The 576,716-nt window shown below is 43.7% G+C and overlaps 11 protein-coding genes and 2 long non-coding RNA genes across 32 annotated transcripts in view; 8 read left to right on the top strand and 5 right to left on the bottom strand.

Annotated features, from left to right (window-relative positions):
• SPO11 (SPO11 initiator of meiotic double stranded breaks) overlaps positions 1-3,546 on the top strand; it is a 12,335-nt gene extending 8,789 nt beyond the window's left edge. Inside the window, exons 10-14 of the mRNA XM_053958567.1 lie at positions 882-981; positions 1,483-1,520; positions 2,190-2,266; positions 2,463-2,574; positions 2,825-3,546. Of these exons, the coding sequence (XP_053814542.1) occupies positions 882-981; positions 1,483-1,520; positions 2,190-2,266; positions 2,463-2,574; positions 2,825-2,944 (447 nt within the window). The 3' untranslated portion in view covers positions 2,945-3,546. The remainder of the gene's footprint in view (positions 1-881; positions 982-1,482; positions 1,521-2,189; positions 2,267-2,462; positions 2,575-2,824) is intronic.
• Positions 3,547-4,417: 871 nt separating this feature from the next.
• On the top strand, positions 4,418-13,208 carry RAE1 (ribonucleic acid export 1). 4 transcript variants are annotated; one of them, XR_008433906.1, is made up of 13 exons: positions 4,418-4,695; positions 4,828-4,932; positions 5,499-5,591; positions 5,997-6,083; positions 6,512-6,598; positions 6,839-6,910; positions 7,424-7,531; positions 7,828-7,934; positions 8,046-8,121; positions 8,658-8,852; positions 10,337-10,422; positions 11,741-11,960; positions 13,137-13,208. XR_008433906.1 is itself a non-coding variant. In XM_053958846.1 (11 exons), exons 1-11 carry the CDS (start codon positions 4,606-4,608, stop codon positions 10,421-10,423), a joined length of 1,107 nt encoding a protein of 368 aa, XP_053814821.1. In that variant the 5' UTR covers positions 4,421-4,605; the 3' UTR covers positions 10,424-11,682. The 4 variants fall into 4 exon arrangements, 1 of the variants encoding a protein (XP_053814821.1); XR_008433907.1 differs by lacking the exon at positions 13,137-13,208 and adding an exon at positions 12,314-12,412 and having other exon boundaries at positions 4,419-4,695; positions 11,757-11,960; XR_008433908.1 differs by lacking the exon at positions 13,137-13,208 and adding an exon at positions 12,314-12,412 and having other exon boundaries at positions 4,420-4,695; positions 11,802-11,960.
• An 11,301-nt stretch (positions 13,209-24,509) lies between these two features.
• On the top strand, positions 24,510-39,069 carry RBM38 (RNA binding motif protein 38). The gene is made up of 4 exons (XM_053958847.1): positions 24,510-24,816; positions 25,522-25,645; positions 26,261-26,315; positions 37,580-39,069. The coding sequence occupies exons 1-4, from the start codon at positions 24,649-24,651 to the stop codon at positions 37,878-37,880; spliced, it is 648 nt and encodes a 215-aa protein (XP_053814822.1). The 5' UTR covers positions 24,510-24,648; the 3' UTR covers positions 37,881-39,069.
• A 55,872-nt stretch (positions 39,070-94,941) lies between these two features.
• CTCFL (CCCTC-binding factor like) lies at positions 94,942-106,022 on the bottom strand. Of its 4 annotated transcripts, none has more exons than XM_053958762.1 (9): positions 105,075-106,018; positions 103,833-104,085; positions 102,054-102,179; positions 101,251-101,384; positions 99,498-99,618; positions 97,988-98,137; positions 97,170-97,330; positions 96,277-96,397; positions 94,942-95,135 (listed from the first exon to the last, which is right to left on the bottom strand). In XM_053958762.1, the coding sequence occupies exons 1-9, from the start codon at positions 105,090-105,092 to the stop codon at positions 95,029-95,031; spliced, it is 1,191 nt and encodes a 396-aa protein (XP_053814737.1). In that variant the 5' UTR covers positions 105,093-106,018; the 3' UTR covers positions 94,942-95,028. The 4 variants fall into 4 exon arrangements, with proteins under 4 accessions (XP_053814737.1, XP_053814739.1, XP_053814736.1 ...); XM_053958764.1 differs by having other exon boundaries at positions 94,942-95,081; XM_053958761.1 differs by having other exon boundaries at positions 94,942-95,156; positions 105,075-106,010.
• A 303-nt stretch (positions 106,023-106,325) lies between these two features.
• Positions 106,326-114,647, bottom strand: LOC128796788 (uncharacterized). Of its 3 annotated transcripts, XR_008433897.1 has the most exons (6): positions 114,437-114,647; positions 113,465-113,530; positions 111,521-111,654; positions 111,301-111,438; positions 111,004-111,194; positions 106,326-109,369 (listed from the first exon to the last, which is right to left on the bottom strand). It is a non-coding gene; the product is annotated as an uncharacterized LOC128796788 (long non-coding RNA). The 3 variants fall into 3 exon arrangements; XR_008433898.1 differs by lacking the exons at positions 113,465-113,530; positions 114,437-114,647 and adding an exon at positions 111,831-113,044; XR_008433896.1 differs by lacking the exons at positions 113,465-113,530; positions 114,437-114,647 and having other exon boundaries at positions 111,521-113,043.
• Positions 114,648-118,299: 3,652 nt separating this feature from the next.
• On the top strand, positions 118,300-125,989 carry PCK1 (phosphoenolpyruvate carboxykinase 1). Its single transcript, XM_053958877.1, has 10 exons — positions 118,300-118,408; positions 118,694-118,968; positions 120,338-120,519; positions 121,130-121,333; positions 121,667-121,854; positions 122,743-122,905; positions 123,025-123,249; positions 123,356-123,487; positions 124,238-124,333; positions 124,903-125,989. Exons 2-10 carry the CDS (start codon positions 118,745-118,747, stop codon positions 125,355-125,357), a joined length of 1,869 nt encoding a protein of 622 aa, XP_053814852.1. The 5' UTR covers positions 118,300-118,408; positions 118,694-118,744; the 3' UTR covers positions 125,358-125,989.
• Positions 125,990-161,380: 35,391 nt separating this feature from the next.
• Positions 161,381-435,199, bottom strand: PMEPA1 (prostate transmembrane protein, androgen induced 1). 9 transcript variants are annotated; one of them, XM_053958672.1, is made up of 6 exons: positions 435,106-435,199; positions 418,282-418,389; positions 393,902-393,968; positions 172,661-172,815; positions 166,806-166,859; positions 161,381-166,710 (listed from the first exon to the last, which is right to left on the bottom strand). In XM_053958672.1, the coding sequence occupies exons 4-6, from the start codon at positions 172,772-172,774 to the stop codon at positions 166,138-166,140; spliced, it is 741 nt and encodes a 246-aa protein (XP_053814647.1). In that variant the 5' UTR covers positions 172,775-172,815; positions 393,902-393,968; positions 418,282-418,389; positions 435,106-435,199; the 3' UTR covers positions 161,381-166,137. The 9 variants fall into 9 exon arrangements, 4 of the variants coding, with proteins under 4 accessions (XP_053814647.1, XP_053814643.1, XP_053814644.1 ...); XM_053958668.1 differs by lacking the exons at positions 393,902-393,968; positions 418,282-418,389; positions 435,106-435,199 and adding exons at positions 190,095-190,133; positions 205,194-205,604; XM_053958669.1 differs by lacking the exons at positions 393,902-393,968; positions 418,282-418,389; positions 435,106-435,199 and adding exons at positions 190,095-190,133; positions 205,194-205,600 and having other exon boundaries at positions 161,381-166,707.
• A 184-nt stretch (positions 435,200-435,383) lies between these two features.
• Positions 435,384-439,207, top strand: C17H20orf85 (chromosome 17 C20orf85 homolog). The gene is made up of 4 exons (XM_053958674.1): positions 435,384-435,521; positions 436,079-436,160; positions 436,879-436,977; positions 438,819-439,207. Exons 1-4 carry the CDS (start codon positions 435,484-435,486, stop codon positions 438,948-438,950), a joined length of 351 nt encoding a protein of 116 aa, XP_053814649.1. The 5' UTR covers positions 435,384-435,483; the 3' UTR covers positions 438,951-439,207.
• A 3,974-nt stretch (positions 439,208-443,181) lies between these two features.
• Positions 443,182-472,586, bottom strand: LOC128796743 (serine/threonine-protein phosphatase 4 regulatory subunit 1-like). 4 transcript variants are annotated; one of them, XR_008433880.1, is made up of 22 exons: positions 472,430-472,586; positions 472,290-472,334; positions 467,670-467,802; positions 467,247-467,353; positions 466,503-466,645; positions 465,804-465,950; positions 464,112-464,219; positions 462,914-462,979; positions 462,157-462,315; positions 461,508-461,701; positions 460,743-461,176; positions 459,825-460,057; positions 459,157-459,249; positions 458,478-458,663; positions 458,039-458,200; positions 457,346-457,446; positions 456,150-456,270; positions 455,523-455,657; positions 454,706-454,847; positions 453,767-453,981; positions 444,594-444,709; positions 443,182-443,568 (listed from the first exon to the last, which is right to left on the bottom strand). XR_008433880.1 is itself a non-coding variant. In XM_053958666.1 (21 exons), exons 3-21 carry the CDS (start codon positions 468,498-468,500, stop codon positions 453,827-453,829), a joined length of 2,838 nt encoding a protein of 945 aa, XP_053814641.1. In that variant the 5' UTR covers positions 468,501-468,525; positions 472,290-472,334; positions 472,430-472,461; the 3' UTR covers positions 450,932-453,826. The 4 variants fall into 4 exon arrangements, 3 of the variants coding, with proteins under 3 accessions (XP_053814641.1, XP_053814640.1, XP_053814642.1); XM_053958666.1 differs by lacking the exons at positions 443,182-443,568; positions 444,594-444,709 and adding an exon at positions 468,482-468,525 and having other exon boundaries at positions 450,932-453,981; positions 472,430-472,461; XM_053958665.1 differs by lacking the exons at positions 443,182-443,568; positions 444,594-444,709 and having other exon boundaries at positions 450,932-453,981.
• A 63-nt stretch (positions 472,587-472,649) lies between these two features.
• On the top strand, positions 472,650-491,905 carry RAB22A (RAB22A, member RAS oncogene family). Its single transcript, XM_053958673.1, has 7 exons — positions 472,650-472,808; positions 474,622-474,701; positions 478,156-478,237; positions 482,168-482,239; positions 482,367-482,473; positions 484,264-484,373; positions 485,714-491,905. Exons 1-7 carry the CDS (start codon positions 472,773-472,775, stop codon positions 485,809-485,811), a joined length of 585 nt encoding a protein of 194 aa, XP_053814648.1. The 5' UTR covers positions 472,650-472,772; the 3' UTR covers positions 485,812-491,905.
• A 3,551-nt stretch (positions 491,906-495,456) lies between these two features.
• On the top strand, positions 495,457-533,148 carry VAPB (VAMP associated protein B and C). The gene is made up of 6 exons (XM_053958170.1): positions 495,457-495,876; positions 511,452-511,604; positions 518,967-519,070; positions 521,281-521,361; positions 522,551-522,727; positions 524,866-533,148. Exons 1-6 carry the CDS (start codon positions 495,819-495,821, stop codon positions 525,022-525,024), a joined length of 732 nt encoding a protein of 243 aa, XP_053814145.1. The 5' UTR covers positions 495,457-495,818; the 3' UTR covers positions 525,025-533,148.
• An 857-nt stretch (positions 533,149-534,005) lies between these two features.
• Positions 534,006-551,549, bottom strand: APCDD1L (APC down-regulated 1 like). Its single transcript, XM_053958169.1, has 4 exons — positions 551,227-551,549; positions 539,677-539,788; positions 538,419-538,977; positions 534,006-536,091 (listed from the first exon to the last, which is right to left on the bottom strand). Exons 1-4 carry the CDS (start codon positions 551,261-551,263, stop codon positions 535,327-535,329), a joined length of 1,473 nt encoding a protein of 490 aa, XP_053814144.1. The 5' UTR covers positions 551,264-551,549; the 3' UTR covers positions 534,006-535,326.
• Positions 551,550-551,644: 95 nt separating this feature from the next.
• LOC128796489 (uncharacterized) lies at positions 551,645-566,775 on the top strand. Its single transcript, XR_008433825.1, has 4 exons — positions 551,645-551,714; positions 552,373-552,475; positions 557,221-557,363; positions 566,613-566,775. It is a non-coding gene; the product is annotated as an uncharacterized LOC128796489 (long non-coding RNA).
• Positions 566,776-576,716: the final 9,941 nt, after the last annotated feature.

The following is a 576,716-nucleotide window of genomic DNA, read 5'->3' as shown; positions in this document are numbered from 1 at the left end:
GCACCTTGTATTTCATATCCTCCAGCTACACCTAATTTAAGGAATACTTTAGCATTGTAGAGCGGCTCAAACTTGGGCAAAAGGCCATCATAAAATTAATAGGAAACATATTTAACAATATTTTTAAAAATTTAATTATCCTCATAGAACTATGAAATACATGTTCTAAATACTTATTTCCTCCAAACATCTCCTTAGAGCTTGGTAGCTTATCAGCTTCCTGTGCTGCTGCAAAGTTGCTGCTCAGTCTCAGAAAGGCTCAGCTGTTCCATGACCTTTTGTCCTTCAAGACCTGAGGTTTTACAAACCCAAATGAAAGAGAATTGGTTGATTTTGGACAGTACTGAAAGAGCTGTGGAGCCAGGGGAATTAACAGGAATGTGTAAATGAAATATGCGTACAAGGAGGAAAAAACATTTTGCCATTCCTAAGAGAGATAAGCACTTCTACTATGCTATGCCACAAATAGTCCAGCTTCAGTCAGCCATAGCAAGAACTTGTTTTATATTGTTCCATTAGTGCCATAAATATTAGGTTAAGATAAAAAAGTGGCCTTCTTACACCAGCCTATGCAGACACCAGGCTACATCTATGTATCAACTCCCAGACCTTACAAATTTACTCCTTGAACAGAGGAATGCCTGATGCTCCTGCAGTGCCCATACTCCAGAACACCTGCCCAGCTGCTCCCAGCCTGGCCCTCCTTCTGCACAAAGCCAAAATAGGAGCATAGGACTTTCCCTGCAAAACAGCTGCTGGAGAAATGTTTCTGCCAGCATTTTGTTTATTTGTTTGCTTTTAAATGGCAAATGTAAACACATATGTAGCCAGATGTTGTTTCAGTTAATATAAAACTGTCTGCTTTTCTTTTATTTCTTTAGGGAAGAGGCATACCAGATCTTAATACCCGACTTTTGGTCAGGAAGCTGTGGGATTCTTTTCAAATTCCTATTTTCACCCTTATGGATGCAGATCCACATGGTAAATCTGTAGAGGCTCAAAGGCACAAAAGGAAAGCAAAATTTGTTTAGAATGTCTTTTCTCACTCTTATGGGAAGGTTCTGAGAGCTCAGAAATCTGACACAATCAGAAGGTGATCTATCTACATCAATCCCATCTGAAATGGGGGAGATTACTGCAAAGTGAGAAGCAGCTGCTTAAAGAAATAGTATTAAGAGATATGAATAACACAGGATAAAGACAGACACTTTCAATAAGAGATATTGGGCAATGTGTAAAAGAGCTGATTATCCTTGGGTTTGAATGGACTGCACACAGACAGTGTAAAACATTTAACTACATGAAGGTGACATGCTGAGATTCTGATTGTTTTGACATAATCTAAAAATATAAGTAAACCATAAAAACCTCACTAATCATAAAGCCATAACTGTTGTGCCATGAAACTGATTTTTTAAACAGTCTCCTTAAGCATGCCCTTTGTGCAGACAGACACTTGACTTTTGCTATTCTGCAACCCAGGTGTAGAAATAATGTGCGTCTACAAATATGGATCTGTGGTGAGTATATTTTTTCCTCTTCAAACACATTGTTTTGTAGCCCATCCTGGAAGCTGGAATGCATGAAATGCTACAGCCTCTGTCAGAATGGGTGCTGCCTTTTACCATTTTGTTTCAACACAAAGAGGTGATTTTTAGGCCTCGTGTGTCTGCAGAAACAGTTTCTTCCTGCAACGAAAAGAAACTGGATAGTAATGCCAGGTGTTTCATTTAACCATATTTCACAGTTTTTCTCTGCTGCACAGGCAGTTTTCAGACAGTCCAAATAGAAAAGGGTTCACCATTTGGATTTTTTTTCTGCCTTAGAAGAGGAACAAAGGCTGGAGGGGCCTTGGGAGGAGGAGAACCTAAATGTGAGATGGGTGATTCTCCACAAAATAATGTTGTGTTGGTAAAGATTTTATTCTGGACTGAGAATTTGCTTAGGGATACTTGTGTTAGTGTGCAACATTATGGAAGAAGTAAAGAGGAACAAGAGGAACAAGGAAGTATTATCATGTTACATGGCTACAGACAAGGTATGGAAGCACATCATGGAAGGTGGGAGGATATAGGTGAAGGCAGAGGGCAGGAGCAGATGGGTGAACTGTTCAGGAGAGAAATGGAAAAAGAACATCCCAAGTTAAACCACAGATCACTGAATGTTATAGCTGACCTTTCCTATTTTAGTCAATGTCCTTTGAGGCCCATCATCTCACCGTTCCCTCTGTCAAGTGGCTTGGTCTCCTTCCATCTGATCTCGAGAGGTGAGTTATTTCCTCAGAAGAAACAGAAGTATCCTTCTGCTTCACAGACAGGAAATGCAGGCTGACTTACTGCACAAAAATCTATTTAAATCCATTACTCTTTCCTTGCATTATTTTGGCTTAATATAAGGAAACAAGATGGACAAATATATTTTTAAGTGTGTGAGAAAATGTAAGAATTTTATTTTCTTTACAGATTAAACATATGCAAAGATGCCTTGATTCCATTTACAAAGCAAGATGAAAATAAGTTAGCAAGTATTCAAAAGAGACCTTACATTGCTTGTCAGCCACTGTGGAAAAAAGAGGTTTGTATAAACCTACTGTTTTCAATTTCTTACTCCCCACAGGACAGATCCTGTATCTGACAAGCTTTTAGGATAGCAGAACCAGCCAGGTTTTGTAGCCCTAAAAGAAGGCAAGATTGAGAAAGCTTGGAATGTCTCTCTGAACCACTTTACAGCTCTACACGCACATGCAATGAGTGGATGGAATTTTCTTATTAACTTCCTACACACATTAATTTTTCCTCTTTTTTTTTTTTTTTCCCTCTTTTAGCTGGAAATTATGGCAGCATCTAAACTGAAGGCTGAAATTCAAGTTTTAACTTCTGTGTCGTCAGATTACCTGTCCAGAGTCTATTTACCAAACAAACTGCAGTTTGGTGGATGGTTATGAGTGCTGCTCTGCAAATGAAATGTTTTTCTATATATTGACTTAATTTAACTACACTTAAGATAAAGAAGTACACAGGCAAAGGAGTATCTGTCAGTTTCTTGTTCAATTTCTTTATCTCGGTACCTAGAGTATAATCTTCTCTTTTTCTTTGTTCAAACTATAAGAGTAATTATGATTTTTGTGGTCTAATTCTACTTCCATTCTGTGGTTTCTGTTGTGAAACAGTGCTATATGCAATAGTGCACATAGAAAAGATAATGAAATATGTCCTTTCTGGCCAGAAAAATGTGAAGTTCAAAAACATATCCAAGAATTGTTTTGCCTTCTGTCTTAAAGCACTGCTTGATGCTGTACCAAGGTTTTGTATTTGAAGGGAGGGAAAGACTTGCTTAAGAATTTATTATATGTACCTCTTTTTGGAAATTATTTTAGGCACAGCATGTGGGGTTTTGTGTTCACTGTAAATTTGGACCTAAAAGCCAGAAATAATTTCCTGATTACTGTGTATCTCAAGCAGCTACAAATGTTTCAGCAATCAAACTATTATTTGTCTTCAATGAACAAATAAGAAAGTGGATGTTACTGATTAAGAATTTAATAAATAATCCTGTTAATAATACACATCATAACAGAAACGCTTGTTCATTTTATTTATTTTGTTGGCTGTAAAACAGTAAAGACAAGCAGAAAGCTGTGGTGATTAAAGTGTACATTAATTTTTATGTGAGGGAGTCAGACTGACTGCATAGAAAATGCCTCCAAAATTGATCTCCACAGCCATCAGCATGGTATTTTCAGTAGATTTATTTAGTTGGGTTTTTTTTACAGCTGTTCCATCAGTATCAAACTTGAATGAAACGCTCTATTTATTTACAGTACAGCGGCACAGTCACAATGTGACTCTGTAATCCCAGGGAATACAGGGCTGGTGCAGCAGCCGCTGTACCTCAGAAGGGTCAGGTCACCTGCGGCTCGGGGACATCCCCAAAATCCCAAAATTTCCCCAAAATCCCCAACTCGCGACTCCTCCCGCGGCTCTGGAAGGAAACCGGGATTCACCTCTGGCTGGGCCGGCCCCGCCCCCGGCCCCGCCCCCGCCCCGCCCCCGGCCCCGCCCCGCCCGCGCAGGGCGCAGCCGCGGCGCCTGCGCAGGAGGCGCGGCCCGTCCCGCGCTCGCCGCCGGCCGCGTCGCAGGTCCCGGGCCGGAGCGGGCCCGCAGCGGTGCGTGAGGGCGGCCCCGGCCCGCGCCCCCGCCCGGCACCGCGGCAGCGCCCGGGGGCCGTCCCGGGTGCCGCCGGCCGGGCAGAGGGAGCCCCGCGGAGCGGCGGCCTCGGGGGTGGGCGGGGAGCCCCGGCCGGGGTGTGCGCCAGAGGGGCAGCACGCCCGGCCGGGCTCGCGTTTGGGCTCCGGGATTCGCCTTTGGCTGGGGCACGGCCCGAGAGGGATCCGCGGCAGGGTGGGCAGCCGGGAGCTGTGGGGGTCCAACAGCAACGAGGAGTGTTTTTTATTTCTTTATTTTATTTTACTGTGTTTGGTTTGGTATATCTGTATATCCCTGGGTGCCTCCCAGGGCCGTGCTGCTCTGGTGGCTGTGCTGAGACGCCCCGAGCACGCTCGAGGGCCTTGCGGGGCTCAACGTTTCGCTCGTTCGCAGGGCAAGGATGAGTCTGTTCGGATCGACGTCGGGGTTCGGTACCGGCGGTACCAGCATGTTCGGCAGCACGACAGCAGATAACCACAACCCGATGAAGGTACGTGTGTCAGCCCCCTGTGCTGCTGGGTGTGCTAATTTGTCACAGCAGGACCTACTGACTCATTCTGTAGAAGTAATAAGAGCTCGGTTTACAGTTTTCAAATGCTGTTTTGTCTCCTGTCCTTCCTAGGATATTGAAGTAACATCTCCACCTGATGACAGCATATCTTGTTTAGCATTTAGTCCACCGACGCTGCCGGGTAACTTCCTCATTGCAGGATCGTGGGCAAATGATGTAAGTATTCTCACTTAGACATGCAGATTGAATAAAGTGCCTAAACTGCAAAATGGGATCCCAAAAGCTTGCACAGGGCCCCTGAAAACCTAACTTGTTGAAGAACTGCAACATTTAGGTCTGGTACCAGGGCATTAAGTTTAATATGACTGATAAATCATTGCAAACCCAAAAAGATTAAGTTATCATAACAGGTTTTTTTTTTTGGTTTGAAGGATGAGATCCCAGCTGGCTCAGGCAGGGAGGGAAGACAGATGTGGGCATGTTTTCTAACTGTTGTGTTCTGCCCAGTTGAGGGTTCAGGGTTCTCCAGGACAGTGTGGTGAGGGGTTACAGGTTTGCAAGGCACTCTTGAGGTGGAATTGAGGTTGTGGGGTTGAGTTTTGGTTCTACAGGTGAATGGAACATAAGCAAAAAGAAAAAGGTTTCACTAGTTCTGAAAAAAAACAGACTTTGGCATTTATAACCATACTTTTTGTTGGATAAACTAGGGCTGGAGTCTTCAAGACAAGTCTTTTCAAGCTCCTGTTAATATGGTTTATCTGCATTTGTTTCTCCTGTTACAGGTTCGCTGCTGGGAAGTTCAGGATAACGGACAGACAATTCCAAAGGCTCAGCAGATGCACACAGGGCCTGTACTAGATGCCTGCTGGAGTGATGTATGTTGTTATTTAAAAACAAATGCACATTTTTACCAGAAGTCCAGATAAATTGGTGTGTGGTCTGCAGGCAGATGAGTGCCATATGAAGCTGCCACCCATGGTTATTGCACAGACTGAAATTGCTGTAAATGTGTGCTGAGTGTGTCCTAGTGGGATGGGCTGGCATGGATGTAAGAAGGTTAAAAGTGAGTTTAAAAGTTAGGAGTGTGTTAAAAGCTAGATAAAACTAGGACCGTTTGTTCTTTTGTAACATAGTAATAAATAAATTTGAATTTATGTTTCTTCTTTGTCTTGCAATCCCTGTATATGTTACATTGGTGTTACACTGTTTCTAGAAGAGAATAACACTTGACAGTTTTCCCCTAGAGCCTGCTAATATCTTGGTTTTATTTTTATTTTTAGGATGGGAGTAAAGTATTTACTGCTTCCTGTGATAAAACTGCCAAAATGTGGGATCTCAACAGTAATCAGGCAATTCAGATTGCACAAGTAAGTAAAGCCCAAAGTACTAAATGTTTTTTCTTTTTCTGTTTTTATTAAAAACTACCTTTCTAATTTTTATACTTTTGTGATAGCAAAGTGCACCTGAACAGGTGATCAAAGTGATTTAAAAACCCTGTGCATCTGTTTCCTCTGTTTTACTTAAGAGAGCTCTTTCCACTGCTGCAGTGATCTCACTAAGTCACCCATTAGAGGGGAAAAATATTTTTAAGAAGTCATTCAATTCACTTCCCAAATACCAGCTTTCTACTGCAACAATAACAGAATTACAATTTACATTCTCAAATTAGAAGTTAATGTCTGTTTGTAGAATATGTAATTATGGTGACTAAAATTAGTTACCAGTTGTAATTTAAAAAGAGTTGTTCTCTTTAATGATTGCTTCTTGCATGTGTGTTTGTCCTTTCTTTCTTCAGCATGATGCTCCTGTGAAGACCATCCATTGGATTAAAGCACCAAATTACAGCTGTGTGATGACAGGAAGCTGGGATAAAACTTTGAAGGTATGATTTTTACCTGAATAAATAGACACAAAGTGTGCTAGTAATTTGTGTATAAAAATACTTACATGAAGTGAAAATATTTTATTAAGCTCTAATAATTAATGGAATAGCCTCACTTCACAGAGAGTTGCACTATTCTGACTGTAACAAGAATGAAACAGTTACATTCTCTGTCCTGTAGTAATTTTAGGTGTATCCTGAGCTCCAGGTGTAAGTTTGTTTGTTCTCTGTCCCCATCAGTTCTGGGATACTCGTTCACCAACACCTATGATGACACTGCAGCTCCCTGAAAGATGTTACTGTGCAGATGTGGTAAGTTAGGATATGTGGCAAACTGGTGCCAGCTGGATAACTGGGAGTAGGAAGAAGTTTTGGGGGCTCCTGTAGGACAGGATTTGAATACTGTTAGTGTTTGATGTCTGTGTGATTGTAGTGCTAGAACATTATCTGATATTCTTGATCAGGCCCTGGAAAATAGGGATGGAAATAGGGATTTTCTTCATACAGGACACACATGGTGTCCTTTTAACATCACAAAAATCAGCCTAAGAATTGACCTACCTTTAGTTCTGGACAAGTTTGTAAGCCACCATTGCACTTCACACTGGAAGAATCAGCTCATAATTAGAAGATTTTTGGTGTGTTTAATTTCTCAGTGGCAGGGAAAAATCGACTGGTTGTGTTTGAAGATATGTGAATAAATGAACTTTTTTCTTTATCTGCTTCCTATTTCCCTCCCTCTCATTCCTTTAAGTTCTTCAGGTTGTTCTGCCATGCAATTAACACAAGTGTCTCTCTTCCAACCTGTTTTACAACCTTATCCAGGTTCATCCTATGGCAGCTGTGGCCACTGCAGAAAGGGGTTTGATAGTTTATCAGTTAGAAAACCAACCTTCTGAATTTAGAAGAATAGAATCTCCCCTGAAACACCAGGTAAATAATAATATTTGTATTTATACAGATCATTGACGTTTTTTGTAAAAACATGCAGTGTTTCAAAACCAAGTTACCTTAGCATGGCAGTGACCTGGTTTGCCAGTGATGTGGTGCTGATCTTCACAAGGATTTAGAAATTTAAATACTGTTGCCCAAATTCTCAACAGAATTTGAGCTATCTTTTGACCTTGCTAGTGGTTTTGCTTTACCTCGCATTGATGACTTTGAAGTTTTGTGTCCCTGTGGAAAAGATGTCTCTCTGTAAAACTCCTTTGTATTTTTCTCAAATTCAGCATCGCTGTGTTGCTATTTTCAAAGACAAAGTGAACAAACCAACTGGGTTTGCCCTTGGAAGCATTGAAGGCCGAGTAGCTATTCATTATATCAACCCCCCTAACCCGTAAGTATTCAATAAAACATCCTCTCTCTATTGCTCACTTCACAGTGATGGAAATAAAAAGCTTTTTTTAAAAAAAAAAAAAAAATTTAAACTTTTAAATTTCCTTTCCAGCGCAAAAGATAATTTCACTTTTAAATGCCATCGCTCCAATGGAACAAACACATCAGCACCTCAGGACATCTATGCTGTGAGTATCCAACATGTTTCATGTATACACTGTACACTCCTAATGTGAAATTGGCTCTGAATTGTTCTCCTTCACCTTTTCTCTTGCCTAAGGCTGTCTTAGACACATTTAAAGACCTGTCATAGTCATTCTTTAAGAAGAAAAATATTTTTTAAATTGTTATTTATGTATTAAAAAAATTTTATTCTCCCATAAAACCAGCATTAGATCAGCCTTTCATTGAATCTGCTTGTCAACAAGTGAGTTGACACTTGTTGATTTTGCAGATATTGAAACAATAGTTGTGTAATGGCATTATGCATTGAATTATTAGGTACTAAGCCAAAAAGATGGTGTTTTGCTTGTTGCCTTGGTGGTTTTTCTTTGGTTGTTTTTTGAGGTTTTTTTCCCTCAAAAAAAAATTAAAGAATTAAGAGCTGTATCTAGTTGAAATTTAATGTATTTACTCTCACAGACTTCAGCACATCTTCTGTGAGTGTTCCCATTACCTGTCACTAAGTGTGGTGTTTTACCTGGTGTTCTGTATGGTTCTGCAGGTTAATGGGATTGCATTCCACCCTGTCCATGGTACTCTGGCCACAGTAGGGTCTGATGGGAGGTTCAGCTTTTGGGATAAAGATGCACGGACAAAGCTAAAAACCTCAGAGCAGCTGGACCAGCCAATATCTGCTTGTTGTTTCAACCACAATGGCAATATATTTGCTTATGCTTCCAGCTATGATTGGTCAAAGGTAAGAAGGCTTTAGACTCATGTTCATACTTTCAGTTGGCCACTAAGACTCTTCTTCTTGTGAGGTTTCTGCTGTTTTTTATAAGTAGTAGATGAATCTTTCTGATTTCTAAGAGAACTTAAAATGGCTGTTGGCCACCTGATGAAGTTTAAGATTGAAGCTTTGAATTCATGTTGGTTCAGCTCCAGCTGGACAGGATTGCTAAATGATGCTGGTTTGCAAATGTGGATGAGCAAAATGTAAATTCCCTGATTCAGAGGTTGCTATGGTTGCTCACACACATTGTGCCGTGGGCAGTGTCACAGGGCAGTGTGGCACCCTGACAGCTTCCCACAGAGCTTGTGAAATGCACATCTCTGCTGCTTGTGCAGGGAAAAAAGCTGTGACTGTGATTATAAACACAGTTTATTCAGTGTTTGAATGCTCTCTATTAAATTTTCACTGCCACTCAGTGAGGCTTTTGATGGTGCTTATTTATTTATTTCTCTTCTACACTTAACAATACAGATGCAGCAGAACCACACCTAAACCATGACCTGTGGAAAATCGATACTTCCTAATAGTTTAAGGAGGGAGAGCAGCAAGCTTGGAATGTAACTAATTTTCATGGTGCTTGGAGGATAATGTTCCTTCTGGTTATGAGTCAAATGAATGCAGAGTCACACAGATTAACTCAATTGCATGCCACAGAGAGCTAAATTTTAATTCACTGCATTGTATTTAGTCCTCTGCCCACATCAAAATATTTGTTGGTGTCAAGGCAGATGAGTTCTTCAGTTCTGCTGCTTGGGTAGACTGCAGTGGTACCTTTCAGATCTGCAAACCTGTATTAAGTTGTAAAATCAGTTGGTGCCAAGTACAAACCTTCCTTCCCAGAGCCATTTCTTGTCCATAGCGTTGGTAATTTCCAACTTGCATGTTGGACTTCAGTAGCTTTATTAGTGTTTACTCTCCCTGATTTGAATACTTGGGTATTAATTTGGTAAGGTGTATGAAAATGATATGCAAAACAGGACGTTTGCATCTGCAGCTGGGGAACAGAAAACTCTGCAGTTGCCTGTAGAACTTGGGCTTCACTTTGAAAAAAATGTAACCTTATGTTATTTAAAAGATAGAAAATATAAAGTGAAGCTGGGTGGCCATTAAAGGTTTCGTTTTTTCTCTGCCTTGAATGACATTTAAAATAAATCATATTGAGTTCTTAGGCTGCATCTGTAAAGGAGAACTTAGAGGTATGTGGTTATTTTTTAAATGAAAATATTTTATACTTTAAAAATGAATAAAAGTCTCTTAAATTTCACTTTATATGTACAGTTCTTGTAATTGCTTGTTCAAGTAAACTGTTCCTAATCCACCAGTGTGGTCCAATATCTGGTCTTAAATCTTAATAAACCAAACTAATGGAATATTCATATTCTTACATTTTAAGTAATGCTGATATTTTTTCTTTGAAGAGACTCAATGTAGATTATTTTTGTCTTTAGGGTCATGAATTCTATAATCCACAGAAGAAAAACTACATTTTCCTGCGAAATGCAGCAGAAGAGCTGAAGCCCAGGAATAAGAAGTAGTGAGTCTGACTTGAACTCCTCTACTTGTTCTGCCCTTCCTGCCTCTGCTCTTCTGCCATTTGTGCCCTGTTGCACCATGGTTCAGTCAATTTTGGATCACAAACATTTAGCAGGAACTGTAAAAATGACAGTAAATGTATTCTGACTTGCTGGAGAACAGTTTCCAAATTAGATACTCTGACATGTATAAGAAAGAGAGGCTCATATTGACAAGACTTAACCACTCTCTGTTCCACAGCAATAATGAAATTGCAGCAAAATCAACATGTGGGGTGGATATTCCTGCTTTGAAGTGCAACCATTTGTATCTCTGGATTTATTTTGTTAGTATTACATTAAAATATGTTAATTATAATTGTTCTGGAGAAGCTGTATAAATACTGTATTTTTTGTAAGTACTTGGAGAATCACCAGTAATTCTTCTCAAAGGAGGTTTGGGTTTTTTTTTTTTTTTTCCTTATTAATAATTCAGGGATTCTTTCATTGCTTTCTGGTTTTTGAAATGGAAGCATTATCTGCTGTATGCCAGGAAGAAATGCTTTGAAAATAGTTTTTCCTCCTTTTTTAGATGACTAGGAAGGTATGTAGGGGGCCAAGAGCAGCAACAGAAACTCAAGACAGAAAATGGGCCCAATGCAAACTTTAGATTCTTCTGACACTCCTGCAGTGGACATGACTTGTGAGCAAACTGCTTTTTCTAGTTCGAAGGAGAAGTTGCAGTGGTGCCAAGTGGTGAAATAGCTCAGAGTTCAGGAACATGAGCAAACCTTTAAAGGTTTTATTCATGACCAAACCAATGTGTGCAAAATCCCTTTGACCTAAGCTTCTTTGAAGCTGACACCTTTTAGAGTTGTAAGTTGAGCATTTTAACATGGTTTTGTCCTGTAAGAGGGTGTTCAGGACTGAAAATATACTCATTTTTGTATTAACTAGAAAGTAGTGCTGGGAAGTTTCATCCTGATCAAAAATGCTGTGAAACAAAATGAGTGGGTCTCTTTCTGACTTGAATCTACCACTGTTTACTTTTAACTAGCTATTTGTATACATGCCAAAGTTTTCTTTTTGGAAGTGAATGCTTATTATTCCTGTCTAACTATTGTTTGTTTGATAATGACTGAATAAAAAGGGGATGGGGGGAGCATGTATAGAATTACATGGCATATTGTACAAATTCTCTGTAAAACTGTTATGGTTTAATGCCGGTGGTTACGGATTCATGCTGAGTTTCAAATAAAATTTTTACTAAATGCTTTTTTATATTCAGAAGTTCTGTTATAATAATGTGGGCAAGGCAATGTGCTTCATGTTTCAAAGCAGCTTCTTGGCCTTTCAGTGTAATTCACAGACATTTGCTGAAAGTCAGCTCCTTTTCCTCCAGCTGCTTAAGCTGAGAATCCAACACATTTTCCAACTTCTGTTCCACTATGAATGATTCCTGTGGGTTTGCCTCAAAGAATTGGGAGGACTGCTGTGAAAGGCCTTTTGTTTTGAGATGAATCAAGTTCATTGCTATTTCAGCAGCCAAACACCTGACATGGTGAGTACAAATAAATCACAGACTCTTCAGATTCCCTCCAGCCCACTGTCTTTTCACTCCAGACTCTCCCCTGGGTTCATCAGTTTTTGCTGGATGGGTATTCCTTGTTTGGTATAGAGGAAAATCTTTCAAATACACCCAGCTCTGCTTTGTTAAGGGATTATCTTTTTCTTTTTTATTTCTCGAGACAATTTGGATTTTTTCCTGCTACCTCTATGTTTTACATAGTTTTAGATTTCACATTCATGCACAATTTGTTTTCTTTAAGGTAGGAAAGAGTTCCCAGCACTTAAATCAGTAGCTGATCATTTGCTCAAACATTTCTTTGGTTTCTGTTGATTTTTTCCCCTAAGGTTGTGATTGTTATGCAGCAATCTCTGGTTGTTATCACATTTTTCCAGACTTCCCAGTCAACTGAATGCCACCAAGCAGCTGCAGGCTCAAGATCAGGTGTAAGTGATCATTGAAGTGTGCAGAACTCCCACTGGAGTAAAGAGGGAAGAATGGAATGTGTCATTGCTTTAAAAAAAATCTCATTTTGTTTAAATACCTAACAATGTGAATGAGTGAGAGAAAAGAGATGAGTTCAGCAGGTACATTTCTCTGGGATCCAGTGGAGCTGCACCTGCTCCAGTGGCCACTGAGGCCAGCACTGGTGAGTCTGGTTTCATAACACATCATGTGTTAATATGTTGAGTACTTAACTCTGCTGGACTGAATTTCTTTGTCAGTGGAGCTTCAGAATTATTTAATCATCACTTGCTACTTGTTCAGACTAATTTTAGAATGACATAGTTTCCATTATGTTGCTGTGCACATTAGATGTGTTCAGCTGGGAGGAGAGTCAGGCTTTGAACTGAATTGTTTTCCATTACCCAAGTTAACAGAACACATTGGCAATCTGCTCTTCCCTGGAACTATTGTGAGGTTCTGTTGTAAAGTACACACAGCTGTATCCCTTCAAGTATCAAAAATGAGAGTTTATTCACACCCTTTAAAGTGTTAGTGCGTTTCTGGAAATGTATTAATTTGCTATTCCATGGCAGTTTACCTGTCCCAAAAAACTGAGTGAAGAATGCAAGATTCTAACATGTACCAAAGCTAACAGGAATGCGTGATTTATAAAATAACTTCTTTAGTTTTCTGAACGTTTGCTGTCAATGTGTTTTATTGCAGGCAAATAATCTTTGGCATAAAGAGCAGCCCAGTTAAACCCCTCAAAATGGGAACATTTTACCACATTTTCAGGTGAGTTTCCTGCTGCTGCTCTCACATGTTAGTGGTTTTGCACATTGGTTTAATGAAATGTATTTCAGAAAACTAAATAATTGTCAAAGTTTGTCTCCTAAAGCCTTTCACAGATGAAACAAAACATGTTTGCACAATGGCAGGCAGGCAGAGTATTGATTAAGCATCTGCCACAGGAAATGCAATCCTGAATTGGGGAGTACTCCAGTTTAGCTCCTAGGCCAGAAAAACTGGTCACTGAGTTGTTCTGCAGAGAGGTGTGGATTTGAGATCCAGGTGGGATTAGGTGTACGTGGGATATTTCAATGAAACTATTGCTGTGGCCTGGCTCAGTTTAATGGTGAAGCACTGTTTGCAGATGAGGTGTCTGGAACTGTGTCAGATCACTATCAAGAGGTTTTACACTCTCCAGCCTTTGAAATGACAGAAACCACTGATTTCCAATTTGTTTGCTTTTTGCAGAGATGAACCTGAGTAAAATGAAATGACTGTTAATTTTTAAGCCTCCAGACTGGCTAATTAAGTGCCATTTGCAGTCATTTGGTAAGATTGATTTATTTCACAAAACTCTGGTGCAGATTCACTGTGTAAAGCATTTCCCCTGGGTTACTGAGCTTTACCAGCCAGGTGATGATCAGCATCTGGAGCTGCAGCACACAGTAATGACCGGAACAAATTCAGGACAGGAACAATTCCCCAGTAACTTTCTCCACCGCGGCAGTTGCAGGATGCACAGAACGCAGCAGTTTGAAGCCGTTGCTGCAGCTCTGCTGTGGTGCCAGGCGATGGCAGTGCTGATGGCTCCTGAGCAGAGCTTTCCCTGCAGCCGGGGCTGCAGCACGCCTGGGGCTCTGCACGGAGCTGGAGTGCTGCTGGACTACAAGGTACAGTTATTTCTAAAAGCAACTCATCCCAAAATACTCAGAAGAAGATGGAAATATTTTCCATTTTTGAGCTTTTCAGGAGTCTACCTGGTATCCATACACATAAACCAAATCTTTAGAGCTATGCAATGCTCTTTCAGCTGCTCAGTGAGACATCTGACCAAGCAGGTAATGCCTTTGTTCCCCTTCTGTCACTATCAGGCCCTGAAGGTCCCCTGAACCAAGTCAACCAAACAAGTTTCTTCTTCCCCTGGCTGCTGGCCTCACGATTCCTGGGCTCCAGGCCCATTCCTCCCTTCCTTGCTGGCCTTGAAGGTCCCAGGCTCCCGGCCAGCCCGGTGCTGCTGCTGTAAAATGATGGAGTTAGAAATCCTCAGGGGAGAGCTGAGACCCAAACTGCTGCTGGGCAGTGACCTGTGACCCCTCATGGCCACCGGTGCCTCCACTGTCCTCTGCTTCCTCAGGACTGAGTGGCTCATTCTGTGACAGGATTTCCAAGTCTATGTGATTGTTACATTGATTTACTAAACCATGCATTAGGATCCTCAGACTTGCAGAGGATTCAGGCTATAAAAAAATTATAAATTCTTTATTGTGCTATTTACAGATTGTACCATATTGGTGCTACATGTAGAAATCCTGTGCCATACTAATCATAAATTCTGTGCTATGCTAATCAGAATATCCTGCTGAGAAAACCTTGATTGTAACTACAATTTAGTGCTGTCTTTATTCTGCCAAAGACCCCTAAAAGAACCCATCTGTCCCCTTAGTGTCAGGTGTAACAGGTGTAATTCAAAGGGGAAAAACCCAGGAATATTTCCACTGACAGAATGTTGTCTTTGCAAACCTTGGGCTGTGGGTTGGAGTTAGTAGAACTGCATTTCATCCTGCAGCTGGTGTTCAAACAGCTGGAAGCCATCTCTTTGCATTTCCAGGTAAGCTTAGCTTTATATACAGCAGTGCAGGACCCATCCTTCTCTCAGCAACAGCACAGCCATTCCATGAGAGGAATCTGCTGCTGTTCTTCCCTTGCCAGGGCAGAATAAACGGAGCAACACCAGCTGGCTGTGCTGCTCCCAGCAGATGTGCTGGGACTGCCACTGTGTTGTGTGTGCACGTGGAGCAGCAGTGCTCCCAGGAATCAGCAGCAGGGGACAAGCCCAGGAGAGCAGAGCCTCTGGAGTGGCATCAGCTGCAAGCAGTGTGAGCTGAGAGTGGCACTGATGCACAGCCCCAGGGAGGTCCCACTTGATGCAGAGTGGGACCTGAATGGCCAAATTGATCTCACTCCTTCCTCAGGGGCAAAGCAAACTTCCAGGTGTTTGCGCCATTTACCTGCTTCTGAAATGGGGATGGTGCTACACCTGGTAAAATAATTCACATTTTTAGGTCTTGGTTGCAAAGTAACATGAGACTGAGGCAGCACCACAAAGGGGAGCATGTGCCTTAGGAACACTCGTGCATGGATAGAGTAATTCCAAATGTTTGTGTTGCATCAGTTCTGCAAATGTTTTTTGTTACAGTGCATAAAAGATACAATACCTGCCAGCATTAGCTGTGTAAAGAGAGACCGTTTTCTTCTGTTGACTAATTATGCAGTGAATATATTCAGTTTGAAGGGACACTTCAATAATTCAGCAGGCATGTGCCAGGTAATACAGGAGCTTTTGTCTTACTGGTGGCACAGATCTGGAATCGTGTGTAACCCAATCCCCGGCTTTATGTTTTCAAGGAAGTGTTTGGTATAGCTCCTGTATCAAGTGCCACTGAAAAGCAGGCCTAGATAAGAGATTAAGGTAATGCTCTTCCCTGGGCATAGGGAAAGTTTACCCTTTGCTGCCCAGGGTGTCTTTTGCAGGCAGTAAGTGCTTTATAGTGTGAGGTGTGGATGTGCTGACATCCAACAATGAGTTTGTTGCAGGAATGGGAAAATGCTGCAAACTGCATGTTAAACACCCAGGTCAGCTAAGCCTGTCCTCAGGGGTGCATTAACAAATGCTTTGTAGTTTTACAGGGAATGCTTTCTGTCACTCATGTTTATTAAATGCAGGTTGTTCATTTGCTGGACCAGACAAGGAGAGGGGTAATGTTCAGTTCCTGGGAACACTGTGAAATAAAACTCAAGTAATGGATTTTCTTCAACCCTTCCCAAGGTACTTCCTCACAGTTGTGCCATCTCCCAGAAAGTTGTAAGCTCAAATGTCCTTTTCTGACCCACTGCCAACTGGTTCGATCACCTTCCTTCCCTTGCCTATAAAATGCAGCTCACTACTGATCTACAGCAAAGGGAGATCCACTGTGTTTAGAATATGCCATGATTATTGCAGTCAGTAAAGGGCAGAGATAATGCAGTAGCTCAAACTATTCTCAAATGACTAAAGTGGAGTTCAAATACAATCTTTACAACCTTTCTTTCCTTTGGAAGGACAGCTGTCTGCCATGCTCCTGCTGTAACAGTGGGATTTATATGGAGTCAGGTATCACTTACTGACAGGTAATTGCTTTCTGCAGATACCTGACTCTTTTCCTTGGAGGTCTCCCTTTCCTAAGTAATGTTCATTCTTGCTCTGTAGCAGCAGGGTTGCAGACAGCAGTTGGTTGTTCAGCCATTAATGTTTAATTTACAGAGCAGTATCTATATAATTGTAAAGAAGAACATGTACATTTGTGGAACATTGTCAGCCCGCAAACACAGTATGTAGCATTTCAGAAACACTTTAACTGGGCTGAAACAGCTTTTCAAAAAACCACAGAAAGACAGTCTATTTAAAGAGTACAGCTTAGCAAAACCTTGTCATTGAACCCTTGTAGCTTTTGTTCAGCCATTGGCTGCGTGATGCAGTGGGAGCCATTCTGCAGTGCTGACCTGTGTCTGTCACAATGGCTGAGCTCATCCAGTTCATCATCTGGGCACCTTTCTTTGGTGGTCCTGCAAACAGCAGCAGGGGGATGAGAGAGAGGATGATTAAACTCCCCAGACTGTTCTGAATGTGGCTTGGCCCAGGGTAACATTTCCCACTAGTGACCTTCTTGCTCCTTAACAGGGATGGTGCTGCCACAGCCACACTACTGGTAAGGAAACAGAGGAGTGGTTTTTCTCCCTGTAGGCTGATGAAAATCTCCTTTGAGATAAGACTGGCCCTGGCACCCCAGGGCTGACAAAAGGAAAACCATACTCCAAGCAGCAGAATGGATTTCCTCATTTAGTACTGATCCACATGCTTCATTCAGGAGCTTGACTTCAGAATACAATCAGCCCATCTGCCAGCCTTTTTGTCTTCCTGAGAATGCAAAACCTGCCCTCTTTATTACCTTGCAACTTTCTCTATGTGCTTCCTCACTAACTAAAGGCATGATGGGCACTAAGTGGGCCGTGTGATTTAGCAGTGGCCTACCTTTGTTTGTCATGTTCAGCTGATGTCATTGTCCTGTTGCAGTGTTGGGGACATCGTGTTGCTGCCTGTTGAGCTGTTGATGGCTTTTCCCCAGCAGGAATCACTGCTCCAGCAGACTGGATGTGGATGTTGAACTGTCAGGAGCCAATGGCATTGCCCAAGTGAGTTTTGACCCTGCCAGTCAGTGATTGTGCTGCCCTGCTGTGGCACCATCATAAATGATTCTCTTTGTAAAAGGCCTATTTTGGACTTTCTGAGATCATGCAGAAGCTGGAATCATCCTGCCCAGATTTCAGTGCAGGTAACTCTGTTTTTCTTTTTAAATACCTTTCCAGGCTCCATGGAAAAAGCTTCTGTATCCAGTGTTGATATGTTGGTTTGTTGTCTTGACATTCCAATTGTGTTTATATCCTGTTCAGAGCCACTGCAACCAACCTTTGCTGCCTTGTGTTTAAATAGAGTAGACATGGTAACTAGAAGGCTCTAAGAGTTTCAAACAAAACCTTTAAGGAAGGTCAATTGCCATGCTAGTATTTTTTCATTTTGTGTATGTTGTTCTGCACCTGGCCAGGTTCATCGTGGCCATTAAATACTTTCTAGAAGTATCACAACTGGAAAAGTGATATCAGAGTAGATGGATTATTTATCTCATTGGATGTGATGTGACAGAAGAGCCTGGATTAGTGAGGACTAAAATACAGCAACCTGGGGAAAAGGAGCATGAGGTTAAGGAGGGGATCCATGGGTGAGACCTGCCTGTGCTCACCTGTGGGAAGGGGGATAGAAATTGGGTCTGCCCCAATGCTATGGATGTGTTCCAGCTCTGGAGCCACTTGTCTTTTGCTTTTAAGAGTATCTGTTGTGTCCATACAGCTGTGCTCTACATCCCAGAGCTGAGACATCTTATTTAATGCTCTTCTGTGTCCTGAGTGTTCCCTGGTTGGAGTGGGTGGACAGTTCCTGCTCAGTTTGTGCTACCAGTGTCACATGCACTCCCATGAAAAGGTCATGAGATGTGGCCCTGGCAGCTTTGGCAGAGATTGTTAGAAGCCTTCTGGCATTTTCTTTTTTTAAATCAGAAAATACCACTTAGTTTTAACATAACTCCACAAATATTTGAAAAAAAGATAATTATTAATGCTGTTTCAAAGGGCCTTACTTTGTCTGCTTCCTTCCTTTAAAGAATATTAAATTATTTCTTCTTCATTTTAAAACGTAGTTTATTGGTTTTCAAACTTCAAAAGTATGAAGTTACAATTAATATTTTCCCAAAGTACAGCATAAAATTGAAATAGCAAAAATATTTGTTTAACTATTTTGAGATGTAGTTTGGATGTTTGACTCAAATGGAATGTTTTTTTCTAAAAAAATTTTTGAGGGAGGAAAACCCTTCTGATGATTAAATCACAGCCTGAGAGAGATGGGATGATATTTCCATTAAAGAGAGACAGAGTTTCTGTGCAGGAACTCGGGAAGAAACAGTATCTTTATTGGAGGTTGTGTTTAGCAGGTGATAACAAATGGTTTCATGTCCTTATCCTTCTCTCCCTTCTCCCAGTGCCCTGCCTCGCAGATTTGGGGATACCTGAGCCAGTTCCTGAAGAGACTTTTCCCCCATGACATCACCAAAGGCAAACGTGGAGAAATAGGCAGTGTTTTGGCCTACAAATTTATTGTTCTGCTGAGATGTAGATGCTGTCATAGCAGGAAAATGTTTTCTGGATCTGTGTCACAGCTCCTGCTCCCCAGTGCTTACTGCCAATGGAGGAGTTGTAGAAAATCTGGAGGGAAACTTCTGTCCCCGAAACCACCATCAGTTGTTTGCTTTGCCCTGTTCCTTTTCTGCTTCTAACCCTTTATCATCCCTTTCCTGCCCTCTACAAAGTAAAAAAGAAACTAAGGTCAGCTAGTGAAGGATTTCCTGGATTGGTTGCATAATTTAGCTGCAATATGAACATCTGCCCTTTTCATTAGTCATTCTCTAAGAGGTCAAAGAGAGACCATCCCCAAGGTCACAGGAAAGGCAAGGGTTACCATTGCTCTAGGCCAAGACATTACAATACTGATGATGACAGAACTATTTGGCAGAGATGCCAGCAATGCCAGAAAACAAGCCACCATCCTATCAAGGGCAGATTTTGATTGCTCAGAAAGCCAGCCCAGCTCCCTGCTGTCACACTGTGACAATCCCCAGCTGGCAGGCCCAGGCTGCAGCCCCAGCCCAGTGTCATTCCAGCTCCCCAGAGTGTTTTGCCAGGGCTGGGGAGAGTCTGTACACACAGCTCCCAGGAGCTGTACCTGGATAAACAGTGAACTGGAGATGGTGGAGGAGAAATTCCCCAAGGGCACAGTAAAAAGCACCAAGAAATGCAGGTGTGACCACTCAGGGTGCTGCAGCACATCTTCACCACTGAAGGGACACCACCACAGGGTCCACTGAAGCACCTTTCCTTGCTGACTCGTCCTTCCTGGTCCCAAACAGGTGCTTCATCCTTCCCCTGACACACATGGCTGGCACAAGGGCCTGTGGAAGGAAAAGTGCCAAGCTGTGCTCTGAGAAACTCCTGGGAAACAGTGATGGTGGCACAAAGAGCACAGCACATGATTCCTGAATATTAGACATTCTTCCTGCTGGCAGTTGCAGAGGTATGAGCAATGTGATGGCACAGCCTCCTAATTTCCTTGGCCATTCTTTATGCCTTTATTTTCATCTAGACTTTTATCCAAGGCTTGCAGAGCACTTCCTGTGGCAAGATCCTCCAAGCAGTTATGAGGTCTGCTATGTCTCCTCCAAGCCTCTTCTTTTTCAGAAATCTTATTTGCAATTGCCATGATTCTATTTGTCCTTTGTCATGACACAATTTTCATTTTGTGAAGGGACATCAAATGGGAGGGTAGGAAGGTTTGGGTAAGTAGAATTAGATTTTTAATGACATTTCTTTTAGCCACGCTCTAACCTATGCTTGTGGTCCAGCAGAATTGAGTGAGGTGTCCCATTTGTTGTTCTCTCAGTCCCAGAGCTACCAGCATCCATATCTATGTTTTTTTTTAATGCAGGTTAGTGGAACATTAAGCCTGATCACTCTAGATGCCCACTAGAGCTGGTGGTCTGCTTGTGTGTAACCAGTGTAGCCAGCAAAAGGAAACAGAGTTCACTCAGCATGCCCAGCTCTGGAATACTCAGAAGAGGAAATAGTCCTATTGGAGGAGTCCTACAGAAACCAAAGCCAAAAAGCAGCCCTGACTGGGAACCTCCTCTGCTCAACTATTTTGTTACAAGTGGCCCAAAGAAGAATGATTTTCATTTTTCAATTCTTGTTGCAGCAGCAGCTCTGGGTTAAGCAATTGTTATGGTGTGCTCAGGGCATCAAACCAAAAAATCTGAGAGAGAGGGCCCAGATGCAGAATTCCCTGCGATAACCTAAACCAAATGGCACTGAATGCAGCTCCCTCAAGATCTCCCTGTTCACAGCCTCGCTGGTGGCCAGCATCCAGACTGAGCATTAGTAAAACCAACAAACCAAACAGTTCCCACAGTAAGTCCCTTGCTCTCCAGTTAACTTATTTAACTGTGGAGCTTCTAAGGGGGATGTTTCATCTGCTGTTGTTGCAATAAGCGGGTATCCATGGCAAAACCCAAGGGCACTGCCCTACAGCAATGAAGTCTTGGCTAAGCAGCAGCAGGAACTGGAAAAGGTCAGAGCTCCACTGTAGCCCTGCTCCATTTTAAAAATAAAGCCCATCAGTTTGTTAAGAAATGAGGCAGGTTCTTCAATGGCTTGCAGATCAGACCTGGGGTGTCTCACATCAATTTTCCCAAAGACACTGGGGGAAGAAAGGAAAATGCTCAAAGTCTACAAGGAGAGCACCACAGAGCTTCAGTGCCAAGGGAGGGACAAGAACAGAAGGGACTTTGGTGCTTTGCAGAGGCCAAGGAACAAGGAACGTTTTCCCTGCTGCTCTTTCCCCACCTCTGTCCTGTTCTTGCTCCCAAAGGTACAACTTCCTGCTATAATCTGTTTTTCATCCTTTAGGCAGGGACCATTTCTATATGGTTCTGTACCTGGATAGTCTTACAGTGCCGCCTTCTCTAGGATTGTCAGTGGAATCCAGCACATTGGTTTGGTGATCTGCAGCTGTTCCATTCCACCTCTTGGATAACGCTGCTGAAGTCCACCAGAAGGAGCCTTTGTGTATCAATTTTGCATAAGCCTCGAGGAATGTATTAACATGTAAGTAAAAACCCAGTGACTCCTCTTAACTGTGTTGAATTATCATAAAATTAATCTTCCCAATCTGAATGAGAATAGGATGCTCTGGATTTGCAATACAAATCCTGTACATTAAGGATAGGGATGGTTGTACACCCACTGGAAAAGATGACTTTTCTCCCAGCCTCCTCCGTGTAGTTTTATTTCTTAATAACAACAAAGGACAAAATGCACCCCTACAATGGCTTATATCAGGTCTGTGTTCTCCTTCTTGCTTGCAGTCTGCTCTTAGATTTGTGCTAAGCAATGTTCTGGCTTCCCCAAGGCAGCTTCATACTTTGAGATGTGCTTGCCTTTACAGGATAAAGAAAGTTGAAATACATTCTTCTCTTCTCAGGTACTCCTATTGTTGCAGTAAAAGCATGGGGAGGTGTCAGCAAACTGGCTCTGCCAAGCTCCTGCAGCTTTGATCTGATGGCTGGATTTTATCTGTAGGTGTTTTGAGGAGGATGAGTGCTTTCTGCAAGAAGGAGGCGGAAAAAATAAAAGCAAACTAATTAACTTCCATAAAGTTATCCTTACTCACTTTCTCTTCCCTTTCCTGCTGTGTTTGTGGTAACAGCTCATTAGAGCCTGTGTTTGCAATAGCTGCACCATGAGACAGGAGATTTCATTTCCCCTCCTGCTTTCCAGGATGTGGCAGAACCGAGGCCGCCTCCCCCGGCCACACCAGCGCTACCGGGGGGTTTGTGCTGCTCACCGAGCGCAGGTTTAGCCTTAACTCCTTTCTTGTTCTGTTCTGCCTGTAAGAAACTCCTGTTCCTGCCTCGAGGGAAGAAGAGGAGCTGGGATTTATGTGGGGCTCATGTTTGAAGAACAAAAACGCCTGTGCTGTTTTTCCCCCCAGAGAAGCATAAGCATGGAGAGCAGAGCTGCTGCTGGTCTCTCTGGAGAACTTTGCCAGCCTTGCCTGCCCTGCAGAGGAGCCAGAGTCTGCTTGGATGATTTGAATCTTTGCCATCATTTGGAGCAGAATGAAGCTCTGTAAAAGGACGGTGACTGGATGCCAACTGGATTGTCATTAGCTCGGGCAGCCCAGGAAGCAGCTGATGTGCAGTTTGTGGTGGAAGTCATGCAGACAGAAGGGGTGACTCGGGGGTGGAGAGGCCCCAGCCCCTGGCTGCAGTCCGACCCCAAAGGTGTGTTCCAGGCTTGCTGTTTGGATGGACCAGCCACAGCTGGTGGCTTCACAAGACACAAAAGCTCCATGGACCATCCATTTGCTGTCAATTTTTCAGTGATGTTGGGTGCTGCTGGCCCAGCTCCATCCTTCTTCCACAGTAATCAAAGGAAATGCACCCTCATCTTGAAGTCTGGTGGTTCAGGACTGAAAAGCTTAATGGCTTTCCTTGGCTTTTTTTTTTTCCCTTTCTCCTTTATGAAGCATAGGGTGTTTAGAACTATGGAAGTGGTGCAAGAAAAATATTAATGAATAACTATGGAGTGCAGACATTAATGCATTCCTTTCTCTTGAAATAACTGGCTTTTCTCTGTGGGGTCTGTAACAAAAAAAAAGTGTCTGCAGAGTCTGAACCTGCTGTATAGAAGCCAAAGTAGATGATGATTTAGAACTTCACTGGCTTTTTTTTTTTTTTCTAAAATGTTATCTCTGCATTTATCATGTTGCAAAAAATCTCTTTTTCTGAGAAATGATAAACCTAAGGCACAGGGGCAGTTCTTGAGATTCTGGGTGATGGAAAGTATGAACGAATAATGATTTTTGGGATCCTTTCCCACACCCCAAACTCCAACTGATGCTTGAGAGGAGCAATTAAAGCATTACAAGCACCCCACCACACTGGAGTTCCCCAGTGGTGGGTTCTGAAGTACCAAGTAGCTTTTGTTTTCCTGCAGTTATGGACCAATGGGTACACACAGCAAATATGGGGCTGTGCTATAGTAACAACTCTCCCAGGGTTCAGCCGCAGGTCTGGGCAGAAACCTGCAGGTCAGGTCAAAGGCAGTGGCACTTCACAGCAGGAGCTGCCTCTCCTTTCATGGAACAAAATGCAGAAGGAGGACAGTGGAGAACCCCACTGCTGACTACCAGTGGCAATGGGAGCGGTGCATCCCTGTCCCCAGAGGCTGCACAGGTACATATCCAGCTGCCCAGTGGAGAAGCAGGAGGCTTAAGAACCTGCTTGAGAAAGATAGTTCTGAACCTTTGTTCACTCCTTGACCCCCTCCCTGGCTGTTTCTCCTTTGCGATTCGGTTCAACACCGCCCCTTCCTCCTGCCCGGTCTTCGACCGCGCCTTTGCCACCCTGCGTGCCACAAAGGCTGCCAGCTGCCGCACGGCTTTGTCCCCGTGCCCGAGCCTGCCAGCGACCAAGCCCTCGCCGTTGCGATGGTTGTGCAACAGCGGCGGGCTGGGGGCGCGGGACACCCGCTGCCCAGGCGGGATCTTTGGCGGGCTCCCGCCGGAGCGCTGCCCTCGCCCGCCCGGCCCCGCTCCCCGGGAGCCGCCGGGGCTTGCGGCGCGTGCGGGGCCCGCTCCGAGGGCCGGCCGCAGGGCCCCGCGGTGCGTGCGGCGCTGCCGGGGGCTCGGAGCGGGCCGGGGGCTCGGAGCGGGCCGGGGGCCCGGTGCGGGGCGGGCCGCGGGGACCCCCGGGCGGGGCCGGACTACGCGCCCCGAGCGCCCCTGCGCGGCGGCGGGGCGGGGCCGCGCGGCCCTACAAAGGCGGCGGCGGCGGCGGGGCGGCCGCTACTCACCGGCACCGGCGGGCGGGCGCGGGGCCGCGCTCCGGCTCCAGGCGCGGCCATGAGGCGGCTGTAGGGCCCCGGGACCCGCCGCCGCTCCGCTGCCTTCGGCCGCCGCGGGGGGGGCTCGGCGGGGCGCGGCTCTGCTCGGCGTGGATGCCGGCCGCGGCCGGCCGCTCCCGGCACCATGCACACCGTGCAGAAGGACACCACCTTCACCAAGATCTTCGTCGGGGGGCTGCCCTACCACACCACCGACTCCTCCCTCAGGAAGTACTTCGAGGTCTTCGGGGACATCGAGGAGGCGGTGGTGATCACCGACCGGCAGACCGGCAAATCCCGAGGATACGGCTTTGTAAGTGCCGCTCCGCTCCGCGGCGGGACGGGCGCTGCCCTCGCTGCCCCCCGTGCGCCGGGGAAGGCGCCGGCAGCGGAGCCCCGCGCTGGCGAGCCCGCCGGCGTGGCCGGACAAAGCCCCGGCGTGGCCGGACAAACTCCCGGCGTGGCCGGACAAACTCCCGGCGTGGCCGGGCGGACCCCCCGGTGCCGGGCGCTGCGGAGCCGGCGCCCGTCCCGTGGCTGCCGCGGAGCTTGTGCCCGCTGCGGGAACGAGGGGCTCGGTCAGGACAAAAGCTGGGCTGGGGGCCCGGGAGGAGCCCCCCCCCGTGTTAGCCGAGGCAGTGCCGTTCGTTTCAGCACCTGCTTCCCCCTCCCGATGTCCGTGCGGATCCCCGCATCCCGCCCGCAGCTGCCCTGAGCTCCTCTGCGCCGGGGGTTTTGGGAAGGGCTCCGCCAGCTTCTTGAAAAAGGCACGGGGAGGAGGTGGAAGGGCAGGGGAGAGCAGCTGGCACCGGCCCAGCGGGGAAACCGGGCGCGGGGGGAGCGCCCGCTTTTCCATCGAGTCCCAGCAGCCCTTCCCATCTCGCCGTGCAAGCGGGGCTGCACGAAGGGAGTTCAGCTCCCGATTCAAAATAGAACAATAAATAAACTCCACTTAGTGCCTGTTGCTGGAGTGTTTACAAAGCACTGTTGCTACAAACAAGGCTGTGCTCGATTCCAGGTGACAATGGCAGACAGAGCAGCTGCTGAAAGAGCCTGCAAAGACCCAAACCCCATCATTGACGGCAGGAAAGCAAATGTGAACCTGGCGTATTTGGGAGCAAAACCAAGGAGTATTCAAACTGGTGAGGCATCCAGGAGATCCCATCTCTCTGTATTAGAATAACTTGTGAGACAAGGAAACAAGTTCCTCGGGCTGGAATCATCTGATCTGACGATGCACATTTATCTGTCCCCCATAGTTCTGATTATTGGCTGAGGGCACTGTGTAGTCCAGTTACTTCTCTGCTGTATCTTCTTCCTCAGCCCTGCTGCACTAATATTACTCACCAAAGTTCATATAACTGTGTTAAAGCTGTTTCCTTCCACGGCAGATCTGTTTGCCCGTTAACCTCTTTGTTACATGAGAATGAAGAGTAAGATCCACTTTGTCATTTCTCCCTTTGGTTTAATGACCACAGTACCCAGTGTGTAAAATAAGGCTTTACACCCCATTGTGTGTTCCATAACAGCACGTTCACACTGGGCTTTCATCATGAATTCCCATCTGCTCCTCGTGCATATCACATATGCATGTTAAATTTAACTTGTTTCTAAATGGGGCTCTGAATTTGCTCACATGCATAGCAGATCAAATGCAAAGACGTGTGGTGTAATTCTGCCTGTGTGTTAGGAATTGAATGGTACAATGGATGCCATTCATTAATATTTCTTTTTTTTTCTGAACCATTTTTTTTCAGGTTTTACCATAGGTGTGCAGCAGCTACATCCAGCCTTCATTCAGAGACCCTTTGGGTAAGTGGAAATGATTCCTAACGGTCTGTTTGAAATCAGATTCACAAATCAACTTCCTCATTATTTAAAATGTGTGAAAAAAGCCTTCGCCGTCAAGAGTGGACAGTTTCAACAGCTGTTGTTAATGTTCAGAGTACTTTATTTCTGGTGATTTCAGAAGTTTTGTGCATTTGTCAGCTTTAGTGTAATTCCCAAAGATCCTTCTTTATCCTTAGTAAATCTTAGTCATAATAAACCTAGTGCATTGCTCACTGCTTTGCCAGCTTCAAGAATTCACAGGAATTCAAATAAATGGAAAATAGTTTCTCTATTATAGTACTTAAGGTGTCAAAACAATTAAGCAAATTCTGTTCTCATGTTTCTCAAATAAGATCCTCTGCTTCCTCTGTGCCATTTCCCACGTAATAACGCTTAGGATACAGTTTTATCCTAGAAAACAAATTGCATTGGAAACAAAGTCTGTTACTTAATGAAAGTAACATTAGGTCAAAAATTGATTTTGGACAGATGTTATACAAGGCTTGAATAGTCTGCAAAAGTGGGCTTTTGTCTGCTGTTTTCAATAGCTTATACCATCCCTACTCGGTTAGAAAAGTCCTCTTTTTATACATCTAATAGGATCTGGCAGCTGCTCTGCAAAAGACAAGTGTGCTTCACGAGAACAATAGTGACTGTCATACTGCCCTCATTTAACTGTTTAATGATTGATGCAGCTCTTTTTTTGCACCATCTCAGAAAGTGAATATTGATAAGGTTTTTTATTATTATTTTCTAAGAGCATTAAGAAAGTAGGTGCATTTTTTAAAGCTTTTGAGCACTGCCCTGGTGTGGTTTTTGTGTGACTCTAATATAAATAGATGGGATTTTGGCCTTTGTCAACAGCAATACTTCATCCCTTCCCTGCTCTCTGCTCGTTTTTTTGGGGGTGTTTTGTTTCTTTTTTTTAAGGAAAAAAAAAATCTGCTAACAATAAAACTTTCATTCCTCTGCCCTTATGGCCGCAGTTGCCAACTGCCTGGATAATCTCATTCCGATGAGTTTATGGATGTAAGAGGCTGTGTTGCCACAATAGTGCACACCCAGTGTACGTGTGCTGTGTGTGGTTCAAACACGCCGCTAATCGCCAGCGGTTACAGCTCTGCTGGAAAGCCCTGACAAACATCTGCCACGAAAGGAAGGGTCTCCCCTTCTTTGGGGCAAGAGCCACAGTAGTCTGCATAGACCAAATGCTGCTTTTTAATAGCTCTCCTTGCACGGGGGCTGCAAGAGCTTTCACAGCCCCCAGAGCAGCAGCACCTTGAGATGTGAACGCAGAGACTTTTGCATGGGAGTGCAGGAGAGAAGTTGCCAATAAAAGCAGCCTCTGGCGAGTCCTGCCACGCATGGGAGCAGAGAAGAGCAGAGTGGTGAAGCCCGTTAAAACCCCTCTTGTTGGCAGGAGCACCTTGCAGATTATCTGCAGTTTTCTGGGTGCCCTTCCTACCCCACAGCCGCAACTCTTGAAAACATTTCTTTTTTCCAACAGTTTGCTTTTGGTTTCACATCCAGAGGAGTGTGGGATCGACTGATTACATGTTCCTTGTGATCTAGACAGTTCCTGTTGCAGTTCTTAGGCATTGGTTTCATCATTAAACCAGCAGAGCTGCAGTTGGCACATACAGTGGAGAACATTATAAATTATTTATCAGTTGCCAAGAGACAGGAACCAGGAGAATGGAAGGCTGGAGGCAGGGGATTATATATCATTATTTGCAAGCATCAGTAAACAAGAATTTAATTGAATTCAGTCATTGCTGCAGCAGAATCACTGGAAATGTGGGTTTTGCAGAATGTGTTTACCTGAGCACCACCTTTACCTGAGCACCACAACTGGGGCTGCTCTCTGGCTTCTGAGCAAAGCCTCAGGTGCTCAGTTGAGCAGCAGAGCTTGGCTGCCAGTTCCCTCTTTGTCTCCTCAGTAGACCAACAAAATTAAGAGCCTGCCAAGCCCCACTCCTGCATTCCCTTGAGCCCACAACTTCCTTGGCCCTCAGTGGGATATGAGGGTAGATGAGGAGTTTATCAGGGTCTGTCACTGAATTGCTGGTGTCTGTTTGCACCACGCTGGGTGGATCCTGGCCTTTCCCAAAGGAAGCTCAGTGGCTCGGCTGCTTTGCCCCTGGTGTGAGATGTTGCCTGGCTCTCCCTCCTGCAGTTCCTGTCTCTGCAAAGTGTTTGTGCCCAGGGGTTGGCATTGTGGTTTCCAAAGGATGATTGTCATGGGGCACAGGGTGCTTGGTGAGCAAGCTGGGCTTGGCAGGGCAGGAATGAATGAACAGCCGTTAACTCCCGAAGAGCAAGCAGCCAGTCATGTCCTGGCTATCAAGCCACAAAACGCAGGTTTTGGTGAAATCTGAAATGAATGGAAACTATGAAAATCACCCAAACACCAGAGAGGATTATTTATAAACTGAAGGCTTCTCCCCCCCCAGCCCCAGACACCTAAATGCAGCTGTAAATATTGCCAGGGCTATGCGGAACAGAAAGAGAAACCACGAGGAGCCTCTCTCCTTCCTCCTGCTGTCCTGGCAGGGGAGGCACTTGCACAGCAGACAGCACGGAGTCAGTAGTAAATCCTGTTTGGAAAAGAAGTTTCTAGCTTGTTGTAACCAGAGATCTTAACAGTAATGCAAGGCAAAGGATGTGTCTGGTTCAGGGTGACTCGGAGATCCGGCTGCTGGGTTTAGGGAAGCAGCATTGGGCCTGGGGCTCAGCCTGGGGCTTGCAGACTGTGCTTTGCTTGGAGGCACCTGGCAGTGCCAGAGTGTCCCTGCAGCTGCCGTGCTTCATGTGGTCAGGTGATGTGGCAGAGCTACTTGGTCCCACCTTGTGGTTCCCTCCTCTGGGACTCTGGAGGTGGAGGCAGGTTTGAGTCTGTGCAGGGAGTGGGGATTCCCTGGTTCTCCTCTGTGCTTGCTGCTCTGGACACAGCATATGGCAGATGCATTCCTGTGGCTGTGCCTCAGCGAAGGAGCTATCTGTGTGGGAGATCTACCAGTGACTGAGTAAGTGACTGAGCTCTTGCAAGCATAAAACTGTCTCTTGTGGCAGGATCCAGCTCTCTCCATAGCTGCACATTGGATGTCATTGCTCCAGAGACCCCATCCATGTGTGGTTACTTGTTTTGGTGGCCCCCTGCCTTTGACCCACATTTGGTCTTTGGCAACGTCAGAAAGAGTTAAAACTCTTTGAGTTTAAAATTTCATGCGTTGACACTGCTGCAGTTAGAAGTGAAGAAAGTCTCTCTTTGTGTCAGCCCAGCCTTCCTTGCAGCTGTTTATCCTTAAAATTTCTCTATTGGGTTAAAAATAAAAGGCAACAAACTTTCATCTTTTCTGTGGTTATGCTTATAAAAGGGCGCGTGCTGTGCCCAGCCTCTGTCAGCTGGCAGCCCCCTGCTCCAGCTTCCCACTGCCCACTTACCCGGAGCTGGAGGCTGCAGGCTCCCATCCCACTCTGCCAGGCTCATGTGGATGGAGCACCAGGCACCTGGTGTCATCCTGTGCCAGGAACATGAAAGCCTGGGGGGGAAAGGGGGCATTTCCTAAGAAATGTCCAAATCCATTTTCCAAACGGCTTCAGCTGCTGGTTCTCATGCATGGTGACCGCTGTTCAGACCAAATGCTTGCCAGTCGGAAAGAAATCACTTTCTTATTATTTTATTATTTTGTGTTTTTTAAGTGTAAACATTTATTTATAAGCAGCTCAGACAGCTTTGAGAATTTTCTTGGACATCTACTTCAAGACGGCAAATGCTGGTGTCAGACCCAAGGGTTTGGTGTGCCTATTTTTTGAGGTTGGGGCAGAATTCGCTCATTTTCTGCCTGTAAAACAATAGAAAAACGTGGTCTGATACAGTGACCTCACACTTGGCTATGTGAATGATGTGCGAGCTCAGACCTGTTGCAAGGGACAGGCTCTGGGTGAAGGATCTGAGCCATTCCTGGGCAGTCAGGACACAGGCTTGTGTGTGTTGGAGAGACAGCCTGAGCTGGCTCTAGCTTTGTCTTTACAGCACGTGGCTTGAGTTGTGCCATCTTCTCTGTGTGATCCCATTGCCTCTGGTGGATTTCCTCTTCATCCTCCTCAGCAGCAGAGACCTGAGTCCTTTCCTGTTGGTGCAGGAGCTGGGGAGTGGCAGATCCAAAATTCACCTGTGTTGCTCTGGCTGGTGCCACAGAGGCCCAAAGTGGCAGATTGATGCACACGGCTGAATTTCCAGAGCAGCTCAGCTTGTGCTTGATCTCATGTTTCCTTTGAGCAGCTGTTGGCATATGGGCCCCAACTCACAGTATTAAGCACATGCCCAGTAATTCGAATGATGAATGCAGCCCTGGGCATCCTGCCCTGGCGCTGAGGGCACCAGCCAGGGAACCAGACAGTTGTTGTGCTGATAATTTGGTAGCAAGGACACCGGGTCACTTCTAAATACAACTTTTATGAAGAACTCGTTCCCCACGGATGGGAGCAAGCTACATACCAGAGCTAAATATACTCCATGATCACAAAAGATGAAAAGTCCTGGACCTCAGAGTTAAAACTCAGTCTCCTGTTTCTCAGTCTCCAAGTGCTGTAAACAGGGTTGTGCTGTCCCCTGCAATTTCCCTGTCACCAGCTTTGAGCATTTTAGCTCTCCTCTGTCAGAGTTGAGCTGCCCTGGCCAAAAGCAGCAGAGGCTGGAAAAACCATGCTGGATCCAGGCATCCCCCATGATTCCAGCTTGCAGGAAGGTGTGGAGGGATTAGACTGAGATGTCTTAAACTTTCTACTACCACAAAGGCACAACTGGTAGCAGAGATCACAAAACTCTTTAAATGGAATTTCTTTCTTGACTGAGAAATTACTTAATTACTTGTTTTACCAAGTGTAGTCCTTCTTTTATCAAAAAGAGATATTTCATTGCTTCTTCCATAGCTGAAGCATTCTACTTCAAAATACGTCATCTCTCCAAGAAAGGGGTTTAGATAAATCAAATGAGTGGATGGTTTTAATGAAAGGTCGGTGGAAGGGATCATGTGTAAAGAAAGAAATCCATTAAAAATTGAACCAGTTGAAAGTAGTCACTGATGTGTATTATTCCAAAACTTGTCAGGTACTTCAGAAGACTTTAGAGATGTTTCTGCCATTGGTTTTCTCTAAATTGCAGAAGAAAATTGGAGAGCTCAGTCAAAGGCAGAATTCTGGGGCTTCCTGGGTTAATCTGTTGGAGACCCTGGTTTTCCCTACCATCCTACCAGGTTCCTCACAGGGATGTTGAAGGACTCAGGTTCCTGTCATGCACTGGTGTGAAACAGTCCCTGTTTATTCTGTCAGTTAATTTCTGGTTTGGCTGTGCTGATAACTGGAAAGGGGAGGAGTTTTTCCTTCTCTGGAGAGCTGACTAGTTGTGGATAAACTTCCATGTGGCTTTTTCCTTGGTGCCAGATGGCTCTTGTTTCAGGCAGATGTTATCTCCTGCTACCTGAGTGTTTTTCAGCCTGCTTCTCTCCAAAACTATTTTTGGTCTGGCCCAGCATGCCTTTGTTTGGGATCATGGTTTTTTTTTTTTTCCTTCTTCCTTTGGGTGTGGGGGAAGCAAGATGCAGAGGATAAAGCTTTTGAGCCTGGCTATAACTCCTGGTGGAGCTCAGCGTGTTGATCTCAGACTCTTGGTTGAGCTGAGAAAAAGTATTAGATCTTTGTGAGATGTACTCCCATCTTTGGTCTGCAGCCTTGTTTTTTACTTCTTTCTGCTTTTTTTTCCCCCCACTGGCTGCAGTCTGGGACAGTCTGTTGTGGCATGTCATGCCTCGGTGATTGCCGCTGGTGCGGTGACATCTGCTCCCAGCAGGGATGCAGGGAACCCAGTCCTGTACCTGTTTGCACAGGCTGCTGTGTAAATCTTCTCAGAGGGACAGAGGAGGATGAGGAGAAGGCAGACAGGCAAATCAGTTACTAGAGGAGCAGAAATTGTCTTGACTGCTTTGCTATTTTGTGTTTGTGTCGTATTGCAGCAGGTGATGATAAATCCCACGGAGCTGCGGAGTTCATCCTTGTGTGACTTTGAGCTGGCTGGGATAGCTGGCTGATGAGGCAAAAGCTGTTGACATTTCAGTGCATTTTAAAATCAGCTTTAGTAGGGACATTTCAGGAGTTGGAGGTTTGTCATGTTGTGGTTAGAGCCCAGCCCTGTCAGTGAATGGTGAGGGATGGTGGAGTGATCAGGGCACAACCAATGTCCTGACCTGCACCCAAGTGTTAGTAGATAAACTGTGATCCCCTCCTGGAGTGAGAGTCCTGCTGGGCAGGCAGGGACATCCTGCAGCCTCCTCCTCATGTCTGGACCGAGAACAGCACCTGAATTTCTCACATTTCCACAGCCTGTCATCGTGGCTGGGGCCCGTATGATACCTGTGGCCAGCCCTGCCTGCACTCCACACACGTTCACTGAGTGTCTCCTCCAGGTGAGTGCTTGCTGGCTTGGGAGTGTCCCTCAGGAACGATTCCTTGGAGTGTGAGTTACACCAGGACGTGTGCCTGCATCTCCAGCTCTGCCGTGGTGCCGTGGCACTGCCAGTGCAAGTGTGGGGTGTGCTTCCCAGAGCACCTTTAAAGTCAGGAGCCCACTTCAAAATACACCTTTGGATCAGCCGTGCAGGCAGTGCCTGGAGGTGTCACATCACCAGGGGCTGTGCTCAGCTGGTCCTGCAGCACCCCCAGCACCCCCTGCCATCACGTGCTGTGGCAGTGTGGGTGTCCCTGTGGCAGCCAATGGGTCAGCTCTAGTGGAAATGGAGGCCAAATTCCTGGGGTCAAATGCCAGAATTTGTGCCTTCACTGGCAGACACAAAGGGCTCTGTTTCTTTTATTCTTCAAGGAATAAAAGGCTGGTCGTGGTGGTGGCATTTGTGTGCTGATCTCTGGGAGGCTGCCAAGAGCCCTGTGCCCCTCCTTGTTTCCCAAATGTTTGTGTGATGCCGTGTCCCTCCTGACAGCGGGGTGCAGCTGTCTCCACCTCTTCAGAACTGACAAAACCAGCTCCCAGCAGGGCTGGCAGAGATCGAGGGGGTCAGGAACTCCCACCTTGTTGCTCTCCCAAACTCGTGCAGCATGCAGGAGCAGCTTGCAGGAGCAGCTCGTGGCTCATGTGTAGGAAGTCCTGCAGGATGGCAGAGAGCTGAGAAGGTGCAGCTAAAGCACGCTTTAGGTGTAAATCTGATACAAAATAGTCAAATATATCAAGTGTCTCTGAGATGAGCTCTGCTGATGAGAGCTCGTTCCTCTTCCCAAGTGCTTGGGGAGAGAAGTGGGACACATTTCCTCCTGACTTGTCCCTTTTTTTCTTGCTGCCCCCAAGCCAGCCCTGCCCTGCTGCTGTGGTGGGGAGACCTGGGTGATGGCAGGTTTTGAAAGGGACATTTTCATCTGCCTGGAGCCACAGATGCCTCCCCTGATGTGTTTGAACATCTCCACCCAGACCTGCACCAAAACGGGGCCCCTTTTGTTCTGTCCCCCACCAAAGCAGGACCTGTGTCCCTCTGCCAGTGGCTCTGTCACCATCTCTGTTCTGGTTCAATTCTGGCTGCCAGGGCAGTGTGGCGTGGTGCCACGTGGTCAGGAGTGTGGGCTGGCACCACGAGGGCCCTGCCAAGTCCCTGCTGTCCCTCCTGCTGTCCCTCCCGTGCCACTGCTGCCTCTGGGCTTAGGTTTGACCATGCTCCTTGTGTTGGGTGCCCTTTGCCCGTGGCTCGTTGTCGTGCCAGCAGCATCTCGTCCATCTGCTGCTCACGGGGTGACTTTGGTGTGTGGTGGCCACGGCTGATCACTTGGTTGGTGTTTTATAATCACACCGTGTGTGTTTCTGATGAAGTTCTCTTCTGGCTGGCAGGGCCCATCGTGGGGGATGGAGGAGAGCTGCAGGGAGGGGGGAAGGGAAAGGCATCTTGAACCACAGATGTGACTCATCCTGTAGAAATTCAGATTAGAGTTTGCTGTTTTCTAGAAAGAGAACTCCAGAACAGCTTGCTTTTTGATAATTTATCTCCTGAAAGATCATGTTAAGGAATAATGGAAGAGGGGGAAATATTTTAAGATTTTCTGTGGATGCTAAATGTAGCCAGCAGAGAACTTCATCCTACTGCACTGGTTTGTTTTGTTTGTAGCTGCAAGTCATCAAAGTGACCTTACTTTGGGTTGTGTGTTTGTTTTGATTGATGAATTGCCATCTGTCCACCTAATTCAGAAGACCAAACTGCATAATATCCTGATTGAAATTTCTAGCTGAATTATTGAAATCCTACAGACCAAAAGAACCTTCCCTTTTGCATTGACATTCCCTTTAGAAGCAGATCTTGGAGTTGCTGAGTGTGATATTTTAGTGCAGTACCAGTACTATTGTGAGTGATGTGTGCTTGTGTATGCACTGGGCTGGTGGGATGGATTTCTGAGAGCGAGGTCCAGGAGTACATTCTGCCTTCCAAGCTAATGGTGCTTTTTATTCCAAGTAGCACTGAAAAGCTGGAGTTTTTTTTTCCTTGCTGAAGGAAAAATGTAGTGTAGGATGTTGCAGATTTGCTGTCTCCAAGCCCACTGAGGAGCTCCGTGCGTGCAAGCAAAGCCAACAATGCGGAGATTCTTGGGATGAGCTGGGAATGTCCGCTCACCCTGATGGCACCACGTCCCCCACATGGGCTGTGCCAGCTCAGGAGAGCAGTTGGGGGGTAGCAAGGGACATGGAGGAGCTGCTCAGAGAGGGTGATGCTCAGGCTGGATTGTCCAGATGGAACTCCTGTGGGCAGGAAAAGTGCAGGCCCCTCCTCTGCTCCTGCCACCGGGTGGTTTTCGGTGAGCTGAGCATTTTTTGTTGCATTTGTGGCGTGGTTTTAACTTTGTTGGGCCCTGGAGTACCAGGAAGCCTGGTGGCAGGGTGTGACAGGCAGGGAGAAGTGAGGAGCAGCCAGAGCATCCATCCCCAGTCTGGCATGCAGGATGTTGGCTGAGCTGCTGATCTACCAGGGGTAGATGGACAGAGCCTGCTCGTGTCATTCCCAAGGGCCAGTGCCTGGGGGTGCCTCTGCAGAGCCTCTCCCCAGACTCTGGCAGGCCCAGAGAGCAGCATTGCACCTCTGAGTTATTTAAAACAAAATGAAAGAGAAAACCCCCCAGTGACAGGCGTGAGGAACCTCTGGGTGGGACTCAGCCCTGCTCCTCCAAGAGGGGGCTGCCACTGTGTGAGTGTGTGGCATGAAGTGCCCTTGGGCTGAGCTGGTGCCTAAGCTCCAGCTCTGATTCAGCTGTGCTGGCCTCAGTTTAGAGCAGAGCTGAACAAAAAGGGATTCTGTGCATTTCTGCTGCCTCATCTCATTCCTGTTACCCACAGGGTGATGCTGGGTATGGTGTGCTTATGGGCTGAAGGACTGTGAGGTCCCTCTTGCTGTCCAGGAGTGTCTGGTGGCCTCAGAAGAAGATCTTGCACTGAATCAAAGGTTGAGGTGCTGCTCACCACCATCCATCTTCCCTGGCCATATGGAAGGACCCTGATTTCAGAGGCAGTGTTGCTGTGTGGGGAGAGGAGAACAGTCATTCTCTTGTCATGCCAATTGTCTCAAGCAAAAACAAACTGCATATGGGAGTGGGAAAAGGAGAGGAAACTCGGTTCAGATGAGCCCTTGTTTGTGAGAAGACTTTCTCCTGTCTGAAGAGCAGACTAAACCACCCAGTGCTGGTTGTGAAGCAAGAGGGAGCAGCCCCAGGTGGACCCCAGCATGCTGCAGGTGGTGGCTGAGATTTAGGATGCTCCCATGGACTGAGGGTAACCACGTACAGCCCTGTGCCTTGTGAAGAGCCTGTGGGAGGCTTTTAAAAGTGGTTGTGTTTGAAAATGTGCTGTCACACACATCCACACAAAAATCCCCAAAATATTTGAATCTGCATAATCTCTCTGCAGAATTTTGCCTTGGGGATTTTTTATTGGCCAAAAATGAGCTGGGTTTGGAGACAGGGTGGCACAAGCTTTTTGGCTTTGCTTCCTTCTGTGGCCTTATGTGGTTCAGCAGGCAGTGGCCAAAGGGACCTTCTCCCCAGGGTGTGTGTGGCTCTGATCTTCCACTGGTACTGTGCCATTTGCTGGTGATAGCCTGCACCCCCTATTTCTTAAACAAGCCCCAGATGTGTCACCCTGCAGCACTCCTCAGGCCACATAAATTCCCCATTTTTGCCTGGCCCGTGGCAGTTTGTGTGGATGTACCTAAACCTTCAGTTTTGCACAGTTTTTGCCCAACTGTTTGAGACCTGACTTGACCTGGGCCCTTTGGAAAATACAGCCCTTTCATTTTGATGCTTTTTTCCCCCCTCCCCTTTCCTCCTCATTAGCAGTTTCTAACAAATTAGGAGGCACTCCTGCATTAATCACCTCCAGGATCTTTCCATCTATGGACTTTAATTGACTGTGACGTTGTTAAGTTCCCCTCAGCAGCACAGCTCCTCAGGGCAGGGCCAAGCCTGGGAGAAGCTGCACTTTTGTGCTCTCCTGGAAAGGGCAGCAGAGGTGCCAGGGGCAGATGTGACAGCTCATGGACACAGGAGTGTCACTGCCCTGCCAGCTACTGGGGAGTGCTACAAGGGGATGAAAGCAGCATTAATATCTCATGTTTTACAACAAACACCCTGTAGCATTCCCTAAACATGCAGTGTTGTGGAAACATGGTGTAAGAGTGTAGTAACTGATAACACCTGGCAGGATGGAGGGCCTGGGGCTGCACCCGGGGTCAGTGGTCATTCCTGGTGGGACACGTGGAGGGTGACACGTTGTCCCTGCTGCCAGGAGCTGTCCCACAGGGGCTGTGGGTCCTCAGGACCCTCCTCCACCCAAGTCTGGATGGAGAATACAGGAGGCAGGAAGGCTGGCAGGGACCCGCAGAGTGTGGCGAGGCTGAGGAAACGAGGTGAGCCAGAGGCTGTGTCACGGCCTTCCAGGGAGCTTATTTTGGATTTCAGCAGCCTGGATAGTGGGAGATACAAGCCATGGGGACCAGGATGTGTGTATTAGTAGCAGCCCATGCTTCACCTTGCACTACTCCCACCCTCAGTCTAGGAGTGTTTGCTTCTCCTCCCCACCCCGGGGAGCACCCCTCGCTCCGGGGCAGCACCGTTTCCGTGGCTGACTCACACGAATCTGGGGGGAAGAGGGGCTGTGCAGGCCAGGGGGACCCCAGCCCCTCACTGACTCTCTCCCTTTCCCTCCACAGACTCACGCCTCACTATGTTTACCCCCAAGCTATCATCCAGCCCAGCGTGGTGATCCCTACCCCCGTGCAGTCCATCACGTCTCCCTACATCGACTACACGGCCGCCAGCCAAGCCTATTCCCAGTACACCACAGCTGCCTACGACCAGTACCCCTACGCTGCCTCCCCCGCCGCCGGCTTCGTGGGCTACGGCTACACGGGCACGGTGCAGCCGCCCATCACCGCCAGCACCCCCGCGGCGCCCGCCGCCGCCTTCGTGCAGTACCAGCCCCAGCAGCTGCAGCCCGACCGCATGCAGTGAGGGCCACCCCGGACAATCTCTCACCCTGCGAGGACGCGACTAGGGACAGCAAAACGGCAAAAAAAAAAAAAAAAACAAAAACAAAAAAAAAAAACAATAAAAGAAACAAAACCAACAACAGCAACAAAAAAAAAAAAATCACCCCCTGCCGCCCCGCCCCTGTATCTCCCGTATGTAGGTGCATATCGATACCTAAGCTATTTATAGTGTTGAGGGCGAACCCAAATCCTTGCAGTCTGACTGTGCTTATGAAAGTGGACTTCTGGTAAGTTTTTTTGTCCCTTTTTTTTTTTTTTTTTTTTTTCCCCCACCTTTCAATCTGGACAGATACTGTCTTGAAGATGTCCTGAAAGCGGCTGAAATGTTTCACAGGGAAACGACAGATTCTTGCACACATCGCAGTCTGCTTCCATCACCTGTGGTCTTCTTTCTGCCCCCTTCCCCGTCAGCCCTTCCTTCCTCATCCAGCCTACAATCCTCTTATTTACTGGTGAGGTACAGAGGTACTCGGAGAACATGGAAAAAAAGCAATCTTATTTTTTGGTTGTACAAAAACTTTGTAATACTCAGAGATGCCTTACAGAAAAAAAAAAAAAAAAAAAGCAAAAGAAAAACTATTTTTTAATATTTATTGCGATTTTATTCGCATGAGCTGTGAATTGCAGACAGAAGAATAGTAGTAAGTATCTGCCTTGTTTAATTCTCATTTTACTAAATTATTGTACGTAGGTAAAAGTTCTTAAGTAATTGCTGAATCACTTCAACATGCAAAAGGGAATATTGGCTTGAAGGAGAGCAGAATATTCCTTTAGTCAACGCACTGTACTATTTTCTTATTGTAATTGTTACTCTGTTAAGATTATCTCAAATTTAGGTATATTTTTAAATGCAAAAAACCAACCAAGAATACCGAACATTTTGTCTACTTTGGTAGATCTTTTGTTATAATGCTGCAACCTATGGAGACATTTACAGTATTTATGTAAAAGAGATTTGGGGCTGTTGGCCAGCAAGGTTTAGGTGAATATCACGAGTGGAGCAATAGAGAAGAAGGTGTTATGTCACTGAACAAATGGGTAAATGTAACCTTTTTATGCCTGTAATCCAACAGCCAAATAAAGGAAGAGAACAGGCGATGTAAGTGCATTTCTACAAAGACAGCAATAAACTATTTTAACTTTTAAGATTATTCGATGCAGTATGGTACGATGTTTGCGTGGCTGCAGTGCCTTAGGGAGTATTTCCCAGCCCACCTGGTCTGGCCACGCTGGGCTTCACCCTCGAGTGTGCCAGGGTGGGCCGGGGGGTGTCCTGTGGCAGGAGCCCCTGCTGCCATCCTGGCAGGCATCAGGTGCTGCCACCATCCTGCAGCGTGTCCCACGCTGCCCTTGCTCTGCGTGTCCCGAGGCACCTCAGGGTTTCTGAGCTCACAGAACCTCGTGGGCTGGTGCCAAGTGCTTCCTCACACTGCGTGGAGCAGAGGGTGGGAGGTACTGCCATCCTGGTGCAGCTCCAGAGGCAGTAGGGGCAGATGGGATCTCATCCCAGAGTTTTCAGGCCATCGCTTTCCTTCTGTTATTTGCTTAAAATAAGTTGGGGGTTATTTTTCTAAAACTGAATTTTTCTGTAAGAGAGTAGTCTGCCAGAGCTCTGTCCTGGTTAAGGGGATTTGCTGAGGGTGTCTCAGGTCCAGCAGAACCAGGCAGGTGCCAGCAGCAGAGAGACTTTCACCCTTGAGCCTCATTCGCTGCTCTGGTGCTGCATTTGACTTCCCCCAACCAACTTGCTTTAGAAGTTTGGTGTTCAGATTTTGACAATTACAAACTTCAAGAATTAATCTGTAAAAGTAAATAAAATTACTCTGTTTGATCATGCCAGTGATCTGGTTCATCTCCCTAAAGGCCACAGCGGGCCCGGTGCCAGGAAGGGCCGTGTTTTTGGCACCAGCATCTGCTGCTGGTTCGGGTGGTGATGCCTAAAGTCATCCTGGGGGAAGAGGATGCCGCAGGATGAAAGCAGAGGCATTCAGCACTGTGGCTGCCCTGGGGAGCTTAAATGCTCACGGTGGGCTTGTCTAATGTCATCAGTAGTCCTCAGAGTAAGGAGCCCATCCATCTCGATGAATGGAAACAACTCGCTCCTGCCTTGCTTGTGTTGCGTGAGAATGCAGATCCTGGTGGGGCTCTGCTCATCCTGCCCGGGGTTTTGCTTACAACCATGTGGGTGACATTTATTTCCTTTTTAAGTAATTACTTTCTGGATAGGCTGTGGGGCTGCCAAAGGAGTAAGAGCCGAGCGCCGCATCCAGCCCGGCGCTGGCGGAGCGCAGCCTGGCCCGGGCCCTGCCTTTGAAGTGCTATCGGGGCTGGAGATTATGCAGCAATTCTTCTTTCTCCCTGTCAGGAGTCCTCCTGAGGAGAAGGGAGGGGAGGATTTTTGGATGGGGGTGCTGGGAGCTGCTGGGGAGCCCTTGGCCCCAGCCAAGCAGCATTGAGGTGCCCGGCCCCAGGCAGTGGTGCCTGGCACTGCTGAACTGGGCTTTTGTCTTCGCCGGGGACACACATCTCCCCCGCTCGATGGGGACAACAAGGCTGCTGAACATGGATTTGTTGTTGAAAAAACCCACGTGTGCGGTGCGCTCTGAAGTGAAAAGAGTGATGATTTTCCATTTAGCTGTCTGATTTCCTGAAGGGTGGCCAAACTGCCAGGAAGCGAGGGCGCAGGCGGCGCTCCCGGCACCCGGCGCTGCCGAGTGCCATTCCTGGATCCCGCTCAGTTTTGCTCCGGGCTCATTTCAAGAAACAGCCACATCAAAACAGCAGCCCAACCTGCCTCCTTCCTGTTTGCGAAAACCCGGCTGTGAAATTGCAGAATTGTGAGCTCTGCCATTCCCCTTCCCGGTGGGAGCGGGGCTGCGCTGCCAGGTGGTGCTGGGAGCCTCTGGAAAGGAGCCCAAGCACTTCCCTGTCCTGTGCTGGGCTGGGAACGTGGGAAGAGCTCAAAGGGTTGCTGTGTTAGAAGGACAAGAGCTAAACTGCAGAGTATGAGCAGTGGGGTGTGGGTGAGAGGCAGAGGCTGCCTGGCTCCTGACTGATCAGGGGTGGCACAGGGCAAGGGCTTAAATAATTTCGAAATTGCTCAAAAGTATATATTTTTTTTTTTTAAGTGCATTGCTTGATGGAGCATCCTCTTCCACCTCCTTATGTTGTCCCACCACAAAAAAAGTTCATTCTGGGCAGCTGAGCTCTGCTGCAGCCAGACAGAAGCCAAAGGAGGGGACAAGCAGGGAGGTCACAATGCTGGTTTTAAAAGCTTCAGTGAGCCACAGGGACCAGGAGGAGTGGCAAGGGCTGGGTGGTTTTGGCAGCACAGCCCTGGCAGCACCATCTGCTTGGCAGGTTCCAGGGGTGGGACCAGCTTTGGGGGCCAGACCTTGTCCTGGGCACATCCCTGTGGCCATGCTGGCAGCTGACCCAGCCCAGGCCAGTTCTCAGCAGCTGTGCCCACATGCCCAGTGATTTGCAGGACAAATTCAAATCTTTTTTATAGGAAACCATCACACTGGGGCAGTCAGGAGGAGGTTTGACTTGTGTGGGCTGGGGCACGTGCAGCCCCTCTGCTGTCATGGGGAAGTGTCACCATAAATACCAGTGCTGGGGTGCTGGTCATCATCAGGATGAACCCAGCCACAGTCTGGCATCGTGTCCTGGCATCACCTCCCTTTCCACCTGGCAGCAGCGAGAGACAGCCCCGTAGCCCAGGGTGGCTACTGCCAGACCTTCCCCACTTGCCTGCCATGAAATGGGATGTCTTGGGTGAGATTTCTGCCCTTTCCAGGCACTCCTCTCGCTGGGGTGTCCCCTGTAACAGAGGCACAGCCAAGGGCTTTGCTGCCTGAATCTGCTTTTGACGAGGAGCAGGGCGTACCCAGCCCACACCTCTGCAGTGCTCCCCACGCTGTCCCACCCCGTCTGGGGGACACTTGGGCACCCCCACGGGCTCCTGTCAAGGTCCAGAGCTTTGCAGTGGCACCCCCAGCCAGTGACTATCCCCAGGATGGGATGGGAGCACTGGGGACATGGGGGCACTGCCAGCCCCCACAGCCCAGCTCCCCTGGCTGACAAGCCCCAAAACTTTGCACTGAGAGGGAAAGGCTGAGCACACTATTTATTTGCATAGTAACTGGGATGTTGTTGGCACTTACCCTTTAAAACAGAGTTGACAGCAAAATGTTTTACCCCCTCAAATACAGGGAATGCTAACAGCATCTTTTTTTTTTTTTTCTCTCTCTCTCTTCTGGCTGAAACTTGTTTTTCCCTCCTTTGTGCCTCTCTGAATCCTGCCAGCATAGAGATTCCCTTGTTCAGAGAGTAAAAAAAGATGAGGGAGAAAAAAAAAAATAGAAAAAGAAAAACTTAAGCCTGGGATTAAAAACCATCACTAAAATAGTCTGAATAACAAAGTCAACTGACTGGCCGGGAACCCGGTGAATGCCTGTCACGTATCACCCTTCGGCCGGGCACGGTCACGTGTGTCACTAGATAATTCCTGGAAAAGCTTCTGCTCAGCCTGATAGACCTGTGCCTGCTGATACTGCTGTACCCACTCCTGGAGGGCTGTGGGAAACTTCCTGACAGGGGGATAAATTGGGGAGGGGGAATAAATAAATCTCCCTTGGGTACCAGAGGTGTTGGGTGTTCTTGAGGCTTTTCCACCCCAGTGGTCCTGGCACCACTGGGCCAGCAGGACCTTCTACCCTTACTGATGTATTTAGCAAGGGACTTTATGGTGGGTTTGTGGTTTTTTTGCCCCTACACATTTTTTTCTCAGTTTCAGCTGCATAAAGAACCAAAAAATGGGACCTTGCATGAGATAAAAGCAGAGGGTTTGTACCTCCCCCAGGCAGAGCCAACTCAGCCATGTCAGGCACATCGTGTGGGGCCATGCAGCCATGGAGTGTCTTACTGCAGGGATTTGTACCTAAAGCCAAGCCTAAATAACAGTTTTATCCTCTTGCTGACTCCAGCAGCACAAACCTGGAAGCAGAGAGATGTGACAAGGTACAGCAACAGGAATGATGGCTCAGATAAAGCCACACTGTGTGGGAGGGCAGTTAAAGACTCAGATTTATTAGCTGTGTGCCCATGCTCAGGAGGATGATGAAGCAGTTGGAGATGGAAAAGTTGGTAATGGAAAGGTCAGAGATGGAGGCTTCTGAGAGAATCAATCAATGAGCACCCGAAATCCCAGGAGCCAATTTTTAAAAGCATTTGCCCACATAAAAGTGGAGACTGTGGCCTTTTATAAATCAGCCAGGAACACGTCTTGCTTTGAAAACAGCACTGAGCATCTTATTACATGTTTAACACGCAAAAGATCTTTTAAAATCAGACTCAGCTCATTGGAGTGGCTCCTGTTCATGGATAGACGGCGGGGGTCAGTGTGTGCAGACACCCACAGACATTTGTGGCCTCCTGTAGCACCCACTGGTGCGTTTGCATGAGCTGCTGACGTGTGAGCACCTTAAACAAACCCTGAACACTGCAAAATGAAAGTGAAACGAAATAAATGAGTCATGCCATTAGTCTCCTGTGAGCTGGCTTTAAAATTAGCAGGTTTTAGACATAAACATGGTAGAACGAGCCCTGAGGGGAAGAAAAGTTCTCCAAAAACCACATCCTACCTTCTTTTCAACAGTGCACGCTGCTCTTTATTTCATGCCACTTTAGTAAGGTAAACTAATTTGGTTTCCTGTTTCCAATTAATTTTATATGTAGAAAAACATTTATATTATATACATTATAAATCTGATTAGAAACATGTATGTATGAACAAGCACGTGGTTTTTATCAGTAGCTGTGTGCATTTGTGTGTGTATATCAAAGAATACACATAAATGCCTTATTTAAACTGTCATTTTAACTTTCATTTCACAGATCCTGGCTCCTGAAGATGCCAGGTGAACCACAGTTTAGAAGAGAATTTAAAATGAGAAGCATAACATAGCAGCAGTGCAACCACATTTAATGGCTGGTAGCACAAGCTAATCTGGGGCAAAACCATGTCCTGGACTGAGCTCAGGCTTCAGCAGACTGGGAAAAACAGTAAAAATATCTATCCCATGCTGGTGTGAGAGCCATGCCTGGAGATGGGGCAGACCCCAGGGGCATCCCCCATCCTTTTGCCCACTGCTGCCATACCTGCTCAGGCACTTTTCCTCTGTCTGTCTGTCTGTCTTCCATCCCCTATGTTTCTGCATCCCCTATGTCCTCCTCAATCAGCCAACCATGAGCACTTCAGCCTCAGTCTGCTCAGCCCAGAATACAGATATTTTGGGCATCTGCAGTCTGGACGAAGCTCCAGTCCTCCCAGGAATTCTGCACAGGCTTGAATGGAAAAAAAAAAAAAAATATCCCATGGAGCTGGGTAAAGGCTGCCAGGCTGCCCTGGGCCCTGTCCTGCAGGCAGGGTGCAGCCCCGGCCCCTCTGCAGCCGCCAGCCGAGACAGAGCCTGCAGGAAAGATAATAAATTAAATCCAAATGTTTATTCCATTGGCACTGTCTGGGTCATGTGCCTCGTGGAGCTGGAGAGTGCAGGAATATTTTCTTGTAGCTGTCGAATAAACTACTGGAAATGGTCGCTGTGTAGAGATTCTGGAGGGGGCAGGGGCTGAGACCTGCTTGGATGGATGGATGGATGGATGGATGGATGGATGATGGATGATGGATGGATGGATGGATGGATGGATGATGAATGGATGGATGGATGGATGGATGGATGGATGGATGGATGATGAATGGATGGATGATGGATGGATGATGGATGGATGGATGATGGATGGATGATGGATGGATGATGGATGGATGGATGGATGGATGGATGGATGGATGGATGGATGATGGATGGATGGATGGATGGATGATGGATGGATGATGGATGGATGGATGATGGATGGATGGATGGATGGAGGACGGATGGATGGATGGATGGATGGATGGATGATGGATGGATGATGGATGGATGGATGGATGGATGATGGATGGATGATGGATGGATGGATGGATGGATGGATGGATGGATGGATGGATGGATGGAGGACAGATGGATGGATGGATGGATGATGGATGGATGGATGATGGATGGATGATGGATGGATGATGGATGGATGGATGGATGATGGATGGATGATGGATGATGGATGGATGGATGATGGATGGATGGATGGATGGATGGATGGATGGATGGATGATGGATGGATGATGGATGGATGGATGGATGGATGGATGGATGGATGGATGGATGGATGATGGATGGATGATGGATGGATGGATAATGGATGGATGATGGATGGATGGATGATGGATGGATGGATGGATGGATGGATGGATGGATGGATGGATGGATGATGATGATGGATGGATGGATGATGGATGGATGGATGGATGGATGGATGGATGGATGGGTGGATGGATGGATGGATGGATGGATGGATGGATGGATGGATGATGGATGGATGATGGATGGATGGATGGATGATGAATGGATGGATACACACACACACAGGAGTTGGGCCCAAGCTCAGGGGCTGGGCCAAGAGCTTTGTGCACAGGCAATGGTTTTGGGGGCAGGTGTGGGGGTCTGTGTGCAAGTGAGACACTGGAGATTGTGATGGGCATGTGGGCATGTGAAGACCTTGGATTTCCCCTCCCTCCTTTGCACACACACAGAATTAACCCTTCCCATCCCCATCAGACACAGTGAGCTCTGGATGTGCAGGGCCCTGAGCTCCAGCACAGCCCCAGCTCTGCTGGGTGTCTGCAGCATGTCCTGCAGGCTGCAGGTCACTGTGCAGAGATGCTTTAAGAACCCCCACCCCAACCCATCGAGCACAGCCCGCTGCCCCACAGGTCCCAGCACGGTGGTTACAACAGGCTTACTCATTTCTCCAGTGAGTAAGACCGAAAGGGGAGCCCCACAGGGGCAGGACTGGGTGCTGATAAGGAGCAGCTCCCTAATCTCCAGCCGCAGCAGCCGAAAGGCTGAGGGTGATAACTCCCAGAGCCCCTGGCTCCCAGCAGTGCAGGGTGCTGCTGTGGGTTTGAGTGTTTGCAGAGCTGCAGCTCCTCACCTCGCAGGGTTTGTCTGCCCAGCCCAGCCCAGCCCAGCACCCCCTCGCCCTCTCCGGGGGAGCCAGCAGGAGCTGGTGGTGGTGGCAACCCCAGGGCTCTCACCCTGGCCCGCTCACCTCCTCTGCTCTTCATGCCTTGAGCTCCTGGGGCACAGCCATGGGGAAATGGGGCTACAGGAGGCAGCATCATTCACCTGACCAATCAACCCTGTTTAGGAAGATCCAAAGTTTAGAAACTGGACGTAGGGAAGGTCCCAGCTTCTTGCTCCATGCTCATGCTCTGGGTGACACCAGGAAGCCAGGAGCACAGCAAAGCTGGCACTCCCCTGATTCAGACCTGGGCTGGGATTTAGGCTCAGATACCTGGTTTCTGCTGGCTGGGTCAGACCCTGTCCATGCCCATCCCCTGTGGCACACACTCTCGTCTGCACCAGCAGCACCCACCACTCTGCTGGCCCCGTGTCACCTGCCCCAGCTCCAGGGATCAGCTCCACTGTCCCCTCACTGGCCCCATGTGCCAAATTGCACATGATAAGCTCTGCTCCATAGCACATTTTTGTCAGAGGCTAGCGAGATAAAGCCTTAAAATAGCTCACCATGACATCCGTCAGGGTCTGTGCCGCTGCATTTCCCACGTGCTGCCGTCCTCCCTGCCTGGCTTCAGCCGGGACCATCCCTGCAGGAAGGTTCCTGAAAGGCAAAGCAGGACATGCAGAGCTGCTCCTGTCCTGGAGCACCGTGCTCTCCAGGCAGCATGGCACTGGGCATGACATGGCACTGAGTGTGACGTGGCACTGTGGGGCAAGACTCTGCCTTTTTGGGGTGCCCTGCTCGCACAGGCCCCGCTGCAGGGCCCCCATCCCATCCTTGGCTCGCTGCAGGGAGCACTGTGCCCTCTCGGCCTCTCGCAGCCTTTGGCTCTGGCTGAACACAACTTGGCCAAGTCCCCAGCACGGGAACAAAAGCAGAGAGCCCCAGGACAGGCCAGGGAGCTGGGGGAGGGAGCAGCTCCCTGCACAGCTCCTCTCCAGCGCTGGAAACAGGCGGGGCATGGAAGTGAAGCATCCCCTCGCTGCCTTTGTCACTCCTGGTGCTGCCCTGCGTCCTTCAGGGGTGCTCTGGTGGCTCTCTCAGCCTGGGTGCCAAAGGGAAGAGTGGGGTGCCAGCACCTCCTCCTGGAAAGGCCACTTCCAGCTCTTTCCTTGCAGGGTGAACCCGCTTCTTTAACCCCTCAGGTGCCAGCTGGCCAGCACCGTGCCCTGGCCATGCTTCCTGGGCTCTGCTCTCGCAGTGCTGCCAAGCGAGTGGCATTCAAAGCTTTAGCCTTTCTCAGCTTTTAGGCACATGCTCCAGCTCTCCCTTATTTTGTGTTTAGCTTTGGGCAGCCAATATCACGTCATATTTAAAGGTGCAGTTTCAATTCATATCTATGTTTTTTTGGTTTGTTTTTTTTTTTAATGGAAAACAAGATTAAAAATAGTCATCAGAGAAAACAAACACTGTAATGCCAACACAGATTTTTCAAACAATTTCAAAAATGCCCATGAGAGCAACTGCTTTTAAATGTTGAAGAATGACAGTGGAGACTTTGCAGTGCAGATATGGCTCTAAGGAAACAAAGCATTTTATACAGAGGGGAAAACATAGTCTAGGTGTTACTGCACCACAAGCCACAGCTCCTTCCACTGCACCTGGCTCACACCTGGCTGGGGGCAGGTGGCCCTGCAGAGACATGTTGGGGTTACTGGGAAAGCCATGCCAGCATCTCCTGGCCATGCCAAGGAAAATAATTCCATTTGCTCTGCCCTGTGGCGGGGAGGGGCTCATGAGCCTCCCCAGTTCAGTGTCAGCCCCAGCCAGTCACAGCACAGGCTGCTGAGGCACACAGGTGAGTCCTGAGCTCACAGGGATGTCACCTGTGCCGACAGGGTCCTGGGGTGCTGAGGAGCCAGCAGAGCCCACAATGGGTTGAACTCGACCCTGCAGGCTGGATGGGGCTTTTGGGGGGTTGTTGAGGCTTGTTAAGGGTTTTCCCCAGCCTCCACGGCCTCGTTGCCCTCCCTCAGAGACAGCGGCAAAGCCCCAGGGACCCACGTGCTCTGGGGAGCAGCGATGCAGCACAGCTCACAGGCTGATGTGTCTGGGACAGGGCTGTGAGGAAACCCCAGCAGGAATCATTGGAAGTGACCCCGTGTGACACGTGCTGCATGGAAAAAGGGAGGTTCCCCCAGCAGAGCCCAGACTGTGCCAGCGCCCAGTGAGGCAGAAAGGCTGACCCCCACCCAGTTTTACCACAGGGCTGCAGAACCAGTGGGAATCTTTCTGGTGCAGATCAAGAGCTTGTCTCAGCTCAGGGGAAAACCACTCTGGAGAGATGCAACCTGTCTGGAAAACAGGGTTTTACCACAGCTGTCTGTGGGCAGAGTACAGGCAGCAGCACTGCCTGACACAGCCCGTGCTGCCGGAGCACATGGCACAGGTTTGGCTCTTCCCATGGAAATGGGAGCATGGCATCACTGCCCACGTGGGAAAGGCTCAGCTTTGTCCCCTTGGTGCCCCTGGACGCTATGTAAATACTGACAGGATTTTCTTAGCAGCACGAAATGCACATCTGCTCATGCAAAGCTGGGGGCGGGTGGCCAGGGAGCTGCAGCTGCCGGCCGGCGCAGGAAGGTCGCTGCCATGCACGGGTGCCTCCCTGCATGGGCCAGCCTCCCAGCACGAACTCTGAGCCTGAAAGGGCCTCCTGCATCCAAAACAGCCACCCTTGCTCCTCTCCTTGCGCAGAGAGCCCCGGCTGAGCCACAGCCCTCAACAAGCAGGCAGCAAGGAAGCTCCTCAGTGCTTCCAGGGAGAACCCCCCCAGCCCTGCAGCTCTGCTGTCCCTGGCAGGCTTCGAGAGATAAGGCTGGAGGATGATCACTTTGTGCTGTCATCAAGACAACACAAAGCCTGGCTGCTTCCAATACCGTTTTTCCCCCTTAATTGTTCTATTTCCACGCGCCTGTGCGCACCCAGCTCTTGCCAGAAAAGCCAAGTGCTGATCATTGTCAGATGGTTCACACAGAGGTTTCTGTTTTGTTTTGTTTTTAGAAGGATCCAAGATGATAGGGGGATGGAGAGAACTTTGGTCCTCTGCTTAAAATAATTCAAGCTTTCCACTGTCTACGCCAGGCTCAAGCAGAATTTGCATAACAAATGAGTTTCTCCCCACACTTCAACCCCGGGTTACCCCTGCAGCTCTTGCATGAGGTGGCTCCATCTCCTTTATCTACAGCTCCACCATCTCCATCATCTCCATCTCCCATGTCAGCCCTGGATCTGGGGAGGGGGAGGGCATGGGGAGGGTTGTAAATTTTTGGCACTTTTGTCAATCAAGACTCTAAACAGCCTCTGGAACATTTCACCAGTAAAAACATTCACTTGATGACCATCAAATAATTCCAGGCGTCTTTTATCTTGCTGTAAAAATGCCACAAAGCAGCTGATTAGTGGAGGTTTCTCTCCAAGCTAAAACCTGTTGACAGCAGGACCAAACACTGACTTTCCTGTTATCAGCAGAAATAGCCTCTCTGTGCTGGGCATTCTCCAGGCAGTGATGGACAAGCACAAGGCTCAGCTCCGAGAGCCTTTTTGGGTGCAGAAAAACCAAGCAAAGCCCTGAAAGTTTCACAGAGTTTTTGTTTCACCCCTGAGACAGATTAACACTTCGCTAGTTCAGATGGATAAATTATGCTGTTGCTATTTAAACCAATTTCCTTGCAGAGTGTTCCAGAGAACACCTGCTGCAATGGCTGAGATCACGATTTCCAGCCCAGCAAGAAGATAAAACTGCTGCCAGAGTCCATGGCCAGACCTGCTTTGTGCAGAACCACATCACCTCAGCCTCTCTGCCAAGAAACTGGGTGAATTTTCCAGTTCCCGTTCTCCTTCTGGGAGGCAGAAAGTGGGGGAGTAAAGCTTACATACCTTCATGAAGATCTGAGAGGCATCAGGAGGGTTTTCATGAGAAACTGGATGGAAGCAAATGCTATCAGAGTCCAAATGGCCCATTAATTATACCAGAATATCATTCTGGAGAAAAGGGAAGTCCCAGCAGTCCTGCAACAGCCTTCTCAGACAATTATTGAAAAAAATGTTGCAGTTACTCATTTTGAAATGAGTTTTTGTAAGGGTTAGATTTTTCTTGCATGACAACACATTGTGGGTACATAATTAAAAAATGAATCCATGACCAGTCAGAAACAATCATTCCTCCCTTTTTCATTTAGAGTAAACTTTGAAATCTGCCTCCTTTTTTTACATAACTGCAATTATAGAGCAAACCTCCAGAAGTCTTTGCAACGTAAACATCCACAGGTCCTTTCTGGGCATCCCCCTGATATCAGTGAGTCACTGCAGCCCCCACAGCTCCAGGTGGAGGGCACACATCCCTCCTCCAGCCTTTTTCCCAGCATGGGAAATGCTGCTCACAGCTCCTGGAAACCAGGCAGCAAATGCTTAATATAAGTTTGGAGATTCAACCAACCTGGGCTGTGTCTTTCCACAGACTCAGAGCATCACAAAGTGAGGTGCAAGGGTAAATCCCAGAGAAATTCTCCTGAGTCGTTTTTCTTGCCTGTGTGGGTGTGGGACTTGTTTGGGTGGACTCTATCAGGCTAGAGCCACGTGTACCCCTCCTCCTGGGTGCTGCAGCACTGTTGATCCCCCAGAAGGAGCAGAGCTCAGGGCAGGCCTCTCCAGCAATCCACGGTGGCTTGGCTGTGCTGCCCTCAGCCCTGAGAACAGGTTTGGGTCGTGGCTTTCCTGGCACAGGCTCAGAGCAAACACCACATGTCCCCAAGCTCCCCTGGCCCACCCGCTGCCTGCTTGGTGCTTGGGATGCTGCTCTGAGATGCTGCTCCCTCCAATGTATCACTTGACCACAAAACCATCCTCCTTTACTCCAAACCCCCCAGTCCCAGCAGCTCCCCCAGGCACTGGCAGGAGACACCAACACACTCCTGAACCCCCGGGGTTGGCAGCCCCGAGCAGGGCAGGACAGGTCCCCCGGGCTCACCGTGGCTCACAGCCCAACCTGCTGGGCTGCTCTGGGTTTTGTTCAACTCCATCAAAGCCTCAGAGACACCATATGGCTCCCGGGGACGCTCCTCTGCAGGATTTGGTTTGCAGCACAGGAGTTATGCCTGGTAGAGGCAGCAGAGCAGCTCCCCCCACCCTGTTCCAGAGTGGCCTGGGGTGACAAATGGCTCTGATGGCACCAGGGTGTCCCCAGCCCACACCAATGCCCAAAGCATGGAAAATGCATCCCTGTGCTGTCCCAGGGACTGCTGTGTCCCAGTGGAACGGGGAAGGAGAAGCTCTGCCTGGGGTTTTAGAGAGCCTTCTTGTGGGTTGGAGGGACAGGTCGGGGGGCAGTGGGAGCCAGGATGCTTCTCTTGGTGTCTGCTAAGAAGAGACCAGCCTGGAGCTGCCTGAGCTGCTGCACAGGCCCCAGAGATGGAGAAGCCAGGAGAAGTTTGCCCTCAGGCTAAAAGAGCCTCCAGCTTCCTTCTCTCACCTCATCCCTCCCTGCCTTCCTTCTTCCAAGTGTTTTGAGAAGCTCATCCCCAAGAACTGGTCTCATCCTGGCTCAGCCAGGTGTAAGCACCACCAGACCTCTCATCTTGGGGCACTACCTTGAAACAGTGCACTGAGAACTGGGGAAACTGAGGCACGTGCAACCACCAGGAAAATGCTGCAGGCTGTTCTCATATGGTTTGAGAGAGACAGAAAGGACTGCTGTGCCCTGGACCTTTGGTTTGACCTGGTACCTTCCCCCAGCAGCTCCTTGTCCTCACTGTCCCCTCCCCGAGCCAGTGCCAGCAGGTGACAAACCCTGCAGCTCCAGTACCGTGCTCCCCACAGGTACCAGTAGCTGCTTCAACGGTCACTGGTTAAAAAGAGAACAAAAACACCAACAAAAGACCAACAAATAGTTGACTCTGTTCCCAGGCAAATAAAAAAGAATGGGTTTGGATGGTCACTGCTGTCCTTTTGTTTACCAAATGCAGTAACAAAACAGCCAGGAAAGAAAAAAAAATATTCCCTGATAGCGACAATTTATTGTGGGTGAAGCAGGCTGGGACATGCCCCAGGGAAGGAGAGCCAGGCTCTGTGTGGATCTGCTGGGAACGGGAAATAAACGTGCTCAAAAGCACTTAAAAAAACCTGAAAGGACCAGCCCTGATTGCAGCAGTTAGAAGTGATATATTCTTGGCGTGGAAACAAAAAGCAAATTCATAGCAGGTTTGGAGCTGATCTTACTGGCTCACATGGGATTTTATACTTAGGTAAATCTATTGTTGGCTGGAGCTACCTGATTTATGCCTGAATAAGGTCCTGATCCTGCTAACGTTTACTGATGTACTTTAGTTTTACCTTTGCCCCAAGACATCCTACTAATTTCCCTGCAGTGAGGGTAGTGCCTGTCTGCAGAGCTGGGGCCTTTGCGAGAGGAAAATCTGTGTTGCAGTGCCTGAAACAGAGAGGAGATTTGGCAGTGAGTCATTAACTCCCCCAGGCCGTGGTTGTCCCCCAGCCTGAGACACTGCCAGCCCCAGGCAGGACACCCAAGGCTGCCAGCGCAGCCCCACAAAATTCGGGAAGCAGTGGGGGAACATCCTTGGCACAAACCTGCAGCTGCATCGAGCTCTGAGTCTCTGCAACACAAACCATCAGTTGAACACCGAGTTTACTCTCATGACACCTCTCTCCCCAGGGCAGACCCTCCAAACAGGCTGCTAAACCCAGCAGAAGCCATTTGGACTGGTTTGTTTCTGTTCAAGAAAATGGCATTTATTGTCAAAAACACCCTGTTTACCCTGTTAGGTAAAAGAGATGGATTCATCCAAACATTGTCCTTTGACAGTGAAACCACTGGGTTTGCTTCAAAGGGAGCGGGAGGATAAAAACCTGTCTGAGGTGAGAGGAGGATGTCCAGGAGGAGAAGCTGTGAGCTCACCCACGGCAGCCTCAGCATTCCGGCCAGCGAGATGTCCCCGTGGCTCACGTGTCCCTCACATGCTGCTAAAATCAGACAGATGAAATCAAAAGGGGCTGTGAGGCCCGGAGCAGCTGCTTTCCTCCCTGCCGCTGCCAAGCCTCCCCGAGAGCACGGCTATTCCTCGGCGCGGGGAGAATTAATTTGCTTTACAATGGGCTGCGCGGGCAGCCGGGTGTCTGCCGCACCACCTGGAGCCAGCCCTGAGGGTGCTGGGGAGCCTGGGGGGGACCCCCAGAGCGAACCCCCTCCTGTACCAAGCCCTGCTGGCTCCTGGGGACACCGGGCGAGCCCGCAGTGCCAGTGCCCAGCGATCTCCAGCAGCAGAGCCCAGGTGCCGCTCGTACACCTCGGGGCACTGCGGCTGCCGCACACGGGCTCTGGGACCTCCGTCCCCCAAAACACACCTGGCAAGGGCTGCCAGCAGCAGTGGCAGGGCTGGGAGTGGGGGCAGAGGTGCGTCCAGAGCTTGTTTTCATCCCGCGGCCCCCAGTGCTGCTGTGCACCCGGGAGCCATGGGGTTTATGTCCAGTGAGCTCCAGGACGCTGCCACGACCACGCGGAGGTTCTGCAGCGTGTCTGATGAGACTGCAGGACTGCAGACAGCACCCAAAGGCACTTCCAGAGCAGCTCCTCTGAAATGGGCTTTGTTTATGCTGTAGCAGCAGCCTGGAGAAATGAATATTGCCTGCCCAGAAAGATTTAAATATACATAAAATTAGAAGGAGGAAGTGTTAGCTAAAATTTCATACTTCTGGAAGGCAGACGGTTCGTTAGCAGTACTTTAATGAGGCTCTAACCTCACTGTAATGCTTTTATTAATGCTCGTTGCTTACTGAGTGCCAACTGCTTGGCTCCTCTCCGACAGCCCGGCTGGTCCACAAAGAGAGGGGTTGAGGGGTCCTTTGATACAAAACGTGAGCACATTTCCCCCACAGCCAGGACAAACGACAGTTGGTGAGATGAGACAGCCCCAAACTCAGCAGATGGTGCCCAGAGCAGGCGAGGCAGCGAGAGCAGGGTGGGCAGGAGGTGACACAGGAGGGGACAAGAGAAGGGAGAAGACGAGGTGCCAGTTATGCCAGTGATCCTGTTGGCTGCAGCTGGGCCAGCGTGAGGGCCAGGCAATGAGCAATGGCAGGACATCAAGGATGGATGTGCTGGAGATTTGGTGACAAGGGCAGACACGGGGAGGTGCAGGATCCAGGAGCTCAGCACTCATCCTGCTCTCCCTGCTCTACTGCTGCAGGTATCTCGTGTGCTTTGAGCCCAAAGCTGCATCCAGATCTCACCTGCTTTGGTCAAACGTGAGTCTAATCCAACAAACTCCCAAACACCCAAGGCACCCATGCCTCAAGAGCCCCACTGCGGCCGTGAAAGGAGAGCCTGTGCTTCTGAGGTGCTCCCAGCCCTGCTGTGGAGCTGATCCAGCTGAAGGAGAACCAGGAGAGGATGGAGTCCCTCCTCCAGTCCCTCTTGTCCATGCTGTTGGCTGCAGAGGGGAGGAAGGGACACTGCCTGCTCGTGGAGCTCACCTGCTCGTGGGGTGATGCCCAGGCACCCTGAGCACACCTTCGGATGTGGCTGTGGAAGGACAGAAGGACAAGGATCACCCCAGCAGCTGCTGGGACACTCCCCCACCCCTCCTGGGAGCCGAGGTGAGCATATGCCGTACGCTTCTCCTCCTGTTCCTGGAAACATTCTGAATAGAGGGATTAAAAATCACCCCTCGCAGCCTGAAACAAGCGAGCCAAGGCTCCGGCTGATATTCCAGCACAGCAGAGAACAGGTGGGCTGCTGCAGGAATGGGAACAGCTTGTGGGAGCCTCACCCTGGCTCTGCCTGCCCGGCCACCCCTCCCAGGAACGTGCCAAGTGGAATCCTACGCTGGTCCTGGAGTCACAGCACTGAGCCAAGTGCAACAGGGAGCAGGGTCTGGTGTGCCACCACTGTCTGATGGCTTCAGAGGCAACCAGTGAGTCCTGGGAAAGGAAAGTTCAGCATCGTGTCTTAATCAGCTGAAACAGACTTTCATGTCAGTTTAGTCAAAAAAAAAAAAAAGAGGGAAGAAGATTATCCAGAGAAAGGAGGAAGCCAGCAGGCTGCCAGGGCACAGAGTGAGGGGTGAAACACAGGGTGGAGGCAGGAATGACCAGGGAGAAAAGCTCCTGTCCTCAGTGCATTCTGCCCAAACCACCAAACAACAAAGTCTCTGAACTAGAAAATTCACAACGTATTTTTTTTCTCCACGTAAAACTGACAGATTCAAAGCCAAACATGGAAATATCTCAGGGTGCTGATGTGCATTTTTCCTGTTAAAGTTTCTCTGAAATCTGGCCTGCTTCTTGTGAAGGAAAAAAAACAGAGAGAAAAAAAAGAAACAGGATATGTTCAAGTAAAATTAGTTAGATGCAGCCATTTTTCTAAAGTGACTGCTATAGGCAATTGGGAAATTGGTAAAAGAAAAATGTTTACCCAAGTATTTTTTTTGCCAAAATGTGGTGTGGTTGTTTGTTTTTGAAAATAAGACCTTCTAAATATATCAGAATTCAGAATGAAGCAGAATCTAGAAATGAAAATGAAACATGGAAAATATTATAGGGCAAAATGGAATGCCAAATGCTGTGAAATTTTCATCTGGAATTTACAGCAGCGTCTAAAGCCCACTCATACCAAACAGTAAATTCTTGTTCCTAGCACAATAAAATAGTCCCATAATAAATCTTTTTAGTTTCTACTGGCCCCATCCAAAGTTTCCCTGCACTGACAGTGAGACCTTGCAGGTCTCCGGGGGCCTGGGCATCACTTTGCACATGACAGCAACTGTGCCAGCCTGAAACACAACGTTCTGAATCCCACAGCTCCTGCGGCAAAACATGAGAAACTTGGTATTTAAAATGGATTTTATCCATGGCATAAAGCAGAAGAGTGTTGTCCTAGTGCAAAATGGGAAAACAAGGTAAAAAAGATGAGCACAGCTGTAAACAAGATGCACATTGGCAGCCCTCATCACCCCGGCAAGGGTAATTGCCCACGAGTTTAATCAAGGTAGAAGGAGGGGATTTGGAAGCACCACATCCATGGCACACTTCCCTGCTTTGTCACATCACTGAACACTCGATAAAAGATCCCTTTGAAGAGGAGCCAAGCCCATCCTCACTTGAGTACAGTGATACTGCACCGGGTTAGCTGAGCTGGGCTTCCACTTGTGCAAAGAATTTGTAAGAGGCAGAAAAAAGAGTAGGAGTGAGCAGACAGTGTTGCAGCTCAAAGAAAACTACCAAAGACAATAATTAATTATTGAGGTTTGCCTCTATTTTTTTGCTGGCAGTGGGACAAACAGACTCCTGTATTAGTAAAATGTATCCTCCTCTATAGATTTCAATATGTATCAATGAAGATTCAAAAATCACTGGCCATCTCCCCAAAATCATGAGATGGGTAAGAAAATAAATAGAATAAAAAACCTAATAGTAACAAAGGGTTTTCTTTTGTGTCTTTGTTTCTGAGCTGTTGCCCTGCCAAGCTAATTTCAATAGAACCTTGGTTAAAGGAATACTAAGGAAGGAAAGGTGAGACTTTCCCATCATTACACCAGAAGAGTTTCGTCTCCCAGAAAAGCAAATCTGTAATGCGATGAGATCACTTCCAGCTGACAAATCTGAAGTTTGTTTTTAGAAGGCTAAAAACAACAAAAAAATAAGATAAAGAAAAAAAAAAAAAAACTGGCACCCAAATGCAGATCACTTGGGCATTGGGTATTTGGGCCCAGCCAGAGTGGGTAATGTGCCATCCTCCTGCTTCCCAGTGAAGGCAAAATTCCCTGGTTTCCTTAGGGAATTCAGCTTGTGCAGAGGTGAGAGTGGTGGTGGATCTGCTGCCTCTGCCAGACAAGTGATTTCCCAGTGCCATTTGTGCTGTGGTGTGACCCCAGCCCAGCCAGAGCAGGAGGGGCTGGGGGCAGTTCCACTCGAGGGCTTTGCTCCTGGCAGGCACAGAGGAGCTGCACCCACCCACCAGGGGCTGATGGAGGCATCCTCCTCCTCGTGCCCATGCCAGAGCCCCACCCAGAGCACAAACAGCCTCTGCCCCCCATCCCTGCCCCCTTCCAGCCCATGCCCAGCTCTTCCAGGTGTTGTTTGCTCTCCCAGCACAGCTCTTGTTCAGAGAGAACGCACCACAAAGGCTCAGTGTCGTTGCTATTGATTCTCAGCCCCAGCCTGGCTTTGTTGAGGTGACCAAGTGAGTGGCAGGTGGTTGGTTCTTCTGCTTATTTTCTGCTGGATGGGGACACCAAATATTTGCTTTCTGAAATATTTGCAGCAGCTCCACTACAATTAACAACATCAGCTGAAAAGGGTGCTCAAAAAGGGTGGGGGAGTGCTCCTGTGCCTTCGCTCTGCCCTGGGCTTTGCTGAGATGACACAGAAACTCCTGGGCTTTGTTGCTTTGCCACGGAGTGCATCTCACAGGCAGCACATGTGATGGATTAACCTTTGGTTTCACGGGAAGATGCCCACAGGAGTGGATCTGGACTCCTGGTTTCTGATCCGTACCAGACCACTCTTCGGGAACAGCTTTCACTAACACAAGTACAAATGCAGAGCAGTTAAAGCACTCACCAAACCAACCCTATGGCAGCAGAACAATTTAGGCCTTGCATTTCAGGAACAACGAAACTGCCTGAGGGTATGTGCTAATTACAGACTACTCCTATCATCCCAGTTTACATTGCAAGACACCATCCAAACAACCAACCAGAGGAAGAGTGACTTACCTTTGATGAGAGGAAGCTCCAGCTATGATCAAGCATGGATGTTGCATTCAGGGCAAATTTAGGGAAGGCTGAGCCAAGTCCTCCTCTGTAGGGGCTGCACAGACTGTCCAGCAGCTGTTGTCTGTAGTAGAATCGTTGAGTGACGTGTCCTCATCTGAGACCTCCAGAAGTGCTGAGTTCTGGATAAGTTTTCCCTCCCTCAAATCACACTCACATCATGGCCTTATTTCAAAAATAGATCAGGAATTTTGGAGACAAAATTCTCCATTGCTGAGATGTCCAAAGGCCTTCGTGCTCCAAGGTCCTCACAAGGTCTCCAGATACAGCAGAGGCAGAGGGAGAAGGGTTTCCTCCAGGCAGGGACTGCTACTGCAACAGGGACTCAAAGCCACAACTCAGCACAAGTTTTGCAAAAAGGAGACACCTACACAGACCACAGGATTGCTCGGGCCTGAGTGCTGCATCCAGAGATCTGCTGGTGAAATGCCACTGCCTGCAGGGTGGAACACTGGGTGCCAGAGGATGGATCCATCCAACCTGGCAAGTCTGGGATAGAGGCTCTGGCCAGTGGGTTCAAGCCATGGCAGCCTCTTCCCCAGCTCTCACTGTTCTTCCTAACCTCTCTTGGATAAGAGAGGCAATCATTTAGGAGTGGATTTTTAACTCAGTGCCATGGATCACTGATAGGATCAGGCCCACAGAACATTCAGGGTATGACTCAGTGCTAAGCACCTTTTATTCTGCAATCTTCCTAGGCAGACAATATGCTATTGGCTTCATGCAGTCTGCAGTTTCTCTCTTTTCCTTTTCATTCTTCTTTTTCTTTTTTTCTTCTTTTTTTTTTTTTTTTTTTTTTTTTTTCCTCTTGTAAAGACTTTGCTATGTCAGAATCTGTCAAACAACTCCTTGTGCCATGTTTTCACAAGAATCCTACTTGCTGGCCGGTGCCAAGCTCCCTTTTAAACAATACTCAGTGAAGCATTGCACTGCCTGTGCTCTGCTCTCGCATGCCATATTTAGACAAAAGCCAGGGAATTCCCTGCCCTAGATGAGGGCTTGAATGAGTGTGCTCTTCTCCCACCTCAACTAAAAAAGCCTGTGTTCACATCAGCCAGGCCTTCCACCCAGCTTTATTTTTAATTCATTCTGCACTTGGATTTATTTACCTAGAAATCTGAAGGGGGGGGAGGGGGAAGGAAAATTTAAAGAAAACAAAATGAAACAAGTGAATGCGACCACAGACACATGCTTAGTCCCACTGGGTCCATTCCCAAAGAAACCAAAACCAGTGGAATAAAACCACCCAAACCCGACACTGACAAACATGAGAAAAACATGCAAACCCCACCCCACCGCACAGCTGGCAACAGCTGGATCATGGCCACAGGTGGCTTTTAGTACATTAGCCCAGGGCAACCAAACAGCTGACACTGCTGCAGACTGCCAAGGGGGTTCTGGCAGCGCACCTGGTGTACACCTGACTGCTGTGGAGAAAAGGAAGCGGCCCGGGCAGGGCGGGGAGCGGGGCGGGAGCTCCGCGGTGGCGGCACGGACGGTCCCGCACGTTCCCTGCCCCGCACGTTCGCTGCCCCGCACGTTCCCTGCCCCGCACGTTCGCTGCCCCGCACGTTCGCTGCCCCGCACGTTCCCTGCCCCGCACGTTCCCTGCCCCGCACGTTCCCTGCCCCGCACGTTCGCTGTCCCGCACGTTCGCTGCCCCGCACGTTCGCACTCGCTGTCCCGCACGTTCCCTGCCCCGCACGTTCGCTGTCCCGCACGTTCCCTGCCCCGCACGTTCCCTGCCCCGCACGTTCGCTGTCCCGCACGTTCCCTGCCCCGCACGTTCCCGGCCCCGCACGTTCGCTGTCCCGCACGTTCCCGGCCCCGCACGTTCCCTGCCCCGCACGTTCGCTGTCCCGCACGTTCCCGGCCCCGCACGTTCCCTGCCCCGCACGTTCGCTGCCCCGCACGTTCCCTGCCCCGCACGTTCGCTGTCCCGCACGTTCCCTGCCCCGCACGTTCCCTGCCCCGCACGTTCGCTGTCCCGCACGTTCCCTGCCCCGCACGTTCCCTGCCCCGCACGTTCGCTGCCCCGCACGTTCCCTGCCCCGCACGTTCGCTGTCCCGCACGTTCCCTGCCCCGCACGTTCCCTGCCCCGCACGTTCGCTGTCCCGCACGTTCCCTGCCCCGCACGTTCGCTGCCCCGCACGTTCGCTGCCCCGCACGTTCCCTGCCCCGCACGTTCGCTGTCCCGCACGTTCCCTGCCCCACATGTTCGCTGCCCCGCACGTTCCCTGCCCCGCACGTTCCCTGCCCCGCACGTTCCCTGCCCCACCCGCACAAGCCCCGGCGCGGGGGCTCCTCCTGACGCTGCAGAAGTCAATGGGGCTGCAGAGCCTTCTGGAGCGCTATTGAAACGCCACATTCCAGAGCACTGCGCTAATCGCTCCCCGCCAGCCCTCCAGCATCACTCCACTCACTGATGTTTAAATTCTTTGCCGTACTTTTTGTCCGCAGCGTTTGGGCCCCCCCAGATTTTTTGACATGTGGTCCTTCCGCTCGCTGCCAAGTCTGCTGGAGAGGATGTCAGCCTCGCAGCGCCAAAACAGATGCTGTCCATGCACTGACTCTGCTGGAAAAGCTTCAGAAAAAGGCCTGTCTGCCCTCCTCATCTGCCCCATGAACACTGCAAAATATTCATTACATCTGCCCCAAGAATCTCCTTAGGAGAAAATCTGAATCCTGAAATTGAGAGTCAGAGCATTGTCAAGTACAGTGTACATGGCTTGAAACGTGGAATGAAATACTCTGAAAAACAAGGCAGAATTTGCACTAGATTATTGTTTTCATGTACATACATAAAACCCATTAGAGCTATCTCAAATATATCCATACTGCTGGTAGTGATGATGGGGACCTCACTGCACACAGGATGCAGACAGGCACCTTTTAACTGCTGTCACTTAATTCTGCTCAGTGTGGCTTGAGCTGACATCTTAACGAGACATCACTCAAGCCTTGACTAGCCTGGTGCTCCTGGTGTTATTGCTGCTGCCAGGAGCATTTTGGGGACAGGGAGAGAGGAAAGAAATGATATGGACAGACCCGTAGAGTTATGAAATGCACCCGTAGGATCATATGTTCAAAAGCACTCAGTTCCTGTTTAGGGACCTAAATGAAGTTGGCAGGATTTCAGAAGTGCTTAGCATCTATCAGCTCCTACTGAGAACATGCTGAGCTCTTCTTAAAATTGTCAGAGAAAAACAATTTGAAGATAAGAGCCAGCTTGTGGCTTACAATTAACATCATTGTATGGGTCTTCAGAGCAGCCTGGCAGGAGCAAGAATAGCTGCTTTCACAGAAGATATTGTACATGAACCCACATCTCCAAGCACAGGGCCAGGTCCGTAAGCAGCCACTGGCTGCTTCCTGAAAGAGCTCTGCACCCCAAGGAGAATATTCCACTTTGTGTCAGTGATGCCTTATAGCATTCAGTAAGTGGGAGTTTGCACCTGGCCATGCCAGGACCAGCCACATCAGTGGAGTGAGAAGGACTCAAATGAGTGCTTAAAAACTCAGAACATAACCCACAGGGCTGCAGGCAGGGCAACTGTGAAAACATCTGGAGAAATGCACTAATGTGGGCCTAACTTACATTAGGTTTTGACATATAATTAGTAGCAAAACTAAGTGCCAGTTGGTACCTTCTGTCTTTGAACCCCAAAGTGCTCTTTGTTCTGAGATGATGTGAAAGATGTTTTCTCCCAGTGGTGACAAACAGCTAACACCATGGGAACCTTCAACAGACAGAAAGATTTGTCAAATCTCTCCAAACACTTCCAGAGGCATCAATCCAGCAAAGAACTGAGTCAGCAGCAGTCCCACTTGCCCTCCTGGAACCACTGATGTATTTAAAAGGAAAGCTGTGAATTCAAATCCTCCCACTGCTCACAGCTCCTCCAGCCCTGAACCAGCTGAACCTTGGTACCACACCAAAAAAAAAAAAAACAACACCCCAAATCAAGCACAGCAGCTTGTGCCAGGCTTCAACTCACCCAGGGACATATTATAATGCTTGAAGGGGACTAAGAATGAATTCTTCTCATCAAGATCCTCTTTTTCACAGTGTCCTTCATCTTACACTGAGATTCCAGCAGCTATCTTTCAGGTAGGAGCAGCTTGCTTATACTTACTTTCCATGTATTTCAGGGGTTACAGTGTCTGTCTGCTCCTTGGCTGGCTATGTTGCTTGGTCTAATTCCATAGAAAAACGCCAGAGATTCTTCTGGGGGCAGCAGGAGCTGAAGGATCTCATGAATCTTGCTTCCAAGAGGTGGAGCTATAATTTAATATACTTCCCTAGATGAGGGTGCTACACCTCAATCAGAGCTGCCAGAGGACACTACCCCTCATGGTATTAGGACATCACAATTTTTTTTTCTCTTTTTAAGCTTAGGAGAAGCTTCATATCTTCTCAGTAACAGATCAAAATACCTCTTGTTGAAGGTAGAAGCAAAAGTATTGATTCCAGAGGAGCTCCTGCTCCTAGCCCAGCTCAAGGACCCAGGAGAGAGATTAAACATCATGCAATCAAGCACTGCCAGACTTTACAAGTTCTGGCCATGTTGATTTATCTCCTGACATCTTGACACGAAAGCAGAACAGCAGGAGAAAGCATAGCACTATTTTCCATTCTGACTAAAACAAGTAGTCCAAAACATGCATGAATTTAATTTGTCACTCCTCAAATATAATGACTCATTATGATTCATTACTCCCAAGTACTCTAGCTCATTTTCTACAGCTAATTAACCTTGTAAGCAGCAATTCACCCAACAGAGGATCACTCTATTGCCATGGGGAGGCTGCACTCTGCCTTCTCCTGTAGGAGAACAGAAGTGCTTGCCATGGTCTGGCCAAGGGGCACCGCTGCCCTTTCTCTCCTGAATTTGCTGAATGGGGACAGCCTGAGAAAACTCATTTAGGAAAAAATGGAGAATTCCCCATTCCAGTGAGCAACATATGCTCAATCCAAACACAGTCTCCTTGGGAGCAGGGAAGGGCTGGTTGGCCATTGCTGCAGCCACTGAAGGGTAACAAATACTTGTCCTTTGCACAGCTGAGCTGAGCTCAACTAGGCAGGAGAGGGGAGGGTGACAAGAAAGGTAAAGATATTAATGCTCATCCTGGAGCAGCGAGAGAATGGTGACTGGTGCAGCTCCCTGGGATGATGCCCTGTCCTAGGGAAGCCATGGGCTCACACAACTGGCTGGAGCTTGGACAAGACCTTTCAGTCTTTCTCTTGGTTCCTTTTATACCCTGCTCAGATTTAAACATCCTCTCAACTTCTCATATATATATTTAGACCAAAGAAAAACACCATTAAAATGCCAAGGAGGCTTTCAAGACAATTGTTATATTAAACTAGCTTCAATCCTAAACTCTGCTCCTGTGAAATTACTCACTGGACAGCCCACTTTAATCCTGAATTACTATTAATTCAGGATTATATTAATCCTGAATTACTAATTGAGTGCTGCTCTCACTGTCAGATGATTGCTGTTTTCACAGGTCAACCACAGCAGGAAAGGGAATTGTAACAAAACACTGCCTGACCCCAGGGATTTACAGGCAGCAACTTTTGCATTAGGCACCACGGTATAAAGTCACAAAATCTTCACTGCAAAAGTCCTCCTCATAAAGCAGCAGTGGCAAGAGCTGAGCAGTGCTGCTGGTTTTGGAGCCCCAAATGCCATTTCCCTGCGTGCCCTCGCGCTGCTCCCACGGAGGCTGCACCAGAGGCGGCCGGGCAGCCCCAGCGTCACCCGTGAAACCCAAGAGCTGTGTCCATTTTTAGAACCAGCCTGCCCAAAGATCTGCTGCATTATCTGGGCAGCACGTAAGGGAACAAGATGAACTGCAGCTCCCCCAGCTACTTATTTACCTTCTGTTTAAACAGAGCCTCTGCAGCTCCCTGCCCGTGCTCCCACTTGCTCGGCACCTCGCGCAGGGCTGCTGCTCTATTTTTAAAGGCATGCTGCTGGCTTTCATCTGAAGCTGCCTGGTTTTTTTGGGGTTTTTTTTCTAGGTTTTTTTTTAGCTCACATAGTCTTTAAACTAATTTAAAACATGCTGGCAGATAAAGGTGATGAGGGGAGATACACCATGGTTGGTATTGCAAATTGAGGCAAGAGGTACAACCCAAACAACATAAAAATGAATGTCTAAACTCAGTGATTACAGCCAGGGTCCTTGCTAAGGGGACCATCTCCCATGTATTTGGACTGGGAATCACTCCAAATTTGAACCAACCTATTTGAACCAAGACTTTAGGATTTGTTCTGGCAGCAAACACACTGGGTCCTCACGGCAGGGAGGAACAGCGAGTGGCAGCTGTGAGGAGTCCTGTGAGGGAATGCGGTCCTTGAAACACAGTTTGAAGTAGTCTGGGGAGTTAAAGGCTCTGCTGGTTCCAGTCCTGAGCCCACATGAGCAGCACTGCCTTCAGTGGCCTTGCACAATCCCACAGGTGGAGGAGGCACTGAGAGTCTCCAGCACTGCAGGAAGGTGGAAGGGTGCCAGAAACACGTGCCATGAAAATCCAGTGTCCCTACCCATGGCTGTGACCCCAAACAAGGGTGAACTAAACACCCTTGAGCAGGAAGGCTGTTCAAGCTTGACCCAAAACCCTCAGCAGCTCTCAGCAGTAATTAGAATAAAAGTGTTGAGGCCATGAACACTGACAGGTTGTAAATAGGGAAGATAGTTGACTACAACAAAATGAGACACCACTTCCAAAACTTCAGATTTTGAGAGCTTGGAGATTTCCTAGCCCACACCTTTGCTCTAGAATTTTCTCAGCTGATGTTCAGGTGCCAGGCTCTGTCAGCACTGCAGAGCTGCCCCGAGCATCCTGCTAATGCTCCTGGTGTTGCAGGCACACCTGGCTCTGCTGCACCGGGCAGGCTGAGCTGGGCTCCATTTCAGATTCAGGACATCTCTGAGAACTGGTTGAAACGAGGACTCACTAACGCTCCCGTCAGATGCTGATGGGCCTTTTTGTGCCAGGAAAACGGATGTGTGCAACTACAGCAAAAGTGCCTGGAAGCCTCCCAAAGCCTGAGTGAAATGGGGGAATGTTGAGTGGCACCAGACAAAAGGAGCAGTGATTTAATCCCCACAGATGGGGAGGAGGGAGCGGTGTCAGGAAAAGCAGGAGGATGAGATTAGCTAGGCAATAAAATGAAAATGAGCAAGAGGTGGAGAGAACTGCACTGAGATAAGAGGAGGTGGATTACAGGGCTGGCAGATGGAAGGGGAGCAGGCAGCCAAACAGTGAACAAAAAACAGGTAATAAATCTGTAAAAATTGTCATCAACAATCTTAAATACCATTTTCAGCCCATTTTCTCCAAGGAAGTAAGTAGTTATGGCAGAGGGATGTGCTGTGCCATCCCCTCAGGGTGCAGTGATGCTGCCTCCAGCCCCAGCCACTGCAAATGGCCAGCAAGGTGTGTTTGCTTGGACCCTCAACTCCTGCAAGACAGCCAGAATCCTTTCTGACACATGGATAAGCAGCCCTTTACACAAAAGGTGAAAGAAATTGCCTCTTTCTGGAGGGCCTGACCATCCATTTGACTCAGCCTAATTCAGGAAAGCGACACCTCGGCTCCTTTGCTGCTGAAAAGAGAATTTCCTCCAGCCTTGCTGGAGCACATTAGGCCGGGTATCTCAGTTCCGGGTGATAAGGCAGCTTTTATCAAGAGACTTTCATTAATGCAGTTTAACTGGCAATAGACAACTGATAACAAGCAGACATTTGACCACAATTTAAGTCATTAAGCCCTTGACCACCATGTTTTCGGAAGATAATCTCTAAAACATCTTAATCTGTGTCACTTTAGCAAAGCTTTCCAAATCTTTGAATCCCCCAGCCTTCCATTACCCAAGGCAGGTCAGTGCCTGCTGGCAGCGCATCCATCTCAAGAGGTCACTTAAAATAATTTATTTGTCATCCTCACTTTAAATCAATAATTTATTTGTCATCTCACTTTAAATCTGGGAGAGGAAATTAATGGACAAAGAGAAGTAATTACCTAGTGAGTCTGAGACCTCTTCAGGACAAGGACACCTTGTTGCTCTGTGCCTGGCCCAACAGGGTTTGGGCAAAAGAGCAGCAGTGGTGGCTCATATGTCATTGCAAACATCTGTGTGGAATAATAAATACCTGTTTTGAGCTGAAAATTTCCCACCCAAAAACGGGGCAAGGTCAGATTAACCCTATGCCTGCCCCTTCTGTATTCCCAAATGGAAACCTCTTCCCCCTCTGCCCCTTTAGCTCATTTAATGTCTCTCCAAATTGCAGCACAACCAGGAGAGGACACAAACAGATCACAGGGTGCTGTCTGGGGAGAGGGATGAGGTCAGGGGGAAGGCATGGAGAGCCTAGGTCAGAAGTTCCTCACCCCAGACCCTTCTGGAAAATCCCATTCCTCCCTATCAGGGATAAGAAACATTTCTACCATGCTGAAATGGGTGCATTTAAGAGCATTTTTTTTCCCCTAGGAAAGCACTGTGGTTAGGCAGTTCTTGGATAGACTGTGGGAGTGAAGTGCAGGAAATTCAATACTCTCTGTTATACACCAGAGGTCAGGCTAAGGGTCCCTTCAGATCTAAACCATAAATTTTTCAAACCATTACAAAAAAGCCCCTCCAAAACCCCCTTCAGCTTTCCACTCGGCTTCTAGAAAACTTTTCAATAACAAGATTTGATTGCCAAATGTTAACAAAGAGGCCAAAACCATCAGGATCCACGTTTGACTCCAGTTTTTCTGGCGGCCTGGCAGCCCAGCCAGGAAGGCTCTGGAAGCAGCATTCCCTAAAGAAGCCCAGAGCTGCAGCCTGAGGGCCTGGGGCTCCCAGCTCCACAGGCACCTGCTCCTCATCTGACTCCAGAAGCTGCTGTATTTCACAGGCTGTTCCAGGCTGGGATGTGGGCTAGCTCATCCTGCTGCAAACCATAACTGAAAACATTGTCTGAACACAAACCTCTGCTGTGCCCAGAGAGGAGGAGCAGCCCCTGCCCGGGCTTCAAGGAATGGTTGGGCTGAAGGGGACCCAGGAGGGCAGCACAGAATGGTGGCTCTGAGGGAGGTTTTACAGGAGGACATCAGGCAAAGAAAGTGCCCAGCACTGACTTACCCAGCTGGGACATGCCCAAATCCAAAATCCAGCCCAGGAGGCTGCAAATGCTGCAGCTGAAATCAGTTGTGTCAGGTCCTGGCAGCAGGTGTTAGGAGGAGCTGATTTCCACCCCAGGATTAGCAGCAGGATATACAGCACATTCTCTCTGCAAAAGTGTGATCATATCAAAGCTCCATCTGTACTCAGGCTGGAGCTCAGAGCTATTAATGACTACTGGGGGAAAACTAACATTTTTTTCTTATTACCAGTTAAATAAACTTCCCACACCTTGAGAACTAACCATTCCTTTTTCTTTAGAGATATGTCCATACATACCTTCTTCTTTCAATACAGATAATCTACACATATCCAGGGAGAGGGACAGTTACACAGATTTTAAAACCCAGAATATTTAAAAGGCTGTGCTTATCCTATTTTTTTAGAGGACCTCAACTGTTCTCAGCTTGGATGCAAAGACACATACTTCCACTCTAGGTATTTTTGGTCAAGAGGAAAAGATAAATAGATAGTGCATTTCAGCTGGCTTTATCTAACTTTGGTCAAGAATTTAAAGCTTTGCACTGAACACCAGCATATTTCAAGCTTCAGCTGTAATTCTCTTCTCCTGACAAGAATTTGCTGCTAACAGAGCTGTCTGTGACATGGGAACCAACAGGCTGAAGCTGAAACCAAGGCTGTCAAGCTCACTTCACTTATTAGTTATGAAATGGGAAAAACCAGCGAGCAGTGGTGTCACATGGAAACATGAGTGCAGCAGTGACACCGCCTTTCAAACCGTGTCAGCACTAGAACCAGGCTATAGATTATTTGGAAAGTAATAAACACTGATCTCGTGATCCTATTCTGGGCTGGTCCTGTGACAAAAAAGGGAAAAAAAAAACCAAAACAACCTAAATCATCAAAACAAAAGCAGAAGCTGAGAGCCCCGAGCAGTTGGCAGCGAGGGTGAGGCAGTGCCCGGCTGCGAGCGGCGACCCCGCTGCCCAGTGCCAGCCCCTGGCTGGGGACAGGGTGATTTACACGGGGACAGCTGCTGCAGTCACCCCAGCTGCCTGCTGCAGGGAGAGGGGCTGCTCCCAGCCCCAGGGCACACAGCAGCTTCGAGCTGCCTCTTCCTCATTTTTTTTTAAATTTTAAGGCAAATATCCAGTGCCAGGCTGCCCTGCTGGTTTGCCCTCACAGCTCAGAGATGGTTTCACAAAGAGGTGAGCTGCTGTTGTCCCACCACCCATCCTGAGGGCTTCCATCCCCAGGATAACACATGACTCCTCTGAGCCTCCCACCCCTGAGGTCAGTTCAGATGCTCGGAATGACTTTTCCTAATCTTCAGCACGTCAAACCTTATTAGCTGATTTTATTACATCTTTCTCCAAACATTTCTGAAGTAACACTTGGTGTTGCTGTATCCCAAAATAGCCACTCAGTCTGAGCTTTTGGCAGCCAGCACAGAGGCTGGATGAGACCCTGGAGAATCGGATTAAGAAGGAAACTCGCACCCAACCCACTTGTCCTTTTGACTTGCACAGCCCCTTCCCAGCCCCACACAACCTCCAAACTTCTTTTACCTTAGGAACTCTGCAAGCATCGCTGCTTCTCCAGCTGCCTTGAGCTCCAAACTGGGCCCAGGACAAAATCCTGCTGGCAAACAACTCCAGTGTAGAAGATCTGCACTGATGGTGCAGCTGCAGGAACCTTCCACCAGCATCCAGATCATTACCCTTCCTGTTACAACAGGCTTTTATTTCTGCTGTCTGAGAGGTGAGATACCCATGGGACAGAGGTACGAAGCCCCTGCCACTGTTAATTATTAAAAACATTTATCACTGAATCTCAAGTGATGGGTGGGTGGCAAATCTTGGGTGAGCCATAACATTTCCATGAGAGGACTTTCAAGGGGAAGGAGTTGGAGGAAATCATAGTGCATTTAAAATGTAATATGAATTCATGTCAGTGACTGTTTTGACACAGCTTTAACCTCTGACTAGAGGGGTTTACAATTTAAAAGACATCTGGTAACGGACAATTTTGCAAGGTAGACAATTTAAAAGACATCTGGTAACTGATGATTTTTCAAAGCCAGAAGTCCATTACATACATTCAAATGAACTTGAAAAAAAGCACAGGCACATCTGGCGTCATGAACAAGAGCTCGGAAAAATCCCCATTCTCAGTTGCACTGTTGCTGGTTTGGCCAACAGTGAAAAGCAGCACAGACCTGACCCCAGAGGCTGCAGGGACAGGATGGGCAGGTGCCCTCCTGGGCTGAGCAGTCTGGAGCTGGAGTTTTGATACAGCAGGTATATGGCTTGGTCCTCATCCTTCCTCTTAGAGCCAGCTCAGCAGTCTTGGCCACCTTTCCTCATCCTGAATATCACCTTTCTTCTCCCACCTATAGAATTATTTACATCCTTCCTGCAGAAGAAAAATGCTCAGATTCAGCCCTGAGCCAAAAGATCCTCATTTGGCCCTGGATGTGTTGAAAGCATGGGTCACACAGCAGAGCTGGAGCACAGAAAACCTGGCTGTGTAAGTACCAGGGAATTCTGCCAAAAAGACCCGGGATTTTGACTGTAGTCAGCCTTGGAGAATGCTTTCTTTGACCAAAAAAAAAAAAAAAAAAACAACACCAAAAACTATATAGAAAAACTCCATCTCTTGCAAGCTTATGAAAACATGGCCATGTGCCACAGGGGTTAATGGGCTCCCCAGCAATGTCCCCCACCATAATTCAAATGGCAGGAGCAGACTCTGAGTTCCCCGCTCTCTCTTCTCTCTCTTTTTTTTTGTTTTGTTTGTTTTAAATAAAGCCATTAGACCCTTGAAAAAGCAGTCATTACAAACTGTGGGAAGAGTTTGCCAAACAGCTGCTGAGGGTGCTGAGCAGCCCCCCACAGAACCAGAAGGAGGGTTTTCCACGTTCTCCCCTGCACAGAAGAAAACACTGAGAGGGAAAAACGCTGCCTTTGGAAAGGGAAAAAGTTCTGTTCCAGTCTCAACTGAGCAAGGTGTGAGCTCCATCTTCCTCCCCAGAGGGGATAAACTGAAGATGCCACTTCCCTCAAACTTGACCAGATGTTTTGCACATCCCACGCTGGCACAGATGCCCCCAGGACCAGCTCAGCTGCTCTGAGCTCTCTGCACTACAAAAGCAACCTCAGTCTTTCCTCCTTCACAGGGACAAACCTTTCAGGCTGAAAATCCCCTTGCCCTCTCACAGCCCATTCCATCAGCTGACCAAAAACTCCACCAACATCAAGGCACTGTGAGTTGCCTCCTGAGCAGGCTTCACCAGGAGAATGACCTGAAGTCCCATTCACCAGCGTCTGCTTTTCTTCTGCTGCATTTAATAGGAATTCTCTGTCTTGAGTAAGGGGAGGCTCAGCCCTGAGTTTCTCATCTGTCACTATTCTCCAGGGTTCATCCTATCTGGACATTTTCCTGAAGCCAGGCTGGCTTAATTCCAACAAGTGGGAACGAGCTTCCATTGCCCCTGTTATCACTCCCTGCCTTAAACAAGTTTGACCTTTTGATTGATTTGAACTTTGGGCAGCATTAAAACACTTGTTCTTGCAGTGAGGTCAGTCCCTGAGCTTTCTGCCGTGTGTAACGGGGCAGTTAATGCCCCACTGGTTTTAAATCATGGCATATTCCCAGCTGTGAGGACAGGGAAAGAAAACAAGCTCACAGAGGTTGTCCCCTGACATCAAGCTGGGCCAGGCTTGTGAGCAGTTGCAGCTCCTGCCTCATGGTTACTTCTGGTTGCAAAGAAAAAGAAACCTTTTAAATAGTACAGAAAAAGGTCCTATCTCTATCTTCTTCTCCTCTCCATCACCCTCTCCTGACTTCCTGAAGCCATCCATGCAAAATCCCTGAACGTGCCTCCTGCAAAGGATTGTTGTGTCACTGCTGACCTTGGGCAGAGGTTTTTAATAACCAACAATGACAAACAAAACCTCGGGAGTAAAACGTTTCCACGGCATTTAAAATTGACTTGGAAGGGAAGATATTTTGTCCAAACACATAAATATTCCTCAAGCTGTCACAGGCCAGAATTTGTAACGTCACACTATATATCCAATTGGAAAGGGAAAAGAAAAAAAAAAACAACAAAAAAACAAACAAACAAACAAAAAAAAAACTGGAAATGGATTACAAAGAGTAAGTTGAAAGAAATGCAAAAACCAACCACACGGGGAAAACCACACTGGAGCAAGCCCAAATCTTTTCATCACTGCAGAAGCATTTTATGTTAACGTGAAGAGGAATTTATTCTTTTATTAATGCAGGATTTTTTTTCTCTGCCATCTCTGCAGGACTTGACATAGACAAATAAAAGCCCTGTCAGTGACTTCATTGCTCTCAGTGTTATATAAAGGGGCTGGACACACTCTAATGGGCACTTTTTTGTGGCAAACAGGAGTTAATAATGGGCATTTTTTTTCCCTGCTTGGAGAATAATGCTGGTGAATTTAACAGATTTTATAATGTTAGCTTATTTACAGTTATGGCTGTAAAAATTACAAGAGGAAATCTTAGTTGCAAGAGGGAAATTTATAGAAAAACCTAAGCATTGAGAAAGTTTTTCTTCAGAGGGTTGTCTCACAAGCCTCCCCCATGTTCACTGCTGTGAGAGGCCATGGCTGTGATGTCTCAGATTATCAGGACACACCCAGAGGGAAGGACCCTGTATATCATCACTTCTGAGATGGGTAGCTGCATCCTCTAAGTCTATAGATTGATTTTTAAGTGCAATAAATTCCAGATAAAATGCATGGAAATCTGGAATCTGCTCATCACAGCATTCCACTTCAGAAGTACAACCCTGGGGCTAATTTCCTAATCACTAATTTCCTGTATTGCCCCAAAGCTCTGCAACTGCCATATTCCTTTACTTCCTGCCAGCTCTAGTGAAGAATCTGGTGTTACTTACCCAAAACATAATTTGTCCAGGGAAATAAGGCTGAACCTCAGGTCTGAGGGGTCTGATGGTCAGGGAGCACCAGTGGGGTCACAGCAGCTGCTCGCAGCTCAGGGTATCCCAAAGCACTTCCAGGAAGGACACAGCCCTGCCACACTGACTGCATGGGAATACAAAGGGAGGCAGGAGAGCAAGAACATCACTTTTCAGAGCCCATCATTTGACACTCACACTCAGAAAATCCCCTGGAGCCCTGCAAGGGCCTGAACATCCGCCAGCAGGGAGAGGAGAAAACAAACAATACTTTTTAAATTTAATTTTTAAAACAAGCACACAAATATGAGTGCCCATAAATTATACATAGCAACATTCTGTCCTTCCCAACCCACTCACGTTTGAAAAGTTAAATAAAGCAAGTTATCTTGTAAAATATTAATTAAAGTAAGCATTATATTGGGTCCCATGAATCACTTTGTGTTCAATATTTGCAGTGTCACCATGGTGAGGAGCTGCACCTAACGACAGTGCTTTAGTTATAAAGACCAGTGAGCTCAGCCATGGCTACTGGCTTCCCAAACTATAAAGCTGTCATCTGGACTAGGACAGCTCAGAGAACATAAAATGAGACTTCAAAATCAGCATCACTGTTTGAAGTTAATCCACAGCTCGTGCCAGCTGTAAAAGTGAAGGTTACAAACACTGGAATATCTGCAATAGGGAAGTATTGACTGCTAAACACACACGGACTGAGATAAAATCCAAGTGAAGATGGGGCCTTTCACTGAAACCCCAGCCAATGAATTAATGGGATAGAATATGAAGTGTGAAAGCTTTAATGATCACAAGAACAAGAAAATAAAGTCATTTGAAAACTCGCTACTCTGCTGTCTCCAGAGATTTTATACAGCCCAGTTGCAAGGCTCTAGGTCACTGGGGAAAGTCTCACAGATGGTATTTCTTGGGCGGGGCTCTGCAGAATGTGCTCCTACATCCCCCCAGACCCAGGGGCTGCTCACAAATACTCGGTGTCCTATGAAAAGCTGTGCCTCATGCCTAGCAAAACTGCAATAATAGTTGTAATTCTAGATCCAAGTAGAAGGTAGGCGTAGGTTCCCAAAAGAGAGTGAACATGGGGAGATGACCCATTCACACACAGTCTCTGCCTCCAGATAGCCAAAGCATTTTGCACAAAGTGCCTCATGTGGCCACTCAGACACTGTGTATTTCTATATTAAATCAAATCAGTCACAAAAAGAACAATTTAGAATTGTTAAGCACGACATCTGGATCAGACACTGCCAAGGCTGTTGTTTTATCAGGCTGGCTCTCCGTTGGGGTTTTTGGTCCCTCCCCTGCTCTGTGAGGAGATCCAGCCCTCCCCTGGCACTCTGTGCCTGCCCAGCCGAACCACAGGGCAAAGCAAACCTCATCCCTCCTCCTCCTCCCCTGCTCCCAGCCCCTGATTATCTCAGATCATCAGTGCTTTGGATGACCGAATAAACAGGATTATGCTCTCCCAGTGCCTGTTAAGTCACAGCTGTATGGCGATCCTATTAGTGGATGGCAACGGTGTGGGTATAGCCAGGCAGGAGATTAGCTTTTGCTTGCTCTGTGGAGCTGAAAACAGCACCGGGAAATTTTTAATCTCCATGAAGGGGACACTAGAGCTCACAGAAAGAAAATCAAATTCATCTTTATTATCCTTCTCAATCAGCTGCCTTGCTAAAAAAAAAAAAAAAATCCCAATTGACAAAGTCATAACCTCCTTTCACTGGTACAGCAGTGGATTTGGGATGCCAGTGAAAAACATCTTACATGCACTGCCTTTTTTCATCCCAACTGATCCCAGGATGCTTTACAAGTGCTGCATGCAAATGGCACGTGGGATTAGCAGCACTTTGCAGTGGTCTGCCTCTGTTCCCACTGGGGTTACAGGGAATAGAAGTGGGACTTGCTGTTGAGTAAAATGTGAACCAGGCTGGAAAACAGCCAGGACACTGAGATCAAGACTTGCATTCATTTGGAAGCTGCTGGCACAATGGCCCTATTGATCAGGACTTCGGGTTTAGGTCTTGTCCAAAACAATGTAGCAACCTACAGTGGGGCATGAAATGATGCTATTTTAAACCTGTTGGTAATTCATCATTATTTATTTTTCAAGTGCTCAAAGATAAAAATATTGAAAGAACAAGCAACGGGGGAAATACCCATATCTAAATTAAAATCTTCTTACATAAACTATCCAGATTTTAATACAGCAGCATGCAAGCCAAGCCAGCCAGCTCCCAACCCTCTCATATACATGCACACAGAAAAATAAATTCCTTCAAAAGAAACTTTGAAGATCATAATTAAGCATGAAAGCTACCATATATTAAATTATACATCTAGTAAAAAAGAGTCATTAGCCCAACAAATGGGCTGTTAATGATTTCAGGTTTGCCTAAGGCCACGAGCTAATAAACTAGTGATTAACCAGCATTTCTGGGCTGCTGCTGCTGCTGAAAGCTGCAGCCTGGTGTCACAGCACTCGCCCAGGGCTTGGGAACTGCAGAAAAACCAAAACCAAAGAAAAAACCGCACTGGATCTGGGCCATAGAAACTGCCAGAGTTCCAGGGCCTGCTCTGAGGCACCGTCAGCTCCATCTCTCATCCAGATTCCTCACTTCCACCACCCACTGGGATGGCAAAACCTGGGACTTCCCAAGTCCAAGTGGAACCAGGTGGGGTAGCCAGGGGAGCCCCTTCCAAGGGACATTCTCCACGATGTGTCCCAGCACAGACCATGCCCAGGAGAGGCTCCCTGTCACTGCCAGTGACACCTCCCTGCTGCTCCTCACCTTCTCCACCTCTCTCCTCTGAGGCCACACTTGGGTGACCCTGGCAGTCATTTATATGGAAAGAAACCCCACAAGAGTGTGCTTGGCAGCTTCCTGCAGACATTTCTTAGCAACTGGTAATAAAAAAAAAAAAAAAAAAGCCCAGCCAGCTCTCCCTAAAGCACCTGTACTTACTTTCCTCCTCACAGTTTGAAGGGTTGAGGATGTGGGAACCAAAACTTGCACAAAATTGTCCTTTCCATGGCTGGGAACAGCAGGAGCAGGGAGGATGGTGCCCACTCACTGTGCTCAGGATGACACCAGAGCTTACAGAGGTGTTACTTGCACAGGGCAATTGCTTTGAAATGAAGACCTCCATGCAAGCAAGGGGACATTTGTCAACAAAATTTCAGACAAATAAAACTCTTTTTCACCAACACACAGTGCAGAGGGTAACATCGTAAGTCCAAAGAACTAAATAAATGAAACACTTTTCAAAGGATGGAATTACTCAGCACTTTGAAGCAGAGAAAGGAAGCACTATCCATAAACTGAAGAAAGAAGTTGTTCATCCCTCAACCATCATCCTCAGCAGGCTCAAAGCCCCTCTGTTTGGAGTTACTGTGGCTAAGGAACCACCTGCACGAGCTCCCAAACCTTTGCAAGAGGAAATGCCCATCCATGTACATAACCCAACCCACAGAACAATCCAGACCTGGAGATTTGGATCTGCAGGGGCTGAGCCAGCCTGGGCTGCTGGTGCAGAATTCCCATCACACGTGGGGAGGTCAGGGATGCTCCCAGAGCCCAGCACAGCATCCCCAGCCCTGCCCAAGAGCCACCCTGGCAGGCCCAGCTGCTCCTCTCAGTGCTAGGGCAGTTCCTCTCTCCCCTCTGGCTGATTTCTGCTCACCCCTCACCTCCTCTGGGGAAATGTGAAAATGTGGAAGCTGCATTTCTCCAGAGCAGCACCGAGCTGTGCTTTGCTGTTTGCTGCCCCAGGAGCTGCCAGTGGCTTCATCTGACAACGTTCTCACACTCCAAAAAAATGGGATAAACACAGCACCCCCAGGAAGGTCTAAGAGCAAAATGAGACATTTGTTTGATTTAAGGAAGCCTTTCCTCAAGTATTTTTTAATGTTTTTAATGAACTAGCTGTTAGATTACTTTTTTTTTTTTTAATAAAAAGAGAAAATGTTTTCTTCCTTAAGTGTTCTTGCAATTAAGGTCCAAAATTTATACCTCCACATAAGAAATAAAGAAATAAATTGGATCCTGTTTCAATAGAGACCATGGCAAAAACTGGCTGCAGTTACCAACGGAACAAGGCCCATGTACAAACTCTGGATATAAGATTTCCTGAAACTATTTACCAAATACTGCAAAGAGGTCACAAATATCTTCTCATTTTTGACTTTCCTTTCAGTGACATTTACAGCACAACCTCAGACATGTTGTTGAACTGGTTTTTTTTGAAATCTACATTGCTATGTCATGTAAGTCATGAGCATTTTACCTGATTTTTCATATACATGCTGTATTTTTTTCCTTATTATTTCTAGTAAAAGAATATAGCTGGATTTCAGCAGCAGTTGCGGCGACTTCAGATTAAATATAGCAGTTATTGACTTTCCCTGAAATTCAGACACTTCTGAAAATAAACTTTTTGGCACCCGCTAAGGAACACACTGAACATCTCCTTTAGTTACAAGCCCTCAAAATAAAAAATACTTATGAAGTTCTTACATTTATTTCTAAGAATTTGATCTGAGGTGTTATTTAACTCTCCTTGTAAATATTCAGGGCTTGTCCAGTTCTTGCTGAAGTGAAGATTTTCAGTGCAATCTGCATGAGCATCACAATGCACAACTGGACAAGGTAATAATTAAAATTAAGAAATTAATTATTCCTTTTAACAGCCTCACTTTTCCTTGCAGGGTTGTACAACTGAGGTCATTTACAGAGCACCTCCTCAAGACTCAACCTCTAAACCTCTCCAGCACACACGGCCCTGCCCTTCAGCCACAGTCCTTAGTATTTAAAATGACCTTTCCAAATTTGTTTTGTTTTTAATATATTAAAAAGCCTTTCCCACTGAAGTGGGTGGATTTTCCAGTAAACTCCAGCACTTAACCCTGCAGCATTTTGCTATTTCAAGATTAGAGCACGGGTTTCAAAATTTGTCCTGAACAACAAATATCTGCATGAAGTTATGATGACGTTGTACTGAGACTCAGAGTCATCCTGGAATAGAAAACAATCCAAGCAACAATATTTGGCTGTGGATAGACATTTTCCCAGAAGTTCAGGAGTAATTGCCTCCTTTCTGTTCAAGTTCCAAATAATTCTGCCTGGGCTCCTGTGCATAGCTCCTGAGGCCAACATGCTGTATAATGTGTCAAAATTAAATATTCCATCATGAATCATTTCTATCTTTCCCAAGTATTTTAATTCTAAAGATGAAGGGGCATAGTCCTGAAACAGTTTAACCTTCTGTACAAACAGACTTTGTGAGGTCTCCAGCATTTACCTTCACAAGGAGCTACAACAGATTTGCATTATTTCTTATTGAAACCAGTTTGGTTTGCTATGAAAAAAAGTCCATCTGGAGTGTTTTATTACCACAGCTGACCACAAGATGGAAATCCTTTTCCATAAGATGTCTCCTGATTAGGAAAAGTACTAATGAGAAAAAAAAAAAAAATACAGCCTCTTTCCAGGAAAATGTTTTAGAGAAAGCAAAGGAGGATGCTCATCCCACCAACAACCTCTTTTGGAGGCTCCATCAATTTTAATTTGATCAAACCCAAGCCTTTTCCTGGGAAGTTTTTCCTTTCCTAGGAGGGCAGTTCCACTCAGAAATCATTCTGGTGGAAACCCCTGTCTAATCTGGGCCAGCAGCTCAGACACAGCAGGCACAGGAAAGCACCATGGCAGTGCTCACTGTCACATTTGGAAACGTGAAGGATAAAGTAAACTCTTCCCTCATACCATTGCAGGTTATTTTTAGAGTTAAAAAGCCCTCTGAGGAACAGCTCCAGCCACCTAAAGCCTGGGATGGCAGAACTCAGGGAGCTCAGTGGGGTTTTACCCAACCTGCTGCACTGCTCCCTGCACAGCCAGAACCACCGGCCCGGGACCTAAATGCTAAATGTCATTTATTTATTTTTGCGATTGCTTATTTACAGAAAAAGAAGTGCAGAGGCTTGCACTGGGATGGCACTGGGCATAAACAGAACTAAAAGGCCATTCCTGTCTCCAGGGCCAGGGGAAGGGTTAGGGAAGGGGGCAGAGGGGGGAGATGTGTCCCTTTCCCACCTCCAAAGCTCTGCGGGATCTTCTGCAGCTCAGGAGGGTGGGGATGCTGCAGGGACCCTCACGTGCTCCCAGCCAGGCTCACCCCAGCTGCTTCTGAGCAAACCATTGCAGCCAAGAGATGAAAGAGGAGCTCCCATGACTTTCATTATCTGATCGTGTTTTCCACTCTAAAGCTAATTGAGGCAGCAAGCAGGGAGCTGCACTTGGAGGCAGACAGGACATTTGCATCTGTTCTGCTGATTACAGGAGTTGCACACTTTACTTTAAACATCAATGGGTTGCAACTGCTATTCAAATGATATGGAAATTGCTACTTTATACTGAAATGTCCCTTAAGCAACAAAGCAAAACATTAGCACAGAGCTTTGGTTTTTATCTTTTCTCTTCTTTTCATTTTAATAAAACACTGAGGTGGCAGTGGAAAACTCTTTGATGGCTCAGGAACAACACCTGTATCTTTGAACATTTTATTTGTACCAACCTGCAGAATATTTGAATCCTTTTGTGCAACTATTATGACAACAATTTCCAACTAAAATATCATTCTTTATCTGAGACACTGAATTAACTTAATTTTCACAAGACTTCTTCCACAGAAAAATAAACACACCCAGGCTATATGGATAAAAGTTCAAGACAATGACGGTACCACCACCAATTAATGATTCTTTTCAGATTCAGATGGAGCTTAATTAGCTGGGTACCTTCATGGAGCCTGTCCTGTTCCCACATACCCAAGAAATATTCCTCATATGGTCAAACCCACTCAAGATTGAATCCTATCTGTTTCTAGCTGTATTTAGTAGAGTCATTGCATACAAAACCAGACCACAGTGGGATTTTTTCCCACTGAAGCTCTCATAAGTAAAATCAGTTCAACAGTTTTCAGGACTGACCTTTTCATCCCTGCCCAGCTCTGCACCTTTTTATGCAATCCTAAAAGAGCAGCCTTTCAGTGAATTCTACTGGTAAACTTCACTCTGGGCAGAAGAGGTAAGGGATGTATAAAGACACATTATTAGACTCCCCAGAATGAACAGATTTTGAAAGTCAGTGCAAGTTATTGATACGGCAGAGAAACATGAGCAAATAGGTATCACTGGCTTCTGAGGTACCTTAAGGGGATCTTCCAACAAAGGCTTTCAAAGGTCATCCTTGTCCCCTCTCAGCAGGGCTATCCTGAAAAAAGTAAAAGAACATTACAAACAAAATTATTTTTTAAAATACCCAATGCGGACACATTGACAGAATTAATTTGTAAAGCACTCTGCCTAAAGAGACTGAAACACATTTGTATTCTGATGTCAAAGATTTGACCAAATCAGATACATTGCTATTCTTGACATTAATTACTTTAGAAAACAAAATACTGAACTCAGTCTGTGGGATTTGTGTTCCATAAGCATCTAGCACAGATCTTGAGAGAAACTTTCAACTCTTCATGAGCAGGTTCAGAGCAGAGATGCAAAGAGAATGAGCAAACACAGCAACTCCTTTCTTTCAGGAGCAAGTTTCAGTGCATCACCCACAAGAGACAGCACTGGCCAATTCCAAAACTGCCTACATCATCCAGGGCCACAAATCCTACTCTTACCCACATGCCCCTGCAATCCTACTACCTTTAGTAGTTTTTTTTTCTCACAGCTGCAAAAATAACAGCATTATTCCAAAACATTCACTCTGCATTCATCACTCTAAACCCATCACAACATATCCACACAGGAGCTCTGATAACCACACTCACACTTTTGCTGTTGTTAGTGCCATTATGAATAGTTATGAATATTTATGCCCATCTCCATGCTGTGCCCCCTGGTTTGCACAGGGCACAGGTTGTTTCAGCAGCTGAAGCATTTCATTAGCATCTGACAGCTGCTGAAAGAGCTCGTTGGGAAGAAATAGGTGGTGCCAGGCATTGTGGAGCTGGCAGGTGATCACAGCATCATTACGAGGGGCAAGGAGGGCTCTTCCTGCACTGCCCAGACCTGCCTGGTGCAGGGGAGATTTAATTATCACCACCAAATGGGCAGTTTGTGGAACGTGAAGACCTGACAGGAGCAGGGAGTGGGCAAGCACAGGGCACAGCTGGCAGTCATCACCCTCCAAATCGGGGCACACACTCTGGCTGGAGCAGCAGGAGCTGCTGCTCCACACAGAGCAAGTGTTCAGGTGGAACTCCAAAACAAGGCAGCAGAACGTTGTTCACAGAGGATGCTTGGGATGGGGTGAGGGGCTGGGGGGGGGTGCTCAGGGAGGAAACTAGGATTTTCACTGGGAAAATCTGGGAGCACAGAGGAGATGCCCAGCACACAGGGCATGGACAGATGGTGAGAGGGGCCAGGGAGGAAAATATTCCTTGGCCTTCAACCTACCAACATCCTCTGGTCCAGGACCTGCCTCGTGGATTTGATTCTCAGGGAGGGAGAGTGGGATGGGCCAACAAATTGTAATTGTGCTCAGAGGAAGAGGGAGATGAAGCTGGTGCCCTGGGGGGGCAAGCTCCATGATTTTCCACCCCAAGTGGGCAGCCATGGGAATCTGAGCAAAGCCCTACTCACGTTTAACCCCTCCAGGTGCAACAAGTTGCACACACGGCAAGAAAAAGATGCTGCTCGATTTTTGTTCAAGTCATGGCACATTGCTTTGTCAAAACCAAAATAAATGCATGTGTTGGGCTGGTGAAATGCAACAGAATAGAGGTACAGCACAAGACAGCCCTTCTGAGATGCTGGAAATGCTTGTCTTTATACCCCACTAATGAACACAATGATTCCACTCAAGGCAATTACATAAGTTATTTAAAAAATAATTATGTAAAAGCAGGAAATGTCAATGTGCACATTACTTCCTTTCAAACCATTTTCTTGGCAACCAACCCATCTGTTCTATCTCAATCTTTCTTCCAAAAGAGAATTAATGTTCATCTTCATCAGCCTAACATTTGAGGAAGTTCTGAAATGACTTTACCTAGACAGCATCACCTTCCTTGTGTTGCTTTCACCACACTTGCACTCTCTTTTTGCTTCTCTGTGTGAACAATTACCATTGTAAACACACTTATACACCAGTTTTCAATAGAAAAAAAAAAGGCCATACTCAATAGCAACATAAATTTAGGTTGCAAATTGCCACACAGCACAGTCACATTATAAGCAACACTGTCCATGTACAGCTCCACTGCCTTTGATGCCCAGCCAGAATTGGATCTTTTCAACATTTTCTTATTAAGGATAAATTACAAAACAAACCCAGCGTGCTCGAGTGAGAGGGCCTTGATGGGAGCAGTGTCCAGGTGCCAGGGTTTCTTTGTTAGATGTTGACAGAGCCTTTCAAACACTGCAGCCTTTGCTCTGGAGACATGCAAAGACTCAGAATCCGTGGTTTTAGTAAAAACATCGTTCCTGGATAATGTCCACCTGAGGAGAGAATCCCACCTTTTGATTTTGCCTGGGCTCAGAAGGAGGGATGGCAGAAAAGGTGACTGTGTGTGTATTGTGTGCAGGGAGCTGCTTTGCAGTGTCACATCAGCAGCTGGGAGGAAGAAGATGCCCCTGGGGACAATCCCCTGGGTGGATCCTATGCTCAGCCCATGGAGCAGCTGCCAGCACTGCCTTTGGAGGAACATTTCCAGGAAAGAGCGAGGCATCCCTGGGCCAGGAGCTGGGAGAAGGCAGCTGGGCTCTGTGGGAGCAGCAGGACCCTGTGGAGGCTCTGATCCACCTCCCCAGAGCAGCTCAGCTTCTCCTGAGCTCGGAGGGAATCTGGCCTTGCTCTCCCAGCACAGCTTTTCCCATGTTCTCTGTACACACTTACTATTATAAGCACAATCATGGTGAATGTTTGTGCAACTCAACTGCTCTGATATACATCTTTGCTGCTATTCTGAATTTCGCTTGTATTTTTGGAAATACAGCCCACTTTCCTGGAAGCAGATGCACAATTCACAAACCTGGAAGCCAATAAGAGCAGCAAACACTCATGTCTAAAATCACCAGTGAAGAGCTGACCCCCGTTATCCAGTCCCAGGGCTCACAAATCGCTCCTTGCTGCCTGTTTGTGCCATGGATTTTTAAAGCAGGCACTGTTTAAAATATGCACAATTAATATTAACAAAGACCTGTCGTTCCCAGTGCGAGTGGCTGGAACAAGTGCTGCCTCCTGTCTGCTGTGCAGTGACCTTTGGATGTATTTTTAGGCACTGTCCTATAAGTAATGTGTCTTGCACAAATTACTTCTGCCCAGATATAAAGCAACATTACCCAGGGGAGGGAGTGGGCAACATGGAGGGGGGGGTGGGGTGGAATTTGTGTTTTCTAAAATTGGGAAAACCAGAAATATACCAGGTTTTATAAGAGGATTTTTAAAGTGAATTTTACAGGATCATGGGCCGTGGATAAAGGCATTCACAATGGACTGAAGCGTAGTGTGATTCTCCCATTTTTGAGTAAAGAAGACTGCAGCAATCAGTCCCTTGCAAGAAAACCAGAATTAATAGAATCAATTATATATTTAATTAGAAGTGCTTGTGTCTCCCAGGGAGGACAAAGATTAATTTAGGTAACTACTCAAAATTTTCAGTCTTCGTAACTTTAAGCTAAAAACTAAAGTAGAAATCTGTGTGGAAAAATACTGTTGGGAGTGATTGCTCTCCTAGCTACAGGAAAAATCAAAATGTACCATGTTCTGTTGTATATAAGTGGCTCACACAGTTATGCAGCAATATATATCAATAATGGAGAGGTCTAGGAAATTACATGAAAGATTAGGACAATATAAGATTGAAGAAAACAAAATAAGCTGTATTTAGCCGCCAACTAAAAAAAAAATGTGTTTGTCTGTGTGGTTAACCCACAGACAAAAAACTAATGTACCTGTTTCTACCCACTTAAAATTAGAAAAATCAAGTTTAAAGATTAATCCTCAGCTTCTGAAGGATGAAACAATCTAATCTGGCTTTTAAATTAATTTAGTCAAAATTTCTGAAAGAAAAAAAAAGGAGGGGGAAATAAAACTCAATATGGAACTGCCTCTGATGCAGAGAAAAGAAACAGGGTGTGATTGCATAAAGGATCACTCACTTTAGGTGACAATGTCAGACAATTTTCTTCCCTGGTACATCACCATTAGGCTCCTTATGAAGCTCATTTCTTTAAAACTCACCCACAAAGAGCCCATGGCAACAAAATGACTTGGTTTAAGTGACACCAAACTATGAAGAAATAATAATAATAAAAAAAAAGCCATTAAATCAGATGGAGAGATGTAGTCCGTAGCAGTTTTTCATTTAAGACTTGGATAATAAATTCCTCTGGTGTAATGGTGCCACCAGCAGATAACAGTTAGAACTGGGTTTAGTTGTAAAACCTACATGGATACAAATTTCTCTGTGGAGGTTATTTAAGCTTCCAAGAACGTTCCCTTTAATTTTTAAAAATAATATTTTGATAAGAACACGGAGCTAAAAATTTGTTCTAAATGTGAACTATCAGTAGATAAAACTTTGAATTCATAATCCTCAGTGTAAGTTGTTCTATGATTTATAAAGATGGGGAAGTGTTTGGGACAGCATGGGGGGTTTTTCTTTCCCACAGCAAAATGTGGTGATTTTTCATGCCCAAACAACTGACAAATGTTGGAGCAGTAACACAACATTAAACTGTGAGAACTGATTGACTGGAACTCCTCAGTTTTGTCTGTATGAACACTGACCTGATAAATTCTGAATATCTGAGTGGAACAACTCCTTTTGTCCACAGAGATCCAGGATCCATCACTTGTGTTGCAGAGGGAGAATTGAGAGGGCTTGTTCCTCCAGCCACTGCAGAGTTGACATTCCCAACATTACTGTCACCTTTTTATCTACAGCACCTTCATTATCACTTCTCATTCGTATTTACTTAGAGGGTTTAGGAATTTGGAATACAATTACAATGGGAGGAAATCCCTGCCGTGCAGGTATGGATTTCCTTTCAGCCAAGGAGTTAGAGCATGGTGCAGCAATGTCACCAAACTAAACTCAACTGCTCCAAGAGTTGCTCCAGACTGAAATATAAACAGGGCAATATGAGAAGCAGATCAGTTCTCAGCAAGATCATTTTACAGATTTGGAGTACAAGGATATTTGCAGGAAACACACAATTTGTAGGAAACACAAAGGATTTCTGCAATCCTTTACAGCCACAGCCTCTCCCTGTGTTGCTCTCAGGTTTAATGGAGCTGATCTGGAGCACTCCTGGCTGCCCTGAAGGGCCCCCAGTGCTCAAACCCACAGCTGAAAGTCACTGTCCCCCGTTGTGCACTCCCACTATTGCACCTGCATATTTTATTTCTCGCACAAAAGGTCAAAAGCTTGCCAGCAGGCTGCCTGCCTCCTCAGACACACAATGCATGCAGAAAAAGAACTCCAAGGAGCTGCTTGCTGTAATTTCCTGCAATTTAAGACTATTTATTTTTAAAACTTTTGCTGCCAACCTCCCCATCTGACTGTCACCCTCTTGCTGAATTTCACCATCAGAACATGGTAATTTATTAGAGATCAAATCCAACCAGTTATTTGACTGTCTTGGTTTTAAATACTACTCAGGCTTTTTAGCTCTGATTCCTTCGGGCTCTGTATAATTAATGTTCCTTCAGCACAGGCAGTGAGGGCTGGCTGTGCACAGCCCCTGTTAACCCTTTGCTGAGACCACCACAACCCCACAGCCCCCAGTGATCCTCTCCATTATTTCTACTTCTGGCATTTGGGATTGAATCTTTCCTAGAAGTGGGATGAGTACAGCCACCCTCTTAGCCACATGATCAGGAGCTGGTCTGCACTTGCAAATGTTAATTAACAGATGGGGGTTGCACCCACACATATGGCATTTGGGGAGGGACTGGAACTTCCACAAAGCTTTTGTGGCAGCTGAAGGGAGTTGAGATGAGAGAAGGGGATGATCAGTGAAAGGCTGGCTGTGTGCAGTGCCAGGTGTGCATCTGGTGCTGCAGCACCAAAGGTGTATGTGAGCCAGCAATTGAGCCATTTCCTGCAGAAAGGGGACCAAAAGCTCAGTATGAGTGACCAGGGAGCTGCTGTGGCAGAGAGCCAACAGGATGCTGGGCTGCTCCAGCAAGGGCATCACCAGCAGAGATAAAATCATCATCCCACTCAATCCGGCACTTGTCAGGCCTCACCTGGAGTGCTGGGGTCAGTTTTGGAATGCTGAGGTCAGTTTTGGTCCCTGCTATGCATAAAAAAAAGATGTGGAAAGGCAGGAGATAGTCCAGAGAAGGACCACAAAGATGAGCAAAGAACTGGCAAGATGCCCCGTGAGGAAAGGTTGAGAGAACTGGGGTTGTTCAACCTTGAGAAAAGAAGGGAGACCTCCTCACCATGTTCCAGGCTACAAAGAAAATGGAAATTCCCTTTTACAGGGAATATCTTTTACAGAAAAATCTCCCCAGGGGACTCCCCAGTGCTGGACACCTTTAAGAATCAGCTGGACTGGATGCTGGGCCATCCTATCAAGGCTGTGATTTTGCCTAGAAAGGTTCAGTCATATGATCCCTGAGGTCCTTTCCAGCCTGGTATTCTATGGCTCTCTGAAAAATATTTATGAGTAAATATTGAATTTATTCCTACATTGAAAGATAATCTCCTGTGCTCTTTAGGTCAATATTAGCATAGCCCAGAGAGGTCAAATAGCAGATATTTGGCAAGAAGTAAAAACCACTGCACAGTAAAAGGAGGTTGACAGTGAACACATTTTCCTTTAAATTTTAGCATCTTGTTACCATACTTTTTTTCCTCCAGCTCTCTGACCTATAGCCATGAATGGCAAAAAAAAAAAAAAAAAAAGCCAAGAATAGGAAAACAACAATATTAATCAAGGTCTACTCTCAGATATATATTTTTTCCTAGTGAGTATTTCATAGTTAGGAGGGCTGAATTTGACCTCGAAACATTCCAATAATCCCTCCTAAAACAAGTTCACAGAAAAATTACTATATTTGATATTTACTTATTAGAAATTGCAACTGCCATTGGAATTCTGAAGGGGCTGCCCTCATAAAGCCTTTCTGGGTGAACTATTTAAGGCAGTATCCTTGACTGAACTTCCAGCATTTTAGCTAATTTGACCATGTTTGTCTTCCACCCAAAGCACTCCCAGCAAAAATAGCTGAGAGAGCTCCTGTGCAGCAGTTGACTCAAGAACTTTGGTTTTTGCAGTTCTCTTCTGCTGTATTTTAAGGAGATTTTTTCCCAAGTCTCTTATCAAATAGCTTTTAGTAGTGACAGATATGTTTGGTGTAAGCCTGTTGGTTTCCCACGAGCAAGAACTTCAGGGGAAATTCAAGAGTATTTTTGAATTATAGACACTGAATGAATCATAGATAAATACCAAGATCTCTGCGAGGCACAAAATACTGTTTTCTGTTTTGATGAATAAGTGGCAAAAGGCATAAACCACAAGACCATAGTATCAGACTATAGCTGTTATTGAACCAATGTAAAACATGTAAAATTCTATTCTGAGCCACACATTTGTTATTTCCAAGGAATTTCCACCAAAGAAAGCAATTTTTCAAACTCCATGCATATTCTTCTGGGCTAAGAGGAGTCTGAAACCTATAAACAATTTGTACTAATCTAATTATAAACACACTAATTTGTGTTGGCACAAGACCATGTTACTTACTACCTGCTTATTTCATAATAGTAAAGATAAGTTTAAATTAACACTCGCAGGAGAGGTATATGATGTAAAACCATTCTGTCTCTGACAGCAGGGCTTTCATCAGCGTGGAAAATCCCAGCAATTTCACGGAATAAAAAAGAAACCTGAGTGGATAAATTGTAACAGGAGAGCAAAGCTTCGTTGCTATCCCTACACTGGGGGGTAGTTTAGAGACAGCTCTTCCCTATCACGCTTGCTTGGAGTCGTTACAGAAAAATCCAGGAAGGAGGAAATAACAGCAGATTAAAAACCACTAAAGCAGCTTCCAGAAAATGTTCCTCTGCCCCTGCCTTTGTGTCAGTGTGGGTCTGAGGGAACATGCCTGAACCTGCAAAGCGGCATCAGAGAGGAACCAGCCTTTGTTCAGAGCAGCGCCGGGCTACCCCTGCACTTCTTCATTCTGTCAGCTTCTGGAACCACAGAAAGCCGAGACAGGGCACACACAGCCCGAGAGGGGAGTGAAATGCTGCTCTCAAACAGGCTCCTCTAATGCTGGGCGCTCGCTCACCTTCCCCAGCAGTGGTTGGGTAATCGCGATCCTTTGTGGAGCTTTGACAGAAAACAAACTCCGCAGCTTCTTGCAAAAACAAATATTTTGCTTCCCATCCCTTGGGCCTCTCTGGTAAAAGAAAAATTCCCCTATGGGCAAAGAAACAGTCTATTAAAATAGGAAGTGCTTTGTGTTATACACAACATTCAAACAGTTTGAGGTAAAAAACACAATTTGAGGTAGTTCCTGCCTTTTCAATTCCTTCTTACTGAGCACAACCTCTATTGAATATTTCTTATTCTTCACATAATGAAGTCCTAAGTGCTAAGGGCTGACTGATTGATCATGGTGTTATTTCCCTGGTTTCATTCAGCAATGCAACCACAAAGCTTTTGGATTTCTGGGCCTTGTGAAGGGGTATGAAAAAAGCTAATTTTGTGGCAGGGTTGTTGCTTGGGTCCTGTTACTGTTCACTCTCCAACAAAAAAGCTTTTTGTATTAAATTGTGATAAAGTCACTGGACAAACTCTAAAAAAAATAATAAAATTAATAAGAAAAATACGCACTTTCAAGTTAAATATTATGAATTATGTATACTCATTCATGCTGCTTATTGATATTTGTTGTGAAGTAACAACAGCTTGTGTATTCATCAAAGGGTTTAACACTAAATGGTAATTTTATGTTTAAATCACAATTACTTCCCTGTTTCAGAATGCAACAATTCCCTAATCACCTGCCAACAGGAGAAAACATGGTTGGATTGAGGAAAAAAAAAATCAAAATAGCTTTCTCCATTTCTATCTCGTGAAGGAACTTTTTTGATTTAAGGCATAGGATGAAGTTCACTGCCAAGTACAGATTTACCAGCAGTCACTGCCTGATACTCCATGAGAGGAGCTGCATCCTCAGGGTGCAATTACAGCAATTATCTGGATGGATCTTCTCATCAGCGACCTTTGACTCATCCCCTACGAACTGTCAGTCTTCATCACAGATGGGGAAAGCAGTTTTATTGTTTCCACCATCAGCTGCTTCTGCAACCCCCGAGGCACAGCCCGGCTGCCCGCGGTGCCCTCCTCAGCCCAAGTGCAGAGGGGCAGCCCCGGCAGGAGCTGCAGCTCCCTCCTGGCAGGGTGAACCACAGCACCCTGCACACTCCTGCATCCCTCACAGCATTGCGAGGAAAACAGAAAAATGGCACTCTGTGTCCAAAGCACAGGTGCACTGCCTAAGGTTAAAAGGTGGCGTTTGTTGGCTGTGCAACACTTCTTGGAAGTTTGTCCCAAAAGAACACACAGCTGTCTCGCTTTGCACTTAACTAGAATGAATTTACTATCTATCTGAATTTACTATAAACTTACACCTCTGCAAAAATGGAGCACAGTCTTACCCTAACACTATTATGACATTTATTACCCCACAGATTTTACTGGAGCAAAACTGCAAAAGTTTTGTCAGAGGACATGGCCTGGAGGGTACAGCTCATGTAAAATTAAACTATTTCAATTCACAGTCACTAAAGCTAAATGATGAAAGGATAAACAACTCCCTTCAAGCAGCAGGACATTTAAAATGGGATTGGCAAATGCCAACCATAAACAGCTTCACAACTTTCACTTTGCAGTGAAACAGCCGATCAGTTCCTATAGCAGAACAAAAAATCACCTTTGCCATAAAGGGACTTTAGTTGTCTCAGCTTACACCTCTTCCAGAAAAAGGATGTCAGTTCCAGGCTTAATTATAATCACCATTAGCTACTACCTACCATTTAATTAGTTGGTAATAAAAGCAAGTCTCTTTCTTATCAAAGCAATCAGCAGTGTCACTCCTTTGCATTCCTCCCATTAGCTGCAAATGTTGTTATGTGGACAGGGCAGGGATAGAACAAATAATAGTTCAATCTGGGGAAAAAAAAAACAACCCCAAAAGTTAAAAATAAAATAATTTAGAGAGGCAACTCAAACAGTCAGCTACCAAAGGAGATAGAAATGAAATTCTTCATTGTCAAGTGCCAATTCAAAGTGAAAACAGATTGAACCAAAACTGTCTAAAAATGCTTTCCCATTTTGTAATGCTCACACCCCTAACGCCAGACAGAGCCCAGCTGTTTCTGCGACTGACTTCAAACAATAGCTGGGCTGTTTAAAAGTTTAAAAGCTGTTTAAAACAGGGAATGATGTTTGCCTGAAGACATACTTTATTAATGCAAATTGCTTTCAAATGCACATCCAGTTTCTTAAGCAAAACAAAACCGAGATTTTAAACTGAGTGGAAGTTACTGCTGGAGCCATACACAACCTGTCAGCCATAATTCAGTCACCCATTGGGAGAGAGCTTGCATTCAGGAGAAACACAGCAAAAGGGGCCTCTAAGGTTTGTATCAAAGGAAAATGTTTTTCATTTCCTCTTCCTACTTTAGAAAGGCCTTGAGATTAGAGTCTGTGTCTCCTTTTTGGACCTTCCAATTACCACCAGATTGCTCGTCCAGGATGCTGCACACTACTCGTGCCCATGGCTGTTAGTCATGCTGCCACAGTGCCTTCCTACCAGCTTAAGCACTGACCTTTAAGAAGTTATAAATGTTATTTCAGCTTTAATATTCTGATTTTAATGTCTCTGGAAGTGATTAACAGCACTAGCTTTATGTCTTTAGGTCCTTGCCTATTTGCTCACCACCTTCTGCTAATGTAACTTAATCAGCACATGCTGCAGCACCCCAGGTTTCTATTTCTGGTTCAGTGAGACTGAAGGAGTAATAAGCAGAGCACACTGTGGGTTTCATTGCTCCTGAAAGCAAGAGGATTAAATCAGAGATTCATTTTGTTCTGTGTGTCATCTTTCTCACCTGTACAATGGAGACAACAGCTACGGCTGAGAGACAGAGAGGCTTCCTCACAACAACGATCACACTCCCATCTGCTAATTTTTTTGTCAGTTATCTTTGCAGTATAGTTGTGTTAAATAACCAAATTCGTGTAACTAACAAAAAAAGTAATCATGGCAAAGATCTCCAGGAACGTGCCAGCAGACAGCAGACATGTTTCCCTGATCTAGACTCGGCAGTCAGCAAAAAGATTTGAAAGACAGGAAAGAGGATGGAGGATGGCAGGAACGTTAAGATGACAATTCAAGAAAATTTCTTGGAACAGTCACAAAAATGAAAATCAGCTGGAAATCCATAATTTCCTTGTATACTGTACAAGAGTAATGCTTAGACAGTGAGTAAAGACCATCTCATGGTAAAATGTTACATCACAGCATGAGAAGTCCCAGTCCTGGTGGTGATGCTGACTGCACCATTTCCACGTTGTGTCAACACTTACCTTGGAGAAGGTTTAAAAGAAATCTACTGGACTTGACAAGCTCGTTCCTTATCAAAGAGCCAGGTCACTCCTCATGGCCTGTGCCCACTTCCCCTCACCTTAAAGGACTTTTTAAAATTCACCTGACAAATGTGCTGCTTGTTAAAAGCCCTAACATCTCTTTAAGTAAAGATTTCTTAGATAAGCTGCTTAAATTATCAACAAACAGTAACTTTCTTGGTATGTTAAAAAGATTTATCAGCAACAGAAAATATATTAACATGCCCTAGTGCAGGCTCCCTGCACCTGCCTTGCACTGGCGCCACTGACCTGAGCTCCCATGGAGCCAACTCAGCCAAAGGGAAACACAAACTCAGCGAAGGCACGAGCAGGGCTGAAGAGCTGTCACAGTCCATGAATGTGCGGGGACCAGCTGAGCCTCTGTCAGTCCCACCGGGAGAAAATTCCCATTCCAGGCATGACAAGGCAGCCCCATCCCATCCCATCCCATCCCATCCCATCCCATCCCATCCCATCCCATCCCATCCCATCCCATCCCATCCCATCCCAGCTGGGCTTCAGCTGAAGACAAGGCAGCAGCGCACTCCCCATCCTCTCTCCTGGCTGGGGTGACAACACTTTGTAGCGACATTAGGACTCAGGAACCTGCTAAGGGAAAGAAAGAGTTCTTTTTGTATCGCCTGGACATGGCCAAAGCGAGGGAGGGACGGGCCGAGGGAAACTGAGGCAGCAATTCCAGCACCTTGCAGCGGCTTCCCTGGAGCTCCCACGGCGGCGGCCCCGTGCTGCCACCTGCGGGCAGCGCCGGGAATGACCACGGCCAGGAATGACCGATCCTGGATCCAACACCGGGAATGACCACGGCCAGGAATGAACAATCCCAGATCCAACACCAGGAATGACCACGGCCAGGAATGACCAATCCAGGATCCAACACCAGGAATGACCATGGCCAGGAATGACCAATCCCAGATCCAACACCAGGAATGACCACGGCCAGGAATGACTGATCCTGGATCCAACACCGGGAATGACCACGGCCAGGAATGACCATGGCCAGGAATGACTGATCCTGGATCCAACACCAGGAATGACCACGGCCAGGAATGACCACGGCCAGGAATGACTGATCCTGGATCCAACACCAGGAATGACCACGGCCAGGAATGACCGATCCCGGATCCAACACCAGGAATGACCACGGCCAGGAATGACCAATCCCAGATCCAACACCGGGAATGACCACGGCCAGGAATGACCGCTCCTGGACCAGCTCTGCCCCTGAACTCCTGCAGGAGCTCCTGCAGGAACACCAGAGCCAATTTCCAGTCTTGGCTCCTTCTTCTCATGCCCTTGGCAGAGTCCAGGATTCTTTTGAGGTCAATTCTTCCTAATTTCAGCATGCAATTAATTCTAACTGACCCATCACTTCCACAAGGTCACATCACATTTCAGCATCATTCAAGCTACTCCTGTGTCAAGTATGTTTTATTACAGAGCCTAAATAGTAAAAAAAATTGCATCCAAAGGCCTGGTTTTATTCTTTCTCTGCATTTCATCAGCTGGGTCTGTGCAAAACTGTATTTCCTCACACATTAACTATTTAAAGCATAGACAAGTTCAGCCTGCAGAGGAAGCTCGGAATGCAAGTTTCCTCTTCTTTCCCAAATAACTGAATTATCTCAGAACATTGTTACATAATACTACAGAACACTCCAGTATTATCTGTTTCAGACATGAATAATTCCTGTGCATTTAACAAGTCCTCCACAATTAGTAAATTAAAATATTTTAAATTTGGCATCTGTTCAGAATATGTATTGCTCTAAAAGATATTAATACATATCTACTGGTCTAAAATATGTGAGATATATAATGAAATTAAATTATCTTTGTAAAATATAAATCAGAATAGTGATGCAAATATTTGCATTTGCATAGTTATGCAAACTCTTAATCATGAAGAAAAATCACTGGTGTTAAAAAGCATAAAGCCACTAGGAATGGCTTCTGAGGAGGTCAAATCATTCTTTCTTGATTTCCAAAATGACACATTTATAGCTTCTAACTACTGAAATAATAATTTGAAAGTTCAGAGATAAAAATATCTTTTATTACTACATTCATATTCCACTCTATGTAGTCTGATTTTTAGATGTCAGCACAGAATGAGTCAGCTTTGTTATTAACAATTCAAATGCACAATATATATTCAGCAAATTGATCAAGGAATGTAAACAACTTCCAAAATTAATTTTAACCAAGCAATCTGCTGCTTAGAATTTGTAACACAAATGGAAACAGCTCAACAAGAACAAAGTTAACAATATTATTTAAGCAATTATAATGAACAAAAGTATTCTTAAGTCCTGTCACTTGTAAGAACAAATGAACTTCCTAAAATTTTACCAGCATGAAAACAGACACAGAGCAATCAATATGAAACTTTATAAACACTGAAGTAACAGATCTGTAATGGAGGGACAAAATCAATAATGAATCTAAATGAATTCAAGCCCTCTGACTTCTCAGGGTTTGCTACAAAACTGAAGGAGGTTTCTGTTACCCAAGTGGTAATTCCTGTTCATGTGTTTCATGAGATGATTGATGAAGGGCTTGGTGAGGCCTTTGCTGTGGTCTCTATAAATGGGATTATTTACTGTAAAACTGCAATTATCTCCTGCTAATCCCAACATCCTCCCTTATCTGCTCACCGTGAGCAGGGAGATACTGGGGACACTGCGTGGCACAAAGCTCCTGGCACTGCTTTGGGTCACAGAACAGCTGCTGAATTAAAGGAGTTACCCTAGAACAGGCATGTAGACACATTACCAAGTACAGGATAAAGATGCTATGTTAATAAACTAACTGGCAAAACCTTAAAAGTTTCATTTTTTTCATTTTTCAAAGTAAAAAGAGTTAAAAGTTACAGTTGCTGTGAGCCTGCAGCTCACCTGGGGTGCACAGTACAGGTATTTTCTGTCCCTGACCACATCAGCAGAACTTGCAACCACAGCCTGCCCAACCTACAAACCCAAACCATTTAATACTGGTCAAATCCCACACCATAATGAAGATAAACACAGATGTTAATCTTGAAATTGGGATGAGGGTTTGGCATTTCAAATAATAATATTAGGTCATGTAACAACTGAATTTAATATTTGTTAGTTAAGCCCAGTACTTATTTATAATGAAATGTAACAAAAGAATAGCAGCATTAAAGATGAATATTTAAAAAGTATTTAAGATTTTATGAGGCTTCCAAGTATTAATTATAAATGACCAAAAAAAAGTGTGAACAGTGCATAAATGGCAATTGTGATCATTGTAATGAATCATAAAAATTAATAGTACTTACTGTAATGACTCTAGTAATTATTAAGAGTTAAACCCAATAGTTCTTATAACCTAAGGAAAGTTAAGAGAATTGTATTTGAGAGTTATAACCTAAGGAAAGTTAAGAGAATTGTATTTGACAGTTAAATTTTTTCTGATTTTTAAGTGTTCTATGAACATGAACTTTCCTAAGTAACACAGTTGTGTTTTATTGAAGATTTAATTAAAATCAAAGTCGTGGGTGTGGCTTGGATCTGGTGCTAAATGGAGGATCACAAACTTCCATGGGAACACCTGCAAGAAAGAGAACAGAACCTGTTAAAGAAAACAGATCCCACCTGCATTCAAAAAAGAATCAGTTTAAGGTCACAGAAGGTTTTACACTGCCAGAATGTGGGGTCCTCTACACTTCTCTGCCACCCTGCTCCTCCTGCATTTTTGTCATGCAGTTCTCTCTGCCCAGCTAACTGAGCTGAGAAAAACTCAGACAAAAGATAAGTTTCTAATTACCAGTAGTAATTAGAAATGTGTGCTTTTCCACAAAATTGTGTCATGCATTCTATTGCATCATGAATTGGATTAGAAACGAAAGTGTTTGCAGAAAGGAGGTTTAGTCAATGTACCTTGTACTAAAAAATCATTGCCTTTCATCTGCTCACCTCAGCAAATGATAAACACTGAAATTCAGGCAGCTCTCAGTGATACTGAGGGATAAACTTGCCTCAGATAAATCTGCAATTCTATGAGTAAAGCTGGAAAAAACAAATGCAAGGGGAGACAACACATCCATTCTTTAATAAATAACTCTGAAATTAGCTGATTTTTGCCACTGTTATTACCTGCATGTAATAAACCAGGTGGAAGTTGCCTCTAACTTTCACCCTTTGCAATGGTATTTAGGTTACACAGTAGAAACTGCAGCAAGAAGAAACATGAGCACAGAAGGGCTCCAACAGCTTCCAACCAGCAGCTTTTCCACCTTTCTAACTGGAGGTAGTTCCACACTTTGAACTGCCCAATTACAAGGAAGTCTGTTTGTGCATTTTTGTCCATCATGTTGAGGATCCATTTAATGAGTTGCTTCTGTTCTGTGTTCTCTCGGCGTTGCTGTTTCTGTCCCATCTAAAACAGGAACAATCTCACTGGCATAACGTTCATTTTCCACAGTAGAGTCACCTGGGAATAATTTCAGGGCAACTTTGAAAAAAAAAATTAAATATTGGGATGATTAACCAGAAAGACAAGTAAATATTTCAATAAATTTAACAAGTTTGCAATTTAATTTAGTGGAGAAGATGCTGCCAATATGTAACTACAGCACATCTTTTATCTTGAACTTTACTTGGGGAATGAATGTATCTTCTGTTCAATATTACATTACAAGCCATGTTACTGAGTTTGGTATCCTCATCAGTGGAAAATGAAGCATTTTTTAACTGGAAATTTAATTATCATATGCATACTTTTTATTTTTTAATTATTAGCAACAGCAAATCACTGACAGCCCCAGTCTCACAAGTCATCATCTGCAAAGCCACACTGAGGATCCCACAGGCCTCTTCAAGTTGTGCAACATGTAGACAGTGATATATTAATACTTGCAAGTTTTGGGGAAAAAGTTTTGGAACAACACAGAAACTTTTAGGTTTTGTGTGAGTCAATTAATGAACTGAATATTTGCATGAACAACATCTGAAGATACATTATCACAGCTCTAGAAAATCAAGCTTTCAGATGAAGGTATTTACAAGATACCAAAAAGAAATTGTTTGCATGTAGGAAAACATTAATAAGCAGCAAAATCTAATTACTGCAAGAACATAAACACTGCAGCTGTGACACTTCTCTCTAACCATACCATTACAGCCTCACCAGTGAAAACAGAAGTGTCAATGCTAATGTAAACTCAGCTGCTGATATATATTCATTAGATTCAGAAAAGCTCCAACATTTCTTCCTCTCACCACGTCAAATTTTCTCAGTGCAGATACAATCTAATACAAAGGCTGAGGTTTAGGGACACCTAGGCCTAAGTGTGTCTCCATTCTTGTCTCTTACTGCACAAAAATCATCCCAAAGCATTGCTAAAAAGGGGGTTTAGGAACTCGAGCAGGGAACAGCCCAGGATGGTACCTGTGCAGAGACCCAACTCACATGACAAGAATTTCTGACACACATTAAAGCCTATTCTCAAGTATTCTTCCATTATTAGCTTCACTGTGAAACAGCAATGAAGCAGCAGGGAAGACTCAATGCCTTAGCCTTTTAGTCTTGATTCTAATTTACATGATTAAATTCTAACTTAGTCACTGATTACCTTCTGGCTTAGCACACTTCGGGTTCTCATGGATTTTATTTTTGCCTTTGCTTCCTTTTCTGGGTGTAGCAGTTTTTGCCCTCACCAATCCACGATTTTCAGCACGCTTACACATATTACTCTGTTAGCATAATGAAGAACAAATATATCAATCAAATATTAATCTGTGTAAGCAATTTAACAGACACAAAGCAAATATGGCTCTGACAGACAAATTCTGGAACACTTAGTGGAAGACTGACTTAGTTAACAACTTCCATAAAACTCCTGAAGATTTTCCAGAATATATATTAAAATTCTGCTTTAAAAGAACATTGCCATTTGGTGAGTATAAAATAAACTTTATCATCTTCTGGTTCCTGGATAAGCAATAAAGTTTCACATGTAAAATCTCTATGTGGAAAAAGGGTCACATTTACTTTAAAGTGTGCACAGTTAACCCAAAAAGAGAATATTTTCTCATTGCATATGGTTTTCAAGTGAGTAATAATTTCTTACTTTCCTTGCTGAATGGGTCCTAGCTGTCCTAAAAGTACTCTTTAAAATAAATTTTTCACTTCAGACTGAATTTATTCTGCATCACCACTGAAAATCACATTCCAGGCTCAAATGCTACATTTTGTTCTTTATCACAACATCCCTGAAAGTGACTGCTCTTACTTCACACTTCTAAGCAGTCCACGTAGAAAAGATTTATCAAGAAGATAGACTCATCCTTCCAGCGTATCCATTTCAATTTGTGAAAGATTTACCCTGGAAATAAGCACCACTACGCTATTTTAGTTGGACTGCAGTCACAAAAGTTTTTATTTTCTAAATGTAAATATAACCCCCAACTCTGTCTCACAACACCCCTACCAGAGCGAGCAGCATTTTCCCAGGAACTGAAATACCTGGTTACACGTGCAGCTGCACTGAGCACACCTGAAGCTCCTCTCCCTCCTGTGAGTCTTCCTGTGCTGAAGGAAAGCGTAGCGCTCGTGGAAAGCTGCCTCACAGTCCCTGCACTTCACTGCCTCTTCCATGTAGGAATGCAGATTCCTCAGGTGCACACCTGGACAGGTATTCAAAACAACTCGTTTCAATGGCAAGGGTTTTATTTTCAGAGTTTTGAACAATAGCCCTGAGTAATGCAAATCTTGTAGAGGAAAGCAAAAAAGAGCTCTCCATGCGCTCTGCAGTGGGGTGAAATAGACAAATCAGTTTAAGATTAAACAAAAGCTGCAGCAAGATGTTGTAACTTCCCAAAGAAATCAAGCAGTTATGAGCCTGAATCTTACTGATTTCAGTGGAAAGCGTTTAACAAATCAAATACTTAAAAAAAAAAACAGTTTTAACACAGAATTTTCATGTATTTCTGGAAACTTAAAATTCTATGTAGGTTTTTTTGTTACTGATCAGCTCTATTGCTACCAACACTACTTCTGAAAAAACAGGTCACAGTGCCACAGGTATCAAGCAAATAACAAAAAAGAAAAAGCTAAATACTTGCTACTTTGCATTTTAAACAAATTAAAACATCAACCACAAGATGTCACCACATCTCCTTGCAGGAGGAATTTACCTGTAAAACTACAAAGACATTTTACTTAAAATATTCTGTGATAATATCAAGTCAGCTATAACATATTTGGTGAAATTTTCTGAAAATTAGAGATGTCACCTCTCCTTATCTCTACATTTTGTTTTCAGTGTTTTCCTTTAAACTCACCCAAATCACTTTTTCGGGAAAGGAAAGTACTACAATGTGGACATTGATGTTTTGGCACATTTTCTCCATGCTTCTGTAACACATGGATTTTCATGGTACCACTTTGAGTGAATCTGGCTTGGCAAACGTAACATTCATAGCGTTTTTCACCTATTGAAAAGAAATTAAAACAACATATGCTTAGAAACTCTACTTATTTGATATAAATTCAAATTCCCACTAAATCCAACATCCATGTTCTAACAGCAACAGTCTCTAGGTCAACCAAAAGTTAATATTAGCTGACGGTGCACAAAAGGCCAAACAAGACTCCAGAAGTTTACATAACTGATTGCAACACAAAATCTTGGATTTCTGAGTCCACAAGTCAAACTGCTGAAGCATAAAGCCATTTATAATTCTAAACTAGGAATCAGGGATTATTTTAAATTATCATCTATTCTTCCTTGAATACTTCATGTACAAAAATGCAGAATTATCTTCAAATATACAAGGAGAGAAAGTCAACGCAGTAAAACATCATGATAAGAGTGACACACCATCAGCCATTGATAATGGTGGGAATGGAAATTAGGAAGTTATTTTCTTGCCTTTTTTCCCCAAAAAAGCCACATCAGGTGTGACTATCATTGAAAATTACATCAACACTGGCAACTGGCACAGCTTTGAACCAACTCCAGACTGGTTCTGTGGAAGAAGTCCTTGCCAAGAGTTGAACTCTTGTGGTTGGACTCTTGTGGTTGACTCTCATAAAAAATAATTCAGTTTAATTGCACCAAACTGTCTCAAGATATGAACCAATGCGTGACAAGTGGGGATATTTGGAAAATTTGATTCAAACCACGCTGTCATACTCTGATTCAACCCAAAGCATTAATCAGAGCACAAATTACATATCATAATTGAGCCAAGTTAAACCCTGAAATATAGGATTGATACCACTGCCCCTGAGATGACTTGCTCGTTATGGAGTTATGACAAGAACACACTGCTTTCAATATTCAAGCAATTTAATTCTTTGTTGACCAAATTACTTGCTGGCAATCTGGGGTCACAACAATATCCATGTTCTGAACAAATATTTAAAAATCCCTCATAGATACCTCTCCATGTAAAATCAACTAATTGAGAAATAGAAGTGACAACTTGACCCACAGAAAATGAAATCTTTTTCTAATGTAAAAGAAGGTTAGAAGGAACAGCAAGACTAACTACTGTGATTCCAACTGCCAAATCCAGAACACTGAAAGAGAACATGTTTTTACTCCAAATCACAATTTCATTTTCAGAAAATGAAATCTTTTTCTAACATAAAAGAAGTTTAGGAGGAACAGCAAGACTAACTACTGTGATTCCAACTGCCAAATCCAGAACACTGAAAGAGAACATGTTTTTACTCCAAATCACAAATTTAAAAAGGGCTAATTTTGAGGCTGAAATGAGATTGGTCTAACCCTATGAATATTAAGGAGCTGAGGCCCTGGACCTGATCATTAGCCCAGAATCCCACCTGTGTGAGTTACCATGTGCCTTTTCAGTTTGTAGGCATCTTTGCTGGCATAGCTGCACAGGTGACAGGGGTAGGGCCTCTCTCCCGTGTGCGAGCGAACGTGGCGCCTCATCTTGCTGGCCTCAGACAAAAAAGAGAGATTTTCTAAAGTAACATCTACATTAGAGATATATTTAATTAAAATGCAAGAAATTTTACATATTGTACCTACTGCAATTGAAAACACTGCATTAATCCCAGAATTAGCACTCTCACATCCGTGCAGCCTGTTGTGGTTTTAGGACACTTCTGCACCCTTTCCCCATATTAACTTACTTTCATATTTAGGGTCCACATCAGCAAAATGGGAAATTTTATAATAAAAACTAAAAAGATAAAATGTAAAAAAGAGGATACCTAGTAATGTCAGACTACTTGGATATACCAAACATAAAATTATTTGAAAATACTCAGGAAAATAAATGGAAGACCAAACTCATTATCCAGAGTCTATTCACCTTCAATTACCAATGAGACACCTTAGTTACAAAGTTTAATTCAATTCTACTTTTTTAATGCTGTTTTTCTGATACACTCTACATAAATATTGTAGGTATGTGATTAGGAGTTATCAAATGTTCAGTTCCTCCATTTATGAACACAATTAATGAATTCACTGCTAGATTCCTTTAAATCTACACTATTATTCACTTAAATAAAATTAAACATGACTGCCAACCTTTGATACACAAAAGTCAAGTAATTTGCATGGCAGCACTGGAGAGCTCTTTCAGCTGTCTTCATTCAGGTAAAGCTTACAGGAATGTGAGTTCTGTAAGAGCAGTGAATGCTGAATAACTCCTTATTGAAACAAGGGAAACAATAGGGTGATTTAGTATCAGCTGTCAGGCTTTTTAAAGATGCAAGCTATCAAAAATCTAATTATTAAGATAAGGTGCATGGAATAAAGTTCAGGATTGCTTACAGCTTTAGATCTGGACACAGCACAAATTCAGATACTGAACACCCACTAAACTGTGACAGTGATTCAATCTCAGATGCATTTCTGAAAGCCTGTGCACCCAATTCAATTGCAATTTCCAAGTGCACCCTTAAGCAGGCTCTAAGGTATTTTATTCTTGATGAAGAAAATTCTAGTCCTGGAAAAAACCCATACAACATCAACAATACATGAACTTCTTTTTAAACATTAGCTAGTATTGTCCTACAGTACATGAACTCAGTGTAAATGAGGACCAAATATGCTTTTGTAGGACCAAAATCACACAAACACATTGTCTAGCAGCAATTTTAGAACAACAAAAGAGAAAAACCTCTTATAATGCAACTAGTTAAAAAAGCCCTAAATAATTGTATGAATATTAATTTGGAGCAACACATTTGCAAATAGTATATGGACAAAGTAAGGGTTCCAGGAATTCAGGTTGCTTGTTCCTTTTTTGCAGGATTATGGGGATGAAATGCACACAAATGAAATGTAATGCAATGTAATGTAATGTAATGAAATTAAATGAAATGTAACGTAATGAAATTAAATAAATGCATGGCACTACAAAGTTGTAGCCATCAGCCACCTTGCAGTAACACTGAAGCACCATAACAGATAAACACAATCCATCAGTGTGTCCAAGGCCATCAGCAGAGCCTGGACTTCTCATGGTTAAAAATCTGGGCAAAAATTGTATGTACATCAAAATCTTGGCACATGAAAACCTTCACACCCTCCCAAAAGTTTCAGTAAGGCTGTACTTACTTCTACACTAGAGTATTCACATATTGTGCACTTGAAAGGCCTCTCCAAAGTGTGTTTGTACCTCCTGTGTCTTGAAAGCTCCCCTCGGGTCACAAAGGCTGTGTCACACTCACTGCATTTATGGGGCTTGTTCCCTGCAACAATACACATGAGACTTTTATTCAACACCACAGCAATGTGATTTGTCTGCCTTACATCAACATGCTGAATTTTTTAATAGAACCTTTTCTGATATTCTGATTTTTTACATACAATAAATCATAGAATGATTTGGGTTGGAAGGGACCTTAAAGCTCATTTTGTTCCACTCCCTGCCATGGGCAGGGACACCTTCCACTCTGCCAGGCTGCTCCAAGCCCGGGTCAACCTGGCCCTGGACACTTCCAGGGATGGGGCAACCACAGATTCTCTGGGCAACTTGTGCCAGTGCCTCACCACCCTCCCCGTAAAGAATTTCTTCCATATATATGTACACAGTAAGTTTATTATAAACACAATTTATCACTTTGCTTCATATGTTTATATAGCAAAATGAAAACATCACAGAAAATTCTATTCTGCATGCAGGAATGAAGCACAGCTGACAAGAATTGTAAGAATGGTACTTAACAAAATAAACAAACACACACACACAGAGTTCCTAACTACAGACCATGTCTTTTCAGTGCGGAACGCCACAGAAAATCAGAGGAATTTCTGAGCATAAAATGATCACAGAACACAGCTCTAAGGCAAAGCCACTTGCCTGCTAATTCAGTTTTGAAGACAGTATGTAACACAAAGGATTTTCAAGCCTTAGGTACCTGTATGTGTGTTCACATGGTTATGCAGCAGAGCTGCTGTACGGAAGGCCTTCGGGCAGAGGTGACACACGTGACGTTTCTCATCCAAATGGGTTTTCAAATGACACCTAAGACTTGGTAACTTGGCTGAGGTGAATGTGCAGAAAAAACAGTTGAAACATTCTGTTTCTCCAGGGTAAATCTTTCACAAAGACACATTTACACTGTACATGTCACAAAATAATGACTTTACTTTTTCAAAAAATGGTACCGATTTCTAAAGAGTCCCTTTAGTCTGGGTAAAACTACTTCGAAATTCTACATCAAAGGATTCATTAAGACTTAAGTGATTTGCCCCCAAAATTGTGTTAATTGTTAGTGATACAGTTTAGAATCTAATCCCAGGAAAACTAACTCCTACCCTTGCCCTCACTACCAAGACAGGAATGAGATTTCCTCTCTCGGTACCATCTGTAAGACTTACAACCCGTGCAACAAATTTCTTGATAACAACTACTTAGCACTAAGTAAGTTTATGCAAAGATTTGGAAATGGCAGGTTAAGCTATTCCCAGCTTTCTGGTGCTCCTGGATCTATATAGTGCATGTAAAAAAATAATGATGTGAAAGCCTCTTTAAAATTACTGGTTGAATTTGAGGGGAAAAAAATCAGTTCTTTGGTGAAGTCATAGAATAAAGTTTGGGGCACAAGAGTAATGAACTTCTTTTGAGACTACCAAGTTAAGATTAAATGTGCAACACTTCCAGTTATGAAGAAGATTTGAAACTGTGAAATGGCAAATACGTCATATTTGAAGAGTCTTTCCAGAACAGTTGTCTCAGCTCCCAAGTGTGCTCTCTGTAATGATTTTCATGCTGAGACCAAAATCCATTTTATACAATGCTTTATACCACACAGAGATGTGCAGATAACACTTCATTTCAGTAAAAGCAAACAAAACCACTTTATTGTCATTTATTCATTATGGATTCATGCCCACACAAAGGAACATTGTTAGCTTTGTTAAAACTGCTCAAATGTGCTTCCTATAAAGGCTGTAACTGAAACAGGGGACATTAGCAATTTGTACAGTATCCATAGAGAACCCCAGCCAAGATACCTTAACTTCCAGATACAACACACACATTTACAGACTCAACATCATTGATGTCATCCAATTTTTACAGTACACACACAGTTTCTAGGGAAACAGATGCTCATCTGTTCTCTTCTGAATCAGTCCTTAACTTCTGTAACATACTTTCAGATTTCTAACATCTTAAATCAGCCATTTTCTGTTACTCTTATTTAGGTTCTGGGAAAGGCTTTGCTGACAGGTATTGATTGATTGGTAAGTGCCCACCACCCTCTGCTAGCAATGTGGAATCACTCTAAGCTCAACCATAAACCCTCAAACAAGCACATTTTGAAGCTGAATGAGTGGATCAAGACACTAAATAAATTACTAGGTTTATTCAAAGGCACTTATACAACATTAACTTTGAAATCTCCCTGGAGGTTTCAAATACCACACACTGTTCAAAAGACCATTTATTTCTAAATGCCATCCAAAATGTCTCTCCTGAACACAAAGCAGATGACATCAGCCTGAACAAGATCTTCGAGCACTTAGGGATGAAGGTATTACTTCTTCTTCCAAATTTCCACAGAATGTTAAGACTTAACCTAATCTAAACAATTACCACTGTGAGTATTTAATGCAAAACTTCAACCTCAGCTCAAAATCTTACTTAACATGGCTTATCTAAAAATTAACTACAAAGATTATTAACTTTTTACCTTTTTCCTGATGTGGAGCACAAGCCTCAAATTTTAGATTCTTGAGATTTCTTACAACTGTTTGTTCTGATGCAGTTGGATATTCCTGCTCTTTACTTTTATTGAGTAAGTCTGACAAATCATCACCCCCTTTGCAGCTCTGACTCTCTGTTTCCTCAACAGTGGAAAAAACTTCCTTTCCCTCCTCCTCTTCACATGGGCTCAGTTGCTGGATGTTATTTTCAAATGCAATGGCATCATTATCTCTGTCAATCTATTTTAAAAAGGAATATGTTTTACAACTTTCTCAATTAAAGGCAATTGCTAGTGGCAAATCAACTGAGCAGTCAACAAAATGCAAGCCACCAATTCCTTCTGATTTTCAGTCTTACATGTGATGGACAAAATTTGCATTTAGCATACAGCAGCCTAACTGGCAAGTTACACTTAAGTAAGAATAATTACTAAAATTATGCTCTCCCTCTTCAAAATTTTATATAAAATTTCAGAGCATCATTTTAAGATTGCAGCATTGAGAACACAGGAACACGTATCTTTAAAGAAAAGATTTAAAACTTCATTTCAGTACTTTTAAAAGGAAATAAGAACTATACCCCACTTTTTAACAAATTTAGGACTTCTGCAGGCTAATTGTAATGCCTTCTTTGTCATATAGCAATTAACCAGGTTGTGATACTTCTTGCATTAGCTAGACTCAAATATGGCAATATGACCTACCTTAGAAATTATCTAGTGATGCATGAATTTTATAAGAAAAAAATGTAGTATTTAATTGTAAAACCATTATGATAACTAGCACAGAACAAAACAATAGTGTTGCATGTTCTTTTTAATAAATTCATTTCAAATGGGACTGTATTACATAACCAGCTTTAACAATGACTGAAGGATTGAACTAACTGAATTAAGGAGAAAAAGGGAAATTCTGTAATGCCACGTAAGAGATGGAGGCTGTCAAACAAATAGTACCAAACTGATGAACTAAATTAAAAACTTGTCTGAATTTCAACAGTTAAATATCATCTCGGTATCTTCTTGATAATCTGGGTCTTCTAACTCAGAATATTCTCTGAATCTAGAAAGTCTAAACTTCTAGTTTGTCCTTTTAAAAATGAGACAAAATTATAAAAATATGTACAGGGGACTGGATACTTAAGCCCAAGAAATAACGCTTAAGTCAGAACCAAACTGGTGTGATAGCAGAAGCTAACAGGGAACAACATATCTCTAATTCCACCTCACCAGAACTTGTACCTCCATCAGGAGCGTGTCTGGTGGTTTCCCTGCCGCCTTGCTTCCTGCACTCTTTTCTTGCCCTTCTTTGTGCAATACACGGATCTGCGCCAGCTCCCAGTCATGGAACACGCAGGGCCAGGCCCATGGGGGGCACCGGGCTCAGCCCGGGCAGCGCCCCCGGCCCGGGCAGGGCCCTGCGGGCTCCCCGCACACACCGGCGGTGGGCTCGGCGTTCTTCGCCTCCTCGGGACACGGATCAGGGCCCTGCGGGCTCCCCACACACACACACCGGCGGTGGGCTCGGCGTTCTTCACCTCCTCGGGACACGGATCAGGGCCCTGCGGGATCCCCGCACACACACACCGGCGGTGGGCTCGGCGTTCTTCGCCTCCTCGGGACACGGATCAGCCCCTGCGGGCTCCCCACACACACACACCGGCGGTGGGCTCGGCGTTCTTCGCCTCCTCGGGACACGGATCAGGGCCCTGCGGGATCCCCGCACACACACACCGGCGGTGGGCTCGGCGTTCTTCGCCTCCTCGGGACACGGATCAGGGCCCTGCGGGATCCCCGCACACACACACCGGCGGTGGGCTCGGCGTTCTTCGCCTCCTCGGGACACGGATCAGGGCCCTGCGGGATCCCCGCACACACACACCGGCGGTGGGCTCGGCGTTCTTCGCCTCCTCGGGACACAGGCCCGGCGGACGCGTGTCCCGTCCGCAGTGCGCTCCCGGCCCCGCTCCTCGCCTCCGCTGGGGTCAGCCTGGCCTCGCCACCCTTTCGGGCCTGGTTTCTCCTGCAGCCCTACGGCCCCGCACGCTGCGGAGCGATGCTGTTCGAGGTTAAACACGAGGGCACGCCACGGGCGTTCAGGAGCAGCCCCAGCCCTGCTCCTCGCCCGGGGCTCCCCCGGCCCAAGGCCCCTCTCGGCCGCTGCGGGCGGTTCCCCCGCAGAGAGCTGGGTCCCCCCGGGCTGCCCCTCGAGGGGAGGCGGCAGGGAAGGGGCTCCGCGCCTGCCGTGCACCTCGGCATGGCCGCCCTCTGCCCCCCTGTGCCGCTCCCTCAGCAGCGGCTGGTGCGGGAGCCCACTCGTGGGTAGCAGCTTTTGGGGAACAGCTGCTTCTCACCTGTTAATTCCTTACAAAACGCAAAGCCCCGAACCTGCGCGGGTTTCCCTCCCAATGCACCAGGTGCCCGGTGCTCCTCGGTCCCCACGCACGGCAAGTCCTGTCAGAGCCGCTGCCCTTTTCTCACCCTCTGAGCGAAGACGAAGATCTCTCGGCCTTAATTGTACGCTCTTAACCTTCTGCTCCCACTTGGCTGAGCTCAATTGGTTTCTCCACTTGGGAAATATCTGAAGCACTTGCTGTGTGTCTGCGACGGAAAGCCTCCAGCCGGGAGCCCTGTGCTGGAGTGCCGCTGAAGGGCCGCCTGATGCTGCCGCCACAGAAGTGTTGTACAAAATTGGCTCAAGTGGCTTTGCAGAGGCAGTGGAGCGATGTATAAGCATCACTACACTGTACCTTAGGCCAGGATTGGTTATTCAGTGAGAACGAGTTGAAATAGTTCTTTCTCCAAAGGCATTGTGGAAATGTCTTTGAGGTAAACTTGCACTTTTTGAGTGACTTAACATTTAATCTTGTGTACCCTTCTAGACTAGTAATTTCCAGCCATCAAACATTTTATAAAACCCACTTACTTTGAATACTCTATTATATGCCAGTGCAGACGTTAGATTTGGAGCTTTACCTCTAAATATTAGCTCGGTGCATTGCAGGGTACAGCACATTGCACAGGGACTGCAGCCCAGTGTGGTCTGGATCCTGTTAAACTGAATTATCAAACACTAATCAAAGCCCCAAACCAAGTGGTGGCTTTCCTTGTCTGTGGAAGTAACCACAGTACAACTGGCATTTATGAAATATCTGTAGCACAAACAGCAGCCCACTCCACTGGCCTTTGAGCAGTACCCTCAGATGAGGTGGCGTTATTAGACCTCATCCTCAGAGACATCAACTGAAAATCCCATAAACACCCTTGACAACAACCACTCCTATCCACAGTTCTATAAAATCTTAAATGCAAAAATAATACAACATGTTTACATTTAACAACTGCAAGTTTAGTCATAACTATTCTACTGCTTGAAATCAACAAAAATCCAAAGCAATTATTTAAGGCTGAATATCTATTCCAGCAATTTAGTGCTGATATTTTGGTTAGACACCACATTATTCATCATCCACAAATCCACGGGCTCTCAAAACTAAAGATCAGGATGCAGAGTACACAATATATTCACATAATTAGGCTGCCAGTGACTGTGGCCAGAGATTTTACTTCTTACACATTTCTAAATCTTTTCAAGTTGCTCCATATACTGTGCAATTATGATAGTTGAAGGGCACTGTAGAAAAAAAGTTGTTATAATAATACACCATCCTTTAGGTTGTTTTAATGAGGTTTTCTGCACTTCAGCAGTCATCAACTTCTAAGAGCTGTCCTGCCTTGCACTTCTGCATTATTAATACCAGCACCATCCATGCAGCTACAGTAAAGGTCTGTCATTATTTCCATTATTAACGGATATTTCCAAGGATTTATAGCTCAAATGCAGAATAGCCCTTCAGTTCATTTTTTTGCTGAATTTAAAGGAACCACTTGGATCAGCAATCTACGAATTCAACCAGTTTCTGAGTAGGTTTTGACACACTAGAGGTTAACAGCTCCATAATGGCCATTATGGTGTGTTGTGTGAACAGTCTCCAGTTACTGCTGCTGCTGCATTGTCTATCTCTAGCTGCAATCAAGCTTCTACCCATTCCTCTGGGAGTCTGGTTCTTTCTAACACATCAACAGCCTGCATGAAAAGTCCATCACGAAAGAATAGAGATGTATTTTATATTTTAAGTAATAATTATACTTTGGGGGGTAAACGTTCAGAATGAATTATTGTTTGTTAGGAGTATTTCATCAGGAGCATAAGGAATTTAATGTAGGCACATTTTCTTGTGCTTAAGTAACATTGCATAAAGAAGCAAAATTCAGCCACAAAATTGCAGATAAATTGCTGATAAGAATCTACCAGTGCATGAAAGTGAATACATGGACAAGTAAAATCCTCAATCAGCAGAATAAATTTCCTTGGCTGCACTAAGGAAATACAGCAAACTTTGTTCTGATCTGCGGTTTTACACCCAAGTATAAACAGTGCAGCTGATTTTTTAAAGTAAAATACTGGGTTATCTGTTCAGATTGTCAGTCTTAAATCTGAATAATGTCTTTTATAATATTTAAGATGTTTAATGGATGCTAGGTGGAGCTGTCTTTTTTAAAAGTTCTATTGCCATATACATAAAGCATATTTGACCTTGAATGTCGTTCAAGGTTTGCTTCCCTTACTGTGTTTCAGAAACTCACTTTGGATGACTGCAGAGGCTGTTTATCCATCCTCTCTAGTGATGATGCTTTGCACCTCCATCACAGGTTCTAAACTGCAGTCCTCTGATGCCAATGGAAGGATTGCCATCAATTTAACAGGGCTTGGAATTAGGCCCAGAATAGATAACTATGTGAAGCAGTGACAGTAGGATTTATTTACACATTTTTGACCTGTCCACAAACTGTAGAGTAAATCAGGAATGCTGCAGTGCACTTGAAAGAGAAAAAGGAAAAATAAAGAGACTAAAGATAAAACCCCAAAACAAATAGGTTCATATTTAACCTCCAATGCTCATAATTGTTTCATTTATGACACTCCACCTTGTAGTTGAAACCTCTATTCTTCTCCAGAACATGACTCCTGTTAGTCTAGAAGAAAACCCAGTATTTGTTGTGACTTATTTTGACAGCTTTAATATCATTTTCCACCTGGCATCTGGAATGTTTTCCATTTTCACTTTCCACCAATGTCTCACTTTTGTTTCCAAGTAAGTGTCGCGTTCACGCCGCACCTGTCAGCGGTGTGTGTGCCTTAGCAGGGAGCTGCAAACACGCACGCCTTTCCTTTCCTCCTGCCCCAGGGACAATCACTACCTTCAGCACCTCTTTTGCAGTGAGATATTGCCCCTCTTAATAATGACAGCACCAGATAACCTCCTTCACACCATCACCTGCTTCAGAGAGAGCGGAGATACTTTTACAATCTTCTAATTCATCTGGCTTCTTTAAATGTTGCTCAGGTCTTGAAGCTGTCACTAAATGGTTGAAGTCTTTTTGCTGTATTTTCTGGTGCTCCTTGTTCCTTTGGTGTCCCACTTTCATAAATAGGAAGCATTTCTTCAGAGACCACCAAAAACCTTAATTAAAAAAAAAAAAAAAAAAAAGAAAGCACATCAGCTAATGAGTGAGATAAAAAGTTATGTTCTTTTTGATGATGTTCTAAGCAGCTGAATCTTGCAGATTCAGAATTAAGACAGTGCTTCAGTACTGGCCTTGAATATTCTCAGGAGAAAATATACAGTTTCATCACTTGGAAAGAAGAATATTACTTATTTTTTATTTCCCCCCCCCCAGACCTCTGGTTTGGAGATGGAAGCTACAGTTTATTTTAGCAGACATCACTTAGGATTTAGATCTGACTTGGATTTCTTGCCTGCCCCAAAGAACACAATTCTCCCCTCCCTATTGCTACAGTCTTATAAAAAACTAGTCAGACCTCATACCCAGGAACATCAGAACATACAGTCCTACTTGTTTCCTTGCTGAATCCCTGAAACAGAGAGAAGATGGGAGCACAGCAAAGCAAAGCCAGATGGAAATCATGCTGGAGGGTACTGATTGACTAGTGTCTAGGCAGGCTATAAATTACCACTTCTCATGCAAAGATGAGGGTGAGCAGAGCTGCAGAGCTGTCTCTGGGCACAGTGCTTGGACTGTGCTGTTCATGCAGGATCAGCTAAATTCGGGTTGTGCCTAAGGCGTGGGGAAAGCCAGGCTTTGCTCTCTCTCCAATGCTCATCTTGACTTACAGGAGACAAATCATTTCTGTAAATATGAGTGATTCTTGCAGCAGAACAAAAGCAACTCCTATTAAATTAAAAGACTTAATGCTTTTAAGTATCGTCTATGCTCTTAAAATCCTGCTCCATACTGTAAATTATTATAATTATATAGCATGACAAAAAACCAAGACCTAATAGAGTAGAAATGTGGGATATATAAAAGGGGAAGTATTTAACATAAGCTTATTGGACCTGAAAGTACCAGGGATGATTGATTGCTTAGACACAAGTCAGGGAAGTGGTCTAAAAATTATTAACCATAATTCCAATTTGTCTATTAACTGTTTCATCTAACATTATGATATATTTAGAAACAATCCTGCCATCCACTAATACACAATTTGCTCCTTGTGGCAAACAGCAGAGCTGCGTGCCTGGATCTGTTTGGAAGAAAGATGTTTATTGGGAAGCATGTCACTTATTCCATTTCAAAAGACATTAGTGTGGTTATACAGTTAACTACACCTCAGTGGTTTCTACTGTTTTTACAGAATACTCTTTAATCCAACAGATAGCAAAGAAAGTTTTTAATACAACTTGCCTTAGTTAGTTATTACAGGTTTCTGTTGCTGTTTGTGCAAGGGTGGAAGAGTTAAAAGTTTAAAAGGCAGAAAGTTTTCCTCTTGTTTTGACTAAACTGGGGGAAACGTGCTGGAGCTGTGCAGAATTTGATTGCCAAACACAGATAGAAGATACACAGTGAGAAAAGATAGTAAAGGTTTAACCCAGCTGATGTAAGAAACAAACTCCAAGGATGCCCATGTTTCCTTCTTTTATCGCACTGTTAATCTTTAATCAGGAAAACAGTTCTGAGAACAGCTCTTTGTGCACAGCTGAACAGACACCAAAATTTGGAAGTTAATAGGATCACTGAAGAATGAGACTATTAAATGATTGTCCTAATAAATCTGTGAGTGAGATGTACAAACCCAGAGGAGTTCAAATTCTGCTTCCACGTGCAGCAAGTACACATTAAACCTTGCAAAATCAGCAGTAAGGAGGCGGTTGGTGGGTTCAGAAGAGCAGTGGGTTCCTGTGCACTTTTTTTCCAGCTCAGATAACAAATCCTTTTGGGCATTAAACTTCTTGAGGACTCCAATCAACTTCTTAATTCAAAAATCTAAAGAAATCAAGAAAATTTAAGGGAGAATTTAACAACTTGCTTATTAGTGTCACTTCACTGAACAGCAGGTGGTGTAGTCCATGATATTTATCGGCAGAAATACCTTAAATCTTAGTTTTCTGCACTGCTACAATGTTGAACCATCACTTAAAGTCCACAACCAGATAGCCCCAGGCCTCTCCATCAGGAACTGGTAATGGAAATACAGTATAGCAGGCTTAGTTGTACATCTTTTCTGCTCCTGTAAGAAACAAAGTCAGTCTTATAGTCCTTGTAACTTAAACATCAAGATGAGGCAGTGTCTAGAAAGCAGATGAGAATACCTGGGTGACACGTTTTGTGAATCACGGTTATTACTCCATTCAGAGCTGCCTCTACAAACTGAAACTCTCTTGATCTGTCATTCATATCCATCTCTTGTTTAAGGTTTTCTGGGCAGAGAACATCTATGCTTCACCTAAAATAAAAAGGTACTTAGTGCTATTTAGAGCAAATAACTGAACTCTACAAGGTTAGCAAGTTAGCCTGGGGTTTTTAATTTTATTTGTAGAATGCAAGTTGATTGCCATCCATTTGTACATAGTGGTTTGGTCACACACGTAAGAAACTTCTCTTTACAGAAACAGCACATACATCATCCTGAATCAGTAAATTTGGAAACAGCACATATATCATCCTGAATCAGTAAATTTGGAGACAGATGGTCAGTCAAAGATGCATGTATAGCAGTCAGAATTCTGTCTTCCTAAAAGCATAAGGAAAAAAAAACATTATTTCCAGGGTCCCGTTGAACTCCTGGTCTCTTAACTGAGTGTTGTTTGTAGAAATAATCATAATTGTGGCATTTGTCTGGTAGGAACCATTTACACTGACCAAACAAAAGTGCCTTTACATTGAAAAAATCCCATTGTTGTCCACTGATGTTGTCTTATGCTTCTTAGAATGGTGCTAAGCAGAAGTGTACAGTATGTAGGATTTCACCTGACCTGTTAACACTTACATAAGAATTTTCCAGTAAACAGAGGATTTGTTACAAGGATTATTGGTTTTTGTGCAATGTTGATTTTCCTCCAGCTGCCAGGTTCAAGAACCAAAAGGTATGTAGTGCTTGACATAGGCACATTTGCCTTCTGACCTTTAGATGTAGTCTGGCTTTCATTTCTGCGTAATCAGCTTTTCTATCCTGTTGTTTGGCTTTTAGTGTTATAAAATGCTTGAAATATTAATCAAAGCTGTTTTCCTGGGGAAAAAGTATGGAACAAATCTCACTTGAAACAGAAAACACAGGTTGCTACTTTTGGGTTGCTAATAAAGGAGAAAACAGTTTATAGTAAATGCTTTTAGTTTCAAGTAAGAACTTACAATTTGCATTACAGTAACCTAGAGAGAACCCAGCAAGGACTGTCTGTGGCACAGACAAAAATGAGAAGAGATAATGATCATGTTTAATTAGGTTTTAAACTTCTCTAGCTGGGAACTATCAACCAAACTAGCAGACTTCATAACAGGGAGAAATTGGAATTGTCACCTCCCAGCCCCCTTCCTAGGAGATAATAAAGGCTTGGGGATGTAGTTACATGTCCAAAGTCAAATGGGAAGTCCATAGCAGAGGAAGAAACAGAACCTAAACCTTCAAAATCTGCCTCACTCTTAATGGTTAAAGCCATCCTTCTTCAAAGGAGTCGACTCAAGAAGGACGTACAAAACTGTGACCAGTGGGTCAGACTGCATGTAAAACTGGACTGAAGCATTGAGGGGAGAGCAAAGGTACATGGGAGAATTTAAAGAAAAGAGAAAAAGCCCATTGCACAGGTAGAGCTGGGTAACCCTGAAAGGACAACTGCCAGCACAGTGCTGCTAGCAGACAAAGCATCACAGAGAAATAATGAACGGCATGCAAGAGGAAGGAGCCAGGGTTGTCCCATCCTAGAGAAAATAAACAAATTTAGAATATAAAAAGGTGCTTCCATGTCATTGCTTTAGGCCTGAGGAGGTGAAGTCTCTGTAAGAGGGCACAGTTAGCAGAACACCAGTCATCCACAGTAACTCTTGAACAAGAGGTGCTTGAACTCATGTACAAGGATTTGTCTGTTCCCTACCCAAGTAGGAAGCAGGAAGTCCTTGACAGCTGCAAACACACACCTCTGTGGTAAAGAGATTTCCCTCCAGCAAGGGTAACCATTTTTATTTGCAAACTGGATTTGGAGCCATCTGAGCTTTGTGGGACTGAACAGAGCAGATGCTGAAAGGTAAAGGGAAGCACTAACCTTTTGCTGACTGGTTTTCACGCTGGGTAGTATGGTTTGTCCCCTTCTCTCCTGGCTGTGGTTCTGCTGTTCATCCAGCAAAAAAAACCAACAGTAACCATGCAAAAATCATAATTCTGTTGTGGCTAAGGTAAAATCAGTCAAAGTCTTGGTGGGCCTAAACTCTCCAAATGACTAAGACCTTCTGCAGCAGATGAGAAGAGCTCCTAAGGTAACAGAATTACACATACCTGGCCACTGGTCAGGTACCAGTGCCTACAGAGCCCATTACTCACATAGTCACACTGAGGGTGTGACAGGGTTTTTTTAAAAAAATGACAGTATTCCTTTAGGGAAGAGTCCCCAGATTAGATTCACACCTCAAGAAATGGCCCTAGAGGGGTGACTGCTTATCAAAGTTAAAATTACATGTCTCAATCCCATCTCCAGAGCTGAGCCTGTAAAAGTAAGCTAGAAAATAAAGTAATAATAACAATAATAACTATTTCATCTGTCAAAGCAGAACAACAAGCAAGAAACCAGTGTGCCCATGGTGTAATGTCAGCCTTGGCATGTACTGTGGCACAACCAGAACTTTCCCTAAAATATAGCTCAGGATTGAGCACTTGAGCTGATACTAAATGAAGCATCAAAGGTTAGTGACTTTGTTTAGAGACTTTAAACAAGCACCAGTGCATCTTCCTGGCTGCTGAAATTTGCTTCTATTTGTTTTGAGAAATATCTGTTGTCAAGCTGAAAATGCTGGACAGGTTAATGGAAGTACAGTCTAATCGTGATAAATCTGGGTATTTTTTCCCACTCCTCTGCCATCGGAACAAGCCACCTCATTTTGAACGCGGGCCAAAAAAACTACATTGCCTTTTGTAGGGATCCACAAACAGCATATCTTACAATCTGCCCAATCCTGTATGGGTTAGGGCTGGAAAGGAGGTGAGCAGGAGGTGAAGCGCTGTGTCCCCAGTTTGCTGCTACCTGTTGTGGCCGGTGGCAGAGGCTCAGTCTCACGGTTCACGCAGCACACGTGGAGGGGAGTGCACAGCACACGTGGCAGGGCCCCCTGCCCTCCTGCAGATGGGTCAGTGCCGAAGAGCTGCCTGCAAGAGAGGGGCTGTGAGGCGGAAATATCGCCCGGCGCTGCGCAGGGTCTGGAACAAGCACTTGGCTCGCTCACGGACTCTTTTGCAACTGCAGGCAATTTGCACGGTTCACGTTTTCTTTTGGAAATTGAGAGAACGATCCCTGCCCTGCTCTCTCTCAGATTGCAAGGGCTGCCCTTGGGTCTGGACTCCGTGGCATCCAGTCCAGCAGCTGTCAGAGTGTGCTCAGTGTCAGCTGAGCAAAACACCACGGAAATAGCAATCCAGAGGCAGTGCTCTTCCGTTAGTAGAGCAGCTCAGAGAATCTTTAAAAACCTACAATTTTATAGCAAAATACCCAAGTGACAAACTCCTTGGAGGTGACAATATGTAGGAGAATTAGCAATGGGAGGGAAGTAGAATTTCTGAGTATTATATGCCATTAACAACTTTCAGATCTCACTGAGTGCTTTGTTGCACCTTGGTTTGTAGTGATGAGTTAAGCTTCCTAATGACACTTTTTCTGAGCATCTAAAAACCTTTACATTTATTGAGTTCTAGTAAGTCTGTAAAACCTGAAGTGCTCAAAAACTTCCGTTTTGAGCAACCTGAATAGTGTCCATCAAAGCAAACATCCTAAACCCCCTCCTTTCAAGGCACTTGTTGAACACTGTCATCTTGAAATGTCAGATTCACACACATTTAAATGATTTGACAGCTTCCAAGAAGGCACCTGATAAGCATCACATTCAAGTGTCAAGAAGCGCAGAGAAAAAGTGCCAAAAAAAGTTCAATCAGAAGAAATAATATCAGCTATTAGATGAGCATTATAATGCAGTTACTACTAAAAAAAGGCTTCTCATTTAAATGGAAAATAAACTTTACATTCAAGACAACTCTTTTTTTAAAGGCTTTACATTTCCCCATACCACCTGCCATTCGTGAAATCTTCCAGAAACTGAATCCAGACAGCAGCACCCACTGGTACTGGGTGACACCTCAAGACCACTGTAACTGAGCCATTGGAAGTGCTACATCTGGGTTTTTGTGTGGGAAACAGTGGGTGTTATGAGAATTCACTATCTTCACATAAAACCTTTAATGCCTTCTGTTGGCTTTCTAAAAGCTGAATCGCTAAATGAGAAGATTCTTGAAAAAAATCTTGGCCTTGATTTGCATATGCTCCAGTTATTTCATTGCACCAAATACTATGTGTGTTTTATATAGGGGCTTGAGGCTTACTGTGTGTTTGTGATATGCTTTGAGATCCTCTGATGGGAGGTGTTACCTAAATACAAGTAATTTGATGCTGAAATGTCTAGAATTCCCAGTGGACATCTGTACTCGAGCCCTGCTGCCATCACAAATGAAAAACATTTGGAATCCTTAATGTGATTTTTAATGGACATATGTTCATAACACAGTGCCACCAATTTGGCATATTTAGTGTCTTCTCAAGAGAAGCCCACAGTTTGTATAGCAAGATTGTGGGAGGTTAGGATTGCAGTGTTAGAAAATTTGCACAACACCTGCCTGACTGTAATTTAATTGGCAGATATTAATGCTCTGGGTTTGGGAATTTTTTTCCTCCTCTCAAAACCTAGAGACACTAGGGCTGATTCTGCTGTATTACACTGTTGTATGTAAGCTTTTATTCTGATTTTATTTGTGCTGCAATATGATAATCTCCTGGTCTACTGTCTTCCTGACAACTGAGCATTGCTGGCTTACTCGCAGTTATTTCTATGTACACTGACTTACCTAGCAAGCAAAAAGCACTCAGGTTTTTTTTTGTACTTCTCTGAAAAAGTGCTCTGCTTAGTATTATTAAAGATTATGCTCCATTTTATTTTTAATGAAGGTACTTTATGACATGTTGTAAAAGGAAAATATTTCTCATCAGCTCCACCAGCAACACAGTATGTGGACTCTGAAGACAAACACCAGCTTTGCCATTATTAAATTGGTTTTGGATTTTATCTTTGCTTATATCGCAGCCCTATCTGGAGCAGTCTTTAGCACCTCTTATCCCACCAGATTTTTGTTTTCCTTTTCAGGAATATTTGGCCTTGCCATGCATCAAGGACAGCCCCTCTTACCTCACTGTTTTCTTCCCTTATTTACAAAACATAATAAAAGGCTTTGCAGGGGAGATAGAGGGAACAGTCCCAGGGGGTGTCCCTGCAGTGGGAGAGTCAGATCTGCAGTATTTTAGACTTGCAGCTGGGAAGGTGAGCTACAATCCTGATCCCTGCTGCTCTGCCAGCCTGGCTTTTTGGGGGTTACAAGTCACTGCTGGCTGCCTCAGCAAGAACCTTGCTGGGAACATCCAACTGCCTCACAAACCTGACCAACAGCAGGGTTGTGAACACCCTTTATACAAGATAAGTCAATTTTGTTGCTTTTCAGAACTCCCTGAAACTTAGCTGGGAATCCCAGATTTCCCTGTTCTGCAAACTACCAATGACAAGCACGGTAAAAGCCCCATCAATACAAAAAAGTCACAACTTGGCACAAAAGCATCACCTTATCCAGGCTCCAGATGCTTTGCTAAGACTGGGTATAAACAGAGGGAGAGGAAATGGCAGCAGGGTTATTTCTACAGTTCTGTTTTTCTGAAATACTTCAAGGCTTCACACCCCCAGACTGCATGGACAAATAGACATGAAGATCACCTTTCTCTATGGTCACAATTGTCTAAAATGGAACAGGGGAAGCTAAAGACAGGCCTGCAGAAACAGAGACAAGAGCTCAAAGTGCCTGAGATCACACTCAAGTGTCTGATATCACATTGAGATAACTCTCAGAATTTTGAGTAGTAGTGGCTGTTGATATCAGATACTGCCACAACTGACACAGACACAGACTCAGGTCTGTGTATGTATGTGCACATGCACACAGTGCACTTCACCCACAGAACAACAGTGTGCAGCCCCAGTCCTGAGCAGGTCTGTGCTTTTGCTCTGAGTTCTAATTTAGGGATGGGTTAATATTTTATGACACTTCCTCCCATAGAACTCCCAGTAAAATAAAACATAATATTTGAAAGAGGAGTTTAATTATTGCTGCTCTGCCTCTTCTGAGGCTGTAGCAATAGGCAATAACTGTTTAGTTTGCAAGAGCCTAAAACAAGCCATAAGCAAAAACTTCCTTGCCTGCACTGAAGGAACCCCAACACTTAGATTTATATTGCTAGGGATTTTTTAAGAACTGCATAGACAAAAATAAGAGCTGTGGGCCTTATGTAGTGGTTATTCAGGCCTGTCAGTGCTCACTGTTGAACTTTATACCCAGATCAGGCAATGTTCCCAAGGTGAGTAAACACTCCTTGGACGAGCCTCCACTTCACAGCCAGCTAGTGACCATCTGCCTGCAAAATGTGCCAGCTGCACTTTGCCTCTGTGCATGACCTCCGTGTTCCTGGTTCCAGAAACTCTTTGTACTCAACCTTTCCCACACGCCGAGAAGTTATGACGTTTTTGATTTCAAAGCCAAAATGGATCAAAGTTTGGTTAAACTGCTAAATTTTGTAACTGCTTCAAAACAGCAAATCCAGGGGCTAAGAACCTCCGCTTTCAGCATTCATTAATCAAGCCTGTTAAATGATTACCCCGCCAGGGCTGCTTTGTTGACAACTCTGCATGATGACAATGTCAGTGGCACTGTCCCAAGACACATGCAGTGGTGATGTAAAGGACAAGCCTCCTTCACCTCAACCGGTGGGATGGACACCACCATGAAGAATATTTAAGCGAGGAGGTGCATCCTTGGAAAGCAGCAATTGCAAGAGAGCTCCAAGGCAAGTGAAACGGGCTCAACTGAAAGGTACAGCAAAATCCTCTCTGGCATCCAGCTCCAGCTTCCATAAGTAAGTAGAATGGCCTCTATTTTTTTCCATGTTAAATTAGTAGAATGACCTCTATTTTTTCAACGTTAAATTACTAGAATGGCCTCTATTTTTTCCATGTTAAATTAGTAGAATGACCTCTATTTTTTCCACCTTGAAATTAGCAATGATCCAAATTCCCTACCTTGATTTTAAAGCAGCACGTAATCAAGTCCATTGCAAATTCTTTGTGTTATATGTTGTTAGGCTTTGTGACGCTGGTTGGAACGTACTGTAAACTAACACACCTAATCTATTTGATTTTAGATTGTGATCAGTATTTTACAGCCATCAACGAGATCCACAACAGCTTCAATAATGCCCCCACAGTTGAAAACTGACATGAACGTCATGCCCAAGGTTGTCCAGGGGGATTGGGAGAGTCTGTCTCCAGAAGCAAGAGATTTCATCGAGACCAGTGCCAAGCTGTGCCAGCCTGAGTGCATTCACATCTGTGATGGCTCAGAAGAAGAGAACAGAAAAATTCTGGACATCATGGTAGAACAAGGCATGATCAAGAAGCTGAACAAGTATGAGAACTGGTGAGTAGCCTAAATGAAGTCAAGTATCATCTCAGAATTGGAAAATTCATTTTCTATTTACTTTAAAAACTTCTTATAACTCTCCAATATTTGCTTTCCATGAACATTTTGGAACTTTAGCTTACATAGGTGAAATACTCAGGAAAAGCAAACTTTTTCCTCTAAAAATTAGCATAAAGCATATTGTTCAGTTGGACTATCAACTGTACATTTTCTCTATTGATTAGTTACATCAGGGAACTGAAATAATGTCATGAGACTTACGCAACTTAACATTAGCAATGGCTAAATATTATTGAGCAAATCTTCTTTTGAAGAATTCTACTATTTTAGCCAATTAGTTTATTCATCACATACTTTTTTGTGGCATTCAAATAGGTCTGTGGGTGTTCAAATATTATTCAGTACAGGCATTATTCATATCGTGCCGATGAGCTTTGACTCTAATGTATTCTGCAAATACTTTTTTCAAATATTTCATAATTTCTCCCAACTAACTGAACATGAAAGGAGAATATTAACAACAAGTGCATACTCGAGAATTACGTGCCAACCACGAGATCTTCATGGGAGAAATCTGCAAAGACTTTTGAATAACTAAGTGCAGGAATTTGGCAATCTGTTTGCAGACTATTTGGGAGAGAAAAGGGCAAGATTCACCAGATAAATTATTCATTGTTAATTATATGCCTAGCTGTAGTGATGACGGTTATGACAGCCCAACTAGAACATTTTTATACTCGTGGAAAATTTCGATGCACAGAGGTGAAAATGTAAAACAATCCCCTCTATCGTAAATAGATGGCAAAAAATTCCTTAGAGGGGAAAAAGAATCCCCTTTAATGAACTCCTTCACTTTTAATGATCGTGCTTATACTCAGTATTTTCTTTGTGATGCCTCTAATTTAAGGGACTATGCCAATCCACTAAGCTGGGTTCTGATCCCTCTGGCACTTATACCAACACTTAAACTACTTTCCTTGGCATCCACTTAGCTAGAAGCATCATTTTGTGGTCCCCATACAAAACAACTTCACACTGATGAGAATGAGAATTAAACAAGATTAACTTTTCCCTGAAAGTTAACAACAGAGAATAAGGCTGAGATAAGAGGCAAAGGAGTATTAACATGTAACAAGACTTTCCTAGGTCATATAATTTTTTATTATTACTGGAAAGTCTTAAAGCAATTTTTTGAGAGAATATATCCGACTGATTTTTGAGATTGTCTGTTATACGGCTTTGTCGCTAATTTTTGTCTTACAAAGCATTGTTTTAGCAGCCTTTTGTGCTAAAGTGGACCCACAGAAGGGTCAAAATTCTATATTGATCATTAAAGTCTAATTTCCTGATTTTTGTTGAAATGCAGCTGGTTGGCTCTCACTGATCCAAGAGATGTGGCGAGAATTGAGAGCAAAACTGTCATCATCACTCAAGAGCAGAGAGATACCATTCCAATCCCTAAAACTGGAACAAGCCAACTGGGGCGCTGGATGTCTGAGGAAGATTTTGAGAAAGCCTTCAACACCAGGTTCCCAGGCTGCATGCAAGGTAGGCAAGAAGAAGATAATTGACACTGAACTTTCAGCAATGCTGAGACACTTACTACTGTTGCAAGTTACTGTAATCTTTAAAGAACAATTTGAGCTGAAGATTCAGCTTTATACCCCCGATAGTCACTTCACTGGTTTCATGCAGATCTTTACCATAGACCCAAATACCTGGGCAAGGACAGTCCTCAGTTTCTTTCCAGCACTCTTGTTTTCCTAAAGAGTGGCAAAGTACAAAAATTCGTGTGACTTGGTTCAGGAAGTCACGCAGCAACTGAGGAGCTGATAGGAAGCAAGATGAGAATGCAGGGCCTCCCATCCATAGCAGTAATTTCAGATTCAGGGATTTACACTAACAGAGAACTTGGCCTTCACCTCCCCTTACTCCTGGCTAGACAATCTGTCTGAACTGCTGCTTTCAGCATTTAAGATAAAACTTCTTGCTACACAATTAGACAAACAGAAAGCTGCAGCTCTTTAAACATCATCAGAAGTTCTCACAAGACAAACAGCTTTTAAAGGACTGAGTAACAATGTCCATGTTTATAAAGGCTACTTCAAATGTTCCTTGTTTTGCTCTTGGCCACATCTTGCTACTCCCTGTTTTCCAGGACGTACGATGTATGTCATCCCCTTCAGCATGGGACCTATTGGGTCGCCTTTGTCCAAGATTGGGATCGAGCTGACGGATTCACCCTACGTAGTGGCCAGCATGAGGATCATGACACGGATAGGAACAGATGTTTTGAAAGCCCTGGGCAATGGGGAGTTTGTAAAATGCCTTCACTCAGTTGGATGCCCTCTGCCACTAAAAGGTAAGAGCCATTAAAAACCCCAGGAACCATTAAAAACACCTGGAAATTCCCAGGGCTGGGTTTTGGAGCCGAGTGCTTGTCCTCAGCACGTGGGACGCCCTCACCACAGAAGACCAGGGTGGTTCTGTAACAGCACTAGGTTCAAAACTCCGTTAAAGGAATCAAAGCTCAGCGAGAGTTTGATGGGAAGGAGATCATTATCCCTAGTACTTACCAGGGATTTCCTTGAAGCATATGCTCTGGGTTGCTGTCAGAGGCTCGATGCTGATGAAACAACAGCGTGATCAAGCATGGAAATTGCTGCATTCATGACTACAACATTCTGTTCTGCAGAGCCATTAATCAACAACTGGCCGTGCAACCCGGAGCTGACGCTGATTGCTCATCTCCCAGATCGCAGGGAGATCATTTCCTTTGGCAGCGGCTACGGAGGAAACTCCTTGCTGGGGAAGAAATGCTTTGCTCTCCGGATTGCCAGCAGACTGGCCAAGGAGGAGGGCTGGCTCGCAGAGCACATGCTGGTAAAAATCTATGCTGTTAAATCTTGTGTGTTTGAACAGCCTTTAAAACCTCAAATTAGAGCCACATAAATCCATCACCCATCTCGCCATCAGTGGAATTAGTCTCATGTGGATGGTCCTGTAACTTTAGATAGGAATCTGTCACGTGCCAGGCTCATGAGGAACAGAAAACTGCTTGCAAGGCCAAGTACTAAACATTTAAAACAGGACCTGTCGTGACATAGAACAAGCAAGGTTTGGAACTTCTGAGAGCGACTTCTTGTAGGCAGATCCCGTCTACTTGAGCAGAGCTTGAACATCATCACTGGGCCAAATTATAAAGAGGTCTGTGCACTCAAAAACCTGCAAATATCAGATTTTAAGGGAGTTCTGCTGTGTAACCTTCCTGGCTTTAATTTCTGCAGTCCTTTAAACATTCTACCAACATAAAATACCACTGAAACAAAGAATTTCAAAGTGCATAGGAGAACAGCCTTAGAAAAAAATATCTGTGGTCCTTGAGAAGAGCAGAAGTATCCATGCACAAAATGCTTTCCTTTCACTCCACTCATACAGCCAAAAGAATATTGCCAGGTTTTCTTCTGTCTCTAGAGAGAAACATAGGAAAATAAATCAGCAAAATAAAAATAAATGCTTATTATATGTAGACCTAACATTTAAAAAACCAGAATATTTTCTTACAGATATTCTAATGGCAAGAAGAGTTGACTCTGATTTTAAAAATACAGCTTGAGTTATTTGTCAACAATATTATGTGATGCTTCTTCTGTAGGAACAAATGTGCATAATTAAATATTTTATCATTTCCACTTGCTGGGAGACAATCTTCTAAACGAAAAGTGCAAGGAAAAAAGACTGTGTTTAACAGTTGCATTAATTTTTCAATAGATCCTGGGAATTACCAATCCAGAAGGTAAAAAGAAGTACTTTGCTGCAGCATTCCCTAGTGCATGTGGAAAAACTAACTTGGCTATGATGAATCCAAGCCTGCCAGGATGGAAAATTGAGTGTGTGGGTGACGATATTGCCTGGATGAAATTTGATGAACAAGGTATGGAAATTAAATTGGAATGTTTTACAGGTTGCTGTAGGTGCAGTAAGACGTGCTACAAACTTGTGGATATAATTAAATCAATATGGTTTACTTATATTTTATCATTTAACTTCCAGGCAACTTAAGGGCAATCAATCCTGAAAATGGCTTTTTTGGTGTTGCCCCTGGGACCTCAGTCAAAACAAACCCCAATGCTATTAAAACCATATTCAAGAACACCATCTTTACCAACGTGGCAGAAACCAGTGATGGAGGGGTTTACTGGGAAGGCATTGATGAGCCCCTGCCAGCTGGAGTGACAGTGACCTCGTGGAAAAACAAGGATTGGACCCCAGACAACGGTACCTGGCCCACCAACCCATGGCCCTCTCTTTGCCTTTCTTTGAAATTAACGAATAAATTCAAGTTAATTCTGCCATCATGACCTTTTTATTGTGTCCTGTGCAGGAGAACCCTGTGCTCACCCCAACTCCAGGTTCTGCTCCCCAGCCAGGCAGTGCCCCATCATGGATCCTGCGTGGGAATCACCCGAGGGCGTTCCCATCGAAGGGATCATTTTTGGAGGCCGCAGACCAGCTGGTAAGAGATGCAGCAGCCACCTTCCCAGGCTCAAGTGCTGGCCACAGAAGGGTTGACACACAGCTGGGCTTAGCCACAGGTTTTGCTTTCACAGCTGCAAAAGCAAGGAAATAACCACGTTAGTGCAATGTCTCTGTGTTAGCCTTTGGCACACACGCTTCCAGCCGCCGGTGTTTCAGTGTCTGAGTAGTTTGATGTTAACACAAAACAGGTAATAACAATAAAGGGCTGGAGGGAGATCAGGACCCTCTAACATGGGTAGCAGACACATAGAAAATTGCTGCATTGGTCTCAATTTGCCTGTAGTTTAAGTAGTTCAGTCAGCAAATGGTTAGAGAAATGAATCAGATAGTTTAAAGAAAAGGAAGTAAAATTAATTAGTCTGCTAAAGGTCACCTAAAGTTGGAAAAGAAATAGAAGTAATGCTAGGTCTGAATCTAATATGACCACAGAACCAGATTCTATTTCCATTAAAATCTGCTGGAGATTCTCATGTCCCAGATATCTCCCACTGGATGTGTTCAGTAATCAGGAGCCAGTTTTGAAAACATTAATTTAAACCTTTTTGCTGTAAGAGAGCAGGAAATGAACTGATTAAAAAAAAAAAAAAAAAAAAAAAGAAAAAAAAAAAACAGAAAAAATTAGAATACATTATCCAGTAACATGCTTTCAGCACTATCTCAGATAGCAAAACCTGTCATAAAAATGTTTCTGGACCTCTAATTACTGAAGTGATTTTATTATTTATAGGTGTCCCTCTTGTTTATGAGGCCTTTAACTGGAAGCATGGAGTATTTGTAGGAGCAGCCATGAGATCTGAAGCAACAGCAGCTGCTGAGCACAAAGGTAAATCAAAATTTAATCTGCCTACCTGTATTAAAAGCAGGCCCCTCTGGACTGCCTGCCCTCTCCTTCCCCCTGCTCTTTCACATTTCAGTCTTGGCAGCTAATTTTGCAACCTGTGCATTTTCACAATAGAAAATATTTGTACTGGAATTAACAGCCAAATTCTCTGTAAAAGTCAAATTAAGAAAAATAATCCCTTAGGTGGCAAGCATACAGAACAGGATGCAGGCACAGGGTTGCCAGAAGCCTTGACAGGGAGTTCTTGTTACAGTCTGGGATAAACAAATTTAAATTCTCTCTTCTGCTAGAGCTCAACAAAAATGTTTGAATGATAGCCATCTCTTGAGAATCTTCATTTAAGCTGCTTGACCTGAAATTTAATAAATTTAATAACAAAAATTAATTTCATTTGTACCTTTTGTGCATCAAGGATAATGCTTGTGCAGTTTCTTAAAGCTCACAAGGGTGGTGAAGGGATCATGGGCAAACCCTGGGAGGATCTGAATCTTTGTGCTTTAGAATAAATGTGCTATTTATTCCCTTACCTTCTCCATCTGTATTTCAAACAGGCAAAATCATTATGCACGATCCATTTGCCATGAGGCCTTTCTTTGGCTACAACTTTGGCAAATACTTGGCCCACTGGCTGAGCATGGCCCATCGTCCAGCTGCAAAACTACCCAGGATCTTTCACGTTAATTGGTTCCGGAAAGACAGCCAAGGGAAATTCCTGTGGCCTGGCTTCGGAGAGAATTCCCGTGTGCTGGAGTGGATGTTCAACAGAATTGAAGGGAAAGCCTCTGCCAAACCAACTGCCATAGGTTACATCCCCACTGATGCTGCTTTGAACTTGAAGGGTTTAGAAGATGTCAACCTGACCGAACTGTTTGATATCTCAAAAGAGTTCTGGGAAAAGGAGGTAGAAGAAATCAAGCAGTACTTTGAAGTGCAAATTAATGCTGACCTTCCCTATGAAATAGAAAGGGAATTGCTTGCCTTAGAGATGAGGATAAAACAGCTGTAAGCTGATCAAACCCACAATTATTTATCAATTCGCACATAGTAAGACAAGGCAAACTCATTTTACCAAATCACCACTGGAAGCATAACAGCACACTGATGAGCAGGGGGTTATAATGAAAGTAGGTCATAGCTTAGTTAGGATATAGATACAGAGACATTCTAGAAATAACTCCAGACCTAATGATTTATAACTACATCGGTTGTTGTGAATAGGTGAGCAGCTGTGGGAGTGCATGTGCACGGGGTCTGAAACCCCTGGTCTGTCACTTACATGCACACAGAGCCATGATGGGTGTAAATTATTTGCCTAGTTCTGCATATACAATCCAAACCAATCCAGCCTTCAAGTTGTAGCACATTGTTTCCATCACAGAAACCTCTGGAGTCTGAGACTCCACTCGAAAGAGGAGAGAAAATTAGATGCTGTATATATGTATTACCTAAACATATTTCATGTCTTAAATACTTTTTAGAAAAATGAAGTTGTAACTTCTATCAGAGTGAAAGATGACTTTATATTACTAATGCATATTTAAGATATTGCTATTATATATTACTCATGTTCCTGTGATTTCCAGATGTTTTGAATGGCTTGTTCTTAAACTATAAAATAAATGTTTATACAAAATATTACCTCATTTCCAGTATTCTTGCTGTTTATAAACTGCATGCACATAAATTGAGGCTCCTGTCAATACCACAGCACAGGCAGAGATGCACATGTGGAAGTTAGATCTTGACTGGAGTTGATCTGCTACTCCTGAGCCAACTAGTTTAAGCCACATACTGTCTTTGCAACTTCGATTCAAGCCAAAGGAATGATCCAAAAATTATGATACCAGCTGTGAGCAGTCATCCAGATGGTGACACACTCTCCATAACTGGGCATTGTTAGTTACTGCAGGCATTTATAAAATAAACTACCCTCTAGGAAAGCCCCATGCTAGGACCTTGCTCATTTGTTAAAGTCATAGGATTTGTCCCTGTTCCACAGCATCTTGGCTTTTGCATGAGTTATGAGCGAAGCTGTTGAAGTAAAGACAATTTGGGAAAAAGTTTTCCAGATTTGTCGGGATGCCTAAAGCCTTAGAGCTCAATGAAAATCAGGGCAGGAACCTGTGTTGGGTTCCTTGTAGAGCCAAGACACTAAAACCGGCCCATGTTCTCCCAATTAGAGGTGTCATTTATGTGCTTCCCACATCCCTGGCAGGTATCCTGCTTTTTCACTTTGAATGCTTGATCTCCCAAAACATATTGCAAATATTTGCTTAGCAAAAAGAAAATCACTTACATTGTGTAATAAGCCTTTTTACAGACTTGCTTCCTTGCAGAGCAAACAGTGCCAGGGCTGGTCAACAACTGCCCTTCAAAGTTTGCTAGGAGAGGTCACATAATCTGAAGAGGCTCTAAATTACCCCCTGACCCCATGGTTAAGACTTAACACAAACATTATCCATTCTGAAGTGAAACATAGAGCCCAAGTCAATGCATAGGTCACACAAAGAACAGGCAATGGAAAGCTGTGATGGAAGTGGAGAAGAGTGGAGGTGATCAGTGGAGGTGATCAAAATCACATCTGCATCTCCTATAGGGTCACCTCTGTGTGTCCTATAAGTGGGCTTCAGATTAACAGAAAAATCAAGGTGGAAGTCAGTAAATAAGTCAGAGGAAGTGAGCCAAAGAAAACTGGAATACACACTCCTCAGATTCAAACATTACTATCAAGTGTATAAAATAAAGTTGTTAATAAAGTAATTCTATAAATAGCTGATGAACAGCTTGGGCTATTCACAACTGGTGTGACAGTACTGGGCTGGTATTTGGAGACGTCTAAGGAAGAGCAAGGAAAGCTGAGAAAATCTGCCATGGTGATCTCAGAGAGTTATGGCCAGTTACAGCCTCAGGGTTTCTTATGGGCCTAGGGAGAGGATCCCAGCCCTGAGCAATGCAAATGTGTTCCAGGCACAGCTTGAAATGCTGCCCAGGAGATGTACAGAAGCTTGGGGCTTTCCAGAGCTCTCTGAGCACTCCAGTGTGCTGCTCTGCCTTCCCAAACACAACCAGGCTCAAAGGAGTGTTCCAAAGAAATGGCTCCTTCTTCCTGCCAGAGGAATCCGTGCCAGGGGCCCAAGCCCAGCAGGCATATGGGCATGGGAAAACCGAGTGACACTTCTCCCATAAAATGCTGCTCCGTGAGGAGACACAGACCCCATCGCTGAGGTCCTACAGCACACGCCCAGCTCTAGCAACGCTGGTGCTATAAGGTGCTAACTGTCTTGAGAACATCTTACCCAGCCCAAAACACTGGCTCTCATACTCTGACTAAACCCCTGCTTTCTCCTCCTCACCCCAAGAAATCAGGGAATTTTCCTTTCTTTGACCACCACTGCCCTCAGGTTCTGCTCTGAATGTTTTTGTCCACTTAACAAAACCCATGGATAATGCCTATCACGAGCTCCTCTGGAAAAAAAAAAAAAAAAAAAAAAAAACAAGTTTAAACCATTTGTGGTTCTCCCACTGCACACATTTTAACCAAATGCACCTTTTCAAACACTGCTCAGAGACACAGATCATTCCAGAAACCAGAAAATGGTGGAAAAACCTGCTGTACTGTTAAGAATGAGAACAAGAAAATTAGTTTTTGCGTGAGTCATTCAACAGCTCCTTTGTATGTAAATATATCCTCAATCCATCAGCATCTATGGGGAGTACAATTTACATTTTGAATGATCAAAATGTTTAGTATTGGCAGAGAAAATGTTTAAAAAGGGAGAAGGTGGTGGTTTAAAATTTAGAAACTTAGTCAACTGTGCCAGATTATGATCTCAACTCTTCTCCCTCCAACAAATACTATGCTCCATAAAAACAAAATGCTTTTAAATTGAAATTTGGAAGTTCCCCTGATTTTCAAAAGAAAGAGGGGAAGGCAACAAATGCAATAAATTTCAACAAATTAGTAGAGAAATATAAAACGCAGCCTATTAAAAGTGATTCAGAGAAGGGAAGCACAGGCAAGACTAACACATGAAGTGTACAGAGCCATAACATTTGCAACAGCTGTGTTATGAAATGCACTTGGTATTCTGGGAAGTGAGAAACAAAATACTTTGTTAAAACACTTGTGGATGTACCGGTGGCTTAGAAGAAGAGAGACAAAATTTAAATCACAGTTTAACCATTACTGGTTGTGAGGATAAGATCTCTGGTACCTTGTTTGTGCCCTGATTCACTGGACAACATTGAGATGGATGCACGACGTCTAGGAAGGCTCTGCTCAACTACCTTAAATTTAGCACAGTCCCTCAGGTAAAAAGTCTGGCCTCAGTGCCAAGTGCTCCTGTTAGCACAGATAAATCCAGAGCTCAGACCTAGACCTTGGCCCAAGCCTTGCACAGGTTGAGAAGCCTCCAAGCCCGATGCCATCCTTTGGACTCATTTCTCATGCTTCAAGGTCAAGTTTTGACTGTGTTTTGTCTTGTTCCTTCAAATCCCCTTCTCAGATGTCAGTCTCAGCAGTAATTAGCTTAAGTATATAAGATATCCACACACCTGGATTCTGTCAACATCATGAAGGTTAAACCAAATAAATAAATAAAAGGATAAATAAATGGAAAAGCAGCGTCCAGCTTGCTGCAGAACTCGTGTTGGAAAACAGTGAAACCCAGCTTCAAACCTCTCACAATTCTGGGATGATATTTTCAGGAAAAGAAGCAAAATTCAGAGAAATGGCATTTGTGCTCTGGGAAATGCTGTTTTCCAAAATCCTTGGCTACCATAGTAACATGATTTATTCCATACTTGCGGCAGTATAGTCAGTCAGCTCCCCAACAGAAAGACAATTATTGTAACTAGAGATGTACCTGGCTGGAAGACTGTAGGAATGCTGCTATGGATGGCAGAGCAGAGCACTCTAAACTCCAAATTAGTAATTGTTAGTGTTGATCGTGGAGGACATTTCTGGCAGAGGTTTAACCTCAGCAGTACAAAAGGGCACGTTGGTCAAATGAGTGTTGGCAAATCCCCCTCGCCGAGATTCCAAACCACATCCTGCCCCATCTGTGTGTCCTTATGCAAAACAGCTAGGTGGGGAGAATGAGAAAGAAAAAACCCTAATTGCTGTTGTATTCCTTTGCTGCATTCTGCAGCCGCCACAGATATGTTGGCTGCAAAACTTTACCAGAGAAGGATTTTGTGAGCAAATTGTAGAAATCCACATATATTAATATGCAAAATTCAGGCTGTGTCTGATCCTTGCAAACAAAAACATGGTTATGGTGCCTTTGCTGTAAGAGGCCAGACAGAAGACCTCTGAGTTGTCCCTTCCCAGTGTGGAGAGCTTTGTTCTGCCTTTGATGCCATCAGTGATAATCACCTTGAAATTTGTTTTGCTCCTCCTCACACTGGTGCTTCTTGCCATGCCTTTTCTCCAGTGTAAATGTGACCAGACATAGGTTCTGAGATGATTCTGCCTTCAGCTTTCCTTCAAGCCGATAAGCTGCAAGCAGAACTTTTTCTAATACACATCCCAGAAATGTTCTTTGTGTCTTCTTTGGAAATGTCAGATGCTGGCCATTGGAAAAGGGAAAACATCTGGTTTAATCCTCCCGAAGGAACATATCAAAGTTTTTGTGCTGTTTTTTTATGCAGCCTCAATGCCTTTTATTCATCTAAAAAATCCCTTTGTAAACTGTTGCATTTCAATTTTTGTTGGTTCTGTTCTTTTTTTGAACCAAGAATGTAGATTTTCTTCCTTTTCTTGTAAAGCATCACAAGGCCATTTCCCAGGTTGAGATGGCCAAGGAACAGTCCCTCCCAGAAACTTGATCCTGATAAACAGCTGTTCTCCAGCACAAACTAAGCTCATCCTCCATGGAAAATAGCTCCTAGGCTCACAATAAATAGATCTTACCCCTGCTGTGTATAGATTTGTGGGCTTTAAACTAAACTGATAGCCTGAACTTGTCATCCTTCCCGTCTCATCAGAAATCCTAGAAAGGGCCTGTCACCATGGTGGAGGCTGGCACAGCAACAGCACAAATGCCAGCTCTGAACGTGAATAGAACAACAAAACCTCATTTTACTCATTGGAAACCATCACTATATTTATCTGTGTCTTCCTGAACAGATGAGAAACTTCCCATGGTGTTCTGGAGCTCCAGATCCTGAGAGCAGCTATGAATAGCGGCTTTAAATTTATCCAAGGTTGGAAAGAGGCCGAAACCTAAAGCTTCAAGATGATGGCAGTTCAGCTGGCTAGGAAGCCAGCAGAGCCTTGCAAGGGGCATGGAGATAAATTCCCATCTACAGGGTGAACAACATCACCATCCACGTCCAGTAATGCTGTGGAAATGGGGTGACTTAGAATGACATGGGATCATGAGAGGTACAACTCTGCCAGGAGTTATTCCTGCTGGCAGGAGCCAGAAGGGTGGTGAGACCCATGGGGAGCTTCTGCCTTGACCCTCACTGAGCACCCTGACTCCCCTGTTTCTTTTCCTGCAGCTCATTTGGGTCTACCCAGGCTAAGTTAAGTGTGCCTGGACTTTTGTTCCACTTCAATCCCTGGACTGACTTAAATAACAACTTCATAGACAGCCCCGTGGCCAGGACAGTGGAGCTGGACAGCAGAGCTCCTGCTGGCTTTGGTGGTGACCAAAAGAACCTGCACAAAAACAAACCCCAGCAAAAACCCCACATTCAGCCTGGTTTTGCCTATCAAAGTGATACTACCAACAGTTCTGTCAAGCTCCAGAGGTAACCAACAGGGGGAAAAAAGAAACCCTATAAATTAGCTATAAATTTAAACTAGGACAAGAGTTGGGAAAGGGAGGGGAAGGCTGTTTGAGAGCTGTGGGTTGAGTGGTGGTCTTAGAGTACAAAAACAATAGCCTTCTGACACTAATAAGTAGAAGCAAGCCTTGGATTCTGTGGCGTTTTCTTGGTCTTTATTCTATAAAGACAGAAATCTGGCTCTATTTCATCATAGTTATCTACACTCAGGCACCCCTCCACCCTTGAAGGAGATTAGTAGTGATAATGCATCTGGTACCTGCCCCAGCAATAACAGATCTATGTGGAGAAGATTACAAGAAATTGTTTGGACTTCTGCCCAGTCCTAGAAGTCCCACCAAGCATTTCCAAAAGTCCCATCAGTTTTTACGGCTTGTCTCTCAAGAAGGCTGCAGAAACCTACATGAGGGAGAGACTTTAAAAAGATTTCTGCAGACGTTTATTTCTGGCCAAATTATGATTGCTTGGAGGAAAAAGAAGCCACCATACAAATCTTGTTAGAGACTTCAGCAGGAACTCACAAACCCATGCAGAACCAAGATAAGCTAAAAAAAGCAATTGCATCCAGGAAGGAAAGACAGACCAGCCAGCCAAATGCAACTCTTAATTCCAACCCGTGACAGACCCCTGGGGCAGCTCCAAAGCCACTTAGCACAAGTGTGGAGCTGGGCCAGGAGAAGTCGCTGGCACCAGAAGAGCAGCTCTGGCAAGTCCCCGCTGCAATTTGGTGATTTGCTGAGGGGGACAGACTCAGACAGGCTCAGTACCATCAGGACCACTCCCCACCCCCAAACCCCCTCCCAAGCTGACAGCTCCAGGGACACTGTGATCCCTGAGCTCCCTGCACATGTAGGAAAGCAGAGTAACAGCACATCTGTCAGCAGCACAGAAACACGCGGCAGTGCTCGCTGCGGCTTGGCAGGAGCCTGGATCAGCCGTCTGCAGCCCAAGGTCTAAAGGGCAATCTGCCTCCCAAGACTCCTGCAGCTCCAGGGACCCGTGTCCTGGGGCAAATATCTGTGACTGGGCAGCCCAAAGGCCCCCTGCACATGCCCTGCAGGTACCGTGCCCACTTTGTGCTACACAGGAGGCGAATTTCCCAGGGAACCCAGGGGATAAAACAACAACAGAGGCTAAAGGTTAATCCCTGTGCCCCTCAGAGCCTCCAGTGGACCTCACCAGATGGGCTGCTCAGCCAGCAGAGGTGGAGCACATGGCACACCAGCACAGCGTTAGCAGGCACTGAGAATGTTCTCGACTGCAAGGTGCTTTCTTTTCAGGGACACTGTGCACAGAGCTGCCAGGAAGGTGACTGGACTGATTAGCCTTGTGCAGGGCTGTGGGACTGCTGGCAACTGCCTGGCCTGGGGGTCCCCAGGCTGCACTGCTCAGTAGGAGGAAGGTAAAGGAGGGGGACCAGATGGTTTCTAGCAATGACAGCTACAAACCTCCCTGCAGGCTGTGTCACATCGCTGCTCCATCTCCAAACAAGCAGCTCTCACATACAGCTGCACCCTTAGACAGTGGAAGCTGGGAGTTTCTTCTGTTCCAGTTGCTGGAGAGCATCTCCCAGTCTCCTGGTCCAGGTGAGGGGGTTTGCTGGATGCTGTCCCTGCTGCAGGCACAGCAGGAGGGCCCTGCTCCCAAGACATTTATGATGGTGCCAGGTTTCTTTAACTATGAATTTGAACAGAAATCATGCTGCACCCTAAATGTCACTGCCAGGCAGAAGGGAAGTAATGAGTCTCCAGCAATATTCCCAAGATCATGATTTTAAAGCAAGAACCCCTACAGCTGTGGCTGCCTTGGTGAAGCCATTAACAAATGCAGTTTAACACATCCAAGTGCAGCCAGTCCTGACTGGGGGCTGCTCCCATCCTTCTCCCCCCATTGCTCTGCTTATTGTTTGCTTCATTGTTAATCCCACCTAATTTAAAAATAGGAAATTGATTTCTTATGTATCCATTACAAACCAAATCATTTCTTTATTACAGAGAGGATCATATTTCATAAGCAAGTCATGGAAAATTAAAACCATGCCTGTTGCTTTGATGAAATAATGGAGAAAAGTGCTGGAGGGGAAGGCACAGACAGCTGGGGGCTGTCATGCAACCAGTGGTGCAAGTTAACTCTTTGCTCTCATCCAGAGCTCCCAGCACTGCCTGTTCTCCTCCCCAAAGCTTCTGGTTGTAGTGCTAAGTACTCCCTTATCCCTGAGCCTCCAAAGCACCTCAGAGAAAGAATACAACCCCTCTGAACAAAGTGGGTCAGTGATTGTGGAGGTTTTGTTGTTAACTGAAGGTTTGCAGATTCCTCCCAGTATTGACACTCCTGAAATTCCGGGTTTGTTGCTGTTGCACAGAGTGCAAAACACAGGGACAAACACCAGCCACACTCAGCCCAGGAGTCCTTGTAGCATAAATATTTCCAGTCCTTGGGCATATTAGACCGTTGTGCTGTGCTGCTGGGAAGGGGGCTCAGGCTGAAGGGGAGCCACAATTGCCTGGGGAGATCCCAGTGTCCATTGCCCTCAGGTTATGTCAGTACAGCAGGCACCACAGCAACAACAAGTTAGCAGTGTACTGTGGCTTGGGGTGGATAATAAATTAAAACAAAATCCCTTGTGTGCATTGCAGAGGATTTATGGACTGTTCTGTGAACCTCCTGTGGAGCAGACAGGACACAGGTCCTCTGAAGAGTAATCCAGATAAGTGCTACAGCCCGAGGACATTGCAACATCCAGCCCAAAGTTCATTGGCTACTTCATTAACGTGTTGATCTCCAGGAATTACAGCCAAAAACACCCTCTGCAATTTCCCCGTCAGAAGCAGAAAGAACACTGAGCTATCACTGCAGAATTCTTTTCATCATGTATCATCTGTGGATGTATCCATATAAAAATGCCATTTTTGAGGACAAAGAATAAGCAAAACTGTCACAACAGACCACAGTCAGGCTCCATGAGAGCAAAGGGTAGCAGAAGAGATTTGTTTTAGAGCAGTAATTCATGTCTAGCCTGTTCAACTCTGAGCATACCTTTTTGAGCAAGTAGCTATTTGGTTTCATTCCTTTGGGGTAAGAGTCTCCCATTTGGGAAAAAAAAAAACCAAACATTTTACAGTATCTTGTAAGTCTGTGTTGCTCCCAAAGCCTGCCATAGAATCACTGAGGTTGGAAAAGATCCTTAAGATCACTAAGTCCCCATGGACTTGTTCTTCCTGGAAGTCAGGACCAGGGAGATTACCACCCTAAAGTAATTCTTACACCAGGTAAGAGGCCTGGAAACCTTCACCTGATCCTGCTCCAGTCCTGGGAGGAGCCCAGCCAGCCACCAGCAGGTATTTGCCAGTTCACCACAAAAAGCTTCCTTCCAAGTGAGCCAAGGGAAGTCCTTTAAAACTCTTTATGGTCCCTTTGTGCTGATGGTTCTCAGAATAGAAAAACAAGTTTTGTAACTCGGTGGAAGTGAAGGAAACGAGCTCTTTCCAGGAACATCCTGCGGTGACCCTGCAGCCCCCAAGCTCCCTCCAAAGGGCTTCTTGGAAGCTCTGTCACTGGGATATACCATGCTCCTTTCTACCAGTTTCTGTACTGGCTGCTACCATGTTCAGCCAACTTATTTATGCAATAAACAGCTCAAGAAATATCTGTATAAAATACTGTAAGTTATGTCCAAGCAGCTCCAAGATCAACTAAAAGGGCCAAAACTCTCAGCCTCTCTAAAGTTCTACATGAGAGGCATTTCAGTTTCCTCGTAGGGGGTATTGAGTTTTAATAATAATCAAATGCATGATAGAGTTATTTTCAAGAAGTTTCTTCTTTGGTCTTACCATGAATCACCCAAACAAAATACTCATTAGAACTCTTGGAGGAAAATGTCAAAGTGATGTGATAAGTCACCAAAAAAAAATGCAGAAATTCAGAAACATCCATTTGCACTTGCACAGCAGAGCCGGCTCACCAGGCTGATATTTTAATGGAACCACTGGATGTTTTCATTAGCTGCATTTGCCACAATGACAGCAACAATAACTCCCAGACAGAAGTCGAGACAAGACGCAGTAATTAGGTCAAACCTTCAGGATAGAGCTGTCATCACAGACATAAATGTAAGTTACTCTCTCACTGCCCAAGCTCTGCAAGATGTGCTGTTCACTGGGTTGTCTAAGCATGATAAAGAAGGGGAAGAAATGAGGGTCATTCTGCCTTTTGCTGTTGTTCACAATTACCCCGTGTTTAATTGATCTTGATTAATTATTTAAGGTAAACTGAGCTTCCCTGACCTAATGGCAACATGTAAACTGATTAACTTTACAAAGCCAGCAAAATGATCTGCACAGTGAGATCAGCTCTTGTAATCCATTATTTAGGCCAGGTTATCCTCTGTCAGGGCCAAGGATGTGCTGCCAGCCACAAGGCAAGATTGTGGAGGTGTGATGGGGGTCCCCTTGGGATGGGGGTCAGACTCCCCCAGCCCCTTGGCACCAGTGGGAAGGGAGGAGGAACAGGAATATGGGGAAGAGGAGGAACCGTCCTGAGCTCTGGTGGCTCCTGGGGCTGCACCCATATGGGCTTGGGGAGAGGAGAAGATGGAAACAACCCCTTTCCAGGTGGGCTGAGGGTGGTGGCAGGGCAGTGACAGGGGAGGAGGCACCGTGGAAGGCAGGTTTGAGCAGCCCAGCAGGACCCAGCTGCTGTTGGGCTCACAGACCCAGCACTGCAGCCTGCACAGCCCAGCCCCAGAGGCAAATGCAGTCTGGCCCTCTGCCTGGCCTTATTTTGGCTGCCCTGTCTAGAACATCACCATGGGTTACAGGGCAAAACCCATTTATTTGGTGCAGATAATGCCTATCTTAGCTGAAAATCAATCCCAGATAAAAGCTTTCCAAGAGATCCTGCTTAGATTTGCGTGTGAACATTGCAACGGGAGCAGCAGTGCCCTATCCAGGCTGATAAGCAATCTGGTAGCACTGATTCCCTGTATAACCTAGTAAATTACACATATTGGAAGAAAGTGATTTGTTTGGAGACCTACAGTATCCCCCATCCCTGCTGGCCAATCACTAAGGCAGGTACACAGATAAATGAGAAGAAAACACTCGTCACCACTTTGGCTTCAGGGCAGAAGCAGATAGGGCTGATAAGGCAGCAAGTGAAATTCCCCTCCAGGCTCCCAAACAAATAAATACCTACTTGGGCAGAGGCTGCTCAGCTGCAGCAAATTCTGCTCTGGTTGTTTGAAATAGCAGCACCCCCAGGCACAAATAGAGCCATAACCTCCCTCCTTCATCAAAAACTCCCTGTCCAGAGACCTTGTGCTCAAAACAGGTGAGACAGGGCAACTGGGAAGAAAAACAGGCACCCAGAGTCCTGCTTGGAGGCACGGGGACAGGTGGGAGAGCCAGTCCAGCACCACCATCCCAGGGAAGCAGCCTCCCCCCAGGCTGGCTCTGTGTAAGGGTGAGGATGCTGTTAGGTCACAAAATACAGAGGCAAGAGAGATGTGGGCACCACAAGCCAGTCCCACCACTGAGGTCCCCATCACTGCAAGGTGAAGGTGACAACCCCCATCAAAACTGTCCCTGCCACTAGCCAGGAGGAAAAGCACAGAAGTCAGGAACATCCCCAGCCTTCAGGATGGACTAATCCCTGTCAGCTGTGCACAGAATCCCCCAAATCCTTCAGTCAGTGAGAACTTCCTTCATGATCTGGCTGTGCCACCAAAGGCTTTGATACCATCTCCCTCCTTTTTAAACAGAGATTCATGAAGTCTCATAAGTCATATTAAAAAAAAAAAAAAAAGGCTTTCAGCCAAATTGCTGATACATCACATTTATGGGTTTTTTTCCTCCCATCCCAGTTTCTTTTCCATCTCATCAGTTCCTTCCCTGTATTTATTTCTATTTGGTTTTCTACCTCTGGGAGCAGAGCAAGCCATCAAACCTGGATTAAACATGCCACAAAAGAATTCATGCCTTGACATGGCCAAAATATTGGTTTCCAATGAAACAAAACAAAAGACCAGGGTGAAGTAACTATTTCAGCAGCTTGTGCAGCCATGTAAATAGATGTTGCCAAGGGAGACTGAAGAGAGATAAAGATCCACCACTCCTCCAGAGCTCACAGGGGAAATGTTCAGATCCAAACTCCATTTCCCAGCAGCATTCACCAGTCCAGCTCCAGCCAAAATGGTGAATAAGCCACATTTAAAAAATAAATGCTTCAAAAAAGGACAGCAAAGTTCAGGCTTCCCAGCTGGGCACCAGGAAGGCATTTCCTCTCGAGGCAGGTTTCATTTCCCAGCCGTGGGACATCTGCAGCCTCCTACCTGTGAGGAAGGGGCTCAGCAGACCTCAGGGCTGACCCAAGACAGCAGTGTTTGTTTTTTATGGAAATATGTATTTCTTTGAAAGAATATGTGTCTCACTGGCAACCCCCAGACCTACCAGGATGCCTCAGTGCAGCTGCTCCCGAGGTGGGAGCAGGCAGAGGGGACTGGCAAGGCTGGAGAGCAGAGCCCCACGCCCTGTGGTGCCAGGGATGTGCCAAGGCCGTGCCTGGGTGAACATCAGGAAAGTTTCCCCTGGAGGGTTGGTGCACGGCAGTGAGACTGCCTGAGAGGCTGAGGAGGCTCTGTCCTTGGCCATGTCCAGGACAAGGCACAGCTGACCCAAAACAGCCCTGGCAGCAGCTCAGAGAACAGACCAGAGCCCTCCCAAGGTCCCTCTCATCCAACACTTCATCAAGAGGATGGCAAATCAGTGCAAAAAGAGGCGAATACAAGACTGACCACAAAAATTCAACCAGCAGCTCCAGGAAAGAGGCAGCTCTAAAACAAGTGACTTTATCCCTGAGGGTTAATTAACGCTGAACCCAATAAAGCCTAACTATTTTGTTTTAATTAAGAGAAGGGGCCCCTTGGCAGCTCCCCCTCCATCCCAGGGACACCCACACCAAGCACAAACACTGAGGAATGCAGCTCCAGCTCACTCGCTGGCGTAACGTGTTTGTTGTCCCGGTGCTGGATTCCTGCTGCCCAGGCTGCACTTTGCTCCAGGAACATTTCACCTGTGAGCACGGAGCCAGCCCTGCAAGCAGGGTAAACACTGCTCTCGGAGGGCAACACACGCCATTTGCTAAGCAAACCCACGGACACGTTGACTTTGTTTGTGTTCAGCCTTTCCTGCAAATTGCCAGGGCAGGCTGCGCCAGTTTTGCAGAAATCAGAGGGGTTGTGCTGGCCTGGGGGGGCTTTGCTGTGTGAGGAGGGGCTGCAGAGCAATCCTGGCAAGGCTGGAGGTGCAAAGCATCCAGCAGCACCCCAGGCTCATGAGCTCCCTCTGCCCCAGGAGCAAAACCAGTCGATTTTAGTGGTGGTCTGGGTTTGGAGGGGGCCGGGGAGGAGGGAAGGGGCAGGGCTGGCTCAGGCTGTGGTGAGCAGGGACAGAGAGCCCAGCTGAAAGCTTCTTGGGAGGAAAGAAATGCAAGCAGAGCCTGCAAGCACTTGTTAGTCCACACACTGGAGACACAGTGGGAAATGCTTCCTAATACATCAGCTCTCTCCCAGGATTGCTGCCTGTGTGCTGAGAGCTTGGGGAGTGCAGCCCCAAAGACTGCACACACTGCCCCACGTGTGTTTGGTGGTGAAATGATGCCCCAGGTGTTGGCTTTTCTATTTTTCACATTCTGAGCTGCTTTAGTGTGCAGTTCTGAGCTTCACATTATGGGATGGTGAGCTCTCTTCACAGAGCAGGGAGACAAAACAATTCCTGCTCCAGCTGGGCACCAAGGACAAATGATCCAAAGCTCAGGCCCAGGAGCACAAACAGCGTGGGCTGGAGAGAGAAAAACAAGCAGGATGGGAGTGCCTGGGCTAAAGCTGGAATGGGACAATGAACTGCAAGGTGCAAATGGAGCAGAGCTGATCCCAGTGAGAGCCCCCGGGAGCGCTCGTGCATTTTGGGACCATTTTGGTTCCTCTTGGGTGCAGCCCTGGCTGGGCTCTGGTGCTGCCCAAGGTGGATCCATGGAGGAGATCCTTGGAATAAATCCCTGCTTTATTCTGTAGCTGTGCCCAGCTTCTGCTCCAGCTCAGCCTGCACAAGGCACCAACAGGTCCATGCAGGATTTCAAAAGGCTGCAAGGAGACCTGTGCCTCCAGCAGGGAATAAAACACCCTCCAGGCCAGCAACTGAGGCACAAAGCAGCACAAGGTCCCTTCACAGGAGCTGGGTGCCCACCCAGCCAGGACAGACACTGCATTGGCACAGGGCAGGCTGGCTTGGGTCACTTATCTCAACTCTGCTGAAAGCAAGCAGGATCCGGGGGCTTTGTTTGTTTTACAGGTACATCTTGCTTCACAGGGTATTTCAGGTAACCACTGAAGACAAGTTCAAGGTGTGCCAGAAGTCCCCCTGTGAACACACGAGTGTGCAGCCGTTCAGGAGGGAGCACACTGCTGGGACTTCAGTGTCCCAGGCCACAAACCTGCTCTTGGCAGAGGCTGCATAAGCCTAAACCTCCTTCACAGGAGGCTGAACTCCCCCAGCACACCAACAGAGCTGTTTCTGTGGCTCAGCTGCCATGAGCACTGCTGTGCCTTGCCCGTGCATTGGAGCCCTTCCCAAATCCATGTCTAACCCCAGCAACCTCACGGGACGTGGCAGAGAGGTGCCTCACCTCTGGATTCCTGCCCAAGAGTTTGATGCAAGCCTGAAAAGACTTCATCTCCGAGGTGAAATTGGCATCATCTGCACTCATTCCAGCCAGGGCTCTCCTCCCACCAGGCACCCTCCCAAGATAAAGCTGTCCCAGTTAGTACCAACAGATCCAGTTCAGCACAAATTGTCTGATTGTTTACATAATATGGGACTTATCTCTTACTGTACAAACAGAGAAAGCAGGGCAAAATAACACGTCTCTCTACTCCTCTCCTGTCTTAAAAGGACAAATCAACCAGAAATCCTAAAATACAAAAAAAAAAAACCAAAAAAAAAAAAAAAAAAAAACAAAAAAAAAAAAAAAAAAAAAAAAAAAAAAAAAAAAAAAAAAAAAAACCCCCACCCTGCTGGTCAGGGTGCCCTGGCCTGGAGGGGCACTGGCTGTGTGTTTTGGGGCACTAATCCCCTCTACAAAGTGGCTCTCATAACCACCCTCATTGTCTCAATAGAGCAGTAAAGTAAGTGCTGTGCTCCTGCAGGGTAAGGGGACTCTGCTGCCCACTCAGCTGCCCCAGGCTTGGCTCTGGAGGTCACAGAGCAGCCAGACCCTGCTGAATGGCAGCTGTGCCAGTGCCACACGTCCCCAGCACTGGGGAGGTGCTCCCAGAGCTCACATACAATTTCTGTGTGCACAATTTCTGTATTTAACAAGAAACCCTTTTAGTTCCTGCAGACATCTCTCCCCGTGGAGCTCTGAGCTGGCTTCCACAGGAAACTTTTCCAGCAGAAATATCCAGGGGAAGTAGCTTTGCTGACCCTTTTGCAGACTGGGGCAGATGGGAACCGCTCTCAGGGATGGCCCAAACCCTCCTGCCAGGTCAAATCCAGGCAGGAGCAGGAGCCCCACAGCCCAAAGGTTGGGACCTGTGTGCATGCACAGGAGCAGAGGGCAGGAAGGAGCCACAGAAAATAATCAGATGAGCAAGACTTCAGCCCTGCTGGTCTCCATCATCCCTCTCATCATCCCCACCTCCCTGCAACCTCCATACAGCACCACTCTCCATCAGGGCCAGGAAAATCCCTTCCTCCTGCTCCCCATGCAGCTTCCAGCCAGGACTCCTGCCCCTGCTCCTCATCTCAGGGCCTGCCCACCCTCCAAGTGCCCCTCGTTTGCCATGCACCCCTCCTGCCTGGCTCTGCCCCACTCCCCCCAGCTGCAGGGGGTTATCCTGACAGCAGAGGGGATGGAGAGGGGACCAGGCAGTCACCCTTCCCTTGGAGATCCAGCATGTCAGAAAATGGGGGTAGTCAGGGGGTAGAACAGCCGCGGGACGTGTTGCCACGCTCTCACGAATCCTGCTTGGAAAACTTCAAGCATCCTTGTTGTCGCCCAGCCTGCCTGTCGATGTCCCCATACAAGCTTTCCGCCCTCCTCTCATCCCTGGCTACGGGAAGCCGGGCTGAGCCGTCCCGTGCCTCCGAGAGCCGAGCCCCTTTCCCTGGGACAGCCCTGCCAAGAGGCTCCTTCGCTCGCCATCTCGTGGTGGCAGTAGGCAGCCTGCCACGGCCCGCGGCCCGCATCCCGCATCCCATATCCTGCATCCCATATCCCACATCCCACATCCTACATCCCATATCCTATATCCTACATCCCATATCCTGCATCCCGCATCCCACATCCCGCATCCCATATCCTGCATCCCATATCCCACATCCCACATCCCATATCCTACATCCCATATCCCATATCCTACATCCCATATCCCACATCCCGCATCCCACATCCCGCATCCCATATCCCACATCCTACATCCCACATCCCACATCCCACATCCCACATCCCGCATCCCATATCCCACATCCTGCATCCCACATCCCGCATCCCATATCCCACATCCCGCATCCCATATCCTACATCCTGCATCCCATATCCCATATCCTGCATCCCATATCCCACATCCCGCATCCCACATCCCGCATCCCATATCCCACATCCTACATCCCACATCCTGCATCCCACATCCCGCATCCCATATCCCACATCCTGCATCCCACATCCCGCATCCCATATCCCACATCCTGCATCCCACATCCCGCATCCCATATCCCACATCCCGCATCCCACATCCTGAATGCCGCATCCCAAATCTCACATTCTGGCCCGTGGGGGCCCAGAGTGCGTTGGGGGTGGGTAGGGGCTGGGCCACCACCGTGTCACCACCGTGTCACCACCGTGTCACCACCAGCACTGGGTGCTGCTCTACCCCCCAGACTCGACCTGAAGCCAGTCGGACCCAGCCCCGTGGTGTCAGTGAGTTACACCTGTGTTACCCAGGCACAGATTTGGCCCTGCAGAGTCACTCACTCACAGGGCTCAGTCCTGCCCCGGGAATTTCCCCCGACTCCCATGGGAGGTGCAGCAGGAGGTTAACACACACACACACACACACACACACACACACACACACACACACACACGGGGCGATGATGTGTTGGATATGCAGATATTCCATGTTCCCAGACATGTGACAGACTGTAAAGGTTTGGCTCCTCACACCCCCAGCACACCAGGACTGGGCTGCCCACCCTCAGGCACCCCAACATTGCTGTAGGTGTCACGGCCCAGGCACTCTGTGAGCACCAGGGGGTGGGAAGGAAATGCCCTGTTTGTGACAGGGACACCAGGGCAGCTTGGCACTGGCACAGCTTCGCAGGATCCAGCAGCATGGCTGAAGAGCTCCAAAGGCAAAGGTCCTGTCTCCAACCCTTTTTAACACTTTTTGCCATGGAGCCGCTGCAGGACCCAGAATTGTCCCTCCACCCTGTGCAGCTCCAGGCTGCAGGCTGAACTCTGCCATGGTGTCACCCTGCACCACTGCTGTGCACACACTCAAATTTCACCCTCAGCCAAATGGTTTTCTTTAAACTGACCCAGGGAAATACGTCCCAGGAAGAGCAGATGCCTGGAAGCCCTTCCAGACCTGGATACCAAAGCAATGGCTCCTGCAAAGTGCCCTCATGCAGATTCCTCCAGGATCTGCGGTGCCACCCCAGCCCCCCCTCCAGCACTCCCAGTCCCCCACCAGGCTTCCCTTTTTCTGGTTTCCCCCTCTAATTTGGGTAGAACAGCACAAAAGGAGCAATTTTGCTCCCCACCCCCTTTCCATCCTCCCTCCTCCCCTGTCTGGCAGGTCTGTGTTATTATTAAGACACTTGAGATTATGGTTGTCTGGAAGTCGAAGAATGACAGGAAAGAACCAGATGCCATCCACTGATAAATTACCAGGGCATTATGTAGAGGCAGCTGTACCATATAAAAGCTGGGTTTTTATACCAGGCCATGATTTTCCATGTGGCATCGTATGGTTCCAGCATCTGGGCGTCACCGTCAATGCCTCCCATATATTTTGCTGAGCACTGTCATTATGATAATGAAGAAATTGCAGCAGACGTTAATTGTGGCTCCTGCTGGCTACTGAGAGAACTTGAAGGTATCAGAGTGGGCTGGCAGGGCCTCTCTCACCTCACAGGGGGTTCCTCCACTCTGTTGGCAGTGGACAAGAGGAATTTGGATGGGTCTGAGTGCTGTGAGCAGCATCCAAGTCCTCCTGTCCCAGTGGCTGGACCTGATCAGGACTGGCTGGTGCTGGTCACCATGATGAGATGAAGTTTTATGTCTTTGTATTGTTCCCCCTGCAGAGATTTGTAAATTCACTTCCCCTGCTTGGTTTTCTCATTATTAGCACGGAGCAGCCATGGGCTGTGCTAAAGGATGGATGTCCTAAAGGACAGGAGCAGGAAGATTTGAGCCTCTGGTTTGTTGCCCCATTGCTCAATTCTCAGCTGGCAGAGCTGTCCTACAGGTGGTCCAGCCCTGGGCGTGGGGACAGGGACACTCAGACAACCCCTCATGCTCTGGGGTGATTCACAGTGATACCTCACAATGCTCTCTCTGGGGGATGGTTTTGGTGCCTCAGGAATCCACCACAGGTATGTCCTGGAAGTGGGATGAGGATGGGCAGAATTGCTGCCCTGTGAGTCACTCTGGGAAACCTCTGTCAGACAGGAACCTTCCTGCTCCAACCTTCCTGCGATCTTACTCGACTGCCAGTGGCAACAAAAGCCTGGTACTCACCAAAGAGAAGCAGCCCCTGCATCTCAGAGCCAGGGGTTTGGATCAGAACAGCCTAAAAGCCTTCCCCCAGAACTCCACCAAAGCTTTTATGAGTTCCCAAAGCCCACAAAAGCAGGTACCCCCACTTTCCCCTTCTTGACCCCCGCCAGACAAGTGTTTCTTTAAAGAAATAGAGAAACAGCTTTAAAAGCTCTGTAAAGACACAGGTGGGACTGATGCTGTGCCCGGGCATTGACAGTCAGACCAGCAGGAGCAAAGCTCAGGAAACCCTCACGTTTCCTTTCCAGCTCTCTGCTGAGGAGCAGGAGCTGGCAGCAGTGTGTGCCTGTCCCTGTGCCTCCTGCTTGAGCCCCAGAGTGTCCCAGGGCTCCTCTGGCACCCCTGGGATGTCACTGCCAGCTGGGAGAGCTGGCCTGTCCTAGGCAGCTGCACAGCTGACTTGGGAAAAGAGCTCATTCCACCCTCACCACTCACCCTAGCCTGTGGCTTCACAAACCAGCCCTCAAGGAGCCCTGCAGTTACTTGAGCCCTTTGTGGGGGGGCTCCTCACTGAACACTCCTCACAGAACCCTTGTGCCAGGGAAGACTTTGCCTGAAGGCAACACCAGACACACCAACACAGCACCGAGCCTCTCCCTCCCCGAGGGCACCACTGGCAGCACTAACATGGCTTTTTCCCAATGGGCAGTGGAAAACAGGAGGAGTAAATGTAGATGGCTGCAGCTTCAATGGAAAACTCCTTTGGGAGCCCGTGCCTGGTCATCGAGCTGTCCCACGAGATGCTGTGTGCCAGACTTCAACAGAAACACAGAATTAAATGTGATCCAAGAGGTGCAGTGAGATTCCCAGGAAAGGGACAGAGGATTGTCCTGTGCTGATGCTGCTGACACTGCCAGGCAACGAGGAGGAGCTCCAGAGAGAGGGTGCTTTGTTCACTAGGCTCAAAAGCATTTGGTATCACACAGAAACAAAAAAGTATTTGTTGGGATCAAACAGCATTCATGCCAGTTCTTGTCCAGCCTCTGTCTCCCGGGAAAGAAAAGAACTAAGATGATCCCTGGGCATTAAAGCCACGGAGAGCTGGAGCAGGACCCGTGGGGACCCTCGCACAGGGGTGGCACAGTCCCAGCACTGCTGGGGCATTATGTCACTGCTCAGGTATGGCTCAGCCCGGGACCTGCCCTGGCCACAGCCACAATTAGCACCCGTGCCCTGGCAGCTGCACTGGGAGGGTCCCTGGCTGGGATTGGGATGGTGACAGCAGGGTCTGAGCCTCCAGTCCTGCCCTGCCCCACACGGGGGTCTCCAGTGACAGCTCCTCCTTCTGGGCTGGATACAGCCCCGTCCCAGGGAGGGTTCCCACGGAACTCTCTCTGAAGTTTCCTCTTTGCTTTAGGTGTCAGTGGGCTCCTGCCAGAAAGCCACCAGTCAGCAGCACTGCGGGGTTAGAAATGGGTAACTCTATGGATGTTCAGCTTAAAAATGTCCCCTACCCATATGAAAATAAAAGAGGCAGCTTCTCGCTTGGGTGTGCCTGTCCCCAGGGAGGAACCCCGGCAGGGAGAGGGGCAATGTGCCACCCTTGGAGCACCAGAGCAGCAGCTGTGGGGTGACCCATGATGTCCAAAACTGCTTGTGTGCCCTGCATGGTTTGAGATGCACAGCAGCCCCAGGCTCCCACACAAGCCATGGGCACAGAGCAGTGCCATGGGCAGCCCCTCGTGGGCTGGCTCTGCTGGGTGTGGGAGCTCAAGCCGTGCCAGGCCAGCATCCCTACAGAGAGGCTCCATTCTGGCAGTGCCAGGAGCTGCCCCCATTGCCCATCGTGTGGGGCAGGCACATCCAGCAGCCCCCCATGGAGACCCCACCTTGGAAGCGTGTTGGCACTGGCTCCTTCTCGTTCCTGGCAGATGTCCTCAGCGGAAAGAAAAACCCTGGGGAGCCAGGAGAATTTCCTACAGAGGGAGGGGAAAAAAAAAAATTAAAAGATAAAGAAAAAAAGAAAAAGAAGAAAGAGGGAGGCTGCCCATCTCAGCTCACTGCTGCCTGGCACCTGTGTCCCAGGGCAGGCGTCCAAGCGCCGGAGCAGGCGCGGTGCCACGGCAGCAGATGGGCACGAAGGCAGAGCCCCGGGCCTCAATCCTGCCACACCAGGGAGGGGACGGCTGTTTAGGGCAAATTTCCCAGCTGAGAATGTCAAAACAGCTGCCAGTCTGGAGTTTATACACCTATAATTAAGGGGGTATGTGATCTCTAATCCAGCTCAAACGGAGCTGGATTAATTGTCGGGCCTAAAAATAGCATCGGTGACCATGTAAGGCAAGCTTTTGTGTGCAGTTTAAATTAGGAAAGTGGGCTCTGGGGTTTGCCGTGAGCTGGGAGAGACGGAGGCATCCAGACAGCCTGCGAGAGGGCCTGATCCTGCTGAGGGACAGGGGGAGGCTGCAGCACACTGAGCTCCCCAAAGGAACAGCCCGAGCCAGGGGAAGGAGCCAGGGCAGCACCTGAATCCCAGGGATGTGTGTCCTGGGCTCTGCTCAGAGTGACACCTTGACAGCCTCAGGCAGAGCTCCTCTGTTCTCCTCCCCACACACCCAAGACCCACTTGGTCCCCACTTTACCCTGTCACATCATTCATAAGAGTCTGCAGCAAGTTTGCTCATTCTGTTTGTGATGCCCAGAGGCTTTACCTGGTGGAAAGGGACTTTCCAAATTACTGGAGCCTCCAGGAGACACCTCCACTTTCCCACACTGCTCCTGGCCAGCTTTGCGCCACCACGATGGCAGAAGAACCCCTTTGACTTGTGCTCTGTGATCTGCTCCCCTTCTCAAACACTCCTCTACCCACAGCCAGACTGCAGGGTGAAATTGCTGTTAATTTTTGTTTAATTATCTGCAGTGGCACAAATAACTAACAGCATTGATTTGAACTTGGCACACAAAGGAAGGTTCCAAATGGCAAAGCGTAATATGAGATCGAATTATTAAATGTAGCTAATGAGAAAAATAATGATGTGATGCCAAGCTATAAAAGGTTAGACTTTAAAGTTGTCACAGTTCATGAGCAAGAAAGATTTAATCACATTCTTAATCAAATATTTATATGATAATGTTTTTTAATCAGAATAATAGCAATTCATTTGGAAAGGAATATATTGTACACTTCCTGTTCGTGCTTTACAGAGGTTTTTTGCGGTGAGCTTACAGAGCACATATTTCCTTACTCAACAACAATTCCATCCCAGCTGGAAAGTATTCCAGCTGTCTGTGATGGGGACAGGCTTGTGGAGCAAAGATCAGGAGCTGTGGGTGCCCTGCTGGGGGCTGGGCCCTGCTCCATCCCTCCCTGGGACTGGGCAGAGCGGGACCAGGCTGAGCCGGGCCCCTCGCTCTGCCTTTGGAGCATTTACTCTTCACAAATCATTTAACTGTTACCTCTTTCCCTCTGAACCCTGCCAATCTCCCAGCTCCCCTCGGCAGCTGATGCTGTTGCCATGATTTCCAGCTGTGCAAGAAGCATCTTAAGAAGGCTGCTGTGCTGGAGCAAGGATCTTCTCCTTCCTCTCCTTCCCTTCTGGGCAGAACTGTGCCACTCCTGTCCCTCCTCCAGGGCCCTGCTGCCCCTCCTGCCCTGCCTGGCAGAGCTCAGGGCTGCAGCTGGGTGCTGAGCAGTGAGTTCTGCTCTGGGCTTGTGGTGTAAAAGTGATAAAAACGGGCAGTCTAAAGCAGCAACAGCCCCCACCATCAGGGTTTGATTCTGAGTGCTGCAGAGAGGGGAGGTGGCTGTCCTGCTCACCCCTGCTGAGATACCATGCCTGAACACCACAGGAAGGGCCACGGGGGCTGAAGAGGGTTGGACAGGATGTTTAAATCTGCCAGCTTGATGAAAAAGAAATCTCTAAAACCTTGCCCAAAAGCTCAGAATGAAGTTGGTTTGCAATTGAAAGCAGCCTGGATGACTATTTCCAGCGGGCACTTGGCAGCCAGAACAGAATGAGAACACATCAGCTCTGAGGGAGCTCACTGAAGTCCTTCCAGCTGGGTGAGGAGCACCCACAGAATCCTGGGATTTATTTTAATGGAGCCTCCAAACCACCAGCACTCACTTAATGTGGGAAAAGCACTTCAAAACAGAGTGAAAACTGAACGGGAGCATCCCTCACCCCAAATCCCCAGTGAGGACATTTCACCACTCTGTGCACGGCTCCCACGGAGCTTTGGAGAGGGAGGGATGAGACAAGGGACAGCAGTGACCCTCAGCCACTCACACAGACCCAGTGGCACGAACCTCACCTGTCCTGGGTGTCCTGTGAACCTCCCCAGCCTCTCCTGTCCTGGGTGCCCGCAGGAAGGGGCACACGGTGCTGCAGGAACAGCAGAACATCCAGGAGCCAGCATCCACAGGGACACAGCAGCCCCGGAGCCACCTGGGAATTCCATCCAGAGCACCTGGGAATTCCATCCAGCCTCACCTAGGAATTCCATCCAGCCTCACCTGGGAATTCCATCCAGAGCACCGTGCCACTGTCCCAGTGCCAGACCTGCCTCCCGGCCCCTGGCACACACCTCATCCTGCCACAGCCAGGGCTCTCCCTCCTCCTCCTCCTCTTCCTCCTCACAGCCCTGGGTCGGGTGGATGTCTCTGCACTTCTCACTCACTCATTTTTTAACACTTCATCAGAAGCTGGAATTTTATATATTTTTTTAAGTGCTAAATTTGCTGTTTCTGTTGGAGTCGAGATGAAAAGCTTTCACTGAACCACCTCTGATTGGAATCACTTCTGTTGCCTTCAGTTTGGCCAAATGTTTCCTAATTACTTATCTGTCAAAACTTTTTTTTTTTTTTTTTTTTTTTTTAATGCACAGACATTTCCTCTAAGTGAGAAAAAGTGTAAGGCTCTTGTTTAGTGTCGTTGTCCGAGTGAAATAAGCCAGGCTAAGCTTCATCATCAAGGCTGGATTTTATGCTTGAACATGCAATTTAACATCAAAAGCTTGATCTTTTTTATTATTCAGTGCTGCCTTTTTAGACCAACTTCAGCAGGAGCCAAATGGCAGATCCTAACTTGGGATTTAAAACTTTTATTTTTTAAAGCTAGGTCTGAGTCATGCAGCTTTCTCCTGAGCCTGAGATGGTTTCATGTAATAACTCAGGGCCAGAATCTGCCACGATTACTCACGTCAATGAAAGCTTCCTTACATGAGCAATCTGATTGAACAGGTGCTCCTTGGGGTGAGGAATGATTACAGAATCAGGCCTCATCCTTTTCCCATCACACAAATATTTTTTGCTGCTTTGAGTCAGTTGCTGGGTCCTGCAAGGACGTCCTGTCACTGTGCAGAAATTTGGGGGTAGAAAGACAAAGGAGGAAACCTTGAAGACTTTAATTCCTCGCACTGACCATGGCTGGCCCAGCAGGGATCCTGATCCAGTCTAGGGAGGCAGAGTCTGTACATTCAAGACATTCCAGCATTGATTTGCTATTGGGCTGCTGTCAGAAATCTTTTATTTTGGGTAAAGGTGCAGAGGATCCTGAATTAGTGCAGGAAGGAAGGGGAAACCAGCAGAACTGAGCCTGAATGGCTCCATGGGTGCTTTAAAGGCTTTGTTGTGTCCCTCTCCATGAAGAGAAAACAAATAGCCAATGCCTCTCAAAGTGAATAATGCACCAATACACCAGAAGGGGACCAAGCAACCCAAAAATAAATCCATATAACAATTTTTCAAAAGCTTTAAATGTCTTCAAAGCCAAGTGGCATTCTTTAATGAAAGCAGGATCAAGCCAGAAAAGCTTTAGGAGTTTAAAGTTATTTGATAGCTAGTTATTTTCCTTCAAAAGAGACTAAGTAAACCTCTGCCTGTAGCCTTCATCACTCCACCAGAAATGCTTTGTCAGGGTATTTGTGACAAATTAATTATAGCGATAGAAAATCTCAGTAGAAATGAATATTCAAAAAGAATTTTTTTTTTTATTCTGTTGACTTCAGGGAATGCTCTCCTGTTTCTAAAGCTGTGTGTTTTCCTCATTAGCTCTTCCCCTCCCCCAGTTCTTTTCAGAAACTTTCAGAAGTGATTAGAAATGGTTTTATTTTCAGCTCGCCTGGGGAATGGCATTTGCAGTGGAACAAACCACTGATACTGGAGTCTCGCTGGCAACAAGAAATGGCACATCAGCAAACTTCCCAGAGAAAACATCCTGAAATTACCGCCCCAGTTCTGACCACCTGGCACTAATACACAGCAAGATGCTGTGTGGGGCTGTCCCACAAAGCCTCAGTGCTGCAGGAGTTTGTCCTCACAGCAGCTCCATCCTCAGTGCATCCTGGCCTGATCCTGCCAACCAAAGAGCGGGGCTGGGGCAGACCCAAGGTAATTCCAGTGTGGCTCTCACTCCCTGCAAAGGCTCTGGCAAAGCAGAGAGCTCCTCATCTCTTGCTCTTGTTGTCTGTAAGCTGCAGAGCTTTCTTGTCTTAGGCTAAAGGCATTTCAAGGAGTAAAATTCCCATTTGTGCATCTCATTAAGAGCGAGGAAAGCAGGCGGCCACTGCTATCCATCATCCCCCACAGCTCCAGGCCATCTCCATGCCTCTGTCCCCTGGGTGCACTGGTCCTGTCCCCATGCTTACCCTGCTTGGTCCTGCCCATAGCACTGAAATACTGGCCTGCAAGTCCTGGAGTCTCTTCTTGAAAGGTTGTTTTGGGCTGACAATAAAAAGGAATAAATGTAAATAAAGCTCTCCCGAGCTGTGACTGCCTGACCCCACTCAGGAAGCTCCCGTGACCAATGTCCCCACATGGAGCCACATTTCTGGCTCTGCTACAGGAACTGGGCAGAAAAAAAATCTTCCCTCCCATCCTCACTTCCCCCTGACAACTCAATTAACAAGCTGCCTCATTAGCATCCTATACTTAATTAACAAGTTGAATTAATAAGTAGCCTGGGTTGCTTAATTAATAATTAATCAATCCTTGGTTAATAAGGACAACAGAAACTAGTTCATAAGGGAATGATTCAATAGCTTCCAGTGAAATGAGGATCCAAGGAGAATGGGTGCATGGAGCTGGTGCTGGACCCCACCCTGACACCCCGTGTCCCCCCCCTGAGTGCAGCTGTGGGCTGTCACCTTCAAAGCTCTTCCTGCCTCCTCCTGCCCCAAATCCAAGCTGGAAGGGTCCAAAATTCTCATTTGGTTCTTGCTTGCACCAGTGATGCTCTGCAGAGATGCTGCTCTGTGGCTCCCCTGTCCAGCTGGAGCAGGGATGGGTGTCTCACCTGGCAATGCCAATGTGGGGGTATTACTTGAAACCAGCAATAAAAAAGGGAATGTGTACAAAACACAGCCTAAAGCATCCCTGCCCTGGAACGGTATTTTCCAGGGAAGGACTCTGAATGTATTTTAATACTCAAATTTAAGCCTGCTCCAACCAAAATTTGCTGGGGCTGGGTGAGACCGGTCTGAGCCCCTGCCCAGGGTGCTGGAGCCCAGCACAGGTGGGAGCAGAGCCCAGGGCTCTGATCCCAGGAGGAACTGCTCTTCTTTGGGCTCAGGCAGTGCTCAGCTCGTACCCAGCCCAATATGTTGCCCACATTTGACAACATATATTTGGCAATTTTCACTAGGAAAGCATGAAGAATTATGTTGATGTTTCTTTCTCATCTTGATACAGCAGGTGTCTTGTTTCCATATGAATGATCTCAAGGTGTACATACATATAGATCCATATATTAAAAACATTCATATTACCATATAACATTTCAAATTCAGCTAAATAGAAGCAGTTGATTTTTCCTGATGGTATTGATTTGAAATTCTCCATCCACAGACCATTTTGGAATCCCAAACAAAAGAAAAAGGAGAGTTATTTCCCACACAACAGATGCAGTGCACCAGTCTCTAAGAAAATAACTTTTTAGTTTATTGTTGCTTATGGTGAATTCTGTTCATGACTGGTTTCAAAGAAGATATTGAGCGAAGCAACAAAACAGGTTTGCAGACAGATAATTACCATTATTTTCAATTATAATGCTGTCATCTCCAATCCAAGTGTTTCAAGACTGGGAAATACAAACATTACTGTTATTGCCACATTGATAAATTATGTTGTTGGTTTATTCCAAGAATGACAATTAATGGTGCTCAGTTTTGTTGGACAACCTGAAATGAAACACAACATAAATTGGTTGCTAACAATCACAATAAGAAGGGAGCTGGGGAGGGAAGGTATTTATTGATGAAACACTCCAGACACAGAATATATAAGCAAAATTGAACTGGAAATTCAGTTTCCTTGTAGAAAGATGTGAGACAGTATTGCACTGGTTGTACAGTGAAAATCAGTGCTTCTCATACCTCTTATTTGAATTTTTTGTATCTGGTGTCTCAGTTATTTTCCCCAGTGGACTTCATGCAACCAGGACGTGGTGCCTGAATGCCCCTCATCACTTTTAAGACGAGTAAGAGACAGGTGAAGCTTCTTGCTCAAGGTTTCCAGCAGGCCAGTGGCAAAGCTGATGTGCAGCACATCCAGCAGGACATTTCTCGTGGGGGATCCCTCTCTGTGTCTGCACAGCCCACAGGGTTCCTCCACCTTTCCTGCAGATCCCCCAGGGCAAAACCCAGCAAGGGCTGGATGGGATTTGTGCCTTGGCCAAGCTTCAGCTCCTTCATGCACCAAGCAAGAAAGGATGGGAAGAAAGAAGAGAAGGAAAGCACAGTTGACTTCATTCCCCTTGGGCTCCAAGTAACGAACTGAACTAACTGAGGTCAAGGACTCAGCATGGTCACAGCCTGGGAACAAAAGCCTGCTCCCAAATGCTTCCCACAGTCAGTGCTGCAGGAACAATTTGGAAAGGTTTTCAAAGTATTCACCAGTTGCTGAGTCTGCTTCCTGGCATGGCAGTTCCCACTCTGTTGTCTGCACAATCCACTTGCTTTCCTCCACTTGCTTTACCTGCTTTTTGTTACATTCCAGCTGTGGGCTGCTGGCTTTGCCTTGCAAACAGCAGTAGCCACCTGGATGGCATTTGGGGAGGTTTTGGCTTATCTCAGATGGTCCAAACTCCAGTAGTGATGACCCTCAAAGCAACTTAATATTTTCTGTATTGCAGCAGAGATTCCCATTTCCTACCATCCTCACCCTGAATTTTGCCTCTATGTAGTTATGTGGCAATGATTACAGATTTGGGAAAGAGCTGCAGTCAGAGAAGGCACAAACTAGAGAAACACACCACTCCCATCCCCCTGAGCAGCTGGGAGCTGCAGACGTAACTATAAATTCCCATCCAGTGAAAACTGTATTTACTCATCCCAAACAAACCCACATGCATCACCATGCCGAGGGCTCTGGGTCCTGGTTTGGAGCACAATGGACCTCACTGATTCACACATCTCTGAGATGCCTCTCCAGCAGCCTGGGCTTGCTGGGTGACTGATTCTGGCCTTACAGACACAAACTTAGTTCCAAAGAACAAGCAGGAAACTTTGCATGGAGCCCCGAGCCTCCTGACTGGTGGTGTCCCATGAGAATGATCACAGCATCATCCCCTGTGAGGCTGCAGTTGCTGATTCCAAGCTGCTGATTTTGGATCAGACATGGTGTGTTTTACCCAAACTTAACCTCCCACAGGTGCAGCAGGGCATGTGATAAAGCCTGTGACTGATTTTTAACCTTCTTGTTCTGTCTTGACACATTTTCCCCTTCCCCCACACCTATTTTTCATTAAATCCAGGCCAGCAAGGAGGAAGGGAGAGTTCAGTGCATCTGTTCATCACTAACATTGACAAACAACACGTAAAAGCTTTGCTAACCTGAAAAGTATTGGCATATCTAACCAAAACCCACTTGATTTCCCCTGGAAAGCAAAAACTGTGAGAGGCCATTACTAGCAGGTTGCCCTTGCATGGGAAGTAATTGAATCTGGAAATGGGAAATATGAGGCAGGAGAGGTTGGCTGTCATTTTACAAAAACAATTAAATGCATGAAATGTGTCTTAATGATATAATTAAGGCAAAATTCCAATCCTCCATTAGTGGTGGCATTAATTATTGCAGGCACATTACATTTAATATCACTGGAATGATGAAATCCTTTGTTATACAGCTTTATTAACAAACAAATAAATAAATAAAACCTGATTATCTACTCCTCAACAGACGTTGTGATGCAAAATTACTTTTGAACAGACCTTGATTAGTTTTGCCTGTTCAGGCTGATGGTAACAGAGGTTAAAGCACCCCAGGGAAACTCCTGTAAAGCACTGCTGGGACCCATTGAGGGTGTTACTGGAGCAGGCAAAATTGATTAATACCATCACACTGACCCCACAGCTCCCCTAAAACACACCCATTTACACACCAGCTGCGTGCAGGACTTGCTCCTCACCCTCCTAAAGTGACTGAAATCTGCTGTCACCCTCAGGACCTGGTTTGCAGCAGGGCAAGATCTCACCTGCCTCTTACAAGAAGCAGTGAATCACAGCCTTTCGGTTTCACAACTGATTTTACACTTACTTCTCTCCTCTGCTCCCTCTCCCTCGGGCTGTCAGTTCTCTGGGAGGGTCCTGGGGCTTTGAGGCAGCTTTGGTTTGGCACAGCAGAGCCAAGGGCTTCAGAGCCAAGTCCCTTCTGCCTCCACTGCAGAGGAGCTGTGCCTCAGCTGCTGAAAGGCTCCTGGAAGTTGCTCAAAACTGTTTTATATATTGGGACAAATGGCATTACTGATCTCAGAGGTGTGAAGGCATAAAGGACACCTTTCCAAAGGAGGAAGCCATCAATAACATTCCCTCATTGTACATGTTTGGGAGCAAATTTATTAGATATGGAAGCCTGTTTATAGCAATTTTCAATGTTCAATCCAGCACAAGGAACAAAAATTGGAGAAATTAGCCCCCTCCAGCCAGCCATGTGACTCCTAGGTGATATCTGCCAGAGGACAAGCAAACACATCAGTTGAGTGATTATGTGGATACCTGCAGAAAGAGGGGGATTTTCAATTATGCATGGTTGAATTTCTACGTGTACAATTCCCGTTATACAGGGGAAAATCAATTAGTGAGAGTCATTTGCTTCTGAACACACTGGTTGGAGAGAAACATTAGTTCAGAAACATTAATTTCTGGACAAATGTTTACAATTAAAATGCAATTTTGATTCCACTCGAGTTCTAGCCTGTCACCCTGCATCTCAGCCAGATCTGGAGAAGAAATGACAATATCCAGGAAAGGCAGGTCGGGGATCACAGTGGTGGGAAGTGTCAGCCCCGGGTTTGCCATGAAACCCTGGGACAGGGCTGGGGCACTGGGCTGTTTGTGCAGCTGAACCCTGGCCCTCAAGCCATGGACAAGTCCTGGGCTAACAGGGACCCAGGAGCAGAGAGACAGCACAGAGAGAGCCCGTGGGGATGGAGAACAGCAGGATGTGGGGCCTCAGGTTCAGGCAGGAATTTTTCTGTGTGAGGCTGATAATGCAGCATTTCTTTAAAAGCAACATGTACCTGTGCTGGATGACATTTGTCCCATTTCCCAAGGCCTAAAGCCAGTGCAGAAGCTGAGGACCAGGGCAGAAAGCAGCAATGAGCAGTGTCCTGGCTGCCAAACTCCCACACGCAGGCAGCGCACGCAGAAGCAGCGACTCGTGGCTGTGCTTTTACCCACACAGGGAACTGAAAGCCAGAGCATGAAAGGAAAACCACTGCCTTTTCCCATAAACCAGAACTTTTAGAGAAGAGATAAAGCCCATTTTCCAAGCTGACATTTGGTTCCAGCAATTACTCACAAGCAGTTACATTTGCTCATGACTCAGTCCAGGATCTTGGTTCCGAGCTGAAACCTCACGGAGGACTTGGGCATGTTCTGACGAATGGGAAGAGCTGAGTAAACTTGAACACATTTTTTCGAGTTAGTCTGCTTCCTTAAAGCCTTAACTCACACCAGCCTTTTCTACAGCATGAGGAATCTCAGTTACATTCCTCGGTGCTGCCCGTTTGTTCTCTGACACAGCTACTCAAATACCATGCACCCCAAAATGGGTTTCCTTTGAAGCATTGCCAGGCTATGGGCACCACAGCCTTCTGCAGAGGTAAGGAACAAACGTGCTGGCGGTGCCTCACCTTCCTTGAGATCCACTGCACCTAAAGCACCTGCCTGCATCATCTTCCAGAGGGGATTTCTGCAATCAAAGTTGCTCTTCTGCCACAGGTTACTCATCAGCAGGGTGGAAGTGCATCCAGGTGCTGAGAAAATACATAGAAATTGTTTATATAAATAGCTTATTTAGGAATTTACAGTAAAACCTGGCCTGGAGAAAGTAAATAGAGTTCCAGTTTAATGCCACTCATACAACATTACTGTAAATAGTTGGTATTTTTTCCTTCAAGTGCAGGAATTATGCACCCAACTGACCTTGCACTGGCACAGGAGGGAAGGAAGTGTTCCAGACCTCCTGTTTGTAAAGCAATAAAATATAACAGGGCTCAGAGATCAGAGGGAAAATAAACAGATCCTCTCACTCAACCTCCTCCAACTCCCCCTGTTTTCCCCTCCACAGCTTATATTTAGCTCAGGCTCCTCCATGCCCACAGAAGGGCTGCCCTGGGAGCAGGGAGGCAGAGCACCATGGCCAGGCTCTTGGAGAACCTCAGGCTTTCCTCCTCAGAAAGGAAAATCAACAGACCTGCTCAGCAGAGCAGAGAGAAACAGCAGCTTTCAAGAGAAAAATGGAAATGAGATAGGCAGTGGGGTCTACCAGGGTCATTCAACATTTGTTTGCTAACCTGGTTCTGCTCATCTGAACCTTGCAGAGCCTGGGTTTGAGATTCAAGGGGAAAAAAAAAGTCTCTGTGTGCACATTAATAAATTGTATGGAACAAAGCTGTGCTTGAAGCTCATCATCTTCCCTAGGAAAGCCCCTGGTGTGCACTGATGCCAAGTTAAACCTAACCCAGCTCCCTCCTCACACTCACACCAGCTCTGCTGGTCCCTCCAGACCTGCAGAGACCCTCCCCAAAACACCACCAAGCACCCAGAAGGGGTTGCTCTTGCAGGGCTGTGTGCTTGCATGACTATTTTAGAGCTGGAGTGTTTTGGATGCTTAATTCCCACCTTAATGGGAATAGTAGAATAGTAGAGATCTGTGAAGTAGATTCTGAAGTACTATTCTACCTGAACAGTATAAATCTGAATAGTAGAAACAGAGAATTATAGAAATCTGTGAAGACCTCGTGCAGAAAGGCAGCAGGCTGCTCTGCTCCTGGAGATGTGGATTCAGTGGTGCTGTCTTGGAGCAGGAGCTGTGGCCAAGCCCATCCCTTGCTGGGAGCACAGAGTGGCAAACTGGGAATTCCCACCTGTGGCACTGCAGGGACTGCCCGGGACACACAGCCACTGCCCCAAGCCTTGCCACAGACTCAGGGTCAGGTGTACCCATCTTACAGGTCTTTATTTTGCACAGTAGCTCCTGTGGTATGAGAAAACAAGACAGGACATCCGTGCCACACTTCCAGTGCAGCAAAGGCCACCTCTTCTCTCCGTTCTATGCCTGAACAGCAGCGAGGCCACAGCAGGAGGGACAGGGTGGGACCCTGCTGCTGCTTGGAGAGCCATGCACAGAGGTGTTTTATGCTCCCATCTCCAGCCTCTCTGTTTTTAAAGCCAGGCTGCTTATTAGCAATGCACAGCAATAACTTTGTACTGCAGTTACTCTCTTAATCAAATGCAGCTTCACAGAGCCACGCTGATCTAATTGTTCAGTGTCCAGGTTCCCTGCCTTCTCAGAGATAAATACTGCTGAGGAGCTGCATTTTGACTGGCATCCAAAACTCACCACTGGCTTGTGATTGTGATTTATTGCTGCTGATAACAATCAATCCCAAGGCAACTGCGAGCATGTGAAGTGATTCAGGACTGAGCAAGGGGGGAATGAACACCCACAGGGAGCTCACAACTGATGAATCCTGCACTGAATGCTCTCCCCCATTTCTGCATTGCAAACCCCACTCCAAGCTCACTGCATGGAGGGCTTCATGTCACCTCTCCTCTGCCAAGTGCAGAGCCACCAGTCTGCTCAGCCAAAGCTCTAAATTTCACTTATGCACCTTTCAGACTTGCCTGACAACAGGCTTTCCATGGGCAGAAGACAAGGAGAAAACTCCAAAGGGGTGCAGCCACCAGCCTGACCTGCTGGGTAGCATGGGGATAATCTCCAGCAGACTGCAAGCCCAGGACAGGTTCCCCAGGGGAGAAGCAGACAAGCAGGAGGCCCTGGAGCTGCCACCATCAATGGGCTTTCAGCCACAGAGGAAGAAAAAGTACACCTACAGCTCGGGCAGTGTGGTTCCAGGACAACCTGAAACCCACTTTTGAGTACCCTAAAAAAATGCCTTAAATCCCAGTCTCAACTCAAAAAAAGGTGGCTGCTGTTTCCGAGGGTTTATCTTTTCTTCACATCATCCAGGCAGCTTCAGAAACCTGGTCAGGAAAGACTCTCTGCAAAACCTCCTGTAGCTCTGACTCAGCAGAAGAGCAGAGAACCCCAGAGCAAACCTCCACCGTCCCTGGAGCTGTTTAAATTTGCCTTCCTGGGCCATGGCAAAATCGTGCCCACCTGGGCCACATCCCCCACCTGGGCCAGCTGCCCTCCTGCCTGTCCCTGCCCATTCCTGCCTGTCCCTGCCTGCTCCCCGAGCAAAGCCCCTGAGTTTTCCTGCACGGTGTTCCAAGGAGAGGGGAGAGCTGCCTGCAGGGCTCTTGAGCAGGGAAAGAGGGAGAGGGAATCAGTTTTGACCCCATCAGACCTTAAAGGAAGGGACCCTTGGGCAGTAGGGCAGTAATTATTTCCTCTTCTCTCCTGTCTGCTCTTTTGCTTTTGCAACTAATACTGTTACACAGCCCTGTTGTATGCCAAAGCAGTGGGAAATTCTTCACTTTTTTTTTTTTTTTAAGGGATAGCAACAAGTGTTTGGAGTAAATTCCCATTACAGTTGGGAGAGTCAACAGCAGGATTCCTGTGAGAGCACGTTGCTTTCTTAACAAATCTCAGTGAAACCCATCAGTGCAGGGAGAATCTGTTTCCAGCCACTTTACTCAGGGTTTCTATCCCTGGTCAAGGCTTCCCTCCCCCAGCGGTGAGACAGGACTCTGCCTGCACAGCATGGAGAAAAAAACCTCCAATAAATCAGCCCAGGGAAATGCAGCTTGAGCAGGCTAAAAAGCAAGAGGCTCACGCCAGGTTTCACACCTTCCCCACCCCAAAGCACCCCAAGCCATCCCTGTTCTTCCTGAGAGGGAATCACTGGTGGGACCATCCTGAGCACCAGGACTAGATCCGGACAAGCCCCAGAGGGGTTTTGCTTCGTGCCCTGAAGGCACAAACCAGATTAAACACAGGCATGAGCCTGAGCAATGAATCATCTGCCAGGATAGAAGAAAAAAAAAAAAGAAAAAAAAAAAAAAAAAAAAAAAAAAAAAAAAAAAAAAAAAAAAAAAGTGCTCTATGAGGTTTAAATTCTCTGCAGTTGGAATTTGAATTTGCACACTTCCAGCCAGTGCACCATGGAGGCCCACAAGAGCTGCAAGAAGGGCTTTGATGCTGGAAGCACAGGGAAAATCTGAACCTGATTTCTTAATTCCCATTCCACTTGCAGCACAGGAATCTGTTTAAAATCAAAGGCTTTGCCACCTTTGGTTTCCAAAAGTCACAAAATTGTTTCCTCCAGTGAGGTGAAAAAAACCCTCAACCAAAACCCAAAAATTTAAAAATAATCTTTTGCCAATCAGTGGTGCTGCAGTGTCCCCAGATCTCCTCAACAGACATGGAAAGGTAGCTAAGTAACAGCTACCTCTGCCCATTCCCACGCACTGCTCTGGTTGAACTTAATTCTTTTTTTTTTTTTTTTTTTTGTCATTTAAAAAAAAATTCCCTTTTGGAAAATGTGGTTTTAGCTGAGTTCTCTTTTTCTGTGGGAAGATGTTGGTTTCAGCTGTGATTCCAAAAATGTAATTTCGAAACAGCGATTCAAACCAAACCCTGCCCTTTCCCTGCCTCACCATGCCTGGGGCAAGGTGGATGTATTCCACTTGGATATTTGTGATCCTGGGGTTGGGGCAGGAGCATTGCCTGCTCTCAGAAATTTTGTGTTTTGGCATTTCTTTGGGCACGAGATGGGAAAGAGGGTTTGGAGCTGCTCACGCCAGCGTTGGGGTCACAGCATTGGCACAGCCTTAAAATCATCTGATTTCCTACCACAGGGAAAAGCTTTCCAACCAAGGCCAGCTGCTTTCCAGCACTGGGCTGTATTTCCAGCAGCAATGCACAGAGGACACCAGGAACCCCACGAAACCAACCGGGAGGCGAGTGGCACAGTTCCAGAATCGGAGCTGGAGGGGTGGGCTCGGGGTTCTCCTCCCTGGGCTGCAGTTAAGCTGCTTTCATTCCTTACCAGAGATATTCTCCCAACTGACCATCAGCCTGGGGCTGTGTTGCAAATAACTGGGCAGGCAGAGCACCCCAGCATCCTGCTGAAGCCCACAGGAGCTCCTCGAGCCCAAATCAAAGCCAACTGTCCACCACTTGCCCATCCAAAGCAGCTGGAGGAGCTACTTGGCAAAGCCAAGGGCTACTTTTAACTTTTTTAACACTTTTTTTTTTAACATTTTTACACTTTTAACTTTTTAAACAAGTGCTGCCACCTGAAATAGAGGCTTGTGACCAGCCAGAGAGAAGGGCTGGGGAGACCAGGGGCTTGGGCAGAGCTGGCAGCAAACCCCAGGGATTAATGACTACACATCCCTTAGCCTCAGGGGGAAACCCGAGGTCTGGGTGAATCTACAGGACATCCATCCTTCAGACACACAAAAGAAAACCCCCTGCAAACAGTCAAGTTTTCAATCGCTTTAATGTGATCACTGCAATTTGACCACAGTTTCAGAAAGGAAAAAAAAAAAAAAAAGAAGTGTCACACAAATTCTCTGTGCTTAGGATTTGAGTCAATCTGTGCAGTTCTTGTTGATTGACGTTATTCAAGTTAAGACCTTCTGAGCATCAGTGACGTTCTCTCGGCTGAAAGGCAGGACCGCGAGTGTTGGGCGGAGCGGTGCAAACCAGGAATGCTTCTTCTGGGGCTGGAGCTGTGCCACCTGATCTACTCCAAAGGAAACAGCTGTACGTGCACACACACACACACGGAGCATGCAAATGCACCAGGAACCAGCTACAGCTCCACGGGGACAACACGGGCGGCAATACAGAGGTGGGGCCGTGGTTCAGAACGAGGAAGGGGGAACCCACACAAATATCCACAACTGAGCAGATTCATTTTCCAACATTCCAGAAGAAAATAGGAAAATTGAAATTACATTGTGTTGACAAACCCTGATTTTTTTTTTTTTTTTTTTTTTTTTTTTTTTTTTTTTTGGGGCAACAAAGCAAAAGGTGAAGGCAAATTTTCCAAAGTATTGTAAAATTTATTGTATAAGTATTGCAGCTTTTAGAATGACATATAATTGCCACTATTGGTTACTGGTACACAAGAAGCGTTTACAACAGATTTTTGTAAATTGGCATCAGAGTACATATTCATACTAAAACAGCAAAATATAGATAAGTACTGCATTGCATGTGCTGTCAATAGTTTACATAAGTTTAAATTGAACAGAACTCAAGATACAGGACTGCCTATAACAAACTCCAAAGCCAACACAATGCAACTGGAAGTTTAAGAAAATATTAATACAATGAAATGTGTCTATAAGGCAGGCAAATTAGGACTTTAATGTTGTCCTTCATGAGCTTCTATAGTACAGCAAAAATTTGAAGCGCAGTTTCTGGAAAACTTTTTTTTTTTTTTTTTTTTTTTAGCTTTGTGTTGTACACAGAAAATCTCTGAGCAGTTCAGAGACAGAAGAGATTAAAATTCATTCTGTTCTGGCCTAGCACTGTTAATGCTACACATCTGATTCTTTTCCCAATCCTTAGGAAAAACATTGGGCTTTGATTTCTTTATTTTTTTAATATAGCAGTTAGTGCAATTTTATAATTCAATACGCATACAAAATGGTGATTCTCCAGAAAGCAATTGGATTTCCTTAGACCCCACTTGAGACAGAATGAATTTTGTAACACTTATGGAAACAACACGCCGGATTAGTAAAGCTGAGTCTTCAAACCGGTGTAACCAAGGGTTGTGAAGGGAACACGTGTTTGACCAGTGTCAGCCCCAAAGGAAACCCATCCTTCCACCCCACCAGAATCAACAAAGCCACGTTCCCATTGCAGGCCAGTGAGGTCTGGGGGCACTTTAAGGATGCTGGTTGCCGTACTGTAAGCTAAGAAACTCTGTAAGAGCAACAACCCCTTTTAAAGCTAACGCGACTTAAAACTCCGAGCAAAAAGGCAGGCTAGGACATGAGGTTGCTAAGCATTAGCAATGCTTTGATTCTTCTGCATTTCTTTAAAAATAAATCACTTTTAAGGGGCCTGAATCTCTGTGCTGGCAGCTGCAGGACACGCTAGCACCGCTCTCCGCTGAGCTGCACCAAGGCCAGAGGGAACGGGGCATCAGCAAGGGTGTGCAAAGCAAATTCCCTGCCTTGGTGGCAATCTGGGACGTGGGAATGGGGAGGAAATGGACCCCGAGGCAAAAAGTAACATTAAATAGTAGTAATAATAATAATAACAACAACAACAACAATAATAATAATAATAAAAAAAAAAGGAACAGACCATTATTTCTAAACACCCATTCAGAACTTGGAGCGGATCTGGGCCCCAGATCTGGTATCTGCACTTGAAATACACAGTTCTCAGGACTGCAAAGAGAGGGATGGACAGAAGAAAGACAAAAGGTAACAACTGAGCTCTGCTGAGGAGCTGCACCCACTGCCTGGGACCTGGGGCTCTCCTCACTGGAGCTGCAGCAGACCAGGGGAAGGTGGCAGCTTGGGGTTTGCGCATGGATGGGCTGAAAGGCATCATTTGCAACAGAAATTTGGTGTTGATGAGCCACCCCATTTCACACTCATTAAGCTCCCCAAACTAGAGAAAGAGGTAAATGAAACTGGACCCAGGAACTCAACAAACTGATCACTCAGCCGCAGAGCCGGGTGTGATGCTAGACAAATAAAAGCTCACACTGGGAGAGGATTGGGGAGGGAGGAAAAAAAAATAGGGGGGAAAGAGAATAGGTTGAAATTTTGAGGACTTTCAAGCATGAGAGCTGGGTTCAATTGCACTGCATCTTCAGACCCTCTCCCACTACCCCTCTGTGCCTATCCAGCCCCTGCCCACTTCCCTGACTTTTCCGTGGGGTTTGGTGGCCAGGTGACACCCTGTGACAGGACAATCTTAACAACCTCTGGTCCCCACACCACCTCTTTACTCACTGCTCAGTTTTAAACATGTGATGCATATTCCACCCAAAATCTGCTGAGGTAACCATATTTTTTTAATAGCAAACAAAACTAGTTCAGAACACTGAACAACCCCCCCGCCCCAAAAAAAAACAAAACAAAACAAAAAACCACCCAACCCCAACAACACTATTCACACATTTTGGCTCAAGAGGGCAGTAGATATTATATTTCGCTTTCTCTTTTGGTTGGTATCTCATTTACAATATCCACCACAGATTCCTACCTCCCTGGGTAGGATAATGTGCATAAAACGTGTTCAAGTTCCCTAAGAACAGTCGGAGCAGAGCAGCGGCCAAGGGAGCAGCAGGTGTGGCCAGGCACAGGGAGCTGCTCCGGGAAAAAGGGACTGGAAAAGTGAATGCAAGGTCCAAAGGAGCAAGAGACCAGACGCTGGTTACTTGTAATGCTAACGATGATTTTGTGTCCCCCTCTCTAATAAGGGAGGGTTACTGTTTGTTTAATAAGGCACTAAATAGACATGTTACATAAAGGAAAGATACATTTTAAAAACTCGTACAAATTCACCAGTATTGTACCTTTCATGACAAACTAGATTTATTCCTTTGCATTATTTTATTTTTTGTGGCTTTTTTTTTTTTTTTTTTTTCTTTTTTTTTTCTTTTTAGGTCATCAAAATTTAGGTTATGTGACTGTAAAACTATGAAGATTTCAAGAACTGTGGAAAAGCAGTCTGAAGTACTGAGAAGGTACAGGACTATTTCTAGGCAGAAATAAAAACAAAAAGCAAAAAAATAATGATCAAACTTCAAGTTCAGCTATTCATCATCTTCTTTAAAATATATATAAATATTGTTCAAATGGTCAGAACTTCAAAACCGTTCTCATGGTTATGGTTTTTTTTTTCTTTTTCAAGTAATAAAAAAGTTGCTTAAAAACAATAGTTATTGCCTTTATATCTTTCATTTATGTCACTCTACTAGATAGCATCCTGCAGGAAAACAAATCACACCCCCTTGTAAAATCCTCGCTCTCTGTGGCTCCCTGCCGACCCTTCCTCGCGCTCGGAGAGACGGGACCCACAACGGGATTTTTCCCTTTTGCCTTCTCCCCCTCGCTCTCTCAGGTTTCCCACTCACTCACTCAGTCACCTACAGATTCACCACGAGGGTGAGGCCCCTACCAGACACCGAGGTGACAGAAAATGTAAACAAGAGCAGAGCAAGACAAAGCGCTTCCGAAACCAAGATAAATTAACCACGCACGACGGCGGGAGGGCAGCGGGACCTGGGGGGGAGGATGTCCCAGAAGAGGTAAGGGGGGTTGCTTCTAAAGCCTTAAGCGTTATTTTTGTAGCCTTTAATTAATACAACACAGGAGTAGATTCATTTCCATCTACTGTACCTGGTGCCTCTTTAGCTGGATAACAAACGTAAAAAATAGCGACAACCAGGGACAGCGGCGCCGCGGGACACGGCTGTGCCCGTTTATCCCAAATTGAGGTTTGGGAGGTTGAAACAAAATGAAAATGATGTTCACCACCACCACACTTTCCACCTTGTCCTTTCAATGAGACATTTAAACCCAGCTGAAGGGCAGCCAGTGGGTTACCAGTTCCTCACATCGACTTCCACAACCACCGCTTTGGCTCCAACAGGGCCCTTCAGTTGAACATGGAAAGAAATAAACCAAAATACACTTTTGTTCCTTCAGACACAGAAGTTTATTCTCAACCCCCACCACCCTCCCCTCCAAAAAGTTAGAGGTTGTCAAAAAAAAAAAAAAAAAAAAAAAAAAAATCAAGTAATTTTTGCCTGCTTCAGTCACTCCTGACCGAGGGAAGCAGGGAATTTTCATTTTACCTTGTTACTCCAATAATCCTACCGGATGACAGACAGACACACACCAACTCCTCTTGCTTTGTAGGGAATGTATAAAAGCCGTGGCTGTCGGCGGCCACGCGCTGGGACTCTGGAAATTAAGGATTTGCATAAGCTGCAGTCTCGCTCACCGCTCCTCCCAGGGCTGGCATCTCCACTCCAGCGATCCTCCTCCCCTTCCAGCTACTTTGTTCTTCACTTCCACATAGATCCCTTAACAGGTTCATGGTAGACAAGATAGAGGCTTTGACCAACACAAGCACTGACATATTTATATTAAAAAATAGTGCAAAATTTCAACATTTATATAAATAACTCTAAACCCCTGCTTTTGATTTTTTTTTTGTTTTTTGTTTTTTTACAATGTAATACATGCTTTTTGAGTTGGCACTCAAAAAATTGCCATTTTTCTTCTAGTTCAGAAAACAACTTTTTTTTTTGAATAGGCCTCTTCTAATACAAAAATACTCCTGCTCCTTACACATACACTTTCTCTTATTTTTAATATATATTTATATATTTATATTGCAGATCTTTAAACAAAATGGTTTTTGTGCAAATATTTTGTTTTTAAAGATAAGTGAAATAATCAAACAAAAAAAAAAAAGCATTCACACACAGCCCAACTAGAAACAAACAAACAAAAAAAAGACTACAGTTGAATTTTTTTTCCTTTTTAAACGTCTAGACACAGCTCAATAAAGAAATGTTTTTGCAAGCTTGGTAGGCTTGTGCATTCAGACCAGACATAACAAGTAAATATTTATACACGGAGAGATGGGGAAGGGCTTCTTTTTTTTTTTTTTTTCTTTGCTCATCTTCCTCAACTCTCTCTCCTTTTTCTTTTAATGAGAAGTGCAGAGTGTTTCATTTACTTTCTTGCCTCTTTTTTTTTTTTCCATTTTTCCTTTTTTTTTTTTTTCCTTTTTTTTTTTTCTTTTTTTTTTTTTTTTAAAAGGGATGCCCTTTTTGTTTCTCTTTCTCTTTGTTCCACGCCGTCGTCGTCGTCGTCGTCGTGGTCGTTGTGCTCTCAAGGCCATTGATCTGTGAGGGATGGAGTCTGCTGCCCTCCAAGATGGGGGGCATCCCGTTGTTGTTCTGCTGGTGCTGGTAGAAGGTGGAGCCGGGGTAGTGGCCGATCACCTCGCTGTAGGTCGGTGGCGGCCCCTCCATCCTGCCACTGCTGCCATAGCAGGTGGCACTGATGCCAGAGTTACTGCTGGGGGGGCACGGCCCCCCGAACACGGAGTTATCTATCAAGTCACTGTCGAAGATGGTTCTGTTTGGGGGGGCCCGCACGGACTCCCTGTTGAGCTCCATCTGCTGCTCGGGGTCGCGCAGCTGCAGCGTGCAGGGTCCCTGGTAGGGCGGGGGCTCCTCGCCGTCCGACAGCGAGATGGTGGGCGGCAGGTCGATCTCGTGCTGCAGGTACGGGTACGTGGGCTGGAACCGGTTGAAGCGGTCCCTCTGCAGGAAGGAGGGCACTGCCAGGCGCTCGCTGGGCCGCGGGGTGTAGATCTGCTGCTGGAAGGGAGAGGAGAGGAGAGAGGGTGAGAGGCGTCAGGTGCCGCGGCACAGCGCGACGGCGGGACAGGCGGCGGCACCCGCGGCGCCCTCACCTCGGTTATGCCGGTCCCCGACACGGTGCTTTCCGAGGGCCACAGGCTTCCCTCCTGCATGGGAAAGGAGAAGAGAGGCCAGGTGAGTGATGCCGGGGCTGTAAGCTCTTTCTGCAAACAGCTTGTGCCGGGTGTCACCTAGAGAAGACACTGCCACCGACGTGCTCCTGCCCCGTCTGCACCACGTCCAACCAGCATCTCTCCAGCTACGATCATGTGTGCTGGGCATACACACTCAAGTGTTACCACACTGCCACTGAAAACAGCCCTTCTGAGCAAAACTTCCCTCCCCTTGCACCTCGGTCTCCATTTAATGGAGAATGAATGATGAGAACGACACCACCCAACAGCCCTCTCCCGTTTGCAGACTTCCCCCCCTCCCACCCCCAGCAGGGTTCTTTCCCTGGTTCAAACATGCCAGAGGAGTATTTTTCCATTTGTGATCCATGAGCCGTGGGTGATTCACAAGACATCAAAAAATGCTCCATGAAATAATGACAAGATTAAAAAAAAAAAAAAAAAAGAAAAAGAAAAAACCCAACAAAAACCAAACAAAAAAAAAAAAACCCTCACACCCACATTCTGATGCTCACAACCACGGACATCATGGGAAAATAAAGATAATAAGTGAAAAACCAAATGTTAAGCCTAATTTTGATTTGGTTTAAAAAAAAAAACGAAAAAAAACTCTGTAGCAACAGGATGGTTTCAGAGTATTTTTTCCCCAAAGACTCAGTGGTCCTTGGCTTAAATAGACTGAGGGACTGAAGTGTAGAGGCTTTCTTACATTGCATGCATCACCCTGGTCCTGAGATCCAAACCTCAGTGCCAACAACCCCAGGCATGGTGAAGCCACAATTTCCCCCAAACCCTGAGACTAGTTTACAATTCGTGATCAAAACAAACAAACAAAGGTTCTTCCCATCTGCTGGTGATACTCTGAGCACGCACAGTTCACCCCAGACTTTTTTTGCCTTAGGAATTGCAATATTTAAATATTGCTAATATTCACATATAGCAACATCCCTCTGGCAGGCAGAGCTGGAGGAAAACAGCCAGAAGGCTTGCAATTATAACTTGGAACTTCCCAGTTCCTTGCAGGTGAATCTCCAGTCCTGGCACTAGTCAGCCAGGCACAGGCAGAAGTCTTTAGCACCAATGGGAGAAAAAAAAAAAAAAAAAGCCAAGGGAAAAACCAATCCCTTTTTCCCTTCAAGTGTTGCACTGAGAGGCTGGTCTGAGGAAACCACACACCTTCCTCCTATGAGAACTCCTATTTCTCTACCTGCCCCAAACACAGCACACCAGCACCACATTAAAATCTCCAGAGAAACAACTCATTATATCCCCCACCCTCCTGTTTTCTCATTTTTCTCCAATGCTGGGATGTATTTTCTCCTTTGGCATAGGACCTGGTATCAGGTACAGAGAGAATCCATCAGGTTCTGGGTTTTGAAGCTCAGCTCTGCACACAAACCTCAAGGCAGGGCTGGTGCCAGTGCAAGGAAAACAGCGATTTAAATGGAAATGAGACCACCCAGAGTCTTCCCCCTTCTCCATGGCTTTTTCAGGAGCAAATCCTTGGAGCAGAGGTGAAGTGACACCATGCCAACATGTTCCCTGGCCACAGCTGAGGAACGTGCTGGCTGAGCTGCAGCCCCATGGCCCTTCCCGAGCAAGACAACCCTGCTTCATTCCAGACCTCGAGACTCCAACATGCAATTGTTTACACAGGCATCGACTGTTTAGTCTGGTCCATTTTACATGGATTTCTTGCCTGCAGGGAGAGTCTGCAGTCAAACTCCCCCAGTAGCCAGAAGATCCAAGAGGAACTGCATCTGCCACAGGACAAATCCAACTCTCTGCTCAGGCACTAACACCAAAGGGCCCAGGGAGGATTTCCAGTGCCACCACAGGTGCTGCCAGCCTGTCACCTCGTCCCAAAGGACGCTGAAGCAGTGGGCAGGAGCGGGAAGCACTCCCAAAATTGTGTTTACTTTGCCGTGCCCCCGTGGCAGACTTCCTGAGCAGCGAGTACCCCGCTGCCTTCTGCTAGATGTTTTATATTTAACTTGGCAGTGGGCAGTGCCATGGCAATATCCCATCTGCTCCCCCCTTTCCCGGGAGTGATGTCAGCCAGCTCCCACGAGGGTGGCTGGTGAGATTCCTGGTGCTTCCCAGCCCTGCCAGGCTCAGCTGGGACATTCTGCTGTGGCAGGTGATGGGCAGGGCTGCTCCACCCCAAACGTGCCCTACCCCTAAGTGCCCACGCACCCAGAGCCTCACCAAGACCCTGCCCATGTGTTTGGAATCAAAGCTCTGGCTCACACACCATTCATCTGTTTGTACAGATGAGGTCCAGGAATGATGCCCTGGGCAACACGTGGATGCAAGAGTAGCAAACCAGCAGAAACAGCATTAAAATGGGATGTGCAGAGAGAGGAGGAGCAGACAGGAGACCCATTTTCTGTAGGAGCTGGATCTCTGCAGCCCTTATTGACCACCTCTCCCAGGACTCCAGGGCCTGGCCGTGCTCCTGTGCTGATGGACCACAGGCACCCAGTGCTCCCCAGCACCAACCCTGCCTCGCACACTACCACGAAACCCATCTGGGGAGCAGCTCAGCTCCCCTAAAAACTCCATAGCAAGATTAAAAGAGCTGGAAATCAGTAGTCAGACGAGGGCAAAGCCTAAGGGGCAGGATACATCCCTGCTTTTAGCCTTTACTTTGGTCCTGGGATGGCTCCACGGCCCCACTGAGCCAAGCAAAACTGCAGGAGCAACATCACTGCAGATCCTCAGCCTCTCCTCACCCACCTCTGATTTTCAGAATATTTAGGACTTGAATCCATCTCGACAATGAACAGCCTAGAAAGCCAAAGGTTTCTGAAATGGAAGGTGAGATTCTGCTGTCTGGTGAGCCACACAGCTGTAAAAGCCTCCGCAAGTATTGCAGGACTTGCTGCAGAACCTAAAATTACTTTTAAATGTCTTTTTAGACATCAATCTTCAACTTTTTTTAGAACTACTTGTTTTAGTGATGTCAGAGAATTTTCTCTGTAAGGCTGCATGGTGCAGATTAAGTCTCTGAGCCTTCAGGAAGACTCATTTTCTATTTTGGGGGACACAAAGGTACTTTTTCTTGGGGGAGTGGGATACCACTGTTACAAAGGTGCAGAGAAAGTGCCATTCTAAAAGGAAAAAAAGTTATCAGTAGCATTTCTTAAATATTCTTAGTTCTGGAAAATAAAAGGTACTTGTCATGAGGAGACAAGAGTTTAAGTACAGCAAGAATGGTGATGGAGAAACGCATGAAGTAATACAAAAACTGCTTGCCAGTGAGAGCCGCATTAAAAAACCCTTTAGGGAAATTAATTTCTCCTTCAGCTGTAATTTTTGAGCTGCAGCAACAAAAAAGGACGACTCCAGCAGACCCAGCAGCATCCTGACCATGGGATGAACTGCTTTAATATTTCAGCAGATGAAAAGCGCGAATGCAGCTCCGGTGCCCGTCTGCGGTCACGACACCAAAATGAAGTTTGGGATTTAAAAAGTTCAGTGCAAGTTTAATGGATTGCATGGACCAGCATCCAGCCCAGTGTGGCCTCTGCCTGCCAGGCTCCTCCAGCCCTCCTTCAGACTGTTTTCCACTGACAGACACGAAAGGTGCTGCCTTTTAGGTCTTTATTATGCTGGATCCCCCTGTAACGAGCTTCCCGCTCGTTAGCACACGAGGGGCTTCTCTGTCCCATCAGGAAGGTGCTGGGACCACAGGGAATCTCTGCTGCCACTCCATCAGTGCTGCATGCACAGCATGTACAGGGCAGGAGATGGGGAACAACCATAAAGAGGGGGAAAAAAAATCCCCAAAATTATACATTCCTATTTCTCTCCTTTGCTCCAAAAAAGGTTTTGAAGACTCCACATCCTCACTGGGGTCGAGCAGAGGCACAGAGGTCAAACACTGCTGAAAAGCCATTTAATCACTGATGTGTCTGAAGGCTGAATAAGTAACAGAGCTGAGCCAAAAATTGGCTGGAAATTTTGGCTTGGTAAAATTTAAAATAGAAAAAAACAATAAAGGGGAAAAAGGAATTGTTTTTTAAAGAGTCCATTTTTCATTCAACCTGAAATTGTTGGTCAATCTCCATGTGATTTTTCTCTTTTCTTTCCATATTAGCCTTCTGAACTCTTTTTAAAGAAAATAAAAAGCAGGCCACTTCAGAAAACAGAAATTACTGTATTAAAATAAAGAGGGCTCGAGCTGAACTTTGCTTTGAAAATGTAAAACGACACATTTGGCATGGTGCAGGTAATGATAATACAGTGAAAGAATCCGAAAATGGGAAAACAATGTTTCTGCTATTTTTAATAACTCATGTGCTCAGATGCCCACACTCTGCTGCTGCTGCAAGTGTGTGCATGGGACCGTAAGAGGAACGTAAGATTTCCGGGTGGAGCTGGGATATGTGTGGGGAGCTGGGCTCTGAGCCCCAAAGCAGGAGGTGTCTGAGCCATCTCCACCCTCACACCAGCTGGTTTAACGTGGGATTAGGCATCCCATGGGATCAGGCATCCCGTGGGATCAGGCATTCCCAGCACTCCGATCCCACTGCAGCAAGGACAGACCCTGAGCTGGGATCACAGCCCAGTGCTCCACAGAACACGAGGGGTTGATTGGGCTGGGGTTGGCACAGCTCTCCTTCCTAAGGGGCATCCGCCTCACAAAGCTGCCAAGAAGGGACCAAGAAGGGATCTCTGTCTGCTGTGTGTGGTGTGTGACAAAAACAGCAGCTACGAGGGACAGCCCTGGGCAGCCTGCAACTGCACTGAAGGCTGGCTTAGTGAAAGATCTTAGATATCCCTCTCAAAAAAAAAAAAAAAATAGAGGAAAGAAAATGGAAAAATAGAAGAAAAAAAAAAAAAACAAGTAATCTCCTTATTTGATCTTTTTTCCTGCAGCAAGTACAGATTTGATTCAGGGGAGCACAGCCCCACACAGAGCAGCACACAGCACCAGTGGTGTGTCCAGCCTGCCCTGGCAGCCTGCAGAGGAGGGGGCATGCAGCAGTGACCTTGAGGGAGCCCTATTTAAAGGGCTCTGAGACCCTTCAGGGTGAATGCTAAAAAAGAGAAGTATCTGTACAAGACATCCCTGCACTGAAGACAAAGCCACAGAGGCAGCAGTGAACAGTATATGCTCACCCTCCAAGAAAATGTGATGCCTTTTCTCTATACAACCTTCTAAGTCTCTCTGAGCCACTACATTTGAGGAAACTGCGTGAACCAACATCTGCCTTGAGGCTGGCAAGACTTCCCCTCAAATCCCTGTCAGAGGTACAATTCACACATTTCTCCTCGGGCTTTTATGAAGCTGGGAGCCTACAGAGAGCCTCTCGCACATCCCCTTGGAGAGATCTCTGCTTGTCTGGCTGACAAGTGATTTCTGCCCCTTCCACCACAGTAATGGCAGCAGCACTGGTGAAAACTGGAGCAAGTTACTCAGGATTTCCTGCTCTCTGCAGGGCAGGCAGGAAGGTTTTGTATAGTCACTTGAGAATCTAACTGGATAGTTTGGGACTGCTAAACCAAGGCATATGAACCCCAATGAGCTGGGGGTGGTGGTTTCAGGAACAGGACATGCCAAGAACAGCCTTGTGCAGTCACTTTACTAATGTAAAATCCAAATTGCAAAGCTCAGGGTGAAGTCAGAGGCTATGGCTGTCCATACATACAGCATCCTAAAGAGCCAGAGGCACCCCTAAAATGTCCCCTCACCCCCAAAACAGAGACAGATGATGCCAAGGCCAAACATAGCCTGGCATGTATGGCTGGAAGAGCAGGGTGTGACTTACTGAGGAGAGGTTCTCGTCTCGCCGCCTGCCCTGGCTGTGCCGGCTGATGAAGGATCGCGCAGAGAGTTTGTAGTGGTTCAGCAGACACGTGATCACCACCACCATCACCATCATCACCACCACGATTATGATTATCTGTACAAACTCCAACTCCGCTGCAAGAGATACAGACAGATTTTGAGCCATCAGGAACAGCAGCAGGTAACTGAGCACAAGAACAACTGAAGCGGCTGAGACACCACTGACAACACTGCACCCTTCCTGTTACAGCTCTCACACGTGGGCTCTGTGTGCCCTGAGCCCACAAAAACCTCATTCATTCACTTTTTCAGTGTCACAGAAGAAGAGTCTCCAGGAGAGATCTTTGCAGACAATCTATACTGCAGAGTGTTTCCTGGCTACAGCACAGACAGGACTTCCCAAAGACCTCTTGGGTGTCCCCAGTACTGTGCACAAAACCAGGAGCATCCCAGTGCCTCACGTGCCTCTCTTGGGGCTGCAGAGCCACAAACCAACATAATTCATCCTAATGAAACAGTTCAGCTAAATGTAAGCTAAATTTCTGCAGTTCTCTTCCCATCACCGCTACTCCTTCCTCCGGGGAGGACAGGACTGAGCCCTCCTCAGCACAACCCTGCACAAGCACACATCCCCTGTGTCCCAGGGGCCAGACAGCAGTGGTGGCCCAGGGGACAGCACAGCACAGCAGGCAGTGGCAGCCCCCGTTTCCAAGGCTGCCCACCCACCACAGGAAGCAGGCGGGGAGAGCTGCTGCTTTTGGGTGAGACGCCAGATGGGTGCGATGCGTCTGCCACGGGGCCACATCCCGCAGCTCCAGACAGCCCCCGGCTCGGGGCTCGGCCAGCTGACAGCGGCAGCTTGAGTGGCTTGAACTGGCAGAAAGGAAAACTGCCAAAACCCCTCCAAACAAACAAGAACAAGCAAACAACAGACTATCCGGTTAACTCTGCAGACACTTGGCAGCGAGAAGTCGCTCCTAAAATTTCCTAAGGAAATAATTCCTCACACCTCTCTGAGGCTAAGGAAAATTGAGTACTGGAGGCAAACATTGTGCTGGGTCATTATTTCCATGAATTTGCTGCCCAGGGAGTACATGCCATTCCCAAACTGCTCAGTCACTCCCCCCAGCCCCCAGGACTGGGCAGCAGCAACTCCAGTGCCCAGCATAAAGGAGGGGCCAGACAGCAAAATTCAATCATTCTGGGGATTTACAGCTTGTTTGCTTCTCGGCAGCGACAGCTATAAAATGGGAAAGCCATGCCCTAAGCTATCATGGATGCTGCCATCTATATTTAATCTATACAGACACACACATATATCTCTGCAGACACACAGCAAGGCCCATCAGACCTCAAAGGGCACCACTCATACCAGCTGGGGTGGCTTCTGCTGAGTCAGGCAAATTTATTGGGTTTTTAGTTGTTTCTTTTTTGTTGGTTTTTTTTTTTAATGGAATGTTTTCTCCTGACAGGTGGCATTTGAGTGCCAGTAAAAGCAAATAAATGTCAAGAAAACAGTCCAGGTGGTGAGTGCTGCCAGTTACCTTGGAGCTCTTTCTGCTAAACAGCAGCTATTTCTGCCACTGCCCAAAATGCTCCACCAGTTCTGCCCACTGCCTGCAGAAAGCAGAATTATGCCTTGAAAGCAGGAGCCTTACCTGGCACTTTGAGCTGGATGGATGAGGGACTTTGAGCCCAGATCCTTCCAGCACCCCTAAAACACAGCTGCCTCTACTCTGAAAGGTCGCACATGGAGCGGGAAGAAAGGGATTAAAAGCCAAATATTGTACAGGAGTTTTGCCTTAAAAACGCTTTTTAGCTAGAATAAAAGGCAAGCTCTGGGTCCTTCACAGCAACCCCAAGAAGTTGCCCAGTGCCACTGCGAGAGCATAGAAGAAAACCACATTCCCATAAATCTGATCCAGCCCCAAAGCAGCACAGCTCATCTGTGGGACCCAAAAGCTGCCCCTGTGCCCTGTGCCGGAGGAACTGGCTGGAACAGGAGCTCATTGCTTCTGACAGAACCCAGACTGACCACAGGCACAAACACACCAAAACCTAAAGGGCTGGGAAAGGGGACGATGCAAAACCATTGAAAAGAAGGCACAAGGACTCTTCCCATGTCACCCCCACTATGTAGGGATGTCCCTACACATCCCAAAGACGTGTCCTGGTGCCAGCTGTAACTGAGCACTGACAGCATCCTCCCCCAGCCTCCAGCACCCAGCCAGGCACAGGACACCCCACGGCTCCCCTGGGTGCTCCCCTGGTCACCCATGAAGAGCCAGATCCCAGAGCCCCTGTGCCTGCCCTCCCTGTGGGCAGCAGAGCAGCCACCCAGCCTGGGTGCAGAGCCCATCTCTTGTACAAATCATTATGGAAAAGAAAAAAACTAAGCAAAAAAAACCCAAATGTTTTTAAGAAGATGAGTCACTTCAGCCTCAATATGCAGCATGCGCTTCAGCCATGGTAAGAAAACACAAAAAAAAATTATAAATGAAGCCGGTGATGGAAAACTTCCTTTTCTGTTAAAAGGGGTTATATTTCTGAAGAAAAACAAGGCCAAAGTAGTAATAAAGGAAAGTTCCTTTCCTAGGACAAGAGATGCCTTAAATGAACCAAACCTTGCTAAATTGGTCCTGATGCTTCAGTGACACAGGTGAAGTTTTGGCCCAGGAAACTCCTTCCCAGGTAAGGACACACAAGATGTGTCACTTACAAATGACCTAAACCAGGCTTCCTGCACACACAGACACAGAACCAACAGAGCCTGAAGAAAGAGTGGGAATTCCATCAGCATCTGGGACAACAGACCAGTGTCTCACCCATCCCTCAGTGCTCTGGGACTGCTGTAACTGGGGATTACACCAAGAGGTGCAACAGAAAGGCACAGGATGATCACCAGAACAAAGGGGATGCTGCTTTCCAGCTGGGGTGCTCCTCCTGCCCCATCTCTACCCCAAACCCAGGCTCTGAGGAGCAGCCCAGCCTTACCATGCCCAGGAGCAAACCCATCCTGCTTTAATCCCAAGAACACTCAGGTTGCCCAATCTGGCCTTTGGAAAAAATAAAATAAAAGTCAAACAAACAAAAAAAAAAAAAAACCAAAACAACAAAACAAAAAACCCCACACACTCAATTTGTGCTTTTCATGTTTCAAGAGACTCATACCCACTCGAGGCACCAAAGTTTCTGCCAACTCCCTCTGTTTTAACTTGTCTTCATGGGCTTCTTTTCTGCAGAAGGGAAAACAAACCCAACACACTGGAAAGCTGGATATGCTCAGTAAGATTTTTATCCAAGCAGCTCAGTCAAACTAATGAAGAAAGATCATTAAAAACCCAAAGTTTGAGTTAATATGCTATTATACAAGTGCAATTCAGCTGCTATGCTAATAAAAAGCCTTTGGGGAATGAAAAACAAGCCAAACTGCAAAGCACATAATTTATAATTCTACTGGTATTCTTAAAAACACACACACAACAAAACAAGAAAAAAAATACTCAACACATTTTGTATTTGGCTTCCTAATCATTGTCACTTTTCAATTAGAAGAGACCTCATTCCATTTCTCTCTGTAATTTTCCCCAAGGGAAGTGTTATAAATGCACTAGGCTTTACAAGATGGGCATATTCCGCCTCCAAATGCAAAGCAAGGTCACACTAATTTAATTTTGCATAATTTTTATTCCAGAATACGTTTCAAACTAACAGGTTCAGACATCACATTTAAGTGACACAACCTGCTTTTCCGTATTTTCTGTCTAGACGCGGCAGCTCCGGGAGCCGGGCACTGTGCGTGCAACTGTTTTGCAACTCAGCATTTTCTCCCCCCCCAGATTCTCACCACCCTAAAACGGGGTATTCGTGACCAAGGAGAAGCACTTGTCACGTCCCATTCTTCATGTTCACTGCTCGCTTGCCACTTCAAACCACGCGTGGCCTTGAACAAGGGCTTCGCAGTGGATTATGGAGATGTATCAATGAGTGACGGGGACTCTGCTGCTTCCAAAGCCTGTGGACTCCACTCTCCTGTCTTTATAAGAAGCTCATGCCCTTGCTGCCCACCCTGCTGCCCAGTCACCAAGACCATAAAGCTCTGAAGTGTCTCAAATTTATGGATTCATGTGTGGGTCCCGCACTGAGGCGCCAGCCACACTGCACACCACGCTCACAGCTCCACAGGAGATGCTGCAGGAAGGTGCATCTGGGAGCATCCTCGAGTCCTTATAAACAGAATACTGGCACCCACAAAATACTGGCACCCACAGGTTCAAATTAATTAATGTATTTACAAGGAGGAAGAGTGATTTGAGTCAATGGTGATGCTGGGAGCACCCTCACAGCTGTAGGGGAGGTGAGGCTGGGTTACACTTTAAATGCATTGCCTTGCCTTTTACAGCTACATTTCAGTTCATAAAATGCTTCCTATAAACTTTATTAATGCTCCTCCTTCCACACAGAGTATCTCTGCAGAAGACAAACTCTCCAAACCACCACAAGTATAAAGGAGGAAAAAAAAAAAAGCCAAACCAAAACCTGTATTTTGCTGCAATCATCCCAGACACTCCAGCTATTATTTATAGCTGGACAGAACAGCTTACAGGCAGGGTCTCAGCCAAGATGACCTGTGCTTTCAGCCAGGTATAACACACATCTGCAGGTCAGACCAGTCATCCCAGAGCTTCAATTACAATTTCTGTATGTACTGGAATTGTGTATCATGTGAGAAGTGACGAGAAGAAGTGAAATTACTCAAGAGATAATGGCTAAGATGAAGAAATGTAGCTGCACTAGCCGTAACTCCTAAAGAAAGAAGTTAAAAAAAAACCCTCACACTCTTAACACAATCACACAGTTACACATTCTTAACATGCTCACACGCTCTCTTCCACACACTCTCTTACAAACTCACACACACACTCTTACACACACACATACTCTTACTCTCCTTAAAGAGCTTTCTCCCTCTCAGAGGCTGCGGACAGCAAAGAAGTGATGAAAGAACAAAGACCTTCAGATGGCAGATTACTCACCCTCACTCATCTGCTAGGTCATCTCAGAAACAATCAGAACAGACAAAGTCATTACTGCACTATTTTTGTATTAGCATCTGCTACATTTGTCTTCTAATACCTCCATAAAACCAGATATGAAGGGCCCATCAGATTGTCAACAATTGTGTTTGTTTACAAGAGAGCAGGGGAAGATACAGAATATGATCTCAGTATTGATAGTGCTGCTGCTGGCACTGACTGGCAGCACCTTGAAGCTGCAGCAACACCGAGGCACCAAAGGAACCAGGATCAGGCCTATGACAACAGGCAGGACCGCTGGGAGGAGATCATTTTGGGCCTGCTTCACGCATCATCAGCACAGTTAACAGCTAAACTTCATTTCTGGATTCAGCACAGTAAATTCTGATGCAGCGAGCAGAACTGATGCCATGCAAGCCAGTGATGACAGGCTGAGATGGGGCAGGATGGGGCAGGAGGGCAGAGAGCAAGTGAGACCCAGAAAAGGAGCCAGTTGAAAAAAAAACATTGCTGGAAAACAGGGAATAGGGCCTCAAGAAGTCCTGTTCATAGTGCCAAGCCTTGGGCCGTAACTGTTTTTAATATAGTTATTTTTCTTCAGATGTCACCCCAGGTAATCAAGCATCACATCCTCTGAGTCACTGGCAAATGATGGCTTCATCCCCCTACCCCCAGTTTTGTTTGTTTTAAAGGAAACAGCCCCATTTCATGCTTAATAGTCACAGAAATATCAGACTGCTTGGGCCTCAGAACATTTTTTAGTGTTTAAAAACCACAGCAAGTGTCCTGGCCGCACCACTGGGCCTGTTTTCAGAAGGTGACCTTCCCGAGCTCACCCAGCTGGGTGGCAGCTGCAGGGAGTGGGACACGCATCCAAGGGCCACAGAGGCAGGATCAGCACGGCAGAACTCAGCTTTTACAGGGAAATGGCAAATGTGAGAGCTGGGGTCAGCAGCTCTGTCAGCCAGGACGCTTTGGGCTCCGAGCAGAGACCTGTCAGCCAGACACTTGTTTAGAGAAACTCCTGAAGACATGAAACAGCTCCCTCAGAGCAATGAGAACTAACAAGGTTCTTTGGGACACGCTGACTCTCTGAAATCCTGCATATGCCAACCCCCTCTCTCTTTTCTGTGCCTACTTCTCTCACCCTCCCCTTTTCCAGGATTTTTAGACAAGGTATTTCACACACAGTCAGGCTGATCCCAGCCTACCGAGATGACTGGAAGGAGTACATGGCTTTTGAAGTTACTCCCAAGGGTGAGAACAGCTGAACTGGATTAAAAGAATAAAGTCATTTTGATTTTGCACTTAAAAGACAGGTAAATTTGCTTGCTCACTAGAAAATGTTGAGCAGGGCTCATGGCCCCCACTAACATGAGAACATCCAAAACACCTCCTGCTTCCCAAGAGGAAGCACAATAGCATCAGGCCTGGATGATGTTTGGCAGAACATCACCCACCCGTTTGAACAAGGGCATGAAGAGAGAGGAACACAAGAACTAGAGTTTACCATCTGCAGTCATAAATAGCCTGAGCCAGAAAAAAAAAAAATCTACTAAATAATGAGTGAAAAAACACAGCACACAATATCCGGATCAAACCCCACCAGCTGACCCTGAAAGACCAAACAGGTTTTGTTTGTCAGGGGTATTTCTAACAGCCAGTAAAAATAAACACATTAATAAATAAGTATTTTTGTATACCCTGGAAACACTCCTGATCAATATGTGGCTTGCTACTGTAGAGGTTTTTTTTTTTCCTTCCACCCAGCAGAAACTCATGACAAAGGAAAGCACATCTCATTTATGAACTTAGCTATAAATACTTTTGCTAACTGCCATTTAGGAATTTCATTTCCTGCTTGAGCAAGTCCTGTTGAAAGAGGCAATTACCAAATTTGTTTCTAGTTATAGAAATAGATGTTTGTCGCTGCCCACATCTGTTTCGACAGACAAATTGCCAGACGCGGACGCTCCAAGGAGAGCAAGTGCTCCATGCAGGGAGGGCTTTGCCCCCTCTCCAGAAAGCAAATGGCAATTACAGGGATTGGGTTTCTGATTCCAGTTTCCTCCCAGCCCTGTCTCCCACTGCAACGGAGCTGCCTCACACTGACAGGGCACCTGCAGCCTCCCTCAGCTGCATCCACCTGCACCGCATCACCCAGCGGTGCCGGAGCCTGCTCCCTCCTCCTGCTGCCACGGGGACACCGGGGAATACGGGATGCATTTGTCACCCAGCCCAGCACAACAAGGCGCCTTCAACGCTGGAGGTCACGAGGACCCAGCAGGCTGCCCTTGCTGTGCACACAGAAAGGCAGGGAGAAGGCACAGGCTGTCCCACTCCCTGTGGGACACCCCAGCACATAGCAGGGATGACACGGGGGTGTGCAGATGGGGGTTTGAGGATGCCATTGGCATCAACCACGGCCTCTCCCAGCTGAACAAATGCTGGACACGCCATGTTTCACCAGGTGTCTCTCCTCCCTGGCTGTCCCATAGAAAGTTTCCATTTCCACTTATTCTTGGGGAAACCATCCACTGGTCAATTCCCAGTGTGTTCAGCCATGACACTGTCAAGAGACCAAAGCAGCTCCAGGTGCCCCAGTGCCAGCACCCAACCCCTGTCACGGTGCCCAGCAACTCCTGTGGGACCAGTGCTCACGCAGGGGCACCTCAAGTGAGACACAGGACAGCAGCAGTGCCTGTGCCTCCCTGCCACAAGCATGACACCCATTAACTCACACCCAGCACGCGGCTCAGGGACACGAGTGAGATGCAGAAAAGTCAAACACCCCGAATTGTGGCTGGGTCACCTGTGCTCCTCCAGCATTTCTACTCCATACCAGCATGGCTCCCTCACACCACCTCACTTATCAACCAGCACAGCCCCGAGGAGCCCCTTGACATTTGGGAACAGAGCTGGGACCCTGCCGTGCCCCTGTCCTGAGGCTGCAGCTCCCCCAGGGGCTCCAGGACACGCAGCCCCGGGCAGCAGTGCCACAGGGGCTGCCCTGGCTCGTAGACGGGTGTTGAAACCCAGATTGAGCAAGCTGGCCAAAGCCACACAGGTCATGACAGGGCTGGAATTGCGACCGGATTTCCTCAGCACGGTCCAGGGCCAAAAAACGGGAAATGCTCCCTGCTCTGCCTCTTCCCAAGCGCCGTTATCATCTGTGCCACTCTGCAGCTCCCGCTCGCCAGAGGAGTGACCTTTCACAAGGCAAGTTACTCCCAGAGAACGAGGACAATCTTAAGTTACAGGCAAAATTATGCATTGCAGGGAAAAAATATGCAAAAGGCATGCAAATGCCCAGACAAGGCACACTGTGTCTGGTCACTGAAGGATTCAAGTTCAGTTCTTGAACTGGTCTGAACTGGTCGCTACCACCAGATGGGAGCGAATGCATGTGCACAGTCTCACAGAGATGTGAAAAAAAATTGTATTTCTATATATATATATATACACACATACACCAGAGTGAATGGGGGAGGTGAGTACAACCGCCCCAAATCTGACAAAATTAAAGGTAATAAATTTACTTCCACCTCAGCTGCAGCAACAGCCTGAGAAAGATTTTAACTCCCACAGCAGATCTGCTGGGAAGTCTGTTTCGTTGGGGGATTCTGTGTGTGCAGGTTTCAGGGCGTAAACACAGAGAAGGCCAGGCACAGATGGGGCTTGGGGCCAAGAACAGGGCTGGGGTCACCTGCCCTCCCTGAACATCTCCATCCTGGAGTTCCCTGCCCTCCCCAAGAAACCCAATCCCCATCCCCATCCTGGGGTGCTCCGTCCGCTCCCTTGAGCATCCCCATCCCCATCCCGGGGTGCTCTCTCCACCCCCCTGAGCATCCCCATCCCGGGGATTCCTGCCCTCTCCAAGCATCCCCATCCCCGGGATGGGGTGCTCTCTCCACCCCCCTGAGCATCCCCATCCCGGGGATTCCTGCCCTCTCCGAGCATCCCCATCCCCGGGATGGGGTGCTCTCTCCACCCCCCTGAGCATCCCCATCCCGGGGATTCCTGCCCTCTCCGAGCATCCCCATCCCCATCCCGGGGTGCTCTCTCCACCCCCCTGAGCATCCCCATCCCGGGGATTCCTGCCCTCTCCGAGCATCCCCATCCCCATCCCGGGGTGCTCTCTCCACCCCCCTGAGCATCCCCATCCCGGGGATTCCTGCCCTCTCCGAGCATCCCCATGCCCATCCCGGCCCATCTGCGTCCCTCCTGCCGCCCCATTGTCCCGCTCCCCCGTCCCATCCCCAGATACACGGGGCAGGGGGGGCTGCGGGGAGCCGACCCCCGGGTCAGCCCCCACAATGGGCTCGGGGGGAGGCGGTGGAGCCCCGGCTGGCCCATCCCGGCCGCTGTGGGGCCGGCCCTGCCCCGCCACCTGCCCGCCGGGATGCGGGATGCGGGCGGCAGCTGCCCCGCACCGGGCGCGGGGCGCTCGGCGGGGCGGGAGAGGGCACAGCACCGACGGGAGGATTATCCGTGGACACAGCCTGTCCCCTTTTCACTGCATTTAACAATAAAGCAGTAGCTATAGCAACGGGGTTAATTAATGCATCGATTTGCATAACTAAAACTCCGCACCCATTGAAAGCCCGCCGATGTGTTCGCTCGGACCCGCACCCACGGCGGGGACAGGGCTGCGGGGACACCCGAGAGCCATCCCCTCCTCACACCTCCATCCCCGCGAAGCGCTTGCACACCAGCATGTGGAAAAGAGAAGGAAAACGGGGGCCGAAGTGTCCTTCAAAAAAATAAAACTGAGGGAAAAAGTGATTTTCAGGGATGGAGGGAGTGAAGCGCATTCCAAGGCAGAGGGGGTAAGGAGATAGGGAATGTAAAGGTTTCAGACTATCGTATAACCAGAGGGGGAAATGTCTTCTCACCACAAACATGCATCTGCATGATGTCTAGACAGTCATAAAAAGGGCAATTAAAGTACTGCAGGCTGCAGTAAGCCAATGTCTCCTCTCCCAGTCTAAACAGTTGAAACATACTGCACGAACTTGGAAAAAAAAATATATATAGGATAGAGAGAGAAAAAAACAAGTTTGTAAGGAAAAATGTTTTGAAATTCAGCTTTAAATAAGCCAGTAAATTAATTCAACCTTGTCACATCTCTGCCTTATAACATATCAAATATTCCGCCTGCGTCCTGTCTAGACTGCGATAACAAAGGGCATTTAAAGCCCTGCAAGATGCGCTGACAGAGTAGCCATTTAAAGACGCAGTATTGCTTTCTCCATCTAAAACGATTTGTCAGATGGAGTTAAAATGAAAATGATAAGTAATCACTCTGGTTCACAACCATTTCAAAAGGGGAAAAAAACCCACGAAACGCCCACAGCTCATAGATATAAATCCCACTAAAATCATTCCAATGTATCATTCCAGTGGGATTTGTCTGGCCTATTTTTTTATGGCATTTGCTTTTTTTTTTTTTTTTAATTTATTTTATTAATCTGAGATGTCAGTAGCTTTCTGCAGCACATGCATTTCTAAATAGGAATGTATTTAGTTCAAAAAAGCCAGCTCCAAGTTTTAACTGATTTATTGGCATAAAATGATGACTCCTGGACAAACAGTATTATTAACCCCAAGGGTTAACAACACCGAAAAGGAATTTTTTGTTTTTATTTACTTAGAAACAAAAGAATAAACTGTATCACATGAGAAGAACTGGCCAGTCCTCATCACTGACACAGCTGAGCCCGCTCAGTCCCAGTCCTCAGGAATGCAAAAAAGAAAAAAAAGTTAAAGCAAACTATGTGGGTGTGCAGTGTTTTACTGAGAAAGGATGGTTTTCTGGAAAAAAAAAAAATATATAATCCTGTCTAACACAAGAAACACTCTCCTTCCTCTCTGAGCTTTATCAATTGTTGAAGAACCAGAAAACTTCAAAGTAAAATACACAGGCAAAATCACCAATCTGCTGAACAGGAGCACAAACGCTGCCCGTGACGGGGCCAGGCCACAGCCACCCCTGGCCAACACTGCCACGCCAGTGCAAGCCTGGCCTGAGAGCCTGCTGTGCTGTGACATGGCATGACCACGTGCCCCTGGCACGACCCTGTGCCCAGCCCCGGGTCCAACCTCGCCAGTCCCTTCTACAGGGGAGGGTCACGGTGGGAGTCACCCCTGGAAGTCCAGAACCAGCCTGAATTCAGTTCTTCTCTGCTCCTCACCCTATAACATCCCACCACCACCACCTCATCTGCACCTCCCTCTGTCTCCCAACCCTTGTTTCTTAATTATTATTTTAATAAGACTGTTTCCAACTTCATTGTTCATTCCGCAATAGCCCAAGGGCTACAACTGTTCATTAGACAGAATTTCTGCTTTAATTGCACTGACACAGATGTGTAGGTTATCTGGAAGAAATTACTAAAATGAGCAGTAAAGAATGGGGCTGGATGCTTTTCTTCCCTTATGGAGAGTTTAATTTAACGTTATTTCCCCCCACGCCCCGTACAAGCAGCATCATTCGCTGCACTGCGGGTTTGCAGAGGAATTAACCCCAAACTGTTCCCACTGCACGCAGGTGCATGAGGATTCCCACAGGGGCAACAGGGGCAGGTTTGGGGGCTCTGTGGTCTCCAACACTGCCAGTGGGATGGTCTGTGTCCCCCCATGTCCCCCAGGCAGCACAAATCAGTGACATTCCCCTGAGAGTGGAAGCCTCTGGGCCGCGGATAAAGCTTTGGGGAAGAAGTTGGGCCACCACTGCTCAACATGCCCGTCCCTGCCTGTGCCAGGACTGGGGTGGGAAACAGGTTCCCTTGGTCCATCCTCACCCTCTGAAAAGAAGAAACACCAAAAAATGTCATCACTTCTGCTCAACAGTGCCTGGGCTTCAAACTCTCCATGGTTGTGCAGCTGTCAAATCAGCCAGGGAGTTCACATGAATTTCCTCTGCAATTCATGTTGGCAAGAGCCAGACACACAATAGCCCTGGATTCAGGGAGAAAGAGCTGCCAGCATTATTTCTATTTAAAACCTCTATCTGAGCCTCATAGACTCATTCTTCACACATGATACAAACACACACACACATAAAATGCAGAAGTGAGCCAGATCCAGAAGCATTTCACTTCACCAAGAGTACTGCCTAACAGCAATTTCAGGTTTTGGCTCTCTGTGGCTATTTAATCAATTTTAATTCAATATTAAAAAGCATGAACCTGCCAATTTTTTGTTATGTCTTCTTTCCAGGAAGAAGAAAAAAGTTGTTCCCAACTTCTTTATCAAACCATTTCCTCTCCTGCACCTCCCTCCTCCAGACAAGGGGCTGCAGCCCCGAGGCACCTCCTGGGCAGGGCAAGGCTGACAGGGGTGAGCTGGGGCAGGGGCAACATCACAGCTTCAAGTCCCATCTCTAAATATGTCTAAAAGCCAATAAAAATGTCTCCTTCAGCCAAACTTGTCTTTAAGGGGGAAGGAAAATTTCACAAATGCTTCATGTTAAAAAAGCCCGCACTAAGGGAAAAACCTTCCCTTTGTTGCTAGGGGACTTACTTGCTTTGTATCTGCCAAAAACCTTTAAAATGCCACCATTGTTATTTAGGAAAAAAAAACAACCCCGAGACTGAAGCACCTCGTGCTAAAAATCAAGACACATCAGTTCCATCCTTCGTTTGCAAGTACTTTGCTCAGGCCTGACTTCGTTTTGTGTCTTGGTCCTCGACGCTTTTTGGCAGTTTGCTCCAGACTTACTGGCAAGAGCTAAAAGGTTTCTATTTAGCTGGTGTCAGCTGAGCATCTGTGCCGGCAAGAACTGGAGTGGGGGTGATCCCGACTGCCTTTCAAAAGCACATTTCTCTCCGGGAGCTGCCACGATAATTTTAAGTCTGAGTGTGTTTGGGTAGCGGGGTGACTCCCTCCGGAGGGGCGCCCCGGCGCAGCACTCCACGCGGGGAGCGATCCCTGAGCAGCGGAGGGAAAAGGAGCTGGGAACGCTCCCTAACCTGTGACCCTGACAACAAAAGGCAGGGAGAGCGTCTAGACCTCCAGTCTGACGGGGAGTGAAGGGAGCATTGTGCTCCGGCACACTGGGGCTGCTCACACAAGGCGGGCACACAGGCGCTGCGGGGCAGGAGCGGCGAGGCAGCCCCAGCTGCAGCCGCAGCATCGCCCGCACCGCTGCCGGGGGAGGGGGCACGCACAGCCCACCCTTCCTCCCCTGCACACGGTCTGCAGGGCAGCTTCCACCTCCCAGCGCTGCCGGAACCCGTGGAGGTGAAGGATTTCCAGCCCCGGGTTTCCCTTTGCCTCCCTGTGTACTTTGCACGCAGCATCCTCACGCTCCTGGAGCACAGAGATCCTGCGATTCCAGCCCTGCGTGGATTGCCAACAGGAAAGAGCAAAAATTAAATATATGGTTCTTTCCACAGAGCCTTTATTTTCTGCTTTCCCTGTCTGGCTCAGTTAAAAGGGGACAAACCAAGATGTTCCCTCTCTGCCAAGCCTAGAGGTCAGCTCAACATTCAGAAAAAGCCGAAGTCCCAGCTTTAACACGTATTTCTTGTGTGACCCTGATCAAACCCCTTGGCTTCCCAGTGTTGAAGTCCCCATATATAAAAATATAAGTACCCTAAATAAATGCTGGAGCTAATGGCAAGTTACTGCCAGGGAACTGCACAAAGAGAAAATAAAAGACCTATTAAAATCCCTTGTTCATCTCTGCCAGAAAGAAAACACTTACCCAGTACTTAAAAAGATGCATTAAAGGAGAGAGAACATCCGGGGGGGTTAAGGACACCCCTGGCAGAGCAGTGAGGGGAAGCACTCCCAGCCAACCACTCCCATGTGCCCTCAGGACAAGGTTTTGGGGTGATCCCACACCCTGGCCATGCCCTGACCATGCCAGCACAGACAGCAGGAGCAGCAGCTGCCCCGAGCACACCCAGCACAGAGTGGGGCTGCAGGCAAACCTGGGAACCCAGAGATCAGAACTCTGGGCAAAACAAAACCCTTTCATTTCACTATTCCTGAAGGAAAAGTAAATACCTGGAAGATGTGCTCCAGCCCAGCTGTACAGATGTAAAACCAGTGTGACCCACGGTGGCAGTGGTGTGGTGCCACCCTGGGCATCAGTGACACTCACTGGCCCAGTGGCACCGCTCCACATGGAACCCGCAACCTCGGGCACAGCCAGCAGCCACCTCAGGCAGCTGCAGGGAACCCCCCCCTCCTTCTGCCAACTCCAGGCTGGAGCTCTGGAGTTGCAGCCTGAGACCAAGCAAAACCAGACCCAGCAACTGAGATTGTTTAAAACAGCTATTAAATCCCCACCTCCTTCTGATGAGAGGTGATTTACAAACAGCTGATGGTGAATACAGTGAATTCAGAGCACGAGAGGAGTTTCAGTATCCTGGTAGCCACCAGATGCCAATCCTTCACCAGCACACCTCATCCATACCTTACACAACAAAAAGGTGAGGGACGAGGACTTTCTTCTCCCTTTCCCTCTGTTTCTACCCCATCCTTCCGACCCCATCTCCAAAACATCACCAGTCTAGTGGCAACTCCTTCCCCAGGGTGCTCCAGGTCCCTGGGACTACTGAGGCACCAACAGAGGCAGGAGCTGTGGCAGGACAGTGGATGGTGGCACCGTGGCAAGATGCCACACACCTGCAGCCTCAGCAGGGCCCAGCCAGACCTTCCTCACAGCCTGGCACCTGCCATGGCAGCAGCTCATCTCCTGACAACTGCCTGGGATTTATTTTTGGTGCACATGCACAGGGAGACTGAGAGATCCCACACTGGGATTTTTATCAGCAGTGCGCAGCTATGGAAACAAACGCATTTAAGACTAATATAACAAAATGCCCAAACCCACAACAATAAAATAAAGAATGGTGCACATTGGCATTTTCACAGGGGAGCATCGCAGTGAATGCAGAGCATGACCCAGCTTCTCCCAGAATTCACCCAAACTTTTAAGAAATCACACATTCTCATGTACTTACATGTTTAGCTACGTGAATTTTGCTTGGTGCAAACCCTCCACCCTGCCCTTTGATTTTAGAGAGTTCAAGGAATGCACCTCCTCCTAAATAAGATGAATAGCCATTTGTTGAGGGCATTCTCTCCTTCCCCCTCTGTACCCATTTCCCTCCATCAGAAGCAGGAGAGCTAACACAAAATCCACCAGAAACTGCAGCACCTCTTCGTTTACTCCCCATGGAGGGGACACGGTGGTGCCTGACCATGCCCAGTGCACAGATCTGGGCAGAGACTGCAGCTCAGCCAAACTGTTCCCTCTCAGCAGGCATAAGAGGGATCCACAAGTTATTTAGAGGAATCCAAGAGCCTGAAATCCACACCACAGACACCCAGGAGTTATCAAGGAGATGGTAGAACACCTTAAAAACCCAGGAAAAAAAGCCCAGTGAAAACCAAACCTCCCTTGCGGGAGGTAGTGCTGCTCCCTGCCCAGGTTTGGTGTTCTGACCCACCACGTGCAGGGCTTTATCCCGGGTGGCACAGGGATGAGCATCTCTCTGGGATGGGCAGGGGCATCTCCCCCTGGGGCTCTGGCTCTGCAGGCAGCACCAGGACACTCCGGGAGGGCGCGGGTGGTGGAGGTGGCGATGTCTGGGAATGCCGGCCCAGGCTGGAGCTGCAGACAAGGACCCAGACAACAAAGGCGAGGCAAAAAGCCGTCTGATAGAGGCAGCCCCGTCTGGCAGGCCGGGCTTTCAGAAGCCTGGGCATGCACTGATGTCTGCAAGCACAGCTCTTCGCTGGGTGCACAATTAACCCCGCAGCAAGATCGCTGAAGTGTCCTGCAGCACACTCCAAATAGTATCCATCTGGTAAGATGAAAAAAACCCAAAGAGTACAGGAGTGAAGCAAAGGAGCAAACAACTGGAGACTGCAGGGAATGACTCTACAACAAACAAAAATTATACTTAATTTTCTGTTATTTATATTCTAAGAAAACCACATGTTTTCACTTGCATCTCTGCCTCCCTCCCCGAGGCACAAACACACACACAAAAAATGGGAAGACCAGGGAAAGCAGGAAGAGCAGCACAGTTTGAACACATCCCCGCTCACACGCTTTTCCAAATCACAGCACAAGAAAACGGGTGTGAGTTTTACAACCATGGAGCAACAGCCAAACACCTTTTGCTGGAGCAAAAACGCCCCGAGCAGCTGCTCAGAGCACTGGGACACCACGGCTACCCCTGCCCGCCTGATCTGCTGAGATCTTAAGGCATTAATATAATATAAATGTAAATAAACCACTGACTGCTGCAGGACAGTTTCCCTACGGGCTGGTGTGAGTGTCCCAGCTCCAGGGCTGATCCCAGCCTCAGGATCCTGCGTTTCCCCTGCCTGATGTCTGCACCACGATAACGCTGCTGGGGGACCGGTGGTGTCTCACGGCTTTTTTGCATAAGCAAGGGCTATCCTGCTGTGCAACCAAATTGTGCCACCAGGCTGGAAATAAAGGAACTGAAATAATTTTTTTTTTCCCTCTTATTTTAGATTATGACTTTTACTAATTGATGCTTGATAAAAGCCTAATGAATGATTTGTAGGCATTATAAGCATGTTAAGGATCCGAGTGTGGTTATAAGCCGAGGTCATAAGTTCTATTGACTTTCCAGGCTCTATAGCAATTGATTTGCCATTTATTAAAATCATTCATTCACCACTTGTTAACAATTTATTTAGCTGGTTCTTCCTCTGGAGGCTTGGGACACCACATTTGAGCAAAGAGACCTTAGTTTTGAGGAACTGTTAAAAACGCGATTCCAAACTGAGAGACAGACTCATAAACATTACAGCAGTGTCTTTTAAAAGGCTCTTTTGCAAACAGGTTCAGCTCAAATCCAGGAGCCTGGTTTAACAGGGCTTCCAATGCCCTGCTTTGTCTGTGCTGAACACGAGCATCTCTGGCCACACTCAGCAGAAGTCCCACATCTCATGACTTAAAAAGGTGCGGGATGTCAACTACTGTCATAAAATAGAGAGAAAGTCTCTTTCCTCAATGTAACACTGCTCATCAGTTTGCCAGAGTAGCAGCAAATGAAAGAGTACTGGTGCTTAAAATGACACTCAGCTTCTGAACTTGTTTCTACATTGAACAGCAGAAGAAAAAAAAAAATCCCATCCAGGATTACCAAAGTGCAGCCAGATACGGATAGACAAAGAACAGCAGGTTTGCACAGTCAGCCTCTGAAGACACCACTGCATCCCCCTCTGCACCAGAGGAGCAGGTACCTGCTGCTCTCGGGGCCAGGCAATGTCCCACCCGTTCCGTGGAGCAGTAACCGGGGTGTTTACGGTACAGCAGCTGCAATCATGCAATCAGCCTTCGTAATTAGATCTTGGCAACTCTTGAAATACTTCACTTACCCAGTTTACCTGGAAAGGTGCGACCTAAACATTCAGTGCCTGGAGACATTTGAAAGAAAAACAGAAAGGATCCGTCAGTGATGGGAGCCACCTCTGAGCGGCTGCACACACACCCCAGCTCCCCTCCTGGGGACTCGTCCTGGCAGAGCTCCCCTGGCCAGCAGACACCTGCTCCCACCATCTCCACAGGGCCAGCAGTACCAGAGGTGCCACTACTCCTGGCTAATGACCCCAGGTGCTTTTCCCACACCAGACATTGCCACACAAGGTCCCGTTCCTCTCTCCCCTGCTTCCCCAGGACGCTCTCCTGATCTCACCTGATGGCAATGCCAAAGCTTCACAGAGGTTTGTAAAGTTTCTGGGATCACTCAGCCCACCCCAGAGACCTCCCCGCCACATCCAACAGTGCCAGACTGCCTGTCCAGGGCAGCACTCTGCACTTCAAGGCACTGGCAGACTGCTTATCACATTCTGTATCCTCTGCAAACACAGAGCTGAGCCCCACATGCCTCTGAGCCTGCTGAAAGCTTAGGGTCTCCTGACACCCCATGACCGCAGCGGGGGCTGTGGAGCGCTGAAGAGGAAGAGCCACAGCAAAATCTTGCACAACACCCCAGGAGCAATGCCCAGCAGATGTATTTTCAAGCGAGGAGAACAAAGCAGCAAAAAGTTTGCAACAGAAGACAACTCATGACTTCTCTCTCGCCCATCAGTGTGTGGCTGCCTGCAACACTGAAGGGATTACGGGACATGGATCCTCCCCAGTGCCTGGCAAGCTGACACACTCTGGGCTGGGTGGGAGCTCTGCATCCCGCAGGAGGTTCGCCAGAGAAACACGTGTACACAGGACCCTTTGATGAAGCCTGTAAGAACTGTCTGTCACTGATAATGGTTAATTGGTACTAATTAGTACAGTCTGAGCAGAAGGAGTCCTACTGGCCTATAAAAGTGGCCTTTAACCCAAGAGCAAGGGAGGCAGTCGCTGCCAGACACAGCACTGGGGCCACGGACACACGGCCCGCTCCCCACACTGCGCCTGCCTCTGCAGCAACACAGCAGGCTGGCAGGCTCAAGGGGATACATCAGCACATCACTGCTCTCAAATAAAGCTCTAAAAAGTTACTTTCCATGCACCTGGGAGGACAGAGAAAACCAACTTTTTAATCCCAGGAAAAGATTAAGGATCAGAGAGTCGCTGTAAATTACTGCAGCAGCTAAATAACGAGGGGTCGCAGGCTGGGCTCACTGATGGGAGGTCAGGCTGATTTAGATGCTTCACATGCAGGTGTTCAAAAGTGGGCCTGCAAACATGAATGCACATGGGCAGCCTCGAGCCTCCAGGCCCATGGGCAGCACCATCACCACCACACTGGAACGGGCACCGACACCGAGCGTGACAGGAAAGGAAAGAAAGGAATTCTGCCGAGCCAAACACCAACGTGTGGCAACAAGCTCGGACCTCCTCCTCCTCCTGCTCAGCCAGCTCACTGCACAAAGCCTGAAAAGGGGTGGGAGGCTGGAAAGGAGTGAAAGGCCAAAAGAAGTCTGGAGGCCAAAATGGGTGGGAGTCCCAAAAGTAAAATGTAGAGTCTGAGAAAAAGTGGATGCCAAAATGGCTTTGGAGACCCAAAAGGGTGGGAGTCCAAAGGAAATTTAAAGGTTGAGAAAAAGAGACTCTGTGCATGCAGCTGGCTGGATCAGGATCAGCTTTTCTCTGGCTAAATTTCCAAAAGGGTAGAAAGCAATGTCTCTCCCCTCCCTGTTCCACAGACCAGGTGATGCAGCGTGATGCCCTGTGCACATGTGGGCATGTGTTCCCCATCATGTCTCATCCAAGATGTTTGGCCATGGTCTAGGATGTGTGGGAGAAGCCAGCCTGAACCCTCTGAAGTCATGCAAAATTTTGGGATGTTGTTTCTCCCCTCTCTCTTGGCAGCCTGCCTCTCCCATCCTCACATCTGCCCTTTAGGTTCAGCCATGCATTTGCCAACTTTTTAAATGCAAATGAGAATTGGCACATAAAGTCGGTGCTTTAAACCTGACCAGAGACACCCTCAGCTCTCCTCCCTCCCTCCTTATATGCATAAACTTTTTTTATGCAATCGGCAGCCGGGAAGAGATCCAGGGAGTGGCTGAGCCGTGCCTGGAGCCCTTCTGCAGCCGCAGCGCTGCCAGACAGCTCCATGGGAAGGGTGGCTCAGGCTCTCTGCCTACCAGCAGCAGCACAGAACCAGTAATTACCCTGGCTGGACCAACACCTGCTCGTGGTTTTGTCTTACACTGTTTGTGCAACCCAACAGGCTGCCAACAAAGCAGGGATGTGCTTTGCCTAAACAGGTGAAAACATGAAACAGGGAATGGAGCTGCCGTGTTGGTCCCACAACGCCTCTGTGCAACACATGCTGGAAAATCACTGCTGCTTCAGCCTGCAAGGGTGCAGAGCAGGGACGAGCATGGCATGCACTGAAAAGGCAAGAAAGGAGGGAAAAGAGCTGCCCATCTGCAGAGCCCAGCTTCTGGATCCAGCCCCACACTGGTGAGGGGCACACGGATGTTCTTTGCTGGGCTGAAACACCAGCACCAAAAAAGCCTGGCTTGCCAGGAAAGTCCTGCTAAACCAAGCATCCCATGTGGGACAGCACAAAGGACGTGACAGCCCTCACCCAGCCAGGGCTGCCTGCAGAGCAGAGCTGCTCCCAAAGATGCCCTGTGCCAGTTTAGAGCAGAAGTGCCCATTCCCATGCCAGGGACCCCCCCGTGCCCATTCCCATGCCAGGGACCCCCCCGTGCCCACAGAGCAGGAGCTCAGCAGTGGTGTGGGAAGGGCAGCATGAAGACCATGAGTGACCAAGGGCAAAGACCCCAAAGGAGCACCTGGGCCAGCCTCAGTCTCTGGCAGAATCAGCCCTAACCTCACCAGGTCACACCCAAGAGACGCTCTTCCCCCCATTAGCAGATGGGATTGTAGATTATTTGTCCTGGAATAAAAACACCAACCCCACCTCTTGCTGCATATTTACTGAAAGCCACTAGACATTAAACAGAGGCAAAAAGTGTATCCCAGCAACATCTGGAATTTATCCCTTCTCCCTTCTGAAAAAAAAAAAAAAAATCATGCTCTATTCTTTTAGAGAAAGAAAAGTGATTATATAGAATTATAATGCTGGAAGAACATAGAGAAGAGCAGAGATTTTCTTTGAAATGCTGTTTAGACAATTAAAAAGGGATCGTTTCAAAGAAGCAGCAAATACTATCTCAGCTTTTTCCACCCTGTCTCACAGTACCAGGCTTTCCTCCATGCCTTGGCTAAGAGATTCCAAGGAAAGCAACGTATTTTTTTCATCCTTGCAAGACCTTAGTAAGCTTCCTTAGAAAGGAAACCAGCTCTCAGGCCTAACTGGTTGAAGATAGACCGAACAAAAAAAAAAACATTCTTCCAATTCCTGCCAACAGGATTTGAAGGCACCTTGATTTCTTTGAAGAAAACCTGCTTTGGGACGAGCTTTCCAAAAGAGGATGTGTCAATCTTTACCCAGGAGAGCCAATACTCTGTCTCCCCAGACAGAAGAACGGAAAGGCTTTAAATATTAAAACAGGAAAAACCATTGGGATTAATATGAGGATGCAAAGGCCAGAATGTGATATCCTCCACTTCCTCAGGCTCCTGATCCCAGAACGGCTGGACCACGACCCCACAGCATCACCTGTGCCCGGATGCAGCTGGGGAAGCCTGGGTTCAGAGGGAAACCCTTCCCAGCCTTCCCGAGGGGGGAAGTGAAGCAGTCGCTCTCACGCCAAGCCCACAGAAGTGCCTCCAGCTACTAAATTACCCAACGACTTCAACGAACTGCATTGATCTGGCTGGAAAACAAAGCTGCAGCTCTTGGCATGTGCCCAGTTAGGAGGGCACAGCTGCATTTTTCACCTGCAAGCAGTTACAACCAGGGTCGGAGATGCCCCTTCCCCCGACACGGGGTGGCTGAGAGGAGGAACAGAAGAGCAAACACAGGTGAGAGGGAACCACCTCACTCCAGACACCTCTCAGACACAGCAGAGCCGCAGCAAACTACAGGTATGTCCAGTTTTGCAATCGAGGGCAAGGCTGTTCCTAGAACAAGCCCCATTACTCAGGCTGCTCAACCCCCATCTCCTCGGCTGCGCGTGGACTGGATGCAGGATTTCATCAGGACATTAAACTCAGAAGCTGTAAAATCACTGTGCAAAAACCCAATTATACCTATTTTCGTAACAGCCAATTTAAGCTTGTATTTAGGTCCCCTCACATACCCCTACGTTACATAAAGCATTTCTTCCACTTGAAACGTAGCTTTCTAAAGGCCATTTTGCTTAATTTAATGGATGCTTTATGTGGGTCTGCAAATCTCTAGAAACACAACCGAGGGAGACACATGGCAACAAGATACAGCGTGATCCCTTCCCGGGCATGCAGCAAGAGCAGGAGAGATGAAAGGCATCTCCAAACCCATGAACCTGCTGCGACTGGAGTGCACTTGTGCTCTGAAGAGCAGCAAAACCCCACGGTCAAGTCAAAAGAGGAATTCCTGAACATCTGCACGCACTGTTAACCCATTCCAGACCGGCCAGCGCTCTGCAGGCTGCACAGCAGGATGAATCCTTCCCTCATTCCAGAGCCACCAGCTGAACTGAGCCCACTCGGGCACGCTTCCCTTGGATTTCAAAGAGCTGCTTTCTACACTTCAAGTAAATAAATGCAGTCATCTCTTTTTCATTCATTTTTTTTTTTTTAAAGCCGCACTAATAAAAAGCTCATAGCGAAATCTATTAGATTGAGTCTGTCCATTATGTTTATTGTTCCTTACAATTCAGGCCTGGATGGCAACTCAGTGGAGGTTGAAAAGTGTATTTATCAAGAAAACCCATGAGAACGAAGAGGATTAAAAGCTATCAGCAGGACAGAACGTGTTTGTAACCCCGCAGTTTGTTCTGCACCTCGCACAGGACCCCCACCAGAGACCTCTGCCCCCTCTCCTTGTTTCTTGAGCCCACCTCTGGCTCATCAGCTGACAGGACAGCCAGCACCTGCATTCCCAGAAAAAGCTGAGGAAGGTGCAGTGTGTATATACTGCTATGAATAAGTCACACTAGAGAAACATAAACCCTGATTGCATTACACACCAGTGATCAGTATCATTAAATGTTACACACCTTGAGTGTGTCTGAGCAGTTGGAAACACTGAATTTGAAAACACATCTTCCCATTCAAGCGAAGTCCCATTACAGTAATGCAAGTGTAACAACAAAAATGAGATTCCTGCTTATTACGTGGGAAATAATTGCAATTTAAGATAAATTTTCCCTGAATTGTGTGAAGCAAGTGCCCATCAATCATGTTGTTTCTTCAGTGTCCTAAAGAGAGCACCTAGCAGGGCAAGGTACTTTCAGAGCTCAGTGACGAACAGCCTAATCTGTATATGCTACTTGGAGGTATTGAAGCCAAGGAGACCACCCTTGGTAAAATGGAATAGTGGTGGAAATAATGAAAACAACACAGAAAGAGCAGGACTTGCCCCTCCAGGAAAGACATCTGCCCTCAGTGAGCCCTTGCAGCCAAGGGAACACCGACAGCCACTGACTGTGGAGATCTCATTGCACAAATACCTGTGAAGAGCACAAGGAAATCCAGCCTGGTTTCAGGCCAGGAACAGGCACCAAGGACAAGCCCAACCATGGGTCATTTCAGCTGCTGAGCTGTGGGTTTCACCCCGTGCAGAGAGTGCAGGGCTCCAAGGGTGAGCCCCATGTACCCTCAGCACCGTGGGAAACGGCATGGGAGGGTGTGGGAGGCGCTCTGCTTTGGGGGGATCTTTAGTTTTTCTAAGGAATAACGACGTTAATCATAACATTAAACAGAAACCACTAAGGGGGAGAATTTCCAAGCTTGCTCAGCACAGAGCCCAGCCCGCAGGGGAGCTGCCAGCCAGCGGCCACAGCCGGCAAATTCCCTGGGACTCGTCCTCGGCAGGCAAAGCCACAGATGGAAGAGTGGAAGGGGCGACGAGCAGACTCAGGACTGTTGTAGGACTCGGCTCAGAAATGTGAGTCTGAACGCTCAGCGGTTAGATGTCTCTTGGGAATTCATCCAAATGGCACTGCTTCTCTCCCACTTGCCCTGCAGGTAAATCTCGCATGTGGCTTACACAATCTGTTGACTTAAGTAAAGCAAGGGCAGGGGAAGAAAGCTGCTCAGACATCAGGAGAGGCTCATCAGTCCTTTGGGCAAAAGTCTGGGTCACTTCCCCCTCCACAGAGAACTCAGGGTGTCAGCCAGGCCTTGTCTCCCTTCACGGGAGCACGTGCAGGGAGGGTGCAGCAGAGCCCAGTGCTCAAAACATCAGTGAAAGGACAACAACAATGTATTGCCAAATTCTCCCATATTTTTGGCCAGTGGTGATGCTTAAATTCAGTTTACAGAAATTGGAGTCCATGAGCTCTGTGTTCTAGCCAAGTCCTCTGAAATCAAACTGAGCAGTGACTGTCCAGGTCTCCCAGAGCTCAGGGAGAGGAGGACATGGCCACTTCCAAACCTCATCATGAGTAACACTCATCCATCCTGCCGACATGGGACAGTCCTAACACACTGTGAGACCACTCCATGCTCTGCAAGGGCAGGATCTTGCTGGATGCACCTATCTCAGGTGCAAAGGCAGCTGCAGTGTGCAAGGCTGACGAGCAGGCAGGCTCTGGCTGTCAGGAGTCCAGAGGGAGCCCACCAGAGACCCTCAACCATGGCCTTCTGCAGTGCTCCTTGCCCTCCTGTTTCCTACTGCTGATATCAAACTCTCTTCCTCACATCCAACTCCAGCCCTGGGCCCAGCTCCTCCACCCCTGAGCAGGGCAGGAGCCTAAAAGCAAAAGCCTAAAACCTGACGAGAGAAATTCTGACACAGCTGAAGCCAGGGATGTTTTGTTATCAGAGTTACGAAGGGAGAATTAATTCTCACAATTAGTGAAAAGGGACAGAAGTACAGAAAGGCCGCCTTGTAAGATGCTGGTCATCTTCCCTCAAGATTTCAAACCACTGAAGATGCATCTGGAAGGAAAACTGACCACCTGACCAGCACTGTGAGATGTTGCACAGCCGTTTTGCCTGGTGTTACAATGATAAACCCTACCCTGACCATCAACACAAGTTAAGTATAAGGCCAAATTCTGTGTGTAAAGCTTACAATGACCACGGTCTGCAACAGCAGAGACGGACTTTGCCACTACAAATACTCCCAGTGCAAGTTCCTGATCCCTGTCTGAATCTCAATGAAGGCAGAAGAGCTGTGAGGATGGCGAGCTCCTCAGGAGGCAGGCTAGACACTCAATCCATCTCTTCTATCAGACCTGTGTTAACATTTAAACAGGGCCTGCTGTTGTGATCTTCAGCAAGGAGCAGATGTGGTTTTGAGTAATGGTGAGCGTTACTTAACCAGTTATAGTCACTAATGTAATTGACACCTATTCCATCATCCTTAATACACCCACTTCTTTCTCCGATACCATAAATAGATTAGAAAAGTTTCTGCAGATGGCCATGACCCCATTTGTTTGTGCACTTAGCCATGTATGAATCACTCTTGGCTTGTAGCAGCACTCTGGAATTACTGAAAGATAACTAGTCGGCACAGACACCAATAAATGAATCATGCTTTCCACAAGACCAAACCTTTGGGCTTTTACAGACTCCAATTACAAAGTAAGAAGAAAAGAACAAAGAAATTACTCAGTCTATTTGCACAAAGTCATGCAGAGTTGATTCACAGTTTTACAGAATTATTACTGACAATCATTTGTAGGGGGTTAGTGTAACAAACCAGCTACTTTACATATCGGACAGAATGAAGAGATGGAAAAAAATCCCCAAGCCATGTCTTGCACATATTCTTTGAAAAGTAGCCTTGATTTTTGTGCCAGTAACTTTTTTCATCCTTGGTACGCTCCAAGCCTGGGGGTTAATCAGTTTTCATTTGCCAAGGCTAAATTCTGCTTTGCTGGGTTGCTTGGGCCAGGTTTGCAAATGTGGGAAATCCTGTTGCACCTGCTGAAGAGCACAAACCATCACAGGCACAAAACATCACAATCCCTCAGCTCTGCAGGCCTCAGCAGGGTCTCAGGAATGGTTCAGAGAACTGCCATGTGCAAAAGCACTTGCCTTTCTAACTGCACGCTTTTGAATGTATACTGCAAGTGAAAAATTACCCAGTCTGAGGCATTTTATTAAAGAGATGTGCGAGACTGAATACACCAAGCCCAAATGTGTGAACCACTTGAAAGCACTGTGGACATCCACCAACACTGACAACTTGTGAGGCAAGTTTCCAAAGATGTGCAAGGTGTCTTTACGTAACACCACAGTCTGGGACAAGCTAACACACACCACACACAGCGAAAAACACACCCCCTTCTAAGTGGAGCATTAGCCTACTCCTGCACCAGTGAGAAATAGCAAGTCTGACTACCTGGAGAAAAAGGGGACACTGATGGATTACAGCCTCTAGCAGTGCTGCCTCGCTGTACACCTTGAAAAAGCAGCATTTAGCTAAAAAAAAAAAACCTAAAAATGAAGGTGGAGTGGATGCCAACCCAAGCCTGAACACAGACAGTGCCCTGGTTGTACCATCCCTGAGTGGGATGGTGACTGACATGTCTCAGGGCTACATGCTTCAAATCAGCACCCTGTACCAGAGAGATCCAAAAACAGGGATAATGCCTCACTGAGCACAGTCACTGACAGTCTGGGAGGGATGCAAGTCAAATGTACACACAGCTCTATTTATCTAAGGCCTACCAGTACCCTTTGCATGTACTGAAGACCCAACTTCCTGGGCGAATTTACCTTGCAAATGAAATGTGTGCCCTGTTTTACACACCTGCTCCACAAGCAGAGAACTGCCAGCCTGGTGCAGCTCATCAGAGCCAGGAGAGGCCAAAACCAGCACCAGGAGAGCTGCCACACAGCTCTACACCAATTTGGGAAAACCTGTTTATTTGTTCTCATGCTTGAGGCTGCTGATTTCCAATGAGAGGTATAAACCTCTCTCCAAACTGGATTCAAGATGCTATGGAAAATTTAAATTAAAACCTTAATAAACATTCCCAATTCCTACTCCTCTCCATAACACATAAATTAATGCAACAAGATCTCTTGTGTAAGAACATGTAGGCACCAACAACCTTCTCCCTCCAACAACAGTTTATCTGAGGAGGTGCTGTGCGTAGAAGGGAAGGAAAAAGGTTCCCAGTAGAGTTGTCTTTAGAAAGCTCAAGTCATTAGAGCCAAGCTTTCTGGTGCAATGCAAAACTAAAAGGATGCATGTGCTAAACAGTAGTGTGTCCTTCGGAAGGAAAAAAAAAAAAAAAGCTAAATCAGGATCCTGCAGTATTGGGTGGATGCTGGGATAAACACTGTTCAACACACCGCAGCAGAAATGCTAATGCAAGTTTAGTTTTCACACCGGAGAGATTTCAAAAGATTTGCAAAGCTTTGATAATATTTAACATCTTTACTAATTTCCTTTTTGGTGCAATCATAAATTTACCACGGTAGCCAAAAGATCTGGGATGAACTACAAGTTCTAGCTGGCTCCAAAGCCAACAAGAATAATGTGTGCTGTTACTATTTTCTCTCAAAACATACCTCTGCAAAACTGACTCAAAATGAGAAAAGAAATTGTGAAACTGTCATTACAAAGAAGCATTTAAAATGCAGATCAAAGTGCTGCCTTAGAAGCTGTATTCCTTGCCAAATCATCAAAGCTCTCTTTACTCTCAATAGCTCCCCAAATCCTCTGATTTGAACGATAAATTCTTACAGCTGAAATTTATCTGCTCTAAAAAACAAAACAACAATCTAAAAAAGCCCAAATCCCACAAGTCCTTTCTCTGCTTACCAACTTCTTCATTAACCAGTTCATTTGGAGCCACTTTCCTGTATTACTAAATTAAGTTTCACAGACGCGTTTATGCCTGCGTGCACACACATAGAGTACCCTGAGACCTCCTCAAGTACTGGAAACTTGTCAGCCCTTGGTGGTGCACGTGTGCAGGGTCTCTCCAGCTCCCAGAGGGGTGTGTGTGCAGGGTTTCTCCAGCTCTCAGCACTGTGTCCAGGTTCCAGGCGCTGGCACTCAGGGAGCTGCTCCCATGCTCCGTGCCAGGATCGCCCTTGCCCGGCTCCCCTACACTCCACACGCACCCATCGCTCCTGGAGGAGCTCCCAGACCACCACTGCATTCCCTGCAGCAAGGAAGCAGCAGCGCAGCAGCCACTGATCAGTTGTGGACGATGGAAGTGAGGGGTCAGATCCCGCTGCCACAGAATTCCTCCCTGTTCCTCCCCGTGCCGGACTCGGCCGTGCCGCTCGCAGAGGGAGCGGGTCTGGGATGCATTTCCTCACCTGGGACCTGCCCGAGTGACCTACCTCCTGCCACCCAAAACAGTTATAAAATAATCACCCAGCAATTCAGCCACACAGACAGGAAGAACACTGCATTAAAACATCCCTGTCGACAGCAGTGATTCCTGAGCTTCATGGACGTCTGGGAGTGTGCTCATGGCGTGAACCAAGATTCCACTCAACTGCAGCGAAGTGGCCCTTGTACCTCTCTTCTCCCCAGCTCTCCAGCCTGGCTCTGTCACTTTGATGCAACCTGCCAGGAGCAGACACACCGTGTGTCAGAGAACAGGAGGGATCTGATAAGACAAACCACACACCAGTATGGGATCTCCCTCCAGGAAGCAAACTGGTTGGCAGTTTTCACATGAGACGCCGCTGCAAATAAATTACCTTTTTTTTCACTAATTAGGCTTAGCAAATTCTGACAGCTGCTGCTACCTGAATGAAACATCGACAGACATGACTGTACACTGAGTTACTCAGGAAAGGAGCAGGATTGTAATTACCCTTTATTAGTGACACCATGTAGTTTGGTACTTCCCTTAGAAAGGTCTCCTCATGTCTCTCCATTTATAATTTATGTTTACAAATTCATTCTAAAACTGGATTAATCAAACCACCAACTTCAGCCTGGGAAATATAAAATTATTTGTTTTTTTTGATGAGCAACAGCAAATAAAAGTAAGAACATCTGTTTGTGGGTGGTCTCCATCCGCAAAGGAAGCAGTGGTAGCAACTAATTCAATATCCCAAAAATTTAGAGGTAATCCCAGACCCTACCTTGGGAATTCCTGGCTTTAAGGAAAAGAATATGGTTGCTGCTCCCCACACATCCTTCAGTTCTGGTGTTCTCACAACCAGGATCTGAAAACTCACTACAGAGGCAAACATTCAGGGGGTGGAGGATGCCTCCATGCCAGAAGGTAACAGGACTTACTGCAGCAAACACCCTGACACTGACTGAAAAGGAAGAATGAACCACGTCTTGCCTCCACTTGGCATTATAAATGATCATCTCTGATTATACAGGATCATCTCTGGTGCCATGTGCTGGTCCTGCTGGGCAGCACAGCACAATCCAGGTGTTCACCCACAGGAAAAAAACAAAGTTTGACTATTTTCCCTGCATTTCCACCTCTGTGTCTTTTCATTCTCCCATTCGACATCCATTATAAGACACTAAGATCAAAATCACTACCTGAGGGCACAAACAAACTATAATTTTAAAAAAGCCCCCTGTGCTTTCCAGGCTCAGGGAATCAGGCCTTTCCTTGGGTATGAAAGGTGGGGCCCACAGAGCTGGCACTGCAGAGTGTCTGGGTCCCCTGGGATGGCCAAGGGCACACACAGACAGCTCTTGGGCCACCATAAGTAAAGCCACCCATGCTCTGCTCCTCCAGGATCACACCTTGGGATGCTGATCTCAGCAAAAAGCAGAGCTCGTCACAGACACAACCAGAGCCAGACACAATGAACTCCCTGCTTTGGCTGAGGTCACACTAAGATGCCACAAACTGAACATCCTCTGGGCAAGCACTTTTGGGCTTGCTGAAACACTGGGAGCAGCTCTGGCTTCCCTCCATGAGGAAAACTTTGGTGGGGAATAAAGAAGCACGTGGTTCACATCCACTCTGCCCTGGAATAAGCCATAAGTGCCGATGACAGAGCGTCAGGAAAGAAATGCATTTGTCAGAAAAGCAGTGTGAAAGTGGAAAGAAGGTGTGATCCCTGGTTGAGCCGTATGCATTTGGTTTGTTATTAAACCAAAGAATGTGAAAACCTAGAAGTCTTGGGATGGACAGGAACCTGCTCTCAGCCCAGCCGGACACGGCGCTGCAGCTGGGGGGGCTCGGCCTCGACCCAGGGAGATGCAACGACGCCTCCCAAAAATCCCAAACGCCTCGGATAACACTCCTACACGATCAAACTGACTGCAAAGCCTCTGCCGAGAGCTGCCCTGACAGCTCCCGCAGGGATGCCCAGGTGCCCGCGGGATGGCCGGGGCGGGCAGGTGCCGGTGCCGGTGCCGGTGCCGGGCGGGGAGGCAGGCACGGCGCCTCGCTCCGCTCCCCGCGCCAAACAATTAGTTATTTACAGCCTCTTCCGCCACGCCGGTCACCCCTGACCTCCTTCACCCAGCCGAGGCGATTAGAGCCCACTGCTGCAGACGTCTGGCTGCTCAGCGCCGCCCGGCATATTGGCACTGCAGCCCGGCGGCGGGCGAGACTCGCGCCCCCGCCCCCAAAAAAACCCTTTTATAATCCTAATCTGGGAGCGCCACACACAGAAACCAGCTGCTTCCTCCGCCGCAGCGCCGCGGCCGCCATACGGAACGAAGCCTGCGAGGAAAAGGGGTTTGGGCATCGGTTGGACAGTTAACCTATTTAGAGGGTTGTAAATCGGAGGAGTTGGCGTGTTCCATCCCCGTGCCGCTTTCCTGAAGCGTTCCTGCCTGGCAACTGAAAATTTTGGCTGAAAAATTTAAGGAGCATCTGGTGGTAGCTGCTCTGAGGTTCCCTCAAAGTCGTATCAGAAAGCTACACAAAATCAAGCGACCGGAGGAGGAAAAACGCTGCAGAATGAATTTATCTCAGGGAGGCTCAGCTCTGCCCTCTCCACTGGAGCCAGGTGCAGGAAGCGATCAGGTAACAGCCCCTGTAGTGCCACCAGAGCTCTCCTGTAGTGCAGAGGTGAGCCAGTGCTGCCCGCCATCAGCAGGAAATAAATAATAACATTGGTGATAAGAAGCCTACCCCAACATGAAATAAGGAAGGGCAGCAGTAAGGGCTCGCTCTAAGGCTCCCAGGAGCTCATGCGAACTCAGCACCTGAGTGTCAGGACCCCAGAGCTGACAGAGGGCAGGGGACAAGTCAGGGAAGGACCTCGGCAGCATCAGGCACGAGGCTCCCACAACACCCATCCCAACCCAGGCAAGGTCTCCTCCGGTGTCATTCACTGTTCCCTGCCTCTCACCCCCCCATCCATAAGCAGCACCTGCCTCTTACCAAGCTTTTCACATGCTGACAAAAACGGGGGGAAAAATTATAAACTATGCTATTTCTGAAAAGTCAAAGAGTGAAATTAAAAGCCTGAGTTGTTCCAACAAAACCTCATGCCAAGAGTTAGACTGGAATAGAAGCTTTTTCTTCAAAAGACATTACACGTTTTAATTCACAACTTTTATCACAACCATGAGCCTTGATCAGACACAACGTCTCATCCTCGGGATTCTGTGGCACACAGTTTATGTTCGGCAACTGGCTGACACAAAAAAGAACTATATCTTCATTATTTATACACTGCTATTGGTATGCACATCTAGCCCGGCCTGTTAAAGTCAGGGAAGAATAATGGTCTATTCAGTACCGGTAGTGTTAATAAAATCAGGCAAATCCAGCTTAGTTTTGTCTGAACACGAATGAGATTAAATCAAGATTAAAAGTGCATACAGTACAAAGGGTATGGTTATGCTAAAATTCAGAATGAACACATTTTCGTACCCAGTATACAAATGCCTGCAGACCTTCTCTGGGATTCAGAGACCTGAATTAAACAAGGATGAAGCAGGAGAAGGAGAAGGCAGACGACACTGGACAAAAGCCATGCAAAATACCAAGGGACAGATGTTCTGCAGCCCCGCTGGAGGTAACGGGGCAGATCCTGTGCTAGCAGAAACAGGCACAGCTCAGCTGGCTCTCCCTGCACGCACCGAGCGCCAGCCTGCCCCGTCGCAGTGCCAGGCATATATGCAAAATCCAGACTCTTTCCCAAGTTTTCCTTTTGGGCCATTTTGCATTAGTCTGTGCAGGGTTTGGATCTCAAAGCACTGAACAATGTGCTAAGCACGGTACAATCCTGACAACCCTCCCGCTCTGGGACGCCTTGAAAACCTTCCCTTTACAGAAAATACCCTTTGCTTAAAACTGCCAAAGAGCCCAACTCATTCCTCTGCCCTCAGCAGTAATATTCCTTCTCTCTCACCTCCGTGCACTTCATTTCCAAGAGGGAAAGAGCACACAGAGAAGTGGTGAATATTTAGGTCAGACACTGCCCTCACTGCTGCTCTGCGAGGGTTGAAAAATATTAATGAAAAAACCCAAATCGCCCTTCGGAACAAAAAGCCCCGAGAGGCTGGAGATGGGGGCGGGGGGGAACAGGTTCCCAAACACAAACCCTACTCGAGCGTCCGGACCGCGGTGCCCTCCCGGTACCGAGGCGAGGGTGGTTTACACGGGGGTAGCGCAGACCCCCGGGGGAGGCTCGGGAGCGCCCGAGCATCACCCCCGCAGGAGGGGAAGGCGCGGGGCAGGGGCACCGGGGCACCGCGGGGAAAGGGCGAGACGCGGGCGGTGATGGAGCCGCGATGGGGAAGAGCGGGGATCTCAGCCGCGGTGCCGGCGGGGAGCGGCCGGGGGCGGCTGATCCCGGGCAGCTCCGGCAGCCCGGCCCGCGCCGTGTCACACCCGCACCGACATCCCAGCGGCAACAGATGAGAGAGCGGGGCTCGCACGGAGGGGCGAGGAAAACCGCTCCGGGAAAGCGCATCGCAGCCAGGGGTCCCGGGCGCCGCCGGGAGCCCCCGCGGGAACTTCCCCGCCCGCGGCGGGGCCGCCGGGCACTCCCGCACCCCGGGCACCTCCCGCACCCTCCCCGGGAGCAGCAGGACTGGTACTTACTGATCTCCATGCTCTGGAACAAAGACCTTTTGCAGTTGCATGTGCAGGACACATTGGGCTGAATAGCTACGGCCGTGCTGTTCAGCCCCATGAAGTTATACATTTAAACACACACACAAAAAAAAAAAAAAAAAAAAAAAGAAAAAAAAAAAAAAAAAAAAAAAAAAAAGGAGGGCGACGGCGACACAAAGAACTTCCCGGCCGCCGAGCGCTCCCCGGGCAGCACCACATAAAGCCGGGGCTCCTCCTCGGCGCGGGGGGGCGGAGGGAGGGAAATGCAGCTGCGATCAGAAATTGGAAATAAAAAACCCGGCGCGGCGCGGCGCCCCCGGCAGCGGCTCCGCTCGGCCCCGCGGCTGCTCCGCGCCCCTCCGGCCCGGGAAGCGGCAGCGCTGGGCCCGGCCGCGGCAGCCCCGCACTTTTGTGGGGCGCGGCGCGGTGGGAGCGCGGTGGGAGCGCGGCCCGCCCGCTCCCGCTCCGCTCCCGCCCCCCGCGCTCATTCACGGCCACGGGGACGCGGCCGCGCCGCCGCGGGCGGGACCGTGACGTCAGCGCCAGACGGGGACTGCCCTTCCCTTCCCTTCCCTTCCCTTCCCTTCCCTTCCCTTCCCTTCCCTTCCCTTCCCTTCCCTTCCCTTCCCTTCCCTTCCCTTCCCTTCCCTTCCCTTCCCTTCCCTTCCCTTCCCTTCCCTTCCCTTCCCTTCCCTTCCCTTCCCTTCCCTTCCCCGCGCTGCCGCCGGGAGCGGGTCGGGGGCAGCGCCCGGTGCGGCCCCGCCGGGACGCGCCCAGGCGGGGCGGCGGCAGCTGCCGGGGGGCGCGGGAGCCCCGGAGCCGCAGAGCGGGTCAGGCTGGAAGGGACCACCCGGTGTCCCACCTCCCGGCTCAGGCAGGGTCATCCCCGAGCACAGGGCACAGGATTGTGTCCAGACGGCTTCTGGAATATCTCCAGCGAGGGAGACTCCACACCGCACCCCCGGGCAATCTGTTCAGTGTTCGTTCACCTGCACAGAAAAAAAGTTCTTCCTCATGTTCTGGTGGAAATTCCTGGCCATCGGTTTTGTAGCCTCTTGTCCTATTGCTCAGCACCACGGAGCAGAGCCTGGTCCATCTTCTTGGCATCCTTCCCTTAGATATTTACACATATTGATGAGGTCCCTTCTCAGTCATCCCTTAGGTCTAAACAGGCCCTGCTCTCTCCTTGTCAGAAATGCTCCAGTCATTACTGCACCCACCCACCCACAGTGGGTTTTTAAAGTACCACCTGCACTCAGCCCACCCAGGTGGGTCCAGTGGCACCCCCAGCTCCCCGCCCCCAGCAGGACCTGGCAGAGCTTTGCAGATCAGCTCCAAAAGCATCTGGATTTGGGTATCCTGCTGAAAAAGCACCCAAAAGTCAGGCTCACCCCACAACACCCACCCAGCTGTGGGGGCCCCACACAGCCAGTCTCCAGTGCAGCATTTCAGACAGAAAAATAGGAAAGATTAGAAAAGAGATGTGGGGGATAAACCTGTAAGGGCCAGTCTGGCCATGGCTGAGCTCAGTGAAAAGTCTCATTAGCTCCCATGGTAGTGCCAGTGGTGCTGCTTAGAGCTCAGGAACTATTCCCAACATATTCCCACTTTAGTTTCAAACTACACACTGTAAAATGGAGTGACCCCGTTCACTGCAAGACAGGTAAAAGGAAAAAACATCATCTCTTCCCTAAGGGCTCATTGTGCCAAGCTTTAGTCAAGACAGATTTTTTTTTTTTCTGGGAAATAAACCTGTGAAAACAAAGGTTTATAATGAAAATGCTGAAACAAGCTTAACTACAGTGGTGCGAAGTAGCTGCTATAATACTTGGTGAATGCTGTTACTGGGAGATAAAGGCAGCTTCAGTTATCTTCTAAGAAAGCACATTTCCCCATAACTGTTGATAGCTCTGATTTAGGATTTGGGAGTATCTGAGGCATCCCCAGCTGGGCCTGCATTCCCCAGAGGTGCTGTTGGGAAGATGCACCGAGGTGGGGACAGGCGACCAACCAGCAGAAATCCTATTCCCACAAAGCTGAAGCAATCACAGAAGATGGATGGTCTCAAAATTTGGGGCAGGGACAGTGGCACTCATTGGTAAGGTTTAATCTTTATTTCCCTGCCCAGAAAATGAATTTATTTCGACATGACTACTACAAACTAATGTTAAACACCCACCCGTACTTTACTCCTGCAGCCCCATCCAGTCCTGTGAAAATGGCTGGAGAGGAGGAACAAGGAATTGCCGGGTTGTTTAATCTTTTACTCTTTGCCACTCCACAGATGGTAACTCCCAACAATTACTAATCCAAAGGAAACACGGAAGAGGATCCTGTGGCTCGGATAGAAACAAGCTTTGAGAAGTTTGTGCTCCCAAGCACTGAGAACATGTGAATTATCCAACAAGTGCCATTCCCAAAGGCAGGGGAACGGTGTTAGGGTGGCAGCAGAGGTGGGAATTGGTGTGCTGGGAGATTAGGGACAGTTACGTGAAAAAAATCTGTGCTAGAGCTGGAGATAAAGCATTTCCAATCCTATTTTATATTTTGTTTCCTGCCTCAGTTTCCTCATCAGTAACACAGGAGGGGTAATAATCGTGAGTCCTTCAGGTTATTTCTGGGGGCTCAATTTATTTTGTGGCAGTGACATTTTTAGAAATGCTTTGTGAAAATGTGAAGGAAAGAAACATGACCCCTGTTACAGGGACACTGGGCCCACTAGCCCCAGAAAGGACATCAAGAAAGTTAAAGCCAGGCACACACATGGTCAAAATTCTGAAGGCAAATTCCAGTTCAGATATGCTTTATCAATCAACCTACTTTTATTATTTATCTGGAAATATAACTTTATATTATGTTTAAAACACTTGGTGGTTGAACATTAGCGACACTTTTCCAAGGGACCTTCCTTGACTGGCCAGAAAAGGTGGCTGGAAGCTTATCTGAGCCTACCAGCTTGCAACTGACATCCTTTGCACTTAAAACACATAGCACTGCCATAAACAAGTCAAGGTGAGGACTACACGTGTCCCTGTGCCATGTGAGGTCCCAGCCGGCAGCACCAGCCCTGCCACTGCTGCCGAGCCCTCTGAGCTCCTCAGCCATGTGGATGCGGCCACAGTTCACGTTTGATTCACAATTCTTGGATTTTAAGACAGTTGGGACACCCTTAAACAGTCTCAAGAGAGTGAATGCAGCCCCAAGCAATTGTTCTTCTCAGGCAGGTCAGTTCCTTGAGTCCTTTTCTGCAATCCCTGCTGCAAGAGGCACAGCTTTGCCTTCCAAGAGGCTTTGCTTTCCAAAAGGCATCGTCCCTGGGCACAGGGACAGGAGATGGGGTGCCCTGAGCAGTGGCACTGCCAGCACCCCGTGCCCAGGCTGCCCTGGAGCTGTGGCAGAGGCAGCTCCAGCAGGGGGAGGCTCCTGCCCTCACCCCATGAATCAGCTTGTTCTAGGGGGAGTTTTTACAAGTTCACAAAAGCTCTGGTGGATAAAGGCTCCCGTTTCAGGTGCAGGCTGCTGCAAGTTCACACATCTTCCCAACCTTCTTTAAAAATAAAGAAAAAATAACTGTTTGCAAGTTGATGCTGGTTTTAAAATGCTGTTGACCGCCATCTCCATTTCATCTGAACGACTCATGTGGCTTTAAGAATAATCGGCATTTTTCCTCCATGATCTAAGAACAAATAATTAAAGTCATCCCAGATGGGCTTGTAAAAATTAAAAGTACATCAGCTAACTTAAACGTTTCACCCTGTTCTTTGTAGTGACACCATCCAGCCTGCAGCCCAAAGCATTTGTCAGAGCTTCTGTCCCAGCAGCGAGTGCTGCTCATCTGTGGGACATTTCCAGAACACACTGTTGTTGATTTTGGCTGCTGTGTTGTCACTGATCAGCTTTTTTCCACTTCTCTTTATGTTTTCCCTGGAGACACCTCAGACGGCTCCGGGATGAGTCTGGAACTGCGAGATCTCCCTTCGCTTCCTGGGTTTGCTGTAAAATTTCAGAGAAAGCCAAGGCTGCTCCCTGGGCCTTGGGCTCTGCAGCCATGGAAAGGGACACACAGGAGCTCTGAGATCATCTGGGATCCTTGGACAAACTGAAGGACATGGGCACATCAGTCTGCCATGGCTAGTCAGGGATTGTAACGTAATTTCGCTCAGTGCCAGACCAAAAGTCAAGCATTTGCCAGTGCAGTCACATTTAAATCTTTCCTTTTATTCCTCACTGCAACACTCCAGCATCACTTAGATCATTACAGTGCAGCGCTATGGATAAATTCATAAAATGTAATGGAAAAGCAAGATCTGAGAAATAAGTAACCTTAAGAGTCAAACGGTGTTCAAGACAACCTAAGGAAAAACAAAACAAAAAGAACTCCACAACTCCCAAAAGCTTTGTTAACTAAACAGTTGTCCATTAAAGAGTCCAAATATTTCACGGCATTAGTCTTTGGATTAATGTTAAATCGATACGCACTAACGCAATAGGGCAATAGTTACCATGGTGAATAATTCTATATTTATTTTCAAGCAAGCCTTATTTCTAACAATTCCAGACATGGTTTCCACTTTCTGGTGACTAACCTCTCAATTTAAGTTTATTTTTCTAACTGCTTGGTTCCAGAAACTCAGGTTTTCTCCCCAGCAATTAGAACAGGATCTCTGCTGCCACAGAGGAGAACAATGCCACGGGGACGTGGATGCTCAGCAGCTTTAGTTAAGGGTCACATATAGGAGGTTTTATTCCCAACCAGGAGGGATAAAAAGTCAGTGAGTATTTGTTTGTAATGAAAATTTTTCACTGAAGCCACCAAAATGTAATTCCAACCCATTCTATCTTATTTTGGGCCTGATATAACTCTGGGTGACATCACTGGAAAGACTCCGCCCTACCTTTACATTTTGTTGAGGCACTGGTGGGAAATACATCACCCTCTGAATTCACAGCTCCCTTCCTGAGCACACTTCATTTCCTCGTGCTAGAGAAGCCAGGATGGCACAGGTAAAATAAAACAGCGCCGAGGGAAGAGTTCTGACTGCATAAACACAAAACAATCCCTGACTTTTCTTAAGGGAACAACAGGCATTTTGGAGAGGGGAATGGCGCTCTGGGAAGCAAACAAAGGTGACCCTGAGCTCTGCCACAGCCAAGTGAAGACTTCAGGCTCATCCGAGGAAGCACCTGAGCGATGCTGGAGGGCAGCTCGGAACCACTCTCAGCGGAGCTTTGGGAGCGGAGCAGCTGCGAGCAGCTCATGGGTTGAACTGCCCTTGTTTGTCGCCCATCTACGCCCACCCCGTGCATTCACTGCAAAAATCCTGCACACGCTCGTGTTCGTCAAAACACATTTGCTGCGCTTTGGTGCTTTTGTTTCCTGCGTGAAAGGTGAGCTCAGACAAAGCCCGGCTCTGCCCCGCCGGGACACACACGGCTGGGCTGGGCCAGCGCAGGCCCCGCTCGCTGCCCGGCCCAACGCCGGAGCAGCCCGGGAGCCATCCCGGGAGCTCCTCCGCGCCTGCCACGGGGACACTCCGGGGGAGGACGAGGAGGCTCCGAAGATGCCTCAAGTCGCCATTCAGCGGCAGCACAGGGCGAGCCCGAGCCCTCCTCCCGCCATCACCATCGCTCGCGGGGTACCATAAGGGTATCCCCAGGAACGCGCCCTCGGTCTCGCGTGGAAAACCCAGCGGGACCGGCTCCCAGAACCGAGCTCGCCTCGCCCGGCGGGGCGCGGCCCCTTTAAATCGCGCGGAGGCCGCGGGGCAGCCCCAGATGGCCCCGGAGTCACGGGCAGGCGCTGCCCCGCCCCCGCCGGCAAAGGCCGCGCGGCCTCAGCCAATCAGAAGTGGCGGCGGCGGCCGCGGGGCGTGAGGCAGCCAATCAGCGCAGGGGGCGTGGCGCGCGGCCGTGCGGGCGGCGGCGCCACGTGGGGCGGGGCCGTGACCGCGCCGTGACCCGGGGCCGTGACAAAGGCGCAGCGCGCGCCTTCCCGCGCCGCCGCCTTAAAGGGACAGCGCGGGCCCCGCGCCCCGACCCCCGGCGCTGCAGGCCGTGTGCGCCTCGGGTGTGTCGCGGCACCCGCGGCGCTGCCAGCGCTTCCTGCCCCGGTCGTGAACCGGCTCAGCCGCCCGCACGCACAGCAGGCAGGGACATATGGCATCGCCTCTGCGGGGTGTCGAGCGGTGACCGTGCCCTGCCCTGAGCTGGGCACAGCCGGACGGACGGACGGACAGCCGGGGCTCTGCCTGCACCGGCCGGGCTGGACAGACAGCCAGGGCTCAGGCCAGGCAGGACAGACGGACAGGCAGGGTTTGTCTGCATCCACCGGGCAGGACGGACGGACAGGCAGGGTTTGCATCCAGCGGGCAGGACAGACGGACAGGCAGGGTTTGTCTGCATCCGCCGGGCAGGACAGACGGACAGGCAGGGTTTGTCTGCATAAACCGGGCAGGACAGACGGACAGGCAGGGTTTGTCTGCATCCACCGGGCAGGACAGACGGACAGGCAGGGTTTGTCTGCATCCACCGGGCAGGACAGACGGACAGGCAGGGTTTGTCTGCATCCAGCGGGCAGGACAGACGGACAGGCAGGGTTTGTCTGCATAAACCGGGCAGGACAGACGGACAAGCAGGGCTGGGCTGTGAAGTCCCCCACTCCCTGCGCAGGCCGAGCCTGCCTGGCCCGTGCCCTTAAACTCCGCTTTCCTTTAGGCTTGACTCATTTCGCACCGTCCCGGTGCCTCTCCGTGACAGCCCCGGTGTGGCAGCCGGGGCTGCCCGAGCCGGGAGCGCTGCTGGCAGTGCCCCCGATCGCTGTGTGCCCTGGGTGGCCCGGAGCCGAGCTGGCCAGCGGGCCCTGTCCCTGGGCAGCTGCGAGCCCCTGTGCCCGCACCGGGCACGGCTGACACCGGCACATCGTAAACCTGCGACAGGGGAGGAGGCTTCGACACCAACGAGACAGAAAAGCAAACAAACGGCGGGGATAGGAAAGAGGGAGGATCCTGGAACACAAATGCTCCCATAAATGTCTTTTCCATAAGTCTATTTACTCAGCTGCTGAAATGATTTCAACTGAGTGATTAGTCTTACACGCTAAAACCCAGCCATCCATTCTCTTCTCTGATGGTCCAAAATACTACATCTGGTACTTTATCTGCAGTCTATTTCCCCCCCGTTTTGTTCCAAAGAGAGCTTTTCTGCAGTATTTGATCCCCAGATGCTCTGTATCATCGCAGTTTGGGCTCAGAGGTGAATCACAGATATTAAAAGTGGTTGTTTCAGTCCCACTTGGCTGCAGAGAGCTGAAGCCTCCCTCACAAAAAGACAAAATGGATAATTTTGAGTGCCTGCTTTTCAAAGAGAACGAAGAGAAAGTGTTTTAATTTCAGATGAGAAGACCCTTAAAATGTTCATTTGATCTCCTGTACTGCCTTGGAGTGTTGTAGCCCCAAACCCGACATGCTGTTTCTGGGGATGAGGCTCTCTGGGGGCTCCTCTGGTTCCTAAAATACAAACCAGGAAAAATAAAGGCCTTGAAGACTTTGTGTGAGGGCAGATCATCATCATCAGCCTCAGTGATTCCCTGAGCTTAAAACTGTCTGTACATTGTATATTGTACCTCCAGGTGTTGTACAATAAAACAACTGAACACAGGATGTATATAAAACATCACCCCTTGTCCATTACCAATAATGTCTAGTTTTATTGGAACATTTAAAAAAAGCCAAATTTTTTGCCCTTCTTTCTCAAATCACATGGAGTCTTGCCTGAGCCTGGTACTGTTTGGCACAAAGAGAACTTACAGGCACATCTAATTAAATCGTATGAATCAGGGATATTGAATTGTTGAAGGTTTATTTTTTTCTTCTTGTTTTTGCAGTTTTGGATTTCTAATGATTCTGATAATCTACGAAATTATATATTCTAAGATTTAAGAGAAAACACAAAAAAGACACCATTTTGGGGCTCCAGGGAGCATGTGTGAATCTGATTTTCCAAATGAAAAGAGTTATAACATCAGTTAAAACCTAAAGGCTTCACTTTCTCAAATCTTTTATGCTAGATTTTATACAGCTAATACATCGCCAATGTTTCCAAGGAAACCAGTATGCCCTGTTCTCTCTGAAACAAATCTCACTATTAAAACAATTAAAAACTTAATCTGCGTTCTCCTCCCTCCCTCTCCCTCTCTGCTTTTAGTATTATCGCATGCATTTTAATTAAAAACATGAGTGCAATAAATTTTTTACACATACGTAGGCTACAGCGTAAATTACCTAAAGGAACCTTGGCTCCAGAGCGTAATAATCGGGAACAAAATATATCACAAGAATTGAGCAAAGCCCAATTAACAGGAACCCTGACGAATCAATTACAGCCCCTGCTCATCTCTGAAGGCCACCAGCTGTAGCTGATGGAGAGGAGTTAAAAACTCAGCCTGGCTGTGGGGAAACACAGCTTCAGGTGTTGGATGTGGGCTGCACAAAGCCCTGAATCTCAGCTGGTGGCACAGTCCTGGCTGGAGGAAGCTCTGGCCAGCCTGGGAGGAAAAGCAGCTCCCACAGGGCACCACACGGGGCTCTTGGGAAGGAATGCTCCCGATTTTTTGGGCTCAGAGGGGAGTCCTGTGAAAGATGTGTAAATGTGGTGCTTGGGGACAGGGTTTAGTGGTGGCCTTGGCAGCACTGGGGGAATGGTCGGACTTGATGACCTTAGAGGGCTTTTCCAACATAAACCATTCTGTGATTCTATGAAATTAATCCAGTGAGAGCCCCAACACCTCCACCTGCACCCATTCACTGCAATGTGAGAGTGCCTGGAGAAAGAGGGGGCTTGAAAATCCATCACTGATAGCGAGCTTTGACAACCTGACGGGGCTTTAGAGCAGCTGTCAGAGCACCTCCCTCCCAAGCTGAGTGGCTTGGCATGGATGGGTCAATTGGCCCCTTCTTTTGAGGATGTTCTGTGTTCTGCCAGGTTCCTTTGTGTGAGATTTGGGGCACGCAGGCCTGAGCTGACAGCCTGATGCTGGAGGCACCTTCCATCAGCAGGAGCACAGCCCAGTCCCAGGGACAGCAGCCCTTGGATAAGCTCTGCTGCACTGCCTGAAGCCTCTCCTGGTTTGTTTGTGTTCGAGAGCACCATGGCTGTCCCCAGGAGTTGGAAAACAAACAGGAACCCCTGGTGCCAGCGCCAAGGAGCTTAGAGCCTGGCTGCAAACACACAGCTCGGGCTCTGTGCGCCGAGTGTTTTGCTGGTTTGATCTGAAGAGGCATTAGGATCCGACCGCGGGGCTTTGGGGTCTGTCTGCCGAGGAGAGGGAGCTGCAGGTCAAGAGGCTCCTGAAAAGAGGAAACGGGCTCCAAGCAGGAGAAGTGAATGGCCCCGGGAAGGCAGCGAGCACGGCCCCGCTCTTTGTTTCCCCCGCATTGTGTTCCCGGCCCTGCTGCTGCACTTGGGCTCGGCCCCTCTGTTCCCCTTGTGTGCACCACTTCCACTCCCGTGACGAGAGCCCCAGCACGGAGGAAGGGAGCAGTCGGCACAGGGATGTTTCATGTGCATCCAAGAGCTAAATCTGGCCCTGCCTTGTGTGCTGCCCCAGCTCCCCAGGGAGCAGAAGGGAAATGCAGCCAGAGCTGCTTCCTCCACCATTGTCTGAGCACTGCGACATCCTTCTGCCCGAGCGGCCGAGGGCAGGCAATGGGGATGGGGTGTCTGAGAAGCTTCCAGTTTGCCTCACGCCTCTGCACAGGGCTGGACTGGGAAACTGGAGTGGGGCCCAGGCTCTGTCCTCCCTCCCTGGGATTCCCTCAGGCATTGGGTTGCCCAGATGATTTAGGGAAATGAATCCTGCTCACTCCTTCACACACATCTTTTAGGGTACTGCGTGTTGCTGTGTGCTCTTTGCAAATGCAGTTTCCTGTGAAAAAAAATCCCAGCCTTGCTAACATCCCACATGTAATGTGATACATTCCCATTCATACACACTTCCCACCACTCCGACATGCTGCACTGTACAACCAGAGAGACAGAGAGTGTACGGCATGTCTGCACTCAGAAATACCAAATTCTTCTGGCGTGCAGGGGGTGACTTGGGGTTATTTGGGTGTGTTTCCCCCCCCCCCCCCCCCGCCCCATCCTTTTCCAGAAGAGTTTGGAAAATTACTTTCCACCATCTGCCCTGCCAGAGCTAGGAAATATTTGGAATACGTTCCATTCTCCTAATGAACACGCAGCAGCAGGGGTGCTGCAAATGAGAGAGACAAAATCTTTCTAATGAACAACAAATGAACTAGAAATCACATCTACATAGCTTCAGCTTTTGTTGCCTATAGCTTTAGGGTGATTCATGGAGACAAAAATCAATGAATGTGCTGTAGACCCAGGTCTAGCACGGCGTGCAGAAGTCTTGTCGTGACCCAAGCCATATTTGTTTTGGATACAAATACAGACTCGCACTAGCTTCCTTTTCCTTTAATTGACAAAAAAGTAGGAAAAGAATTTAAGTATGGTTCCTACAACTCTTGTTAACGCTCTTCTGAACATGTTGAATTTATAGGACACCATCAAATGCATATTAGTATTCATGACACAAATCACATTGCTTCCAACTGGTGTATAGAGCTGTATCATGCTCTTTTGTTAAAAAAATAATGTGCTCCAACTGAAGAAATTAGTGGTTCTTTCTCAGAGGAAAAAGGGCCAAAAAGCTCTGTTTGATCCACATTCTTCAGAGACTGGGGGTGGTTGTTGCTGAGCATGGACAGGGGTGAATTTCCACATCCACCACAGCAGAAATTAAGGGATTTTCTCCAGTATGTGCCATTATGAATATGCAATTAGCTGCTCTTCCTTTAAGAGTTTTGCCTGCTGCCAACCAGCCAGACATAAGCAAGTTTCCACCCAAGGCTTGTGGTGTCAGAAACTTGGACATATCAAGTGGAAACCTCAGTTCAAGGCTCAGATGCTGCACAAGGGACAGTGTGACCCATCCCAGCTGTCCTGAGCACAGGAGAAGTGTGAGGAATAAGGCATTCCTAGAGCTGCAACTGATCCCATCCTTAACAGCAAAACCTCTGATCACATACTGGGACTTTTCTTCAAGCCTCCTCAGAGGCGGATTTATTTTCTTTCACCAGACCACAAGCTCTAGCCCAGAATACTCAAGGAGTGACAAGTGCCAGCAGAAAACTCAGCTCCAAAGCTGAGGCATCTCTCAGCTCCTCCCTTAAAGGAAAAGCCATGGGAGCCCAGGGAATGCTTCCAGCCTGCACTGAAAGTCATCCCACTGGCCCTGGCAGGGCAGAAGCAGCATTGCCAAGCCAGCAGATGTGAGTGCTGGAAGAGCTTTCTCAAAGGCTGGGCGGAGCTGCACAGAGCAACCCCATCCCAGGGGATAAATTGGTGGCCAGGTAGGTGTTGCTGTACAGGGACAGCAAGAGCTGCTCCTCTCTGCAATCTCTGCATCCTTCCCGGGGTGCAGGAAGGATTGGGATAGAAGGCATTGCACTGGCTTTCCTCTCTGCAACCTGATCCTCTCACCTGGTTGTGTGCTGAGGTGCTGATTTTTTGGTGTGTGCCCTCATTTTCTAGGAGCCTGACTCTGCAATTCCTTCAAGCATTTAACCTGCAAGAAAGTCAGCAGTTTCCCCAACAAGACCTTACATGACCAGGCCTCCTTATTTAATACTATCTTCCACACACCCCTTCACCTTCCTTGTCTCCCATTCCTTGCAGTTTCACCCTCTGAAAGAGCACTTGGATTCAGCACCTCAGAATCATTAAATAGCCACTTGCTTTCCCCTTGTTCCTGGTCTCTCACACTAAAGCATGTATTAAAAGGGGAAAAAAAAATAGGAAAAAGAGAGAAACAGAACGTTCCTACAAAAAAGCAATTTCTTGGCTGGCCATTTTTTTTTTTTTAACTCCCCTCAATATGGCAGGAGATATTTATGTCTGAACAAATCTTTCTCCCTCCCAGTCAATCCAGCTTCCCTTGCTTCTGCAGTGCAGTCACACTGTTTCTATCAGTCTGTTACTGTGAAAATTAATGTGACAACACAAAACGCAGCATAATGACTAAAGGTGTGTGAAATAGTCCTGGAGAAATACGAAGTGACTTCAAATGCAAGGTATTTCCTCCTTCCCCTTTCTCCCATCCTACAAGCTGCTGCAGTTCTGAAAATGGGACAGTTTTCAAAGAGACTATATTTGCAGAGCAAAGATGGATGCTATTTTTATTGCAAATTAGCAGATTTTTTAGCAGATCCAACCTCATTTGCAAGTGAAAGTGACTCTACTTACCATGCAGATATAGGTCTTATGTTGGAAACTCATGGAAATTCATGTTTTGAACATACTTAGGGAAGAAAAAAATAGCCCCTGCCTTTATTTCTAGCTGTGATTTGCTCCAGTGAAGCAACACCAGTGGGGCAGCACGTCTTGGCTGAGCTACTACAGTCTGTGAGCAAGTGGGAATGAACCTGAAACAGTTTTTAACTGTGCTCTGTGAACTTCTGGGGGCTGGGGACTTCGAGGAGTCCACAGAGAAATGAGAAAACATATTCAGCTATTAGAGAAATTTTCTATCCAGGGATCCACAATTCCCTTGGAAAGTTTTGAATAGTCTGCATATATATGTGTGTATATATATATATATATATATATATATATATATATATATATATATGCCCAGCTGGGGTTGTCCATGGTCTGCACTGATGTGAAAAACTAAAATTACAATGTAGTAAACAGTAACAGGAAAAAACAATCAGTTAACAGTTAGTTCTGCAAAATATGCCCTTTCAGAATGCCAAAACTTTTCATTAAATTGGAAAAAAAAATAAAAATCTGGTGAGTCATTTAAGTCAAGGAAAACAGTTGAAACAAAATAGGGAAATAAAGCACTGCATTTAAGTGCACTGAATCCAAAGATTTTCAGTGGGTTTTGATTCTAAATGGGATTTTTCAATTAGAAGTTAACCTACAGCTTAAGGAAGGTAAGCAAAAGGTTAAACAACTCCCAAATAAACCAGGAGAAAAAGTCATTGCATCCCAAATGATGCCAGTTGTGTCAGGTCCAAATCCACATCACAAAAATTACCAAGAAATGGGGGAGTGGGAGAAAAAACTGTGCACACCTTTAAAACCCTCATACAACACTGGGGCTGGATTCCTAGAAGTGCCAGTTTGGATTTGGTTACAGCCCCACCATGAAAATGAATCAAGATTAAATAAAAAGTTATAAAAATCTTCATTTTAATATGGGCATTGCAAGAAGAAAGTGAAAAATAGAACAGCAGGCAGGAAAAGCTGAGAGCTCCTATTTCAAGAAGTGATTTGAAGGGAGCAATTCCTACCTGCCAAATTTGCACATGCATTCCTTCAACCCCGAGCTATGCAGCAGGTGTGAACCTGTTTGTACCTCTCCTGACAGCAGCACGGGGGGAACCAGCGGTGCAGGTATTCAGGGATGGAACAAATCCTTCTGGCAGCTGCCAGCTTTGCAGTGCTCTGCTGTACATGGAAAAGCAGAAGGTGAGTGTCAGCCCTGCTGCTGTGTTGCAGCCTGATGGGCTCAGCTCTTTTTCCTCACGTCCCTGGGTGTTTTTAGGGGATACAGCTCCCTTTTCCATCGTGTCCATTAAATCAGACACACCACATTCCTGAGCACGGTTACTGTGGACTTCACTGAGGTTATTTTCACCACAAGCGAGTTCAAAGGCAGAGGTAAAACATGTTAAAACCACCTAAATTCATCTTAAAAAAAAAAAAGACACAAATATTTAAAGCTGAAGTTGTGAAAAGGAAACAAAGAAAAAAGTCTCAGGGACAGCATCCCACAGCTCCTCTGTGAATACACATTTCACATAGGTATTTTAATGCTCCATATACCTGCCCCAGACACCAACTCATTCCCTTGGACTGAGGACACCCTTGGACTGGAATCATGCTGGTGGCACTTCTGCCAACACAGGCTGTGCTGCTACAACAGAAATTACATTTTGAAAACTGAAAAACACATTTCACAGTTCTTACAGTCCTTACTTTCCTTAAGATAGGTACAGGGGATATATTTCCTTATTCCTGACAAAAAGATCAGAGTATTTTTTTTGTGAGCACAAGGCAGCTGATCATTTGTAGCAGGCATGAATTATTGCAGTGTCTCCATCCAAACAAGTGAACATCTGTATCCCATTTTCACTGGCACCACGAGATACCTGGCGCAGCCCCAAAAGGGAATGTTTAGCTACAAGGGTTTAAAATATGCATTAATTTGCTGCTGTGTTATCTTCTGGTATTCTCAGCTTTTGAAAAAAAACCCAAAGAACTTTATCAGTGAAGTCCTCCCACTGTCTATTTGCCTTGCTTGGCCCAGAATGAAATGAATTAAGTAAAACAGTTTTGAAAGCCTCATTTGTTTTCCCTCCTGAGGAGCAATGCTTATGGAAGCCAGTTGGAGCAGGACTCTGGGGAGGATGGGACATTTCATGTCCCTCCCTCAGCTGCTGCTTCTCTGCCAAGGGGGACTGTTAGTTTACTCAACCCTCCCAAGGACAGTATCACTGGGAGAGTGATTTTCAACAATCCAAGGGTGGGAGGTCTATGGAAAGGAAGTCTGGAAGCTCTTTTAGTCCAGTGTTGCATCCTTGGCTTTTGAAAATATGTTTTTGATGAAAGCAAGGTGTGTTTTCCCAGCAGATCATTATCTACAGCCATCAACCAACTCGTGCAAATCTCCAGGGCAGCAAAGCTCCTTCCTATGGCTTTCAGCTCAGCCATGAGCTTATATCCAGAATCTGCTTGGGATGAAAAAACCTTCTGTTAATGAAATTATCTTTTTCTTAGTTGCCTAAATTTACCTGGTCCCTTCTCTCTGCAATCCCAGCTGGGTGTCCCTCACCTCAGACAGAAGCTCTTTTGGGGTGATCCCTATTTCACCATGACTGGCACTGGAGGCAAGTGGAGTGGGGGTCACCCCAGCAGTGTCCTCAGCTGCTGGTTCCAGTCTGTCCAGATCAGAAACCACCCTTCACCTTCCACCCTACCCCAAGCTTCAAAGGAATCACAGATATCTCCTTTAAATCCTTCCTTAGCACTCCCCATTGCTAATGATTTCTATTTAAAAGGGAAAAACACAGCCTCAGCTGTGTGCTGTGACTGCTGCCTGTGCAATATTCCTCACGTTTAATCTCATATTCCTTGGCTGTTTACACCCATTTGTAGTTTCCCATCAGGGCTATGGGAAGGGGATTCCCATTTTCCCTGCATTTGTACAAGCACTGAATTTGGGGCTTTACTCTGAACTGCTGGGGCTCTTAGATGGTTACTACCAGTTGTACTACTGCTGCTTTGGTCAGTCAGTGACTGCAGTACTGTGATGCCTCAGGTTTGAGCTTTTCTATTTTTCACATTCTGAGCTGCTTTAGTGTGCAGTTCTGAGCTTCACATGAGGGGATGGTGAGCTCTGTGCACAGAGCAGGGAGACAAAACAATTCCTGCTCCAGCTGGGCACCAAGGACAAATGATCCAAAGCTCAGGCCCAGGAGCACAAACAGCGTGGGCTGGAGAGAGAAAAACAAGCAGGATGGGAGTGCCTGGGCTAAAGCTGGAATGGGACAATGAACTGCAAGGTGCAAATGGAGCAGAGCTGATCCCAGTGAGAGCCCCCGGGAGCGCTCGTGCATTTTGGGACCATTTTGGTTCCTCTTGGGTGCAGCCCTGGCTGGGCTCTGGTGCTGCCCAAGGTGGATCCATGGAAGAGATCCTTGGAATAAATCCCTGCTTTATTCTGTAGCTCTGCCCAGCTTCTGCTCCAGCTCAGCCTGCACAAGGCAGCACTGACTGCCTTTCTACAGTAGCCAGCAAGTGCTCAGTCACCACCCCATTTGCAAGAGGGACTCCTGAAATGGAAGCCACTGTCACCAGTGACAGTTTCATTAACATCTTCTCATTATGTGACTCCTCTCCAGTTTAACTCCCTGGGACAGGTGAGTTAGGCAGACGGGGACATTTCCCCAGGTAAATTAAAAATATTCTGGGTCACTTCTCTAATATTTTGCTGCACATGGATGTCACTCAATCCTTCAGCTACATTGAAAGTGACAAAATGTGCTCGACGTGGGCTGCAGAGCCAGGGAGCAGGGTCCCTGCTGAGGCAGCTGTTCCTGCACATTCCTGCTGGGCACCCCCTGTGCTGGCCACACAGGAGGAGTCTGCAGCAAACTCCTCCAAATGGGAAGATGAGAAAAGTCCTTGAGTAACAACTTGGCCTTTCTCCATAGGTGGGAAACTGAGGCACCCGAGGCAGATGACTGCATCTAAGCCACAGATGGCCAGAGGGTTTCAGGCAAAGCTGGGCACTGAGTTTTGATCCAAGCTATTTAGACCACACATCATGTCTGAATGACTAAAATGATGGTATTAATACACTGCTTCAAACTCTGCTTGGCTCTGGAATAAGAGACAATTAAAATGCTAGGAAAATCCTGTTATTAAATGTCCACGGCGAAGCTGAACTGACAAATAAGAAACAAATTCACAAATATCAGTAAACAGCATGTTGAGCTATAGAAATAAAGAGGAAAGAAGTAAACAAGGCCGTGTCTCCATAGAGAAATAGAGTTACACCAGTACAGCTATAGCTGCCCTGGAAACCTCTCATCTCAGGCCAAGGAGGCCTTTTGGGCCATGGCTTCAGAAATTAGGTAGTCTGCAAATAGTCTTGCTTCCAAGTGTCTTCAATCAGGAGAATATTTAAAAAAAAAAAAAAAAAAAAAGAAGTCTGTATAATTTAGAGTCACCCCTCACCTAGTACTGAGTATTTTCATAGACGAAGTGGAAGCCTTGTCACAGCCCCTGTGCAAATAAACTCTCTGCACTTTTTGGAGGATTCTCCATGCAGGATCCTCTCCAGTGCTGCTCGCCGAGTGTTTACTGGTTGTTAACTGTGCTCCCTCACAGCCTCCAATCTCGGAGAGCATCAAAGGGGAAGGAATGCCACTTGCCTAAACGTGATAGACTATTGCTGCAGGCAGGAGTAACTTGTGCTGTCAGTGTTCAATTAGCACCAAGTTAAACTAAATGTCTTGTGAATATTTCATAACGATCTGCCAGCATCGTATCTGAACTCTCTGGCTTTTACCAAGCCATTTCCCTTCCAAAGTGACATGATGTGGAATTAAAGAGGAATGATGAGCCAATCTCGGCTTGCTTGAGTATCTGCTCAAGAATTACGCTGTATAACTAAAAAGTAGTAATAATTTTTAAAAAGCACAAAATACCCCAGCAACAACTGTCACCTAAAATTATCCTTTGATAATAAACTGTCTTTGAACAAAGAGGGAGTTTACACACAGTTCTTTTTCTGACTCTAAATTTATTGCAGCTTTCCCATTCACTTTGCGAGTTGCAGGAGCTGATGTAAGCTTTTATATTTCCCATTTGTTTTTCACACAAAGCCGAGGAGTTAAATGGGTTGGAATAGACCTTAAAAGCCAGGGCTAACTGTGACTTGAAGTGCTGAATCTGTGGCAAGCACCAGGTGAGCTGCAGGAGTGAGGCAGCCTGGGCAGTGCTGCGTGCGAGAGGCAGCAGCTCTGAGCAGAGCTCGCTGTGGGATCTGGGGCAGAAAAAAAAAAAAACCCACACAAATGCAAATAACTCGGTGCTGCAAACCAGCCACTATGCAGACACGCAAATCCCAGGCTGCAAAGTAGCTGTGGGATCTGCCTCACCTGCCTGGGGGTCCTGGGCACTGTCCCCAGGGAGCTGACTCAGCCTCACAGCAGGAATTGGAGTATCCACTGAGCCCTGGCACAGTAGGAAAGCTCCGGAGGCAGCAAAATCTCAGAGGTCACTGCTGATTGCTCACAGTCCCCTCTGAAGGACAGAGGACTTCTCCAAAGAGGAAAGGTGCCACAGGGCACCAAGAGTCTTTCCAGCTGGAGCTGCCAGCAAGGAGATCAGTTGGTTCCAACGCTAATGGAGCAAAGCCACCAACTCACATCACCTCATCCATCACAGCCCCAGATGATAAATGATCCTGGGTTTGCACCAGCCTGGGCTGATGATGCTCTGCAAAACAGCCAAATTGTCCAGCTCTGCTTGCTGAGGAGATGGTCCCCTCAACCGAGGAAGGGCAGGCTGAACTAGAAACTTCTGCTGGCCTGGCTGCACAGGCTGGGATGAATGTTCCAGGGAAGTTCCTAGGTATGAGCAGAACAAGTGCTGAGACAGGTTTTTAAGTTAACTTAGCAGTAAAGAGCAATGGTGAGTCTGAAATAACCTCAGGGACCGAACCATTTCCATTGGCCAATGCCAAGTGACCCATGGCTACTCTCACCCAGCAATGCTGCCTTTGGGTCTGGAGTCTCATCACCCCCGGATTTTACAAGAAAATTGTTACCACCCCTCACTTAGTACTGAGTATTTTCATAGATGAAGTGGAAGCCTTGTCACAGCCCCTGTGCAAATAAACTGTCTCCACTTTTTGGAGGATTCTCCATGCAGGATCCTCTCCAGTGCTGCTCCCCGAGTGTCTACATGGGCTATCTGCTCATGAAGGAAAAAAAAATAAAAGTCACACCTCTTTTGGTAGTGAAGGCTTGGTAAGAAAAGCCACAAGGGAGCTATTCTACAGCACTTAATGCAATAGTTACCTGTTGCTGCAGCTGTATTGATGTAACAGATAAAACTCACTCCTATAGGCAGGATCTGGGCTTTGCCATTTTCAGAAGAGAATAATATATAAAAGTATAGCAGCTCTTCCCCTCGGTGCCCCGTCCTTGCCCAGTTTGATCACCCACTTTGCTGGCACAGGAGCATGGAACCCACACTGCCCGTGGCCAGGGGAGCTGCTGCTGGCCCTGCAGAGCCATTCCTGTCCCAGACAGCCCAGCTGGCAGCAGCAGCTGGGGCAGAGACCTCAGACACACAGCCAGCCACAGCCTCCCTTCTCCCCAGGGCCCTGCAGGGTGCCCCCCGTGGCCCAGGTCCCAAGGACATGGCCTGGCTCCATCACCATGGCACAGCTCCTAGTGAAGGGTGCTGCAGACAAACACACAAAAATACCCTGGAAAAGAGTGGGGGAGATGGAGGGAGGAGGGCCAGGGAGCTTCAGAGATACCAGAGACACCTGGAGAGACAGACCCAGACCTGGGGGAGAAAACCAGACACAGCTCTATCCTCAGGGCCAGGGCACTGCTGTTTAACCCTACACCAAGACATGCCAATTAACCCCCCTCCTTCCCAGATAATGAGGGAGTTGGCTCTGCTGGAGAGGGGGATTGGCAGGAAGCCCCATTCCCTCCTCCCCACTCACACCTGAGCGATCTGCAGGCTGGCTGTGGGGGATGAAGCCCAGTGCAATGATGTTTAAAGGCTCCCATAATTTGTTTAACAGACCCGAAGACCTACCAGCATTTAACTGCTGCAGACATCGATGTATTACAAACAGCAAACCAAACCCAAGCGTGGCTGGGCTGGAATATTAATCCATCCCTTCAAGGGCAGTGGAAAGAGGGAGGATCCCAGAGATCCCTGGGAAGGGGGGATTGGGCTGTGGACAGGCAGCCTCCTTAACACCGAATGCCCCAGCCCTTCCCAGCTACAAACACTGACATTTACCCTCCCCAAAAGGCTGAACTAATATCCTGATATTGCTGCTGGCACCCTTCCAGCAGATGGTTTTGTACATAAACCTGTTGGGGTTTTTGACATAGTCACTTGTCTGAGTGCCAACATCTGAAAAATAACTCAGGAGGCCTTTTATGGCTGTAAATTTGAGGCTTTGGGGACTTTTCCCATTTTTTTCCTTGTTAGACCATCACAAAGAATGCAAATACTACTAAAGTAATGGAATAGATTTCCCTGATTGTGTGTTCAGCTGTACAGCAGTTGCCAGGGTAAATTCAAGGATGTGCTTTAAAATGCCAAAATATATTAGTAACACTTGTCTATGAAAATAATGATTATAAGAAAGGGATTTATTTGTAAACTTTACAGAGAAAACACAATTCATCCCATATTTTGCTGTGGAAAAGTCCCACATGAATTGAACTTTCAGCTGGTGAGCTGAAAATTGCAGGAGCTGGAAAAACTCCAGGGGCTGGAACACTCCCAGTGTCACCGGAGCATTTCCGACCCACCCAGTCCCACTGGCTTTTAGCAGGTTGTTAGAAATAATCAGAAGGCTGTAAAAATAATATTTCTGCCTTGATTAACGTGATGTTCCAGTTTACTGTTGGGTTTTGTCCTTGATAATCAGAGGGCAGAGGCAGATGCTGAGTGTACAATCTCCAACCACCAGTCTGTGTGTCAGCCCCCCAGCGCAGACAGAGGGGAAAAAAGAAAGGAAAGGGATCCAAGGGGAGAGTCACAGGACAAAAAATTATACCACTTTAAGAAGGAACAGCACACGTGTAACTCCTGTGAAGAAGGGGCTCTGGCAGGACAGGGAGTGAAGAAGGGCTTTGCTGTTCCCTCACCTGTCAGAGGTGCTCATTCATCACCAGGCACAGGGAGGAGTGTGACAGTCACTGAATTAAGGGCCCTCAAAGCCTGAGCAGGGACACAGCAAAGGTGCCACAGCAGCCACGGGGGCACAGAAAGATTCCCAGGACTCCCATTGCCCAGGCAAGACCCCTGACCTTTGGCTGCCCTTGGACTCCAGAGAGAACTGGCCACGGATCAGCTCCTGCTCCCCTGCACGGGGAGGTCTCAGTGTCCCTCGTGTCCCTCACCTGCTGCAGAGGGTCCTACAGCAAACCCAGCTTTTCCTGCCAAACACATTCCCCTGGCTCCCTCTGGCACTGCCAGCAGGGTGAGGTGGGCACTCCCTGCTTCTCCTTGCAGATATCTATGGTTGGAACCCATGAAAAATCCCTTTTTTTTTTTTTTTTAATAGTTCACCTGGTGCCTCCAGGTTTCTGTGAGATATTTTATTGCATTAGTGTTGTCAAATGGTGACATTTCTGAGTGTAAGTCATAGGGTTGTTGTTAATGCCAATTTAATGGTGCTAAAATGATTAAATATGGCAGGCTTTTAAATAATGAGGTACATAAAAGGTGTTAATAACCTCTTAAGTGCTTTAATAATATTCTGTGCTATCATAAAATGTTAGTAATTGGACCTCTTAACTTTCATCTGCCATAAAGTAATGAAAGAAAAAAATCTCAACAGAGGCACTGAATGGCTGAAGATTTTGCTTAAATAAAAGAAAAAAAATTGAACAATGGTAAAACTGAGCTCTATTTGTTAGAAAAAAGAAAAAAAAAAGGAAAAAAAAGAGAAAGAATTAACTGGAAAGCCCAGTGGAACATGCATTTTAATATCATGCAAATTCTTAGCATTTCCAAAAAATGTGTTTGGTGTAAGGTACTGCAAGAACAAAGGTTCCCAATGAAGGCATGACGGCTCAGTGCTAAACCCAGCATCCAAGGAGCTGCTGAGTCTGACGTGAGACAAACCTGTGTGTCACTTGTGGAGTTAGAAACAGCAGTTTTCTTGTACAGAGGATCACAGAATCTCCTGGTAACAGAGCTAAGCTCAGCCTGGGCTGCTCTCGCAGCTGAGCAGAGCTTCTTACACAGGTTGAAACCAGCAGATCTGCTCCTGGGAAAGCTCCTCTGGGATAGGCAGGGCTGCAAAGCCCAGAATTTCAGAGGAAATGGAAGTGATAAAGGCTGAAGGATCCCTCAGTGCCCCCAGAGGTAATGAATTCTCAGTGCTGAGCAGCACCCACTGAAGCACGAAACTGGATTGACCGCATGCGGAACAGCCAAATGTAATTAAAATTCTAAACAGGGAGGCCAAATAGGAATATCTAAATAAAATTTGGACAGGATCCTGGGTAAGCAGCAGCTTCAACAGAAAAGGCCAGAGGTCTGTAAAATCCCCTCCAGGCTACTGCTTGAATCCCATCCAGCGAGTAGCTAGAGGAGCTGCAGCAGTGTCCGTGAAATGTGCTGACACTGGGCTGGTGTTGCCTTAAAAGGCTCCCCAGGATAATGTCCAGGGATGTTCCTCAGGTCCCCTCCTCCCAAACAGCAATCCAACCCAATCAAATTATTGTGAGAAACTTGCATCAGCAAAATAACTTTCATTAATGGATATTTGCAGGTTCCTGGCTCAATGGCTCTCAGGGAAGCCTTTTAAGGTCTCTTTAGCTGCTGCCTGATGTGCCTTGCTTTTCTTTATTGCCTGTTAACATGTGCACCCAGTTCCTTTAAAGAACAGGTGCTTTGAACTGACTCGAAAATAAAGGGAATCAGAATTTTGGGGCTAACTATGTAAGAGTGGTGTAATTTTGAGGCATGAACCCCACCCCTGTGAAACATGCACTGTGATTTTCCCCAGCCTCTATTTATAACATTTCGTCACAGAGCAGGGAGGGGGCACAGGCCCACGTGAGCCAGGCAGCCAATGCTCAGGAGGAACAACAATAGTGAACAACAGAAGCCAAGAGTTTGCCCATAGGCATTGAAAAATTATAATGAGCAAATCGATTTTGAGTAGTCTAAATTTGCTTGGAGATAAATCAGGAGCCGAACAAATGCTCTATCTAACAGAGAAATGATTCACCAAGTGCAGTGTTCCTGGAGCCACAGAGAATGCTCTTGGCTGCTCTGAATGTTGGCTTTTTAGCTATTTATTTATTTCTTTCTCAGACAAGACCATTATTATTTTCTTGTTACAGGTCTAGTGCTGATCCCACTGCAGTCAGTGACAAATTCTCCATTGGTTTCAATGAAGGACTTGGTCTCCTAAAAGCAATTTTTCATCAATACCTAAAGTACTTCCTTGACTCTCATATTTAAGGGTTACACTCTTCTCCTCAGCCAGCTCAATTTGCTCCTCTCCCCAGCACAGCTACAATTTGCAAAGTCCCTCCATGTCCCACTGCAGGCCCCAGCATCCCAGAATAGGATCGTATTTCTTCTTAGAGAGATGCTCTCTGCTTCATTTGATGTGCCCATTACTTGAAAACTGTCTCTCCTTTTGTCCATTAGCTAAATTCAGGATGGGCTTATTATTCTGCTTTGGTTTGTAACAATCCCACTGGATGCATCTCTATGCTTATTAGGATTTTAGAAATGCAGTCTAATTTGTGCTAAAGCATACAAATTCAGCTCCCCTATGATCTGTGCTGTTCAACACCCCATTCCTCTGTCTGCAGCACAGCTCTGATCTCTGCACATCAGTGGAAGGAGCAGTGATGGGGTACAGGCCAAGCAGGGACCCCCACTGAGAGAAATACCTGAGCTCTGGTGAGCCCCGGGACCAGGAGTGAAACCAATCGGTTTTTAGGTAGCTCTATTAGATTCCTTTCCAACTCCCCATGAAATACTCATTTCCAGCTTGACTGGAAATCATCAAGCTCCTTTGGGTGGCCCTGAGAGCAATCTATTTTGAACAAAGTTCCTGGAATCAAAACATGGGCAAAGCCAAAGAGATGCTCATGTGCTTTTTACGCTCATTCTCTTGTGGTTTTTTGTCTCTCACCAGTTCAGACTGCAGCCAGTGCGAGTCCCAGCCCTGCTCTGAGCACATCTTCGCCAGCACAGAGAAACACAGCCAAACAGCTGGCAGGGCCTGGCTGATGGTGTTGATTGGGTAAGTTAATTAAGAGCAGAAGTTATTTTGAGCTAGGATAGGTTAAAAGAAAAAACACAGAGCAAGTGTTTCATTTTGTGTTTTGATAGCTTTGGTTTCTGGAGAAACATCACTGAGCTTCAGTGTGGCTGCAGCACAGCACAGGCATGGCAAAGACACTTCCAGTTTCTTCCTGATTTCCCCTGACAAGTCCCTCAGGCCATCTCAATACCTGAAAACAAGTCACCTCCTCTGGTTCCCCACCTGAGCTTTGTCCCATTTGACCAGGGATCATTCTGGCCCCACAGAGAAGAGCCAGGACATGGTGATGCCACCACAAGGAAAAATATTTTTCTCCTTTCATTAAGTCAAAGTCCAGAGTGGGCTCTGCAGTGGGCAAGGAGAGCAGAGGGATGGCTTCCAGCAGCTCCTGGGAGCTCCTGGAGCCATAAGAGCCACCATGGCAGGTCAGTGGCACTGCCACAATGACTGGGCCACCCTGGCCACCAACTTGGGCAGCCTGGGCTCTTCTCGTCAAGGCTGAGTAACAAACACTTGGCTTCTCCAAACTCCCTACTAACTCCAACAAGCCTTGTCCTCCTAAAGACTCTCTGAGTACCATTTAGTGCTTAATAAATGTTCTGCCTCATGAAAAAGAAGGAGATAAAATCAATAAAGTGCCTGAAAGTTGCTTTGTACTGTCTCGCATGCATATTTAGAAACCCTCTCTTCCCTGCCACTCACCTCATGGATCTATTCTTGGAGGATAAAAACTGGGATATACTTTGCAGCCAAAAGTAAAGTCATAAAGAAGTTTGCTCACGTTCCTCGACACATGAGATATAGAGTTAATTAAAAATTGTTCTCTGTACAACAGGTTTGTTTCACTGGAAAATGTCACTGATGTAAGGCTGTTCTACTCTTGTTGCCAACTACATTGAATTGACTCCATTATAAGCTTACTCCTCCCCCTCCCCATTACTTTTCTTCCAATAATAAACCAGAGAGGTCTTAGAGCCCACTTTTTTATTGGGAAAAGTGCATTAGGATTAGCTGGGTTGAAGCAGTCATTTTATGCCCCTCCAGACCCTGTTTATCTGTGGCTCTACAGAAGCAGCAAATACTTGCTCCAGTCCTGCACAGTATAAATGAGATTTTTGATCCTACAGGCATGGTGCTGTTAAAAGATTTTTAATTAGATAAATACATTTTATAAAAAGATTTTGCAGAATAGTTGCCTCTAGCAACTGTAACAATCTTGAAGCTTCATCTTCTAAAAGGAAAGAAAACTCTTGCAGGAGGTTGGTTGTGTTATATAAAAATGAAATATGGTACTACAGAATTAATAGGAAGAGGCCAGTGGAAATGCAGTCCCACTCCTGGAAATGGGAGTTTGCTTCATTACTGACTTCAAACAGCACATGGATTTGTGCTCCAATTTTTCCAGCCACATTGCCAAGTGTCAGCCCTGGGCTGGAGGAGTAGCTGGACCAGGCTGGAGGGAGATGTTTCCACAGCTGCCGAGCCCCGGGGCGGAGCGCTGGGCTCTCCCTGCGCCGCCCTGGCTGTGCCCTGCTGCTTCCCCAGCTCTGGGCATCCTCACCCAGAGGATGTCACCATAACACCCTTTGCAGCACAGAGCTTGCTTTCCTTGCCTGCCAGCCATGCTGGAGGTGTCCTTCAGCTCAGGGAACGCTCTGGTGGCTGTCCCTCCCGGCCTGAGGATGGAGAACAAGCAGCATCTGCATTGCCAGGGCGCCCTGCCTGGCAGGCACAGAGGAGGGGATCCCAGCCCTCCCGATCCCAGCAGCTCTCAGGCCTCAGAAAGAGCAAGGTGAAGGGTAGACATGTGCCCAGTTCATGCCAAGGTGACAAGAACTGCTCCCTTTTCCATCCAGCTCCGGGATGCCACGGCCCCAAAGGCCTCACTGCTGTGGGGCAGGAATTCCACAGGACTTTCCCTCTTCCCCTTTCACATCCCAGTGAGTGAAGCCTCACAATATGCTGTCAAGGTAGGGAGTTTTATCCCTGCAGACTCAGTGCAGGATAGCAGCTGGAGTGGGAACTTTTCCATGCTCACCCCCATAGTCAGTATATTTAGCCCTGACCTAGAAAGACCATCCTTTCTAGGGCTGAGTTGTGATTCAGACAGTCTGCTTGCTGAGCAGAGACTGCCAACTGTGCCGAATCATAGCTGATTAGAGGTGGGAGAGAGCCTGAAAAACAATACACCCAGGCAAATGCAGTGGGTTTGGAGCACTTCATGGAGATTATATTTAACACCATTCTGGTGACTTAAAGAAAAGTTAAAACAAACAACCCTCGCACCTTCCAAAATAACCCTACCTGTCTCTGGTGGGAGAGGAGAGACTGGCAAAGGGTTGCTGTTTTAAATCACAGTGGAACGGGGTAAAGAAAGAATATACATGTAGGTAGATCCATACATAGGTATAGATACATGCACACACATCTCCAGATGAAGCAGAGGACTCATTGTCTGAGAAAGGAAGGGTGGACAGAGAAGCAGATTTTTTTTTTTTTTTTTGCATTTTAGGGGAAATTCTACAAATTCAATTGTGTCTAAAGGGAAACAAGAACAAAAGAAAAAAAAAAAAACAACATGAGAAGATGTCTGGAGACATCGTGCTCATACAGAAATGTCTGCTGGCAGGTCAAAAAGTGTCCCATCAGCCCAGCGTGGGACTGGAGCTTGTATCCCACAGGCAATTATCCTCTGCCTGCAGACACTCTCAGGCCATCCCCGGGATTTGAAGGAGAAATCTTCTCTGCAGGCCTGCGAGAAAGCAGAAGGAGGCACATATTGTCCTTAAACATCAGTAAAACAACCAGGGAGTTAAACTGGAAAACACTCCACAGCCCAGCCTGGAGACAGCAGAACAGGAGACTAAACACAACAGTTTAACAAATAATTACAGGTTCTTTATACAGCCTAGAATTTGTAATCCACCTTCATCCACTTCTCTTTGCACAGTTTAGAATTACAATGCCAAAGGGATCACAGGGAATCATGAAATAATGTCCTGCATTTGAGTGCAGAGCAGACAGTCTCGGATGGTTTTAGATACTCTTTTCATGAAACATTTACCATGTGGCACCCAAGTGTTCCCTCCATTGTACCTTGGCAAACACAGCGGACACGCTGGTACAGGCACTCACACAGACAGGATGTTTGCAGACATTAAAAGTGATGAGGGAGAAAAAAACTCCCTGACCTGGATAAGTTCTCCTCGATTTAAATTCAGTAAAGTGTGGGCATTGAATATTATCTCCATAATAAATTTGCCACGCCATAAAACAGAGAGGGGAATCAAGAAGCGATATCTTGCATTTCAACAAACGCTCGGTCTCTGAGGACCCCCACCATCCCTTGGTATGTAGGAATACAATTTATCATCTGTATTTTTCATCTTAACTGCATGAAGAAGAGGGTGTTATGGCAGTGGTGCTGGGCTGATATTTGGGGAACTGTGAATCCATTACCTGCAACAGACTCCCTGACTCCTCAGTAAGCCCCAGCTGCTTGGTTTCCCATCTGCATTTCCATTTCAGAGAAACTTTAAATGATTGTCAAAAATATTTGAGGAGTCCAAAAGGAAACAGAAAATACCTAAGGTCAAATAAAATATACTGTTTTACTATAAATAAAAAGGGGATTTTATATTTTAAGTGTGTTTTAAACACTTATAAATAATTCTGGTAGAAATTGCAAACTGGCAGCTTACTTAAAAACACCTTCAAAACCACTGCACCTTTTTAATATTTCTTTTCCTTACAAACTATTTTGTTAAATTAACACTGCTTTGGGAATATACTGCAGGATTGCCTACGCTGTATTTTTTGCCCCCATAAATGACCAACAGCATAGACTCAGATCTAATAATGAAGATTCTTTTAACAAAGTATATAACAATGGCTTTACTTTAGGCACAAGATCAAATAGTTTGGTTTTAGCGAGTTAAGCACAATTAAGGAACTGCCAAGTGCTTTTGCTGGGGGAGTCTGGAGTCAAGCACCGAGTGAGCACTCGGGCTGAGTGGGGTGAACGTGGTGAAAAGTGAAAATAAAGCATGAATAAACAGAAAATAAGCATGGCACTTGGAGATTGTGCGCTTTGCTGGTAGAGTATTTCTAAGGTGTGTTTTGTATGTTTGAAAAAACCCTGTTATTCAGGAGCCTGGAATTGCTCTTCCATCCCCATTGCTGATGAATAGCAGAGGCACAGCATGCAGCCCTTTATTCCGAGGGAACCTTAATCACTCCCCTCCCAAACTGCTGCTCCATTTGACTGACAGAATTAGAAGCAATCCACATATTGGAGCGGAGAAAAAAGAAAGGCAGACCCATTTGGTTGTCAGACTGTGGGTACATACACAAAGCTTTTAGAAAAAAAAAAAAAGAAAAAAAAAAAAGAAAGAAGAAAAAAGAAGAGAAAGTTGTTGCCCTCCTAAATGACATCTATATTAATGGCATGAATGACAGGCTTAAGGGGAAAATTATAAATCTTTCTTTCCAGCTTTTCTTTTATTGCCCAACCATATATTTCATCTTTCCAGGGAGCAGGGCCATTAAGCCCAGAGCTGACAGACGTGAGAGCTGTTGGGAAGCTGCAGCCAGGCCCCTCTGGGGGTCTCTCAGCCCCAGGTGAGACCATGGAGCACCAACAGCACCAATCTAACCCCGGGCAGCATCCCTGCATGGCAAAGGAGAGCACCAGGCACTCGAGGGGGCTGTGCACTTGGCCATGGATCCTGGCAGCCCTGGAACTCCCATTGCTTGGGGCTCCCCACTCCTCCATACCCTGCTTCACAGGGAATAAGCAGAGGGGATGTTCTGCCCCTGTTTTTATGGCAGAACAACTCTCTGGGGCTGCAACCTGCCAGCAGCAGCACCCAGCGTGACCCCAAAGCCTCCAAAGGATGTTCTCTGGGTTGGCAGCAGTAGCTTTTCTGTCTCTGTGAAGGAGCTTTGGACTCCTGATGGAGAGAAGAATGTTGGCTCTCCTTTCCCATGCCATACACGAGGCTGCCTCTGTTTCCAGAGTAGCCACAGATTTCTGCATTTCTGCTTTGTTCATTTTCCTATGCAGTCTCTAGGGAAAAGAAGAGGAAGACAAAGAAACCCCAGTGTCTTGTGGGATCACAGACACAGATGTAATCATCTTCAGTTAAAAATAATTCCTTTAAATATCCCTAGAGCAAGTTCCATTTTCCCTGGAGGTGATACATAACTAATAAAACTGATAAACCCCCTCTGCAGTTGGGTGTTTGTGTGTATATTCATTTATACATACACACATTAATTTTTCTTTTTCCATAGGAGCCTCCTGTGAAAGATCATTATGGTCATGTGGAACTGCCTGGGCTCAGACACTCTGCAAAGATGCTTCCTTGGGTTTTATTGTCTGTGACCACTGTACTTATATTTTATAGCAGCCTAATTACTGAAAATCCCCTTTAAATGCTGACATGCAATGCTAAGTTATTCTGCAGGTGAATGAGTAGGTGTAACATTTCTCTGTGTTCTCTAAAATTGTGTAGTAGTATTAACTGGATTTGTCAACAGCGGGACTGTCTGGAGAAATTATTCCATTTTAAAAAGGTCCTTGATTTCCCATCAACAGTAGCACCAAATCCACAGTGTTTGGGGAATGGTTATGTCATGGAGGAAGTGGAGGATTAAAAAATTAAATGGGTTTGTTTGAAACCTCCTGCACTGCTTAGCTTATAACAATAAAGGCAATGATGGTTCCTTAAAAATCAATAGAGGGGATAGAATTAAGAAAAAAAAAAAATAATCCAGGTGAAAGCTAAGTATGGCTCTCTGGCTCTACCTGTGCTACACAGCCCTAACAGATACAGTCACAATCTTTTTCCTAGCACTGCTACCATAGATAATAAAACTAATTTAATTTTCTGTCACTCTTTTCATTTTAATGGACACCCAGAGATTTCACAGCCGTAGGAGAACAATGCACAAAACCACATCTTTTCTGGGACGAAGAGACACGGAAAAAGAAAAATCTTGTGTGGAAATGCCAGAAGAAACATCGTCATGAAAACCAGGCTTTAAATATTGAAAACATATAAAGGACAACATACAGCACAGGAGAAACAGGCTGAATAAAACATGCTGCTATTAAAGCCCTGGAGCTCAGTCCTGGAGGGATTTGCAATTTCCCGGCGCAGGCTGTGATTTTTCAGGGATTCTGAGTGCCACTGGAAGGGCTGCAGAGCAGTCCCCGTGCTGTGACAGGTAGCGGCTCCCTCCCAGGCTCAGTCTGGCACATTAAAACCCAACAGGATCTTTCTTTTTTCAGCTCAGTGCCTCGGAGGCTCTCACACGTTTCGTTACCCCCTGCTCATCCCATAGGCGCAGTATAAATAGCTACCAGTAGATGACAGATAGAACATGGACATGACAACAGTGTCCTCCCCCTGCTCCCACAGTCGGCACAGCAATTTCTGTCGTGATCCACTCCTTCCTGGGACTGTGGGAGCACAGTGGTGCTGGCAGGAGTCGAGCTGACTCCAGGCAAACTCCTCAAGCTGTCCCCGAAACCCCATCCGAGGTGAACGTGCAGGTGAATATTTAGCTGAGCAAAGTAATAACCTCAGGGTTAATGAGGACTTGGCATAATTTAAGAGATGGTCATAACTAGGAATCTATGTCATTTGTTCAGTGCTTCAGTGAGCTCCTACTTTGGCTCTTTTTTTCCCTAAACCCCTGCAGCACTGTTATCCAGCTCAGGGATAATGGAGGGGATTAAAAATCAGCTCCTCATCTCTTGCTAATTCTGCTTGCTTCACTGTCCTATATCCAAAGCAACAAAATAGGGGCAGGATGTCCAGCTTTGGGAACCATCATTTGGTTTGACTGGCAAGAGGCCAGGGAAGAGCAGAAAGGAGTGATAAGAGATGTGGAAAATATGACCCGTAAGGAAAGGTTGTAGGAATTGGGTTTGTTTAGTCTAGAGGAGAAAAGAACGAGGAAAGATTTGATAAGAGGAAAGATATGACAAAAGTCTTCCAACATTCAGAAGTTTGTTATAAAGAGAACAATACTCTTCTTGTTCCTTCAGAAATCACCTTGTTTGCAAAAAAGACTGGGGTTAAGGCATTAGGAAAATGTCCTTCCTACATGCAGGAGCAGGGAAATCCTGGACAGGCAGTTCTGCACTGGGGGCTTTCAGAACAGGTTATTGAGGCAGATTCCTCTGACAGGCTCCTCCTTGGACACTCAGTCCAGGCTGTGCCTTTGGGGATGTGACCGTGTGCAGGTGCCACATTTTGGCAACTGCCTTCACATCCCCACGGACACCCAGAGCAATGGCAGCGTCCTGGTTAGGAGATGAGCCCTGGCCCGAGGTCAGAAGAGAACTGGCCTGCAGAAGTCATTCCCCAGTCCTGCAAAGCTGCAAATATTTCACGAGGTTCACACGGCCTCAGACTCCAGAGCCTTGGCAAAGCCTGCCCAGCCACTCTCCTCACGAGCTGTGAAGAGTCTGGATTCAGCTCTGAGCTGGCAATGTGTTGAAGACACATGGGGCAGAAAAGAAACCAAACTTGCTCTGTTTAGACTGACATTGGCTCCCCACTGTTGACAGCAGTCCAGACTGGGGGTCTGGTCTTTCTTCCATTGAATTCCACAGGGAATTTTTCTGTTGGCATCAGTGGGGGCAGTAATAAGCCATTGTATCTGTCAGTGCAGACTGCCAGTGGAAGACAAACTGGAACTGCTAAGTGCTGTCTGTAATGAGAGATCATTTTTCCCTTCCCTCCTCCTCTCTCTCCAGTCCATTTTCAGACCATAACCACATTTTAATGAATAAAAAGTTGTTGTTTCAAATCCTTGCAGAACTGCAGTCTCTGCCAAGCCTGTTTTTCTTCTGGAAAGACAGATGCATGTGCTCACATTATGGTAGTAGTTTTTTGCATGCCATATATTTTCAGTGATGTTCATGAAACTAGAATTAGTGACACTAATAATGACAAATCAGAGGGCTAATATTGTTTAACCCTGTTAAAGAGTGTTATTACATTTACATGTTCCCACAGAGTAAATGCTGTTCAACTCAGACATATGTCTTGCTATCTGTTTATTTTTATGAATCAGAAATGAATCAGCAGTCAAAGAGTGTCCTGTAGATTTACTTGTCTCATATACCATTTTAGAAGGGGGGAAAAGCCCCTCTAGTAGGGCTCACAGAATCATTTTGTATTCAGTAGGGGCATAATAGTACTATCAAATTAATTCTAATCAATAAGAGAGAATGTTGCACATCTGCACAGACCAACCCCAAAATGCTGGGCCATTGAGGGGGCAGCCTGTGCTCCTGCTGGTGTAACACTCATCCCTATTCTGAGAGTGAAGGCAAAACTGTACCTTCAAATCTGATCTCCTGTGCAGCTGGCTGGTTTTTGCTGTTCATGAGCAGATACAGAACTGCCTTTCCCTCAAGCCAAAGAGTCTTTCAGGATGCAAAAAGCAAAGGCACAGTGTAGTCTGCACTTAGGTTCTATTTGTGGACAAGTCCTACAGTAATTTCAGAGCTGAAAAGTGATTCTCTCTCTGCACTGCACTCAGCAGATAAATAAAATAAAATGACAGTCATTAATGTGATGTTTCTATCTGTATCTTTCTTCGATACTCAGGGACTTTTGAGGAAAGGGTTAGGATCATTGGATAAGACTTTGAGAAGAGTCCCCTGTTCTTTGAATTGTTAGTTCTCTAACATGTCCAGGCCTTATTTGTTAGAAACTGGTAACAGGCTTGATAATCTCTGCCTTAAAAAAAAAAAAATAAAATCAATACACTGCTTCAGAAATTTGACCAAAAAAAGTTATGTAAGAGGTAAGAAAAACATCACACTTTCTTAAAGCATTAGATATTCCAAGAATTACAGAAGGTAATTTAAATTCAACTCAGCCACTACTGTTGCAATATTGAGGTTTTAAAGTCAGTTTATTTATATTTTAACTTTGCAGTTTCCCATAAGGCATGGTCAAAGTCTTTAACAGAATCACTGACATTAGGAATTCTCATCCTCCTTTTCCCTTGCTCCTTATCAAGTGTACTTTGTTTCCTGCAATGGTTTATTGGGACCATCTGCATCTCCTCCTGTTTTCTCTCAGGCATGGAGATAAGATTTCACCTTTGGATGTCTGGTTGAAGTCCAGCTGGCAGTGGGGATGTGTTTGGTGGCGGTGGCTCCGTGCCTGTTGCATGCACGCGCCAGTCTCACATGGTGGCGACAGAAAATCCCACGTGAGAACCACCCTCCGTGTTCAGCACCAGCTCCATTTCCCTCCTCAAGGCCAGGGCCAAGAGCTTTGAATCCAACTACCTGAAAAATAAACTGCCCCAAGTCCTTATCCCAGTGGTTAAACAAATGGTTCTTTACAGTCTCTTTACAGAGACTGAGCCCTCACTGATGTGATGGCAAGGCCTGGTGGGATGACCAGGGCACCCTTTGCCAAATCAACACCCAAACTGCTCTCCACACTTTTAAAACTGATTTTGGGACCAATTATGTCCTTGCAGCTGCCTCCCACTCCTGTCATTGTTTTCCTCCTTTCTGATCCCACTGCCCAGCCTGAGAGCAGCCAGTGGTCTCTGCATCCCCTCAGGGTTTCCAGAGCACAAACCCACAGCAGCCCTCAGCAGGTAACAGCAAAAGCAACAGGGCACTTCCACCCAAAGCTGCCCAAGGAGAGGAAATTGCCACAGGAAGAGGTTCCATCTATCCCACACAGCTCAGAGAGCTTTTGGATGTCTGGCAATCCTATCCTTCTCCCCTGTTATTGCCTTCTGCCCTATTCTGTACTTGAACATGAAGTGAAAAACCTTGATTTCAGCTTTTGGCAGGGGTGGTTCTCTCACCAAGGCCAGCCCAGCTGGGAAATCTGGTTTCTTTGCAGCCAAGGCCTGGTAAAACACACCACAGCAAATGGTTGGAAAGTGAAATCAGCCTCCAGCAGAAGGGGTGGAAGACAGGATGTCCTGGAGAGCTCTCCTTCACCATTTATCTAGAAACCCTGCAGAAATGTTACAGTCTTTGAAGATAATAGAAGCAAGGACAGTTCCTTTCTTCTTCCTTGCCTCCTCCTTTCCTCCCTTCAGTTTGGAGACATATCCACACAGAGGGTCAAGTACCCAGCAAATGAAATGTTTTTCAAAAGCTCATTGTGAGCGTTTGCAAAGCAGACAATCTCGAGCCTCATTGCACATTCTCCCAAGAAACCAAAGGAACACCTTGTGCACTGGATCTTTTGTTTCTTTCTTTTGTTATTCTATAAATATTTTTATTCTTTTTTATTTAGTATTTCACAAAGTAGAAGAAGCTCCTAATCTTTGTTCTGCCTATTTGATGTTTAGAGAAGCCAAGGAGACAAATCTGTAAACAAGCATTCTCTGTTTGTTAGATATTTTTTTTCCTTCTTAAATACAGGCTGCAAGTCTCAGAAAAAGTCAAGGACTCGAGTTTCTCTTTGTTTTGAGTGTCTGGCTGCATCTACTGTGCTAAAGTGTCAGCTCCAGATAAATAAGGGAATGAAAACAGAGAAGGTCTATTTAAGAAAAAACGTCTGTCCTTCAAAGTCTGGAGAGATAGAAGTGGATTTATTGTCCCCTGGGCAACATCCAGGGAATGTTTTGGAACCTTGAGGCAAATTGTGGACACTGGAGCCACAGTCTTTAGTGGTTTTGTGTGTCTTTAATATTGCACTGAGATCTGAACTGCTTCAGATCCAGAAAAGTGAAATAGTGGATTAAAACCATAAAGGAAGGGGGCACAAGGAGGTCCTTGCACTGTGGTACACCCCATCACTTTCCTGGGATATCCTGAGGAATGGATGTACAATTTTGGGACCTTGGGCAAAAGTGGGCTTTTCTAAAGCACCTCTGCAGAAGTATCACAGCTTATATAACCATTTCAATTAGTGCAGTGCAGTCTTGCTTATTTGGACTCATGTGATTACCTGAGAACCCAGGCTGAATTAATTTAAAGGGAAAAATAAAAAGCAAAGTAGATGTCTGTCTTAGAGCTGTGGAGAAAACTTCAAGGGAAATGTGGACTCCTCCACTGATTTCCCACAGAAATAGTTCTGATGTGTTCTCTTCCTTACCAGCTCTTTATTTGAACAACGTATGGTGAAGCAGCTCTGCCTCAGTGGGGATGTGCAGGTCTCACTGAGCTGTGCTGGCTCCCTGGGCTGGAGACAGCTCAGAGTATTTTAAAACAACATCATTCATAACTGCACTACATGAGGAATCAGACTAATACAGAAGAGTTACCATAACGACAACACCTCGACGTGGTGCAAGCACAAATACCTTTCACATCCCAGGGAATGATTCAGTACCATGTTGGGTGAAAAACATTCATCCTTTGAAGAACAGACCACTGAAAATGGTGGTGCCTGCGTCATATATTTGTAGCAGGAAATCTGTCTATGAGAAAAGGCTTCAGCAAATGAATTATTAGAATTTTATTGCTATTTTGCCTACCAGTGGCTTGTTAGCTACTGTAGAAACTGTCATCCACTTGCTGGCTGATGAGTCCTACAACTCAGCACATGTAGAGGTGTTTCATCATACAATGCATGGTAACAGAATTGAGCTTTGAGGGGCTCAGCACTGCACAAGCAGAAAAAGCAGCAGGAAACTTTTTAAAAACCCCATCTTCTAGAGCTAAAGTTAAAGATGACCCTAACATGAGTAGGAAGGGAAAGAAAACACAAGTCATAGTGGCAAATTACAGATAATTTTCATAAATATGGCCTTTCTTTGAGGGAAAAGTGTAGCTATCAAAAATGATCCAACTGGAGAGAGATATAGTGGGAGCAAAGATTAGGGGGAATAGGGCAGGGAGGAGAGGGCAGCAGGGATTTATGGAAAATGATGAGGGTGGACAAAGGGAGGTGACTCCACCAGATGATCTAAGACAGACCTGTTCTTCCATTCTCACACCCAGCAGTGGCAGCTGCCTTCACAAACCCCTTCCTGACTTCCATGCTCCAGTGTCGTTGCAGTGCTCAGATAAAAAACCACATTTCAAAAGACCATTTGGCCTTTTGAGGTGTTTGGGGGGTAGGAGTTCTTCCTTTTTTTTTTTTTTATGTGAGACCTTTTGTTGGTGTTCAACATTCTGCTGTCTTTAGAAAGCAGGTAGTCAAACACCACAAAGTTCCTTCCCCTTTCAAGTTTATCCTTCCACCTCCTGGGCTGTAACAAGGTGTGCTGCTCATCACACTGAGCTGCACCAAATATTGGCTTCCACTAAAGAATGACCCAACAGGGCAAACTCCCCTGTCCAGCCTCTGCAGATTCATCATTCCTCTTCACTTTGCAAAGTATCAGGCCTTAGGTTTTCTCTCAGTTGCCATAAGTGTTGTTTTAATGCAGATCCTGCTTTTTTTATTTATCCCCAGAAGAACAGTGCTTCGTTTTGCTTACAGTCCTCCACTGCTCTCACAAAAAAGAGCTCCAGTGATTTCTGCTGTGCTTGCTTTGATAGTGATATACAGCAACGAGATTCTTTGTGTGAAAGAAACCCAGGAAAAGCAGTTTTTCCTAGCATTATAATTTGTTATAGTTAGGTGTTAAAGTTTTCAGCTGAGCTGCTGGTGATAAACACTGCATATGCTCCAGGCTGCGTAGGTTCCCACCAGATTTTCTTTGTCCGGGTTAGAAACACAGTAGTTTTAGGTTCCCACTGCAGCTAATGGAGAGGATAAGGGTTTTTAGGAGCTGTTATTTATCCCACTTAAGCTCTGAATCATTGTGAGGTGTCTCTCTTCACCACCAGTGCAAAGGGTTCACAGGCAGGGGCTTTGCCAGCTGACACAGGTACATTTTAGGTGGGGTGGTGCCTGCCCTAAGCTGCTCAACACCTCGACAGAGGAGAAAATAATTGAATAGGAAAGAAAAGCAAGAGCAGGCAAGGAGGCTTGGAGAGACGAGGCACTTCCTGGAAACCACACAAGGCGCTGGGATGGAAAGAGAACCCAGATCTCTTTATGGAACCCCCTTTTTGTGCACTCCCTACCATGGGGCTTTTCACTCTGTCAGACAAAAAGAACGTGACCCTGTATTTCCTTTCTCTCTTCCCTTCCAGTAGTTGCATGTTAATTAAGCACTTACATTTTTCCAGAGTAACTGTAAGACTAGAAACCTCTTAAGTCAGATGGAAAGAACTAAACATTTCAGCCACTGTGAAGCAGCCAGAAAAACAAGCATGTGGGAGAAAAAAAAACATTGTGCAAATAAAATTGCTGAGGGGAATACAAAAATCACATGAGAAGGGCAGATAGGGGCATTGTGTGAAGGATAAGGAAGGGGAGTTAGGAACAAGGGAAGGCTTCTAATTTTGCTTTGTAAGCACGGTTGGTGAACCATTATCATTACCCTGCTCCCCAAGGTTTGTGACACAAACACTTTGTTTTGCACTCTGTGTGAGGGTCCCACGACCTGGGCAGCCAGGCAAGGGGACAGGAGGGAAGATGGGACTCAGGGGTGGGAGTCTTGCCAAATGGATGCACCACAGACAAAGAAATGAGATCTCCTGCCCACGGCTGACCTACCTCAAGAGTTTCTTGCCTCTGTGCTCCTTTTGCTCTGGAGCTGGAAATTTCTGCCTAATTCATCGTGCCAAAGGCCAGATTAGCTCTTTGTGTGGCTATGGAGGCAGAAACCTCTACAAATTATAATCAAGGGCTACACTGATTATTTTATATGACCTGATCTGATTTTGAAAATAACCTTTTCCTAAGCAGATAGTCAGACTAGATGACCCCCACATGTTCCTTCCAGCCTAGTTAAAGCTGCAAAGATTCAGGAAAACAACTCTTTTGTCCTGTGGACTACAAAAATAGCATTTCCAACAATTTTTCTTTCATTATGAAAAAAAGACCTAGACAACTCTCAGGGGCCCAACAACCCTGAAACAAAGAGGGTCTCTACAGACACACCACCAAGCTCTTCAGAGCCAGCTCAGCCTTTCATTCTCTGCCCTTGCTGTGGGATGGCATCCCAGCTTCTCCTCTGAGGAAAAAAGCCAAAGCCAAGTGAAAGATGAGCTGTGAAGGTGCAGACCTTGCTGCTGCTGCTCTCCCATTGCAGTCAAGGAGTGCTGATTGCAACACCAGACCAGTGGAGTTTCTTCACTTGTTTTGAAACTGTCTCAGCTGGGAACACACCCCAGCTTGCTGTGTCATTCCTTGGCTGGGTTTATAAACTGCTCTGCTGGGACCTACAGGTGCTCAACACCTCCCCAAACTGAGCTGGAACACAGCAGATCTGTGCCAGCTTGTGCACTTGAGGTTGTTTTCCCTCCCAGCTGCTTTGTTTTAAACCCAACCAAGATGGCAATCCCCCAACCCAGCCACAGTGGGGTGACATCAAGGTCCCCCCTTAAATGCTGTCTAGTGAGTTAAGTCCTTAATAACACCTGGAAAAGGATCTCTGCAGCACAGAAGAACAAACTTTGCTCCAAAGAGGTTATCAACGGGACCCCAGGAGACCAGTCACTGTGAAGCTTTACTTCATTCCAGAAATGTTTTGGAAGCAATTACTTCATCTTGTTCTTTATTCACAGGATTCACTTAACTGATGACATTATAGCTCAGTCCATTAAGTAAATGGGTTATATATTTTCTCCAGGTTTTGAGGAAGTAATGTTGCAGTGTGTGTCACTATCATTGTCAGCAGTCAACAGGGACAGGGACTCTTCATTTGCTTCGTGAGGTTTACCTCCACTGAGATCTCAAATGTGAAATATCTGGCTCAGGGTCTTTGGTAACGTTTGAGCAGGATTTTAAAAACATAAAAATAAAAACATAAGAAAGCAAGTGTTATTTTCACAAAAATTCCTGGCAGCTGTACCATTGATTATGAGAGGAAAACAGAGCAAGAAGAATTGGCATGTCATTTCTTAAATGAATTTATATCCTCATTTCCTTTAGAAAATGAATCCCTGCTCCATCTAGCCATTTTCTATCCGTCTGCAGGGGCAAAGTTTGCAGAGCACAATTGAAATGCTCCATTCTAGCACAGGCCAGGGTGCCACACATGCCTTTGGTAATCAGATCCTTCCCCACCACTGCTGCCCCACCACTTACAAAGGTTTTCTTTTCCATTGCAATGGGTCTTTTAAGACAGCAGCAGGTCAGAAAATAATCAGGGACACATGATCCAAATTCTGGTCACTGGGGCCAAAATGTCCTTCTAGAAGGGCTGCAGGAGCCCATCTGCTGAGAACTGCCTTGAGCTGCGTTTGTGGCCTCGTGCCACCGGGGGAACGTGCCAGGTGTTCCCTTTTCCTTTTGTTGGTTTTTCACCAATATCCCAAGGAGGGGAGGCAGCAGGATGGGGAGGAGATTTGCCAAAAGATAAGAGAATTTGGGAGCCAGTAAAAAGCACTGCTTTCAGGAACTGTCACAGAATGCTGTCACTCAAAAGAAGTTTCGCACAAAATCTCCAAAACAACCTCTTCCTCCTCCACACTCATCCGCCTCCTCCGAGGGGTGGCGGTTAATATACTAAATACAACATAACCACTTGGAAAGCACTTTTCATTTTGAATCACCTCCTTGCTATTTTTGCAGCCGAAAATACAGACTGGTGGAGCTGATGTCATTAATCTGGTACGCACAGGAACAACTTGGGGAGCCGGGGTTGGAATTCTGAGGAAAAGGAGGCTCCTGGGAAGTGTCTTCTGGGGAAGTCAGGACTGCAAGCAGTGCAAATGCATCACAGCCAAGAAAAGGAAGGAAAAAGAGGGTAATAGCACTGTAACATCATTTCTGGTTGTCTCCAGTTTGTGTTTTAAACCAATATTAAATTAGGAAAAAGGAAAGGGGAGGAAAAAAAGGGAGGAAAAAAGGGGAAACATTTCATTTTCCCCCAACACAAGAGGTTTTGTTTTGGATACAGACTTTTTATTCTGTTTGTCTGAAATCTTAAAAAATGCCCAGGAAAGAAATTTAAACCCCTAGAGTTAATTCAAAATGAAAAATCAAAGGCTCCTGTTTCAGCAAAAAGCTCGCTGGGACTGGGTGGCAGACAGGGTGGGAACGCCAGACATCAGTGCCTGGAAGCCTGACAAACACAAGGGAGGGCCTGAACGCAACAAAGCTGGGACACGAAACCCACAGAATCTCCTGGTGATTTGGGTCAACATATGGCTCAACACAACATCTTTGGCCAACCTCGACGTGTTTCAGTCTCCAGGGGAGCGCGTGCGATTTTCTCACATCAGAGAGGAGAGCGCTGATGGCACTGGGGAAGGAAAGCCTGCTCTCATCGTACCTGCTACGTGTTCTGTATAAATGGGGTGCTGAAGTGCTGTTTACCCAAGCAACACCTGACCCACAGCTCCCCTGGATCTGCTTAGAGCTCAGAGGGAGTGTCCTGGTGGGTATTTCAGATGCTGCACGAGAAAGCAGCACCACTGGTGGGTGTCAGGGTGTCCCCCAGTCAGGACAGTGTGGGTGACACATTTCCCCTGCCAGCCTGCTGGGTCTGCACAGTGGCTGAGTGCAGGCTGGTGTCAATGGGACTATTATGATTTCACCCAGCCTCTCCACTCTGGCTGCAGTTTCCCTGATTCCCTGAACAGCAGGGAAGGTCTAGACTGGAGCTGCAAAGATTTCCACATACACAACACATAGACAAACACTGTTTTTTCCCCCTGCCCTGCCAGTTCCACCAACCATGAGAGCAATCCACAAAGCACATGAAGGCTCTTTTCCCTGACCTTCTTGGCTGGTTTTTCTTAGCTGGTCTGAATGGCTCTGCAAACCTAAACATGAACATACAGAAAACACATTTGAGCCTCTTGTAGAAGAGTTAAACTCTGGGAGAGAAGAAATGTATCAAAGGGGCAGAGAAAAACAACTGTGGGATGGAGAGGGACAGTTCAAGGCTGGGACTAGATATGCAAGAAAAGAAACTTGCCCAAACATCAGTTGTTTTTTCTAAACAGGAGACAAATGTCTGCGCTTGTATCTGAGCTCCCCTCCTGTCCCTCTCACAAGACAAGGGACAGACAAACACACCGGGGCCAAAGCCTCCAAACTCAGGGCACTGCCAGGGCACACAACCCCACACAGGTCCCAGAGCTCTGTGCTGCTGCTCCCCTGCCATCCCTGGAGCACAGGATGGGAAGGAGCTGCACTCAGGGGCAATGTACTCAGCAAGAAGAGAATGCAGCACTGACTCTGCTCTGTGCTGGGTTGGGATCCATCCCTTTTGCAGCATAGGAGCAGACAAAAATTATTCAAGCATCACAAGCCCTGCACAGTACTCCCTGTAGGCAGATGTTCTCCTGCTGTGTACTTTGTGTCTGCACTGCTGAACCAGAAGCATTTGAGAACTCTCAGTTGTGCTCTCAGCTCCCTCCTCACCCAGGGTCAGGACAAGCTCTGAGTCTGCACAGCAGCTTCTTGCCCCAGGGAGGGAACCACGGGGAAGAGAAGCCACAGGGGAAAGGTGGGCCAGGTGGGAACAGAACTGCTGCATTCGGGTCCTTGAGCGAAGCATCTCAGTCTGGTGAGCTTTAGCTGGGCTCTGCACACAGGGTGCCCCCGTGCACAGAATGAGCACAGACAGACGGGATAACCTGAGCCCTGATGGGATAACCTGAACCATCAGCGAGCTGCTGAGGCTGCTCCAGCTCCAGGGGCTCACAGCATCCCAGCCAGAGGCCACGGAGCTGCTCTGCCAGAAGGAACGAGGATCCCAGGGATATGAGCCCTGCCCTGGCACTCAGCCCCTGGGTGTGAGGTGTGGGACTGGGCAGCCCAGGTTGTGCTGCTGCGTGACTGCTCCAGGGACCTGCTTCAAAACCCCAAAAGACAAACGGAACAAGCAGCAAGGTCAGAGGCAGGCAAAGAATCCTGCAGTGGGTCCTGTACCCACAACCAATCTATGAAACACAGCCATGACCAGAGGCATTTTCAACAGAGGATAACATGTCAGCAGACTTGGCTGCTTTTAAGATAATTTCCTTAGAAAGGATGATTTTGGTGTAGGCAACAACACAAACAATTTGAAAATAATCTGACTTTTACCAACCTCAAGGTTTAAAAAGAAAATAAAACGAGGGAAAGGAACAAACACTCCGTATACAGACGAGAGGACCTTCAGGAGGAACACAAACAACAGCTGCATTTGTTTGTGTTTGATTTTCAATTTTTCTAAAGAAAAAGTAGGCATGTAAGAGTGAATCTTATTAATGAAATATTGATTCAAAATAATAATACACTGTAATAGGAATAAACCATTCGATCTCCTGCTGCCACTGCTTTTAATGAAGTACTTTTCTGTTTTCAGACTCTGAAGTACAAAAGCAGAAATCAAAGATTTCTTCTCCCTGCTCTACTTGGTGTGCCATTCCAGTCCAGTGCAGTTGTTCCAGTTATTCTTAAAATACCCTAAACAAATCAAAATCCCTTCAGGAAATGAAAGTTAAAAGAATACTTGTTTCTTTTAATGATCCCTCCTCTCTGATAGGTTCAACATATTTGTGTCAGGTGTTACAGTTGGCATCAGCTGCCATTGTATTGGTGAGTATTTGCTTTTCTATTTCAGTTTGCACAATCCCTATCTCACAATGGGCCATGCCAACAATTTCCATGCTGGAAAACACAGAAATAAACACAGGAACAACTGTTCTGCATTACTGCATAGCGACCACAGAAAATTATTTTTCCCCCCCTCTTCTTTCCTAATGACTCACACCTTCCAAAATCACATAATCTAAATTCCATGTAACCTGCTTTTTTCTCTTTAAGTCACTTCTCTCCTTTTCCCTCTCCAACTAACCAATGTAGTAAGAACAAATTTGCATCTTGGTCCTTTTTATTCTCTTTGATAAAATTGATCTGATCTCCATGAGGTGCGATAGAGAAAACCTCCAAAGGTTTAAATTCATTTATTTGAAGCTTAGCTGAACCTTTAAACATCCCACCCTTCTGCCTAATCCCTCAACAAGCTCACATTTCCCCTTTGCCCTCCATGGGCTTGCCTGCAGGGAAATACCTTCCCAGAACAGCTGTACTAGAATAATTAATCCACTACAGATAGGCCAGTAAAATATCCTGCCTGGATATTACTCTGGAATAAAACTGATATTCTGGAAGTACATCTTTGTGCAGCCGTGGCTTTTATTCCAGAATCCATGGAGGGGTTTATCCAGGTGCAGGAGGCACAGGGCAGATATTGTGCCACAATTATGCAGGGACATTTCCCTGCACACTGGGAAGTACAATCCAGCCAGTGAGGGTTTGAGAGAGAGTGAACTGCAGAACATTCTGGGATTAGAACTGGGGGTGTTCTCCTCCTCCCTGAATACTGGGATTAGAACTGAGGCTGTTCTCTTCCTCCATCACCTCTGCCTTTTGGGAAGTTCTCCTCACCCTCTTGCTTTGGTTTCCAATTTTTTTAGTAGAAATCTAATACTGCTTTGGGGATTAATTAATTGATGAATATAGAGAGCCTGAAAAGTGTAAAGCACTACACAGGAGTTAAGTGTTATAATTAGGAGCAATTCTGATCTTGATTACAATGAGGTAAAGCTGGAAGTCCTATACCACAGAAAGATTTAAACTGATAAAAAAAAAAAAAGATCAGAATCAGGGTCTTATGAATTTAAATGTAAACTTGGGCAGATTCCCTGCTGAGTTACATCTGCAACTGCAATAAGATCAAGGAACATGACAACTTGTCATTTCAGTAACAGATATAGGGAGAATGCCCTTTAAAAAAATTAAACAGGAAGGAAATTTTTAAAGCGTTTTCTTTGGCTCTGAAACATATGCCCAGGGAGAAACTGTTCTCAGCAATGCAGTGGATCTTGAAATATTTACTGGGTCTGGCATTTAACATAATCTTTCTTGTATAAACGATATAGAAAAAACACATATTATCTTAGACTGCAATCTAGTGTGAAGATGAGATGATATTTTAATAGAGCTGCATTCATCAACTGTAACAAGAGAGGAAATGTGCTCCAATCCAACATGCCCTGTGGGCAATGTAAATAAGAGTGACTTCGACCATCAGATAAGTGCAGCAAGGGGAGGCAAGCAGAGGGACAGAGGCCTGCCAGGGAGGGAAGGCAGAGTGGGCAGGGGCATCTGCATCTGGCCAGGGAGGGAAGGCAGAGTGGGCAGGGGCATCTTCATCTGGCCAGGGAGGGAAGGCAGAGTGGGCAGGGGCATCTGCATCTGGCCAGGGAGGGAAGGCAGAGTGGGCAGGGGCATCTTCATCTGGCCAGGGAGGGAAGGCAGAGTGGGCAGGGGCATCTTCATCTGGCCAGGGAGGGAAGGCAGAGTGGGCAGGGGCATCTGCATCTGGCCAGGTGTGGCACCCAGTGCCCCTCACATCAGGACCCCAGCCACTCACTCCACTCATCCCAAGGGTCCTCCTGGAAACCTGAATTTCTCACTTGGCTTGCAGTGGGATTTGCATGTCTAGCCAGTGACACCACTATTTTCAGAAGTAATTAAACTTTTAATTACGCTTCTTAATAGGCTGTAGCTACTGCTTTGCAGTTCTGTTTCTGTCCCTGTTGGATGCCCATGGAGCAGTGCCATGAAGCTCCAACTGCTCTTCCAAGGGGGTCAGGGTGTGCCCAGCTGAGCTTACACTGGAATCACACTGGGCAGTACCTTTCAGAGCCACAGGAACATCCCTTCAAGATTTTTCCAACAACTTTGGACAAAGAACAGTGAAGACTGAAAGGCTCAGATACTCAACCATTTTCAAATTCGCAGACAGATTTATTCCTGGGAACAATATCTCAACTTTCCTTCAAACCAGGTCTTCAGGTACACTGGTAATTGCAGGAAAAAAGGGAAAGTCATCCTATACAGGCAGTAAAACTGCAATATACACTCTCCAGAGAGGACTTGTGCTACAGCACGTGCTGTATTGAAAATCATCGGGGAAAGACAGTGAATTATTTGTGACCTTGGGCAAGATGTTTAATGTCTTACTAGTTCAGACAGGCAGTCACACTCACACCAAAACCTCAACAGCCTTTCCATTCTCCCTCTGCGCAGAAGGGGACAGGGCTGTGAAAGAATGACTGAGTGTACATGTTTGAAACAGATTCTAAGGAAGAAGGGGTCTAAATAAAACATCAAAAAGTTAAAAGGCAGCTCGTTGTTTGACTTGTCTTCAGACAGGACATCTGAGCGAGATGCAGCTGGATCCCTCAAGCTTTTGGCATTCAGAGGACCCCTGACCTTCCCAAAGCAGTCCCAAGACTCCCTTGCAGCCATTTGCAGAGAAAACAAAAGACCCTGAACACTGACTGCTCATTGATTTGCATTTCTTTTCCTGGAGCTTGCCAGCTTGTCTTCCCCTTGAGTGGCAAGACAGGCGAAGTTTTAATTATTTTCCAGTCATTGCTTGATGCACCTGCTGTAGGGGCCATGGGCAGATGATGGAGCACAAGCTGAACATCACTGAGCTCTGATGTCCATCAGCACAGTGTCAGGATCTGTGGCTGTTCCCAGTCCCTTAATATTCTCTCAGAGACAGCCTTCACTCAGCACAATTCAGATGTAGAGCAAACACTGAACACCTACAGCAGGGCTGATGCTGCCCTCCTGAACCCTTCAGCAACCTAAATCTTCACCAGGCATCACAAACCTGCCATGAGAGTGGCTGCCCCTGAGGCTGTGCTGTTCTGACCCAGCTCACAAGGGCTGAATGGGCTCAAAGACATCTTCCCTTTTCCCTACCCTGGGACAGTCAGCAGCCAGAGCACTGCCAAGAGTGGTTTAGCTTTAGCTTGAACATTTATCATCCAGTTGGGACTGTCCTTCCCTCCTGGCACAGCAAAGCTCTGCCCACATGCCCTGTCACCCTGTCCCCAGGCACTGCCACCCAGAGCAGCTGGGACCTCTCCAGCCCCATCCTGGGACTTCTCCCTTGACCTGCACCACCAACCAGGCACCAAAATGCAGCATTGAGGGGCTGTGATTGGTCTTCCAATGACCACCAGCACTTCAGCAATTCAGGCACCCATTTTCAGACTGCTGCTAATTGCTGCTAATGCATGGAGACTGCAGCCCAACTGGACACACAGCCAGGGGACAGAGGGCAATGCCTCCATTTCATGTCCTAAATTTATCTCGCTTTTTAAAGCAAGGTCTGAACCTCCAAGGTTTTGACTTCTTCAGATTCCCTTGTTATGAAGTTATGAGAAAACATTTGTGGTCGGGTGATTTCCTTTTGCCCTAGACAGCTGTCAAGAGCAGCAGAATGGCCCAAGGCAAAATGTGATGTGGGTGTAAGAAGTGTCTTAAGCCAATAAGTTAAAGCGATGGGTTAGAAAGCCTGGGGAAAAAATGAGCCAATAATTGCTGAAAATCTTCCTATTCTGCTACGTTTATTTAGTCAAATTCATTGGCCCCTCTCCAGGCCTTCAGCCTTCTCCACGCCTTGGAAAAAGAACCTTATTAATCATTTTGCTTCTATTGTTTAATTATCCTGAGCATCAGCAGATCAGATCAACGCTTGGCTCTTGCACACAAATCCCAGCCCTCTCAGACTGCAGCATCCCACCAGCTCCCACTGCATGGACAGCAGAGGCCAAAGCACTGAAAGTATTTGCTGCCCTTATGTTGTTTGGAGTAAAGAGGGATTAAAAATTACACCCTGCCAGGGCTGCTGGAAGACTCATTTGATGAGTAGTCTCCATCGAGAATGGATGAAAACTCTCCACCAAATGTTAAAGGAAAAGGAGGTGGAAAAATGGATTAGCAATTCAGAGACAATCACCACAGATCGTGTTTGTTCTTTTGGAAAAAAAAATCAGTTTTAATGAACACATGCACATCTCATCTCCAAAAAAATATTACCAACTGAAGGAAAATCTGTTTGAACAGTCACTGCTTTTAGTGGTATGGGGAGGAGGAGAGGGGTGTTGGCTGCCAAATGGAAAAGTTGGGGGGCAACAGGGCAGGAGGGAAGGGGCATTCAGAGTTAATCCAACATTTTTGCCAGCAGCAGTGGCAGTGAGGAGTCCCTGGCTCTGGGCAGAACTCCATCCCTTGCTGTGCACAAACATGAACCCACACAGTGTCAAAGGGGCTGTGTTTGGATTGACACAGGCTGTGGGTCAGGGCTGCCCTGGAGGCCTGGGCAGTGCCTGCCCACACGAGATGGGGTTCCAGTTTATTATTATTAGTTATAACAAGAGAAGATTTATTTTTTTTTCTAATAGCTACATAAAGACTTAAAATTCAGCTTTTGCTTGAATGACTGTGCATGAACTGTCTCTCTTTGGGGGCCTCAGTCTGAGTCTTTCATGGAGCATTCACTGAATAAGGCTGCTTGGTTATCAGGTAATATTTTATACCAAGATTGAATCTTTATTTAATAGGCAGAATCCTCTATTGATTCATGCAGCCAGCAATGGTGACTAAGAGAGCTGTGAATCATTGACACCTGTTGGGTTTGAGGTTTCTTTTCATTCTTTACAACCTCTTCCTTCTGCTTCCCTTAAATACACACTTTTTTCTACTTTTGTTTTCTTTTTTTTTTTTTTTTTAATACAAAGGAACAAAACAAGAAGGCTACTTTTTGGCAGTATCTCTACAATTGTAGTAAAATTAATATCTTAATACATGCCATACGTGCAGCTATTTTGGATTCATCTGCAAATCCCTAAAGCCATCCTATTTACCTTTATTTTTTTTAATGAGAGAGGATATATGAGGTGAAGTCAAGCATATGGGCTACAAGAAAACAGTGTATGACTCATGACTGCCACTCAAAATTTAGCTCTTCCTTGGCCACCTTGTACATATACAATACCCTGCCTTGGAAAGATTCATCTCTACCTTTAGCAGGGGTCTCACCCTTTGATGACCCTTTAGGATTTGTATATGGCAGGCAATGAAACCCCAGACCTCCCTCCCCCTGGGGAGCCTCCCTGGCCCTTCAAACCAGCTTTGTTGCTCTCACCTTCCCTAATCACCCTCCTGCCCAAGGAGATTATGAGCATCAGGCATGAAGCCATGGCCTCGTTAAATCAAACCTGACTTTTACTGTTGGTGTCAGTGGGGCCAGGGGTTCATTACAGGCCCTGTTTCCCAGGTCTGAGTTACAACAGACAGCTTCACCTGGGATGAAGCTGGCTGATTCCAGGATTTAATTCATTAGTGGGTCATGATTCCACACTACTGATTGCTTCTGTGGAACTGTAAGACAAATAAAACCCAAATATTTGAAATGCAAGCTCTAAGGCCACTCAGACCAAAATCACTATTTCTTTTTTTTTTTTTTTTCCCTTTTCCTTTCCTTCACAATCCACCTCTAAAGCCTTTTTCCCTTGGAGCCTGTCAAAGCTGCCTCCCCAGGGCTCTCCCCTATTGTGTCTGTCCTCATGCAGTCCCTTTGTAATAGCCAAGCTGTGCAGTTGATGCTCAGGCTGAATCAGAAAGCAGGTCTGTGTCTGATCTGCAAACATACCTCCAGCCTTATTTCTCTTAATGTATTCCAGTCTATGTCTCATAGTTAAAATCTTCAATTCTACCACTCTCTCCTTTTTACATGCCGGTTTTATTTGCACAGTCATTTCACAGTCCAGTTGTTCTTTCTGGTCAGGTGGCCTATAAAATATTTCTATTACCAGTTTACTCTCTGAAACATCTCCAACTGCAGCCCATAATGACACAGCAGCCCCATTCTAGTCTCTCTCAGATCCCCACTTTCAAAGGCTAATAAATCCTTTTCCTTCTCAAATAGCTCTCTCTCCTCTCATTCTTTTCTCTTGCTCCCCAAACAATCTAAACAATCTCTACTCTTTAATGTTAATACCTCTGTTATCTTCTAAGGAAACTGCAGCTCCATCCATACCTATTTCCCAATGGGCAATGCCCATGTGCACAGCCCAGCTCCTGGTATCCTATGATTGTCCTCCTCCTCCTCCCATTCCCTGCACAAATAAAACCTTTTCCTGACCCCATCTGGCAGTGACACCTTGTTCCTGAGCTGGGCAAGCAGGGCTGGTTCCTATTTCTCTCCATCACCCTCCAAATCTCGCCTTCACCAACTGTTTCCAATTTTTCTGGAAGGGATGATCTGGTTGGAGGCAGGGATTTCTACCTTTTAATGCATTTCTTCCACTGTATCCCATACATGCATTTAACTGACTTCCCCACTCCTATTGCATAGACAACCCTTCCATCTGCATTGTGCTGGGAAGATGAACCCAGTGCTCGGGGTTGAAACTGTCCTTGAGGTTTTCACTCTGCACTTTGACCTCCAAAGCCTGAAATTCCTCCAGCTGCATTTCCTTAGCACACATTTCTGCCTCCTCCTCCTCCTCCTGTGCAAACCCTGTGCAAGGGCACTGCAGCACTGACCCTGAGCTGTGCACTGCCCTCCTGTTCGGCCTGCCAGGAGCTCCACATGGGGTGTCCTCAGCAGCCAAATGAGGCACAGAGCTTCCCAAATGGAGCTCAGAACGTCCCTGGAAGCTGGGATGTCCATGTTCTTTTGTCATCACTGATATGCGAAACCATGGGAAACAGCAAATCCCCTCACCCTCGGGAAAAAGAGGAGCCAGGAGTGGCTTAGGGTTTGCTCTCATGTGCCAAGGTGTTTTTAAGCATCAAGCCAAAATTTGAGGAAATTGACTCTACACTAAACTTAACTATGTTAGAAAGGAAATTTGGCCTCAAAATTATTTGGTCCTAAGGTGACTGTAAAATGGAATTTAAATGTATTTAAATGATCTCAAGAAGAGCTTGGGAGAGATGCAGAGGGATAGAGCCAGCACAGTTCACAGCACCCAGCAATCCACCCTGCTCCCTGCTCCAACTTCTCATTTGCCAAAAAGGAAGAGAAAAGCAATTTCCTTCTTTTTCTCTTCTGCAGCCCTTTGACTGGAATCTCCATAGAGCCCTGTGGGGCCTCCTGTCATCCAGGGAATCTGCTGCATTCAGCACCACAGGAAAGCTCTGTTAATGCAAGGTTGTTACTGATCCAGGGACCCACACCCACAACCACCACTGTCCCACCACACACATCCAACCAAGCAGCCAAATGTCCCCAGTGAGCCTGTGATGCTTCTAGAAAGCACAAAACCCAGGTGATACTCCAGGATCTCGAGGAGCATGGCCCTGCAGGAGATCCCTGAGACACCCTTGGCTGGAGCAGCTGTTCTCCAGTGCTGTGACTGGAGGGAGGACTGGCATTACCAGCATCTTGGCCCACTTGTGAGCAGCTGGGAACATCCAGAGCACATCTCTTCCTGTAAATCTTGGGAAAACTCCCGTTGTGGTTTCCCCATCCCTGGTGTTGACACATGTCCTTGGGCCTTAGAGCAGTTGGACTTGGTCTTAACTGGGTCAGACGGATTCTACTTTTGCCCTAAGTCCATTAGCGTAACACTTTAGTCTCTCCTCTTGCAACTTCCAGTTGACATTCCTGAAGTTCTGGGAATCTGTGTTCCTTGTAAATCCCAAAAAAAGGCTTGGAAGAAATTTAGAAGTTTCAGTAGAAGTTGTCTTAGGTAAGGACTGATTTGTGCCTACCACAGGTACACATCTTGCATTAGGGGTCAAATAGAGACTGGGAGTTAAGAACTGTTAAGGGTTTGATCCTGACCACTGATTTTATATGTGACCAAAACCAATTAATTTTACCTCTTTAGCTACAACTTTTTTCATCTGGAAAACTGACTACTAAAGATAACCCAAACCCACACATTTTCTGATATCGAATTTTCTGACAATCATGCAGTATTCTCAGGTAGAAGGGTGAGTTTATTAGCAGCTATCTTGTCACCCAATAAAGTAGAATTATTAAAATCTGTTTCTTCTGTCTCAACCAGAAGTTTCTGCTGTCATTGACAAGAACAGAGGCAATACACCAGGAGAGGTCATGGAGCTCCAGTGCCCTACAGCTTTGTGTGACATGAGGAGGTGAACTCGGGCTGTTCCTGGACACAGCATCTCCTGTCCCAGCTCACTGCACAGCCTGTCTCCATTCCAGAGCACTGAACCACAGCTCAGCTGCTGGAAGGAGTCACCCCAGGACACTGCCAGGAGGAGGTGCAGGGCTGAGCATCTCTGCCCGCTCCGTGCCCTGCTCTTTGCCCTTCTCGTGTGCAAAGGGTACAGTTTGCTGAAAAGCACAGCACGGTCCTGCTGGGCAGGAATTCTGTGCAGGGACCCCAGCGGTTGTGGAACACATGATATAGACACAGCTTTACTAGGTAAATGATCCAGTTAAACAAGGTAAATCAACAATGAGGGAGAGGACGAGAAAATTATATTGACTGTAATGTTTACAAACACTCGTCACCTTCCAACTCAGTGATGAATTGGTAATAGTTTTGCTGGAAGAAAAGATCCCTCTTGCTTTAAAGACAGCTATTTGATGAGACAGGAGGGAGACAATTAAACATTTAATTCAGTTTGACCTGCTCTGTCATTACAGCTCTTTGTTTCCCATCTCTTTCTTTTCCTCTGATCTTTAGTCTGTGATACTTGGTGGGTTGTTTTTATTTTTTTAAGTTTTATTTTATTTTTGACCAGGTCAAATCAAACAGATCCTGTTTCCCAAAGATAACATGAACACGGAATATTAGTGCAGCCTCCCCCTATTGTGTCCCTGTGCCTCCCTTCCCCCTGTGCCCCCAGCCCACACCCCTGCCTCACGCTCATTTGCACAAAAGCACACCGAGTCCCCTCTCAGCAGCCCACCTTGAACAAAACACTCCAGGACTCTCGAAACAGCAGAAGTGCTAATCAAGCAGGGCCCTGTGCTCTGTGCTTCTGCAGTGGTTGCCTGGCATAGAAATGGGCTGTCTGGCCGCAGCTATGAGGTAACGTCTGGCTTTTTTGCCAAGCTGCAGAACTAGTCAGACACTCCCTGGAACAACATTTCTTCAGGAAAAAAAAAAAAAAAAAAAAAAAAAAAAAAAGTTAGGCAAGAAATGATCTTCCAGAAACTTCCTTGCATCTGTGTGCAGGGATTTTTTTTTTTTTTCTTTTTGGAAAAGTTATATAACCAAATTACTTAGAATGCAATGAGTTTCATCAGCTGATTTTTGGGCAATAATCTTATGAAACTGATTTCTCACACTTACTAGGCAAACTGGAAATTTGGAAAGGGGAAAGAACACACATACTCAAAATATATACACACACAGATGTACCCCACTCTTTTTCCTGCAACACTGTCTAGATCCACCAGCTATTTTTGGATGCAACCTGAAATAGAGCAATACAAATTCAAGCTAGGCAGCACTAACCTGCATCTGCAGCATCTTTTTGCAGTGACACTGATTAATCTAATTAACCACTTGGAGGAATTTTTTCACACTACAGCAGCAGCAGCCCTTCTATTTCCTGTATAAATTCCTTATTTACTGATGTTGCATAGTATTCTTGATTCAGTGTATTCTCCTTTTTATAACAGCACTGACAATTTGATTTTTTTTTTTTCCCTGAAGGACAGAAAATACACAGTTCATTTTTCTGCAGTGAAGGTTGAGAAACAATCTGAACTGAAGAGACACGGCTGTTGCTCTGGAGGTTCAAGCTAACAACACCTCTTGTATTAAACACTGTGTACATGTATCAGTCAGAAATTTAGGCTTGTCCCAAGGTGACACACTTGGAAGAGTTAATTCCTGAGAAGCAGCAGCTTTGGAAAGGTGCAGGAAGGAATGTCTTGTCCTCAGGGCAGGAGCAGCCAATGGAGCTGGGTGCTGGTGATGTAATGCCTCAAACCTTGTGCATCATTGGTTCTGCAGATATTAGACTTGATATGATTTTGGAGAGTTTGGCGAGAGGAATTTTTGCAGAGGAGCCTGTAAATTTCCCTGCACCAAGGACATTTTGATTCAATCCCTCAGTGTTCCTCGGCCGGGGAGAAGTTTGCTCTAACAACATTTCTGTCCTGTGTCTTCCTGGTGCTGTTTAGCTGTTCTGTGCCCTGCTATCTGGGAGGCATTTCTCTGAAGTCAGACTGTGCAGGAATCACTTCTCCAGCCAGCCCATGAAATTGAAATGAATTTCTAATAAAAAGCAGTTGTTTTTTCTCTGACTCACCTCTGAACTCTTAATTGTTTCAGGCACCAGCTTCCATTCCCCCAGCTTCTATTACCTTCCTGGGGTTTTCATCTGCCCAGTCTTATTTCTTTAGCTGATTGCTGCATGAGGAGATGGCTGACGATGTTTTAAATGAGCCTGGCCAGTCTGGGCTTGCTCTGGAGGAATCTGCTCAAAGCACCTCGGTGTCAGTGAGCTCCAAACACGTCGGGCTCCTGCTGCAGGACTCGCTGCAGCTGCAGCCCCCGAAGCTGCCGGACCACTCCAGCAGTTTGTTTGAACTTTAGCCATGATTCAGTCACAGAACCCTCTGAGAGTCTCATCCTTTTTCCTCATCCTCCCCTAAATGAAATAAAGATTCTCACAAAACCTACAGGGGCGATAAAAGCCTCTGTCAAAGCAGGGAAGAGGAAGCAGGAGCCACAGGAGACGTTCAGAGGCTGGAGATGCAGGAACTGATGATGCTGAGGTCAAGGCAGCAGCGCAGGAAGCCCAATCCAGCCCCCAGAGCTCTGGAATCTCTCAGCAGAGCAGCTTCCCCTCCTTCCCCTGGGCACCCCGAGGAGCCCTGCCAGTTGCCAGAGGCCAAAGATCACACAAGAGCTGTGGAGAGCAGAGTTGTTCCAAGATACAAACGACTTAGCACTTCTGAGGTTTGCTCCTTTTCCAAACAAGAACAAAAACCTTAAAATCCTGAATTTCCCTGAAAACTATAGATAATTTTTTAGTCAGGTTTTTACATTTATTTCAGTAAACCCAAAATGTATGTTTTGATGCAGACTTTTAAAAACATGTAGAAAAAAGATGTGATTTACTCTGGAGAAAATTAAAGGGGAAATAATTAATTCCAGAAATGAAACTTTTCCTATTGCCTCCCATTTCTGCCTGAAATAAAATAAAACTTTCAATGAAACTGGGTCAGGTTAGTGGCTTGTTTGAATACATACCTTCCCTTGGCCAAATACCTCAATTTTTTGGACAAGAAGAGCACAAGGATGAACTGAAACAAACTTTGCACGTCCTCTCCTTGTGCTGTGCAGTCTCAGTTACTTCTACACAGGGATTATCTCTGGTGTACCACTGTCTTCCGTGTCTGTGTAACACAGCCTTAGAAACCTTTCAGAGAATGAGATCTAAAACTAACCTAGAGAGTCTGTTCCACCACCTAACTCTCCTAATAAGCAGAAAGCTTTTCCTAATATCTAATCTAATTTTTTTCCCAGCAAATTAAGCTGATTTCTTCCTAAGCTGATGTCCCAGCTCCAGTAGAGAAGGGAAATAACTAACTATCACCCTCTTTAAATCAATCTTCTCCACAGCACTATGTTGTTATCATGCCCACCCTTAATCTTTTGCTCCACACAAAACCAATCCACTTTTCTTCAATCTTTGCTTCTTACTCATGGTATTTAATTTCAGCTAATTCCTGTTGTGCTTTCCTTGGGCTACCTATTCATTTGGCTCTTCAGTATGGTGCAAAGTCTCTTTAATGCTGATAAGATTGCTGTCATTGCATGGTAAAGAAGGGAGAGATTTCGTAGCAACCCAGGGAAACATGAGGGATGAAGAGCACAGCTGAGCACTGTTCCAGTGCATTGCACACTATGGCTGGGTGAAGTGCTACCAGGTAATTTCATTTTTCTGCATGCATGGGATGCAGTCTGTCCCTGCTCATCTCAATCATCCTTCCCAGCTGAAACCTCTGTTTGCATCTGTACCAAGTTGGTAGGAATTTGCTGCCACTGGAGAACAATAATTTCTGATTACTTTTTTTGCTCTACTGAGCAAAAGGAGGTTTTGTTTTGCTACCTTGATGGAAACAGAGCTGCATCATTTCACTGCTGCCTCAGCACAGGTGTAAGTGTGAAGCTACTGTACAATAAGACGACTTTGAGTCTAAAAATGCCCCTAAAAAGCCCCATGCAGCAACTTTGTCTAACACTGTGCTCATGGACTTTGACAAGGGATGTTGGAATGCAATGGCAGTGACATCTCTGTTCTGTGAGCCACGGTCACCTCTCCAAGTAGCAGCAATACCTTCTCCTTTCCAGACCTTTCCAGCTCTCAAAGAGGCATTTTGTGCTGGCTTTGGAAAATCACTGTTGCCACAAAGACTGAGCTGTGCTGGAGCTCCTGCTCTCCCTGCACGGAGAACTCAGGGCTGGCTGTGCAGGGTGTTTGCTGGGTGGTTTGCAGAAATGCAACTTGCTTGTGACAGCTTCCCAAACCTCTGAAATAACAATGACAGCTCTGTTTGGAGGGGTCTTGTGCTGCTTTGCTGAAGAGAGTCCTTCCATTTACTTGAGGAAGTTTGAGAGAGAGCTTTTGGTCTAGAAGCTCTTGTTTTGCAGCAGCAGCCAGCAAAACACAAGGAATATACATGGACATGGGGAATAAAAGCCTATTGGCAATTTGAAAATAGGACTATTTCCAAATCCCCTTCTGATGTGGCACTGGAAGACAACTGATGGGCAACTCAAAATGCCCTGCCAAGGACTTGTTCTTCCACAGTGTGTTTGGAAAGCCACCCGAAGTAACCATGCAGAGCTGTCAGCCTGTTCCCAACCCTCTCCAGCCTTGTCCCAAAGGTGCCTGAGGAGCATCTGCAGCTGGCTGAGGGTGACACACAAACCCTTACTGCAGCAGCCCCTGGAGCTGAGCAGCCCCATCCTAAAATCCATTCCTGCACTTCTAGGTGTTGGCAGATCCAATCAGCCATCAGTGCCAGCAGCCCCTCCAGGAGGACACCCCAATTTCAGATGTTGAGATGTTTCACTGCCACCATCTTTCTTTACAAATTGCTCACATTTGAGAATAGAAAAATTCCACTCCGCAGGACATAGAGTGTCAATTTAAGTGTTAATTATATTTGCATATCAGAACATAAGCTCCAGTTTGTAAGAACCTGGGTGTCCTTAAAGTATGTTGTAATAAAAAATTGAAAACAGCTAGTGTTCTTGAATCAATTTTCACATTTATAACTTTAAAGAATAGTTCCCTCTTCTATCTCATTTTGTCAGCTCTGTATGGCTTTGTGCTTGCCTTGTCATTTCATCAAAAAAATGTCAGTCTGTAATTTGCAATGTTTCTTTCAAATAAAACCAAAATGCCCCAAAATAACAACAATGAAAACAACAACAACAACAACCCAGAAGCAAAGTCTCAATGATGTATTAAACTATGTGGGAATAGCAATTTGAAAAAATACATATAACTTATTTTATCAACTATAAAGAAAACTGTAAAGACTCAAACTATAATTGTGAAGATAATATCCTACTGCTATTAATGGCTGCTGATGGTGGCATATACATTACTTCTAATTTTCACAGCTCATTTGCATCATAAATGAAACACAGAGAGTCCTGTGGAAGATACTATAGATAGCACATTTATCATAATATCTGAGGGGTTTCTCTGGAATCACAGAAATTGAACCTTACATATATATGATTTACTTGATTGGACTGCAAAATTTCAAATCTTTCCAAGGTCATTACACTAATGGGAAGCACAAGGTTAAAAGATGCTGACTACAGACTTTGCAGAACCTTTCCAATACCTTCTAAGCACTCATTTCTAATTCCTAAAATTACTGACTTCTTATTTTTAAGCTTCTCCAAACTCCCACAAATCCCAGGAGCCTGTAGCAGTCTTCCAAACCTCCAGCAGTACATTTACTTTCTTCTGAGTTAACTACTAGACCTAATTAAACAACACTGTCTCATCTGAGTGGATGATATTCTTACAGTCTGAATACAAATTAAAATTCCAGTTCTGTTAACATTCAGGTCAGTTAATCAGAATAAATCTCTTTAAAAACTGGAAGACTAAAGTGGTTTCAAAGTCAATCAGGCTCTTGAATCGTTTTTAAGGATGTCCTTTGTAATATTCTCTATTGGTTTCCTTTAAATAATAATAATAATAAAATAAAAGAGATCCCAGTTCTCAGGTCAGCTTAATTCAATGAAAGAAAAATAGAGAATTTTACATGAAGGGTTGCTAAAGAGCTTTGGTTTCCAAAGGGCAGGCACGCAGTCCTGCATGTTCAAAATTGCACAGACAGTTGCCAAAACAGCATGTGCAAATTAGACATCGTTCACATAATGAACTTGTTAGAAGACTAATTCAAGATTTGCATGTGGAAATCCAAATGTGGAGCTACAATATTCCTGGTGAATGCAGATGTATCTATTAGCCTGTGTATTTTAGCAGATGTTATTTTGAAAACAAGATCCCAGGTCCTCACAGTACAGAAATTAAAAACCAGAGACTGCAATTTTGTGGAGGGCTTTTCTCTTACACAGGACATGATACCAAAGAACCAAAAATGTTGAGTGCTCCTCTCACCCTCATCATAGATTTACTGTGTGAGCTCAGGGAAATTATATTCCTTTTACCTACCCTTGTTTACCTATCAGTGAAATGGCTTTAATATTCTTTATCTGCCATCGCAGGCGCACTGTCAGACTCAATTAGTGTTTGTAATTCTCTTTAAGCTCTGCAAATGATCGTGTGTTTTGGAACACAATTCAAACTTGAATTGTTTAACCCAACCATTTTCTTACGGCAAATGCAAATCACTTGGCAACATTATTCTAGTGTTAAAGAGGGGGGAAAGAGTGAGAAGGAAGCAGCCAGAGATCCAGGTATCCTGGAAGGCTCAGAGGTAGGCTGGGCCTCCACAGCTGGAATTGACACTTTGGTGAGTAAGGAGGCTTTAATTGAGGGTGTGCAGGAGAATGCAGAAAGCAGAAGCTGCCCTTTTATCCATTAAGTGAGAAAACGCATTTGGTTTGGTGTGGTTGGGATCACATCCCTCCCACTAATCCTTAAAATGGTGAGTTTCAAAATGGACATGACATGGGTGCTGGGTTTTGGCAATGCAGGGATGAGAAATGCAAGCTCTGCTCAGCATTCCGTTTGCATATTGCTAAAATCCATATACCTCGCTGCCCAGGGTTTAGGCCCTGTAATCACTCCTTTGAAAGTGCAGTGCTATTTTCAGCTTTATCTTCATTTTATTCTCATCAGAAATAATTGCTGTGATTTAGAGACTGTCTAATGCCCTGTCGTTATCTCCAAATCTCTAGTCGTATGCTGGCATCCAAGAGTGAACCTAAAAGCTGCAGATTTTCAAGTTGCAGCATGTTAATCTCTCTGAGTATGTAGAACGATCTCTCTAATTGAAAAGATTACTGCAGCCAGGTTTTATGTGCATGTTTGCATCTGAAATCCAGCAAATGCTGGGAAAGGGAAAAAAAACCCACCACAACACCAAAATAACCTTGATGCAAGTATTGGTTTTGAACTCAACAACCACATGGGATTTGGCCTGCCCCAGTGTGCTCTCTCCATAAAAACTGAATGTGAATATTATTCAAATCACCTTGTACGAAAAGAAATTTGTGTTCAGGGAGACTGGAGTGTAAGGCCAGTGAAATCTTGAGTTTTTTCTAAGACATTAGCAAGCATTTTGTTGACTTCATTAAGAATAAGACATCACTGCTGGGTGGTTTGTGCTTTAACTTCCTACACTGACACAGGAGATGTAAAGCAAGATGCTAAGCCTGACTCAACTCTGATTGAAAATTAGCACAGACCTTAATTTCTGATGGAGCAGGCTGCAAGAAAAGCAAGAGGAAAATGTATTTCACAATGAAAGCCATAGGATGTCTTTGTGCCCATCAATAATTTATTTATTTGTTGCACCTGTTTAGTCAGCCCTTCCTACGCTTTTTGTACCCTCCCCTTCCCAGAAGATGTCTCCTGAAGGATGTGCAGAAAGCACAGCCCAACCCTTCCTGAGAGAAGCAGCCCAGTGTCTTGCACAAGTAACCTGGCACAATGCAGCCATTGGCAATAACTCCAGAGCACGCTGAGCCTGCTTGGTGGAACACCTGGAGATGTTTCTGTGCATCCCACTGACTTCTGCTTCTCTCATCCAGCCAGGGACGAACACATCCTCCCATCTCACATCCTTGGGAGATTCCCAAGGAATCTCGTATAAGCAGTAAAGGAGAAAAGCTGTAATATGGTTTTGGAATGGGGCTACACATCACACATTCATGTGTTTTCACTTATTCTACTCCTACTCTGCTTTCAGCTGGTTGGCAATACCCAAGGGTGTGGTTTGTGTGTGAGATTAGACAGGTTGAGAGGCAGGCTTTTATCATTGTTCCTGCAGTGCATATGATTTTTTAAAAATGTGTTCCTACTTGTAATTTTATCACTTGGTTATTATTTCACAGTGGTTTTTATAGCACGTTTTACTGCAGTAGTCTTGTGGGTATTGGTGTTAGCAATCGGAGAGCAGGATCCTGCCACTGCAGCCTGCCTGTGATAAACAGGTACGTAGGTGGCTAGTGCAAATTGGTATTTTCCATCTGTGGTGGTGAAATCTCAAAAGATGCCTGGTGTCATTTACTCAAGAGCCACCTGCATGATTGGTGACTATTGGAGACTTCCTGAAGACGTCTCTAACACCAGCCCAGGCAGACGGCGAGTGCTGCTGGAAAGAGCTTACAGGCAGGTTAGCTCTATTATCCGAATTGGGTCACTCATTCCTAATTATTTATAACCTCTGTCTGCAGTGTACTGCACAGCATGAGGAGTGCTTTGAAACAGGAAACTTCTTGGACATCAAACTTGTGCTGTTTTGTCTCAGGAGGAGTCCCTACGCAGAGTCCCCCTCGGGCACGCAGCAACTGCCGCTGGTCCGCTGGGCCTCGGGGCGAGTCAGCATTGTGGCTGTGCTCCCTCCTGACCTCCACCAGCCTCAAGAATAACATTGGCAGGCTCCTTGTATAGCTCCCGATAATGAGGGCTCCCTCATTACCAAGTCTAATTATCAGAGAGTGATTGTAGAGGACACAACCTTAACATCCAGGCTTTCCTGACCCTTTTCTTTCCCTGGTTTCTCTGGATGCTTCACCAAGTTGAACTGGCAGCGTGCAGTTAAACATCCTCACTGAGCATTTCCCCTCAGTCTCACACCAGCAGTCAGCTGAAATCAGTTTGATGAACCAGTGGGCCAGCAGGAGAGGAACACAGCATATTAGTCCTAAAGCTTTCCTGGATAAAACGTCCCAGAAAACTCTGGCAAAAAGAATCTGAGTGGGACCCTGAAGTTATGGGAGGGGAATTAATGGATATTTGCTGGGTTTACTGTAAGGAAATCAATGGACTTGCTGGAGACTGGGTGATGGAACACACAGCTGGTGGAAGGGACAGCCAAAGATCACTATTTTTCTTTTAAGCAAATCAATGTGTTAATTGGGATTCTGGTGGGATTCTGAAGCTGCTAATGGAGGCGGGGGCCAGTGGAGGATCATTAGTCTTTATTGTAAGCAGTACAGTTACTTAATTGGGGTGTGACTGTGGTGCTGAAAGAGAGAGCAGGAGAAGAATGAAAAGTGATTTTTAAAAGCTGTCACTTTAAACTTTCCCTAATTAAATGAATTTATTTAAAAAGCTAAGGGGAGATACAAATTGTTTCTCCTTCAGCTCTTTGAACTTGGGGAGATCTTCACTTTGATGAGACCATTTTTTATAAGGCAGGTTTTTCCAGCTTTCCAACCCATCTTAGGGAGAAATTAAGTCATGCTTGGAAAGTTACCATTTATCAGAGCCTTCTGACGCTGATGGTAAGATGAGCTTAGGTCTTCTCCAGACACCCTTACGGACACAGTCACAGCTCCATCCTTTATTCCAACTTGGAATTTTTTATGGTTGTGCAGTTTCATAGGGATATTAGGGCTGTGCCTCAGACCTAGATTTCCTGCCTAACTGACAGATATCCCTTTGTCCCACCCTATGGAAACCTTCAGGATAGATTAGGCAGTAAATCTGTAGAGTGTGCAGAAAATCAGGACAGCATATTTGTGCCCTAGTGTGGACCAAAAGAGCTAGACACAAACCTTTATGAAACTTTCATACTAATTATAATTTCATGTCGACCTTTCTGAAATTCTACTTTGCAAACAGAGAGCTTATTTGTCTCATTTCTAAAAATCCAGTCCCAGTTTCAGGACAGAACAAACTTTTGCTCGTAACTTCTCCCCTGGCTTATCTGACTGTGAGAAGCTCTGAGCCTGTCCATGCTCAGGAGTCACTCAGGAAACAGAACAGCACAAAGAGGAGCAGATTCATGCTCAGGCCTCAGCCTGCCCTCACAATTCCAGCAGCCAGGAGTGGGGAAGAGCTGGTTTATTCTCACTGAAAGAGAGAGATTTCCCTTGGAGAGCAGGTGGAGGAATGGCTGTTTCTGTGAATGCATTAAAGGATTTCTCATGAAGGGGATTTGCAAAATTGTACTGAAAAATTGTGGAAGAAAACATTTGAGGGTAGATTCAAAATTTAATCCCCCCCTCCATTTTAATGAAATGAAGAGAACAATTTAGGCTGAGTAAAATCTGTCACTTAGTTTCAAGTAAAAAGTGTCATTTCACTTGTAAGCATTTAAAAACTAAACCCAGGTACATTTCTGAAAGATGTACTGTTTCATGTTAAAATGTTGAAAGGGAACATTTTGACTTGCTTAAATTTTAAGAATGAAACAACTTGTTAAGCTGAACACGAATTCACAAAATGTTTCAGTTGACCCAAATCTGTTTTCTTTAGAGCAGGATGTTCTATCAGAATGTATCTCCCAGTGCTTGCAATAAATCCCAGAAGTGCCCTGTTCACCACACAGAATTAGACTCAAGTTTTTCTCCAGCTACCTCCCTGATCCCTGCTCAGAAGGTATTTGCTTTTTTGTTACTGTACAAACCATCGCTGGACTTCTCATGGATTCCCAGTTTTTAGGGCAGCTTTTTCTTTTTCCACTGAAGCAAGTAGCATCCACGTTTACCATGATGTGATTCCCTAATCATCTTGTTGAATGTTGAAAGGAAAGCCGGCAGACTTTCTGGTGTTGCTAAAAGCCCTCAGGCCAGGCTGGCAGATAACAGCTCTCTTATTTATTTGTCTAAATAAGCATACAGCATGATGGATAAGCTGTCAAGGAAAAATCAAATCAGTGGGGACATAGCTTCAAGGGAATTACTCACTATCTCTGCCAGTTCTGCTGCGCTACTCTTAAAAAATACAAAAATTAACATAGTTGGTGATAAGCGCCAGAAATTATATTTCAAGAATAACAGTGATATTTTCTGCAGAACATTTCAGCTGGAAGGGTCCTGAACTACAGCACACCATAATCACACAGATAATTTTAGAGAGTTATTTAGCCCAGAAGTGAAAGCAGAGTATGTGTGTGAAACTGCAAATGACTCCAAGTAGGTGACTGACAGGAGGTGAAAGCAATTTAATTGTTCCAGATTATTATATACTCTTTATATATATTTGTATGTGTGTGTTTGAGAAGAAAGTACGGGGGTTCCTGAGAACCTGAAAGCTTTTCACAAACTCATAAAACCAGACATTGTAGGAAATGAACTTGATCCAGAAAAGAAAAGCTACTTTTAGAAATATCACTTCATGTCTGGCCACAAAGTAATTAAGTTTCTTACAGCTTTCCTGTCCAGATGAGTGGCTGGCACAAAAATAATAATAACTATACAGTAATAACAGCAGTGACTTGACACTGAAGGGAACAGGCAGCAGTAAACAACTTCCAGTAGAAGGGTCACAGAAAGGAGAGGTGGGAGTGTGTGGTAGGGTAAGGGGTAGGAAGTGCATGTGCCTCTGAGTGGGTGGGTGTTGGAGGAAATGTAAGGGAGCAGAACAGAGACTTCTTAACAAAACAATGCAAAACATCTTGCCTTAGAGTTCAATTCATAAAAAGAATATAACTGAGTCATATTCTTTCCACTATTCAGTGTGTGCGTGTGACATAAGATGCAAATTCCGTGTGTGATTCACAGAATTAAATGTCAGTTTAACAAAAGTCTACAGGTTCTAAGAGCTGGCTCAGGTCAGAACTCAGCCACTGCAGGGAGGTGACTTTTCTGTTCTATCTTGTCCCTCCAGAGGCAGAACTTGGGGGCCTGGCACAGACCAGGGTCACCCACCTCCTGCAGTTTGTTTAGTGCTTTCCATTCTTTCTGGCATGAAGGGAAGAAACTCGTCACATTACAGAACCGGATCTGCAAAACTCATCCAGCTCCACTGGAGTTTTCCATGAACACCGATGGGCATCGGACCAAGCCACAGAGGACAAAAAATGCTTCAAATATGAGTAAAACTGCAGAACATCTTTTCCCAAACATCTGCCAAAATTCTGATGCCTCTGTTTAGTGAGTACGTGTGCCATGACTAAAACTCAGAGAAACTGCAAGTTCAAGTAAGGTGGCATCTCCCAAAAATCCAAAGTGTGAGACTGGAAGTCCCTCAGTATTAATTATTTCTGGGGTGACATTCACCTCAAATTGGATTGCAGTGCAGTTACACTGTGAATGAAAGCACATGAACGATGCCTGCTGCCCTTGGATGGAGCATTTAGTGGCTTTTTTCATAAATTTAAAGTTATTTCTAACTCTGATGCTGATTAGAAAATACTCCTTTTTCTCAAGAAAATTGAAATAATTTTTCTTATAGTCATATCTTCTATTCAAATATTCATCTTTAAACACATTCACACATATGTATGTTTGTGGATTGAACATGCATTCTGTCTTGCCTTCATCATATTCCACATAATCCAGCCCTATCCTGGTGGCATGGGGAACTACTTTATCAAAATAACCAGTGAACAGCTACATATGATGTTAAGAGGAAATGATAAAGTCACACAACCTCCCTGCTTTGGCAGTTTTGCCTTTGAAAGATCCTTTTTAGGAAAGCTGCTGCTAAGGCCATATACATCCATTCAATGCAGAAGCTGATTCTGAATGGGGAGATTCAGAAACCCATGAACATCAGAGTCCCATCTGGGGCTCAGGTTCTGCTGCATGTTTGGATCTCTCTCTGAATGGTTGTAGGACATGGAGAGAGGCTTGGAAGGGCCTCTGAAGCCATGGAGAAAGGCTTGGAAGGGCCTGCAAAGTCCTCGAGCCCATCTGCTGCTGCTGTAGGTGAGGACAAAGGGTACATTCCAGCAGCAGCCAGGGCAGTGCTGGGAGGCTGCTCCACTTGGAAACCTCGAGTTCATCTGGATGGAATCACCCAGCAAACCTTCAAGGGTCACTTTATTTCAGCCATTGAGAAGGAAACTATTTCAGGTTCAGCTCATGGGCTGCATTAGTAAAGGGCACCCTGAGGAACTCACACTGCCTGGAGAAGCTGATCCACAGCCTTATTTCTCTCTCCTTTTGTTTTTGCTCCTGCAGCCCTTGCTTGGTTATGATTCATCCTCAGAGGAGGAAATGAAAGTGCAGTAACTGTTGACTTTTCAGCCAGGGAGGCATACAGTTTATGGAGCAAAAACTCCAGCAGGAACAGAAGTGGGCTGAACTATAAACTGACTTCAGATGGAATAAACAAAGGAACAAAAATATCAGCAGCAAAGAGCAACAGCAAGGTTGAACTCCAGTTCGGTGTTTGGCCATCAGAGGGTTACAAGCCAAAGGAGTGTTTGTGTGAGGCTGCAGCAGGGACTGCAGTAGAAGTACATCTAGGAAAATACCCTGATGGCAAAATCTCCTTCATTTGTCTTTCACTTTGTGTCTGGGCATAATGAGGATACTTCATCTCAAATAGTGAAAAAGGAAGTAAAACTTGCAAAAGGGAGGCCTGCTGCAATCTCTGAAAGACCAGTAGACTACCAGAAGGGAAGAGGGCAAACTTTCAGTGGGTGCAGTGTTTTACCAGCACCCTGAAATATCTGCATGCCTCCACAGACATTTTGATCTATCAGCTTCAAATGGTGGCTAGAGAATCAAGCACTTCTTATTGTGTATTTCCACTTTCCCAAACTTTTACCAAGTTCTGACAGAATTGTTAACTCACTCTGCCCTCTCAGGTGTAAAGGGGAGCATGGCACTATCACTGGTTTGAGATGCTGAGGAGCATGGCTGGCAGGGCAGCTCTCTTCACCTGAGGGCTACCAGCTCCGAACGAGTCCAGCAGAGATGAAAGGTGCTTCCTCCATGAGGGCAGTTTGGCATCAAGTGTCCCTCCCACAGGTACACTGAGGAAGCTGTCTGTGTGCTAGACAGCAAATTGTCAGGAATCTGAGCAGACAAAACAGCACAGATGAATCAAACAAAATCACCTGCTGAGCTGAGATCAGCAGCTCTCAAACCAACTGCCTCTGAGCCTTGAGGAAAGGGGGAAAATTACTTCTTGGGTGCCATCAGTAGATATTTTATTTTTAAAAAAGGAATGTAATGTACCCACCAAACTGAAAACTGCCCCAGAGAATGATTAGGAATATCCTGTACATGTTTAAATGAACCTAAAGCAAGAAGTGATGAGTCCACATCTAATGCTGTCCACTATCAACACTGCCATCCAAGTGATATCCACCTTGTGGGGCTGAACCAAGGAATGTCTGCCCACACTCCTGGACTGCCCAAGGAATCACAGCAAAGTAGCAGGAGTCACTTGCTGTTATGCTTGTGAAGCACAACCTTGTGCTCTGTAATGAGTGACCCAGCAGCAGCCACAGGCCCCAAACACATCCCATCTCCAGAGCCCCCCACGATCACAAACACGTTGCTGGTCCCAGACCCGCAGGCACTGAAGGCAGTATCTGCTCTTAGAGCTGCTGGGTCTGTGTACAAACCAACCCATCCATCTCTCCCACAGAATTTAGGGGATATTACAGTTCCTGTGGCACCACAGAGAAGTATGAAATCACTGTTTGCCCTGGCTTAGAGACAGAGACCTGAAACACAAGAGGATAAAGTGTCTGCATGACAGTCAGGCGGGAAGTCCCTGGCAGGCCAAGGGACTGAACCCACTTCTTCCATCTCCTCCTCTGCTGCCTGACTTCTGGCTGCCTTCCCCATGCAGAGGGAGACTGATCCAAACCCACCACAGATCCCTGGCAGAACTGGAGGTGAGCTCAGGGGGCCAGTGTTCAGTTGGATGCCCCCAAAAGTGAACGGGGCTGAACCTCCCAGTCTCTGCCAAGGCAACAAGAAAACACTGCCTGACTTTGGTTTGCTGCTGGCTAATTACAAATGGGAGAAGTGAAATGCACTCCTTTGCCCTTAGCATCTGATTTAGAGAGAGGAAGGTCATTAAAATCATGACTGCAGTAGATCAGCCCTGAGCACAGCAAGAGATCTCTGACATGAAACTAAGCCAGCAGTGCCTGCCCAGGTGGCTCCCCCAGTAATGCTGAGCTGGGAGTCCTCTGCAGGCTGAGACAATGCCAGAGGCACATCTTGGCCTGGGGAGTGAAGGGGAAGAGAAGGATGAGATTTTTAATGCAGTCAGGAATAGGATTCTGGAAAAAGGCCTCAAGCAAGAGACATGTAAATGATATGGCAGAAGGTCAGAGACATAGGTGGGTTGAAAAGACACTGGGACCCTTAATTTTTCTGAGCATCCCTCCCACCCCCACAATTTCTTCTCCTTAAACCTCAATTCCCTGCCCCATTGGGATACACCACTCAGTTACAGAGCCCACAGCTCTGTAAGCTGCATGAGAAGAAGAAGCTCTGTAGCTCAGAAGTTGTATAAGAAGCTTTGAAATCCTGGAAATAATGGTCTTATCTGCAAGATTAGGGCAGCTTTCTTTCTTGAGCCCACTCATTTAGAGTAAATAGGATAGTGGGAAAAATCCTTTAGTTGTAGATCTACAGGTAAATCAGAGAAAGTACTTTTCTATTTAGTTTGTATTTTGGAAGGTGCTTCCATTACAATTGCCACAATGATAGCAGCAATAACAAAAAACCTATGCAAATTCTATGAAAAAATATAGAATTAGTCATGGAAAAAAAAGAAAGAAACTCCTTCTGGTCTAACTTAACCTAAAATTTCAGCTTCGTAGTAGTCAGTTTTAACAAAACTTGTATTTCCATGACATTTTGTTGTAAATTCCAATGGGAAGGGAGGAGAAAATTTAGAACAAAGATTCTCTGAAGCCCTTACTTTGTGAGAAGGGATGTGAAGCTGAGAATCTCTCAGTGAGAGTGACTTGAAGCCAGCCAGGGTGGACGTAGTCAGGAATTTCTGTTCCTCTGAAGGGATGCTGCTCCCTCCAGCACCTTCCCAGCAAGAGGCACTGATCGCTGCCAGCAAGTAGAGGATAAAAGCCTGGAGCAACAATTTCTCAGAGCTGGGTTCAAAGAGTTAATTGCTGGAGCCTGGGCACACTTGCCTGAACTCTGGTCAGCTGAGGGCCCTGGGGCTGGGTGCTCTCCAAGTGGCCAAGAGCCAGGGCTCCAGCAGGACCTTGCTGAGGTCAGTCCAGTCTGTCCGAGCCCCACCTCGACTGGGAGCCTGCTCCAGGGTCATGAGCTCTTGTCCAGCAAGAGAACAGCCAGCAAAGAACTGCTCACAGAGCTCTGCAGCTCTGGGGAGAGCTCTGCAGAGCTGGGGGGACTTCACAGGTGGGAGAAAATTTGGACTTGTCCTCCAAAAATCAGCTGAAAATCCTGAGGAGCTCCTCTTCATCAACAACCCTAGAGAGTCCCTCTCCCTCTATGGGACCTCTGGCAGACTCAGGGACCTCTGGCAGATTCAGGGACCTCTGGCAGAATGTTGCCAGCTCAAAAGGGATCTCCAGGCATAAAGAAAGCAGGCATAGCCCATGTGCTCACCTGCAAACCAGGAGAGAGGGTGGGAGGATTTTTTTCCAGTGAGGGTAGATTTCTTTTCCTCAATTTTTTTCACCTATCAGAAATATTTATGCATAAATGTGAATTTATGGCACAAAAAGAGAAGAAAAATTCTAAGTATTTCTGCTGAACACACAGCAGCAAACACACATAAAAGAATGGACCCTAACACAGATGCCTGTCCCATCTTTCCCTACAGATCCCCTAGCTGGGTGACCTTTCCTATGCTCTGTGTTGGAGCAATAACAAGTGGTGAGTTCCACGTGGTGTGAGGAAACCATAATTCTTGGAAGATAAAGTCAGGCTGACTGATGCAATGAAATGGGAACAGGAAACATGGGGACCTAAAGCTCCCCATGTTCACACTGTGTGCCTTGGTTTGGGAGACTTCTTCAAAGATCAAAAAAAATTCTTGTAGTCCTTGCAGTCCCTCCAAAATATTTCAATTAATCCAAACCCCATTTTTCTATCCCAAAACAAGAGATTTTTCATTAAGTCCTAGACAGAACAATATTCTGGCATGAGGAAATCAATGCTGATACTGAATATAGAATGCAATACAACACGATGTTATAGTGAACAGGATTCTTGCCTTTACAAAACTTCTGATTATCTCCTGCTGAATCAGACTGAGAACCTCATGGCTACAGTTTGGGCAAGTAAGCTGGAAGATTTTTTTTTACATAAAAAACATCTTTGCAGTTGAGTCCCCCAAAAGACAACATCTCTATAAGTGTTTCCAAGAAATACATGGACACTGAGGTATTCAGCAGTAGCTTTACTTAACTTGAAGTATGATTTTAAAAGTATTTTTTAATACTTATTTGGCAGCAAAGCAAGGGGTTCTGATAAGCACCGTGTCAGAACCACCCCAGCAAAGGCACAGTGTGGGCCCCACATTGGCATTTAGTTTAGTCTGGGGCTGGACCATAGAAAACCTGCCTGAACCTCTTAAGAGAACATTTCAAGGACACTTTTAGGCAGATTTTTAATCACAAGAGGGGAAAAAACCCAAAGTATTTGAATTATTTATCCCCGCCAGTGTATTTTTAGAGAGAAGAAGTTAAAATAAACTTTATCTGTAGGAAGCCTTAGCCTGATTGAAACCCTCTCCATCCATTTGGAGTCCTGCTAATAAGCCATCCAGACAGAGGGAGCATTCTTCTGGAAAGCCCGTTTGGCACAGCAGCCTGCAGCAAGAGCTGAGCAGGCAAATCCCACGGCAGGGGAGAGACAGCACTTTTTGACCCAAACAATGTCTAGACAGCCTGAAAACAGATAAATTAACAGGCAAGCAGCAGCAGCATCACCCAGCAGCAAAGCAGTGGATATTTGTCACCTCAGTGATGGGTTAAATGAAGACTCAAGGTCCCGGTATAGTCTTTATGAAACACAATGTGCTCCAGCTGTCTCCCTCCCTCCTCCTGAGCTATTTACCGTGTTAACAGCTCCATGCAGAAAGTTCACTGCCATAGGACACATTTCCCATCTCTTACAGACTGCCCTAATGAGGCAGCAGGATCAGAACAAATTAGTGGCAGAATTCCCCCGTCCCCTGGCTCTCAGTGAAGGAACAAACATCCTTCCCTGCTGCACATGCTGCAAAATCTGAACCTGGCCATTCAGATGAGAGGAGCTTGCTCAGCCTAATGGTGTACCAATATTTTTAAATGCAGCTCCTGCTCGAGGATGCTGCGTTTGCTTTGCAGCCCAACTCTCCTGTTGGAGAAAGCACATGGTTTGCTATATATAGTGGGGCTTGAAAAATCACTTCCGTTACTAAACCAAGCACAAATAGTTTCAGATGACACTTTTGGTAGAGAAGATCCGTGATTTCATGCACTGTGTTTACTGAAAATTATGCACACACAAATTACCTTAATGAGATGCAAACCTTGTCATCTGCACTTAGTGCACCAGGAAAAAAAAATCTGGTAGCTGCAATGATAGTATATTTAACATACAGAAAATAAATAGTTTGTTACATCAATGCTGTCAAAATGAAACAAGCCAAACTGTGATTAAAGCAGTTATCATTAAACCAGAGGCTGACTTCCAGAGCTGTTGTGAAAACAGCAAAAGAGCAATTTTCCTAAGTGCATTTCAAGTGATTGAGTAAAAATTGAACTTATGGTAGACTATGTTATAGAATACTACTTAAAGTGTTTGGATGATGATACTTCATAACACAGAAGCCTCCATGCAGTACAATTTTAAAGCTTTTTTGTTGCTGAGCTTTAAAGCATATTAAAGATGGTGAGACTTTTTGTCAGTGAGACTCAGCCCCACCATTCTCAAACATGACAGCAAGGAAGTTTTGTCCCTGTGAGGTTCCTTGTGTATAGAAAGAGATGGAAGGGAGAGACGCAGAACTTCTTATATCATACAAGATGCATGTCTTGGCTCCTGCCAAGCAATATTCTGTGCATCTTCAGTATGGCAGGAGCTGTAAACATGTTGTATAATCACATAACTGGGCTGTGACCCATTTGTTAGCAGCATAGGAAAAATACATCAAAGTCACAGAGAGTCTCTTCAGACAGGCCTCAACAGATACCCATCTGGTAATAACCCCAGACTGTGAAGGATGGATGATTTATAGAGGTGTTAAGGAATCCTTCTTTTTATGTATATATAAATCCCTGTTGAAACTCTGTACTGATTAACTATGAAGTGCAAGGAAAATATAAGGAAAAACAACGCATTGTTTTAGAAACAGTAGGGGCTGGAGCAGTGTGTAAGAAAAGATTGTGACCATACTAGAGCCACACGTAGTGCTGAGTATTCCTGAAGATCACAGAATCATCGAGTGGCCTGGGTTGGAAGAGACCTTAAAAATCATCTTTTTCCACTCCTTGCCATGGGCAGGGACACCTTCCACTGTCCCAGGTTGCTCCAAGCCCCGTCCAGCCTGGCCTTGGACATTTCCAGGGATGGGGCAGCCACAGCTGCTCTGGGCACCCCGTGCCAGGGCTGCCCATGCTCACAGTGGGTTATTCAGTACAGAATGTGTCATTATCAGCAAAGAAACCCATTTCATGCTGGAGTATCCCATTTTTTTGCCAGGCACATACAAACACAAGACGGTAGCCCCTTTCTTAAAAAGTCTGCAATCTCAGTATCTCCTTAGTAATTTAAACAAGGGTGAATACTGAAAGCTGAGTGCATGTAGATATCTTTTCTTGCCATGAGTCCAACCTCACAGCATGGATTTTCTTCACAGCACTATATTCTGTTTATAATAATTACTTTGCTTGGGGCCCTTCCCTTACCCAAAGCTCTTTTGGATTTAGGGAGGATACATTAGTGTTGGTATCTTCTGTAGTCTAGACTTGTAAGTTCCTACTCTGTTGTTACACTGCTCCAGTGGAAGGTTTGTAAGTCACACTACTTGTCAAAGTTATGAGGATGCTGAATCATTTTTATTAAGCATCAAAGTCTCCCCCCCACCTTTCATTTCTTTTACTGAAAGCTTCATTAGATTGCAAAATGGCACCTCTGTGCTCAGACAGGGCTGTGGGCAAATCAGGTTCTTTCCTTTGTTAAATCTGATTGATTTATTGCACATATAAAATGAGCAGTAAATGTTGAAGATCTAAAAAGTTATTTAACAAGTGTCTGAGTGGAATGAAAATAGCTTTCTAAAATAGTGCAAATACTTATCATAAGCATATTAAAGAGACTTTTCATTTTCAGACGTTACCAAATGCCCATAAATTCTTAGATATTCAAGCAGTCAGGCACCTGAGGAAGCTTAGGATAACAATTATGAAACATGCTGCTCAAGAAGCTCTTTACAACCCTGAGTTCTGCAGCACTTTAGGAAGAAGGAAGGCACCATTCTACTTATTTAGTAGCAGGAAACAAGAGGCAGACAAGGCTTGACTGGTGTGAGATGGAATATCACCTCAAGTCTCCCTCCAGCCAAGTCAGAGGGCACGTGCTGGACATCACTGGACCTCCAGATGACTCCAGAAGGACTCTGGACCCTTCTTCAGGCAATTGTCAGTGATCTCACTGATTCAGGATTGTGCTCTCTCATTAAACCACTCAGCACTCGGTGCCTCCATCAGCTTGCTGAGCTGGTTGGGAAGAGAGGGCACTTTAGAGAGACTCCCATCCCTCTCTGCCCTCTGCAGGGTGCTGCCTCCCCTGGGACAAGCTCTGAGATCAGAGTGCCTGTCCCTTTCCTGGATAGATCCTGGAGCAGGGAACCTTCCTACAGGCAGGAAGATGGGTGTGCCCTTGGGGCTCAGCCAAGACTTGGAGGAAGGAGAGGAGAAGACTCATGGAGCCACAGCTTGTAAATGAGCAGAATGTGCCTAACAGAGACTTAGGGAGAAAAGCAAACATGGAGGTGCAGCTGAGCAAAGCTTACTTCCTATTTCACATTAGTTTTGCTACTGGTGCCTTGTCCAACTTCAGATTTACTGTGCTCACAACCAGTTTCTTTTCTAATTTCCACTGACTACATAATAGAAGAAGAGAAACAAAACAAAAAGGAAGAGAAATGTGTCAGAGATGAGAAAAGACTGAAGAAAAGAGAAAAATTCAGTTGAGAGGTGGCAGAGGACATCTAGGGATTATGCTCTCGAAAAAAAAAAAGCTAAGAGCAGAGACTTTCATAGCAACTGAAGGGGAAAATAATAATAAAAAAAAGGCACAACAAAAAACCCTGTCTCCTGTGGTGAAACTTCAGTGAAATGCTATTAAGGATAAATCTTTTATTGTATTGTCCTGCAGGCAGTCTGGTAAAAACTGTATTCTCAGCAGAAATGAACTCTCCCATTATAAAAAAGGAAAAACTGTCTGCTTTCAGGACTGGCTCCATGTAATGGCTGCTGAGGTACCCACAAGGGGATATCTGGGAGCTGCAGCAAGGAAAAGTAGGTCCAGATATTTCCTGCTGAAATAAGGTCTTCTGACTGAGAAGAGACATCAGAAGTGTTTGCCACCAGCTTCCCATGGGCTGTCAAAAGACTGCAGCTCACATAAAAGATTTAGCCCATGGAGAGCATTTGGAGAGGAAATAACTCCCTTTGCAGTGATTTGTCAGGGCCTCTTTTAACTGGGTCTTTGGCTGAGAGATAGGGAAAAACACTGGCCAAATTAGCCTTGGTGGAGTTACAGAAAGGAGAGATTTGACCCCCAAGCTATGGAAGGGAGAGAAAAAGTTTTCCAAAGGAAAGGGAAACACAAAGCTTTTTAAAATGTTGGTCCAGAACAAGAAGTCTCCGTTCCAACGAGAGGTGATGCTCCTGGAGGTGGGCTCCTGGTTTAGCCCATCCTCCCCAGCAGTGGTACCTACAATGGCCAGGAGCCACCCAGCCACCCTGTCCCACAGGCAGCACACGGGCACGGGGATGGAGGCTCAGACAAACAGCACATGCAGCCAAAGAGAGAACCACAAAGTCATAAAATCCCAGAAGAAGATCCAGGAGGGGCTCTCTGGGGACCATTTGCTCCAGTCAGGTTCCAGGCCAGCTCAGGGCTCTCTTCAGCTGAGTTTAGACAAACTTGAAGGGTGGAGATTTCGCTGCCCCTCTGGGAAGCCTGTCTGGGTGCTGCCCCACTCCCAGGGTGTGCCATCTCCATCCTGCAGATTGCTGGTGAAGATATTCAACAGCACAGACCCATAACAGACAACTACATCAGAAAATTCCTTTTCCAGCCCAACAAGTTAAACTTTTAACTCTCACTGTTCCCACTGAAAAGCACATCTTACTGCCTTGTGGTCAAACACTTTTAATCATTTCATTCTAATTTCAAGCCCTCAAGACTTCATGACAAATATGCACCTGTTTGTACCAGTTTATGCCTGTGTCCTATAACAATCCTTATTTTCCCTGGGCAATGTGAATTCCAGGCCTACTGCTGTCAGAAAGTGGCACTTTCAGACTTCAAATAGCTCCTCTTAATCACCCATTCTAGGCCTTTTAAATACATTCTTCAAATTATAGGTTTGGCACTCTCAGACTTTGAACATGTGAGGAATTTACCTGAATCAGTTTTTATCCATTGCCTCATAGTTCCAAACCTTTCCATTATTTAGGTCAATTTAGCCTCACTCCCTCCTTCCACTTAGATAAAAGATCCATTTTCTCACTGTATTTTTTTTTAACATCTCACACCTGAGACATTTTTGCTGCTGCTATACTGAGCAAAGAATTGCTTTATCTTTTCAAGGCACTAAAGACCACTTTTAAAATCTTGTGTTCATTTGAAATTGCAGAACTGCTTTCTGTTTGTGTGCATTATTATTATTGCATTACAGAACAGGCTCAGATCATGACTGCAATCCCCCTGCAGTTGGAAGTGTTCAATCTCAAGTTTCCACAATTCTGTGAACTTACACATTTCTTTACATATTACATGGTCCTAAAACCTCCTTTGCTGATTATAAAATGCTATTCTGATTGAATCTTTCCATGTAGGTTTTGGGTCGGGCTTTTTTTTTCTTTTTTTTTTTTTTTTTGGCTTGTCTCTCACCTTGGAAAATAAAAGTCATTGTTACTTTTATAGCCTGTTTCATTTTTAGGGGTGCAGCAGGGATTGCAAAGCAGGATGTTGGGTAAACTAGAATTCATAGTTTATCCCAAAGTAGGTTCCCTGCTGGAGCTGGGTTTAAATGTATTTTTTTGTATTCAGTATGATTAATTCTGATGCCAGGGGATTCTTGGTACATTTCCTAAGGATAAATCCATGGGAATTGCAGTCAATTGCTTAAAGATGATTGTTCAAAGTGCAAAGCACTAGGAAAAAGGCCTAAAAGTAAAACATGATCAAAATTCTGCTCTAGCTGTAGCCTGCAGAGATTTAGGGGTCCTGGATGTTTTGGAAGCAGAGTTACAATAAAATGAAACCTGCCTCCTAACCCAAAATAAACTGGGACTGAGTAACACACAGTGGCAGGCACAGACTGGCAGTAATGTGCTATAATTATATACAATTTCCTGCACAGAGAGGGATATTTCCAGGTAATTTCTGACTAGCCTTTAAAAACTATATTTTGGGCATTAAAAAACCCTCAAATTTTATTTTAATGAACTTTAAAGCTATGTGACACACTAAAGGCAAACTAAGTCCCACTTGGCACAGCCTGTCAGGTGGAATGGAGGAGAACACGTGGCTGCAGAGCAATGGTTCCAGCCTGAGCCTGGGAGCAGGGAAGGGAATCAGTTCCTTCAGCAAAAACATGGCAAAAACAAAGCTCCTGCTCCCACAGGCTGCCAGGAGCCCCTGATCAGCAGCACCCACGGTGTGTCAGCATCCTGATGCTCTACAAGGATAAAGATGCCACTTAGGCAGAGGCAGCTGCTGCTCCCAGCCCTTTGGAACAGCTGGCTGCACAGCAGACACCGAATTCCCTGCTAAGAAGAGCCTGTTAAAAGCCTGCAGAGGGGAGACAGCAGCAAGGAATAACGCTGGCTATGTCTGTGTTAGCATTTTAGGCCAGGGCAGGAATGTGCTTTCAAAGCAAATCAAAGAGGAGGAAGGAATTGAAACCAAGAAACTTTTTCCAAGCCTCTGCTGGAACAGCTCTGCTCAGTGGATGTGCACAGTGGGGCCTGAGAGGCTGCTCCTATGTTTTCTCACTCTCTCAGCACAGCATTCCAATTCCTAGCACTTGAGTTCTCTCTTCAAGATATTCTGGAAGAGCCAGGTTAAGCCAAAGAAGCCTTTGACTAATTGCTGGAGCAAGACAATAGCATTGTTCAACCATTTCCTGAACATTTGCGGAATGACCTGAGTGCACAAAATTAGAGAGGGTTCATCCTCTTACTTGAAAGCTAATTTCGTCCCTTGTAAGCAGTATTTATATTTTTTGTATGAGGCTTTAATAACAGCCTAGACTCACTAACGTGTAAGTATGAGATGTAAGACTCTGTAGAGCATTTTTTAAACCCTGAGAGAATTGCACTGGTCTGAAAATGAATTGTCTAAAGCCCAGGCACTATAGGAAGCTCCAATGTGGCCTGACAGAAGTGCAGATTGCCCAGCTGAATTCTTCCTCAGTATGGGGTGCACAGACACTGGAAGTATGTGCAGCACCAAGCACTAAGGGACTGTTTATTCCAAGCTTGAGCTATGCTGCAGTTAGTGAAGTTATCAGAATTTTACTGGTCATACAGGTGGGAGAAGTTAAGCCCCATGGTGTTGGAATTATTGATTGAGAAGTCATGGTAAAGTAAATTTCACATCTGAAAGAACTTAAGGCTCAGGAACCAAACTGGCAACTTTCCTCTTACTCAAAAAATTCTCACAAAAAACTTTTAGATGCTTTCAAAGACACATTTGGTCCCTTCACACTAAAGTGGTGCCAGAGCACACATTACAGTCTTGGATTTACCCATAGCAACTAATGAATTCCCTATTAGGAAAAGAATCTTTTTAGTTCCATCAAAATTAATACATTGAAGAAATCTGGGTTTAAATGGAGAACACAGGCTCAGAGAGGTGGAATATCCTCTGAAAGTTAAGCAAGGGTATTTTTTTTTTTCTTTACTTACAGCTAAGGTGGATTAACAGAGGCATATGGAGAAGATCAAATATACCTTGAAATAATGGATGTATAAATCTGCAGACTAAATCTCTCTTGAGTACTGGACAAGAGAGAATATAAAAATGTGGAGATCATTTACTGAGGGAATATAACACTGCAAAGCCAGAGGGGTTCTAGGATCTTCAATATTTTATAAGAGGAAGCTTAAAGCTATTTTAATAAACCATTGAGGCCAGTTTTTAAAAAATGTAAATGTACAACTGTGCACACAATCTGCATATGCAAATCACCACAATTGGACAAGCAAATCAGATAACTGCATGCAAATATGTCTACTCACTCCATGCCTGTGTCTACAATGGTAGTAACTGTGCATGCAAATTAGGTACACATTTTGTACACATAAAGGTGCAGCTTAAGTGGCATATGGCATGGAAATATGGCATCCAATGTAACAAAAGAGGGAGAAGGAAATAGTAGGGGATAGAGTTAGCTGTAAATAATAACATGGAGCGAACACAAACACACACACATGGATCTATAAACACAACATTATCAAAAAGAAAATACATGGGTCTTTTAGTGCTTGAGGAACTGAAATGACACACATTGTGTGGAGAAGGCGTCTGTGCAAGCTAAAACAGCTTCCCAAGGGACCCCGTGCCCATCCACAGCACAGCCTAGGATGGCTTTTCAAAGCCACACCAGCCTCTCCCTGGTTTGACTCAATGACCCTCTCCTTGAGGAGAAGATGGAGTTCAGTGTCTCTTAGACTGACACAGGCTGAAGACTCAGCTGCAAATGCTGCCAAATGAACATCAAAGGTGGTGGTGGTTTCACGTGACACACAGACAGATGTATTCAAGGAAAAAGGCTTTGTAACTCTTTTGTCTTTCAAAAGTATTGATTTTGCTTCAACTACTTTCCTTTCTGCTTTGAAGCTAACCCAGTGTACCATCCTGGCCCTTCTGCATCAGGCTCATTTGGATTCAAACTGCACAAGACTGAGATGACTGGCAGACAGGATGGATGGATGGAGCAGAGGAAAGGATTCTAACCTTAACAGTATCCTTGAACTTAAAACCTATGTTACATTTTTAAACACACTTAGACCTTTAACTTAGTAGTTAGCAGATTAATGAGATGCACAGACTGACATTTTATTTGAAATTTTCCAGGCAGAGAAACACAAAGTGCTCAGCATGAAGAGCAGGCTGAGTTGCGATGACAGCAAGCCCCCTCAATCACTCCAGGCTTCAGCATACTCAGATATAAAACAATGAGCACAAGTTGGAGAACAGAATAAAAATGTTGATTAAATTTTTATTCAGTCCCTTTTATGTGTGTGATTCCACATGTGTGCCACACTCACATGGCCAGAACAGCAAAGGTCACTGCCCAGTCAGTGCTTTCAGCCCTGGGCTCATGATACTCGCGGCTTTGAAGAGCTCTTTGGAGGCTCAACCCAAAAAGGTCTTCCTGGCTCAGAGACAAGCTGGAGTCACAAGGATCAGCCTGGCCCATGAACATCTGAAACACATGGCTGCATAGGGAACTTAGAGGGAAGGTGAGCAGCTGTCCAAAACCTCCCATCTCCAGCTTTTTCCATGCTTTTGTTGTCTGGCTGTCCTTCACACCTCAGAAACCCAGGCGAGGTTTTGTCCTTGCTCACACAGCTCTGCAAATCCACTGCTCAGTCCCACCACATGGCTTCTTCTGGGCATGATGTTTCCCTCATGAACTCAACTGCCTGAGGAAGGTTCCAGAAAAGAACCTTCTGGGGGAAACACAGGTACAGAAAACAAGGGAATGGCTTTGAGAATAATCCATTGGGCATCTTCCTTTCTCCTACACTAAGAAAGAATTTCTCTGCCCAAATCTCATCCTTGTTTACCTTTCTTTCATTGTTCAATGCCCTAATCTTCTAAAAGCCCGAGGCAGAAACTGTGGAGGTGTTTGTGTCATGTGCACCACTTGGCCCAGTCCATCTTGTGACACACTGGAACGAGCAGCCTGTCTCCATATGACTAATGTCCCAATTGTTTTATTTCAGAGCAACTCAGAGTTTAAAGTCTTTAAGTCAGCTTTGGCCTAGGTTCAGAGCACATATTTTCCCTCCCAGTTCTGCATAGCCTTACAAGCCACAGCAACAGAAAGTTGGAGCTGCTTCTCACCCACTGAGCCTGGGTGCCCATGCACACATTAAGAGACCGTTCACCTTTCAGTACGTATCTAGGCTAAACTGATTTCGCTTTCAAGAAAGAGGAAAACTTAGTGCTTAATGGATTTTTACTGAACTCTAAGGCAGTTTGGAAGTACATTCTGACATGCAGCATTAAACACTACTGCAGCTGTGCTCAGAGGAATGGGCAAATACATGCAAGCTCACAGAGCAGAGCTTTTACCTCACCTCAAATTGTTGCCTGAGCCTTTGGGGGCTTATCCCAGCACCCAGTGGAGTTAATGAGAGAATAACCAAAGGATTTGGGAACACTTGAGTGAATTTCTACTATAAATTTGCTTATGGAAGCAACTATGTTGGTAAAGATAGATATTCCCAAGCTAGAACAGGTTAATTTTACACCACACGCCCCCAAAAATGTAGCAAAGCTTGGTGAACAAATGGTTTCATTCTGATCAGATTTTGTGTCTCTTAGTGAAATCACAAATTTATACACGACATGCTGGGTGACTGATAGCCAGGTGGGACTTGGAAATACATCTTAACAAACACATTGGGCATATTTGTCACAGACTTGTATGTGTAGGAGCTTTGCCTTAGCTGACAAAATACACTTCTTTTTCCCTGTCAAATGTAACAGTCAGGTATTCAACTCATTTGAGCAACTGCAGGTAGTAAAAATTGCACTTAAAAAAATTGAAATAAAATCACATAAACCAAAGGCTACATCTATCTTGTCCATTTCTCCCTGTCCATGCAGTTTTCCACTCCTGCATGTATGTTGCATTATTTTTCCTCTCTTTTCTTTATGGAACCACACTCTTCAGAGCAACTATTATCTCTTTACGTATTCATAATCTTTAAAATAAGGGCATCCTTGTGTTTGTAGGTGTAACCTTAAGAGAAATAATAGTAAAACTCTATGTTAGAGGCACAGAGAGACAGCCAGCACAGTGACACCCACCTCAACCTGTCTTGGAGTTAGGCAGACAGCCCAGGAGCCAACACTGTCACAGATGTGACAATGGAGGACAAGTTTGGATTAGGAAGTCTTATTTTATTCTATTTTTTTACAGGCTTTTCCACTCAGTTGGCTTGGATACCATTTACCCTCAGGTACTTTGGAAACAATCTCAGGAGTTGTTAGCAGTTGTTTTTGAGGATTCCTAAGGGACAGGGAAGGGCCAGAGTCCTGGCACAAGACCAGCACAGCACCCACCAGAAAGCAGGAGATGAAGAACTGGGAAATTACTGTCTGGCAAAATAAAATTTCAGCTTCTGCACAGGTACCTAAACAAAAGAATGAAACCACTTGTAAAGCCACAGAAGATAACAAGAAAATCAGCAAGCACAAACATACAGCTACTGGGAACAGATGATGTCAAATCAAGCTTTATTCTTTCCATGACAGGATTACAGGCTCAGGGATAGAGGAGAAACAACAGTTGTCATGGCTTGTTTTAAGCAAGTCTTTTGACTCTGACTCATGAGACATTCTTATAGGCAAGCTCAGAAATTTGATCTTCAAATAACTCAGTAGTGGATGCAAGAGGCTGAAAAACTATGCAACAGAATATTTAATAGGAAATCATTGTCAAATTGGAAGCAAGTTGTGAGTGGATATCCTGAAGAGCTGTTCTGGGTCTAGTTCCATTATTTCTGTTAATGTCTCGGAGTGTGGAATAGGAAAATTTGTAGAAGACAATGGAAATACTTCAGCAAGGTTGGGCAAAGATCTATCAATAGTGATGTGAGTAAAGCTGATCTTGCCACAGGGCACAGTTGGACTTCAGTCAACTCCTTTAGTCCCTGTTCTTATGCTGTTTGTGCATGTGGGTAAAAATCTTCGGGCCCAAGAGCAAGGGGTGGAAAGTTAATAGTTAACAACTTGCTTTTTGGATAGTGCAGCCACAGAAAATCTGAAAAATATTGCCAGCTACCCCTTCCCATAGTCCTTGTAACCTTACGAGATAATTAATAATAGCAGAAGGTTGCCCTAAAGCCAAGGACCAGGGGGCAGGTGATGATCTCAGTGCATTTCCTTGCACAGCTTTGCTGCCCAGAGCCAGCAGAGGTTGGGGTCAACTAACTTGGATTATGCACCAGTGTCTTTTAATTGTGTCTGCAATGAAATATGGACGTGCACAGCCTCCAGAAGTGCCTGGCATGTGACCCCTAGTTATCATGGGCTTCATACAGCCTAGGTTAAATCCTCTAAGAGATCAGAGAAGAGTGCCTTGTCATCACAAATCTTGAGCCCTTCCAGCACAGAGTGAACGACAAAGTCCTTCAATGCTTTACAGCCCAAGTGCCTGTGGGATTCCTTAATTATCCTTTGCAATAATTAAGGCACAAACAATTGATACAAGAACCTCCATTTGTTTAGAGTGTGCAGATTCCCTTCCCCAAAGGCTGGAGAAAGCTCAAATACATTTATACTCCAAAGCTGCTCTTCTCCAACGGGGGATTGTTCTGCTTGGCTGGGAATGAAAGCCATCTCGGCACGGTGGCAGGTAGGGCTGCATTAAGGCAGCAGTTGAGGGCCCACAGGAGCTACTTGATTACACATTGGAACAGCTTCATTCTTCAAGGACTGGCATCAGGCCAATTAGTCCTATAGGAAGACTGATGTTTTAACTAAGACACATCCATCTACACTGCAGCTTTATAAACACACTGTTTGCTGAGTAGGGACTGCCTGTGCAGTTCTATTTCTGATTTTCTAGAAAGGTCAAAGGACATCAGGCAGATATACTGGAAACCTGAAAAGCACATCAGTGAAATTCAGACAAGTAAGATCTAAAATTATTCAGTACAGCCTTCACTTGATAATCTGCTATAGATTTAAATGCTACAAGCAAAACAGTTGCATTTTGTGAGTATCTTTTAGGGTCCTCTCTACCTAGAAAATCCAGCCAGGAAGAAAGCAGCCCCTCAGGAACCTGTAGACACTCAGCAAGGAGGGAATAAATGTACAGCAGGCAAAGCAACAAACTCAGCTACCTCAGAGGAAACCACAGCCCTGAAGGCGACCCTGGACACGTTCAGACTCACAGTGCAGAGGGAAAGTCACACAGCTGGCTCTGGGGGCAGCTGGTGGTGACAAATACACATCCCTCACTCCAGCCCCATGCCAGGGCCTCTGCCATGGTGCAGCTGATCCAACAAATCCCACGCTGGGAGTCGGAGCACCAGGGAGAGGCTGCGGATGGATGCTGCCTCTGAGGCTGCTGTCAGTGCCACCAGGCTGGAACTGCCACTCCTGCTGGTGGCTCTCCAGAGCTCCCAGGTCTGCTGACCCTTCCCTTCCACCTTCCCACCCTTTCTGTGACCTGATATGAGACTTGTGCACTGGGAAAGAAGGAACCTGAGAGGCTTTTTTCCAGCCGTTGACTTGACTCACAGGGTGTGTTCCAGCATGGAAGCCAAAGGCCACTCCAGGTTCACTGGGAATGGGAGGTGCAGATTCTCAGTAGAACTTTGGCAAGAAAGCTGCTTTTGTCAGTCTGTCTTGCAGCCAGCAAATGGGAGGGAACAGCCCTGAGATTCCAGATCCTTCCTAACACACACAGTTGTAAATGAGAGCCTCTGTAGCTTCCAACATTATGCAATCAGTTACATTAGAAAAAATAAATTAATCATCACCAGTTTTAAGATCTACAGTAAATATAAAGAAGATAATTTTAAAAGACCTTAATTATATTACAAAATGTAGTCCTCTTAATACCAAGCTATAAAAGTTGGTTGCAGATTTTAACTGGGCTTCAGTTTTACAAGTATGACTATAAGCTACAAATTTGCTTCTTCAGAGAAGCCTGAAGACAGGATGGGGAAGAAGCTCTTGTTCCTGCAATGCACCAAAGCTGATCTGTAGCCAGAAGAAGTTTTGGACATTATGTATTTACAGCACCAGCACGTAAACCAGGAGTCAGACAGGGCAGCCCTGCCAGGCTCTGCAGAACAACTCTGCTATTCTTCCCTCTAGGGATAAGCTCAACACTCAGATCTTATGAGGGAAAATACCCCTGAAATTCACACCAGGCAGCTCTGAAGGTGCCAAACCCAGGTCTGCCACTGCACCTCTGAGTATCACCCACTCAAATGAGCAATGCTCAGTGAGAAAGGTCCTGCATGCACAGGCACCTGAGGAGGGTTAAACAGTCCCTAATTTCAGGTATATCCATCAAAATTCGATAGCTGAATTTCCTTTATAGTCCATGGGCAATCACACTTGCAGTGTGATACATCCAACCTCTTTTAGTAGTCAGCTGCAAGTCCAGGTATGACCTTTGAAGTGTTTCTTTCTCTTCACTGAGTACAAAAGAAGTAGAGAGACTGTTTCATACAGGGGTGCTGCATTGTGGACATCTTCCAGTAGGTGAGATGAATCCAGCCAGGCTGTGTAAGAGCAAGGGGAAAACTGCAAAGCTGAAAAACTGCTGCAAAGCATTTTGCAGCATCCTATGAGTTTAGTCTTCTAGTTTTGCACAAAGTCCTCAAAGATCCTGAAGTCAGGTCTGATTTTTAAATTACTCAGATTTTCTCCCTCTGTTGGCAGCACTCTGTTAGAAGAATTACAGAACCACAGTGCTTGTTCTCTGGACAAAATTAAAAAAAAAATACTCCCTATGTGGAGTTCTTTATCATCCGTTTGGTAATTAATTTCCTCATTAAATGTTGACCATGAGTTTACAATAAAAAGTAATTAAGCGAGGCCACAAGCTGCAGAGGTTGGATGAGCTTTTGAGCACTCCCTAATTGAAGGCCTTGCTGTGTGCCAAAGGGTAGCTGGAGCATCTTTCCAAAGGTGAGATCAACAACTTCCAGTGAAATGACATCTGTCAGGACAACAGCTTCATTAACCTCAGCCCACCCAGGGCTGCCTGAGCTGTCCCAGCACTGCCAACCCATTTCCTGCTTGTCACATTTCAAATGGCTCAAGTCCCTTGGTAGTCCCATCTTCTAATTAGTCACCAGTTACACTGTCAGGTATTTTATTCCCACAACTGTGTGAGGAAATGAGGATTAGCTCTTGAATTCTGCAAAAAGGAATGGTTATCACTGGTTCTCTGCCTCCTTTTCTACCCACAGCAGTCCCTGTTCCAGCAGCATGAAAGCAGTCTAGAAAGCACCTGAATATCTTCCTGCATGTTTTTGGTAAAAAAAATTACCTCTGTAGGGAAATGTGCCGCAATTCAAGACTGTTCTCACAGACATCCCCAATTATTTTCACTTTCTTTTAAAGCACCAACCTCTTGTTTACTCACTGATGTATCTCAGCATGAGAATCTCCTAAGTTCAAAGCTTATCTATTTTTTTTTTGCTGATACAAGTATTCCTTCCAGTGTTTACCCAGCTCATGCAAGCCCCTCTAATTTTGTCAGTGTTATCTTTTCAAAGGTATTTTGTCTGTTCAAATACACTCAATGTAAAACAAAACCAAAGGCGGCATACAGTTTGAAAAGAAGAATGCAAAAGGCAGTAAAGCAAGAACAGCCCTGCCAGGGCCTTTCCATGAGGGATCCAGGATAACTGGGGCTCAATTCTGACAAAGGCAGCACTGCAAGCAGTGGAACTAAAAACACTCCAGTGGGAAATATGTGTAAACTGGTTTTAAACTGCAGCACAATACAACACCTTTGATCTGAGGGCTTAGTTCAGACAGAACAAGACTGACAGATAAAACAATATTCCTCCAAATATGTAAAGGGCTGCTGCAAAGGGAAAAGGACTTATCTGTCCTCTGGTGGGAAGGATTGGAAGACTGGGCTACCACTTAACAGGTGAGGGAAAACTTTCTGCTAGAAAGAGGGGGAGTTTGTAGAATTTGAGTAATGGGAAAGGGTCAGAGAGACAGTGTTGGAACAGTGTGGACTGTCTTGGGACAGCTAATGGATCAGATGATAGTGTGATGTGCAAAATATTTTCTAATCACCATCTTTTCAGAAAGTCAGAGTTTGACATATTCAAAATGTGGAATCAGCATTAATATCCAAAGCAACTCAAAGCCTACTCTGAACTGCAAGTCTCACGATAGTTCATGGGTTTGCTTTTTTAAAGCCCCAGCTGCCAGATTCATGCATTGCAAAGCGATCTCATCTTTCATTTTAAAAAGTTATATTTCCACTTCTCAAAGCTGTGGAAAGAAGCCTGAAAAGATGAAGTGCCAGTATCCTTAACAGCTCCAAAGAGAGAAGGCAAATAAAAGGAATTCAAAGTACATTGGTTTAAGCCAAACTCATAATTTCTTTTTCCCAGGCCTAGCTCATGATTTTTGAGAACTGGCATTTGGAAATGCTGGAAACACAAAACTCTTAATAAGGAACAGGGGGGAGTTACTAAGAAGCTTGAAGAAAGCTGTAAGATTTGTTCACTACAGTAAAAACGTGAGCATTAAAGAACTGAAAGGGGAGATTTGTTAAAGGCTACCAAAATTCTGGTACTTTCTCACACAACAATCAGCTCCACAGTCCCTGGTGACTGAGCTGTGCCTCTCTTTGTTACAGTTTTACCTTTAATTGTATGTCAGCCTGCTGGCTGGAACGTGACAAACTCATTTTGTTTCCTGGGGAAAGAGAGAAGCCTTTTGGGGCTATAGAGAGCCTGATCCCTGTGACCAAAACATTCAAACAAATACAGACAGAGAACAAACCCAGCTTCTGTATTCAGTGTTCATGGCCTCGTTTATTTTGCTCTTACCCAGCATCTTTGTGGTGAATGATGCTATCTGAAAGCCTTTTTTACTGACTTTAGGAAGTATATTTTTTGATAAAGGAACAATTATGGAATTAATTTGTTTTTTAAACAAGCTTTTCTTACAGGATTTTTTTCCTTTTTAATGAGCTTGAATAGCAAAAACATTTCATCAAGCTTCTGTTGATGTACTTAAATATGTCCAAATAAATAGCATATTTCAAGTTAAGTAAATAACAAATCTGGATCCAGTTTAAGCCCAAGAAAAATAATAATATTGTCTATCCATGCCGATGAATATGCTGTAATGTATTATATATGCTTTGAGATTGCTAGACAAAAACCTACATATGTAACAGAATATGACTGAAATTCAGTCAGACATGTTTTCCATTCCTCAGAAACTGAAAATCCACAGCAGATCTTCAATTCTCCCACTAGGACAAAAATATTTCTTTATTGCCTCTTGCCCATCCACCAGCTGAAGGGAGCTAACTCCACATGCACACTCTTATCTCCACACAAGCTGTACACTTTGGGGAGCATATGCTAAATAGATTAAATGAGAAAACAAGTTGTTGCAAATATTTTTTTGCCTTAAAAACTGCCCAGGCAGTTTTTGATTTAAGATAACCTTGCATTTGAGTAAAGGAAGAATAATTAAAAATATTTATTAATTTTCATGGAAGAAATTTAGTATTTTGTGATCAATTTCAATTTTACTGTAAGTACAAAACTCAACTCCTCTAAAATTGCAAAATGTCTCATTGATAATACAGAGACAGAGACCATAGATCAAGTGATTCCTTTACCCAAGGTCTTTCTGTGCAGTGGTGGGTATTCATATTCCTAAAATTCCCTGCCTAGCATTTTCAAATAGACTATGGAAAGTAAAGGAATGTGTAAAATTAAGGACACTGCTCACATTGCTCATGTGATCACCCTGTGTGTGCATGCACTGTCCCCTTCAAATGTGCTGCTGCATTAGTGCTGAAATACAACAAAATGCAAAACATTGAGATGCTTAAGAGACTTTTAAAGAAAATGCTGTGACAATTTGGCCTTGCACAGAGTGGTACCGTGTTTGACTACCTGAATTAGATTTAATCTGGCTCCCCCAGTGGTAATAATAATATAATATGCTGTAAAAAGGAGTCTAAAAATCTTAAATTGAATCTGTATGTTTGCTAAGAAAGTGGCTTTGTCGGCTGTACATTACAAAATTTTAATATTTTCAGCAGGCAAGCAATATATCTTGTCTAGACACTGGTGAAATTTTCAGACACAAAATTATTTTAAATTCTAAAACAAATAATGCAGACTTCACCCCCCCATCCCTAACAGATTGTGGAATGTCATTTACTTTAAATTTGCAGCCAGACATCACATAGCCAGAGAAATTGCCTGTAAGAAAAATAGGCTGACACTTATCACTGCATTCCAGGGGGACCAGGGGGTGATGTCAGCTCTCTCTGTTTCTCCCAGACAATTGAGCGTCCTACAAATCAATAAAAACAAGGTTTATTGGTATGTTTGCTTTATCACACTTGAGCCACTTTCATTGTCCTAGTGACAAAGTCTTCACAAATTGAATCATTAAACACAGTAATTGTGTTTCAAATACATTTTAGAGAGGAGGAAGGGAAGGGAGGGTGTAAAAGATTATTTGCTGCAGTATTTACGGCTGCAGAATTTAGGTTTGTAACAGTTTGCCGTACCTATATTTTATTTTTCAATATGGAAAAAGGAGCAGGGGGAGGGGACAGAGGAGGGACCCCAGTAAGTGGAACAAACAGTCGCACTCAAATTTAGCCCAGCAAAGCTTTTAATGTTTCGCTGAGCTAATGTTATATAAGGAATTTCTCAACAGCTCCTCGCGCAAAATGTCAAACTTATTTTAAAATTATTTTTATAAAAATAGATGGTCTTGAAAAAAAAAAAAAAAATTAAAAATTGCACCCTGGAGTCGGGATCTAAGGACTGTTACCATCCTGGTGGTTAAAATAATTCCTTCCCGGGTGTTGCTCAGTCCCTTACGCAAGCCTGTAAACTCATTTCGCCCCAGCACTCTTTAAATCTTTGTCGCTCTTTGCATATGTGGTTGTGATTTACATGCCACCCACATTTAAAGAGATATTGACATTTTCAAGACGGCTATTTTAGCCCCTGGATTTTTTAAATGGAATCAATCACACTTTATTTCTTCCCTCAGGAGCCCAGACCTGTGTTTGTGGCTCGCCCACCTCTCTCTCCGCAGCCCCAGGGGCGTCCCAAAGCCCCATGTGAACGTTCCAATCCCCTCGGCGACTCCAGCCACGGATTGTGGCACCCTGGCAGGGCTGGGTGCCCCCAGCGCTGGGATTTCGGCCTCCCTGCTCTCACAGTTGCTATGCAGGCCGAGCTCGGGTGGCAGGGGCACATTTCACAGGAGGGTCCGGCGCTGTGCACAGAATGGGCAGCGAACGGCGGCTCCGTGTCAGCGGCTTTGCTGGGCTCAATGGCGCTGACCGAGCCGGGCCAGGCCCATGGAGCTCCCACAGCTTCCACACGCTCCAGGCCTGGGAGCTGCCACTGCCTTGGGACTTCCACACTGCCACTGCCTTGGGACTGCAGCACGGAGTGCTCCGGGCAATGGCATTTGGTTTTTTTGTCTTAGCACCCTTGTGGAGCAGGGAGGGGATGGGGGGACAGCAGAGGTCCTGTGGCTGGAAAAGCCAGGCTTAGCTGCACCCACACAACCACGAATCTGCCTAAAGAGCCACCGTGCAGGTGACACTGTCCTTCCCCTGCAGGAATCAGGGAACACGTCTCACTCCCCTCCTTTGATCTTTGCATTTTTCTTACTCAATTAGCCTGAAATGGAACACGGTCATGCTTCCAGCTGCAGTTTCCTTCGAGCACAGAGGTATCAGACCTTTCCACACATTATACAAATTGCACTTCATTGCTGAAAATCAAATCTAAGAGGCAATGATATCCACGTAAAAATACCATAAGGATGTACAAGTGCTTCCTACCCTGCACTGTTTCCTAAGATGAATGGAGGAATGTCAGTCAGGAGCTCTGGCTCCTCCAGCAGCTTTCAGTTTTTTGGGGCCCTTCCCCACATTCCACTGCTGTTGGGAGTGTCAGCAAGGCAGTGTTTTAGGGAAACCCAGCAAAGCACACTTAGTGCCCAGCACACATCACAGCACTGATCTCCAGGCAGTGTGTGCAGACTCAATCCCATCTTGGCCAGCAGCAGAACTATAGCTGTGTCCTGATGTTTGGCAGGGATTAATTCAGGCTTCCTTCATCTCACAGAAACAGCCTTATATGGGCCTTGCCAGAAATTTCGTTTAAAGATAGTTAATAGTTAGTGATCCACTTTGATCCTGCCAAGTAAGGGTGGACAGGATAATGGACTTGCTTGGTGACTCTTCTCCCTTTCTGAGGTAGTTGTTGAGGCAGGAAAAATCTCCTGCTGTGTGTAGAGAAAATATTCTCCAGGAGCTCCCTGGTACCACTTCAAGTGTAAGGCAGAGCATCCTCCAGCCCTCCCTGCTTTCACTCAAATCTGCTGCTGCAGCCACCAACTGCAACCCAGTGGTGATCCTGCAGTGACAGCAATTCTCTTCCCCCTCTGCTATGCACAGCAATGCCACTCATGGGCACTAATGATGATAAAAGCCTTCTTGAAACTTAGAGGGGAGGGATATAAGTACGTTGTTCATGTGTGTGAAAAAATTCACCTGCATCTGGGTCATTCCTTCCATCAAACCATGCAAACCAAACTCAGCAAGCTCACGACAGACACATGGGCAGGTGATGGCTGCACCTTGCATTTTAAAAAGATCCTTGTGCAAACTGGCTCCCTTGGCTGTATTATACACCATTTATCTTGGAGGAGATCTGCTCCAAAAGGAGAGTCTGGGTTTGGTGAGTCTGTCAGTGACGGCTCTATTTCCCAGTATATATTTACACTACCATCAGACTTGGTGAGTGGGTTTGCTGTCAAACTCGCGAAGCACAAACCTGACAGTTTGGTTTGAAGTTCCCTTCCCCACTCTTGGGTCGCACGAGAACACTGAATAGATGCATTTGCTATAGGTTATAGCAATCCTGACAGTAGTGAATGAATGATTGCTCCTAAAAAGTACAGCTTGTTCTGACATTATCTCTCCATTGCATTCTAAAAGTGGCTAAACCAGAGACATCCTTCCCCGTCTCTCCCCACCCCGCTGCCATTCAGCATCTCTTCTGGTTCAGCAGCCTGCATTTCCTCACTGATGTGAAGGGGCTATGGATTTACACCAGGGGGATGTGATGCCCAGTGGTAACATTTACAGCATAACAACCATTTATTTTTCCAGAGAAGTGTTTAGCTTATTGATGAAAGAAAAAGTATTCTACCCTCTTGTGTGTCTAAGTAGTCAACATCCCTAGTGAAATGAATAAAATTCTCATAATCTGTTCCACTGGAGCCTATTTCTGTTATAACTGAAAGCAGGAAATGTTGTTGCAGACTTCCATGGGAGCAGCGTTTGCCTCATGAAGAAGAATTGGTTAAACATTGCATAATTTAGTAACTCCTGACTTAAGAAAACTTCAAGACCTGCTCCCCAAGAAAGCCACACTGTTTGTAGCTGGGAACAGCCTGGCTGGATCAGTAGCACTGGCAGCAATGAAAGACTCTAAAACATAGATAAGAAAAATGATTAACTGACCTCATATGAATAGTTGTGCTTAAAATTAGGGCAGACACTCAAGAACTCTGCTGAATCAGGGCCTTGATTATTGGTACCAGTAATGAATGCAGACATTTGGGAAGGTATGTTTCATTGCTGCCATCATGTTTTATTTTTGGAGATATTAAGGAAAGATATCAAGAAGATATAAAACAAGTAATTAAATTCCTGTTTTGTGTAATGCAGAACAAATATTTGCTTCAAGTTTTATGGGCATCTTGCAAATCAAAATCATAAAGGCAGATGAGCTTTTGTTTAAAAAAGGCACGCTGATGGCTCAGCAGAAAATAATAAGTTTGTTTTTGGAAGAAAAAAAAAAAACCCTGACATGAAGCACAAATGCATTTCATTAGGTGACACTAATAGGGGCTGTCAGGTGCCTTCAGTAGCAGCAAACATCCTCTCATGTCTCAGGCTTGTGTGGAAGTCAAGAGCACAGACTTAGCTCAGATAAGATATTTGATTTGTGTTTGCTCAGGAAAATGGTCTGACAGTTTAGTTAAAAGGAATTTGTATTGAATTGGAGTAAAATTTGGACTCGATAACAGCCAAGAGAATACTGGGGCTGGGCTGGACCCAGCATTAGACAATGGAAACAAGCTGATGAACAAGTTACTGGGGAATATTTACTGAAGCACATTCTTTCTTTTTCTTTCTTTCTTTCTTTCTTTCTTTCTTTCTTTCTTTCTTTCTTTCTTTCTTTCTTTCTTTCTTTCTTTCTTTCTTTCTTTCTTTCTTTCTTTCTTTCTTTCTTTCTTTCTTTCTTTCTTTCTTTCTTTCTTTCTTTCTTTCTTTCTTTCTTTCTTTCTTTTTCTTTCTTTCTTTCTTTCTTTCTTTCTTTCTTCTTTCTTTCTTTCTTTTCTCTTTCTTTCTTTCTTTCTTCTTTCTTTCTTTCTTTCTTTCTTTCTTTCTTTCTCTCTTTCTCTCTCTCTCTCTTTCTCTCTCTCTCTCTCTCTCTCTCTTTCTCTCTTTCTTTCTCACATGGACTGCCTGGTTTGGACACAGTAAAAAAATCAGTTTCCAAAAAGTACAATCCTACATTGTCGTTCTTTCTCTTTACTTGTATTAACACTTTCTGACCCCTCTAAAATCTGCCTTGAGTTTGACCTAGTCAGAAATCAAAGGAATACAAAACAGTTATTATGGTATAGTTTCAATACTATTTTCATGTTTAAAGGAGGGAGTAAGGACAAACAAATACTTGGTACTGGAAGGGGCAGGGTTTGAAGCTTTGTAACTTTACCCTCCTGTCTCAGCTGAGCTCCCTGTCCATATTATAACTCCATGGCTGGGCCTTTCCAGGAAGAGAAGGGAGGGCAGCCTGGGGTGGAGGTTTCTGGGTTTCCAGGTGTGTGGCAATCCAGCCACAGAGAATTCTAGAAGCACAAATTGAGAGCTTTCAAATTCCCACCAGGCACTGCTGGCATTCCTGGATTTAAATATTTTCCCATTTTAGAGAAAATATTTCATTTAGGTTGATCTGCTCCTATATCCATTATTTCCATAACATTTTATAAAATAAGGGAATTACTGCAAAAATTGTCCAAGACAGATTTTTTTTTTCACTTGCTCTATTTCAGATTATGCCCACATTAGATTTTCACCTCTCTGCTGACATCCCCAAAGCAGAAACTAAGGTTGCTATTGACGTAATTTTGATATTTAACATACAGTTAGGTGCACAAGAAAGATCCCATGAGCAATGAATTCTTTTCCTCAGATAAATTAACCCTGTGGTGGAGTAAAACACATCCCCTCTTTGCCTCTGAATTCAGCACTATAGATGACAAAGAGAAAAGGTGAGGTCTGTAAGAAGAGCCAGCGCTTTTATCAGGGCAGCTAATGCAGACAAAAACAAGGAAATAAAACATACTAATATATTTTCTGCTGTTCTGTTCTCAGGAGGGTTGAAACAATGAAGTAGCCTAAGTAATGCACAGAGCAGACTGGATTTATAGCTGAAGCTCCATCCTTTACCTGGCTGCATGGGCTGCACTGCCACCACTGCACTGCAAACTCACCCTGCAAGATGCTGCAGATTCCTCTGATACATCACAGCACCACAGAGTAACAAATCTGGCCTTTAAGCATCCTCCCACTAGCACAGGAAATACTCTGCTGTCCCTACGGAGTAGGTAGGACAGACTCTCTGTCATAATGTCTTTTAGCATATGGTCAATGGACAGAATCTGGGAGAGTTCCAAGGAAATTTGTACTTCCCCAGCTTTTGCTATTTGTAACACCGTAGTACTGTGCCCTGGGGGTAAATAATCAGCCCCATTTTCCTAATGAGGAAATTCATCCAAGGTCATATGCTAAGTCAGTGGCACTGCAAGCCATGAAATTCAGGTCATGGGCAGGAATTACCTCTGCTGTCGCTGCAGCTTAATTGCATTTCAGAAACTACACTTATTTGGTATGATAATACACCAGCACCTGTTGTAACGAGACAGTACAAGAACAGCAGCCAAAAAGAGGCAGAAATACATCAAAGAGATGTGGTAAACAGTAGTAACTAATAGGAACTATAATAAGCCTCAGGAATTAGTAGCTAAGAATATTTCTGGGAAAGAGTATTATGGCAAAACATTACTGATCAAAGCCTGTAGACTCTAATCGTGCCAGTGCTTTCTTATAGGTAGAATCATCTTAGAGGAGTCTCAGCAAATTCAGTTTAGTCCCAAATTATAAGGTTATAAATAGTCTTTCAAAACTCTTTCTAAACGAGTCTAACTACATCCGTTCCCAATGTGAAGCTACCAGAGGGGCAAGTGATCCTGAGTCAAGGCAAGAATTGGTCTTGTGTAAAACCAGCCATTCCTTCTTTTTATTTGGACTTTTTTTTTTTTCACTTGTCACTGATTCTAAATTTTTTGGTGAAAGCTATCTGGTTAGTCTTAAATTATACAGAGCTTTTGCACTGTCTTTTCATTATGGATACCCAAATTCTGCCCTCCTCAGTGCTCACTTTGCCAAAGCATCAAAGACCAAGAATGAAATGTATTATAAATCCAGGAGCAAATGCACAGAAACGAGGTGGGGAATGGCACTATCAATAGCAGCAAATCTAGTGCACTTAAAAGGTGGGAGCTTTTTAAAGGAGGTATCTGGGTGCGGGTTTGCCTTTCTAATAAAAGGCTCTATCATTTGAGCCATGTCACAAAGCCAACTAAATATATACTAGATTAATGATGCCTAAGTGAGTTATTGAAAAATATTGAAAAGCAAGTCCTGAACGTTCTTTACCCTCCCAGATCAGGCATATTCAAGATCAGAGCTACTCACCAGTTTAAATGCATTTTGCTGCTCTCACAGAATCTACTTACCTTGCAGAATGCAATTTAGCTGCAAGTTTGTCTGGGAGTTGAGTTTATTTTCTGGAATTACTATTTTTGTATCCTAATGGGGAAACACCCCTCCTCAGCCAAAAAAAGAACCCAGCAACCCACATTTTTTGTGTCTAGCTACAAGTAGGCCACACTTCTGAGCTTCCCACCACGTCCTGGCTCTGGTGCCTGGAATGATTCTTTAGGCTGCAGGTACAGCTACATTTAGCTCCTGACCCCTCTGTACGCAGAGTATTGGTTTATTAATACACCTATTCTTCTCTTTCCCGCTGGCCTTATTGATTTCCCTTTACTGTGAAATACTGAGGTTATTTTCAAACCTGTCTTACACCAAAACACTTAACTTTTCCCACTTGCACTGTACCGTGACAGACCTGCAAGTGTGAGATATGAATTAAAAATCAAACCCGAAAGATGTACTGCACTAAAAAACAAAGAAAAGTAAACCTCTCATTATACAATGTTTTTTTGTTTGTTTGTTTGTTTTTTTTTTAAGAAAGTTTTAGAGTAGAATGCATGCTAAGTTCATTTTCCAGCTCTTCCTCTCTCTTGCTTGTAACAACAGACTTTAGGGAGATGGATACTAAGCTTGTTAGAAGCAGCACCCACAACCAGAATACTTTGAAGGGAGTAAATTTTTGTTTGTTACAGGAAAGGGAAGGGATGAGAGGAAAACCACAGGAATAAAACCAGGCACCAGATGTTTGAACCTGGAGGTTCAAGCTCATGGTAACACTCTGTCCAACTGCAAAACTGGCTTTGAACAGAATTAAATCCTACTGAGTCCGAAATGAAGACAAGAGACAAAACCATAAAGGCACAATTCATGCACCCAACTCAAAACTTTCTGGACTTCTATGTGGATTTGATAAATTCCAAGCTTCCCTAAAAGTGATTACACTTGCAAGTATAATCAGGTTTAACTGTCCTTGTGGTGGTGTTAGAGAGATTTTGAAAGTGACCTTTTTCTCAGGAAAAAACACTTGTCAGGCTTTTAGGAGCAATGTGTACTTGGAAAATTGTTATCACAGTTGCAAAAATGTCATTGTTCTTGAAATAGCAGGTATATTCCATGGAATTTCTCCTTGGTACTATAGATCACTGCTGCAGGAGGCCTCTAAGCTGAAATGCCATTGCTGGTTTTATTGCCTGTTTTAAGTAGAATTTCACAGAACTCTCTGTTCTGGATCTATCCCACCTGCTGGTATATTTTTGTTCCTAATGATGGGAAGGCTTGCAGCACATTAACCTTCCAGAGGAAAAGTATTTCATATTTCTGTACCACATCAGCAACAAGACTCATGAGTTACATAATTTCTCTATCAAAAAGAAATAAAAGCACTGGTATAGATTTTAAATGGTGGAATAACTGCAATAGACTCACTCTTGTTACCATCACAAGACATTTGTAGCAATAAATATCACTTAAACAGGGAATGTTAATGGATTAATTGTGTTTAAGGTTGTTCCATTCCTTGGAATACTCACAATATCGCACAGATTTCTCATCCAACTGCATTAAAGCTGTGCTCAAACCCCTGTTCCCAGCTCACAGCCTGCTGCAGTCCCAGCCAGCAGTGGGATTTAGCCCTGGACATCAGGAAAACAGCTGGGACCTGCTCCCCAGGACACAGTGATCCTGCAGCAGGATCCTCCCTCTGCAGGGGCTGCGTGCTCAGAGCCCGGCAGCGCTGGAATGCAGTGACTTCATCCCGAGCAGAGGATACTGCAGCATCCTCAGAGCCCAGCAAACTGCAGAGCCCACTCAGCAGCTTTACTAAATGCAGCCATTTATTTTACTTATTTTCAGAGTTACCCGTTGCTTTTTTCTTTTCTGTTGTCATGTTTGTGTCTGCAGTTCTTTACTGTGGTTGCAGAAAGAGGCTGGAAGCTCGGACCCCTGGGCTCTCCCTGCTGTGCCTCTGTCTGGCTGGCTATTTATAGCCTTTCTCTCACTAAATTGCAGAAGTGTTGAGTGTTTTGCAACTGCATTTTGGGGACAGAATCCTGAAATGGATTTTGGGAACAAGAAAAAAGAGATTGCCTTTATTGAAAGAAAATTTGAGTGAGATAGAGGTAAAATTTGAGTGAGATAGAGGTAATTTTTTGTCTCAACAGGAGTATATATGAAAATAAAATTTTAAAAAGCCTAAAATTATTTTAATCAAGTTTTAGGGTGGCTGTCATTCTATTAAATAGTAAATTTTCAGAGAAAAAAACTTGCTATTTTCCTGCTCTGTAAGAATAGTCACTAAACCCATGTCTACCAGTCCAGAGGACATAACCCACAGGGCTTGCTACTACTTTCCATACTGCTGTGTAGAGAGAAAACTTAAATATAAGAGAAAATGAGGACTCTGCAGTTAAAACTCTCTAATTCTCTCTAATTTTGCTCCATCCCCACCACACCTCCCATTGTAACTGCTGTATCCATAACCAGGGAGTTTATTTTCCTTAGCTCTACTTTGATATTATTTAAATCGAAAAAATCTGAAATTTTAAATAACAGGGAGGACAAATTGTGCTTTCAGAGAAAGGGAGTTGGGACTCCTGCTTGAACAGATGTTAAGAATGTTTCTGAGTGTGCTAGACTCATTTACGAGTCTCTTTCACACATTTGAATCCTGGGGACATCAGCAGTTTGTTCAATATTTTCAGCCTCCATCCTAAATGCCACACTGGGAAATGAGAGGAGGGAAAAAAAAAAAAAAAGAGAGAGAAAAAGAAAAAAGAAAAAAAAAAAAAAAAGGGAAAAAAAAGAAAACCACACACACACACACACACACACACACACACAGAGCCAATCTTCCATCAGTGTGACAAGCTGCAAGCAAGAATCACAGCAAAATAGTCAAGCCAGACAGTTGGTAAGATAGAATCAGGCTGGAAAAATAGTGCAAGATGATTTTAACAGACAGATGAAAGTAGTCACCTTCTGGACTGTGCTCCTGGGGCGAGTTCGCAAACAGAAGGTTCTCCCTTCCCAGGGAGGATGGAAGTGTCACTGGCTCAGCACTGCTCAGGCTGGCTGTGGGCTCTGCAGACATGACGTAAAGAGCAGCCTGAGCAGCACCTCGAGCTCTGATTCTCCTTTTTCCCAGCAGATCTCAGTCACCTTTAGCAATGCACTCGGGGTTCCTGGGCTGGAGATGCAGCTGGAAGAGAAAACATCCTTTTATACCAAATTTATAGAGGGCACAAAAGAGAGGGGGCTCAGCTGTCTTCAGAACAGAGTGATACAAAAATATAATTAATGGCAGGGCACCAGTTTTGAATCAAAATAATTATGGGCTTTGGCAGATAATAAAACTCAGCCATTTGAGTCCCTCCAAATCCCACTGATGGGCACAACTCTAGGAATGGACTAGCCAAGAAATAAGAAGGTTTTCCTCTTGTTAAAAATACCAAAAGGAAGGAAGAGAGGTCTCTATGAAGGCTTTGCAAGACTTAGTTTCTTTCCTGTTCAGCTTTTCTTCTGTCCTTTATTGATGCAAGCAGGTAAACTTGTAAAAGGTTTAATATTGGTAGTTATGGAATTCCTCATCAGATTACTGGAGATCCCAAAAGACCAGCTGCACTTTGTTGTTTCCACTGAGCAGACCACAAGCCATCAGCACTGAGTCTCCTTATGCTTTGCAGGGTTCTGTGCCTCAGCACAAAGAACAGAAAGATAATCAGAAAGCCCAAATACCAAGTCTTGGTTCACCAAGTGCCAAGTCTTGGTTCCAGGCAGCTATTGACCTGCCATACTCCTTTGAAAAAGTCACTTCCCTCATCTTTGCTTTGTTTCCCTTCTCATATTCAGTGTGTTTTGTTTCTAGAATAAAGTTTCCTGGGGTAGGTATTTTTGCACCCATCTTCCTCTAGAAATGACAGTTTAACTTTGCTTCTTTATTGAGCTACTGAAGAATCGTTTTTTGTCAAGCATCCTTCTTTCCTCTCCTCCTGTTATAAAGCCTTCTGGTTTATATTAGAACACTAATAAAATTCTCCTGCCACTGCTAATTTCAGAAAGCTGAAGCTGGTGCACAAAAGGGACACTATCAGATAATTTGCTCTCCCTCTTACATTGACAAAATATAACACCAGTTTTATTTGTGTGTGATTTCCTGTTTTCAGCTGGAAGCATTTCACCAAATTTAAAACACACCAAAAGAACTTCAACAAATATTTTTGTTTGGGTAAAAGGTTTCTTGTCCCTGGTGATTTTCCATCCTACTTTGAGGGCCAGCCCTTGAGCAGTATATTATCAGTGACAAGGCACAGTGGTTGTGGATAATGGGGCCAATTTTGCTCTCAGGCAACCCCAGTGACTTCATTGTCTGGTCTATCTGATGAGAGGGTAGAGGCTGGTAGAATGACTCATCAAGAAAAAAAAAAGAAATGGGAAAAAAAAAAAAGCAAAGGCAGCCAAGTAAGACACAAGGCTGTCTCCTAAGGATAATTTAAATAGCAAGAGAGCTTCAAAATGCAGTAAGGAGCCAGAAATCTCTGCAGAATGGGTCTCAACAAAGAGCTATGATGCTGTGATCCACAGTGTGGAACTGAGGGTTATTTAGCTTTGGCTTTTTTGTTTGTTTGTTTTGGTTGGGGGGGGCAGGGTGTGCATCTCTTTTTGGCTTTTCTTTCAATAAAGGCAATCTCTTTTTTCTTGTTCCCAAAGAGCTAGTTTCTCCTCTTTCCACTGAGCACCCAGGCCAAGCAAAGGGAGTTGCATTTAGCTCCCTTTCTGTGCATGTTAACTTGGGGCAATAGCAACTCCTCACAGCCACTGCCTCTGTTGGATACAGGCTTTTACATTTCTGCTTCATGACCAGTGGGGGAGGGAGGGATTCTGCCCCTCTGCCCTGCTCAGGTGAGAGCCCAGCTGCAGAGCTGCCCCAGCCCTGGGCCCAGCACAGGGAGGATGTGGATCTGCTGGAGAGAGCCCAGAGAAGGCACCAGGCTGGGCAGAGGGATGGAGCAGCTCTGCTGGGAGAGCTGGGATTGTTCACGTGGACAGGAGAATATTTGGGGTGACCTCATTGTGGCCTTCCAGTACCTGAAGGAACCAACAGGAGAGATGGAGAGAAACAATTTTCAAGGGTCTGGAGTGACAGGATAATGGGGAATAGCTTCAAACTGAAAGTGAGGAGGTTTGGTTCAATATTAGGGACAAATTCTTCCCTGTGAAATTGCTGAGGCCCTGGCACAGGGTGCCCAGAGCAGCTGTGGCTGCCCCAGCCCTGGAATTGTCCAAGGCCAAGTTGGACGGGGCTTGGACAACCTGGGATAGTGGAAGGTGTCCCTGCCCAGGCCAAGTGGAAAAAGATGGGCTTTGAGGTCCTTTTCTACCATGATTCTAAATAATGAGCCTATTCTATTATTACTTCATTCTCAGGAAACAGAAGGCCCCAGACAAGGTCAGGATCCCTCCTGCAATGCACTCTGCAAACCCCTGCTGGGAGAGAGCCCCAGTTCTTAAAGCATTTAAATAGATACATCAATAAAACAGAGAGGAATAAAATGGTTCACATCCAAATTAGATGAGCAAGACATTTAAATTTCCAGTGCTCCAAGTCTCCTGCCCAGTGGACTTGGTTCCAGCTCCTCCTCCAGGTGTACAATACAACCTGGTGGGAGAAGCAGCCCAGGATAAACTATTCTGCCTTTCTCTAAAAACATTTTAAAATGTCTTTAGCCAGAGCTGGCTGGGAGTTGTCTGGTCACTAGGATCAGCAAAAGACTTAGGAGAGAAAAGCTGCAATATTTTTCCCCTGAGAGTGGGAAAAATTCTGCAAGTCTTTCGTTTTCTCAGTTCATCCCACTGCATCTATTTACTCAGCTCAGGAAGATTTGAAGAAACATGAGTAAAGGACTGGAAAATTACACTGGAAAAGAATCAGAGTAATTAAGCATCAGGAGAGCCAACACCACAAGAAACAACAAAAAGGGAAAAATACTTGTGGGTACATAGACTGATTCTAATTAATGTTTCAGTTTTTGAAAAACATTTCCAAGCTAAAAGTTTGTAATGTTACCTCAGGTTCACTTAAAACTTTTTACAGTACCTTTAAAAAATCCTGAAAATAAAGATTTTTAATGGGATTAAGAATCAGAAGAGTGATAACACTGCTGAAAAAGATCGACAACAGAACATTCATAGTCTCAAAGTATCTGAGGAGTCATGCTCTAATGTACAAGATGCTTGAGAACATACTGCTGGTATTCTGCAGTTATTTAGATAATGTTCTGATTGTGGCTTGAAATCAGTAATAACAAGCCATATGTTCACTTTTTCTGAAAAATTATTCTTTATTAATTCTATCAATAGTTACTCCTTGAATTTTAAGGCGAAAAGCATCTAATTTGTGCCTATGGCATTTGAATAAATTCCAGTTTACTTTAAAGGTCAGAAAATACTATAAGGTCTCTTCAGAAGATTTCTTACTATGAATCTATTGAATACATCTCCAAACTTTATTCCATTTATTATTTTATGTACCAGTAACAGATACATAAATCTGCCTTGATTTAACTTCAACAGAGATTTCCCTCTACAAAATCCTCCTCAAAAAGGAGGAAAATACTACATGAAACCCACAGCTCCTGCCAACCCTAACTCTTATCCATTGGTTTTAGAAGGAATATCTCAATTTATGAAGCTGAAAGTCCAGCTGTCCACTACCTTGGCTTTCATATGCAGATAAAATAATCCCAAAGGATGAAGAGAATCTATCCCAACACCTGAGAATGGACTAGGTTTGGCCATACTGCCAGCTTGGGGACCTAAAATCATGATAGGGGGATGCATCCCCTCCATGCAGGGGATTTTTCTACATCTCCTTCCACCCAATTTATGTTGAGAGAGGACCAGGTTAAGTGGTTTGACATATTTTATCTCATCCTCAAAACAGAGTTCTACTACAGAAAACTACGTTCAGTTTGAAACTCAGTCCTTTCATTTACAACAAAACTCAAGAACAACAACAACAAAAAACCCAAATAGAAATGCAGCACTTGGTGATAATCTCTCTCTAATCAAGGACACTTACTGTTTGAAAAATCTTGCATATCCAAAGTAATGATCCATGTAGGACAGAAACCCCAATGTTCTCAGCACAGTAAAAGACAATGCTTAACAAATAATAATAGTTATTACTAAGTCTTATGCACCATTGCACTTTCTAATACTGCCTTGAAGTGAAAAGGACACGATGACGTGATAAAAAAAGCTGTTCCCAGGCTATTTCCCTCTCTAATGGAATCCCCAAAATCCAGAAATATCAGACAAATCCTTGTTGGGGGACATTTCCTATTTGTTTCTCACTAAATTAATTTAAAATTTATTTCAGAGACATAACCCCTCACATTAATCTGACCCACAGAGTACACTGTGTGCCAAGCAGGACTGACACACTGGAGATTCCCCTTCATTCCAAATCTCCAAGGGCAAGGGTAGTGAGGCAACATGGGGAAACCACAGCTTTGTTCATTATTGTGGCAGCCAGGTACCAGCACACAAGACTGAGATTAGAATGAGATTTCATTCAGCAGGAAAATGAAAATCCTCCCAAAGCATTCAGGATGCATGAAAACCAAGTGCATCTGTTCTACCAGCACAGACATTTCGTTTTTGGACTATTGGGTACCTTCTAACAGACCGGGGGAGTGCTGTGAAATCTGTCTCAGCTCCCCATGGAAGCAGCAGGTACCCCCATGCTGGGGTCCCTGCCAGGGAGGAGCAGGGAATGCCCTGGGGCTGCTCCAGGCTCAGCTGTGTCCTGCATGGACACATGGACACGGCCGGACAGGCAGCGGGAGGACAGGGACTGCCGGGATCACAGGGACACTGCGCAGCCACAGGGACAGGGACGGCACCCACCAGTGACAGTGACAGTGATGGTGATGGTGACAGTGACAGTGACGGTGACAGTGACAGTGATGGTGACAGTGACAGTGACAGTGACAGTGACAGTAACGAGGGCCGAGCGCTGAGGATGTCAAGCCAAGGAGCCACGCGCTCGGCGGCGCATGGGAGCAGGGTGCAGATTATCTGCAAGGTCAAATAAACATCATAAAACATTGCCTAAGCTGTCAATTAAAGAACAAACAAGCTCATCATAATTATACAAGATAATTGTTATCTGCTGGGTGTTAATTAGATACTTTTTATCAGAGTTGTTGTCACTGAATGGAGTGTAAAACCGGTCAAAGTTATTTTTTTAATTGAAATTATTTCATAACTAGTTTTGTTCTTCCTTCAGATGAGACTAACATCTTGTTTTCCCTGGGTATGTTTTCTTAATTGCACTCCTAAGAAGCTTTAAATTTTCAAAATAAAATTACATTACTGTGTAACTAAGCTTAGCAAAGAAAAGCATGTGCAAATAAAGATATAAAAATAAAAATTCTGAGCACTATTCTCACTTTAAAATAGAAACAAAAATATTTTTTCCTATACAGTTTAAAAAAATAAAATGTACCATTTAATTAATTTTAATTTAAATGGAAATCACAACACACTCCAAATGGTAAATAAGGACTAAACTGCCAGAGAGATCAGTGCAGGTATTGAGCAGTGCAGGGGTAGATGAGGCCCAGTATCCAAGGCAAACACTTTCCTGAAGAGTTTCTCACTGCTTTGGAAAATGCAGGTGAAGCAGACAGGATGGTCTGGGTCCTGCACACAAGGGCTGCAGCTCCCTGCATTCCCTGAGAGCAAGGATGTGGAACCACCTCAGTGTCACAAGGACAGAGCAAATGCTGGAAAACACACACATGTGGAAGTTCTGATCAAAGTCTGATTAATAAAATATCAGCTTGAAATAAAAGTAAAGGGAGAAAGAGAGGAAGAACCTCAGAGTGTCACACACTGGCTTCCCCCATTACAGCAAGCCTCCCTCCATGCCTCATTCCTTTCCCTCCTCAGAATTCACTGTTTATCTCTCCAGGAAACAGTTGCCCTAATGTATCACTTTCTGGTGAGAAGAGACAAATGCCCCATATTTATTCAATCAATAGAAATATTTAAACTTCCAGCCATCAAGGCAGGGTCCTTTTGTTCTCTGTTTGTACATCACCAAATACAACAGGAACTTCCCGACACTATTGTGTGCAGCAGCAGCAATAAAAAGGAGGGTCAGTAGGCCAGCAGAAATACCAACCTGCTTCGTTTCAGGATTGATTCATTATGAAGATAACCAACATTTATTTCATAAGATAAAGAGCTTGATATAATTTGTATTGGGTTTAGTAAGAAAATCCCAGAATTTTTTGAGGAGAACAGTGGCACAAAGGTTTACCACACACAGCCTAAAATAGTGTGAGAAAGGAACTGACTTCAACTTGAATAATAGTCATTAACTCAAAACATTGGAAAATGCATTCCTTGTAAGAACAGAGCTACTGGAGCCTTGCCCAGTCCTAAACAAAGAGTAGCAGTTCACAGCTGTAGGGGACATACTGTGGGTATACACTAAGCTGAGGTTTAAAATATACTTGTGGTCTGCAGCAAACCTGGGGATTCCAGGGCCTGTTGGGAAATGACATTTCAGGTTGCCTTCATTTCTCTCCTTGATAACAACATTTCTCTGGAGTTCTTTTATCATCTCTGCTTAAGTGACTGAGCAATTGCATGGTTCAGCTTTATACTGAAAAAAATTAAGAATTAACATCTTCCAGAGCTATATATGCATGGAAGAGTATGTGCACTCACAGACTATTTCAAGCAACAGGGAGGGTTTTCATGGCAAAAGTGTTGTGGACAACTTCCAAAAAGTGCTCCTCTAATGCAGTAACGAAGTTCAACGTGACTCATGTGTGCAGGTAATTGACACTATTAACACAAACAGAAAATTTGAGGTCACTACTGGCAAGCAGTATAAAAATCAGGTTTGTTTTCTATGAACACTGAAAAGGAATTACAAGAAAGGAAAACTGAACAAAGATCAGGTTAAATATTTAATATATACATCTATATTTAATATTCATCTAACAATGCCTCATTCATAGCTTAAGCAACCCAAATGTATCACAGGTTGAAGACATTTCCTCTTGTTTCACAAGTTAAGCATTATAATACAATGTCCTTTTTTCCTTCCTTCCTACACTAAATGTCTGTTATTGGTAGCAGCAGATACAGCTCATACTCAAGTGAAGAGCTGAGACCTTTCATATCTACAGAGTTAAATGAACTCAGAAAAACTGGATAAGAACTTGGAGTAGAGACTATAAATCCTTTGAACCGTGCAGAACCAGACCCAAAGCTTAAGTGAAGCTAATGGCATGATCCAAAGATTATTGAAAGCAATGAGAACCTTTCTCCTGCTGGATATTGAGAGATTTTGGATCAGCAAGATGAGAAGCAGCCAGACATTCAGATTAAAAAACTAATCTGGAGAGCAGACAGCAGAGGAGGGGATAGAAATAACAGCCAGCAGAGCCTGTTACCTTCCCAGATTCTTTACAAGTTTGGTCTAAAACAGAATTGCTCCTTCACACTTGGGCTTCTGGCCAAAGGAGATTTTCAAAACTATTTGAGATAAGAGGCAGGAGGCATCTGTCACAGGGCACCTGGATGTGCTCTGGGATGAGTCACTGCTGAGCTCGGTCACTGACGGGAGGTGCCACAAGAATGGAGGAAGCCAAAAGCCATCACTGATGACTCTGCCTCCCTTCCTCCCTTCCCTTCCTGCTTCTGGTGGTGCAGTCTTCCAAAAGATACTGAAAAAATGCCCTTTCTTCAGAAATGGCCACGTTTGGTACCAGAAATATCTCAGGCACATCTCTAACACTCTTCCCATGAAAGCTACTGAGCCCTGCAAAAGGCAGCTGAAGGGTTTCTACCTTCTCCACAGAGGATGGCACAATCCAGGGAGATGGGTGAACTCTCTCAGGAGAGAATTTTGTGTGCAAAAAATACTTTGAGAGCCAATCTGGAAGACACTCTGTATTTTTATATCACAGTTGGAATAATGCAGGCAACTGAATGAAATTCTTTATAGCAGGGGACCCTAAAGTGTCTTAGCACCAAGAGTTTCTTCCTTTTTTCTCCTCCTATTTTAAACTCCTGACTTAAATGCCATCTCTTTGACCCACTCAAGAAAAGATCAGTTGTTCTGCTGTCCTAAAAATACACCTATGTACCAGATTTCTGGAAATTCTGCAGCATTGTAATTTCAGACCAGAAACACAAGAACATGCAAAGACAGAAACGAACACTTGAGCTCCAGAGCTCACTTGGAGACCCTGACATTTACAGAAAAAGGAAGATGCAGCTGCAACCACCAGTTTTGAAGGCAGCATCAGGGAAATCAATAGCAGACATAAGATGCCACCTTAGCACTGCACATACTGCAACGATGAAAAATCACCTGTTTAGTGCTGATGGAAACCTTTGCAACCTAAACAGTATAAATGTTTCTGCTAATTCAACAGCAGTGAATCTTTCACATGTCTGTGACACACACAGGATAGCAAACCCTTCCCAGAGATGCTGTGAGTGGAAATCTTAGTTATCATTTGCCTGCACTGGGCTTGGAGAACCTCCACTGCCCTGCTGCTCCAGCTGAATTTCTCCTTTCTCAGTAGCTGGTGAGCTCCTAGGAGAGCAGCTCCAGTGCCTGTGTTTAGGGAAGAGAAACCCAGAGTTCTGGTATCAAACCCAGCCAGGCTGGGACAGGTACAGAGCACCTCAAGGAGAGCAGAGAGGAGATCTGGAGAGTGTCACACCCAGCCCGTGCTTCCATGGCTGGTGAATAAAACCCATAACTGGTTAACAAATGATGTAAGGGTTTTTCTTGTCTCCTGAAAGTGGGATTGTTGCAGGTTAAGTTTTACGTGTAACATTTCAGTCCACCTGTGCAGCGCTGTTAATTTTTTTCCACTGGATGTTTAACATAACACCTACCTCATGCTCCACTAATTATGATTTCACTCACGCCATTGCCTTCCCATTCATCATCACTGGTGGCCATTAATGTAACCTTTAGCATGGCCATGCTGTAATTAGGTAATTGCTGTTATTTTGGAATGCTACTGGAAGCTTTCCCCACACAGAACTTATTTTTGCTGCAGGACTATGGCAGTGACCTGCAGAGGAACTGGCTGATGGAAAGGTGACTAAGCCCCTTTACAGTTTACAGACTACGTTTACAGATTTAATTGAACATTTGTACAAAATAGAAGAATTCAGTGCATTGTATAGTAGATATTGTTTAGTCTAGTGCACTGATTTATGCTCAAGTGGGATAAAAATCTACATTTCGTCTTCTCTATTAGAGCTTCCAAAATACTGCCAAGAACTACTTCTCAGAATAAAAATGAACATTTGTTCTCATGTTTGCAATTTTTTTATCCCTTTCTCTAGCAAATCATCTGGCTATTTCATTTAATTCTTTGTTCTATTTTTAGGAACATTGACAGAAAATTCAAATCATGTAAATATTTCTCCAACTCTTCTCCTCATTATATTTGCTTTGGGAATGATTTGTCTTATTGTCTTTATGACTTTTTCTCCATTTCTTCATAAAAGCTACAATTAGGCAGGCACAGAATAATAAAAAAGGCAAGAAACCAAACCCAAAGGCCCATATGGCTAAAAGTGAAAACTGAATGCCATAAACCAAGCAAATGTGAAGAGCTCCCAACCAGACCAGTGATTTCAGTACATTTGCATGAAGAATATGCCAAACAATCCAGTAGAGGAAAAACGAAGAAACTCCAGTCGTGGGAAATACAAAAGCAGAAAAGGGATAAAGCTTTTGAATAAAGAATTTAATGCACCCAGTTCATCCAGTTCTGCTCCCTCTTCCTTAGCCAGAACCAAGGCCCATTCAGTTATTCTGAATATGAAATGGGCTTTGCAGTTATTTTGAACTAGTCTGCAGAATTCTAAGGACTATAAAATATTTTACATATTGGGTGTTTACTGTCTTCAGGGTTTCTCCTTTGCCTGATGAAAACACCATCAAGAAAATGTTTACTGATGTGTATTGGCACACACAGGGCATGAGTCAGTGCAAAGGACATGCAGAAATGAAGAAATTAAGTAGACAGAAAACTCCAGGTTTCTCCCCTATCAGACCATAGTCCCATAAATATAAATGTTCAGTGAGCAGAATCTATAGAGAATATTTATATACTAAGTTGTAATATTTTTCTCTTCTCTCCAAATCATAAAGTATCTGCCCCAAAACATAATGCAACTTATATCGTTTAAATAAATATATTTATAAATATACATATTTCTTTTGCAATGAAAAGGAGGAAACAAAAAGGTTGTGTGTGCTGCTAAAAAAGAGAGATTTAAATTCATTCATTTTCTAAATCTAGACCCCAGGAAAATATCTGAATAATTTCTGAATAATCCAGAAACAGATCCATTGCTCAAGAGATGGATTCAGGGGCAAAATTGGTGTTTGAGTCATCATGTCCAAAAAAAGCACATCTGAGGCATTTGGAGCTTTGAGCCTCATTTAGGGTCTCCCCATTGGGAGCAATCCCAAATTTCAGTCAGCTACTCCACTGGCCTATCACCACCTCTGAGCTACCTTTATTGAGGTGGTTAATGTGTTTATAAGCACGTTGCTCATTGTAACTGAGCATTTTTGAGGCATAAAGGCAGATTAAAACATTGTACAGCTTCCTCATTGAGTTTTGTCCTGAGTCAGTCAAAGTTTGCCCCCCCCAAAAAAAAAAATCCTTTTTTTTTTTCTGAGTCATAGCCAAACATCCTTCCCACAGGAGAGGTAAAAAAGGGGGTTCTCATCATCTGCTGGGGCGAGTGACAAGAATTATGTGACTAAATGGGGATTTGCTTTCTGAATAAGACCCACTTTGTCCACTCCCCTTGAAGGAACAAAGACATATAAGAGCTCATTTCTTTGTACTGTTGCCAAATAGTGGAAATTTATCATCATAATTAAAGAAACAAATTGAAAAAAACAAATATTATTTTCAGATGGATTTCTCTCTCTTCTGTGAAAATTCTCTTTTTACATTTCAAATGAGCGTAAAAATCAGGTTACACATTTGAAAAAGCCCCAGGGCAACTATTAGGAGAGATAGTGAAGCTCTGAACTTTCTCCTGCAAAACACACCTGAAAGACTTTCTAATTTCTCAGCATGTTGACAGTATTAAAAATCCTGTCTTACTGAAATATAGGCAAAAGCTGAAGGTCTAGCCTCCAGAAAATGAACTCTTGTTTAATAATGTGATGGGTAAATGTATCCAGGAAATGTCACAAAATAAAATCTGAGATAAAATAAACAAAACTGACTTCCTTTCTATGTCAGATGCCTCTAATTTTGGCAGTTTGGGCTAACAAAGGAAAGCAAGCAAGTACTTAGAAATGAAAATGTCTGTTTAGCAACAGAGCTACAAAGAACAAGTAGCACATTTCCAAATCTGTAACAGAACCCAACAACACCTGATCTGAGTCCTCTGGCTGCACCCCACACAAATCCCCCTTGGTTTCTGCCAGAAATACATTATTATTCCTCATTATTTACAACGTTCCTATTGCTCATGAACAGGGGGGCAGGGGGGCTTTGCAGTGAACACCAGAGGTTGTATTCACCCTTCCCTCCCATGCCAGATTCTTGCCACCCCCTGTATTTCAGAGGAGTTTCCTACAAACCATCTGCTGAAAGAACAGAACGTTGGGGTAGAAGATAAACTGTCACCAACACCAGATGTGTGGAGTTACAGATCACAGAGCCATTAAAATCGTGGTAGCCATGGCTCTTCATTAGCAGCGAATGCAGAGAATTGGCAATCAAGACTCACACAGGCTGCTGATCAACAGCCTTTTAAAATAAAACAGATTAATATAATATATGGGGAAACAGAAGCATTTAACAGGAAGGGTAATCTGGGGTCAGAGCAAAATATGGAAAACGGAGACTGCAGTCTTTATCTCTGTGATAACCAAACTTCTCCTGCTCCTTGTTTTCTCCTGAGGTGCCTGGCTCACTCTCCTCAGCAGAGCTGCACTCCCTTTGCCCAGTGCTCTTCACTCTGGGTCACACAGGCTTTGCCTGAGCAGGGCTGGAAGCCACCAGAGCTCCAGAGGTGGGACTTGCAGGCTGCTACCTGAGCCTGTCACCTTTTACAGATGAGCCTCCCAGATGGCTGAGCAGATGCTGCCTGAAATAAGGAAACAATTATCTTTGCACCTGGCCGAGTCCTTTAGATCTTGCTAAGAGAAAGATGACCAAGCATGAAAATATGTTGAATAGTGGCCAAGAATATTTAAGGATTAAATATAAAATTTGCCTAAGTCCTGTGGGTAAAGATTATTTTTATTTTTTTGCCAGATTCTCTCTGGATATTGCAGGATGCTCATTTACCACTCTGACCTTACTCACTACTCTGGACTGGGGTTTCATTTCTTTCCAGCACCAGATACTGCTCTCACCACAGTCACATGCCCTTTTGGGTATGCCACACGCAGCAATACATTTTGGGTGAGGGTGAGGAAAAAAAAGCTGTCAAATGAAAAGATAAGTGGGAATTAAGAGAAAATACTTATCCATTGAAACAATGCAGGGTAAAAAAAAAACTCTCAGCCAAGTTCTGCTCCTCCAGAGATTTGAAGAATGTGCTGTTTGTGTTTAGTTCACTGGAATTGCCCATTTTCTAAAGAATAATGTGATTTCAAGCCTTTTTCCCACTCATTGCTTTCCTCTAGCATCTTTTTGAGTCTCCACTCTTACTGCTTCTCTGGGAGCACAGAGGTGATGCTGAATGCTAAAGACACAAATAAGTACTGCAGTCCTGGACCAAGAGGATGCAATTCCATCCATTCAGCTGGCAGGTATCTCATCAGGCACTGGATGATTCCAGCTGTCCAGCCCTCAGTGAGCCATTCAGTGGGCAGTCTGGAGGTAATATTCCCACAGCTCTTACTTTAATCTGTGGGGCTGCTTCATCAGGACCTTAAACACAGCCATAAATGGGATGAGGAAGATACAAAGGAGAAAAACAACAGCAAATGAGAGCAGCCTTTCCAGCAGTTTACTTGGAGAGGGAGGGTGAAAAAAGGATCTCTAAACTAGCATCAGCTTTCCCTTATAAATAAATCAATTACAGCAAGATGCTTTGCTCCCCCATGGCACTCAACATCTGGTAGGGGATTAAAAAAAAAAAAAAAAAAACCTTCATAATCACCCTCGAGAAAGGAAATATCACCTTCTTCACATGGATGAAGAAACAAAGGGGGCAAAGAATGATGTCCTGAGGATCACAGAGAATAGAACAAAGACTAAAGAAAAACACCCAGAGTGTGCTTATTCAGCACTGGAGGAGTTCTTGGAAGCCTGAGATAGTTCCATGTGTTATGATCACAGAGCATCACATGGGGGAAAGGAGGGGATGGGAAAGTCTCAGTACTTCCCACAAAAACCCCCACAGTAATAAGCCTGGGGAAGGAGTTTTCCCAGCAGACTTCTTCCCACATCACTTATTTGAGAGGGTGGGACATCAAACCTCAAAATATGCAGCTTGACCTGACATACTTGTTTTTGCACAGACAGACAAGGCAGCTGCCTGCTGAAGGCATCCTGTTACTGCCATGCAATTCCAGAAGTTTATTTGGAGGGTTTTCTTAGCCAGCTATCTCCATACCAATCTCCCAGTGTCTTGTTACGGGAGGAGAACTAGGGCAAGGGAGCTTTCCAAAGGGAGGAAAACCCCCTAAGGCCTGATTAGTGGAAGACATTGCATGCCCCATGTGGTTTCTTCCTCTGTGGGAAGAGAGGAATGCAGCTGCCTTATGCACCAAAAGTAGAGTCCTGAGGGCCAGGTAATCCGTGTTTATCCCGTGTTTGACACTGACACCTCTCCCAGGAAATAGATCCCTGAACCCCAGGGCAGGCTCTGTTAGAACAGAGGATCCTTAAGGTCCCTTCCAATCCAAACCATCCTCTGATTCTATGACCCTGAGTTTTCTCTTTGTCACCTCATAGCTGCTTCACTGCTATGAAGAAATATAAGAATAACAGTGGTAAAGCCCACTCAGAATGGGAAAGCATTAATCATTATTCTGAACTTTCTGTTCAGTTCTGCAGTTGCCCAAGGTAGGTCACAAAATGCCTGTTTCCCAAAGCAAATGAAATGAGGAAATTCCTCATCTCTTTCTTGAGTAATGATACCAATAAATGCTACACCATTATGTACTAAATCAGCATAAACCTTCACGGCTCATGTGTCTTGGAAGTGTTTATTGAACCTGTTTTGAACTGAAGAGGACTGCGGCAGCCTCGTGAAAAAGAAGGGAGGAAGGAGAGCTAGAGAGGAAGAGAGCCAAACAAATCCAACTTATTTTGACAAATAAATCTCTAATGATGGAAAATTTCAGGAGAATCTCTTCTTGCTCCCTATTTTGGCTCCAAGTAAGAGTCAGAAACTTTGAGCAAGAAGGAGCCGTTTGTATGAATGCATGATTTTTAAAAGCCCAGCCAAGTGCGTAAGAGAAGCAAGGCAACTTCAGCCTCCAGAGAAATAACCTTCAAATCGCAATTTGACAAACAATATCAAAAACTATCAGAGAAGCAAGAGATCTCGCTGACTGCAGTGTTTTCATTCCCTTCTCAGCAGTGTGACCTCATCACAGTCGCACTCACACAGAATCCTATTACTGCTGCCTCAGCTGCAGAGCTGCAAGACAAAGGAAGGTTACAGACATCACTCCCCTCTGTGCCTTGCTAATCAATAGTTTTTATCTAATTTCTTTGCTTCAAGATACAGGAAAACAAGGTGCTGCATTTGAAATGGAAGGCTGGGAATAACTGAGCTTTGTGGAAATCAATACAAAATAGAATAGCTGACAATGTCATCCTGCTGAAACACTATGAAGACAGATTTGAAGTTCCTCTAATTATCTAGATGTTTGTATTTTTAAACACTGACTTAACGTCTGCAGAAAAAAAAAATTGGCATTATTTAATAACCATTGTGGTTTCAGGACTTTTTGTGCTACTGGTAAGTCTGCTCGATTTCCTTATATTTCCAGTCTGGATGGAAGTTTCCCTTTTGGTGTCAATTTAGGACTCGGCATGGAGCAGCTCTGTTAGCTTGCTGCATTTTGGGAGGTAATTTACACATGGTAGCACAGTGGGCTGAACTCTGGCTGGCAGGGATCCACACAGCCCAGGTGATGGACAGGAATTACTGCAGTGGACACACTTTTTTCCCATTTATCTAAATTCTGGGTAAATTTTAATAACCCCACATTACTCAATTTCCTCACATTAGCTAATAAGAAACATGAAAGCCCTGCACTATTTAAACTAGAGCCAGGAGAATGAAGAAATCCCCTAAAAGTCAAAGAAGATAATTAACTCCAAAGAGGGCAAGAAGCCAGAGTTAAGAGATGTAAAACCATCTCCATTGTGAAATGGAAGTGCCAATATTAAGCCTACCCTGCCTCTTCCTGAACATTGGAAGGTTTCTTTAAGTTAAATCACACCAGAGAGAATAGAAATGAGAGCTGCTCAGCCCCCTCCACTTGCTTTAGTGCCTCTCTCTCCCGTGGGAAGCCACCAATTCCTTCCAGCCCTGCACTCAGGAGAGGCAGCAGAAGGGATCTTGGAGTAGAACCCAGGCTGTGCTCAGCTAAACACCTCCCAGAAATGCAGTGCAAGCACCAAGTACTCCATGGCGCTGCTTCACTGCAGATTCCGATCTTATTTTGGAATGCTGGGATTTTAGTCTGGAAGGGGTTGTTTTAATTTAAGGATTTAGCTATAGCAAACTCTAAAACTCACTCAGGGTTATGGACTTGCTTCTGTTTAATGGGTAAACCATTTTTTCTGAAATGAACTTTCATAAATCTGCCACTAGACAGGTTTTTAAATAAAAATATAATTTGAATGCAATGGGAAATTGCTCACTTGTTAAACAGTAATCATTTCTCTCTCCCTTATTTCTTTGTGCACCATAGAACTGCTAAGTTGAAAGCTGGACACTGCACAGTGCAAAAGTAAAGATAGATGATAGATAGATAGATAGATAGATAGATAGATAGATAATCACTAAAAAGTCCAAATCTGAGCTGCAATAAGACAAGAACTGCTTTACAACCTGCTTGTACAGCTCCTTGGCTGATGTTTCATTACTAACCTGGCAGGAAGATTAGCTGCTTATCCAGGGAAAACTACCAACGCAAGCAATTCTTATTTTCTAGACAAACAGTAAATTCAATTTAAATTTGGTGAAGTTTCAGATTGAAAAAAGGGAGACATTTTTCAAAGTGTCAAAACATTTCATGTTGTCGTTTTTTATCTAAAATGTTTGTTTCAGAAATGCCAAAAAGTTTTCATTTTGACATTTTCCCAATTGAACTTTTTCTAAAATTGGCATTTTTCATGTAAAAGTTCAAGTAATGTTTAAAAAATGAACCTCCTTTAAGACAAGCTAAAAAGCTCAAAATTTCAGTTCAGGTCAAATAAAATACTTCCCATTGATCAAGTAGAAGTTTAGGATTTCCCAGAAAAGATCACTTTTGTCTGAACTCACAACAGTTTTTCTCTAGTTTTTTTATTCATAAAAGAAAGAGAAATTTTGCCTGAATTTATAAACATCATGTTAATTTTTAATAGATTCCTTTGGTTTTCATAAATGTTATGGTCAGGTCCACAAACGGGTACTTGCATCTTAATAAATCGTTGTGAATTGCAATTATTTTAGAGGTCCAGGTACACCTTTTAGCCCAAAACAAGCATGAGGTAAATCAGGTAATTTCAGCTTCTTTAGTGAATGTTTAGGCAAATTTATTTTGTATTTGCAATGGGCTAAAATTTTTGCTAAAGATCATTCACCAGCAGAGGGTTCAATTCACACACATATCTGGGACTTGGTCTTGGCTGGGGAACAGCCACGATTTTTTATTTATGAAGCTTTATTAAAACTTAAGAAAGGATCCTAAATATTTTCCCTGAAAGAACATCAGCCAAACAAAATTACGAGCTGGAGATCTGGAGATGGATTAGACCAATTAGGAGATGAGCTGGGACAATGCACTGAATGTTGAGATTCTGCAGCTCCAGCAAGTTCAAGATCAGTCAAATATTTCCTATGCATTGTGTCTGATTTATTTTATATTAGGGTGTGTTATGAGCTGATAAAAGCAATCTGAGAGCTCTTCCTGGGGATCATGGACACATTGCCCTCTGTGGAGAGTAGATCAAGTTACAGATGTTTGGGAAAGGTCCATCCCAACATTTAGTCTTTAAATGGGGAGTGGGAGGGTGAGGAGAGCCAGAAAATAGGAGGTCAAACATCTTGAATCACCAGATAAATATTACAAAATACTACAAAATATGCTTTTATAAGCATCTAAATGAAAAAAAAAGAAGATTAAGAAGATCATCCAGGGATTTGCCAGCATCAAAGAAGGAGCTCCAACTATTTTCCTCCCTTCTCTGAATTCCTACTGCTCACTTTAGAGTTGGCCCATCTCTTATTGATGGACCAGCTCTGCTCCAGATAAGGAAAAAGGTGCCAATTCCATATTTATTTATATTAATAATTTCAATATCTCATATGGTATCTCAAAAAAAATGAGGAAAACATTCAAGATCTATAAAATTAATTTATAACTGGTCATAAAATCTTCTGTAGGTAGTGATGATCAGTGGCACAATAAGTGTGGTGCAATTGTTCATCTGGCACTAAAGTCAATGTTTTCATCATTGATTTTGGTGATGAGAACACACCAAAAACTGCTGCAAAGACATGAGAATGTAAAAGGATTTTGACAAACTGGTGAAGTGGAATGAACAAACATTCAATAAGGAGAGGTGGGAGGCTCTACAGGTGGGCACAAACACAGGCAGAAGACTCAATGGAGGACCAAACAAGCATCCAGGTGTTCCCAGAGAGCACCAGCTGAGCAAGAACCAACAACATAACATGAATTTTTGAAAAGTGGAATCATTTCTGGGACATGGGAGGCAATCCCTCAGATCTAATGATTATTGGAAAGGCCTCACCTCCAGCCCTGCAGTCAGTGTGGCACCTCCAGAAGGCTGTGGACACTGGCAGAGAACACAGAGCCCATGAGAGAACCACAATTCGGGTGCATGAGGAAACTTTGATGGAATGTAGAGAGGGTGAGATGGGAGATGCAAAGGCACTTTAAACAAAGGTAGATCACCAGAAGATAAACTGTTTCTCATGTCCCTGTTTAGCCAGATGAGAAGTAAATTGCAGCAAGGAATGTGCCACATGAATGCAAACTATTATTAATTAATTCTCATTACTAATTTACTAGTACTATACGGCGTGTCTGCCAACATTCCATTAAACACTGCCAGGCTGTGGGTACTTATGGTTAGTTACCACTCCTAAAGTCCTCCCCAGGGACCAATTCTGGCCATCAGCCAGCTGGTGTAGTCTTTCTTTAATTTACAAGTTGTCCCACTTGTCCAGACCTATAAGGAAGGCATTCTACATGTTTAATGTTGGACTAGGAGTTTTATGTCCCTTTGGTTGGCAATTTACTGAAGGAGAAGAAGAGACATGACAGCTGTAAAATTCTTCAGGAGTTGGATGAAATTGTTTGGGTGCATCCTGGCCAGAGGAAGCAAAACAAGTGGCTCAGGATTTGGGCTTTGCTGGAGCAGTAGAGCAGTGGGAGCACTTTCAAACTGCAACTTGATTGATTGTAACTAACTGATATTAATTTTAATTAATGGGCAATCTCAACAGATTTAACTTTTGTTTTTCCAAAGAATGCCAGTTAAATAAAATTGGTTACAAATATTTGGCTCACTGCTGCCTCTGGTAGATGTTTGAGGCAGAGAAAGAGAGAACAACTATTTGGGCCTCAGCAAAAATGAAGTTTTGGGACACAGAGTCTCAGAAACTTACCTAAGTCTCAGTCTGATTTTATTGGTAGTTCTGAGCCCCAGGAAGAAGAAAAGAATCAAAAATCCAAATCCAGGAGTTGCATTAACACTGTGACATTCTATAATTAACTTGTAGCATGCTCTGACTCATGGAGTCAAGGGGTTAAGAGCCTGTGCAGTGTAACAGAGAACCAGTTCTATGGATAACACAAACATTAGTCAGGATCAACATCTGTAAGGAACATCTGTCCCAGACACTGATTACTTGCACCTTTCTCCCACACACAATCCTATCCAGAAACAAGATACTCAAAGTGGGAAAATTTTTCATGTCCAGCCTCTTTTCTGTGAAGAGGAAGAATCCAGCAGGAATGATACATTAATTTTTAATGACTGTTTCATCTTGAATAAAACTTCAGAGTTCAAAAAGGATCATTACAAATCTCTACAGGAAACAGTCCCCTTTTCTGTTTGAGATCAGTTTCTGTTTCAAAGGTTTTAAATATTGGTTTAAAATGCACTTTTCAAAAAGCTCGAAGCCAAGCATCAAAATTACACTTTCCAAAGAAATGAAAGCTTAAAAAATTTCATGCCAGTGAAAATTTGAAAAAAACAATTTCAAAATACCACAGAATTTAATTTCATTCATTTCCCATTCAAGTATTGCCAGGAAACCAAAACCATCAGATTTCTACCATCTCTAAAAATACTGGAGAATTCTCTGTGGTTGTGATTCATTAAGGCAATACCCACATAGCTGTGGGCAGGACTTGTCTCACCTAGTCTGAGACACTGACAGTGTTGAAATCCCTGTCTGAGCGAGTCATCACAACTTCCTTTAATATCAGTGGTAAGAACCTTGGGTGATGCAACTCTGTTTGATGGTAGGCATCTAAAATAGGTCAGAGCATTCAATTTCTCTCCATTGACAATAACAGGAATCTAGATCAGATGGAGAACTTCTGCTTGTTGATGTCTTACACTGAGCATTCACGTTTTATAAATGAAGCAGTTTTCAGATTGGGAATGAGACTCAAAAGGGATCACACAGCATCTGTTAAGACAAGCACAAGGAAGACAATGTCTACAAGAGATATTGCAGAATGGATTCTCTTCACCACCCACTGAGTGTGACCTGGAGGATCTTCTCCAGGGCACTTGCAAGGCCATCTGCTTTCTCTTCTGTTGTGTCTGCTTTTTATTTGTTGCTCAAGGCGAAGATGTGTAGGTGTCTTTGATAGTTTTGCTTTCTGTAGCCCCAAAGACTTCGGCACAGAAAATAGATTTCACTTAGACATTGAAAAGAGAAAATGTGTGAAAGAGATTGCAATGATGTTCTCAAGGTTGTTGGATTAACTTCCTGTTGCTGTCACTGACAGTGATTTATCCTGGTTGTTTAAATTCTGCTGGTAAACATGACGCACTGAGGTCGGCTGTGCCTCACTGTGCTGAGACAGAACTTTCCAAAGCCAAGCACAAATCTCTTCTTTTCTCTCAGTACTCTGTGGACCATGTTTTTAGTAACATGTCCAAGGAAAATAATAATTATAAAAATAATCCTTGCTGCTTGGACAAATATGTGGAGGTCACTTTATTGTTCCACCATACTTATCTGGTGTAACTGTTTAAGTTCCTTAAACATCACAATTGGAAGAATTCAGCTTGTGCATAGGAAGCAGGATCTCCACTTGATAGATGAGAATTAGTAACATGGACTCTTCTATCTCAGGGTCATTTACCTGACAGAGTGTGCTTGGACTTACCAAGAAACTAAGGATTCTGTCCTGTGAATTTACAGCTGGAACCACAGGATGTATGAACACAGCATTTCACAATTCTATGAAGGTAAGTTATTTCTTTCCATGTGATGGGTGTTGCTGGCTAAAGCAAAAAGAAGGAAAAGCTGTAGTGAACTGTGCTACAAAAATACACCCTGAGGATGCAGCAAAGAAAAGAGCCCAGGGAGTGATGGAGTGGTGAAAGGCAGGAGTTGGCAGTGGAGAGGACACTGGTTCCACAAAGCACAATACAGTAAAAATGTGGTTATCCTGCTGCAGACATGAGCTGGCTCAGATGGAGACAGGTTGGCCACAGCTCCTCCTGTGAAACAGTCAATCCACCACCGTAATCAAGATTTATTTATCTGATGCCCAAATTCTATCATCAACATGAGCAACAGCAACAGCAAGAAGTAAAAAAATCCCTCTAAATCCCTTTTGATGGTTTTATCATCCACAATATCAAAGGAGCTATTGACAAGGAAAGCCTTCAATTAAAGCATTGATGTGATACAGGGGCAAATGATTAAACTCACCAAAATAATTCAAAAAAGGTTTGGGTTTTTTTCGGTTTATGAACTAAAGTTTTTTTAAACCTCTCATTCTTCCTATCATTGTAGTACTTCTCTCATAAACCCAGGCAGAGGCAAATTGCCCTCTGCAGGAAACCAGAGCACGTTCTCCAACGATCAGTGCTCAAGTAACTCTGGCACTCAGTAGTGCCAAGGAATCTGAGGGGTGGATCAGAACTTGTGTCCTGTAAAGTCATACAGCAAAATGACAAAAGTGCTCCAAAAAATCCTTGTCCTGGAAGGATTCTCTGCTGAAGGATTCATACTCAGTTCAAGTCAAATGGATTATCCAGGTTTCAGGGACTATTTCTTTGGAATGCCCAAGTCCATTTCAATCCCGTTGTGGTGATGGGAACTGGACCTGCAAGTCTTAGTGTGTCCAAGGTCACAAGAAAGGGAGAAGCTGCTTCTTAAACTTTTCCAGCCACAATCCAGGAGGGATCATTCTGTCTTTGGTGAATTATAAATGATGTTTGGCACCATTTCGAGCAGGACTGAGCCTAATACCCCCAATCAGCCAAATCTGCCAGCAGACACATCACATGAATTTGCATTGAAGCTTAGTTGCCTGGGAATTTTTTAATGGACAATATAATCAGCTCACTATATATTCTCCTTGTGTAACCATCTATCCATCATCTACAATATGCACAGCTATAAAAGCACAAACCAGATTGTCATTGTTATTTTTTGAGAAAACATTTCTTTGTTCAAGTGCAAAGCTTTGTCTCCTTCAGTTGTACTGGGTTTTAGTTATTCTAAAATCTGACTTTATAAAAACCTTCTGCAAAAGCAGATAAAATGAAGGCTCTCTCTGTGTAGGAGTGATTAGTATTCTGTAGTGTCGCAGTGCATTTTCATACTGATTTTTTGTGTGTTTTTCCCCCATCAGAATAGTACAATTGTGGGCTCTACATATCTTAATATAGATTGAAGATAACATTTTTTTTTAATCTACACTTGGGCCCTTTAATTATCCAACTTTTTTTGCAACTTTTGAAGGAGTATTATTCATTTTATGAAATAAAATATGAGTGACTACACAAAATCAAATAATGTTTGAAAGGAAGGCTGAAAATATTTTGTTCATATGTACTTTCCTCAGGTGGAGAAGTGCTTGGAAATGTAAACAGTGTATGGTTTAAATCTTTCTGTACATTAGCGGAAAACAGATATTTCCTAATTATCCAAAATTAACATACTGACAAGGACACAGCCCTGCAGCTACACCCAGATCTCTTTAGCAGTGCTGAGCACCCACTGCCCCTCTCCCTGCAGTCCCTGGGAGCTGGGGTTCCTCAGCTCCCTGGAGAGCTGGGATTTCATTACCTTGCAGTGCATAAAATGCCCCAGAAGATGTAAGAGGCTGTGCCAGAGCCTGGGCCTCAGGTACATCAGTGGAGCATTTGAGTGAGGACAGCATCAAGACCTGAACAAATATTTAAACCAGAAACAACATCAAGTAACTGCACAAAAGGATGTTCAAGTTGGCCTGGGCCAAATGTCAGGGAAACAAATCTAAAAAGAAAAAAGCCCACAAAGACCATTTTAATTACTTCACCAGCTTTCAAACTAGATGCCTCTAAAACAAAAAATCAGATCTTTTCTTCCCTGTGTGTTTTACTGCACAACTGTAGATTTGTATTTTAATTCTTGTTGCCCTTGATCAATGACTTCCTTTCTTATTTTCCTTATGGATATTGTATACATAAGCAGCTGTGTTTCACCATTAAACTGATTCCAGTAGTATTGCTAATATGCTTAATGATTGGCACGTGCTTAATTACCAAGGAGAAAAGAGACCTTAAATAGCTCCCTGTTATGGGAAAACTGGTTTAGGTTAACTACAAATGTGATTTGCCTTTTGGGAACCTTGGTGTCACTTCCATGATTGAGGGCAAACCATAATGGAGTAATGGACAGATAATGCACTTAACTCCATTTTTTTAAACAATATTTTATTGATTTACCTGAAAATCTCAGGTCTGTGGATTTGCTCTCTAAAATGCCAGCCAATAACTGTGAAAAAAGAAAAAGTGGGGGGGATACAACACTAACATTTCACTCTGAAATTTTAACCCTTTCCATTTATTTTCCTTTCTGAACATCCTTTGTCTCAGAAGATGGCACAAAACAAAGCCAGAAGCGTTTCCTTGGCAGACCAATGGGAAACATGGAGAAAGAAAGGCAAAACAGGGACAGCCCAATTTGTGTCACAGCTCACTACATTAGAGCATGTCTGAGCCCTGGATTTTCTCTCTGTTCATGCCAGTACTCTTTTGATGATTACTTTATCTGAAAAAGATAAGACATTATGAATTTGATTATGGCATCACTCCACGTGGTTTGACAGGGCCTCAAGCACATTGGTAAATTGCTGTCTGAGCAGTTCCATTATTATTGCATGGCATGACTCGCAGTTAAGGACTAAGCTGGAATAAATATAGAATTAAAAAAACCGATAACAGTCACTCTTAGCCTTTAAAGAAATTACTCCTTTAGAGTTACAGTGTCTTCTCATTACTTTCAATGTCATTCAGTTAAGCATTAATAATTGCTGGCCTGTGCATAACCTGCAAGCTCAAAGCACTCCCAGAGCCCAGCCAGCTCTACAATGTTGAAATGTCATTTTTGACCATCTTTGTAGAGTTTAATCAGTACTTAAACTGTACAGGACTGACAAGGAGAACTGTTGATGGCAGTTGCTTTGAGACTGCTCATATAATTTTCAATCTGAATTTTATGACTGCAGTATTTTAAGCAGAACAGTACAGTAACTGTAATTTTTACAAGAGGAGAATTTTACTGGGTTTTTTCCCTATGCATTAGTCTGGAATTCTACACACTTAATAGTCTCTCAGTTTAAAGACCTCAGTCTTGGTACAAAGAAAAATAATGCACGCTACAGTTCAGAGTAGGTCATCTGAAGAGCAAGCAAATACATCACTGTGTTGTCAATACAAGTTCAGAAAACCCATTATTATTATCACTATGCCTTAAAAACATAGGATTTTAGTCACAGGGGAGACCAGAGAATTCTGAGGGGGGACCATTACATTTCCTTCTGACTGCTCAGAGACATTAGAGCTGCAGGTAGGGGAGAAGGTTTGTGGAAGACCTTACAGGATAAATGGGTGGAAGAGGGAAAACTTTGGAAACACAGTTGGAGTGAGTCAGAGGTGTTGCAGCAGCCTCTTTGTAGGGTCCAGTTGGGCACAGCTCCCTCCCAGAAGTATTTCCAACCCGGGCAAGTTTCCTGGGACTGCGTTTGTGTCTCAGGTTCACAGAGCTCAGGGCTGGGCTCGTTTCCTCCTCAGCTGACAGGGTGTGCACTGAGCCAAAGCAAAGAGGGGCCCCTGCTTTGATGTGCCTCCCTAGAATCCAAGAGAAGTGTATAGAGAGTCTTTTAATAATTAAGAGTTATGGATTTGAAAGCAAATCTACCACCATTGCCAAGCTTGACCAAAGTCTTTGAAAAGAACTCTGTCAAAATGCATTTCTAAGAAGAAATTATGTTATAAATTATTTTTATGGAATGTTCCAGTGTTAAATGAATATTTAGGTTGCAGTTCATGAAAACCTCCCTCTTCTGAAAAAAAATGTTTTCATTTTTTAGATTTCTCTTTGTCAGCATTTCTAACAGTAAAAATGACAAACTTTCATGGGTAGGTGCCAATGGAGACAGCTGTATTTTATTATTGAATACTTCTGGTGCTTAGTTTGGCACCAGTCCTGTTTATATTGCTAGTAAGATTTCATGCAAGCCTTTGCAAGGTCTTGTGTTTAAACTTAAATGTCTGATATGGTTTGTAATTGATTCCACCCAATTCCCTCCCTCCTCCTTCTCAGTCCAGTTTGTAAAAGAGAATTTATCACTGTGTGGGGAACACAAAACTTCCAGTGCTGCAGATTCAAAGATGAAAATTCCACAGCAAGATCCTAGAAACCTCTGGTTCTATTATGATTCTCTTCAACTGCTAGGAAAATGTATTAATCCCTGCTGTTCTTGCCCTTGGATTCTTTTTTTTTTGAGTGTGTGTGTGTTTTGATTAATTGACTTTGCTCAGGGTTGAATCAAACCAATCCATGTGCTTCCCATCTTGGAGCAAAAATTTGTTTATTACCAGAACATCCTAGTTATTTAGTTATTACCAGTGTATCCTTCATTTCCCTGTTTTTTTGTGCCCTTACCTGGCTATACCAGGCAGTTTGCTGAATGCTTGTATGAGAGTGAATATCAAAAAGCAGCTTCAGAACAAAATCCCTAAACCAGGAAGGTGGATTTGCTTTGGTGCCTTTCTACAAAACACTAAATGGGTGAACTGCACTTCTGTCAGGGCTTAAATTACACCAACATGTAGTCACTAAGATCAGAGGATTTGTTTTATATGAGTGAACTTCAGAAGGCAGCAGAGGAAGAGTGGTTTTTAAAACCTTTCCACTGGAGCTCCATAATGATAAACAAGGCAGGTTCATCTGCCTTGGTCTGGTCTATGCAGAGCTAAATATAAACCAAGAACAAAATACCCACTGGCCGATTTAGCATGTAACGAGCTACTCCTAATGGAAATCAGTGAACTGCAGTTGGCCTTGAGAATCACTTGTCATTGCCAAGACCTCTGCGATAGCCAGTCTGCTCACACCTCTTTTATCACTGCCATGTCTTGCAGCAGATCCTGCTGGGCCAGAGATGCTCTTTTTGGCGTTGGCCAGCATGGTCAGAATTACAACATCCGTGTCTTTGGCTGAGGTCTTCAGGGTTATTGCAGTACAAGAACAGAGTGTGTGCTCCATTTTGCAGCATTCTGATCTTGCCCTTATCAGATCAGGCAGAGAGTTTCACAATATTTGAAATTCGGCCCTGCTTTTGCATTGTTTTATATCAGAACAGCTTTCATGCCTTCAAAACTCATTCTCTATGTGCTGCTGATAAACGTTATGCAGATAGATAAAACGGTTATTCACAATCCACTCAGATTCCCATGTTACTCTGTATTCTGTGGTGGGCCCCTGTTAAAACTGTAAATATACTCCCTTACCTCATTACTTTAAATTTTGTTACAGTGAACTGCATGTGCAGCTCATCTCAGCATAACAAATTTCTCTATAGCCATGGCTTTAAAAGTCAATGTTTCTGTCCCACCCAGCATAAAAAGAAAAAAAAAAAAAAAAAAAAAAAAGAAGAAGAAGAAAAAAAAGGGGTCTAGAAACTTCCTGTAGCCATAAAACTATGAAAAGTGTTGCACAGGGTATGACTGTCCTTCAAGGGAAATGAAAGAATCCTCTGTAGATTTCAATATGGAAAGAAGGCTATAATTGCATGTTCTGCAGATATCATTCATGACAGAATTACACCAAATATCATATGCCAGTAACTCAGACGAAGAGCTGTCGCGTTTAGCTAATCCCTCTCTCAGGGGGTGAGCAGAAGATGGTGCATCCGTAAATTGGCACCAGAGTCCAATTAGTGCTCTCATTCAGCGTACTAAGTAGGAAGAGATGGCAGAAAAAGTAGATAATATTCAACAAGCAGAGGGGCAGGCAGGCAGATCTGGAGTAATAGAAACTGCAGACCCAAAGATCTCCAGAGAGTGCAAAACACAAGCTAAAATTTTATCCAGCTTAATCACAGTAGAATGCAAAACAGAATTCTCCTAACTTCTTTTGCTGTAATGGATACGAAGCCAAATGAGCACAGGTTTCCTCTAACTGTTTATTTCACCTTCTGCTGTGCAGGAAGGAGGGGAAGCGGGGCTGGGGCAATAACTTATCCTGAAACATTTTTGGAGCTAAAGGTCAGGTAGAGTTCCAGGAGCAGCGAGTTCCAGAGGAATGTAACTCTGAGTAAGAATTCCCATGTCCAGCTCCCACTCCCATCCTGATGGGGATGATTAGCTGAGGTTTCCTGATGAATGTAGGTGTATGTAACAAGTCAGAGGGAGAGAAGTGATAGATTAGGTCATTTAGCCCAGTCTAGCGACTCTATATGGATAGGTCAGCCCTGCAGATTTGACAGTGGACTTGTAGGCAGCATGAGGCTAAATAACATGGGCTAAATAACACCAGATAATGAAGTTCTCTTCCAGCTGGAAGGTGCTTTGCAGCAATTCACCATTTGTCAAAGGCTCTGGACAGGATTCAAAACTCCCCTGGTACAAAAGCTTCGCTATAGGTCTGCCTAGAAGCTCATAAGCTTCTTGGTTTTAACATCTGAGGAAAAGAAAAACATGTCAATTCTTGACTAGGGGCAGATAAAACAACCATTTTGCAGGGCTGGGATAGCATTTCAGACTCTTGGGCTGAAGGTGCATCGAGTAGGACCTTGACATGATGCACTTTTGGACAAGAGGCAGGTTTATTGATTGAACACGAGTCAGGTAAATGGAACTTGCTAAGAATTGACTCTGGTAAACAGAGCTTGCTCCAGTGCCAGGCAAGCCTGTGTTGCAGCCAGCTAGATTTTATGATTATAATAATCTGCATTAGATTTAGCCTCCCTTTAAGTGGAACTTTTAACTATGATTTAGTTACTATGATTTATACAAGGGAAAAAGTAAAAGAACTACAAAACCACTGAGATAGAGTACTAGTTAAAAAAACCCTTGCAGAAATCACAGTTTTCCCTGCCCACAGACAGTAAAGGCTTTTTCTTCATCTCCCTATTGATTGAACCCTATTGACAGGATCCTACAGACTACATCTAAATCCCACTAACATGTCAGCAGGTGGACCTAGAAGAAAATAAATCTGGCTCAGCCCAAATTGAACAGAGGAACAGAGACCTAAGAAGTTCAAGACACCTTTGCTCATTCTTTCTTTTCTCACTTCCAACATTTTTAGCTGTTTTTCATTCATAGAAAGAACAAAAAAAAAAAAAAAGGAACAAATATCCACCACTAAATTGACCTTCCAGATGCTCAGTTCCAGTCTTGATCCAGCTTTTATGAGAAAGATTACAGAGCTTTGAAAAGTCAGGTTTTTAATGAAAAGGCTTGTGCAATGACATCTTTAAGCCAGGCTCTGGAAAAAAATTCTGAATTGCACATTTCAGCAGAAACGCATCTGTTGTCACACTGCAAAATGTAAGAGGTGCCATCCTTCAGCCTGCTTGTTTAAGAAAGGCAATGAAAGAAAAAAGACTCATCAACATTAATATCTCCAACAGGGAATACTCAGTTTCCAGGAATGTGATAGGTCCAGCCCATTTTAACCCCAATGGGGAACTAAAGCAGAAAATCATATAAATTTTAACAATAGTTAGAGTAACACGGCTTCAGAAGCACAAGGAAAAAGCTCTATTGGACTTGCTTTGGAGCTTTAGCTGTTGGAAAAGATTCCCAAATCATTCATGTTCATTTAATTATTTATTACTGATTTATACAATTGCCCACCAAAATGGTTTATTATAATTTTTACTTGGGCAAACGCGACAGCACTGCTCCCATCCGTGCTCTTTCCCTCACTGCCTCCCCTGGCTTCCAAGAGATTTATTGCTCTACTGACACAAGTTTTTCAAAATCCATGGTACACAGCATGGAAGCTGTAAGGGCTCTTAATTCATTTGGCAAAACCCATTAAGATTTTGTGAGTGCTGTAGAAGTTTAAGAGCCCTCCCGAGGCAGCGATGGCTCGGAGGACGACAAACGGCTGCGGCTGTTGTCACCACGGAGGCTGCTCGTGGCTGCACTGAGGGAAAGCTCTTAAAAGCAGAGTCAGACTGGATTGATTCTTGACTTTGCCACACACTTTGGGTGACCTTGAGCTTCTGAGCTTCCATGAGACCTGAGATCAGGATTACAGCTGCCAGCGGCCTCATCGTTCACAAATAAATATTGTGTGTTCTGCTCATTTCCAAAACCCAAACCAAAGGCTGGTCCAGCTCCAATGCAGAGAATCTGCTCTCAGAGAAAGCTCTGATGTGAATGCAAACTTCAGGATTATTTCAGCCACAACTCTCCATAAAACAAAAACTCCTGGGTCTGGATATAAAAAAAACAAGTAAAGATCATCCCAGTAGCAAGACTTTTCCAAGCCTGCTGACAAGGAACCTTTATTAGATCACTGGACAGGTATAGATGGTGTATTCACCTGTTAATCAAATCAATTGATTTTGGAAACCTTTTTAATTCCCTAAATCTTCTGTGCACCCATCAGTGGAAATCCATTATGACGATTTGCTTCAAATTGGAAAAAAAAAAAATAAACGAAAAATAAATGAAGGTTCCAGAGAAATATGGGATAATTAGCATTTCCTCAGCTCCCTTCTCATTTTAATCTTCCTGGATACTTTAAACTTTCCAGAGAATGAGAAACAGCACAAAATGGAACATTAATTCCACTGCTTGCTGCAAGATAGAACACACTTCAGTGTTCCTTGCATGCTGAAAGAGCTCTGCATTTTAACTTGTTTGATGCCTAAATTAAACCCAGTAAAATATTCCTTGGTTTATAAAGTGGTATTAATTAACAAAGTGCCTGATTTCCTTTCTATGAGTAGGTTAAAAAAAAAACAGATTTTAGGGGAAAATTTCATCACATTTTGGTCCTAACTCGACACTGAAAACCAATAATGCAGCTCTCACATTACCAGCTAGAACAAGAATGTTCAGAGCAGGGACACCAACATGGAAAGGAATCATCAATGTTTTAATTACATGCAGTAGACTTAGATCACCAATGCTTTGGGGGCTGACAAATGTGGAGTATTTAAAGAGATTATTGAAGTGGGTCAAAATACTGTCCAGAGAGAAACAAGAATTTATTACAGTTTATAAAAAGATTGGTGATGCCCTATGCCTTTCTGAAAATTTTCCAGAATAAAGACTGTACTTTGAAGGATCTCTGAGTTTTGTGTCCACAAACACAAAAGTCTAATCTGTGTAAAGTGAAGAGTTTAAAGAGATGTTCAGTACCAGTAAGGCTGCCTATGGGACAGTGTACAGAGAAATTTAAATATTCCAAAGCCTTGTACAAGTGAGAGAGAAACTGTGGTCTCTCCCATCTCCCATTTCATAATTTTCTGAAGCAGGAGAAATAGCTTCATCCACATTTAGATGATTTTTTTCCTAAAGCCATCAGTGTCTTAAAGGTTAAAAAAGAATCAGTAACTATCTACTGGAAAGTTTGCCAGACAGAATGCTCAGTTAAATATATGATGTGGTTTCTACCTACTAGACAGAAGACCACATCACATTTCATTTTGGATAAACCTGCTATTAAAATGGCAATTCTTTTGACAGAGCAGAGATGGAGACTGTTTACCACAGAGACACCTCAAAGTCACCTCCAGGACACAGCAGACGAGTGTGCTCTGAGGTTTTGTGCCTCAGAAAGGTACAGTCAGCACTGAAAAGGAAAGCCCATGAGTCAACAGAAAATTTTGTTTCTCTTGGTTGCCAGTTCTTTGGACTCTGCAAACACAAATATTCCCTACAGAAAAGAAGTGCATGAAAGAAAGATACTGTGGGCTGCCTGGAGTTGTTGCTTCCATACCACCCACCATACTAACTCTCAAAAATAGGACTGCATTAAAGTAATCCCTACACATTTCCTTTACGTGATGGTGGTTAGGCACAGGTACCCAGATGTCCACTCTTCTTCATGGCATCCTGTTTTAAATTACAGCCACCTGATGTTAATTTTCAGCCCTTGCAATTACTGAACAATTTCTGTGTTTTATAGAAGTTGCAGCAGGAATATTCCTCCTGGGGTGAATCAATGTCAGTGTATACCAAGAAAGAGATTATTTTACAGGAGATAGTTACTCTTTCTTTTTTTCTCTGCTTCATAGAGAGTCATTAATTCCATGGGTGATTCTAATATTAAGTGTATATGCATGTGGTAGGTGGGTGGCAAAGACAGTTATTGATTATTATATGGACATATCTGCCAGAGCTCATGCCAGTGTAATTAGAAATCCATGGCAATGAATACTGGAGTATGCACAAAGCTTAACAGCAGCTTTTGGAATGCATAGCAGAGCAGATATCCATGGAGAGGGAAGATGTCAGCTCACAAAAGACAAGGTATGGAACAACCAGCAGCAGAGCAATCCAGTGTAATTGGGTTGTTTTTATAACACACACGTACTGTTTATTTGTTTAGATAAAATCGATGCAAAACTTTGTAGGGGTTTGGATGTGTATCACCCCAAATCTTCCCCTTGAGGAACAGTCTAAAAAGGTAATGGGGCAAATTAATTCTATGAGAGTTCCTCACCCCTCACGCAACAGAAATTAAGATCTACTGCCCTTAGAAGGAAGGGCTTTGATGCACTGGACACTGAAGTTTGGGCCAGAGATGATTTTCTGACAGTTCTGGGCTACATCTCATTAGGAGGTTCTTGTTTTGTTACAAATTTCCCAGCTTGCCAATCTCCTTTGCTATGGGGAACTATTGATACATTGCCTTGCTGCAATTGTAGAATTAGTGATGCCACCAACAAGCTCAGGAAGGAATTGTTTTGCCATTCCTACACCACATCAACATATGTTCCCACTTGCCCTTTAAATTAAATTACATTTCAGACACTGAGGTGAGAACATACACATGGAAGAGTTGTGTGAAGGATAAACACCCTTGGACAACAGCTTGGATTGTAACAGCTCTGGAATCTCTGCATTGGAGGGCAAAAATGAGTCTTGAAAAAGGAACTCAAAGAGCTCTTTAGGAAACAGATCCTTCCTACAGACATTTCTCCTCGACAGAAATTACATTGTACAGAAATCCTCAAAGTTCCTAAATCCTTCTGAGAACCACTAATGAACTCCAGTATCCACTGCTTTTGGCAGATGTTCAGGGTACAAAGCATCTCACAAGGATTTTACCTTGAATCATTCACCAGAGTGGAGCATCTAAATTAAGCAAACCAAAATTAATTTACTGTGCTGCAGTCTGCAGCAGCCATCTCATGAGACAGAATCCAACCTCCCAAGGAAGAGATGGGAATGCAGCATTTGGAAACCCTCAGGACACATCAGCAGGGCCCAGCAAGGTACAAAGAGCAAGATTTGCAAATCAAAATGCTGAAATTATTAGTAAATATCCAAGTACATGCAGTGGCCATGAACCTCATAGTTGATATTCTAATGAACTTGGAATTGGAATGTGAGCAATTGCCACAATGTTGTGGATAGAAAGCTTGAACAAAGAACAGAATTGGCTACAGTGAGATTTGCACTGGATAAAAACCTCTGGTGAGCATGACATGGAATTCTATAATATCCAGCAGTGAAGAACTATGTAAATCCAGGTGAAACTCTGCAGGCACAAGTTTTTAGCTCTGCTAAATCCACTTTCTAAAACTTCAGCATTCATATTTTAAAACAGTAAATTCTACTTGTCTCTGTCACTTGTAAAATGCATACTATTACCCAGCAGAAAACATCATAAAATATCCATCTTTGGATGGAAAATTGCTTTTCCTTTTTTTTTTTTTTTTTGTTTGTTTGTTTGGTTGGTTGGTTTTTTTGTTTGTTGGTTTGGGTTTTTTGGGTTGTTTTTTTTGTTTGTTTGTTTGTTTGTTTGTTTGGTTTTTTTTGTTTTTGTTTTTTTTTGGGAAAACCTCTCCACTCAGTTTTCATTTAAAAACAAATAGGGAAATGAGAATGACAAATGTTTTTTCTTTTTTCACAATAGGGAATTTAATTAAAAAAGAGAAAATTGTATTTTTATTGCAAAAATACATATATATTTTAGCTTCACTGAAGGCATGAAAGCTGTCTTGAAATTGGGTGCAGGAGAAAAGAAAGCAAGCATGACTAGCTCCTGTATTTGTAAAATGTTCTGAAATCCATGGAGACAGAGCCGTATCCTGACAGCCTCCTTCCCACTCTGTGTCACGTAGAGGGCCCCGAGCACGAGCAAGGCCAGGAGTCTCTATCAGAAAATTACAAATGGCTACATGTGCAATTTTAATTAATGAACTGGTGACCTGATGATGTAGATTTCAGGAAACACCAGCTGGTAAAACTCTGTACAACAAACTAAGACCAAGCAACTGGAAAATCACTGACAGCACAGCGTCTTTTGGTGACAGCTTCGGCAAGGAAATCCTTCTACTTTAAAAAGAAGCACAAAAGCAAGTGTTTGAATAAAAATTATGGGAGAAACATCTTCGTTATCAGTCTTACTCTCATAGGAAATATTCCTTTTCTGCTATACTGAGTTTAATTGTATTAGTACCAGTGTAAGAAATCCCTTCAAAGCAGTTAAAAACAAGAATGAGTTAAGGCTGATCAGAGTCTTCACAGAGAAGAAAAGGGAGCCTGAAAACACCAGAGCTGGGGTTGTGTCAGCACTAATAGCAGAGAGTTCTAGGATTGTTTAGGGTGGAAAAGACTCTTCAGATGATTGAATCCAAGCTTCCAGCCACCACTGCCCCATGTCCCCAAGTGCCACAACCACATGGCTTTCAAATCCCTCCTGGGATGGTGACTCTACTGCTGCTCTGGGCAGCCTGTTACAATTTCCTAGTCTTCCATTTTTAAACTCAAATACTGTTATTTCTGAGTAGATCAATTTTAAATGTGAGTGCAATGTATTAAACTTAAAAGTGAAGTTTAAATTATTAAAATGATTTCTATTAGCTTCAAATGCCCTGGCTCCATTTAAGCAAACGAATTGAGGACATGCTTAAGTACATTTCTATTGAGTTAAGCTGTTTAGCAAATGCATTCCCTGCAGGCTTACTGAAGCCAAAAGCATGGAATCATGCAAAATTTGGGGATAAACTTAACTCCTTGGTTTTAGTAGAGGTGCAACACTGAAATTGAGATTAATCTTGGGCCCAGGATTACATTTCATATGAACAAGTAAGTACCTGCATGGCTTTGTTTTGGGTTTGCCCTTAGCAGTGTAAAATACTGTTGGTAAGGAAAAAAAAAATTCAAAATCCTTTCCAAGTATTTACAGAAAGGTAAATTCCAGGAATGATCAATGAGCTGGTATCAGAGGCAAACAGACCCCAAAGCAGGGGAGAAGAGAAATCCCACAAACACTGGATCATTCCATTCTCTGTCAGAGCATAATAAACACCTTGCTCTTCCAGGCTATAATTCACCAGATTCAAGATTAGGTCATTTAAGAATCCCTGTGCGACACAAATAGAAAAACAAGTCAGCAGCAGAAATGCAATGATTAATTTTACATGTAGCAAAGATATTTGCCTGTTCAACTCCCCTTGACAGCAGATTTTTTATTTTTAATTTTTTTTCTTTTTAGTCTACAACTGACACAGTGTTGCTGCTGACTTGAAATGGGGTTGTCAGGGGGGGATGAGTATCACTTATGAGGAGGTTCCACTGCCCATGGGTACTAAACCAGCAGCAAAACTATCCTGAAAAACCAAATCAAATGATCAAGGCAAAATTTAAAAATACACAGAAAAGCATGAAGTTAAATGATCATTTACAGCAGCACCAAATATGCTCTAGTCTGAGAATCTGCATATTTTTTTGGTTGCTGTGATATGGCTGAATGTGAGAACCTCAAGGACAGGGAGATTCAGGGCACAGCTCAGGTCAGCTGGATCCACCCAAAATGATGCTGTTTGTACCAGCTGGAAGGATGGCACCATGGAACACATATTCCAATAAATCAGCAGTGATGATACTCGTAGAAGCTGCAACAGTTGTGGAGTCATAGGACTAATAAATGAAAGAAAATGTTGTGTAATTTAGGGAAATGCTTTATATAGTCTCACAATCCCAATGAATATTTGAGAGAACAAGAGCAACAGGCCTAACCCTGTACCTGACCACAGTGATGGGAAAATCCTACTAATAAAAGGTCAGGAGAAAGGGAAAGTTTTGTAGGCCACTCTAGAGACTCCTATTTGTGAAAACTTCTCAGTATTGAAGACTTTTAAGTTTCTTTGTCTTGATTAAACACTACAATCATACAATTAACACTAATTACTAATACTACTGTCTATTGTGAGTAGATGCTGTGCTTACTCACAGGCAGCATGAGGCATGTGAATATTCTTTCTCTTTCACATAACATTCTGCCCATTTCTGTTCTGAAAATTCTTTTCCTGAGATCAAATTAGATTTTCCTGAGATCAAACCAGATTCATTTCTCCTGCGATCAAATCAAATCCAGTCCATTTTATAATGTTTATCAAGGTGGAGTCCTTGATTCCAGTTGAGGTTTGAGCTTGCTTTTCCAAGGGAGCCCCACATTCCCAGAAGCAGCCTTGCTTTAATTTGTAATCTATATCCTGTGCTATAAAATAAATGCCAGGATGATGGAGAGCTGCTTTTCTAGGTCAAACAATTGTAGAAGAGTCAGGGAGAGGCTGGAGGGGAAATGCCTGTTCAATCAAGTTCACAAATGATTTCTAAAATGTCTTAATTGCTTCAGCACAATCTACAGGCATCCCTTTCATGCCTCAGACAGGACAAGTAACTGAGTCTAATACTTCAGAATTAGCAACTTGCTGAAGTAACCAGACTATAATCTTCCTAGTCATGGGTTAGAATTTTTGAGGTCTCATCAGCACACCACAGCTTCTTTCTTTAAGTGTTTTGTGTAACTGCAGGCTTATCTTCAAAGAGCAGATGTATGAACTATCATTTTTGATTAAAGCCATCCAGTCGGAATTAAGAAAAAAAAAAATCATCTGTTCACTGCAGTTAGAATCATCTATTTTAAATACATTTACATATTCCCTTAGCTGTCCAACTATTTTTTTCCTCACTTTCCCTTCTTTTTGCAGCTTGGAATCCTGCCACATTTATATTTTGTACTAACTACTCAGGGTCCTAATTAGCAGAAATGGGATGTCAGCAGGGTACCAGCCAGCACGGGAGGGGTTTTGCTTCATTGGGAAGATGTGCAGCATGTGGCATGGATCAAAATCTTTGCATCCCATGCAGAGAACAGCATGACGTGAATTGCAGAGCAAGGTAAATGGGAGAATTTGGGTATCTTGGAAATCTGTGAATTGACAAAAGGTACCAACTCCCATGTTTTAGCTGTAGACAAAATGAAGGGGGTTTTGCCAGCAATAAGGCAAATTATTCCAAAGTTTAGTACTTCAGCATGTAACAGACTGAAAAATAATCTGCAGTTTCTGAGCTCACGCTGTTTGGCACAGCCCAGTCCCATTGACATCTAGGACTGGATAAAAATAAGAGATTTGGATGTAACAACAGATATCACACATTTTTAATACATATAAAAAAAAATATATATATTTGCTTATTATAACTAGCCTTCCAGTTTAAAGTCTGTTCTGCTACCAGAATCTGTTTTATTTCATCTTCTGCTAGTTTGCTATTCCTCACATCTGCTCAGCACATCCTGCCCAGCTCCTGAAGGGAGCTCAGGAGGCCTCCCCTGGCTGATGTTGATGGACAGAAGTGGCACAATCAGGGAGTCTGAGTGCATTGCACAACCCACAGCATTTCACCAAGGGCTTTCTGCAGCATTTTTATTTAAGCTGTGCTTTCAGGACAGCATCTGGTCTTGCAGCAACAACTCAGAGAGGTTGTGTCAGTGGTTAATTGCCTTCATCGTCTGTGAATAGATGCTGATTTTCAGTTGGTCATAGGCAGTAAAAAGCTGTTTTTTCATTAGTTTAAATGGAAGATATTTGTCAAAATATCCAGACTCAGTGGAAAACTGAGTGAATTTTACCACTGGTCAGACTGATGGCTTTGGTGCAATTTGCTCATACACACTCTCAGAGGGAAATATAATCCTTGGAATTACAAGTATGGTCTTTTGAAGTTGGAAATGTGGTGGCTGTCAATGGCTTTCAAATGGAATGTTAAGCATCACTCACTAATGAAACAAGAGTTGCCATAATGCTTGGTAATGATAATTCTTAATATGCTAACTGTATATCCAGTATTAAAACCTTATCTAAGCACTGGAAGGCACTAAAAGGTTTCAGACTGCAGGGTTGAGACTTTAATCTGTGGTGAGGTCTGGTTTTCTTGTAGATACAAGAGGAAAAGGAAGAGAAGACAGGATTCTGCTGATAGTAAACAGTAAAAATATTTTTCTTTGCTTTTGAAAAGTTTTGGGTTTGCTTTAAATTCTCTCACCTTCATTTTTCCCTTTTTTGTTCTCTAACTGCAGAGTTTATGAAGTGACAGAGGTTAGAGTGGCACTGAAAAGGGAAAGGAACTACAAAATACCTTACACTCTTCCTTTTATGTCAGGGAAAAGAAAGTCAGTGGGAGGGGAGAAGCAAAACTCAAAGCAGAAAAAATACAAAAATATTGAAATTTCAGAATTTGAATAAACCCCTCAAAAGTTAAAGAATTAGAAAAGACTTCACAGTTTTGAACATATGACCCTTTTCCCAGTGTTACTTGAGAAAGTGCCACAAATGTTATTCCACCTTTGAGGCTGGAGTGTCCTTGGCTTCAGGCTGCCAGAACACCAGGAGGAAGGTGTTACATCTGAGCAGAGCTCACAGTTAGAGTGCACAAGGGTGGGGAATGAGTCATGTGGGTCAGAACTATGAAGGGAAGATATTAATGAACACTCGGAAGCCACAGGGTTTTAATTAAAAATTCCAAATGACATGAAAGCCAAGACTTATTGACCTGAAGCACAGACATTACTCAGCAGAAAGGATTTATTTGACCCAGTTGTGCTGGGCTTGCTTCATCACTTCTCCCTGGTATTGTGCTGGCAGGATATTGTTATCCCTGGCCACAGAATTCCTGGTGATGAGGGTGGTAATGAAACATTGCTCTGTGTCTGCTGTATTTACATTCAGTACCATCAGCCAGGTGGGCTGCAAAATAGCAATACAGGTACCTAAAAAGAACTGGTTCTGTGGTCTCTTTGTTACTTTCTTCCTAGTGACTGTGGACACAGTTAAAAAAAAAACCCAAAATCGCGGGGCACAAAGATTTCTCTAATTAGAAACACAAATACTCTGATCAGAGCTTGTGGGCAGTTGTTTTTAGCTGCCCAGTGGAATGCAGCTCCCAGCACTGAATAATCTCAGGCACCCTCCTTGTTTCCTGAGCACTTTGTAGGAGGTCAGATACTATTTTGCTGTCATTGCTCTGCATTACAGCAAAGCTGAAATATCTTCGGAATTTTTTTCATGGAAAAGTTAGTCTGTGGCAAGGGAAAAATGTCTTTGGCAGTGTGGAATAATCCTATGAATGGCTAAATAGTTACAGAGAGTAAAGACAGACAAAGCCAAGTAAAGAGACTCTGCAGGTTGCCCTGTCCTCTGAGCTGGGGAGTGAAGGATTAAAGCTGACCACTGGAAAAGCACCGTGGCCAGTGACAGCTCTGGCAATGCCCCACAGGCTCTGCAGGGCCAGCTGAGGGCTGGTGGAGTGAAACTTCTCCGAGCAAGTGAAACATTGCAAACGTGAGGCTTTGACCAGAAGGTGAGCAAGAAGAATTTGCTATGGATTAGCAACTCCAGCATAAACTGTCTTTCTTGGAATAATTCCTTAACAATTGCTGTTTTGCCCAGGAAAAAGAAATCCCTGGACTCTGTTCTGGGAGGACACAGTGAATCAAGAGCACAGGCACTTTATCCTGGAAGAGTCTGCCCAGTGCTTTTCCTCTGCGAGTTCTTTCAGTTAATGCCACACTGCAGGCAAACCACAGAGCTTAAGGAAGAGAGAGAACAGGTCATTGCACTTACTTTCTTTTTTATAGAAGTGAAGCCCATCAAGCACACAGCTGCAAGGTGTTCCACAGCCCTGATGCCAACCAGAACAAGTTAAGTGAACATCTTACAAGAAGTGTTGGTGTCTGCAGTGCTGCCCTCATCCGAGGGCTCTGTCTCATGCCCCAGGGTATGAATAACTCTGAGCAGCATCCATGTCCTTGCTCCTGCAGCAGGGGGACAGGGCCCTGCAGCATCACGAGCTCTGTTCTGTGCAGTGCTGTGACAGGGGCTATGGGACAAGGTGACCAAAGGCAAAGCTGACCTGAAAGTTGTTATTCCCCTTAACCATTGCACAAAACGGTTTTATCAATAGGTTACATCCAGAATTATCCATATACTTTAACTCTGTACCTTAAGGATCTGTCTAATTAGCACAATACAATGTTAGCATATTAACCACACTCCAGCAGACTGGGACTATTTATTACTGAGAGAACTCCTACCAGAAACCTTGGAATTTTTACAATACATTTTTGTCCATACTTTTTGGAGCAATAATAATGTAATACCATACTCCCTCCCCAAATAGCTGCAGGGTCCCTTTTAATGAATAGGAACAAACAAACTATCCAGCTAAGCCCAGAAACATGACCCCTATCAAAAGCAAAATCAAACAATACCCTGAAACAATCTACATATACAAAGAACAAACTTTTCTTGTTCTTCCAAAGATTAACTCAGCAGGTATTTGGCATTCAAAAAATTCTACAACAACAGAAATGATTCTGTGTTTGAACAGGTTTTTTTTTTTTTTTTAGAATTATTGTTGCAATTATTCGAAAAAAAATTTAAAAGAGAAAAGGTTTTAGAAAACATTTTTGAAATATGAATCTACGTAATATTCTGTACAGGCAGTACCCCTGTGCTCTCTCTCAATGACAATTTGTAAAGTTTTTTTTTGTAAATGTTTTTTATGTAAAACTTTTTTCAAATCTCTTGGCCATCTACTACCTGATCCTGCTCAACATTCATTGGTCAGTCAACAATGGTGGCATTTTCCATTTCTCCACAGAATAGTGTCTGGTGACCCCTGCACTGTTCTGGGCATGGAAGAAACAACACTTCTTTAGCCAATTTTATGGGAGGAGATGGAATGGCAACGAAAATATTACATAACCTGGTCATCCCTCTCAGACATGGAGCTTCAAAGAAAATATCTGCAAAATTTCCAACTTTCTATTAATGGAAAATTCAGTCTCCATGTCAGTAATTTCCAACAGAAGGGTTTTATTTGGCTTATTATTAATATTATGGATATTAATATTTTCACTGAGAAACCTAAAATGACTGCTCATCTCAGCTCAGATCCAAATGACCCCAGTCCTTCCTCTGAGAGAACCTTTCTCTGTACATGGGCATCATCACAGCAGTCTGCCATGAGGCAACTGCTCCCATTCCCTTCACTTTGACCCATCCCAAACTCGGGATTTTGAATTCTGTTGCGAAGCCATGGGTGCTCCTAAGTAACAGGATGAATGTGTCTTCAGCTTGAATTGGGGGGCTCATTCTGAGGAGGATTTATTGATTTGAAACCAGTCCAAACATAAGTCACTGTGCAGAAATGTCACACGGAGATCCTTACTTGAAATCTTACAAAGCTCTGAGGGCCCTCGAGTGTTGCAAATAACCCTGGAGCAAGTTCCTTGGGCGCAGTCCCGAAGAGGTGAGGAACGGCCGGGGTGGCTCCAGCTGTGCAGGGCAGCTGAGCCCTGGCTGGGAGAGCCGTGGGCAGGGGAGCGCTGCCTCCTCCCGACAGCTGCGCTCCCTGCACCGAGCAGCGGCACGGGACAGCCGGGGCTGTGGGACAGCTTGGGGTGTGGGACAGCCTGGGATAAGGGACAGCTTGGGATATGGGACAGCTTGGGATATGGGACAGCTTGGGATATGGGACAGCCGGGGCTGTGGGACAGCTTGGGGTGTGGGACAGCCTGGGATAAGGGACAGCTTGGGATATGGGACAGCTTGGGATATGGGACAGCTTGGGATATGGGACAGCCGGGGCTGTGGGACAGCTTGGGGTGTGGGACAGCCTGGGATAAGGGACAGCTTGGGATATGGGACAGCTTGGGATATGGGACAGCTTGGGATATGGGACAGCTTGGGGTGTGGGACAGCCGCGGGTGTGGGACAGCTTGGGGTGTGGGACAGCTTGGGATATGGGACAGCCTGGGATATGGGACAGCTTGGGGTGTGGGACAGCTTGGGATATGGGACAGCCTGGGATATGGGACAGCCTGGGGTGTGGGACAGCTTGGGATATGGGACAGCTTGGGATATGGGACAGCCTGGGATATGGGACAGCTTGGGATATGGGACAGCTTGGGGTGTGGGACAGCTTGGGATATGGGACAGCCTGGGATATGGGACAGCCTGGGATATGGGAGAGCTTGGGGTGTGGGACAGCTTGGGATATGGGACAGCCTGGGATATGGGACAGCCTGGGGTGTGGGACAGCTTGGGGTGTGGGACAGCTTGGGATATGGGACAGCCTGGGATGTGGGACAGCCTGGGATATGGGACAGCCGGGGCTGTGGGACAGCCTGGGATATGGGACAGCCGGGGCTATGGGACAGCTTGGGGTGTGGGACAGCTTGGGATATGGGACAGCCTGGGGTGTGGGACAGCCTGGGATATGGGACAGCTTGGGATATGGGACAGCCTGGGATATGGTACAGCCTGGGATATGGGACAGCCTGGGATGTGGGACAGCCTGGGGTGTGGGACAGCCTGGGATATGGGACAGCTTGGGGTATGGGACAGCCAGGGGTGTGGGACAGCCAGGGGTGTGGGACAGCCAGGGGTGTGGGACAGCTTGGGATATGGGACAGCTTGGGATATGGGACAGCTTGGGATGTGGGATAGCCAGGCATGTGGGACAGCTTGGGGTGTGGGACAGCCTGGGATATGGGACAGCTTGGGGTATGGGACACAGGATAGCCTGGGACATGGGACAGCCTGGAACCAGGGGCTGCTTCAAGGTCATCCTCATACTCTGGGGATAAACGAAGGGTGTGATAAGAGCTGATCACTCAAAGTAAGTAAGTGTTTGTATCTTGCTTGTAAAGAGAAATGCTCAGTCAGAGTTTACAGCTGCTTTTGGGATTTCCTCAGCACAGGAGCAAAGTGCACACCTGCACCACCCCTACACCACCCCTACATGATCCCTACACCATCCCTACATCCCCACACAGCACTGCTTGAGCACCAGGAGCATCCTCCCCTTCTAGAGGCAGCAGGGCAGAGCAAGCTGGCAGTGTGGGGTAGGTACCACAGGGAACAGGGCAGTACACAATTCCTCATGGACAGGACACTTCAGTCACACAGGCAAATCCTGCTCTGACCCACAGTCACCAACCAGAGGTAGTTTAAAACTATTTTATACCAATTTTGAACCCAGCTTTGCCTTCTCTACATGTCATCAGCCTGGGCCATGCATTTTTTAGCTCTGTGACTCTGACACACTGTCTGAACACTGCTACAGGAGGGATGGAGCAGTTTCAGTTCTCTAGCTTGAAGCTGATCACTGATACACAGAGGTCTGTCATTCCTGAACATTGAAGGTGAGAGAGTAACTGATTTTTCCTGGCTAATTTTCTTTCCATTTCCAGCCCCCCTAATTACTTCTCTGCTTTGGTTGCCATTCAGCTCCACTTGATTAGGCTGTTGTAAAGAGCAGCTATGGCAAAGGAACACATGAGGTAGGATCCTCCTCAGAAATCTGCAGGTGATGCATTTTCTGATTGCACAGACTCATGTTACTTTACACACAGATGCAAAGACTATTTTGGATGTCGAAAATATTCAGCATCTGCTTCAGTTTTGGAAGGATAAAGTCTCTTTTTTTTTTTTTTTCCTTAGTTACCAGAGCACACTACCAAGCATGTCTTTTTCTCATTAACGTGAGGAGCTTTTGTGTTGGTTCCAGTGCCCAACTGTCCGGTGTGATTAGAACTGCCAAAAACAGTAACCCAGGAAATTTCATTTTCCACAATATTTTAGCTCTGGCTGACTCGGTAGAATCCCAGCAGTGAGCTGTGAGTAATGATATATGAAGTGAAAAATGTTTGCCCTCCCTCCCAAGCCTCTCTGCACTCTGCATAAACCACTCACAGTCGGTGCTGAGGTCATGGGCTCTGCTGTCAGACCCAGCTCCAAAGGAGACATTCCCTGCCTGTTTTCCAGGTGGTTTTGATACCACTGTGGCTTGATAGAAAGCAAATTTCCATCTCAGGAGAAGTTCTCCCTGTTGCCAGTATTACTTTCAGATCAAAACTTCCCATGAGATAATACAAAAAGACTGGCTTGAGGCCCAGGGTTCAGCATAATTTGCCTTAAATTTGTGTTTGCTTAGTTCATGTTATAAGGAAATAGTTTTGTATCTAGTCACTGCATATTATGTAGAGCAGCCCTGCAAAGAGCCTCAAATGCCATATTCCAAGGGAAGTAGAAAAACTATAAGAAAGTTTGTCTGGCAGTTGGAAAGTTGGTGAGTAATGTGAAAGTGTGCCTGGAATAGGAAACAATGCAGTTTACTGTAGTGGGATCTGCACTCAGAGATCCTTCTGAAAGCTGCTCATGTGGAAAGAATGAAAAACTAGAGCAAGGCAGGCAGGTAGAGTTCATAACAAGCCATAACAGGCTTTCATCGATGGCTTTAGCAGCTTTTCACTGCTCAGATGCTATTTCTGCATCCAGAGGTTAGGATATAATGGGATGTGCAGATGCATAGATATTTTCCCTTCTTTTGACTGACAGATTTGAAGAATATGAACCACAAGCTCTATGCCATAAATGGGAAAGGCAGTTCTTCAAGCTTTCATGAGAAGTTGCTTAAATTATTAGTTTCAGTAGCAAAATGTTGGCTATATTTATGTTTAGAGAAGAAAAAGTTGGGTAAAAACTTTCCAACAACTATACAGACTCTGAAAAGTTTTTCTGTTTCCTCCCTCCCCCCTCTGGCATGGCTCTATTTGCTAAATATGCTGTAAGTTTATTTTTTACTCTTAAAATCACACAAGAAGGTCACCAATTAAACTACTCTTCCCATATGGAATTAAGTAGAAGCAGATTAGTCGTTAAAGCAGGGACTTTCTTGTGGGTCTTCTCTAGATCTTAATGGATTACTATTTTAATATTTGAAGTTTACTCTGAGTATCCAGTTTAGCTGGAAAAGAAGTCACAGACCTCACAGGGTTTTCAAATTTGTCTGTGCTTTTTATTTCTCTTCTTTTAGGACACCACAATCCTGTTTATTCAAAGGTCACTGTGCTGAAAGCAATATCTACAGATAACAAGAAATCCTGAAGACAGTCACAGAAGGTAGAAAAATATTAGTTCCATAACCCTTCACCTCTATTCCTTTTTTGGTCTGTCTATTGGTTTTGCAGATGAAAACAGAGGGAATTCTATTGTCTTGAGTTTGCCCGTGCAAAATAAATTAAATTTTATTCTTGGTTCCCTCCTCCTCTCAAAAGAACACACTAGATTCTTCAATAAGGCTTTGGTTTTTTAACCCTTCCATGGTTCCTGCATCCTCAGCAATCTCTGTTCTCTACTTTCCAGTCACATAAAAATTTCCACACATTTTAAATGAAATCATTGTGGGTAGGAGGAAATATGCTCCAATGGTAAAGAAGCACATTTACACCCTCTCAAATGCTTTGATTAGATCATAATTCAAAATAAGATTTGAGTCTCACAAAACCACTGATCTTTTAAAAAACACCTCCAAGATATATTCTTCCGTGGCAAGCACGAAGCACTTGTGTACATGGCTGGAAAGGAAACCTGAGTCTCCAGAGTCCCAGCTTCTGCTGCTCAAGGCTGTTCCAGCGGTGTCTGATGTCAAAAGAACATCACTACACTGAAATTAGCCAAGGGGGTCGACTTGTTGGCATCACTTCTTTTCCAGAGGAATATCCCCCATGCCTCAGTGACCTGAGGGCAGCCAACAGCCCCCACACTGCCTGGGACAGAGGGACTGAAATCAAACAGGTCAGCAGGACACAAGGTGACAACACCCAGCTGCCTTATTCCAGATTTTTCGTTTTGACTCCTGGAAGGGGTTTCAGGAAGGGGGCAGGTGAGGTGGCCACAGCAACCAAGCAAGGCCCTGCTGTGAGGGTTCTGTGGCCTCCCTTGGGCAGTGCAGGTATAGGAGCAGATCCATACAGTGTGCATATAAATGTGTATATAGGTACATCTGCAATATCTTTTCTGGGATTGTTCTCTTCTCAAATTCTGTAAACGTTACGTAACACTCCTGGAACAGAATCCTACTGAAAATAAACGTCTCCTGCAAGGAAAACTGTCTATCCCTTCAGAAAGAACACTGAAGATTTACAGACAGTACACACTGGTAAACTTTTTCCATTCATTACACCAACGAAAATGTTTCAAGAGAAGTAAAATTTCAGCAAGCACTGAGCTTGGAAAGCAGAACACAGGAAGCTGACATGTGCAGCCAATTCAGCCAGCGGAAACTAGACATCAATATCCTCAGACTGGATCTGGGGCCCACAGCTGATCATGTACAATTCAATAGCCTTGGTAACCTGTAGATTTCCAACGGAAGCCAAAATCTCATATTTGGAATTTAAGCAGAACAAAAGCTGCTCTACTGACAAGAAACATGTGGAGATAGACCATAATCTCATCTTGAGGCAGCCTTTTCTTTGGGTGTATCTGTCCCACAGCCTCCTCTGAGGTCTTTAGACACACCAGGATTTCCTTTGAGCTGCAGAAAAAGGGCTGCAGACAGCCCCACGCTGCAGAGGGATATGGCACTCTTCCTCTCTAACCAAGGACTGGTCTTCACCACTTCCGTAAAGGAAAAGCTCCCAAGCAAATCCCTAGAGCAACCTGCATTTTTTCCATTAAGCCTTTGTCAAATGAAAACATTGATTTTCTAGGAAAGAGTCTGCTTTCGTAAAACATTTTTGTTATTTCATCACAAAGTAAACAAACATGGTCCAAAAAAGTGAATTATCTTGTGTTTCTTGGCAATTTTTCAGCCAAAACAATACATAAGGTTTTCAGTTTTTGACCTTGCAAGAAAAGCCTCATTTTCCCACGTGAAGGAAAACCTTTTCCCGGGTGTTGCTAAACTCATCAGTTAAATAGCAAATAATTAATCTGTAAAAGGATAACGAGGAAAATGTGGGTCTGCTGCTGACTGGGGCAGGGGTCTTGGTTAGGGGGGACAAGGTCCTCACTGCCTCTCCCATCCTGGGATCAGCTTGCCTGGGGGCTGTGATGAGAACACAATTCTGGTTTGGGCTGCAGCTGCCAAAGGCACCGTACACAACGTGTGGCTGCTCTTTATTCCTGTGAAGGGAAGGTGCTCCCTATAGGCATCAGGATTCCTGAGGCCAGAGTGGGAGCAGCACAGGCTCTGGGCTGCCCTCCCACCCCAGCACAGCACAAACCTCCTGCCCCTTGGAGCTGAGCTTGTTACACAATGGGCACTACACAGTTTCAGCTCTGACAGTTACTAAAATGATAAACACCTGTCTATCTAATCACCAAAAATGCCAACTTATAGCACCTATTAAAGCTCTTTTTTAATGCAAATATCTCCCATTTTTAGCCTGAGACTTACAAGAAGCCTGCTGCAATTCTGTAACCCAGCCAAACCCCTGCCTCTTTCTTCCATTTGCTCTCTCTCCCTCGCCCTTCCTTCCTTTTCCCACCCACATATTATTTACTCAGAATACGACCTAATTACAGTTTGTGCTTATCTGAATGACCTGCACTCCTCCATTTCAGCTAAGGGGGGATCTGAATGAGGATGGACAAAGGACCTTGTTTGTGAGAGAGGGAAAGAGGGATTGTTAGACTTGATGGAATAATGAGCAGAACCCCTGGGGGAAGGTACCAGAGGAAAGGCAGTACCTCCTTGAGACTTGGATCTAAGGCTCTCACTGCAGGTCTGGAGCACAGCTTATTGTTTCAGCCAAAGTCAGTTTCTCCTCTATTAAACTCAGTTGGGGTTTTTCCTGGCCTAATCTCACCCACACTGAAGTAAGTGGTGATTTTGCTGGAAGCGATGCCGTGTCCTTTGTTGCTAACCATAATGACAGTGCTTGCTGTGTTTCTAGCCAAGATGCTGAAGAAACTCCAGAGAATTTTTTTTCCTCCCTGTAGTCTCATAAACTAGTTTTACTTTTCTCTCTTTTTTTTAGGACAAATTGAAAGAAACAAGCAGAGCACAACACCGGAAAGTGGATGAAGAAACAAAGCCCTGCCTTTGAGAGATCTCTGTGAATCTCTGGCACGTAGCAGCAAAAGGGAGGAAATGGGAGGCTAAGAAGGACAGAGCATCTGCTCACATTGTGGTTGCACTCTCCATCCAAACATCAGGCTCTGGAAGGCCAGAGCTCAAGTTCTGACTGTGAATATCTTGGCTCGTGTCAATGCTCTTCCTGCACCTTCAGTTGGATTTTTGCCACTGACTTCTTTGGGGGTAGCATCACCAAAATCTGAACTGGTTTAGTCTTAATACCTAAGGATTAATAAAAATGTTCCCTAGGACCTACTGGAGCAAGTGAATTGAGTAAAACATGAGTTAATGTGCTGGCTAACATGTTTTCCAGCAGCTGGCCTCCAGCAAACAGCTAAAGGTCCTCACTTGGTAATCAAAGGTGCTGCTGTGCTGAGAAGTTCTGGCCACCACCAAATCCTACAGCAGCTTGGTCAGCAGCCCTCTGGGATTCCTGCCAGGTAGGGAAACACCTGCATTAGCACAAGGGTTTATTGTCACACGGGTCAATCAGATACACTGATGAATAACCAAGAAAGCCTGTCTGTACTGCATCCATCTCATTGATCACTCCTCTCACACAGACCTCTGTACAGCTGGGACAGGGTTATCCTTGCATCTGAAAAATTACTCAGTGCAAGAGTCCCAAGAGATTTTCACCTTATGGAAATTTAAGGAAATGTGAACTTCCCAGAGAAATTTCAATTTGGAGCCCTATGGTGCGCCAGAAAGCTGACTGCACAGAGCTGGAAAAAGTTAAAGAACAATTGGAGATGATACAACTGAAACTCAACCCAATGGGAAAAAAGGACAAGAGAGGCCAATGGGAATAAGTGAGGATGTGAAGATTAGCACTAGCTAATGTCTTTCAAACATAAACAGTCTGGGAAGGAGGCAGACTGGGGAGAGCTTGTCTGAAAAAAAACCCAAACCAGCCCGAGGCTGGAGCAAGTTAAAAGAATAGTTAGAAGACAAAAACAAAATACAGAACTGCTGATAACAGCCCTGCATTGTGCAAAAGCTCTATTTTTGCAAGCTCAAGGTAAAAAAGTATGGGTAAGAGCAGGAGAGCCTCATGCGTGGCCTGACCATCAGAGCTGTTCCAAAGAGATGGGAAACATCTGCGTGGTAGGGATGGTCATTTATAGGGATATCTGCCCGGATGCAATTTGAGACATATTAAATGTTGTTTGTCAGGTTTAGTGTGACAGCCTAATCTATTATGTGAGTCAGGATGGCTTTATTGGTGAAGGATGACTTGGCTGTAGAAATCTTGGGAGTTTCCATCTACACAGCTGCCATGACAAAATGGGAGAAATGCGGTGGACAGGAAATAATAAGGACTCAATCCTGCCTTCACTGATATTTATGCAGCTGAGCTGAAATCCACAGGTCCTTTGTCTCTCATAAAACATTTGGGGCTTTCCCCAGTAATCCTTCAACAGGCTGACATGGAGTTACCTTCTCAGACCAATGAAGTGCAAGGAGAATTTTGTTCACTGATCTCTTATGAACACATAAACAAGGGAAGAATTTGGCAGGTGGCATTTTGCATTGCACTTTATTGGAAAGAGTCATAAGTTGAAGAGAAAAATGATGCTTTAGGGAATTAAGTATTTCAACACGCAAGTGTTGTCTAAGAAACTGAAATTAGCACCACAAAGTTTTTAAGGCCAGAACAGGCATCTCCCAACTTTCTTCTTCCTCAGTCACAGCACCTGTGCTGGTGCTTTACAGGCTTTTGATGTCTGTGGGAAGATTCCCACTGATGTCATTGTGCCTTGGATCATTTCCAACAGACATTTTTTACCTTTCCAGCCCAGGTAAAATCAGAAGTTTTGCATTCTATGAATTCTCACAGGTTTCATAAAGTAATACCACAAATCCCAAGCTAACCTCATGGGTTATCAGGAATTCTGAATGGGTTAAGTAAGAATATCAAATGAAGATGTTTGTGTCTGCTGACAGCACTAACACTGCCAATATGAAGACAGACAGAAAACACAGAATCAGAGAAATTCTGGTCTTTTAGAAGAATGAGATAGAAAATTGAAAGTGCTGCTTTCCAGGGGCAATGATCTAAACTAGAAATGGTTCATTAAATTAATCAGCTTTTCAATTTATTCCTTCAAAGAAAGGAAGATTTAGAGTGCTATAATACAAAAATCTTTGTCTGTCCAGTGTATGGCAGTTATAAAATCAAGACATAAGGAGGATGTGATAAGAATGAGACAGAGAAGGAATCAAGGCAATTGTACTGTTGCTATATACAAGGTTGTGATTCATTCTTCTGGAGAAGGTTGAGCCAAATTCAGTTCCAAGTCATAGTGGTACCACTTCTTTGTCCACAAAAGCCTTCAGCACTATAAAAACTGTGGAATCTCTTTCATTGGGTAATTTTTGCTTTTTCTTTTTTACGAAAGTTTATTCCAGTTGTGCAAAAAGATGTCACATTGTCACATGAAGCTAATAAGAGAATTTTGTGAATTACAAGTATTTGTTGTAAGAAAATGTTTGATCATGCAGTTAAGAATTTTTCCAATGGATCAGAAACAGAGCTAAATCCAAAGTGATTTCTTGAGATAAAAAAATAATATGCTCACAAAGTTCCTTCTTCTGTTGACTTATCTGAGAGTGCATCCTAGAAAAGTGAAAAGCTTTGCAGTAAAACAGAAATGTGAAACTCACAGCAAGGTTTGCTAAAGTTTCCAATAGGTCTGCTAGTTTCCAGCACAGCAGGAATAAATGCAGCAGAATTATCAGGAAAACCTGCAGGGCTGTGGGATGTAATCACAGACACTGTGCCCTACAGGACTCACTCAGGACCAAGTACTGCAAAACCTCCAGTTTCTGGCTGGCTTCTTCAAGGGATAACAAGCCAATATACAGCTTTTCCAGTCTGTAATGAATAACCTGCATTGTCTATTTCTTATTTATAAGCATTCAAATTGCAACAAATAATTCTGATGACAATTACAGTGCTTCTTTATTTACAGAAACATACAGCATGTAGATAAAAGCCCAGTTCTGCATTGATAGTTACATATATATAAATCTGGTAATTATCTCTGGACTTGTTGAAAATGCACAAGCTGATCAGGAAAAATGGGACTATATTGTTTGTTAAAGTAAAAGAAGAATATCTGTTCGTCCTTCTGTTATGCTGAATCCATTTAGAGTTAAGTTCTCTGACCTGGTGCTTGGAATGTGAAGCTGTCCTTTGTGGAGGGAACATAGAGAGCTTTAGAGAAATCAGATGCATGAGTAAGGCAAGAACTGGAGGAGATATGCACAAAGCCAAAAATTTGTGAGGAAGTTTGCAAGGAAGGAGAAAGCACTGTGTCAGTCACACACAGGAATGGATGGAAGGCAGGAATGAAGGGGCAAGAATAAATCCAAATTCTTCCTGAGACTCTTGGAACACAGATTTCAGTGGCAAGGGTTTTTTTGGAACATGGATGAGCCTCAGCACCTCAGCATCTAGTGAGTTATATGCTCTCTTAAGCCCTCAAATCAGCACTGAAGGGATACACAGGTTTTATGTAGACTTTCTGCAGCCTGACTCTGCATCACAGTCCAGACTACAAGGCAAACATTCTCTCAAGCAGTAACACTTCTCCAGAGCAGGGTTGTTCCAGCAGAACTCAGCTGGATCAGAGCATGAGTCAGTTCGAGTTGAGATTTCATGATTTTTCAAAAAGAAGAGGGTTTGTTCTCTACATTAAATATTCAGTGGCTGGATATTACCTCCTTGCACAGTGAGACAATCCAGTGAGGTGTTCTCTGTGTTTTGTCATGTGCCATTTATAGAATACAGGAGATGGGGCTTAAGCTCCTAGAAATGCTGGAACACTTGTCATGAGCTGCACCATTGTCCTTCTTTTCTGCACCTTGGCTGGCAGGGGAGAGGTGTTGTAAAAAGAAAAGAAAAGAGTGAACAGTTTGACTTTCCTCCAGCTGGGGAAAGAAGCAGAAGGTGCTGAATTAAACAAACATCTGCCCTGGTGAACAGCAAACAATGTGTTTGTCTAGTAAACTGAGCAAAGAGGACTTGGAAGTCAGAGAGGGGAGGATGAGACAGAGGAAGCCAAGAAGACCGTTTTGCCAAATTACTTTTTTCATGCTCCAGCAGTCTTTGTTGTAATTACAAGGATCTCTAGGGAACTGAGCAGTCTCAATCTTCAGTGCTTTAGAATATTGCCAATAAGATACAAAAATTGCTTACACAGTGAAAACATTCATATGCAATGGAGTTTGGGTTTTTGCTGGGGAGTTCTTCTTTTTTAATCAGCAAAATGCCTATTATGCAAAAGAAAAATCCACTATAAGTTCTTTCATAACAGAAATTCATGCACATCAAAAGGGCCAATTAACAGTGGCAGGAACCAATGTCCAGTGTCCATTCAAAGGTGAGGCACAGCCACTAATAGGGAATGTTTTCCTGCCAACACATCCCAACCCTGCCAGGGCTGGCAGATCCAAGGTCAGGTCAGTGACTCTTCCTGGACAAGAAACCCATCCAGCCAAGGTCACAGCACAAGTAAGGGTATGAGCAAATGAGCACAAGGCTGTGAGGAACACAGAGAACTTCTGAGCACAGCTGCCTCGGGTTATGTGCAGTTTCTAGATTTATTGAAAGCAGCCTCGAGATCAGGAACACACAACTGCACATTTTCTGTTCATGTGGGACACCCAGTTAATGAAATTATACAGACACATACACAAAACCTGAAAGCTCTGCCAAAGGCTGTGTCACTTTGTTCTCCACCATGTGTGTGGATATCACAGGCAAATCTGCACCTTTGTAGGATGAGGTGAGGATGGAAAGAGCATTCCCCTTTTCCTCACACTGCAGAGGTTCCTTCTCCTCTGACCTTTGATGGATCTGGAGTGAGAACATCGTTCCAAATAAAATTTCAGGCCTCCACATCCAGCAGCCTTGTCAGACCTTCCCACTGCAGCCCTTAGCCAGGGATCTGCATTCCCAGGGCAGGCGCTTGGCACTCAAAGAAACCAAATTTTTCCTTCTTTCCTTCCTTCCCCCAGCCTATTCCCTTCTTTTTTAAAACCACTTCTATGTTGGGTCACAGCTTTTTCTCTTCTGCCTTCAACTTTCATGAGAATTTGTGCCTTATTTTGTGCATCTAAATATGGATGTTTAAATCAGTTTTTAGCCCTGAACTCGGCTCTCAATAAATGATGGCAAGTGCTGAACATATGGCTCCCATGTGCCATGTTTCTGATCCCTCAAGAGCTCCATATAAGGTGCAGTTTGAGACACCACATTCATTCAGGGTGGCAAGAAGCAACCACTGACCCCACAGACACTGAAGGAAAGAAACTAAACTTGGAATTTCCTGCTTTTATTAAAATTTCCCCTCCCCATTTTTTTTTTTCTGTCTCACAATTATTTTTCCACCCCTTTTATATAAGATTGTTTCTTTTTCTATGTTAAAAGCAAGGCTGGGCCTTCAACCATTGGTCTTGTCCTTCTTCAGGAGACAGGAATGTGTATTTTATTGAGACAATTAAACCAGTTAACTCTCAAAATGTGTGTAAGGCTTTTCCTAACCCTGTAAATGCTGAGCACTGGTGTAACCTTCAGTGGTGGCTGACAATAACTCAGCAACCACTTCCTTTGATTCTAATGACTACAATAGTTTTTGTAATCATTTTGTTGCTATGCTTCAATGATTTAAATTTATGGCATGTAGGGTATATTTCTCATCTCCCTTGTTTCAGAAAACCTCTGCAGGCACTGAGAGGACAACAAAATTTGCAAACTGGGGGAAGGAGAACCAGCACTATAAGCTGGTGGCTGGTTTAAAATATTCCAGTCACACAGCCTTTGGTGGAGCAGACCCAGTGCACTGCAACAAAAGGAGAATTTCATTTTGTTTTTTAAATGCTGTTATTACATTCAGGAAATTTGCAAAGGCACCTTGACAGAAAATGATCAAATATCTGAACTTCCAGTGCAACAACATTTACTTAGTAAATGACATTTTAATGCAGAAAGTCAAATTTGCATACTAATTAAAATTTTCCTTTAAAACATTTAGACTTTTGGCCTTCCCACCTACCCACAGTGACAGAGATTAAAAGATTTTTTTATTAAGTCCTGTCAAACAAAACACACTTTCATAAAGTGCTACAGTACAAAGTGGCACTTTTAACCTATTTTCTAGTCATTCAGAATTTAGGCAGTGGAAGCATTCCCAAATGCTTCCTGATCTCAGAAAGGCACTGATGGCAGAGCAATGGGGAAAACGGAGTTTTCTCCCTCACTAAATTTATACATTGTGGGAAAGCAGCTTCATGTACTGCATGCTGGGTAATAAAATAAAAAGTCATTACACTTGTAAAACTACCCTGGTGCTTTACTAAGAGATTTATAGAGGTGCTGTGAGTTAGAGTAACACTTCAGCTGCCTTCACCTTGTGTGACTTCCAGGCAGGGCTGGAGGGTGGCACGGGTAGAGCAGCAATGAGGAGTGTGAGGTGGAAAAATGAGGATGACAACAGCAGAGTGGAGCTGGGGGAAGAGCTGAGCAGATTCTACCTCTGCTCTTCCCAAGCATCCAGGGTCTCCCAGGCCAGCCTTGTGTTGATGTTGCTTTGTTTTTTTCTAAAAATCAACCACTGAAGTAAAATTCCTCCTCTACTAATTTCCTGGCCAAGCAGTTTCTTAACAGTGAAATGAGCATTTCTGTATCTTTTAATGGAAACAAAAATATTTCAGGAGGATCAAGAAAAACTTGTTGCACCATTTTTTCCAATCTCCTCTTTGCATGTGCCTGCTACCAGCAATAACTTCCTAAGATGTGGCCTCCCCACAAACCACTGGGATCACTACAAACAGACAAGCAATTCTCCTAAGCCTCAGTTGTTTTTCACTCTTTTGTTAAGCCAGGAGCTGAAGGCTTTGCCTCTATTTTGCTTGACACGACAACTTTCAACACTCTTCAAAGGCTGTTTTCTTTGAGAATTTATAAATTTCTGTGTATGATCAGACTGGGCCATTCTGTGCTATAGTGTGTCAGTAAAAGCACATTTACACCAAGTTTACACCTTGACAGGATCATTTCAAAGACACCTGAGAGGCAAATCCTACAAGCACTGAAAGGCTGCAAACATTTAAGTCATTGATGTATTACCTGAACATCATCCAGACCCCATTCACAGTTTCCAGAACTGCACAGACTTATTTTCCCTGACCTTAAGGATAAAATGATGTTCCTGGTCTTTTCTCCCATGGACACTTAGGCCATCTTTTACTGCTCTGCCAGATGTCTTTAAGTGAAGCTAAATTGCATTTGGTTTAAGTGCCATCTGAGGGTTTCCCCACACAGTGGAGCAAACAGGGCAGCTCCCATCACATGAAATTAATGTCACACTATTAATTAATGTCTCATACATGGTTTATGTGCAGAAACAAGGGCCATTGTGGCCCTGCAATAGGAGTAATTCCTGATCCTCACCCCCACCTAATAGCCTGGCCTTGCATCACTGTCCTCTGAGTGCACAAATGCCACAAACAGATGCTCTTGGAGAAAGGGAAAATTCTATACAACATAAGGCACTTTGGAACTTGGGTGAGGACTTACACAAAAGGAGTTCCTGTGATACAAATAATTCACTGAAAATTATAACTCTGAAGGCAAATTATACCCACAAAATGGACTATCATAGTCCAGCCCTCAGCTCAAAACAAGAAACAATCCTCTGCTGAAGCACAAGCTCTCTCAACCAACAGTCTGGGGCTTCTTTCCCCATAATGATGGGCAACCCGTTGCTTTCTTTTGTCTTTTTCTGCAAAGTTCTGAATATTCCATTTAAATGTACCAATAATCTTCACATCCTGAAAAATGCTCAAATAGTTTCACTTGAAACCCTTACTCTAATTTTTCCTTCTTTCTTTTTCCCATTGATTTGGAGCTCTGAAAGGATATTTCAAACACAAGCACCTGTTCTGCTTCTTTCCTTCCACACAGTGGATCCCTTTCTTCCTTCTCTGTCTCCTCCTTATTCCCCCTTTTGCAAATTTAACAAAGAAATCCCCTCCACACTTTAAGTTCTCTGTCTGCAGGGACTGTAACAACTTGCTTAATTTAACCCTTTAACAAAATAATGCTTTGGCATGAAGTTCCAAGGAGAGCAGGCACAATAATGGAATAGCACAGGGAAAACCAGAAAACTAATTTTTGACAAAGAGCCTAGTTTGTCTTTAAAATACAGGGAGGGAGGAACTTTGCAAATGCTCCTAAAATGTTGATACGTTATTTCCACACAAGGAGATGTTCTTAACTTTGCTGTCTCTGGAGGGGACTTGAACATCAAGATCACAGAGTCTGATATCAGTTGCAGCAAGGCATGTGCAACCCTTGGGCCCCGAATCTTAATTATATCTGCAACTGTTTACAGCTTATAATTATTGATGTTAATTTACGGAGGGAAGTTACACTTCTCGCCTCAAGTTATATTTTTGGCATGTTAATCCATTTGCACACAGACTATTGCATCTGATTGTGCAGACTGAAATTAAAGCATATTTTTCATTTTCATTTCATTGGATTTTACCATGTTATATATGATTTTAAAAAGCAAAAGTAATTTGACTGTTTCTAGTAATATTATTTACACTGTTTAAGTAAAGCTCAGCTTCCCACTGCCCAAGAGCAGCAGGATGTCAGAGTCTGTGAAGAACTGCAGAGCAACCTGTATTTTTGTAAGATCTTTGCAATCCCTAAAGCAGTGGAATTATGACTATCTGACAGCAAAACCAAATCATGAAGTTAGTATTGCTGAGTTTTATTGCTCAAGAACTATGTCCTGCCAATACTTGCTGCCACAGAAGGTTTAGCTCTCTGAGTGTAAACTGGAGCACTTGCAGAAGTTTTAATGGGATCAGTATTAATTCTTTGTAGGCCACAGCTTTGTGATACCTCAATTTGAGATATTCTGAGCAACCACCATCATTAAAATCAGTGCTTTGGGACCAGAATTTTATTTGTTCCTGCTTCTTTATCATCCTGGGCCAAACCCTTTCTCTGTTCCTGTCTCCAGGTAGCATGGCAGAGGAATTTGTACAACTATAACAGGAGGAAGAAATATTCTTGTAGAAGGAGTTCTAACTCATCAGGTTCTCTGAGAGTCCATGATGTGTCTGAGCTGCCTCAGTCAGTCCCAAATGTCCATCCAGGGTGAAGAACCATATTCCTGATGGTTCTCTCCTACCAAACACTCACCAGGAGAAACCCCCCCTCACACAGCTCATCCTGTTCTATCACAGGAATTCTCTGCAGTAACTCAGGCTATCAGGAAGAATGATAATGTTCATAAACCAAGGTATTGAATACAAGTCAAAGGGAATATTCTTGCCATATAGAAGCACAAATTTATTGCACACTCCTACTTCTCTTATCAGGTAATTCTAAGCTGAGGTGATAGAAATGGAAGGTACAGGAGAGGGCAGACAACGATAGGAGGATGTTGGATTTTTTTATCTTGTCTAGAGGATTAGAAAATCTGAGTGCTAAGAGGTTTTTTATCTGGCAATACTCACAACTGAAGACATAAGATATCTCTAGAGTAGGCAAAGCAAAGCTTTTCTTAAGAATATGGCACTGGGGATATCCTACAGCAGAGATGTTTCACTGTGGGCTGACTGGGAGGCAAGCCATTAAAAAACCACCCCACTTTGAATCATAGTTATTGGAACAGCAAATTAATTTATTCTCTGCACCATTTTTGTTTTCATCACGACAAAGCCACTGGTAAGGTTTTATCAACATGAGATTCTTCTTATTAAAATTTTTAAACCCTGATTTTCCTTGCTAGGGAAATTCTGGTTGTTGCAGTCAGTGCATCCAGAATAATCCCTAACATGGAGGCACAGATGGAGACATATGTCTACATTGCATCAGCTTCATCTACATTACATCTCTCAACACTACAGGAACAGTTTATCCCATAATATGCACTTGGCACTTGTGAAGCAGCAGTTTTGTCATTCCCAGGTGTTGGTGAACTGTGAGGCCCTCTAAGGTGGGGATTTTATGTGTCACTTAGGTGTAAACTGAGGCATAAAACAGTTCCATGATTTAACCTGTAGCCATTAGGAAGGACTGGAAGTGAATCCAGGACTCTGAACTGTTGTGCTTTTTTCTTTCCTACCAGGAATATGAACAGGCCTATGGAAGAGGAGGAGGAAGGGGAACGCGCAGCCCGAAAAAATGGTAACAAATGTGGATTTCTATCACATTCAGCACTATCCAGAGCTTCCTAAAGCAAATGGGACTGTTACCACTGACTCCAGCAGAAAAACATTTGGCTCAGTGGTGAGTGATTTTGAAAATGCTGCTTTGACATTTTAGGCCTGAAACCAGACATTTTCCCTGACATTATGAAACACAGCGAGGTAATATTACAAATAAGTGTAAAAAATAAATCCAACTTGGAAAACATAAATGACCTTTCAAAGCCTGAAATCATGTAATAATAACTGGCCTGACCCATTCCGAGGTTTTATTGTTTGAGCTTCACTTATGTTTCTGCCTTTCTGCCTTGGATAAAGTGAACAGTTGGGGACTGAAATCCCAGAACAAGTGCATGCCTATTTACCAACAAAATGAAAAATGTCTGGAAAGAGTTCCAAATATCTAATCTGCTGGAGGGATGGACAGCATACAAAGGAAAGAGTCCAAACCTTCTCACCCTGCTTCCTCCAGAGTTTGCCTGTATTGTTTGCTTCAGACAGCCCATTTCTAATGAATCCAATAATCAGCTGGAACTTGAACCTGCTCTGCCATCTCTCACTGTTCTTTCAGTTCCAGGAAAGCTGAAGCAAATGATATTTTTCTTGCCTAGCAATAAAAAAGCCATAATAATACTGATGTGCACATCTGGTTCCAAAACCCGTTTTGGGGCTTCAGTCAAAACAGAGATGAAATTTAATACACACAATGTTCAAAGTTTTGGGAACACATAATGTTTTTTCCTTGGTTGGTTTTTCAAATCTTTTTCTTCTAAGAGCTTTTCTGTCTTACCTTACACTGTTATGTCTCTAACATCTCATCCTTGACAGTTTCCCCGGGCTGCCCCCACATTTCCCAGATGTTTGGATGGACAAGTAGGACCATCCTGGTTCAGACTGCTAACACAGAATATTCTTGTTCAGGCCAACAGGTCTGACCTGCTCTCCAGCCTGGGAATGGTTGGATCCCCTTCCATCTCCTTTCCCCACCATGGAGACCCTCAGGGTCTCCTCCTGTCTCAGTTGCCAAGTTCTGTTAACTTTGTTGGAATTCCGTGTGTTTGAAAACTCTTCTCTTTGGTCATTTCTCCTCGATAATGGCAAACAGATGAATAAATTAATCGGAAAGGACAGATGCTGACAGACAGAAAGGCAGAAAGGCAGACAGCCTCATTTCCTTAGGAAACAAGGCTGAAAAATGAACACACTCCCCAGAGGCTTCGGCAGCAGTGACTTAGGTACAGTTGCACAGAGCTACCTTTAATTGAATACTGTTGGATTATTATGTTCCATTTTTCCTCTTGTCCTGACCTGCTCGTTGGGTAAATAGAGCCATCTGCCAAAGCAATGGCTCCTGGATCAGAGAAGTGCACCTTCCCCTGGGATGGGAAAGTAGGCCAGCGATTCACCAGGGCTTTCTGCAGCTCAAATTATCATTCAGGTTTCCACACTGCAGGAGCAAGAGATCTGTATCTAGCTGAATAATCTGGCAGGAAATGTAGCTAAATCACAAAAACATACTGTCTGGGAACCATAGGTATCTTATAGAGAGAGTTAAAGTGACATTTTCAGATAAAAGTTTGTCATTCCTTTCCCAGCTCCAAACTGGTTTTTATTCACAGAATGCACTTCCCACCTTAGAACAAAGTGTTTGCAGTGGATCCTTGGCCAAACAGAGAAGTTAAATGTCCTTAGCCATAGGCAGCCAAACTGTACCCTGACTGTTGTTTGAACTCTAGATGAACAGGAAAGCAGTTGTTTATCATGGGAACACATGGTGTGGTTTTTTTCCTCTTGATTTTTGTAAATAAAAACTAATTTTATTTTTACAAGTAGTCCTACAAGCAGAAGAGTTTAGATTCCTCCAACTACTGACTTTAATGAAGAGAGTTTGTGTTTCCAAGGACAAGCATTTTTATAGCAAAACAGAAAGAATTTTCCCAGAATATATCTTTTCATGGTTGGAAGTTTCTTGTTAACAGTGGTTTTTTTCTATAATCTCTGCTGGTAAATGTGGTTTGGCTTTTTGGCAAAGACAGGGGAGGACTGAAGTCTGTTCACAACCTCCAGGCATTCCTGTGATGATCTCAAGAGCTCAGAACAAAAGACAAAACCAGTCCTAGTCCAGTTTGGGAGAGAAGAGGGTGCTGCACAATTAAGCAGCCACATCTCAGACAGGTTTGTGCCAGTAGGAGAGATAAGGCAATGCCTCCCTGCCCAGGAAATCTGCACCTCAAAAGACATTGCTGGAGAACCAACTTCCCAATTCCATGTCACCTCTGAGACAAACCTACTGAAAATAACGGATTAAGATTCAGGTTTAAATAAAATTTTAAATAAAGATTCAGTCTGCCAACCCATATCACTCTCCATTTTTCACTTAAAGAAAGTATTCTTCAGTAAAAAAAAAAAATTAAAGTGATTTTTTTTTCCTCGGAGAAATACTCCTTTGGCATCCTGAGCACCCTGTGCTCTCCTACAATCATGTCAGACTGTGGGAGGCTGGCAGAGGAGAGCAAGGAGTGCTAATCCCCCTGGATCCCACACAAACCAGCCCTGCAGACTCATCTCTGCCTTTTAAGTAGAGCACATCCTTGATGGATGTTATTGATGCTTCCACAGGGACTGTCTGGGTACCTTCTCCCCACACAATGATCTTGCCACATTATTACAGGATTCTGTGGGAGCATCTGGGAAATTATCCCAACTCCCTGCTTGGATGGACTCTCTGCCCACGTGCAGGGGAGGTTCATACCCTGAACACAGCCAGAGCTGGAGGTGTTTGCATCATTTGCTGTCTCTGGCACGCTTTGGGCAGCCAGGTGAATTCTCCAGCAGAGCCTTCCAGGTGCTGCAGCCTCACAGCAGTGCTGGAAAAGCTCAGGTACCCATTTCTGGAATCCAGAATTCAGCAGAACTTGAATGAATCAGTTCTGCTAAACCAGTGCAAAGGAGCTATGAGACACCATTAAATCAATATAAACTTAGATGATATCAATTTAAATGCAATTCATTGGGAAAAAAAATCAAAACCAGTCTAAAATAATCCTTTGCTAAAGCACAGTAAGAGTGCCTTTCTTTAAAATCACTTAACTAAATCCACTTGAAAACTAATTTAAGGTATGGTTCTGACATATGTAGGAAAAAAACCTGCTGTGAACATCACAAACAGCTACTGAGGGCTAACATCAGGGCTCTGAAGAGAGATGCTTCTGGAAATTAGATGTGTTCAGAAAAGCTTCACATTCTGTGGGGTTTTTTCAGCCCTGATGCAAAAAGGACCACCCTACGATTTTCCAGATTAAATCCACCAGTTTCTACAAAGTTTGAGAAAATTTTGTTCAGTGATTTTTCCAAGACTCCACAGGCATTTCGGTTAAAACAAAATAATTTTTTCAAACAGTGAAGCAGCATTTTTCAGTTCAACAGCAAAGCAAGGACATCAAGAAAGGAGCCTCTCGAGCAGAATGAGACATGAGTCATCAAGCCACTATTTCAAAAGTGAGGGAGCTTCCCACCTCCTTGCTCCCACCTGCCCTCAGGACACTCAGAAATGAGAAAAACTGTGGCAAGAACATCCAGAAACAAACCATTTAGGCAGCAAAGTCTGAAGCTGTAATGAACATAAATATGAAAAGTTTCTTGAACATGAGGCACTTTTTGTCTTTCTTGTTTGAGTCGGCAAAGCACCTAATGGTGTGTGATAAAAGTAAAGCCAGGCAATTATTTTCCTCTGTTCTGCAATCTGTGAAAAAGGATGTGGGGAAACGTCATGTCTGCTTGCTAGTATTGTGCTGTAAGGTCTGGAAATCCACGTTCTCCCAGGCCAGACAGACATGAATTGACAAGCACTGGCCATTCCCAGAGCACACGTCAGGTTCAGAGAGCCCTTTCCTCAGAGAAGTGCCCCAGTTTTCCAGGCACACACGCAAACCGGGTCTTGATCCTTGACAGCACAACAAGCAAGTACATAAGGAATCTTGAAATGCTGATTTTTCCTCTTTCTGGCTGCTGGACTGGAAGGCCAGTTAAGAAAAGTCATAGAAAACATTTCAGGAATTAGGTTCTCTGAATGACATATCTTTGGTTTCTTGACAAGTAAACCAAAAAATCCCAGTCTACCAGAAAATCAGCCTACAATAATATTGCTAAGTCTTACAAGAACATAGTAAAAAAACCAGATTGACTTATGTGCAAGTGCCAATAGCTGCTCTGGATAATGTTTACTTGTTGAAATTGGTTTTAGTTTGGGATAAATTGTCAGACTTCATTCTTTATTGCTTCTCTGCACACAGGTGAAATAGCTGCATGGCAGCATCAATCCAGAATGATAGTCCAGTTCTCTAAGGCACACAGAGATACAGAAATATAAAAGGAGCCCCCCATTATATAACAAGAATCAGAGAAAAAATTATTATTTCTGTTAAGTCCTTTAACCCATTCTGGCTAAATTAGGAAGTCCAAAATATTAATTATAATGCGATATAATATCAGTGGTTTTAAGTTAGTAAAGGTAAATTTAAATGTTGAGATTTTCAACTAAGAAATTTCCAATCAGTTTAACCTCCTAGTTTCCTCAGGATCTGTTTTCATACCCAGGACAACCTTATGTCTCCAGTCACATTCAGGTAACATATTCAAGGTATGTTATTTTACACTTACCTCATCCTAACCAGGTAATTATCTTGCACATCTTGTTTCTGAGAAATAATGAAATAAAATATTTGCTTCCCACTAACCCACCCACTCAGAAGCAGTGTCTTCTCATGATTTGCTTGATAGGGCACATGTGGTCCTTTCAAACAGTCTGATTTGACATCTCAAAGAGATTAAAAGTCATATCAAAAAGCTATCTGTTGAGTGACAACATAAGTACTTATTTAATAAGTATATTAAATACATATGCATGGCAATATACTGTACATGCAAGGTTTTAAATATATACCCTAGCTAACTGCCATATGGATATGTTGTTGTGGAAAAAAATATTTATAAAATGTTTTTTCCAAATGTTTAATCTACAGCAGATGCGCCTTGCATTCATCTGTTTGGCTTGGCATTCACTACAGGGAGATCTTATTAATCATACAGACCTCCTGTAGTAGAGGAAACAGAGGCTATTATGGGATTCATCTGTTTATGACTAAACAGAAAAAAGGATCTTCATCAAATGAGAGATCCCTTTCTGAAATGTAGAAGGTTGTGGGGAAGCCACATGCTACCTCTCACCTCCCAGCATTGTACCCTTACTCCTCCTCTTTATGTTGCAACAACAAAGCAGGACAGGCTGTGTGGGTCTGGGGCAGAACAGAGCAGCAGGAGCTGCTCTGGGGATGGACCTGGAGACCTCCAGATTTCATCTGCTCCCTTTCCATACTAAGATTGTGGAAGTTTTTTCTCCAGACCCGTTTTGTTCCATTACGTTTGGAGAAATGCACAGGATTCATGAAGGTGCTTCAAAGTCTCATCGTACTCTGCACACCTCCTGTCCCTATCCCTCCCTCCCAGCACTGCTTCACAAGGCAAGTCGGTGCCAACACTCACAACAAAATCTTACAAAATCTTTTGACTTCACTGCAGCCCACGATTTTATTACTCTTCAGTTGTTGTGACAGAGGGAGCAGCTGTAGGCGACCTTCTGAACTGGGCAGGGAAGAAGAAGAGAAACCAGTGAGGAAAAAGAATGAATCAGGTTCAACTGAGGGGAGGAGGTCAAGTACCCCGAGCACCTCGGCTGAATGGAAACCAAACAGGAGGCAGCAGATCCCAGGCCCTTGAAGGGGGCTTGGAAACAAGGAAATTTCTTAAGGCCACTTTCTACTTGCCAAATTTCATAAGTAAATCGCAGGTCCTTACAACAAGAGACATATTCACAATTTCCTTTCCTTTTAAGCTTTACTGCTTTGCAGACATGTTATTAGAATTAAATATCTTAATTATAGCAAATCCCATATCTAACAAATTTGTCCTTATTTTCCAGAGGCACACTGACAGATCACCATCTCAGCTTGTCTGCTCAGCCATTTGAAGACCAAGTTATTCCAGTTCACCAGTGTGTGTACAGCTGGAACATCATCACAAAATTGGAAATAAAATGTATTCAGGGACAAAACATTCAGCTAATTGATTTCCAACAACAGTCTCCAAGTCATTAAATGGACTGTGGTAGTTTTCATCTTTCTCTTTCGAGTATGATTAGCATTACCCCATTCTTATACAAAGTGCAACACTTTTGCTCAGCACAGGATTTGTAAGAATTTGACTGCAGTAGAAGTATTTTGAAAATGATGTTTCTTTAATTTTTAGTATCAGATTTCTTGTCCTATTTTGATAATTGACTGTGAAAGTCATGTTATGAATTTTGTTTCATCACTGGATAAAAATGTGGCCTGTAAGGATGATTCACGCTCACATCAGTTCTTCAGAATGAAAAAGCTTCTAAAGGACAAGGGGTTCCTTACACCTGTTCTGGTGATTTAGAAATAAAAAAGTTGGGCTTGCAAAGGCTTGGGAGCTCTAAGGGGTCCAGCACCTCTGGGGCACAGCTTAATATCTGCAGGTGAGTGTGATTAGAAACTGTATTGGGGTCACAGCCAAATGACCAACTATTCCATTTTCCTCCCTCATTTTCTTTATCATCAGGTTATTATCCCTTTAAAGATCGGTCCAATAAAGTGACTCTCCACAGGTCAGCCCAGCTCCACATGCACCCTCTGTGCCCTGACTTACAGAGCCCATTGTTATCACTCTGTTATTGTTGTTATCACATTGTTGCCACCAGCTCCAGTGTTTGGCCCCAGATGTTCACTCAGTGACTTCCACATGAACAAACTTTCTGGCCCAATATGAAATTGGCCAATTTACAAGTCTACACCAGAGCATATCTTTAAAAAGGATAATCCTAAACCCATTTTGATACAAAACTCAGAGAGTTTTTAGCAGCAATCCTTGTATGGTAAGGAAGCATGTCAAGTAACATGCCAAGAGCAGGTAAGTTGCCCTGTACAGACACTGACAGGTCAAAGTCAATTTAGTATTGCAATGTGCACATCTCTTAGACTCATATCAGAACAATTCTTTCCCAGAATCCTTTTGGATGTGAGTGAAAACTCTAATGAGGCCCTTAGAAGACGGACTCATCAACAGAAATTGTCATGACATGCCAGCTGTCATTCCTAAGATGCTCAACCTGTTCAAGATGGAAATTAGAGCTTCCACAGTAGCATTAGCTTTTCCAGATATTTACCCTAGGCTCAGTTTGAACTGAAGTTGGAATATTTTGGATACTTAGGTCACCCTCATGTAACCCCTCTCAAACTCAGACTCACACAACACCTACACTATCAGACAGATAATAAATGTTTATATCTGTTTTATACAAAAGCATTCAAACAGACAAGTTCTTTGATATGCTGCAGGTTCTCACAAGTACCAGCATCAGAAACAGGATTAAACCAAGGTTCTGATGCTAATTCCCACTTCCACACTGTTCTTGTGGATATGTTTTTCTGCATACACATGAAATACCATGTAGGCACTGTCTTAACAGGAGGCTTTTTTTCTCGACAGTTTACCATTCTTTGTGGGAAAAAAATTGCTGAGGGAGGTTTAGAAGGCATTTTCTCAATCACATTGGAGGGCACTGGATGAGAATTTAATTGTTCTTCTGGCCTCATGTAGTCATTGGCTCTTCCTCAGTTTCAGTGACCAAGAGCTAAGCCTATCTCCTGGTTCCCAGCCCAGTGCCCTATAACTTAAACCTGCTTGGAAAGGATCTTTAGAAAAGAACTTCTCTCAATTTGGATCCAAGTTCACAGGCAAAATAGTGTACAAGAAGAGGAATCTTATCCCAAAGCATGTTTGGTTTTAAATCTGACTGTTGTACATAAAATCCTGTAATACACAACTCTGTGCTAGCAAATGTGGAAGTCGGGAGTGAGTGAAGTCTTGAAAAACATTACATTACAAAGAAATAAATTTAAAACCTTTCCTGAATGCTGACAGCATCTGCTGAGGTCCAGAATGTCCTGAGCACTTCCACAGACACAAAGAAATGCAGAACTAGAGGCAGAGCATTCCCATGCTGATTCCAGATGGATTTGTACCATTCATAAGGTTAAACTGAAAGCACCCCATGGAAGGACCCACAAAAGCAGCCACGTGAAGGGAATGGGCATGGTATCCCCAAAGTCTTCATTCCTTCTGGAAGGATTTTCTGGTTAACACACTGTTGTCTGAATGCTAGGCCAAAACCAGCACAAGTTGTCATCTGCATTTCTGAATTATTAGGGTTTGTTTTAAAATACATCAAATATGGGCCAAATACCCCATAAATGCAGCTCAGTGCTTGAAACTGAGCTCAGTGAACTTGCACCAGTTTATGTTATCAGAGCAGCTGCCCCACTGAATCCAGATTTCCCTGCTCCATTTTCCTGCTTTAAGCCCTAATCTGCCTCTCTCCCAATATTAACTAGATCAAATCAGCTTAATTTGCTGGTAATGTTAATTCAAGTTCATGCAGCATTTTCTTTTTAAAGTGGATACAGTATTTTACAGTATCTGAAAAATGGTTCAGCTTAACAAACTGAGGGAAGAAGAATTCTTTAAAAATAATTAAGGGACAACTCTTGAATCCAGACTGCAGCATTACCCAAAGAACATCTGCACACAAATCCTCCTTCAAGGCAAGTGCTTGCACGACAAGCAATTCACCAACAAAAGAATTCCAATAGTATTTGAAATCCCTTTCTGGCTTCTACAGTGGAAATCTGCATTCTCCTCTACACACAAGAGCTCAGAGCCCAGACAGTTGTGTTCCACTGGGCAAGCACTGATCCTGCTCCCTGCCCATTCCACATGCTCTGTCTCTCTGTGGAGCATCTCTGTCTCCACCTGCCATCCCTGTCACCTGGCTGGGACACACAAATGCTGTTCCAGTGCATGAATGAGCCTGGATACCCTTGGAAGCACGGCATCCTTTCAGGTTCATTTCCTGAAACACGTTAATAGCTTTTTTCAGACACTTGATATATACATTTCACTGAAGATGGTTAAAACCAACACCCATATTTAGACCACTTGTGTCTTTTCTAATATGTTCACACTCATGTATTGTAACCCTATATATCATATACAGCATTTAATGCCACATTTTGAACTGCAGGAAGCAAATCAGCTTCAGCTCTGTTTTTCATGGTTCAGACATGTCTGAAATATAATGAGAGCAGGGATTTGTCTGCCCTGATTTAATTACTACAATCCAGATAACTCTGTCAATCAATTTTTCTCCTTGTGACTCCTGGCAGGGTGAAAAATGCCTTCATTATGAGGACTGATCATTAGTGGATGTGAAGTTGAGAAGATGATGAAGATGGGTTGTTGGCTCTGGCAGAGAATTGACCCATCAGTGTCATTAAGTGAACTCTGGCAAGCCCAGCAATTCCCATGGGCTAAATCATTGAATTCCTCAGGAGCAAAGGTCTGTGTCTGTCTACACCAAAGCACTTTGAAAAGTACACACATGCAGTTTGCAGCAATCTGATGGATAACCAAACAATTACACAGGCAATAACTGATTCGTCCTTCCCTTTCCACCACAGAAACAACTTTTAAGGTACCATATTTTAGATTCCATTTTATGTGACAGTTTAAATAACACCCAGTTACATCCATTGCCCTTTCAACTTCACATAACAAAAGTTCAGCTCAGAGCTGAACGTCCCAAAGCCCAAATGCTCTATTTCCTACATAAATCACAAACTAAATCCATTTCCTTGCAAATATTGAAGGACAAGACTGAGCCACTCCAAGCACTGTATTAGGGTAGATTTTTAATCAGTGTTTTTCATCCAGGAGTAAAGACAGTACTAAAAACATCTCACATTTACAACAGCCCTGAGTTATAAGTAATTCAATGACAAATGAGTATTATCTGCTCTATGTTTTTTCTAAATTATGCTTTAATTGCAAAAGCTAATTTCACATAATTGACTAATTAATCATTAATAAAATAAAAATAAGATAGATGCAATGATCACAATGCCAAAATATTGCTAACAGAGCTACCCACACAGAGAAAATCCAGCTGGAATCAAGGACATACCCAAGAGACCTACAGAGAGCTCTGGTGACCAAACTAGGAACCAGTGTGGGTGTGAAGGCTGCAGGCACAGTGCTGCTTTCAGAATAAGAGGTGAAGCACATCCTGAGGGGATCCTGGCCTGGCTGTGTGTTCATACCCCAATGTATCTTGGCCCAGCTCTGCAGCTGCAGTTTTGAGACTGCAGGGTTGTGCAGTCACCAGATCAGCTCTGCTGGCTGTGTTAAACAATCTGATGCCCTCCACAGCAGCACCCGTCTGATCCTGAAAATTATCCCAACCAAACACCCCTGGACGTATTTCCTCTGGAGGACTACAAATATTAACAGAGCTGATTTGATTGCAACGACTTGGATTTCTAGCACAGGCTCCAGATTCTGGTTTGAAGGGAATTTAAACATGTAGGTGTGCAAGTAGGGCAAGGTGAAACATGCAAACAACCTTTGGGTACAGAAGGGAACACAGCTTTGGGTATTTCTGTTACTGAAGTTATTGAATCAGGTCTTAAAACTGAGAAAGAAGGGAAGGTGTTACTTTGATGGGAAAGGTGCTGGCTGAGCTAATTGATTCAGCAGTGAGACTGGAGCAGCTTTTTAGTGCTGTGAGTCAGAAGATCTCAGCATTAACTGCACTAAATAGTTGGAACTTTTCCTCCAGCTTACAAAATCTCTGAAGTATTTTTCCATCTTGATGCCTGGGATGTGTTTAACCACTGAGAAGGCTCTCGGGCACTGCCTGTGACACTGACATCACTCAGGGTCTCGTTCTTTCCTAGCCCACAGCTCTGAGAACAGAGCATTAGCTCCTGGACAGGCACTATTTAAAAGAAATTCTCTTTTCACTGCAGAGGGTCACAACTGGAACCATAGAGGCTCTCCTCTAATTCACACAAAGGGCTATCCAGGACATGCTGGATTCTCCAGACTAATTATTGATAGTGTTTACTGAAATAGTGAGGCAACTTGTATCAATGAGGCATCCAGGGCCTTAGTAAATCACAATGTAAGAAAAAAGTGCTTTCCCAAATATTGTCAAAGCATAATAAAAATGAAGGAAGGGAGAGAAAAAGCAGGACTATGGAAAAGTGACAGTTAAATCTTCATTTTGTCATTTCATGTAAATCTTCAGCGTGACAGGAACTGGGATTTCCACAGCAGCGCTGAACAAACAATGCTCAGAGCTTTGCTGTAGCAAACACTTCTAACAGGGAATTCTCCTTCACTCCTGACCACTCCTGCCTTAAAAGAGGGCAGGGTGGAAAATTACTTTAAAAAGTAAAATTTTGTTTTTCTTCCCACCTCCCTTAACTAATGTGGGTTTTTAACCAATTTTCTTCACACTTTCCAAAGCAAGTGGCATTTTGGCTGAAGGTAGGTATAAAAGGCTTGGTCCCAAAATATTTTTTCTTCCAGAAAGCTAAAAAAGCATGGAAATGTTCCTTCCCTAACTGAGCCTGATATTTGCCTCATGACCTATGTCACTTCCAGCTGTCCACTCTGCACCTTTCTGTAGGTAAAATATTAGAGAAAAAATAACCTGACAGTGAAATGAAAAACAGCCCAAAACTTAAATTCCAAAGGGAACTAATCCTGAAATCTGAACATGGAGTTGTGACTCTTAGGTTCCACAAGCAGTTGCATGGAAATCACCAAGGCATTTAGGATCAGCACCCCAAGGGACTTACACAAGACAAAATCTGGGACAACGCTGACAAAACCAGGAATGCAAAAGTGGGGAGTAACAACATGGCAGAGGTGTGATACTTTGTGGAATGTGTGAAAGAAAGAAAAATTAGCCAAATTGACCATTCCTGGGATTCAATCAAGACAACAGGAGCCTTCCTTATTTCTGCCTGCTTAAATAGCTTGGATATCCAAATGTGTGGCTGCAATTTGAGATGGCATGCTTAAAAGCTGCTCCCTAAATGATTCATGAGCTGGAAAGATCAGAACCAAGAGATTCTTAAAGCAAGCCAGTAATCTTCAGTAATCATGAAAACTACATATAATTCAATATATTTACATTAAACAAGTCAACCAAGACAGAGCCACTGAGCTCAGAGCACATGGTGATACTTCAGGAAGCAGTTGTGATGGTGGCTCAGATTTAGCCATGCTGTCATTCCACCCATTTCAGTGAAGTTACAGTGGTGATGAACACAGCCCATTTCTGAAGGCACAAAGCCAGTAAGTAGTCTGCAGTGGGATTCTGATAAATGCTGCCATCTGCAAAATGTTATATCAAATGCAGGGCAGAAACAGATGGAAAAGCTTTTCAATCCAGAGTACCAACTTAAAATAAACATCCTTAAATCTATCTGTTCCTTCAACGGGTATTGAAGAACAGGCAAAAATAAATGAATGAAATGAAGGAGGCTTATAAATTCTTTTTTTCACAGTGACCAAAGTAAAACCTCTTGAGCTCACATAAATCTTCCACATGCAGGGATCAAAAGCTTCTTGTTTTCAGGACAAAATGAGCATGTAAGTCATAACGGTTTCTGAAGATAAAAACCACATGTGTGCCCATTCTGGTTTGTTCTGATGAGAACCCCAATTTCCACCCAGTCATCTTCACCTCAGCTGTTTCCAAACACCCAAATTGTTGCCATCCTCTTTACAGTGGCTGCCAAATTTCCCTCCTGAGCCATCACTGAGATCTCCTGCACGGTCAAGGTTGGCCATTAAGCACTACAAGGCCTCCTTCTTTCCACCAGGACACCCTAAATATGCTGCTTCTATAAACCAAGGAGTCCAGGTTTGAACAGCTGAGTTTCTGTTAGTCACTGCAGATATCAGCTCCTAAGCATGGGAAATAGCAGAAGATGCAAGGTTCAGTCCAGCAGGCTCTTTGAATAAAAGCAGGGAGGAAATATGCTGCCAAATGAGAAATGGCTCTGCTTTTTTCTTTGTCAAATACTAAGGGAAGACTTTGTGTACATAGATTGGAGTCAGCTTTAAGCCCAGGAGAGCAAGCAAGCAAATATCCACTATCCTTGGTTTCCAAAACAAAATTTGAGTTTGGTTGCCCTTCATTATAAGACACCTTTTTACCTATAAAGTCAGGATCATTTTGTTTAAGAGCTGCACGTCTCAGAATGCAAAACAAATGGCTACAGTCACAATGCTGAAAGGATTGACTTGGAAAATTGCAAATTGAATGAGGAGAATTACTTTGGCTAGACACACACGTCATTAAGAATTATTGGCACAGGGGTTTCAACAGCGCTGGATGCCTGAATGAGAGAATTTCAAGCTTAGAGGAGACAGATTTAAAAGGCTTTAAGATAGACTAAATACACTGCAGATTGCTTTATCTGGCAAATCAGTGTGCCATGGAAACATGCAACACACAATGAAACATATGTAACCAAGCCTAATTTTATGGAAACATTTAGGAAGGTAGTTTGGACATGCTTTCAAAGAAGTGGAACTGAGCGGAAGAACAGATGTGGTTTTTTACCTAGCAAATTGTATCCTCAGGATTTAGGAGATAATGAACTGGTGGTTGGCATTTGAGTCAGCAAGTCTTAAACTCTCCCAAAAGAAAATAGGATGTTTTTCTCCTCAACCCTCTCCAGCAACTTTCTCCCTGTGCCATTTGCAAAAATAAATATCAGGGAAAATCTTCATTCAGTATAAAATTGGTGTCTCTCCAGAGCAGTGATCTGTGCTGATTTGAACCAGCTGAGGATCTCATTCCTGCTTTTCTGAAATAACCTTGAGGCTTTTATTATTACAGCTGTATTTTGGAGCTATCTTTGTGCTGGTGTTGTTCAGGCAGGACAGTGGGACAGCCCAGAGAAACTGGGGTGTAATGGAACTGCACTGAAATAAACTGGAAACTATTTTCAAATTATGACCCAGAGGCATCAGACCAAGCCCTGAATCAATGGACTCACACCTGAGAAGCAAGAAAGAAAGCAGAGACAGCCTCAGTGAGTATCTCCCGCAATTTACACTTTTATGTTGTCTTCCCTCATGATCAGTGCTTTTCCTTCTCTGCAAATTCTGGCATAAATAGGAGTGACTTCACAGAAACCAGTGGCAACATCTGCAGTAACATGAAACGTGAATCCAAGAGGCCAGGACAGAGAAGGAAAAGGAAGTGTGAGAGCTAAGGACAACAAGCAGGTTTGGGTAAGGAGCATTCTTGGAAGCTTCTCTTTCAGTTTCCCGACAGACTCACGTCCCAACAAGTCCCTCATTGCCGAACATCAGATCTCCTGTTGAAGTCACAACGGTGCCAGTAACAGGCCTCAACTTTTTGAACCCTCTCAGCTGCCCTTCTTCAAATACTCAAAACCCTCCCTTTTTTGTTTCCTGCATTCCTCCCCAACATCTAATAAACATCTCCAGCTCTCTGTCTTTCTCTGCAGGGCTAAATGTTAGATACACACATCATGGATATTCTTCTGTGCTAGGAGTACTAATGGAAAAAACTGTCCTCTTGGAGGAAACTAATGTGGGCCAAATTTTGCTTTCTATTACACCACCATTACTCAAGCTTTTCCATCCTGAAACTGTTCCCTTCATCCTGGCATTTAATATGCTGCTTCCTTTTAAAAAATGTCAGCAGAAGGTGAGAATGGCCCCTTGGACAAGTGCTCATGAAAATCCACGGCTGCCAAGCATCTGCTCAGGCTGAGAACTGTTGTGTATCTGCATTGCAAATGCAGAATAACGCATTTATTCTGCTGTAACTAAAAAACGGAAGCTGGTTCTGCAGATTCCTCCCACTCCTCCTGGTGCTTGTTTCCATCCATAACATTTTTTCCAGTAAGCACCTGCCTGACTCCTATTTAATACATCCACAGCTGCAGTTTCCATAGCTGCCTTTTAACAGCACAGTCCAAAATGAATCATTCTCTCTGTGAGGAAATTTCTCCAAAATGCTTCTTCTTTCTCATCTCTTCCTTAATCATCTCTGGATTCCCATTCTTTCTAGAAGGTATATGATTAAATTCCCATTATAAGATGACACCACCCACTCAGAGTCAAATAGACTGTCATGGCACTAAGTTGTCTGGTCGTTGTTTTAGTAGCCAGGCTCTTACAACTTCCCACATTGCCATTTCTCATGAGCCATCACTGACAATTCTGCTACAGCTCCTTTATGGATAAAGTATATTCTGTCAAAAAATGCTTTGGATGAAGCCATGGTTTAACCTCAGCCAGCAAAAGCCCCACACAACCCCTCACACAAGCACAAGCTGTGTTTTGTCAAGCTCCTTCAACTAGTGTAGAATATTAATCCTGACAAGTATTTTAAAACATTCTGCTAACAAACCTCAATCTTTTCAAGAGGAAAAAGCACTGCATGGCAAGATTTCTTGTGTTGAAATGTATTTTTGCTACGTGAAATCATCAGCTCATCCTCAGCAATTGTTACTTCTTCCCTATGTCTTTGAGAAACCCAGCAATAAACATTGATCAGATACTCAGGTGGAGGAATTCCTCCCTGTTCCCTTCAATCTCATGTTGCACCTTTCCATTCTCAGCTGGTCAGGAAACTTCTATGTCACTTAAACACACACAAATCTGAGGGGCTGGATGGGATCCACCCAGGGAAAGTGTGGGAGCTGGCAGGAATGTTCACAGAACCACCCACAATCATTTCTCAGCAGTCCTGGCTAACTGAGGAGGTGCCAGTTGACTAGAACTGGTCGAGTGACCTACACTGGAGGAGTTTAAAAGTTCTGTAGATGTGGCACAGAACATGTAGATATGGTTTAGTGGCAAACTTGGCAATGGTTGGACTCAGTGATCTGAAAGGTCTTTTCCAACTGAATCAAACCCATTCTATTTTGTAAGGAACCAACACAAGATCTCAGGTGAAGGCAGAAAAACTCTCCGAACATGGTTCCACTTGGTTCTCTCTCCACGTTTGTGAACAGCCTGTGTTACTCTATGCAAAAGGAGAGATTTGGAGAAGAAACCAGGCAAAAATCAACCAAAAATGAAGATTAGCATGGAGATTTCTCCCAATCAGCTGTACCCATTTCTCACACATGCCACACATTTCCTTAGGAATGTCTGAAATTTCAGTGATGTGAAGTGTTCATTAGGGACACATGCTTGCCCAGGAAGGAAATCAGTACCATATTAATAACAACCTCTTATTTATATCAGTGCCCAGCACTGGAAATTAGGGAAAAGAAGGAGCATACACAGGCAAAGAATTTGTCCAGTAATTAAAAATCCAGTCAGTAACCACAGCAAACTCATCACCATGGTAATAAATCATTCATATAGATTTGCATCCAGGTGCCACTGTGGGATATTTTTTCCCAGTCTTAAAAAGTTCCTTAAGGAGATTTATCAAGGACAGAGATTCCTCTTAGTAGTTGTGCTTCCTGCACTGCAGCCTTCTGGAGTGGCTGAAGCAGAGATGAGCAGACAGCCCCCCAAGAGCATTTGTTCCTGGCTTCCCTTATGGAGGGCCTGATGCCAATGGCAGGGGTGGAAAGGTCATGGCTCCTCACAGAGCTTCCAGTGACACAATTCTTCAGTGGGGAAAAAAGGCATGTTGAAGCAAATGATGCTTTCCTATAAAAAAAATCTGATTTCCCCAAAAACAATAAGACTTCATTAAATGACTTATGGCAGAAAAACCATAAATGATTCCTTTTCAGGGCTGAAAAATACTAATATAAGCTATGGGAAAAGTGTTACAGTATTAATCTGAGTTGTAAGTGCTATATAAATACCATAGTCACTTCCAGCTACAGTAGGTTTGATCCTTAAACCTGGAGGTAAAAGGTCACCACTCAGAGCATTACAGTTTCTAAAAAAATATTAGATCAGAAGTCAAAAATCAGAGGTCCTGATACAACTACCTGCAACTGAAATCACATAAAAGCAAAAAAAGAATGGACAGGAGCAGAAAATCAGAAAGGTGATACTTGATGTAGTCCCAAATGATGTAGATTCTAAAGTGCTCTTCCATATTGAAACAGCTGAAGTTGGGAATGCAAACAAAACCATTCTAGTAAAAATATTTCACATACTTAAAAGGATTGTCATGTGAATTTACAGAACTTCACTTTCCAAGTAAATTTCTTAGGTATTTTCTTCCCCCAGCTGACATAACAACATTGAGCTACTCTCACTAGTCCTTTCCTGTAGCCTTCCCACAATCAAAGCAAATCAGCAGAAGAAACAATATGGAAAGAACAAGGCCATGGTCATTAGGATACTTTGAGGCTTCCTCTTGCTGAGACGAAGACCTCACCTGGCTGTGCTTTATTCCCTCTAGAGGAATAGCAGAAATGAGAGGGAAGGGGTGGGGGAGAGAAGTGTAAGATTGTGAACTCCTGTTAAATGGCACAATCTGTTCTCCTGCACTGGGAGAGTGTCCCAGAGCTCCCTTCCACCAGACCTTGACACAACACGAGCCACCAGGACAGGCTGCCTCCCATTGTGCTCTGCCTTTTCAAAGCAAACACTGCTCATAACATGCATGTTTTAAAAAGGGTGTGCTCCCTTCACAGAAATGTTTTGGCACATGGATTTGGGCCAGAATCAACACAGATGAGTCTCCTGAGTTTTCTGCCTTAAGAATTGTCGCGCACATGGCAAATGCTGTCAGTCTGCTCGTGAACATCACTCCCTGCTCTCCCCTTTGGTGCCATGGTTATACCAGCACATAAATATAGAGCACAGAGTGTCTCAAGTGGGAAGGGACCCATAAAGATCGTTGTGTTCAACTCCCTGCTCCTCACAGAACCACCTACAACTAACCCAGAGAGCAACCACCTGCTCAGTAAAGAACCTTTTCCTAATGTCCAACCTGAACTTTCCTGATGTAGTTTCAATGCATTTTCATGCACCCATGATTTAGCTTTCATCATTGAGCCCTGCTCTAGATTTGCCCAGAGTTTGAGGGAAAGGATTGTGTTCCATCACTAATAGTGCATCATCAAAGAGAGCAGAAAATGAACAAACAAAGGGCAGAAAATGAAAGTCTATTTGGGACAGACTGAAGCTACAGGAAGCTTTCTGGAAAACAGCATTTTCTCCTTTAGTTTCTTTGGGCCTGGATTAAGATCAGCACTCCCAGAGCAGCAGATCCATTTCAGTGGCTAGAGAGAGATTTCCCCACATCACAAGTGGGTACACAAAGTTACACACACTGCAGTAGCTGCATGGGAGAAATCAGAAATGTGAGAAGCAAATCAGGGTAACAAAGAACACCTTCCCACAATATTGGTCCTGGCCTGGTGACCATGTCTGTCTGCCAAAATACAAGCTCTTCTCATTAACAACTCATTTTCTAGCTGTACCAGTCCAGGGTAAAGCTGCTGAAAGCTCAGCTCTTTGTTCCTTTTGGGAGCAAAAGGTGCCTTGCATCTTCACCAAATGAAGTCAGTGGATCCTGCGAGCAGCAAGATCTATTGTGAATTGTAGCCTGTAAAAATTTCTCCCTTAGGATAATGTCAGGTGCCAGTACAGCTCCATGACAGTAATTCTGGAGATAGTGTGGCTCTTGCAGCCATGCTGAATAAACACTGGCAGCCCAGGAGCTCGTGGTATTGATTTTTGTGATAAATCTGCCTTTGTGCTCTGTGCTTCACACTGACAAAGATGTCTGCCAGCTTTTGCCAAGTCTGGATAGTGATTTTTCTGGAAGCACCCACCTCAGATGAACATCACTGCCAAACCACAATTAGCCAGAGGCATTGTCACATTCTCAGCAGCTTTCTCTCAAAAGGGAGCATGTCAAAAGGAAACTGGCCAAAGAGGTAATCTCCACAACAATGGAAAAACACTCCCAGGAAGAGAAGTTCCCTGGCTTCTTCTACAAGCACATTGCTGAAGTTGCACCATGATCTTATTTCCAGTCACAAGAAGCCCCTGAGGCCTTTCTCCCAGATGAGGTGTTACCTTATCCTGCTTTGCTTCCCCCCTCGGTGATGGCTGCCATGGCCAAGGAAACCAGAGGGGAGGATGCTGCTTTCAAACAGCTCTCCCAGAGCTGCAGTCTTTGCCCAGAACTGGGTCATGGAGCTCCTGGGATAGAACACAAGTCCCTGCATTTATACACATCTTGGTGATTTAAAGCATTCCACACCTGCACAGTGAAAATGAACTTTGCTTGTTATATCAACTTCTGTGGGCTTGTGGATGTCTATTCCCATTTCCTGATCTTGGGTTCCACTGATGAACATTAGGTACTGTGGAGGGCAGAAGGAAAAGCAAATGCAAATAAAGGAAGAGCTTTGTATACATCCCCAAAAGAGCAGACAGAAAAGGTCAGATAACACATATTAAAAACAAATAGCTGGAAAAATAAACAGGATGCCTTGAAAATGAACCAGATGAGTCAAAAGGAACAGGAGAAATCTAAAAATTAAAAAAGGTAATGAAAGGGAATCTAGGAGAACAGCAAGATTGTTCCTACAGGAAACACAGCTCCAGCAAAAAGCAGCAACACACCTCTACAGAGGAAAAAACAGCTTCACAGAAATAATATAGGGAAAACAAATAAGGCCATAAATTCACTCAGAGGTCCAAGATTCCTTAGAGGAGCAGTGAAGAAACATTCTATAAACCAAAGATGCTGTTTTCACAAATCCTGATCCAGGGCTGGGGGACTTCTCACCATTTCTGTTTGTCTCCTCCATGTCCCAAGCCATCTGCATTGCCATATTTGTTTGACAAGGTGTGTATATACAGCAACCTCTCTGGGTCACTGAATACAAGGCAGAGCTGGTTTCCCATGAAACCTTTTACAAGAACTAGAAGATTTTGAGGAAATATGACAGGTTGAACAAAAATGTTGCTTTGTGTCAGATATGGAGATAACTGAAGAAGCTGCAATCCTAAAGCTGAAATAACACTCCATGGGATGAAATCTCCCATTGTCCTGTCCCTGGTAAAAAACACAGCCTGCTCTCTGCTCTGGGGCCTGTATCCATCGACCTGTCTCAGGGAATTTTAAAAGACCTTGCTGTCATTTCCTATTGGAAAATAAATACACTTCAGGACCTCAGAATCTTTTGCTAAACAGAATGGTTATTTTCCCAGTCCAAGAGCAATACTCTCCTCTCTACTAAATTCTGTCCTGCTTTGGAACCCCACAGCTTGTTCTCTGGATGTTGATTTTAAACCAGCTTTCATGGGCAGCTGCAGTAAATAAACCCCTCAGCTGGTTTTCCATTCCACGGGGGGTGGGAGGGCCAGGTCAGGTCCCACGCTGCAAGATCCTGCTCCAGCAGAGCCAGGCACTCAGAGCTGCCTGTGAACCCCTCAGATCTCAGCTGAGCTGCACGCTGCCACACCAGGGCCTGAAAACTTCCATATGCCTGAGCTGGATTCTTGCCCTAAATTCATGACACACGTTAGCCAGGGCAGCTGATGAGAGTGTGATGAGGTGAAGAGGCACTGGGACAGGAGCAAGACATCTCCAATGCTGCTATAAACCAAAAGTGAGTGGTAGGTACTGCAGTAAATTCAAAGGAAGAGAAGGGAGTCTGTATTATCAACAGAAAGTTGGAGTTTAATAAGTTAAACCTGTCAGAGCCTAACCATTATAGGGCCACGCTGGTAATCATGCTGAAGTGTATTTTAATGTTAACATCTGTATTGTTTGCACGTCTTTAACATAAAGCTATAGTTCAGCTAGGGGTTTATGGCAGAATTGTTGCTTTCTGATTGTTCTACTTAGTTTATTTGCAGGCTGCAAAACAGTAAACTCTTCCAAGAAAAAAAATGTTATGACATTATGAAAAATCTCCGTGCCTTTAAAAATGTATTTTATAAATGAGTAAAAGGCAAAAATGCAATATACCTAAATAAAAGTAGAAGGTTAATGCTGGATGAAAGGCATTAATTTTGCTCCACGTTGCACAAAGACTCACACAGAGTTTGGAACATCCCAGACATGAAGTTACTGAGCTCATCCTTTTCTGCAAAAACCTGTTTTGTGGGGCAGTACCCAACAGGAAGGTCCAATTGTGAGAACTCATGAGCTAACAATCTAACAAGAGTCTGAGCTGAAGGCTTTAAGCAGTTAATATGAAGAAATATCCATGATTAAGCTGAGATAATAATTTTTAAGTGATCTAAACTAGATATTGCCCATATTTGATACATGGTGAATTGACACATGACCAAAATAGAAACATATTAACCCCAAAATCTAATCAAAATTATATATTGCTTTTGATGAGGAGTGGATTTAAGGGCTCACAATGACCAGGAAAATGGAACAACAGAAATACACTGCTCTTTTCCTTTCCTATAAGCTTACATGGAGCAAATTGAAAAACAGAACAGCCATAGCACACCAGGAACAAATGGTCTGAAAATCATGCTCTGAAATAATTCTGGACAATGCCCCAGTTAGCCTAAAAGGAGAAAATCTCTAGTGACTTCAAGTAGTTCTCAAACAAGTTATTTGAATTAGCTGAGATACCATTTATAAAGTGTCTGTCCTCATGCTCTAAAAGCATCACCATTTCAAAATTCAGACAAGAATTGGAGATGTGAGCTCCACAACTTTCTTTCCAATCTGCTTTGCTTGTGGTCTTGGGGACTAACCCACATAAATATGAATATAATTATATCTTTAGAAATAGCAAAGAGAGTTCATTTGTTACAGAAATCTACAAAGAACAAGAAAGGGTTTTATAATCCAGTTTTGGATTTTAAATTGGATTCTTCATTGTCTGAAGTCTGTTAGTCATTATTCCCTGGGTGCAGTGCTTGAATTGACGTCTGCAAGGGTTTGTGTATGTATATGCCTCTAAGAAAACATTCTGAATTGTGAGATTCCCCAGGGAGTGCTGACACAAATAAAGGACACAACATATTTTATCTATTAGAAACACTTCAGGCTTTTAAGTAGTGCCAAAACCCACAATTAAATCAATATTAGACCCATAAGAAGAGATGATTCAGAAAAGTTCTTCCCAGTAATGCACAGGTGGGTATTTGCATTGTGGGAACAAGCCAAATGGAAATGATTTTAACTCTGAACATGCAGAATGTTTCCCGGGACTGACAATGATCCAAAGCTGTCTTATTCCAAAATTACAGCCCAGTTCCAGAAACTCTTAGGTGAAAGTAACTCTTGCCCAAAATAAAGATTTATAATAGAGAAAAATGCAGTGAAATCATGTTCTGATCATGTGTGTTCTAGGTGTTATTCAGAAGACAGATGTACAAGTATCTTAGCTCCAGAGAAATCAGGAATCCACAAAAGGTGTAGATGTACTGTGTTGAGAAATCCACCTTTTTTTTTTAACAGAAGGGATTCTTTTCTAAAGAATTTTCCCTTTTTATCTGATTTCCACATTTCACCTTTCAGCTTTTCACTTTAACTTGAGTTGGGATCACTTTTGCAACAATTTTATTCTTCATTCTGGCCATGAAGGTGTCCAGAAGACTGGGTTTAGTACTGTGGGAAAAGCATCTGAGTGCTATCTGTGCCCATGGTAAGACACCTTTGGGATAGCACTTGGCATTCTACAGAAAAATTATGCAATCTCAGTGATTTCTGAGAAAGGGAAAATGAGGAAATTATCTGGTCATTATTATCTGAAATATAGCACCTACTACATTAGTCAACACTGTCCCAACTCCCTTTCCCAGCTTAAGCTGTTGTAAATGTTATTCTGCAACTCTCTGCAGCCAGGCTTGTCAGTGCTAAAAGGCAACTGTGTTCATTCTTTTGTTCAAAGAACAACAGATGCCACCAATAATCTCATATCTCTGCATCAGCTCCTGAAAGCAGGTGCATTTATTTTTTCCTGCACTTGCAATGATACGTGCAAGCGTGCAGAGACTGGAAAAAAGCATTTTGCAAATTTTACCATTTTAGATAAACCCTGCTCCTTGCAAATTCCTGTCTCTAACCAGAAAAAGGAAGAGATCAGTCTTGGCTTTGTTCTGAGAACAATTTGCATCATTACTTGCCCCGAAATCGCGTGTGTCCCTTGGTGCAGATGTCTGCACAGTCCCTTATCTGTAACTTGTTCTTCCACTCATCTGACACAGAAATTTCCAACATGCCAGAAGACTTCTGCACTGCCAATGAGCCTCACTTCTGATCCACATTTTCCCATCTGCCTAGCTGCAATTTTGGCTTATCCATTTTCTCCCCCTCATGGAAAATACACCCAATTGTTTGCTTGTTTTGCTGTGGAAGTGCAGAGTCCCAGGTGTGACCTGCTGCTATAAAAGCACAGCCAGCAGACACCACACCAGGCAAGGCAGAGCAGCTGACGTGAGGACAAGCCTCACTGTGGACCTTGATCCTTCCCCTTCCATGGAACAGAAGAGACACACAAAAATTAAACAAGTCTTGTTTTGACCTCCACAATGGTATTTAATTTGCCTGTTCACTGAAACCGTTTGTGTTTGTTCCTCAAACTTGTTTTTAATCAGTATTTAGTTTGGAAATGTTTGCACAGAAGACATCTGTAAGAAGGAGAAGGGCCAGTCCAGGGGTCTGTGCATGTCACGGCACTTGCCTATGGATTGGTCTATCAAATAAAGTTGTGAAATGATAGTTTATGTTCCACTAAAAAGAGGGGGGGATAATTAAAAGCAAAGCAACAGAAGAACAAACAGTGGAGACAGATGTTTTCCAGATTTCCTTGACAAATTAATGAAATATTTTAAGCCCTATAGTCTCCTTCACATCACTGGTTATTTGCAAATATTTCACAAAGGCCAAGTTTCCCAGCATCCTGAGAAAACCAGGGTCTGTAAATATGAAAGCACTATTAGAGAAGGTGAAATAACTACAGCCAACTCACAGGCAGCCCCAAGGAGACTGAGAGAAGGCAAAAACACCTACCAGAAACCCCATCTTTACTACATTTACTTTTCATCTTGTCCCAGCATTCCTTATGCACCAAACTCCAAAATTAAATGGATATTATGGGCACACAAATATTTTACTAACTTAAAAATAAATTTGAAAGCAGTCCTTTCATTCTGTATCCTTCAAATGTAAAACACCTTCTTGTTTCTGTGCATCTGAATTATTAATAAGATTAGGGGTTAGACTCCATGGGTTTCATTAATTAAATAAACTTTAAATATACATATACAAATAATAACACTCTTGTCATCAGTTTGGCATCCTTAAAAGAGAGAAAGACATGATTGCCTTGGAAAATTTACCTTCTCCCTTGGTTTAATTTAAAGTATTTCTCTGTATAGCAAATGGAGATTACAGTGGAAGAGAGGTTTAGAGACTGCAGGTAGAAGTCTAATTTGCCAGATTTAGAGGAACAAGTTTATTTTAACATTCCTCTTCCTGTCTGTATTTCCAGCTGGGTATACTGGAAAATCTGGTGCTCAGATTCCACTGGCATCCAGATCCCACTTTGACTCAGTTGTGATCTTTACAATTCCTTCCTATCTTGCTACAAATGTTTCTGAATGGTAATAAAAATGCAGACAGATTGAAGGACCAAAGAATTGTAAAGGATATGTGCACAGAAGAGAGAAAAGTTCAGAGGGAAAGAGATGTCACCATATTCTAAAATACCTCAGAATAAAGAATTATGTAAAGGGATTTTGCCATCATTCTCTGTAACATTTTCCCATTGATTGCAATGGGAAAGATGCAAAAGTCTGACATGAAAACACAGCTTTGGGAATCATTCCCAGCCTTGGAACACAATACACAGCACAAAGCAGTTTCAAATTAAGGCATCAAATTAGGAAAATGTTCTTAATAAAAAAGAGAGAGAGAGAAAGACAGAAATGTTCCCCAAGGGACAAGGCATCATCACTGCACAAACCAGAGAAGGGACATACACAGAAATGCTGTCAATAATCCCCCAATACAGGGCTCCAGACCAGCCTGGTTCAGATCTGCCAGCTGCCTTTCACTCTTGGATATTAATTTCTAATATATAGGTACATACATGAACCACAGCAAACAACCCATCCAAAATAGTTCTGGGGATTTTGTGTTAAAATGACAGAGATCTTTGAAAACCAAATGGAATCATATGGAAGTGTTAGGCCAAGTAGCAGTAAAGGCAAGCCGGGTGTCTCAAAAGAATCAGTGGTGTGGGACATGTGAAGAGTTGATGAAAGGCAGGATGAACAATTAAGGCTGATTTATAACATGTGACAACCATAAATGGCTCTGCATTGGGGCTAATCTAAAGCAGCAAAGAAAAGATGACACAGAAGACAGACAGAAATGTGAGCAGTGCATGAAAAGCCATGGATCACATGGAGTCTGGCCTGTGCTGGGCTGAGGACTCGTTTGAAATGCAGGGAAATAGGATACAGAAACTAGAAATGCAGTTGTGTTTTGTTTGGGGGTCTTGTTTATTTGTTTATTTGTTTATTTGTTTTGCATTTGAGAACAAATTGGGCTGCAAAAAGAGATTATATGACTGCGGTTTGGACCTCATTTCAAATACAAATCAGCCACAAAATGGGAATAAACAAAACCTGCACATTCATGGATCAGATTCTAGGATGCTTCTTTGCCAACAGCAGGAGGAGCTTTTATTTAATTGACCTTTTTCTTCTCAGCATTTCCTTCTCTTCCTCAGCATCTTGGGGCACCTTTTCTCTCCAACACTGCCAAAAGTCAGGGAACCCTGTATCACCAGATACAGGGAACCCTAGAATCACTCCAGGGAGCCTTGCAGTGCTATTTTTCATTTGCAGGGCTCGCTGCCTCACAGTCCTATGAGATTTGCCAGGTCAAGTTCATTCACCATTCTCTCACATGAAAATCTAAACCACCTCATCAATGTATCACACAGGTAATGCTTCAGGAATGTGCTGCCACAAGGGGACTGTGAGTATCATGGTACTGCATATATCATTTCCCATAAGTACTAATTTTGGAGTGTGAAACAGCCTCTAAATATCCCTGTATTGCAGGAGCATGTGCACATACAGGTAGATGAGATGTTCAATAGCAAGGAGATTTCTGCACAAAGCCAATGTATTTTTTCTGCATGTCATCCATGCCTGGCACTGCCAGCAGTGTCACTGGAAATTCTAGACAAAGACCAGACTCTGGTCTACTGTTTATAGACACTAGAAAAGAAGGATTAATCTTCTGATTGTGACTGGCAGAGAAATTTTGCTTCATTCTTTGTTAGGCTTCTTTTCCACTTGGAAATGATCTGGAAAAGTGCAGTGGATGTAGCCAAGGGAATGCCTGTGTTTACATTTGTAGCTGTTCTTGGGCACATACAGCAATAAATTACTCTAATTTAAAGAGCGGCCTTCTGACAACTTCAGAATTATGATTTAGTTCTACAAAGGAAACATATGAACATGATGCTTCCCATGGTAAATCAGCCAAAACTTCATCTCTTTTTGCATGAGGATCCTGCCTGACATAGCTATGCACAGATCCTTATATGGCTTGAGAATGAAGAGGAATTTCAGTCTCTATTTTTAGCTGTGCCATAGTTATACCTTTTTGCCTTTTATTTTAATTTTGAAGTCATGTCACCAGAGCTCAGGTCCTTGCAGTGACAACCTTTCCTCAAGGATCTCAAACATCATCTGACTATACCTTCCAAGGAAGCATTTTTCTGGGAGAGAAGAGAAATATTACACAAGGTCCACAGAAGGGTAAAGGAGTGTCCAGTGCTCATGGACACATACAGGAAGCATGGGAGGTTTGAAGCCAGGGAGCATTTATTTTAAACCCAGCATTAGTATAGGCTGAAACCCAGGACTTACATGTTCCCAAAAGACACACAACTCATTTGCTAATACAAGTAATTTTATAACTCTTCCTCATAATATTTTGAATTTACACTAAATACGCAGATGAGGACAAAATTATCCAAGGAAAGGTGAAGAAGCAGAATATGCAGAGGAAAGAGGCATGTCTGTACTGTCCTGTTTCCTTTTTTCAACTCTATTTAGTAATTTTAAAAATAATCCCAAACAGGCCACAAGCTATTGCAGCACCTTATTATACACCTTAGAAACCAACCTTAGAAACAAATTTCCAGAACAAAATCTACCTTGCAAGTAATTTTGTGCTTTGGAATTAAGAGAAGGAAAAGATCTGTTAGATATTAAACCTCCAGGCATGGAGTCATTCAAGAGGAAACAGAGAACCCTGTATTCCACCTCACCATAGATGCTTAATTCTTACTGGTGAATAGTCTCCCTTGGATGCTTTCTCACAGCTTTCTCACTACAATGAAAAACAGACGCTCATGAATTTACAGTGAGACCCAAGATGTCTCTATACTAATCAGTGAGAAATACTTCCAAATACACATTTGGTATAAGTTTAATAATACAAATATTGTTAGATTTTAAAAAAAAAAGCCTCCTATAAAAATACTGAATTACATTTTTAAGTGAGTCACAGTTTATATCTGAGTATACAGTCTGGGGTGACTCGAGGGTCCCTTCTTTTCACAAATGCTCAGCTTTGGTTTTCTGAAAATCAGGCCTGGGTGTGCTGTGGGAAAATGAGCATTCACAAATGGAGGCATTCCAAAGCAACAGGAACTTCTGAACATGCTGGGCACTGCACGGTCCATACAGTGACCTGATCAGACTGATTGCTGGAACACGGCTCCCAAAAGTTAAAGGAAAAACTAATGCTGCTCTTCAGCACACGTTGGGGTACAGGCACTGAGAGTTCACAAGCAGAACTTTTGTGTGCAAATTAGTCCCTGGCCAAGCCATTTTGTTCCTTTTTCCACACTCTGCCCGTTGGCATAGAACGTCTCAATGGAAGTGATGGAGAATCCCACCTGGGAATCTTGTTCTGATATGAAGATCTCTGACAGAAGACAGTGCTTAAGAGTCACGCTCTCCTAGTCCTTCTCTGGGATAACTTTGGGAATATCTGAGCAGTCAGGATACAAACAAGCCTACATCAACACCACATCTAAATCAGTGGTGCATTAATGTGCAATTCTACCAGGCCCATCTCTAAATGTGTAACTACAATCAGCACTTAGATATTGTTCAATTCCATTGACCATCCTGCTTCAGTTTCTCAGGATGACTGGATAGCCTGAGATCCAGCCTTAGTAAGACACCACTGGTCTTTCTTAGTACACAGCCCTTAGTAAAACACCACTTCCAGTTCTGAGCTCCATTTCCCAACCAAGACCTTTCAATGTCCCAGTCTTGGCCTTGTTTTCTTCATTTCTTGCCTGGACCCAGTGTCACAGACCACCACTGAAACACATCCACCACTTGAAATCTGGTGTTCCATCAGACTGAGTGGAAGTTATCCAGCAAATAACAGCAGCCTCTGTTAACCACAGCAAAAGTGTGGCTTTTAGCCACACTATTCCTCCTTATTCCTGCTCCTCCTAATGTGGGATTGGTGGCTTATTCAGCCTTTTATGTAATCCAGCATTCAGTTTCTGTGTAGCCTCAGTTTTGTCTGCATTCAACACAGCTCATTTTTCATCATTTCCTCACTGGAGATTAGGATGCTGAAGAATACATGTCAATCAAATGACCTACTTTTTTTAAGATAGAAACTCCTAAGGGTGAAGTGCAAAACTCCAGTTTAATTAGCAGGCTTGCATAGCTCTGTGATGAGGCTTCAAGGGGATGAGGGGAAAGGGAGCCCTTGTTTCTTGCCTCTGTCTAGACAGTGGCATTGAATCTTTTCCAAAAGCCTGATCCTCAGCAGCCTCTTCCCCGACACTTAGTTGAATGAGCAGTTTGCCATGGCCCTGTCAGTGTTTCCCCTGAGATACAAGAATTATAAAAAAAGGTGTTTGCTCAACATGCTGCACAAGGCATATGGCTGAAATACAGTTAAAGCTACAACAGACATAGAAAGCTGCTCCACAGATCAGAACTCCCTGTTTTACAGTTCTACCTGCACATTTACTGCACCTAGACACACACACACAGAGCCCCAAAACATGGAAGTAGACACCAGGTAACTTTAGCAAGATGTTCTTTCAGCTTTAAATATTCATAAGGCCATTGGGAAATGCCAATTTCTTTCATATGCTTGTCTGAAAGACTCAGGCATTGCCAGCACTTGTGTGAGGTGCAGACAGCCATGGGACATCCAAACAAAGTCCCAGTGTGGAGCTAGGCTGAAGAATGCACTGCTGTTCTCTGCCATAATTAGCACAGCTGCAGCTCCTGTCACCCACATAGGTGTATTATCAGCTTATATGAAGCTAAAAAAAACCTTACTGAATAATAAAAGCAGCCAAGGATAGAAGGCCCAAAGCTGTTCTTGCTGATAGCAGTGAGTTTAGAATCCCAGATTCAAACTCCTCGGGTCTGTGTCAGGCTTTAATTTGTATAACACAGTCTCTCTTTGATTTGATATTCTCCTCATTTTAAAGTCTTCATTCTTATAACTCATGCAGGCAAAATAATTATCAATACTCGCTGAAACTTCATTTGCACACAAAGAATGAGCTGGAGTTTGAAATACATGATCCCTCTAGCAGTCATGTCAGTGAATGGGTTAATTTAATTCAATCACATCACTTTATATGTTTATTAGTTCCTGTTACCTCCTGGCTGTTGCTGGGTAGTGGAGAGGATCAAACAGAGATGCTGAGCTAGGATTTAAGATTTCTTCATGTTGCATTTATATGAACTTCCCTCACGTCAGCTGAGGGTTTTAGCAGACTTCAGAGCCATAACCAAAATATACCCCAAAGACTATAAATTAGGCATAGAAAAATTGTAATGTTACTGTTATCTTTGTATTACAGTGATATCCAGGGATGTGGGCCTCACTTTAGGCACAAAGCCCTAAAATACTTGGGGAGATTTACTACATGAAATATAATCAAGATGCTACATGAAAGAAAATTGTCAGAGTCTTTCATTGATACAAGCATGCAACATTTAAATTGTGTAATTCAGTGGTTATTGTGTCTCTCGGGGTGGGCACCAGGTCTGACTCTAGTGACAAAATTAGCCTTTTGTAAGTCCCTACTGGCCTGACCTTTGAGAGAAAACATTTATAAGCCAAATCAGTTATTGCAGCAGAATTAGCAAATAGTTTTCCATCTTACTAATTACAAAAAGTATTGTATCCACACCAGAGCAAACAAAAACCTCATCTGAACAGGCTGAGAATACTTATGTTGGTGCCTGTTCAGTTCCAGTGCTCTCAGCAGATGTAAAGCAGCTGTGCTTTTCTGCTTGTGCGCCAAGAACGTGACTGGAATGGTTTAACCAGAGAAACCCTGCTTCCCTCCTCCATGTTTTCTCTTCCTCTTGGCACCGCCTTCTCATTCTTCTGCTCAATTGTTCCTTTAATCCATGAAAGCAGTGCAATGATGAGGCTCTTTCATGTAGATCTCATTCACATGAGGCAATGAGGGCAATGCCCTTCATCTCCTCACTCCCTTCCTGAGGCACAGCAGAGTTTGTGGCTTTTGCTCTTTCACTATTGATCTTCAGTGGTGCAGGCTGGTGGGCAGGGGTTTGTGGCCTGTGGTGTGGTACACACAGAAAAGGCAGTCTGAGGACTTTTCCAGGCTCATTGAGACTGAGAGAACCAAAGGCATGCACCCAGACTGCTGCCTTTCTGTAACCACAGCTGTGGGAAATCTACTTGAGGGTATTTATTGAGTAGAGCCTGAAGCTGCAAAGACTTTAACACAACCACGAATCTGTGACTGTGGTCCCGTATCACTCTGATCCATACCTGGCCTGTTCCTTGTAGAATAATTCACAGAATCATAGAATGGTTTGGTTGTAAAGGACCTTAAATCTAATCTCATCCCACCCCCTGCCATGGGCAGGGACACCTTCCACTATCCCAGGTTGCTTCAAGCCCCATCCAACCTGGTCTTGGACACTTCCAGGGATGGGGCAGCCACAGCTTCTCTGGGCAATCTGCGTCAATCTCTCACCACCCTCTGAATAGAATTTCATCCTAACATCTAATCTAAATCTCTCTTATTTTAGTTAAAAACTGTCCCCTCCTGTCCTACCCTCATATGCCCATGTAAATCCTAGCTGAACTGCCCAGAGATCAGCATACTCAAGATCCTCTCAGAGCCTGGTATTGTGTTCCACATGAATTTCCCTCCACAATTCTGCTCTCTGGAACAGCCTTCCTCTCCAGGTCATCAGGGAAAGGGGGGAGCAAGCAGGGTTCTAACCCTCTGAGAGGTAAAAGAAGATCCTGACCTGCAATACCTCTTAATGGAAAGACACATGGAGTTCAGGTTTTCATTTTGGTCATTTGGGCATATCTGTGTTCTCCCTAGTTTTTCTGCCCTGAGAGTCCATTTCCTATCATCTGTCTCTGATGTCTCACGTCTTGTGCTTCCACTGCCTGCTTAAAACACAGCAAACAGGTCAGGTTCATTCGACAGATCAAAGCCTCCTTCACAAAGACATTCTATGCACAGCCTGTACACAGCTAAGAGAGCTTGAGGGAGCAGTTCCTGTGGTGTGGGGTAGCCAACATCAGTGCTGATATCCACTGGTCCTACTATCCTCTGCTTTCCTCTTCCCTGTTCTCATTAATGTCATAACTTGCTTTGATTTTAGCAAATGTAAAATAATTAATTCTTTGAATCAGCACAATCAGCAGGGCTTTTGTACAGCACTTTGATGCTCAGCCAGGCCCTCAGTTCAGTGTCAGTTCTCTCCCCTCCCAGATAAAATTACATGAGGGATGGACTGGGTCCCATGGAACAGCAGATGAGGATTTTATGACTGACCCCACTGAAAACAGATATTTAAAATAATGTTCTTGATTCTGTCAGAGTATTTGCACATTTGCCATAATTATCCTGTCATTATTCTCTTCACCAGCTACCAGTTTGATTCTATGTGTTTGTTCTTTAGACCACTGTGGGTATTGTACCTTGTGTTCTGTTTTCAAAGCACAAGACACCCTAATGCACTATTTGCATATGCAAATGTTATGTTTCCATGTGCAAATGACAACAAATCCAAGAACTATGAGCATAAATGATAGTGCAAGTAAAGTGATTCTCCTGTTAATCAGAGGCTAGATTTGCTTCTTCATTGAAAACAAAGCTCTGTGATGTTTGCCAGAAATTTGCCATTTAATCTCCAGCACCACAGTTGAAGACTTTTGGCAGCTTGAAGAAGAAAGTAACATGAGAATCAGAGGCAAATATAAATACAATTTGAAATGGGGGAGAAGAAAAAAAAGAGGATAAAAAAGAAAAAAAGACCAAGCATAATAATTTCTCTGCACTTTGAAGTTTTCCCTGTGTTATGCTATAAGCAATTGCAAAAAATCCACTATTTGCTTCCTTTTCTTGGTAGGGGCATTGGTACAGGAAACTGAGAAGTAATAAAGATTTTGAAGACAAAGTCAAGATCTCAGCTATATGAGATCCTTCTGTGAAAGATTAAGTCAATCACAAAGGAGCTTGACAAGCTCTGAATTTCAGAATTGTTGAAATCAAACCCACACTGAGGAAAACAACTGTGAATATAGCTCATATATCAGTAGTGAACTGAGGCAACTGTCAAGCCACTGTTTTGGTAAATCTGAAATCAAGAGAAATCTTGATCATGTTATGAGTCAAATTCAGCTTTGTTACTCTTTTGTTATTTTGTGGGAATTGCTGAACAGAAGAGGCCAATCCTTAAGTAGGTGTAAACAATGTCAGTTCTACTGTCCACCAGAGGAACAGTACTTAAGGATCTTGACCCCAGTATTTAGCATAAACTTCTCTGCACAGAAACCTCCAAATACCATTTAGTCTTCTTAATTAATATTCATGTAATCGTAATGAATGCTCTGATGTTACCTCGTTTTTCCAGCTTTAGGTACTTTCTCCTTATAAGCCAAAGTAACAATAATCCTGATATTTGGATGCTGTGAAACACCTTATTAAAGGAGGGAAGTATTAAAAACAAATCTGTGTAGACTATGAAGTCCTTTCCCCAGGGTATTTTACTCAGTTATGGTGTAGAACCATCTATCTGCAACAAAAACATGCAAGTGTTTTGAATACTGACAATTTCATTTTAAACTCTGCACCTGCAGAAGCCAAGCATGATTAGGCTCTTCATAGTAAAAACCAGCACTGACTTTCCTTCAAAATGAACTTTTGTGCCTGAGTTTGTTTCTATCTGCTTAGAAGTGGCTCCATGGAAACACACAGAACCTCTAAGCTTTAAAGGAAAGTAGGGGGAGTTTAAAAAGTAAAGCTGTTTGAGACTATTGATTTTACAAGTAAGTACTGTGAAAAAAAAAAGGTGGAAAATGTACTGGGGAAAATGTGGAATTTAAATGAATCCTATAAATAACTTTTACAGCATACACATCTGTACAAAGGCAGAAGGAACAGGGAGAAGTAGATGTTTCAAATTCACTCTAGTTATGGTGTTAGTGAGTACAGTCCTCATTCAAGTGCAATGTAAAGGCTTAGATTTCTCTATTCTTATTTCCAAATTATTTTAGATTTTCTAGATTACACAGAACCAAGTCGCTGCAAATTTAAATGAACCCTAAACCTTTGTAAGTGCATCCTTCTCAGCTCTGTATTTCATGTAGTTCAGAAACCCCAAAGAAATATCATTCAAGATCCTTGTATCAAAGGTATATGTAGCCAAAAAACTTCTTTACAACCAGATGAAAAAGGATGACACAAGCTCTGCTGAGTGAAGACCACACATATGAGAAAAGCAAGGAAAAAAGAAAACATCCTAAAGAGGAAATAAACTGTAAAGACTAATCCATAACATTAAACCCCAACCCACGGGCTCCTGTCCCTGGATCAGATTCCTCCTTTTTTGCATATTCATTTTGTTGCCATCACTTTTCATCTTCTTCCCTCTTTCACTGTGACACAAAGGCAGAGCCCAACCACCCCTGCACACAAACAGAGTCCACATGGGTGCAGTTGTTTACAAATGGGATGGCAAGCTCCAGACTTCCCAGTGGAGTTTCTCATCAGCAAATCTGCCTTTTGCTCCAGGATTTGATTTTTCCACACTCATTTGTTGTCATGTTGATGACAACAGTTTCAGAAGTACAGTATGTTTATCAGAAAGATGCATATTCAATTAATATTGCTTTAGGCAATCTTCACTAAAAATCAAGGCTTACAAATCTCTGCACAATTCTCACAGATCAGCCCCCTCCAGAAGGATGTTTCAGCAGGATTCCCAAGATAATGCTACCCTACCCTGTAAGACCCTGCCTTGCTCATTTGGAACTTGACTAGAACTTTATTTACAGTCAATCTAAACTAGATACACCAGGAAAGGAAACCTAAAATGCTGATCCTTTGATCTGTCATCACAGTTTCCCAGACATTTATTATCAAGCAGTTTGGTACCAATAACTGTTTGAGCCACCTTAAAATAGTCTGTCACTGCAAAAGCAGATATATATTTATAATTGATACATACACACAAGAGCAACACACAGCTCCTGCAACAGAAATACAAACCCAAAGCATTTACAAGTTCAGCTTCCCTCCATTATGTCTCTCTACATTTTCAATTAGGAGAAGAGATGAGAATTTGGGCTTGTTTTTTTTTCATTAAAATCTTCAATTCTCTACATTTTTAATTTTAGTCCTAAAGAGCAACCTGATGGGTCATGCCAGGAAAGCAAATACAAGCAGATGTGTACTCATCTCTTCCCAGACCTTCACTAATATCTCATTTTTCTTGTCATTATGTAGCAGAATGGCTTTGCTGGAACCAAATGCCATTGGGTTAATTATGTGAAAACACAAATGTCTTTATGGTGCGCCCTTTTTTTGGAGGCATCCTATCTGTGGCTGATAGTGTATCCAACTCACCATGTATCCAACAATTACCCTTTCAGAGGGGTGAATATTTCCAAATATTTATCTTGCAGAGCAGAAGAATTCAAACACATCAAAATTATTTTCATTGGCATTTCAAAAAAGTATAAATTTCTACCTAAATAATTTGGAGAAGAACCTCACCACTGACTTACAGTCATCATTAAATACACATAGGGGGAAATTAAATTTTATTTCATGTTTTATGAGCTTCTTTTCAAGGTATTAGACTGGAATTCTGCCACTTGTTCAATTCAGAATTGATTCATCTCTCTCTTTAGCTTCTGATTTTAAGAGAACATGCCAGCACTCACACCTCAGACTGGATCAGTCCAAAACTACACCTGCCCTTACCACAACAGAAACATCTTAAAACCAAGCTTCCCTTCACCTGTTTTAAGTCATGCATTGCATTGTAGCCCTATTTCTTAATCTTTAAAACTCAGAATGTGTAAAAGTTACTATAAAGACTGATCTTGTACTATAGGTTAAATGTCAGTTTTGAACTAATGATCTACTGGGTTTGCCAAGGACGTGATTAAAATCCAGGACCCCGAGGTGTCAGGTAGGGAACCAATCCCTCAAGGCAAGCAGCAGAACTGGTTTCATCAGTGCAGACATAGCCTGATAAGCATTCTTAATTTAATGGAGCTCCTGCAAATAAACAAGCTTAATGAAGATTACTCACTTCCTGGAATTCATTGTGCTGCTCCAATTTAATGCTATCACTTCCATAAGAGGCTGTGACAAAGTCTCTGGAAAAAAATAAAATATGCAAATTCAGACACTTCAAAGGCTTTTATTTTAATTGTGCAGAAGGCAGAACAGAACAAGAGCAACTCCACTAAAAATGGAAAAAGCATAAGAGAGGAAACTGATACATTTCCATCATTGCTTTCAGCTCTTTAAGAACTACTCCTGAGCACACAAGTTCTCTGAACTACCAGTTCCCCTGAACCAGTGCAGTTCCCAGGATGGGTTTGCTGAACTGCAAGAAATGTCCGCAAAAAGAAATTAAGACCTCTCAATACTCTCTCCATTTTGGTTTTATTGCAACCACTGAGTTCTGCCTCAGTTTGCTGAAGTTTCTAAATACTATGATTCAATTTTGGATCACATTCAACAGAATCTGTGACCAGTTTTTAGTCATTTTCAAACAAACCTGGGCTGAACTGTGGCTTGGCACTCCAGCCAGGGCAGTTTAGTGGTTTTGATAGAATTTTGCCCAGAATTTGGGGGTTCTTTTGAATCAGAAATGAACTCAACATGAACAATTCAGATCTGGGCCAGGATTTGTGGGTATTTGGATCCACAGCTGTGGTTCTGGCCCAGTTCTAAAGAGAGTCAAAACCACAACTCAAATCAAAACTGAAAAAAAGTACATGTAAAGCCAGCCAAGTACAACAACCAAATTTTACACAATTCCCTTAGTTTAACAGTTTTACAGTGGATATTTTAGGCCATTTTGCATGTACTTATTTCTCTCAGTCTTCCACAAGACTGTGCAATGACTTTGTACCAAATGAAAATTTCTTTAATGAGTGCAAAATAAGTTTTTAGAACTTCACTTTATTTTTCCTGCACTACACTTGAATTGGGTGGGGATAGGAACTCTTTTGAATTTGCTTTATTTAGCAAGTCATTTTATCTCTGCAAACAAGTTTAGTTTCAGGAACAAGACTAAGAATAAGCTCCTCAATAATGCTGAAATAGCCAGGTGAGGAACTGTAATGTTAGATTTAGGGGGGGTTGATAAAATCTAGTACAACAGCATTAAAGCCAAATAAATTACTCCTTAGTTTCTAGCCTCAGCTTCCCACATCATTTTGGACAAATTATCTTGTCCAAAAGTGATATTGAAAATACCAGTTTGCTTTGTAATCTACTCCAGTTTCAGCTGGAGGCATAACTTCTTCTGAATCTTTTGAAACTACCCTTCTTCGTCCTGAAATATCTGGCCCCTGCACCCACCATAATAAATGCCTGTAAAGGCAGGTTCTGCAGGCACATGGGTTGTTTGGGGAATGTAGATTGGAATACAGCAGTAAGCACTGTTATGGACAATGGATTGGTCTCCTAATGGAGTCCCATCATTAAAAAGATATAAAACCAAATCAGACAGAGTGATTTCTTCCTGACACAGGCCAGTTTCTAGGACAGAGTTCCTACCTCATCTTCAGATCAATTACTTGATTTTTAAAGAGTACATAAAAATTTAAGGGGGTGTGGGGAGGGTGTGTTTTCTAAAAGTAAGACTTTTCTGGCATCCAATTTTTAAGCAGAATTTTTCTAATATCCTTTTAGCACCAGGGCACCAGAAACTTCTGAGACACCTGAAGGGAGTCCAGGGGTGAAACTTTCCCTGCCTACAACATCTCAAAAATGCAGCTGTTCTGCAGTGAATTTCTCAATGCACACTTTGTTTTTACTTAAGGCTGTAGTTTGCACTGAGTAACATCATGTCTAGGGAAAGGAAACTGATCTCCTTCCAGTATTCAAAAATATTTTCTTTTTAGGTTCTTAACTCCCTCAGTGGTTAATACATATAAAACAGCTCAGGGAAAAAAAAAATCATCACAGAAAATGAGAGATTCTTTGCTGAAGGGCCTCAGACCCTGGGCTTTCTTGGTTTACAGTGCATGCTTGTATAAATATTTATCTAAAAGAAATGAAATGCTGCTATTACTAAGCACCAAAAAAAAATAATTCTGAAACGCATGTTTTCCCCAAACATTAGTTTGTAAGATGATGATTTTGTTCGGTGTGTAAATTCAGCCATTGGATGTAAGATAATTAAAAGCAACTCAAACTCTTTCACTTTTAATTTATAGGTGCATTCATGAGGAAGACGCCTCAGTTCTTCAAGCTATCCTGCACAGCTTGTCAGGCTGAATTAGAAACAAGAAGATGAAAGGTAATATCAGGATTCCTTAATTTTGTATAGTTAGTTCCTATATAGCATTTTTAAAACTCATTTGAAGAGAATCATTACGGAGTGGAAGAAATTTCAAGAAAAAAAAAATTAAGAGCAGGTATGAAAAGGATTCAGGAGAATCTATAATTAAAGCCACATGCAGAACTAGAGCACAGTGTTCTTGTGCTTCCTTTCAATAATACTTCATAACCCTAAGGATATTATCCCAGTCAGGGGTCTGCTGAGCAGGACAAAAGAACATCCATATCCCAAACCTCTTTAAAGTTTGTATTTGGCAGGATAAGACAAGGGAGTGATCCTCAACACTATTTTGTGTTCAGGGTGTGGGCTTATAAAGACATATGGAACTAAGAGCAAAGCTTTGTGCTTTCATGAAGGGAGACTTAAGATCTGAAAAGAAAGACCCTGGGAAAAAAAAAAGAATTAAAACCCAACAGCCTACATAATAACATGAAGAATTTGGAGCACTTTTTAACCAACACAAAGTTTTAGGAAGCTTGGCTGTATTTATGGTTTGTGGGTTGGCCTGAGCAGTACACCTGCAAATCATGTAAGATCCAGCTTACACCCATCAGCTATTGCTGTCCCTGCCCTTTTTTTTTTAACTTCATGTGAAATACTTTGATGAATCCTGTGGCACTACCTGTACATCCATTGACATCAGCAAAACAAAGGGATACTCTCACCAGAGAGGATGGAAACAACATATAGGAAGAAGCATGGGAGAGAGAAAACTTTTTGGATATGAGTTTCTGAGGGCAGATAGGAGTTTCTGAGTGCAAAACAGGCACAAACACTGTGATTCTGCTGAAATATGTCTGGGGAGCCAAAAGAGATGCAAAAAAGGGGAAGAAGACAATCCTACAACTAGCAAATATAAGAAGACACAATAAAGACACACAGGGTTGAAAAAATAGGTGAGGATTCAGGCTGCTTGGATATCAAAGATTAATATATCTTGGGAAAGATTCGATATTTACAAAGCCTTTCTTTTAAACTGCCAGTTCATGGAGAGAGAAAATAGAGCTGGGTTAAATACCTTGAAAGGCTGATGCAGTTGCAACAGCTCTGACAGGGTAAGGGAGCTGACATCCAGCCCAAATGTCCCTGCTGCAGGGACCCTTGCACACCGTGGAGCTCCTTCCTGAGCCGGGATTTTGGGAACAGCGGCGTGCGGGGCTCGGCACCCTGCATGGGCAGCGAGGTGTGGAGGGAGCAGATCCCTTCTCAAGGCCACAAACAAAAAACAAAGCATACAACACACCGTGGTGTTAGCATGTATTTGATCAGTCACATGTGCCAAGGGCTTTTCCTGATGAATGTCTGCGTACACATCTTTCAAATGGGATCAGCTCCCTTTCAAAGACCTGTGGGAGAGCCAAATTTCCAAAAATTATTCATGTTGTCTGATAAAGCCAGCCTTTACTGGCATGTACTCTATTAAAAATCTGGACATTTATGTGGGCTCCTAAATGGAACACAAGTTCTTTATCTGAATTTTGGCCCTGGAAAGCCTGTATTTCCATGATTCAGATCCAGTGGGGGCAGCACAGCTACTCGCTTCTTCTGCATTCTAATCCTTGCCTACAAGCAGTGTATGACTGATATCTCAGATATGTATTAAAATTGATGGAATGTGACTGTCTTGAATTTCCTTTTGGAAGAGGATCATGTCACTGAACTCCTAACACCACGTGTTTGTGTTAGCCCAGCCCTTCTTCTGTTATCAGCAGAGGGACACGTGAACATGGAGCTGCATTAGCTTTCTGTGCCTGCTCTTTCTACATCTTATCAAGATATTTACTGGACAAGGACAAAAGATTCTTATTCACTAATCTGGCAAGCTCGAGAGTTTGAACTACAAACAAAGAGAAATACAGATCTGTACAATTGGAAAACTTTCCTGGCTTTCATTCCATTTCTGAAACTCCTTTTGTCTCCTTATCTCTGCACTTTTAGTGTCAGAAGTTTATGACCTATCAATCAATGAAGTATTAAGACTAACTATTAAGGACATATTTACATGAGAACCCTGTGTAGCTCTTGGCATCGTGTATGGCCTCAGCCTCCCTTTGAGCCCACTCATTTCTCTGGGAGTATTTTACTCTTGGAAGAATGGCCTACTGTCAAATTTGTCATTTAACCATTGACAGACCTGCTTCTTCCATTTTTCAATTTGTGATCTGTGTAGGAATAACTGTTTGATCCAGGCACTTCTGTGGGCAGACATCTTATCAAATGAATCATTAATGGAGAATCAAATCTAAGCACACAAATCAGCAGAGACACACCAGAATTTGTCTGGTATTTCTTCCTAAAATGAGGCATAGACCCTTTGGTTCTACAGCTGGTCTTGCCCATGGGATGGGACTTGCAGCTCATGGCTTCATTCAGTAATATTTTTCTCCTAACCAAATTCTGAGATTACCGCTCTTCCCATAAAAAGCAGATTTAATTCCTGGAGCTAATGCAAGTGTGGCCATAAATTTCAAGGAGGATAAACTCTCAAGACTGTCATCTGATTATTTGATTCTTTAGCTCAGAAGAGAGCAGATGTAGAGAAGGTTAACACAAAATCTGAGGAGAGAAAAAAGTGACTGAGATACTAGATTGAGATTCAAAAGATCTATTTTCAGATTTTCTAGCTGATCTAAAGAACTAGTCATTATTATCTTCATAATCTCTAATCTCCCCATTTTACCTATTTTGTCTGTTTTATTTCTGAATGTTGATTAAATCCCAAAGGCAAGAACTGGTTTTACTCCACAGGAGCACAGCACACCTATTGGCACTTCTTGCTGTAACACTAACAAAATAACAAAGATATAAAATCAGATCACACTGTCCTCACATGTTTGAATATTCTGAATTTTAGCACATTTTAATTTTTTTTTAATTTTGTATTTACATTTCAGAATTCCAACACTGATTTTAAATACTGAAAGTCTGGGGACAACTTAAGGGTTGCAAAATTTTCTGAGAAGAGCAACAGAAATGCAACAGTGACTGAAACAAATGATGCCAATCACAATAGAAATAATTAATATTTAACTTTGCTTTCTTAGTCTTTTCTCCCTGTGTTTTACCTCCATAGCATCCCTCCTACCTCATACTCTGCAATTCACTCAGGCTGGAACAATCTGTTTGAAGGGCATGAGGAGAGACAGGAGAGGAGGACATGGGGAACATGAAAACAGCAACAAAGCCACATCTCCTCCTGTGATTACAAGAGGCAGAAGATCAAATATGAACTTTAATAGTAGCAAACTCAGGACTAGACTTAATAGTTGCAAATTGTTCCAAGTGCTCAGCACACCAATATGCAGCAACACTCAGAAATTAATCTAAGGAAAAGCTCATAAAGGTGGGGGGAACCCACCAGAGTGATAATGCATCATAGAGAGCTGTCACAAGAAATGAAAGTACAGCAGCAATTAGCAGACACAGTACTAAGCACTGTGCCACTTTCCCCATTTTAATTGCACTTCATCTTAGTCAGAAACTAAACTCAAACTGAACTCTGTTGGAGATAGCAGAATTGACTCGTTTTGAGGAACACAATGGCCTAACAGTTAAGTTCTACTTTTCTAACAAAATAAAGAGTAGGCGTTGGAGAAAAGAAATGCAGGAAGAACTGGGAGTAGCAATGGCTCAGAATGATTTGCTCAGAACAGTGTTCATGTTCTAAAGGAAGTCCTTAGAAAACTCTAATATATCTCCCATTGCTCTCTATTAAATTTTGCTTACATTTCTACCTTAAATACTGTTGAGAACTCAGCTGTTCCTGATGATCAGGTACTTTTTATTGGGGTCCTTTCCTTGTTGGCTGGAGAGCCTCCATCCTCTTGTCCCTCCTGGAGAGTCAGGCACAGACCCCATGGCAACACCCCTGGGGCCAGACTGGCAAGTCCCTGAGTGCACAGGGCACTTTGGGAAGGCAGCACAAATAAATCCATTGGAGCTCGATGGGAAAAGCACTGGAGCCCTACCCCTGTCCTACAGCAGGGGTGAGACTCAGCCCTCCCCCATTTCTACCCTCATTGTACTTGGTCTAACTTTATAACTCACAAGGGCTCTTTTTTTTTTTTTTTTTTCTTTCCTTCTTTTTTTTTTTTTTTTTTTTGGTGGTGAAACACACAGTTCTTTCTTTCCAGCCTGTTTTTCTCCTTGTTTTTGAGGTGGCAAATGTTGGGAAACAGCTGTTTCCTGCATGGCACCTACCACTGGGTATCCCAGCATTTTGTTCTGCCTGTGGGTTTCTTTGGATGAATGGATGCAAAGTGCAAACTACACAGGACAGCTTTGAGGAGCAAGATTCAGTCCCATATATTTACAGGAGTTCCTCTGCAAAGTGTTCTTCCCAACAGATATAATTTTGATTAAGAGATAGCTTTTCCTTTTGCAACGTGACACTGATCTGTTGAAGTTTTTAAATCCAAGATTAACAATCATTCTTCTTGACACGACATTTTACTTTTTTTAGCTTTCAATGAGATTTAATAACAGAGAAGAAAAGAGAAGAAAAAGAATTTTTGGCACACTCTGATTCCTCACACAAAACAATAACTGTTTTGGCATCCAGAGATGTCGGCTCCATACTGAAACATAATTTCACTTATTTTTACACATTGCTGGAGGAATTACCATTAGCTCTAACAAGCTCAATAAAAAATAGTGCCAATATGAGACCTCCCACTGAATAGAGAATAGGTATGTAGATGATGTTCAATGTTTACATACACATCATCACACTGCTTAGGAACACATCAAACAAGTGGCCAAGAATGATGAGCCAGACCCTGGCATGTCTGCTGTGACAATGAGCCTACATCTTCTACATATTAAGCCCTCCTTGCTATCTTTTTCTTCTTATTTCTTTATCAATAACAGACTTTAGGGCCTCCACATCTTCTATAGCAGAAGCACTAATGGTATGTAGCTCCTAAACCAAACCTGTTTTAACGTAGTCATGTATTTCCAGGATTTATACACCTGACCAGTTTGATCAAAGATCCACCTCCATGTAAAGTCCAGTGGATTTTAAATCTAACACCTTGCCACTCCTAAAATCACACACAATTTAAGTTAGTGAATTCCGAAATACAATAGTAAGCACACAAGCAACAGAATTCATTATTGATGTCAATGCCTATTTAAAACAAGTCTTGAAATTTGAATAATTTCTTCATTATGATTTCTGCTACCCAAAGAACGCAGAATAAGACAACACAGATCAGCCATCCAAAGTCCATCATTCTCTCAGTATTTAATAGCCCAGGACAGCACCACAAAGTACTAATTCTCCCTGCTAACCATTCAGAACCTAATTTGTCTGACACAATGTTTTAACCCAGAATCGTATGATTTTTATCACCATTATTTTCATACAAGAACAAAACACCAGGTATCAACAAAGCAAAGAACATTTCCAAGAACAGAATAAAGAATGATTTAGAGTGGAGGGGGTTTGAGACTGGCCCTGTTCAGAGCCTTGTGAGCAACCATTTAATGGCAATAACGTGAAGAACCAGTAAAGGTCAGACTGACCGTCAAATGTCAGTCCCAGTCATTCCACTGGACCAATTCCCAAGGCTCCTGACTCATTTTTTTTATTCAGGCAAAACCAAAGTCCTGTGAGGAGGGGGGGGAACTGTGTTTCCAGCATAAATATCAGACTGAGACTGAAGAACTGGTTTCAACTCACTCCTCCACAAAGAGAATTCCTTTCTTGTTTCAGCAGAATCACATGAGACCACAACTAGAATCAGGTCCTAATGATTATGAATGAAAAAACCCATTTGACTTGTACCTTTACTGTCTTTAGCTGAGGTCCATAAGCAACCTGACTGAAGTGTAAAAAACCCACAGTACTTTGAGCTTTTTGGATTAATTCTTCAATCAAGACTTAAGTCTGGACAGGATAAGAAATATACACCAAAATCTGAGACATCACTACCTGCAGAAGAAAAGCACACACTGTACAGTTAAGTAAACCCAAAATAGTCCCATCATTAGTAACTGCTAGACAGCCTCCTTCAGTGAAATTATTGCTATTGTGTTTCCCATGGAGAATTCAAAGTAAGAACCAGATGTCTCTTACTTTTCTGTAAATTCAAACCTAAGTGAAGTGACAGCTGAATAACAGTAAAGGAGCTATTCTGAGATTTCCCATACAGAGTATGGAAACCACTTCCTTCGCCTGCAGGTGCTTGCATTGATTTCTCACATGGACTATGACCAGTAATTATGCCACTGTGAAAAGAAAGAACAAAAGCACACAACCCTCGGCCACCTCAAAGTACAATTTTAAAGCTAAGAGAAACTCTTATTACCAATTTCTCCAATGAAATCCCGGGAATTTTGTCACTGTCACGCCAATAAAGCCAGCACAGAACTACCACCAATCCCTCTGGAACAGTAAATTTTTAGCAGGTGTCAACAGTAAGAAGATTAAATATGACCATGGTATGCTGCAGTAGCAAGTCTCCAAATTTCATACAACTCAGCTTCTTTTTTTCTTTTTTTTTTTCTTATAGTTGAGCTCTAACCATAAAGTGTAAACATGTTCCATGTCAGGCAGCAGGAACACTGATCATGGATATCAGGGACAAGTTGCTGAGCCCAAAGTGAATTAGTCAGCCAAGGAAAAGATGGGTGGGGTTGGCCACCTTATCAAACTCATTAAAAAAATTAGCAAGAGAAATAAGAATCAAGGAAGTAAAAAAGTCAATGTCCTTTTAGAACTTTCTCCCTCATCAGAGTGGGGCTTTTGAAGAGAAATATGCAACCAGAGGATCAAACACCATGGTGGTTTTGTAGAGATAAGTGCATATGATTAAGAGTTTGTTGTCCCCAAAATCCTTGTTTATGTAGCAGATAAAAAGCATCCAGATGTCACCAAAAATAAATGCCCTGTTCCGTACGCTGCACTGTACGTCACTCTCACATGCTGCCGAGTTTGACATGGATTCAACAACCAGCAACAGATGGTTCAGTTCTCTGCTTCCAGGGTGTGAGTTTAATGCTTTTTTTAGGAGGTATTGGGGCAATTCTTCTCTGCCTTTTATTTAGGCTAGAAATTAAATTATTTCACTGCAGAAATACTTAAAATACAGAGGATAGCAGAGATTGGTAGTGAGATTTTTTTTTAATTTCTTTTTTAATTCTGAGAATTTATTAGCGTTTTTCTTCTTTTAATTTAAACCCAACAGCCAGAATTCATTGTGGCACTACCCTTCCAGGGACTAGAATTTATTTCTGGAGTGTAAAACAACCTGTAAATTTATGGGTGCTATATAAATAAATAATCCAGTGTTATTTTTGTAACTCCAAAGCATGTTGGCTTTTTCAAGTTCACATGATGAATCTGGAGTTGGGCCCAGGATTTTTGGAACAACAACTTACATATTGTTACATTAGTGCAAGATAATTCTTTGGGTGCAAAGATATTGAAAACTTTAAAAATCCTTGAGAATGGTGGTGGCTGAGACATTTAGTATGGAAGGAAATACCTTTCCCTGAACAATGTGTTCTGTGGTTTAGGCTTTAGGAGGTTTTTCCTTCTATTTGAGGTTTATTTTATTTAATTGCAATTGGCAAAGGGTTTTAGGACATCATAAGGTCACTGTTTATGGCAAATCATCCCTCTCTGCATAAGAGGTATAACTTAGACATTTGGATTTAATTATTTTGTTGTTATTGTTTGTTTGTTGGATTTTGGTTGGTTGGTTTCTTGTTTTTTTTTTTTTTTTTTTTTTTTTTTTTTTTTAATGCAGAGGTAAGAATTTATATTGCCTCCTTCTTTAATTTCCACAACAAAATGACAAACCTTTCTTCACAGATATTAATTGATACCAGTGCCAACTTCCCCTGGCAAATCCTGAGAACTTGATTCTTTCATAATTCCTAACAGTATAAAACAGATAAAGACAAGAGTTTCAGTGATGTAAAAGTAATCTTGGTACATTTACAAAAACTACTACCTATGCAGTGAGATGTGAAAAAAGAAATCTGAGAATTACCAGCACTGCAAGAGACCTTCTGAGTCCCTTTCTTTTTGTTGTAAATACAAAATGCTGAGTTTATTTTGTTTATTTGAATATTTCCCTTCCAGTGTGCACAGCTGAGGGACCAAGGGTGCTTTCTGCTGAGGTATGAATATCTCAAATTAATATTCCTCGTAGCAACATTCACTGACCAAATTAGAAGACCTGCCAAGTTTTCTCTGGCAGGAGATGTTGGTAAGTGCTGGAAGTCAGATTTCTTTACAAGGTTACTATCATAGCATGCTCTTCTAAAATGTTTGCCAGTACCTTGCTACAACTGTCCAGTTCCTTTAAGGAAAAAGACATTTTTGTAAGAGTAAGAATTCAGACTCAACAGAAATTCAGGACTTAATCCTAGAGATTCGACTCACATTAATATTCTTACTGGCTTATTGGATTTTCTGTGACTGAAATACAGCTACACAAGGTACTGTGGTCTTTTGACAGGGAATAAGGGAATTTCTCTTAACTAGTCCCATCTAAAAGTCAGTATCCACTGTGCAGATTCCTTCTGCAGTCAACAGAAATAAGAACATCTGGAGAAAGTCAGCACAGATAAGTTATCTCTGACAGTAATCCCAAGATACTTTAAAATATCCCTGTACCCAGGTCTCTGTCCTTGACCTTAAGAACCCACTGTGAAAGTAAGGACACCACCTCATCCTCCCCTGTTCAGCGTCAGCTCCCAGGTTTGAGATTCCCCATTCATTATGTCAAGATATTATAAGGCACATAAACCAAAGAACAATTCTGAACTGGTTGACATTACAAGTAAAATAATTTTCCACCTCCTTACCACACAAGGTGGATCTAAAACATTTTAAGGAAGCCAACACAACACATCACCTGAAGACCTGCAGGTAAAGCATTGTTTTTAAATAATTTCCACTTCCCAGACAATGCATTTCACTACCTACAGTAACTCTTGGGCTGCATTCGTCTGTTTCAGAAATTTTGTACTCACTTTAAGTTTAAAGCTGAAACACCATTTTTTCTGTAGTCAGTGTTGCCTCTGGCTCCATGTCATACTGTCTTACTCAAAAGTCACATCAGATGTGAAAAACAACTCGGTAATTAACCAGCAATTTGTATAGGAGATAAAGTATCTTCATAGTAGGGGTATAATGGAATCATTATTGAAAGCTGTCTAAAAGCACTATGTGAAAATGGAGAGAAAGATGTTTGACCTCAGGAATACCAATTTCACAAATAAAGCCTCAATAATAGGCTGCAATCACACTTGGCTGGGCATTATTTCCCAGACACGCAAGGTCTGCATTACAGGGCCAGAAGCAATGACTCACTGCCAGCTGCCCTGATGGCACAGGGCAGCTTGCTAGTCTGTCATAAGTTGTTTCGTGCACATTGTGAAAGCTTCTAGTCATCTGATCTCTCAAGAAAACAGTCCCTGTCTATAAGCAAGAAGGTAGGGAGCTTTCTCCATTTCTGAGGCTTCATTTAAAATTAGTTTTCTGAAGGGGAGCAAGAGAATCAAATTATCCTCTGCTCAAAGATGCCTCAAAAGGTACCTTTTTAAAGACACAACTAATAAAGGAGGGCTGAATGCTTTCCACCCAAAGGCCACACAAACACGTGGGTTTGATGTTACGTGGACATTCACATCCCTCAGCACCGCAGGCTGCGATCATCAGGCAGTGCTGGACTCCAAAACAAACCTTCAGTGCTAAAAGGCTGCACAGCTTTTCTGCCCCAGTCCCTGTCTAGATCCTCAGCTGTCCAAATTCCCACCAGCTGCAAGGAAGAATTGGAAAGCCAGCCGAGTCTAGCAGTTCTAAGACAGCTGATGATCTGTGTCAGTAGAAGCCCTTATGATCATTGCCATGCTTTCCAGACTTTCTTGGTTTATGTCTTTTTGCCCATGGAGTATCTGCTATTTCCTCTTGTCTTACAGGCATGGCAGTGGTCACATTTTAGCAAGAAGTACAGGTTTATGTGACTCTCCAAAAGTTTGGAAATGAAAAATTGGAATTCAGCTACTGACTAAAAGCTTATACAACTTGTCTGAACATCTTCATTTTGGCTAGTGTATCTCAGTTCCTTAGAGATTGGCTTACCTCATGAGATTTCTAGGATTCCTCATGTCTAAATTTCCTGGAGATAATCCTGTCTCTTACCATGCTGACACTGCTGAGTCTGCTCCTGGATAGTGCCCAGACTTTTAGAGGAGCAGCCAATGTTGGACATATTTTGCAATAGCTTCTTAAACATTCAGAGGGAAATCAGCAATATTTCTTGTTGTAAAGTGATGAGGGTCTTAGTTTTTCTGACACGTATCATCTGGTTCTCCAGTCTGCTCTTTGCAATAAGCAAGTAAGACAGGAGTCAAACTTCAAACACACACTGCTGTTTTCAGTAGTTTTTACCATTTCTCGTTTCTCACTGACACTCTCTGCAGATCACATACGGTGTTCACACCTCTTCAATACCTTAGAAAAACCGAGGGAGCGAGATCAAGTTGAAAAGCTAGTACATAAATTTTTCTATAGAGGGAAAAATCACAGACAAAAATTTCCTGCTTGAGGGTATAAGTTAGCCTCTACGTGCCTGAGGTTAGGACAGATGGGCCCTTCTGAGCATATAATAATTCCAGGATTGTCTGCTGTAGGGCTTCCTTGTAACTTTTTCATGTGGGACTGGCCACTGCCAGAGGTATGGACTGGACTAGAGGGTCACAGCCATGACAATATCATGGTACACTTCCTGTCACAGCATTATTATCAATTGTTAGTTTCATCTGATATGCTGCCCCCTCTCATTATAATAAACTTTAAACTTCCAGCTGCTACAAGAGAAGTTTTTCCTCTTCAGTCAGCAACAGTATTTGTCCAGTAACTAAAGTTGGGCATAATTTAACATCAGTTTCTCTACTACCACAGACAACAATTACACAATGGCTGAGTCATATCTGGGGTTTGAAGACTGAGTTTCTGCTCAAATTCTTCAGAATTAGGGAACTTGAAGCAATAGTTTTGCAGATTTCAGGAAAAGTACTATGAATGTTCCAGCCTGAAATTCTTGCTACATAAAGCAATCCTGCTTTACTTTTAGTGCATCTTTCATAGTGTTCAGACTGAAGATGCAGAGGAACCAAGTTGAGGAGGGACGGTTTTCACAAGAAAGGACAACTGTATCACTGTAAAATTGTGTGTGACCCAATTCAGAGCACAAAGCACCAGGAAAGGCAAAGACAGCTGAGACAGCAAATTCTCAATCTGAACACTTCGGAGATTTTCCTGTAGGCAAAAGAAAGAATAAGACAAAATGAAGGAGAAAAAGATAATGAATGAAATTACATAAATTGTTTGTTTGCATCCTAATAATGAAGGACTAAGATAGATCTTCACTTAAACAAGGAACTCATGCTAGAGAATTCCATGTTAGCTGTTCACAGAAGCTGAGTACCCCAAACTGTAAGTACAATCAAGTTTATGTAATAACATTTCTCACACATTATTTAGTAGTCAGATATCCCAGTCTCATTCTGAGATGATACAGAATAGTACAAATCACATTTCATTACAAGCACTGCTAGAATCTGGGAATCCAGTTACGACTATGTACGTATAAATAAATATTGTGAATGGAACAATTAGAAGAGCAACAATCCCTAAGCTTCTCCACATCAAAAATATAGTAGGCATCTGTTTGTATTTGAACACACACTGAAAGCAGCTCCTTAAACCCACAGATTTCACAAGTATCTGCATTAGTAGCTCTATAAACTTTCAGATTGTGATGTTTGCTGTATTTAAACCTGATACTGATGCACCTAGAAACAATAATGAGAAAACTGAGGCTCATACTGACTGCTCACCTGCTTCTGACCTCAGGGGGAGCTCGGCTGGAGTAAGGTGAAGCATTTCAAGGTATAAGCCAGTTTGAGTCTGAAGGTGCCTTCATGTCACACAGGCACTCAGATAAGGTTCTCAAAGATTGTTACAGAATTTTAAAAGGCTTTGCAGAGTGAATCCATTGCCTACCTGATAGATATGAGAGATGATTGCACACCATCTTAACATTTACTGTCTTTGAAGTGATGTGCAGAGCCTAAGATAATAAAGTGATCTCCAGTAATGCTCCAGAATCAGAACACAAAAGAATCTGCCAGAGGCTCACTTCCCCTGCAATGCAGGGAGACACAGTCCAAGCAACCTCAAACAGGAGAACAAGTGAGAAACTATTCCCTGCTTCCTTTGGTTTCTTAATAACCAAATCAGCCTAAGCAGGAGTAAACAGTGTTTGTCTAAAAGCATCAGTAGAAAACATATAGAACTTATGATAACTTGTTAGAGTTGTGCTAATTCTTCAATGAGTATGTTAAAAGAATGATCATCATTTAATCTGGCTTAAAAAAAAATAACTTCAGCCAATCATTGCAGTTATACAGCTCTCATAGCTGGAAAAACAAAACATATATTGATCAGTAACATTTTAGTTTTCAGAAACATTAACAGTTTCAGCTTTAGAAGAAAGGGCTATAGCTCACAGTGTATGTAAAATATTCTAGTATAAATTAATTAGCAATGGCAAAGACATGCTATGTTGACCTATAGATGAATTTTTCTTTTCATCCCTATGTCCCATTAACCTGCTCTCCCATTCCCTGTGGAATGCTGTTGGCTTACACCACAAAGGATCTCTTTCCCCATAAGGCCAGAGCTGTGTTTGTTTCTCCAAAGTGTCCCATGAAAACATGAAGTATCTCTTAGACAAGAGCACAAACTCATCAGAATTTTGTGTTCAGACAGGGGTAGCACCTCACGGCTAGAATTCACATTCTGATTCCTGATAAAACCCTTCTGTGGTTGCTTTGCTGCTTCCAGCACTGTCAGCCTTTTTCTTCCTTTGTTTGTCTCTCAAATGTACTGTCCTTTGCCACAGTCATCATTGTTTTGTAATTTTTAAGATTAATTCATGAAACTTAAAGTGATTCATAAGATCCCCTCAAGGTCAGAGCTAAAAGGAATCATGAACAGAGTATGTTCCTTCAGGACTGACATGGCAGTGAGTGTCTCAGTGCTGTGAGAGGCAGGGAGTAATGGGAATTTTTATACTTTACAACAATACTGAAGGTTACTTCACAAGCTCCTAATTCAGATTTTCCAGCAAAAGGACTGCCAAGCACAAAAAAATATTTCTGCTTAGGCCTGGTATCTGGTGTGGTAAGTCAGTGTGAATGGTCCATTAGCCCCCAAGAAGTCCAGCGGAACGTGGTGGAACAAATCCCGAAGGCAGCGCAGAGATGAGTAATGGTGTTACACTGGATCAGTGTTACACGAGGAGAGGTGAACAATGGCATCTGTATTTCCCAAAGCCTGGAATTTCTCTCCATGATTTTTTCTCTCCTAGCAACAGGACTTTCTCAGTTTCCACTTCTCTTTGGAAAAAACACCGTATTTATTATGCCAGTGACCAGCCTGATCACAACCCAGATAACCACATTAAATCAGTACAGATTTTACCATGACAAAGATGTATCCAAATTACCTTGTTCGTGTTTATCTATTTTGAATAAAGCAAAAACAAACTAGGTAGCTCAAAATTAGGAAGATGTGGTTTCAGTTTGAAAACTGAAAAACCAAACAAAACTGAAAACTGAAAAACCAAACTGCAAAACCATGACATTAAACATTATGATGAACGGATTTTCTGCATCACTTATGTAATGAATAAGTAGTAAATATTATTCTCTACTACTTTGAGAGGAAATGATAGTGGAAAGTAGAGGAGAAAAAAGGAATTTAAAACTCCAAATAAAAATAAATTCTAATCCAATACACGCTACAGCTAAATCTGATCAAGTGCTGAGGACTTCATAACAGAAGCAGCATCTTTATCCTGACAATTATCCTCCTCTTCTTACATATAGTTCTCTTCAAGGCACCTTTTTTTCCACACAAAAATGCCTTGATTGATAATGAAATTCAGTGACAAACCTGTGGGTTCTCCAAAGACAGATTGCAACTTTTGGAGAATTATTGTGTCTCCTAAAATGTGAACACAGACTGTTTTGCTCAACAATTCCAAGAGATGTCAGGAACATGGTAGGTTATGCATACTGTTTTATTTTGCATAACACAGACTTTTGTAACATGCAGGAGATCTCTCATCTTAAAATTAATTTTTAATTAATTTTTTCACAATTCAGCACCATATTCCAAGTAATACAGAAGGCATTGAAATCCCACAAGGAACTCCAATAACATACCAGGATACCTTGTAATTTATGAGATTCATATGAGACTCTTTGCAGTGTGGAAACAATTTTACCAAGATTGCATACGAAGTGTGATCCTTCAGTATGACAGTGTTCCAGTGTTCTCTGTCAGAAAGCAATGTTTGTTTGGGGATTTTTCCTCAGCACTAAAATAAAATTGACAGAATACAGTGATGCAAAGAATCAAAAAATCATCCTTTTACCGTCAAAGAATCTTCAATCTAACCCCCAAGTCTAAACTTCTGACAAGGAAAGGGAAAAGGTAGAGCATATCCTGCTGGTGACAATGAAAGGAAAAGGATTTTTAATATGAAATAGGTCACCTTTATGACCAGGTGTCAGCTGTGTGTGAGTGATGGATGCCTCTGAGAGATGTTTCAACCTACAGATGTATGAGTGACACATGAAAATCTTCCAGCAGAAGCTGCTTGCATAAAAGACAGAGAACATAATGAAGAAGTGGTATCTGACCTTTAGAGGGGAGAAAAATGGAGAGGGACTGTGCAGCTGACTGATACTTCTGCAAAAACAAAAGTTAAAGTTCAAGCTGTACTACGGTGATACTGGGGCTTGTTCTTTCTCTTGTACAAATTACTACTCTCCCCATGACCTGCAAGATAACATTACCTGAAGTAAGAGGTACAGAAAAAGGTACAGTATTTCCCTAGGGCCTGCAAGTATAAATGTTTCATTATTCTTCCTTTTTTAATGAGTGGGTTTATCCTATGCTGTTTGTATAAGCCACAGACAAAGGTAATTCTGGTTCCTTCTTACACACTGCTTACTGTGTCTACTTATATCCTGTGCTTTTTCTGACATGGATTTCTCCCTAAATTTCCATACACAGTGCATTCACAACAGTTCTCTCCCACAGGGTGCTGAAGGGTGTTGGATTGTGTCTCTGAAACTGGAAGATGCTCAAGGAAGGGAAGGCAGGGAGCACTTAGGGGAAGTTCCTCTCAACCAGGCTCTCTATTGCTCTCAGATTTAAGGATGGTCCCTTCTTCCCCAGAACCTAATTTATACAATTTGTCAAGAACAAAGAATGTACAGATTAGTAGCTCAGTATTAATCAGCTGAAATCAGCCCCTGTCATTCTACTCCCACAAAATTGAAAGCCCTTTCAAAGAATCAGTGCCTTGGAGCTCTGGATAATCATAATTTAATATTTGAAACCACCACTCAGGAGGTACCTATCTATCAACATGTCACTTCACACACTAACAAAACAATTCTTCTTCCATTGTACCTGAGCTTAAGAATCTCAAGGTGTTTTGGAAGCAGTTAGCCTGAGAAGTCTTATGGGATTCTTGTGATTCCCAATGAAAAGGTTGAGTTGGGACCTCAGTGGTTGCTGGATTTCTGGGAAGAACTCAGTTTGGACCAATGAAAATTAAATCTCTTTAAAATCATGTTTAGCTTTATGCTTAAAACTTGAAACACCAGAAGTGGCCGTTCACCTTTAATTTAAGCCATAGTCTGTCAGTAGTTACTAATGCTGCTGGATCCCCTATTAGATCAGAGCCATCATCAAACACAAAATCTATCACATGCAAACAGAATTTGTAAAATGTTTTATGCCACTTGATCATAACCTCAGAAAAGTATTGATCAAGTTTAAGATATAAAGAAAAAAATGCTAATGACAGATAGCAAGGCTGCTGACACATCAACATTTAAAAGCACTCAGCTGAGTTATTTCTTTTTATCTATCGAGAATGACTTTTGCATATTTTTATATTCTAAAAATACAGGATTAACTGCATCTGTTAGATCAATAGCATAACGTATCAATGCTGTCATCCATAAACACCCAGTCTGTTTTATGAACCAGATTATTAGTAGTTAAATATTTAAAGCTGCTTGCCCTTTGGATCTCACTTTGATGCTTGTAGCCAGAACATACTATCTTCCAACGCCACATCCAGGCTCCACAGTGTGGGAGGAAGATTTTGAACCAGACCAAGAGCAAAATTAATTTTCCATCCTTCCAGACATGAAAAGAAAACCAAGAATGGGTTCAAAACAATACTGCACATTTTGGCTCATTAGAGATTGTCTTCAAGGAATGATACAGAATGAACCATATGAGAAAAGGCACAACAAATTTCAGGGGGCAGAGCTAGGAATAAAGGTTTGGTTATCGCTGTGAGTCCTGCCACACACAAAGCAATAGCCCAGCAAAGAGTGAATCATCCAGCTACGCTTGCTTTGTCTCCTTTTGTTTCATGACTTTCTCTTTCCTCTGCAGTGTTTGTCAGCCTCAGCCCTCCTCTGTTCAAGCCCATATCATTCCCTATTATTTGCTCCTCATCCCCTGCCCTGTTTGGTTTGAAAGCTTAAAAAATAAATATGTGGTACAGACCATCTATTACAAGTAACTCCTTGAAACAATATTTCAATTAAATCAAAATGACTGGATGTCCAAAAACTGGGAGGGCACAGCAGCAGCAGAATTGGAGCTGTTTTTATCAAGAGTATTCCAGAAGCTGATTCAACAATCCCTGGCATGTCTATGGGACAGAGGCAGCGAGGGGTGGGCAGGGAAATGGCAATGCTGTGACATGGTCCTTTCATCCAAAATAGGGTCAAGGCAGCAGCAACCATAGCACAACACATTTAACCAGGATTGTCTCCCTGGAACTGTGCCCATTTTCCCAGGGTACTTGTCAGGCTGTGCACTGAAATATAACAGTTGGTTTCAAACAAACCCACAGTTATATGACACTGAAATTTTAAGACTGAAATCCTGCCTGGTTTCTTTTCACGGTAACCAAGGAACAAACTTAGAGCTACAGAGTAAAAATCAAAGCAATCCAACAAAAAAATATAGTATTTTGCTAATTCTTGGTGTCCAGTTGTATCTAAAATGATTCCTGCTTTGTCTTTTTCAGTTCCTCCAATTGCTTATTCTCTTTGTGGACTGACCAAGATGCTCTGAGCTGTCTGTGGCAGGTGGGACAAGACACATTCTGTGGACACAAACAGTGTTAAACTTTAAAGGAGCACTTCAGCATCAAAGGCAAGGGGAACTGGCACTGAGGTGTGGAAAGGATGCTCACAGAAATAAGTTTACAGTGAAATTTGGGACATCTCTGCTAGACAACATCTGTGTACAAGCAACAAGAAAGTGTAATGTGTGATTAGCCCAGACATGCTGAATTGTCTCTTCACTCTGTAGGAGATGCTCTGCTGGGACCTGACAGAGATGGAACTGATAGAATTCAGAGAGTGAGAAAAGCACAAATATTAGTTACAACCAAACCAAGGCTGACTCCCAGAGCCACCAAGCACAGACCTGATTTCCAAAAATAAGGGATATATTTATCTAGCACGCCGTCCCCATGATTGCTACTTAGCTGCATCACACAGGAAGCAATCCAATGTGTTCATAAATTTGTATGAACTGTACTGGTAAATTAAATTATAAATGTCTTCCCAATGGATTCCCATCGATTTAGAAAATTCAGTGAATTATTTTAGATTAAAAAGTGGATGTTTACAGATTTCACAGTCAAAAAGGTAGTGTGGCACAACCACTTTGCTCACTACTGCTAATAAGTCTGTCATCATAACAAATTAGCATATCTGTGTAAAAATATACATGTATTTGCATATATTCATCTGCAGACATTTCCATTCCTGTTTTAAAAGTACTTCACAATGTCATCTCAAACCCTGTAGTCAGTATTAGTATTTATATGAAGTCAGTTAAAGTTAAGATGCCAAAATAGTGCTTTTGTTTCCAGGAGACCTCTCTGTCAATTTATTTCAATTTAAATATTGCATATTAGTTTTCTCTAAAAAAGAGGAAAGAAACAGAACTGAGCTTTTTGTCACTTGGAATCACATTATCTCCTAAGTATAATTCACATAAAACAAATTATGAGGCTGATCAAATGCTCTGTTAACATAATTCTTTAATAATAATATCACTTAGATCTTAAACTGCTTAATTAGATTTCAGTCATTGCAATCAACAGCCTCATTGAAACTGTTCATCTATAATTTATACTCTTTGCATTTTACTGTTCATTTTAAAAACAGCATTAACAATAAGAGCCAATACTAAGTAGGAAAAAATAGTAAAAATTAAAACCCCTTAGATTTTGGGGTGAACTTAATTCCTGATTCACTGAGCATCAGTAAAGATACTGTAACTGGTTTGAATGGATTCATGATTTCCCTTTAGGAAAAATACATTTGGACTTCAACCACACATCTAGATACAGCTTTTGCATCTGACCACAAATCTGAACTGAATAAAATAAGTTGTGCTTTTATTGATAAGTTGGTAAATTAACTAGAACTTTCAGACTCTTGAAGCCTAAACACATTCAATTTAACTTCCAGTCTTAATTAGATTTTTCTAGATAACGATGGTGTAAAGAACAGGCCTAGACAATGCCACATTTGCTGAAGTCACATTCTTTACTTTAAAGAAGACATGTTTACTGAGAACAATGCAGAATACTTCTCTAAGGAAGTATTTATGCATTTTTGAACATCAGAAAACAGCCATGTACAAAATAACTTTTTTTTTTTTTTTTTTTTTTTTTTTTGAGTGCAGATGGAAATAGGTCATCCAGGAGCAGATGACTTACTGTCTTGGAATAAATTACAATTATATCTCCAATGGTAAAGTACAACCTTTGGGTTGCAGGAGACAGAATTCCCCATCGGATACCAGCCCCCTACACAGCACAGGTGGGATATTACAGCTCCAGGACTTTAGAGAAGATTTGAGGATTGTGATTCCTCTTTGAACAGAGAATATCTTCATGTTAACAAGTCAGGAGTTTTGCTTTTATTCCTATTATTTGAATAGCAAGATGTTTATCTGTTGTTATTGCAAGATGGTATATTTATATACTTCCAGATTTATAAATATACTCCATTTAAACACACAGTGATTGGTTAACACCTTGGTGTTTCTTCAATAACTATTTTAGCTGCTTAAACTGAACACATTTCAGTAGCTCTTTCCTAGCAGTGCCCACAACAGACCCCAGCAGGATTTTAACACCCATCCCTCTAGAGCATTCTGCTGATATGCTCAAAATATAAGTGTAAACTAGCAGGCATCTGCTAAGCTACTAGGGAAGTATCCAGTAAGTAAATAAATGCATCTGGGTTGCAGCCACTGAGATTTATAGCACTTTTCCCCGATTTCCTTTTTCACACTACAGTAAATACAGTAATGGTGCTGGCTAATAAACAGCCATAAATCTGCCTTCCTGTGTTTATGATGTTTGCTGATTGAAAAGTAATGCTGTGAAACTGATGAAGTCAGGGACTATGAATGCAGGAAGGCTTTGGGTGCTGGGGGGAACACGTTTTTAGTGCATTTGAAACAGTCCATTTTGCAAGAGGTCTCCACTCCCACATCAATAAGTTGGGGTTTTCTCATAACCTTCACCCCCTCTATTTTCCACATGTTGTAAACTATATTTTTATTCCTAATAAATTCAACAGACCCAGTGCAGATGTAGAATAGAAGAGGAGGTCTGGAGTTTTGTGAACATGGCTTCTCACCAACAACTTAATTCAGTTCCCATGAAATCATCAGAAAAATTCCTCTAGACTTCCATGAGAGTTGAATTGGGCTTCTGTTACTTCCTTCCTTCCACACTGTTTCTTTTATCCCACTCTTCCATCCTTGAGGGCAGTTTGGGAGCAGTGGTATAGAACTCACAGCTGTTCTTACAACTCAGTTAATAGAGCCCTGCACCCAGCTACTCAAATGTTGGCTGCAGGAGCCCAGCAGGCAGAGAGCATCCTCCCACTGATTCTCTCAGCATCTCACAGTCTGCTGACCCTGATGGGACTGTCCATAAAAGTCAGACATTTCTTTTCAAGTAATGACACTGATGAGAAAAGTGACAGTGGGGGGTTTTTCTCAGACATTCGTAGGTGTTAGTTTGAGAACTAAATCAGAAGCAAACAGAAAAGGTGATTTAATTAGACAATTCTATCTTTAGAAACTCTGGAAACAACTTATTTTATCAACTAAAGGCTTGGCACTTCTGTATGTTGGAAGTGCTATACACTTGTGAAAGGTAGTTCAAATATTAATTAAATCAGTTTGCAGATGTCAAATCTGTGAGATGTCAAGTGATAGCTACAGGGAATTAGCTGTGTTTATATTTAAAAAGAGGGGAGATATTTTCCTTTTTACCAATGAGAAGATAGACACTGCTGGCATCGGGCAACAGAAGTGATAACTTCTTTGCAATCCATCTCCTCTTGCCCATGTATCCCCTTCCCTCCTGGCAAATGTGCTAATTTCAGCGAAGTTTAAAGTGAATTCCTTCAAAGAAAACAGTTAAGACAGGTCTAGCTATGCTGACCTGTAAGAGGTCTCTCAAGAGGAAGCATAATTTCATTTTAACAACCTTTATCCCCTCCAGCAGTTACAGCTACCAACGCTGCAGACTGATATAAAATCCCCAGGGCTACAGGAACCTCAGTACAAAGGAGGAGGTGAGACTTTATGACTGACTGAACAAGAAATCCCATTATTTTCCTTCCACAAGAGCCCACACAAGAGTCTTCCTCATCCCCTCACAGTGAAACCTGCACTAATGCTAAAGGGGGAAACTCTCAAATCCAGCAGGTTGCGACACAGGGAGAATTCCCTCAGGAATTGCAATGGACACTCTCCTTCCCAGCTATTATTGACTCCTCAGAATTGCACAAGACAGGACAGGTGAACTGTCTGGAACTCATCAAAGTTCACAAAATTGGGGTAAGATCCATTTTTATTCCTGTTTTTGATACACACAAAATGCACAGAGCAAGCAGTTTTAGGACTGACACAAGTGGAGAAAAAGCCTTTTTGAACAGGAGAATATTTTACTTTCTGTAACCAAACTATATTTTGCTCAATGATATTTGAAATGGGAGTTAAACTGTACACCAGGACTAGCATCATTTTAATAGATATTTTGCAGTAGGAGAATTGAAAACTCTGAATTTCAAATGCAAAAGAAAAAAACAAACCCTGTGCAGCTCTAACACTAAAGGTCACTGCTTATCTTGCTTTATCCCTGCTATGGCCAGTTTATAATTTTTTTGCCATATATGAATCTCCAGACCCATTTTTATTAGTGCTAAAATAGACTGTTCTCCCACTGTCACACCATCTGTCTTTTCCTCCTGCCAGCCAGTATACAGAACATCTAGGAGTTGTTCTGAAAGGAGAAAAATGGGAAAGAAAGAAAACTGTATTGTTTTGGTCACACACTCTGCTGGTGACAGCCTGTTTCCAGCAGCGACTGTCTCCACAGAGGGACACATTCAGCCTTCGCCAGCCCGTGACACACACTGAGTTTAAAAAAAACAACAAAAATGAAAAAAAAAAAACCCTCACTGGTCTGAAATGAGGAGAAATGAGATTTGCTTTCTGCTCTCCCACTGCGTGATTCCAGAGAAGGGCGACTCCTCTCAAGTCAGCACTGTCCTTTTGACATTTCAGGTTCTGTCTCAGAAATTTCTCCTGACAAATTTCTGATTCAGACTGAGCCTGAATCAGCACCAACAAGACTAGTTCACAGCACACACCAGGAATGGGATTTTCAGAAAGTGACAGCAAACACAATATGGGCTGTTGCTGCCTTTTTAGAATTTACTTTGACTTTAAATGTAAAAACTTTTGGGGGGACTTTTTAATACAGGTATCAAATTCCGTTTTTCCCCACATAACAGCTCTCTGTATGAGTGGCAATCCAGGAGACTGCAAGCTCCACTTATACTCAAGATAAGCCAGAAATTAAAAAGTACTGAGTGGCACAAGTGGGGCAACAGGCTGTTATTACAAGGAGTGTCCTCACAGATAATTTTATACCTACCTGACACAGCAGTCACATCTCATGAAACGAGCTGGATCAGTCACGTTGTGTTATGTGTTAGAAATAGCGGCAGATATTTTTCTAAGAGGAGCACACAGAATCAATGGTCTGTCAGTAGAAAAAGAAAAAGGTAGAGTGAGAACGCATCATTCAGAACATATTATCAGGCTGACCATCACCCAAGTCCTGTGAGGTTGTACCAGGAGAGTGAGAAGGACTGAGAAGCACAAGATTCCTGTCAGCGTTCAGTCTCTGTCTCCTGCATTTAATACATTAAATTTGTACCTTAAGAGAACAGTCAGACTTGTTTAGTTCCTGGGTTGGGGTATGAACAGTCACCTCTCCCTGTTTTGACCATTGGATATTTCAAAAGCAATAAAAGAGTGGGTCATGACAAAGAATGAGAGATAAAATAGATTCAGAAATACAAAACCACAGAAAGTTCTGGAAGCCATATTTTCCACTTGTTTGCATGTATGAGCACTCAGTAACAAAACTTAGTTTCACAGAAATAAATCCCAGCACTGCATGAACCTATTCCAGTATGACAGCACTTCAGATCTCAGATTGAGAGGTTGCTTGGACAAAAGAGAGAGGGACAGCTTTGGAACTGGGGAGCTTCCATTTCCTTTCCATCCACTACCAGAGCAACACAGCTTCATAGTCTAACAGTCCTTGCAACATCCTGGCTTTTTCCTTTGGGCTAAAAATGAAATGGCATTGAAGGCAGTAGATTTTTCAAACTTATAAGATTTTTCATGGGAAAATAGCACCATCTGTAGGAAAAAAATGGACCAAATTTGATTGAAATGTGTATTTTCAAGCCATTAAGCAAAAGTTAGGACTTCCTAAGAATAAATACATTCTTTAACAAAATTGGACCACATTTTATCCTCAGAGGAAGCTAAATGGACTCTTGCTGGTCTTGTGAAAGAAGGACAATGCGATTCCCAGACCATGATAAGAAAAAAGGTGCTATGACAAAAAATTTTCTACTTAAATCCTCTCTAACACTGTTCAGAAGGAACAGTCACCAATAGCCTACAAACCCCAAGTTCTTCCCCAAATACCACCATGACTGCAAATTTATATCAGGCTACTGTTAGAACTATTTTTTAGTTATTGATAGGGAAAAAGAATCAGCCCTTTCAGTAAAGTTCCCTGACTGTTGGCCAATCTCTTTCTAACATATGCATCTTTTAGCCTAAAGCACACATATGTACTAGAGAATTTGGCTGCCTGGTGTGAATGAGTAGAACATTCAACAAGAGAAGGAGCTCCATAAAGATACAAGAGACGTGTAGTTGCATGTTCGTATTTAATGAGAAGATGAATGTTATCTCAATTGACAAGACACTAATAGTGGTAGTGACTATTCTGTGAGCCATTTCCTCTCTAAAGAGAATCAAAGAACTCCCATTGCTAAATACTCCCTAGGAAAAAAAAAAAATCATTTCTCTGGGACTGAGTCTTACTTCTACCCTCACCTTGCTGGGAAACACTGCAAAATCATTTAAAAACTTAGTTTAAAATACAAGGAAAGTCTACTGGCTTTGGAAACATTTATAGTTTATCTCACAGAGCTTGAAATGTTTATATAGACTGTACCTTATTTCCTAGCATGAATGTCATTTGATTCTTTGAAAGCCTTTAAGATGTATCATGGCATTTGTTGCTTTTAAAGGTAGCATTTCAATTAGTCTAATGATGGTTTCCTAGGAGAACTGAAGATCCACTTAAAAACACTGCACAGATCAGAAAAGCAAACGTGTGCATGTAGACATGCTTATGTCTGTCTTCATCAGATAGTCAGAACAGTGTTGTTACTTGCCTGTGGACCTCTCTCTTCTTAATTTAGCCTTCACATTTCACTCTAGTTTCTATACTGACCTTTATTTCTTAGTGACAGTTGAACTATGCCTGAAAGCAAAATTTAAGAGCTGTCATTGTCCACATTGCCCACGAAAATCCTTAGGGATCTTTCACAATAGCTGCACCACAGCTGCACAAATTGATAATTCAAGAGATATTCCACTTGGCATGGAACTGATAGTTGCATCAGACAATATTGCTAATGCCATTTTATTTGTCCAGCCTTGAGGTGAGATGTGGAAGAGCAGAGTGTTAACAAAACCCCAGCAGCAGCTTATTCCAGCAGCACAGCTGTTCCACAGGATAACAGAAAAGCATGGCCCTGCTGAACCCAGCCCAGCCCAGAAGCAGCCACACGGGCAGAGGGCTCACAGGAACAAAGCACAGTTCTTTCCAGAACTACATCAACGTCTCCCTGGGAAGTCTTGAGGGGCATTTAAAATCAATCTCTCACCACTGCTGGTTTTGAAGCTACAGAACAAGATGTGAGGAGTCAAAGAGAAGCCTCTAAGTTCAGCTCCTCCCAAGAGCCAGCTGAGGGCTCATCATGCATGAAATGCCATCCTATTCCTTTTGGGAGCACTGCTTTCTGCAGCTCGTAAGAAAAGTTTATACAATCAATTGAGGAGGGGGCACTCAAAAAGCATCAGCAGCTGCAAAATCAAGTCTTTAACAAACTGAAGAAAAGCTTCAAGACAGTGCTGATGCCAGGTGGCATTACCCTGCAGTGAGATCTGGGCATAAAAATAAGATACATGCTGTTCTCATCAATGAAGCACACCGAGCTTGTATTTAGTAAAAATTGCAAATTTGTTTGAACAGCCCAGGAGAGATTAATCAAAGACTGATTTGTTGCAATCTGCCATTCCCTCACTTGTCTTACATATCTGGCTTTGAAGCTGGAGAGCGACTTTGAGTCTCTGAAGTTATTTTCCATTTTCTGACATAACACCACCAGCTGTTGCTGCCTTCTGGGATGAGACAGCCCAGGTAAAATTCACCCATATGGAGAGAGCTGGCTAAAAGGAGCCTCCACTGCAGTTACACACTCATTCAAGTGCACACAGACACATTCTGCAGGGTATTCTACTCTAGGCTAAATTTCATTTAAGCTCTTTCTGAATCTGAAAACCTTAAACAAAACAGTGAGATTTTCTTAAGGTCTTCCATGTATGCCAAAGTCATCATGCTTAGGATGCTCAGGTTAAAATGTTTCAATAAAGCAACATTTGGTTATTTTACTCAATATGGTTTTAGGACCTGATTTGAATTTGCAAATTGAATTTGCTCCATCACCACAAAGCAGATTTCATAGAAGTGAGAAGTTTGTTCTTACTGTTTTCCATTCTTCTCATGCTTATTATTTGCAGCATCCTGAGAACTGAACAAATTGTGCATCATCAGAAAATTTCCACTTTGCAGAACAGCTTTTCTGCCCTCCTCAAGGAAAACTAATGTGAAAATGTAGTTTCCTCCAACTTTTTCCTGTGCAGAAAAGTTAAATGTGAGCCTCCACACCAAAATGTGATGAGTAGGAACAGAATAAATGGGTCAGGTTTCAAGAGATGTCTAGCTGCAGTGATATTTGAAGCTCAGGAATGTAACCTGGCAGACAAGCTGTCATGGGAAAAACACAGAAGATCTCAGCATATTAAGTAAAAGTCTTACCACAAAACCCTGCAGCCTTCCCTTGCCTCACCTGCAGCTAACGAAACAGTGAGTTATAACTAAACTCAGCAGTTTCATGAGTGTAATTAAACCTCTAAATTATGTGACAAACTCAGAGTAAAAAGACTTATTCTGCAGAGCTTTGTGAAAGTATGTGACATAAGCAAATTTAAAGTCCTTATGGGTTTGTGCCAAGTCTAAAATTCATGTACACAAGCCCTTCATGCAGAATCAGATGAAAACTTCGCTTCTCCACTTGTACTTTACTCTGAGCCTGGGTCCACTAGAAGCTACAAATGATAGTAAAATTAGGGGGGTGGGATGAGGAAAGTGACAAAAAAGGAATGAATTTACATAACACAGAAACTGAAGACAACATTTGCATGAGCTCCTGCAAAGCCCAAATGCCAAACGTCACAGGTCAACAGTCAGCATGTGCTGAGAAACACAAAGTATTAATGACACTATGACAAAGCTCATACATTACAGCTCAGGAACAGGGCTCCTACTGCTTATGTTTATATTTGATTTTTAAAAAGTAAGAGCATGCACCACAGATGTTGGGATGTCTGCAGCTCTGATTTGACTTGGAAAGCCATGCTACAAACTGCTAAGTGAATTCCCCAAGAGTGACTGTCCCGCAGAGACTTTTTCATCTTTCAAGACCTATCACACTTCATGGGATTACACTGTGCAATGTAGCAACGTGATGTGTCTGAATACAAATCACTGCCTTCCTGCTGAACATGTAAAGAAATAAAAAACAGACCTTGCCTTCCTTTTTCTTTGGTACATATTCTGAAAGAAAATTGTAAGACAGCATCTGAAGTCAAAGGAGTGACAAACCAAACTTCTCTGCCAGCATCCAAATCACCAAGGATACAAATGTTTCATTTGTCTCTCTGTTCAAACAAGGTGGGCTGTTTTCATTTATTAATGCCAGCATAGATATCCTTCCCTGCAACACTCACACGGCCCATCAGATGCATGCTCCACTTCAAAAACTCTCTTCTGATGTTTAATACTGATGTCTTTGCAGACAGCTCTCATTGCCTCAATTAGGAAAGGAACAACAAAGCATCTCTCAAATTACAGTATAAGGAGTCTTAATGTATATTAAAGGTAGTCTTGTGTAATGAGCCAGTGTAAATGCAAACTGAGTCCCTGGAATAGCAGAAAACAGCAGACCAAAAGGAGAGTGTATAGAACTGGAGACAATTACAGGAATTAGCAGCATTGTCCCATGCCAGTGTGCCCAGGGGAAGCAAAGTTGGAAAGCTGTGCAATCAATGTGCTCTAACACTACAACCTCCAGTACCTCAGCTGCACAAAAAAAGAGCTCAGCCATCTCTGAAAAATGAATGCCATCTTGCCTCAGATCTGTTACTCTTGAATACTTAACTCGTGATTTATATCTTGCCCTTGATTACCATCTTCTTGACAGCAGTGGACAACTCCCTGCTCTTCTATTAAAACTAAAAAACAACCATGTTTCAGCTGAATAAACCTTCCTCCAACTACTATAGTTGCAGATGAGAGGACAAGCCTCTTTGAGTCCAGATAATCTTCCAAACTAAAAATATTAACAAAATTTCAATATATCATATTCTTCCTTCAGTCCACAATACCCTTGCAAGCAATCACTTACTCCCTATAGGATTACACCAAGCAACTCTATGTGGATATGAAGCCAAACCTCTAATCTCTGCTCTCCCTCCAAGCCTCGCTTTGAAAGGTCATCAGCCTAAAATTTATTATATGGCTTCATCCCAGCCCCTTATGAAAGCTTAATCTCTTAGCTGAGCTGCTTGGCTTTCCCCCCTCTACTCAGTTTTTTCTGTTTCAAACAAGGACAAGGAAATAACTTGATTTATGCCCACAAAAAGTCACCCAAGAGGCTTCTTATTGTCATTATAGGGATAAGCAACCAGTGTTTAGGGTCTAGATGTAACTGGACTGCAGTTCCTGACTGCTTCACAAGAAAATACAACTAAGACTACCTTTTCAAAAAGCACTGTACAGTCAAACTGACTTTATTTTCTCTGGCCCGGTTTCTAAAGGCCACAACCAGCCTTTAGGAACACCAGTAATTATGCCAGTGATTTATTTTACACAGTGGGAACAGGATTAAAGGCACTCAAACAAAATTACAAAAACAACTACGCAGAGAAAGTCTTTAAATTCTGATTTTTTATACCAATCACTGCTTTAAAATCCCACCACTCTTCACCATCTGATACCACATAGAACATTAAGATTCTGTTACTATTACTGTGCTGAAGTATTTTCTTCCAAGGAAAAAGATACTGGTTGCAGAGACAATTTTTGGAAAAACCCCAAATCAGGAGGAGCAAAACATGCCACTTCCACGATCATCTATGATACTTTTCCAGCCCTATGACCTTCATTAAAAAATTTCCTACCCAGTCAAGTGATTAAAGTGATGAAAGGTCATTTAGCACTTTCTAGTCCTTAAAGGCATTCAGTCACACTTTGTGCTGCAGAGATTGTTTGTCTTCTCTCAGTGTTTACCACCACGGAGATGGCAACCAGCAGTGTCATGATGGAAGAGTTGTTCATTTCTCTTACATCAGTTACACTTTAGTACTAAAAGCTTCTATTGGCTGACTCTCTTTTGCTACATGATCACAGTGAAAGAGAAATCTTAATCAAATTAATCAGGAAAGACTTCACGGATTGGGTCAGCCTGACATTCTTATCTTCCACTTGGCACCATGTCTGAGATGCCTTAGGGCATTTCCAGTCACAGTACCTGCGCTTTGATATCTTTTTTACAAATATTGATGTAAAACTATGTTTATCTTGCATTGGTGTTAATTTTCAAAGTTATTCCCAAGAATAGTTTATTACTATAATTATTATGCTATTTAAAAGAAAACCTCATTTCTTATCACAGAAAAATCACGAGTGTTTTCCAAATCACCTCGTTCACTCTGCCAAATTGGACAGCAAAACTATAAAAAAAATAATCTTAGAACCAGAGTAAGCTCTGAGCTTACCTGGCTGCTGGAATAGGGAACTCCCAACATTGTGAGGAGTGGGAAATTGAAGGCCTGGTTTACTTGTTATTGATTATTACTGTTATACAGAAACACCCAAATGTCCCCTCACAATTCCTCATGTCTTAGATTTCACAAAACAGAGATCAACACAGAGTTCCTGTCCTGAATGCCTAAGAAGGTATCAGGTAAATGACAGAAGTAAGGAAATATTTCTATACCCTCTCTCTAGAACAGAAATGAAACCTTAAATAAATTAACCAGAATACCACAGCAATTATTCTAAGCTCCAAGGAGATCTCAGGTGCCCTGAGGTTGATCCATGGGATCCAGACCCATAATCTAGGTGCAAGACAGCTCTTCCACTCAAAACACAAATCAGTCATTATTTCCAGGTAAACTTAGATGGCAAACAGAGCACTTTTCTCTCTGGACATGTCCTTCCTAGATTACAGAGAACTTCAGTTTTCAATACTAAATGAAGCCTAATTCTATCAGGAATTTGAAACTGGGGACAGGAAGAAAATTCACCTAGAACAATTTTCTTCTTGATCTTTCTTCTTTCAAGAATTTTATTACTTTTAATATTTTAATTGTTGAATAACAGATTACTTTAAAGCTGATGTAACTACATTTTTAAAATCCTGTCACTGTAGACTATATGTGAGGCATAAACTTATTCACTTTAAAGTTGGCTTGGCCAAGCCATCATTCTAATTGGTTTGTGAAAAAAAAAAAATAGGTTTATAAGATCACGGAAGCTGGTAGTTACATGTGCATACTGACTAACCTTTTCTTTTTCCACACAAATTGTTCTATTCCTTGGAAAAAAAAATAATCAACAGATTACTGGGAAAAAAAATCTAAATCCATGCTTGAGTACAAACCGTTTCCTAACAACAACCACCACCAACATATGTGCACATACTCTGATACAAAATTGTGATGTCCCAAAAGTTTCTTAAAATTGGCAACACAGCCTCTCCTTATCCAGGACACACTTATAAATTCCAAACCAGATAACTTAGAGGCAGCACCTGTGTTCTAAGCAGTTTTTAATTTCATCTTTCTTAGACCAGACACTAAATTTATATGATCTACATTCAGCGTGCATGATGTGTTTAATGTTTTTATATAAGAACATCCTTCAATAATGGAGAAATTCTTTTCTCTGAAAGATGGAATTCATCTCAGTTACATAGTAAAAAGCTACAGTTGAATGAATATAGTACCCTACCTACCAGTGTCCAAAATAAAATAAGGAATTAAAAGCTAATAAAAATTCCTGAACTTGCAACAGCCTTGCAACTTGGAATTTGTTGGAGAGGCAAAATGTACATGACATTCCAAAGATTCCTAAAATAATCACCCATAATTAACAGTGCTGTGACAAGCACACAAGGAAGAAACAGTCAGTGGGATACAAACAGCACCATGTTCATAACAGGGTTCCATGTGTTGAGAGAACATTTGGGCTTGAAATGAAGACTCACAGTGGATGTATTCTCACATACAGCAAAGCATGTAGAAAAAAACTCTGGAACAATCCAGTTTCTTAACTGGCTTGAATCCTGGAGAATATAAGTCGCTTCCATTGCTGCATTTTCAAGGCAATTTCCCTTAACACATACCTCACCTTACAGTGTTCTAGAAGATTATCTTAAAATAAAACACAGAATTTTTAAAAGAAAAATAGCTACCATAAAATTTGTAAGGAAGGAAAGAACTCATACAGAGTAGGGCATTCCCATGTTTTCAGGTATTTCCATCCTTTTCTATTTGTTGGCTGATTTGAGCTGCAACATTAAACACTTTGGCAGAAGAGAACAGAGAAAACAGCACCTCTCTCATTACTGCTGCCACCCTATGGACCTGACCTCACTAGCATGAAGAATCTCACCCAGATGAAGTTCTGTCACTATAACCAGTGACAAAGAAGCCACATCACTCTCACAAATTAAATTTGGCTGGAAGAGAAGCAAAGAAGAACAGAGTGCCAAGCATATTTTTGTTTTGCTAAATGAAAGGACGTTCTATCATTTCAGCTAGAACCCATATGCCACTCATACCAAGGGATATCAGTAACACATTTCCTTCTGAAGAAAGAACACAATGAACCAATTAATCAAACCTTAAAATGAGGATGAAAATTATTACAGCCATTTGTTAAAATACAAAAGGGCATTAAGAAAATAAACAGCAATATCTGCTATGGTTAATGCAGTGATATTTTCAGTATCCCAGGCTTGCAGAAAATTGGCACCTCCTTTCTGGGACTTGAGTGCTTCTGAATGCAGGAGTTTCTTAGCACTCTCTCTGATTCACTAAAAATCAAGAAATAAATTCTGTCTCTACCTAACATGAATCAGGAATAAGACTATTGAAATAAATGCGTGTGATTCTGCACCGGCTCAAGTCTTTTTCTAGAACTTTGTGAGGGTATTTTGAAACCCTCCTATTCATGTACTTAGATGACAGGTAGCAGAAGCAATGTTGAGCCCACCTAACTACGACCTGAAGCTATGAATTTATGGCAGCCTAAACTATCATCAGGTGAAAGAGGCACCTCCAAAGGGTTGTGAATCCCATGCTGGTTGATAGCCCAGAGCAAGTGTCTCTTCATTAGACACATAAAACAGGCAAGGTAAGCCATACAAAATGTCACTAAATGGAGAAGCAGCCTCAAATAATACGCTTACCTAATGTGTTTCAATAATTTAAGAGTCTCAAAGAGATCCATGACATCAAGACTGGAGTGCTACAGAGATGGAAGGAGATGAGAGAGATAAGACAATGCAGCTGTAGAACCACAAGCTCCACCTCCTTCCCCATTTCACCAGGAAGTGCAGGTGGGGTGTCTGCATGGACTTTCAATAGATTTTTCTGAAAACTCATAATGTGGTAACATCAGCCAAGCAAATTTCACAGGCAGAGATACCATCCCTCATTTGACCAGTGAGTAAATCCTACTGTGGCATGTGTGGAATCAAAGATAAGTGAAGCACATCACTGCAGTCATTTCTGATATACAGCTCTATCACTAGACCTTGTCCTCCAGCAAAAAATAAAACTGAGACTCTGGAGCATTTGCAGAAGTTTTTCTGCCCTTTTCAGTGTCATCTTAAATTTTTTCAATGACAGAAAAGCTGTGCTAATTTCATTAACAATGAAATGCATTCCTCTTGAAATCTTTTTTCTCAGCAGTAGTAAAGTAAAACTGAAATGAACCATAAAGCATGGCGCTGTTCAAGCAAGTCCTGGACAGTTCACAACCCAGAGCAGATAATTTCATTTTATCACAACACTTTTGTTGATAAACAGAATGAGAATGAATGACCCTTCCACAAGCAAGAGCACTTATCCCTAGTGTTAGTGCCAGCAGCTGGGCAGCTCACAGGAGTACTGGCCTGGCCCTTGGACAAGACTTTCCTCAGAAGGGAGACTTTCTTACAGAGACATCATTTACTTTGCTCCTGTGAACTGGTGAGGCATTTCAGACTCACAGAATGGGTCAGGTAGAAAGGACCACACTGGGTCATCTGCAGTGTCATCCCAGAGCTCAGTGCAAATAACCAAGAGACTTCAGGATTTTAGCACAGGTATTTCATTGGTTTCAGCAGAAAATCCAGATGAGTGCTAAGGAGTCCAGTCCAAAAGAAATTCAAATTAAAGCCCTCATTCCAAACAGTTAAGCATATGCATTGCCTTATTGAATGAACAGTACAAGTGACTAAATGAGATTGCTAAATCTAAAGTTATACATGAGCAGAACCTTTGCAAGAACTAACCCCCAAAAAAACTAAAATTATCAAACTGGAAACAACACTCAATTTCAATTAAACAGGGTAAAGCACTGGTGGCTATTGGTCTCCTTATTTAAATAGTGTTTATTTAAAGCCATTAATTAATAGAACCCTGAGATCACACAAAATGTTGTCGGGGTAGAATTTCTGTTTCCACACCATACACACATGAAATTCGAAGTGAAAGGCTTAAAAGCTTAATGCAGTAAAGACAGAAAATATTAAACTTTTCAAATCTCATTTCTCTGGCCTTTTGCTCACCCCAGTCTCCTATCACTTTTTTTTTTTTTTTTTTCCTTAAAAGACATTATGTGTTAGGAGAGCAAAGCAGCCTGGGGAGGTGATATTTTACCATTGTCTGTGCCATTAATGCAGTTAAAAAATCCTCAGACTGGAAAAATCAGACAGATGCATCTTCCAGGTTCACATGTGCCAACTCCATCTGTTAAATCATTAAAACACAGGCTTGGCAGATTCTGGAGAAAAACACATTTGTTTTCACTATAAAGAGGAAGAGTAAACTTTCTTTCTGTTCTTACAACTCCCCCTTCCCCCATAATTACTTTACTGTGAAAGTCTGCATGAGTGGGTACTATTTAAGATGCCACTGAAAGAGGTTTTGATTGAATTGGGATGTGTATGTGTCAAATTATATGTCATAATCCAGGTTAGTCAAAGCACTATTAAACCAAGGTCTATAGATACATTAAGGTGTTTTATCTTTTACTATTTATTGCATATATCATGTTACACCACCTATTTAAGCACTGATTTTCCTTACAGCAATGAACATTTCAGGTTCATTTTAAAGGCACAGTTTACATAAGGAGCAGCAAATCTGATCAAAGAAAGCTACCAAACCTTGAATAAAGAAGTTAATAACAATAAACCTTTTTTCCAAATCTATAGTGAAAAAAATATTTTCTACCTTCAGGATAAAGAAAAGCAACAAGATCCTCACCTAAATTTAATACTAACAGCCTATATTTTCCCAGTACCAATACTACTGTTACTGGGAAAATAGATTTATGCTTTTTCCTACTACAGCACTGTACAACCATTTTCACTGTGGCAACATTACCTATAGTGCATACATCAAAAAACTGAGCATTTTGACTGCAACTAAGTATAGAACAGGATGAACCTAGACATGAGTATGACAGTGTGAATAATTTAAATCCCAAGACCTCCCATTGCTGCTATTAAAACAACAGATTACTGCTGAATGCATTTCTTTCTCTTTGTATTCTACAACAGAATGGAATTTCATTCTCCAGGCTTGTTACTTTACGTAAAATGTATCCCATTTAAAGCAAATGTTTGGAAATTTTGTCTTGCTTGTGTTTGCTTAGTTTTGCAGCTATTTTCTACCACCATCTAAACAGAGATTTTCTCTGTACTGTTCTTAATGGCAGAGTAGAGAAATTAAAAGCTATTGGAGATCCAGATATCTACCTTTGCAAAATAAATACATTTTCATAGAGGATATTCCATTGCAGTATCCTGAAGTTTCACTGAGTCATCATCCCTGCCATTCTGTGCATGAGGACTCATAAGATAGACTGGAAACCAAGATCCCACTTTGTGTTATGTAACTGCAACCTTTCCTTCTGTCAAAGTACCCACTAAGGGGCTGCAGGACCTGCTTCTTTCCCAAGAAGAGGTTGAAACATTCCTTTGACTGTAACTGGAAATTCTGCTTTTGGTCATGGGTGACCTGCACCCTCACGTTTCACCCGCCTCCTCTTCCAAACAACTTCTGAAAAACCTGATGGGACTTATCCCAACCAGCTCTCTCTGCACAGAACTGATGGTGCACTCTGTACTCCACTCCCAACTATGCTTTGAATTATGCAGTCCTAGAAGTGTTCTTAGAACCTGGGAAAATTGCAGAACCATTGCTTTGAGTCATCCAACTCTTTCCCAAATGTCCTCTTTCACATTACCCACACACAACTCCCATATAGCTGAGGTCTCTCCAGGGAACTGGCTACAGCTTCTCCACTGCAGCTCAACCTCAGTTCAGATTAAGTGGAACAGAAAAATTTTCCTCCAATATTGAGCAACATGATATTTACAATCTTATCATTTTTATAGCACCAGCATAATTTCAGAGCTGTTCTCAGGCCAGACCAAGCAAGCAGAATACAACATGAGTGCACCAAAGAGAAAAAAGAAAACACAGGCATATCACAGAACAAAAAACAGAAAGGGTACTTAAAGCATTTTCCAACAAAAAACTGTTATTCTAAGTACATACTTTCTTTCTAGCAAGTATTTTAATTTATATGCTCAGAGAATGCAGAGGAAAATGTATCCAAAAGAGACAATAACTTCATCATGTGATGGCTACAAATAGAGAAATTTGAACTTCTAACAAATACACTCTTAAATTAGAATACAATTAGATGCTGATATCCCATTATTGCCTGCAATCACCCTCAAGGGAAGCAAAATTGCATGAGACTAACAGACATTCACTTGTTTTAAAATTTACAGGAGGCTCAAGAAAGTTTCACATGCATTTTACCTCAGAAACAATGTGCTACTTATTCTTCCTAGCAATGATTTTTTATATAGCATTTTGGGATCAAAATGTAATTTTCAACAATAACATATTTTCTGACATTCTCTAAGGAAAAATTACTGGTTTCTTCCCTCTAAAAGGATTTCGATGGAATAACATCTGTGTTGAGATTATTGTGAATATGTTAAACTGACAGCAAGTCTCTAAGGGGCACTGCTCATTAATGTTCTGTGCATAAAATTAAAACATGAAATATATTTTCCAATCCTTTTTGAAACATTTAAGCAATTCTCATGCAAAGAAACTATTGTGCAGCAATAATATATTTGCAGAGTAGGCTATGAAAGCTATTAAAATGTCCCAGACCCCCTGCCTTTCAGGCAAAAGGAAAAAAGGAGACGCTTTCTGATTTGAAGCATGAGCTGTACTGAAACAAAAAAAATACTTTCAAAGACCATGAAGAGTTTGATTTCAATTTATACAATGCAATAAAATTTAAAATTGTGTCTTTCTCCTTCATCTTGAATTCATATGGTGCCTAGGTAGTTCTCATACCAGCAGGAGAGTTCTGTTAAGTGTTGCACATGGGCATTTACAAGAAATTTCTCCAGTGGCTACAAGTGGTGGCCGTATTCTTTGAAACTGCATCAGGACAGCATTTGCAAGCTCTCTGCAACCAGAACTGGGGAGCTGTGCTCTGAGACAATGCCAGGGACTCAGGGGCTTTAATGGAAACACCTTCTCCACTTGGAAAGTGACAAAGGTCTCCATGTCCATAGAACAAATAATTTTGTTTGGAGGGCATATATACTTCTTCCACCCAGAACAGAAATATAAGCATATCCATCAGGTTTACTGTAAAGCAGTCTCTCATGTAAATCTTTAGTTTGAATAAAAAGGAATGAATCTGCTCAAAACCAAATAAAATTCCAGGAATTATTGAATTTTTCAAGCACAGAAATCTGCATAAAACTGTAGCTGTAAGTGCCATTTTATGGATAAAAAAAGGAATATATTATCATTGGGAAAACAAACATGCCCTCATGGTTTCAAAAGCCACTGGATAATTACAGCCACAGTAAGATGAGAGTTCTAAATTTTGCCATAACATATAATGATTCTAACCAGGCTGTTGGATTACGTTCATAAATGGAAATTCAGGAACTCCAATTAACATGTTCTTGATGTGATAGACTTTAGCAGGGCTTTTTTACATGAAACCAGACTGTGTCAATGGGATTTCATTACTTAAATCACAGTAATCATAACAAGGCAGTCTCAGGCTGCCTACATCTGAAATATTATGTAAAAACATTACAAAAAGACACCGAAGTTATGCTCAAATACTCCTCTTCTAGACTTCCACACCCCACATTGTAAACTGTGGAGCAGCAAACCCAAAACTGCCAGTACTAACTAATATTTTTTCGTAAACATCTTCAATGTAAAAGCCTAAGCACAGATACACATGGATCTATAAATGGATCTATAAACACCTCAGCAGAGAGCTTCACTTTGAGGGGTTCTGACATTGCTGATGTGGAGGGGAAGACACCAGATTGGTGCAGCTGAAAGAATGTAACGAAGCTGCTCTTCAAATGTTAGATGTGAAGATGGCACTTCTGGGTGTGAGGTGCAGGCCTTGAGAAACTCAGAGAACACACACTGGTGCACCCCACTGCAAGTTTCCCCAGGGACATCTTCACTCCCCCACCCTCTCTGCTGTTACCTGCCATCAGTGGAGGACATTTGCTCCACTTTTCCAGCCCAACAGCCCAGGCAGAGCGCTGCCAGCTGCCCCCACAGAGCTGCCAGACACCCAAAGCACCGCAGGAACGTTTGGGATTTACTGGGCACACACGGAACTTGAACACGACAAAGTTCCATTTTGTGAAATACAAAGTTGTGTTCCGTGTCAGGTAAATAAAGGCAAGCTGTGTAGTTGTAATTGTGAAAGGTGTGGAACACGGCCATGGGACAGTTATAAAGATGAGTTCTAATAAACAACCAAGGAAAGCATGGTAGAAGGCTTTTGAACCAGTCTTTTGTTAGCAAATAACAATTATAAATCTTAAGCTGGTTTTGCAAGAAGAACTTTTGACTTATGACTTTAGAATGTTGCTGAGTACTAAGGATTTTAAACTGCAGCCTTAGAATGTATAAAGGATTTAAACAGAAAGAGAAGGGACCCCATCCCAAGCTCCTGGAGGAGGAAGATGGACATCAAGGTTGCTGATTAATGATTTCGAAAGGGGAAGCTGGACATCACTACCATAGATTAATGATCCCAGAAAATAGAAGCTGGACCCCACCATCTGGACACACATCCTGGGATGTGAACAATAGAGTGTAGAAATTGGAAAGGAACCAAACATCAGCATCATAGATTTACGATCCGAAAGTATAGAATTGTGACATTGAAAGGCAGAAATGGAAACCGCCGAAAGCTCGCGTAAAAATGGGAAATAGAAACTACTGGGGGAAGCTTATGAATATGCATGAATATGATCAATAAACACCAGCAAGCCCAACAATCAGTGTGCAGTTGGAGGAGAAAACCCCCACCACTGTAGCCAGCGCTGTCTTTGCTCATATGCTACCATATTAATTAATAAATTGAATTGCTGCGTGATATATTGGCTGAGTCAAGCGTCTCGTTTCTAACAATTTCCACAGCGCTAGTGTAAGAAGTTTTGTCTCTCTTGACAAATGCTGGTGCACTTTATGCCCTGACACAGTAAACTACAGATCTGATTGTTTCATTAGCAAATTATCTTTTTCAAGGAAAGCATCAAAGCAATAAGAAAACTCCCGAGATAAATGTGACAAAGCAGCAGGAGTTAATTAAGTAGGACAATGAGTAAGCATTTATGGGTGTGATAGGAGACCCAGCTGATTTAATTGCAAGCCTAATTATCAATTAGAGAATCAAGAAATGATGTGTAAGTGAAATATTTGTTGATACTTTAATGATTTTCAGAGACCCAGAAGAACAGTATTCATTGCTATTTTAGAACTACAGAAGGCATTTTTCTTCTCCTCTTACTCAGAGGTTCTTAGTATTTCTAAAATAACTAATAAATGTATATAGTCTTCTTGTATTCAAATATTTAAGTGCTTTAGGTACTTCGGAATTTTTTTAAGAAGTCTAGTAATTAAACATTCAAACACACTGCCTCTAAACCACTCAGCTGAAGTCAAAACCTTTCTGCATTTATTTTCTAATAAGGAAAATAAGTGCCCAGTAGTGTGAGAGTCCCATTAACTATTTCCAGGGTGTTTACACAAGTCAATTTCCAGACAACACAAAAGAGGTCAGGGAACCATTTAAACCCACGAGGGCAAAGAGCCAATTGGCTCCAGTCATTGTTGAAATAATTTATCCAGCAAATGCAAGAAAATAAAATTACCAAAAAAATTAATATATTGGAACACAATGAACCCTTTACAAGCTGTAAATATATTCTGGGTTCTCACATAGAAGCCATAAAGTATGTTGAGATTTTTCTCAGAACTGCTGTCATAGGCATGTAGCTTGTACATTTATGAGAAAAAGAGATCAGACACACACTCTATCACAGGACTGGTGTTGTTTCCTGATGAAATTATAAAAAAAAAAATTTTTTGGTGTGTAGCAAGAGGAACTCAGTACAGGACAGCAGGTTAAAAAGAACCTTTCAACCACCTTAACCCAAATGTGTTTTCCTTTCATTTAAAGACACACAAAAAAAAAAATTATCGACCACTTCCCCAGGCCTCCTGAGGAGCCTCAAGAGAGCAAGGAGTGGGAATGTTTTGCTTTTGTTCCCCGGAGAAATGGCTGTGGTGCCACCTGAGAGCTTCCAAAACACCAGAGAAGGCAATCCTTCCCTTCCAAGGCCCTGTGGGCGCCTCCCGGCGTTAATTAATTACGCGCCCCTCTCATTATCATTACCTTGGGCCCGCCCCTCCGCCATCTTGCACCGCCCACACGAGCCCCGCCCACCCGGGCTGCCCCCGCGGCCGTCTCGCGCCCGCCTGAGGGGCCTGGGGAAAGCAGCGAGCGGGAATTATTTTGCTTTTTTTTTTTTTTTTTTTTTTTTTTTTTTTCCCCTGAGACATGGCTGCGGTGCCACCGGAGAGCTCCCAAAGGACGAGACGAGGGGGTCCTTCCCCTCGGAGAGTGTGCGGGCACTGCCCGGCGTGTCGCTGAACACCTTCCCGCCATGGCGTGCCCGCCCCGCCCGCCGCCGTTGCCCCGCAACGCCCGAGCGGCCGCGGCGGATCCCGGGCCCCGGCGGGGCTGAGGCGGCGCGGCCCCGGCCCCGGCCCGATGGAGCCCACCGACTTCATAGCGAGGGACAACTACTGGTAACGGCCCGGCAGCCACGGCTGCTCTGCTGCTGCTGCCGCCCACCTTCCCCTCCGCACCTTCAGCTCCGCGCTGAAGGAATTCTCCTGTGTTTAAAGAGCGTGTGCGCTGGGTGAAGCGTGCCTTGGGAAAAAAGTCAGGGATTTTAGAGCTGGCTCACAGTGCACCCCTCCTTCCCCGCCCGGTGTGGGGTCGGGGCATCTCGTCAGTCAACACAGTAAATGAAAGTATATATTAAATGTATGAAAGTATATATGAAAGGACATTGGTGCTTACTTTTCAACCTCCGCTTCTTAACATAATCTAAAAGCGTGTACATGTGTAAAAACAGTGTTTACATGCAGTGTTCATCGTTCACATGCAGTGTTTTAAACCTCCGGAAAGTATTTTCCCATTAGCTCTGAGTCAGATAATAATTTGTACATAAACTTGCTGTTTGGAAGTTTAAAGATTCCAGCTAAAGTGCTGTGCTTTGTGACATCAGAGTCATGGCATGTTGGGGTTTTTTTTAATTAAAGTTTTCAAAGTAATCTGAAATATTTTGTGTTGGTTTCAGGAAGAAGCATGTTGAAAGGGAAAGAGATGCTGCAAAGAGATGGGCTGAAAAATGGGGATTTTTGAAAACACCTCTTAAAGAGGTAAAATTGAATGACATATAATATGGCTAATAAGCAACACATGAAATTTACTTGTGCACAAATTTATCTGGACACGAAACTATGAGAGCACAGAAGACTAGAAGTGTACTGAGTATGCTTTACTACGCTGGCATCCAAGGTAGCAACTGCACTACTTTTGAAATGGTTCAAATATTCAGTTTTCTTCTGGATAAAATACATCAGGTGGTAATTTATATGCTGTGCATATTCTGATCTATTTCTCTTGAGAAGCATGACTCCTAATAGTGCTAACAAGTACTAGATGCACACTGACAGGAAAATATTTCCCCTTTGTCTCCCCATATGGTATTTTAAAAATCTAGGGGAAAAGGTTCCAGCTAATTAAATTGTCAGTGGGGGAATCTACAACAAATGAAAATATTTGGAGTGATGTCTCTTCTCAGTGATGTTTAGATATTAGAATACAGTAGCACATGATGTTACGTTTGGAACCACAGTATTTCCTTGCTAAAGAACAGGATTGATGCAGCCCCTGCATAGTTATAACTGGAGTTTGCATGTCTTCTGAAACAAAAAAAATCCAGTAATTTCCAAAGCACTGAAATAAGTAATCCTGCTTGAGGTGGAAAGAACAGGAAGTTCATATGCAGCAATGAGGGGAATGGTGTGGATATCACATATTACAGTGTATTTCCAAAGATAAAGAGTCCAGTTTTTAACTATGTTTTGGTTTTAGTTGCTTGGAGATGAAAAGAAAGAAGCTGCAAAGCCCAAGCTACAGCTTCCAGATCACCTGCAGGTTCGACCTGTGACACCTGTGGAAAAATACATTAAGGTTAGAAAATTAGATTTTAAAATTGCAGTACAGCAACATCTGTTTTAAGAAACCATGCAAGCTCTGAAAACCAGTTGTCTTACAGAGGGGGGTCTTTAACTAAAGGTCAAAGTAAACTGCATTTGAAAGCCAAACTATGGTTTAAAAGCATTTGTTTTAAGACAAGGAATTGCCCTTTGGATATGGTTGTAATTTTTCTACCTTTGTTTAAGAGTCTGCTTTTTGTCAGAGACAATACCACTGTCCTCTTCAGTACCACAAATTAATAAGAAGCCAGTTCTAATAAGCCAAGTCATAATTATTTTCTTTTATATGATTTATGTGTACATTCAGAGTCTTAAAGCTGTCAACCAGCTGGAGAGTAGAATGTGACTGATGGTTTAATTTATAAATACAGTGTGTCAGAATCACCAATGAATAGGGTGAGTCCACAAGCAGCTAAAACAGTGACACTGGGAGAGGAACTTACTCACAAAAGGGGAAGCAGAATATGCTAATGGAAAGGAAGGTTAGTCCAATAAAGGAGATTGGAAGTTCTTACTTGCTGAACTAGCTTTCTTTCAAAGGATTCCAAGGGTGGGGAGATAAGCTAAGGAAGTAGTAAAAGCTTTTATTGAGATTAAATTAAAATAAAAATTAAGAGCTAGTGCTGAGTAAAGTGCTATTTAAGAGCTAGTGCTAGTGCTGTGTTAAAGAAATGAAATGGCATAATTTCTGCCATTACTGCTACTTGTTCTTCAGTTTTGTCCCAAACCTGCAATCTCAGTCCAGTTGCAGCTCCTGTCGAGTCCCAGCCCTGTGAGGGTGTCGGTGCTTTAACAAACCCTGCAGTTATCAGCTGCTCCACAAGCGAGCAGAGCCTGGTGCACGTTGGAACAGAGCTTCCATTTCACCTCAGAACTGGGAGGAAGAGAAGGGTTAGCTGTGATTTAGGTCACCCTTTACATATTCAGAGTGAAGTTTCATACATCCTTTTCAGAACTGTCTTTCTGCACATTTACCTTGTGGTAACACTCAAATCTGTTCTCTCTAGGTTAGACTAATAAAAGCTTCAGCATAGTCCCCTCCCCCAGACCGAAAGTGGGACATGATTTCCTTCATTATCCTGCTCAGTGGGTGGCACTTTTGGCCATAAAAATTATCTTTTCTGAGGAACTGCTCCACCTAAATATCATAAACATTTTCTAATCTTGGCCAAAGAACAAAGTGAAGCAACTCTGGCAGGAGAACTGAAACATTGTTCTCTTGCTGTGTATTTCTCTGCTAAGTCCCCAGATGCTGAAATGATAGAACGTGCCCAATTGAGATGATTCAGCCAAAGTAAGCACAGCAGTCACTGAACAGAGTCTGTTGGCTTTTGTTTTGTTTCCTTTTTAGCTAGATTAGTTGCAGATTAACTTGCTGCTCACCCATCTTTTAAAGTAGAAGGATGGTAGAATGAGTAAGTAGTTCTTGATGTAAAAGCCAGCTTGGTCAGTAATTTCTTCGGCATTTGGATTTAAAATTATTATTCCATAGCTGCATTGTTACCAAATATATTACAGCAAGGAGGAAACACTATTTCTCCTGTTAACAGAAGTTAATTAAAGATGATAATGATTATCTTTGGCTTACGCTTTTTCTATACATAATAATAATAAAAAAATTTCTAATAATGTTAAGCAATTAAAGCCCTTAGTATTGAACCAAACTTGTGAAAAAAATCATTCCAACATACACTACTAAACAATTACTTGATTGTTGGTTTTAGAACACTACAGCACAAAAGACAACGTTGCATGATGGAAACTTCAACCAAAAACCTTTTCATCATTCAGTTTTACATGTTACTTTGATTTTAGGTGCTTCCATCTCCTCCAGTACCTAAAACTACCCAGGGCTTTATTGGCTGGAGATCAGGTGTTCCAGCACTGGCACTTGAACACGATTATCAAATCCAAAGCTGCAAAGGAGCTGTCTGTAGTATGAAGTGACCATGTGAGCCCTCTGAGTGACATTATGAAATAAAGAGGCACAAAGATCCATCTGCATTCCTAAGGAGATATCCTGTAGTGGACTGTTGGACTATTGAGCATTTCTGCTATTTATGTAAAAATCCACAAGCATTTTGGGAAAGTGTGAACATTTTCATTTTACTTCATTGAATCCATGGCATCCAAGCTGCTAACTCTGCTTCAGAGCTTCTGCTTGTAACTTAGAAATAACAATGAATAAACTCAGATAAAGATCACAGAGCATGTACTATTTTTATTAGCACTAATAAGACTACAATTTAAAAATATTAATTGGAAATTGGAATGGCAATGCATTATTTCTCCATGAGAACCTCTACTCATAAAATACACATAAAATGTGAGCCTTGCAGGTATTTTGTGCAGTTACACACATGAGTAGTTCCTAGTAAAGAAATAAAGTACACAAAGGCCACAGTGACACAGAGTCACTTTGAAAAATCAGTTTTGGTATCAAAACAGGGCTTTCCCATTAGTTGATCAGTATGCAAATGGGTTACAATGGATTGCTTCAGTTTTGTGTATACCAGTATTTGCACCAACCAGGGAAAGAGGCTCAGAGCCAGCTCTGATTGCTCTGGGAGTTACTGGGGTAGCTCCCTCAGTGCCCTGAGTTCACTCTTGCTCTTCATTGTGCACCTGAAGATTTGCCAGGATTTCTGGAAACCAAGGAGGAAACTCACTGAGCTGCAGCAACTGTTTGCACGATGAAATTCTAACTGGCCAAGGTGTTCAAACCAGAAGGTTGTTTAAGCAAAAAAGAACCCCCAAGAAATCAACACAGGCAGCTCCCTCTAACTCCTTATCACTTAGAGGGGAAAGGTTTTCCTCTTTAACCCTGCTGCAAGATCTCCTTTGTGTTCTGCAGCCATCAATATCTACTGCTTGAGTCAGCACTAAGTTCTTGGCGTTCACAGCAGTAAGGCAGCAGCCAGTGTTTGTTCTTCCCTTCTTCCCAAGAAATGACTCACAATGATCAACATCCCACCTTTTTTTTTTTTTTAAATCCATTTCCAAATGCCCACAAAATAATAATATTTTACTTTTTTTCCATACTCTTTACAAATAATGGAGAAGTGAGTCATATCCTTTGGAAAGATTACCCCAGAAGGAGAACACATAGCAGAAGTAACTTCAGACACTTCACTTAAAAACCAGAATAAAGAATAACTTGGAATCAGACTCTGGAAATTGAAGTTAAATGGTAGTTTAGCTACTAACCATAACCTGTGTACACTGTTCTTTGGACAACCAAGATAATTGTAAGAACAATATTTAAATTCAGTGTGCTTTCTTGTCATTGCCAGGTTTGTATCTCTTGTTTATTTTAATCATGTGGTATGTGGTTCTTCAGTTTATTTTAAGGTCATAAGATCTTATTGTCTGATTTATATAAACAGGTATAATAATGATTGATATGCCATTTAGTAGCAATTAAATTACATTAATTCAGGCCAAATAAAAGGGGAATTTCACTGGCTTTTAAAGAGTTATATTAAAGAATCAAAGCACCAAATACCCACTGGATGTTTGTATGAAGTCAAATCCAAATCCTGATGAGCCATGTTTTGATTTTGAAAATCAAAATAAATTCTTTGTCCAGCATCTACAGTTGGACATTCCTGACTCTTATTCCAATGTATGAATATTAACTCTATCCTGACATTAAGGGTTTTATATTGTACATTCTGTCATTTAAAGTACCTTTACTTCAGGAGATACTTTGATAGACACTAATTTGGGATGTGCAAAGAATATAATCCAGTATTTCAAGCCATTTCTTTATCATAAATCTGTCAGTTGTGGTGTTATGTGAAACTACAAACCTGACTATTTCTTTCCCAAAACTTCTAACACTTCACATGAAAAAAATTTGTAGAAGTTGTGGATTTGCAGCTGACAAAGGACTACCCAGGCAACTGCCCCAGTTGTGAATCCTAAAGGTCGTTACAGAATCATTGTATCACCTTGTTATGTTTGAAACCTGGCCTTTAATTTGTGGAAATTAACCTATTTATTTGAGCCAGGTTGAGTACATAAATGCCACTGCACACTGTAAAATATCACACGTCTCCAAGGTCAGGACAGCGTCAGTAAACTCTGCCTACACCAGAAAATGCTTCACAACAAAATTTAATCACTTCAAAAGTGCAACAAAAGTCTAAACAATTTTAATTCTGTATAAAAGTGTTTGACCTGTGCTTCTGTGCAAGTCAGAGCAGAACCAAAATATGAGAACAAGATGTAAGTGTATTTCGATGTCTTTGATGCTCCAACCAAAATTTCATTTGGTCTTTTGCAAAGCTTCTGGAGAGCACAGGGAGCTGCAGAGCAACTCCTTGGTTGAGAAAAATTTCTCAGAAAGCTGAAGCCACATGGCCTTTGGTGTTGTTTTCAGGTAAACTTTGCTAACAGACTCATTTTATAGAAGAGCTGTGGAGGGTCTTTCAGAACTGCACACACAGAAATGTTTACTGGATCTGATACCCAGGCACCAGAGCCAGAGGTGGAAACAGGTCAGCCCCACATCTGCCACCAAGGATGTCCCTGCAGGTGCTTTCCTGGGTGTGTGATGAAATAACAGCAAAGGCTGAAATGGCAGCTGTATTTAAGCTGAAGAACAATGAAATCAAAATTATCTTTTTCACAACCACTCACTTAACAAACAACAAAATTGGGGGACAAAAACCTGGTGTTTTGCTTCACAATGTGTTCTTTTCTGTGCTGTTAGAACTGGCACAGAACTGACACTTGCTATTTATAATTTCATTAATATAAAATACTTTACCAGGAGCTCAGAGTCAAAAGATTACTATTTATTTAAAATGGATTTTACAGAGAATAAAGATTTTTTTATTAGATCATAGTTGTTGGTGATTCTGAGTAAGTAGCACTGCTGAGGTTGCAATCACCATACAAGAGTTGTTGCACATTTAGAAAGAACCAAAGTGAGAAGCATCCACAGCCTGTGCACAGACAAGTGATCCAGTGCCTAAAAGGGTGCTTGGAGAATACACCTCAGTGCTCTGCATGAGACATCTGTGACATCCCAATGACACTCACTGCAGTCCTAAGCCTGAGCAACAAACTCCTGTTTCCTGTCCATCCTATTGGCTGCTCTGTCTGCCTGAGGTAACCTTAGTTCTGAGACTGTTTCCTTACAAAACAGAGGATGTAGATTACATTATTATAATTTACAGAGACAGAAGGTTCCCCATTCACACACACCATTTTCCTCCTTTAATGAAGGATTCTTTTTGGTTCCTTCCACACTGTACAAGGTAGCAAAGTGACAAACATTGATCTAACAGAGTCACTGGCAACCAGACCAGAAACCTCTGCTTCCCTGTGGAGCCCAGCCCAGCCCCTCCTTGCTGTAGGTTCCTCAGTGTGTTGTGTTTTGTTCCCCTTGAAGCCGAGCTCTTGTAGCAAGACAGATAAGGCCTGCTCACAGACTATTACCTTCTTCCTGACTCCTGTGGTTTTCACATCCCATCAAATGGTCATTTAGCTGAAAGCATGTCAGACCATTGCACAGGACCACACTGGAATAAATCTAACTGTACTGGAAATTGATGCTGTTGTGCTGTGAAACTGATTGGGTTGGAAGTGAACAAAACATCGTTCCTCAGTCATACAAGGAAAAGACAAATGGTATTGAGAAATAATTTTAAAACATAACAATTCTGTTAACCTCATGTGTCCTGTTTTAGGTGAGCACCTTGCAGTTCCATATGAGATCTAGCTGAAATTTGGAAGTGATGGGTCAATATAATGTGCTTTTATTAATGGAAATTACATCTTTACACCTTGTCACAGATTGTGTATGTGGCCCAAGTGAGTCTGAATTTAGCCCCTTTCCTCATATTTCGCCCCTCACTGCTTTATCTGCCTCACTAAAGAAGAGAAATAGACTAAAAATTCACTAAATATTGAAACAAACCTGCGGACTTCAAAGCACAAAAACAGGTGCAACCATGAAGAAATAAACAGAACAAAGAATCTTCACTCCCCACCAGCACCACACTTTCAGTTTGGTGGCTCCACTGACAGCAAAACTGACACCGGGTGCAAAATCAGATTTGCAGGTACCAGACTGGGATTAAATGTGGGCACAAATCTTAATTTAAGTTTTTAACAGCTCTAATAACAGCATCATTTAGAGTTCCAATACAGGGCTGAAGAAGTGGTCATTTTCTCTGCTTCCTTGATAAAGGGCTCTTTATTCAATCCATTTTCCTGACTGCTTTCTCAAAAGATCATAAATGTGGAGAGCAGCCCTGCACCCAAACAAGCCATGGCAGCCCTCGCCCCCCAGCCCCTGCACGCACATTTCTGTCTGCGCCTTTCCCAGCGATGCCTCCAGGCTGCCGAGTGACACCCGGCTAATCCGCGACGCTCCAGCCTGACCCGAACCCGACGATGCCTTCTCACTTCCCGCAGCCCCTCCTCCTCCTCCCGAAGTGAGAGACGGGCAATGCTTTTATTCCTCACCGGGGAGCAAGACGAGCCCAGCTCTGCTCGTGAATCTCCTCTGCTCGCTGACACGCGTCAGACACAACATTCTCATCCTTAAAAGCTGGAGCAAAACAAAAACAAAGCAAGAGCCCAAAAAACCCCAGTGAGCTCCAGTCCCCGTCTGGAAAAAATAAACAGCCATTATGCTCCTCTTGCCAGAGCCCAGCTATGTCCTTTGTTTCACGAAAGCTGTGTGATTTCTCTGCTCCCATCACGTGCATTACAGCTTCCATCTTGGCACTGCACTGGTTAATGAACAAACCTCACATATTTACAGTCTCTCAGGAGACGCTGAGATCCAACTGACTGGCACGTGAGGAAGCGAGGAGGGACAAGGTGTATGGGTTCACTTGGACATGGAGATCTTCTCCCCCACCTCATTTCCTCCCTGCCTGTAGTCACAGGCAAAGCTGGGAGCTCTCTGTGGCAACAAACCAGCCCTTGCTGCTTAAGCCCAAGGCCTGAGAAGTCAGGCTGGCTCTGCTGCTTCTGCACAGGACAACAGGGTGCAGGGGCAGTGGTGCTGCTGGGTCAGAGAACTCTGCTCCAGGAGATGGGCCCTGAATATTTAAAGTAAGAGAAATCACTTTAACCTACAACTTTTGGGAGTCTTGAGCCAGGTGCCAGGTAAAGGGAACACACTGCAGTGCAAACTGGACAACAACCTGGTTCCCAAAGAGCACTGCTGATGCTTTTGTTCTCCCAGAAGCTGTGTCCACAATAATTCCAGTTACTTATGTGCAAATGAGAAAAGCTCTTGCCATAGATTTGACCAAACCAGGTTTCTCACTATGTTTGTTTGCCCTTCTGCTTGTTTAAAGTAGGAGTGCTGAGCAAATCAGTGTTTTACTGGGATAGCCACAAGGAATGGACAGCTTGAGCCTTACTCCTCCACCTTGGGCCAGAGCTGTTCACTTGAGAGTGAACCACCTTCCCCATACTCAACAAATCTCAATTAAAATGCCCTGCATGCATAGATGCGAAATTCTACACTTAAAGAACTCACAAAGGAGAAAGAATTTCCTAAATCTGCTTTCCATTTTCCTTTCATTTGCACTGTTGGAGTCCCTGCTAATCCACCCTTACCTGGCAGCAGTGACAGACAGGACCTGGCTGGTTCTGCTGGGCAGCCACACCCTGGCACTCCCTGTGCCCCTCTCAGCTCACTGCTCCTGCTGGGGTTAACCAGCTGTTGAGGGTTTCTGGAACACACAAGACACCAAATTACATAAATACTGCAATTATTTGGAATGTATTTTACATGCATCTCATGTGTGTGTTTGGCAGTGTTGGTGGACTTGTTTTGAAGCTCAATAAAGTACATGCAGCGTGGTCATGGATGTGTAAAAGCATCCAAATATGAGAATGGCTTTTCAAACCTAGTGAGTCAATTTTTTCTCTTTTGAAGAAGGGCTCTATAATGAGGATTTATATATTTTTACTGTGGAAAAGTAGATAAATACACAGTATTGTCTTGTAAGCCTCCTGAACAGTCCCCATATGGGCAGACTGCAAAGTTTATCCTATACCTCAGGTTCCAAAATGTTGGTTTGTTCACCTGGTCTTGCCCAAACCCCGTGAGACATAAAAATACAGAGTCTTGTAAGACTCTAGTCTCAGCTCAGGTCTTTCACAACACTAACAAAACAAACAAGCTTCAATTTCTCTCCTGATGACTACAGCCTTCCCTGAAAAATTACAGCTTTATTATGCATAATTCAATTTCATCAACTGCTTTTCTTTATTGTCCCTTCTAATTATGCACATATATACTTGTTATTTATTGCAATACGTAAATTATGCCCCAAGCATAGCATAGAAATATACACACACTTCTTATGTAAGAACAATGGAAAAATCAGGGATTTATTTACTCCCCTGTCCCATTCTGGATTTGTAGGTGTTTGTACAGATTCAGAAACCACATCTGAATTCTGTCTGAATTCTCCCTTTGGTCGTTACAAGGGATTTAATCACCTGCATTCCATAATGGATCACACCAAATTTAAATGCTTTTTTATTTCTGAAAAACAAGGCCAGATGCATAGAAGTTTTATGCTTCTGACAGCCCAGTGATGACAACACAGTAACTCAATTTGTTGCCTGATTTTGGCTGAGAGAGGCTCAGGTCAGCGGTGTTTGATGTGCCACATTTACTTTTTTCAGGACTGCAGTCCAAATTCAGACTTTCAATTATACACCACAGGATCCTCGTTCTCCACAAAGCTACAGAGGGAGCTCAGGCAATGAGATCTTATCTTTAGACTTCAAAGGTATTGTCTGAAATGAGTCCCTGTGGATAAACCCCTTCAAGGCAGGACTTGTTCCTCCTGAGCCCACTTTGACTGTGCTGACCACTCATCCTTCCCTGCAAGAACATCTGCACACAGCAAAACTAAGCCAAAAATGTCAGTTTTTTTCCACCACATATTGAACCACCTATGGAATATAATTAATCTCAAGTATACATTCCCTCTGCAAGGTGTCAGGATAGCACAGAGTCCAGAGGCATTTGTGTCCAGTGAAGAATGTAATGCCTGCAGGTCTCCCTTCTCCCCCAGAGGAGAGACACTTGAGAGGCCCCTGTAATGGATGTTTATTTGTCTGTGGTATTGATTTGTTAATTTGTTACACACTAATCATTAATCAGCATCTGGTGCTCAGACAGTACAAGGGGTCACACAATCAGCCATGCAGCATCACCCACTGCCCTGCCAGGCCTCTCCAGAACCCACAGATGCTAAAACACCAAACTTTAATTTCATAAAGTAAATGCCAACGCTGCTTTGCAGTCCTTAGATGAGCCCAGCCATGGAAGCTCTTCTAACCAGACCAGGGAGCGCTCCTCTCATGTCCCTGAGGTCGCAATTTGGCTAAACATATGCAGAACATGCTTGGCTCATTACACATGTGCATATCAAATCCACATTCAGCAGCAAGGGAACAGAAGACAAGATATGGTAAAATAGTGGAACTGCACTTCAAAGATCAGGATGCAATTCCACGGACTCCCAGGGTGACCTTGGCCACAACAGTCACCTCCCCTGCTTCAGCTCCCATCTTTAAAAAGCAAAATAACCATCCCTCATTTTTACTTCATCCATCTTTGCAATTTAAACTCGAAGTTCTTTGTAGTGGTGTCTCTCTCTCAAAATACATCCAGCACCCAGTACACAATGTCCTCCTCAGAACAGCCTTATGAAAATGCATCCAAAAAATAAAATACAAAGAACCATATAAAACATCTACTGATGAGATAAGACCACCAGCACAACAATGCAGTGAGCAGCTGTAATCTGTGGGAGGATTATTTCTCTTTGCCATAAATGCCATCTATTTTTCAAGACAAGCTCTTCCCTTTCATAGAACAGGGAACTCAGTATCTGCAGACAACTTCCCTTCTCACCAGTATGGTTTTTAAAGGCTCACAGTAGTTTGTGGCATTAATTAGAAGATGTCACACCTTAATGACAAATATTAGTACTAGTCTGCTTGATTAACATAATTTATTTCTTCATTGGACATTTTATTCCAGATGAGCTGCTTTTCATCCTCCAGATTTGCTGGGGGAAAAAATGCATCCTGACATGCAATGTTAATGTGCCCTCTGTGCTGACCTCTTATATCTTAACTTTTCATTCTCACCCCCCTCATTCTCTGCAGTGCCTGAAATCAGCTTTAGCAGCAGCTCTTGGTCAAGACTCTCAGACATTGGACCCCTGCCAAGGCTTTTGGGGTGTTTAGCACTGACTAAAGGTCTATTCCTATGACATACACATTTAAATTTAGCACTAAACTGGTGGGGAAGAAAAGAGAAAAATATGTAAAATGCCACTTTCTGACAACCAGAAAATTAGAATTCATTCCCCTGAGAATTAAATGGACTTTTCTGCTTCCAGTCACTAACTATGACAAGGTTAACATTTTTCAGTCTAATGACTAAGGACATTAAGTGTGCATGTGAATAAGAAATAAAATTACTGGAGGGTATTAGCTAAGTGTGTGACAACAGCCTGAGCTGACAGCAGAACTCTGAGGCTGCAGATTGTAGCCAACACTGATCCTTTGCTGTGGAGAACCAATGGATACCACAACATGGAGGGCACCCTTCTGTCCTTATTACTGTAGCAACATCAAAATCACAGCAAGATCCACGTCTGGGTGGGGGAGAGCTCATCTCAAAGGACATCCAGCACCTTCCCAGTATCCCTGGCAGGGGCACCATGTCAATCACAGGCCACAAACCCCTGAAGATACTCCAAAAAGAAAAAATCCCAAGTGCATCTCTTACTTCCCCAAGGATTCGTTCACCGCTCCTGATTTAATTCTGATATGACACAAGGATTAGGGTAGGAGATTATTTGTGACTTGCCTTAGCTTCTGTCCTTGCCAGTTCTGTTTTCCCTGTAGCTCCTCACTGTTTTACTCAGCTGTGGCAACCTGAAGGTGTGGCTTCCAGACAATAAAGGAGTTCATGGGATGCAGCACAGAGAGCTCAAATGAAAAGAGAAGTCTCTGTGTTATTGATATGCCCTTAATGATAGGCATTAAGATATTGGAAATGATGGACTATTGGGAATCTTTCAGGATATATGTAAAACTGGGGCACTAAAAGGTAAGACAGGAAAATTATATTTTCAAATATCTAATTTCCTCAGTGAAAAATAAGTGTAAAAATGGCATTTAGGTCAAGTTAGAGAAAGCCCTTTTAAACAGGAACATTTAATATGGATTCTATCAGAACAATAAAAGCTGCAAGGACATCGACAGAATTCAACACAGAGTTCTCCTTTTATTGTTTCTGCCTTTGATTTGGTTTCAAAAGCTGCTTGGCCACAACTGAGGAAAAATCCAAAGCTTACAATTTAGGAGATAAATGAAACATTTAAAAAAATTAAAATAGACATTAGGACTAAAAAGAAGGGAAAAAAAACAGAAGAAAACAAGTACTTTCAAAACCACAGAATCCACCTCTAGATTAGCCAACTGGAAGGATTCAGCAATTTCTCTTTGCTTTCCTGTGGCTGTCAGGGCACTCATCAGTCCAAAACAATGCCTCAGTTCATGTTTGCTGTAACATCAAAAGCTGGATTCTCCTCTCTTCATGTACAAACCACCAGACACATCTCAGCCTCTGAAAGGTTTGTGCTTTGCCAGAGCAGTGTCAGAGGATTCCTGCAAGTTTGACACCAAGTGCTGCACCTGCCCTCCCACAAGCTCTGATCCACATTCCACACCACTCTCACTGCACTCTCATTACTTTTGGTCCCTGGCCTCATTACCTCACACCTCCCTACATAAACTGCATAAGCCACTTACCTGCTTCTAATCCTGATAAATCCAAATTACTTTGAATGAGTTTGTTTTCTTCCTCTGCCCCTCCAACTTCCCCAGCCTTATTTTATGTCATCAGCATATTTCAGGCACTTTTGAAATTACATCCTGCTCGAGGTCACTGCACTCATTTTAATTCCAACCCCCCCCAGCACATCAGTGCTTTAACTCCCTTCTGATTTATTTATCCTGTTTATTATCAGAGCCCAATTCAATCAATAAAAGCTGGAATTCAAACACATGCACACGTTTGAATTATGCATACAAACACTCATCAGGGGACAGAAGACAACTGCTATGGTCTAGATCATTCCTCTAACATATGGCAGCTCATAGGTAAGGGAGCTCATAGCCATGAATTTTTATACCTTGACTTCTGCTTGACCCCAGTGGTTGTTTGGCTACTGGAAACCAAATGAATTGAAATAGCATCAGAAATTCCATGGAAGAGGCTTGGCCAAGGGATCTCTGCATTTCTTATCCCAAGCCACTAGAACTGTATTTATGGCTTTCTGAGCTGACAGTTCCTTTATTAGCTCCTGTACACACAGGAATTCCAGAAAAAACACCAGCAACCCACACCAGACAGTCATGTCAAGCAAATGCTGCAAACAGAACAGTGTACAGAGAACTGGAACCTAAAGGGAAACCAAAGCACAAACCTCAATTGCAGCCTGGCTTAGGCATCAAACCAACCTAAACAGGCTGCTGGAAGCAGAGTAGGAAATTAATAACTTTTGGCTCCCCTCTGCAAACCACCACCCTCCCTAAACCTTACTGGTCAGCAGATCCTCAGGCACAGCTCACTGCTGGCTTCTGCTTGCCTTTGAACACAGTTGGTGGTTACAACCCAACAACACTGCAAATTCAGAAAATGAAGGCAGAGATTGTGTGGACATGCTACAGACAGAGTACCTTTGGAATTGTGTGCCGCAGCTCATCTGCAGTTCCATTTCTCTCTGTCCTTTGCCATCTTCTCACTGCTCTTCCCTCTCCATCCTCTCCCTACCACGGATCCTTAGCAGCCATCCCTCATAAGCAATCATCCCCCCTGCTAATCACTCTTCTGAAAAAGCAGTTTCTGTTTTTCCTTACTGCTCTAAACTCTTGTGCCACAGCAGAGCTGTGCTGGTTTGCAGCACACAGAGGCATGGCCTGAGTGCTGGGGACTAAATCACAGCCCCTCTGCCCCTCCTCATGAGTTTGACAGTGACAAAATTCCCTCCTCAATCTTATCTGGCCTAGAGTTATGTGAATTCCAGGAGTCTCTCTGAAAGCCTGTTTTAATATTTCACAATTTATGCACAGAGTATTTTGGCTTTTCTATCAATACATTTCTGCTTGCTAACTCCCAGTTTGAATGCTGATTGTGTTTTGCATATATTAACTAAATTGCAGCCCTTCTGTTTCATTGGTACTTTTTGTCTGCTTCCATCAGGAACAATGTCAGGGAGATTGCAAGCTGACTACAGTTCTCTTTCCTAAGCAAGAGGAAAACATGTAAGAGCCCAATCAGCACCAGTTTCCTGATGGCTGTTGGGCTTTATAAGCTGTATTGTACTCTGGCATTTAACAATTTCTGCTCATTTGGTTCACTTTAAGAAGGGAATGTAACAATTGCCACAGTGTTCTGAGCCTCTGGTGTCTATTGATAAATATGGAACAGGTGTAAAAACAGTTTCTCTTTCTTTCTTCTTAAAAATTCCCTGAGCTAAAAAGTTGTTTGTGCAATGCCAAAGCAAGAACAGGTCTCTGCTCCCAAATTCCAACACTCAGCTTCCATAGGGAGATGTGCAGCAGAGTGGAGTTCACAGGTAAGACAAGACCTGCCCTGGTGTGAAGCTGCCAAGAACACAAAACTCTGCTCAGGTGCTGCCTGAGCCTGCAAGGAGGCTTCCCTGTAAGTTCCATATCCCCACAGGTAGGAGAAGTTCCAGCCATTGATGGCACATTTTGAAGATTCTTTTACTACACAGCATGAAGAATTCCACATTCAGCCCTGGTCTGACAGCCAACAGTGCTTACACCTGGTTTCATTAACCAAGAAATGCACTCACATCTCACCCATGACAAAAATCAGTTACCACAAGTTGGTTTATAAAACTGTCACAGGATTTATTGAGATAAATACAAATAGAAAGTTACATAGATTCTTTATTCTGACAAATGAATGACACTTCCAGAGTGTCCCACTTAACTGGTGGTGTAGTGACACAGCTGCCATGTGCTCATCCCACCAGGGCCACAAGTGAGGCTCAAACCTAAGCAACATGACCAACATGCTTTGGATCATTCCCTACAGCACCCCAGCAATATTGCACCAACTACTGTTACTATCATGTTCCTTAGCTAGAAATGCTAAAAAGTGATATTCTTACTGCTGCTGTGAAAGTGGATGGACTACCTAACTTCGCTCCACCTGGCTTTTTAAATACATATTTTTGCATAATTTAAACAACCCAGAGAACTGCACGTGAACACACTCATTGCATACATTTGTCTAGGACAAGACGTAAAGTGCAGCCTTTAGTCATGCTGAAATCATTTCTAGTTTAAAACTGAACCAAAAGGACAAACTTGCAGAGGGTAAATCTGGGTAACAGACCTGCACATTGTCTACAAAAAACCCACCCCAGAACTATGCTGGCCCCCATTAGGACATGCAACTGTGGAGGTTGTAACAGGAGGTTTTAAACGCTCGACTAAAATCGCCTCGTTCAAAACCAACAGGAATTTGGGAGCCAGAGAGGTAATAAAATATTGTTAAAAAGCAAAGAACTTTGTTCAGCCTTTTAGTGAACTTTTATAGCTGGTGGCTTACCCTTTACACACATCCTAGTTAAAATCTCCCACTGAACACTAAACCAAACATGCTAAAAGCTATGGAAACCTGTGTTTTCCAGTGGATTATTGCAAGTCAAGGTAACTACTGAAGGTGATCTGACAAACAGCAACCTGGGTTGGGTTAACGTTCAAGGTATTTCATTTATATACAGTATATTTCAAACATACTTACATATACACACACTTAAAAAAATCTGTTCAGTGCTGAGAAATTTAATGAACTGATAATAAAAAACAGAAGTGAAACCTTGTCAGAAAGGCCTTAGAAAATCGGAACTGTTAGAAAATATCAGTATAATGCCAGCATTAGAAAAAGATATTAGAACTAGAAAAAATTAACTTGAGGGGTCTTTTTGTTAAGAAATTGCAATCATAAAAAGTCTGTACTGAAGAAGCCTTTGTTTTAAATTATAAAAAAAACTGTAAAAAATTAAATGTAGAATGTTGCAGAGTTGACACTGTTTGCTGCAATAGCAGTGGTGTATTTCTGCCTGCAACTTCCAAAGAGCATTTTGTGATCTTACAAGAAAACAATTTGCTACAAATACTGTACATATTATAATACATGACTGGTTAACTCATACAAAAGTGAGCCCTCCCAAAATACAGAACCCAGCTGAGGAACCTACTCACTGTATTGCCACATCCAAAACCAAGACAGGTATTTCTGTGAAAACCTTCCCCCATGTGAACTACTTACTATGGAACATGAAATAAGGGCAAGTATTTACACAGGTCTGCTGAGGAGAAAGGACTCTGCTCTCAGGAAGAAAGTAACTGTTATTACATGAAACCATTTCTTTAATTTAGTTTTTGAGCAGGACAAAGTTTCAATCCACAATAAAAAAAAAGACTATTTTTTTTTTCCAGGACCCACGTTATTGCAGATTTGGGATCCAAAAGAAGACAGGGTCCAGCTGGAGTATAAGCTTTATAATTTTTCTGAGGCTACTCAATTTGACTAACACAATTCTGCTCTTTCTTCCAAGCCCCTGTTCCAACAGGCAGGAGACTTCACCTTACATGTCTGACTTGGTGTTTGCCCCAGACCTTGCCCTACAACCCACAGAGGCTCCAGAGCAAACTGTGGCACCACCTTTCCCCAGAACATTTCTGCACTGGGGTTTTGCAGAATTTAGAGCTCCTTTGTTTCTTAGGAAAAGCTGTTTGGGGTTTAACTACTGGGCAGGTTAAAAGGTGTTTGTTAAATGAGGTGTGCATGTAGAACAAACAGACTCAAGCCTGTATCTCTCTGTAATACCCTTGTACAGCTCCAGCTCCTGTTGCAGAATTGAATCTCTCAACTCAAGTGACCTTTGCCGGGGCAGAATGAGGAATTTTCCGCATAGGAAATCTCCAGTCTGCCTCCTCCTGGGAGAGGCAGCAGCAACAAAAACTGCCCTGCAAACACCTGTAAGGGCAGGCAGAAATGCTGCTATTATGATCTGTTAACACTGTAAGGGTATAGCTCAGAAGGAACAAACTAATAGAAATCTCACAATATACAAAGAATGTTGAACTCTCTGTGCTTTGAAAAATATCACACAAAAATGACTGACCAATGCTTCATTCTAGCAGTGTAACTACTTTAAAAAATGAAATTATTTTTGAACTATTTCCATTGATACAGAATTAAGTTCTTCATAATTTTTTGTTACAATTCAAAACTATTCACATATATACACTTTTTTTTCAAATAAATGCAGTAGGTGGAACGGTACAAAGATAAAGTGAGGAAGGAACAGCTTCAGGAAAGTTTGCTATAATCAAATTTTAAGATTTAGTAACCTTTTTGAGCTTATAGCAAACTTGTACTAACAGAAATATTTTGTTAAAAAAATGAAATGTAAATTCCACTTATGCTTAAACACAGAGTGTAGTGTAAGACTTTACAGACAATACTGAAGTGCAGGTGAGGTCAGAGTTATCAATTTGTAAAGGGAAAACCAAAAGGATGGAATTACTCACAGGAATCAAACACTGCTGTAGATGAAACAAGGTCATGAAATGAAGACTGTAACATTTCTCAACACCCCCTCTCCTGCTCAACAAAACCCACCTTATCTGTCCTCATTACTCACACTAACAGAAACAAGGTGAAAAACCATCCTGCTGTTCAGCCTTCACTGCACAACTACCCCTTAGTTTTGTTTTTCAATGGTGATATTGTCCATGTTATCCTGTTTCAGTTTTATGGTGGCAAAGAAAGACACATCTTGATCTCTGTCAGACTGCAGGGCTAGAATGGTCTCTTCTGCAGCTTCAAGATGAGGATTGCCAACACTTTTAAAATAAGCTGGAATAAGGGGAGAAAAAAAGACAATTTTAATCAAATCCAAAGGAATAAACCCTAGAGCATATGTAGTGCAGAAATACAGAGAATGCCAAAACCATCTGGGGCAGCTTATCCAGCTTATAGTCCCCTTACAGAAACTACAGGAAACTAAGGAAGCTGACAGAGAAAGAGAAATATGCTGCTTCTGATTCATCTTATTAGGTACTTAAATACTTCTAAGATAAACTTTTTTGCTGAGCCCTAAATAGAAATGTATCAATGAGCAACAGGAAGCTGCTACTGTACAACGCATTGCAAACCCTTCTCCATACTTTATTCTAAAAAAAGAAAAAGATTTCTCTCACAGGAGATTTCTGTGCTTCTTCCTCTGAACAATGAGAGGGCAGCACACGAATTAGATCTGAGATACAGCAGAGTAACCCAGATTGGTGCTCAGGAGGAAGGCAGGATCCCGAACGCAGAGCTGCGGTCCGCGGGGCCGCACTGCCCCCGTGTGGGGCCGCTCGGCACCTGCAGCACCGGCCAGGGCAGCTCCAGCCCTCTCGGGACGAGCGTCCCACCTTCCGAGGCCGCAAAGCCACTCGAGTACTCGCAAATCTGAATTTAAATCCTAGATCACAGTGCGTGACTGTTTCACAGCCTTGCACCGACTGAGCTACAAGAGCTGTGCTGCCAGAGGAGAGCCCAAGGTGCTGGATCTTTCCAAGGAAATGAAGGACTACACCTTTCTCCAGCAATGTCTGCCTGAGAGCCTTGGCGAGCAGGACCCTGACGTTTGGCACAGGATCTGACGCAAGGCTGAGAAGGCTGGGGAGTAAGTGTTCAACAAACTGGTCCACAGGCATGCACTCCTCTTCTACTACAGCCTAAAAGACAAACACACAACAGAAAAAACAAGAGTTATGTTAAAAACACACTATTTGCCATTCCTTTCATTTCTTTCCACCTTGTCCTTAATTTGCCCTGTTAAAAAAAGCTCTGAACAAGAACACCCCACCCTGTGTCTTACCATTTTGAATTTCAGCCAAAGATGGGCCCGGAAGAGCAGATGAATTTCTTTCAAGAATGTTTTAGGAAATGCTGTTCTCTTGCCTGTCATCACCCTTTTCCCTTTTAATGTTCAACCCTTGCTCCTCACTGCTACCCAAGTAAGCATTTTTGGTTTGGATGGGGTGAGGTGGCAATAAAGAGGGAAATAGTTCCTGGCATCCAGCACCCATTGGTGGTGTGAAGAGCTCTTGTGAACCTTTAGCCTAGCATGGCCAAGGATTAAACAAATCTGTCTCTGTTTGGGACTTAACTCTTGGCTTTGCCACTGGGACACCAGATAGTCCAAGGATCAGCTGTGGCAGCTGGAAGCACAGACCCAGCCAGGAATACAGCCTGGGGTGGGACAGCCAGATGCCAGCACTGAGACCACACTGACTCTGACCAAACCAAAAATAACCAAAAAAATTCTGAGTCAGATTTCAGTTTTGCCCACATTGCTGCAAAGCCCCAAATTTAATGTACACATAGAAACAGAGAGAGAACATTCCAACCTGACAAATGAAGGCAAAGGCTTGTCTCCCAACCCACTTGGAGCAGTGGCGAAACCGCACTACGAGCTCATTGATGAAATTTAATCCCAGGGCATTGGCACTGTTTGCATAGAACTTCTGTAATATTGCTACAACCTGTGAGCCAAAGGAATGGGAAAAGGAGGGGAACAAAAAGAAGAAATGAAACGTCAGCTTCAGCCTTAAAAAGACATAATTTCATTTGAATTCTACAAGGGATACTGTATTCAATGTAGTCAGCTCTGCTTGTAGGCTTCATAACAAATTAAATTAAACTTTGAGGAAAGATCAGTAGCTGGTTGTTCTGTGTTTTGTTGTGGGTATTTTTTTCCCCAGAATGGGGGAAGGTTTTCCAAATCACATATACTGGCTTACATTTACTTCAAAGGATTTCTCATTCACATACAACCACAGAGAAAAAATTCAGTATCTGTGGCAGTCTGACAACTCCATATTTTATAAACTTTCCACTTCACTTTTTTCCATATTGATTCCTGTTTATCAAAACATCCCTATTCACCCTACTTGTCTGAAAAAACAGTGATTTCAGGTACCCTCTCCAGGAGCATTTTCCTGCTCTCCTGCCAGGAAGTGAACTAAATCCCCTACCAGTTTGAAGGAGATCCACCGAACTTCTGAAACTTTATCGGAGCACAGAGTTAGTGCAATGTGCCTTAAGTAGTCATAGACATCATTGGGATTGTAGAGCTCCAGGATCAGGATCAGCTGCCTGGAACACAAAGGAAACCATTACTGTACCAAGTGCAGCACCAGCCTGCTGCCATTCACCAGCTCTTACAGTGGGGAAGGAGTACCAAAGCACCAGGGTTACTACAGAGCCCTTGAGCAGTTTGTTCTTCTCTTCACTTTTGACAGGTACAAGCTTTAATCCATCAGAGAGGCCCAGAGAAACTGTGATCCAAACTACATGTACCAGTGTATCAACATTATCCAAAAGAATAACCAAAAGCTACAAACATAAACATGAGAAGCCTTTTTCAGCTTCAAAAAAATACCCTGTACATTCTTGCAAAGCAAACACTGAATATTTACCTCAGTGTAGAAGTCTATATTTCAGAAAATAATTCCTATCACAGAACCACACAGAACTCACTCCAGCCACAGAACCAGCAGCCACACAGAGCCCAGGTAGTGGCAGCTCCCCACCAGGGCTCAGGGAGCTGCTGTGTAACTTCTGTACCACTGTGAGTTTGTTGTGCCAAACTACAAAGGGAGAGCAAGTCCTCAACAGCCCAAACACAGCAACAAAATAAACACAAAGACTTTATTTCTAAACTATGGCTACAGTGGTGCTGCAAATATCAACAGGGCTTGTAGAAAAAGGACTGTGGGATGCTAATCTACCTTTGTTATATACCCAGTCTTACAGAAAAAAGCCCAACTTGTTTTTTAAAAACTGGTTTTTCTTTCCTACACATTAAAAAAATTACTTTTTACATGTGTTTCACTAATTTTTGCAAGGGAGTCTTGAACTAATAAATTCTCACTGAATAGTATCTATCGGATTGTCATGTTTCATCAGCTGCAAGTGAACCAGATCTCCATTTTAGTAAAATCACAGGCACTTAAGTTTTAGTCGCACATTACAGCACAACTTGTGAAAATAAAAAAAAAAACAAAAAACCCAAACAACCTCAAATCCCCCCAAACAACCCTAACAGCCAGTGGCTTTTTCCTTCCTAAACTTTTAGCTTCTAATCAAGATGTGCTAACTTCTGAATGTAATTACTTATTTCCAAGTTAGTAATACAGGTTAAAAATCAGAAGTTAACAAAATTACATACTCTGCCAGCTCGTAACGAAACCTCCAGTTCCTGCTGTTATCAGTCACCACAAATTCTTGCAGCTGGTAAAGATACTCTCGCCTTTTGTCTGCATGAAGTAGCTAAAGGAAAAACATTACTGGTATAAAACTGATAAAACTTCAGACTTGCAGTTCTCTGGTGTGTCACTATTCACACCTATGTGCATTTTCCTACTTGAAAGCAAGTGACTAATGACAAGGTGCTTCCTAAAAACTGTGCAGAGTCAGCTGAGTGCCTGGACACACACAAGTGACATCCAAAGTGCAAGAAATCATCCCTTTAGCAACACCCAAAGCACCATCTCCAGGCATGACAGTGAGTAACCAAAAGCTGAGGATCTGTGTGTATTCCACAGCAGCCCACCAGGATCTGCTCTCTTCTCTCCCAGCCCCAAACACAAATTGCTACTGCGCCAATTTTCCCAGTTTACAACAGCCAGCAGCATTTACAACCACGTTTACAAAGGGTTTTCAGCTTAGTATTTTGTTGGGATATGACAGAAAAGAGAAGTGAGGCACATTAAAAGAAGAAATAGAGGCACACACAAAATGGTAGCATTGCAAAAAACTAAGCATTGATTAGATACTGAGACATGCACAGCTCATTCAAGAACTCTTCATATAATGGAGTCAGAAAAAAATTTATGTTGAGAAATTTATTACATTTTCCTACCTTCAGAAAGTCATAGAGATGTTTGAGGACACCAATACGCACTTCATCCAGATCCTTCAAGAAGCCATTGAAAATTGGCACCAGATCAGCAGCTGTTAGCTGATCCCCCAGGATCACAGCCAGCTCATGGATGGAGAAAGCCAGAGTGCGCCGCACCTTCCACTGCAAACGGGCCAGCAAGGGAACTACATGAGGCACCATGACTACAATAAACAAGCTTTTGAACTAGCCCTGTGTGAGGATTGAGAGAGCAGGACAAACAGGGCTAGTAGAAAGTGTTAATCATATTTATGAACTCTGATTTAAATCTGGAATTTTATATTTTTAGTGCACGTTTATTCCTCCATATGAAATTATGTGATCTTATAATTACAGTACAGACTAAAGAAAAAAATCTCCTCCTTAAAATTCTGATTTTTTTAACAAAACTTTTTCTTACCTGTACATCTGAAGCTAGTGTCTCATAGGTGTCCTTGAGGCAGTGCCAGTTCTGCCTGCCCAGTGTCAGGGCCACCCCAGGCAGGCTGTAGGCACAGTGCTTGGCAATCTCAGTGTCAACAGTCTGGGCCCGAGCAGGGTCGGTCATGGACAGGTACTGGTCCAGTAAAGGCTGAGGGATGATGTCCTACAGACAGACACACTTCAATTTAAGAGCAGAAAGAAAATACAACTGCTGTGCTACAGTTCTACCAATCAGCCAGCTCCAAAACACAAGACCCAAGACACCCCTTGTGTGTGTTACTCTCACCAAGGGTACATGACTCCAATGTCATTTATCCTCTCATTAGGACAGAGCAGTCAGCAAGGAACAGTCATTATGGCTTTATCAACACCTTGCATCAACCAAGCTGAAAATTCCTTCTTTGCTGATGCCAAACAGTAAATCAGTGACAGAACAGGACAGTCAGTGCCTACCTTGGTTGGACAGGTTGCCTCTAAGGCACCAAAAAGGCAACAGAATGTTTCTAATTTTCTCATCTAAAAAAGAGTAGTCCTTGAATTCTGGAGCATTCCTTCACATTCTGCAACTGATCCATTACAGAAGGTATCACTGCATTAAGGGTAAGATGAACTATATCCAGTACTCCACTAAATCCATTAAATGCCATTTTAATCACCTGTAATTTTGACTTGTCATCTTCAAATGGTGGATTATTTTCTTGCTCTTTCCTCAAAAAGACACTGGTTCCTCTGTGTTGTTCCTCTGAGTCCTGTAAAAAAGGTACCAGGTAGTGAAATGAAGGAGACTTGGTGCTGTTTGGGCTATTTCAAAGCATCACAGTACAGAACAACAGAGCTCAGATTCAGAACAGCCCTGCACAGGGCAGAGCCTTGCACAGGCAAAGCTTTGTTCAATGTGTTTATGCAAGTACAAAAAGACAACAGTTGCACACTGAGGCAAACAGACTGTAGCAACAACAAGGGCAGCAGTAGTTAAGATTTACTTCTAAAGAAAGGAATCTAACAGCACAAACCCAACATTCATACACATTTTGGATAGTTACTTTTAAATAGTTTTTATTCTTGAAATTAACTTAAATTATATTCAATAGAATTTAATCAGGAAAAAAATCATACAAGACTACTCCAAACTTTAACTCCTGGGTCATTTGGGTGCAAACAGAAGTGATAACCCTTAATGGCTTTTCTTTTGTTAATTAGAGTAAGTAGAATATGATAGCTGTGGTCTAGTAATGTTCACAGGCTTTGGATCAAAAGTGGATCAGTTATGCCAGGGACTATGGAACCCCACACAGCTCAGACATGGAGCACAACGTGTACTTACTGTGCTTTTCAGCACACTGGTGCTTGACTGGTCACTGATGTCATCCTGGGAGGCAGGGGATGAAAGAGTGTTCCCCTGCACCTGGTTGCAGGCAGCATCTGAAACTGTTGTTTCATCCAAAATCATTTTGTTCTGAAGATTGTCACCACTTTCTTCCATTTTTTTGGCTTCACAGTCACCAACAGAATCAAACTGAGCAGCTCTGAGAGCAGCAGACAACACTTGGACCTGAGCTGTATAAAGCAAAAGATGGTTATTTAGTCTCCTTTCTTTATTTAAAGGCAGTAAACTTGTAATTAACTCATCTGAAAAGATAAAAGGTAGCCCAGTATGAGCTGCACACAAAGGCTGTATTAGCAAATATTTGCTCTTGGAAAGAAAAGGTGTTTTACTGCAGAGCACTCGAGACTTGGTGAAACAAGAAACTGAGCTGACTATGGATGACAAGAAGGATTTGGCCCATGAAGCACAGATCCCACTATCAGGCAAATATCCTTTCAATGCTTTTGACAAAGGGCCTGTGTCAGGTGGGTAAGGAGGAAGAACTTGAAATTAGGGCCATTCTCAGTCAGCCAATATTAGATTAATTCAGCTTGTAACAGGTAGCACTGTCACTAAACCCACAGTACCTACAACACCCAAAACCTGTTAAAACTGTCTTTAACAAGCTGTTTTCCCTTTTGTAGTTAGACCAATTTATTTTTCATGCAAACAGAAGCCAGGACATTTCCCCAGCTTCTCTAGAAATAACTTAGGTCTTATGAAAAAAGCTGTTGCATAACCTCCTACTATAATTTACTACTCAAGGTAGGTTCATCACCCTATGAAGACCAAGCTAATTAAAATGCAGCCAAGTGTTTAGTAAAGGCCAGAAAACCTGCTCAGAGAAAACACAATTTTACTGTCACAGAGTCTCACCTTGAACATCTGGATCATCTATGTGCTCCTGTAAGCTTTCTAGAACCTTTTTTATTTCACTGCTAGCAACACAGTTATTACATGGCACAGAGCAGGCATCGTTGTGCTTCTCAGCCTTGAACTGCAGCAGCTCCAGGTCCTGACTTATGTCGGGCAGAGGAGGGCGCCAGTACAGGAATGTGTTAAACACGTCCTCGGCAGACGGCAGCCCCGAGCTCAGCCCCGGAAAACTGCTCTCCTTCGTGCCTTTAGAGGCACCAGCAGCAGTTTTTTCACCCTGACACAAGCCAGACACATCTTCTCCAGGGCTGGCACAACAATCTGAACTTTCTTCCCAGGAATTTTTATTTAGGTCCTCAGAGAGCTTTGTACAAACTTCTGCTGAAGCCTCCTCAGTCGATGATTCCGGTTTGATTTCCATTGCTTGTTCTGAGCTAGAAGTAAAGTTATTGAAAGTAAACTTTAAGTACTCTGTAACAAGAGATTTTCAGTGAAATACTTCATAAAAGACAGTAGCAACAACAGAAGCTTTTCTCTAAAGACAGAATTTGTTACCACTATGCTTTACTTCACCAGTTTTCCCTTTGCCCTCCTGTGTAGCCAAAGTGAATTTTTCAATAATGTGGTTACACTCAAATGTGTGATCTCACTCTTCAAGACTTTTTCTGGAACTACATTCTCAAATTGAAATTTTTAGCCTTGATGAGCAACAAAATCCCCTTTTTTTAACTCCTTCCACTACATCACACCTTTCCCAGGATTTACCTGGGCAATGCAGCATTTGCACTGGAAGACATCACAGTGATATTGTTGCTTGGCTGACAGGAATTGGAATTCACATCTTGTGCTGGGGGTCGGATACTCAGTGTCCCATCTTCTCGAATGTAAAGACCAGCACTTGAAGGGTTTGCAAAGGTAGAAATAAATGGGCCAAGAGACTGAAAAGCAGCCTGACGGACCTGTGGTGGTGTAAGAGCAACAGTCAGGCTTCATGCAACTCTCAGAGTTTAAAAATCTAAATTTGGTGCAATTTTCAGTAAGAACCAAGTGGTTCTTAATGTAACAGCTTCATTTATATAACCAATTACCAAATAAGCTCCACTTAAGCAAAGGGTGATACACCTAAGCATATATCTACAATCACTGTACAGAAATTTTCTGAAAGTTATATATTTGAAGGACATTGCTTACTTCAACTCATCTATTTAACACAAGCAAACTTTTCTCAGAAGAGTATTTACATTTATAAGCTGCTGAGAGAGAGGAAACATAAGAAACTCTCTCATTATAGATTAGTTTTTAGCACATTAAGCTCTGATCTCAGCAAATGCACTTCAGAGCACTACTAAACTTGCCCATTATTTGTTTAGGATCTGCCTGGGAGGAGGCATCCATTCCAGAGGGAGTTACTCACCCATCTGCAGGTGTCACTGATCAGGCTGATGAACAGTGGGGACAGTTTGCTCCTGCGAACTTCTGGGGATGTGGTGTAAGACACTGCCATAAAGCATTCAGCACAAGCCTTCCTCATTCCCCACACACTATCAGAACACAGCTCAAAGAACTTGGGAATCTGCCAACAATAAGCCAATCCAAAACTAATTAAAGACTAAACAAAGACTGCAGCAATATCAAAGTATTTGTTTGAAAACTGGAGACAATGACAACTCGGAGAATAAAATAAGTAAAGAACAGAAGAAACAGGGACAGGTTAAATGCATACACTAATTAAAGGAATTGGAAAAAACCCATCTGTCTCTCACTTACTCCATCAGGAATGTGTGTACAACTATTTGCAGTAAGAAAGAATATAAAGTATTAATGGCCTATTTTCCCCGAAATCATAATTGAATTGATGATCATCTAGTTCAGAGAAAAATAAAAGTGGTAATTCTATAATGTGTGTGTATACGCAAGTGCATGTGTATATATAGATATACACACATATATATGCTGTCAATTACATTGTTAAACGTGTTTTGCAAAGCAAGAACTTTGCATTTCTCTTAATTCCCAGTTTTGCTGTGTAATTGCAACCACAGCCTTAGCCAAATCAATTAAAAAATGCATGCACACTGATTAATTTGTAGAGAAGACAATAAAGAAACTCATTATTAAACTTTCTGAACTGAGAAATACAGGTCTTACAAATTGATTTGGTTTTTACATACCAGCAGTCTTTCAGTGGCTTCTTGCCCAACTGCATTACAAATGTCACCAAAATTAGCTGCACAAATCTAAGAAATAAAAAGTCATTAATAACACTGCATCCCTTTCAAGGGCATTAGTTTGATTATCAACTCCACCATGCATTATTTATCCCATCAAACAACTGCCCATGTTTTGACTCTTCCAATTTCAGGCCTGTAACTGCATCATGTAATATTAACTCATCCAAACAAAGACTCTTTGGAGCAAGTGTCCATACTCCACATGCCTCCGGGATCAATAGTAATGGAGGTTTCTGCATGAGGAGCATCATCTGCTCCAGTAACCACCAGAAGGGACAATAAGCCCACATGAAAGTTTAAATCACTTTGAGCAGCAGCTGTCAAACCCAAAGCAGGCCAGAACATGATACCAGGGTCAGGGACTTAGGTGTACTGACAGCACTACCCTGGCTCAAGGTGGCTTAAGTGCTTTGCTGAAGCAAAGTTTAATCAAGGTCTCAAGTTCGTGCCATTTACAGGCCATTACAGAAGCTCTAATAAAGGGAAAAGGGACATCCCCTCAAGCTGGAAAAAGATGTTGGCAAAATCTGAAATAATTTAAGATAGAGCTGTGTTAATACATATTTTAGTCACTCTCTGTGCTTATTTAGAAGGCAATAAAAGCAGCTCAAATTCCAGCAAGTGCAGCTTATGTTGCAGACCAAGCTGAAGCTTGGCATGACCCTTAAGTCTAAACAAGTATTTTAATACTTCTTATGCTACAAGCTTCCTTTTGTACTCAAACATGAATTCAAGTAAGTCTTACACTTTGGGGATTTCTTCTTTCAATAATAACAGATTTCTTTTTAAAGAAAGGATGTCTCAAATATCTATTACTTTTGAATTTTGAAATAAGATGCTAGAAATAATAGTTGCTGCCATCCTATAACCAAGCACAGCAGCTTACAAAAAAGCATTGTGCAAAACTATTAAATGTGCAAGACCAGTTTAACTACAGGACTTAACCTACTGGCAAAAGCCTATTAGCTGTTTCTTTACTGAACCACAGAAACTAGAACCATGTCAATAAATCAAAACTTCTCTTCCAGATGCTTTGAAAGTCCATCAGCTAGAGTTATGACTAAATTATGCAGGAAGGCATTTGAACAGCAGTGTACAAATTCATTTTCAGGGGGTTTAGGGTTGAACACACACCAACCTTTCGGACTTGAAACAATTTCCCATCACTGCACAGTTCACAGAAACGAGGAAGCAGCATGTGCTCAACTGTTGCTCTGCTTAACATAGAAGCCATTTTACAGATTATCTGAAAATCAGGAAAGGAATATGTGTAAGGAGAAGAAAATTATAAAGCTTTTAAGCACAGCCAAATATTCCTCCTAAAAATAACCTCAGAGAGCAAGACCATGATTACAATCAAACAGATGAAACTGCTACACATTATTTGTATTTCCATACACCTGTTTTATGTAAAGCACAAACACAGCTTTACTTAAAATCACTCTATGCCAGAACATAACATTTCTGCATTTAATTCCTTGTCTTTTTTATCTGGTTAAATAGACTTTTACTAATAGATTTGTTTTCAAGGTGTTTGCAATGTGGCAAACACAGGCATTTTGTATAGAGAAGACAAAAGCTCCATTGCACTAAGGATCTTATAAAAACCACACTCTTTAAGCATATTAGAAATATCCCAGGTTTCAGCATGCAAGTACAACATTGGTCTTTAACAGCTCAGGTACTTAAAAACATTCACAGTCCCAGCCCTGTAGGCTCAGATACCACAATAAAATAGAAGTTTGCCATATAGCGGGAGACAAAAAAAGGGAGTGCAAGAAAAATGAGTTATTTATGTGAGCCACTGCACACTTCACAGGAACGATGCCCAGGAATTTTAGGAGTTAGCAGTGTATAATTAAAGGAAGTTAGTAACACACTCATTAACTGAGCTTTCTCTGAGGAACCATCAATTTCCACTACCAGCACAAACCATGTTTCTGCTGTGAAAATCATGTGTTTTGGGTTGGGTGTTTCTTTTCAGCTCCCACTTTCTGGGAGAAGTTGCTGTAATTCTTGTATTTGCAAGGGGCTCTCATGCACCAGGGGTTTAATGCTTACACAAACATAATCAGATTACAGTCCTCATCTTTCTGTTTTTATTTTCAAAAAATATTGAAGCATTCTATCTTCACAAAAAATAAGCTTTATTTCTTTATAGGAATAAATGCTTACCTTTGTAATAGAATGCTAAATTACAACTAAGGAAGAGACCATTCAAGGACTCTCCTACAAATTTTCAAACTCCTAAAAGGCAGCTGGTGCTCAGATGTCATCCTGGAAAATTGCCTAAGCAATTCCCAACTCCCAAACAAGGAAGAGGAAAATCTAGCTGGTAAAATATTTTACAGGTCAAGTGTCAGATATCCATGTTGAAATGTAATTACACACCAGCACTTTTCTGTGGAGTCAACTGATTTCTTGAAAGTCACCAGGCAATGTTTTTTTCAAAACACTTCAGAACAGAGATCAGGTCATATTTCTACAACATTACTGTGAAACCTGGTAAAGCAAATGTAAAGAACACTCTGGGGAATGTAACAATCCTAACAAGAATTTTAAAAAAGGCTGCCAAGGACCAATTGTATTTTAAAGCTATTCAGCTACTATTTTGACATAATTTAGGATCCTGAAGCATAAAGATGGTCTCTTTTAAAATCCGGTATTTTCAAAAATTCAGAATAAAAACTAAAGACTTGTTTTGTTAAAGTAAAAATACAAATATCTTACTGAATAAACACAAAAAGTTTGATGGCTTACTTTATTTAATGTCAGTTCTATTCCTGGGCCTCATCTTAATCACCACTATAAATTAATGTTATCAACTTACATTGACAGCTTCCACCTTATACTCATCATCACTGTCAGGAGCAGAGAGGTCCAGCAGAATTGGACACACCTTATTTTCAATGTCACTCTGAGCCACAAGATCTTGTTCCAGCAGTATCAGCAGTGCTTCCTGGCCTGCCTTTCTGACCTATAAACAAACACATAAAACCAGTTTGTCACTATAAAAACATTTACAGATACAAGAACCACAAATTTACATTGTGATCACATTTACAGATACAAGAACCACAAAACCCTCTATCCTTTGAATGGACACACAGGTACAAGCTAAAAAAAGCAAACCCAGGAAAAAAAGTCTTTGTTTTATTATCATAAGGAATTAGCAACAAATACTAAAGTTTAATATAATCATTAGATGACATTTCATCACATTTTGAAAATAAGACAAAAAATGAATTAGAAGACAGAGTTTTCCAGTCATGACTCCTGTAACAGATTCCTTATCTGCTAAGGGAAGTATTAAAAACAAAACCCAAAAAAAAAAAAAAAAAAAAAAAAAAAAAAAAAAAAAATCAGACATCCCTAGAGGAATGTGCTGAAACCAATAAACACAGAGCACTACATAAAATCCAGATATCAACTAACATGGAATTTCCTTGTATCTCTTCCTCATGCCTTAATTTTACTGAACCACACAGAATTTTCCAAGGATTCAACTCCTGTTGTCTGTATTTCCTACCTGATTGTTAACATCTGTGAGGTACCTCACTACTATGGGCATAAGGTATTCAAAAAATGCTGTTGGGAATTTTGGTCGACTTTCTTGCAGAAAGATGGCAATAGGAGGTATCTGTTCCATCAGCTCTGTGCGAACAGTTGGCTCTGGAAATAAAAGTCAGATTACATTAGTAAATATGAAATGAAGATCAGGTACCTTAAGAAAAAAAAGTGGCTTTTTTTTTTATGTTTTCACAACAGAGGAAAATTAAAATAACCAAAACATAGAAATAGCATCACTGAGATTGCCTGTTCTTAAAGGAAAGCTGAATAAAACAGAATAGCCTTACATACATCATCACAGTTCAGAGACTTGGGATCAGTTCCCAAATCAATCCAATAAAATGAGATCACAAGCTGGAAAATCCAGTCACCATGAATGTATGCACAAGAACTAAAAATACACAACTCCTCTGTGCCACTTACACCAGATATAATAAATCAAATGTAACAGATTTCTTGAAAATTGTTGCTTCAGGCCCTATACTAAGAATAGGCCTTTCATTTAACATTTACCATACAAAATATTTCAAAAGCAAGAGATGAAAATGAATCTGTTTTCATTGACAGATCTTCCTGCTAGATGATTCAGCTTCCTTAGTTCATTCATTGCCTTCTCAAAATCGGAAGTCAGCACTTCCTATGTTGCAATTTACGTAAAATAACTTCCACAAATTAAAAAACAAACAAAAGCAAACTTTCAAACCTGCATCTTCAGAGAGCCTGACCACTATTTCCATTACAGTCAGAAAGTCTTCTTCATTGTTACTGAAATCTCGAAAGACATCCAGGAGACCCCTGGCAATAATTTGCCTGTGGAGTGAACACAATAATTGCCTTAATATCCAGTGACACTTAGATGGGATGCAAAGGGAACTTATCAAATATAAATGGCACCATAAAACAGATCAAGCTGTTCTCTGAACATCCCACATACCAACAAAATAAAGATGGAATAGAGAGATCTTATTTGATAACCAAGACTAAAAATCTCTTTTCATGGAAGTGTTTTACAAGCTATTCAAGTAGAAATAACATCAGGCATGTATTTGGGAGAATAATGAAAGACACAGCAACATCTTAACATGGACAGTGCACTCAGACTCAGGTGTGTCTGCTGTGCCCTTACCTGTTAAATACATTATCACTGAAGGCATATTTCTCTAGACGAGCCAGTGGAGTTAAATTATCTTGTCCAGGAATATCCAAGAATGCTGTTATCCTCATGCTATCACAGTCTGGTCCATAATCTTCAAAGCCAACTTGAAAGACATGAAAAGTTACCCAAAAAAAAAAAAAAAAAAAAAAAATCCAAGAGTCAGCAAGAGATGTTACAATTAAAATACAACAAATCAGTAACTATTTCTTTAAAAGAAAAGTAATTGCACATCACTGGAAACAGCTTACAAAATAATCTTAAATTGTATCTAATGAAGTTGAGTACAACACTTGCATACAGACTTGTAAATCCAAGCTTTAAAATTTAACTTGACTGTCAAAATCCTTGGCTTTAAACACTTTACTTTGCCCTTTCAGTGGCATTGAGTTAAGAGGGCTCAGCTGACACAATTGCACATCACAAACCGACCCACACATTCAAAAGAAAAGTCAGTCACATTAGAAGAAACTGTAATTTTAACAATCATAGCAAATTTCAAACTGTCTTGCTTTAAACCAGCAAATTCTTATGTCTGTTTCAAAGTTCCTGAGGTACGTTTTTCTCACTGTAGTTACTGGGTCCCACGTACCTAAATCAAACAGACTTTGGGCAAAAAACTTCAATTTCACGGTACTTGTGAACATGCTGGGAACTCCCTGCTGCACCTATCAACTAGGGACTTTTTTTCTGTGTGAGCCCACTCTCCTCTGAATCTTTTTTGTATTTGCAGCTTCAGATTTTTACCCAAATATTACTACAGCAACTGTTACAATTTGCCTTACCAAGTCTGACAGTCACCATCACAGACCACAGGCAGGAGGTATGACTGTGAAAAGGAAAGGGAATGGGAGAACTTTGTTGTCAAACCTATTTTAATCCTTCACCCCTACAACCATGTGAAATAATGTGTCTGCAATGCAAATCTTTCACACAAATGCTCTTATTGGCTACAGGAGCTCCACAGAAAGTGGAGTAGTTAATATTGCTGCTCTGGGTTTACGACTGTCCCAAGCACTCCTAGAGCCAGGCACATTTCTTTCACACAAATAGAGCAACTGGGATCACACTTAAGTAAATGCAAAATCTGCCAACACAGCTTCTCAAATGTATGAAGTATTTCACAAACCAGCATGTGTGCTGACAGTGACAACCACTGAAGACAAGAAGCCACTTCTTTGGTCTAAACTCCATTAATACCCATTATAAATCACTTTATATGTTAAAAAACCCTCTGTTCCAAGCCTCAGGTTTTTTTCCAACATTTCCTATGTAAAACTCTGCTTTCCAATTATTCAGCAGAAGTCAAAACACTCTCAGAAATGCAGCTCAGTAAAAGAGGAAGTCATCTGGACATACTTGTAGAAAAATGCTGTATCTGGGTCTTCAGGGGAAAAAAAGCAGATTGGTTTAAGGTCTTCAAGGAACCCCAGGTGAGTTAAAATACTACAGAAGTTCCAAATTCTGCCTTTCTCACAGACAACATGCTCAACAAGTTCAATAGACTTCAAACAAACAGAACTGTGGGATTAGATTAAATGTTGACATTTCGAATGTGCACACAGATACTACAAGTGAACCTGCAGCCACAGAATAGGAAACAGATGCTAATTATTCCCAGCTTTTTAGAATGATGACATGCTGCACTGACACTCTTATTTCCCCTCTACTGGCTATTATTATTTCTCATGCCTGCTCCTTACAGAAGGGTCTGTCGGGTTCAAAACATTTTTCTGCACAAGTGTAAACAATTTACAGAGCCCAGGTCTGTCTGGGATAAATCTGCTCCAGGACTTCCCCCCAGTCTGAAGAGGGAACATCCAGATTTGCTGCTTCAGAAGAAACTTCCTGTGTCCCTGACAGCTCAGGGGAAGTTACACAATGTCTGTAGGATTGCAGATTTCCCTTCTGAGGTTGCAACAAACACTGGCCATCCTTATGTCTATGCAATTATAGTGTATATATTTGAAATTCCACACAGACCAGACACTTAGTAGCTGATTTTTGAGGTTAGTCACCTGTTACACAAAGACAGACTGATTAGAATCAATATACTTGTCATTAGCTTTACCTAGTTCCCACCTGTCCCTAATTAGAATCACTAACAATTAAAGCTATTAGTTCACGTCAAACAGTTCAGAATTCCTACCAATTCAAAAAACAATGAAATAAATCCCAGTTCTAACTTTGACTACAATACCACACCTGGGACTAATTTTGTAAACATGATGTACATGTTTAATTTTGCTGCATGGAGTAGCTCCATTATTCATTTAAAGTACTTAAGCACACACCAGTGCTTCCAAGAGCAGAGAGAAAACAGAGCATCACTACTTATGCTCAGGACTGAGAGTTAAATACTTGAAATTTTTTCCGTACACTCTCACTACACATAAATAAGGAATAATCATGGCAGAATCCATTTTGTCTTCTCTCAAAAATATGGTTTTCTTTTTCCATAAAATAGGACACCACAGGTACTCATATGTTTCAGAATACACCAAGTACTATAAAGTAAATCCCAAATACTGAACTAGTATCTCTTATCTAATGTTCCTTCACATGTACATCTATTATTCAATATTTTTCCCTCTAACTAGATCAAGCAAGTGAGCTTGAAATCTGTTCACCTATAAACAGAAATAAATGTGACAGTATTCACAGCTGAACTCGAGTTCACTGTGCTTAAAAGCTGCTCAGAGGTGTGAGAAACTCAGGGTCACAGGACCTAGTGGAGCAATTCAATGTCATCACCCAGTGTCACTATTCAGATTTCACAGCACAGCACCCAGCACAATGGTTTAATCAGCACCAGAAGGTCATTTTCCCTCCTGGTCTTTGTAGAAGGAAAAACAAATTATTTAAGTACTTTCTTATTAATTACACAAAGGGCATAAATAAGCTAATTCTTTCTTCCAGATGACCCATTATCTTATGAAAAACAACTTTTAAGCTGCACTTGAATTTAGCTAGATTTTACTACAGCTTTTTCCCACATTCAGAATAAGTCCCTAGACTTCCTGTTTCAACACAATTCAGTGTGCATGATACTATTTCACCAATTTACTTAAGCAAGAAAGAATCCAGTTCCAGTGATTTGTTTCACTGAGGCTTTCCTAAAACACATCCTGAACCCTTTGTTAGCCTAGTCTCTGGACAACAGTATCTTAGTCATGGGACACCTGAACTCTGCTACAACAGAGAGCTTTTGAGTCCATAATTCTAAAGGTAATGCCAAATTAATTAACATATTCAAAGAATATTTTTAAATCACATAAATCGATTTTTATAAAGCTCTAAAAGGTACACTTATTTACATGCTCATCCTGGAATGGATAACTTCTTTTATGAACTGCCACTTATGGCACAACTGCCTTTATCTGGAAATTTTTAGTCTTGCGACTAAACAGTCTTACGTGTTTTGCCTTACAAGCATCAAGCTTCCAATCAACTTAGCAGACAAATCTGTTACAGTCTAAACAGAACAGCCAAGGAGTGAACACTAACAGACAACAAACACTTCCAGGGAAGGTCCAAGGCCAAAACCCATAGGAAAACTACTTTGAAGTTTGCATTTATGTCTGCTTCTTGCACTTTACACACTGCTTCCTACTAGGGAAAAGCAGAAACCTCAAAGACTGAGGGCAACAACCAACAGAATTCCACAGAGCCAGCTCCTCCCACAGAGGCAACCCCTGCACATCTTCCAAACGAAACACTTTAGATCCCAGTTGTATTCCAACATTTCCCCTGGTGTTCCTGGTTCTCCTAAATCAGCTTTCTCATGCTCAGCTGGGAAGGTGGGTGGGATGGGTCCACCTGTTTCACATTTCCAAGTGGTATCAAACAATAAAAGTCTTGTGAAAAATACAAGTAACATCTTTCTTTTTTAATAGAAAAGTCAATCCAGCATCCAACGTGTCAAGGAAGCCACCCCACAGAGAGCTGCTTTCCAAGGCAGCAGAAGTTCGTATCACTGTCAGTCAAAGCTTTATCTCCTGAAGTCACAGCGCTTACCAGGCTGGTTCACGTCTGACAGGTGTCCAGCTCTTCTGGAACACAGCCCTGGACTACACCGGCGTGCGATGGAGCCGTTCCCTGCTCTGAGACCGGGGCACGGTACTCAACCCAAACCCACCGGTTAGTGCGATCCAACCGGAGCACACACGGAGATGCTCCCTTCATCCCGCAGCGCACTCGCAGCACATCCCCGGGATGCAAGAGCAGCGGAAAACGCGTCCTCACAGCCTCTACAGCTTTAGAAAGTCTCACCGCAGCTGAGCAATCCCTGGGCTAAGTTACTCTAAATGCCCACCGACAACAGGAGCGGGGCTGATCCCCTCGTCCCCCCGTGCGCCTTTCCCAGGCTCGGGGGCTGCTGGAGCTGCTGTTTACACCGAGCCCAGCGGCCACTGGAACCAGCGGGGATGGTCCCAACGCCCCGGGACCCTTCACCTGCCAGAACTGCCTCAAAATCCTCCCCTCGCCCTCACCGGGGTGAAAACGCGGAGAGGGAAAGTGGGCGACAGGAGGACCCCGGGATGGGAGCGCGGGCCTGAACAGGGAGCGGAAAAATAAAAAACAGTTACTCACAATCATCTAAGTCATCCTGCAAATCCACAAAATACAAAGGGATCCCTACGAACAAAAAACAGAAGAGAGATACCAAGGGGTTGGTTTCGGAGGGACGGTGGCAGCCCCGGCTGAGCCGCCCGCCCGCCGGCCCCACTTACCGGCCATCTTGGAATGGACATGGGCGAGGAGGAGGAGCGGGAGGGCACAGGGAGGAGCCGCGGGTGCTTCCTGTCGCCGGGTCAGCCCCGAAACGCCACCGGGTGAAGGAGCAGCGGCTGCCGGGGGTCGAGTGGCCCCTCAGCACCCGAGGGGGACAACAGCGAGCGGGGGGCACGGGCGGGGACTCCGGCGGCCGCCCAAGATGGCGGCGCGTCCGCGCAGCCTGAGGAGGAGCGCGGTGTGCGGGTAACCGGGGCGGGCGGGGGGCGGCCGCCGCGGGGACGGCGATGATCGTGCTGGGCCGCGTCTCAGGCGCTCGCTGAAGGCGCTGCCCGCCCGGCCATGGCTCTGAGGGAGCTGAAAGTTTGCCTTTTGGGGGTAAGTGCTGGGCGGCGGGAGGGAGGGTGGGAGCGGAATGAGAGGCCGGCTGGAGAGGCTCTGTGGTGGCGGGGAGCCTCTTGTCAGAGCTCTGGAAGCCTCTGGCGATGGCAGAGAGCCTCTGTCAGAAGCTGGAGAGGCTCTGTGGCGATGGCGGAAAGCTTTTCTCAGAGCCTGGAGAGCCTCTGTCAGAACCCGGAGAGGTGCCGAGCGTGGGGAGCTCTCCCCGGGCGCTGCGCGGCCCTCGCCCGGTCCCTCTAAGGGAACCGGGCGGACGCGCCTTCCCCTCCGCGAGGGAGGCGTCTGCCAGGGGTCAATATCGCTCCTTTTCTGCCTTGTTCTCCTTTTTTTTAAAAAAAAAAGGAGAGGAAACACGAGTGTCTAATGCGTGCTTCCCTCTTCCTCCCAGGCTCTTTCGGGGTTGGAGTCCAGAAAATAAATAGAAGCACCTGAAATCAAAGTGGTGGGAGAGAGGGAGGGGCCTGAACTTATAGTCTAAGAACGTCTGTAGGAAAGTCTTGCAGGTGGTGGAATGAGGAGACGTGGCGCGAAGCGAAGCAGAAGTTTAAAAATTGAAGGGTATGAAGCTGTGTGTTAGCTTGGTTTGGTCAGAGAGATCCACCTTGAACAGGTGGAGGTGTCACCAGCAGCATCAAAACCCTCTGTTCAGAGTTGTTTTCTGCTTCTAAGTGGCCCCATTGCCCTTCAGAGGGGAAGATTATGTGTTTGTGCGCCCTTCGTGTTATGAAGGTATTTGGGGTAACTACTGTTTGTGTTCACCTGGCCTGAGAAACCTTTTGTCACGGAAGAAAAGGAGAATAAGCACCCAGGAAAACTTGTCCTTGAACTCCCCCAGCCAGGAACCACATTTGTGTTTCTCTTTTTAAGATTTGCTCTGATTAGTGAGACTGCAAACAGTGTAAAATACAGCGCTATGATAATGTGCTTTTTCTCAAGAGGCAAGAGGAACAATAGTGTACCCAAATTACTGCAATATTCAGGAGTTTTTAAAAAAAGCATGAATGATGTAAAACTTCATTTTAAGTGAAGCAATTCCTCAGGGGTTTGTTTCTTAAAGTTTTAATGACTCAGGAAATGTAAAGCAAAACGTTTTCACACATCTTAAATAAAATACAATTTCAAATGTCCAGCTTCTGCTGGGAAGTGTTTTACCACTAAGAGTTTAATGTCACTTCTAAATGTGACTTCTCTGTATCTTTTGCTTTTTAACCATGGAGTCAGTGATGCAAAAATATACACAATCCAGAATTTTCATGGTTTGTTTCCTCCTTCACCATTTTTAGCACTGTAGAGTTGCATTAGTAACATGTTTCAGGTGTGTCACAGAAGAAATTTCAAGTCTTTCATTAAGCAGGGTGGGACAGCATTAGTCAGAGGTTGAATGCATGTGTCACACTTGTATAATTTCACGTACTCCACTGGTCCTCCATCCTGGTGAGCCATACTGAATTGCTGTATATTTTACCAAAAGTGGTCTTTTCCCACTGCTGTTCCATTGGAAGATGCATAGCTTTGTAAAAAAGCCCAAAGTTTGAGTAATAATAAGTGTGAATGCAGATTTTTGTGGTCCTTCAAAAAAAATCTTAACTATTTTGTTTAGAAAACTGTAACTTGTTACAGACCTTTCATTTTCTACTAAATGAAGATAATACCTGAAGTATTTCACAACTTCTCTGAGATTCTCTGCAGGAATGTGTTATTCACTGCAGTGTACTGCAGGATTTGAGGACTAAAAGAATCCTCTGTCTATAGTAATTAATACCACTTTCAACTGTTTCTGTTCTTTCTTTAGGACACTGGTGTGGGCAAATCAAGTATCGTGTGGAGATTTGTTGAAGATAGCTTTGATCCCAACATCAACCCAACAATAGGGTAAGAAACTAAATGAAGTAAATGTGAATTATGCAAGAATCAAATGAAATTACCTGAATAGATCACTTGGGAGTTCTCCGTGTGTGGCAGCTAAATGTGGTAATAAACATAACTGCAGCCTTAATTAAGCTTGTGAGCTACCTCAGGACATGTAGGAGTGTTCTCAGCACTCCTGCAGCTTCCATTTTCAAGTGTAAGGTCTGGACCCATTTTTGCATTGTTAATCTAAGCTAACAATGAATAAATTACACTTCAGAGGCTTCTGCTAAAGGGACAGCATGCTTTTCTCATGCACAACCCTTAAATTTCAAATTCTAATTATTATGCAACTCCATGGTTTCTAATTCTTTTTTTTTAAGACTCAAGTACTATAAGTCTCCTAGGTTTTTGAGGGTGGTTAACATACTAATTCAGGTAGGACTAGCCATTAATTAGGTAAAATGTTACACATCTGTATGCAATGCACACACAAATCTAACTGATGAAACTGGATTTGCAGTTGGTCTCATAGGTAAGGGGGATATTTGAAATTTGAGCCTCAGAGTAGCAACATTATTGATCCCAAATCTTTGAATGGATAGAAGGAAGGGCAAGCATCAGGAATTCTTGGAGTGGCTGGATTTTTTATTTCTTTTGCTGTCTTTTTTTTTTTTTTTTTTTTTTTTTTTTTTTTTTGCTTAGTAAGTGTCTTTTAGGCTACCTTTATCAGAACCAATTTTTTGCTTAAGGGAGGACAGCCTTTGCTTGATGCCAAGAGGTGTGTGGGGGTGTCAGTACAACTTCCTGTCTCAGGAGACACACAGGCTCTGCTACAGCTTCAACCAAAAAGATCCTGCTGATAAAGATCAGCTGTGTCTCATCCTGTCCTTCTGAAAAATTGGGGTCTCTGTGATCTCTCTCTTTTCCCTTACACCCCCCCTCTTTTCTTGAGTACAATTACTGACATCGAACTGCAGAATGTTCTGTAGAAGTTTGCTTTTGTTTAAATTTCTCTATTAACAGAAGTTTATTGACAGTACTGAGATCATTATAGCTACTTGAAATGACAGACTGAAAATCTAGCCTTTACCAGCCTTAGCAAAATCATTCACTGGTCTGAGGACTGGTTATTTTGGTAATTTGCTATATAAATGATTCAAAACTTGCCCAAATGCAGGGATTATGTGAATCTCCAACAAGATACACAGTCCAAAAACTTAAAGTAAATTAATTTTTACTTTTTAAATTTTAATATTAAAATTAAAAAAGTTTTAAAATTTTTATACCTTTTAGTTGCTAATTGAGACTAGTAGGTGGAAAGGACAAAGGATTAGAAGAGCTTTGAGCATCTTGCAAAACTAAAGCTGAGAATGTTTCAACTTTATTCCCTGGGTCTTTGAGTTCATGAGATATGATCTTGTTTCCTGTCCTATTTTCATTCCTGTTAGAATCAGCTGAGCAATCACACTTTGTTGTTGTCAGTGTTCATTGCTCCATTTCTGATCTAGGCAGCTGCAGAAGCCCTGTCAGAATTCTGCAACTTTTCTCCCCTCAGGATGCTGAGGGCAGATTTAACCAGCATATACTTCTAGGTACTGCAGAATAGCTTGGCTTTCATTATAGCATCAAAAAGGAATATCAAACAAGTTACAGTGCCTACTTGGCTGGGAGAAACAGCTGGGAAATTTAGTAACAAAACAGCCATTATTCCTAATAAAGTCATCAAGGATAACTCCAATTTGGAGAGTTTTGTTGACCCAATTGCCAAAGGATTTTGAGAAGCCTTTAGCCTCCTGTCAGCTACCACTGGGGATGGTTTAGTTGTGATGTGAATTACAGAAACACAACTTTTCAGTTCAGATTGACTGTACAGGGATGTTTTGGTATATGAAACTAAGTAAGATCAATTCAGTGGCAATCTATGATTTAAGAAACTGTTTCCATATTGACCAGAGACTTCAGATTTGATGCACAATTTGCAGCAGTCTTAAAAGAAGTGAAAGTCTCTGCTGTGTTTTACAAGAGATACTCGTATCACTTTGGTTTTCTTCACTCATTGCAGAAATACATCAACTAATTAATGTTATTGAAATGCATTGCAATTAGGCTCTTCTTTTTTAGGGGTGTTGCTACTTTCTATTTGGCTTCTTAAAAGAGGAATCAATTTTGGAGATTGATACACTATTTGGTAAATGATCTGGGTTTCAGGAATGGGGAGAAGGTTACCTCTTAACAGCTGAAACATTGTGTAACTGCTCCCTTTCCTTTTCTTTAGTGTATCTAGCTAATTGTCCTCTTATAGTAGTGAAACAAGTCCAAAACCTGCAGTTACTTTTGCTACAAAAGTGTCAATGACATCATTATATGGTTCTTAAGCCCCAAGATAAACTCAAGTTCAGAGTCCTGGGCTCAGGTATTCAATGCTCATCGTGCTGAAACACTCTTGTTCTCTGAGTCTGACTGTACAGCAAGTTTGGGCTACTGTAAGACGCTCCAATGTCTTCACAATCCTGTCAAAACTGACAGAAGAACAAGTTTGGAAGTCTGCAGTATTTTCAAGTGGTAGGAATTAATCACACAAGAGGTGTTCACAGTGTAGGATCTCATGTACTTAAAACACTTATGTCACCTATAGTTCCAGCTGTACAAGGATTTGAATTCAGTGTGTGGTTTTTCCAGTGAAAAATGTGCCTGCAGGTGAGAGATACAGCAAAGGACTCCCTCTTGTAAAAGAGTAAGGTCACTGAATTTGTGTTCTTGTGGGAAATACACTCATTCAGCTAATGCAGATCAAATAAACCACAAAAGTACTTTGCAGTATTTAACTGTAAAATGTCTAGAATTTGAGCAAGGGGAAAAGAACCTGGAGAATAGGAGAGATCTTTTTGTCTTCTGGAAGTCCAAGAGCCTCTACAAACTAAAATATGTAATTGGGGAGCTGTACAGGGTGCAGACAACAAGCAAGTTACTCTATTGATTCCTTTGTCCTGTTAACACCTGCCAATACTGATATCCATCTCCTGTTTTATTCCCAGGTATGGATTTACCAGCACTTATCTGAATGTTAGTACAGAGATAGGAAAAGATGATTCAAAGGGAAGAATTTGACCTCTTTCCCCCCAGAAGTTTCCAGTGTGCACTGAAGTGATTCTGTGATGCTGTGAGGAAGGATGTTGTTAAAAGGCTGACCTTTCTGGGTTTTTTGGTCATACATCCTATATGTTTTCATCCAAAGCTTATAAACATAACCTATAATATGTTGTGTTTTGGTAGTTGAATGTCAGTCTCTGAAAGGAAATTTCATTCTCTCTTAATTTCAGCCTTTATATCTGAAACACTTCATCAATTTGCGTGTTTATGTGTGGGGAAAACACTTTTATTGGAATGTGAACCTTTCTGAAAGCTCATGGTGGTAATGAATGTTCTAAGGATGTATTGATATTCTCAAAAAGTATGAACTGTGTATTTTTTTCAGAGCCTCATTTATGACCAAGACTGTACAGTATCAAAATGAGCTGCATAAATTCCTAATTTGGGATACAGCTGGACAGGAGCGGGTAAGTAAAATCAATATCTGTGGAGAAAGTTTGGGCCAGAGCTTGGGTTGTTTTCAACTCTGCCCCTGAAAGTCACAAAGTGATCTGGTTTTACAAATTTGCATTAGAACACTTGTTTCTATGCAGATTCCTAGCAAGATGTGGATGCTGTAGATAAGTTTTTATTTTTTCATTGTTGTCGTGATTAAAGTGTAAAGGTAAGGAAGATTACCTAAGAGGAGTTTATGAAACAATAGTCTGGGTTTAGATTTGCTGAAAGGAATGGTCTTTCCACAGAAGACAAGGCTGGTGTGGGGGGAAGCCAGCAGCTCTCTCTAGTACCATTTCTAGCTGAGTTTTAAACCTTCAAGTGCAATATTTGCAGTCAGTGCAGCAACACAAGATTCAAAGTGAGATGAATTACCATGTTTCATAGTACAAGTAAGGCCTTGATTCTGGCAAAATATACAACTGCTAACACATCCTGTTAGCTTCACTGTTAGGGTTATAGATGTGAGTAGGATGTAGATTTAGGCTTTCCAAAGCAGAATTTCAAGCAATGTTACAGGTGATAACTACTCTTTTATTCTTTTGTAAAGTTTTACTAATCAAATCTGATGGTGTTAGAAGCTATGTCAAGGAATCTCTTTTGAAATTTAAATTTTAATTTGGTAGTTTGGGGTTTTGATCTCTGCAGCATGCATAGTTCTGAGGGGAGGCAACAAAAGCTTTGAAGGAAACAACTTAATCAGATGAAATCCCAGCTAATTAATTTGCATGATTTTTACTTGGAATTAAAAGGAAGACTTTGCTAGGGAACTTGCTTGCTTATGGATTACTAGTAAGAGTGGTAGAAATTGCAGTAGCTGTATTAACAGTGCTTATTCTTGCTGTTTCTTGACTGCAAGTGAACTACTGGCAGCTGCCAATTACTCAAGAGGAGTTTATTTAGGATGTGAGGTAACTGTGACAAAGGTTGGCTTAACTTTAGGATAACAACTGGCAAATACAGCTGTACTGCTTTTCAGGATTGGCTCGAGAAACAGCCCAAAGAAAAAAACAAACCAACAAAACAACCCCCCCAATAATAACAAACCAAACAAACACTTTGTAAAGCCTCAGTCATCCCTATCCACAGGCACTTGACCTTTAGGATTCCTGGTGGAGTAGTTGCCAGCTTTTTGGCTTGATAACAGCCTTGATGGCTAGGAAGTAACTCAAGTGTATTTGTGTTGTGATTTAGTGCTGTTGATTTTGAATGACAATTTATTTCCTTCCAACAGCACCATATAAAGCTGTCAGGGATGTTTCCCAGGAATATGTCCAATAGTATCTGTGTTATCAAAAATATCCTGAGCCCTTCCATTCCCAGCAGTCAGTCAGCATTTGCTGTAAATAGTTTGTCTTAAGTGAACATTGTAGCCCATTCTGGAATGTTATTGCTGCAAAGTGATATTCTGAGAGGTAGAGTATGAATTTTTAGAGGTTGGTACTCTTAAATGAAAAGCTTTATAAACTTGCCTGCCACTATTTGGCAGGAAACATCCATTACATTTTAGCATTCCATACTGTTCACTTTAACTGTGCAAGCAATGGGAGGACCCTGTAATTTGCATTCAGCACATCTAATCTGAGGAAGCATCTCTGTACATGACCAGCAGCATGTTCCTGATCTATTTTTGGACTCTCAGTGATACCTCTTTAATTTTCTTCCATACAAGTTGCTTAATATCTTTACTGAAATCAAAACAGTAAAGGTGTCTTACCAGGACTCTGATCCAGGAGCTGTGATACTTGTGAAGTTTATATTTCATATCTGAGAAAAGTCACTTGAGACCTCAGTATAACCAAGGAAATCAGTGAAAATGTGTGCAGGGATGTGTGCAGGGATGTTTACTTTGAAATGATTCAGTATCTTCAAAAAGGTTTCTTTCTCCAGAAAAGAAGAAACTGCTGTCACACATGGGCTGTACACTTGCCTGGCCTTGAAATCTGTAGCACAGTTTTCTGGTCATGCAATATATCTGCCAGTGAATTATGGAAGGGATTCCCTCTGTGGAATAGATCTGAAATCCTAAAAATGTCCACACCATTCTTGGAACTGAAATGTCTCTGCTGAGCTATGATGTGGAATGCATGGAATTCACAGTCCTGGCTTCTTGAGGAGTGTTTGCTGTTTCCCATTTCAAAAGCCCCAGCTGCAAATAGTGCTGCACTGCACTGGGCACCCCCTGGCTCTCAGTGGCTTTGGGGTGGCTGGAAGCCTTGTTCCAGAGGTGGAAATGTGCACCAAGTCATTCACACAGCTCATCTACACACGTACCTTATTTCTTCTGTCATTTCTTCTACACTTCACTCACAGTAATTAGGATTTTTGCCTTCTTACCTAACAGTTTTGAGTTTCCCTGCATAATTACATTAATAATTCTTTCAAAACACAAATTGGAGGCTGGGGGGCAAGCTGAAGTCTTTGGAAAAATTGCAAAAGGAAAATCAAGTGTTTCTGGTAACATCTGTTTTGTTAATATATTTTATCTGCCGACTGCTTAGGTGGAAAAAAGTATCTAAGTGTTAGCAGACAGGAAATGAGAGTAATACAAAATCAGCAAGTGAAAGTTGGTTTATTCCCAATGTAAATAGTGAAATAATCAAAAAGCCAGGTTGCAACCAGTCCAAGTGGTGGTTTACCAAATATGTTTCCCTTTATATTTTAGTACTTGGAAGGAAGAGAGGGATTATGTCCCAATGTGAACTGAATGCCTGCCCATGTTTCCCGTTCCCACTATTAAATATTTTTATATTCTGAACTTTGCATTCAAAATCCTATTTTCAAAACAGAATTTGAGAGCCAAATGTAAATGGTCTGGAATTCTGCTTTATAGCAAGATTTTTATGATTTATTATATTGCTCTCAGTTGAACTGTACTAAGCAAAAGGAAATTGGTATTTTATTAGAAATGAATAAGCCTTTATGAAAAACTGTATCCAATTCATTATTTTTACCCTGAGTAATAAGATGCACAAAAGCTCTAAATCATAAAGCTTACATGAAACCAATACATGCAGTTTACTCTGCACTTTGAAGGCGAGTTCTGGTTGCAAGATTAGTTGTCTTGGCTTTTTAAAAGTTGGCAGAATATCCCACTGTTCTTAAGAATGCTTCATTGATATTTTTGATGCAACCTGATTGTGTACTTAAGCACTCTTTTTTTTAGCACTGGATGCATAAGGTTCTGTCCACTCAAAGGTACAGCCCTACAAAGCAAACAGACCTGCTGTAGATTTAATTCTGAAAATCACAAGAAAATTACTACAACCTTTTATCTAGTGTTTTCCTTAAAGCTCTGCTTGCAACAGGGTACATAGTTGTGGACTTTTGCAGTTTTTTGGTTTAAACATGCTTCTAAATTTGAGGGGAAAACTGAAGCAAAATCCTTAAAGCCATAATTTAGATTCTGAAGAAATCAACATTTCTAGCATTTAAGCCTGATGACTGATCCATGGGGCTAGAAGTTGACAGCAGCTTCTGAACATTTCAGATCACAATTAATATATGCTAGTTTTCTTAACATTTTCATCTTAGTCAAAGTTGACCTTGCTACTCCTTGCATTTTTGCCCTTGTTTGGTGTTTAAAGTCGAGCACGTGCATGTTTGTGTAGACAGTGTTAAGGGAGAGGCTCTAATCTAGGCAAAACAAGATCAAGTTTTGCCTTCCTGCTGTTTGCAGTAGGTGCTGCTGAGCCCCACACGATTTATTGCCTGGCCTTAGGAGAACAATGCCTTCCTGGGAGATTACGTGCTCTACTGCACAGACTAGTTGTGACTGTAAAGGAAAGTTTTTCACTGCTGTGATCTTGGTTTTCACTTTTTTCAATAGTAATACTAATGATAGTGAGGTTCTGGAGGTCAGTGGAAGATCAGGTTTATGTTGTCTGCTGTCTTTCTTCCAGTTTCGTGCTTTAGCTCCGATGTATTACCGAGGGTCAGCAGCAGCCATTATAGTGTATGACATCACAAAAGAGGTAAGAAACTTGATCTTGACCCAGCATTACAATTTCTGGGTTTTTTTATTTGTGTCATGGGCCAATCCTGACTCTTAATTTCTTAATTCCTTCAATCTTCTTCCTTTTTTTTTTTTTTCCATATTAGGAAACTTTCTCAACGTTAAAGAACTGGGTTAAAGAGCTTCGCCAGCATGGACCTCCCAACATTGTTGTAGCTATTGCAGGAAATAAGTGTGATCTTAATGATGTCAGGTAAATAATTGCTGTCAATTTTGAGGGTTTTCCTTAAGCTGTAGCATTAAATATTTTAAGATTTTAGAGCAGCTGAAAGGTATAGAACAATTTAAGCTGTCCTGCTCTAGTGTTGCCATCTCACAAGGAGTTTGAGCTGTTTCTGCTGTCAGAGGACATGGGGCTTGAGCTGTTTCTGCTGTCAGATGTGGTTAGTCTGCCCTTGGATGGTCTCACCCACTTCCTCCCCCGTGCTGGTGTGAGTACACGTGTGATTGGGCAGTAAATTGGGCTGTAAAATGGATCCAGATTAAAACTAACCCTTGAAAAAAAAAGAAAACTGATCCAAGTATATTTATCTTTCTCACACCCTGAACCCTTACTGGCATAACGGTGTGGGGATAGCAGAGTTAGGAATGAGCAGTTTATAGGGAGACAGGATTACCTTTTCTGGTGGCAGTGCCAAGTAATACAAACCTAAACTGCCTGTGAAACTATAGTGTAATAGAAGCTGTTTACCTCACTTTACAAGAAGTGCCCCTGTCAGTCTGTAGCACCTCATTTTGTTAGGAAAAACACCAAGCCTGTTGGAAAGCATTGTGTAGGTTTTCCTAACTTGCTTGTTCAGGTGCCTTCCTTCCCTGCTTAAATATTGGGGTGGAATTGGCTGTGGCCAAAATAGTTGCAGAGAGCGGGAAAAGCTCTTGAGAAACTTTATGAACAGCCAAACTTTCAGGAAGGCATGTACTAAAAACAAAAGAAGGCCTTTTTTATTGATGTCCTGGTTAAATAAGCCAAAATTCAGAAAGAAGGTGTGTGTAAACTTCTTGGGTTTAGGTTTTGCTGGAAAAGGCACCACAGCTGGTGTCTCAAAGGAGACAGCTGGTTATATGTTTAAAGAACCACTGCAACGGTGGCTCTGAGTATGGTCTTACAAATTGTTAATACCTAGACGTTATCTAGTGAGCTCTAATAACTTTCATTAGAAGTAGTATGTCTTTTGAAGGAAATAGAGTGTAAAATTATTTAGAACAGAACTCACATCTCACATGTTCAGCTGGCATCATAAGTGTAAACATTGCTCTTCAAGCTAATGAGGAAGATTCCTTGTACTTCAGTCAGAGGCAATATTTGAGTCACTGCTCAAAGTCCATGCTCTTGATATCCTAAAGTCCCTCATTACTGAAAGTAGCCTGTGTGTTGTAGAAATTGTATGTGAAGTGATACAACATAAAGTCCAGACCTCCCTACAGCTACAGGGGTTTGTATTTTTCATTTTGTTTAAGAAAAGATACAGAATCATCAACTTGCCTACTTTGGGGTGCAGAATAACTTGTACACCTCTGTGTGCTCGGTATAAAAATATTCCTTTTTTATAGCTGCATATTCATGCAAAGTAAATGCTGTGCAGTGTTGGGAGATACTTTGATTTTGTAAACAGTCATAAGAAATGCACAGCATGACTGGAAATACTGCTTTAGGATCTTCTTAGGACATATAAAGCTGGTGGGATGAATAACACACCAGAAGGATTGATTGCAGACCTAAGCTTAGAGCACTCCAGACAAAATCACTGCAGATGGATTAAGGCCTTGGATAGTTCATGACTGTGCTCATACCTCAAGGCAGGGAGACAGCACAGAGTAAAGAATGAGCATCAGCTTCAGCATGAGGGAGCACTGTGATGCTAAACAGGTAAAATATTCATTATAGGAGACACTTAAAAACTTTATCTGTCCCTTAAGGTTTTGAGTAATGGGGTTCTTTTGCATTCATGAATTTTTCTTTGTTGTTTTTTTTTTTTTTCACAGAGAAGTCATGGAAAAAGATGCTAAAGACTATGCAGATTCCATTCATGCAATATTTGTAGAGACAAGTGCGAAAAATGCAATAAACATCAATGAACTCTTTATAGAAATTAGTAAGTATTTAAACAGTTCATGCACTTTCTTCTGCAAAAAACTTGAATAGAATTTTTATTTCTATATTACTTTCTGTGCTGTTTCAGTGAAAATTTACAGACTTTATACTAAATTCATTACAATCTGACAAATTACAAACTGCAGAATGAGCTGCACGAATTTCTGGTCACCTAATGACCTCTAAATATTCCTTCTAGAGGTTTTCAGCCTACTGTGATGCTGCTGGATAAATAGCAGGCCGGGTACCCATGTCAGAAGTCAGTGTCATCTTACCATGTCTGTTATTGAATGTTCCAATTAGTACTTCCAAGGTTATGGAAGAGGAAGGAAATGGCATGAGGACGATCCAGACTTTATACATCTGAGAAAAGAAATTAAGTTCTCACTCTTAGTGCTTGTACTTAGGCTAAAAAAGTGTATTTTTAAAAATACAGAAATTCATAAATGCCAGATTACTGCATGGGGAATAGCAACTACTGTACGTAGATTTTCCTCAAGTATGTTCATAGTACCTTGGGGGTTTTTTATATTAAATTGCAAATCTTTTCTGTCCCATTTGTGGTGAGGACAACAATGATACTTTTTATATGTAGGAATAAAAAGCAGACGGTATTCCAAAGTGAATTCTGTGCAATATTATTTGGAGGATATGTGTCAAGTAGTAGCACCAATGTGCAGGTGTGTCAGCCTGTTTGTGAAAAGAGGACTAACTACAGAAATATCAGACTTAAGAAAAAAAATAGGGTCTATAGAAGCAGTTGACTATATTGAAGCTGATGTAAAAAGTATGTGCTGTAGATTAGCTTCCTGATTTATTGACTTAATAGTTGCTCTCTAAAATTGATCTTGAATAAATTATGGGGGGAAAAAATCATAAATCTTCCTCGGAAGAGAATGCTCAACCAGGAACAGTCCATTTTAAAGACTGATGAGATGAGTAAAGCAGCTCTCTCTACAAGCACTCCTTTGTTAAGCCTTATGCAGGTAATCTGTGGAAATCCAGGTCAAGATGGTTGTTCTCAAGCTATTCCAGATGGTATTGCATCCTGCAAAGTATTCTCCAAGTGCTTTTACAGCTTAGCTATCCAGGTCTAGATGAATCTGAAGTGTAACTGCTGCTAAATTAACTTCAAACAGCCTCTGCTGTCCTTTTGTGCAGCCATCCCTCTTACAGACATAACACAGACTGTTGCTGCCATCCTGCTGGGCAGGAATGTCATCCCTAGTGACCTATAGCTAATTGAAGGCACATTTTTGCATACAGAGCATACACCGGATGCTTAGAATTAGTTTCAAGTATAACATTTCCTATATATTTCTTTCTCCTGCCTCCTTGTAGGTCGCAGAATTCCATCCACTGACACCAACCCCGCTTCCAGTGGGAAGGGCTTCAAACTTCGACGACAGCCATCGGTGACAAAGCGCAGCTGCTGTTGACTGACCCCTTTAGAAAGTCAAATTTTATACAGTAGGTGGTCTTGGAAGTTAATAGTTCACGTTGGGTTTATATTATCAGTCTTAGATCTTTATCTGCTGGTGTTCGTACACCCGAGGTCCCCAGAAAGGGACCGGCTCGTCTGACACCTGTGCGCGCGCAGAAAAGACTGCGGTGGTCAGGGCAGCCTGCTGGCTTCCACAGCGTGCAGTGTCTCTTGCATTCAAAGGGAATCCATCATCACTTCTTTGGCCTTGCTTGATTGGAAGCTGACTACGTGGATGGTAGAACTGAAATGTTTTCGTAGTTTTTGTAATCAAGGTTTTGGGAGGTTTTTTTGTATAAAGGGAAATGAGCACTTTTGTGGGAGATTGGGTTAGGAGGAGTCTGGAAGTTAGATGTCATTTCTTCCTTTTCTTCAGTGAGCCTTATTTCAAATTTTGGTGTAGCTAATGCAAAGTATGATGGGATAGTTGACGTGAGATGGCTACAGAATAAGCAACTGAAGACAAATAGTAGGCAAATCAGTCCATCCAGTCCCCAAATCCCATTTGCACTTTTTATTTAAGGATGATCTGCACTGGGGGTGGGGACACAAGCAACAGATCTTAAACCACAGACAATCTTCTTTTTCATGCTGACTGTAATCACTTTAAGGCAAACTGGTATGCTTATAGGCATCTTTTTGTTGTTACAAGTTTTTTTAATATTAAGATGTTGGTTAAAGAAAATTACTTGTAGATCTGACTAGATGAAGTGGTTACTGACTAAAAAGAGATGCTGTAAACAGATGCTGCCAGTGGTTCTGATAAGACCTACAAGGTTTTGGGGAAAGCTTTTAATTGTTTGGCATGTGTAAAGTGTTCATATTATATTTATGAGACCAGTGTTTAAAGTGTTATAAATTATGTAAAAATAGTAAAAAATAATACAATCTTCTACACTCCTTCCATTCCACACCTAGGGATAAACTCTTGGGGAATCTCCATCAGGGGTTTTTTCCTGCATTTTAGGTATTGTCACTGTGAGTTAATCCAGAGGCAGATGAAAGTCTTTCTCTTTCAATGACATTTGAAAGGGCCAATAGAACATCCCGTTGGGGCAGCATGAGGCCTGTCTGTTGAACAAGCTTTCATCTGGGGTGCACCCAGTCTTTCCTATTTTAGGCACAAGAATACACATAGGAAGTAACCTTAAGACATGTGGTAATGTAGATCGTTACCTCTTGGTTCCTGGGGTTTTTCATCTGTGAGGGTTTTTAGCAAATCAGTGTTTAGCTTATTCTGTATGGGTTTTAGTAGGCTTTCAATTAAACTATAGGTTGACCATACCTGTTTGTGCTATTTTATTTATTTTTACTTTTTGTTTCTTACCAGCACTAGTGAGAAACTTTTATACTTTTGAAGAAAAAGAGCTTAATAGACTTGAGTATATACTAAAATATGCTGGTTAGCTTTAGTATCCAACTAAGCTCATGATGATGCTTACTCTTTTTTTTAATCTGGTTTTCTATCATCGCAAGTATTTTCTCTGAAGGAAATGTAGGAAAATTTGTAAGAAATGAAAGGACTTGTACTTCAGATTCATTTGTGTTACTGAAAATTCTTGGAGAGCTGGAGCAGAACAGGCAAACTGGTACATTGAGGTTTTTGGACAGGTCAGTGAGTTTAATGATATTTGGTGACTACATTTTTGTCATGCCTTTTCCTTACCCTGCCTGCATTGCCAATTCTGCCTTCTTTGCCATAGTTCCACAGGCTCCATGCTTCTAGAGAGCCCAAGAAATCCAACTTCATGGGTATACACCCTACTCTCTCTGCAGTTCTGATCTTGAATTGCTGCAGGTAAAGTGTAACAGCCAGTGTTCCAGATTGTCCAAGCTGCCAGCCCTGGAGTGAGGCTGCTTCTTAATACTTGCCTATTTAAAAAGACAGACAGTTGATGTAAGTTCTTTTGAGTCCAGATAAGTGTTTATTGATCACTGGCCCTGCTGAATGCTGGAATGCAATCTTCCCTGCATGAGATGCACATGCTCATTGTTTCATTTTTGGTGGAGAAAAGTGGTTTCTTTTGTATTAATAATTTGTTAGATCAGTTGCTTTGATCTTGCACTAGGCTTGCTGGAATTGATTATATTTTGTCCTAACATAGCTTCTCTATTTGGAGATACATTGGTATTGAAGTGTTTGGAGTGCTGATTGTCAACCATTCCAGCTAAATTTTTAAAAACTTTTTTCCTGGTAAGAAGTTGTTTAAAAAGCTCAGGATTAAAGTTTTATTCCACCATATCTTTCTGTCTAATGAGTGGAGCTCATCAGAGAGATTCAACTTTCAGATACTGTCAAAGGGGATTACACAATCTCAGAATGGTTCAGGTTGAAAGGGACCACAGTCATCTAGTTCAACCTCCCTGCTCAAGCAGGATCATCCCAGAGCACATTGCACAGATTAATTTCTGCAGAACATGTTTGAAAGGGCCAACTGTCATGTATGTAAAAATGTAACGAGGTGTATGTTATATCATTGATCCAGAGCATTTTTAGCTGGAAAAATATGACTATTGCAACTTCTAGACACCACCAGTTCCTTCTCATGAGAGTTACAGAATTGAACAAAAATATAATTTGATAAATATTTCATTCTTAAGCTTTGGAGCAACTTGAATGTGCTTTCCAGGTTTTGGAAGATGTCTTCATCTGACCCTCTATTGAAACAGTCACTTAGCTGACTTGCCAGGTTGTCAATCTGTGCTGTGGTAGTTTTGTAGGATATTTTATATACATGCTGAAAACTGGTATGTCAAGTACCCAAGAAGGTGAAATTTGGAAGCTGACATTTAGTAGCATTTAGTAATCATTCTACTGAAAATAGGTGCTTTGAAAAGTTCTAAGACATTTCTAACAACTTTTGCTGTTACTGTGAAGGTAAAGAATGTTTTAGGTCCAACAGATCACTGCACTCCAGATCCCTGCTGACATCAGTGAGACCCTTCCTTTAAGTGCTGCAGGATCAGACAGTTAATGGTTTAGAGGGATGTTTTATGCAGACTGGAGTCTTTGATGTGTGGCTTTACATTTAATGCTACCAGCCTGCTCAAGAAGGATTATTTACTTGCTTGGGAAGAGAGTGAGAGGAGAGGAGACAGGACCTACTTATTGATTTGGAAGTCTAATCCTTTAACCTGGTTGAGGGAGAACTACAATCTTGGTTAAAGCTTCATTTTAATTATCAAAAAGTAATTCACAGTGAAAATCTTGAATGGTTTAAAAGTTGACCTCAGCAAGATTTTTTTTGTTACATTGTTAAGGTTAAATTATTCCTTCACATTAGTGTTTAGTTCCAGTGTAACACATTACTAGTTGGAAAAAGAAGCTTTAGCAGTGATGTTTGAATTACTTGCTTGTGAAACAGCCTTTAGTGTGTGTTAAGGATGGTGTAGGCTATTTGTGGTGAGCTGTGTCAGCAATCTGCACAGGAATGGATGATTTACAGGACAGAAGCTGTCAGAACAGTGGAGCTCCTCACCCTGGAGTGAACCTCACTCAGCAGCAATAGCCACAGACAAGCAGAGCAAAATCATCTCCAGCACGAGGAGAACCTGCATAATTCACTGGCTTCAACTTCTACACTGCCTGCTTATTTTGTAAAAAGGCTTCATATATCTCTCTTGACTACTTAAAGCCTCTAAAAATGGCTTTTTGGTTCATAGTTGAAAGAAAAGGACAAACTTCCTTAACTTTTCTAGCAGGAGGTCATTGTACAGCCACCTGAGATGATTTGTACATCACAAGTCAGTTACTCAAAGCAGGAGAATTGTGTACTTGGAATTAAGTCTCTAAAAATCTGCAAAAAATTCCCTATAGAAAACTGTTGATGTTTCATGTTCAGATCCCATCTCTGGTAATAGATCACAGCCTAGTGATGGTAAGTGACAGAAGATTTACAGAAATATGATGATGGTGTGAATTACCAATGTAAGATGGAAGTACAGGTTCCAGTATTAAAATAGTCTTGTTAGTTTTCCTTTGAGTCATATGGCTCCAGCTTGTCAAAAGGAATATGCTTGAAAATACATATTTGTGTATCATACAAAAATTCAGGTGCCAAAACATAATTCCCTAAAATTATTTTAGGCCTTCTGACACTAATGTTTGTTTCTGAAAAACACCTTTTGATATTGTGGAGGTCTCAAAAGTCTGAATGCAAACCACTTCTTGCTCAGCTACAGTCAAAAATGCACGACTTGGAAAAAATTGAACAAGCATTACCAGACTTTATCCCTAAAGTGTCACAGATAACACATCTTTCAAGGGATATAAGACTATCCTGAAATCAAAGAATGCTTATGAGTTTAGCCTCTGACATGTCAAAATGTTCCTAGGGTCAGCTTTTTCCTCCTTCCCTTACTCCATTTCCTCCCACCCCACCCAACCCTGAATTTTTATCATAGTGTTGTCAGAGTGTACATGCTATAAAGAGCTATTCAGAAATACCCAGAAAAGTTCTAATGGCTGAGAGTTACGGTGCTCCCTATTTTACATGAAGAATTGAGGCAGTAGGATGACTTTTCTCAGTGTAGAATAAAGACTTCTTAGAAGAAACAATTTTGCTGTTCCTGTTACATCAACCTGCAAATTGATGTACCTAAATTTTTGGTTAAACACTAAGTATAAATTTTATTTAAGGAGCTAATTACCTTTGTAAAGATGGTCTTTTAAGAAAGTTGAGGTTTGCTTTGCTTGGCTTTTGTTGATGTTTTCACATACATATTACTGAACAAACCAACTTTTTCAAATCTTGAAGGACATGGACCACTCTTCTGTCATGCTCTTCATCACTGTGGGTGTGATACTCCATCCAGTTGTTGCACTTGAATATTCTGTAACTCTGACACCTTGATAGATTCACTGCTACTATCTTGCCTCACTTTTACTCATGTTACAGTATGTATTTCCTATTAAATCCATTATGTTTTCTTGGCAATTAGTTCTTTGTTTCCTTCTGGGATTTAGACAAGTATAGGTGGTGAGTGTTTCTTTTACCACAAAGTTCTAGAAGTATCTGTCACAGCAGCAAATACTTGTAAGCAAAAGGGTAATTCATTAGCACAGCCTTATGAAACTGTTACAGCAGCTGAGACCTGTGCCACGACTGTATTTTACCACATAATGAAGGCTAAAAGCACATTCACCTCTAGTCCACTCCTCTGTATTTTAACTTTCTTTCTTGTACTTCCTCTTTCTGAAATTGTGTATCCAACACTGACACTGTGATGGTGAGTTGATTTAAGGCACAGAAATGGATTGCATTTCTGAGGCTAAGATGCTTAAGATTTCCTGGCAATCTTCCCACTTGTAGCCCCCCACACTGAGGACAATGAAGGAAAAAAAAAGGGGTTTCTCTGAATTAGAAACTGCATTTGTGTGTTCAGGACCCAAAAATAACCTGATATGCGTAGAGCTCTTGCAGTGTCGTAAATGTTTGCCTGTGAAATGTGTTAATGTTAACCTTTGTATCAGCAATTCTTGTCACTCATAACCACATTCTGCCTTTTCATTCTAGGATGGGTTAACCTGTTACAAGGGTTGAAAGGTCTGTGCCTTCTTACTCTGTTATCTCTAACTAAAACAAACGTAAGCCGCTCAAAGTTACAGAGCATTTGCAGCACTGTAAACTGCACAAATTTCCACCCATTGCTTCACTGCATGAAGTGTAGTCAGATTACTAGTGATGAAATATTGTAGTGATGAATTCCCAAGCTTATGAATGTTTTGAGACTTTTTTTAGTCTTCTCTTGGGCTGGTCCTGAGAGCGTGTACAGGTTTGTCTGTATTGTTGGTTTGTAGATGCTAATGAGGAAAACCAGGCTTTTGTTCTCTCCTTTTTGTTTGAGTCGTTACACTCCCATATAGTGCATAGAATGAAAATAAAGAAATGTTGATTTGACATAATGTAAACAGCCTTTTCAGCCTAAGCATTCATAATAAACTTTTATAGTGTAATAACATGCTAAATCACTACCAGTCTGATGTATTGTGCAAAAAAAAAATAAAAAGGTGTAAACATTTTATTAATAAAAAACTTTGTTTATAAATATGCTGGCTGGTTTATAAATGCTTCCAAAATTCTCTACATCTTAAAAAACAGTTCTATAGAAATATAATTATAGAAGAGGAATGTAAGCAATAGCTTACATGTACAAATGACTGGAATAGCTGTTTTCCAGAAGTCCTGACTACTGGTGTTCAGAAACTGGAGCTTTTCCCTGGTTTATGTACACACAGACAAAGGCAGAAGATCCTGTGCAAAGAAGGGATGGGGGGAAACAGCAGAGAGAATGCAGCTTTTGTGTAACACTTCCTTTCTTTGCAGCACCATGCCTGAGAAACTGCAGGCCACACACAGGCTTGTCAAGCAGGGCAAGGCCTGACAAATTCTATCAGGGCCAAGTTATTTAATACATTGCTTTTACCTTAGACTGCATGAAATGCACAATTCTCAACTGCTTAGGCCAGGTTTCTGTCAATCAAAATTGTAAAGTGCTTTTAATATCTGCATAGTGTCGTGGGCCTGTTGTGCTGGGAAAGGATCTTCTCTTGTTTGTTAATACAGCCAGCTGGTTGGTAGATTGCTTTTTTTATAGCACTGCTCTGTTGCTTATGTAGTCCTCAAAAATAGGGATTTGGCAGCAGTTAACTCACTTGTCTTACATGATGCTTAAAAGATGTGGTTTGGTTGCTTCAATCTGGGAAGCACATCTAATCTGTTGAGTTAATAACAGCCTTCAGAAGCTAAATAAACAAAAAGTCCTGTTTCTGAACTGCTGTTTCACATGAAAAGTTTAGGTACAAGTTTTTACTAAGCAAGTGGCTGCAGTTCCTATGCAGGAAACCCACACCGTGTCATCTTTTGTTTGATAGAGACCTGGAATAATTTAAATTTCTTGTTACCTGCAATTTTGAAGTTATGCTCTTTAGATGCGAACAAACTGCTTTTGAATAGTGTCAGATGGGTTTGTCTACGACGGCATGAATGTGCATCAGGGAGAGCAAAGGAAGGTAGACACAAACATGCTGGAATACAGAGAAAAAGATATTTGTATATGTTTGCATAGGGACTCTGGGAACTAAATGCAAACCACCTGGTTTGCACATACACAATGAGAATGTTTCACTTGGATCAAGTCTTTCATAGCTTCTAAGGTAGAAATTTTGCAGCTAATGAACTTGTTCTTTAAAATTGTTTCAGTACAAAGCTTTCAGCTGCTGTCCAGCATTTCCCTGCAATGTTCATCCCAATTTTCTCCTGTTAATCAAAAACCCATGTGGGCAAGAATTTGCCTTTTAGTCTTGTGGCTGAATTGTTTCCAGCGAGAGCTGTCTGTGGAACAGGGATGGGGTACTGCAGGCAGCCTCCGTGCACACCCAGTTCAGTGAATCTGACCTGGACAAAATTAAATGTACACACATTATTTACATGCAACAAAAACCTCACAACCTACATTCACTAGACTTCATAAATGTTCAACTTAAACAATGCTGTGCTTTATAAAACCTTCAGCCTGGATGAAAACGTGGGCGAGTCCTTCAAATACAAACAGGTACATTCAGAGCTGCCTATTAGGGCACGGTGATACATCTTGGCAAATCCTTTAAGAGGTGGATCATAACGCTTCAGGGGCTTCTTTGTACTTCTTTCAGGAAAAGCAGAACTCGGGAAAGGTCTGGGCAGCAACACTTCATAGTTGTTTACTTTAGGGTTTTTATTATGCATGACTATATGCTGTGTAAAGCTTTCTCTCTTACTCCTTGCCGTTAGTTTGCAATTAACTTTCCAATCCATATAAAGCTTGTCTTTTCTACTAACTACTGATCCAAGAATGCCTGGCTTACAAAGAGAATCTGTTTATAAAATAAAACTTAAGAGATTAGGTAAAAGAAGGTACCAGCCAAGAAAGCTGCAAAGTATGAGTGAACTCAATTCTCTCCTGACTTGAGATCTAAAATGTCATGACACAACCTGTAGTTTAGGCTTAAAATTACCCCCCCACACACACACACCAAGGAGCAAAAATAGTAAGACCATCCAAATCTAGTTTCCTGGAAAAGAAAATGCACCCCTTTATGATGTTATGTGACCATTCTTTCCAAAAAAAATAAGGAATTTAAGGAACAAGAACAATATTTGAGTGTATTGTACTGCAGTGCTGAAGCTTTAAAAAATGTGTCCAGTTCACTGGCTGGAAGGAGTTGGCAAGTTTCACTTGTATCATGCAAATCTAAGGGTTTTGTACTAAATACAGGTATGGGTTTGGTTTGTTTTGGCATGGAATGAAAGGCAACTGAGAACAAAAAAGATGAAATTGGATGGGAGGTGGTAAAGCACATGAGTAGGAAAACAGATTGTGGTGGACAGGAGCAGCTGAAGAAGGTGTGTGGTATAAACACTGCAGATGTGCTCAGAGCAGTGAATGCCACTGTCCTGCTTAGGGGTGTTAATTTTAACACACACATCACTCATTTGACATTGCTTTTAGTGCTAGAAAGGAGAACAACGCTCTTCTTGTAATTCTAGATCTTTTCAGCTACCTTATGCAGTTTTGGCATTTATTAAGTCAAATAATGTGATACAAAGAATTTGCGTGAGGGAAAGGTGCACTGCATCATGTAGATTATACAGGTGTGAAAAATGAATTTTCTTTGGAAGCTTTTTATTTCTGCAAATGACATCTCCTCCTGAAGTCCAGTATGTATAAAGTTCAGTATGTATAAAGTCCAATGAATACTTTTTAGTTTTAGTGTACATAAATTCCAGTTTTTAAGACCAGCATATTTCTGCTACTAACAAGGGCATCCCAAACTCCTGCCTCTGACAGATTACAGCAATGCTTTATAAATTCTTAGGAACTTGTCAAATGTTTAAAACAATCTGAGGAGATAGAGGAGCAAAAAGCTTAATGTTGCTGTAATTGCACTGGCCTAGGGCTATCAATAAAGTTGCACTTTCTATTAAACCATGCTGTAAATTTCAAAAAATGTTTTAAAACACTGGAGTAAAAACCAACCAACCAAAACTAAACACGGACAAAAAAATTCCCAAAACACAACCACCACAAACCACCCCAAAACAAACATTAAAAACCCCAACGAGTAACCCAAAACATTAAGAAAGGGGAGGTGGAACGTCTTAAAATCTGAGGTGACCTGAAGTTCTGGTTTTATTCATTAAAAAGCGAGTATCGCCTGCAGCTCGATGCCGGTTCCCAGGGTTGCCCTGGCGCTGTAACGCTGCGCCCCGAGCCCTGCGGCCCCGGGAGCTCCTCCTTTTCCCGGGAGCGCTTCCCTGCCCTTCCCCGAGCCCCGACGGCGCTGGGAGCCGGGCAGGGGCGGCGAGGGGCCCGAGGGCTTCCCCTGCAGCCCTGAGGCCACACGGAGTAGAGGCCTACCATAACACGCTGCTTCTGGAAAACAAGGCGTTTATTACAAACCACGCTTCCCAGTGACGATTAAACGTTGTTTATTAGCCCGCTTTTTCCCGAAACGCTCCGGGCTGGCACCTCCGGCCACAGGAGCGCCCGAGGAGCGGCGGCGCGGAGCCTCCCCCCCCCCGCGGCCCCTCACGGCGGGGCCGGGCTCACGTCAGCCGCCGCCGCAGCCTCTCCGCGGGCCCCTCCGTGCTGCATCATCCCGCCTCCCGCCCGCCCTGCCCGGCAGCGTGTGCGCCGCCAGCCGCCGCCCGACCGCCGGCCGCGCCTGTCCCCGCTCCGGGACCGCCGGGACAGTGCGAACAACCGCCCCGGCGAGGGTGAAACAGCACCAGAGCGACGAGCGAACGAGCAGCCGGGAGAGGGTGAAACCAGCACCCGGGCGAGGAGTGAACCCGCCAGCGGGCGCGCCCCCCGCTCGCCTTCCCTCCTCCCTCCCTTCCTCCCTCCCTCCCCTCTTCCTTCCCCTCCCTCCCCGTCCCTTCCTCTCTCCGCCTGGTGCCGCCACCGCCGAGGAGGAGGAACATGGCGAAAGCGGAGCAGGTCCTCAGCCTCGAACCGCAGCACGAGCTCAAATTCAAAGGTACGAGGCGGCCGCCGCCATCCCTCGCCGCCGCTCCCCGCGCCGGGCGGGCGGCGCGGCCGCGCTTGGGGCCCGCTCCCCGGCAGCCATTTTCCGGGGGCCGGGCACCGCCGGCAGCTAAAATGTCCTTCAGCGCCGCGCCCGCCGCCCCGCCGGGGCCCCCCGCCCGCCGCGGAGCCGCCCCCAGCCCGCGGGGGTCCCCCCGCGCCGCCCTCAGCGCTGCCGCAGCCGCGGCGCGGGTGGGGGCGGCCCGCGGGGGGGGGTCCCGGCCGCCGCCTTCCCCGGCCGGCAGCGAGAGCACCGGGCTGTGCCCGGCTGACCTTCCCGGGGGCGGCGGCCGGGGAGAGGGGGGGACCCCGCGGGACAGCGGCGGGAGCTGGGGTGCGTTCCCCAGGCCCCGCCGGGGGTGTGTGCGCGGCCCCGGCCGAAAGATCTGGTGCTGTAATGTAGGGCAGCGATGTCCGTGAGGTTCGACTGGGAACCCAGGTGCCACGAACCCTAGGAACGGATAAAGGGTTTAATCAAACGACAAAATGAGGAAATTGCTAGCAGTGGAGCTGTTTAAGCGTTCTGCGTGTCTCTTCGGTATAAAATCTAGACGGAGGAAGGATGTTGGGAATAAGATAACGAATAAGGGTTTCTTCTGTAGTGTGTCCCAGGCACTGTGGGGTTGCAATCATTTCTCTGGCCAAAAACGCGAGGCCTCTGGTCAGGTAGCTGGGCAGCACTTCTGGCTTTTCCTGCTTATTATTATGATTTAGCAAGCTCTTTGGCTAAATAAGTCACGATTAGTCTGCCTGTGCAAAAATCCATCCTTTAAATAAAAGTCTTGAATGGGTTTGGGCTTCCACTGGCACTGAAATTCCTACCTTGCAGCCTGACAGCACAGCTGTAATACAATATTCTGGGATTACAAATAAGCAATCAGCAAGTTTATTTATGCGACCAGAGTCAGAGGTGTTTTATAGCTTCGCTTGATTATCTGGCAAATAAGCTTTTTAACAAAAAAAATAGGGATTTGTTTAGTGGCCTCTGGCAAAAATAATACTTCTTTAAAAAGAGCTTTCATGTACATTTTTAAATATAGAGGAGGTCTTTACCAGTTTTTATTAGCAAATATATTGGAACTATTAATACAAAGTGAGTTTTATCAAACAGCCTGTTAATACACTGGGAGGAATGAATATATCTTTGTTGTAAGCTGAAGTTGTTATGGCAGCAGTATCAAACATTCTTAAGAAGGAAACTATTGTTGTTTCGATGTTCTTTGTGTTAAGTACGATTAGATTAAAATCACCTCTTGTTCTGGATAAAATTGCTTTCAGCAAACAAGCAAATCCAAGCTCAGGTGGGCAAAAAGTGGGGCCTTAATTGGCGCTGACTTGCTAATGAGACGTAATTGTGGTTCAGGGCTTGTTTTTCTTTCTTTTCTTCATCACAGGTAGATATAAACCTTGCCAGACTCTGTTTTTTCTTGAAGTAATGATAATTTGTCAGGCTGTCTTTCTTTCAGATGATGTTCTGGGCTAAATAACCAGTAGCCATTGAAGTTAAATCAACTAACCATAGCTTTTGGTTGACAGATCTTTAGCCAGCACCACATATTCCTTATAACATAAAATGCTACTTGACTAACTGCAGCTGTTAAATGGCTTAGTTTCAAAGTACACTTAAATATTAATGTTCAGACAGACTTAATGCTGCGGGCAGCATTCATATGCTTTGGCAATACCTCTGCCTTACAGTCCTTTCTAGCAAGCAGTGCTGACCGCTGTCCTTCATTCAGGAAACTCCAGGTTGAAGTATTCATGAAGTAAATTCTCCTCTAAGCATTTCTTGCCCTACTGATCTTGTGATGATATACTGCCTGGTGATAGGGCTGAAATGATATTGTTACCTTTGTAAATTGTTGCATTTATTTCCAGAGTGTTCCTTGGCCCATATAAGTAGATCCAGGCTGACAGAGGTCATGGAGCTGCTGACTGGTACAGACATCCTCATGATGTGTGCTGAAAGACGTGGTGCTCAATGTAGGAAACTGAGATTGGGCTGTAAACCAAATACCTGAAATGGTAAAGGGCTGAATCCAAATGCAGACAGGTAGAAAAAGCAGAAAATTGTTCTCTCTGAGGCTGTTGAAAGGCTCTGTGTAGCTCTTCAGTATAAAATTTAGAGGGAGATAGGATGTCAGGAATAGTACTGTGAATGAGGATGTCTTCTATAATGTGTTCCAGGCACTTTGGGGTTTGCAACCATGGCCTGCACTTTTAGTTTGTAAGGGTTGAAAATCATTTTAAAGAAGCTTTTGTAGCCCCTTGGTTTTGCAGTGAATCTCATAAATTCATTTGGCGCTCTGTTTCAAAATACTTGTGCTTGTGTTTCGTTTGAAAAAAAAAAATCAAAGGAGTTTTTCATGCTCGAATTTTTTTTCACAGCATGTGAACATGAGCAGGGGTTGTCTTTCCTCCCGCCTCGCATCTCCTACAGCAGAGCACACATGCTCCAAAATAGCATCAGCGTGTGCTGTGCTGAAATGCAGCTGTGAGCTGTGGGAGGCAGGACACCATTAGGTGGCTGAAGGCGCCCACTTCTTGCCCTGGTCTCTGATACCATGTGAAATAGGAGCTTCGCTGGCTTGCCAGTGACTTTCTCCACTTCTTGGTCATTGTAGGCTTGCAAAAAAATTACCCAGCTAAAGGTAATGCTCAGTGTTTACTGGTAACAAATGGTGAAAAAGAACGTTGTTGGTGGTATAAGTGACATTTACATTTACATTTCCCTTTCTTCTTTTTTTCAATCTAAGATATGACATTCATCTGCCGAGAATTTGTTACAACATTTGGGACGCTGACTTTAAGAATTGCTAGGTTTAAACCTGAACAAGGATGTGGAATTGTGCTGCAGGATTCCTCCTGCACCTCATAGGATGGCTGCCCACCGAGGCTGATCTGTCTTTTCACCATATGTGCCCACCAGGACTAGAGATCAGCTGTTTCATGTTAGCAAGTAAAATTTTGTTAAAATATAGCATATTTTAGGACTCCCCTGGGTTTGTAGTGTTTGAGATGCTGCTGCATGTTAGCAGACATGGGGTGCTGGGGCAGCGTTGCTCAGGAGGGGTGGCACAAACGGGAGGTGGCGGAGGCTGAGGGACATTTTGGTAGCATTTCTGGAGGTTTGCTCCAGGTTAGGCTGGACTTATGACTCAGCACTCTGTCCGTGCTCCCCAAGTGGCTCCCGGCAGTACTGCCAAGCAGGGATTAGTGCCTTGCTAAACTCTGCAAGTCGTGCCAGTTGGAAATGCAGGTTCCTGTCCCCAGTATGTGATCCTGTACCTATGCAATATGTCACTGTGTAGCTTTGCTTTCTGCTAAGGGCACAACAGTGAACCAGAACAGCCGATCCTCTCCACTGCTAACAGAGCGGGTTCATCCCTGACCTGGGGCTGTCACCTGTCACTGGCTCAGGTGCACGCCCTGGCTACCTCAGAGCTGCAGCCCAAAGGTGTGGCCTTGGTCTGTATCAGTGTACTCAGTCCAGCAGTGCATCTGCAGCATTGAAATGTTCATATTTAGTGTTTAGCCCCAGTCCTGTGCAGTTTGTGTGACCTGCGTTTCCGTGGGTGGGTGGCTGCCACTCCCCACTGAGACGCTCGGAGCTCCTCCAGGTCAGCCTCAGTAACTCCAGCCAGATCTGCTCGTTGCAGGGGGGTGTGCAAAGCCTCCTGTGTCTGACAGGAATATCCCATTCCTACCAGATACCAGGCTAAGGCTCTTCAGTCCAACAGGCCAGTAACATTTGGGATGTGAGATAAGTGTTTGCTGAAGCAGCAGTTGCCAAGTCTCAGAAGAGACTTACGTGTCTGTCGCTGTCCTGATCCACCGGAATGGTGGAATCACTCCTGCACTGAAGGTATTGGGAGGAATTTGACTTTGTGCTCATTCTCTTCTGTACTGGATAAATAGGAATTTCTAGTCACAGGCCAAGTTTAAGAACGTAAATAGTGACATTATTGTGAGTAGTTGCCTGTTTAGGATAATTAATATGCATCTTTGAAGCTGAACGTTTATGTGCTCTTTTCTTTAAACTCTTAAAGGCCCTCCTGGTATTCACAGCAGAATGGCAGCCAGTACTAGGATTTCTTTACTCTTTGAAGGCTGCTGTGCCAATGGCTGTCTGCTTTCCTGCTGAAAAATGTACCAGCCCTTGCTTCCCTTTGTCTGGCCTGATTCCAAGTCAAGTCATTGTTACCGCATTAAATACGGGTAAACCTTTGCATCTCTCTACATATTTGAATTTAATTATCAAATCATAGTCTTAAAAAGAGGACATAGTATTTAAATAACAGGCAGGCTTCCTAAATCTGCACAAATTTATCCTAAAATATATCCCAATTATCAAACAAAATCAGTCTTTTTCTGGTGCAGTTCATGTTGCACTCACTTTTGCAGCTTAGCTAAAATCAATAACATATTCTATTAAATGTTTGTTTAGTTGCACAGACCTGCTGCATCTCACTGAATTACTCTGATTTCACGTGCTCCATTGGTTTTATAATTAATTCATCACTGCATAGTCTCTTCACTTTAGAAGAGAGGTGTTAGGAGGGAAAAAACTGGAGGTAAGGGAGGGTAGTGATGCATTGTGAATTTCTTACAACACATCTCTTTCTTGAAAGGTGGAATAAGTTGAAGATTGCTTCTCTTGAGCTTCCTTAATCTCCTCATGTCCTGTACACTGGAGACACAGCACTCAACAGCTCCACTGGGAAAGGAGAAAGGAATTGAACATGTGGGACTAACAGGAATTTGAAACTTTGAATAGGATGGTTGGAGCACCAAAGAACAATTGACAATGTGTGAAGCAGTTAAGGAGGTTTAACTGCATTTTCTGTTAAATTAAATTAATGTATTTAGGTCTCCCAAGACTATTTCCAAAAATACCACAATCTCCTTGAAGGCTTTGGTCAATGTGATTTAAGGGTTAAGGTCTTCTGAATAATTTTGTACTGCACAGATTTTAAGAATTCCAGTTGAAGTTATGAGCATTAATAGGATCAAAGTATTACTATTTCAGGGAAAGACCTAATGCAGTGATAAAATTTGTTACTTGGCCATTGCTTCTCTTAGTTTTGTGGGATTTTGTCTTTTAAATATGATCAACTTCTTGCCTTTGCTGTACAGAATGAGCCACATACATTCACAACTTCCTGTTCCTTGGGAATCCTGTGTTTGTCCATGGATTTTCAGCTCACTTTGAGCTATGGAACTATTGTAATGATACGTAGAAAAGTTTTTCAAGTTTGTTATTTAAAGCTCATCAGGATGGCAGCCTGCCAGTCTGATTTGCTTGCTGTGATGTGACCTCTATTCATCACTTCAGAAGATATATCTGATAACAGATTATATTGAAAATACAGATGGAAGGGGTTGCTCTCTCAAGTCCTGGGAGCATGGCTATCATGGCAAAATGAAGACACAGTTAATGTGTCAGAGTGGATGCAGGTTCACACTGGTACTTAGCAGTAAATTGTATTTACCAGCTGCTGCCCTGCATGCCATGTGCAGTGTCCTGACACCCGTGAAAGGAATATGGAGTAGAAATTTATACAGGAGTTCTTGATAGTGCCTCCTCATTGGAAAATAAATGATTACCTATTTTTCCTCACAGCACAAGATTCATAAATTGAAAACTTACCAGTAATCATGTAATGCCTTATTTCTTTTAAAATAGGTTAGCTGCCATTAAATACAAGAGTGAATTCTGTTTAATTGCTCTCTAACACACAATTAGGATTGTAAAACTTCAAGTACAAACCTTTAAATAGATTGTTTGATCTGTTTTGAAACTCAACTGGAAAAAAGGCATCATCACCATAGCAAATGATCCAACTTCATGAGCTCAGGTCAGCTTACATCTATGAACAAATACCCAATTTTAAAAGCAGCTTAATTTGTTCTATGCAGCCAGCTCTGGAAGATATTGATTCCATCAAATGAGTTTTGGATCAAATGAGCAACTTCTACATATGTTATAATGCAATTTTTGTAGGAAACTGGGCAAGGGAGGGTTTGTCTTGTTTCTGAGTGCCCCTGAGCACAGCTTTCTGCCCAGCTGAGACAGTGCAGGAATCAAATGACCCTTGCTAATTCTGCCCACATCTTGCAGTCACACTCATTTTCTACTATCTTGTTACCATATTGGTCTTATGTTTGCTGCCTGCTGGGAACAGCTAATAACTACTGAATGCATTTCATAGTTGGTACAATAACAGTCTCTTTACTTTCTCTGTCAGTGTGGCTGCTTGGCTTTGAGAGCCTTATTGATGGTGTTTGCAGCAGTTCTGTTTGTGGTGACAGCTGTTGTTTCAGACTTAAATTTTATCTTCGTATTTGTAAGAAACGTGATCTTTAACATGATCATCTTGCTGCTGCAATTGTTGTTTTGTTGGGTTTTTACTTCTGCAAGTAAATCTTCACTGATTAGGTCAGGAGCTCTTCCCAGTTAGAGCCCCCTCCCCTCTGGATGAGGGACTGGCACTGGTGTGACAGTCCCTACCACAACACTGAAGGTCCTTTGTCTTCCTGTGTGATGACCAGGGGCAGAAAGGAAGCTTATTTTACATACATATGTGAATATTTAACTACCAGTTTGTGCAAGCTAGGGGTTCAATTCATGCTAAGTCTCTTCCTCTGGCATTTGACCCAGTATTTTTTCAATATATTAACCCTTTCAGTGCTTTGTAGACCAAGATGTCTGTAGAACCGTATAAGATACTTTCTGAGATGCCTGGGATGTTGTTGAGTTTAAAATTTGGCCTGCTAGGCAACCTTTTGTAAAGAGGGATTTGTGCTGTGGGTCTGGAGCAGCTGTCCCAGTCCTTGCTGTCACTGGCAATGTGTGCAAAGCAAATCACCATTGCCCTGTGTAGGCAAGCAGGGGTGCACAGGGAGAAAAGTGATTGTGTGTTCACACCAGCAGCACCACCCAGACTGAGGGCTGCTCTGTTCCTTCTCTGTTAGAGCTGTTCTGAAAATTGCTCAATTCAGCTGGAATTCTCCTGGCCTCCAACACATTTGTACAGATTGGGTACTGCTGCTGCCTGCAGTACTTACCCCACGTTATTATAAATACTTCATGAAAATAATCTCTTTACTAAACTACTTTAGTGTCTAGTTCTCTGAGCTGTAAACGAAGTCCCTCATACCATGGTGCATGGATTAAAGATTTTATCATTCTAAATTTAATCCTGTTTTCTTGGTTGGTTTCCACGAGGGGTGGAAAAATAGAGAAGGAGGAGGTTTGCCTGGTGATCCAGTTATTTAGGATGCAGATTATAAAATCATGTAGGTGTGGGGATCACTATGGAGCCAAATCTTATGTTTTTGCAAGTGATTTAAAAGACAAATTAGTTGTGCTTGTAGAAGGCATGTCAAATGACTGTGTAATTCTTTTAAGAAAAAAAAAGCATTTTCTTGTTTTTCCCAAGACTGCTACTTTTTTCATCACACCAGTTAGCTTCATCCTTGTTGGTGCTTCTGATGTTTCTCCCAGCAGTTCACCCTCTCCCTTGTGCAGTTTCATGTTTGTTGTCTGTTGATATTTGCAGTTAGTTCTTCTTGTGATGTGTGAATTAACTATATATTTTGTGTTTTCTCAAAACGTTTGCATTTCCTCTGGATTTTGATTTCTCTTCTTCTGGCCTTTCTATATTTTTACCAGACTAGGAGCAAAGATCTAAGGGCAGTAACATTTTTCTTTTTCTTAATTTTTGTAGAGCTGGTTTTATACTGTGCTTAGTGATGTCATACAGTGGTGCAGATGACCACAGAACCCTGGAATTGTTTAGGTTGGAAAAGACAGAAGTTTAGGCTTGAAGAACACAACTTGACATTTGTTTCTTGTTCTATGCCACACTTCTAAACTGTCAGATTTTTTTTTTTATTAGGTTTTTTTGCTGCTGCTGGCTAAATTTCTGATTTTGTTTTGTTGGGTCTTTTTTTCCCTTTGGTCCTGAAAGCACAGTTAATAGGCTGGTTTTCAAGTGGCTCCCCTGAAATATATCTTGCTAAACTCAGGATTCCTTCCTTTTTGGTAGCCATAAATAGTATCCCACTGCCTATTTTGTGTGACCTGGGCTTTTTTTAACTTATTAGAAAAGCAGCTATTCTTTGTGCCAGAATATCCCCAGAATATCTAATTGTGTTTGTTTCTTCTGGTATTTTCGACTTATGCACAGTTTGCACTTAAAATATTTGCTCATTTGCTATTTAAGTCGCACATCAAATTTCTCTATTTGAGGAGTATATGTGAGCGTAAAATTAGAGTAGTTAAGTTGCTCCTTCCCTAACATTTTAATGTGCATTTGAAATGGAGATTAGTGATGAAATTAGACCAGGAAAAAATCTCTTTAGAAAAAAAAAGTGTAGCTTGGATTGATGATTAAAATCAGGGTGGTTCTTCCAGGGAAACATTTTACATTGACTTCAGTCTTCAGCAGCGTTTTTGTCAGGGAGGTTTGCACATCAAGGCTTCATTGCTCTGTTTCTGCATCCTCACTTCTCCTGGGAGTCTGGGCTTTGTTTTTGTCCTTTCCATAGCCCATGGATGGTGCTCCAGGCTGTGTACAAAAAGCAGATGTCTCACTCTAAGTGAATCTGGCTACAACGTAGTTATTGAAAGAGATGCAGCTGCTGTCCCACTGTTTCCTGAGCTGTTTTCATACCTGGACAGAGTTGGTTCATGTGATATTTGTGTGCAGAATGAGCAAGGTAATACAATCTGTTTGGCACTTGGTTCTGAAAGGATCTGAAAGCGCAGCTGAAACAGAGATGCACCTCTGAAAGCTCTCCAGGGCTGCTCTCAGTCTCTTGTTTATGCAAGGGTGTGCAGAAGTCTGGTTTAACTTCATGATGCAGAGAAGATATTTCATGTTGTGTGATTTTGTTGCTGAAGTTTGCTGTAGGTAATGTTTGGGTGTAAAAAAACTCTGAAGAGATCAATTGGGAAAAAACAAATGACACTGAACCAAAATTATATGAAGGACATATTCTTCTATTTCTCTTGGCAAGCTTATGTGTGGCCTCTCAGTTCTTACAGCTGTGAAGTCAGACTGTTAATGATCCTCTGAGGGATAAAAGGTGACAAAAATTACATACTGAAAATAGTTTTCAGTCTCATATTTGTTTGGGGTTTGGGCTTTTTTCCCAATTAAACATGAGGCATGCTCTGAGAAAAATAGTTTATGCTAGAATAGGCCAGGGAAGGACACTGATTAATCCATCTAAATGGAGTAACTTATTGCCAACCTTGCTCCAACTTTGGCATCTGAATCATGTAATTTTGTTGGGTTTCTGCACCCTTTTTTTTTTTCCTCTCAGGTCACTTTATTGATTGCATACTTCTTAAAAAAATTACTCCACTGCATCAGCTATTGCATAGGGAGTGATGTGGCTGTTGCTTCTATTTGTGTGATATTTTTTCATCCAGGCATCCACTGTTTGACACAGCAGAAGTGGAAGAGACCACTCCCCTCCTGTCACTTTGTTTCAAGAGCTCTTTTGGGTGAGGAGGTGGGTGCTGGGAGTAAAGATATTGATTCCACAGGGCTGGGGGTTTGTAGGTAATTCCTTTTAAAATCTGAGCTGAGGTCAAAAGGTTGGCATGTGGTTTACACAAGGATTTTTTAAAAAAATAATTACCAAATTTGGGGGATTTGGGTTGTCTCAGTGAATTACTTGTGAAATCAGATATTTATGCAACACGAGCTCTTCTTGCTTCTGATTTTTTTGGCTTCTTTGATTTCAAAAGTTGCGGATGCTCACTTAATTATGAAAGTCTCCAGAGCCAGATGATGATGATGATTAAACCTTGGCGCACGGTACTTTTTAAAACACTAATCTTCACAAGATTCTGTGCAATTAGGTAAGTATTCTCCTTACTTGACGGAGAGGGAAACTCTAAGGGTCCAAACCTGCTTCTGTTTTGGAGTTGCTGTCAACTCTTAAGGCTCTTAGTAGCAGAAGATGAAGCCCTTAAGTGATTTGTCTAAAGACAAGTAAGGTGGTGGGAGAGTTTGATTGGATCTTGGGTGTTCTTGCTTCTCAGGCACCTGGCTGATAGCTCAAGATGTCTTGCTTGACATTTCAGCTCTTTTCATTTTAGTGTTTATCTTCAAAGGTCATCAGCTTTATATATGACTTTAAAAGAAGCGTGCAATACGTCAAGGTCTTCACCTGTTATTGAGCCCTCTTACACATCACTACTGGTTTTATTCTGCCTGTCTCTCTAATGCTGATAGACATCCACAAAAATAAAATGGGAGAGCCATAGAAATAAAATGAAATCACCTGGTGTTGTCAGAGGCAGTGAAGGAACTGAGAAGCCACTCGGATGTGAGGATGAGAAAAGTTGCAGGTAGAAAGGCTGAACTGATCAGATGGAGAGATGGGTATGGGGGCTGTTTGATGGTGCTGACACCTCTCTCTAGAGCAGGGTAAGGGGCATCCCCAGTTTGAGGGGCTGGCAGAGCTGGGGGAGGCACTTAATGCCATGGGAGAGGGGCCAGTGTAGGGTGTGGGATGGAGAAGGGATCAGTATCACGTTCAGCCCCCATCCTTTCCCCTCACACAGGGCCATTGTGGCTCTTCCACTGGATTAATTACTGCTCCATGTGGATATCTACCAGACACATGTAGGATTTGGTCTCTTGAGAATAGTCACAAAACAATTTAGGTTTCCCCTCTATTGCTTTCCACCATCTCCCTTATTAAAGATTCTTCAGTTACCTTTCTATGGCTGATTAATGTGTCAGGTGATTAATGACTTTCATCTGACACATCAGTGGGATTAAACCATGTTGAAATACATCCTTCCCCTCCTTTTATTGCATTCCACTGCTTTCCACAAAGGAAGTACAAGAGAGGTTATCTCACGAGAAGCTCTGCCTGTATTTCTGGCTGTTTCCAATTACCCTGCTGTTGGATACATGTCTGTGGTGAGCTAGAGTTGCAAAAGTTGTTTGGGGGAAGATGCTGAAAGTGCATCTAAAACACTCTGGGAATAACATGGGCAACTTGATAGGAATTTATTCTTAGTCTTGTGGATCAATGGTTGCCAGTTGTATCAAGTATTCCTGCAGTGCTTTTCTTTGAAAAGTTGACTACATTTTTTAGGAATGCCTAGCTTTTATCAGATGAGAATTTGCATTAAATTTAAGTACAGAAAAAAAATGATGAATGTGCCTTAATTACTTTCAGCAGCTATGCCAACACTACAAGTGTGACTGCAGCACATATGCCCAGGTGTGCTTTAACCTGCAACTGTGAGACCTTAAATTGGCAGAATGCTGTGCAGGAAGATGCAGTTTCCCTGATGCCAGTTCTGAGTGCTGCTCATTCTGGCTGAAACTGATTCTCCTTTTCCTCTTCCCCACTGCCTCCTCCCTCTCTCTGGTAAGTGGATTAATTTCCAGCCCCAGCAGCTCCCTGGCTCTGCTCTTGGCCCATGCAGAGGAACTCAGTGCAACTTGCACAGGCAGCTGGTGGAGATGAGAGGCCAGACCACCTCCCCTTTCAGCAGTGAGATGGACTCATGCAGGAATTAAGCAACCCTGTGGCCCACCTGATGTGTGTAGTTAATAGTAAAGATGTAGTGGTAATTGCAGGTATAGACTGTCCCTGCTGGGTTTGAACGTTCCTGCCCAAGCCTGTGCCATCAAAGCTTTCCCTCTGCTGGCACTTATGCTAAATTCCTTCATGTGCCACGCAGCATGAGGACTGATTATTTGCCATGCCAAAGCATGGAATTTTGGTTAAGGTGAGGATGGTTATAATAAGGTGTAGTACAAATGATGTTGCTGTGTAACGTGGTTTCTTTGAGGAGTGAGTGGCAAGGAACTCACAGTGAGTACTGTGCTCATCAAAAAGTTATCAGCCTGGATTTGCTGAAACAATTATGGGCAATTTCTATTGCAGTGAGGGTTATTTAAAATTTAAATAGAGTTGACATCATGTTCTTTTGACCTAATTCCCAGACTTTTTTATCATTACTAAAATGGTGTGGGATATTACAATGCCATACGCTGCAGAATGGCTCTCTAAGGAAAGGTTGATACAGCACTGGTGTTTGAATAGGAAATGGACTGTGGAAAATTCTGAGGTAACATTGTGATCTTCAAACGTGAAGGGTTGGATTTGTGGGTGAAAAGCCACAGTTCAGAAATAACCCTGCTGAAAAGTAGTCTTATGAAAATCCAGGATAGCTCTTATTATTTGTTGTTTTATGAGTATAGGAGGTGATGTTTTTTTCCTTTCAGTAATACTGCTAGTTTGTGTATCACTAGATGCCCACTTTGTATTAACATGAGTTAACTTTATTTTGGCAAGAGAAAGTCATCAAGCCCTTGTGGAGTATTTTAGACTTTCAGCACCAAATCCAATTTACTACATTCTTCCATGCTCCCATGACAGCCCCATGTCAGATGATGCATGTACAGACCCTGTAAGTTTCACATAACACAAAGTTAAGTTTCACATAACTTTGTCCTTGGGATGACACCAGTGGCATTCTTCTCATGATCTTTTTTAAAAAACACGTGAGAAAAACAGTTGGGATGATTTTAAAGAGCAAATTGTCATTTGGATGGAAAGCACCCTGCTTTAATAGTTCCACTTATCTAGAATTATTATTATGAGCAATCAGAAAAACATTCAAAACAAAATAACGTGATTAAGTAAGGCTTGTGGGTTTTAAGAGTCAGTCTTCACTTGCTGCTTTCACCCAAGGACCATCCAGATGCACCAGTCTGGCTTAACTGTGTTCTCAGCCCGCCTTGGGAGTACAAACATTGTCCAGGTGTTGCATAAACTTGTATAAATAGTCCATCCACTTGTAATGAGGACAAAGTTACCAGAAAGATTGTAGAATGTTTTCTCTTACTGTATTTGGGTACGATTCCCAAAGTCCCAATGCCTTGCAGTGGAAAATGAAGCTCCAGGGTTGATGTATATCTCACACGACTGTTAATACCCACACCAGCTTTATCTGCAGTACTCAAATTCAGATGCTGGAAAGCAAAGGTGTATCTCCAGTGCAGAATTAGCTTGTGTTTCTCCTGGGATAAGTTCTCCCACATACACCAACCTCCCCAAAAACCTGTAATCTTGGCTGTAGTAATCCAACAACAGGCGACCAAGATTTCATTTCAGCCTGAGCTGGCAATCCATGGGCCTTGCTCTTAAAAGGCAGGCCAGCCAAGTGATAATATTTCACTGCCATGCCCCAGTTACCCCTGAGTAATACCCTGTGGTCTGTGTATTTTTTTACTTCAGGAGACCTTAATTGGCATGTTAATCCTGCATTTGTCTGCTGTGTTTTGCTTTGCTGCAGAGTTTGAACAGCGGTGCCATGAGTGTGCTTGCCCACAGGTTTGCTGGAAGCAGATGTCAACCTTCTAGTACAGTTGTGGTAGCTGTAAAACCTGTAATTTGGGGGGAATGTAGCTAAAGAAACTGTTTAGGGTTTAGTGGACAGAAGAGAAGAGGAAACACCAAGCAGAGAAGAAGAAATGAGTTCCGTCTGCTGAAAGATTTTGCTGCCAAATATTTTGGTATGATCTATGTTAGCAATAAGTAACTCCATTTGGAAATTATTTTCCACACAGAATTGTTGTTGTATTACTATTTCAAACAGCAGCTCTGTGCTGGGGCACACAAATCCCGCACACATTCATGGATCAACCAAGTAAAAACATGGTATTTCCCCCAGGAAATCTATCCCAGCATGCAGACCACTAAAGCAGTACTGAGGATGTAGCTGCAGATGAAGGGCTTTGTGCAGCCAGCCCTCCCCCTGTGCTGGAACAGCTCAAGCTGTAATTTTTTAGTAAAGACACATCTTTATTGCATAGGCATCCTATAATTTCTTCTGAAATGTCAGATTTCTCTCAGTTAGGGCTGTTTTAACGATCTGCTACTGTCTTTACACACCTAAATGTTTGCTGGATTTTTCTGATGGTTTGACTTGTTTAACTTCTTCAACAACTCGTGGCTGCTTCTGGCCAGTTATTTTCCATTAGATTAAAGTCTCTCCCTGCATGCAGAATACAGAGAAAACTTTACAGCTGTGTTTCATTCTCTTTCACATCTCAGTGTTTCACCAGGCACAGATCTAGAGAAACCTTTGCCATGGGATCCGAAAATTTTATTGCTTCAGATTTTTTTTTAGCTCCCATTGCATTGCAAAGCTGGTTTGCTCAGGGTGCAGACAGAAGTGGTGCTGCCTTGTTGTCTGGTTGGGGTTATTATGTGTGCGATTGTTTTGAGGCTTTTCCCCTTCTAATTACTTTAAACAAATTGGATCAAGGATAGAGGTTGCAGGACTGCAGTACTGTTACAGCTGGATTAAATATTGTCTTAGGAGACAAATTTGCGTTGAATGAGAAACAGACTTAAATTATATCAAGGCATCCATGCTGGGAGAGGAGGGTGGTGGAATGCTGCCTGCCAGTATTTTTATTGTCATCATCATTCACCCTTTTTCAATTTAAGGTTGCCATTTCTGCAAGGAAAAATTTGATGCTTTTTTTTTTGACTAATTTGCTTTTACTCCTGAGGACAAATGAAGGTATTTTATTCAGGCATCAAATTAATCACTTCTGTAGAGAAGACAGTTGATCAAAGTGTGGTTATATTTCTTTTAATTTTACTTCTTTACCATCTGTGAAGCACTGTAGTTGTGTGCTACCTGTCTGATTTATCAGTGTCTTGTAGGAAATCAGCCTTTCTTCTGCCTGAGGGATTTGGGAATTTCAATTAGGTAGTGAGCCTGAGGGAAAAGGATTTGCCTGCACTTGGTTTTGCACAACTTGACAATGGTTTGATTTTGGCTTTGCTAATATGGAAATCTTTGCCAGTGCTCTCAGTGTCTAAAAATTTTCCTATTTCCACATGGTTATTTCCTGTCCTGGGTGAGGTAGGCTACTTCATTTCTTCTGGTTTATAATTCCTAGTTGCCAAGACAGTTGATAAAAAAAGTAAAAAAACTTGGTAGGCAAAAGGAGGTGCACCCTGCATTCTTGTCTTGCTGTTTTTGATATGGCATTCCTGAATACCTGGTGGAATCCTGGTTCTGTGGAGATCCAGCTTCATGTGCAGATGGATCTGTGGTAGTCCTTGGTTCCCATTCCTTGCCTGGTTAACAAACCGTGCTCTACTCAGTACTTACATCTACAGCATGGGTATATGTGCTATCTCTGCTAGCCTGGGTTTCTGTGAATAGAATGGAGCAACTGTGGCACAGCAGGGAATTTGGCATCCTTTGAATGCCATGTTGTGGTGTTGGCACAGTGTGTGAATGATTTCCCCCTTTTGTTTTGCTGTTAAAGATGAGCTCTTGGGCTGGGGCCTGGCTGCAGCCTCAGCTTTGCGTGCATGATTATCTCTACATGCTGCAGATGGAAATTGAACATCTAATTACTTTATAAGATTTGTGAACAGAGATTTAGAGCCTGCTTAGCCTCTGCTTGAAAAGTGCTTTCTGTGTGATTTCAAGTCTGCTTTTGCTCTCCTCCTCAGGTCCTTTCACAGATGTGGTCACTACAAACCTGAAGCTCGGCAACCCCACGGACAGAAATGTGTGCTTCAAAGTTAAGACCACAGCACCACGTAGATACTGTGTAAGGCCCAACAGTGGAATTATCGATGCAGGAACATCAATTAATGTTTCTGGTAAGCCATTCAAGTGGTTCTTTGCTGATTGAAAATAGCTTCTTAAAATCAGTTATTTCTTGGAATGCCTTGCAGCCTGGAAGTATTTTGGTGAATCCAAGAGGTTGTGTTCTCATGGAGAAGCAGCCATTTCATGTGTCCTTACTTCCCTTTCTCTTGGTCTAGCAGTAATAGGTTTGCTCTTACATCTTGTTCTGGAGAGGAAAAAGGCGGAAATACATAAATGATTGATACGGTTCATTAACAGCCTCAGCCAGTGTATCCAAACCACTCCTGCAGCAGCCCTGCCCTCCCTGTGGGATTATTTTTGTACAGTTAGTTTTTTGCCAGCTTAATTTCCTGAACCAGCTCACCACGGGGTCAAACAAGTGCTTGGATGAGCACACTGAGGGAAGAATAAAACTGGGTGGACTGTAGCCACTGGTTTAGACCGGTGTGGGCTGATGCCAAACTGCCTTTGATTTAACCAACAATGAAAACATTTACTTTCAAACCATGCTTGTTTTGTGTGCCTTGAAGATCAGTATCCTTTGGTGTTAAAAATGTCAAATGACTAAATCTTTGCTGTTGCATAGGAAAAATTAATGATTTTCTCTAATGAGTCAGTAACTCTTGACTTGCCTAAGTTTGGTAATGGAAAAGCAAAGGAGTGGCTTACTTTGAAAGCATAAAGAGCTGAGTATTCTCACAAACAATATCTGTATATTATTAACTTGCTGATAATGTATTCTCTCAAGAACTTCTCTGATCCATGTTCTTAATAAAGAATTCTATCAAAGGATGTAGTTGTGGCATATTGGTGAATGAGGTCAGACTTCAGTTAAGAAAATTATTCCTCTTAACATGCAGATTCAGATTTGCTTTGCTATTCCTAAAAAAAAATAATATTGGCATGATAAGAAATATTATTGATAGGTTAGGCAGTTTCCTCCTACCAACCTCTTTTATCCTGGGATAAAATTTTGGGAAGTTAAAACCACTGCTTTTTACTTGAAAAAAAATTAACATGTAAAAATTAAAGAGTTCAGTTTCTTACTTAATAAAATGTAAAATATTTAAACACCTCACCCTTGGAGAGAGCTAGCTTCAACAAAATAAAAATTGATCCCAAAACCACTTTGCGCTGTAAAATTAAGCAACTCTAATCCTCTCAGTCTTCTTATACATGCCCATATTTGGACACTCATTGATCTGTTGTCTTTGGGATTTCTGTGGTGTCAAATTGAGTGTGCAAAGGGCTGCAGGATTGTGCCTCCCTCGCAGTTAATCCCAGGGGAATGTCAGTGAGGAGGTAACCAGGGAGTGGTGGGAGCTCCAGGTGAGGCAGGCAAAGCACTTCTGCTTCAGGAGAGGGCCAGCACGTACCCAGTGAGCTCTGAAATGACTAATATGTAAATGAAAAAGCTCTCTGGAGAGAAATGGAGATTTAAAAAGTCGGAACAATTCCCAAGTAAAGCTGTCTGTCATCTATACTAGCTGCAGGCAAGCATATCAAATGCACTGAAATCAATGAAATGATAATGAAAATTAGCATGGTTTCTAGCTACAAATTATCTTCGTGCTATAAAGATGTGGATGCTTTTCATCTTGCAGATGAACTTTGAAAATTAAAAGCCTACTTCCTTTGCAGGCTCTTACCAGGCTTTTTGAAATCTTGTCTTGATCTTAGTGTTGAGTTTTGCTCACAAGTGCCCCTTAGCTCCACTTTGAGCAAATAGAGTGCAGGCAAGTGTTGTAGGAGCCATCTCTTGTTATGCTGCCAGCACCTTGCTTTTCCAGCCTGACCCTTCCCAGTGACACACCAGGTAGAGTGTGGATGTGGTCCAGGGCTAAAGTATCCCCTTATGAGACTGCTGTGCTAGCCCTGAGCTGTGCTTTGCTCTTGCTTACACAGCTTTAAGAATTTCCCTTTTCTGATAACCTTGTTCATAGTGACATATGATTTGAAAAATTTTTGGAAAATGGCTGTGGTATATTTAATCACAAGTTCACATGTGTGTTCTAATATTTCCATGCTGATATTAACAGTAGTAATAAATAGCAATCTTCAATTGCCAATCCTTACATTAACATTATATTTAAAAATGCATGTAGCACACTTCCATTGTTCCTTAAGTAACATATTAAACTCCTTCAAAGCATGCATGGGACCTAATCTTGGACTTGAGGATGGCAGTGTCTGTGGTTTTGGTCAGCAAATGGGATCCTTTGAATGGGAGAGATCAAAAGAGGGGACTTACTAACTTGCAAAATAGAATTGTTTTCAGATTCACAGAAAGGGAGGAAGATGTGTTTAAGCTTTGCTTTGGAGTAGTATTGCTTGAGAACAAAAGACTGATTTTGGAGTTAATGAAGTGAAAAATAAATAGAATTTGTTTCTTTGCCTCTAAATCAGTTACCTTTTCAGACATTTAATTCAAGTCTTGCACAGGGCATAAAAATAGGACTTGAATAAATAGGACTTGAATTCCTCCAAATCTAGTGAAAATACTACTGATGAGACATTATTTAAAATATAGTTAATACAGTAACTTCTGGACACTTAAGCTAATTGGGTTGTGTTTACTATATGCAATCTGTTCCCTTCACAGTTGCTGACTGGCTTTACCACAGCCCCTGGTAGCACTGCATTGGTGCTGCACCTTGTCTCCAAAAAGTCAGTGCTTCAGCATTTGTTAGTCTCAGGGAATCTTATTGCCTGGAGCTGAATTTGGGACAGCCTCTTCCTTCTTGCTCTGTAGTAACCAGATGCCTTTGTTATACTCCTGTGAAACTGTGTCTGTACTATTTTGCTCTAAGTATATGAGAAGATATTTTGCTCTAAGAGGCAGCAGTTGCACTTTATTTCACACTAATACGATGTCTCATTTAAAAACTTCCAAAATGCTAGAAAAATAAAGCTCACTTTAATCTAGTGGAGTCTCAAATGCTGCCTTCTTATGCCATATCACAGCTTTTGCTAAATACCAGCATTTGAGGCCCTGTCAGCATGTGCTGCCTGCTGGGATGTCAGGTTTGGAGCCCGTGTTTTCACCTGTTATATAATGGCATGTAATTTTAACAGCTGAGTTTATGTAACTGTCGGGAAGCGTGTGTGTGCACTGTCATCTGATTCCATTGCACTGGGGCTGCAATACTTGGGAAAGGAGTATTTGCACACATTCCACTGCTGCCAAGCACCTCTGATTTCAGCAAAGATAGCTGATTTTGTGGCTTTGAGACCTAAATAAAAGCCATGAATGGATTACAAAGGAAAAGTGAAGGAATACCAGCAGCTGCTGGTGAGTCTGCAGTAGATGTATAAGGAGGAGAGAGGAATTGCAGGTGGTACCATCTGCAAACGTGCACAGTGTCCCACTGAAGAGAGCAGTCTGAACGCGCCTCCTAGAAGGGAGGAGGAGCTGACGTTAGCCTTGGGTTGCTGTCGAATATCCGGGGGGGATTTTTAGACTTTTCTGAGCTTTCCTGACTTTGACAAGGCAGGAATGGAGCTGCAGCCCTGTGCTCTGCAGTCACAGCGGGTCTGCCCCGTTCCCTCAGGGGATTGTGTCCCGTCCACTGCTGCATTCCCAAACTTCCCTTAGCAGTGTCACTCCTGTGCCCTGTTCCCACAGATCTCCCAAGCAGAAACTACCAAGTTTTGGGTTGTTCTTGCCTGCCTGCTTTAAAATTCTATCTTGATCTTCACAAATTCAACACTTCTTAGTATTATTGAAATATTTACATAAATTTTACGTTTATTTATGTAAACATGAAACAAAAGTGGGATGGTGCAATGGATTCTGCTAATTTCTGTAGATGTGAGTGTCCTTTGCTCACCTTTGCCAGAGCTGACAGAATTCCACAAGGATCTTGAGACTTGCTTCTGTTTCTGGAATTTTATGAAGAATTCCATGCAGTGCCACTTGGGAAAATGATTGATAAAGGTAGAAAAGAAAAAATAAATTGGCAGTCTGTTGAATGAGTTGCTTAAGAATGAATAGTGATGTAGATGGAAATGTGATAGCAGGGAGCTACTAGTGATGTTTCTTGAGAGTGATTCTTGGTCCTAATCTTGTTTAATGCTTTTACAAGCAATTCTGGAACAAAGAGTACACTAAAAACTCTAATGTTGTAAAGTTGAGAGATTGAAGATACACAGCAGAATTAGGTGCCTTTGAAGGCTACAGTAAGAGAAACGGGATGAGTTTCATTAGAAAAACTGAAAATCTCATATTTGGAGAATAAAATAGTCTGGCTGCAATTGCACACTTGTTGAATGAAGGGGCCTGATTGGGGTGAGCAAGATAATAGCCATAATAATAATAATGAGATTATGTGGCTGTGAGTAAGGCAGATGTAGCGTCCGTCATACATCTGGATAGGGAAGAGGTGAGAGGACACAAATGCTGTGGTTCAAGGCACTAGTGAAGTTTCCTGCATGTGTAATTAGAGGAGCTCAAACCAAAACAGGTGCAGAGAATGAATGGGGAGCCTGGCCCAGAGAGAACCCACCAAGTCTGGCTTAAGTTTACCAGTAGGCCAGGAGTTACTGTGATTGATGGCTTGGAGGGCACCAGAAGTAAATGACTCTTCCCCTTCTGTATTTCAGCATTAGGGCAGTGTTGGTCCAGGACCAAGTAAACAGGCCATTAATAAATGTAGATGGAAACTAGAGGAAGGTTGCTGACTATCTGAGCTGGGAGACTTTTCTGTTCCTTCTGCTCTTGGAAAGGACAGCAGAGTTAAAGGTGTTCCCTGCTTCACATTTCCTCTGTTCTTTGAAAAAGCTGGTTTATTCTAGGAAAACCAGAGGAGTTTAATGCTTCTGTCATTGTAACTAACTTAATTTTAACTAACTTTGCCAGTAAACTTTTCTGTGGAAAAGAAGGAGTGTATTGGGTGGTCAGTGCCTCTCCTTAGCTCTCTACTGAGCATAAAATGCTGGGGATATTGCAGGGGTGTGTGAGAAAACCCACATCCATTGATCACTCAGTGACTCTGCAGTTTTTGCTTGTGGTAAAACAGTGCTGGTGCTCGAGCTCTGGGGTGAGCAGCTTGGGAAGTGGTTGAGATAGATCTCTGCCTGATGGATGCTGCTGACTGTAAACTTGAAGATCACATTAATAATTTTGTTTCTTCAGAATCTGATTACTGATGAAAGCTGAAGCTTCTGACCAGATATGACAACTGATGTTCTAAGGCATTCTGTAGGAACATACTTCTCACATAATTTTTGCATAAGGTTTGTGATTTCCATTCAGAACAAAGGAGCCACATTCCCACTAGCAATTTCTCCAGCAATTAGGGCAGTTTTATGGAACTAATCCTTCACAGATACCCCAATAGTATGTGGATAAGTATTAAAATGGTTTGGTTTCCTCTTGAAAAAAGTACATATTTTTTGAGCTTCCCATCTGCCTTAGAAGACATTTGCTTAATAATTTGTGTCAATGTGGCTTTCTTGTATTGATCTAAAAATACAAGTGCTAACAATGTCTGTGCTGTCAAGCCCTCTTTGGCTCATGTGGTTCAGTGAATGGAGCTGGGAGCAGTGATCATTTGGCATTCCAGGATGGATTCAGCACTGTCCCTTGGGAAATGAGGATTTTCAAACGAGCTGATAGTTGCACTCAGCAAAGTGAACTGAAAAAACCCACAATCGTAGAAGTTCCATAAATGCTGAATAGTTCTGGCTATCCAGTTGGATCTTACACACTGGAATTACTTAAGTGTCTGCTACAGAGGAGAAAAAACTATGCTGCTGCTTTTCAGTGATGTGTCAGGCAGTGTTGAAATAGTTGTGCTTTCACACTGCAGTCACTCCTGTTTGCAAAATAGTTTTAAAGGCTGCCAGTTAATTTGCACACATTTTTTTTTTAATAGTATCCAACTACTGCAAAGTGAGTTAAAAATGTATAATAATTTTTAAAGCACCTCATCTGAGAGAATTTATTGCCTGCCTTCTCTCTGGGCTTTAAAAGGCATGTGGTTGTTGATGGCCACAGATTGTGTGCACAGTAAAGATGGCACAGCCATAACATACCCTGTTCATTAAGGGAGGCAAATTGGCTTGACTTGCCTTCATTTGTAACAAATGGGATCTTTGGATATTGCTTTATACGACAAACCCCTGCAATTAGTGCATATGAATTTGGGCACATAATGTTAATAGCACCAGTACTTGAAAATGCTCCTCATTCTTGAACTGCTTCTCTTCTTAGTGATTGAATTGAGGGGCTGAAGTAAGACAGGTCATAAAATGTCAATTTTTAAACCTTACACCATTTTTTTCTGTTAGCAGTATTTGCAAGCTTCATTTTCAATTTGAGGGGTGGTGGCTTTTTGCAGTGTCTAATAACATGTTTGTCTAAACAGTGTTGCTTATTTCCACATGTTCTGTCTCATGGTGAAGCCAAGCTCGTGTTTTTTAATGCCCCAATAGCTGAATATCCAGGTGTCATTTGCAAGTGTGGGGGTTCCAAGTGACCACTGCAATCAAAGATTATTCCATGTAAATGGAATATCCAACTGTCCCCCTTCAGGTTGCTTTAACCCAAAAGCAAAGACGTAGAAATTCCCAATATTGCTCTAAAACGTTAAATTAAAGCACATACACTCCCTAAACGTGCTGTTCCTTCCTCTCTGCCCCCTTAACAGAGTCATTTTCTGCATAAGTAAAATTTTCAATGCTTTTTATTTTTTTGAATGAAGAGAAATACATTCCTTGCATACCTTTCATAGGCAAAGTTTGCATCACATTTAACTATAAACTTCCAGCTATAAATTGGTAACAAACTTCCAGTAATTTATTTGTGGAAGCAAAATACTTGTACTTGATAAATCAAATGCCATGAGGCTCTTAAACTTTGCAGAGGAAATTTCCATCCTGAGACTTGAACCTCAAGGTTTACAATGTTTGACTTTGTAGCTTTTCTTGGGCACCATCAGCAATATTGTGTGTACAGCTCATCAAAATGCTTCTTATTTCTGCCCCAAGGGTGGAGCAAGACAAAAAGATGCTGTCTTGGAAATTTTTTCCCTCTGTCCCAGAAGATATGTAAATGATCCTATTTCCTATAAATGGCTATTGTTATCTTGCCATAGCTGTGTACTGAATTATGTAGAGTGATCAGCGTTTCCAGAATTCTCAGACCAAAGTCTAGACAGACTGAGGAAATCTGTTTCTCTTGCCTCCTTTCAAAATTCTGGTTTAAAGTGAGGTTCCTGATCTCAGCTGCTGCTTTGGTCTTAACAACAGACAACTTGAAACCATTTTAATGTTTGTTTTTCTGAAATCTGGTAACTGTGTCATCAGTGCATGACTCTGCACCAGAGCAATGTTAATGCAATGTGTTCTGGGTTTTTTTTTTTTTCTTCCAGTGATGCTACAGCCTTTTGACTATGACCCTAATGAGAAAAGTAAACACAAGTTTATGGTTCAGTCTATGTTTGCTCCAGCTGATACTTCAGATATGGAAGCAGTAGTAAGTATTGAAATTAATTAAAATGGATTTCTTTCTAATTGTAGAATTTTGTAAGTCCTTTGACTGCATTAAGGGGTGTTGTCAAACCACACTGGAATGGTCCTTGAAAGCTTTTCCAGATTTCCATCTCTGCATGGCAAGGAGTCTACTGTTATTTTGAGCCCCAGGAATCTTGCACTGAGAGTTGTTGTCTATGGTTGCTTCTTTAGGAAGCTGCTGTCAGTAATGGGATGCCAAGCCATGAATCAAGTAGTTGTATTTTTTTGCAATATATCCTTCTTTAGAAAGGCCAGCTTGAACCATATATTCTAAGGATATACAGAATATATTCTAAGTCTGTGGCATAATTTTTATGCATCTACTCTCTTGAGTCTTCCCTTGAGCAGCTCCTTTTGCAAGATGCACGAGGATGATTTACAAGTATTGTGTTTTTCTTTATTCCTACCTATGTCTGCTGTGGCTTTGTAAATGAAAGGCCCTCACAGATTCTGTTCTGTGGATTACAAATGAGAGCAGTAGAAATATGTAGGTGCTGGAGCAGAGAAGGACAAAAGACGTAAAAATAAGATGTCAGGCTACAGTAAGACAGTCTGCAAAGGAGTAAACCACTCTGTCAACTGCTGGGTTTCCTTTATCAGCAAGATTTGCCCCCAGAAGAAGGCACTAAGAAGCTCTCTGTAGCCTAGCTTTTGTTAGCTTGAGAGAACATTCAGTGGCTATTGAGGACACAATATAAAAAGGAAAAAGACCATTACTCTAAAAGTGTGTGGCTTGTGTGTGCCACTTAAAAAAGCCAACCCAAAAATACTCTACAGTGGTCTTAACAATGTGTCTTCTTCTGAATAGCTTCTTAAAGCTGGGGCACTCTGCAGGTTAATAATTTCCCTTCTGAAACTGATTTATGGAACTATATTTGTTTAATGGGCTCAAAATAAGATCCAGTGGGAGAAACAGCAATACTAATAAAATGTCTGCATCACTAGAAAGATAAGTCAGTCTGCCTTTCTTTCGAGCTCTTTAATTTTTATGAGTTACTTTATACCATGACAAATGTTATTCTGCTGGCAAAGAATGTTTTTTAGTACCTAGATGGGCCTTTCAGTTTTGCAAAGCTCTCCAGACCGATAGGATTCCTTTTCCTGTAACACTTTGATCAGTTCTCAGTTTTGTTACCACTCTCCAGATCTCTTCCTATTCTGGATGAACAGGTGAGACCAGTTATGGGAGTACTATAAAGCTTTCAACACTTCACAGGCAGCCAAGGAGCTCGAAATAGATCTGACTTCAGCCCCAGAAGAGCTGAACTACGATTCAGCTATGTAGGATGAGTTAAATACTACTCCAGGTTGCATGGGCTTAGCCATAATTTGTCACCTACTTGAGATATGCTGAGGAATACCAAGCTACCAGGAGGATGGTCAAAGTGAAGAGGAGCACGTGAGAACTCCAGGATAGAAGTGTGGACACTTCTTGCTGTTTATTATCATTGAGAAAAAAATCTTTTCACTTCAGGGTTACAGCTGATTCTGAGCAAAGATTTACTACTGCTGCTCCCTATTAAAAAGGTTGCAAGGAATCTTGTTTATGGCAGACTCCCCAGCTGAAGGGGAGAAAAGATGTGAGGGGAAGTTATCCCTCTGTATGTAGCACATCTAGGGCTGTTCAGACATAGATGCTGAAAAATAAGGATGTGGAAAGCAAGGAGGGGGAAAAGCAATCCTGTAGTTCATTCCAGTCAGGAAGAAAAACTCACGTGAAGTTTGAAAAGTTTGAACAGGAACTCCACTGGCCTGGAGTTGAGAATTCACTCTGTGATTTATTTGGGGGCTTGTTATCTTTCCCTTCCCTTGAATTCACCCCTCCTTTTACTTATTTTTTTTTCTTTTTTTTTTTTTTTTAGCAGGCTTATAACTCCCCCTGTCTCTGCTAATTACTCTGACACAGTTCCTAGTTCTCTCATAAATTACCTGTGGAAGTCTCAGACTATTTAGAATTATTTGCTTCATAGTGTCTGGTCTGTCTTTATGATACCACTCAGTTTTGGTTTTGATCTCATTTTTCATCCTGTATGTGGTTAATGGTAGTGTGATAAACACCTGTGGGTTCTTTCTGAGTGAAAAGATGGGATTTGTTTACATAATGCACTGCATTTCCAATCTGCCTGATTATACTAATATGTTTAATATGAAATTAATATTAACTTTTTCCAGTGGAAAGAAGCAAAACCGGAAGAACTCATGGATTCGAAACTTAGGTGTGTGTTTGAGCTACCAGCAGAGAATGATAAGCCTGTGAGTATTTTCAGATGCATATTGAGTGATTTAACTTAATACCACAGTCAATCCTGTAAAATGGCATGTTTGTACAGACAGCTGTATAAGCACAAGACAGAACCCTCTGTTTCACTGCCTGGATGGCATCACCCTTTAAAAACACAATGTAAACTATTTAAAATCTTGATAATCCTTGGTGTAACTAACAGCCAGTGTAAGCTTCATGAATGCAACAGTAGCACAAAGCAATTTTTGAGTTGATCTGTTTTCATTTAGTTAAAGGTCACAGGATAAAGAATACTTAAAAAAATTAAAAGTGCTGATTGCTGGTTGTGAAGCTCAGAGTTTATACTGAAGCAGTTATAATCATCAGCAATATAAATTTGCCTGTCCAACACTTCCTTAGTACAACTCTGATTTTGTCAGGTAAATTGATAGAAAATTGGTGAGGAAGACATAAATGCAGTTTGGAATTATATTGAAATTATCATCTACATTGTAGGATCCTTTCTTCTTAGGGTAATGGACATGTTAATTTGTAATGCAAATATGTATTGTCCAGTATAAAACTGGTAATGGATTGAATAAACTGAAAAATGCTTCCTAATGTGCAGGTACTAAAGGCACAGTTATTCTACCTTGCACTGAACAGTCTGTAATTAGGATTATGTAATTGGCTGGGGAGAGGTTTGATTTTATGAGAGACCCTTTCTAAAGCACAGAGCATAGAGAAGATCCAAAGGCAGGAGAGGGAACAAGGTTGGGAGGTCTGAACTTTGTTTCCCAGCTTGGGTTGCAAATTCCTCCATCCCCACAGAAACACAGAAGAAGGGAGAGGGGACAGCCAGGAGTGGGGAGTGAAGGGGGAGGGAGCTGCAGCACTGTCCTGTCCCCTGCAGTGGCTGCTTGTGCTGTGCCTGGGGAGGGAAGGGGGAGGAGACCGTTGATTTTGTGGAGGTGGTTTAGGAACATTTCTGTATATGCAGGGTCTGAAAAGTCAAGGTCATTCTCTCTTCACTTACTGCTGCTGATCTGATGTGTTCTGGGATAGCAGTAAAGTTACAGAAAGCAAAATGTTGTTTATTTCTCTTGATACAGGCACGTGTCAGGTGTGCACAGACAATTTTACCTGATTCTCCTCCTATGTATCAGGTGTGTGGTGTGGTGTTAATAACTAACCAAAAATCACTCTATCCTTTTTTAACAGCATGACATAGAAATAAATAAAATTGTATCCACAACTGCAACAAAGACAGATTCCTCTGTAATGTCTAAATCAATAAGTTCTTCTTTGGATGACACTGAAGTTAAGAAAGTAATGGAAGACTATAAGAGGCTTCAAGTAGAAGTTCAGAGGTTACGGGAGGAGAATAAACAGTTTAAGGTAAAGATTGCTGTTGTTTTCTTTTCAGATTTACCCCTTTCCTGAAAAAGAAGCTTCCATCTTAAAGGTTTGGTTACCTGACCTTAGCACAATATTTTACTACTGTCTATAAAGTAAAAGATAATTCAGGTTTCTCTGTAAACTCCGAGAAGGTGCTGAAATCAATGGTTCCTTTGAAAGGATGCACAAGACATGCAGTCACAGAAGGTGATTGGGTAGCAACCCAGAGGACTAAATTCCCCCTCTTTTTTCTTTTCCCACCTAATTTCTCAGTCTGAATTAAGCATTGAGTGTTGGACTTGGCCCCTTCTCCCAAACCATGGGAGCTTGAGGGCAGTGTTGTGCAAATAGTGAGTGTTTCAGTAATTGCACCTGTAATGTGCTGCTGAAATGGCCAAATTAAGACAGATGAATGGGAAATGGGCTTCCTGTCATATCCAGCACATGGCTGGGAAATCCTGTAATTGAGAAGCCTTTATCACTCTGCTGAAAAATGCTTTTTATAGTAGCTTGACTTGCTGTGAGTGTCTACTTCCATAGATATCAGCACCAAGGAAGGTGTGGATGCTGTGACTCTTGCAGCCCAGTGAAAAGAGCTCTGTTCTCTCAGCTCTGATGCTGCTTGGCTGGCTGATGCATGAAGGAATTCTTGAAAACAGTTTTGTTTTGCACAGAAATATGTGTACATAACAGACATGGCCCTAACTTCTCCTTGTGTTCTTGTTTTGCCAGCAACTCAGTACTCTTAAGTTCTATATGATTTTATTTAATTTTTTTGCAAATTGGTCTTGACTAAACACTCTACAGGAGCTATCTAGAATTGAGCTGATGTCTTACAGTAATGTCCCCAATAGGTGAGCTCTTTGTTCCCTTTGTGGAGTGTTAAAAACACCTGTAAAACATCAGAAAGCAATGCTAAATCACTGCCTGCTACCAGGTGCTGTCAGTGTCAGGCTGGAGTCACTGTCAGAAGGAAATGAGAATATTTGAAATGAAAATTTGTTGTTTCTATGTAAAGTGTGTTGTATGTAAACAGCATTTTATTGTTTACAAAAGTCAGTTGTCCCCATTCAGAATCAGAGCAGCAGTGAGGTATTGGGTAGCCTGTGGCTTTCAATTAGTAAATAAATTAATTAATTAATAGAAAAATAAGTTCACCTTAGATCATGTAGGTGTCCCTTTAAATTCAAAAGTGAGAAACACTGACCTACCCTGAGCCCTTTGAACTTCACTTGAATTTTGAAGACTGCAGTAACTTTCATTACTATTATATGTTTCTTGAGTATTTTTTTAAGTATAGACTGGAGACTTTTTGTTTTGGTACCTTATACTTTTGCACTCTAATACTGTATCACATTAAAAAGTCTAACACTGCTGCTTCAGCTGGACACAAATTAAGTCACAAAAGACTCATTTCCCCTCTCCTGAAGTGCTCTGAGTGTGTTTGTGTGTGGGTGGAGTGTGCTAACACACAGCTGTGCTGCACAACAGCTCAGGGAGAGCTGAGGGGAGCATCATTCCCACCTGAAATGAGAATATCTGCTGGTGTTGCTTTGTTTTATCTGTTGTCTCATCTTTAAATCAGGTGAGCTGCCAAAGTCCTATCAAGAAAATATCCTAATTATTGCCATTAGGTTCATGTCAAAAATGTCAGCGCTAATATGATGGGGAAACTGCTTTCCCTTCAAGGGCTGGGAAGATCTGCTTGTGACATGTGACATGGAGAATGAGGAGTGTAATTGCCTTGGCTTGTGAAAAACATGCAACTTCATCTTAATTATACTGAGAAACATTTTCCCCAACAGCACCTTTCTTGTTACAGAGCAAGAAAAGCACCTTCATGGCATTTCCTCCATCATTTTTCTGAAGTTCTGGAGCCATCTCTAGGCTTTGGGCAGGGGTTCCTGCAGGGTTCCTCAGTGCTTCCCCACTCCCTTAGCAGGATAAAACTTCCAAGAGCGTGTGGCTTTCCCCTCCTGCCTCACCACCCTTCCTTCTCAGGATTATTCAGGAAACGGAGCTCTAACTTAGCTGTAAATTCCCTTTCACTTATTCTATAACACCCACCTAAATAAATATGAGAAGGGTGAATATTTAAAGGTTTTTTTTGTAGAAATAATCAACATCTCTTCCTTTAGGAAGAAGATGGACTGCGGATGAGGAAGGTACCCCAGACAAACAGCCCAATATCTCCTTCTGCAGCTGCTGTCAAGGACGAAGGGCTCAGCTCCAGACTACTTGCTTTGGTGGTTTTGTTCTTTGTCTTTGGTGTAATTATAGGAAAAATAGCCTTGTAGAGGCAGCATGCTGGAAATTGTAAATTGGTTTGATGGTTCTGCCATATCATTGGATTAAATTTATTCATAACAATGTTTAAAAAAAAAAATTAATGTATGACATCTCACAGGTCTTGCCTTTAAATTACCCCTGCACAAATACTATGTAACATAATCTAGAAAGTTCAAAATGTATGGTGAGGGAATGAATGAAAGAGAATATGCTTCAATGATGAAGGGGGGAGAAAATCCTGATTTAACACTACAATGGAATATTGTATATGTCATTTTAAACATTCTTAGACCCTGGTACATGTTGCTGGATTACCTCTTTTTAAAAAAAAAAAAGAAAAAAAAAAAGGAAAACTAGAAAAACCTCTTCCTCCACTGCTGGAGCTGGCCCTAGGGATGTTTGGAGCTGGGTTAGGCAGGAGGTGTTGATAACTTCTGTAAAATACGTTAATCCACCATTCTGCTCATGAATTTAACAGTTTCTGTCAGTGTCTTCAACTCTGTGCAAGTTACCAATTTCTTGGCACTTAAATGAGGAGTGAGAAGTTGCAAAGACTTGTCTGTGGCAACACTGAGGGAGCTGGGCAGCACCGAGGGGCTCGTTCAGAATAAAGGTCAATGCCTTGTTCTCACCAAGGGACCAAGCTACATTGCTGTTGGTTCATTTAGTTGAATTAAAATGTTATTCAGAGATGTTTAATGCATATTTGACTTATTTAATGTATTTCATCTCATGTTTCCTTATTATTATCACGAAATTGACTAATTCTTTGTGGTATGAAAAGGTACCTGTTCAAAGCCAGTGACAAGAACTAAAACTTTGCTGCTGTAGTGGTGCAAGATTCTTCTGCCTCCTGGTGTTTTGGGCACTACACAATTGTTGGGAGTTTTGATCATCTGAGTATTGGAGAAACAGTGGTCAGGAAACTGTTTTTGTATGTAAATAAGTCTATTTAGGGGAGAAACAAAAATATCAGTAGTAAAGTAGTCCTATGCCATAAAAAGACCAATCTTGTTTGACTATGTAGCATCTTAAAAAGAAAAAAAAAAAAAAGAAGAAAGAAAAGAAAAATTAAATAAAGCCCCCAAATTAATGTTTCCTTTGTTACTTTTGTCCTGTTCTCACAGTTTTAGACGTGGGGAGGAAACAGTGTTCTCTTGTCAGCTTTGTTCATGGCATAAGGAAACTTGCAGTCTGATTTCAGGCTGAATTTCTTTTTTTCCAGACTAATTTTAATATCAAACCAAGCCATCCCATCATGAGCCAGACACACAAAAGTTGTTCAGAGTTACCATGCTGAGGTACAAGGTACCATCCCACTTCCCAGCTTAGTTGGGTTCAGGAGTTCAGACACTTGACAGCACTTTTAGAATAAGGTGATTTTGTTTCTAAGCTTCCTTTTACCACAAGGTGTATAAACAAACTCAGTATGTTTTAACATGATGGGTTCAGTAGATTAAACAGTCTTTGAGCAGGTTAATTCACATCTGTTCTTAAATGGTAGACCCAAAAACATCCACTGGCAAAATTTGTTGTAGCATATTAGAAGATGAGGCTGAGTCTTTTACAAATGACTTCTGTCATTCCTTCCCTGTTCCTGGGTTCTGTGAGAGCTGTGGGGGCTGCAGCCTGTCTGCTGCACTCCTTGACCTTTATGTTTGTCCCACTTGTGTCTCAAGGGCTTCCTCCTCTGCAAGTGCAAATAAGTGAAATTTTATGTAAGGCTTAATAAGAAAAATAGGTGGGAAAAAAACCTTGTAATCGGTGTGTTCAGCTTATGAACGTGAGTCTGGAATTTCTAGGAGATTCAATAGAAAGGAGAGGGGTATTTTTAGCATTTTAAAGTGCTGGTGCCTTGTCTGCTCAGAGGGAAGGGACAGAGCCACTGCAGCCTGGCTGCAAAGGGCAGGGCAGGTGGGAGATGAGCTGGAAAGGACAAAGCGAGGGAGTTTATGGGACAAACTGGGCAGAATTGATTAAGAAGATATTGCCTGGGCAGTAGAAGCTGAAGAAAACTTTCTAATGAAGCATTCTTGTAAGAAAGACAAGGTTGTGAGTGATCTGCAAAATTAATTCTCATGGCTTTGAAGAATATATTTGAGAAAACCTTTGCTGAAGGGAGACTGAGAAATGAAGTAGATGTTTTTAAGTGGCTGTAAATATCTTGTTCTCTTATCAGAATTTCTGATTCACTTGGAAAAAAATAAGGTTTTCTTGAGAGTCTTTTGTTCTGCTTAAAAACAGCCAAAAAGAGGTTGGTTTAAAAAAAAAAAAAAAAACCACTGTCTGCAGGATAAAGAGGGAGGTTTAAACTGGTCTCCTGTGAGGATATCTGGAGTAATGTTCCAGGCAGGTTTTACACCCAGTGTAAGTTACCACAGCTGCCTTTGCTGGCCCAGGGCAAAGCCAACAGCAGCTCTGTCCTCCCCCAGTGCTCAGCAGAGACTTCTTGGTGATCTGTGCCAGCCTGGAACTGTAGATCGTTCATGAGCAAGGTTGTTCCTGGTGTTTGCACTCCAGGATCATGAACAGGTCCCAGAAAAACTTCTCATGCTTTTCCAGGCCCTTCAAACGCTGAGCAAGGAGACCAGGAGAGGATTTCAGTGTTGGTAACATCTGTAACCTGCAGCTGGGCTGACCCCCACCACCAGTCCTAAACAAGATTCTTAAATTAACTGCTTGTATTTTGGAATTTAACAAAATCCTGAGGTTTTCCCTCACCATTTTTGACAAGAGCCTGAACACAGTAGCCCTGAATTGTCTGGGTAATGCTTTGCTTTGCTGAGCTTGAAATAAAGTCACTGATAAAGGGAATTCTCACTCCCTGTTTGACCAAACCCTTCCTTCATAGGCAGTAGAGAAAAATCTTAAGGTTTTTTTATTTTTTTCCTTCCACAGTTCCTAAAAGGCCAGTTTGTAGATAGAGTGCAAATATAGATTGGATGGATATTCTTAAGCCACGTGGCTTTTTTTGTAAGTTGTTCCTTTCGTGGCAACACACGAGCAAATGTTCTCATGAAGTATTCACAGAAAGTGAATTGTTCTGAAGGACATTGTATATCTTAGGAAGTTGTGCACAAAATGTAGAGTTTCTAAATAAGATAATTGTCTGGGGTCCTCACACAACATCAGATACTAGAAACCTGTGATTGATCCATGGTAGTAGAAATCAAGTTACTGCTAATCTAATTATTGTCCTTGCTGTTACTTTACGATGACCACTTGCACATTTATTGTTGATTTTTGTAACACCCAGTAGAGGCTGCTTGGTGCACTCTGGGCGAATTTGGGATAAACAGATACCTGAAATATCTTGAAGCCTAGTGCTGGGAAAGGAATGGAAAATGGTTTCTTCTATTTTTATGTAGTTCTCTACATCTTAAAGCAAATACTCCGTGCATGAATGATCATAATTATTGCTGTGCATTGGCAGTTGTCAGCTGGGAATGCACAGCTGGAACAGCTGCATGTGCAAGCCAGGACCAGCTCAGGTTACTGGGGAGTAGCCTGGGGGCTGAAGAGCAAGATCATGTCATGTTATGTTGAGGGGGATTGATGTACCATAATGTCATTTTCTAAAAATACAGGATTGTAAAGCTCAATGGTGGTGTTACTTTTTCCTCCTGAAATGCTGTTAGCGGGATAAAGTTGGAACTTCACTTTGCAATTCACTAGAATTTCTTTTCATCAATAAACTATGAAGGGTTTGTATCTGCTGCACATGTGAACTTGCAATTCTTGTCAGCAATTTTACATCGTGGTGTGCACAAGGAATGGATCATTTATGTCTTGGCATACTTGATGTTGCATTGCCCAGTGGAAGAAAACTGTCATCCCTTTTCTTCAGGAAATGGCACTTCTGTCTCTTCACTGAAATGAAATTTTCAGGCACAATAGTGGCTTCACTGTAGTGCTCTTAAGTTTGAAACTGTATTTCTGTTTTCTGAGTTCTGTTTTCTATATAAAGTAAGTGAGGAAAAAAGCACCACCAAAAATCCCTCTGTTTGAAATTAAAGCCCCTGTAAAAGAAACACTCTGAAGCTCCTGTTTGTTGTGGCTGGGTCACAGCTGCACTGGTGCTGCATTGGTGCTGCACAGAGCCTGGTTTGGGAACGGGGAAGCATCCCTGGCCCAAGGCCTCGAGTGAGCAAGTTGAGAAGTGGCAGGTGGTGAGTGAAATTCAGTTTATGTGTTCGGGATTTTGAGAAGATCTGCTTCACAGAACAAAGTAATTGTGTTTCCACTGCTCAAATCTGCTGAACTATTGGGTTGGGTTTTTTTACTGGATAAATGAAGATTATTTTTAAAATAACACAAGTGAGAGCCAGCTAGGAATCTTGCACGTGGTACTCCAGTGAGCACACACCTGCACGCTTGCCGAGTGACTGTGTGCCTGTCGCTCTGCCATTTCCTGGGGCTTCAGTTCCTGTTCAAGAACTAATTTCACATTGGTACTTGAAGAGTAAAACTTCAAAACCTTTACTGAATTTCCACATAGATCTCTTTGCCTCCCAGTCCAGGCCTGAGTTTGTCCTGAAGCCTCTGCAGAGTGAAAAGTAGAAAAGGGACACGGGGTCTGTGAGCACAGAAATGAGGCTGCTTTTCCTTGGAGTAAACTTGAACTTTGGATCTTTCCTCCTATGATCTGTCATTAGAAAATGGCCTTTTCCAGAGAACAAAACAAAAGAAGTTAAGAAAACAAATGAATTAAGAAGAATTAATTGAAGCTGTGTATTACAAGTTGACATTATACATCTGGCATTTCTGTTTATGTTTCTGCATTGGTACATTTCATTCTGATTTAATAAGTTCCTAATTTTGTGGGATTTTTTTTCAAGATTCTGAAGTGCCTATGAAGAACAGCCCATAGTAAAGTATTGTTCCCAGTTTAGCCGTACTTCATTTTTTTAATCAAATCTTTTTCTTTAGTGGATAAACTCACAAGATTAGAAAAGCCTCTTGAACTCCCTCATGTTTAGTTTGGCAAGTGTCCCACACACAATTACCCACAGAGAGCTACTTTTAAAAGACCGTTATTAAGGCTGTACAAAGTCAAGCACTCAGGAGGTAGGAAATGGCAGAACCAGGTTTGTGCTCTGTGAGTTTGGGGAGTACATTGCAGTGTCTGATCATTTCAGTGATCAAAAATTGAGCTGACACTGCTCAGAAATTGTCCAAAACTGCCCAGCCTTGTGTGCCTGGACTTGGAGAACCCTAATTTCTCTTAAGTTACATATAAATAGGTTTTTAAAAGTTGAACTTCCAGTGTGGCACTGTGGTGTTGGGTGTAACCCATGTGTGTGCTGGGAGAATTCTTTGTGTTCCATGTGTGGATCCCCGTTCTTGACCTGAGCTCCTGGCGTGGTGGGGAGGAACTCGGAGCTGAAGCAGCAATTTCTGTTTCCACATTTCACTGGGAGGCCACACACAAGTGTGATTGGAGCCAGGAATCTCAGCCTCAGTGCTGAGCCCAAAGGAGCATTTCTGTGGGGGCTGGAGGCTCTGCTGCCCAATCTCCCTCCTGCTCCTTTCTGCCTGAGCTGTCAAATCTCACTCCATTCCCTCCCTCAGCGCTTTGGTCCAGGCCAAGTCATCCTTGTTCCTTCCCTGCTCCTTGGCAAAGAAATCCTTGTTCAGCCGAGCATCTTTAAATGGCTTTTCTTCCCTGCTGCCTGTTTTCCATCTGGGTCTCTTTCTTCCCATCACCCTTCCAGGCTTGCTCTTCCCTCCTGCCTGTCCCAGCCTCTGGCCCAGGGAGCCTGGGCTGCCTGGCAGGGCTCTCCCTTGGCATGGAGATCTGACTGCTCCTGGATGCCTTTCCCCATCCCCCGCAGCCACTCACCTCCTGCTTCCTCTTTGTTTTCTCTTCCTCTTCACTCTTCATGGAGTTTGGAGCAAGCCTTGTCACCCATCTCCTTTCTGTCTCCAGCTTCCTCCTGCTGTTCAGTGCAGTGGATTTATTTAGAGTGTGGGACAGACTTTTATATTCCATGTGGATTGTTTCTCAAACCAAGCAGTAGCACAATGCTGTTAACGTATCCAAAGGTGCTTCAGATTTTTTTTGTTTCATTTTATCTGGGAAATCTAGAATGCATAAATTTAAACAGGGAGGCATGAAGGTGGTTAATTGGAAAAATAAGTTACTGTTAATGGAGCTGTGTGTCAGACCCAGGACTGTTTGTCTGGCAGACTTGGCTCACGCTTTAAACTTCTGCACCTGCTAAAGAAGCAGAAAATTGGAAAGGCAGCTTGTCTGAGGAGATCGTGATATTAAAGAAGGTACTGAAGGCTCAGTCTCAGTGCAGGAAGCCAGAAAATTGTTTGAGACTTGAGAAATTAGTTTATTTTTGCTTTTTGGAGTGGTTGAAAAATAATTAATCTTTTAAAAAATTATTCTAAGAGAAGTGAACGTGGAAGAGTTTACTAAGACAGGTGCCTGTTGCCATCAACTTCCAGCACACACTGGTTTGGGTTTTCTTTACAGGGACAGTAAAAACGTATTTATTTGTTTTGTGGTAGAAAGGAATCCAGTAGTCAGGATTAAAGCTCCTGGTCTGTATCCTAGACCTGCTTTTCTGAAGCAGTGTTAGAGATGAAGGATGAAATTATTTGGTTTGTCTTGTTTATGCCAGATAAAGATAAATGAATGTCAGAAATGAGGTTGGGATCGTGATTGCAGTGGAGCTCAGCAAACAGCCATGTGAGCTGCTAATAAATGTAATTGGTGCTTCAAAAGGGCATAGCTGAGCAAATTTCATATCAGATCTGGGAGTGGGGAGGAAATTAGATGAAAAACTGAAGTAGAATTGACAGTTTTCTAAGTGAAAGGTATTAAATGGCCAAAAAAACAATAATTTTGCAATTGAGAAGGGGGACAACTTTGGCTAACTGCCCATCCTACTTCAGTAATGAAATGAGGTGAAAAATTAGATGGAAAGTAATATAAAACAAATAAGAAAAAGGGAAGCAGACAGCAATCCATTCAAAATGGGAGTTAGGAAATGTAGAAAATAAGGAAAGCACAACCCAAAGCAAAAGCAAAATGTGGGTTAGGGTGCTTGGAGAGGGTGATGAGGAGCTGAAGTTCAGAGGAAATCTGCAATAGAAGAACTTCTAAGAAATAGATGCAGGAGATAAAATCTAACGATGATGTAAGAGAACTGGAAAGATGATGTCATTCCTTAGCAATGCTCAGGATTAAAAATTAACAGTTTTTAATTCAGGAGGCCCAGAAACCTTGTTCAGTGTTTGCAAAGGAGGAGCCTGGGGCAGTGTCTGAGCTGCTGCTGGGGGTGGACAGTGGGAAGGACAGTGGGACACCCTGGGAAGGGATGGAAAAGGAGATGTTCCTGACAGAGCTTGTTTTAAGTCCTCTCATTCTGTATTTTGGATTTCAGTTCTCTTTGGGATCAGAGTGAGCTGGGTCTGTCAGGGCCCTGCAGAGCTCTGTGTTCCCTGACAATCACACACTGCTGCAGTTCAGAGAGAGCCACCATGAAATGGGGATGCCCAAAGAAGGGTTCTGCAGGGACCTGGCAGATTCAGTGGTTCCAGATCACTGAGGAACACAGATACAAAATCACTGCTGGTAAAACATTACAGAAATATCCAGAATGAATAACAGCTCCATGTACATTCCCAGTGCAGTCCCAGGGTAAAAGCCTAATGAATACGAATGTGTTCTTGTTTTTAATTACTGTTAGCTGTAAGTGATTATCCTTCTGTATGTCTCAGCTGGGAGAGTTGGGAATTTTGGATGCAATTTGGATATTTACATTCTACAAGAGAAGCTGAGTAATTGGAATGGATGCAAAAAATATGATTCAGAAATTACTGGTGGAGTGTGAAAATGCCTTAGAGAGGGTGAGAGAAAACTCAGTTGGCTGAGTTTTTCTACCAGAATTGAGACTGTCTTGATTACAGTGCACTAGTACCTTCACAGGCAGAAAATACTGCACACTGCAGCTCTCTGATCTTAAAAAGCAACACAAGAATCACCAACTGGCAGTCAAAGCCAGGCAAATTCAAATTGGAAAAAGGCACAAATTCTTAAGAGAGAATAACTGTGTAATTTAGGAATGTGTCTTCAAAAACTGTGAAGAGAACAATAAAAGTTATGATATTTATGCAAATAGCTCTTCTGTGGGTTTTTTTCCTCTCAGAGGTGTACTTAGAGGGGGGAAGAGGACAAGGTGGCCCCTGATGAGGTTTCACAGGCCAGTTCAGCCAGCAGAGCAGTGGGGCACTGGTGCTGCTGGAGCCTGTGGTGCCTGAGCTGCTGCAGGGCAGAGCCTTCCCAAGGCCTTGTTGCTAACATTGCATAAGTGTGTGATGGTGTTTCACATCACGTTAATCCCATCCCCACCTGGAAAGGATCTGCGGCCTTGTAAGACCTTTTACACCATGCAGGACCTGGGCACTTGTTAAGTTGAATCCATTTCTGTGCCATGTAAAGAAGTATCTGCATGCAACTCTGATTCATGGGGGTAAATGTAGGGCAGGAATTGCCTTGTCCCTCTTCCACCCACGCTCCAAAGGCAGCACAAGGCTGTTCCCTGGTGCTGCCACGGGCATCTGTGTCCTGCAGAACAGGTACCCGTGCTAATGGGAGCCACAGGAGCATTTCCCTGAGCTGTGGTGAGCACAGTGATGGGAAACTCCTGAAGGAAAAGTTCTGTCAGTGCGTGGCTTACAGGAGGTGCAGCTGAGCTGCCCAGGACTGGCCCCAGTTCACAGCATGCTGATGAGAACATCCCCTCCAATGAGATCACTTCCAGTTGCCCGTGGATCTCCATGCAGCAGCAGGGAAGAAAACACAACCAACAAGATTGGAAATAAGATTTGCCTGCTGAAGTCTCCAGGGATTAGGGAGGGAACCCAAGACAAGGCAGCCAAGCCTGGCCCTTTTGTGTATCACCTTCAAGTAGAACTGTTTATGTGCATGACTAATGTTGGGTCATGCCTGGAACATGTGAACATGCTGACAACATTTATGTCACAACTGTAATGCATTTAATAAGCATCTCATTTGAATTATTAATGTACAGATCGCCCCAAAGTATTTTTGTGTTATAAACCACATAATTTATCTAAGTACAAGCTGCAAGTTTGTAAATACAGCATTAAGAAGGTGGCTACTGCATAGCTGCTTTAACAAAATACCTTTTGTGGGTAAGATATATAGGCTTATTTGGAGAGGATTTAGCTGCTGGAGAAGGGCTTCTCGAGGAAGTTATATGATGCTTAGCTGCAGCAGACAGGGAATATAATTTCATCATTTGTCCTGCTTGTCAGTAGGAATCAGTTTGACCTGACTGTGCTGTCTGATCTGAGCATCTCTTCAGCTCATTGTTCACCAGAGGCAGATTTATAAAACATCTGTACAGGAATGAGGCTGGAAGTGACACTTTGAGAGGAGAGCTGGAATAACAACTGCTGTGCCAGTTACTGAGAAGGAGGCAGTGGAAATGCACGGCCTGAGAAGGCTGGTGAGGGATCTTTCCCTTCCCAGGGCACATGGTGACGGTGCCTGTGCCAGGCATGGCAGCAGTGACACGGGGACACTGCTGATGGCTCAGCCAGGCCAGCACTGCACTGGAGAGCTGGGGTAACACAGCAGGGATGCAGTGGCTTGGAGCTGCTGTGCACTGAAGTGTTTTCTATCTACTGTAATCTATGCCCAGGGTCAGGTGGAAAAGTCGAGCCCTCTGTGAGAGTTCTTCTGGGCATCTCCAAGTGTTTGTGGGTCCCTGTGTGTGACATACACAGGCAAAGTGCAGAAAATATCTGTAAACTGCAAGAGGCACGTGAACCGTGCCCTTCTCAAGAACACTTGCTGACTGTTTATTGCTGACTGACTCTGCAGATTAAATTTGCATGAACAGCAAAAAGGAGTGTGATGGGAGGGAACTTAACCTCAAAGAAACTCAGCAGCCAACACTTTGGATGTTTGAATTACATCTGAATCAAGCTCTTGATTAAATCTTAGCAATGTCAAAAGCTCAAAGGAGCAATTTTAATTGATGTCACTTTTTTCCCCCCTCATGCTGCTAAATTATCTGTTGCAATGTGCAGTGCATCCGTGTCAGTACATTAAATTTGCACGCAAAGAGGAGAGATTAGGCAATAAAGCCACAGGACAAACAGTGTGGAGTCAGGCATATCTCCTTGGCTTCATTCACTGTTGGGTGTTTTTAAAAAGTGTTTCCAAATCTGAGTAAAACTGATTCCAGATGTGCTCATTTGAAGGATATAAAAATCACGCTAGCACCAAGATTTATCTGAATTCTGCACTGTACCTGAAGAGATAACTAGTCCCATCTTAAAAACAGAAGTGCTATAAACAATAAAAAGGCCACAGGCAAAGGTTTTAGTGCTTCGATCCCGTTAGCATCCTTTCTTCCCACGTATTTCAGACTAATGTAGTTGGAGAATTCCTCTGAGCCTGCAGCACACTGGATCAGAGGGGCCTGGTAGGACGTGGGTCGCTTGTCAGGGCTGTCGGGGCTGGAGCCGTCCGTGGGCCGCTCCCCGATGTAGAGGAGGCTGCGCTCCTGCGTGTCCTGCTCGGTTTTGAACAGCTCGTACTCGGTGTGGGGCAGCTTGATGCCCAGAGCCAAACATCCGTTCGTGGGTGTTATATCCTGCTCCACCCCGGCGCTCCAGGAGCCCGCCAGCCCACAGCTTCCCGGTTCCGAGGAGTTGAGCATCACCACCGTCACCTGGTCCATCGGCGTCACCCGAGCCTGGGTGACTTTAAAAGCCAGCTCGGTGCCGCCCCGCACCTTGGAGGAGGGGATGCCCTGGCTGTAGTGCCCGGAGGCGTAGATGGTGAACGTGGGCTGCCTGCAGAGCGGGTCGGAGTAGTGATAGTAGTGCCCTTCCCAGGTGTGGTTGTTGCCGTGGAATGTGAAGTACCTGGTGAGGAAGAGCACGGCCGGGCGGACCTCGCAGTGGGTGCTGACCCAGCTGCCGCTGAGCTGCATGGGCAGCGCGGCTCGGGCGGGCAGGATCGGGGGGTGGTGCTCATCGGCCCTGGAGATGATCCCACACGCCGGGCAGGGGTGCACGTGGTGCTGCAGGAGACAGAAAATAACAGTTCTGCCAACTGGGAAGTAAAAAAAAACCAAACCAAACCAAACCAAAACAAAAAACCCTTCTAGAATATTTCAAAAGCTGCGACTCCCCTCGCCCACAGCAGGGTGCGGAACTGCGGGGAGCTTGGCAGAGGCTGCCGAGCAGATTAAGGGGATAAAGCGCTGCCCTGCTCTTTGCTATTCTGGTAGCCCAAGGACACCGGGCTGTGCCCTGCGGCCGCCCCGTGCCGGGGCTGCTGAGGACAGGCAAGGGCAGAGCCGCTGCCAGGACGGGGAACGCTCCCTCGGGACATCCAGGGTGTTCCCCATCGGTTTTCCATGGCGAGCTGGGTGAGGATGAGGGCGCTGGGCGGTGCCAGAACAGAACGACGCCGCAGATTTTGGGAATGAAGGAGGCTGTGACATCTGGCCGTGGGAAGCTCCCGGAGCTGCAGCATCTCCAGGACAGCCCAAGGTGTTCTGCCTCCCCCTCGCCCCGTTCCTGCCCGTGTTCCCACGTCCAGGGATGCGGGGGAGGACCGGGATAAGCCGGGAGGGGAGGGAGGGGGACGCGGGGTTTTCCCAGCAGCCAGAACGGGAGAAGAAAAGGACCCTCTGCAGAAGGAGGCCCCGACCTTCGCTTCCCCGCCGGTGCAGAGCTCTGAGTCAAACCAGCCCTGCCCCTGATCCGCTGCCAGCAGGGGTTTTGTGTAGCTTGGAAATTTTTCTTGTACTTCATATATCACAACTGATTTATTTTTAAATAAGCAGGGTTGGAACATTATATAATTTTCTAGAACACGAGCTAATCTTTACTGAACTGTCATAGGCAAGAAGGTTAAATAACTCAGTAGTTAACTGTAGGGTGGGTAATTTACATGCAAGTTGATTGGAGTCTACTGTAATTTAGTCATTTTCAGCTTGCTTTACTGCTACTGTCACAGTAATGAGTGCTGACAGTACACAGTACATTATGGCTAAATAATCCCAGAAGTTGGCAAATATATATGCTCTCCTTAGGCAGGAAATTCTTTGATAATGAAAGGTAATTTGGGGAGAATGGGTTTCTTTAAAACAGATATAAATTTAAGGGGAAAAGAGTGATATTTTCAAAAAGAGAGTTAAAAAATAATTCCTGACATAGCTGTGTAACTCACCAGCACAGGCAAATGGATGTCAGTTCACAGAAAAAAAAATTTAAAAAGAAAAATCCTGTGCCCGATAAAATTATCACTATGGACATGGAGCCAAAACCCTTACTTGCTTAAACCAGTCGTGTGAAGTTATTTCTAATGTATGGCAGCTTCTAATTATGGCCAAGTGGTGACATCATGTGCAGGTCCATTGGAGAGCTGTTGGCTGATTAATTACAGGGCTGTATTCAGAGAGTGGATTTCAGTATCTTTAGGTTTGGTTTTAAATTAACTTTTTAAAGTGTTTATGTTTACCATCTGGTTTTGCTCATATATATGGTTTTGGCCCAAGATAATACAAGTTTAACCAATTTGAGAATGTTACTTTTGAGAGGGAGGGGCATTTCTCTGTGTTTTTCAAAGTTCAGTTGGTCTAGTTTGAGGTGTGGGGAAATGCTGCAGCAAAGTAATTTTTTTTTCATTTATTTCCCTTCTATCTGGCAAAGTTCAGAGAGGTTTTTTCACCCCATCTCACTGCTCCACCATTTCTAATTTGATCAGCTTCGATTTGGATGGGAAGCTGCTTTCCTGGGAATAAACTAAGTCACTATAAAACAAAATAAAGTAGAATAAAAGGTAACCAAGTCTGCTGCTCAGTTTTATGTGTGTCAAAATGGAAGTCTGATTTCTGTGTAATAACATTATCGCACTGAGGGCAAGTTCCTGTGCTACTGGCATTGCAGCAAGGGCTGAAGAGTTAACGGCAGATCCCTTGTTCCCCTCAGCCTGGAGCACACCCCAAGGAGCAAGGAGAGGGCAGAGCAGATGAAGGGCAGAGCAGACGGGCTCTAACAATGTGCAGCCTGAAGCCTTCACTGACTTTGGTGCAGGAAACAAGGAAACTGCATTTCCTCGGAAAACATGGCCAAACAGAAGCTGGTAGCTCCAGGCCCATGTCAGTGCAGGCTTGTTTCCCATGTTGGTTTTGCTGAGCTTTCACCCATCCCGTTCTCTCAGGAAGGCAGAGTGAACCCCGCATGCCCCGGGATCCCACCCCTGCAGCCCCGCACCGCCTCACCCGCGTGTCCCTGGGACTGCGGGGCCCGAGTGCTGCCAGGTGCTACTCGAACCGCCAGGGAATGGCTGGCAAAGCGCTGATGCAGTGAGGGGACCGTGCAAAGGCCTCACCCTTACCAGGGCGCTCTGCAAGGGGCGCTGGTAGCCGGTGGGGCGGTAGTGCAGCCTCTCCCCCCAGTCCGTGTGGATGTCCCCCAGGTACAGCTCCTCCACCAGCCGGCTCCCGCTCTGCTGCGGCTGCAGCAGCGGCTGGAAGTGCCTCTCCACGCGCACCAGGCTCAGCTCGTGCATGGCGAAGCCCAGCGCCGCGGTGCAGTCGCGCTCCGTCTTGGCGCTCAGCACCTCGTACAGGGCCCCGGGAGCCCAGGAGCGCCCCGGGGGCAGGAACCCGCGGCAGCCCTCGCCAGAGGTCTGGTTGATCCAGGAGGCCACCTCCCGCATGGCCTTCTGGCTGTGGAACACGATGCCCACTTTGTGGAGGTGGTAGTCGGCCTCGGTGGCCCCGCGGGTGATCCAGGAGGCCTGGCGCAGCCGGAGCTTGCCCTTGATGACCAGCGAGTAGGAGGGGTCGCGGCAGGACGGGTCCCAGTAGTAGAACTGGAGAGCCTTGAAGAGCCGGTTGGTGTAGAAGAGGTAGGATCGGGTCAGGAACTCGGGTCCCGGCCGCACCTCACACCTGCGGGGAAGGCAGCGCTGAGCCACGGCGGAACGGGGAGAAATCCCTCCCAGGGCAGCCGGGGTGTGGGAGAGGGGCGAGCAGAGGTGGAATCAGCTTCCTGGGCAAGAGCCTCCCACACACCCTTGGGTGGCTTTACAGTCCGGGCATCTGCTACTAAAATCTGAAAGTGATGGACAGAGACCTTACACTTCAGGCATCTCCACAGGAGGAGTGCGGAAGGCAGCAGGAATCAGGGCTGCTCTGCCCGTTCGAGCTGCACCCCGATGGGGAAGTGGCAGGAGGTTCTAGGGACAGCCGGGGGTCCCAGCCTTCCTCCAGATGGGAATGAGGGCTTGGGGAAGGGGAGAAGGAAACTCTCTTCTTGTTGCCTGACGGTTTGCTGTACTGGGGGCAGGAGCTGTGCTGAGGGGCTGGGGCCTTTAGGGGTCCATTCTGAGATCCTCCGGGGTCTGGGGATGAGTTCCCAGTGGATGGAAGTGCCTTCCCAGGTGAACGAGGTGTCTTACCCGGGGTGTTAAGGGCGCGTTCCCAGGGATCTGGGGCGCTTTGAGATGGATGCTCTTTCCCAGGGTATGGGATATCTTCCCCATGGTTTTAGGGGTGCACTGTCAGGGGTTTTGGGCGCGTTCCCAGGGTATTGGGGTGCCTTCCCAGGGCTTGGGGCGCGTTCCCGGGCTCGCTCTGGGGGTGCCTTACCCGGTGGAGACCCAGCGCCCCTCCAGGCGGGGCGGCAGCCGCGCGGCGATCCCGGCGCTGTCCTGCAGGTGGCGCAGCTGCTGGCGGCAGCGCGGCTCCGCGGCCGCGCAGGCTGCGGGACACGGGGGGAGCGGGGTCAGCCCGGGGGGAGCGCGGAGCGGAGCCCCCCGACCGCCGAGCCCCCGCACGACGAACGGACCCCGGGCGGGCTCGCTCAGCACCAAACCCTTAGCTAAGGACACACAGGGGGTTTTATTTCACTCAAGTTTTCCGACTTGAGTTTCATCTGAGTCCAACTGGTTTTTAGATGAAATCCTGAAATAAAACCGTGTGCCTTTTGTTCGTGTTCTTCCCCTCTCATGCTATTGTTGAGGTAGTGGCTGGAACGGAGAATTACAGCATGGGAACGCTGGCCTCGCCTGTCGCCCGCCATAAGGACAGTAATTCTGTCACTTACCTCATTTCCCATAACAACGGATGTTATTGGCTTAGGGAATGTGTGAACACTCAGCTAAATCCTGAAGACCTTTGCATGCACGCACACATATGTACATATATTCCTATATATTATTCACTCTTTGCTTAAGCACTCTGTGGTGCTCATTGCGGGCTTGCTTCTCTAAGGAACTTGGGATTTCCCTCCTCGTGGCACTGTGGAATGAGCTCTCGGTGAAGCTCCTCCCGAAACCCCACTGATTCTCTGTGGTACAGCTGACCCTGGTCCTGGTGGAGCTCAGCCCAGCCAGGGCTTTATGAGCCCAGATGGAGTTCGCTTGCTCCAGCTGTACTTTGCATTTTACCCGGGAGTGTGCTGGACATTTTGAAGCCAACTTTTATTCACTCCATACCAGTGTTAGGACACAGGTTGCTTTCCAGCCTGCCTATCAGCTGGAACAAAAGATCCAATATCTATGTGTCACCTTCCCACAGAATGAGGATGTGAAAGGTTTGCACACCCTGTGCTTCAGCCAAGGAGATGAACACACACAGTCACAATACACAAGCTCTGGACCAAGTAAAGTGGGAATTTGGTAATTAAATGTCTGCTGTGCAAGTCAGAGGCTCCTGGAGAGGGAGCCCCACTAAATCCCCTCTGAAAGGAGAGGGGTTCCTACTCAATAACTTCAGAATTCTATCTGATGTTCAAATTCAGCCACTTCACTATGGTGCTGCCATTTGTGAAGGTTTTACAGGTCACTTGAAATAGATTTGTGTAGACTTAAGCACACAAAGCCTGAACTACCACAAAAGGAATAAACGCTTGGAAAGGGAAGCCCCAGTGAAGCAGGAGAGCAGTACCCAAAGGCCAGGGAAACCAGTCTTGCATTTTCTGGTACCTCCCCTTGCTCTGGAGTGCATGAAACAGCTGGAAAGACACATTATTAGAGTTTAGGGCTCTTTTGGGAGCAGACTCACAACTGCACTGCTCTTACCATCCTTAAGGGCTGGACGAGGTGAGCAGGCACAGCCAACTCCTTCACAATTGCTTGCACTCGTGCTTCCTAAAGTGCAGTTCCTGTGATTCTTCATGTGAAAATGGGAAAATATGGGATGACAAAACCCACTGCTATTAGTTAAACCTCTAATTTGGCAGCTGCAGCATGTGTGAGGCTGCCCCATGGGTGCCTATTTAGGAGAGCCATTAGGAGCTGGGGATCTGTATCCTCATCCCAGCTCTGCCATGGCTTTGCTCTGTGGTCCTGTGTGCTCCCTACTCCCGGGGCTTTTTTTTAAACTCACACTCAGAATATGCCAAGATTCATTTGACTGCCCTAAGAGACCTAAATACTGGAGAGTCATCAGAACAAGGGCAGTCCAAACTGAACCACACTTCAAACAAACACACAATTATTATCCTAGAGAATACCATAAACTAAAAAAATAACTGTATTTATATTAGAGGTAATAATGGACATAAGGGTCAAATTTGCTTTTGCCCATAACCACAGAAAGACTCTAGAGGTATCAGTGCAGTCTATAGATACATAGAATGCAACTATAAAATACACACAATATAACCCAGTCAACTCACAAACTGAGCTCTGCCTGTGTTTATTGCAGCAGAAGCTTCAATATCTCGCTGAACCCTTCGTGCTACTCTTGGCAGAAACACTAACAGTCTACATTGTTTGGGAGCAAAGACACTTTGGCAATGCAAGCACTGCATTTTGACACATTCAATACAAAAGGGAATTTTTATAATCAGGATCAAACTTCATGGGGAAACTAAAAAAAAAAAAGAAAAAAAAAACCCTTCAGAATGTAAATATTTGACATGATGGGAATTCCTAAGGATTTTGTCTTACTTAATTGTGCACAAGACTCCAAGCTGGATGCATCCTCAAACTAAAAGCTATTGGCTTGTATCCAAAATTTGTGGCTGCTTTTTTCTCTTTCAAATACTTCAGCCCCACCAGATCCAAATATCCTTTCAAGCTGGAAAAGTTTAGTCCCAGACGTAAAATCTGTAGTTAGAGCACCTCTCTATTCCAAGAGCAGCATAAAGTGGCTGTCACTCATATGTCACTCTGTTACTCAGCCCCTGGTAAAGCGCATCAGAGCAGCTCCTCCTTCTTAAGAGAGACACAAATTAACTGCTCTATAGAGTGCTCAGACAGGAGGAAGAAATTATTCACAATTCATCTTCAAGACAAAAATCCTCATTCATAGGAAAATCTAAAAAAAAAAAGCCTGTGATCTCTCTCTCCTCCTCGCTCGCTCTGCCGTCCGTCTGTATCGATTAACCACAAGCGTTTCCAGAGAGCTCCCCAGCACAGCACTTAGACAAAACAGGGGCTTTTCCCAGCCTTCCAGTGCGTGCTGCATCCCAAGGACCAGCCCAAAGCCTTGGAGCAAGGGGCTGCACGAGCACTCAGGAGTGGCAGAGCCGGGAACTGCTCATCATTGCCATCAGCACAAACCAGACCATGCCTTGAGCAAACAGCACCAGCAGCAGCTGCTGACCGGCCGTTCCAACCCTCGCTTGTACAAACTACTTTCAGGAAAATCAGATCCATGGCATCAAATGATAAAAAGGGCAGAACTGGAAATTCTCAAATTATCCTCACAGTAAATTGTTGGTAAAATTAAGGTGGAAGATTCTGAGGAAACGGCCAAGCCTGGAAATGAGAGCCTTGTGCTACACAAGAGCTGTGTGCTCCAGATGCAGAGCCACTTCTCACTTCTAAAGGAAAAAACCATCAACCAAGAGAGAAATGCTGTCATATTCCTCCTTGGAAACAAATCTTGTTTGTGCTTCCCCAAGCAGATTGACTCTGGAAAAAAGCAAAGTTGAGTCACACATCTGCTTCTTCATAAATGGAGGAGAAAATGCATATATTACAGTTTGCAACAAATTAGTTACTGTGGATCAGCTCTTCTCCAGAGCTAGATTGTTTAATCTGTTACACGTTATTGCCTCCTATGGCCAGAATTTATCATTCCCATTTATAATTCTAATGTTTCAGTTAGTCACCCATTCACAGGGATAAGATCAGGGCCTGAAGTCACGGAACATTACCCATTTCTTCATTTAGAGATGACATAAAACCTTTGATATTTTCTGAGGAATGTTCAGACTGGAAAGAAATAGGCGATAAGAAATATATCAAAGTATTTTGCATAAGTGAATTACACTTTTCCACACAGACTTCATTAACACAGCAAAACAGTGTTTCTTTAGCATTTTTCTCTCATGAGAGCACACAGAATGGATTTTGGGTTAGCCACTAAAGGAATAAGCATTCTTTTAGAAGCAAACAAAATGGTCGTATTTAGCAAATCAATTTTTCTTGCATTTGTGTGGAGATTAAGTTAGTGGTGCCTTTAATTCACTCAGAAAAAGGCATTCCCAAGAGAATAGCTCTGTGGGAAGAGACAAATTTTATATTATAATATTATAAAATTTAAATATAACCCCCTGGGGATGGAAAACTGTATCAGAGCAGAACCTTGCATTTTGCCGATATGCAAATTGAACACAGTTCAGGACAGGACTTAAGCACACGCTTAAGTCTAATTGGTTGCAGTGAAACTTAAGCATGTGCTTGAAATTAAGCCAGTGCATGAGCATTTTTCCTGATTAGTAATGCCTCCCTGAACTGAAGCCAGAATGTGGTCAAGTGGTTGAGGGAGGATGCCAGTGCTTTCACTGGAGCACTGTTTGGTTTCTGGAAAAGTATTTCTATTATTCATCCCTTCTCTTATTTGTCTGTAAAACGGGTATATTCAAATTTAGCTGTTTCACCAGTCTGGTGCTCAGTTCATGATATTCATGAAATGCTTTGAATTCACTAAATGTTTCTCAGTTATGCCCTCAAGGCTGCCACAGTAACTGTATTACCCATGAACTATCATTGCAGAGCATCACCCTGAGTTTCCTCTGCACAGCTGAGCATAATCACGCATGAAATCCTGCAGATCCTAAGAGGAAACTCAGCTGACTCAAAAGTCCCAAATAGTTTGGGATTTTAGAGAAGTTTTCAAAACATACTTTCACCACATACATTTAGCACAATGGCATATGAGTTTAGACATCCCGTTCTATGGTTTTAGCCGGCTTTGTTCTAAGCTCTGCCTGCTCTGTCTCATATCCAATATTAAAATAGTGAAGGGCTTGTGTTGAGTTGCCTGGGGGTTTTAAAAGCACTCGAGAAGAAAATATTTTGCTCTTGGAATCATGGAATCGTGTACTTTTCTTGTTAAGTGTCATGTCCAGCAACAGATGACAAGACAGATGGGATTTGTGGTAGGGAAGGGGAGGAAAGAGAAGTACCCCAAAGATCTTCAGTATAAACTACATTTAAATTAAATGGCTTCTTAAAACTGCCTCTCTGCTCTTTACCCTAAAGACAACCAAGCCTAACACTGTAAATGGGATTCAAGGGCTTGGTCCCAGTTTTACTGGAGTCTGTAAGTAGGAAAGGTCTCATCAGCACCTTATTCAGAAGATGCCCATCCCCATAAACTGACAGTAACACTCTGTCTGAGGAAAGAAGGAGAAATGGGATAGGGGGACTCACAGAATGATTTGGGTTGGAAAGGACCTTACAGATCGTGATATTCTCGAATGGGGTGAACTAAGCAGGACATGTAAGAGCTGGCACAGAGGACTTGTGGTGACACACCAAAGCACAAGCGCCAGATGTGAGTCCACCCTCCCAAGATCTCTCCTGCAGTTTATGCTTACCAAAAAACATCCTTGTTAAACAACAGAGCTCTACTCACAACATCCTTGCTGTCCTGACAGGGACAGGAGCCATTTCACTTCATGTTCCTCCTTCTCAACCCCAGATGCTGCACAGATTCAGACCAGTCTATGCCTTTTCTACAGCTAAACTGATCAGCGTCAAAAGATTTACTGGAGAACAGAGCAGCAATTCCATGCAGCCCAATGGCCCCAGCTGGCCCAGCCACTGTGGTCAGCTCAGGGGTAACTGGCCCTTAGCTCAGAGCCTGTCCTGCTGCCAGCCCTGCACTGGGCAGCCCAGCTAGGGACAGGAGAGAGGGCAAGAGGGTTGAGAACAGGGTCCTGCTGTGAGCCAAAACCTGAGAACTCACAGCATGAACATACCGTGACTTGTGTTAAACTCCGATCAGTATTGCCATGGAAGTCTGGCACAGGTAAATATGTAACCAAAACCCAAAAGAAAACAAAGGAAAGAAAGGTGATGTTAGAGCTTTTTTACTTGAGAACTGCTGAAAGTTTGAATTTCAATTTGGTGAGATAGGTGAGACCACAGTGAAATCTCTAACTCCCTGGGTGCCTAAACAGTGAGAGGCTGGGGAGAGCACATGGAGGGAAGCATTTTTTTTCCAAAACAAAAACAAAACAATTCAGTCCAAGGCTGAACATTGGTACCCCACGGTACCATCATGACTCAGTTAAATTCTAACCAGAATTCACATTCTTACCAAATGGCAAATATTACATCTGGATTCTTTAATTCAGATGAGTCAGAAACCCAACAGAAAAAATCAGCACATGGATGTGAAATTAATGCCACACTGTTGTTTTGAATGTATAGAGCACCCATGCAGGATTTGGCAATACCCCTGAACCCCTGCACAGACACTTTATTAGTGGCTATCATGGCCATTTCTAATAGTGATGGCTAAGCATATTTTTTCCTGGAGTGCTTTGAAGAGCAGAACCAGTAATCAGCCGTGGCTTGGCTATAAAATGTCAACCTCATTTCAAATGTCTAAATCACTCACATGGACCATGAGTGTAGAGAGGACCACCCACTACATAATATTAACATAAATACAGCATTTACCCAAAGCAAAATGAGCAACTGGAACTGGCGGGGGTTGAGAGTAGAACAACAAAAAATGATGAGGGGGTGGGAGGGATTGAGTTACAAAGGAAGATTAAAAGAGCAAAGTACATATAGCCTGGCTGAGCAAGATGGATATGATAACAGCCTATAAATATTCACAAAGCACAAACACCAAGGAAAGGAAGGAATTCCTTGCAGTGAATAAAAAGATTCTGTTGGGAGTGAATGAAGAGAGGAAAAACATGTGGCTTGTAAGGCAGAGTGAACTTCTCAAGGCACAATGTAGTAGGCAACATAAGTCCACTTGCTTGGCAGGATTTGAGGGATTGAGCAAAGCATTAGTTCAGCGGGGAACAACCCGCTCTTGGCAGGGAGTTGGCAGGATAATTTGAGTGGCCTTTCAGTCTCCCACTGCTATGGAGCCGCCCCAGTTCCCTGCTCCCACGGGGGACAGCTGCTCTCCTGTGTAAGCACATTGTTCACTGTCCTGCTCTTCAGAATCCCTGCCTGGCCTCCATGGGACTAGAAATGAGGGCCAGATGCACAAAGGCATTTTGGGACATAGAGACCTAAGCAACTGCAATAGGTACTAAACTATGGGAATCCCAGCAGGTCCCTACCATGTCAAGTACTCACTGCTGAAAATCTAAGTCCAGGAAATTAGGTTATAAACCCACTAAAGCAAGAACAATCCTTTTGTTCTCTCTTTATTTAGCACCTAACACAACAGGACTCTTGGCGCTGCTGCAAGGATACTGTTTATAGTAATAAAAATAGGATCTAATAGGATCTAATATTCTGAGGCTACTTGGCTCCTGCAAAGCCAAGGATGAGATGGGCATTCAAAAGCAGTCACAGCAGAAAGCATCCTCAGGAAAAAAGCTCTGCAGAAAGGAGGGAAACTGATCCAGAGCCCACACCAGCAATATACACGTTTAACTTAGAGCCACAAGTGACCACAGAAAAAGGTTACTTGTTCAGCTGGAGCACAGAATTAAAGTTACTTCTAACATGTGTTTTGGGGTCTGGGTGTGGTTTCTAGATAGCCTGAAATTTCAGTCTACTGTTTAGCCTGTCCACATTAGCCAAGTTTTGATGCGTTCCAGTTCTCCTAAACTCGGCCGACAGATGCTAAAATCAGAGCTGACATTCAACCTACGTGCTGCATAATCTAATAACAGGACTTGTGCTACTCAAAACTAACAAACTCTGGGAGCTTTTCTGCAGCAAAACCTTGCTGTCATTTATATTTTCGTCTGTCTTTTCCTGGCAGCCTAACTGGGAAATAAGATTTTTTTTTTCTCTGAAAAGCTTTAAAAATAACATGTCATTGTGTTTTTGTATCAACAGGGGAGAGCCAAGCCATAACTTGCCGTGTCTTAAATCCACTTGTGGATTTAGTGAGAGTGTGAACAAGGTGAATCCAATTGTCTCAGTGGGGAGCTTGGTGTATACATTGATCCCAGAGGGCCAGGAGAATGCTGCTTCCAAAGACCACAGTCTTGGAGTTAGACAAGGCCAAAATGTCACACATTTGTCAATGTTTCTTATTAACCCAGGAGAAACCATGGGGGACTTTTTCAGTGCTTGACATACACTCAAATTTAAAGCAAGATTTTAAAATCTAAACTCAAGCAAATCTCTTCAAGCACTCTGTGGTGAGACTTCTCCTGTTGATTTATGTCCCCTCACACCAGCTGTAAGTAGAGGTTGCACCAATCCAAATATCTTTCTAACAGTGCCACAGGAGCTGAGCTTCTTTGCAGCATTCAGTTTCAGCTGAATTTAAACTGTGATGATTCGATAAGCTATTCACTGAAAATGAGAAAACACCACTATGAAAGCCACAATTATCACACCATCACCCTGTTAAAATTCAAAAATAATGATGGATCTCAACCCTCTTATCACTTAACACCCTGAAGCTCTGGCATTTCAAATAGATATCAGAGGTTTCCTAAGACACAGAAACAGAACTTCTCTAATTTTGCATTTTAAACCATGAGACCTTTTAACTCCTTAAAGAAAAAAACCCACAGATTGCAGCTTACTAACCCCTCAGATCTTACACAACTTAAAATGGGAAGAGAAGGAGCTGTTCTATGAATCATATTTTCAGTTTCTGGCAGCACTCTTAGCCTACAAGAGAAGGGTTACACATTGAAATTCTCACGTTCTCACTGTCAGTTTCTTGGGATTATTATATCTGAGATACACCATCTTAAAATCAGGAAGTTTCTCTTCTTTCATACCTTTATCTTCCACAACAAATGAGTAAGAAAACCAAAGCACTTGTGTAAGAGCATTGCATAGGTGCTTCCTAATTTTGAGCTTGATTTTAGCAGTGATTGTATCTCACCCATGAAAGCGTTGTCTTTGTAGATGACATATGCTCTGTTGTGGGGAAACACAGGATCCCACTGAAAGCAAAACCTCTTTCCAAACTTTGTTCTGCCAGATGCAGCCTCCCCTAGCATTGGATTCCAGCTTTGGTTTTCTTCACAGCAATTTCTGGCTTTTGAAAATCTCCTTACTCAACAATTTGTGCTCGTGGGGAAAATATAGAAACCACACAATATTTTTTTCACTTGTGCTTTTTTTACATGTCAGCCCTGTTTTTATCTATAGCCATATACTTTGAAACGTGGCTAACCCTATAATTATTGAAAGAACAAATAGAGTCATATCACACAATCCAGCATAGCACATTAGTTGTTGATTTTTTTTGGCATGAGAAATGAAGAATAAAAGCCACTAACTTGGGGAAAAAAATTAGCTAAGTAAACATTAACCAAATAAATATTTGAACCAAAGACAATGATGTTGGTTTAGTAGTAAGAACAGATATATTATTGTGTAAATAGACACACATCTCTATGCTGAGTGTTGTTCTATCACTTATAGGATTCTCTTGCTAATCTCTTAACTGAATGCAACTGGTGATCTTATCTTACCTCAACACTGTCACTTTCAAACTTAAAAACAAACACTGAAAGCAAGAATAGATCTTTCAAGTTAAAATCATGTAGGAGAAGCTACACATGAAAAATATCAGCACGGTGTTACTGGAATGTACAGACTTTAATGAAAGCTTAGGTAAAACTCAGCAGGTCTCTGGGGACATTTCCAGGAATGAGTGATTCTTTTCTGGAGGAAACTCCAAAGTCAGATCCAGTTACCTAACTGAAGTGGTTTTTCAACTAATTATGCACTGGTGTCATGCTCATGCTAATGTTCAGCCTTATGCAAAATGCAGAATGCCAGTCTTGCTCACAGTGCAGTGAGCAAAGCCTGCTTTGATTTTAATGAATTCTGGGTCTGGATTTGGTATTTAAACAGTTATTCTGAGGTTCAGTTTCTGTTCTTACTGAAATCAATGGAAATTCTCTCACTGACATCAGATGCATGAAGCAGAGAGTTTAGGTTAGACCGGACTAAGAAAAACTGCATGAGGATTTAAGAAATAATTATTCTAATTAGACTTCAGAAAGTAACCTTACATAATGCAGTATAACAGATCCCTAAGCAGAGCAACTTGAGCTAGTAAGATACTTAGAGGATTCATATTTCTCAGCTTTATTTTGCAAACAACACATAACAAAGATCACACGAAAGGAGAACAGGAAAGTAACTCTACAGAAGTGCCCTGCTCAGAGATTTCTTTCTATAGTCTGGTCCTTTACACTTCATGCAAGTAATGTCCAATAGCTGTCACTACACAGTTCTTTTGCCTTGATCACTAAGCCCTGAGCTGGAGAGGCGATCCAATGTGGTATTTGCTGCCCAAAACCTCAGATGAGTGAACTAAGTGGTAGAAAGAGCAGTAGAAACCAGGTGCCTGGATTTTCAGTGTCCAGACTGCACGGGGCTCTCAGGGACATCCTCCCACCCTTCCTTTCACCTGTCCCTTCTGTTCAGGAGTCTCAGCCAAAGGTCTCCTCTGCATTTCCTAAGAAAATACTGTCTGAGGACAGAGGAGTCTCCCTCAGACTCTGCTCTTTGTCGTAAACAGAAATAATTTTGTGTATTTTTCACAGCACAGTTGCCTTTGTTTTCCCATATGGTCTCTTAAGCCAGAACCTTTTCTTCTGAAACTGCTCCAAGAACCGTGGGGTTGAAAGATGCCTTTCTGAAAGGGAGCTGCAAAGATGCAGCTTGTGCTGCTTGGAGAGTCTGTCTGCACAGCTGGGGCTCAGAGTCACGTCCCTGGAGCATGAGGCTACTTGTGAGGTTGTCCCTTGCCAGGGCAGGTGCTGGAATCTCACAGGGAGAATTCCCAGCTCCAGCGAAAATCACCTCTGAGCCCTTCCTGCAGCTAAACTCTGCTCGGTGCTCTCCGTGCACCACACTCGGGACAGGAACGAGTTGCGGTGGCAAAGGGGATGCCCGACTGCCTCTGGGGAGGGGGCAGCGACCCCAACCACTCCGGGAGCCTCGGGTGGGAGGCAGAGGCTGAGCCCCAGCCCAGCACCTCCCTGGCCAGCTGAGCACCGGACCGCTAGCCCTTCTGGCATCCCTGCGCGGCGCTCACTCGGAAAAGGCTTCAGGCGTCCCCGCTCTCAATCCCACAGCTCGGGGGCAGCAACCCGGGGCTCCGGGGCGCTCCCCGCCCGTCCCTGCCCCGGCGAGCGGCGGTGGAGCTGCGGAGCTCCCGGCACTCCGCGGGAGCACGGCGGGGAAACCCTGCCCGGGCCGGGCGGGCACCGAGGCTGAAGGAAACCCTGCCCGGGCCGGGCGGGCACCGAGGCTGAAGGAAACCCTGCTCGGGCCGGGCGGGCACCGAGGCTGAAGGAAACCCTGCCCGGGCCGGGCGGGCACCGAGGGTGACCCGGGCAGGGAGCGGCGAGCGGGGAGCTCCGGGCGCCAGGTGCCTCTGCCCGGGCGGGGGCACCCCGAGATCCCCATCCCGGCTCCTGCTCCACCGAGACCCGCCGTGCGACTTCCTCCTGGTCCTCTCGCCCCTTCCTCGCCGCTTCTTTGCACCCTCTTCGCACTCCCCTTGCATTTTCCTGCATCCTGCTCCCCAGTCCGCTGCGCTCTCCTCGCACACTTCTTGCACACTCCTCGCTGTCCCTCTGCACTCCCTATAAAGTCAGTCCGGTTACATTCCAACTCCTTGCACCCTCCTGCCCGCTCCTGCCCCTTCACTGTGCCCGGATGGGTGAGGAAGGTGACGGGGAGCCTCATGAGGGTATGACCCCGACTCCGCCACCCGCTCGCCCTCCCGTCCTCTCGCCGCGGGACGGCACCGGCCGCCGGTGGCACCTACCTACGAGCAGCCCTGCGAGCCACCAGCACCGGACCATGGTGCCCGCTGTGTGTCCCGGCCAGAGGCGCGATCGCCGCCGGTGCCCGCGGAGCTCAGCGGGGCGCGGCGCCCGGCGGTGCAGCCATGGGCCGCCTCCGGCCCTCCGGTGCCCGCGGTGGCGGCACCCCGGCTTCAGCCCGCAGGCGTCCTGCTGAGTCCGAGCCTTGCGAAGGGATAAAAGCGGAGGGAGGGGGGGGGCGAAAAAAGAAAAGTATATATTTTAAAATAAAGCACCGCAGCCCACCCCGCCTTCGCCGTGAAGCGCGTCCCCCCGGCTGCTGATGGCTTTAATGGAGCTTGGCAGCCACAGGTTCCCGCTGCCAGAAGAGGTGGAGACTCCGCCGCCTGCGCCCCACATGCGGCCGCGCACCGCACACGCGGGGGAGGAGGAGGAGAAGGAGGAGGAGGAGAAGGAGAAGGGCAGCCCCGGCCCGGCACCACAGATCGAGGTGGGCGCCCGCCTCGGGACTGGTGCTTCTTCCTCAGGGACCGGCCCCACCTCATCCGACCTGCGGCCGTGGGGCTGCCGTGGACCCCAGGTCTTGGAGGCCGTTGGGGGGCGCGGGCCAAGTCTGCGCTGTGGGACGCCATGAGGGGATCGTCTCGTCATCCCCACGCCATGAGGGGATCGTCCCTCTATCCCCACGCCATGAGGGGATCGTCTCGTCATCCCCACGCCATGAGGGGATCGTCCCTCTCTATCCCCACGCCATGAGGGGATCGTCCCTCTATCCCCACGCCATGAGGGGATCGTCCCTCTCTATCCCCACGCCATGAGGGGATCGTCCCTCTATCCCCACACCATGAGGGGATCGTCCCGTCATCCCCATGCCATGAGGGGATCATCCCCATGCCCCATACCACGAGGGGATCATCCATGAGGAGATTGTCCCCACATCCCCGCAGCCTGGTCATCCCACCCACTGTGTCCCTGGCACCCTCAGACCCTTCATTATCACCAGGGTCATCAAAAGAATGGGGTAAATCCCTTTAAAACTCTCTCAACACTCTACACATAAATACAGGACCCTTTGAGGGCAAGTCAGAATGCCTACCTCAGATGGTACTTGCCTATGCCAACCATTCTCTCTCCATTCCCCAAACCAGGCCTGCAACTGACAAAGGACTCAGAATCAGCTCTTGTCATGAAGCAAAGCACAAATCTGAACTTAGATGTGTCTTGGACAGAACAACACTTTTCTTTGTCTTGGTGAGTATCGACAAACCATCTTGTTCTCTCCCTTTGAGCACATAAAACAACGCGTGTGTCCCGTAGTGTGAGGGCTCAGCTGCCTTTGGAAGCAGTGAGGGAAGAGGCTGAGCTACCATGGCTCTGCCAGGTCAACACTTATGGTACTGGCACTAAAGGCTGAAGCTTAATGCATTTTTCCAGACTGAAAAACTAGTTTCAGTTTTTGCAAATGAGGCAAAGAAATCAAAACATATGTGTGCCCCCGGCAGAACCCCAGGACCCTGCACGCTCACTTTTCCTGGTGAAACTGGCTGTTTCACCAAATAAAAGGAAACTTTAGGAGAAAATAAGGAAGCTCGTCTCCAAGTTCACAGCAGTATTCCTGCTGATTGCAGTGGGGAGAAGTTGAGGCCTGATTCCGCAGCCCCATATTTGCTAAGCAGGACCTTCAGCATGCTGGGGTGGGGTCTCACTGCAATGGGTTTAATGACTTTGTCAAAAATAATGCATAACATCTTTAATGCGAAGTGGGACAAACTTATCTGTCATGGGTGCATAAAGAATTAAAGTTTAATGGTACTTGCCAAGATAAAAAATAACAAAGTCCATTTGTAATGCAGGCACTCCTTTTTCTAGCTGATGTTTTTATCTCTTTTTGTTTCTCAAATTCCCCAAACCAGTCATTCTCGGTAAATGTCCAAACCACAGCAGTTTTATTATATTTACAAATACATAAATTCTCAAATGCATAGGCAAAAAAAGTTGTCCTTTATAATGATAATAGAGAGAAAGAAATAGTGAGGTTTCTTTATAAATCAGCACTTACTCTTTTCAGGCATAGCTAACTTAAATGGGAAAAATAATTGAATAGGTAATCTTTTACTACTAACAAACTTTTATTTTGGCTACATACCTCTCATATGACACTTCCAGCCTCTAACACTAATTTCCTTGACTTCTTTTGGAGTATTTTAAAATCATTTTTTTGGGGGAAGGAATAAAACCAAAACAGAGTAATTTTCACGCAGGTGTTTGAAAAGTTTAATAATCATGTGTAAACTATCGCAAGCTTTTATCACATGGGCATAGCAATAGATTTCATTCATCTGGCCTCTTTCATCCCCACAGCTCCCAAGGGACCTTATCAAAGTAACTGAGCCATGAGCCCTTCTCTTTTTTTGGGGTAAGAATTCCTCCCGCCACCCTGGTGCTGCGGAGCTGCCTGAGCGCGGCGATGCAGCTGTTCGGCCGCGCACTGCCCTGGGAGGATGAGAAGAGTGCCACAGCCTGTTAGAAATACCAGGAGGATTTAGACAGGCAATGAAGTCTTCCAACCTGGAAGTCTGCCAGGACATCAGGCTTGCATTCTCAGCTTGTGTAAAAATGGCTGGGTAATCTTCAGCTCCTGCAGAGGACCAGCAATGTAAAAATGCCTATAATTTTTATTATCAAATAATTACAGGCTACCTGCTGGGCAAAGCACGTGGAGGGAGACAAATGACTGCAAATAGCCTGTAATTCCAGCAGAACTATGTGGCCTGATTTATGCATTCACAGAGAATAAAAGCTGTTCCTATTCTGATTCAGGGGCACTTTACTCGCAGTGCTGTAAATACTAACACAGCTGCAGGGTAACTGGGAACCAGACCAAGGTGTTTTTACATTAGCTATGCTTCACTTGCCTGGCACCTTGTGTAATATTCATTCCTGTGCAAAACAGGTACAGAATATTTGAACTCGGGATCATGCACTCTTGTTAGCTCTACAGGGCATTGAGTTGTCCAGTTCCCAAAGGCCAAATATTTTCTCTTCCCCTTGCCAGAACAGCAAGGATAGACAGCCACATGTGAAGGCAGCAGGCCAGGAAACCAAAGATTGATCAGCCAACATATCTGAAAATACTGTTGTCTGAAAAGATGGATCCTCTGAGTGGAGACTCAGGTCCCCAAAAAGCCCTATCCATAAGCCATAGCAATGCTGCTTCTGGAGTCCTGTCTCTAAGAGGGAATACCAAGGGATGTGCTGGGTGACCTGGAAGTGCTGGGTATATACATTTCCAACTAATATGTACCTGGTAGAACCACTTGTGTTCTGCTTCAGTTTCAGGGGTGTATATTATGGGAGGGTGGAAATTGAATAATATATCCCTGTTTTGGGGCACTTGTGGGAGAAGAGCTAGGTGTCCCTCATGGAACTTCATTGAATCTCATTGGGAAACTCTGGAGGGAGCTATATACATTTAACACTCTTAGGCTCACCAACAGATGGACCATGATGCAGAGTTGGAAGCTGGAGACTGAAACAAAAAGTTATTAAAAAAAGTATAACAATAAAGAAACCTGGAAAAAAATCTTGAATTTCTCAGGGGAAAAAATTAAGGTGGGAATGCTATCCCGTTCACTTCTAAGTAAAAATAGTTAATATGTGCAGAGGATTCTTCATGAAAAATACAATGTGCAAAGTCTTTATTAATTAACTCAAAACATTTAGAGGAAGATAGCAGCATCTTCCCCAGAGGGACACTGGAGCCATGGAGGATATATCTTGCTCAGACATGTGAAAGGTGCCATCAGGACCTGTCTGAGGGCCTTTCCCAGCTGGAATGGGCAGAAATGAGTAGAAATGAGTACCCTGTTTCTCTCAACTCTGCACAACATAACATTGTTCTCCTTGATCAACCGTCATTTCTTACTGATCTTGAGCAGGTAATTCCCTCTCACTTTTCCATGACTGGCAGCAACCCGTTGGACTCGGCCATTTGAGGTTTGGTGAATAAAGACAGTGTTTTGGTTGTCTTTACCAGCCACCTGAGATGAGCAATGAAGGAAGTAGCACCTTCCCTTAGCCTGTTAGTTTGCATTATTCACTAAGAAATAGTATTTAAAAAAAATATTGCAGAGTCATGCAATGCATACCCAGTGCATTTTACAGAGCAACAATAGGAAAATGTGAATAAACCGTGCAGAGCACCTGGCTCAGTGTATGTATTTATATATTAAAAAGCACTGGAGTATTATTTACATGCTTAGCTGGAGTTTGTCCTTTCTAGAGAAGTCTGGGCTGCTACCTGTTATACTTGGCTCACGATGATTTAAATAAGAATTTATAGACCCTAAACCATCTGCAAAATGTCCCAGCTCTTCAAGGCCAATGTAAATGCAGTGAGGGGGGAAAACCGCAGAAAGAAAAGGTTAACAAGGTTTCTCCTTGCCTCCCCCTTGGCACATTTTATAATTAACTTTATAATGTCTGAGAGCAAAAGGTTGAAACAGATGAAGTTCCCACATCCTTGGAGATAATTGCAACAGTTTGTGCAGCACATGACAGCAGCAGCAGCTCTGTTTGGTGTCACTGCACTACACGTTGCTGAGAGAGTGTGCACTGCAGGGCACTCTGGAGCCTGGCTTCACATCTCCACATGAAAGCAGCTTGCTGTGATTTATATCATCATGCTAATCAGGAATACGCATTAATTCAAGGTCCCTTCTGGGGCCTTGGGAAGAAGGAAGAATCAAAAATGAGCCAGATTTCTATTTTGTGCAAGGTGCCACTGTTTTCCAAAGTGTGAAGGAATTAAATGTGTCCTTAGTGTTTGCAGACACGTTAAAAGGCAGCTAGAGGAGAGAGCTCACTGTGCTGCAGTGAGAGCCATGAGCAAGGAACCTTCTTCTGCCCCCTAACTCTATCAGCATTAAGGAAATTTAAAATTTAAATAAATCTTGAAATTCTAGCCCACGTTTTCTTATGAATGACAGATCCTTCCTGCCCTCAGTCCACCACATTTCTCCAAGCCTGAAAACTGACGCTTCCTTCTTAACAGCAAAAAGTAGGAAAGACGTTTGTGGTCTGGTGGTTACACCATGGGGTTGGAAAGCAGGAGAAGTGGTGTTTCAAATCTGGGCCAAGATTCTTGTTCACCATGGACTGGATCCTGCCAGATACTGAGCACCCACTGATTATCCAAGGCCAAGCCCTCACACAATTCATGTGAGTCCAAGTTCTTGTTCCAAAGTAAAAACTGGGCGTGTATTCAAAAAAATTGGTGCTGATTCTGTGGTTATGCTGCTTCCCTCACAACCCCAGTAATCCAGCATTAATTTCCATTTTCCCTTCTAGTGGCATGAGGGCTGGGACAGTCATATTCCAACACTTGACACCTCCAAAGCCCTGATTCCTTATGAAAATATCATTTTACTTCTCTCTAGCATTAAGATTTTTCAGATTAGTGGGAGGTCCTGTTCTTTTATGGTTCTGCCCATACCCAGAAAGGGAGAAGAATAACAAATCTGGAAAGAAATTGCTTTTATTCTGATGAATTGCAAAATCACCAGTAGCTCTCTCTTTGGCTAGAGGAGAATCTACTAGAGATACAGACATAGTCTGTGCTGAAACTGGTTTTTTAGGGCAAAATGTGGCTTAGAAACAACAAGGAAGCATACACCAACTCTGATTGTTGGGCAAGTAATAAAATCTCCTCAAGATTTTTTAATGCTCACCCATTAGAAAGAATTCAGGTGCTAGTGTCTTATAAATACCTTAGACGTGTGATTTTATGTATGTTTTCTATGGGCCTTGTGGTGACTCTGAACTAATTCTAAGGTTCTGCAAAATATATAACCAAGAAAAGCAGGTCTATTGTCAGAGACTCCATGGGGGTCCATGAATCCAAAAAGACTGGAAACCACTACCAAGGTCAATGGGTGGATTATTTAGATTGGATATGGTGCCTTTTTTCACATCCTTTTATGTAATGCAATTTTCAGGGTGAGATTTCAGCATGCCAGTTGCACCACTGCAGGCAGAAAACTGCACAGACCTGTCTGACTCCAGCAGCTCCAAGCATGGCCTCTGCCATTCTGAAAAGACAGAGGAAATAAGAGGGAACTTGGGCCATCAGTGAGGAAAGGTAAAATAACCATATCTTTGTTCAGTGACTATAGTAACCATAAGCAGTTGTCAAAACAGATTTTGGAGCATGTTAAAAACCCAAGCCTTTCTGTGGTCCCTAGTCCAGGACTGTTGTAATAAGTCTTGTTTTCTTCTTGTTAAAACAATCATTTACTCTTTACTTTGACGAAAATAGATGTTCTCAGGGCACATAATGATATCAGCAGAGATAAATTACAAAGGCCACCAGCCAAACTCAAGCTGCTGTGAGGACTGCACCACAAATCGCTGCAGCAAACATGCACCTGCTCATGCCTCAGGCCAGCTCCTTGCATGGCATATTCCTGCAAGGCATGAGGAAAGCATGTAATCACTTATTAAATTCTTGCTCTATCTAAAAATTATTTAAAGATATGAACTTTGGTTCAAGCCTTGCATGTGTAATACCCTTATATGCCCAAAACATCATTCCACCGTGTGCATTTTTTCTGGTTTATGTATGTGCATTTTCCCTGACACTGTACAAACCTATCAAAAAATGTTTTCAAAGCTTTTTTTAAATATACAAGGAAGCTGTGGAATGAGGGTGTCTTTAGAGTGCTTTGGATTATATGGCACATGTTCATCTGAGGGTGCCCTATGCGTTCCTGGGGCTTCAGCATTCTTGCCAGGATGTCTTATTGCACAAACCCTCCTTGCTGCCCCATAACAACCACCAACTGTCCAAAACTGCTGACCTATTAACCAAACAAACTCTGCTAAATATTGCCATGTGTAAGTGTACTATTATTTTTCTAATTGCTAAAAACATGTCCTTCCTGCGTTCAATAGCCTCTAGAAGAGATTGTTAACAGCTGGGTATTTAGCACAACAGAGGCTTTAAACTTAAAGGAACATTGTCCAGGTTAGCCAGTGAATTTGGCCATCTGTATTTTTTTATAGATGATTCTTTTCATGTTATCCATGTTCTGTTTGAAACTGTGAATCAATGGCTCTCATGAGGATTAAGTCAGCAGACAGCAGAGCTCATTATTAAAAGAAAAGACCTGAGAGAAGATGGATGTAACCTTGGATAGCTGATGATGGATTGGGACTGCTTTTTAACTGGATGTACAACCTTTTGCTGTGGGAATGAGGATTGGGGGGGTGAGGGGGAGCACGTGGAGAAAATATTTTCTGGTATTTTCTGATGTGGTTGTATGGGATAGCTTGGACCCAAAACGTCCCAATCGCTCCCAGCTATTTAGGGATCATGTATAAAGAGAGCTCCAAACTGTGCTTTGCCCGTGGTTTCAGTGGTGAGGGAGTCCATCTTACATATGGCTACAATAATTTTGAAAACCTAATTTTATTTTCCGCTACTAATTGCAAGAGTTTTTTTTCCTCCTGCTTTTTGCTTGTTGTGGAGGACCAGTCATTTTTATTCTCGTTTCTAGACAGCTTCAATTCCTGAAGTTGTGAACTGGTTTGCTGTTACAGCATTTGTATTTTAGGCATGAAAAACAGATGTCTAGACCCATTAGTGTTGGGAAGAGAGATTTCTTTGGTATTTGAACTATAAATATGGCAAATTTCCCCTCATCTTATACTTTGTAAAGCTTTGTTTTTGCAAAAATATCTAATCTTAAATCAAACGGTGTCTGTTTGGTTATACCAGTCCTTTTGAGCCAATATAGTCTATCACGTCAGCAACAGTTTAGGTATTCCAAAAATAAGATGGTTATAAATCTGTGCCCTCTACCCTTGTGTCCCAAAATCTTAGGGATAAAGCAGAGATACTCTGCATTTACAGAAGCAAGATTTAAACCTCAGAATCTCAGTGAGTTGCATGTGTGCTACAGCAACAATGATGATCTTGAGTTGGGCCCAAGAGTCAAGTGTTCACAAACAGAGGTGACTTCTGTGACTTTCACACCAGCACTGACAGGTGACTTTTGCATCACCACTGCAGCATCACAGAGCACAGCTGCCTGATTTCAGGGATGCTGAGGGGTCACAGCTCCACCCTGGCTGGAACCACCTCGTGATGCCCTGAATGTGCTGCAGGACTGAGGGGAGACAGGGACCTGCACCCAGCCCCCGAGTGACTGCCTAGCCTGAAAGCAGAGCTGCCAGGGGACCTTTGATCCTCTGCAAACAGAAAGTGCAATTGATTCTCTTCACTTAGAAGCATGACTGGTGTTACATTTCCTGAGCTGGACAAGGGTGGTCCAGATGTCCATGACAGATTTTTTGCATAAGCACTTTACATTTTTTTGTTTTTCTAGCTGTTTGCTCTTCTTCTCTGGTTTAAAAAAAGCTCTTCATACACTCTTGTTGAAATCACTGCACTAAAAAAGGACTTACATCAGCCTTTAGCCTTCAATAGTTTATTGGATCTCTGGTTGCTAGTGGGGAAAATAGACAAAATTAGGCAGACAGGAAAGACTATGGGACAGTTATTTATGTGAATTTTGGGTCATTTTTTCTTTCAAACAAGTTAGTACAACCATATGGTGGAAAAAATATGCCAAGTTTTACCCAATCTACTCACAAGTCAAATAATTTGACATATAAACTGATTATTCAACCTCATATGCATTTTGAACAATCTGGAATATTATTTTTTATGGACCAGATTCCAAATTATTTAGACATTCTGCAAAGAGTCAAAATGTCATAAAAATGTCATGACTCTGTCTCCATCTTTATGTGTCCACTCCACAATCACTGTGTACACAGAGGTCCCAGCACTTCATGCAGGGAGCTGGACAAGGTCCCTACAAAGCAGAAACAGAGAGTAGTTGCACACCTCTGGGTTTCTATAGAGATGGGCAAGTCTAAATCATAGATCCACTCACTCTCCAGTGAGATAATCATAGTAATAAATAATATATTACTACAGATCATTGTAAGTTGTCACAGGTTATCGCTTTTGAATTCCTTCGGTCCTTTAACTTCTGGAAATACAAAATACTGGCTGTGCAAATATTAGCCCATCTTTCTGAGCGTGCCAAATCACTGGGTTCAGTGAAAAACCTGCTCTTCTGCTTCACTGGGCTGTGGCCACCCCTGTGAGTCTGCAAGGTACTTATTTCCCTGATAATAAAAATAAACTTAGCCAGGTTCCAAGCCACTTCCAAGTTTGCTTCTGGAATATCAAACATAAGTTTTCATTCCCTTATTTCTTGATTAATGCATTGAGCATCAACTTTTCTCAGTCACTTCTAAACTTTAATCAAGGATAAATCACCCCCAATGGGCATTTTAATCTTGTTTCCATATTTTTAAAGGAAATTAAATGTTAATTGCTGCTAGGTAAATTTATCTGAACCACTGATTTTCAATTCATCCCACAAACAGTAAGAAAATAAAGATAATTGTGAGGCATTTCCTGCTGAATAAAGGGAGCAAGGACTTTTTTCCCCAAATAATATTTCTAAAATAAAGTATTTTTAAAGATTACTGTTATTGTATATTTTTAAATGTCTGTTACTTTCAAATGCCCAGCTAAGCTGACTGCAGTAATTGTTAGGAAAATATTTCTCTCCCTGTCTCTGAGGTGACTGTGGAAGAACTATGACTTTGTTTAAGGAGAGATTAAAAAGTAGAGAGAAATTGCCATTGCATATTCAACAGCAATCAGAAAATATAAAGCCCAGCTGCTTTAGTGGGCTCGTGTGTGACATCCCTGCTGCTGCTGTGTGTGTAGCTTGAATCCTTTGGGGGAAATCATCACTGCTTAGAGCTCAGCCTGTGTTCAGCTTCCAAGTCAAGGCCGTTGATTTGGGCTCTCACCACTTGTACTTGCCCTTTCATTATCTCTTGGGACTGCTCTTCAAATGTCCTACTACACCATCCCAGGAAGCTGGGAGTTTCAAAAGATGTTTTACAGCCTGGCTACCCTGAAATCAAGACATCCCAAAACACACGCAAATGAGGACCCACACATCTGCCTTTCCAACAGCATTACCCACAACCATCTAAATTTTAGGATTGAGCACTTGCATTGCCAAAGATTTAAACCTAAAAAATGGCTCTGGACTAAAGTTTTTGTAAGATTTACCACTAAAATAATCTCTGTAAGCAGCAAGCAAAATCCTTAGGGTTTCAAATCCTACTTTTTGATCTTTTTCACAAAAGCATTGGCATTATCCTGTGAAGCAAAGAAGAAGCTGTGAAGGTCGAATCTTCTACGTCATTGCAATCATAAGAAGAAAAATATAAATTGAAAAATGTCTCTATTATATAATCTGCACATTAACAGGTGGAAAAACAGCAGCATAATTTACCTTTCGACACAGAAATGTCTTCCTTGGAGCCAAGCAAATTCACTCTGGTGTTTAATCTGAATAGTTGCCAATTTTCTGTCTGTAATGGGAATCCAGTGGAAACTCAGGAAGGAGAAAGAATTAAAGATAAATGCCACTTTCAGGGCAGGATCTTTGTCTAAGGATATTTGGTCGGGCTGGCAGAACACAGACATAGGGACTGGTCTCAGGTCAGCAGCAGAGTGTGCTGGTTTGCTTTTGGGAGCCTGTGCCAGAGTACCAGGGTGACTTTCTAGAGTGCAAAATTATCATTACCAGTAAAGACTTTAGTGGAAACACAGGTCAGGCCCTCCAGACTCACTCACTCTCACACACACACATGCACAGACACCACCTTGGCCACGTTCTGGACCAGACATTTCAGGGATGCTCTGCAGCCACTCACTCATCTAGTCCATGAGCAGAGCTGATGCTTTCTGCCTCAGGAAATGCTTGGAGAATCCACTCATTATGGTCCTGAAGGTTCCCTACTATGAAGAGACATCATATTCTTAAAAAAAGATGCTGGGAGTAAAAACTGCTCTCAGGAAAGGCTTGCAGGAGGGGAGGATCAACTTCCATTGGGTTAATAGACCCATTAAAAATCCTGAGGGGGTCAAAATTAATATTATTTTCTACATTTCACAGATGTTACTTTATTAAAAGGAAACCCCGAGATGTTCAAAGGAGGCAGGGAGCTAAGCTGCCAGTGTCATTGAATTTTAATGATGAGTGTGTTCCTTAGGCTCTTTTAAAATCCCAGCTTTAATGTGTTGCTTCATGCAAGGCTAGAAGGCTTGATTGCAAGCAATAATTAAAAGTCTTCTAATCCCAAGAAAACTAGTTTAAACCAGAGCTCCCCTTTATAGTGATTAAACTAAAACTACTAAAATGGAAACTTCTTCAGAGGCATTACTTTCCATTTTTTATTCTTAGTGTCTCACTCTGAATCAAGAGCTTCTAAAAGGGGTAAATATAATGTTAAACAGGCTAACAATAAAGTTTTCAGTCTAATCAATCTCTCTGGTGCTACAGCAAGTGCAATTATTTTAATGGAGTGCCAAGATAAGTAAGAAACTGAAAGTAATCTGAAAATTTCTCTAACTGCCTGTTAATAGTGAACTTTCCTTCATTTTCTCCTTTGAAAACATTCCAGGAGTGTTCAGAACTTGAGTGAAATATCTCCCTAAATATTGCTTAAGAATGACTTTTGTGCTGTCTGGTTCAAATGCAAAAAAATCTCAAAAATCCAGCAAAAAAAACTTTCTGTAAGTTACTGCAGTCTTGCCTTTTGCAAGAATGGTGAAAAAAAATCTGGAACTTACTTCTCCTTTGCTTGCATTGGTAGGTATTTTATTCTGGTACTAGAGATTAAACAGACATTCAGCTTTTCACCTTCAGTATAAAGCCAGAAAAAAAGTAGAAAAATGAACAAAAATGCAGGAAGAAAAACTGATAAGACAAAGTAGTTGCTCACAGATAATAATAAAACCAAATGCTTCTGATACCAAAGACACCTGGCCACAGCAAGGCCTCAGCAGTAACATAGCTGTGTTGGAAGGGTCGACACAAATTACCCATAAATATTTCTAAATCTTCTTGCATGAAGGGCAAGAGATGAGGCATAGATAAAGATGCATACGTAAGAGCTCTGTCCCAGCTGGCAACTGGTATCCCACTTTTCTTTTGAACTGGCTGCAACTGGGGCAGGCTGTTCCTTGCTCTGCTGCTCAGGTATCACAGGATCCATCCTCTGGGGACAGGGACTCGGGGATCGTGTGACAGGTTTGATGGGCGCATTGTGCTTCAGCATTTCCACGCTCACCTGCCTCGGCAGGCACAGAGACCACACACACACAGTGTGAGCTGGGAAATTCTCACCAGGTGCCACCCGCGTCTCCCAGCTCCGCCCAGAGCCCACCTTGGAGCGTGGTCCTGCTGGAGGTGCCCCATCCTGGGCGGGGGACAGGCACCCAGCACAGGCAGTTTTGGCAGAGCCTCCCTGCACCACGGCCTGCAAAACATTTCATTTTTCTCTCCTCACCCCCAGTGCTCCCCTCCGGTTGTGGTTTGCTGCTTGTATACCCTCAGAGAGGCATTTGCAGCAGGAGAGTCAGGGCAGAGAGGTTTTCCACTAGATTTAAATAGCTTGGAAATGCTCCATCCTGTTTGGAAAAGGACCTCGGGGTTTGTGCCATGTCATGGGGGCGAACAGCAAGGAATCCTCTCGCACCATTTGTGCTTCTAAATGCCAGCCACGCTGCGCTGCTGCCGAAAGATCCCGGTGCCAGGCTCTGCCGGAAAAGCCCTCGGCAATTCCCGGGGGAATCACTGAAATCCATCAGCGACCAAGAGTTACTGAGCAATGGGCATCGCTGCCAGAGCCGCTGTGCCGGGGCTCGCTCCGGGCAGGAGGCTCGCAGCCATCCTCCCTTTCTCTGCCTGCACCGCCTGCCCTTGGGACTCGCTGTTATTGCAGCCTGCCGTGCGTTTTTGAGGTTGCTCCTGCCATCAGCTCTCAGAAGCAGGCTCCCTCCTGAGCCCCTCGCTGCCATGCCTTAAATCATCATCTGCCATCATTCCAGGGCTGTCCCGGCTTCTAAGACATATTGGTAGTGACAATAATGGCTCTCAGAGCAAAGCTTACACAATGTGCCCGTTTGTGTAGGTTTCCAATACACAGCACTCTAAAACGCGGCCGTTTCTGTGGTTTCCTCCTAGTGAGCAACTGAGTTTCAGCAATCAGAGGAAAATGGGCCAGGGTAATTCTCCTCTATCCAGGTTGCAAGAGCAACCTGTGATGTCACTCACAGATATTTCAACACACCAGCCCCAGGAAAGCTGTAGCATGTGAATAGTTCCCAGAGCTTCATTTGACAAAGCTTCTTCCTTTCAGTTTGTTCTATAAAAAGGAAGAATTTCTCTGTGGAGAGGAATTTCATTGAATTTCTTCGTGCTTTTCAGTAAATTGAGAGGCCAGGGGAAAAAAAAAATACAATACACCTGGTGTCAGGATATTCAGTGCAGCCAAAGTAGGAAAACAATTGAGGCAGTGGAGGGGGGGGTTCAGCTGTGTGCTCAACACATGGAAAAACCAAAGTTGTACAATTGAGTTGTACAACATCATCTGAAGAAGAAAAAGACAGGAGCACCTAACTGTGGTGCAAGAGGAATCCAGGCTTTGGTTTGGTGTTGGGAAAAGGCAGGCTCAAATCTCCTGTTGCTTTAGTGTGCATAGCTGTAATATAGACACCAGCAGCTAAGCTCATGTGGGAACAGACACTCAGATATTGTCCTAATTTACTTGCTCACTCTGTTTCTCAGTGCTTTTCTTTCTTAAACTTATGCAAAGTCCAATCTCAGTTCAGGCAGAACTCCTCTGCCTAAAGAGAACTTCATGCTGTGTGGAAACACAAGCAATGCCTTCTGCACAATATCCCAGACACTAATGCAGGACTTTTAATCTTAACACAGCAAACCTGCTTTTCTCTAAAGATAGCTTAGTCTATCAAATGGCCCTGCTTATTGGAAACCTCCACTGGCTTTTTAATAAGGTTTCTATTCCAGTGTATGTGCACAGAACAAAGTGCACTTTTTGCTGCACTAGAAGAATTTGAATAATCAATCAATCGTTTTAAATAAAATTCAGATAACTCAGTGTGAATGCAGTTGAAGTAATCTTTCTTTTAGTTGAAGTAGCCTTTCTTTTCCTGCAAAAATATTTTCTGTAAAATCCTTTTGACATATTTTATCTGTTTATTGAAGTGCATTGATGCTCGGTGCAATGACCTCAGGTTTATGGAGAGACAGGTTGTATCAGACAAGATTTGGGCTGGGGAGAGTTTCCATCTCCAACACCCACTGAACATTTACACAGATCACTATTCCACACCTTTGCAATCTGAGCATCAGTAAGTGATGCTGTGCCCTGCACTGCTTTAATATAGAATATAAAAGAGTAAAAGCACTAAAATCTGTTCAATGTGCCGGCCTGAGCAGGAGGCAGATGCCCTGAAGGAGTGCAAAGAAATTCCTGTGGGCTGTTGAAAATAGTGCAAAGGATTTGGATGCAGCTCTCTGGCTCTTTGCAAAGCCTCTCTTTTTATCTGCCACTTACGGAGATGCAGTTTTCAAGAATAAGATTTTAAGCCCTTCCTGAAGAGCCAATACCATTAAAGGGCACTGGGAATCCCTGACTCTGTCAAGTTCAGACCAGTCTTGATAACAAAGTTCTGCTCCTGCTTTGTATCCCTAACTGCCTGTGCCTCCCTCCCTGCCTTTGCTGTCTTGTCCATAGACATATAAGGATCCCTGGCACAGGAGTGGCATCAATATGGTCCATATTTGGGTTTTTTTTGTAAGGCAAGAATTATGAACAGAACAAATACTAACGTTGCTGCTGACCTGGCTGACTTTGGTCAGGTCTGTACCTGGTTTCCCAGCTGCACACTCAGACTCCCCGTCTGGTTCCATCTCTGATACACACATATATCTTAAAGATTCAGAAAACCAGTGTGAACCTAATAAAACATTTTTACAGGCCCTTTGAATTGAAATTGAAAAGGAAGCCATTCCAGTCACCATAAGTACTTACTTTTCCTTTCTGGCATACTTAAGTAGGTGAGAATTTGAGGCAGGTGCCCTCCAGTGTCTGCTACTATTATTTGCTGAATTTTGTAATGTAAAAGTCATTCTTTTGGATTAGTGTGTAGTGTGTGTTTGTGTACACATCTATGGAAGCTGAAAATAAAAATGGATTTCAATAATGAAATCTTAATCCAAATTGCAGTACTCTCACATTATCCAATTATTAAAAAAAAAAAAAAAAAGCATTGTTTAATTTGGAAAGAGATGGTTCCAGTTATAAAATGAGTTATGTGGATTTGATTACAGAGCAAAATTCTAGTTAAATTGGTATTACATAATGTATGAGTGAGAGTTCTTTGGGTTTAATAACCTGGTCTTCCTGCATTTTTCAGTTTTCCTGTTTATTGAGAAAAGTGATCCCTTTGCTTCATGGACATGAGAGCACTGTCAGAGATTTAGAAACTGAATGTAAAAAGGAGAGGACAATCAGATGAAATGACAGGGGAGCTGCTGTCCTCCTAAATAAACCACAGCCAAGAAAAATGCAACTGCACTCCCCTTGCTCTACTTTAAAGAATGCACTTTGTTCCTAGAAACTTTTCATTCCTGTATCAGCTAATCTACTGAGAAAAACACTTGACAATAAAGAATACAGCTTTTGTGGCAAGAATATTTGGGACAAAATTCTCTCTGTTAGAGCAGGCTGGCTTGTTCCATGCTGCTGCTGGCCTGGGTGATGGAGCCAGAAAAGGACAGCACTTCACTGCCAGTCCTCTGTCCTCAGCTGTGCCAACACCACCAGGATCAACAGAGGCTGTACATTTGTAATTTTATTTTCATGCACAAGCATGAAAGGCTCTAACTTGAAATGTGTCCCCTGGTATTTCTGAAGTTTGGAAAAATTCAGCCCAAAACCTGAGCTTTGGAGTGGTTCCCTCCAGCTCGGGGTGGTTTGTTCCCATATGTTGGATGCAGGGACCCAGGGCACATGCTGGGCATGCAGAGATTTGGGGGGCACACAGAGAGCCTGCACACAGGATGGGCCACCAGCATGGTCAACAATAAAGTCCCACTGCTGGGAAGAATCAAATCCTCTTTTTCAAGTGCTGCCCTGGCTGCTCTGTGTGACGGAGAGCGGAGACAGTGCAGTGCAGTTTGTGTCAGCTATCACAGGAGGGTGATAAATGTGCTGTCAGAGTCCTACAGCTCTATCTGTTTGCTGTCTGGTGGTTGCATGATTCAGGATCAGTTTATGAGTTTCTTCTGGAACCAGATGGTTGCAAGGCAACAAAACGAATGCCAGCCACATATAAATGTCAAATGTTCAAATCATTACATGTCAACATAGCCAGGGTGTGCAGCCAGCACTGCTGCAGAGCACAGAGCCACAGACAGACAGCAGGGCTTGTTTAGCCAAAGAAATACAGAATTCAGGAAAACTCTGATTCTAAAAGAGATACTTGGTGAAAATAAATCAACTCCTTATAACAAAAATATGACCAGGTCTGTGTGTCATGAGATAGCCTGCAATATATGTCATGAAAGCAAGTCCTGTCAGATTTAATTACTTTTTTCTTGCTGCTTTAAACAGAGCTGGCTTCAGCATGAAGGCAGCTCCTTATTAAAAACGAAATATAAAAGATGAGATTACTAACCACGAGGAATTTACCAACAGAGACAGTATCTAATCCTGTGCAATATCCTGTGCAATCGTGAAATATCTGGGATATCTGCAGCATTCCAGAGAATTATATTTGGGCATTAATTATTCTTCTTAATTAGCGTAGTCAGACAGAACCTAACTGCAAGGCCTTCTCAGGTTGGCGAGCACACTTCAGTGGGTTCCATTAGCACACAAGATGTACTACTTTAATCCAGAACAAAGTATTTGCCCAGTAGTTCTGCCAGTTTATGCCAAATCCCATGGACTTGAGTGGGGCCAGATTTTGTACTTTGGCTGCTTCTCTATATTCTGGCAGAGATGAATGCATTTTTATAATGAACTATTCAAAATCTTTCCAAACAAACTCAGTTATAAAAGGATTTCCCCGCTGTCAGAAATGAGGTCTTTAGCTGATTCGTGATGAGTACAACCTTTTCTAATAAGGCCTGCATATATTTCCTTTTGAGCTGCACTTCATTCATTTGCTGGAAATTCAGGAAACATTTGAATCAAGTTAGGACCCAACAGTACAGAGGCTGCAATGTGGTTATCATCATGTCAGGCACAAGGAAAAGACTCGGGCAGAATCCACTCCCTCCAGAATGTTCCCATCAATATTATGGGTGTGAGAAGGAGCCTGCAGCCATCTGGCCTTCATTAGCTCTGTTTCAAGCTTGCTATACATAAGGAAGGAGTCTGAGAGACAGTCTGTTACAGCCAAAGAACTGCATCAAATGCCCAGCCCCTGGGTGAGTGATCCCAGGAACTACCTGCTAATGAATAGAACATGGCATTTGGCACCAAGGATGATGTTGAAGTGATAAGTTTAAAAATGTAGTTTATTATTGTCTTCCTTTATAAAATTAACCAGGATGCACCATCCATATCAGAGCCTTTATAACCATTCATTTAGCTCTGCATTATTTAGCAAGAATGAGTCTTTTGGTAAAATCTGTGTCATTCTAAAATTGATTTTTCATGGCCTGTTGCAAAATTGTTTGTCCTTCCCATACATCAAGTTTTATTGCCATCAGTTGCAGCTGCACTACAGGGTAATGCGATTATATTCCATAAAAGAGTCAGCAGCAAATCGCTGTGGGTACATCTATAAACCTTTTGGGGTAAAGTGGTGTCTCATACCTGTACGTTCAACAGTCCAGACAATGAATTAGTGCTGGACTCCTCCATCCTGAAAACTGGGACCAGGATGGATGAAAATCCATATAAGGCTTGACCTTAAAAGACCTCTGCATTCTAAATTCCTACTGGCTCCAGCGGGGAGCTGAGTGTGGGAGGTTGGCAAGACAGACCTGGGATTTTGCTGCAGGAACAATTAAGGGACATCCCACTGTACACCCCAAGAAGGTTTCCAAGGCCTAAATTAGATCTGGGCACCATCTGGGTCAGTGGTTACCAGGGCTGCAGAGATTTATATGGAGTCCTCAAAGGACAGGCAGTCACTCCGTCACAGTTGGTCCCTGGGTTTGTTTTCTGCAGTGGTTTGCACAGAATGTGGGGAAATGTCTCCCAAATCTATCAGCACATTCTGCAAAACCCCACTGCAGCCCCAGCCAGGACGGTCGTGGGGCTGTAATTACCAATGTGGTCCTGGCTCCTCTCTGGACAAAGCAGGAGCTTGCAAAGTCCTGGGTCAAAAATGACATTTTTCTTATCACATTGAAAACTGCAATTCTTCCTAAAATAAAACCAACAAACCACCTATTCTAAGATTAATGTGCAACATAAATCAGAAGTAATCCAACTGAGACTGTTAAAACAAAGCTGCTTTTTCTTGCCAAATTGAAACATTTTGATGTGACAAAAAAATAAATTATAAAGGCAGAACTGCTGCTTTTGACAATTTTAAATGAGATTTCATTTTAATCAGTGAGATTCTGCAAAGTGTTTCTGACTTGTTTTCCCTGGCTATTTTCAGAGCCTTGCTTTATTAATATTTATTACCCATATTTTCACACCTGGAGGACTAAGTTGCTCCCTACTGTTAGCGAGCTACTATACTTTGAATTTCCTATCATGGTTAGCACAGGAAGGGGAATAGCCAGGCTTTAGTCTTCCACGTGGTTTGGGGTCATCATCTTCAGCTTCAGATTCTTGTCTGTGAAGTGAGAGCAAATGTGTGCCATTTTACTTGTCCCCAAGAGAAATTTCCTTTGAGATGCTCAGATGAAAAGTCAAGAAATTAGGATGGCTTTGGTAAAATTGCCCTGCTACAACAAGAGGTTCGTCTGCAAAGGATAGAGTCTGCTTGGCTGTGCATCCTGCTGGTGTGGCATTGACATCTGGGTGCATTGAATTGTCTTTACCATGGCTCTCCAGCTGTCCCTGAGCAGCAGGGTGAGAGCCAGTGTGAAAACACAGCATCTTCTACAGACAGAATTGTTGGGACACTGAAAGAAAATAGAACCTCCTGTGCTCTCCTGAAGGGAAGCTCTTTTTCTGGTATTTGTCCTTCTGCTCCTTCTTCCTCCAAGGACAAGCTGATGAAAGCAGACAAAGTCACAAAAACCAGTGATTGCCAAGGAATATTTTTGCAGAGAATTTTTTTATTCAAAAATGAAGAAGCGCAACTCAAGATCTTCTGGCCTTTGAAAAGGTGGGACTCTGCTGAGAAAAGCTTCTCGCCTTAAGATTATTCTACTAACTGAAGATTTCTCCACTGAAAACCAATGCCAGCAGGATCCATTCCAAACCACCCACATCCTGGGTCAGTATCTCCTTTTTCCTGGCTTGAGGAGCCCCCGGAGTGAAGAAGGCACAGTGGTGGCAAGACCAGGCTGTGCTGGGGAGATGGAGCTCCTCCTCATGCCCTCCTCTCATCCTAAAAACTCAGAGGCTGCTCTGGGGCACAAGGAGATGCTCTGTCACTCTCCTGTCTTTCCTTCCGTTTGATACACCCTCACTTTGTCCCTGTGCTCAGCAAAAGGCTTTTCAGGTTACCTGCACAGGTAATTTTACCTCCTCACTTCTCTTGCCACACCAAACGAGCAGCCTGGCAGCAGCAGCAGCTCGTCGGGAGCAGCGGTGCGTGCAAACAGCACTGCCTGAACTGGGTCACAACACCTCCGCTCACTGCAGGGCACATCTTTTGATGCCCCAGACAGATACCTGAGACAAGACAGCACTTATACACTCCATTATCTGTCAGACAGAGATGGAAAAGGGGTGATAAGGAAAAGAGGTGGGGTGGGAAGTGCTCTGTTGACATTGGTAGGGAAGAAGTGAGTGCGGAGGCTCCTGGGTGGCCTTGGAGAAGCCGTGGTGGCAGGTCCAGGCTCTCTGAGAGGGGCAAGGCTTGTGCCTCCTCAGCCCAGCAGCACATACAGATGTGACCTGGAGCACTTCTGAGCACAAACTGTCGTGCAACCAGGGCAAAAGGTTTGCTTTGTTTACCAAAGTGAGAGAAGTCATTTAATACAGAGACCCAGCCCAGTTCAGTCTGCTAGGAAAAAAGAGAAAAAAGCCAGGATTCGAATGCCTTGCCCTGCTATGGACATGGTGTCTGCTCCCTGCTGTGATGGTGCAAAACACTTATCCCTTAGTTTTGTCTCCCCAGCCCTTAGCCACTGTCCCTACTGAAGAAGAAGGGGTCAAACTGTCTTTTCATCGTGGGACCAGGTCAACCTATGGAGGTGCCTGGGAAGTGCTGCTTTATCCCATTCTCCTGCAGTTGCTAGTTGCCCATCAGCTGTCCAGGTTTGATGGAGTCAGTATTGCAAGGCAGACTCTGCCATGAGTCACGGACTGCCTGATGCGGTGCCAGGCCAGCACCGTGCCCAGGTGTCTCCAGCACAGGTTCCCATGGGAGAAACCCCTGGATGTGATCCCTGAGCAGGGCCTTGCTTAGCAGACACTCACTGACAGTAATTGCATTCCCCAGAGGGGACTGGGCTGACTCACGCTCAGAATTTTCATACAGCATTTGGGATGGGCAGTGTTTCTGCTCTGAGTCACGCTGAGCTGTTCTTTAAGGCTGGGAGGATGCTACTGCAGGGTCCCAGCCCAGAGCTGCGGTGCAGAGGATTTCATGCAGTTGTCACGGGGCCTGTATGGAGGTCACATTGTTCTCAGGAGTATCAAAGTCCCTTCCCTGCCACAGCCGTTCCTACAGCATGCTCCAGGGGCTCAGCTTTGCACAGGAAACACTCAAAGCAGTCACTTAGCAATTGCAAGTAAATATGTAATTGGAGCTCAACACTCCAAAGTGTCAGGAGCCAACATCACCACCCTCCCAAGTCATGCCTGCATTTAAAGATCCCTTGCTGTCCCTATTGTAGTCCCAGATGAAGAATGAGTCTCTATTCCTCTCTCTGAAGACAGCAGCTGCTCTACGGATGCTCAGGCGCTCCAGAGGACCCCAGCAGGCTGCCTCAAACTCCAGCCAAGAATAACATCAGAGCACAATGTAGTGAGTTTGTTTTTCACAAGGTTCTCCCAACTTCCATGGGCTGGGTGCATGACTCAAAATTAATGGAATGCAATAATGAATTTCACTTGTCAGGCCAGCATTACCCTATCTGCTGTGCTGAAACTGCTGTTGCATCACAATGGGTCCTGGGATAGGTTGAAATCCTGGAGGAAATTGTACATGGAGAAGTCATGAGCAGGCCTAACCTGGGACTGGATGCAACATATCTAAGAGGGACTTTTATGCCTGATAGTTTCCTTTTAATTAAATGTAAGCCTGCCTAAGAAAATAGAACTCGAGGTCAGGGTTTTTGGATGGAAAATGAAATGACCAGGGCACATGTTGTGTTTCACAGAGGGAGGCAGTGTGAGGATTTTTTATTCAGGGTGTAGAGATTAGCTGTTTTCCATGGCATTTCCAAAAATCCTTTAAGTACAAATACCCAAAGGGTAAAAGCAAATAGTGTCCCTTCTTCAACAACACCTTATCTGAACCCCTGCTGTCCTGCAGGGAGTCCTCAGAGCTGCAGGGAGTGTTACTTGGTGAATAATTGGGCAAAGCATGGGGTCAAGCCCCTGCACTTCCATTTCCTTCCTCTCCCTCTTGCAGACCCCAGTCAGCTGTCCATGGAGAGAACCTGGGCTCAGATGTGAGCTGAACACCTGAGCTCACAACAAAACCGAAGACTTAATTTAATACCCGTGTCTCAGTGACTCTGCTGCAGGTTTCTCAGCCAGGTGAAGAGGAGCACCTGTAACACTGTGGAGAGCCACTGCCTCCAGGGAAATATCACTTCCCTCTGTGTATCAGCAGGGCTGGAAGGACTGGAGTTGTATGAGCCACTGTTGCAATTACTGGTGTTGCTGGATAGATGTTTTCCTTCATGCTGTGCAAAGTTGTATTCTTTGGGAAAAAGAAAACAACTCAAATCTCCTCAGAAACCACTTAAGACATGAGATGTAGAGAAAGATTAATGAGAGGAATGGATAGAGTGCAGTTTCTCAGACTGAGGACATGGCTTGGTTCAGCTGCACTGAAGCACAGGCTCAGAGGTGTCCTGGAGGGCTCTGGGAACCACCGTGCGCAGGGTGGGCTCTCAGCATGTCTGCAGTTTCTCTCTCCACAGCAAATGCACACGCTGCCAGAGAGCAGGTGAGGCACTGGCTTTTGTCACTTGCACACTTTCCTCCCACCTTCAGGACAGATTTAGTCTTTTTTCTTTTGGCCAAAACCATCCTTCACTCCTAGGAATAAAAATTATATTCCAGACCCTCTGGGTTTTCCCTTCCTTTATTGCTGAATATTGTTTGCTTCAGGAGTGAAGAATCATGAAACCCAGACCCAGAAAAGTTATTTTCTTCGAAGGAAACAGTCTTACACCAGTGAGTTTTCTGCATGAATATTTGTTTGCATCCCACATTTCTTGCTCTGTGAGTCAAGCCAGGCAATCTGGAGAGAAGGAGACCAAGGTGATCTCTGGTGTCCTGGGAATCATGGGCAGCACTGCCTTACTGCAAGGATCCTAGTTTGTATTTGATCATTTTTTAATGATTTCTTTTTTTCAATAAAAGATTTATGCTTGGGAAGACCTGTTCCAAATCACCTCAGCGAAGAGCAATTCCATTATGAGAAACTGATCCCTCTATTCTCAGTCCCTCTGGGAGAAATACGTTCTTTGGTAGATTTGGCCCAACACAAATGGAAGTTACTAAACTGATCATATAAAGTTGTGTGATCACTAAGTTTCTGCTTGGCTTTATGAATTTCCTGTTGTTTAACCACCTATGCCTTAGTGTGGCATGTAATTCATTGCACGGAAATGCTGTGATCCACTTCACTAAAATTTCTGTATGCCTAGGGAATTCATCATCTTTCAGATAATTTATCAAGCAAATGTGGATTTTTTTTTAATCCTCCTTTTAAATTTTGTGCTAATTTTGACTCTGATTTAAGATTATTAACATTGAGATTTGCCCACTACAGAACTTAAAATCCCAGGCTCATGAAAACTATTTGATCTCTAGGAACTGATTTCAGTCCTTGAAAGGCAAGCACACGCCATGGGGTCATATTTATTTTATGAGATGATTTTTTCCTAGTGAGATCAGTTGATGGAGCAGCCAGTGTTGCAAAATGTGGAATAAATTTCCAATACTATACCGCAATACCCAGAAAGCATCTCACCTGCAATTTAGCAGTCAGTAATAGGTGCATTTGAATAGCTTGCATTTTATGTACCTCTGCTTTCATAACTTCCCTTCTATATCTCATATATATATATTTATTTATATGTATGAGAGAGAATATATATATATATATTTATAAATGGTTTCCTGCTTTCTTACTGAACACTGGGGAATTAAAAGTCAACTCTGCTTCCTTGAGCTGCTGAAAGATTGCTTTCAGGTGCTGTAGGAGTTCTTCCCAAGGTTTACTATAAATCAAGACAGCATCCACACAGGCCACTGCATACCCTAAATGTTTGCATAGCAGCAGGCTGGTTACTTGAAAGACACTAAGGAGCAACCCACACAAACCACAGCTTTATGCTGAAAAAAATCCAGTAAGCACTGAAAATTTTGTTGTGGTCTTGGAAGATTCTGCTCCGAGGTGTTGCCAATATCTGTTCCAGAAATCCAGAAATCTGTTTTTTCCCTTGGCACTCACATCAGCTGGTACCCAAGGATGGAATTGTTATTTAACCTCAGTGCCCCAGCATGAAATGATTTGGTGCCAACCCCCCACATGGCCACCAGACCAAGATCTTCTGAAATGCTGCCTTCTGCCACCAGCACTCTCCTGATTCCAGCTGAGTTACCAAGACCCACCAGAATTTCAGGAAAAGGAGCATGACAATTTAAGGGCTGGTGTTAGATGTGGGCTGCAGAAGACCTGTTCAAAACTGTGCACTGGATGCATATCCCACTGGAAATGTTCAGTGTGTTCACCAGCAGCACCAGTAAGCCCTTTCCCCACTCCATCCCGGCGGGAGACCCCGGCTCCCACTGGGGCAGGAAAGCTCCCTGCATCCCGGATGCAGGCAGAGCCAAACGCTGCTCTTGTTCACACATTTCTTACTAACTTGGTGTTCCAAAAATGGTATTTTTTCCCACAATAAAGTTTGAAAAATGCCAGGACAATCCCAGGCAAGTGATTCATGTGCATGATGAGGGGTTGGGGAGGGGATGGGGGAGTGTGGATGTTCACACTGTCTAATTTTAGATGTCTAATTCAATTAAGGTCTGGCCCGGTTACACAGTCAAAAAGACTCGCCTTCCAACAGGAGTTACTCAGAATTCCTAAATTAGGAGCCTGCTGCTGGCCATGAGCTGGGAAGCAGCATGAGCCTGGAGTCAGACAGGGTTTGTACCTCCTGGACCCATTACTTTGTTCAGCTCTCCCCTCGGTGGCATATTGAAATACACCCTTCTTATTTTGTCTCAGAAAAGGCTTTATTGGCTTAGCCTTATGCCCCATTTTAACCTCTCCTTCCTATTTGTTATTTGTGAAGACTCAGCCCTGATTAAAACCAGCCACATCTTTTATACTGTGTGATGGCTGTTGCTTCCTCTCCATGGATTTCTTCCCCAGGATTCAGAGTTTCCTCAGCCCAGCACGTAGGAAGCCAGCATGCAGAGCAGGCCAGAGAACGAGAGCTCCTTTGTAGCTTTACTTTATTTTTCCTTCTGTTTGATTTCCAGGAGAGGGATTTTATGTTGCCTGATTTAAAAAAATTACTCAGGGTGCCCGACAGCCCTGCAAGACACTTCTTAACCCTTAGAGCTCTTGCACCACTGCCCGAGAGTTTAGCAGAAGTTTATTTGTCCTTCATCTTTCCTCACTTTCCCCATCTAATGTAAAGTTACCATGGATTAACTGATGCTCATTTTCTCTATTATTCAAATCAGAAGAGCTACATTCTTGGTACATTTATCACATTCTGAGCTCTGTGATGCCAGAGATTAAAATGATCAAACCCAAAGTGCATTTCTGGCCCCTTAGCTCTTAATCAGTAACTACAAAGCCCCCCACACTCTTGTGGAGCTGAGATTAGACTGGAGGTGTCCCAGACACCAGTTCAGTGCTGTCCTCATGGCCAGCAGATGATGGGAACCCACCATGACCCCAAAAGAGGAATCAAATTAAACCCTGTTGACCAACTCTGTTTTCAACTGGCTCTACATTCTTAAACCAGCATGTATAGGGGAGTGGGCTTGTCAGATAAAGAAATAAACATCTGCCTCTTGACTCCACTGTTCATTCCACTGGAAAAGTCCTCTCTGGCCATGGCAATCTTCCATGAGTCTGAAGAGGTAGGAATTGTGCACTGGGCATAGTTTCCTGATGCTTTGAGCAATTCCTTTTAAACTTATGCATAGGAAACCCAGGCTGTAACCCTAAGTCATG

The sequence above is a fragment of the Vidua chalybeata genome, chromosome 17 (genome assembly GCF_026979565.1).
Source record: "Vidua chalybeata isolate OUT-0048 chromosome 17, bVidCha1 merged haplotype, whole genome shotgun sequence".
Taxonomy (NCBI): Eukaryota; Metazoa; Chordata; class Aves; order Passeriformes; family Viduidae; genus Vidua; species Vidua chalybeata.
This window is presented reverse-complemented; position numbering and strand designations above follow the sequence as displayed.

What these genes read in the sequence shown, in the direction of transcription:
- RAE1 (XM_053958846.1), top strand. Translation starts at nt 4,606, where the DNA reads ATGAGTCTGTTCGGATCGACGTCGGGGTTCGGTACCGGCGGTACCAGC. An exon ending in ATAACCACAACCCGATGAAG is followed by an intron (nt 4,696 to 4,827) that starts GTACGTGTGTCA and finishes TGTCCTTCCTAG; the next exon opens with GATATTGAAGTAACATCTCC. An exon ending in GATGTTACTGTGCAGATGTG is followed by an intron (nt 6,911 to 7,423) that starts GTAAGTTAGGAT and finishes AACCTTATCCAG; the next exon opens with GTTCATCCTATGGCAGCTGT.
- RBM38 (XM_053958847.1), top strand. Translation starts at nt 24,649, where the DNA reads ATGCACACCGTGCAGAAGGACACCACCTTCACCAAGATCTTCGTCGGG. An exon ending in AATCCCGAGGATACGGCTTT is followed by an intron (nt 24,817 to 25,521) that starts GTAAGTGCCGCT and finishes GCTCGATTCCAG; the next exon opens with GTGACAATGGCAGACAGAGC. An exon ending in ACCAAGGAGTATTCAAACTG is followed by an intron (nt 25,646 to 26,260) that starts GTGAGGCATCCA and finishes ATTTTTTTTCAG; the next exon opens with GTTTTACCATAGGTGTGCAG.
- CTCFL (XM_053958761.1), bottom strand. An exon ending in TGCTCCACATCAGGAAAAAG is followed by an intron (nt 102,180 to 103,832) that starts GTAAAAAGTTAA and finishes CATTCACCTCAG; the next exon opens with CCAAGTTACCAAGTCTTAGG. An exon ending in CCATGTGAACACACATACAG is followed by an intron (nt 101,385 to 102,053) that starts GTACCTAAGGCT and finishes GTATTGTTGCAG; the next exon opens with GGAACAAGCCCCATAAATGC.
- PCK1 (XM_053958877.1), top strand. Translation starts at nt 118,745, where the DNA reads ATGCCCCCACAGTTGAAAACTGACATGAACGTCATGCCCAAGGTTGTC. An exon ending in TGGAGGCCGCAGACCAGCTG is followed by an intron (nt 123,488 to 124,237) that starts GTAAGAGATGCA and finishes TATTATTTATAG; the next exon opens with GTGTCCCTCTTGTTTATGAG. An exon ending in AGCAGCTGCTGAGCACAAAG is followed by an intron (nt 124,334 to 124,902) that starts GTAAATCAAAAT and finishes TATTTCAAACAG; the next exon opens with GCAAAATCATTATGCACGAT.
- PMEPA1 (XM_053958668.1), bottom strand. Translation starts at nt 205,296, where the DNA reads ATGTATAACTTCATGGGGCTGAACAGCACGGCCGTAGCTATTCAGCCC. An exon ending in CACCTTTCCAGGTAAACTGG is followed by an intron (nt 172,816 to 190,094) that starts GTAAGTGAAGTA and finishes TATCTCTTGCAG; the next exon opens with CGGAGTTGGAGTTTGTACAG. An exon ending in CGGGGACCGGCATAACCGAG is followed by an intron (nt 166,711 to 166,805) that starts GTGAGGGCGCCG and finishes TCTCCCTTCCAG; the next exon opens with CAGCAGATCTACACCCCGCG.
- C17H20orf85 (XM_053958674.1), top strand. Translation starts at nt 435,484, where the DNA reads ATGGAGCCCACCGACTTCATAGCGAGGGACAACTACTG. An exon ending in TGAAAACACCTCTTAAAGAG is followed by an intron (nt 436,161 to 436,878) that starts GTAAAATTGAAT and finishes TTTTGGTTTTAG; the next exon opens with TTGCTTGGAGATGAAAAGAA. An exon ending in CTGTGGAAAAATACATTAAG is followed by an intron (nt 436,978 to 438,818) that starts GTTAGAAAATTA and finishes CTTTGATTTTAG; the next exon opens with GTGCTTCCATCTCCTCCAGT.
- LOC128796743 (XM_053958665.1), bottom strand. An exon ending in TCAGTGACACCTGCAGATGG is followed by an intron (nt 461,702 to 462,156) that starts GTGAGTAACTCC and finishes ACACCACCACAG; the next exon opens with GTCCGTCAGGCTGCTTTTCA. An exon ending in TTTCGTTACGAGCTGGCAGA is followed by an intron (nt 456,271 to 457,345) that starts GTATGTAATTTT and finishes TTTGTGTTCCAG; the next exon opens with GCAGCTGATCCTGATCCTGG.
- RAB22A (XM_053958673.1), top strand. Translation starts at nt 472,773, where the DNA reads ATGGCTCTGAGGGAGCTGAAAGTTTGCCTTTTGGGG. An exon ending in TGAAAGTTTGCCTTTTGGGG is followed by an intron (nt 472,809 to 474,621) that starts GTAAGTGCTGGG and finishes TTCTTTCTTTAG; the next exon opens with GACACTGGTGTGGGCAAATC. An exon ending in TGTATGACATCACAAAAGAG is followed by an intron (nt 482,240 to 482,366) that starts GTAAGAAACTTG and finishes TTTCCATATTAG; the next exon opens with GAAACTTTCTCAACGTTAAA.
- VAPB (XM_053958170.1), top strand. Translation starts at nt 495,819, where the DNA reads ATGGCGAAAGCGGAGCAGGTCCTCAGCCTCGAACCGCAGCACGAGCTC. An exon ending in GCACGAGCTCAAATTCAAAG is followed by an intron (nt 495,877 to 511,451) that starts GTACGAGGCGGC and finishes TCTCCTCCTCAG; the next exon opens with GTCCTTTCACAGATGTGGTC. An exon ending in AGGAGAATAAACAGTTTAAG is followed by an intron (nt 522,728 to 524,865) that starts GTAAAGATTGCT and finishes CTCTTCCTTTAG; the next exon opens with GAAGAAGATGGACTGCGGAT.
- APCDD1L (XM_053958169.1), bottom strand. Translation starts at nt 551,263, where the DNA reads ATGGTCCGGTGCTGGTGGCTCGCAGGGCTGCTCGTAG. An exon ending in GGGCGCTGGGTCTCCACCGG is followed by an intron (nt 538,978 to 539,676) that starts GTAAGGCACCCC and finishes CCTTCCCCGCAG; the next exon opens with GTGTGAGGTGCGGCCGGGAC. An exon ending in GCCCCTTGCAGAGCGCCCTG is followed by an intron (nt 536,092 to 538,418) that starts GTAAGGGTGAGG and finishes TGTCTCCTGCAG; the next exon opens with CACCACGTGCACCCCTGCCC.